Source organism: Dysidea avara, chromosome 2, assembly GCF_963678975.1.
Source record: "Dysidea avara chromosome 2, odDysAvar1.4, whole genome shotgun sequence".
NCBI lineage: Eukaryota > Metazoa > Porifera > Demospongiae > Dictyoceratida > Dysideidae > Dysidea > Dysidea avara.
In genome coordinates this window covers 36,683,270-37,252,474 of record NC_089273.1, presented here as the reverse complement: position 1 = coordinate 37,252,474, position 569,205 = coordinate 36,683,270, and the positions used below count along the sequence as shown (strand labels likewise).

Here is a 569,205-nt window from a genome sequence, read left to right as displayed (position 1 = left end):
GTTCGCATATGTATCACATACAGTTATTGAATGCGCTTCACATGTACTACACTTGTAATCAGAATACATTTCATATTCATCACATATTCAGTACTATTTGAATATTGAATAAATACAATTTGCATGTGAAGTACATATGTTATGCATGTGTAACAAATCATGCACCTTCAAAGATACTACACATACACTCACACATGCATAGTACATCTCAATAATTTATATTGCTTATCAGTGGAATTGGAAGTCTCATGTTGCAGTCATTTGCTATTATTTTAGGTGAAAATGGAGTACTTGTTGATTACACAGTGAAATGTCAATGGTTTCCTGATACACGGCATTACACAATGACACAGTATCATACTTGTAGATAGCACGCATATCAGTGGTTTTCCTTTGACAATGTAGCATCGCAAACTAATACAATATTATTCTGTACAGTACCCATGTTATCTTCTTATGACATGCAGGATCACAAACTGGCTCAGCATTACTTCATGAATTGATTACAAGTGGTTCCTCGGATGATACAACATCACAGACTGACACAATGTATTGTTTTGCAATGGATTGATGATATGTGGTCTCCTCTGATGATACGGTGTCACTGACTTACCATAACTACTAAGTTGCCTTCTCTGACAACACCATAAATGTGGACAACACAGTGGCTTGTCAATGCTATCCTCTGACAACATAGTATCACACTCTGACACACAATATATTTACAGATTACACTGTACGTTAACAGTGATCTAATGTGAATGATGTATGTCTAATGTGAATCACATACATCACAATACTTTTCTATATCTTCAGACACCTTGCTCAGTGGCGATTCTAGACCTGACCTACAGGGGGGGCCCAGTAGGGAACGACATAACTATTGTTGTTTGGCTATAGTATAAAGTAGAATTTTCAGGGGGGTCTGGGGGTGCAACCCCCAGAAGCTGCAGGATTTTTGCAATTTAAAGGCTTGAAAACAGCCTAAAATTTGTTCTAAAAACATGAAAAATGCTAAAAATAACAATGCCAATCTATACAGCAACTTTTTCCCAAGATTTTTTAAAAGTTATTTTTTAACAGGGGGGGCCTTGGCCCCCCCTGGCCCCCCCCTTAGAATCGCCTATGACCTTGCTTGTCTTTAAATAATCTCTGAATAGTTAAAGGAATTTCATCATACCTCAGAGCCGTGAGAAACTTTCCTGAATTAACTGTACCCCTTTCAACCCAACAGCGAGCATGCCATACTCAATCGCTTACAATCACTTCCTGTTTGTACTCCATTTCTAAAGTCTATGCTGTTGATTTGGTTCAGCATTGTCATGCCAACTTCCACAAATCAGTTGAATTTTGAGGTGGCCAACTAGTACTGTTCCCAGAGCTCGAATCGAGGGTATACTAGGGTATACTAAGTATAATTTGATACAAAATTACTTTAAAAAGTATACCTTGTTGGCCTTAAGGCTAAAGCAGCCATGTAACCAATATCCTACCATATTTGCACCTTGTTTTAGCTTACACTTCATCTTCTGCCACTCTACCTGGTCCTGGTTAGCTCCCTCAGCCTTTCTCAGTGATCATTCATTGCTCGGTGTGCATTAATTAAAAATACCATTCATTGCTCGGTGTGCATTAATTAGAAATCGCTACTACACGTGATAATTGATGCAGGTTACATTGACCAAGTTTTTAGGGTTAAAAGAAAGAGGAGATCCAGTAGAACAGAGAGAGGAAACTGAGGAAAGTGATTTTGAGAGTGATTGTGAAGATGAAGATGGAGCAGGAACTCCTGCAACTGATGTTGAATCTGACCATGATGAAACACTACCTGTAGAAAGTATAGATGTGAGTCAAACAAGTATTCATTTTCCTAGTTGTTGGAGTCACAAAACCTGGCTAAGTAAGAAAGAGCAGTATCCATGGCTTACCTGTAGCAACTCCAAATTGGGCTGTGTTATATGCAAGGAATTTTCATCCTTGGGTGTACACACAAAAAGAGTGTTCATCTTTCAAGTCAGTGGAAATTAACTGAAGTGAGTGCATGTGGTCATACAAAAGAAAAGCAGCTGATGTCTTTAAGAAATAAGATCGGGAAGCACAGTAGGTCCAAAGCGCACATTGAAGCACAGAAAATTAAGCTACAATCAGCTAAGGAATCTATTGAGACCACTATACACACAATGAACCAACAGAAATATACTGCAACAGAAAAGATCTTTCGAATTGCTTACAAAATTTGCAAAACAGGTTGACCTTTTACTGATTTGCCAGTTGACTGTGACATTTACAATCTCAATGGAGTTGACATAGGTCGGACACTGCAAAGTGACAAGTCGTGTCACAATATCTGTGAACATATTGGCAATGAGATGCGAACAAAGATATGTAAGTTGATACTTGATGGTAAAAGTAAAATTTCCATTTTGATAGATGAAGCTACTACAGTAAGTAAAAAGTCAGCTCTTGTTGTTTATATAAAAACTTGCCTTTCTGGTACCGTGGAGCCTGTCACATTTTACCTTGATCTCATTGAGCTTCCTGGACAGGATGCCGAGTCCATCTATAAAACACTATTAAAATGCCTTGAGTCTTATGGATTTAGCTCAGAAATATTGTCAGACCAATTGATTGGCTTTGCATCAGATGGTGCTTCTGTTATGTTTGGCTCTCAGTCTGGAGTTGCAAAGCGAATACAAAATGCTTTCCCAAATGTTGTTATTTGGCACTGCCTTAATCATTGCTTGGAACTAGCGGTTGGTGATGCTGTTTCAGAAATCAGTGGAGTTAATCATTTTAAGATATTATTTGATAAGCTATACCATACTTACCATACTTCAGCTAAAAACAAAAGGGAACTGGAAGAATGCTGTCAGGATTTGACTACGCACTTCTATTTAATTGGGCGAGTACTTGATACTAGGTAGGTGGCTTCAAGCTTTCGTACTGTGAAAGCGGTGTGGACTGTGTATTATCCATTGCACTGTCATCTCATCAAAGCAAGCAAAGATACATCTAGAAACTCACCAGAGCAGAAAACTTTTCATGGTCTAGCTACTAAATTATCATCTGCAGCATTTGTTCTTAATCTTGCTACCATGTATGATTGCTTAGAAGAGCTTTCAAACCTTTCAGAGGATTTACAAGAAAGAAAAATTACATTACCTAGAGCTCAGGCCTTAATTTACAGAGCCATTAGAGTGTTTCATTCTATGGTTGACTACCCAGGAGTTAAATATAAAGAGGCTAAGAGCTTTATGAACTCTAGTGTACATATGTAGTGAATTACAAATTTAAACTAAAGCACATATGTAGCACATAAATGCACATATCATAATGTGCATCATATGCAACACACAAACACTACAGTATTAAATATATTTTTTGGGGTGATGATTTTCCTAAATTCAGTCACATTTATTTATTTATTTCCATTTACAAACTCAGGTATTATGAGTATTGTCGTACAGTGTATGTAAGTGTGATAAGTAAGTAGTATAATTAGTGTAGATCATAAAGTCTCTCTTTGAACGTTTGTAATCCAGTGCAATAGAGGATTCAGGATGGGGCGTTTGTGGCAAATGTCACCCTACTCCTCACCTTTGGAGGAATCATACTTCTGATTAAAATAAAGACACACGGTAGTGTGTCGTGCGGCCCAAGAAGCCGGCGTGCCACCCGTGAGTATATTAACAGGAAGAAAGAAAACGCAATTTCACACCTATGTAGCTCTGTGATCCCTTATCAGATTGGAACCAAATTTGCTACAGACGTGCCGGCCAGCTAGGGAGTCTACACACCACATTTGAAGAAAATCGCTGCAGCCATTTCCGAGATACGAGCGAACACAATTTCGTTTTAATTTCTTGGTTTTTTTCTTCTTCTTCATTTCGCACACTTCGCAAAATCCGCCATAAAACACGAATGCGTGCTCGGATCGGACTGAAATTTGGCACACTTAAAGGGCTCATTAAGGCGGATCTCCGTACCAACTTTGATAGGAATCCGATGAACATTCACGGAGTTATGACCGATTATTTGCATAAAATAAGGTCGAAGATCTGTCAAGCCTACAGGGTAAACTCCTTTGAGGAATCAGTTGAAAATTGATATGTAGATGGAGCAACCATCGTAGGAGTGCCTTTTTGTGGTTTGAAAGGAATCGGGATAAAGACCATGGAGATATGACACAAAACCCGACCTGTGTCAAAATTACGCGATCGATTTTTTATGAATAAAAAACTATTAGTTTTCGTGTCTACCAGGCAAACCGCTTAGAGCAACGAGCTGAAAATCAGTATGTAGCTGGAATAATCATCATAGCAAGTCCTTGCAGTAGTACAGAAGAATCGGATTACAAAACACTGATTTATGATTCGAAAGATAACTACATGTAACAAATGCAAGATCGAGATACTCTAATAGAACACTCACCCTAATAAGGTATTCAGCTGCATTTATAATTTACTCAATTATTTGATTATGATGTGATTATGATGTGATTTGGGTTGAGGCTTAGAAGCCTGTACACCCATTTAATTACATACATATACATACATAAATTAGATGCAATGAACAAAAATTAACTATGAATATAATTATTACATTAACATAAATCTATAGTCATAAAAGTAATTATCTATAGCTGATTTAAAATTATTTAATAAAGAATTTCCTACAATATCACTTGTAAGATTGTTCCAATCATTAATTACTCTAGTACCAAAATAGTTGACCCGACATGAAAGGTGGGCAGGTGGCTTAAGTAATTTATATGCGTGACCTCTAGTTTGTGTATTGTGGGAGAAAGTAAAAAAGTTGGAGTGATCCAGATTGAAGTAATCGTTCAACATCTTGAAAAGAAATATTAAGTCACCACGTCTGTGCCTGTACAAAAGAGATAGTAAATTCATTGATGTCAGTCGATCTATGTAAGACTTGTCTCTTAAAGATGGTACTAGTTTTGTAGCACGCCATTGCACACCCTCAAGTTTACGTTGATCTAATACATAATGGGGTCCCCAAATTACATTTCCGTATTCTAATATTGGTCGAACCATTGATTTGTACAACCGTGATAGTACAAATTCATTCAAATCGATAAAGCTTCTTTTTATACAAGCCAATACCCTGTTCGCTTTCATAGCTACTTCAGAAGCGTGTTGGTGGAACTTTAAATTCGCATCAAATATAATACCCAAGTCCTTATGACAATTAACTGAGTCCAATGAGACACCATTAAGATAGTAGCCTTCAAAGCTGTGTGTGGCTCGACCAAAGTGAATCACTTTACATTTAGTAACATTGAACTTCAGTTGCCACACATCACACCATTTGGCTAGATTATCTAAATCAGTGTGGAGTTGTACATGGTCTGCCAAAGTAGAAATAGTTCGTATAAGCTTGGTATTATCTGCAAATAAAAACACATGACTTGAGATGGATTTCGGAATATCATTAACATAAATAAGGAAGAGAAGAGGTCCTAGAATTGATCCTTGTGGAACACCACTCTTCACATCTTGCCAACATGATTTTTCCCCGTTTAAAACAACGTGCTGTCTCCTATTGGATAGAAATCCATCAATCCATCTAAGAAGGTTGCCTGTAATTCCATAGTGTTCAATCTTATACAATAAACGTTTATGTGGCACACTATCAAAAGCTTTCTGCAGATCCATGTAAATAACATCAACAGGTACTCCACGATCAAGTGATTTTGTTAAAATATCTATAACATGAAGTAATTTGGTAGTGCATGAATGGCCCTCTAAAAAGCCGAACTGGTGGGATGTCAACAAGTTATTGGAGTTCAGATGTTCTAGTATATTAGTTTTAATAATGGATTCCATAACCTTAACTACTGTAGATGTAAGACTGACAGGTCTATAATTACATGCAAGATATTTACTTCCTTTCTTATGAATAGGGGTAACAAAAGCAATTTTCCATTTCGATGGCAGAACACCAGACTGGAAAGACTTATTAAATAAAATGGACAGTGGAACTGATAGTTGGTAGAAAATTCTTTGAATATACGTGGAGGCCAACCCTCTGGACCTGGAGATTCATCTGTTTTTAGCCTATTCAATTCATCAAATACTAATGAAGCAGTTATTGTTATGTTTCCAACTTTGGTACCAAAGCTCCCGGATCCAGGGCTGGAAAATTGGTTAAATTTTCATTAGTGAAAACACTTGCAAAATATGAATTCAATAATTCAGCCTTCTCCGGATCCAATTTCAGCATATAGATGGCTAACAAGCTTCAATTATAACCATACTCCGCATGCAGGTACTTTACCTAGTACTGGTCATTGCTGACCCACGGCGCAGTTGCTGCTCTGCTTGTCCTGTGCTCCAGAGGAAGAAACATTTTGTCTGTCGTCAAAAAGCTGCACAGATCGTGCTGCCACCAGAAACTGACTAATAAAATCAAACCACAAATACTTTGAGTTGATGATAGACTACTTGAACAATGTTGAGAGTGAATATCGTGGCATACGAAGAACCATACGAACCGCTGCAGCGAAAAATCACGTGATTTTAAGACATTTGTATCGTTTTCTACCGGCAGGTTATATAGAGCCGGTACCGGTTACACTGTTTTGCCGGCTATTTTGCCGGCAGTAGAGGGTATAATACTTAGAATGTTACGTGCATTAAAAAAACTTGTACAAAAAAACCTAAGAAAGCGAAAAAAAAAAGTTGTCTAAGCGAGGGTTCGAACCCGGGCATCCGTACTCATAAGCAATGTTTGTAACGATTATACCACCGGTGCTGCAGCTAGTCATATTATTTAGTTTCTACGTTATAAACATCCGACTGAAGTGACTTCTATATATAACAAGAGTGAAGAAGAAACCAAAGCTGAACCCTAGCCTACCCCTAACGCTAAGGAACTACTTTTCGCATCCCCTAAAGTTGAATGCTCGGGGCAACCTACTAGACGCGTGCCCTAAAGTTGAATGCTCGGGGCAACCTACTAGTGCCGGCACAATAGCCATTAGTGTTTGCAAACCGGTACCGGCTAAATATACACTTCGTTTTCTACCAGAAGAAAGTGACAAACTTGGCTGCCACGCTGGTGTTATTCAAGTTACACTTAGCCTAACACATGACAATAGTTAGGTAGTTGATTGGAGGATATAGATTTTTCGCGTTGCGGACCCTAACTAGGGGGCATTTTACGATCGTTCAGTACGCACCCAAATGTTTTTTTTGTTGTAACTTCCTTCGCTATGTCAAATCCTGAGTAAATCCCGCGTTGCAACTGGGGCCAACGGTGGGGATTTGACACGATAGGTTTGCCCTATTATGGTGCATTTGGCATTCGGCTGTGTCAAATCCCCACTATATATATGCTCGAGGGGGGGGGGGGGGGGGTAGTGGGACAATACATTGATAGGTGCATAATAGCAGTGCTGTTTGCATTTAATATTTGATTGTGGGTTTAATGGTTTTTTTTAAAAATGTTATTTAAACAGGGAGACAGCATCAGCAAAAGCTGTTTTTCAGCTGTGCCCTGAACAAGCATACAAAACAATATAGGTACATATATATGCACACAATTAACTAAATATGACTTAAATAAGCTAGCTTAAAGCTATTTAATGAGTTCACCTCGGTGATTGAGGTAGGCAGGCTGTTCCATATAGTTGTGCCACGATAATATAGACTTCGTTTGCCATAGTTTAATCGCACCACAGGTACATACAAACGATGGACATTGCGCCCTGCATGACCTGTGATGGATAAAGCAGACCTGAATGTGGAAAGTAAGTAGGAGGGTGATAGCCTTGTTATTCTCGAGCTCTTTCAACTCTTGTTGTCCTAAAAGCTGCGGTACCGTGGCGACCTTGATACAGACTGGAAACGGTACCTGGAAAGGTTGGTTTTATTTCCGGTCAATTTGTTGTGTGTCGGTCCGTTTTATGACAGTGACAGTGTGCGTCTTTTGGAATAGAACTGTTCTACCCGTGTTCCATGGCTGAAGGAACAAGCAAGAGAACACTGGATCAGGCGTCCTTGTCTCCAGACGCCAATCAGTCTAAAAAACATCAAGGAGGCAGATCTCCAGAGAACGGAGGGGACTCTGCAGTTCGGAATCACTCTGGCGAGGTCTCTCTTTCAGATAAGTTATCTGCAGTAAATAAGATTGCTGTTGATATGTGTGGCCATTGTAATAAGACATGTGATGCTGAGGGGGTCAAGGGTGAAGCTTTGCAATGTGATTTATGCGAGGGATGGTTTCATGCTTCATGTGAGAGTATCAGTAGCAAGCACTATAAATCCTTTTCATCCCTCGCAAAGTCTATACCAAACATGGTATACTACTGCAAACATAACAAGTGTCAATCACGAATCAAGTTCATAGTTGCAGAGTTCACTAAAGCATCAGTAACTGAGTCAGCACAGATTTCAGTGGGGGTAAATGACTCAATCAAATGTATAGACAAGAGTATAGCTGACCTTACAGTACAAGTTAGTAAGTGTATTGAGGATTTTGGTTCAAAGACTGAAAACTTGTTATCTAATCAATCTGGTCTCCAAATGGAGGTTGATTCAATTCAAAATCAATCTCCCAATCCTGATAATTCAGTGCAACTGTATACAACTACTACTTACGCGTCTGCTGCATCCAATGCTGCACATAGTATTATAGACGAGTTAGCAGACAGGGACAGACGCAAGAAGAATGCTATCATTTACAATTTGCCTGAAGCTTAGGATCGCACTGCTGATAAAATTTCCTTTTTAACTCTGTGTAAAACTGTTTTTGATTTGAATGTTCCGGTCACTCGTGTGGTACGTTTAGGGAAAAGGCTTGAAAATAAGCACAGGCCCTTGTTAGTGTGTTTTGAGCAGGAAGATGATAAAATCTACTGTTATTTCCCATTCAAATTGGCTTTGTCGTCATGACCGATATAAAAGGGTATTTATTGCTCCTGACTGAACAAAATTTGAACGAGATAAGCATGTGAAATTGGTTAATGAACTAAAGGAAAGGAAAGCTAAAGGGGAAACTAGTTTGATTATTAGAAATGGCTGTATAATATCTAGACCAATCCATACTGTAAATAACCCTCCTCCTCAGGAGACAAGTCACTCATCTCAGTCCTCCTGACAACTTACCCCAAAAGACATGTACTAAAGATTTAACCGTTCTGTATACAAATGCTGATCAATTTTTGAACAAGATAAATTACCTAGAAATGCTCATTGCTGGCAGTGAGCCTGACCTGATATTAATTACTGAAATTTTGCCTAAACATCACTCATATTTTATTAACAAGGCCTATTTAATGTTCCATGGTTATTCATTATATTTAAATTTTGATCCTGACTCTGACATGACTTCTACACTGGGTATTCGTGGAGTGGGAATTTATGTATCCAACACTTTATCAGCTAGCCAAGTGTATTTTAACAACAATAGCTTTAAAGATCATGTTTGGATAAATATTAATCTGCAAGGTCAAGATAAACTGTTGGTGGGATCCATTTATCGTAGTCCTTCCGAGGCTATGCAGACAAGTATATCCTCACTTTGTACTTTACTGTAAGAATTGAATGATTTTACTCATTTATTGATATGTGGGATTTTAATATGAAAGATATTGTTTGGTCTAACATGTCAGTGAACCCAAGGAATACTTATGTTGAATCCTTCATAGACACTATTCAAGATCTTTTTTTATTCCAGCACATTCAAGAATCAACTCGTTTTAGACCAGGCACTACTAGTTTGCTTGACCTTGTGTTTACAAATGAAGCTGATATGATTAATCACATTGACTATCTTCCAGGCTTGGTAAATAGTGATCATGTATGCATTCGTTTTCACCTATCTTGCTATTCTACCATCAAACCAAACCACATTCCTAGATACAATGTTAACAGAGCTGACTTTGACAGTATACGTGCAGCATTTCATACCATCGATTGGCCTTACAACATGGAGTCTATGAATACTCAAGAAGCATGGGAATTTTTCAAGACAGTACTTCAAGATATTATTGATAAATTTGTACCACTAACAACAGGAGTAAGGAAGAAAAGAAATATTTACATGTCTCCTGAGGCATTCAGAATGAAGAAAGTAAAGCAGAAATTGTGGAAAAATTATACCTTGTCTAAGCTGATCATGACTACAAAGCTTTTAAGGAAGCTAGAAATAAGCTTCGGCGTTTAACAAGAAATTTAAGGATTAATCACGAACAACATCTAGTCTCTAACATTGGAAGAATCCCTAAAAGTTTTTGGCGTTATGTAAACTCAAATATGAAAACAAGATCTGGTATTGATAGTATCCAACGTCCTGATGGTTCTACAGCTACTTCTGCAAACAAATACCAGAATGGTTGATACATCAGTGAGACAGTCTCCAACAGCAAGGATACGAAGCTTATAAAACCTAACAATACGGCTATCTCGCCCAGTAAACGCATAGAGCAATCCAGTGCATGAAATAGGCACTCACATGATTGAAATTCAAATTGCGGAAATACCCATGAAATCGCTTTCATTTCTGAATAGGAACCATGCAATGTGCTCCTTTTGTAAATATTTGTGTTAATTGTTCACTCAGGCGTGGTCTGGGCCAGTGCAGGTGTGTTTTGTACTATGATGGTATCGTAGGAAGAGTCTTAGACTGCTGGGCTTGTCGAGATGCTGAACCTAACGAACACAAACTGATTGTCACTTGATTCCAAGTGATTTTAAGGTCATTGGAATAGATTATAGTTGCATTGTCGGAGATTTGAATATAAATCACGCGAGTGCTGTCACGGAAATATCGGTCCGGGTAAAATCGGTCCGGGCGAATTTTTTTTGGACGTACTTCTGACTTAGAAAATTTTCATGTTTTGTGAACTTACCGTTTTTCTTTGTTTTACGGAAAGACATTGTTTGTGGAGAAGGAAAAGGTCACGCTGAAACTATTCGCCCCTCAGTATTAAGTGTGTTGGTCGTCTTCAAAGATGTTGTGAACAACGGACGAGATGGACATTTCTTCCCTGCCGCCCGCCTGTCATCTCACAACACTGGCGTGACTTGTTGAAAACTTCTAGGCCAGTATGGGTAAACACCTCGAACGGGCTCTGCCTTCTGTGTACACCCTCCAGTGCCTAACTGGTAAAGTAGATAATAACAACAACACTGAACAACAACAACTTCGAGTGAAGGCCAAGGTGAAGGCATGTAAGGATAGAAGGACACTTGTAAGAAGGTGTCACAAGTAATAATGACAGTTGGGAACTGAATATGTATTGTGTGACTTTTGAGAGCTGTAATGGTAGACTCTGGGTATCTAAATGTTTGTGTTATCTTTACAGCAACCAGAACTAAAGGTGTACATGCACGTCACTAATTACAATATGTAGCTACTCAATGGATTTGAAAATATTGCTACTTGTGTACTATAGGAATAGTGTTTTTTTGCTATAACATCTGTGGAGCTCCACTACAGTGAAACTTCTTTTTATGATTGGACACATTTTATCTAGTAGTCTAACACTGTACTGCCTGTTCCATCAATCATCAAGGATGTACCAGGGGCAGATCCATACTTTATAAAATGGGGGGTTCCACTCTGGAATTGCAAATTCAGCATAGCTGTAAGTCAAAGACCAAAAAGAAAGAAGGTCATTACTTGCTGACAATAGCTACCTCTCACCATAGATGTTCTCACCTACTACATTGTAACTCCACATGTAGCCTGCTACACTGCTCCCCTTAAGAATACCGTGACTGCTCTATTAGAGTATCACCGTCTTGACTGCTCTATTAGAGTATCTCGAGTAAGAGAGGCTCTTTCAAAAGGGGGTTCCATGGAACTCTTTGGACCCCCCTTGGATCCACCCCTGATGTACCCAGGTTTAGAATACAAGAAACAAGGTTAGGCCCAGAGGATTTAGTGTGGGGCCTTAGGCCACTCCAAATAAATTCTCTGTTTCCTGTCCACCGTCTGCATCTAGTTACTGTCAGCTCTAACTATTCCATATTCTTCCATTATTTTCCCGTTATTCTTGCATACTGACAGACACAGTAAAAGCCATTTTGAAACAGTGTCAGCAGTGCTATATCAAGTCAGCACAAACTTCATGTCTGTGCTATTTTTGCAACTTAAATAGGAAGAAACAAGCTTATGCATGCTTTTATGGTTGTACTAGGTAGACAATGGCTTGAAAAGCTGCCAATCGCCCACATGTAAATATGCTTGAGTCCAGGATGGGAAACAGAGAATTTATTTAGAGTGGCCTTAGCTATATACTTGTATAAGTTAGTGGTGAATATGTAGCAGTTGGTATATTATGGTGAGTAGTGGTGGCAATATTGTGGTAATTCAGTGGCAGCTGGTCCCGACCACTGTGGGCACATCCCCGAATCATTTAACACTATCCCTTGATAGTCAAGCAACCTTGATTATAATTTTAGTTTAGATTTAGCCTTAATAAAATATACAATCTTTTGAGCATCAGGTTATAGAGGTTTCACTGTACTTGTGTTAGCATTTATTACACTTGTTCACAGAATTGATGCAACAGCTATTCAAACTTGACCACTACTCAGTATAAAACAATGTTTTTTAATACTATGACACTGCTCAAATTCGGCCATTGCTAAAGGTGTGGTGGTGTTTAGCTACGTAAAAATGGTACTTGTATTATGCATGAAGCATATAATTATACTTAAGGCTTGGGACCTGGATGTTATATCATGGGGTGATCTTTCAACAAGGTCTTAAAATACACATGAGCTATGTTTGGGACCTACTTGAGTTGGTCACTTTAAATGAGAATCTTATTAATGAGCTTGTCGAGTATACCTTAGCTATGTTTAGGATCTAGCTACTCAACGTGGTCACTGTAATGAGGTAGTCTTAATAAGGTCATGCAATACATCTTTAACTAGGGACATACTTGACATCATCACTATAATGAGGTGGTCTCAATGAGGTTGTCAAGTGCACCTTAACTATATTTGTTACTCAACGTGAGTATTACTATATTAAGCATTATAAGGTATCACTGTGTATGTATGCACTTGTCGTGTTCACATACTGTTTTGGCTTCCACGAACACAAAATTAAACTCATCTTTTGAGTTGCGGGCTAAATAGACTACCACATTGGAACTAGAGAGTCTGATTTCTACAGTTTTGGCACTTTTATAACCATGGCTTTGTTGGAAATGATGTTTAGTGAGCTGGAAAACCATGAAGGGCCAGTCGCATATACACAAGAAGCCAGTACAATACTTAACGCATTACTGTAGATTCATACATGAGATAACTTGGAGTGTGTGTATGAGGTCTGTAAAATAGTGTACTAGGAAAAGTAAATGCTATCACATGTTTTAAAAAGCTGCTAAAGATATGTGACTAGATTTGTTAGCTCACGTACGTACGTACATGCTTGTGAAATTCTCAGGTATCACATTAAAGTGTTCAAAAATGACAAAGCTATGTCCATCTATACCTTCGCTGCTTGAAGACATCTTACATTTGACAGCCTTGTACAAAGGCAGCTGAATGTATTGCTCAAGTGGAGCAAGGGAAATTATGTATGGATGTAGCAATCAAGTTGCAGGGTAGTATACCAGAGTTGCAGATTGTGCCAACTGGTCAGATTTGGTAGATCCAATCAGATATTGCAAATCAATATATGTGACCAGATTTGTGAAAAGGAGTCTTCCACACACATCCAATTTACGTAATATGACGATTAATAACTTAAGGTTGGAAAAAGATATTGACTTGAATTGTGGTCAGTAGTAAGTACTGACATAGCTTAATGGATGGAGACAATGTCAGGTTTATATGTTAACTGAACACTAAGTTATGGTCTCCCAAGTTTAAAGAATTGGATGTGTGCGGAAGACCCCTTTTGCAAATGCGGTCACATATGGGCAAGAATTTTTTTTTAATCTATAAAAGTACTGCGTATAATCTATAAAAGTCAGGCTGTATTTTAGGCTGCTTGTGAAATGCAATTGAGCAATTTGCATATCTGATTTGCAAACATGAATGTTCACACATGCTTTAAATATGTGAATAACTAGCTCAGTATGTCCATGGCATTGTCTAATGATCAGTACAGTAAGTTGATTGCATTATTACAAAGTATGTGGTTGTAAAGAATAGCTCACGTGCAAATCGCTGAATTGCATTCTGAAATCGATGGTAGAACTGAATTTGCATATGCAAAGTAGTTTTTAGTGTAAACAATTACTATAACATACTGGTATATGCATGTCTCTATTGGGTCACCATTTTCCAGCATTTTGTATTCCAAGTTGTATGTTTCCAATGAGGGAATGCCGTCTTTTTCCCTTAGCCTTTCTGCGTACTGGCATACAGTGTGTAAAGGAACTCTTGGCTGGACGGCCAGCTGTAATCTTCCCTTTTCCACGTGACAATCCCGTTCTTCTCCGTCCAGCAGAAGCAGGTTGAATGGGAATTCTCTTGCCATGTCTTATTTGGCCACCCTGTATTCCTGTTGTGGTTCCCATTTCCCACCCAAATTGGTGAAAGGCTGATGACAACTTTGCAAGAGATCGATAATCAGATAATTTCTCAAATCTGGTTAGAAATTTATCGACTCCACTCATTAGTTGTGGATCACAGGAGGTTGTCAGTTTTTCTTTAAGAGTGTTCATTGCTTGATCTAATCTTACACATATATCATTGCATTGCCTTTCCTTGCTTAACTCAGCATTGCTTGCTTGTTCATAGTTTTCCTTATCTAATGCTGGATCAAAGTCCATGGCACCAGTTCTTATCAAGTCCCAATGCGAACCTTCCATAGTTTGCTCTTCAACTTTATCTTCTTGACTAGTAAGTCGTTGTTCTATTTGCTTTTGATTGATGGATGCATAATAGGCAATGTCATCATTAGCATTTACTCCAAGAGCTAATTTAGCTAGATTATGTTTAGCAGTTGCAGACATCATGGTGACAAAATTGCATGAGTCATCTCCATAAGTAAGTATGACAGCAGCTTGATGCGCACATGGAGAACCATCTTTACCTTGCAGACATGTACATACCCCTATTGCAACATTGGTGTCGTAGAATTTGCTTCGATCTGTTCGGCTTGGCACTTTGTACCACCCTTCTTGGTCACTTTTTGTTATACTATCTTGGCAAACTTTTTTCACATTTATCCCTTGAAATCTCAAAGCAATGTAAGTTTGTAATCGGCCATTAGCTATACTTACCAACTTTCGCTTGTAGTACAACTCCAGTGTTTCAATAATAAAGTAAAACATTTGTACTAAGTTATATGCTTTAACTCGACAAAACACCATTTCTTTTATTATTTTTATACCTGCTTCAGCATAGTTATTTGTATGATTTCCTCTTATCAATAAGGACTGACGATAACAGTGTGCCCAGCTGAATCGCTTTTCCCATATTTCCTTAAGGTGCTTGATAAAATTTGGATATTTATTTGCAGTTACTGAAGTAAGTAGGTGTTCGAACTGTGTCTGTAATGCAGATTCTGTTTTGCAGTACGTAAGAGATCTCACATCTTTAATTAGTGATAGTCTATCAGCATTTGTTATCTTGTTTTGGCCATTGTGAAGCCGCATTTGTTCATATGCATGACGTGCGGACGATGGGCTGTGACCATTTTCAAAGAGTTCATAAAATTGTTCTTTAGTGTCATCTGAAATATCGCGGAAACTTAGAGCATGAGCTGAAGTAATAGGGTGGTTGTGCGTAAACTCAAGGTTTAACACAGTATTATGTGTGAGCAGATACACTGTGAAAAAAGAGGGATATAAGATGGTATTTCCAGTGGCTTATTGAATACAAAAAAGCTTGGTATAACCTGTTTTATACTAACAATCTCTTGTAAGACTTCAGTTAATGTGTTAAATATACTGAAACCATATATGTGATGGTATAGTGTGGACATTATATTAGATATAAGCTATTTAAGGTAATGTGGTAAATAAACTGAAACCATATATGCAATAGTATAGTATGGATTATACTAAAGTATAAAATTGGTATAATACAGGATTTATATTAAGGCTTATTTGTATTCAATAAGCCACAGGAAATACCATCTTATATCCCACTTTTTGCACAGTGATAGGGTTTAAATTTTTGTGCCATTCTTTGCTTTTTAGTTGGTATTTGTACAGTCAATGTAAACTTTGATGAACACTGAGTCTTTTTGTTCCTAAGTTCTCCAGTTAATGGTCTTTTGGCCTTTTTACACTTTGTCATTGCTGATGCTGCAATTTGTTTTGGTGTTAGTTTTTTCCTAAAATGTTGGCAGTGTCTTTCTGTTTTGTACAAAACACGAGAACACCCTGCTTTAAATGTCCGAGTTACACGGTAAGTTGTTAGACTATGAGCTTGCATTCTGTCCAGCCATTCTAATGCTTCAACTTGATCACTAATATTTATACGGATCTGGCATGAAAAATTGAATGGAGGGGCACCATCAAAGCATTCCTGTGGTACGGGTTGAAACAACTCTATGACATATGTGTACTTCTCATTTGGTGGAAACACTGTTTGAAGACTTTCACACAGGTTTTCCCAAGCTAAAACATCACAATTTGGATCACTATCTGGTAGATGAATAGGTTTTCGGAGTGGGCTATCTGGCTCACTATCACCAGTTGAATCTGTTAGCATATCAACCTGATCAGTAGCTTCACCAGTTTTAATATTACTCTCTAGTGTAATACTTTCAATATCGGAATCATTAACCTTAACCAAATTACTCTGTTCAGGAATCACAATCAGTTTGTTGGTATGTAGTTCTTTGACCATATCATTTCGTATGGAATGCATGTCTTCCTACAGATATTAGTTAATAACATTTTATCATTACAGTCTATAGCAGTACATGGCTCAAGAACCATGTGGGTATCAATTCCTCAGCTGTTTACTGAGTGTTGATGCAATAAAAATTTAGTCGTTATAACCACTAATACTCAAAAAAAGCAAAAAAAACAAGCCAATTCATGCCCATGGCTACAACTTGTTTATTTTAAAACAACAGCTAGGGGTGTTGGGAATTAGTTTTATGAAAAAGGCCTCTTCAAAATGTCTGAAAATAAAAAACCCTTTGAAATTTCCTGCTATACAGTAGAAAATAATTGTGTGATTCACCTGGTATAAAAAAATTAATATCTATTAACTTACTTGTGTGAAGTTCATAGGAAACTTCCCAATGAAACACTTTGCATACTACAAAAGGAGGATGAAACAACAGTATGGCTTATATGCCTGCTCACCTGAAGCAGAAACACACCACAATCACTGGAATTATATTGTTTAGGTATATCCTGTGTTTTGCAAAGTAATCGGCAGTTTTGTACTATCTATATTGTTTACCTTTTCATTAACAAAAGTCCACTGACTGAGGTTTATAGAAACATTCTCTTTTTCTGCTCTCTTCTGAAGAAATTCACTATGTACCAGTACATATTACAACTCTTAGTGCTTGTGTACAGTGTATATGGATGGTAACCTGGTAACATCAAAGTATGGAGATGACTTCACATTCGAGTCAAAGTAAGTCATTTTCTGTTCTTGCAAGTTCACAACCTACACAATCATAAACATATAATTTTTATTACAACTGAAATTATATAGCAGCATATTTTCACCTACCATTAGTGTCCAATGGCACTCCATGTGGTTATACACAAACGATATGTAGTCAGCCTTCGTCAGCTTGAGCTGTGGATATCGGACACAATAACTAAAGGCAGTGAACTATATTAATGGTTTCTCATCCACAAAATTGGGATTTTCATGTGGGCAGGAGTTTTTTCATTATTTATTCTTGAAGAAAATGCACTGCACCAGCAAGCTATCAGCTACAAATGTTATAAGTAGGGCTGGGACAAAAAGTGAAATTTACCTTTGGACATTCACTAATAAAATGTTTGAACATTTGAAGCTTTTCACGCTACAGGTTTTCTTGCATTTGTTCAATCACATTGTTCTTAAGTTTTATCTTTCTAATCCTATTTAATAAGTATTTGGAAAGTGCATAGCAGTGGCACTGAATGACGTGATTGATTGATTGAAAATGGGTATGTCTGCTATACTGCAACCATGTACAGGCAAACATCAACTAATGGCTAAAAAGGACATTTTCCATGCATTACCTATCACATTATAAGGCTTGTTAAGGCTACAACTACGGTAGCAAACTAAACTGTGATAGTTTAAAAGTGGGTGTGGCACATGAAGATTGTAAAGAGACAAACAATGTTCACACAAGATGGATAAGCAGCTGCAATAAAGATAACGACGTTTATTTGTAATTCTTTCATAGGCTATAAATGCATTATGAAGCTTTGAAGGATAGATTTAAAATTCGAAGATAACTTAACTTTCGAACCCATGAAACATTCGAAGCTTCGTCCCAGCCCTAGTTAAACCCAATCCTTCTAATAGTTTAACTCAATCCTTCTAATAGTTTTTGCTGTTTTTTGAGCAGCAAGATGCCTCCTGTACTGGCTGTCAAGGTTCCTCAACCCATAAAATATGCAGCCACACATGTTCTTAGTAGCAGTTAGAGCTGAAACATTTGATTCACTTGGATATTTGCTTGGTTGTGCTAGTATTTGACAAAGTGACAATAATCTTTTTTACCAAGAACTGCAGCACATTTTGATATTCGTCAGAGATTTGTTTTCAATTCTAGTTTTGATATTCATTTTAGCTCTAGCAGCAATAATGAAATTTAAGGTAATCAGGTAAAACTGATGTGGGAAAGGATGAGAAACAATCAATTTATTAATAAAAGGTTACAACTTACATTACGGTAATACTGGATCACTGAGTCTACACCTTCTGTAAGCATCTTTCTGGTAACTTGACTATTCACTATTTCTATACGTATTTCCTATACATGCAAAATAGTTACATCATCAAATAATGATATCTTTAAACACATACATGAGTGTACAAAAGAAATTTGAAATTTTCAAGTAGTAATGACTTTACAATAGAAGTACTTGAACAAAGGGATCAGCACCCGAAGTGCAAATATCATCCTACAATAATTCCTAATCTTCCTGGTTCCTTACACTTCTTTGTTAAGTCTTTTTGTGTGCTAACTACCCCAAATTGACAAACTTGTGCTGCCAGCAAAAGTGGGAACAAAAAAGCAGGACAAATGTAAACCCATGGTGTGTGTAATTGTACTGTGCATGATATCTCTAACAGTGAGAAATCAAAAGCCTATCGTTATTGAGTTACAGTTTTCTGAAAGCATCAGTTAGAAAATGGTAAGCATAATATCCTTTGATCTTTGGAAATATGGGGTCTTTAAAATCACTAAGAGACCTCTGAAGAGGTTTATAGACAGTACAAAAAATCTACTTAAAAACTTTGTAACAACATAAACTTAATTATTAGTTTCTTATCCTGAAAATAGCAATGTGTGGGAGGACAGATTTCTATTTTACCTTACCAGTGGTACAATTGATGTAGTAAGAAAATGAAAGTGAGGGTGGGGATGAGAAACTAATAATTATGATAACATGGCCAAATTTAAGCATTTTGGGACACAAAAAGGCACTTGATTAAATATAAATATATTACCAATAGCATAATTATCGGCCAGCACCTATTATCAACTCGACCATGCATCCACGAATATTTCCGTAATCTGTGATAGTGACATGTAGAGCTCTGGTTGCTGCTGCATTTTTTTATAAGCACCCATTTATACGTGCCTGATTGAAACCAGGATGAAGACGCCGCAGGAAGGGACTCTTGACAACTGATCAGAACAGACAACAGCTGCTCACTCTCAACACTATCAACTGAAAACAAGGAAAGAGACACTATTTGTTGTATTTGCAATCAAAAAAGCAACAAAATTCCCAATAGAAAATTTACGTGATCACATGGACTGAATAATAGTAGTTGCACTTGCAAAAAGTGTAATAGAAACTACTTCTCATTGTTCTTGGTTTGACACAGCTGGTTTTAGATCCATTATTAAATGGTTTTGTCAATATCTCGTTTGAAAAGTATGGAAAGGATGTGAAACTTGGTGGGATAATGCACTAGTAGCCACTGAATAACATCATAATAAGTAATATCATACTAAGCAGAATATAGCAGAGTTTTGTTATAGCCAGTAGTAGCTGGGAGTCAATAATTGTGCAATTGTAAATGTATGGCTTAGCAATAAATAGCAAATTTACAGTCTTGGTCTAGCACGCAGAGCTTGTTAGTGGAATGGCTCATGTGAAGTTTATGAGATAGCTCAAGGAAAGATGAAGAGAATGGTGAAAAGGGGAAGTTGATAGGATGTACCAACTGAAGTTATGATTATATAGAAGGACCAAACTTAGTTGAAAATTGGCCACTTATAAGCTACTGCCAATGTACCATGAAGGCTGGTTTATGGTTACTGAGTGTTTTTGTGGAAAAGTACAAACCTTCATGGTTCCTTGCTGTAGTGTATGCTAAGCGTGATAACATTAGTTTAGTAGCTATCACTTACCAGTGACACATTGGCATACACCTTAATCAGCTGCAAATATCTTGTGATGACCTATGTAGCACAACCGTGCACACCAATAATTACAGCATTCTGAATGCTGAGTACTTTCTTACTTTATCACTTAACCAACCCCCTGTAGTCAAGCAAGACATGTCTTCTTCAGTAAGGCTTGACCCATCACATAACTCAGAATCTTCATCACTCAGACTCAGCACGATTGCATCATCATTCTACAAAGACACGTAACTTCAGTGACGTGTGGCGTGATCACTTCCAAGTGTTTTTGAATTCAAATACAGCGCAATCAATAGAAGTGTATAGGCACTCATAAAACAATTTCACTTACGTTCATGAAGCTCTATAAGTGGTTTCCCACCAATGAGCGAGCAATGAGAAGGCACGGACTAATAAAATTGTAGTAACCAAGATTAATGTTTCAACTTACATTGTTATCCATGAAGGCTAATCCGTCCTAACATATGAGGAAAAAACACAGGGGTTCAACGCCTGGCGGCAGGTGGCAAGCCAATATGCGCCAATATTTACCACAAGGTTAATACGCATGCGCATATTTTGGAAAGGAAAATTTTCTAAGTCAGAAGTGCGTCCAAAAAAAAAATTCGCTCGGTCCGGCAGGACCGATTTTGGATACCAAAACTGGTCGGGCCGGACCAAATTTGGTTGACCAAGTTTAGTCAGGCCGGACCATTTTTGGCATCCAAAATTGGTCCGGCCTGACTAAAATTGGTCCGGCCCAAACTTTGTTGGCCACATGCACCCCCTGACCACTTGGACCAATTTTGGTTGGTCCGCGGGTGTACCCGGCATTGTGTGGACAGGTCGGTCCGTGCTAAGTATATTGTGATGGATCACTGCAGCCGACTTAGCCTGGAAACTATATAAATGAGTAGCGTAGTTTAATTTCCCGAGTTCTGTGATTTACGGAAAATGCATAGGTCTATAGTAGCTAGAAACTAAATTCCATGATCTATATATATGCAGCGATGAACACAGTCGCAAAATTAATGCTGTTTTAATTTAAAGCAGTGTGGTATGATAAAAGTACTGTATTCTTCTTCTCCATGTCAATAGCTAGCTGGGAAGTAGAGGTTTTCTTCCGGCATACATCAACTCAAATGCATGGTCAATGCTGGATTCATGCATGGTGGTCAATGTTGCATACAAAAACACAGGTAACAAAATATTCTTCCCAAGTACGTTTTTATATGTTCAACCATGTTTGAATGTGAAAACCTTTTCTTGTATTATTGATATAAATTACCAATTAAATTAAAAAAAAAAATGTTCAATAAACTTCACAAGCATCATCAGCTCTGCAGTGTTTGGTTGAATCTTTCATCCAGCCTGTTTGTTTTGAATATGACAAACAACTATAGCAACATGATGGAAATCACCAGCCTATGCTGGATCACTTATACTTGAGGATGGTAGACAATATAAAAAATCTACCATTAAAACATGTCTTATCTTCAACTACTGCATAATTATATAGCTCAGAATTTAATTTGTTAATTCTGACCCTTGCTCAGTTTTTTTATTAATCTGGGAATACCCATGCATGCACGCATTGTCATAAACGGATACACATATTATTTCAGGGACTGATCCAGAGGGGTGGATGAGGTGGCTAGCCACCCACCATGCATGGCCTTGCAGCCACTCAGATATGCATTATTTAATAATGAATATTACTGATCATGAACACTCTTTCGTTATATCAATATGAACTAAATCCCTACATTGCATCAGATTCCAATGCTAGCTGGCTATAACCTTACAGTAGATGGTAGCAGTATACATGAATTTATCTATGATCATGGGCAGTGTTTTAACTATTACCAGGCAGAGAACTTCTTGAAGGAAGATATGGGGCCTGCTTTAGGATTGAGTCGATTTTACTTTTATGTCTGCAACAACTCACCCTAAGGCTGTGGAATAATGTGACTGCATGCCTCAAAATTTTAAGTTGGCTAAGTAGTAAAAAACATACTGAGAATATTATAGCTATAACCTTTATAAGGTGATGTTTCTTCCTGTGGGGCATGTCATTAGTAGGAGATGATAGTTCACATTTAGTTATTCAATGGAGTAAACCTATAAACTATCATCTCCTACATATAATCACATATGACAGAGAGGAATGTGCAGTATGTGCACAGGTGTATTACAGTTTGTTTTAACCACTGTTGTTAACTCATGATCAGCCTGTGTACTGGGATTACAAAATACATTAGGCCAGGAAACTTGATTACTAGTTTCTCATCCACAAAAATTCAGATTTCCATGCAGGCGGAAGGTCATTTTTCATTATTCATTAGTAAAGAAAATACTCCAAATCAGGCAAGTCTGTTATAAAGGTTAACTATAAAACCTTTTAAGAACTATTACTTACTTATTAGCTACCACCGTTTCTGAGGTGCAAGTGACATTTGCTGTGCTGTAAAATGATAACCAGCCTTCCTAACATCAAAATACGTGTGCACGTGATTGATAACAGCAATAATGAAATTAGAGGCAGTGGGGTAAAAAGGGATGTGGGCAGGGATGCGAATCAATTAATCAACTTTGTCCGGCCTTATTATGTTCACAAGGGCATGCTACTATAGCTATGTGCTACAAGCTAGATGATAATATTTCAGCCCTTCTTCCCTGATGTAACTACCAAGACATTCAAGACTCTCATCTTAAAATCTGGGCCAACCACCCACCTTGGTTTATTTCTGGATCAGTGCTTGCATCTCCTACTGGTATATGTGCACAGGTGAAAATTAGTAAAATTTTAAAAGTTGGTTAAGTAGTGAAAAGCATACAGGGAATATTATATAGTTATAACTTTTAAGGAAATGTTTATACCGGTATATAGGAACATGTGATCAGTAGGAGATGATAGTTCACATTTAGTTATTAATGGAGCAAACCTAAGCTATCATCTCCTATACATATCACATACAAGAGAGGAATGTGCAGTATGTACACATGCAGGTGTTACAGATGTATTGTTCTAACCATTAGTGTTAACTCATGATCAGACATTATATGTGCATAAGAGCACAGTACACATGCTACTGTGCATGCACTTCACTGTACAAGCCAAACAATAACAGCGTCAGCTTTTCCTGATGTATATATAAATATTAAGACATTTAGGACTCTCAACTTAAAATCTGGGCTAGGCTGGGTAGCCACCTACCTTCATTTATTTCTGGATCAGTGCCTGGTCATGAATGTTATAGGTGACTGCTCTATTAGAGTATCTCGATCTTAAGCACCTCCAATGCAGCTAGCTGATCCCGTGCATGCAATGATCCGTGCCCTTGTTGGATAACCTTTTAAGCACAAATCCATGCAGTGATAATGTCTGCAATGCTCATTATTCGAGATTGATAAATGAGAATAGCTATAGCTAAGTCGGCTACAGTGTTCCGTCACAAACAACTTATAGCTATGCATGCATCATTGGCTGCATGCGTTAGTGGTCCACCCGGACCCATTTTGGTCGACCAATATTGGTCCGAGTGGTCAGGAGTGCATGTGGCCAACTAGGTTTGGGCCGGACCAATTTTGGTCAGGTCGGACCAATTTCGGATGCTAAAGATGGTCCGGGCGGACTAAATTTGGTCGACTGAAAATGGTCCGGCAGGACCGGTTTTCGCCCCGGACCAAAATTTTCGTTACACTCAGCCAGATGGCTAACAAGCTTCAATTATAACCATACTCCGCATGCAGGTACTTTACCTAGTACTGGTCATTGCTGACCCACGGCGCAGTTGCTGCTCTGCTTGTCCTGTGCTCCAGAGGAAGAAACATTTTGTCTGTCGTCAAAAAGCTGCACAGATCGTGCTGCCACCAGAAACTGACCAATAAAATCAAACCACCAATACTTTGAGTTGATGATAGACTACTTGAACAATGTTGAGAGTGAATATCGTGGCATACGAAGAACCCTACGAACCGCTGCAGCGAAAAATCACGTGATTTTAAGACATTTGTATCGTTTTCTACCAGAAGAAAGTGACAAACTTGGCTGCCACGCTGGTGTTATTCAAGTTATACTTAGCTAGGGTCCGCAATCCGAAAAATCAACTTTCACAAATCAATCCCCTTACCATTGTGAGATGTTCATTGTAGTATCCCATTGCTAGATCCACCATGAAACCGGAGGCACGATTGTTGTCTTCACAGAACTATCGATTTTAGTATTTCGTGAGATGCAAAAATTACTTTTAAAATTTCGTGCTCCACACAAAGAACAGGATAGAACTTGCTGCTCAGCTAGCTAGGTATTATCTAGAGTTAATGTAGTTAAAAAGTACGCACAGTAATAAGCAAATGATTCATTGGGTTACCGGCACAGGGTTGCTTTCTCTCAAAAAGCAGAAAACAAAACACGAATTTTCAAATTCAAACTGCCCTACCAGCCAAGATAAGAAAAGCCAACTCTTCCCCATAGTAATGTGATAAGGTTGGATGCATAGTCTGTCTATGCTGTTAGTCTGGAAAGGATCTGAGACTTCTCACCATCTGGGTGAAGAACGTCAAAATTTTCGTGCGTCATTTCAAGGGATTCTCTCAATGGTACCAAAGTGCTTTCCAGTACTTTTTATGCCACACTGGTCACTTAATTTTGTTTAGAATGATGATAAAAGATGGTTCAAAACGTTTGATAGTAGTAGTCAGAGGCGTAGCTAAGGGGGGGCATTTGCCCCCCCATCACTAAATGATTTTTTAAAACCTTCGTCACAAGTTTACCAGTATTAAACTGACACGCAAATGACTGTAAATTATGTACACTACTACGCGGTATCACCAGGGGTTGCTAGTGAATGCGCACACACAACATTCAACTCGCTCGTGAATCCATCGAACGAAAATATTAGAGACATACTTCTATATTTAGCCTAGATTACTCACGTGATAGAACATTTTTGAATCTAAAAAGAGTGACCCGCTTCTCCGCGGCAGGAGTCACAAGTGACAAAGGAGACCAGATGACGCTACGAACCTACTGCCTACGAGGTGATAAAGTGTTAGCTAAATAAATGTACCAAGTTTATTTTATCGAGTTGATCACACTGGACCTTTGTACGTACGGCAGTGCAGTCTGTTTTACTTTGTCAGTCAGTCAGTTAGGTGGATCAGTCAAGCTTACAAGTTCTGCTAGCAAGACAGGTGGGATTTCGTGCAATACATGGCATTTCAATTTCGCCGAGTGAAGTGTGTGAATACGTCATTCTGTCAGCAGTGTGCTAGGACTGCAGCACAGGCTGTGGCTAACGTAAAGTAACCTGTATTTGCACTAAAGTATTAGCTCTACCGGACTGTGGATGAATTTGTTGGAGTACATTTGTGGCACGTGCGATGATGCTCGACGAATATAGCTACCTCGATTGGAAGCAGTCAGTACTGAAATAGTTACATAGCTAGTTCTTTAAGCTGTAATAATACAACACCGTATGTTGGCTAGCCCACCATTGGGTCATTAGCCTTTTTTGCAATCATGAATGATTTTGAGTGTTTCGTGGGGGTATGCCTGCCCCTCCATCACCTTCTGGCTAGCTACGCCCCTGGTAGTAGTAGTTGGTATTTCTGTGATTTCATATGATGCAGTATTGTAACAAAGCAGGTTACGAGCACTATTCAAGCTACCACTCATATATCATTCACAACAAGACTGACACAAAAGTACAAGGACCAATTAATACTTAACTATGTAAATAGCTTATACAAAAGGTGTTTATAATACAAAGATAAATAATTTAATAGGTCTGTTACACTATCCCCCTCCACTAAGAAGATGTCCTCATCTTTATGATCTAATATAGTCCTGGAGTCTTGCTGGGGGTCTATGTTCTCGTACTGGATAACGTCTCATCTCTGCAGGTGGTTGGTCTTGTATATTGCTGGAGTTCTCAACTACATCCTCTACAGTATGTTGGTTATCCACCAAAGTAACATCGTCATCGTAATCCACTATTTCTAAATTAGTGCCAATTGGTGGTGGTGGTGGTGCTCGTACATTATTATGCCTTGCTTGTGAGGGTTCAGTACTATCACTTGAGGCTTTCTGTGTACTACTGTCTAATCTAGTATCTCTTCGGCATGGCTTTAGTCTGTTAAAATGGACCACCTGCCTTTGTCTTCTACCTTCCTGTCTTTGTATCCTGTATGTACATTCAGATAATTTTTTAACAACTCTAAAAGGTCCATTCCAAGGATGAAATAGCTTCTTACTGCTGTTTCTTGGCACCTTTGGATTCAATACCCAGACCAAGTCACCTACAGCATATGAATCACCATGTGTTGTTTTGTCATAATATTGCTTTTGTTTTTCATGGTGTACTCCAGAAGTCTTACTAGCAAGCTCAAAAGCAGATGACAATCGCTGATCTAGCTTAGTTGCATACTCAGTCAGTGATGTGGAATTGTGAGGTTGTGTAGTACCATACTGAACATCAACAGGTAACACTGGTTGACGACCATGCATTAAGTAGAATGGTGAATAACCAGTTGACGCATGAACGCTGGAGTTGTATGCAAAGCACACTTTTTGCAGATGTTTCTCCCAGTCCCAGGGGTTAGCCTTGCAATGAGTGGCTAGCATACTCAGTAATGTCCTGTTAAATCGCTCCACCATACCGTCACATTGCGGATGATACGGTGTAGTCCTGCTCTTCTGGATGCCTAACAAGGTGCATACTTCTGACATCAGCTTACTCTCAAATTGTGGACCCTGGTCTGAGTGAAGTTGACTAGGAACACCAAAGTGCATAAAAACTCCATCTACTAATTTATCTGCAACTGTATGAGCTTCTTGATTTGGAATGGGGAAAGCTTCCATCCACCTAGTGAATAAATCCGCGACAACTAATATATATGAGTTTCTATTCTCACTCTCTGGAAATGGTCCCACAATGTCCATGGCCATTACCTGCCCAGGATGACTAGCTGCTATGTTTCCCAGCGGTGCTCTTCTTGGGGTAGTAGTAGACTTTCTAGTTGCACAACTGGCACAGGTTTGGCACCAATTGCAGGTATTACTCCAATACCCAGGCCAGTAAAAACGTTCCTTGACTCTGCTAAAGGTTTTCTCCTGTCCTAGGTGGCCCCCTGCTATGCCTTCATGCAATGCTGCCAAAATTCTGGGACGATGTTCTTGGGGAACTACTAACTGGAACCAGTGCTGATCTTTGTTTGGTTCTTTAAACATTCTGTATAGCAGTCCATTAATAACAGTTAGCTGTTCCCATAGCTGCCAGAGTCGCCTGTTACCTGGGCTGTTTGTTGGTTGAGTTTCAGGACGATTGTTAGATTCTTTAGCAGTCAGAACTAGACTAATTCCAGGGTCATTCAACTGAGCAGCTCGCAATTCCTCGGGGGAATATTCACCCAGTGATGCTACATTTGGAGTCGTCACCGCTGCCAGAGCTAGAGCTTCATCTGCTGGGATAATCCCACACTGCTTGCATGGTATACGTGACATTGCATCAGCATTCTTGTGATGGATACCAGGGCGATGAATAATTGTGAACTCATATTCTTGCAACTTCTGCACCCACTGGGCAATCTGACCCTCCGGTTCCTTTAACTTATGTATCCAAGAAAGTGCACCATGGTCTGTTCTTATTGTAAAGGGTGCTCCAAGAAGGTAAGGACGAAAGTGCTGCAAAAATGTGACCACTGCCAATAGCTCTCTTCTTGTTACACAATAGTTTCGTTCTGATTTTGTCAGGCTTCTACTGGCATATGCTATGACACACTCCTTTCCCTTCTGGACCTGTGATAAGACGGCGCCAATTCCTGTATCACTGGCATCAGTATCCAGGAGAAAGGGCTGGGACCAGTCAGGCAAAGCAAGGACAGGAGATGACACCAGGCGGCTCTTTAAACAATCAAATGCCTCCTGACATTGGCTTGTCCACTGAAACCTAGATTGTGACTGTCGCTTGGTAAGTTTATGAAGTGGTGAGGCTATGGAAGTGAAACCCTTAATGAACCGTCTATAATAACTAGCCAGTCCTAAAAACTGTTGAGTTTCTCTCACTGATGTTGGTACCGGCCACTCTTTTACCTGATCCGTCTTGGATGGGTCTGGCATAATGCCCTCTGTAGACACAACATGTCCTAGAAATTGAACCTTAGGTTGTAGAAACCAACATTTATTTGGATGTAACTTTAGCCCTGCCTTATTTATACGCTTAAACACTTGTTTCAAATTGCAAAGGTGCTCATCAAAACTCCTGCCCACCACAATTATGTCATCAATGTAGACTATGCAACTACTCCATTGGAGGCCCGACAGTACCATATCCATAAGCCGTTGGAAAGTTGCAGGAGCGTTGCATAGTCCAAATGGCATAACATTAAACTGGAACAGGCCCTCATGTGTGCAAAACGCTGTCTTTTCTCTGTGCTGTGGGTCAACTTCCACCTGCCAGTACCCACTCTTCAAGTCTAATGTGGAAAAGCACATCGATCCTGCCAGGGTATCCAGAGTGTCATCAATCCTGGGTATGGGATAAGCATCCTTGTGAGTTATTTCATTCACCTTGCGGTAATCTACACAAAAGCGAAGAGAACCGTCCTTCTTTGGTACAAGAACAATAGGGGATGCCCAAGGGCTTTTTGATGGGGCAATGATGTTTTTTTCTTGCATTTCAGTTAAAAGTCTCCTAATTTCATCTCTTTGGGGTAGAGGAACTCTCCTTACTGCTTGACGGATAGGGTTTCCATTGGTTTCAATCCGATGATTCAACAGATTCGTTCGGCCAAGGTCACCAGACTTATAAGCAAATATGTGTGCATAAGAAGTAAGCAGAGTACTAAACTGAGTGAGCTGGTGGTCTGAAAAAGTATCTGGCATTGTGCTGAGTACATCATTCACCACTTTCTTCCATTCCTGGTCAGTACAAGCAGAATCATTAGTTTTGCCTACTGATAATATCTCCTCTATATTACTGATAGCCTCTGCACTTGCCACTTTGGTCCCCTTGTAAATGGTAGTTGGCTTATAGTCTAGGTTAATTATCCGGAGTGGTACAAGCCCATTTTGAGGTACCACAATGGCTCTTGCTATGAGAACAAGCTGTTTCTTAACTGGCTTGTCCTCCACCATCCAAGTCCCTTCACAGTTCAGGGGCATCGTTCCCATAACCTCAATTTCACTGGCGGCAGCAATGGTCAGTGTTTCTGGTATGACAACCTCTACATGATTTGTGCTATTCTCTGGTAGCTGCTTTGCATTCAGAGATATTCGGGTCCCACCAGAACAAAGTTCCCCTCGTGCCAGGTCTAAGACACAATCATTAACCTCCAAGAAATTCAATCCAAGGATTCCTTCTGATGTTAGGGCATTAACAACAATTAGTTCTTGTTTAAATGTTTTCCCTGAGATTTCTAGCTCAATAGTTACCGATCCTTGAATCTGCAAAGGTGCACCATCAACACCAACCAGGCGCAAGCCAACTGGGTTCATTCTTGGGGCAGTGGGTGGCTTAATGCGTTCCCATACCTCACTAGATACAGGCGATACAGCTGCCCCAGTGTCTACCTGGAATGATACCTCATTACTGAATACACGTGCACACACAGTATAATTTGATACACTATTTATAGCAATTGTGCACATGTCATTATCAGGTGAGGCACAATTACTGTTACATACCTGACTCATGGGTAAGGACACTTCTCCACACGTTGTAGGTGGGATATTAGCACATCCACTAGCATAATGTCCTGGCTGCTCACACTTGTAACAAATTATTGCTCGATGTTTCCTCTTCTTCTGTCTTTGCTGGTGGTACTGTTTCCTCATTTTAGTTGTTACCTGTCTCTCATTTATCTCATCTTCCAGTTTCTTGAGCTTTTCCATTAATGTATTTAACATTGCTTCCAGATTCTGTGTGGAGGTAAGTGTACATTCCTGTGGCCCTTGATGCTCGGCTTGTATGGCCGCTACTCCGAGCACGTAGGACTCAAGCTCTATGGTACTCGAGACGGCTTCTGACATGGTCTTCGGGCGGCGTTGTCTCACACTGAGAGCTATTCTGGGATCTTCCAGTTGATCAAAGTAACGACTCAGTGCTATGTATTCTCTGGCTTCCTCTTGAAGCTCTGGATATGCCTTGTCTGTTAAAACACCGAGTCTGTCCGCAAAATCACCCCAACTTTCAGTTCCTCGTTTCGTACTATGCCGCAGTTCATTCTTGTAAAGTTCTGTTTTACTACTGGGCTCGAAACGCTCCTGAAGGGCTTCTCTGGCCTGTTTTTAAGACTCACTCTTAGCTCTGCTTAGCGCCACAGGTGCCTTTCCGGTTACTCGCACGTGCAACCATTGCAATTTTGTAATGTCGTCCCACCTTGTGACAACTGCCACACTTTCAAAGTGCTGGATCCACTCGCAGAGGTCCTCCTCCCCGCTAAATACCTCAGGAAGGATAACTGGCCTTCCCATCGGCTGAGTACTGTCCTGATCGTCCGACACCTGATCAGTCTGGTGGTTCATCGCTCGGCCGTGACGTGAACTGTAACAAACAACAAAAACAACAGGCCACTACAGTACGAGACTCGACCTTCCGGGGTACCGTTCAATGTAAGGAGTTGATATGCCACGGTACCACAGCTTTTTCACTTCGGGTTCAGATGAAACGTCGCGGGTCAGTCTAGGCACTGGTCTTCTGGCGTGGCCCCGGCTGATCCTGCCGACTACGCCAATGTAACAAAGCAGGTTACGAGCACTATTCAAGCTACCACTCATATATCATTCACAACAAGACTGACACAAAAGTACAAGGACCAATTAATACTTAACTATGTAAATAGCTTATACAAAAGGTGTTTATAATACAAAGATAAATAATTTAATAGGTCTGTTACAGTATACCAGCAGCTCCACCCAGCTCGAATCAAAATGAAAGATTTTGTGCATTTTTCGGTTTGTTTTGGGATGTTTTGAAGCATAATGGTGATGTAGGGTGATCTAGTGAAGATTTGAAGCTACTGTGGAGCGTGAGAGGTGAAGTCAAATTTGGATGATTTTGCTGCCTCCCTTGATGCATAGCTTAGAGCGAGGCGTGGAAGCTGTGGATGAAACAATAATTGACAACCGCTATTACCAAACGTTCAGGGACATCTTTTGCCATAGTTTTGGTCTATAATTGATGATTGTTGTGGCTGCAGAAGCGCTGGAAATGGCTAGAAAGCACGACACAATTCTTTGATGCTGCAGAAAATTTTGATGCTCGTCACCCAGATGGTGAGAAGTCTCAGATCTTTTCTAAACTAACAGCATAGACAGACTATGCACCCAACCGTATCGAAACACTATGAGGAATAGTTGGCTTCTCTTGCCCTGGGTAGTAGGGCAATTTGAATTCGAAACTTCGTATTTCTTTGTCTGTTATTTCAAAGAAAACAACCCTGTGCTGGGCGCCCAGCAAATCATTTACTTATTTCTGTGCGTAGTTTTCAACTACAACAACTATGGACATGATTTGGCTAAGTAGAAAGTTTCATCCGGTCCTTTGTGTAGAGCACGAAATATTAAAAATAAATCTTGCATCTTGTGAGATACTGAAAATGATATTTCTGTGAAGCCAACAATCGTGCCTCCAGTTTCATGGCGGATCAAGCAATGGGATACTACAATGAACATCCCACAATGGTAGGGGATTGATTTGTAGAAGTTGATTTTTCGGATTGCGGACCCTAACTTAGCCTAACACATGACAATAGTTAGGTAGTTGATTGGAGGATATCGATTTTTCGCATTGCGGACCCTACCACAGTGGAGCAGCGGTTTCGTGTCAATTCCCCCTGTAAAGCCCCACTTACACCCGAGGGGGGTGGTGGGGAAATACATTGATAGGTGCATTATACTGAAAGTGAAAAATCAATGATGTTCTATTAATTACAAGGAAAAGTTGTGCATGTATGAAGTGGGTAGACAGTAATAGTGCCATCAGTACACATTGACTCACAAGTTTTACGATAATTTTATTTTTCTGTTTTTATCTTTCCCAGCAAACTTCTGGATAACTTCATCCATTGAAATATTTGCTGACAGGTCCCATTCGATGGACAAGATAGCCAAGTTATTCAACTGCTCCTCAGACATTGTGGATCGCAAGAAGTTCTTATATAGTACGCTTAAGGCATGAAAATGACCTTTCACACTCTGCAGTGCTTACCACTATAGTAAGAGAAATTTGAAGAAGGGTAGGGAATGCAACCTTTAACGGATAGATTTCTTTGAGCACATCACTAATGGAGGTGAGGTCTTTTTCATCTAATGTACGTTTAGTTACTAAACATTCTGCAGTGAGCAATTCTTTACTAAGATTATATCCTTCAATTAAAGGTGCCAGGTGGTCTATATCAAGAAAGTGTACTGACTCTGGACTGCAACACTGGATTGCTTTCATCAGTGCCAGATTGTTACCCTCACACCTTTTGCGAAGCTCAGACATCATGGCATCAATAACTGGATAATATAAGGAAATCTTATACTCTTCATGACTCTCTACTGGCTGTCTTGATCCTACAGATTGCAGGATAACACCATGTTCAAGCCGTTTTGGCAATCGCTGGCTACATTGGGGTCGACTATTTATTGGGAAAACTTCAATGTTAAGTGAGGAAGCCACATCACTGACATATTTATACAACTTTCTCCAGTCTCCATCACTTCTAAACTGTTGAAGAGTTTTCATGGTTCCCTCTACCAATTCAGCTGCTTTGGCCATGTCAGTTTGTGAACTCTGGAGCTGATCAGATAGTTGTTTTGTGAGAAACAGCAATCGACTGAATGTGACAAGAGTTGTCAGGAACTTAAAGCAATGTACCTGGAGCAAAATTCCTTTTGCTTCAACTACTTTTACTTTGTTGTCACTATCAACTACTTTCTGCAGTGTTGCAAGGATAGCCCGAAATGCACTACAGACTGCATCAACAGCAAGAAACCTACAGGCTGAACGAGTATCTGACAACTTTTGTAATTGATGAGGTGGTTTGTTGGGATATAAATGATGTTGCTGCTCTATGTACAATGTATGTACCTTATTTGTGGACATGAAAACATGCAATGTTTCCATTAAGGCAAAAAATTCTGAGGCCTCTGATACTATTTTAGTGGTGTCCACTGAAACCAAGTTCAAACAATGTGCATAACAGTGCACATAAACAGCCTGGGGAGCCACTTGCTTGATACGCTGTTGTACACCTGTGCAACACCCACTCATGACATATGCCCCGTCATAACCTTGAGAAACTATGGCACTTGTATCTAATTTATGTTCATTTAAGGTGCTTATTATGTGAGCAGCTAGACTTTCTGCATTCTGACACCTTGCTTCAAAGTATGTTAGGAACTGTTCATGTACTGTTGCAGACCCTAGATCAACATACCTTAAAATAATGGCCAATTGTTCGACTTTGCTGCAGTCTCTCGTTTCATCTGCTAATATCGAATACATACCAGCCTTCTTGACATCTGCACAAATTTTGGCTTGGACTATGTCACCCATACAGCCTAATATCTCATTCTGAATCATGGGTGATGTATATTTTGCAGTTTTTGTTATAGCCATTCTTTTTCATACTACTGGATCATGTTTTGCTATCAATTCAAACATTTCTAGAAAGTTTCCCCTATTTGAAGATTCTATCCCTTCCCTATGACCATGAATTGAGATGTTTTGCCTGCTACAGAGCAACCAAGGCCGGAGGAGACGGTCCGGTTGGTCAGGCCTGAGCCGGACCAATAATCTGGAGTTGAACCAACTAGCTGACCAGCTCGAACTACATTACTCTCATGCAATCTTTGGACGATCACATCTACATGTAGCTACGTACATTTTACAGATGTTATTGAAAATGCATGACACGAATAGTTACCTAGTTTCTCAGCCTAACTAAAGCACAGAACTACACGCATAGTACCTCCAATTACCTTACAGTACAGCATAGCATTCGTATCGTTTTGTACAGAAATGATTGTGGGTTCTACGTACAGTATCACGTGTGCTGACAGTTGGCATTTATCACGTATAAGGCAGGTGCCTTCTTTGATTCTAAACCAGCACACTTATATCACAATTCAATCTTCATATAGCATTCCTTGGCTTGTCTCTCTTGGCTTCCTTTACTGGGCGAAGGGCTGACAGTGACAAACCAGATGACTCATTCCTCGGCAAGAAGCTGCACACTCATACATTACAATGATGGTGGCCATCTGGATGAGATGTTGAGTAGAAATCACTCCTCTTCAACTACCCACTCGTCCTGTCGAGATACCGAGCAAACTCTCAGTCTCACCGATATCGCGCCATTTTCGAATGCTGATTGGTCTCGTGACTGTCCACCAGTATATTTACGTGATGATCCGTTCACTTCATACAAACCAGCATAGTAGTATACAGCCGTGTAGCATTTTATTGTAGCTGTGTGAATTCACTGTATAGTAACTATATCCTAGCTAAAGGGGGCCATGCTGCATGGGCTCCCTGTGAAATGTGGGGGGAAAGTTGCAATTTGCTAGCTAGTTTTACTTTAAAATTTAGCATCAATTTTAAATTTTAAGGCATTTTCAAACCTTTAAATTGCAAAAATTCTGCAGCTGCACCCCCAGACCCCCCTTGAACTTCTAATTGCTAGCTATAACTAAATGAACCATACAGCAAGTTTCATGCTGTATGCACTGTTAAAACAGTGATGTTCATAGCACATGCTCGTCATGTAAGTAGCACACGAACACTTGTCACATGAAGTTTGTGGGATTCACGCCACCTGCAGTTGTGTACTGCTAACACGATGTTTATGTGCTAATTACATACTGCTTGTGATTAGCACGCGCCTTTGTTGTTGGAGAAAGGAGGTGACAGCGTCGTCAGAGCTGAAGGCGTTTTAACTGATTCCCAAAGGTATTCTGTACTAAACTAGGTGCATCCTATCAATTTTGGTTGTTTAGTAGGTTTGCGCATTGTTATATCGACGTGAATGCATCTTCAACTAAGTTAATCTTATTTTAAATGCTTGTAGATAAAAAGTGCCTTGCCATTATTAAATACCATAAACACAATGCCTGTTGTATATTATCTATGTTAGGATAGAAAAGATCAATATTTGTCAGGTCATTTTTGAAGAAGGTCATTATTTAGAATAACTGCTGGTAGAGCCAGTTGTTGTTTTCTTTATCTGTGGAGTGTGTAGCCTACTAAATTGTTACACAATCATGAAACTGTGTGTGGGCTGGGTACTAGTTGCTGTGTACCTATCAATGTCACACCCACCGACCCCAAGCTAGGTCAGGTAGTGGTTGGAGATTTGTAACCCAAGGGTAGAAATTTAAATCAGAAACTCATACCAAGAGTATCCTGCTCTAGGAGGATTTACCTGTGTTCCTCCCTCATGACACAGGTGTTGGTTTACTGAGTAGGTGTGACTGCACTTGCTTTTGTGTGTGTGTGTGTGTGTGTGTGTGTGTGTGTAGTGTAAGTTTGTAATGCGCATGCATACATAGATGTAGAACTCCTAATATGGATTGAAAACAGTGTTACGAGCCAGAAATAGGCTTGTTTCGAATGTTACCAGTGGTTTCCGTAATTTGTATCGTATACTAATTTAATTGTCCCCTAATGAAGTTTTAAAGGTTTAGTGAGAGTGATTTAGAACCTACGAGTGAAGTGTGGTACATAATTTTGTTCCACAGCTTTGGCATTAGATTAAAGCTTGAAAGACAAACAGTTACACTAGACAGCAGCTGTGTAGAGTTAGGAGTACAGAAACACGACGGTACAACAACACCTAGCCAAGGAAATACACAACATTTAAACTAGAGGTGTGGCTTACATTCTAATGACCAAAGGGGTTTTTAAAAGCCATGTATCGTCAATACCAGAAGGTGTATACAGCTACTACAGGAACAGAAACGTACCTTGGTGTAGAAGCAATACCAAAACGGCACAATATGACGAGTTTCTTTTGTGGGAAAGGACAGTCAGTGACTTCCACCAAAGCAACTTGTATCGCTCAACCGTAGAGAACTTTTGTTTCTAATCCCTATTAAGAGTCGTATGTCTATGATGCATGTGTGTGATTGTGTTGTGCATGTACACCCTATGTGATCTATTTTCTGATTGCTTGCATGATGTAGCTGTGGAGCTTATTAATGATTGTTAAGACCACTTACATGGCCAGTGTACATATAGTAGTATTCATGAGCACTTGATTATATGTTGCATAACACTTGAATACTGTATAATTGTTTCAGATCTTTAAATGTATTTTAGTACGTATGGCTCCACACTACTCTGATGCACAGAAAAATCCATGTACTGCCAGTTTCAAGTCCTACTAGCCAAAACTGATTTGTACTGCAGCCAGTTACAAGTCTGGGTTAGTTTATGTACATTAGCCTAGTACCAAAGAATACATGGTGATGCCCATCATAGGGGCAGTAATCAGTGGTCAGAGTGAGCCGTCTTTTTGTTCTTGGCTGGTTCTAATACGTTTAAAGGTAATGTATTTTGTATCTGCTTTGTAGTTTTGGTATAAAGAAATAAAAGTGATGGTATCACTCTCATGGCATAATACTGTTTCACTCAAGTGTCTCAATTTAGTGGGATTTCAGGAGTGCGTACAACTGGGACCATAGACAAGTGATTCATACTGTGTTCTTCTAGTATAGCTGCCAAGCATGTTGAAGTTGAATAGCACTTTGCACAAAGATCAGGCTGACATTTTTGAAGCCACTGATGCAGACACACCACACAGGAAAGTTCTGTTGGATAACAAAGGGAGGGGCCTACATGTATAGCACACAATCTGACTATTGACAAGTGCCCTGATTATCAAGGTGTCCTTGTTAGTGAGGTGCTCTGGTTTCAGGGGTCAAACACACTAATACAAATGATACCAAGACAAGTGTCCTGATTTTTGATGTATCCTAATTTCAGGAGCCTGAATGTGTATACATTACTACGGTACTATGTAAAAAAAATTCCACCAAATTTGCGAAGCTTCCCAAATTGTTGACAAACGGACTGTATCCAATTGTGTTCATTAAGCTTTGTGAATTGTTCGCGATGGTTCATGAACTGCCTGTAAAGACTCATGAACTGCTAGCAATACTTTCCAAAACTTTATTTTGTAAAGTACCATACAATGAGTAGAGTGTCTGGATTTCAGAGGTTTTAAATCTGTGTACTCTAAAACTATTACAAATAAAACCATGAACTACTGGTGTCCCAATCATCAGTGAACTATGTATATAGGTATCCCAGTTGTAAAGTGTGTGTAAATTACTACAAGTAGTGCCGTAGTCCTTAGTACAGTAATTTAATACCGTCAGTGTTTATGTCACTCAAATATATCTCCAGAATTTCTGTGGCAATGGATGCATTGGGCACTGGGTAAATAATCATCACTGTAGCCAGACTTGGAGGACATTATTTGGCACACCTGGACCTCGCTGGTCACTCAGCTATCATTTGTGAGATTTTGGTGACTTTAGCATTGACAGTGTGGTACGTATGTAAGTATGAAAAGAAGTCTAGTGTAATTTGTGTTCTTTACAGGCATGCAAATTAACCCTCAGGAAGCAAGAATTGTTGCTACAGTGCCACCATAGCACAAGTAAAATTACTTCACCATAGCACAAGTAAAATTACTTGAGTGAGATTTTTCACTTTGTTAATTGTATTCTGCAATATTTGTAAACATGCTGTACATTGATTTGTATGAAAACTGATTACAACTTGTGCCACCATTAGGCATATACTATGGATAGTGTTTCTTGATATATTATACATACAGTGAAACCCTATTTAATGAACACTTTGGGACTTTATAAAACTTTACTGGTATAAGATTGTTCTTTCTCTGAGGTACATTTGTATTGGTAGAGGTCTACAGAAAACCTTCCTTATACAGTGTCCTTTACATGGAGAGTCCTTTAAAGAGATTTCCATCTAAAACCACCATCCAGTCTACAGATATTGAGACGTCAACTGAAGCTCTAGATAATTCCTCTCATACTAGTGCCACCTGCAACAGAGATTGTTATAAACTAATTACTAAATACACCAGACATAATCCTGTATGTACTATGTAGGTTACTCTTTCGAACAAAAATTTACCAGAAACTTAGCCTACTAATACCTTCAGCCTACAAAGGCAGGGTAAGTAAACTTCATCACCACAAAACCAAAGTTCCATAATGAACCCAACTAGAGGTGATAGGACAAACCCAATATACATTACATTATACACTCAAAGCAATGCTTGAAATTTCATGTGAGTGAATGGTACCTGTACAAAATATTGATGAAGAGGTTCTATGAGGTTCAATATATTTCTGAATTCTACTGTGTTTGTACTTTGCAATGGTGCAAAGAAAGACAAAACTGTTATGAGGAAACCAGTGTTTCAAAATGACAATACTAGGCGGTCACCAATTCGCCATTAATCCCTGCTTTTATTCCACAGCCACAAACAATTGTCAGTGTTGGTATGGCTCATTTACAGGTTTACTAAATCACTTAGTCACCTACACATGTTCACTTAGTAACCCACCCTCAAGCAATTTGGTACATGATAAATAATTATAACATAAAAGGCACACTGGAGTACTTGATAATACTGTAATACTCTTCTTCTCCATGTTCTGTGAATAATTCTGGACAAATAGTAATCTAAGCAGCGTATCTACTGTAGTTCTGCTGTTACTCTGGTAACCGTTTGAATAATTATTTTTGTGGGCACTGTAAGAAGAAACCGTTCCGCTGTTCTCCATTGCTCTTTCACCCCACACTCATGCTCTGGCTATAAAGGTACGTACTTTAAACCATAGTCTAAATAAGTTAAACACCATGACCAACAGGAACTAAGAGATTTAGTAACCCCTCTGGCCCTTAGTAGTGCCCTTGCTGCGCTTGGGACGCTATAGCCTCGGGCCATCAGGGTTACTAAATCGCTTAGTTCCCTTGGTCTTGGTGTCTAGCTATTGTATAAGTGGATGATTCAACAAAGTAACCTACAGATGAAACATGTTACATATTCAAGTATTTGATCACATTTAGCACTATGCTATGACCTACAGTTTGTCATGGTGCTTTTGTCTGTGGCTTATGTCAACACAGTGGGCTAATACTTGACAGTAGCCACTTTACACTGACTGACTATGTACAGACCATCTTTCACATGTAAACTTGGATGCTGTGTGTTTCTAATAGAGCACACAAATAAATATGGGTGATTATGTACTGTGTATGTAGTTTGAGCGTGTATGCATATACACAGTTGTAGTTTACATACTACAGCAATGCACAGGGGCGGATCCAGGGGGTTCAAAGGGTTCCATGGAGCCCCCCTTTTGAAAGCTTCTCTTACTTGAGACACTCTAATAGAGCAGTCACAGTATTCTTAAGAGGAGCAGTGTATTAAGCTATGTATTAAGCTATGTATACAGTATTAAATAAGGAAGTATAGTTGGTGAAGGCATTTATGGTGAGTGGCAGCTATTGCCAGCAGGTGATGACCTTTCTTTGTTTTCGACTTACAGCTAAGCTGAAGTTGCAATTCCAGACTAGAACCCCTCCCCCTTTTAAAAAGTCTGGATCCACCCCTGATACAAAAAAACCAATTACAAATAAACAAGACAATAATTCATACACTGTAGTTTGTCACGGTGGACAAAAAATACAACTTTCCATGTATCTCTGCAGAAATTACGTATGCAGCTGGTTTTTATTCAATGTTTCATGTACAATGAAATTGTATGTACGTATCACAAACTCTGCATTTCATGGTGTGCATCTGTACAAGCAGATTTCAGATCAATGTTGAGTATACAACACTTGTGTGTCTGAATTCACATTGTAAATTATTTTTTTGAAATTTTTATTTACAGCCACTTTTACAGATTTGGAATAATTCACGTATAGCGTAGGATTGAACACCTTATAAGGCCACTCCAATTGACATACCAGTTTCTCATCCCTGCCTGCATCAAATATAATTTCACTAGATTAGTCATTACACATGCACACACTCTATTTAATGCCTATTGTACTAACTGGAACTAGCTGTATTGCTTATTGACTTACTTTACTGCATCCAGGTAAGTGTTATTGTTACTAATAATTGTAAGTGGTAACCTTATATGGTATGTGACTAAATTTGCATTAATCCATTCAGTTTGCTGTATTTTAGTCAAATACCGTACGCAAGGAAACTTTGACGTAAGAACTATTTGACGAATTCAGACTTCAGCAGATTTGACGAATAAAATGTTGACGAAAATCAAGAAATTGTAGGCAAAACCTGTACTTTTAAGGGCGCTTATAAACATTTGACGAATTTAAATTTGAAGAATTAAACCAATCCGTCAAATTCTTTTGACGGAGATCAGACCAGGAGCTGGCAATGGGAGGGGCACAAACTGTAGGTAGTTGAGGATAGTAGATTATCTTGTATTTTTAAAGCAGCAAATAATCACCTCATACACCTACTGTAGTATTGGCTTTGTGAAGTGTTAAAAGCTGTTTTAATGGCTAGAATGTCTTAAACTCCAACATGGTAATTATTTTTAGAGGTGCTTACTATGCACAAAGGTGCTGGGTGAAAGTTTGACAGTTGCTTTTCCTTTTGTTTTTAGGAGTTACACAAATTGATTGTGGCCTGATAAATTAAGGTTTAGTATTTCAATCAAAAGAAGTACGGCTCCTCCACAAAGGGAGGGGCGGCGGAATTTGCCCCAAAATGCCCCATCGATCCACCATTGGAGATGGCCAGCTAGTGGTTGGGCCTTGTGAGACCAATGAGTAAGCTGGGTCCCGAAACAGTAAACGAGTTTACTATCTATGGTTCCCCTAGGCCCCAGCTAACACCATGCAGGTCCCAGCCAGGTAGATGGCCCCTTGAAAATAAAATTGGCCCGAGTCAAGCTTGATCTACTCCAAATAAATTCTGCTCCCCATCCCGTTCTCAGGTATATCTACATTTGGTCAGGTTCGATCGATTATTTTATTATAACATTCATAGCATTCCAAGCCACTTATTTGTGTGGACACAACAATAGCAAACTGCATAAAAAATACACTGACACCCTTACAAGTGAACCAGTACAGGTAAACCAAAAAAGGACATTTAGTGCAGAGTGTGCAGGCAGTGGATAGGAAACCAACAGCACTTATTATTATTCCAGTTGGGCACTGGAGGGTTTGTACAGAAGGCAGAACCTGTATGAGGTGCTTACCACTAGCCCAGGAAACCTAAGCAAAAAATCTATGAGTTTAGTATCCTAAAGTAAAACAGAACAAGCACTGAAAAAAGCCAACCCCTTCATTCTGCAGGCCAATACCATACATGCATTGCACTAATGACTCACTACCACATACAACAGTTCCTTAGACTGGGCAGAGTCCTTAAGTGAACTGGCAGTGGTGATAACCATAGTCATAGATACTACTCTCCAGTCATATCAAAACATATGTATGGGATTTGTCAAATCAAGCATTTTCAGGTGGTCAACATTAAAAGTTTTCAAACACTGGGTTAAACCTTTAAAAATTAAGAATTATGCATTAAATAAATCTAAAATCTGTTTAATATCCTTTTTGAAACCTTAACTTGGTAAAACAGGCTGATCATAAAATCTCATCATTCCTTGTCATTTTTTGTCCAACACAAAATACATGTATTTTACACTACATGCAAAAACACTAATTTACAACCTTTAACTCACAAAATTTCTACAGCACACCATACAATAAAAGAAAGCCCTTGACTTTCTCTATCCAATTCCGACCGTACAAATGGGAAAATGTCGCCATAGCGACAGTTATTTACTGCTGATGATGACATAATACGCGCTCCATACATTAACCTATTGGAAATTTTAATTATCTCGACGGGAAAATCCCAATTTACAAGTTGTTATCCTCAACCAAATTCGCTAAATTTGGTATCATTCTACGCAGCGAAGGATGCTTAATAAGACTCCGACCGTACAAATTGTTAAACAGGTTAGGTTATAGAAATATGTTTAAAAACACGTGTTTTTACGGGAATTCTGAACACGTAAATTTTGCGGTACAAGGCTCCTTTCTACCTTCCCCTTCGATACTACACAAAGAACTTACACATGAATCGAATCGCCTTTCATCAAGGAATTTGATAAACCAAACTTCGTGTCCCTCAACCAAAGTACGCGGAAGTTATGGCGCCTTGTTTAGAGGACGGTGTTATTTTATACGAAACGGGCGTAACCCATTCGGAAATCCGGAAAATCTTACACAAGTTTTGATATGTATCTATGTCATAACTAACAAACTGTAACTCACCGAGCCAACATGTCACATTTCGACACGTGCTGTCACGTGCAATCAGTGTAGTGATGTTCATCGTCACTGCGAGCGTCACTGCGCAACGTGACTACATACAATGACACTAAAATAGTGCAATTGCTAATATGACATCTTACTTTAATATAATAATGGAACAACTCTGCACCGTTCCCAGCATCAGCCGCTTGTCGCTCATATAATTAATACACATTGAAAGTCGACAAAATTTTTGTTGTTACCTTGGTGATGGATTTTGGCGGTGGTTTTGACGAAAGTGGCAGCTTTCTTTCGCTCTTCCTTTCGCGAACATAGAGAGGGGTAGAATTCACCAATGAAAGTGGCGCCATGTTTATTCGGATTTATAGCGACGGCGCCTCGGTTAGTGGACGGTTTGTGGCGAAAATGAAGAAGCCACTTCAAGCCAGTCTTCAACCCGTAAGTAGAACAGCTTTCTTAACGTGTTTAATATATTTTCATTGCAGTTGTGGTCACAATTTAGTCCCGAATCGGCCGGAAAGAACCGTCGAGCGAATTTGCGAGATATTATGGACAGTGCTAGTGCAGCCAATCCTAGTTTACAGGCCTCTAGAGATTTGAGAAATACGTCTGCCGAGAAAAGTATTAGAGGTACTGAAAACTTCAGTTCACATAACTGCTTACATCATACCTACAGCTACTGGGAAGATTCTACAATGTAATGACTTGATGTCATTGGAACTGTGTGGTGTCTTGGATAGTTACTATTAACCACAGAATGGCACAGATGGACACAAGTGCTTGATGCAAGGTAATCACAGTGCTTGTGTGCCCAACCGCATCAGTTTATACCTTGATCTATAGGTATATCTGAAGGACAGTTCTCCTGTGGATTAAGTGGTACGCAAAAGTATTTCATTGTGACAACTCCGTTCAATGTTGTTGTTTTAGATCAAAAATGACCATGTAGCATCGATGTTAAATGTCTGGGATCATCTTAACATCTGGTCAGCTCATCTGACAAGTACATCTAAGATCGTCCTCCGGTGAGAATTCCTTGGATCATCAAGTGAGAAAGTCTGGAATCATGATGAGAATGCCCAAAGTTGTCTACTGAAAACTGCAGTGTCACGTAACTGCTTACGTTATCTACCTACAGCTACTGCACAGATTCTACAGATGTTGCTCAAGAATGATTATGGTACGATGAATCAAAATTGTGATACAGTGATTGATAACTTTCATTAGGTAAAGCGAACTATGAACAGAATTAAATGCCAGTGCCACTGACACACATGCTTTATACAAGGTAATTGCTAGTATACACAACCACATTAGTTTACACCTTTAACTGTAGGTATGACTCGAGGACAATTCTCCTGTGGATTAAATGGTACGCAAAAGTATTTCATTGTGACAACTGATATTCAATATTATACTTTTAGATCAAAAATGACCATGCAGTGGTGTAGCAGCATCCGTATTGAATGTTTGGCAGTTGTCTTCTGGTAAAACTTCTGGGATCATCTTAATGTCTGGTCGGGTCATCTGAAAAGAACATCTAAGGTCGTCCTCTGGTGAGAATGTCTCGGGTTACCTGATGAGAATGTCCGAATTCTTGACATCTGGACACCTACAGCATACAGAATTGTATACACATTATATTGTATTTGTGTATTTTGTAAACATTTAAAGAAAAAATTAATTGTGGGAAACAGAGAAAATGTGTAAAACGAACGAGAAAAGCATGTTTGCCTCACCAAAATTTTTATGTGTGAAATACAAGCAAACAATGTGTGCATACCACATGAAAAATTGTGTGCTATCTGTGGCAAATATCCCACATGAAAAAACTCGTGATATGCACATGACTGTTTTAACAGTGTGTCAGGTCTACAATTATACATAGTATAGAAAGTCTGAAGAACAACAGATAGGCTTGAGCATATTTATATAGCTAGCTAGCAGTGAAATATCACTAAAATTGCATAACTGAGTGTCTAATTTTCAAAAATTTCCTGTGGGGGCATGCCCCCAGACCCCCCTAGAATGCTCGTGCTTCGTACTTCGCAGAGTTCGCTTCGCACACTATGCAACAGCTCCTCTCATTGGCATGTATACAGAAGCAATTTCAACATTATAGTCAATGGCCTGACCAACTCAATTTTCCCTCCTCCGGCCCTGGCAACAGTACTTCAGCTATGGTTTTTATGTAATGTTTGTTTTCTTGAATAACAACATCCCAGGAATTGTCTACCTGGTTGGGAAGCAAAGTGCCGCTTGGAATTAATTTTGTACTGTTCCCATACCACCATAGCTTCTTTGTGGCTAAGGCTAATTGAGTGACCAACAAGAACTCCCTTTTTACCAGTAGCATGCTTCCAATCTTTAAACCCAGATAAAGTAAATACTTGTTCAGGTCTACCCTTACCCATAGCACTCTGTGCACCAAGCAACCGACAAGGGTAGCAATAGCAAGCATCTGTCTCTACTGAATACTCTAGCCATTCATACTGTTTATACCAGGGTGCATTAAATCACCTTGGTACTTTTGAAATCATAGTCGAGGGATACTTTGCTTTAACAGGCTGAACCGGAGGAAAGGTTATTGTTTTAGCAATATCTTTTGGCAAGCATGAAGAAAACTCTAGTGTAGTTGTACAGGCCAAGGATGAAGCACTACATACTTCAGTTGTGGAGCCAGTTGCAGCTGTGCTGGAGGTATCATTATTGGGCCCACGGTAATCCCCAAACAACTGAGATGTGCTACTAGTAGCTGTGCCTATGGAGAAAGATTTGTCCAATGCTGTGCTACTACATGCAATTGCATGATGTGATTGTGGCACTTTCATACTCATGCCATCAACCTCGTCAGGACCTGGTGAGAATAGAGGTGAGAACCTAGTTGCAAAGCTGGTTTCTTCATCATCATCTGAACTATACACCATAACAGGTGTACAACTAGGGCTAGGGCTTTTAGACGTTTTCACCAAAGCAGCATAAATCTCATCATCAATCCCATCATCATTATAAAACTCACCTTCAACTTTGGGATCCTCCCTCAAGTTGATTAACTGATACTGTTCTGACTCTTGATTAGTAACTTTGCTTGTATCCTCACTGATATCGATTATTAGTTGAGACTCTTCATTGGAGGAAGGCCCAGGATCTTCTGTGGCTTTTGCCTGCTTCGCAGTGCACTTTTGCTTGACAAAATTAAACAATGATAGCTGCTTCACAGCACTCATATTAATCGCCAGACGAATAGCTGGAATTCTGAAAATACTGTCACAACGAGGCTATGCTCCACGATCGATGTCAACACGTGTTTAATTATATCACGTGTAACAGCGCAATTACCTGCCTGCAAATACAGAAGGAAAACCCTTGGGAAAACCCCTAAAATAACCCTCGGAACGAGCACCGGACACAACTTGCAATACGTGCGAAATCTCAAAGATCTATTTAAAAGTTGGTGTACTTCGTGTGTGTATTCTAGAACAGTCTTTTGGTGTACGGCGAGTCCTAGTCTCGTGTGGCCAGACCCTTTCCGCGCAGACGCTTATCGATTTGAAATTATAAGCGCCACGCTACAAGAGTCTGGAACAGTTCACGTACTAAAAAGAATCTACAATCCCCAGTGGTTGGGGAGTGTAAATTGGCTCACGCGATCCCTCAATCGCCAAAGTAGTCTGATTACTGAAGAACGAGCTGAAGAAGGCCTCTGGGGATGACGACTATCGACCCGTGTGGGTTTTGCCTTCTACCTACTACTGAATCTTCAACAAGTACGGTTGAATAAAGACAAACAAGCTCAGTTCATCTCGAGGTAAAAGGAAAGTAGGCGAAAGGTTTAAGCGGATTTGCCGGTCAGAACAGACTAAAGATTCAAGGGAACACACGTTGCATTTTGTACTTTTGCATTTTAGGTGTTACCCAGTCCATCAATTGTCACCAATAACGTGTCAAAAAATTTCATGTTCACGAACTATTCCAGACCCTTGTAGCGCGGCGCTTATAATTTCCGATCGATAAGCGGCTGTGCGGAAAGGGTCTGGCCACGCGAGACTAAGCGAGTCCGGTGTACGGGTACAGTTCTTAAGCTCACGTGCTTAATAACTGGAAAAACTGATGGTAGGGTAGAATATCTTGATGCGCCACTGTCAGACAGGTGCTGGTCACTGTAAAGCATTAATGTTAATACTAATAATAAAATTCACTTGAAATTTTGTCAAATTTCCTCTTCAAGTTTAACATATTGTGTAATACAAATATTAAAGCATATTGACTCATCAATATGCTTCAGTAGTCATCCAACTAATTCATCAAAGTTTTCTCTTGTAAACCTTTCCACTGTATGTTATTAGCTGAATGTATGTGTGTACATGTTTGAACCATTTTAAAAGATTATTTCAGCCGGCATGGATGGGTATGGCAACATAATAGCCAGGGTAGCTAGAGTGTGCCTGAGTTGTACACTGTCACAGCATTTAATTGTTTGTGAATTTTGCATTAATTAAATAATTCAATTAAGGATTCATGTTCAGTATGAAGAAGTCATGCATGAGTAATAATGAACAGTGAGTAAGGGGGGTCATTAAAACCCGGAACTGACCGGACCAAAAATTACCATGAAAAAGCGCAATCTGCGCACCACAGCGTAAGGTCCCTGCGCCTTATATCAAGTCATGCTCTTTTTGCATGTTTGCGGTTTGTGTGCCACGTGTGACTTATGTGCCACGTGGGATTTGGTGTGAGTGGAACAAGGTTAAGACGTTGTTTAGCCTTGCCACCTCCTTTGTAGTAATGCTTACCAAGCTGTACTAGGGGAAATCACATGATGTCGACAATAATATTGTTATTAGCTCTGAATCCGATTCATCGTATTCTGATTCTGACTTCGAGAATGACATGGCAGAAGCTATCGATACTGGAGACTGTCAAACAGAGAAGTAATGCTGAAAAGGTAATCCTTGTGGAATATAAACTAAAGTAGTAAGTCCCAAGTGTTTGTGAATGGATTTATTAGAATCTCTGCATTCATACATTTTTAAAAACATTTTAGTTGGGACAGTGTGCAGCACGATTTATTAAAGAAGAGGAGAATTCTTGTGTTTCAATACTGTAAGTGTTCTATTTCTAGTTAATGTATATCCTTTTATATTGCACAGTGATGAAAAAGAAATTACTTTTGCCAGTGCTAGGGCTGGTGATGAAGGGGTGTTCTACGTAGACGACGATGAGGATATTGACATTAGCAACATATTATAACATTATACAATAGCAGTGTCAACATAGTATGTACATATTATGTGCTTTGAGTTCGGTTTGGTGACACTAAACCAACTAAGGGCAGCCATACAAAGTTAATTTGACAGCATGTTTGTAGTTATGCACAACAAATACAGAAACCCAGACCATACTGAAGAATCTCAGTGGACTAACTTAAGTACATTGTTTCAAAAGTGGCAGAATGGATCAGATAAAGTATAATACAATCAGAATTTTAAAAGGAGACTACTGCAATTCATGGAACATATGCACGTGTCCAAAATGAATGATGATTTTAGATGAATCTTTATTATTTGGCAATAAGTTAGCCCCAAAACACCAGGGTAAAAACCAGTTACTAATGAGGAAGTTTAAACATTGTAATTGAGTGGACATCAGAGATACCCTTTCCACGGCAGTGTGAAAATGGCAATCACAAAGTTCACACAATGTACTTATTCCTAATAGAACAATCACCAATATGTTGTCAGTACAATTTATTGTTTCACACAATCAGAGGGTAGCTGGGAAAGAAATAGCACTTATTTTGCTTAAATTATAGTACTGTTGCCATTACAGTGTTTCCACCAGTCATGAGAACTGCATGAAAAATCAAACACAATGACTATTAACATGAAGGGACACACACACTTAGCAGGCAGACATCCAAAAGAGATCAATCTAAGAACTAGTTGATGTGACTCAACATTACTGCAAATGACAGTCAAAACCCTTCACCTTATGATGTGTGGTGATAAACAAAAGCTAAATAGAGCCTACATTATTGAGGTAACTTTCAACTGCTCTATTAGCATATCTTGATGTGTTAGACATTGGTGCTGCCACAATATGTGACTAGATATAGCAAAATCAACCATATGGGCCCAAGAGCCAAAATTGAGATAACACCAGCATGAAGTCGCTGCACTATCAGGCTAATAATTTCCATATCAAACTCCTCTTCAACTTGTCAGGTCTGCTTTTGGTAAACTGTTTTCTGGTGGCCTGTATAACCATGCCAGATGTCTGTACAGGTTTGTGAACAGCAGGGAAGTGCTTTTGGGGGTTCATATATACACTCTGGACAGATGATCAGTGAGCTGAATGTGTGATGTATGTCTGTTTTGTGAGATTTCAGTCTATTCCTGCTTTTGATGGGCTGTTTTGTGGTCTGGTGCCTTCGATTACCATCCTCTACAATTTTAGTCTATCTCTTACCCACCCTGCCACTCCCACACTCAGCCCCTTTTTGAGGACTCGTGATATAGCAACACTGGTGAAAAATCTATCTAAAATGGTGGGAAACTCTACAAGAATTATCTTGGCCACCAGGTATTCTTAAAGGTTGTGAATTGCTCCATCTTTGGTGAAAAATCCATACGTGTAGTTGCCAAGACTGGTGAGTAACAATGCATTAAATTATTACAATACATTTTTCTCTGAATCAACAATGCGCCCACAAGATGATTTTCCAAAATCCAGTCACACAAAGAAAAACTCCATATCATATATATCACCAAGGTTTATGTCATGATACAAACATATGTGACTGTCTCTGGGAAAACCGGTCTTATCGCCCATTTAAAAGTATCGAGAAACGTCAGTTTTAAATATTCTCTGTGTTGTAGCTGGCCAATGGTGGTAGCTACGCGTACCAAATTTTCACACGTTTCACAACAATTTCTTACCTTCCTGATCATCCACTGAAGAAGTAGTCAACAGCTAAGTTTCCTGCCATTTTAGATAGTTTTTAAACCGAGGTTGTCTGTATCAGGCGAGCTCCAGAAGGGTGGGAGGCGGGGGACCTGGAAGGCGAGCTCCAGAAGGGTGGGAGGCAGGGGCCCTGGAAGGCGGGCAAGATGGTGTTCAAAAATTGAAAAGAGACGTGCTGGGATGAATTAGGCCAAGTTATAGGCCATTCAGGGCTCAGAACTGGCTAAAATGAAAGGAAATTTACAGCACAGGTCATTGTCCAATACCACAGAGCTGTACAGCCACACACGGCCATCTCCTGGTTGGCCAGGGCTCCATCAAGACCCCAGACCACTCGTACGGCTCGTCACTGTGCTCTAGAAAAGCAGCCAGCAAAAGCAGACCACTTTACTCTGGTCGACTGTGGCAGTGAAACTTGATAGTGCATTCATTAAGCTTTGTGTTTGTGTGAAAAAATCAAACTTCCTGTCTTGGGCGATAAGAACGGTTTTCGTAGATCCAGTCACATATGTCATGATAACTAACTATAACATGACAAACTCCTCCTTGTAAATTAAATTATTTAAGTTGGACATATACCTCAAGTTAAAGTTACTCATGGTAATCAGGTTATAAGCATATTTTACTACAGCTGAGAAAAGTGGCTAGCACTCTATAGAAACCTTAAAACCTCAGTTTACTTTGGGGTTGAATTGTGCCCACCACTATACACTGTAAAAAATTAGTAGTGAATTTCACTACTAATTTCTGCCACAATACTCACTATTACTGTGTAGTGACATTCACTGCTTTTGTGAGTGACCTTCACTACTCTTTTGTAGTGACCCTCACTACATAGTAGTGAACATCACTACATGGTAGTGACGGTCACTACAAAATTAGTAGTGAACGTCACACAGCAAAAATAGTGTTCCAACACTACATATTCTAACCCCGTCTTTATTCAGTATTGGAACAACTATTTTATAAAACTCCCTATAACGAGACAAAACGAACCTCAAATCTACAAATGACTCTAATGTTATTCACTATTGAGTGCTGTGGTCTATTTTCGTTTGAGGCGAGGTAGAATTTGTGGACTATTGGTTCCAACAACAAAACATAGACGGAATAAATACAGTCAGTATTTGTGTATGAAATTATTATGCTGTGGTCACTACACAAAAATAGTGAGTATTGTGGCAGACATTAGTAGTGACGTTCACTACATTTAGTAGTGACCTTCACTAGTTTGTTTTTACTGTGTATAAACCATTAGCGCATTATGTGCATACTTAATAAAATAACAAATATCATATGTTTGGCCTCCCCATATCATTGTACAGGGTACAAAGTGGTGCTAAGGTAGGGGCGGGCGTTTCCGGACAAAGTTTGCACATGTATTAAAAATTTGTTCAATTCTCCTCGAGAGAAAGACGGATTCTAAAATGCTTAGTGCCGAATTATAGCTAATGAACTAGACTATCAGTGGTATAAATTGTGGATGGTAAAGTGTAGGGTGCTAGGAGAAAGAGCAGTTTAAATTTGCAGTTTGAGAAAACGCCAAAAAATTATGTGGCTGGGGTTTCCGGACACCACTTTAAAAAGGCGTACCTGCCATTTTTATGGGAAATGCTGCACTCTATTGAGTGCCATGGCCCAGCAGAGACTCAAAGCATTCTATTTGTCTGGTTACTTTGTTGGTGACAGCGATTTTTAAGGAGCAGAACTGCTACCAGCCTTGCTCGGACCATGCGAGTGTCTTGCAGCGCTTTCGAAGATGTGACATTTGATCTACTGCCTGGAAATCTGTATCAGTCCTTGCCTTAACACTGAAACAGCATAGTTAAGTAGTGTGGCCCCGCGGATCCTTGCTTGGGGCTTCTCCGGGATGCTGGTTGTGTTGATTGCACGTGCCAGTTAACACGTCGCAGGTAATGGGCTTGGATTCCAGTTGTACTATCTCTAAATCATATATCCGTTCACTGAATAGTGTGACTGATCATTTGTGATGCCTATGGTGGCTTAGAATTACAAATGGTGCCCTCAATCTCCTGTTAACATGCGTAGTGAAAGTTTTTACACAAAAATATTTTACACGTGCAAGCAAATTGTGATGTATCTCGGTAATCCTTAAAGCTATCGAAACAAAACTTTAGTATTTTATAGTACACAATTAGGGTACTTAGGTACATAAACCATAGCCTGGTCAGTTTCTATTCCATCCTTCAGTAGCGGATTAAAAGTGAAGTGTCCGGAATACCCAGCTGTCCGGAAACCCCCTTACTTTAAACCTTACTATTGTGAAAACGTCGATATAATTGATTGGCTATATCACCACCTTGTTATCTTGATACTACAGTGGAACCTGTGTTACGGTCACCTGGATTAAGCGGTCACCTCTGCATAACGGCCATGGACCTCGCCATGGACACAAAGTCCCAAATATTTTCCCATACAAATGTATGCATTGTTGTCTGCATTAAGCGGTCACCTGTCTAATGCGTATAACGGCCAACCAAGAATTCGCCTATGAATCACTGTATACATAACTTTCTCCTTCATATAGCGGTCGCTACCTTTTATGGTGGCTTGTTAAGCCAACTGTCTGGCACCACGGCACCGTTTTAATGAATGCACAATTATCACCCTTCCTGCCTTTCAATGAATACTATATAATCTATCAGGCTTCATTGCTTAAACGTATTCAATAGCTATAACCAGCATTCATAACAAGCTCACCTTGTCCTTTCTGTACTAAAATATTACTGCATTGCGGTTGGCGCGAGCCTCTTAATAATAATCACTCATTTATAACGGCCATAGCCACTAAAATGCTGCTGACCACCTTATACAGGTTTTCTCTATAACAGCCACCTGTATATAAAGGCCAGATATATCTGGTCCCAAGGTGACCATTATAGACAGGTTCCACTGTACCAATATATTGTGGCAACACTACTATTTGACATCTTCCTGGTGCCAGTGGCGTAGAAAGACTTTTCAGGGCATAGCTATACAAGCCATATAACTAGCATGCCAATCTGAGGGAATGCACCCAAGTAATGTTGTTCTGAAAATTAGATCTGCTGAAATTGAACCTGACAGTGATTTCAACAACTTATTTGACTGTTGCATTAGGGTGACTGTTCTATTAGGATATCACAATATTATAGCATGAATCATTGGACACCAAGAATATTATTTTAGTCGAACCTATTAATTTTGTGATAATTTTGGTAATTTGTGATCACCTCAGTAATGCACGAGCTTAACAGGTTTTGTTTCTTTTGAATGCAGCAATTGAAACACGGTAATTTTATAGGGTGTTTTCTAGGTGGAAATAGTTTATTGCAATGCAGTAAGTCTATCACTAACTAGCTACACAAGGTTACTTCTCTTAATCAAAATCTTTATCTTATTATAACTTTAATTTCAGATAGTGGAGGTCAACAATACTTACAATAGCTTAGTTGTATGACTGTTCTATTAGAGTAGTTAACATTGATGCAATTGCATATTATACAAGACTGGTATGGAATGTTCAAATAGTGAGTCTGTACAAAATAGCTGGACTAGTGGCTATGTGTTTCATGGAAGATGGTCCAGGAAAACACAGTTGCATTAGACCACTTCTGGCAACCATATAGTTGGGTCCCTTTATCAAACCAAATGGCTGGACCATTTTTACACGCCAAAAGCAGTCTAGCCAGACCAAAATTGGTCAGCTGAGTAAATTTATTTAATAAAATTTCCAATTCCTGCATTTTGAACATAAAATGCATGTTTGCTTAACCAGTGGGGTCATCATTGTTCAAATGACATTGCCTGAAAGGATAAATAATTCACAAGCTCAAACCTATATTACTTCAGCTTTAGCATGTGAACAAGTTACCACAAAAACTATAGTAGTTACCACTTGTAGCATTATATTATGAGTTTACTAAAAACTGCTTAATTTGTAATTATACACTTTATGTTCTGCTGTCAGCATCCTATTATCATATCATATAAATTATTCTTCTATTAGCATAATAACTCACTCAGTCCATTATGTGTACATGGATATCAACATAGTTAACACAGACTAATATAGTTATTATATTTTATCAGATAAGTGTACTATTTTATGCATATTTATTCCTTAAAGGAGATCTCAGCAGCAGTACTTACCAATTCCTTATGCATAAGTGAAACACAACAATTGGTCTCTCTCTAGACCTAATTATGTACATAAACATCACTACTATACAAAACGTTTTGACCATAAAGTCATTCAGAATTATTATGGGTTGATGTTTACACAGATGAAGGTCAATTTATTCTATTATGTAGCCATGTACTACTATCTAATGTTATTACAATACCTGCGTACACAGTGTAAGAGTTATACTATTGTAATATGTCCCAGTAAAGTCGTACCTTAAGAGTTTATACAACTATATGATAGTTATTGCCTACATGGGTCCAGTAAGATGTTTAATTAGCTATCACCTTAGACACAAAAATGATTATAGGCAGTAAATTGTGGCCTTGTCTAAGCTGGTCAACTTTAGACCAAAAATTTTGACAATAATTGATCGGTATCTACTTTAGACAAGTGGAAAATATTCACAAGTAATTTGGCCTCAACAGAGAGGTGGCCTTTAGTTAGCCACTAAGACAAGTTTACTGTACAGCATAATTAAAACATTAGTGAACTTTAAGTATTAGCAATAATATTAGCAATTTTGTCTATGAAGCCCTATGCAGTCGCTGATCCAGAAATAAAACAAGGGAGTGGCTGACTGGTTAGCAGATTGCATCTTTTATATAGCTAAGTTCCATGGACAGATGCAGGATTTATATGGGGGAGGCAATTAATTACTTAAGGCACCAGGAAAATTGTGCATTGATGTGGTGCAGCCCCAGGAAAATTGTTGCCAAAATTTCCATGCAGAAAAATAATGCTTACAACATATATATATATGTTTAATGTATATACACTGTGAGATATGAAATGGGGGTTTGGAAGAGTGTGAGTGATCTCAATATGTGACCGGATTTCACATAACAAGGCTTCCACACACACAAAATCAAACTTACGATTTTACCAGAAATGGATTGCTGGTCTAATACACTATCATATTTCACACTGTACTTCCTTCAGCACTGACAAGTCTGGTTTCTGTAGCAGCTTTCTTCCGACCCTGTCAAAGCCACGAGTGTGAGATTGGCACCATTAAATGGCCATGGCTTTGTGATAATGGTGTGTAGTGAGCTGGGACTTCACAGAGAGCTCGCCAATAGTGTTCTCAGTCAATTTGGAGTAATTTGAGGGCCATGGAGAGCCTAAACTTGGCCTCTGGATTCCCGTCGTCTTCTTACTTCATTTTATACGGTGGGGACTATTCTACGGAACGGAACGGAACGGAATGATGGACTAAACTGCGGAACGGAATGCTTTCTCAGATTAAAGCTTGCAGCTTACCATTGCTGTACAAGTTATCAGTGGCACTTCCAGCAGGTAATCAAACGTTACCCCAAGAGAGATAAAACGAATTTAAGGATCGATTGTGGGTTCTTGTTGGTTGTCATTAGTAACGAAGTACTAATTGTGGGAATAGCTGACTCAGTGTGTTCATCTTCGGATATATCAAGTAGGGAACTAATGCATGACTTGTTTTTACTAGTATGTGAGTTATTTTTACTTACTTGACTTTAGAATGTACAGTCTGAGGCCCAGCCTTTCTAATCGGCATAAATCAGTATGTGTATAGCTACGCTACAAAGGAAACAAGTATGGTGACAAGCTGAATCAACTCAGTCTAAGCAGAATCTAAAGGAATTTTGTGCAGTGTGTGAGGAGCAAACATTCAGATACCTCAAGGAGGCTATATTGTGTGAACATCAATGATTCATTAACAGAGTAGTGGACTATTGTCAGATATCTCAGCCTGAGTACTGAGTTGAATTCTGGATGGGGTCTATTTTACAGAATGGAATGCTTTCTGAATCAACTTGCAGCTTGGCTAGCTGCTATCATTGCTGAAATTGCATTTTATCAGTGGAACCTCCAGGAAAATGGAATAGGATAATTATAAAACATTAATTGATTGTTTAGGTAATAATGACTTTATTCAGTCTAATAAACAGATTATATGGTTGATTGAGTGAGGTATCACTTTCAGAATGTTCAGACGACCAGTGATGAGATGCATGGATTCATCGAATTTTTGTTGTGGTTGGAGACATTAAATATCCAAAAGCAAACTGACTGTATAATATTAATTCACTTTCTTTATATTTTCTCAATTTTGAGCCTGTATACAAATAATTGAATTTTCCTTGTCAATAGAAATCCTAGAATAAGATGGGAGAGAAACTTATCTTTGTTTACCTATACTGTACAACCAAGAGTTCGTAATACTGATTTGTATGGGAGAGAGTGTCTAACTCAGTATGGCCTGTACAAACACCCTGCGTAAAGTTCACCTTTCATCAAATCAACACCTTTACTGGGGGTGTTGCTGAAGAAGGTGTTGCTGAAGAAGGTAAAGCCTTTGTTCTGAAATAAGGCCGAGGTGTTACTTTAAGCAGGGTGTTTGGTGAATGCGTTCAAGTTAGACACTCCACCTTATTATGAACTCTTGGTACAACTTCAAAGGAAAATGAAGAAAACATACAGATGAATCAATAAAATCACTACAGTAGGGTGAATTACAGACTAGTGAGATCTTGGTTAATTAATGACAGTGGTTGGAGATTAAGTGTGGTAGCTTCTTGTTCTTGAATATGTTGCAAAGTGGAAGTACAAATCAAAATGGGATATCAATTTCATTATGAAAAATACATAAATAATCTAGCATTACTATTTCATTTGTCCTCCACTTAAACATGCTACAACAGTACTAGTGTCAGTACATTGGCAGTGAACCTTGAAATCTCAACTCTAGAGTAGATCCAACACAGGACAGCCCACACTGTAACAAATACATGTGATCCCATTGTAATTTCATGGACCAGCTGGACTGGGAATCACTTGAAAATAGACGAACAAATTTAACCTGTTTTGTTTGAAGTGAAGCATGTGAAATGTTACACTTAAGAAATCCTAGGATTCTTAGGTGGTATATATATATGTAATTAATGTGAGTGTTCCATTTCAGGTCTGACTAGATACATTGAAATTACACACACATCCTGGTCCAAATCACGTTTGCCTGGTGGCTACGGGCATAGTTTCACATGCGGCTTATAATAGAGATTTGGCTGATCTTGGAGTTTTGGCATTTAGCCTGATTCAAGGCTAGCAGTCAGACACATCCTTGAATTGTGCAACAGATAAAATCAGCTCACTATTGAATACGGCATTAGTCCACTGCACCAGCTGTTAATATATAAATAACTCCATGCATACACTTCAGTGATGTTTGCAGAATATACCCTCCTTGCGGTCTGCCAAAATATTTGCTCCTCACACACTGCACAAAATTCTTCAAGTTTTAATTCAGCTGGCTCTTTAACTGTTACCAGTATCTTCCTGCTTGCTTTATTTATACACTGACTTATGACTTGAAAGACCGGCCCAGACTGTTTTCTAAAGTCTAAATAAGAAAAACAGCTCACATAAAGTTCCCTTCCGTATGGATGAACATCACTGATATAGCTCATCCCACAATAATACTTCGTTACTAATGACAACCAACAAAAACCCACAATCGATCCGTTAATTCTTTTTATCTTATGTTTAATCACCCACTGGAGATGCCACTGCTAACTTATAAGGGAAGTTTCAGCAATGGTAAGTTGCAAGCTTCAATTTTAGAAAGCGTTCCGTTCCGTGGTTTAGTCCATCATTCCGTTCCGTTCCGTAGAATAGTCCCCACCATTTTATACCCGTATATTAAGACCACCGTCCACCCCCACCCTCCCACCCTATTACTACCGTCCACCCCCACCCTCCCACCCTATTACTACCGTCCACCCCCACCTTCCCACCCTATTACTACCACCTGTGATATTATTACCAGATCGAAAAAAGCTGCTCAAAACGGAAAATTTTGGGTATCAGAAATGTATACACCCACTCAGTGATAGCTAGTGAACAGATGAACAATTGGTGCAAATTTTGTTTGCACAGCTGTAGGCACTGGGAAGTTATTACACAATGATTCCTTAAAATCGCCATATCTCCTAACAAAGCTTTGTGCGTCGAAGCCTTGTTTTGTCAAATTCAGTCACATATGTATGTTTTAAAAATGTAGCTAAATGCTCTGCTGGCCACCTCAGTGTAATGTAGCTAAAGAATTACAGTGTAGTAATCATAAAGCAAAGCAAAACAAGACACTGAAAATATTATACATATTGTGCCATATCTAGTAGTAATTAACAAAGTGACAATATCTGGTTAACAACCTCAGCTGAAAATTAACATAACCACACCTGAAAATTATAGCTAAAGTGAATTTAAAAGATTATTAGTTTGACATACCATGTCAAAGTCTATTTTAGAATATTTTAGACCAATAATTAAATCTCAAGGAGTAAAGATTCCTGTAAGTGAAAGAGACATTCACTTATCACTGGGTCTGCTGAAAGCATCAGTGACAAGATTTGACTGAAGTTGAGGATAATTCCAAGAAGTAAATCTATAAGTGATACAGGAAATTATTCCTTCCACTCAGGGGCGGAGGAAGTAGTTGATATGAGGGGGGGCTCTTCTGACCCAGACTTAGTCTCAGGTTTGGTTTGGTGAGACCAAAAAAAAAAAAAAAAAAAAGGTTACAATCAGCTGACAGTAGCTGCCCACCTCACCAGCTACGCATACGCATTCATAGCTGATAAACTACATAAAAATCCTTACATAGCTCACTACACACTGCTCTAATACTGTGACTGCTTTATTAGAGTGACTGCTCTATTAGAGTATCTCGATCTTTATCGCGGTTTTCAGCCCCACTCCAAGAAGGTAACTTCGGCGTGGTATCATTCTGAGGGGGGGCTAAGCCCCCCTCAGCAGACCGAGTGGGGCTTTAGCCCCCTAGCCCCCCCCCCCCCCCCCCCTTTCCACCGCCTTTGCTTCCACTGCGGAAAGTATCAGTGACACTACTGAGGAAGCTAACAGGAATAGTCTGTTGGCAAATACCAGGATAAATCTTCAGCCTGAGTTAACTAGTGGACTTGGTTATGTTGTATGTGCATTCCAGAAAGTACATAACCGTGACAGAATTATGAATGAGGAGAAGTCAACACATAGATTTCCTAAAAATTTTTGTAATTAACCTGAAAATACAGCCATTTCTTAGCTGCCACATTAGATTTTGTATCTGATTTCTTCATCCTGGCTTTTTTGGGATGCACCCTTTTTTTACAACTTTGAATATAATAATGATAATTACATGTGTATATGTTATCAAAATCAATTCCATGTCCCATACAGTGCTTCACTGACAAACCTACACAATTACTGCAGAAGCTGAAGTGTGCTACACTGATAATGTTATGATTGTGATGCATCCTGTGTATGAGAATTTATGCTGAAGCATTCAAGTAAACAGATTTTTGGATCCCAGACTGGTTGGCTTAGCTATCTATTATAGGCAGTTGTCTAAATTGTGTTTGGCTGGGATCAAGATGTCATGGGACCTTTTGCTGCATTCCTCGATCAAAGCTTCCATGTCAAAAATCTGACTTTCTGCTATGCAGGCTTTCAGTAAGATCTCTACAGAGGAGAGTAGGTATTTAAAAAGGTTCTATGCATTTTCTACAACAAACACTAAAGTTGAAATATACCTATGTTAGCATCGACATTAACCACTTATCTTTGATTTAAGTTCTGGTTACAAACGCTATTAATTTTGTGATCTAAATTTGGAAAACCATTAATATATGCACATTTTGCAAACATTTTATTGTTTTTCTAGCTCTGTTGTCAATAGAGACAGAGGAATGGACTGGCTAAGTTTCAGCTTTGTAAGTTAAACAGTGTGGGAAATACAGCACTAGACAGCCAGGTGAACAAATAATCGTAGTATCATACACACATGTACACATTTTGTCATACAGTACAAAAGTTTGATATTAGGAAACTTTACCAAAATGGATAACCAAGCATAGAATATTTTATGTTGAAATGTGGAAAACTCAAAATGGAATAAAAATTTGATGAATTGCACGTAAATTGTCAAACCTTTGCCATTAAAATTTTGCACTATAGTACTGGATCCTACAGAGTTGCATGTGCTCCAGGAGAGGAACAGTTGCCTCTTCCAAGAATGAAAAAAAATCCCCAGCAATTGCTGCAATTAATGCAAACAGTTTATATGTTTTTTTGCTAAAATCTTTTTATGATCCAGTATATAAAAATTAATTTTCAAGTATCAATTATGTGCTATCATCTAATTACACTGCTAATGCATTTTTATTTTTTTTTATATGGGCAGTATAAATTTAAATCTCCAGTTATTATAATTATGTTATGCCATCTAAATACACTGCTAATACTTTTATTTCCCTCTGGTTGGGTTCTGAATGTTGCTGCTTTGACACAGGCATATGTAATTATTAAACAGCACTGTGATGTACAACAAGTTATAATGTTTAGAGCAACATTGTTAGCTAATTTCTTATTGCTCTGAGTGCTATTTCATATGTCTTCTTTAGACTAAGATTTAATCTAGAATGTAATAGTAGTAGCAGCAAGTGATGTAAACATGTATGAGGTCACTATAACATGATATGAAGACTTTCCAGTTGAGAATTATTCACATAGCAATTAGGGCTCTGTGATAATAATGGTAACCTGATTATCATGATACTTATGTCATTGTTGTGATAAAGATAATGAATTTTCTATTACCGATAATAGTAAATCACTGTAGATTATTGTATACTAAAAAGTAGGCAGATAGTACTCTTGTGAGTAAGGTCACAATCAGCTGAGCTGTGGTAATGCTGAAAACAGTAATTTTTCCAAGACATACTAGCCTTAAATAATTATTATTACACAAAACTTTGCTTCTAAAAGTACTCCATGACAATACTTCATTATCGATATAATCAAGGTGCGGCCCAAGAAGCCGGCGGCTATCGTTTTGTTCACCCAAGTTGAGTCCATAAGCACCTCATAAAAATAAATACGTATTATGAGTCAGCATTAATATAGCGATTTCGTGACATCATGGAAGAGAGAGGCATGAACAGAAGCAGTAAACTGTCTAATAAGCTGAGTTGACTGCCATTGTTTGAGGTACAATGTGTGAACTTGTATTACCAAGTACTATGTTTTTCCTGTTTCTTGTCTACCCCTGGGAATAGTATATGAACAGAACATGGCTTACAATTCAGCCTTAAGTGACTAACATTAGGGCTTGGAAATTGTTAGGTACAACATAGTGTACTGCCATTAGGCCATGCAGGTAAACTTGATACTTGTTTCTCAACCATGGCATGGATCAAGTTTTATGTGGGAGGGAGGTCATTTTATATATGTACACCTATCGATGCTAACCCTGTACTGCCCATACAGGAGCTAGGGTGGTGATCGAGTGGGGATTTAACAAAGCAAATGTTACCTGCTGGAATACTGCTGAACCCATTGTCGCTGATACAAAACAGAAAATTTATTGCAGTGGCCTACACCTGGCAGGATATTTTGTTGGTAGCTAAACCCCGAATCTCACTTACCAAGCCTGTACTGGGGGTTACGGATGATAGGTGCGTTGTCCATTGTTGAACAAAATGCTCACAAAACACTGCAAAAGCAGGTTACCCACTATGCAGAAATTAGCGGATCAAAATACATGTGCACGTGATTGATAAAACTTGAGGCAGGAGGATGTAAGTAATGCAGTTAGGAATGAGAAACAATTAACCTGGCCTTATAGACTTATAGAGTGTGCATTGATTTTGGGGTCATGCAACTTACAGCTAAATGTGCTGTGCTACCATGCTTTATTAGAATTGTGATTGAAGCTCTTGAAATGACTAAGGTTTACAAACTAAGTGTATATGGCAGTCTTGTAGTTAGAGAATGAGAAAGTCAACTAGGGTAGCAACCCACCCAGCTAAACTGGAGAACCAAATACGTTCATGTCTCTGAATATCCAGGTGGGACTTCGGGTGCCCACACCTTCATCTGTGAGACATGGTACAGCCTCCTCCAGAATACTAGTCCTGCCACAGGAAGATCTGCTGGGGCTGACTCGAAGCACCTGAGTGGCACACAGGTGTCCCAGTTCTGGTTCACTGGGTGGGTGTGACTGCTAGTGGAAGCTAAAGGTTTTGCTTTGTGTGTGTGTGTATTGTGTACGTGTTAGTCTCACATAACCAGACCAGTATTTTAATGTAAAGACTCCCAAGCTGAAAAAGGTCTACTACAGACATGGGTCTCAGTACACGAGTAAACTAGCTAATACTTCAGTACAAATTTGAAAGTACTGGCTTTATCTCAAATTTCCCAATGTAGTTGTAAGTTTTGCTAAGTACTTGGGTAATTAAATAGTCCAGTCATTTTATGAAAAAAAAAGGGGTCAACCTTTAACTAATTGCAACACAAATGGTTTCAACAGGTTCTAGTACAGAAAAATGTGCTCTATAACATATCAAAAGTCCCGGAAAATCCCATAAGGGGAAAGTGACCTTTTGCATGACCTTTTTTGCCATTTTAAGCAAAAAATTAGGATTTGTGCTTCTATTTCAGCTATACATTATCCAAACTATTCATATTTGGTATCAAATGATTGCTCTCACTATAAGGAACAAGATGACACTTGTTTGGTATCCATAGCTTAATCTGTTCTAAAGTTATCATCATTTTACTGGACAGAACAATTATTATTTAGTCCCGCCCACGCACTTAATTAAATTTTGGTTTAAGCTATTTATTGCTTGTCTAATGATAGTTTTCCCATGGCAAGGGACTATTTTCATAACAGAGGGTCATAATGAAGACTAGAAGGTGCATGTGTTACCATGGAAACCGAGAAATAGCATAGCTTTATATACAATTAGGTTGTTTTCATTCTCCATTGTCATGAAGATGGATTTAATTCTTTACAACTCGAAACCTGACATTGTACAAGTTAAGTTAGGTACATACACAATGACACACATTAACCATGGCCGTGGTAGGGGAAAATCTATTCCCTTGTGTATATAAATGGTAAGTTTCGCTTTCATTCAGTGTTGATATCTGTATCATCTCTTCATGGATTGAGGTGTCTGAGTTGGTGCAGCCTGTTCCCTTGCAGTTGCCACAAACAGAAGAGCATTTCACCTTGTATTTCTTGCAAGTGCATCTCATGCTGCTGCAGTCAGTGTGACAGTTACACAGGCCCGTAGCCAGGGGGGGTTCGGGGGGTTCTGAAGAACCGCCCTCTTGGAAAAAAGGTCCACAATTTCAGTAAAAGGTCCACAATTTTAGCAAAAAGGTCCACAATTTTAGTATACAAGTCCAAATTTTCAGGAGCAAAAGTCCATTAGCTACAGTTTACTAGATACCACTATAATAAGAAGCTAAAATAAGTGCTCCGAGTAACTCATTCAATGCTTGCATTAAATGCAATGCAAGATCGAGATACTCTAATAGAGCAGTCAACCACTCTAATAGAACAATCACTCTAATAGAACAGTCACAATTACATTTTCTTTTAAAAGCTACTTAATTTACATGTAGATTGTCTAAACCGAGCTTTCATTAAAATATAAGATTTTGGTGGACAAGCCCCTCCATGCAGAGCCCACAAATAGCATCCATGCTTCAACTCCATGCAATGTGTAAATTTCATTGTTTAAGACACCCTTTGTTCTGCTACACTGCCCCTGTTGATCATGGCAGAGTGCTCAATCTTTCCCATTCTTATTCATTGTGACATTCCAATATATTATATTTAGACACATGCATGTGCAGATGGTATAATTACAGTAGCAGTAGAGATATTTTTCCAGATATCATTCATACAGCTGGTCTTCAGCTTACCTAAAAAAATTGTTATTTTTATTGACTGAAATGCCACTAAATTCAACCTTTTAGTATCTGTTTTCAAAAAATTTTCTGGGGGAGCATGCCCCCAGACCCCCCTAGATTGGGTGTGCTTCGCACACCCAGTCTCAGTACCTTTATTAATCATCATGCAAGTAAAGGTCCACTTTTGGTCAAAAAGAACCCCCCTTTCAAAATTCCTGGCTACGGGCCTGTTACATCTAATCATTTTCAACAACTTATCTGGAGCAGGTGATATATCAGTTAGCACAGGCATCAGTTTACCATCATAGTCTTTCTACCCCCATGCAGTTGGCTGCATTTCAATGGCATCACCTTTCCACTCTTGTGTTTGGAATTATACACGGAAACTGTGATATTTAGCAGCAGCTGAAGTAGGTGGCAAAGTTTGTGGAAAAACAAATGTAGTGTTTTTAGCTACCTATTCACAAAAACGTTTGTATTGGAGAGAGTTTAATCCTTCCTTTGGACTTCCACTGTATATATCCACTAGTGCTTGTTCTCCTGCAGCCACAATGTCATTTGGTGTAGATGTTACTGCACTGAACACTTTGGCCTGCATTTGAAAGTATTTACTGGACTTTACCTTTCCCAATGTCATATAGCTGTGGTGTTGTGTCACATCCAAGTATTGCATGCAGGAAGAGAACATTGTAGCATATTTTAAAGCCAAGTTTCTCTTTGACAGCAGTTATGTTCCACACCCTCGGTTTCATAGTGGCTCTGGTTTGAAAAATATGTTGTGTGATTCCAAGCAGGCATGATAACACAACAATACAAGAAGATTGGTGTCATCGCCAACTAGCACAGTGTCTGCTACTCTGGCTAATTCTACTGCTTTTGACAATCATCAAATCAGCATCTCCTGAAGCATGGTACACTTTACAATTTCATTCCAAGAAGCAGCTAAGCATATTAATGAGCTGCTACTTGTTGGTGCTGTTCAAAAAAGTACCCTTCTTCGTGTTCAGCTTCGTATCTTTGGTGAATGACATGTGAGAGGTCATCAACAAAAGATATGGTACATCTGAGGAGGGCCAAAGGGTACTCCGGAGTGGCTGTATCATTCACCAAAGATATGAAGCTGAACATGAAGAAGGGTACTTATTTATTGAACAGCACCAACAAGTTGCAGTTCATTAATATGCTTAGCTGCTTCTTGGAAAGAAATTGTAAAGTATACCATGCTTCAGGAGATGCTGATGTGATGATTGTACATTACAAAAAGCAGTAGAATTAGCCATAGTAGCAGACACTGTGCTAGTTGGTGATGACACCGATCTTCTTGTATTGTTGTGTTATCATGCCTGCTTGGAATCACACAACACATTTTTCAAATCAGAGCCAAAAATGCCACTATGAAACCCAGGCTGTGGAACATAACTGCTGTCAAAGAGAAACTTGGCTTTGAAATATGCTATATACAACATTCTCTTCCTACATGCATGCAATACTTGGATGTGGCACAACAACACAGCTATATGACATTGGGAAAAGTAAAGTCCAGTAAATACTTTTAAATGCAGGCCAAAGTGTTCGGTGCAGTAGCATCTACAGTGTACACCAAATGACATCGTGGCTGCAGGAGAGCAAGCACTAGTGGATTTATACAGTGGAAGTCCAAAGGAAGGATTAAACTCTCTCCAATACAAGCGTTTTTGTGAATAGGTAGCTAAAAGTACTACAGTTGTTCTTCCACAAACTTTGCCACCTACTTCAGCTGCTGCTAAATATCACAGTTTCCGTGTATAATTCCAAACACAAGAGTGGAAAGGTGATGCCATTGAAATGCAGCCAACTGCATGGGGGTAGAAAGACTATGATGGTAAACTGATGCCTGTGCTAACTGATATATCACCTGCTCCAGATGAGCTGTTGAAAATGATTAGATGTAACTGCCACACTGACTGCAGCAGCATGAGATGCACTTGCAAGAAAAACAAGGTAAAATGCTCTTCTATTTGTGGCAACTGCAAGGGAACAGGCTGCACCAACTCAGACACCTCAATCCATGAAGAAGATGATACAGATACCAACAATAGTACTGAATGAAAGCGAAACTTACCATTTATATACACAAGGGAATAGATTATCCCTTACCACGGCCATGGTTAATGTGTGTCATTGTGTATGTACCCAACTTAACTTGTACAATGTCAGGTTTCGAGTTGTAAAGAATTAAATCCATCTTCATGACAATGGAGAATGAAAACAACCTAATTGTATATAAAGCTATGCTATTTCTCGGTTTCCATGGTAACACATGCACCTTCTAGTCTTCATTATGACCCTGTTATGAAAATAGTCCCTTGCCATGGAAAAACTATCATTAGACAAGCAATAAATAGCTTAAACCAAAATTTAATTAAGTGCGTGGGTGGGACTAAATAATATTTGTTTTATCCAGTAAAATGATGATAACTTTAGAACAGATTAAGCTATGGATACCAAACAAGTGTCATCTTGTTCCTTATAGTGAGAGCAATCATTTGATACCAAATATAAATAGTTTGGATAATGTATAGCTGAAATAGAAGCACAAATCCTAATTTTTTTGCTTAAAATAGCAAAAAAGGTCATGCAAAAGGTCACTTTCCCCTTATGGGATTTTCCAGGACTTTTGATATGTTATAGAGCACATTTTTCTGTGCTAGAACCTGTTGAAACCATTTGTGTTGCAATTAGTTAAAGGTTAAACCATAAAATGACTGGACTAAAAGTACTTATAATATTTTAAGTACTTTTTAAGTATTGTGTACTTTGTATGCATGTGTATACTAAGTAAGATTGGAAATCACTAGAAGAATTCAAGTTATACATTATACTTCTGCAGCAAATGACATGTGAGTTATGGGTGCTAATTTACAGTGTGGTAGGTTGTTGTCATAATTTCCATGTTGAAATAGCTCGCTTCTGCATATGGAGGAGTACAGGAAAAGTACTATACCTTATTTGTCAGTTCATGGTGATTAAATTAGTAGCCTGCTTCAGTCATGAGTTATGATCGATTCATTAAGCACCTGTAACTTATTTGCCATATTGTTGCTGTACAAATTATCAACTGTTCCAACTGTGTAGTGCTATAACTCAAAGACCACTCATCTTACAAGGCTGAAACTTTGACATCCACTACTTTGTTACAAAAATGGAATTCGAGAAATGTGCAAAGCTTTTGCTCAGTTGGTCACATTCAGCATGAAATGACAAATCCATACATGTGCTTGTTGCCTCTTTGAGTGGTGTAATCAACACTTCACAATTTGCCTATTGGAAGTGTACCAGACCCTTTTAGCATGGGCACTTATAATCTCTAATTGATAAGCCTTTGCACTGAAATAGTGGTGTGACAGCAGGAGACTTTGTATGTGTGTCTTCAGTAATAATCCATGCCAATAGCACCGCAAAATGTCACACTTCTAGTGGTTTTTTTTTCAGCCACTATTGTGGTCAAATTAGTCTAGTGTGATTATATTCCTGCTGCAATTTTAATATCACTGCAAATGAATAAAGTGCTCCCAGTCATTTTCAGCTAAAAGATGATTTAGGAAATTAGGACAATACTGAGCATGACAGTTCAATTTATAAAGCGTCATTGCATCATGCATCAAGTTTCATACCACAAGATTTATAGATGTATTCCACACATCATGGAATTTTTCATTTGTTGACCAGTGAAATAAAGAATATGCTGGTGCAAATGCCAATCTAATGCAATAAATTATCTGTATTATCTATGCAACAGGTAAGGTTTTATAACTAACGATTGGTTAGTAGGCACGTTTCAAAGTCAGTTTACAAACTACATATGTGACCGGATTTGCAAAAAGGTACCTTTTTCACACACAAAATATGACCCATTTTTTGTACTTTAAAGCTTCATAACTTATTGATCGTGGCATATAATTGCTTGACATTTTCAATGAATGTAGCTACAGTATCTGGCTACATTTTGATACTAAACGCAAGTTAATCAGCAAAAGGAGGCAAGTGTTACATCATTTTGCTTGCTGGTATGTCAAATGTGTGGAAAAGGTACCTTTTCGCAAATCCGGTCACATATATAAAATTAATGTGTTTTGCTTCATGCATACTTACAAAACTCTTACTGATAAATGAGCTTGGCTCCAACCATGCAAAAACATCACACATCCCTAATAAGTGGGCGTAGCTCACAAAAGAAGTTGGCTTGTTGTTAGACTATAGACTACAACTCATACGATAACAGTGCATTTATATAATCACATGGATTTTAATACCAAATATAATACCAATCAATTAGTGGGTGTGGCTCCATATGTATAAGCCTGCAGGCAGTAACTGTCGCAAAGACAGAGCAATAACTAGCTGTCACTCCTATTGCAATATTATCAATACTAGAAAAACGACATAATATATTTATACAATTAATAATTTTTGAAGTCCAGCTTCGTTAAATAATTATAAATACATAATATCAGTCTTATCATAATTCTCAGCAGCAACCTACATTGATTCATGTATACCTGTAGACTGCAATACACCTACAGCTACTGATAATTGCATGACTACGTATGCCTATAGACAGTAATAATCCCTACAGGTTCGTGTGGCTCACAAAAGAAGCTACTATAGCACTAGACTATGACGCTTCTACATCACCAAATTGATTAATTGATTTCATACTTGATCTACTTCGGGTCAGACTCAGATATACATGTACATAAAGCAAATGATCAGACCCAGATGACACTGACAAGATGTGACACCCAGTTGACCTGACCTGGTTTCAACACTGGTAACTGGGCTGACTTTTACAATACTATTGCACCTGAGCCAATATTGCATGCAACAAGTGTAGTTCCATTATCGGTAATTTTAATGAAGAATATCATACAATAAATGGGTCGGCTATTTCCACAACCGACATCAAAAGGGAGGGAAAACCTGGGCAGTGCTGAGAGAATGACATTGATTCTGCTAGGGTATTATGTCCTCCTGCCTTGACTTCAATGAAGTTCTGACAATATTAGGCCACTTCAATAGATTCATTGTTTCCCATTCCTGCCTGCATGTTCAGTATGGCTGTATTCATTATGCTGTTGACTGTACATTTTATTCATTATTGATTATGTGATTGTATAGCAGTATTATTATTAGCAATAATTCAGAGTCATAACCAACGTAGCTTTTACTGTTTTCATGCTCTTAGTTTATATTTTCTTGCCCTGCTGTGTGGGTTGTACCGTCAAACCTCTCTAATCCGACACTCAATGGGACCTATAGGATTAAGGATTATCAAGTCACTGTAAATCCGACATTGTACAATATCTAGCAGATTATGCAGTAAATTACCAGAACACACAATGTGTTTTAACATTACAATTTGCAAGTACTACAGCCTTTTCTGTTATTGTTAACAAATAAATGTTTTGATTGCTTAAAAATATTATTTTCTATGATTGTTCTAATGCTGCTATTCTTGTACGTCGGATTTATAGTCGAAAACAATGTATTTCCAAGTGTAAGGAATCAAATTTTATGACGGATTGCGGAGTACAGAGGTGAAGTTGTTTTCTATACAAAAATGTTGGTAAATGACATTTTGATCGAATTAGAGAGGATTCTGGATTATGCAGGTGTCGGATAAGAGAGATTTGACTGTATATTTTAAAAGCTTAGTAGCTGAATAATGAATCACCCACTTGCATGCATTTTTAGATCAATGAAATGGGGAAAATGGAGAGGCTTTATAGAACATAATATCAATGTGTGGTGGTATACGGATGTTAGGAATGTACTGGAATTCAATAGTTGACATTCTCATTATCATGAATCAAATACATTGTAGCTAACTGCCAGGTTTTTATAACTAAATGATCATTATTATTTTAGCATATTCTGGAAAGGAAAAGAAAAGGAGCTCTGCATTTCCGTAAAAGTAACAAACACCCATTTTGTTAATATTCCACTTTGTATCATGTGATATATCTCTGTACGTACCATGATACAATGGAGACATTATACAGTACCTATACAACCAAATACTATACCACTGCAACTCCAACATACATAGTAGTGCGATTATATATTGCTATTGTATTTGCAAAATTAAGGTGTACCACACTACAATCAAAGTGCAGTGGTGATATCAGTAGTCATACTAGCTCCTACTTTTCATAACTACACGTGATACATGCATGTCTACAAGTGTATAAATATGTGAATGTGGCTACTGTTTGTAACTGCTTTACTAGAGTATCTCAATATATAGGTACTTGTGTTTTAGTGAAAGTACAGCTGTGTGGTTGAGGAAACATTGAACATGAATTAAACGTATGCATGTACGTAATGTCGAGAATGACTGGTTGTTCCCAAACTATGCAGTATGTTTTACCCTAAATGAAAAATGATTGTTGTTAATTGACATTACAAACCCACTGCCATAATTCTCAATCCTCTCACTATTCTTTAACATAATTATACATAATTTGTATGAGCAGAATAATTACAATAGTTGTTTTGTTTGTTCTTACTAATTGCAGGTTTATTCAATGTCTGGTCAGACTGATGATCACTCCGAATACAGCAGCAAATGGCCAGTACATCATTCAAACATCATGAAGAAAGAGTTTTCATTCTAAAGATATGACAAAAATGTATTTATAGTATGTGTATTTAACCGTAAAATTACTTTAAACCAACAACAGTTACGGGTTTAAAATTAACTGATGCGTTGCCAGTGCAGGTGCGCGTAATAAACATGAAAAGGGTCTAAGTAACTTAGACACCTCCAAAAATCCACCAAAAAAACTTCAGACCACAGGGGTCTAATTAATTTAGTAATCAGATGGCCTTGTGTCATGGCGCCTGAGCGAAGCAAAGTGCTACTACAGGGCCTGAGGTACACAGTAAGTACTGTTAAGTTGGTCTCATAAAAAAACTACTGTGTTGACCGGTAATAGTCATGCGGCCTTCCATAATGAAGAGACAAACAATAGCAATGATGTTGCTGGTACACATTTGCTTTGCTTGGAAAGATCGTGGCACAGCCATGTAAATACTGGAGAACATATTAATACTTAGCTGGTGAGCAGGCAATGTGTTTAAAGTTCAGCACATCCAGTCCCATCCTTACAGTTCATTCCCCTACCTCTGCTTATTTTTTCATCACACGGACTCAGTGATGTCTAGTATCAACTGAATGCACAATAACGAACATTTGATTTTGCTTTCAATACCGGCAATCAGGCTCTTATGGAATGAACAAAACAACCTATAATTTTATCAGCATTGCCATTAAGCTAACACCAAGAAGTGATGATTGGCTTGTTGTGAATGAGGTATTCAGTTGTTGGACAAACAGACTAACTGATACAATGCCTCATAAGCAGTAAACTATAGTAAGGCGATGGACCAGGGGAAAGACTGCCTGTCTGATTTGCCTTTACATTATATGGGACAAAGGCCTTTTGCATCTTCTAAACCAATGCTGGCACTATATAGTAATCTGTTAGTCTGTGATTGTACCAGGAGCTTTATAATTACTGCTAGGTGCCTTTGTGTTTATAAACCCCTTGTTGTACTAAGTGTTTACATAAAAAGGTAGTCAGATTTTGGAGCTACACATTCCCAATTAAGGGACATTGGTACATAATAACATAATATACTAGGCTACAATAATATAACAGTTGACTCTTCTGAAACTTCAAGGTCAAGTTTAGCCTTATGAAAGCTCTTTAATAAACTCTAATAAGCAGATGTATCTGTTTAGTTGCATAACCCCAAAATCAATGCACACGCACATGCAAACTTGGTAATTGTTTCTCATTCCCACCTGCATTACTATTCATCCTCTCGCCTCAAATTCTATTAATCATGTGCACACATATTTTGACCTGGAGAAGACTGGCCTTACAGCACAGACAAAAATATTTCCAGAGTAAGTGATAACTTTAAGAAGGCTAATTTCTGCATAGTGGATAACCTGCTTTTGCAGTGGTTTGTGAGTATTTTGTTCAACAATGAACAGCGCACCTATCATCCGTAACCTCCAGTACAGGCTTGGTAGGTGAAATTTGGGGGTTTAGCTACCAACAAAATATCCTGCCAGGTGTAGGCCACTGCAATAAATTTTCTAGTTTGTATCCGTAATGACAATGTTTACAGGTAGTGGCAGTATTCCAGCAGGTAACACTTGCTTTGTTAAATCCCCACTCGATCACCACCCTAGCTGTCTGTATGGGCAGTACAGGGTTAGCATCGATAGGTGTACATATATAAAATGACCTCCCTCCCACATAGAACTTGATCCATGCCATGGTTGAGAAACAAGTATCAAGTTTACCTGCATGGCCTAATGGCAGTACACTATGTTGTACCTAACAATTTCCAAGCCCTAATGTTGGTCACTTAAGGCTGAATTGTAAGCCATGTTCTGTTCATATACTATTCCCAGGGGTAGACAAGAAACAGGAAAAACATAGTACCGTACGCAAGGAAATTTTGACGTCAAAAAAATTTGACGAATTCAGACTTCAGCAGATTTGACGAATAAAAAGTTGACGAAAATGAAGAAGTTGTAGGCAAAACCTGTACTTTTAAGGGCGCTTATAAACATTTGACGAGTTTAAATTTGACGAATTAAACCGATTCGTCAAATTCGTCTAATTTTTTTGACGTCAAAATTTCCTTGCGTACGGTACTTGGTAATACAAGTGCACACATTGTACCTCAAACAATGGCAGTCAACTCAGCTTATTAGACAGTTTACTGCTTCTGTTCATGCCTCTCTCTTCCATCACGGATAGTACAGAACCTATACTATCTATGCCATGATGTCACGAAATGCTATATGTATTAATGCTGACTCATAATACGTATGTATTTTTATGAGGCGCTTATGGACTCAACTTGGGTGAACAAAACGATAGCCGAAGCCGGCGGGGTGGGGTAAAATCGGGACGGGGACCGGGACGGGGACGGGGACGAAAGGGGGTAAAATCGGGACGGGGAAGGGGACGAAGCCATGTTGACGTAGCTGTGCTCACGTTCACTGAGAGATTTCTGCAATAAGCCATAGCTGAGAGCAGCATTCTTTACTTCAGAGGTGCTATTTATAATAAAGCTTGAGAGATTTAGCTACATTATACTCAAACTTACAAGACAGACTTATTGTAACGGTGACTTAAATCGGTTTGAGCTACTTAGTATCTGCTGAGACTAATCTCTTTATGGATGACTCAGAAGATGGCTGGAATCACGACACAGATGACTGCACAGTGATTTCAAATGATGCCAATGGTGCCCTCGAAATGGAGGAGATTGTATCCTATTTAGAAGGAGCTGGAACCAACTACAAAGATTTTTTGAACACCTCTGTCAAGCCACCCGTGCAACCCCGAGGAGGAACACTGATATTGTTTGATTTAGGCCCAGATGAATCTCAATGGGAGAGCAACAAAAAGAAGCTAAGGTATAGTGAGCTATGCAATCATGAACATATAGAATTATATCAAGAGTTATTATTAACTCTTGCCTATACCTATATTGTTTGTGTATATTATACTGTGCTAAAATTACCTCTTTATCTACACAGATGTGACCAATATAGATGGGTCCATAAAGGCACTAGGACTTTTGACCGTGAGAATTATTCTGTGAAGAAGAAGACTGGAGCTATTGATGTAGCAGGGATAGAAAAGCAAACTGGTGATAACTCCTTCAAGCGGTTGGAATATTGGGGTATTGGCTCAAGCTATTTAATTCACTATCTGGGAGATCACAATGCATTTGTACCATGTGCACACCGGAACAGCAAGAAAAGTACCAAACCATTTGTACGGTCAGCACCTCACATTAAGGAAAAGGTATAGTGTAATAGTTAAGCATGAAATAGTTAGGGACCTGCCTATTATGTTCAAAATTTTGCAGGTTACTAATAAAGGACCAATGATGTCAGCACAGAAAGTTTATCAACAGTTAGTCAATGAAGATGAAGGTGGGCCTAGACATGTCATCAACACACCTAGAGACCAGAATCAAATAAAAAACTTCCAGAAAGATGAGAATCGCCATTTCCGGATTTCACATGATGGTATTTACAACACATACCAACTATGTTTCCAGCTGCAACTGAAAGATTGTAAGGGAGAGCCCCAAAATTTTCTTCGAAATTTTCAAGTGTACCCAACAGTCTGTGTTCACATGGTACCACATCCTCTCTTGGAGAATTTAGAGATGCTTCTGAAAGTTTCCACGACCCCTGTAACCCTGCATTATGACACTGTTTTCAACATGGGAGATTTCTATCTGTCTACTCTAGTTTTCCGAAATGCTATTTTCAAGAAAGATCCTATCACACCAGTGGCTTTCTTTATCCATTCCAGGAGGTTTCAGGAAGACCACATGCTGTTTATGAAAACCATAAGAAAGTCACTACCTCTGCTTGCTTCAAAGAAGATTCTAATGGTTACTGATCGAGAATTTGATTTTTCTGATGTGTTTCCAATGTGTCTGAATGTTTTTTGTTGGAACCATCTAGAACGTGATTTGCATTTTTACTTGAAGAATTCTGCCAATTGTAAGCCATCTGAGATTAGTTATTATGCCAACAGTTTCAAAGCTTTGATGATTGAAGAAAATGAAAATGATTTTGACAGTTCCTGGAGCATCACCAAGGCTTCCTTTACGAATCCAACTGTTCTGAGATATTTTGAACAAAAGCTTTTGCCAGCGTTTAAGGAGCATTCATCCATTTGGAAACTTAGAGAAATAGGGGTTTCTGATCCAGAGAATGGGCTAACAAATAATCCATCTGAATCCATGAATGCTGTTCTCCACAATCTGCAGCAATGGAAACAAGTTCCCCTTGATGTTATCTGTGTATCTCTATTTCATCTTTCAAGCTATTACCAGCGAGAAATTATTAGGGCTTACCATCTTTGTGGTTCATGGCAATTGAAAGAAGAACTCTCTTACTTGCAGCGAGATGCCAGTCTAATGCCATTCTTGCCAAAAGCAATAGACCCCAAAGAAATTGTGGCCAAAGCCAGGGATAGAATTTTACCATCTTATGAAGAAGCCAGCCCTTGCTCTTTTCGTGATGACACTACTGCTTCAGTATCCAGTGACAAAGCCACTTGCAAGCTAAACAGTCAGCTAGCATTGGCACGAGAAGCAGTTCATGACAAGCGAGTTGGTTTGACTGAAATGGGATGTTGGATTGTAAGAGGTGCAGATAATGAGACACCGTATGCTGTCCGACTGTTTCCAAAAGAGAATTGCTCCTGTCCTTCAGTGAAAAAATGTTACCACATAATTGCCTGCAAGCTAATGATAGGGCATCTGAAGGTATACTTACACTCTAAAATGATTATAACATGCATACTTATTGCTCTGATCTGATGAGTGTACTTTGATTTTAATTTGTTAACAATAGATCTTAAAAGATTTACCAGAGTGAGTGAGTCACCTTATACTTCAAGAATATTACGGGAAAGGATGAGCAATGTTTCAGCTTCCAGAGACTTTGCCTGTTGCGATTCTACCAAGTTTAAGTGGTCTAGTATTCTGAAAAAGTTGCAGAAGATGTATCCTAAAACACTTCTTTGTCCACATGTCTGTAGAATAAGCTTGAAAGAGGTATGTACAACAGTTAAAAGACATGTACGTAGATGATTTTGCATTTGTTTGTAGCAATGGGAAAGATAGTAGTTGTCCAGACTATGAGAAATAACCAAGTTGCATTTCTTAGACGGCTTCCTGATGAGAATAATGTACCAGCAGTTCAGGTGATTATTATAAAACATATTACACATATAATAGCTAAATGGTCAAATGAAATTAGTCAAAAGTACATTTCATGCACAGGTGATTTGTACATATGATGAACCAGACATCATGGAATTGAATTATCATGCTGGGACAGCTTGTCGTTCACTTGCTCATGCAGTTTTAACTGTCTACACTGGAGTGAAATGCTGTAAACCAAATGATGCCGATGCAGTTACAGCAGTGCTTCTCATTGCGACATGCCTGGATGAGAATTTGGACCTAGCTAGAGCTTATGTGAATCTTCAAGACACATCACAATACCTCCACAGCTTCCTAAGCTTGAAAGCTCCAGATGTTGGCACATTACACCTATCTATGCAACAAAAACAGTTCTGCCAGACTACAATAGATCATGTTAATCTCTACTGTTTCTGCCAGACTCCTTGGATTGATGGGTCTACATCAAGAGTAATTTATGGAGATCACCAAAAGGAGTATAAAACGTATCAATACAGCAGATGCGAAGACTGGTTTCATAAAGCCTGCCTGAATGCTCTTGGCATACCAATACCTACACGCAAAAGTGATTTTATTTGCAGTAGATGTATCATACCAGCAACTATTCAATGGCACCATCGAGAATTCACCAACACATGTACATCAGACAACTTTCTGACCATCTTTATGTTGTACTGCCTACAATACCCAAACTTCACAGAAAACCTTGGCACTGATGACATGGAAAACACCTTGAAGGCTTGTATCACATTGATGAAAAGAAAAAACATCGAAGAAGCAAAGTCACTTGCTCTGATAGCAGCACACGGTAGACTCAATTTCGCCAAAGCTGATAATGAAAAGATCGATTGCTTTGGAATGGAAGAGAATGCTTTTCTGTGTTTAATCTCACATGTATGGAAACTGCAGGTGTCGCAGCAATGCAAATCTCAATACTGTCCAGCCAACAACCCAGTGAAAACAGGCTACCAAACAACATTCTCATTGCCTCCGACTCTGTGTCCATCCAATGTTCAGAGAATCTTTCCAGTTCCAGGAGATGACATGGGATACTGTGTATCCGAGTTCCCTAAGAAACCACCTCGGAAAGCTCCTTATATTCTCAGTGACAGGATTAATACCACAGAAACTATCAAAACACAAAACAGTAGAGAGAAATTCTATTCCTGCAATGGAAAACCAAGAGTCCTTTCATCTGGTTTCATGAACAAGCATCCATGGCTGCTTCCTATTAGCATTGAATCTCTCAGCCTTCATCAGATCAACTGGATGCCACTGTCCATCACTGTTTACAATTATTGTTACCAACTTGGTGGTTGCACGATCAACACTGGAGGCCACTTTGTTTCAATTGTGTTGTGGCATGGACGACCATACTTTTATGATGGCATGAAATCAACCAACCAACAGCATTTCATTAAATATAACCATGAAATGGTTTTAAACTTAGAAAACTGCACAGGATCATATGCATATTATTTTCTGTTTAGCAAGTAATCTGTTTATTATTGTTGTTTTATCCATGTATAGCTGTATTTTGCGGTATGTATAACCTGTATACATGGTGGAAAACTGGTATTAATTTCTAGGCAGTATCATTAATGTATGGAGAAAAGGTTATAATCAGGATCAAAATCACATAGGCTCCCCTCTAGCTATATGAGGGTCATTATTATTTACCATTACTGCAATACAACTTCACTTTGAAGGATACAATACATATATATATAGATCAAAAATACATTAGCTACATAAAATCATAATACAGTATTTAATAAGTACAAGTAAAACTGATCAAAAGATGGGGAATCTACAATGTGGTCTGGTAATTTGTTTGACTATAAAAAAAGTTATATCGTATCAAGACTTCAATGAATAGTATTATAGGATATTTTTATTATGATGAAACAACTACAAAGTAAATGCAAGTCAATCCTCGGACAACATGCGACCGCACAACTGACCGAAAATGAGGACAGTACACAGGCACGGCAAAGAGTATTTACAAAAACTAAACTTACAAAACAGGTTTATTAACTTCAACTTGAAACAGGTTAGCTATCCACTCATTAAAATAGCAACAGAAGAATATTTGCTGAGAAGCAGATATTGAGGCTCTGGCCATCCTATTTATTATTGATTGTATGCAAATATTATACAGTAGAAATCACTATAATTGTGGGAGGGGAATAGCTAGTTCAGTGACTGAAGTGCAATCAGGCATAGTGCTAGCACAACTATACTCTCAGTATATAAGAGAGGGAATACAGCATCCATAATGAACTAGCTATTTATAGCTATGGAGGCAGAACTAGGTAACCCCGTACAGTGATCTAACTCTAAAGTCACTTTGGTCCCCGTCCCGCTTTTACCGCCTTTCGTCCCCGTCCCCGTCCCGCTTTTACCCCACCCCAAGCCGGCGCGCCACACCGTGAGTATATTTACAGGAAGAAAGTAAACGCGATTTTCACACCTTTGTAGCTCCGTGATTCCTTATCCTATTGAAACCAAAGTTGCTACAGAAGTGCCGGCTAGGTAGGGGAGTCCACATACCAAATGTGAAGAAAATCGCTCCAGCCATTTCCGAGATACGAGCGGCCAAAATTAGGGTTTTTTTCTTGGTTTTTTTCTTCTTTTCGCACACTTTGCAAAATCCGAAATAAAACACGAATGCGTGCTTGGATAGGGCTGACATTTGGCACACGTAAAGGGCTCATTAAGGCGAATCTCAGTACCAAGTTTGGTAGAAATCCGATGAACATTCACGGAGTTATGACCGATTATTTGCGTAAAATGAGGTCGAAGGTCTGTCACGCCCACAGGGTAAACCGCTTGAAGGAATGAGCTGAAAATTGCTATGTAGATGGAGTAACTATTGTAGGAGTGCCTTTTTGTGGTTTGAAAGGAATCCAGTTAAAGGTCATCGAGATATGACACAAAACCCAACCTATGTCACAATTACGCGATCGACTTTTATGAATAAAAAAACTGTTAGTTTTCACGCCTACCAGGTAAACCGCTTAGAACAGTGAGCTGAAAATTGGTGTGTAGCTGGAATGATTATCATAGAAAGTCCTTGCAGTAGAACAGAAGAATCGGATTACAAACCACTGAGTTATGATTCCAAAGCCAACTACGTGTAGCATATGCGAGATCGAGATACTCTAATAGAACAGTCACCCTAATAAAGCATTCAGCTACGTTTATAACTTACTCCATTATAGAATTATATGGCATTGCAAGTTATTCTGTAGGGAGTTCAGCTACAAACAGTTAATCTTATAGACAATTCAGCTACAACTACAAGCAAGTCATCCTGTAGAGAGTTCAGCTACAAACATGTTGCTGTAGAGATTCAGAACATTATAAGTCACACTGAAGAGAATTCAACTATAAACAAGTCACCTTGTAGAGAGTTCAGCTACAACAAGTCACTCTGTAGAGAATTCAGCTACAAACAAGTCACTGCGTAAAGGGTTCAGCTACAAAAAAGCTACCTAGTAGAGAGTTCATCTAGATCAGCTACAAAGAAGTTACTTTATGCAATGTTCAGCAACAAGTAAGTCACTCTGTAGAGAGTTCAGCTACAAACAAGTCACTCTGTAGTACAAACAAGTCACCGTGGAGAGAGAGTTCAGCAACCAATCAAAAAACCACCATGTAAAAGAGTTCAGCTATACAAACAAGATATAACTCTATAGAGAGATCAGGTAGAAACTTAACAGATCACACTGTAGAGAGTTCAGCTAGAAACAAGTCATCCTGACTGAGTAGAGAGATCAACTAGAAAACATCACCTTGTAGAGAGTTCAAATCACGCTGCAGATAGTTTAGCTACAAACAAATCACCCTATAGAGAGATCAGCTAGAAGAAGTCACCTTGTAAAGAGTTTAGCTACAAAGAAACTACCACGTAGAGAATTCAGCTATAAACAGATCATCCTGTCGAGAGTTCAGCTAGAAACAAGTCATTTTGTAGAGAGATCAACTAGAAGAAGTTATTTTGTAGAGAGTTCAGCTACAAAGAAACAACCATGTAGAAAGTTCAGCTGCAAACAAATCAAACTGTACAGAGTTCAGCTACAAACAAATCACCCTGTAGAGAGATCAGCTAGAAACAAGTCACCCTGTAGAGAAATCAACTAGAAGAAGTTACCTTGTAGAGAGTTCAGCTACAAACAAACCATCATGTAGAGAGTTCAGCTGCAAACAAATCACCCTGTAGTGAGTTCAGCTACGAAAGGATCACCCTGTAGAGAGTTCAGCTAGAAACAAGTCATCCTGTAGAGAGATCAGCTAGAATAAGCTACCTTGTAGAGAGTTCAGCTACAAAGAAACCACCATGTAGAGAGTTCAGCTGCAAACAAATCGAATTGTAGAGAGTTTAGCTACCAACAAATCACCCTGTAGAGAGTTCAGCTAGAAACAAGTTGTTCTGTAAAGAGATCAGCTAGAAGAAGTTACCTTGTAGAGTGTTCAGCTATGAACAAACCATCATGTAGAAAGTTCAGCTGCAAACGAATCACCTTGCAGAGAGTTCAGCTACGAGAAGGTCGCCCTATAGAGAGTTCAGCTAGAAGAAGTCACCGTGTAGAGAATTCAGCTGCAAAGAAACCACCATGTAGATAGTTCAGCTGTAAACAAATCATCCTGTAGAGAGTTCAGCTATGAATAGATCACCTGGTGGAGTTCAGCTAGAAACAAGTCGCCCTGCAGAGAGATCAGCTAGAAACAAGTCATCCTGTAGAGAGACCAGCTAGAACAAGTCACTTTGTATGTAGAAAGTTCAGCTACAAAAAAAACACCCTGTAGAGAGGTCAGCTACAAACAAATCTCCCTGTAGAGATATCAGCTAGAAGAAGTTACCTTGTAGAGAGTTCAGCTACAAAAGAAACCATCAGGTAGAGAGTTCAGCTGCAAACAAATCACCTGTAGAGAGTTCAGCTACAAACAAATCACCCTCTAGAAAGATCAGCTAGAAGAAGTCACCTTGTAGAGAGTTCAGCTACAAAGAACTATCATGTAGAGAGTTCAGCTGCAAACAAATCACCTGTAGAGAGTTCAGCTACAAACAAATCACCCTGTAGAGAGATCAGCTAGAAGAAGTTTCCTTGTAGAGAGTTCAGCTACAAACAAATCACCCTGTAGAAAGATCAGCTAGAAGAAGTTACCTTGTGGAGAGTTCAGCTACAAAGAAACCATCATGTAGAGAGTTTAGCTGCAAACAAATCACCTGTAGAGAATTCAGCTACAAACAAATCTCTCTGTAGAGGGATCAGCTAGAAGAAATTATCTTGTAGAGAGTTCAGCTACAAACAAATCACCTGTAGAGAGTTCAGCTACAAACAAATCTCTCTGTAGAGAGATCAGCTAGAAGAAGTCACCTTGTAGAGAGTTCAGCTGCAAAGAACCATCATGTAGAGAGTTCAGCTGCAAACAATCACCTGTAGAGAGTTCAGCTACAAACAAATCTCCCTGTAGAGAGATCAGCTAGAAGAAGTTACTTTGTGGAGAGTTCAGCTACAAAGAAACCATCATGTAGAGAATTCAGCTACAAACAAATCTCTCTGTAGAGAGATCAGCTAGAAGAAATTATCTTGTAGAGAGTTCAGCTACAAACAAATCACCTGTAGAGAGTTCAGCTACAAACAAATCTCCCTGTAGAAAGGTCAGCTAGAAGAAGTCACCTTGTAGAGAGTTCAGCTACAAAGAACCATCATGTAGAGAGTTCAGCTGCAAACAAATCACATGTATAGAGTTCAGCTACAAACAAATCTCCCTGTAGAGAGGTCAGCTAGAAAAAGTTTCCTTGTAGAGAGTTCAGCTACAAACAAATCACTCTGTAGAAAGATCAGCTAGAAGAAGTTACCTTGTGGAGAGTTCAGCTACAAAGAAACCATCATGTAGAGAGTTCAGCTATAAACAAATCTCCCTGTAGAGAGATCAGCTAGAAGAAATTACCTTGTAGAGAGTTCAGTTACAAAGAAACCACCATGTAGAGAGTTCAGCTGCAAAGAAATTACCCCGTAGAAAATTCAGCCACAAACCAATTGCCCTGTAGAAAGATCAGTTAGAAGAAGTTACCTTGTAGAGAGTTCAGCTACAAAGAAACCATTCTGTAAAGAGCTCAGCTACAAACAAATCACCTGCACAGAATTCAGCTACAAACAAATCAACCTGTAGAGAGATCAGCTAGAAGAAGTTACCTTGTAGATTGTTCAGTTACAAACAATTCACCCCGTAGAGAGAGCAGCAAGAAGAAGTCACTTTGTAGAGTGTTCAGTTACAAAGAAACCACCATGAAGAGTTCTGTAATAAATACATGTGAGAGGTTCAAGTAAAATCCAAATTTTGTTTCTTTTGAACAAATCTGAAAAAAATGTAGATTAAAATTTAGCATTATGATGTAATCAATATGACATCATCATTATGACTTCACCATGCACAAGATTTATCAAAATTAGTTATTATGTTGATACGACATTCCTCACGGACTAAATTATATAATTGTATCTTTAAAAATCAAGTATTTAAAATACGGCAACAATACTTTGATTTTACTTGAACCACTCACATCAAGACACACGATAGTGTGTCGTGCGGCCCAAGAAGCCGGCGCGCCACACCGTGAGTATATTAACAGGAAGAAAGAAAACGCAATTTTCACACCTATTTAGCTCTGTGATTCCTTATCTGATTGGACCCATATTCGCTAGAGACGTGCCGCCCAGTTAGGGGAGTCTACATACCAAATTAGAAGAAAATCGCTCCAGCCATTTCCGAGATACGAGCGAACAAAATTTCGTTTTAATTTCTTCGTTTTTTTCTTCTTCATCTTCATTTCGCACGCTTCGCAAAATTCGCCATAAAACTCGAATGCGTGCTTGGAGCGGGATGAAATTTGGCACACTTAAAGGGCTCATTAAGGCGGATCTCCGTACCAACATTGGTAGGAATCTGATGAACATTCACGGAGTTATGACCGATTATTTGCGTAAAATAAGGTCGAAGGTCTGTCACGCCTACAGGGTAAACCCCTTGGAGGAATCAGTTGAAAATTGATATGTAGATGGAGTAACCATCGTAGGAGTGTCTTTAGGTGGTTTGAGAGGAATCGGGATAAAGACCTTGGAGATATGACACAAAACCCAACCTGTGTCAAAATTACGCGATCGATTTTTATGAATAAAAAAACTATTAGTTTTCATGTCAACCAGGCAAACCGCTGAGAGCAACGAGCTGAAAATCAGTATGTAGCTGGAATAATCATCATAGAAAGTTCTTGCAGTAGTACAGAAGAATCGGATTACAAATCACTGAGTTATGATTCGAAAGGCAACTACGTGCAGCAAATGCGAGATCGAGATACTCTAATAGAACAGTCACCCTAATAAAGCATTCAGCTGGCATGTATAATTTACTCAGTTATATTACATTGCAAGCTATTCTGTAGGGAATTCAGCTACAAACTAGTCACCCTGTAGTCAGATCAGCTAGGAGAAGGTACCTAATAGAGAGTTCAGCTACAAAGAAACCACCATGTAGAGAGTTCAGCTGCAAACAAATCACCCAGTAGAAAGTTCAGCTATGAACAGATCACCCTGTTGAGAGTTCAGTTAGAAACAAGTCATCCTGTTGATAGATCAGCTAGAAGAAGTCACTTTATAGAGAGTTCAGCTACAAATAAACTACCATGTAAGAGAGTTCAGCTGCAAACAAATCACCTGTAGAGAGTTCAGCTAAGAACAAGTCACCCTGTACAGAGATCAGCTAGAAACAAGTCATCCTGTAGAGAGTTCAGCTAGAAGAAGTTACATTGTAGAGAGTTCAGTTACAAAGAAACTACCATGTAGAGAGTTCAGCTGCAAACAAATCGCCCTGTAGAGAATTCAGCTACAAACAAATCACCCTGTAGAAAGATCGGCTAGAAGAAGTTACCTTGTAGAGAGTTCAGCTACAAACAAATCACCCTGTAGAGAGTTCACCTAGAAACAAGTCACCCTGTAGAGAGATCAGCTAGAAACAAGTCATCCTGTAGAGAGTTCAGCTAAAAGAAGTTACATTGTAGAGAGTTCAGCTACAAAGAAACTACCATGTAGAGAGTTCAGCAGCAAAAAAATTGCCCTGTAGAGACAAACAAATCACCCTGTAGAAAGATCAGCTAGAAGAAGTTACCTTGTAGAGAGTTCAGCTACAAACAAATCACCCTGTAGAGAGTTCACCTAGAAACAAGTCACCCTGTAGAGAGTTCAGCTAGAAGAAGTTACAATGTAGAGAGTTCAGCTACAAAGAAACTACCATGTAGAGAGTTCAGCTGCAAACAAATTGCCCAGTAGAGACAAACAAATCACCGTGTAGAGAGATCAGCTAGAAGAAGTTACCTTGTAGAGAGTTCAGCTACAAACTAATCACCCTGTAGAGAGTTCACCTAGAAACAAGTCACCCTGTAGAGAGTTCAGCTAGAAGAAGTTACATTGTAGAGAGTTCAGCTACAAAGAAACTACCATGTAGAGAGTTCAGCTGCAAACAAATTGCCCTGTAGAGACAAACAAATCACCCTGTAGAATGATCAGCTAGAAGAAGTTACCTTGTAGAGAGTTCAGCTACAAACAAATCACCCTGTAGAGAGTTCAGCTAGAAACAAGTCACCCTGTAGAGAGATCAGCTAGAAACAAGTCACCCTGTAGAGAGTTCAGCTAGAAGAAGTCACATTGTAGAGAGTTCAGCTACAAAGAAACTACCATGTAGAGGGTTCAGCTGAAAACAAATTGCCCTGTAGAGAATTCAGCTACAAACAAATCACCCTGTAGAAAGATCAGCTAGAAGAAGTTACCTTGTAGAGAGTTCAGCTACAAACAAATCACCCTATAGAGAGTTCAGCTAGAAACAAGTCACCCTTTAGAGAGATCAGCTAGAAACAAGCCACCCGTAGAGAGTTCAGCTAGAAGAAGTTACATTGTAGCAGTTTAGCTGCAAACAAATCGCCCTGTAGAGAATTCAGCTACAAACAAATCACCCTGTAGAAAGATCAGCTAGAAGAAGTCACCTTGTATAGAGTTCAGCTACAAACAAATCACCCTGTAGAGAGTTCAGCTACAAACAAGTCATCCGGTAGAGAGATCAGCTAGAAGGATCACCTTGCAGAGAGGTTAGCTACAAAGAAATCCCCCTGCTTCATCTTTTCTTCTTCCTGTAGTAAAGAAAAAATGACAGGTTAAAAAGCCCTAAAGCCATTGGCCGGCTTTATGGCCGGCTTTGGGGTATACAAATACAAAAAGAAGTGAAGTCTAATCCAAAACAGCTAAGCTGTAAAAAAAGAGTGCGGCCCTAAGAAAGGCTATGGTGAAAAAAGATGTGAAATCCAAAGTGGTAGCAAAGAAATGGCTGTGATAGTAGGTTAATGGTAAAAATTTTAATAACAACAATTCAGGTGAATTTGGTGCCGCTTGGTCTTGGCACAAAATTCACCTGAATTGTCGTTATTAAAATTTTTACCATTAACCTACCATCACAGCCATTTCTTGGCCGCCACCTTGGATTTCACATCTTTTTTCACCATAACCTTTCTCAGGGCCGCACTCTTTTTTCACAGCTTGGCTGTTTTGGATTAGATATGTATTATATATATATAATTTGTACATTTACTGATAAAATCAGAGAAATATTTAAAGTACATCTGCTTCATCTTTTCTTCTTCCTGTAGTAAAGAAAAAAAGACAGGTTAAAAAAGTCCCAAAGCCGGCCATAGTTTGGGGTATACAAATACAAAGAGAAGTGAAATCTAATCCAAAACAGCCAAGCTGTAAAAAAAGTGTGCGGCCCGTGAGTGGGTGGGTGGGTGGATTTCACATCTTTTTTCACAATAGCCTTTTTGAGGACCGCACACTTTTTTTACAGCTTAGCTGTTTTGGATTAGATAATGATTAGCTAGTTCTTTGAAACTATGATTGCAAGTGCATTATCTCCACCTACCCAGTTTCCTGGATTACATGTGCATAGAACTATACATGCATTGCCGTATGCATTGTGATAGATACAGTATGTATCAAGACACACGGTAGTGTGTTGTGCGGCCCAAGAAGCCGGCGTGCCACCCGTGAGTTTATTAACAGGAAGAAAGAAACGCAATTTTCACACCTATGTAGCTCTGTGATCCCTTATTCGATTGGAACCAAATTTGCTACAGACGTGCCGGCCAGCTAGGGGAGTCTACACACCAATTTTGAAGAAACTCGCTCAAGCCATTTCCGAGATACGAGCGAACAAAATGTCGTTTTAATTTCTTGGTTTTTTTCTTCTTCTTCATTTCGTACTCTTCGCAAAATCCGCCATAAAACACGAATGCGTGCTCGGATCGGGCTGAACTTTGGCACACGTAAAGGGCTCATTAAGGCGGATCTCTGTACCAACTGTGGTAGTAATCCGATGAACATTCACGGAGTTATGACCGATTATGTGCGTACAATAAGGTCGAATGTCTGTCACGCCTACAGGGTAAACTCCTTTGAGGAATCAGTTGAAAATTGATATGTAGATAGAGCAACCATCGTAGGAGTGCCTTTTTGTGGTTTGAAAGTAATCGGGATAAAGACCATGGAGATATGACACAAAACCCGACCTGTGTCAAAATTACGCGATCGATTTTTATGAATAAAAAAACTATTAGTTTTCGTGTCTACCAGGCAAACCGCTTAGAGCAACGAGCTGAAAATCAGTCTGTTGCTGGAATAATCATCATAGAAAGTCCTTGCAGTAGTACAGAAGAATCGGATTACAAACCACTGAGTTATAATTCGAAAGACAACTACGTGTAACAAATGCGAGATCGAGATACTCTAATAGAACGGTCACCCTAATAAAGTATTCGGCTGCATTTATAATTTACTCAATTATATTACATTGCAAGTTATTCTGTAGGGAATTCAGCTACAAACAAGTCACCCTGTAGTCAGATCAGCCAGAAGAATGTACCTAATAGAGAGTTCAGCTACAAAGAAACCATCATGTAGAGAGTTCAGCTCAAACAAATTGCCCTGTAGAGAGATCAGCTAGAAGAAGTTACCTTGTAGAGAGTTCAGTTACAAAGAAACAATCATGCAAAGAGTTCAACTGCAAACAAATCACCCAGTAGAAAGTTCCGCTATGAACAGATCACACTGTAGAGAGTTCAGTTAGAAACAAGTCATCTTGTAGAGAGATCAGCTAGAAGTCACACTGTAGAGAGTTCAGCCACAAAGAAACCACCACGTAGAGAGTTCAGCTGCAAAAAAATCACCTGTAGAGAGTTCAGCTAGAAACAAGTCACCCTGTAGAGAGATCAGCTAGAAACAAGTCACCCTGTAGAGAGTTCAGCTAGAAGAAGTTACCTTGTAGAGAGTTCAGCTACAAAGAAACCACCATGTAGAGAGTTCAGCTGTAAACAAATCATCCAGTAGAAAGTTCAGCTATGAATAGATCACCCCGTAGAGAGTTCAGTTAGAAACAAGACATCCTGTAGAGATCTCACCTAGAAGTATCACCTTGTAGAGAGTTCAGCTACAAATAAATCACCTGTAGGGATTTCAGCTACAAACAAATCACCCTGTAGAGAGTTCAGCTACAAAGAAATCATCTTGTAGAGAGTTCAGCTGCAAACAAATCATCCTGTAGAGTGTTCAGCTATGAAAAGATCACCCTGTAGAGAGTTCAGCTATAAGAAGTCACCTTTTAGAGAGTTCAGCTACAAAGCAACCACCATGTAGAGAGTTCAGCTGCAAACAAATCACCCTGTAGAGAATTCAGCTACAAACAAATCTCCCTGTAGAGAGACCAGCTAGAAACAAGTCACCCTGTAGACAGATCAGCTAGAAGAAGTTACCTTGTAGAGAGTTCAGCTGCAAACAAATCACTCTGTAGAGAATTCAACTACAAACAGATAACCCTGCAGAGAGTTCAGCTAGAGTCAAGTCACCCTGTAGAGAGAATCCTGTAAAGAGTTCATCTACGTACAAGCAGGTCCCCTGTAGAGAGCTCAGCTACATTTCAAGTCACCCAGTAGAGAGATCAGCTGCAAATTATCCTGTGGGGATTAATTGACATGTAATAAATATATGCAAGAGTTCATAATATAATGAACTCTTGATATATACATTATATATATATATAATTTGTACATTTACTGATAAAATCAGAATGAGTTATAAAATCTGCTTCATCTTTTTCTTTTTCCTGTGGTAAAGAAAAATATATAGGTTAAAAAGCCCCAAAGCTGGCCATAGGCCGGCTTTGGGGTATACAAATACAAAAAGAATTGAAATCTAATCAAAAACAGCCAAGCTGTAAAAAAAGGAGTGCGGCCCTTGAAAAGGCTATGGTGAAAAAAGATGTGAAATCCAAGGTGGCAGCCAAGAAATGGCTGTGATGGTAGGTTAATGGTAAAAATTTTAATAACGACAATTCAGGTGAATTTTGTGCCAATTGACTAAGCGGCACCAAATTCACCTGAATTGTCGTTATTAAAATTTTTACCATTACCCTACCATCACAGCCATTTCTTGGCCGCCACCTTGGATTTCACATCTTTTTTCACCATAACCTTTTCAAGGGCAGCACTCCTTTTTTTCCAACTTGGCTGTTTTTGATTAGATATAATTTATCGTGATAAAATGGTTTTTTGTTATTGAAACTTATCAAGATAAATTATAGGTTTTTTGTATTATCACACAGCCCTAATAACAATGACTCTAACATTAATACTGTTATCATATAACAGAGAGGTATTAAAAATAATGTGTGAATATGTACAGAAAATAATATTTAGCTACGTGAATTGAAAAATATTGTTATTCTTATCTGAAATAAATGACTTTGAGTGATGAGGAAAATATGTGACAGGTATTACATCATGGTAACTATTGAGATAGTCTCCTCTATGGTAAGGAAGAAACAACACCATAACAATTATGTTGTACACATAACACAAATAATTATACACAGTATTATTGCACAGCCAAGCCAGAAGAAAGACCAGTTCCCACTACCATATAGCGGGTTAGCAGAAAATAGTAGAAGAGGAAAATCTGAATTTTGAAGAGTGCATGTTTTGAAGGCTTGGTGGGTTGCAAATGAATGAAACTTTGTGTCAAAAAAATGTGCATGCTTTAGATTAGCATAGTAGATGTCATGCAATTCCCAATTTGGCTATTCACACAGTTGTTTAACCATTGCAATCATCACAACTATAATAATGAACTTAAACTTGAAGAGTACATACACGTCCATTGGATAACATAAAAACTAACCTGTGGGGGATTATTTTCAAAGAACAACAGGGCTTGGGAATTAATTTTTGAAGAGAAGTGTTCTTTGAAATATCTGGAAAATAAACTACTTCAAAAATTACCCACTATATGAAAACTATTGGTTTTTTTTTAAGTAGGGCCTTAATCTTGCTAAACTTAACAACAAAGGTGACTCCTTTATTACAACATTTTGTCACAGGTGAGAGTAAATCCATGTTCTATACAAGGGTAGCTGAACAAAGCTCTGTGCAAGAATGGGCTTCAATCTTTCTGAATAAACTCACTTATGTACACATGTGTGTAATGTTATCTATATGTAGAATTTTTTAGAATAACTTATTTCTAGACTACAAACACGGAGGCCCTCACTTTGTTAATGACTTTATGGAACATTGATATGGTTAAAAAAGCTGAGGTTATGATCCTGCAGCAATTGAATTCACTTCTGCAGGCTCTATCTGAATTTGGCTCCTAGTGCTCTCATACTTTGTGTCATTATACATGTAAAATGCCTGAGTGTGTACCTTAGTAAAGTAAGTCTGTCTTCTTTTGTAGTGATATAATAGTATAGGTATATAGAAAGTGTTTCCTTCTCCATTGTCCAAAATTTTAGAATAATTTATTTCTCTCACTTGCTATAAATATAGTACATCACAACTTTGCATAAATTTTATAATTGCCCCGTATTAATGTATGTAGTATCCCCGACAAAATAGTAAACATTCTAGACAGTCAAAGGTATAATTGTTTGTGTCAATAAAAACAATACAATGTTAACCAGACTAAGTTCACTTACTATAGCTACAAACACAGCCATATGATACGTACCATAAATATGAAATGTTAATGTTCAGTCTATGACAATCACAGCTGTTAAGAGACTTTAACTAAGATGTACACAATGCGATAAGTTTCTGAGGTATTATCACGATACATATCAAAGTACAGTCCTTTGGTGATATCCAGTTTATAGGAATACTGAGCTATAACAATGTGTCCTTCATCATGTTCTGTGTGGCAGGAACCCCACTTCTCAGTTGGTTTAATATGCATCTTCACTTCACTGGAGTAACTTTTTACAACTGTTGGTCTGGGAACACCAGAATGAGAAGTAACTCTACTAGTAAGTCTGTCAACAGTACTCATCGCTTCAGTATAAACACATGGTGGATAACTGGAGTAGAAATTACTGCTAAGTGTCCTAAAGCTGACAAAGTTCTCTCCGTCATTTATTCCAAAATAAGGATCATGGTGCACAGTATGAGCATAAACAGTATCCATTGCAACTGTAATAGTTACAGTAACATCATCTTCCTTAGACAAATTTCTTGGAGGTGCCAACTGAACTCTTATGAGACGTCCAAGTGTGACGCCACCAGTAGAGATTTCAATGTGATCAGGATGTACACTATATGATCCAGAAATTTCAGCATGTTTACTTAACCAATAAGGGGTCATCAGCTGATGATAGTATGCAGCCTAGAAATTCAAAACAATTTTGAAAACTATGCAATAGTAGTGATGGTACCATTTTCACTTACCTTATCATTAGCTTTAGCATATGAACAAGTTACCACCAACAGCACTACAGTAGAAACCACATTCGGCATCTTGTGAGGAGCTTGGTAGCTGGAAAGACTGACTATATAATCTAGATCTGCAGTTAACTATTGGTATAGTTTGGATTGTATCTTTTATATATATACACCTACCTCTACATAGGAAGTAGCTATATGTAGGTGCACAATAGTGTATTCATAAGCTAACTGCAACTGGACAGTTTATATTTTTTTATCTCATGTTATGATAATTACACAAAGTTTGTAATGGTGTAGTGTGTGTGACACCACTGCTACTCTACATTTGACAGCCACAAAGTACTTCTGAATTGCAGCTTTCAGCTGTGAGTTCTAAGCACTTATGCATATATATGTAGTCACATAATTATACAAATTATGCGTAATAGCTAGTGTTTGATAAGAAACCGTTTAGCTGGTAAAGATAGTACTTATGCTTGTACATAGCTATTGCATACATGGTAATAATGAACACATTTATAGCAGGTCAACTGGCATAATATATTCTACCTCCATTGAGAACATAAACAGGTGATTACAAGTATGGATACCAACACTGATGGCAGTAGCTATATGTTTAGGGACAAGAGAATCAGAGTAAGTGCGACTGGTGAGGCCAGAGCCTCACCACTTTTTGACTGAAATAAAAAAAAAAGGAAATAGATAAAGCCAAAACTAAAAGTAGTGAACATGCATTACTTATATAGCATTTATTTAATGGCAACAATTATAGAAATAACACTGATCAAACCTGTCTTTCACATAATATCATGTCCACTACAAGCGTATTAAGTTCTTCTAAAATAATTATTCTTACATTGAACACTTGTTAGGTAGGTAGCTAGCTAGCTAACATTTTGCACACAGTGTTACAGCCCAAAAAATGCTTCCAAATAGCTAACATCTCAATTTAAAAAAATTAATAAATTTGAGTAGCTGCCTTTGGTAGAATTAGGACTGAGCCTTACTACTTTCACTTTTACTCTGACCCTAAAACATTTAGCTACTATTGTTAGTAGTACATCACTAGTTCTTTACTACCTGGCTATATACATAGATCAGCCTTTTATGGTCCAGTATAAAAATATAATCTTAAGTGTTAATTATGTGCTGTCATCAAATTGCACTGCTCTTATATAAAAAATACTAATCTTTTTATGGACAGTATTAAAATGGAACTGCTAATAAAGTTTTACTAGTGACATCAAAATATTAATGTTACTGCTTTAACAGGTATAACTAAAAACATAATAATTTAATAGTGCTGAGTAAAGTAAATATTTTACCTGCTGGAAATTAATAAACAAAACACATAATGCACAAGGGGCCAACAGGCCAACTGATGTGACTGCTGTAAGAAGTGGACAACAGTGGAGTAAATCAAAACACATGGTATTGTGTTGTGCAGCCATGAAAGCCAGCAAACCACACCAGACCATGAGTATATAGACAGTAAGAAGAAAACTGCATTTACACTAGCTCCTTGGCCCCTTCTCCAAAGCGCACTATTTTTGTATTATAGCTGTACACTAGGTAGGGTAGGCTAGTGGTGCACAGACAATTTAATTTAATTTGCACCAACCATTTGCAAGATATGGAGATTCTAAATTTGATTTTTTCTTAAGCCATACAGAATCTATGAGGGCTTCAGTTTCTTTTTGCACACTTTGCAGATCAATATAAATGTCAATTGCTGCAATTTTGGCACAGCACAAAGGTGAATTAATGTTCTAAGTTTGCTATGAATCTGATAAATATTCACAGAGTTATCAACATTTATTCACATAAAAAATCTAACTTTGCTCATGGATACAGGTAGGCACTTCAGCCCAATTTTTAATTTTGGATTTTGTATGCTCTATAGATAGAGCATTGATTACCGGTCTCAGAAATATGTATATAGTTTGTTGAGTTGGAGTTGGCTACCACTATGAAAAAAGAGGAATATAAGATGGTATATCAATATAAGATGGTATATCTAATGGCTTAAACTATACAAATAATCTCAGTATAGCCATGCATTATACTAACTATCTTATAACTTTAGTATCAACCCCATCTTATATTATGGGAAACAGATTATACTTTAGTTTAATACACATTCTTTGTATGGCTTTGTTTACTTAACTAAATGTGATAACTTTTCAGTAGAATCACCATCAGATCTCATTATTGTCTCATTTTTTAGCTTCACCATCTCATGTGACTTAAGATTTTTTCTACTGTACCAAACAAAGTCATGATGATTTTACAATAAGTAGCTACACTTCTGTTAATCACAATAGCTAGCTAACTAGCTTCAGTTTGTTGTGATAATTTCATACGCACACATTTTCATACGGTAATGCATATAATACCAGAAAAAATGATTATTCAATCTAAGAGTCATACAAATCTAGATTTTCTTGCACAGTTAGCACACCTGCAAAAGTTCGTAGTAATGTCTGTTTAAAATTGAAGGGGTCAGTGGTGTGCGCATGCGTATTAGATGCAATTAAGTCGCCATCTTTGTCGCTATTGTTGTACAGCAGTTGTAAATGTGAGTGATATGACGGTGTATCTCGCGGAAAGAGTGTGCGCGATCGGCGCCATCGTCCAATGAGCCACGATGATAATAATGGACCACAATTGTACATCCCTGCTGGCTGTAGTGGTGAAGTGGCACGGCCAAGTGGACAATTCCTTCGATGGCAGCAATCAAAAACATCTCTAGATGAGTAAGTATTAGACTAAAATGATAGCTTGTACGATAGGTTTAGCCGTATTAAATTGTTTATTGTGTATTGTATGAAAATGGCCTGCAAATGCCGGATTCAACTTTGGTGTTGCTGTGTACGTATTACATGTTTTATATCCTGTTATCTCAGCTTATGGCGGATGACGAGTGGACACAGTTCATCAGCCATCAATGGTAAGAGTATGCATGGTCCGCTGTTATGATTTTGTATATTATAACTCTTCAGAGGTACAGTTTCTTGTCAGACCTCTTAGTTCTACAGGATGTCAGTGTACAACATCTGCAGTGTTAGTTTCCTTCCTTTAAAGAATCTGGTAGCGACTATATGTGGACAGTTTTGTTCTTTTTTCATGGAGTTGTTCAACGTCATCTTCTAATTACTTACAGCTGTAAGTGCATTAAGCCTGATTGTGTTTTTATTCATTTTCTTTTCAATAGGGTAGGAATTATAGACTTTGTCTCAGTTCTAGGAGATTCTTCTTATTGCTAACATCTGTAAGTAAGTACACTGAGAGTGTCCAGTATACAATTTATATTTACCCGTTTAGGTTTGTGGAAACTGGTCTCATTTCTTCTGGGAACCGGTCTCATTTCTTCATGTTTTTCACTACTTTTTATCAACAGCTGACGGCTGCTACCTTGTCTGGCACTGTAAATGAGTTGAGTGCTTTCAAGAACTTGTACCGTCTTGTTTGTCCTTATTTCACTGACCATGCTCATATTGCAAACAAAAGTAAGTTCACTGAGAGTATACAAATTATATTATATTTAGTCTTGTTTCAGTTGTACTTAGTGATTACAAGATTCTTGGACTTGGTTATCAGTGTATCAGATGCTTCTTGTGAGCTTACGTAACACGTTAGTCCAACAAGTCACATACTAAGTGGCTGTTTTATGTCTGGTTAGACTCACTGATAACAACTGTGAGTACACCAAATAATCCAGAATATGAATTATGTTTGCCTCCATTTAGGGTTGTGAGACCTGGTCTTATCAGACTTGTCTTAGTTGTACATGGATTGTCGGTCTCAGACTCAGTTTCAGTTTTAAAAGATTGTTACAAACTGTAAGTACAATGATTGTTCAGTATACGCATTATATTTACCATCTTTAATAGAGTTGTGGGACCTAGCCGCCGTTCTACGTGGTAATACTAGGTTTCCAGGCAAGGTCTCAGTTTTATGAGATTCATATTGTTACAAACTGTAAGTCCAACGATTGTCCAGAATACACATTATATTTACCATCTTTGTATTAGAGCTGTGGGACAGTTCTACCAGACGACTAACAGATTGTCACAGAGTTCTACATAGTGATGATAATACAGGTAATTTGTAATGGAACTTGTGAATTGTATTTACTGTCTTACCTGCTGCAGTTGGATAAAGACTGATAAATGACGAAATTGATTTGATACTGTCATGGCCAAGGAGACATTGATTTACTAGCTGTACCTATTGTGGTTTTAACATATTTACAGAATTAAATTCATTACAAATATAATTATAGAAAATATTTAATTAAGGTTATGGAAAGTAAAAATGTACAGTAGTATAGTAGCCAATATATGGTTGAAATAGGTTTAGCATAGTCCGATAATACACCGCACTATACTAGTGATTTAATCTCTAATATATGACTGTCTTAAATGTATTCAATAAGCTTGTTATAGTAAAGTCCTAATCTATTAATATATGCTGTACTATTTCATTCCAGTACTAACATAATAAGACTGTTATAGACCTTATTATTCTGGGCTTTTTTCACAGTGTACTATGGCATACACAGTGCTTTGAAACTGAAAATAGGAACCTTTACTTTCCTGGAGATCCCCATACATTTTAAAGGGAAAATGGCATACTTTTTTTCAGAAGCGAACTAGTAACCTGGACTGCCTTGAAATTGCAGCTGCAATTTTGTACATGCAATGAGAGTAACATCAGGATTTATTGGATCTTAATTATCATTGCATGCTTTATGGTGGGCAAATGTTTTGCCTACTGCACACTTATCTACACAATGGTGTATGCATATAGGCAAGTGGCTATATAAATAAGTAAAAAGATTAACCTATAAAGGTAAACAACTAATAGTGGAGGTGTCACAATGATGCAACGATGCCTAAGGTTGAGTTATGGTTTCAATTATGGAGTGGTTTGTGCTATTGCGTTAGTGACAAACCATCAGAAAATTGCTGTATAATGGCTCAAAATCTTACCCAAGCAAAGTAACTATATACTTAAAGTAAGCATTAGTGAATACCTTCCATGTGACAGTATAGTAGTGCACCAGGGCATGTGTACTTGACCAAATGTGATTTTTGCATTAATTTTTGTGCTGCAATAATGGAATCAATCAAGTAAGTCATCTACAGATTTTACCATGTAAGTACCTCAAGTGACTTTACCCTCAGAAGTGTTAGTTGTTATGGAAACTCATTTCAATTAGACACTAATTGAATTTTACTGTATTTTGGATATTTTGTATCTACTTCAAATCTTTAATATCTTGATGTTCATGGCTAACTTGTCAAAACCTTAACAACCAATCTAACAGTGCAAACTGTGGAATCTGTCTATAATTATTAGAAAATGTCTGTTTTATGCAACTTTGTAAGAACGGAACTCCTCCCACAGATAATTGCAAATAAACTGAAATCTCATTGATACCAATGTGTGCACAATAAGTGAGGTTTCATTCATAGCAGATTTTGCGACAACTGAAAATGCTATAAAATTTTTGGATTCTTCTATGGACTATAGGTAATAACTCCATGCACAGTATTTCAATTTCAATATAACATTTTATCCCACCAGACTATAGATATACTTAGTCAAAAATAACAAGGTTGTGTTCCTTTACTGAGTTTACAAAGTTGTCTCTTCTTTAATGGGCTAGCACTGCTTGAAGGTTCTTAGTTTACTAATTTGTTAAGCTGCTTTACTGTAGTTGTGCCCAGTTATACTGACAGTAAAATGTCAGTAACTTTAAGTATATGGAACATAATTGTTTTACTAAGTTTTAAACTCTCAGTAAACATCAGTGAATGCAGGTTTACTGAAAAGCTACTAAAATTCCAAACAATTAACTGTTCCATATACTGGGGATATACCACTCTAGTAAACTAAGAAACTTCAAGCAGTGTAGCTTAGCTAGTACATTTAGGAATGCATATACTATGTTAACTGTTATGACTTGTGAGACCTATAGAATAATGTGCTGTAAGCCTGTAAAGCATTAATAAATAAAAATAAATAAAATATATATATTTGCTACACTAGTTATTGGCATTATACTGCCATAATCACCTGGCAAACTCACTTTCAAATCCTTCCCTATAGCTAGATCCACTATCTCACTGCACAAGTATCTTGTGACACGTTGTTTTCTTACATTTTTTTATTATAGCATATAGCATAGAGCAGATTTTGACTTTGATGATGAAAAATTCACGGACAGCTGTAAATATGAATGTATTATGTCCATCATCCTACATTTCTTTACATTTTTCCCACTTGCTACATGCATTAATCATGAGTAAGGTTTACAAATGTGATTTAAACACAGCAATCTAGGCATGATATATCTATCTGAATAATGTATAGTGAACAAAATTATTAGAGCACTGTCGATCAAAGCTATATACCACATTAAGTCACTATAATGGCTATGAACACTCCTTGCTATATAGTTAGTAGACTTCAACTAGGATGTATTCAACATGATAAGTCTGTGAAGAAGATAAACGATGCATATCAAAGTACAGTCCTTTAGTGATATCCAGTTTATAGGAATATTGAGCAATAGCAATGTGTCCTTCATCATGTTCTGTGTGGCAGGAACCCCACTTCTCAGTTGGTTTAATATGCATCTTCACTTCACTGGAGTAACTTTTTGCACCTGTTGGTCTGGTAACACCAGAAGAAGAAGTTGATGGACTAATTCTGTTATCATAACTTATGCTTTGAGTACGATAGCACGGTGGAGAGCTGGGGTAGTTGTTATTGTCAAGTGTGATAAAACCAACAAAGTAATCTCCATCGCTTATTCCAAAAATTGGATCATGTTCATAAGCATCAGCATGTGTAGTATCCATAGCAACAGTAATAGTTACAGTAATATCATCTTCCTCAGACAAAGTTTTTGGAGGTACCAACTGAACTCTTATGAGACGTTCATATGTGAACCCACTAAGGATTTCAAGGTAGTCAGGACGTACAGTATAAGACCCAAAAATTTCTGCATGCTTGCTTAACCAGTAGGGAGTCATGAGTTGATGATAAGATGCTGCCTAAATATATTATAGTATTGGAAATCATAATAGAGCTAGCTATACAGTATCTATCATTACAGTTACCTTATCATCAGCTTTGGCATATGAACAAGTTACCACCAACAAAATTAGAATAGTAACCACCTTTAACATTTTGTGAACTAAAGAGAGACCTCAGTAGCCAGACAGACTGCTGTTAACTGCTGATATAACTTTGTGTTGCATCTTTTATATGCATAGGATGTAGGTGAGCACTTATTAGTATTCATAAGGTAATTACAAATAAAATAATTTTATCTCTTCCTTATAAGAAAAAAACAAAATTTTATAAAATGCAAACCATGTGACATAATTACTATAGATTTTATGTGAATATAGGTTTAAGAAACCGCTGAATGCTGTTACGCATGAGATGAAACTGTGTTTAATAGCAGGTAAATATGTATACATAACTACTACAATATTATTCTATTTCTACCATTTCACTAATACATTCTATGGTAGAAATTTGAAGACATTCATTACATAGTATACGAATATGTATATGCATACTCAAGCATCACTTTATTTCTTTATTAGCAAAAATGCTTACCTGTCAATCCTACACTCAAATTCGACCCAATACAGTCCTTGAATAGGTCACAGACAAAAAGAAGGAACATATTATATATTCTCATCCCTCCAGGGATCCTGCAAGGAGGCTACAGAATGCCTGTGAAGCAGGGAATCAATTGCCAACTGTTACAGCATAATGAGTTCGCAATTGCAAGCAACTTCTGTTGCAGCATCCCAACCTGGCCATAACGATTTGCAGTTTATATGTGACCAGGCCTGTACTTAACAATAAGTAAACAACTAACTGACATTACAATGTTTCAATTTTTGTTTATGACTGTGTCAGCAGCATTAATAACAATTGTTAAAAAAGAAAAAAAATGTTAATACTTAGCAGTGCAAGATAATACAGTTACCAGTTAACAGCGTTAGAGATTTTAATTTTACACTGTCTATATAGAAAACATTTATAATGAAATTACATCAGCAGCATAATTAGATGATAGCACATAATTAATACTTGAAAATTTATTTTTATACTGGACCATAAAAACATTTAAGTAAAAATGTATAAATAGTTTTCCTTAATTTCAGCACATTTGTTAGGGGAAGTTTATATCCTTCTTGGAAGAGATGGTTGTTCCTCTGCTGGATCTGATGCAACAATTAGCAGGAAAATTCACTTGAAATTTGTCAAATTTTCGAATTCCCTCTTCAAGTTTAACATATTGTGTAATACAAATATTAAAGCATTTTGCCTCATCAATGTGCTTCAGTAGTCATCCAACTAAATCATCAAAGTTTTCTCTAGTCAAACTTTACACTGTATGTTATTAGCTGAATGTGTGTGTGTGTGTGTGTGTGGGTGGGTGGGTGGGTGGGTGGGTGCGTGCGTGCGTGCGTGCGTGCGTGCGTGCGTGCGTGCGTGCGTGCGTGCGTGCGTGCGTGTGTGCGTGTGTGTGTGTGTACTTGTTTGAACCACTGTTAAAGATTATTGCAACCAGCATGGATGGGTATGGTAGTACATACGTAAGGCATAATGGCCAGGGTAGCTAGAGTGTGCCTGAGTGGTACACTGTCACAGCATGTCATTGCTTATGAATTTCTCGTTAATTAAATAATTCAATTAAGGATTCATGGTCAGTATTGAGAAGTCATAATATGCTTAATAATGAACAGTGAGTATTATGTATAATTAATACCTCCATATGAGATCATCCTCGCTGTGATATGTAGCTAGCCATAAGTTTATTTCTAGACTACTAGCTACTGTATGAATCTCTAAATCTGTATTCTTTAAGAGAGCAAAATTAGTGATTAGAAAGAAATAAGTAAGCAGTTAACATCAGTGGTCTAGCATGATGCTATTTCAATGTTTAGTGTGGCACAGCTTAAGTGCCTATAAATTCCCTGACAAAACAGTCTGGTCTGTCTAGCATCAAGGACTTGTGCCACCAATACAAACAACTGGTACATCCAATAAAATCACAGTATTGCATTTTGTACACTGTTTCTGTGTTTATTACATACATGAGTAGATAATTGGAACTACAGCGTTGAAACATACACTGTGTAATTTTTAGTCAGGGTGGGTAAACAAGGTTTGATTTTCTCTGTCTGTAATAGACGCCCACTTCCTCTGAGTTTGGGGGAGTTGAAATATCATCTCCATAGCCTAAACTCGAGTTTAAATATCAACCACCTTTAGAAAGTTAGTCAGTCTAATCACCAAAGCATCACTGTTCTGGTATAATGATTCTTTGGTATTCGTGATCTTATAATGGTTGCTATTGCAAGTCACAACGTAATGATGCATTCCTATATTCACAAGTCCTTATTGCTGTAAAGACACACCAGACAATTTTTAGGGCACTTATATGTGCCTAAAACAGTGGCTGTGCCAGAATGTGCCAGAATGGCAACTTTAACCCAGCAATATTGCAATTTAAGCAAATACTTACATATAATGAATAGATAGCATCACAAATTCTTATACAGAGGATACATCACATGTGTTTTGCATATAATGCCATCAGTGTAAGCACTTTAGCTTGTAATAAGTATAAATTACCAGTTAATCATCCTAATTCTTTTCTCAGCATAAGTAATTAGACAATTATACAGGAAGGTTTGTAGTAAGTAAAGTTTGCGGAAGTCACGTGGAATTGATTTGAGAACTTATTGTAATTCTCTAGTACTCAACTGTTATTCACTACCTGTATTTTTGGTTATGTCTGTGTTAAAGCAGCAACATCAAGACACACGGTAGTGTGTCGTGCGGCCCAAGAAGCCGGCGCGCCACACCCGTGAGTATATTGACAGGAAGAACGAAAACGTCATTTTCACCATTGTATCTCAGTGATCACTTATCCGATTATAACCAAATTTGTTACACAGTTGCCCGCCAGCTAGGGGAGTCTACATTCCAAATTTGAAGGAAATCGCTCCAGCCATTTTCGAGATACGAGCTGCCAAAGTTTCGTTTTTTTTTCTTGGTTTTTTTTTTCTTCTTCGTCTTTTCGCACACTTGCAAATATTGCTATAACAAGCAAACGCGTACTCCGCTCGCCTTGAAATTTGGCACACAGAAAGGGAGTCCAACGGCGAATCCTAGCATCAAATTTGGTACAAATCCGATGAATGGTTCAGGAGTTCTGACCGATTATTCGCGTAAAACAAGATCGATTTGTTGTCACGCCTACAGGGTAAACCGCTTCATGGATTGAGTTGAAAATTGCTATGTAGATGGAGTAACCATCGTAGGAGTGCCTTTTGGTGGTTTGAAAGAAATCGAGATAAAGACCACGGAGATATGACACAAAACCCAACATGTGTCACAATTACGCGATCGATTTTTATGAATAAAAAAAGTATTAGTTTTTACGCCTACTAGGCAAACCGCTTAGAGCAGTGAGCTGAAAATCGATTTATAGCTGGAATAATCTTCATAGAAAGTCCTTGCAGTAGTACAGAAGAATCGGATTACAAACCACTGAGTTATGATTCGAAAGCCAACTCCGTGTAGCAAATGCGAGATCGAGATACTCTAATAGAACAGTCACCCTAATAGAGCATTCGGCTAATTTATTTATTCCATTATAGAATTTTATTACATCACAAGTTATTCTGTAGGGAGTTCAGCTGCAAACAGTTAATCTTATAGACAGTTCAGCAAGAAGACAGTCACCATGTGGAGAGTTAAGCAAATATATCACTACAGAGATTCAGAACATTACAAGTCACACTGAAGAAAGTTCAGCTATAAACAAGTCATGCACTGTATAGAGAATTCAGCTACAATTAAGTCACTCTCTAGAGAATTCAGTTACACAGAATTCAGCTACACACTAGTCACTGTGGAGAGAGTTCAGCTACAAACAAATTACCCTTTAGAGTGATCAGCTACAAATAAAACAGTTTGCAGGGTGTTCAGCTGCAACAAATCAACCTTTAGAGCGATCAGCAATGAACAAATCAACATAAATCTACCTGTAGAGAGATAAGATAGAAACAAATCACCCTGTAGAGAGTTCAGCTACAAAAAACCACCCTGTAGAGACATCAGCTAGAAACTAGACAGAATGTAAGGAGTTCAGCTACAAGCAATCACCCTGTAGAGAGTTCAGCTAAAACAAATCAACCTGTAGAGAGATCAGCTACAAACAAATCACCTTATAGAGAGTTCAGCTACAAACAGATTACCTGTAGAGAGATCGGCTACAACCAAATCAACCTGCAGAGAGATCAGCTACACACAAATCAACTTGTAGAGAGATCAGCTACAAACAAATCACCTTATAGAGAGTTCAGCTACAAACAGATTACCTGTAGAGAGATCGGCTACAAACAAATCAACCTGCAGAGAGATCAGCTACACACAAATCAACTTGTAGAGAGAACAGCTACAAACAAATCACCCTGTAGGGAGATCAGCTAGAAATTACACACAATGTAAAGAGTTCAGCTACAAACAAATCACCCTGTAGAGAGTTCAGCTAAAACAAATCAACCTGCAGAGAGATCAGCTACACACAATTCAACTTGTAGAGAGATCAGCTACAAAAAAATCACCCTGTAGAGAGATCAGCTAGAAACAAATCACCCTGTAGAGAGATCAGCTAGAAACTAGATACAATGCAAGGAGTTCAGCTACAAGCAAAATCACCCTTTAGTGAGTTCAGCTACAAACAAATCAACCTGCAGTGAGATCACCCACAAAAACGCACTTGTACAGAGTTCAGTTACAAACAAATTACCCTGTAGAGAGATCAGGTAGAGGAATTCACCTTGTAGAGAGTTCAGCAACAAAGAAACCACCATGTAGAGAGTTCAGCTGCAAACAAATCACCCAGTAGAAAGATCAGCTAGAAGAAGTTACCTTGTAGAGAGTTCAGTTACAAAGAAACCATCATATAGAGAGTTCAGCTACTGTACAAAGAAATTACCCCGTAGAGAGTTCAGCTAGAAGAAGTCACCTTGTAAAGAGTTCAGCTACAAAGAAACCATCATGTACAGAGTTCAGCTACAAAGAAACCACCTGTACAGAATTCAACTACAAACAAATCACCCTGTATAGAGATCAGGTAGAAGAAGTTACCTTGTAGATAGTTCAGCTACAACAATTCACCCTGTAGAAAGATCAGCTAGAAGAAGTCACCTTGTAGAGTGTTCAGTTACAAAGAAACCATCATGTAGAGAGTTCAGCTGCAAACAAATCACTCTGTAGAGAGTTCAGCTACAAAGAAACCACCATGTAGAGAGTTCAGCCTCATACAAACCACCTTGTAGAGAATTCAACTACAACAAATCACCCTGTAGAGAAGAAGTTACCTTGTAGAGAGTTCAGCTACAAAGAAACCATCATGTAGGGAGCTCAGCTACAAAGAAACCACCATGTAGAGAGTTTAGCTGCAAACAAATCACCTGTAGAGAGTTCAGCTAGAAACAAATCACCCCGTAGAGAGATCAGCTGGACGAAGTCACCTTGTAGAGAGTTCAGCTACAAAGAAACCATCATGTAGAGAGTTCAGCTGCAAACAAATCACCCTGTAGAGAGTTCAGCTACAAAAAAATCACCCTGTAGAGAGTTCAGCTAAACGAAGTCACCTTATAGAGAGTTCAGCTACAAAGAAACCATCATGTAGAGAGTTCGGCTACAAAGACACCACCATGTAGAGAGTTTAGCTGCAAACAAATAACCTGTAGAGAATTCAGCTAGAAACAAAATACCCTGTAGAGAGACCAGCTAGAAGAGGTTACCTTGTAGAGAGTTCAGCTACAAAGAAACCATCCTGTATATAGTTCAGCTACATTTCAAGTCACCCAGTAGAGAGATCAGCTGCAAAAAAAATTTCCTGTGGGGCATAATGGGCATGTAATAAATATATGTATATAATTTGTATAATTACTAATAAAATCAAAAATAATTGAAGTACTAAAATTCTTCTTTAAGTTCTTTTCTTCTTCCTGTAGTAAAGAAAAAAACACATGGGTTAAAAAGCCCCAAAGCCAGCCATAGGCCGGCTTTGCAGTATACAAATACAAAAAGAAGTGATATCTAATCAAAAACAGCCAAGCTGTAAAAAAAGGTGCGGCCCCCAAAAGGCCATAGTGAAAAAAGATGTGAAATCCAAGGTGGCGGCCAAGAAATGGCTGTGATGGTAGGTTAATGGTTACATTTTAATAACGACAATTCAGGTGAATTTTGTGCCACTTGGTCTTGGCACCAAATTCACCTGAATTGTTGTTATTAAAATGTAACCATTAACCTACCATCACAGCCATTTCTTGGCCGCCACCTTGGATTTCACATCTTTTTTCACCATGGCCTTTTGGGGGCCGCACCTTTTTTTACAGCTTGGCTGTTTTTGATTAGATATTAATATTCCACCAGAGAAAATGTCACTAGGAAAATTTCATTAGCAATGTAATTACACGGGCAACCCATAGTTATAACCTGAGAATTCATTTTAATACTGTCCATGTAAATGAAAACTTTTATGAGAAGTGTAATTAGATGACAGCACATAATTTCTACTTAAAAGTTTATTTCTTTAGTGGACCATAAAAACATTTTAGCAAAATAGTAATTGCATAAACAGTTTTCCATAATTATGTTATATTGGTTTGGGATTTTATGTTGCTGAATGTCTTGGCTGTTCCTTTTCAGGGACCAAGTTTTTAAAGTGATAATTTTATGCCTTCAAGTTTCTACGTATCCAATATAACGTATGTGCATGTGTGCACATGTTTGAATCATGTTGTTCATTGATAGCAGGAACACATAGTATATACTGCAGATCATTATGGCATAATGGGCCAGGGTGGCTAAAGCGTACCTGAGTGGCATGCTGCAACAAAACTTGCTTATTAGTTTCTCATTGATTGAAAATGACACAATAATACGCCAACATGCAGTGAAAATAGGTATAGCACCCCCACCCATGCAACTGATGTAATCATGCCAGTCATAGTGCAATTAACATCTGTACATTGAAGATACATCCATCAGTCTGAGGGTCAAGAGTTATTGCCTTAGAGATAAGTCATGTGGTGCATGCATGATGATAATCATTACAAAGGCATGATAAATGCTAGACAATTAACTTAAGCATAAATCTTTGTGGTTCACAATGAATACTCTCTTGTGGTAAACTAGTTGTATATTTTTACAGACTATAATATGCTCTGTATAGATATCTATAGTACAGTATATAATAATTATGCTATACTATTACAATGTATGGTTAGTTCACCTTTTGCATTAATCATGTCAAGGCATCATTGACTATAATAAAATTTTTATGCAAGTTACGAATTGATTGCAAGTTATGATAAAAACTTCAGTTACAGGAAAAGGATAATTGTCTACCCATAGAATACCCCTGTGGCAAAATAACAGATCATAGGCTTGTCAAAAAAATATTTCAGATAATTAGTCTAGCAGTATTATGAATACTTTTTTGAGGTGTGCATGGTACTAGCATATAAAGTGGCAGTTTATAAGCAGTCTTTAGTCTGTATACCTATACTAATAGTATACTTTGCTAGCACTTGCAAGATGTTACTGGTGGTCACTAGTTGGCTGCTGTTGCAATTGATGGTAACTTGCTCATATGCTATGAATAAAGATTACGTAAGCAATTCACAAGTTTGCACTGTCTTTTAAATTGAACTTTAACTTGTATAGGTAGAATTAGTGAAATCTGCTTTGCCATACCATCAATTGATGACTCCTTACTGGTTAAGCAAACATGCTGAAATTTCTGGATCATATACTGTGCGCCCTAATGAATTGGACATACTGTCATCTAGTGGATCAGCATTCCAACGTGTGATGCAAGTTGAAGTACTGCATCCTAATATTCTTAAGAGTGATGATAGTGTTACAATAACTATAATAGCAGCCTTGGATACTATATATGCTAATAGATATGACCAAGATCCTAGTTTTGGAATAAGTGATGGAAAAAATTTTGTTGGCTTTATTGCACATGATCATGATCATTTTAACAGTGTTCCACTGTGTTATCATATAGAAGGTCAACCTAGAACCAGCACTACAACCAACACACTACAAAATAGGATGTTTGGAAGTACCAGTGGTAGACCATCAGTTGCAAGAAGCTATTCCAGTGAAATAACAATGCGCATTAAGCCAGCTGAGAAATGGGGGGCTTGCCACACTGAGCATGATGAAGGCCACATTAAAATTGCTCATTATTTATGTGATATTGATCCTTCTAAAGGATTATACTTTCAGATGTATCATTCAGATGCTTAAGAAACATTTTGCATAGCCTACATCGCAGTAGATGTTGAATTGGATTAGAAACACCAAGAACTTGTTCAAACAAAACTAGCTACATATTAAACTGTGTGAACACAAAATGTATAACAGTAGTAAGTCACATTATTTCATTAATTTGTATGCCATAATTTTTGGGATAACTTTGTTGCTTTTCATTGTTACTAAATGTCACTTATAAATAACACCAAGAAACAGTAGGCACAACATCTAGTCTAGGATAACAGTCTTTTTCTGACTTATTTGTTCACATAATAATATAATAATAATATATAATGTATTGTATAAACAAAACATGTCAAACTGGCTGACTTGATCAGAATTCAGAATGTGCATTTGTGGGAATAATATAAGATATAGCTATACAGTGTAATAATTATAGAGCAGCTCATTTACTCTCACCATCACATGAAATTTCAGATGCCTAGAAAAGCAACAAAAAAATTATTTATTGTATTATGGACACCTATGACTATAATCTCCATGTGAAATGATTTGGTTATAATTATTGTGTGACTGCAATGATCTTGGAAACTTATACTCTTGTGAGTAAGGTCACAATCAGCTGTAATGCTGAAAACAGTAAATTTCCAAGACATACTAGTCTTAAACAATTATTATTACACAAAACTTTGCTTCTAAAAGTACTCCATGACAATACTTCATTATTGAGATAATATCATTTATCGTAATAAAATGGTTTTTTTTGTTATTGAAACTTATCAAGATAAATTATAGGTTTTTTTATTATCACACAGCCCTAATAACAATGACTCTAACATTGATACTGTTATCATATAACAGAGAGGTATTAAAAATAAATTAATGTGTGAATATGTACAGAAAATGATATTTACGTGAATTGAAAATATTGTTATTCTTATCTGAAATGAATGACTTTGAGTGATGAGGAAAATATGTGACAGGTATTACATCATGGTAACTATTGAGATTCTCTCCTCTATGGTAAAGAAACAACACCATAACAATTATGTTGTACAGACAACACAAGTATACATACACAGTATTATTGCACAGTCAAGCCAGAAGGAAGACCAGCTCCAGCTACCATATAGCAGGTTAGCAGAAAATAGCAGAAGAGGTAAATCTAAAATAATATTGAAGGTTTTAAATTTTGAAGAGTATTCGGAAGCCTTGGTGGGTTGCAAATGAATGAAACTTTTGTGTCAAAAATGTGCATACTTGAGATTAGCATAGTATATAGATGGCATGCAATTCCCAATTTAGCTATTCACACAGTTGTTTAATCATTGCAATCATCACAACTATAATACCGAACTTTAAACTTGAAGAGTACATACACATCCATTGGATAACATAAAAACTAACCTGTGGGGAATTATTTTCAAAGAACAACAGGGCTTGGGAATTTATTTTCAAAGAGAAGTGTACTTTGAAATATCTGGAAAATAAACAGTGTTGGGAGTAACGTGTTACTTATGTAACGCGTTACATAATATTATTACTTTTGTGGTAACTAAGTAATATAACGAAATACGCTATAAAAACAGGTAATATAGCTCAAGTTACTTTACTTACAAATGTAAGTGTAACCTAAGTAATATAGTTACTGTAACGAGTCTAATATTACATAATATTATTACTATAAGTAATGAAGTTACTAATCTCCTTAGTAATCCATTGAGTAACGCCTAGCCACAACGAAGTAATGAAGCCTACTGAATAAAGCTTATTCACCAGCTTCTTACTTATAACCAAGATTTGCACATTGTCCAACAACCCAATCATGTCACGTGAAAAGGGAGTAGCTAGTTGCACATGTGACAGCTTAAGGCTGTGGACACAAAGTAATATAATATGTAATATTATTATAGTTACTTTATTTTATGGGTAATATGTAACTGTAGTCAAATAGTTCAGTTGCAAGTAATATGTAATATGTAACTAGTTACTTTTACAATGTAACTAGTTACTTTTACAAAGTAACTTGCAAATAAACCACTTCAAAAATTACCCACTATACGAAAACTATTGGTATTTTTAAGTAGGACCTTAATCTTGCTAAACTTAACAACAAAGGTGACTCCTTTATTACAACATTTTGTCACAGGTGTACAATCTATATTAGAGTAAATGCATGTTCTATACAAGGGTAATTGAACAAAGCTCTGTACATGAATGGACTTCATCTTTCTGAATAAACTCACCTATGTATATACACATGTGTGTGTAATGTTATCTGTATGTACATTTTTTTTAGAATAACTTATTTCTAGACTACTTACAAACACGGAGACCCTCACTTTGTTAATGACTATATGGAACATTAATATGGTTCAACAAGCTGAGGTTATGATCCTGCAACAATTGAATTCTCTTCTGCAGACTCTGCCTAGCGCACTCTGAATTTGGCTCCTAGCACTCTCATACTTTCTATTATTATACATGTACAATGCCAGAGTGTATAGATTTAGTAAAGTAATTTGTTCTCCATTGTCCAAAATTTTAGAATAATTCTCTCACTTGCAATAATGGTACATCACAGCTTTGTATAAATTTTATTATTACCCAATGTTAACATATGTAGTATCCCTGACAAAAGAAAAAACATTCTAGACAGTCAAAGGTATAATTGTTTGTGTTAATAAAATCAATACAATATCAACCAGACCAGGTTCAGTCACTATAGCTATGTACAAACACAGCCATATTATGATATGTACAATAAATATGAAATGTTAATGTTCAGTCTATGACAATCACAGCTGTTAAGAGACTTCAATTAAGATGTACACAATGCGATACATTTCTGAGGTATTATCATGATACATATCAAAGTACAGTCCTTTGGTGATATCCAGTTTATAGGAATACTAAGCTATAACAATGTGTCCTTCATCATGTTCTGTGTGGCAGGAACCCCACTTCTCAGTTGGTTTACTACGCATCTTCACTTCACTGGAGTAACTTTTTGCAACTGTTGGTCTGGGAACACCAGCATGAGAAGTAACTCTATTAGTAAGTTTGTCAATAGTACTTATTGCTTCAGCATAAACGCATGGTAGATATATGGAGTAGTGAGTATTACCAAGTGTCTTAAAGCTGACAAAGCTCTTATTCCAAAATAAGGATCATGGTGCACGCCATGAGCATATACAGTATCCATTGCAACAGTGATAGTTACAGTAACATCATCTTCCTTAGACAAATTTCTTGGAGGTGCCAACTGAACTCTAATGAGACGTCCAAATATGACGCCACCAGTAGGGATTTCAAGGTAATCAGGACGTACACTATATGATCCAGAAATTTCAGCATGTCTGCTTAACCAGTAAGGAGTCATTAACTGATGGTAGTATTCTGCCTAGAAATTCAAAATAAATTTGAAAACTATGCAATACTATGATATAGTAGCGATGGTACCATTTTCACTTACCTTATCATTAGCTTTAGCATATGAACAAGTTACCACCAACAGCACTACAGTAGAAACCACATTCAGCATCTTGTGAGGAGTTTGGTACCTGGAAAGACTAACTATATAATCTGCAGTTAACTATTGGTATAGTTTGGATTGTATCTTTTATATATGTACACCTACCTGTACACAGAAAGTAGCTATAGGTAGGTGCACAATAGTATATTCATAAGCTAATTGCAACTGGACAGTTTATATTTTTATCTCCTGTTATGATAATGACACAAAGTTTGTAATGGTACACCACTGCTACCCTGCATTTGACAGCCATAAAGTACTTCTGAATTGCAGCTTTCAGCTGTGAGTTTTAAGCACTTATACATACATACGTAGTCATATAATTATAAAAATTGTGCATAATAGGTAGTGTTTGAGAAGAAACTGTTTAGCTGGTGAAGATAGTACATATGCATGTAGCTATAATACAGTACATACATGGTAATAATGAACACATTTGAATATAGCAGGTCAACTAGCATAATATACTCTACCTCCACTGAGAACATAAACAGGTGATTATAAGTACGGATGCCAACTCTGATCAGTGGCAGTAGCTATATGTTTAGGGACAAGAGAATCAGAGTAGGTGTGACTAGTGAGGCCAGAGTCTCACCACTTTTTGACTGAAATAAAAAGAAATTGATAAAGCCAAAGCTAAAAGTAGTGAACATGCATTACTTAGCATTTATTTAATGGTAACAATTATAGAAACAACACTGATCTAACCTGTCTTTCACATAATAATTATCATGTCCACTACAAGTGTATTAAGCACTTCTAAAATAATTATCCTAACATTGAACACTTGTTAGGTAGTTAGCTAGCTAGCATTTTGCACACGGTGTTACAGCCCAAAAAATGCCCCCAAATAGCTAGCATCTCAAAATGTTTTCAATATTTTGAGTAGCTGCCTTTGGCTGAATTAGGACTGAGCCTTACTACTTCACTTTTACTCTGACCCTTAGGCTAGTAAAAATGAAACATTTAGCTACTATTGTTAGTAGTACATCACTAGTTCTTTACTACATGGCTATATACATAGTTCAGCCTTTTATGGTCCAGTATAAAAAATATAATCTTAAGTGTTATTTATGTGCTGTCATCAAATTGCACTGTTCATATTATAAAAAAAATACTAATCTTTTTACGGACAGTATTAAATTGGCACTGCTAATAAAGCTTTACTACTGACATCAGAATATTAATGTTAATGCTTTAACATAATATTATATAGGCATAACTGAAAACATTGTAATTAACAGTGCTGAGTAAAATTACCTGCTGGAAAGCAATAAACAAAAACACACATAATGCACAAGGAGCCAACAGGCCAACTGATGTGACTACTGTAAGAAGTGGACAACAGTGGAGTAAATCAAAACACATGGTAATGTGTTGTGCAGCCAAGAAAGCCAGCAAACCACACCACACCATGGGCATATAGACAGTAAGAAAGATAACTGCATTTTCACTAGCTCCATGGCCCCTTCTCCAAAGCGGTATTATAGCTGTACACTAGGTAGGGTAGGCTATAGTGGTGCACAGACAATTTAATTTAATTTGCACCAACCATTTGCAAGATATGGAGATTCTAAATTCGATTTTTTTTCTTAAGCCATACAGAATCTATGAGGGCTTCAGTTTCTTTTTGCACACTTTGCAGATAAATATAAATGTCAATTGCTGCAAATTTTTGCACAGCACAAAGGTGAATTAATGTTCTAAGTTTGCTATGAATCTGATAAATATTCACAGAATTATCAACGTTTATTCACATAAAAAATCAAACTTTACTCAAGGATACAGGTAGGCACTTCAGCTCAATTTTTAATTTTGGATTTTGTATGCTCTATAGATAGAGCATTGATTACCGATCTCAGAAATATGTATATAGTTTGTTGAGTTGGAGTTGGCTACTATGGCATACACAGTGCTTTGAAACTGAAAATAGGAACCTTTTCTTTCCTGGAGCTCCCCATACATTTTAAAGGGAAAATGGCATAATTTTTTTCAGAAGCGAACTAATAACCTGTACTGTCTTGAAATTGCAGAAGCAATTTTGTACATGTAATGAGAGTAACATCAGGGTTTATTGGATCTTAATGATTATTGCATGCTTTATGGTGGGCAAATGTTTTGCCTACTGCACACTTGTCTACACAATGGTGTATACATATAGGCAAGTGGCTATATAAATAAGTAAAAAGATTAACCTATAAAGGTAAACAACTAATAGTGGAGGTGTCACAATGATGCAACAATGCCTAAGGTTGAGTTATGGTTTCAATTATGGAGTGGTTTGTGCTATTGCGTTAGTGACAAAATATTAGAAAATTGCTGTGTAACGGCTCAAAATCTTACCCAAGCAAAGTAACTATGCACTTAAAGTAAGCATTAGTGAATACCTTCCATCTGACAGTATAGTAGTGCACCAGGGCATGTGTACTTGATCAAATGTGATTTTTACATTAATTTTTGTGCTGCAATAATGGAATCAATCAAGTAAGTCATCTACAGATTTTACCATGTAAGTATCTCAAGTAACTTTACCCTCAAAAGTGTTGGTTGTTATGGAAACTCATTTCAATTAGACACTAATTGAATTTTACTGTATTTTGGATATTTTGTATCTACTTCAAATCTTTAATATCTTGATGTTCATGGCTAACTTGTCAAAACCTTAACAACCAATCTAACAGTGCAAACTGTGGAATCTGTCTATAATTATTAGAAAATGTCTGTTTTATGCAACTTTGTAAGAACGGAACTCCTCCCACAGATAATTGCAAATAAACTGAAATCTCATTGATACCAATGTGTGCACAATAAGTGAGGCTAGGTTTCCTTCAGAGCAGATTTTGCAACAACTGAAAATGCTATAAAAGTTTTGGATTCTTCTATGGACTATAGGTAATAACTCCATGCACAATATTTCAATTTCAATATAACATTTTATCCCACCAGACTATAGATATACTTAGTCAAAAACAACAAGGTTGTGCTCCTTTTCTGAGTTTACAAAGTTGTCTCTTCTTTAATGGGCTAGCTTAGCTAGTACATTTAGGAATGCATATACTATGTTAACTGTTATGACTTGTGAGACCTATAGAATAATGTGCTGTAAAGCATTAATAAATAAAAATATATATATTTGCTACACTAGTTATTGGCATTATACTGCCATAGTCACCTGGCAAACTCACTTTCAAATCCTTCCCTATAGCTAGATCCACTATCTCACTGCACAAGTATCATGACATGTTGTTTTCTTACGTTTTTTTTATTATAGCATAGAGTAGATTTTGACTTTGATAATGAAAAATTCACGGACAGCTGTAAGTATGAATGTATTATGTCCATCATCCTACATTTCTTTACATTTTTCCCACTTGCTACATGCATTAATCATGAGTACGATTTACAAATGTGATTTAAACACAACAATCTAGGCATGATATATCTATCTGAATAATGTACAGTGAACAAAATTATTAGTGCACTGTCGATCAAAGCTATATACCACATTAAGTCACTATAATGGCTACGAACACTCCTTGCTATATAGTTAGTAGACTTCAACTAGGATGTACTCAATGCGATAAGTTTCAGAAATATAATCACGATGCATATCAAAGTACAGTCCTTTAGTGATATTCAGTTTATAGGAATATTGAGCAATAGCAATGTGTCCTTCATCATGTTCTGTGTGGCAGGAACCCCACTTCTCAGTTGGTTTAATATGCATCTTTACTTCACTGGAGTAACTTTTTGCACCTGTTGGTCTGGTAACACCAGAAAAAGAAGTTGATTTACTAATTCTGTCATCATAACTTATGCTTTGAGCACGATAGCACGGCGGAAGGCTGGAGTAGTGGTTATTGTCACGTGTGAAAAAACCAACAAAGTAATCTCCATCGCTTATTCCAAAAATTGGATCATGATCATTAGCATCAGCATGTGTAGTATCCATAGCAACAGTAATAGTTACAGTAATATCTTCTTCTTTAGACAAAGTTTCTGGAGGTACCAGCTGAACTCTTATGAGACGTTCATATGAGAACCCACTGAGGATTTCAAGGTAATCAGGACGTACAGTATAAGACCCAAAAATTTCTGCATGCTTGCTTAACCAGTAGGGAGTCATGAGTTGATGATAAGATGCTGCCTAAAATACTTGATATTGTGTCACATTCAATCAATGAAAAATTCACAAGCAACTTCTGTTGCAGTATACCACTCAGGTAAATCTTAACCACCCTGGCCCATTATACTATATATTACTATCAATAAACAACACAGTGTTCAAACAACTATATTGGAAACTCAAGTGTATAAAATCAAAATTTGGTCCCAGAAGATCTCTTCCAAGAGCTTCAACATAATTAAAATCCTAAACCAACGTGCCATAATGATGGAAAACTGCTTATACACTTGCTGTTTTGCTAAAAATTTTTATGGTTCAGTATAAAAATAAAAGCTTAAGTATTCATTATGTGCTTTCATCTAATTAGTAATAATTATATACACTGCTAACATATTTTACTAATATTATTTGAATTCTCAAGTTATTGCTGTACAATTACACTGCTAATAAACAATAATTTTGCTAGTGACATTTCCTACTGCTTTAACACAGACATAACCAAAAAAATTGTATTTAATTGTGCTGAGTAAAATACTTGCTATAACAATCATAAATAAATAACAAGCATAAAAAAAAAAACATTATGCACAAGAGCTAGACCAACATGACTACCATAATAAGAACTACTTAGAGTAATTTGTACTATACTACTACATGAGTATACAAGTTTTCAAGATTAGCTAATCTTCAATGGTATGTACAAACACAGACATACATACAGTACAAAACTTTGACAAGTGAAACCGATGAATTGGATGACCAAGCTTATAGTGACAAGTCAAAATGCTTATGTTATAATTTTGAAAATATACTAAATGTAAGTGAAACTCAAAAGGGAATTGGAAAATTTGACAAACTGCATGTGACTCATCATAATTTATCCCATTATAAACCTATTTTACTATAAGTATCATCCACATAAAAAATGTGGTCCCAGGTGAGGAACAGCCATCCCTTTCAAGAATGATAAAAATTCCCAACAAACACAGAATGCAAACTGTTTATACATTTTGATTTAGCTAATATTTTTTTATGGTCCAGTATAAAATAAAATAATTTCAATGTACTGTCATCTAATAATTATTACACCACAGACTAATGTGCAATTTTATTAAATGTTTTTCTATAGGACAGTATAAAATTAAAATCTCTAGTTTTTATTATTATGAGTTGCCATCTAATTACACTGCTAATTATTCTTATTTCTTAGGCTGTGCTAGCGATAGCTGAATGCTACTGTGTCAGTAATTGCTGTAGTAGGTAACACAGGCATAAACAAAATATTGGGATTAAGTGCTGAATAGATAAATATGTATAACAAAAATCACAAACATGCTGTGGTTGTTGACTACAAACTATTAACATACTGTCATAACTTTAATAAATTGATTGTTAGATCAATATCACTGTGTTATTTTGATTATTTTGTGCTGTTTTACCAAAAGAAAATTCAAACTGGCTGCAAAACAACTATAACAAAAGTAATGTTTGATCCACCCCAAAAACACCTTCACTAAAAAAGGCGTGTCCAAGAAACTACAAGTACCTGCATGAACTCAATGTAAAAACAGCTCAGCTGAAGAGAAAAATAACTGGTAATTAGAGCTGATATCTGGAGTGGCCAAGAATAGAGCTAACTATAATTACTTTAAAAGGTGGCCAAATTACCAGCCAATTAGAGTTCAAAGAAATCACTTTAGGATGCAGCAAGAGTGAATATAAGAACACAACTGAATGATAAAGATTCAATGCTAAATTTTCAAATTAGTTGTTTGTAACAATTAATTCTTGGCCACTTCACTGTTTCAATTGCCAGTTACTTTTACTTTCATTTATGCATGTGTTTTACAGCCGAGATGTTCTTGTATGGATTAAAACTTAAGTAATTGTGGTTAGTGTATTCTTGGCCACTCCAGATATCAGTTCTTCAAATTATTAGTTATTTTTCTCTTCAGCTGAGCTGTTTTTACATTGCATGGGTTCATGCAGGTATTTGTAGTTTCTTGTACATGTCTTTTTTACAGCAAAGGTGTTTTTGGGGTGGATATCACTCATATTTGTCAGTGATATGTGCAACAAATTGGTTAAAATGGTAATTAATTTTGTAGGTGATATTTGGAAATGAGCAATTGAATGTAGAATAATTATCTTGGAGAGCCAAGATGCACCTGTTGATTACTGCATGTCATCTTGTCTGACAGTGTTATAAAAAGGTATACATACTAATGACTGTTTTATTACACTGTAAATCTGGGTGACTGTTCTATTAGAGTAAATCTATCTTTACTGTAATTGACATTCATTTTTACTATCAGTAAGTATGATAGTATCATTAAGTACGATAGTACTTAATAAGTAGTTATTAATAAAACATATGGCTTGGTAAATTTTCGCATTTTTGAAAATTTTAGAACTCACTGTACATTGAAACATTACACTTTTCACTTCGTTTACCCAAAGTACAGTATCATTATAGCGTAAGTGACCAATTATTGAACAAGGTTTATACTTTACTTCATAAATATCTCCAGGAAAGTAGTATCAACCTCGAATTTTCACCAGGAAGTAGCGCCATTCTCATAGAATACCTCAGGTAAGTTTGAGCAATAGTATCCAATTAGTGTCCGTGTTATGAGTGGATTTCTGCATTCCGTAAAATATGAATTATCGAACACTGATACTCATTATCGAACGCCCATTAATTTCCATTAATCAATTATTAAACGTTTTGCACCTTTTCTTCACTGGTGACCTCGGTGCAACCTACACACTCTATCAACGTGTTATCTGAAGTACCATGATACTGTAATTGAGATATAGTATCCATAGCAACAGTAACAGTTATTGTTACATCATCTTCCTTAGACAAAGTTTCTGGAGGAACAAGGTGAACTCTGATGAGGTGTCCATAAGTAGTGGTATCAGCAAGTAACTCAAGGTAGTCAGGACATACAGTATATACCTGCAATCCAAATATTTCAGCATGCTTGCTTAGCCAGTAAGACATTATTAGTTCACAATAAGATGTCACCTAAAATAAATTGTATTGAAATTTATAATATATATTAAATAGAGCTAGCTGTGCAGTAGCTACCATTACAGTTACCTTATCATCAGCTTTTGGCATATGTACAAGTTACCACCAACAAAACTTATATATAGTAAACACCTTTAGCATTATTTTTGTGAAGAGAGATCCCTTAGCGTTACTGTTATTTTTTTGTCCAAAGCAAGCATTGTGCCACAGTTGTTATTCTGTGCACAGCTGGTATAAAAGAAGTCTCGTGAAGCCAGCTGCATTCTGTCATCAAACTGTACTGCACAAACGATGAAAAGAAAAATATTTTTAAAACCGATAGAAAGATGACCTTATTTCGGTTGGCTCACTGCTCTTGAGGGAGCTGGGTATTGTCAGCATTAAGGATGAAACTGACATTGCTAACATGAGCAGAGAAGATGTGCTTAAGAAAAAACCTTTTTTACTGGCCAGGACCAATTGAGTAATTGTACATTTGATTATATATCAGTCTACAATAATTGTGCTTCATATGTACATTGATTATATGGGAGTGTGAATTATATGACTGGATTGTAAATCAACCCATGGTGGAATTTTGAGTAAACCATTGATGGGAATAGCGTGAATTTATGCAATGAGAATTTTGATATACCTATGATGATAATGGAATTTACACAAGGGAATTTCAGTAGACCCATTATGGGAATTGAATACACACTAAGGGAATTTCAATATAATGTCACTTTCAAATCCATGCACAAGTTTTTTTTGTGCAACCCAATTACCCCATGTTATTTTCTTACAGTTTTACTTTAGCACAAGCCTATACAGATACAGCATATAGCTAGCTACGTACAGATTTTAGAGAATGTAATTTTAATTTGTGGATTAACAAATTTCAGTGCCAGCTAGAGGTTTTATTTATTTCTGTGGACTGCTTATATTTTTACTCAGGTTGCTTAATATAGCATCTTGATAATAAAACTGTTATTTTTTGACGATGAAAAATTTGAGAAACTGAGAAATCCTGTATGTATACTTGCTGTCCATCATCCTACACTTCAGTACATTTTGTCCACTTGCTACATACATTAATACTTCAAAATCTTTACAAGTGTGATTTATATACAGCATCCTAGGAATGATATATCTATCCAAATAATGTACAGTTAAACAAATTGTTAGTGCAATGTCAACAAGTAAAGTCACTATAAAGGCTACAAACACTCCTTGCTATATAAGCTGTTAGTAGACTTCAACTAGAATGTACTCAACCCGATAAGTTTCTGAAGTAGAATAACGATGCATATCAAAGTAGAGTCCTTTGGTGACATCCAGTTTATAGGAATACTGAGCAATAGCAATGTGTCCTTCATCATGTTCTGTGTGGCAGGAACCCCACTTCTCAGTTGGCTTAATATGCATCTTCACTTCACTGGAGTAACTTTTTGCAACTGTTGGCCTGGGAACACCTGAAGAATAAAATGATGCACTAATTCTGTCATCATAACTTCTGCCTTGAGCACGATAGCACGGTGGAGTGTTGAAGTAATAATTATTGTCAATTGCGGTGAAACCAAGAAAGTAATCTCCATCACTTATTCCAAAAATGGGATCATGATCATAAGCATCAGCGTGTATAGTATCCATAGCAACAGTAATAGTGACTGTTACATCATCTTCCTTAGACAAAATTTTTGGAGGTACAAGTTGAACTCTAATAAGGTGTCCATAAGTAGTGGTACCAGCAAGAAATCCAAGGTAGTAAGGACGTACAGTATATGATCCAAATAGTTCAGCATGTTTGCTTAACCAGTAGGGAGTCATGAGTTGATGATAAGATTTCACCTAAAATAAATTGTATAGGAAATTATATAGAAAGAGCTAGCTATATATAGAGGGGCTACCATTAAATTTACCTTATCATCAGCTTTGGCATATGAACAAGTTACCACCAACAAAACTAGAATAGTAAACACCTTTAGCATTTTGTGACTAAAGAGAGACCTCACTAGCTAGACAGACTGCTGCTAACTTCTGATATAACTTTGTGTTGCATCTTTTATAAGCGTAGGATGTGGGTGGGCACTTATTAGTATTCATAAGGTACATAATTACAACTAAAATAATTTTAGTAGTAAATTTTCTTCAAACTTAAAGAAAAACTTTATAAAATGCAAATCACTAAAATTATAGTTTTATGTGTAACTAGACTCTGAATGTATGAGATGAAACAGTTTATATAGCAGTTAATTATGTACATACATTACTACAGCAGTGATATTCTATTTCTATCATTTCAGTCATACATGGTATGGAAGAAATTTGAAGTCATCATTACACAGTATATGACCACATAATAGCACAGTCAACATCGCATTAACAGCAAATGCTTGCCTATAGATAGCCATCTATCCTACACCCAATACAGTCCTTGAATAGGTTACAGACAAAAGGAAGGAACACTTGGGGCCTGGAAGGAGGCTACAGAATGCCTGTGAAGCAGGGAGCCACTTATGGCATAATGCATTTCTTGATATTGTGTCACATTCACAAGCAACTTCTAAGATGTTCAAGTCCATTAGGATAGGTAACTCAAAGGTTGCAGCACAAGACCTTCAGTGCTGGCCATAGCTAACTAATAATAATACACAAATTAGATGCGCGCCATGGCGCCCTGTTGTTCCTGTAATGGTAAAAACGCTGTTTGTAAGAGATGTGTCTGTGTTCGGGCTGGCAGGCCTTGTACCTCATGTTTGCCAATGAAGATTCATCGTTGTGGGAACACATTGGCCAGTCGTTCAGTGAATTCGGTGGTCTCTAACGAGGTGGGCTCTATTAGGAATTCTGCGTTAGGGGATCATGGACTTGATATGACTGCAAAGAGCCCTTCTACTGATACTGTACTGCAGCATTCGGACACTACTAGGTTTGACTCTGTTGTGAATGATGTACATGTAGGTAGTAGTGAGTGTTGTAATGTTGGTGGCGACTTTTCTTTACCTCCACACATCAATGAATTATTTCTTAAAGCATATGGTGCCCCTCTAGTATCTTCTGATGGAGGTAATCGGAGCTCTATGTGGTGTGAGCGTTGGTCTATTATTGTTCATCATAAGGGCTCACTTTACTCCTTGCCCAGAGGTAGTATTGGCAAACATTATATTGATCAGCTGACTGATGAATTAATTTATTTGTGTAATGGAGAATATCCTTCTGAACGTGTTTTGGTGTATAGTGCTGTTATGTTACAAAGGGACCGCTCTGTATACAGGGGTTGTGACATCCGAAGATTATTGGAAAAAAGACTTGCTCTTTGGCAGGGTGGTCAATTTGATGTGTTGCTCCAGGAGGCCCAACGTTGTGATGGGACTTTAAGTAAGTCATTTAAGCGCTCCAGTAATTCCTCTGAGGATCATTTAGTAAGAGTGTTTACAAAACTAATGTTACAGGGCAATGTTTGTGCTGCCATACGTTGGATTACTGAACGAACTGGAGGTGGTTTGTTGAATCCTACCCAATCTGTTGTTGATGCCTTAAAGTCAAAGCATCCTGAGCCTCAGGTTCCGCCTGATTCTGCCCTTCCCCATTGTGAAACCTTTCCATTCATGGAAGATGTTGAGATAACTGCTGCTCATGTACAATTTGTTGCTGGTCATCTCCAGGGAGGTGCTGGTCCTGGGGGCTGTCAGTCTGCTCATTGGAGGGATGCCCTTCTTAGACATGTTTCTGCCAGTGCACGTTTGAGGGAGGCTGTAGCTTCCTTATGTCAGCTTTTGTGTAACTCTGTGGTTCCATGGGATAATATTCGTGCATTACTAGCTAGTCGACTTCTAGCACTAGACAAATGCCCAGGTGTACATCCGATTGGAGTGGGGGAGACCCTTAGGTGTGTTGTGGGTAAGGTCATATGTTTAATTACACGTTCAGATGCATCTTTGGCTTGTGGACCACAACAACTGTGTGCTGGCCTCCCTGGAGGAATTGAGGGTGCAATCCATGCGATGACTGAACTCTTTGATGTCAACCAGAATTTGACCACTGGTATTAATGACTGATGCTTCCAACGCATTTAATTCTTTGAACCATATTGCCATGCTTCTCAATGTTCGTAATCTTTGGCCTCGTTGTGCTCGTTTTGTGTTTAACACTTATCGTGGCTGGTCTGTGTTGGTTTTGCGTGGACAACAGAAGTTTCTCTTCAGTAAGGAAGGAGTTACCCAAGGTGATCCCTTATCTATGCTTGTATATGCTGTGGGAATCCTTCCTTTGATTCAATCTGTGCAGTCTCCCCACTCAGGTATGGTATGCGGATGATGCCTCGGCTGGTGGTTTGTTGGAGGAGTTACGAGATTGGTTTAAGTTATTATGTTCCAGGGGCCCTGAGTTTGGTTATACCCCTCAGCCATCTAAATGTTGTGTAGTGGTTGCAGTTCCCTCTTTGTCTCTTGCTAATGAAGCTTTTGGTGAACTTGGCGTTCGAGTGGCCACTGGCCACAGATTTTTGGGTGGATTTCTTGGCAGGTCCGTTAAAATCCAGGACTATGTTCTCCAGAAGGTTCGTCATTGGTGTGCTCACATTAGAGTCCTGGCTGCTGTATCTGTTTCTCAGCCTCAGGCTTCTTTTATCGCTTTGACACGATCTCTACAATCTGAATGGATGTTTCTTATGAGAGTAATTCCTATCTGTAGTCCTATTTTGGCTGAGCTTGAACACTGTCTCTTTTCCTGTTTTTTACCAGCATTATTTGGAGTTGAAGTATCTGTTGCTGAAAGTCAGTTATTAACTCTGCCAGTCCATATGGGTGGACTTGGTCTTTCTAATCCGTTAGCTGTTTCCAATCATTATTTCGGGTCATCTGTAAGTTCATCCGCTCTTCTTCGTGAGTCTATACTGGGTGCTGTCACTTTTGAATTAGGGGCTCATTTTGATTCAGTTCAGTCCTCAAAGTCTATGTTTGGTAAATTGAAGTCAGACTATTTTTCTGTAGTTTTTAACAGTCTGATTGGGAACTTTGCTGCAGCACAACAGCATGCTATCTTGAGGGCTAGAGAATGTGCCTCTTCTTGGTTGTCAGTTCTTCCTTTACGGAGTCATCATTTTCATTTGTCTGCACAGGAATTTAGGGATGCACTTGCTTTGCGTTATAGAAAGCCGTTGTTAAATTTACCATCAGTTTGTGATGGTTGTGGCTCTCTTTTTAGTGTGGAACATGCCTTAGATTGTCGTGTAGGTGGCTTGGTTTGTCAGAGACATAATGATGTGCGTGATGCAATTTGTGATCTAGCTTCATTGGCTTGGGGACAGGTTCAGAAGGAGCCTGTGGTTTGCGAAGAAAAGATGGATGATCCATCTTCTGAGACCCTGATTGCTGATGTAAGAATTCGTGGTGTTTGGCAGTCTCAAGTTGATGCTTTGTTTGATGTTCAGGTTGTTGACACAGATGCTCCTTCATATCAATCTCGTTCACCTCAGGCTGTCCTTCGTACTGCTGAAGTTGAGAAAAGGAGGAAGTATGGTGCTGCTTGTCTGGCGCGTCATGCCAGTTTCACGCCTCTGTGCTTTTCTGTAGATGGTTTATTTGGCTCAGAGGCTGATTATTTTTTGCGCAGGCTTGCAGACTCTCTATCAGTTAAGAATTATAGTGTTGTGATGGGATATGTGAGGGCACGATTATCATTTGCAATTATTCGAGCAGCCTTATTATGTGTGCATGGATCACGAACGAAATGGAGATCACTAAGTTTGGCAGATGGAGCGGCTATTGATGAGACATCTTATTGACAGTTGTGACAGATATATTCCTTTTTGCTTAATTGTCATATTTACTGTTGTTTCATTGTGTGTATGCTTTAATGTGTTTTATTTAATTTGTCATAATAACAATAATAATACACTTGTTATTTTTGTTAAAATGTATTATGCTTATAATGTTTTTATGGTCCAGTATAAAAATATAATCTTAAGTATTAATTATGAGCTGTCATCTAATTACACTGCTCATGTAATTTTACTTATTTATATGGACAGTATTAAATGTAACTGCATGGGCCTGCGAAAATAAGGCATGTGGGCACAAACTACACTCCATCACCTAACAGGTAATATCTCAACATTAGAACATGGCATGCATAGTATGCTTTGATCTTTGATATTTTATGAGGTTTCTAATATCACTAAGAAACCTGGAAGGAGGTTTCTAACTAACGTTATTAGAAACCTGCAGACAATTGATAAAGCTCACTATGCAAGGGTATTCAATTTGTATTTAAAACCTAGGTCATGGTGTGTTACATGTGATTGTGGGTTCTAATGAAAATGTAAAAAAAATGCTTAAAAAGGTACAAGAATCACTATAGACAAACGTGCCCATTCATACATGACACATCAGTGATGATAGTTAATGTTAATGGTACAATTAGTTGCACCAACAAGGTTAATCCCTGAAGCCATGTTCTCTTGATTTTCAGTCTTGTCTGGCTTGTCATGCTGCTTAACCTTCTCATCTGATGATACTTTCAAATCTTGATCCTTAGTGGTAGTAACAGTGCCATTTAGCACATCTGATGTTACAGTCCGCAATTTCTCACCAACCCGCTTATAAGCCCTCACAGCATTAGATGAGTGCCCCGTCCTTTGCATAATAAGTTGCTCATCTACTTTGGCTTCAAACAATCTGGTTGCATTTGTGGCAGTTGGTAAACTTTCCCTCAATTCCTGCTGCTACACACAATCTGCGAACAGTTTGCTGTAATGAATTATTCCCAATAGGTATTTTGTGATACCAACATTGTTCAGTTGGTTTAGCAAGTGGCTTTAGATAAAGTGCTCCATCTGGACGATCTTCTGGACACTTTGACATGTATAACTTGTAGAGCCTGACTAAACAACGTTCTTGATTATCATCATTAGCATACTGAACCACTTACTTTTGCTCCCGCCTGCGGTGTACAAGACCTCCTTGATTTGCTATAGACACGTCTTCTGTGTACATTACATAAGCCCGTCCATTAGTAGGTTCAAACAGCTGGATCTGTGAGAGATAATACCTCAATCTTCTATGCTCCACACCACTTCGTAATGCAAAGTAAAAACCTTTATAATATATCAATGTGTTTAGTAGCTGTTGTGGATGTTTATCTCCAAGTAACCCCTGTTTCCACAAAGTATCTTCATGCTCCTCAGTAAGTATTTCAGCTTTTTTCACTTGATAATTGCCAGTAGATTTCAGTTCTTTCATGCGTACATCTAAAGTAGCACGAAACTGACAAAACATAGGATCGGCTAGTATACAGTATTTACATCAGCTCTATCTACTTCTCTTAACAAACGTAATAGTGCGCAGCATATCTGATAAAGAGTGTCAGGTGAGTATGGCCTACCATCTTTTCGTCTCACTTCAAGTACGAGCTTCCCTAACCAAAAATTCATAGCTTGTTTCGACATTTTACAGAAATCCTCAAGTAGCTTGTGCTCCTTTTCCTCAGGCTCAACACATGAACACTGCAAACGATATTGAACCCACTCACGCCATATATTCCCCACCCATTTGTTCTGGTCTTGTGTTTTGACTGGTATTCCATGTTTCCTTGCTTCCTCAACTTCCTTGGATGTTTTTGGTGACCCATATCGTACACTACCTCTATTAACCACTCCACTAGTCTTGCTAACAGTTTCATTTTTACTACCTTCCTCAAACAATGTTGGTTGAGGTCCACCATCAGTCAGATGACGCAGCAGAGATTGTTTACCTTCGAACTGCTGTGATGCAAGAAGAAGAATGTCATCAGTAACTTGATCAGGAAATTCTTCCTTAGTAAATTCTACAGACGAACAGTTGTTCAAATCTCACTCAAACTGCTGTGATGCAAGCAGAAGGAAGTCGTCGGCTACGCGGTCAGGAAACAGTTCCTTAGCCACTTGTGAGTGAATTATCGACGTCTTCTTGACTTCAACACCTGTGCAGTTAAACTTTTCACAGTTAATAACCATGCAACAGAATGCTTACTTGTATTCTGCTGGCTCACAAAAGTTCGCACCTTGGTTCGCACCTCAACATCAGTTTCACCATCGCTGCTAGATTCAGATTCACTTTCCCAAGGTTCTCCCAACCCGAGTTTAAATCGTTTAGGGCATTTCCAACATGGAGGAGGCTTCATAGGTTGAAACGGCTTGAACTTCAGCTGTCCCGTCATTTTGAAAATAACTACGATTTCAAAATGTTTATCACACCCACAATCGTAAGCAGATCACCGTCACAAGGTTTTAAATACATTTTGCAATGTTAATAAGCCGAGCAATGTTCTAAGTCAGTTAGGAACCACGCCCTCGGCTCTTCGTGTTTTAGAAACCTCGCTTCGCTCGGTTTCTAAAGCCACGAAAAGCCTCAGTCTAGTAGTGCGTTTACACTAGTAGCTCCAGCTCGGTACGGTACAGCACGGCACGGTACGCTACGTTTTAAGTGCGCGTTTACATTGGTAAGGAAATAACCGTGCTGGGCAAGTTTATACATAAGCACGTGATGGCTAAAGTATCGTCCTACGAGATTCCCTCGCCGTTTTCAAGCTTGTTTCAAGCTGTTGCTGTCGTACAAGTTACCGGCAATCCGTTTGAAGGACAATATCAGCGGCTATCGCTCTATGGACAGCTCATTCAAGTTGAACTTGGTAACTGGACTTTGTTTCACGTTTGGCCATGGTAGAAGCCATCGTATTTACGTGCAGCATCCAAGGATATAGCAAGGTTTGTTTCAATTTGTCTACTGTGCCGTGCCGTACCGAGCCAGCACGGTTGAAGTAGCAGGGCCAGGTCAGCCCGGCACGTAACGGTTTGGCTCGGATCGATACCCATTTACACTAGCAAAATTAAGCGTACCGTGCCGTGCTGTACTGTACCGTACCGTGCCCAACTGCTAGTGTAAACGCACTATAGGTTCCTAACCTATACCTGGAATGCATTCTGTAACTTGTATTTATATTATTATATTAAGCCAATTAAATTTTAATAAGTGATGTAAATAGCATGGCCATAGCATAACCACATAAGAAGTTATGAGTAATGACAGTTTGAAAATAGTAGTCATATTTTATGTATCCATATGCCCTATTTTCCCAGCCCAGTAACAAATTAAATTCTCACTTTATTGCTATGTGTTGCTGTGTAATTACATTCCTAATAAAATTTTAGTAGTGATATTTCCTGTGGTGGAATCTTGATGCTTTAACAAAGGCATTATCAAAAAATTGTAATTAATAGTACTGAGAAATAATAACTGCTGTAGCAATAAACAAAACAAAACACACACATTGCACATGGGGCCAACAGGCCAATGTTACTACCATATAAAAAGTAGATATAATAGTTTAGTGTATGTATCAAGACACACGGTAGTGTGTTGTATGGCCCAAGAAGTCAGCGCACCACACTACATGTGGATAAATTAACAGGAAGAAAGAAAATGCTATTTTCACACACATATGTAGCTCCATGATCCCTCAACTTATTGGAATCAATTTTTGCTGTAGAGATGCTTGCCAGGTAGAGGAGTCCACACACCAAATTTCAAGGAAATCATCCCAGCCATTTCTGAGATACAAGCAGCCAAAGTTGTGGGGGGGGGTTTCCTTTGTTTTTTTCTTCTACTTCCTTTTGCACACTTTGTAAAATCCTCCAATAAAACACAAATTCATACTCTTATCCAACTGAAATTTAGCACACTTAAAGGGGCTATTAAAGCAAATCTTAGTACCAATATTGGTGAAAATCCGATAAACGTTCACAGAGTTATGACCAATTATTCACATAAAATATCATGTAAAAATAATAACATCAAACTTCTGTCATGCCTACAGGGTAAACCACTTCAAGAAATCAGTTGAAAATAGGTATGTAGTTGAGTAACCATCAAAAGAGTGCTTTTTGATGGTTGGAAAAAATCAACATTAAGATCACAAATTTGAAGATAAAATGTAAAAACTAACAGCATATAGCTAACAATCACACAATCGAGTTTTGTTATTAAAAACCTTTTAGGCCAACATTTGTTAGTAACTGTGCCTGCAAAAATAGGGCATGTGGGCACATAAAAATTGCCTACTTTTTCAAACTTTGATGCATCACAATTTTATATTCCGTTAATGCTTGGCCATGAAATTTTCAGTACTTATTAAACACTTAGTTGGCTTTACAATTATAAGTCACAGAATGAAAATATTCTATCCCAGTAACTGAGTATGACTCAGAGATGTCTGTGTGATGGAGTGTAGTTTGTGCCCACATTCCATATTTTTGCAGGCTCAGTCACATGTCTTGTTTTCTGTCACCCGCCCACATCCAGTTTTGTCACCCGCATTGGTAATTAATATTGTAATTGGCATTTATAAATAATCAGAAATATGGAAATTGTTTGTAATTTGTGTGCCTCCAGCATTTGTCTGTGAAGTTAGCATATCTCAACACATAAAATATGATTGTTTATTGGAGTTTCACCAGCAACATCAATCATTTTGCAGGTTGTTTGACCCTACAGATGGTCCATTTCTCTTCACTAAGGCAGCCAGCTGGCTATCTGATGCTTGTTTTTGCAATGAATTGATGATTTCAAAAATAACAAAATTTTATTTATTAATAATAATAACTGCCCGCCCACACTAGTTGAATGTTCTTTTGGGGACAGGAAACAAGGAATTAATAAATGTTGGCCTTAACTGCAGTGCGGCTAACCACTTCTAGTAATGAGCTGAAAATTGATGTATAGGTGTATTAGCTAATCATTGTAGAATAAACGTTCAGTGGTTTAGAAAAATTCACTTAAACAAATACTAAATTATAATGTGAAAACTAACTACATAACAAATGTTCAATCATAATGCTCAATTGAGATACTCTAATAGTGCAGTCACCCTATTAGAACAATCTGTAAGTAGCAAGTCATCCTGTAGAAAGTTCAGCTGCAATCAAGTAACCACGTAGGGAGTTCATAACCCTGTAGAGAGGTTAGCAACAAAATAAATCACCCTGTAGAGAGTAATACTAGAAACAAGTCACCCTGCAGAGAGTTCAGCTACATTTCAAGTGACCATGTAGAGAGTTCAGCTACACACAAGTTATCTTGTAGAGAGTTCAGCTAGAAACAAGTCACTCTGCAGAGAGTTCAGCTAGAAACAAGTCACCCTGTAAAGACAACAGGTAGAAACAAGTCACCCTGTAGAAGAGTTCATCTAGTTATTATGTAGAGAGTTCAGCTACAAACAAGTCACCCTGTAGAGAGATATGTACAAGTTACCCTTTGGCTACAAACAATTCAAGTTGTAAAGAATTCAGCTACAAAAAAGTCACTCTTAGAGATTTCAGCTGCATTAGAGTTCAGCTATTAACAAGTTACCTGTAGAGAAGAGTTCATGTGATAATTAATTCTATATAAAAATTTCCACAAGTAAAAAATCTGCTTTAGAATTATCACTTCCTTGTTTCAGCAGTAAAAAAAAAGAGTTAAAAGAAGTCCCAAAGCTGGCCTATGGCCTACTTTGGAGTACACAAATATATGTATACAAAAAAGAAGTGATAATTATCTAATCCAAAACAGTCAAGCTGTAAAAAAGGGTGCAGCCCCCAAAAAGCTGAAATCCAAGGTGGCAGCCAAGAAATGGCTGTGATAGTGGGTTAATGGTAAACATATTAATAACGACAATTCAGGTGAATTTGGAGCCAAATCGTAGTGACACTCAGAGATGCCAATCCATGAATTGTCTAAATTATTTGCCATTAACCATTACAGTCATTTCTTGGCTGCCACCTAGGATTTCGCATCTTTTTCTTCACCATGGATTTTTTGGTAGCTGCACCATTCTTTTTACAGCTTGGCTGTTTTGAATTCGATAGCCGGCGCACCACACCGTGAGTATATTAACAGGAAGAAAGAAAACGATATTTTCACACCTTTGTAGCTCCGTGATCCCTTATCTGATTGAAATCAAACTTGCTACAGAAGTACCGGCGAGGTAAGGGAGTACACATTCCAAATTTGAAGAAAATCGCTCAAGCCATTTCCGAGACACGAGCGGCCAAAGTTTGGGTTTTTTTCTTTGTTTCTTTCTTCTTTTCGCACACTTCGCAAAATCCGCCATAAAACACGAATTGTCAGGCAGGCAGGCAATTGTCTAAATCCGCCATCTGCCTGCCTGCCCTGCCCTGCCCTGCCCTGCCCTGCCTGCCTGCCTGATGCTTTCAGGCAAGCGTAACTCGATAACGGCTAAGGCTATGGGCTTAATTTTTTCACTGTTCAACGTTGCTTCGTCCCGAGACGTGCCTTTTGGCATACCACAGTACATACAATGCATGCATCATGGACTTACCTATGTCCTCCTTTGTGTCCCATTTCTTTTTGCTGAAAGCCAAAGGTGTCGATTCGCGGTAGTGCGGTGCATGGCTTCCCTGCAGTACATTTGTAAATGGTAATTGTCTGTATTTTCCATGGTGAATGGACTGATTGCAGAGACGATTCTAACACTGTTCCTTTGTTTGTAACGCTGTTGTGACAGGCTGAACATAGCTGAAAGCGAAGAGTAATGGCCGCTGCACTTTCGAGGCAGTAATTGATAGTTGGGGGCGTGTGACTTGTCATATTTTCAAGGTGAATGGATTGTTGCAGAGGCACTTCTTCTACTACTGTTTTTCGTCTGTAGCACTGTGTAACAGGCTGAACATAGCTGAAAGCGAAGCATAATGGTCACTGCATTTTCGAAGCAGTTTTTGATAGCTGGGGCACGCCTTCAGACGAAAACATTAATTCAGGCACCATCCTTTCTTTTGATGCGGTATTCGTGGGTTCACCAGTCTTAATAATGTTACAAAAAAAGTAAGCAAACAAGTTAAAGGAAAAATTAGAAATTTTAAGTTCGATTAGAGATCATGAAAAATGTAAGGAAACAAGGGAGGTCGCCTACACCAGCAGATACACTAGTGAACATTTAATCCCTAATTCAGTCTTGACCTTTTCCCCTATATTGAGCCACATATGTTGGTCTTGGGGTATAGACTGGATAAGGGATTAAATGTTCACTAGTTTATCTGCAGGTGTAGGCGACCTCCCTCGTTTCCTTTTTCTATGATCCGTAATTGACCTTAAATTTCTAACTTTTTCCTTCAATTTTATTAGGACCAGTTGTCCTGCAGACCTTCACCGTAAAACCAAAGGTGTTCAATTACACCCTATATAGGGTGTTATGCTACACCACACCTTTAGGGGTGCTTCTTCACACCCATAGGGTGTTTTTGTCAAAAGTAGTGAAAGCCCACAATCAAATATGAAGCTTGGTTGTTAGATTATTAATACAAAATGGCAACGATTATAAGTAAGGTACAAAAAGCATTAAATGTAACCGTGTTATGTATTGTGCTATGTTTTCATTTCAATAGTTGTAGGCTTTCTTTGAAGACTTTGACATTAGAGATGTGATCATGCTCGTATCTGTGAGACCCACCCCAATACCCTCCCCCCAAAGGTTCAGAGTTTTTGTATCCAGTATTACCAAACACCCTAGTGAGTGTTTTGTAGCACCCTGATGGGTGTAACAAAACACCCCTGATGGGAGCCCCACAAAAATGGGTGATATAAAGGTGTTTAGAAACACCTTTGTTTTTACAGTGCTTAGCACTTGTGCTGTAAAGCCTTAATAAATAAACAATTTCAATATCCATAACATTTTATTTAACCAGACTAAAGATGCATCTAGTCAAAAAAACAACTCGTTTACAAAGTTATCTCTTCTTTACTGGGCTGGCTTAGCTAGTACATTTAGGAATGCACATGTTTGCTGTTATGACTTATTAGGCATAAAGACTATAATTTACTACATGTTTAATGATAGGTACACTATGTAGCCAAAGTCCAAGCCATGCTTAGAGCATTGGCAGTGTATCATTTTGGCATTATACTGCCATAGTTAGGGTACGCAACGTGAAATTTCGACATCCGAGAATCAACTACTAAACCACCCACGAATGCTAGGCTAGGTACCACTTAGAAAATGCCAGATTGGTGCTAGTTTTCGTTAACGTCTTGTCGTGCAATTCGGCTAATATGTTTACAAATTACGAGATTTTTTTGTTATATCTTCAAGGAAATAGCTTTTCAAGCTGCAATACGCACTCTCAACCTTTCTTACTAACTGTACTCTAAACTAAAACCATCAGTGGCTGCATTGTCTTGAGCGATATCCAGCCGCAGCATCGCGAAAACGAAATTTCGGACTAGAAAAAAGTTTCGATGCCGCTGGAGCACACAGCAGTGATGTCAAAGTAACCTTCACAGGTCACACCGGTCTAACACAGGTCCATCTACTATCACATCAAATATCATCAAATTCCAAAATTGTTTGCCATCTGGCTGAGCTCGAAGGCCGTCAAAAATTCGTTAAAATTAATACCGATTTTATCTACTTACAGAAACTTTTGCAAGCCAGATGTACTAGAGTCAACTATCGTTTAACGCACAACACGATGTTCGGACAGCTGCCACTCACTTCCTAGAACTCCTGCAGCTTAGGTTATTGTACCAAAAAGTAGGCTACACTAAGCAGTAATTATCCTCCAATAATCAGCTATGCATAATTAATAGCTTGGGAGTTGTAGGCAATACTATGCTCGGTCCGATAAATTCTACGTTCGAACAAAACTATCAGTTTTCGGACTTTGATTTTTACAACAAGTAAACAATGTCCAATCTATTTCAAATTTGTATACAATATACCTGTATTCATTAGCTATTAATGGCCAAAAAATGGTTTCGTTACCTTTAGTATAGAGGGAGTAGCAGCCTTACAATGTTTAGTGGTAATTTCGGACTCAATTTATTTTTAATTTAACCATGCCTACCAGTAAAGTTAATGCTTTTGCAACAATTGCACCTGTGCTAAAGCACAGAAGCAGGTAAATAAATATCTTTCAAGAGTAGAAGTGTACTTATAAAGTTTATATTCAGGATATTTCCGTTGGCATGCCGCATTTTGGCTACTAAATGAAGGAGATGCACGCAAAGTAGAAAAATGAAGTTACGAGAAATTACCTCCTGACCACCCACATATGTTAGTCTTGGTGCCCAATCACAAATACCGTCCTGGAAATTGAAAGGCGTTTCTTTCTCTACCTTATATGGGTGCATAAAGCGGCATTTACGTGCATTTTTGGACACCCATATAAGGTAGAGAAAGAAACGCCTTTCAATTTCCAGGACGGTATTTGTGATTGGGCACCAAAACTAACATATGTGGGTGGTCAGGAAGTAATTTCTCGTAACTTCATTTTTCTACTTTGCGTGCATCTCCTTCATTTAGGAGCCAAAATGCGGCATGCCAACGGAAATATCCTGAATATAAACTTTATTAGTACACTTCTACTCTTGAAAGATATTTAGTTACCTGCTTCTGTGCTTTAGCACAAGTGCAATTGTTGCAAAAGCATTAACTTTACTGGTGGGCATGGTTAAATTAAAAATAAAATGCTTCCGAATTTAGCGCTATAAATTGTAAGGCTGCTACTCCCTCTATACTAAAGATAACGAAATCATTTTTTGGCTATTAATAGCTAATGAATACAGGTATATTGTATACAAATTTGAAATAATTTGGACATTGTTTACTGGTAGTAAAAATTAAAGTCCCAAACTGATAGTTTTGTTCGAACGTAGAATTTATCGGACCGAGCATAGCATTGCCTACAACTCCCAAGCTATTAATCATGCATAGCTGATTATTGGAGGATAATTACTGCTTAGTGTAGCCTACCTTTTGGCACAATAACCTAAGCTGCAGGATTTCTAGGAACTCAGTGGCAGCTGTCCGAACACCGCATTATCCGTTAATTGATACATGACTTTAGGGTTTCCAATGTAAAAATTCGACTTCTTCAAAATCATTTGCTTACTGGTGTTACATGTTGGACTAACTTTCACTTGAATACAGCTGCAGTGGCAATAAATTACATTACCTTCTTGGGGTAGAAATCGATCGAAATATCTGCAAAATCCAACATTACGAGCTGTAACTCTCAGAAGCCTTGATCCTTTATCGAAATACTGGATTTTAACCTTCCTCTGTGAGTAAACCTTCACCTAAAAGCATTGATAGCTTGATTGGTGAGGTAGGATTCCTGTCGCTGGATCGTTTGCGCACGATTTTGGGCTCCAAAAAGGGTTTTCGTCTATGGACACCAAACGATTGATAGCCCAAATTTCCTCACACCACAGTAGTAATCATCCATCGACAAAGAAGTCACATACGAAGTTTGGTTCAGTTGTGACATCTCCAATCATCCCAACCATTTGGGTGAGCGTGATATAGGACAAAATTAGCCAGAAATCACTACATAACTTACCCACTCAACTGCTTAAAAATAGAAATCTTGACGTAAAACAACTGTATGATCCCTAAAGTACGGCTAGAAGTTAAGTTATCGTCGCTGCAATTCATCCATCGGTCACTATGTTAAGACTCCCCCAATTATGGAGCTGATTCGGGCAGAACCTCAGTTTGCCGTGGACTAAGAAAGTCCCGGTTTGTCCAGCACAGGCCATTTATGTGCTGGGGGTAGTAGGCAAGGGCAGTCCATCAAGCCCGGGAAAAAAAAAAGCTACACGCACTTAGCCTAACCGATCAATCAGGCTCAGAGCAGGTACGACACGAATTAATCGCCACTGAAAAGAATTCGCAGTAATTGCATTCTTCAAATGGTTAAATTGCGAAAATCAATCCGTAGACGAGATTTGATGAACTGCAAAGCTACTTAGACACGTGTGCAGTTGATTTTCACTGGTTTACTCTTCCCAACTTGCTGCTTGGCTTTATTTCGTAGGGTTAGTTATTCATCACGTGACAGTTCCTTCAATAGGATGTGTATATCGAAACTGAACCACTGGGGTTGAATGGGGTAGACTGCACCGTTGAATTAAGCATAAGAAAGAGTTCGATTGGCACGTATTTTTCGTTGATAACCCCACGAAATAGCTTCCTTGTACAAAACATGTGCGCTCACGTGTGCATGTCGTACCTCCTCTGAATCAGGCTTATGTGATTAGGCTTGGGTGTGGTCAGTAATGATCCACTGCCAACATTTATTTGTTTATTATTACTGGGTAGGCAATATTTGTATTGAGGGATAAAATCACAGTTGTCGTAGCCTCGGTCGTAGCACTGCATAAGACATCAAGCGTTTAGATGGCAGAGATCACGCGAGCTTACGTTAATCGTAATTTTCTCAGTGTTAGCGCCATAAATTTTATTTTACGATTCCTGACGACGATAACCTCACTTCTAGCCGTACTTTAGGGATCATACAGTTGTTTTACGTCAAGATTTCTATTTTTAAGCAGTTGTGTGGGCAAGTTGTGTAATCAAGGTGTGATTTCTGGCTAATTTTGTCTTATATCACGCTCACCCAGATAGTTGGAGATGTCACAACTGAACCAAACTTCGTATGTGACTTTTTTGTCGATGGATGATTACTACTGTGGTGTGAGGAAGTTTGGGCTATCAATCGTTTGGTGTCCGTAGACGAAAACCCGGTTTTGGAGCCCAAAATCGTGCTCAAATGATGCAGCGACAGGAATCCTACCTCACCAATCAAACTACCAATGCTTTTAGGTGAAGATTTACTCATAGAGGAAGGTTGAGCTCCAGTATTGCGATAAAGGATCAAGGCTCCTGAGAGTTACAGCTCATAATGTTGGATTTTGCAGATATTTCGATGGATTTCTACCCCAAGAATGCAATGGAATTTATTGCCACTACAGTTGTATTCAAGTAAGAGTTACTCCAACATTTATTATGATTATGATGATTATATACTGGGTCGAGACAGCACAGCTGATAATTGACCCAGGTAATTACAAACAAAAAAAAAAACATTTAACACATACATGCACACATAAAATTATTTATTGTGTGATGACAAGGTGGTTGGTAAAAATTTCTGTGGATTGCTCTTCAATAAAATTGTTAGGTAAAGTGTTCCATTCTCTTAAAGTATTCGGAAAGAAACTTTTCTGATACGATACAGTGGAACTGACTGGATGATAAATCGATGTTGATGAAGCTGTCTAGTTGGATACTGAGTTAGTAAGAAATAAGATGGTAGCTGTATGGAAGGAGTAAGCTGATGAACAATTTTGTGAAATTGGCTTAACCTATTAATGTGTCTTCTCTCTTGTAGGGTTGGCCATTCAAGGAAGTTCAACATATCTGTCACACTACTGTACCAACTAAAATCAGAAGGACCCATCTTGCAGCATGTCGTTGGATTTTTTCTATGTCATATATTAAGTATTCATGATAAGGGTCCCAGACACAAGCTGCATACTCTAACAATGGTCTTATAATGGTAATGTAGGCATTTTGCTTGACATTACTACTACATTTACTTAAGTTGCGCCGAAGAAAATTTAAGGATCTGTTTGCTTTAGTGCACATAGCTTGAATATGATGCGACCATTGCACGCTTTCACGAAAAATAAGTCCCAGGTATCAATGTGTTCTGTTACTTGAAGAGTTTCATCATTTAAATTATAGTCATAATTAATGGGAGATGTTGATCTTGTACACCTTAATACTACACATTTGTCAATGTTCAATTGCATCTGCCACTTTTTAGTCCAGTTAAGAATGGTACTGAGGTCTTTTTGAAGGCACAGTGAATCTTCTAAGGAATCAATTATCCTATACATAACGCAATCATCAGCAAATAGCCGAACAATTGAGGAAATATTTTCATTAATGTACAACAAAAACATGAGAGGTCCCAATACGGTTGTAACACCAGGTAACAAATTATTTTGAAGAAGTCGAATTTTTGCATTGGAAACCCTATACTAGTTTACTTCTGAAAAGCTTGCTAGATCCATAGCCAGTATCCTTCACTCATAGGGTTGGTCTGGCAGCTTTTCTAGCACCTCAAAACCCACCAAATGCCGATATCGAAGAAATTCTGTCGATATCGACCAATTTACACCTCGTTAAAAATCTTTCACACCAAACATGATGCTTTTGTCTCACTAAAGTCATGCTACATCCCTGTTTAGTTGTATTCATCCATAGGGTGGCTCTGAAGGCTCTCTTATCAAGGCCAAAATCCATCAAACATGCCGATCTCACCAATTGTCACCAGTTTTATTAAGTTTTACAAGTCAAACAACGTGGTCTGCCTCTGTACGTTCTTGCTGGACCCTTCAATCGCCTTCGTCTATGTATAGGCAGCTTTCTTCAGTCTCTTGGAAATGTCGGAGTACGCCAATTGGGCGTAACCATAATGCCACTTTCTGCTTATTTATTTATTGATTTCACGCGAGAAAGACAAAGAAATACCAGCAGAAATATTACAGAATGGACCTTATCCGCAATGATGTCAAAGCGTTAAATGGCGACCGATAGAGTGGACACTTTGTACAGGGGATATTGGGAGAGAATGCGGTTCGCTATATTAACGTTCACATACTACAGCAAGGGTCAAGGTGAGGCATGCACACTTAATTTCAAGACAAATGCGCATGATTTTGCGTCGATACCAAACCTTAAGTCTGGAGGACTATTTCGCATTGCCATATCACGCTAGAGTCAACTATCAATTACCGGGCACTATGGTTTTCGAACAGCTGCCACTCATTTCATAGGAATCCAACATTATACCACAAAGTAGCCTACACTAAGTAGCAATTATCCTCCAATAATCAGGTATGTAGGATTAATAGTGTGAGAGCTGCAGCTAATAGTATGCAAGGTCCGATAAATTCCAGGTTCGAACAAAACCATCCATTTACGAACATTGCGTTATACTACTAGAACACAATACTCAATTTTTTTTCAAAATTATGTATAATGTACCTGTGTTCATTAGCTACCAATGACCAGAAAATGGTTTCGATATCTGTAGCATAGAGGGAGAACGAGCCTTACGATATTTGTAGGTATTTTCTAACGCCATATGTTTTTATTTAGCGATGCCCACCAGTAGATTTTATGCTTCTGCAAGAAATGCACCAGTGCTAAAGTACAGAAACCGGTAAACAAACACCTTGCATGTATAGAACTGTACTGTGAAGTTGATATCAAGGACATTTTCGTTGTTGCACTGCATTTTTAGCTCCTACATGAAGGAAATGCAAAAAAGTGAAAATATGAAGTAAGGAGAAGCAACATCCTGACCATCCCTATATGTTAGTCTAAGTGGCCCACCACAAATACAACCACAAAATTTAAAGGGCGTTGCTTTATCTACCTTATATGGGTAAATAAAGTAGCGAAATTCATGCATCTTTATGCACCCATATAAGGTAGAAAAAGGAAAGCTCCTCATTTTTTAATGATGATATTTGTAGTGGGTCATCTAGACTAACATATAGGTATGGTCAGGAGGTTGCTTCTCAAAAGCATAATGGATAATAGGTGATTTTTTTAACACTGCTCAAAAGCATAATGCTCAATTTTTGGAGCATAATAGCCTCATGCCTACTGACTGCTCTATTAGAGTATATCCATCTTTTAAACAGGTATTCAAGGGGCCCTTCATGGGGCCTCCTGGGCCTCTTTCAGGCTGGGGCCCGGGGAAAATGCCCCAGTTTCCCCTCCCTCCCCCTGTGGGTGGCCCTGTATAGCTAGCTAACATACAAACTATGAACCATTTTACTCCCAGTTACTTCATGAATTTGTATTTGTCTTTTGTTTATCAACAATCATGCACATTGATTACTAAGGATTAGTGACTTCGACTTTTCATGCTGGAAACCCTAAGAGTAGGGACCATACATAGCACATCAATAAACAGTACTGAAACAAGTTGGAGTAGGCATGATATTAAATCACAGTATTACAATAAAAAGTGTTATATCCCTACTGTGCATTTCCATTATGGTATCTTGAGCACAGTAGGGATATAACACTTCTTATTGTTTTACTGTGATTTAATATCATGCCTACTCCAGCTTGTTTCAGTACTTTTTATCAATGTGCTATGGTCCCTAGTCTAGTTGAAAATTCCATTTTTTTCTGTGCACTTTTTTCATTATAGCATAGAACAGATCTTGATTTTTATTATGAAAAATTCACAGATAGCTCATATATGTTTATCATCCACTTTTCCCACTTTCTACATACATTAACACTTCAAAACCACAAGTAAACTTTACAAGTGTGATCTAAACACAGCATCCCATTAATCTACCATTACAAAAATTTCTCGGCCGACCCCTTGGATTTCAAATATTTTTTAACCAGCTTCGGCTGGCTGTGGGTGAGTGTCTGGTTTACTGTCGTAAAAGTTGTGTGTGTGCGTGTGCGTGTGCGTATGCGTGTGCGTGTGTGTGTGTACCTATCCAACGATGTTTGTCTGTATGCATCCACGTGAGCAAAATCGTTAAATGGAAAAGCAGTTTTTACATAAGAAGTAAAAGTTAAATGAAGTCCGTATTAAACTTCCGCACAGGTAAACTTTGCTCCGAGTTAGTTTCTTTTCGGCGGTCTGAAATACGGGTGTGGTGACTCACCTCAAACTTTGTGAATTACCTTCCTTTCGGGTTTACAAATTACAGGCGTTTAACAACTGAAAAACAACTGTGCAGGCCTCGTAGACTACCAGGGATGGCCTATCCCTTCGAGTTGGAAAGGGGACATATTCTCTACGTACGCAAACGAAAACGAAGGGTAGCTTTGAGGCTTTGACAAGAGAATTTTTGGAAAAAGATACAATAGTCTAACTATAAAACAGTTTAGAAGATAATTCTGTGCGTAATGTGTTGATAAAAGCGGTTTGTTTGCATAGCAACGTAATTGAAGAATTACGAAAATTTCGTGAATTAAGAAATAGAAGAATTACAATAAATTCATTATATATTATCGCACCTATATAATACATATAGTTGGTTAATTCAGATGAGTTAGCCAGCTGTATGGCACCTGGTTTCTAGAAGTAGCACAACATCAACTTGTTCTTCACCATAACCTTTTGGGGGGCTGTACAGCTTGGTTGTTTTGGATTAGATGTATAATTAAGTTACCAAAATCAATCCCATGCGGTGCTTTATATTGACTTATTACCGTAATTCACTTTATTTTCTGCAAAAAAATTGTGAAAAAATTCATACAAAAATAGTTTCATCAAGACACACGGTAGTGTGTCGTGCGGCCCAAGAAGTCGGCGCGTAACACCCGTGAGTGTATTGACAGGAAGAAAGAAAACGCAATTTTCGCACCTCCGTAGCTCTGTGCTTCCTTGATGAAACAAGACGATTTTTGCTGTGGACACTCCGTCCACGTTCAGCACTCCACATTCCAAATTTGAGCGAAATCGCTTCAAGGGTTCCCGAGGTATGCGACTTCAAAAATTGGCTTAGTTTCTTGGTTTTTTTCTTCCTCTTTTCGCACATTTACAAAAACTGCTATAAAACACGAACGCCATATCCGATTACTTTGAAATTTGGCACACAGAAGGGGGTATAAAGGCGCATCTCTGTACCAACTTTGGCTGGAATACGATAAACAGGCAAAGAGTTATGAGCGATTATTCACGAAAAATAACACCAATATGTTGTCACGCCTACAGGGTAAACCGCGTATGGGAAGAGGCTTAAAATCGGTGAGTGAATAGGTTAACTATTGAACCTCAAACCTTTTGTGGTTTGAAAGAAATCGAGCTAAAAACCAGAAAGATACAACAAAAAACCAACAATGTGTAACAATTACGCAATCGAGATTAGCTAATAAAAAAGACTGCTTGCCACGCCTACCAGGTAAACCGCTTGGGGTAATGCTTTGAAAATCGCTGTACAGATGGAGTTATTTTAGAAAGGCTCTTCAATGGTGTAGAAGAATCAGACTTAAAGCCACGGAGGTATAACACGAAATCCAACTTGATGTAGCAAGTGCGAGATCGAGATACTCTAATAGAGCAGTCATCCTAATAGAGCAGTCATCCTAATAGAGCAGTCACCCGAAGAGAATTCAAGAGATCAGTTAGAAACAAGTAACCTGTATAGAGATCAGCTACAAACAAGTCACCCTGTAGAGTGATCAGCCACAAACAATTCACCCTGTAGAGAGATCAGCTAGAAGAAGTTACCTTGTAGGGAATTCATGCAACTATAGAAAGAGATAATTCAGCTAGAAGAAATCACCTTGTAGAGTTCAGCTACAAAGAAACCACAATGTAGAGAGTTCAGCTACAAACAAATCACCCTGTGGAGAGATCAGCTAGAAGAAGTTACCTTGTAGAGAGTTCAGCTACAAAGAAACCATCATGTAGAGAGTTCAGCTGCAAACAAATCGCCTGTAGAGAGTTCAGCTACAAACAAATCTCCCTATAGAGAAATCAGCTAGGAGAAGTTTCCTTGTAGAGAGTTCAGTTACAAAGAAACCATCATGTAGAGAATTCATTTACAAACTAGTGACCCTGTAGAGACATCAGCTAGAAGAAGTTACCTTGTAAAGAGTTCAGCTACATAGAAATCATTCTGTAAAGAGCTCAGCTGCAAACAAATCACCTGTACAGAATTCAGCTACAAAAAAATCACCCTGTAGAAAGATCAGCTAGAAGAAGTCACCTTGTACAGAGTTCAGCTACAAAGAAACCACCATGTAGGGAGTTCAGCTAGAAGAAGTTACCTTGTGGAGAGTTCAGCTACAAAGAAACCATCATGAAGAGAGTTCAGCTGCAAACAAATCTCCCTGTAGAGAGTTCAGTTAGAAGAAGTTACCTTGTAGAGAGTTCAGCTACAAAGAAACCATTCTGTGAAGAGCTCAGCTGTAAACAAATCACCTGTATAGAATTCAGCTACAAACAAATCACCCTGTAGAGAGATCAGCTAGAAGAAATTACCTTGTAGAGAGTTCAGCTACAATAAAAAGAAACCACCATGTAGAGAGTTCAGCTGCAAAGAAATCACCCTGTAGAAAATTCTGCCACAAACAAATTGCCCTATAGAAAGATCAGTTAGAAGAAGTTATCTTGTAGAGAGTTCAGCTACAAAGAAACCACCATGTAGAGAGTTCAGCTAGAAGAAATTACCTTGTAGAGAGTTCAGCTACAAAGAAATCATCATCTAGATAGTTCAGCTGCAAACAAATCACCTGTAGAGAGTTCAGCTACAAACAAATCTCCCTGTAGAGAGATCAGTTAGAAGAAGTTACCTTGTAGAGAGTTCAGCTACAAAGAAACCATTCTGTAAAGAGCTCAGCAGCAAAAAAATCACTTGTACAGAATCCAGCTAAAAATAAATCACCCTGTAGAGAGATCAGCTAGAAGAAGTTACCTTGAAGAGTGTTCAGTTACACAGAAACCACCATGGACAGTTCTGTAATAAGTCACTAAGTCTAAGTCCTTGAAATTAGGTTAGGTGATCCTAAGGCTGCAGCACATGTTGCTGTCAGACCTTCGGTGCTGGTCACTGTAAAGCATTAATACAATACAATATAATACAAAGTATATGTATTATATATATAATTCGTACATTTACTGATAAAATCAGAAATATTTAAGGTACATCTGCTTCATCTTTTCTTCTTCCTGTGGTAAAGAAAAAAAGATAGGTTTAAAAAGTCCCAAACAGACCATAGGCTGGCTTTGGGGTATACAAATACAAAAAGAAGTGAAATCTAATCCAAAACAGCCAAGCTGTAAAAAAAGTGTGCAGCCCTCAAAAAGGCTATGGTGAAAAAAGATGTGAAATCCAAGGTGGCGGCCAAGAAATGGCTGTGATGGTAGGTTAATGGTAAAAATTTTAATAACGAAAATTCAGGTGAATTTTGTGCCAATTGACCAAGCGGCACCAAAATTCACCTGAATTGTTGTTATTAAAATTTTTACCATTAACCTACCATCACAGCCATTTCTTGGCCGCCACCTTGGATTTCACATCTTTTTTCACCATAGCCTTTTTGAGGGCCGCACACTTTTTTTACAGCTTGGCTGTTTTGGATTAAATATGATTTACATGAATTACTGCACTATTACAATAGCTCGATCTTATATTAAAAAATTTTCATTTTTACAAGTTTCCCATACAAAAATTATTTTACAAAAAAAACACCAAATTATGATTAGGCCCCGCCGATTATGCCGGCATAATTTAAAGCATAATAGGTGACCAAAAGCATCAAGCATAATGCCAGCATAATAGGGACGATATTTGAAATTTTAATTAGAATATTCCATACGCGCGCCTGAAAGAAAGCAAATATTCACTGCCAATAGTATTATTAGTGCGTTTAATATTTAAAAACATGTAATATAATTTATTAAATTGTTTCTTTGTTGGTTATTCACACTTTACAGATATAAGATCAAGATACTCTAGTAAAACAGTCAGTTCTAGAGCATAATCTTGATTTGAAATTTTGAGCATAATAGAGCAATGCTCAAAAGCATAATAGGTAAAATTTTTGGCACAATAGGTTGGGCCTAATTATGATACTGCCCATGTTAGAAGCTAAAGTATGCCTACACTGATTGTGTTATGACTGTGATGTACCATCATATGAAGACTTTTGTCTTGTGATAGCTACTTAAACATTTGAATAGGCAGGGAATTTTGGATTCCAGGATGGATGGCTTAGCTACATATTATAGGCAGCTAGTTGCATAAATTGCAATATGGCTGAGATCAAGTTGTCATGAGACCTTTTGCGGGTTGCATTCCTTGATCAAAACTTCTATGCCAAAATTCTGACACTTTGTTATACAGGCTCTCAGTAACTGTCTTGTAGACCCCTACAGAGGAGAGTATAATTATAATTCACAAGCTTCTATATCTTTTTGACACACAGACACCAAAGTTGAAATATACCAGCTAATTACATTAGCATTGATGATGTTAACTACTTATCTTTTGCTTAAAGTTATAATTACAAATGCTAATTCAAGTCTGCTCACTTAAAGAATAGATTTGTACAGTAGCTACCAATTTAGAAATAAACTTATGGCTAGCTACATAGCACTGCGATGATGATCTCATGTGGATAGGGGTACTAATTGTACTCACTGTACGTTATTAATCATATTATCTTCTCCTTAGAGTACAGCAAGATGAAGTACTCAAATTTTATTGGCTACTTACAGGTATCTAAATCCTGTAGATATCTTTTTATGTCTCAGTAGATCCTGTCTCTGGGGTGATACAAAACCCTGCAATTACACACCTGTAACTTTGGCAATGCATGGGCACTTAACTGGATAGCAAATGCCATACTAATAATTGCAAAGAGGTGTAATGGGTTTGTTAATACAACTAAATTTATTGTTACATTTCTCATGTCACAAGCAGCTGTGAAGGTACAACAACAAGCTGTGGTCTAAATATGTTAGACATCGAAACACAGGTTTCATAGAATTTAGAAACCCTCAGGACAACACCATACCTTTCAGGTTACTGAATTCCATAGAACCTGCATGATTCACTTAATTCAAATATATCCATAACAATGCAAGTGATCCTTGCTATATAAGTTATAAACACCAGTAATGATCCTTTTACAGTTGAAGTTAGCCAGGTTAATACTCATCTGGGATAGAGGACTGTGGTTTATTTGCATCTGTGTATTGTACCAACTTAGGTTATGGGCAAGACCAGAGCAAAATGAGAGATCATTTTAGTAAGAGGTGTCTTGACTCCAAAAACTTTATTTTCTGCACTGAAAAACAAGAGATTTGATTCAAAGTTTATAACTGTTGAATGTAAGACATGGTATCATTTAGCATGCATTACATGTCAGCCAATTTTTTATACAAAACTGTGGTTTTGTGATGTGTTTTGCTGCATAATAATTATAAACTAGCTATCAAGCATAAAAGATAATAATTTTAGCACTGATTTCAAAAATTGTATTTTAAATTATTTGAAATATAGTTGAAATGCCTAATACCACCTCAAATCTCAAATCCTCACTATGAGATTATATTGAATCTAAACCTTGTACAAATGGCAGGCCATATGTATGGTATGTACTATACTCGTATGGTATGAACGACGCATACAGTATATAGAACATCCCCACCATAAACCACAGGTGCAATGGGGATTATTTTGGTGCTATAAAGAAGGTAGCAACAAAACATACTCGTGTGCTTGTCAAATGCCCCATGGTGGGGAAACAGTTTCATGTCAATTCCCCGTGTAACTAAACCCCCACCTATATACTCACCAGTGGAGGTAGTAGGGCAATTCTGTATATTGGTAGTAAATCGAGAAACTCTGCACTTAAAAAAATACGTGCCTCAAAAATTTGTACATAGCTATATGGGTTTTCCATGCATCATCCTACAGTACAGTTTGCCCACTTGCTACATACATTGAACATGATACTGAGTAAACTCTACAAGTGTGATTTAAATACAGCCTCCCTGGGATATCAAACATCTATCCAAGAATAAGATGATGTACAGTAAACAAATGTATTGTTTGTGCAATGTCACTCAAAGCTAGCTACCAAGTTAAGTCACTATAATGATGGCTACAAACACTTTTTGTTTTATAATCACAGTTGTTAGTAGACTTCAACTAGTATGTACTCAACCTGATAGGTCTGTGTATAATAAGAAAAACGATGCATATCAAAGTACAGTCCTTTGGTGATATCTAGTTTTAAGGAATATTGAGCAATAGCAATGTGCCCTTCATCATGTTCTGTGTGGCAGGAACCCCACTTCTCAGTTGGTTTAATATGCATCTTCACTTCACTGGAGTAACTTTGTGCACCTGTTGGTCTGGTAACACCAGAAGAAGAAATTGATGAACTAAGTCTGTCATCATTAATTCTTCCTTCAGCACGATAGCAAGGTGGAGCAGTGGAGTAGTGATTATTGTCAGGTGTGAAAAAACCAACAAAGTAATTTCCATCACTTATTCCAAAAATAGGATCATGATTATTAGCATCAGCATGTGTAGTATCCATAGCAACAGTAATAGTCACAGTAACGTCATCTTCCTTAGACAAAGTTTTTGGAGGTACAAGCTGAACTCTTATGAGGCGTCCATAAGTAGTACCGGTATCAGCAAGTAATTCAAGGTAGTCAGGACGTACAGTATATGATCCAAATATTTCAGCATACTTGCTTAGCCAGTAAGGTGTCATGAGTTGATGATAAGATGTTGCCTAAAATAAATTGTATTCAAATTTATATATAAATAGAGCTAGCTATCATTAGTTACCTTGTCATCAGCTTTGGCATATGAACAAGTTACCACCAACAAAACTATAATAGTAAACACCTTTAGCATTATTTTTTGTGAAGAGAGACCACAGTAGCTAGACAGACTGCTGTTAACTGCTGATATATAACTTTGTGTTGCATCTTTTATATGCATAGGATGTACATGGAATATTAGATTCATACAACTAAAATAATTTTAGTGGAGTATTAGATTCACAAGATAATTGCAACTAAAATAATTTTAGTGGCACACAGTGACATAATAACTATAATTTTATGCTAGAGACCTCTGATCATATGAGATGAAACAGTTTATTATATAGCTGGTGAAAATCATACATTGCTACTAAAATATCACAGTGATAATCTATATCATTTTTATCATTTTGTTAGTACATTTTATGGAAGAAATTTGAAGACATCATTACACAGTAGTTTATGAATCTGTATTATGCAACCCAAGGAGTGTAATACAAAATAACTATAGTCTAACTGGGCTGAAATACATACACGTAGTGGATTACATAATGCGTGTAACAGAGAAGCATCATTTTTATTTCTTTGTTAGTAAAATGATTACTTGGATAACCACCCATCCTACACACAATGCAGTCCTTGAATAGGTTACAGACAACAATAAGGAATACTTGGTATTCTCATCCCTCCACTGGGGATTTGCAAGGAAACTACAGTATGCCTGTGAAGCAGGGAGTCACTTGCCAACTGTTATGGCATATAATCTATTGTCTCCTGCAATAAGACTCATAATGGATTAAAAGGACGATAGTGAAGCTGTTGCATAGTGTTATTATGTAAAATTCTCTAGATCAATATGCTGGTACCTAACATAGATCTACAGAACATGTTATAGTCTGTAATACTAGTTTACCACACAAAAGTATTCATTGTCAACCACTAAAATTAATTTACATCTTCAAGTTAATTGAGCATTTAAAAATTTTTATCATGCTATAAATAATTGTATATCATGACTATCATGCACTGCTATAGCTAACCCACATGACCAACAAAGGAATATCTAGCTATAGTGCTAAGAGAAATCTAGAGCAATAACTATCGGCTGCCAGACTGATGGATGCAGATGTCACTTGTATTGTGACAAGTATGACTTTTGCATGATTACATCGGTATTATGGGTGAGGCTATTCACTGTTCACAATTAATTGTACTATTAATTGATATTGTGTCACATTCAATGAATGACTGAGAAGTTCACAAGGAATTTTTGTTGCAGCATACTACTCAGGTACACTTTAACCACCCTGGCTACTATGCCATAATGATACTATGTGTATATATACTATCAGTGAACGACACAGTGTTCAAACATGTGCACGCATGCACATACATTATGATGGACATCTAGACATTAACTGTATAAAATTATTACTTTCAAAGCTTGGAAGAGGAATTAACAGCCAAGAATTTCAACAATATATAAAATCCCAAACCAATGTGCTATAATTATGGCAAACTGTTTATACACTTGCATTTTTACTAAAATGTTTTTATGATCTAGTAAAATAAATAAAATCTTACACATTAATTATGCACATGCTGTCATCTAATTACACTGCTCATAAAAATGTTTTTATTAGTATGGACAGTATTAAATTGAAATTTTCAAGTTATTATTATCTAATCCAAAACAGCCAAGCTGTAAAAAAAGAGTGCGGCCCTGAGAAAGGCTATGGTGAAAAAAGATGTGAAATCCAAGGTGGCGGCCAAGAAATGGCTGTGATGGTAGGTTAATGGTAAAAATTAATAACGACAATTCAGGTGAATTTTGTGCCAAGACCAAGTGGCACCAAATTCACTGAATTGTTGTTATTAAAATTTTTACCATTAACCTACCATCACAGCCATTTCTTGGCCGCCACCTTGGATTTCACATCTTTTTTCACCATAGCCTTTCTCAGGGCCGCACTCTTTTTTTACAGCTTGGCTGTTTTGGATTAGATTTCACTTCTTTTTGTATTTGTATACCCCAAAGCCGGCCTATGGCTGGCTTTAGGGCTTTTTAACCTGTCATTTTTTTCTTTACTACAGGAAGAAGAAAAGATGAAGCAGGGGGATTTCTTTGTAGCTGACCTCTCTGCAAGGTGATCCTTCTAGCTGATCTCTCTACCGGATGACTTGTTTGCAGCTGAACTCTCTACAGGGTGATTTGTTTGTAGCTGAACTCTCTACCAGGTAACTTCTTCTAGCTGATCTTTCTACAGGGTGATTTGTTTGTAGCTGAATTCTCTACAGGGCGATTTGTTTGCAGCTAAACTGCTGAACTCTCTACAATGTAACTTCTTCTAGCTGAACTCTCTACGGGTGGCTTGTTTCTAGCTGATCTCTCTACAAGGTGATTTGTTTGTAGCTGAACTCTCTACAAGGTAACTTCTAGCTGATCTTTCTACAGGGTAATTTGTTTGTAGCTGAATTCTCTACAGGGTGATTTGTTTGCAGCTGAACTCTCTACATGGTAGTTTCTTTGTAGCTGAACTCTCTACAGTGTAACTTCAATCTTCTAGCTGAACTCTCTACAGGTGGCTTGTTTCTAGCTGATCTTTCTACAGGGTAATTTGTTTGTAGCTGAATTCTCTACAGGGCGATTTGTTTGCAGCTGAACTCTCTACATGGTAGTTTCTTTGTAGCTGAACTCTCTACAGGTGGCTTGTTTCTAGCTGATCTCTCTACAGGGTGACTTGTTTGTAGCTGAACTCTCTACAAGGTAACTTCTTCTAGCTGATCTTTCTACAGGGTGATTTGTTTGTAGCTGAATTCTCTACAGGGTGTTTGTTTGCAGCTGAACTCTCTACATGGTAGTTTCTTTGTAGCTGAACTCTCTACAGTGTAACTTCTTCTAGCTGAACTCTCTACAGGTGGCTTGTTTCTAGCTGATCTCTCTACAGGGTGACTTGTTTGTAGCTGAACTCTCTACAGGGTGATTTGTTTGTAGCTGAACTCTCTACAAGGTTACTTCTAGCTGATCCTTCTACAGGGTAATTTGTTTGTAGCTGAATTCTCTACAGGGCGATTTGTTTGCAGCTGAACTCTCTACATGGTAGTTTCTTTGTAGCTGAACTCTCTACAATGTAACTTCTTCTAGCTGAACTCTCTACAGGATGACTTGTTTGTAGCTGAACCCTCTACAGGGTGATTTGTTTGTAGCTGAACTCTCTACAAGGTAACTTCTTCTAGCTGATCTTTCTACAGGGTGATTTGTTTGTAGCTGAATTCTCTACAGGGCAATTTGTTTGCAGCTGAACTGTGTACATGGTTGTTTCTTTGTAGCTGAACTCTCTACAATGTAACTTCTTCTAGCTGAACTCTCTACAGGGTGACTTGTTTCTAGCTGAACTCTCTACAGGGTGATTTGTTTGTAGCTGAACTCTCTACATGATAGTTTCTTTGTAGCTGAACTCTCTACAATGTAACTTCTTCTAGCTGAACTCTCTACAGGGTGACTTGTTTGTAGCTGAACCCTCTACAGGGTGATTTGTTTGTAGCTGAACTCTCTACAAGGTAACTTCTTCTAGCTGATCTTTCTACAGGGTGATTTGTTTGTAGCTGAATTCTCTACAGGGCGATTTGTTTGCAGCTGAACTCTGTACATGGTAGTTTCTTTGTAGCTGAACTCTCTACAATGTGACTTCTTCTAGCTGAACTCTCTACAGGGTGACTTGTTTCTAGCTGAACTCTCTACAGGGTGATTTGTTTGTAGCTGAACTCTCTACAAGGTAACTTCTTCTAACTGATCTTTCTACAGGGTGATTTGTTTGTAGCTGAATTCTCTACAGGGCAATTTGTTTGCAGCTGAACTCTGTACATGGTAGTTTCTTTGTAGCTGAACTCTCTACAATGTAACTTCTTCTAGCTGAACTCTCTACAGGGTGACTTGTTCGTAGTTGAACCCTCTACAGGGTGATTTGTTTGTAGCTAAACTCTCTACAAGGTAACTTCTTCTAGCTGATCTTTCTACAGGGTGATGTGTTTGTCTCTACAGGGCAATTTGTTTGCAGCTGAACTCTGTACATGGTAGTTTCTTCAATGGCGGATCCAGCATGGGGCATTTGGGGCAAATGCCCCCCCCCCCCCCCCTCTCTACCTTGTGGAGGAGCCAGCCATGCTTCTGATTAAAATAGCTAGCTACTAAACTTCGTGTCAGGCCAAGATTAGTTTATCAACACATGAAAATATGCACATTTACTAATATTTAATACAAATTCACCTGAAACTAAAAGAAACCAAAGTCAAACTAGCAGTGAAATTGCCACCCAGCACCTTCGTGCGTACTAAGCGCCTCTAAAAATAATTATCGTGTTGCTGGTTTAAAGACATTCAGAGCCTTTTAAATAACTTTTATGACTTCGCAACCATCTAAAAAGGCCAAAATGGCAAAAATCAACTGTGAGACACTACTAAGAGGTGATTATATGCTGCTTCATATATGCATCACTGAACTAGAGAATCTGGCTTTCTTCAACCATCTACAACTTAGCCTGTTTGTGCCCCTCCCCTTGTTAGCTCCTGGATCCGCCCCTGTTCTTTGTAGCTGAACTCTCTACAATGTAACTTCTTCTAGTTGAACCCTCTACAGGGTGATTTGTTTGCAGCTGAACTCTCTACATGGTAGTTTCTTTGTAGCTGAACTCTCTACAATGTAACTTCTTCTAGCTGAACTCTCTAGAGGGTGACTTGTTTGTAGCTGAACCCTCTACAGGGTGATTTGTTTGTAGCTGAACTCTCTACAAGGTAACTTCTTCTAGCTGAACCCTCTACAGGGTGATTTGTTTGTAGCTGAACTCTCTACAATGTAACTTCTTCTAGCTGAACTCTCTACAGGATGACTTGTTTCTAGCTGATCTCTCTACAGGGTGATCTGTTCGTAGCTGAACTCTGTACAGAGTGGTTTGTTTGCAGCTGAACTCTCTTACATGGTGGTTTCTTTTTAGCTGAACTCTCTACAAAGTGACTCTACAAAGTGACTTCTTCTAGCTGATCTATCTACAGGATGACTTGTTTCTAACTGAACTCTTTACAGTGTGATCTGTTCATAGCGGAACTTTCTACTGGGTGATTTGTTTGCAGCTAAACTCTTTGCATGATTGTTTCTTTGTAACTGAACTCTCTACAAGGTAACTTCTTCTAGCCGATCTCTCTACAGGGGCAATTTGTTTGTAGCTGAATTTTCTACAGAGTGATTTATTTGAGCTGAACTCTCTACATGATGGCTTCTTTGTAGCTGAACTCTCTATTAGGTACCTTCTTCTAGCTGATCTGACTACAGGGTGACTTGTTTGTAGCTGAATTCCCTACAGAATAACTTGCAATGTATACATGCAGCTGAATGCTTTATTAGGGTGACTGTTCTATTAGAGTATCTCGATCTCGCATTTGCTGCACGTAGTTGCCTTTCGAATCATAACTCAATGATTTGTAATCCGATTCTTCTGTACTACTGCAAGAACTTTCTATGATGATTATTCCAGCTACATACTGATTTTCAGCTTGTTGCTCTAAGCGGTTTGCCTGGTAGACACGAAAACTAATAGTTTTTTATTCATAAAAATCGATCGCGTAATTTTGACACAGGTTGGATTTTGTGTCATATCTCCATGGTCTTTATCTCGATTCCTTTCAAACCACAAAAAGGCACTCCTACGATGGTTGCTCCAACTACATATCAATTTTCAACTGATCCCTCCAAGGGGTTTACCCTGTAGGCGTGACAGACCTTCGACCTTATTTTACGCAAATAATCGGTCATAACTCCGTGAATGTTCATCGGATTCCTACCAAAGTTGGTACGGAGATCCGCCTTAATGAGCCCTTTAAGTGTGCCAAATTTCAGCCCAATCCAAGCACGCATTCGTGTTTTATGGCGAATTTTGCGAAGTGTGCGAAATGAAGAAGATGAAGAAGAAAAAAACGAAGAAATTAAAACGAAATTTTGTTCGCTCGTATCTCGGAAATGGCTGGAGCGATTTTCTTCAAATTTGATATGTAGACTCCCCTAACTGGGCGGGACGTCTCTAGCAAATTTGGTTCCAATCGGATAAGGGACCACAGAGCTACATAGGTGTGAAAATTGCGTTTTCTTTCTTCCTGTTAATGTACTCACGGTGTGGCACGCCGGCTTCTTGGGCCGCACGACACACTGTGCGGCCCAAGAAGCCGGTGTGCCTTGATATGTAATCACACTGCTAATAAAATTTTTTGGTTATGTCTTGATATAATAATTATTATACCTGCTGTAGCAACAAAACATTATAATGCACAAGGAGCCAACAGGCCAATGTGAGCATCATAATACAGTGGAGTGTATACAGTAATATATATCTAATCCAAAACAGCCAAGCTGTAAAAAAAGAGTGCGGCCCTGAGAAAGGCTATGGTGAAAAAAGATGTGAAATCCAAGGTGGCGGCCAAGAAATGGCTGTGATGGTAGGTTAATGGTAAAAATTTTAATAACGACAATTCAAGTGAATTTTGTGCCAAGACCAAGCGGCACCAAATTCACCTGAATTGTTGTTATTAAATTTTTACCATTAACCTACCATCACAGCCATTTCTTGGCCGCCACCTTGGATTTCACATCTTTTTTCACCATAGCCTTTCTCAGGGCCGCACTCTTTTTTTACAGCTTGGCTGTTTTGGATTAGATTTCACTCCTTTTTGTATTTGTATACCCCAAAGTCGGCCTATGGCCGGCTTTAGGGCCCTTTTAACCTACCTTTTTTCTTTACCACAGGAAGAAGGAAAGATGAAGCAGGGTGATTTCTTTGTAGCTGACCTCTCTGCAAGGTGATCCTTCTAGCTGATCTCTCTACCGGATGACTTGTTTGTAGCTGAACTCTCTACAGGGTGATTTGTTTGTAGCTGAACTCTCTACAAGGTAATTTCTTCTAGCTGATCTTTCTACAGGGTGATTTGTTTGTAGCTGAGTTCTCCACAGGGCGGTTTGTTTGCAGCTAAACTGCTGAACTCTCTACAATGTAACTTCTTCTAGCTGAACTCTCTACGGGTGATTTGTTTCTAGCTGAACTCTCTACAAGGTAACTTCTTCTAGCTGATCTTTCTACAGGGTGATTTGTTTGTAGCTGAGTTCTCCACAGGGCGATTTGTTTGCAGCTAAACTGCTGAACTCTCTACAATATAACTTCTTCTAGCTGAACTCTCTACATGGTAGTTTCTTTGTAGCTGAACTCTCTACAATGTAACTTTTTCTAGCTGAACTCTCTACAGGGTGGCTTGTTTGTAGCTGAACTCTCTACAGGGTGATTTGTTTATATTTATATATAGCTGAACTCTCTACAAGGTAACTTCTTCTAGCTGATCTTTCTACAGGGTGATTTGTTTGTCTCTACAGGGAAATTTATTTGCAGCTGAACTCTCTACATGGTAGTTTCTTTGTAGCTGAACTCTCTACAATGTAACTTCTTCCAGCTGAACTCTCTACAGGGTGACTTGTTTCTAGCTGATCTTTCTACAGGGTGATTTGTTTGTAGCTGAACTCTCTACAATGTAACTTCTTCCAGCTGAACTCTCTACAGGGTGACTTGTTTCTAGCTGATCTTTCTACAGGGTGATTTGTTTGTAGCTTAATTCTCTATAGGGCAATTTGTTTGCAGCTGAACTTTCTACATGGTAGTTTCTTTGTAGCTGAACTCTCTACAATGTAACTTCTTCTAGCTGAACTCTCTACAGGGTGGCTTGTTTGTAGCTGAACTCTCTACATGGTAGTTTCTTTGTAGCTAAACTCTCTACAATGTAAATTCTTCTAGCTGATCTCTCTACAGGGTGACTTGTTTCTAGCTGAACTCTCTACAGGGTGATTTGTTTGTAGCTGAACTCTCTACAAGGTAACTTCTTCTAGCTGATCTTTCTACAGGGTGATTTGTTTGTAGCTGAATTCTCTACAGGGCGATTTGTTTGCAGCTGAACTCTCTACATGATAGTTTCTTTGTAGCTGAACTCTCTACAATGTAACTTCTTCTAGCTGAACTCTCTACAGGGTGATTTGTTTCTAGCTGATCTCTGTACAGGGTGACTTGTTTCTAACTGAACTCTCTACAGTGTTATCTGTTCATAGCGGAACTTTCTACTGGGTGATTTGTTTGCAGCTAAACTCTTTGCATGATTGTTTCTTTGTAACTGAACTCTCTACAAGGTAACTTCTTCTAGCTGATCTCTCTACAGGATGACTTGTTTCTAACTGAACTCTCTATAGTGTGATCTGTTCATAGCGGAACTTTCTACTGGGTGATTTGTTTGCAGCTAAACTCTTTGCATGATTGTTTCTTTGTAACTGAACTCTCTACAATGTGACTTCTTCTAGCTGATCTCTCTACAGGATGACTTGTTTCTAACTGAACTCTCTATAGTGTGATCTGTTCATAGCGGAACTTTCTACTGGGTGATTTGTTTGCAGCTAAACTCTTTGCATGATTGTTTCTTTGTAACTGAACTCTCTACAAGGTAACTTCTTCTAGCTGATCTCTCTACAGGGCAATCTGTTTGTAGCTGAATTCTCTACAGGGTGATTTATTTGAGCTGAACTCTCTACATGATGGCTTCTTTGTAGCTGAACTCTCTATTAGGTACCTTCTTCTAGCTGATCTGACTACAGGGTGAATTGTTTGTAGCTGAATTTCCTACAGAATAACTTGCAACGTAATATAACTGTGTAAATTATACATGCAGCTGAATGCTTTATTAGGGTGACTGTTCTATTAGAGTATCTCGATTTCGCATTTTCTGCACGTAGTTTCCTTTCGAATCATAACTCAGTGATTTGTAATCCGATTCTTCTGTACTACTGCAAGAACTTTCTATGATGATTATTCCAGCTACATACTGATTTTCAGCTCGTTGTTCTAAGCGGTTTGCCTGGTAGACACGAAAACTAATAGTTTTTTTATTCATAAAAATCGATCGCGTAATTTTGACACAGGTTGGGTTTTGTGTCATATCTCCATGGTCTTTATCCCGATTCTTTTCAAACCACAAAAAGGCACTCCTACGATGGTTGCTCCATCTACATATCAATTTTCAACTGATTCCTCCAAGGGGTTTACCCTGTAGGCGTGACAGACCTTCGACCTTATTTTACGCAAATAATCGGTAATAACTCCGTAAATATTTACCGGATTCCTACCAAAGTTGGTACGGAGATCCCCCTTAATGAGCCCTTTAAGTGTGCCAAATTTCAGCCCAATCCGAGCACGCATTCGTGTTTTATGGCGAATTTTGCGAAGTGTGCGAAATGAAGAAGATGAAGAAGAAGAAGAAAAAAACGAAGAAATTAAAACGAAATTTTGTTCGCTCGTATCTCGGAAATGGCTGGAGCGATTTTCTGCAAATTTGGTATGTAGACTCCCCTAACTGGGCGGCACGTCTCTAGCAAATTTGGTTCTAATCGGATAAGGGATCACAGAGCTACATAGGTGTGAAAATTGCGTTTTCTTTCTTCCTGTTAATATACTCACGGTGTGGCGCGCCGGCTTCTTGGGCCGCACGACACACTATCGTGTGTCTTGATATATTGCAGAAGTAATGATGACTAGACAGATGTTTATAACATCATGGGGCAAGCCTGAGGTAGTTTAATTTGTGTGTGTGATTTACTGATTTTATATGGTTATAGCCATATAAATAATATTGATGTGTTTTGGTATTTTGTAGGCGGTTAATCAGTGATCTGAATTATGCCAAGAAGATATATAGACTAGTAGTGGCAGTGGGAAATGTGTGTATTTCTCAGTGGAAAGTGAAAGCAAGAATAGAAAGTTGGGAGGCCACTTACATGGATTTTGGAAAGTATGTAGTGTGTTTAGATGCTTGATACTGAATAAGCTGGAAATGGTTAACATGGAGTGTAGTATTTTTATGTTGATTGTTTAGTGTAAACAGATTTGGTATTGGGCCTGCGAAAACAGGGCATGTGGACACAAATACACCCCATCACACTACAGGTCATATATCAGTACTGGAACGGAATATTTTCATTTTGTAACTTGTATCATAAAGCCTATTAAATGTGTACTAAGGGCTAAAATGTTCATTGCCATAGTATAATGGTATTAAAAATTATGAGTGAAGGAAGTTTGAAAAAGTAGGCAAAAATCATGTGCCCACATGCCCTGTTTTGCAGGCCCAGTAACATATATAGAAGAAAATTAACATATAATATTATTATAATCTATATAGTGAGTACATAACATATACATATACATATATAAAATTATTTATTAGCTCATGGATAATTATTGGTACAACTGGTTATTTCATTAAAGTAAATGATATTGTTGGCATAGGTCACATCATAGGAGGTGATGGTGTGTTCTTATGTGATAGAGATGGTGCTGTATCATGTGTTAACAAGGGTGGTGATGGTATTCGACTATGTAACATCATAGGGGAAGATGGTGTGTTATTAGTTGAGATCATAGATGGAGTTGATGGAGATGGTGTTGTAATATGTGTTAGCAAAGGTGGTGCTGGTGTTGGACTATGTAACATCATAGGAGGAGATGGTGTGTCGTTACTTGACACCATTGATGGAGATGGTGTTATGTTATGTGACATTATAGGAGGAAATGGTGTTGCAGTATATGACATTATTGGGGGAGATGGTGTTGTATCGTGTAACATTGTATAGTGTAGGTGTTGTACAGTATGATGTTGTAGGGTGAGGTGATATTGATGGTTGATTGTTAGTGTCAGGTGTTGACTGTAATGTAACAGTTTGTGATGTAGATGAGCTTCCCTGCTGTAAAATCTGTAAATGTTGATCTTCAGAAAGCTGTTCTTGTAAATGTGTACTGTTAGAAATGTTGTGTAAATGTAGATATCCCTCTATACTTGCTTGAAGCATGGCATCCCTTTGTTTCCTAGCCATTGCAGCCCATTTAGTTTTGTCCTTTTCTCTTCTCTTAGCTAATTTAGCTTTTCCTTTGTTGTGGTGATTCTCTTATTCTTCTATATCTCTCACACTCATTTCTTATTCTTAGCTGCTCTTCTCTGTTCATGATTATTCTCTGTATTATGAATGACGTACATACCCTTATATGGATGATCAGTAAACGACACTGATTATTCATTGTGCTATCAATGACATACGTCACTGCTTGAAGGTCCTTAGTTTACTAATTTGTTAAGTTGCTTTACTGTAGTTGTACCCAGTTATACTGATAGTAAAATGTCAGTAGCTTTAAGTATATTATATGGAACATAATTGTTTTACTAAGTTTTAATTACTGAGAAACTACTAAAATACCAAACAATTAACTGTTCCATATATTGGGGATATACCACTCTAGTAAACTAAGAAACTTCAAGCAGTGCGTACCCTTATATGGATGAACAGTAAATGAGACCGATTATTACGGTGGCCGGTTCCAGTTGTTTCCTGGGAAATTCTTGTTTATTTCTTGAAAAATTTCCCATTGCATTATCAAAGATGTACGTACCCTTATATGGATGATCAGTAAATAACACTGATTATTCTTTGTGTTATCAACAACATATGTACCCTTATATGGATGATCAGTAAACAATACAATGGAGGTGAAACATTGCTATCAGAAGAGGGTGCCACCCAGGGGGATCCCCTGGCAATACCCATGTATGCTTTGGAAGTTGTTCCTTTAATTAACACCTTATCTGATGACTTTGTTAAGCAAGTTTGGTATGCTGATGATGCTACAACTTGTGGATCCTTGTCTGATATTCACTGCTGGTGGAATGAACTTGATTCTACTGGTCCTACCTATGGTTATAGTCTTCTCATTATGATGCTGCCTTCTCGATCTTTCATGGTTCAGGTATCTTATCACTGCAGAGGGAAAGCGTCATTTAGGGACTGCTTTACCTACAGCCTCTTTTGTTTCTTCTTTTGTTAACAACAAAGTTTCTGTGTGAAAGCGTGAATTAGAAGTTCTGGCTGATATATCTGGGACAAAACCACATGCGGTTTATGCTGCTTTCACACATGGTGTTATCAGTAGATGGAACTATCTGGTCAGATGTATTCCTGATATAGGTGATTTACTTTGTCCTTTGGAAGAGGTGATTCATACCAAGTTGTTACCAAACCTGACTGAACAGTGTGCATTTACTGATGTAGAACATGAATTACTTTCTCTTCCTCCTAGATTTGGTGGTTTAGGTATAATTAATCCATCCAAATATGCATCTCTCAAATTTACTTCTTCATTAAATAGTATTACTGCTCCCTTGGTGGATCTTATTTTACAGCAATCTTCTATCTACTCTAATAACATTTTGGAGCTTCAACTTGGTGCTAAACAGCAAACCTTTACCAACTGTCGACAGTTTTTATCAGGCTTGTATAATCAACTCTTACCTATCCTTTCACCCAAGTTACAATGCTCTTTATTGCTCTCTAGTGAGAAAGGCTCGTTTAGCTAGCTTACTACCCTTCCTCTATCTGATCATGGCTATACTTTAGGCCACTCCAAGGAAATTCCTTGTTTCCCATTTCACTGACCCCAAAAATACATGCGGGCAAGCGGTTCATCATCCATTATTTATTATAGATATTTCCACTATTTTTGAAATTCATAACTAGCTTACAGGTAAGAATAAAGTAGAAAATTTTAAACTAAGAACCTGAACAGTGAAAAGCTAGCTAAATGGGCTTTCTGAATGTTAGACTACATATAATGTGATTGACTGTTGTGATTACCAAGTGAGAGAAGCCTTTACCATGAAAGAGTCTTACAAACACCAGTAATCAGTGGCGTAGCTAGCCCTGAAGGATTAGTTGGGTGTAGTTACTGCTATATATGCAATCACAGGATAAAATTAATAATGAATGAATAAAATGTTCAGTTGACAGCAATAATGAATGACTATGCAGGAAGAGAATCTGCATGTGGGTGGAAAATGGGAAGCAATGAATTTTCTTGAGCCTTTTGTGATGCCCTTTGTCTTTGTTATGGTTGGCAGCCCACTTCCCTGCCTTCAAGTTGTGTTTGTGGGAAATCAATGACTGTTTAACGTGCTTTCAGCTACTCCTTTGGTGGCTTTCCCTCAATAAGGCATAATGAATTGCAGGATATCACAGCATCCTGTTATCAGAACTCTACCACAATGTTCACATTGAAACATCATTACAGCCTTTGTCAGGAGAACAATTCCATTATAGATATGCTAACATTGAAGATGGTGCTAGGCTTGATGTAAACGCAGAAAGTTTTGGGGGGCAGGATAGGAAGATGGCCTTCTTTGATGTAAAAGTTTTTAACCCTTTGGCTGCTTCCTATTCCTCCTCCCCTCTGGCTCAATGCTATTGTCGGGCTGAACTGGACAAGAAGAGAATGTACGATGAGCGAATACGTGAGGTAGAATGGGGAACTTTCTCTCCTTTGGTGTTTTCATGCACTGGAGGAATGGGCCCAGCTGCAACCGTTGTCTGCAAAAGACTTGCAACTCTTATTTCTGAGAAATGGGGTCATCTATATAGTCAAACTTTATTTTGGATAATATGTAAACTTGCTTACTCTTTACTCCGCTCATACAGCAGTGATGTGTTTAAAGGGTCAAGATCGACAAACCACAGATGTAATATATATACAATTGCAAGATCCAGCTATTGACTTGGCCTGTTCCAACAGTATGGAACTCCAATTATCTATAGTGTATGTATACAAATGTTTGATATGTGCTTTATAATTCTAAAAAAAATTTATCTGTAAACGACACCGATTATTATCTTGTGTTATCAATGACGTATGTACCCTTATATGGATGATTAGTAAATGGCACCAATTATTCCCTGTGTTATCAACGACGCATGTACCCTTATATGGATGATTAGTAAACGGCACCAATTATTCTCTATGTTATAAATGACGTACATGTAAGTTTTCTGATTTTGTTGTAGTTTTTTGTGCATGAACCATGCTACGAAACTCCTGCTAATGTTGGGCTCCCTCAAACTCGCCCCAATTAATTTCCCAAAATCCCCATGCATTGCTTTGCTCACAAACCTACCCAATTATTGGTGGAGTCCTCCTTGTAGTCAACAACAAAATCTCTTGTTAGAAATTAACTTTACCAGTAAACTTGGAAGCCATATGTGTCAGACTGAATCTATCTATTCCTATTACCATGTGTGTAGTTTATGTACCTCCAAACATTGCTGCGTTACTTATTATAAATCCTGTTTAATTTCCTCTCAAATTTGTCCAATGCTTCGGATAAATTAATATTCTTGGTTAACTTTCCTGATATAGACTGGGACTCATTGACAGGTCATTCTCTTGCTTCCAATCAGTTCTGTGACCTAGCTATGTATATAGTTTTCAGACTGGTTTAAATCAACTCATTGACACACCTACCCATATTACACCTGGTTCTTACTAATCTAGATGTCAATATTTTCAACTTACAAGTCCATTCAATTCCACTTCTACCATCTGATTACTTCAACATTACCTTTTCACTATCTACACGTGTTACAGTATCCTCTAAGTCAGTTACTTATTTTACATGTAAAAGTCAATTATTCCTTTTCAATTATTCCAAAAGTGACTATATATCAACGTTTACATGACTACATTGTTCTGACTTTAAATCATGCTTTTCTAGTGATGACGTTGAGTATATATATATATATATGGCACATCACTGAATATCATCTCATTGTAGCCTTGCAACTGTTTATTTTTGTAAATTTAATTCATCCAGACCGACACCCCATATGGTTCAATTCAGAAATAAGGCACTTCATCAAACATATAACCCTTTGCTGTAGATATGTGACCGGATTAGTGAAAAGGGGTCTTCCACACACATCCAATTTACCAACTTTGACAATTCATAACTTCAGTGTGGGAAAAGTTATTGCCTTGAAAGTTGGTCAGTATTGTGCACCAACATAGGTTAATGGATGGTGAAAATTTCAGGTGTGTATCTATCTTGAACATCACGTTATGGTCTTCCAAGTTCATATAATTGGATGTTTGTGGAAGACCCCTTTTTCAAATCCGGTCACATATAAGCATCATCCATCATATCACACTTCTAATGTCATTGACTCCCTTGAGAACTCCCTACAAGATAGCTAAACAGAACTATAAATCTCATCTCAAACAATTTTTCCCCAACAACAACAAAGTATTTAAACTAAAATCTATCACAGAGTCTAACAATTATCTTTAGTTACAGCGATGAACTTTGACTCTTCAACTACCAGCACTGACTCTAGTAAAGCTAATCTGTGATTTTCACAATTTGGTGCCACTGGTCTTGGCACCAAATTCACCTAAACTGTCATTATTAAATTTTTTTACCATTAACCTACAATCACAGCCATTTCTTGGCTGCCACTTCAGATTTCACATTTTTTTCACCCTGGCCTTTTTCCATTAACTTATCATCACAGCCATTTCTTGGCCTTTGGAGTTTATTGACAATACTTCTTGAATTGGTATAGAAAAAGATAGTCAACAAGAGGTAAATGTATCAACCTTCATTGTGGAATTGGAAGTTGATACATTGGAAGTTGAAGTTATTACTGGAAGTATTTGATGCTTCAAGTTCTGAGTTTAGATACAAAGGTTGCAACAATTATATTATTTGATTATTGACATAGCATTTAGCACCACTAATTTTAATGTGTTTAATTTTTCTATCAGTTCTTGAACTAATCAAGCTCCAATGTTCCTTTAGTAGTAATTGCTCTCTCAGGCCAGGTTTTATTTGTTAGTATGCCTTCAAGGATTATAGATCTATTGTATAAGATAGTGTTTACATCAAAAGCTTGAGATAATTTCACAAGTAAAGATCTTAGTTTAGTTCTAGTTGAGTTGAGCTTTCCCAGATGCAAGCAGTCCCTAATAGAATGTTCAGTGATGTCACTATTCACTTTCTTCATCATGTGAACACAAGAATAAAAAGGGTTTTCCAATTACATATACCAGGCAACCCATAACTTAAGTTTGAAATAAGATACCAGTTTGAAATCTGGTCGCATTGTACCTCTAACATACTGTTATTGCTTGGTGTAATTTCAAGGTGATAAGTCAAACCCATGAGGAGCTATGATCAGTCAAACTTGGATATTTGGAAAGGCTATAAGACAGATCCATGGGCAGTCACATAATATTAGTCAAAATGTTTCTGTATTAATTTTGTATTACAGAATACACTACAGTAAATGTAAAAAAACTCTCAAGAGAGAATTCAAAAATTGCAAGTGAATCATCAAAATTTTGCAAATAATAACAACTTGAGATTTTAAATTTTATACTGTCCATATAGAAAACATTTTAAAATGAAATTGTATTTGCAGTGTAATTGGATGACAGCACATAATTAATAGTTGAAAATAGATTTTTATACTGTGCCACTACAACATTTTAGTAGTTTGTATGGTGGGGATTTTATATCATCCATGCAAAGAGACAGCTGTTTCTAGATCTCTTGAGACCACATTTTTCTGCAATCCTAAGGATAATCATTACTATAGTGCAAAAGATGCAATGTGTATGTATATCACTGCAGAAATTTTTAATTACTAGAAAAGTGATTAACAGTAGTAGTAGTTGTTGATCATGACATAACAATACTAGAATTTTATAAAATTGCATTTAATGATGTTTTCCATATACAGAAAAAAAGCTAAGCATGATTTCACAATTAATACTGCCTGGAGCATAAACAGATCAAAGACCATTTAATTGAGTCTCCAGTTCCTGTTAGGTTAGGATAATCCAAAGGCTGCAGCACATGTTGCTGTCAGACCTTCAGTGCTGGTCATGGACACTGTAAAGTACTAATAAGAATAAGTAAGAATTGTTGAATATATAGTGGTTTCAGTGTAACAGTGTATTGTCTAACTGTTTAGAAGGGTTCTAACCACTTTCATTGTTGCATATAATATTATAGTCATTTGTTTATTATGGATACTAATTACTACACATACAGGGTGTATGTATAGATACTAAGAAATAGACAGTTTACTTAGATAGAGAATGTAAAGTGGTATACATGTATGTAGATCGGTAGATACACAAAATGTATAAAAACTTAAACATATAGTGCATACGTAGCTACATAGCTAACATACACATAAGTAATAGTTGTACTGTTTAGTAGGATTCTCTCCTAGAGTCACATGCACCGCTAAAAAAATCATGTCTAAAAACCATCATGGAAATATCATATGTGGTGAAAATCATCTTTACAGAATGGTCTTACTCCATTCAGCATCAATTTCAGCAAGAAAACACTTACAGGCATCCAGCGATATAGAATTTTTTTTTAATTGCCATAACTCAAATTTTTGTTTGTCAGCCTACCTGACCACAGTCGCAAGGCTAGAGGCTAAACGAATTAGCATGTGGCCACCATTTTACACCACAACAGCAAACTCACTTGTTTGATGTGCCTTTTGTAGTTCCAACAAATCTTTGCCTTCTGCACTTTGCCATTTCTTTTATCTTCAATTAAATGATCCTCTTCTTCTTCATGCCAGAAACCCAAGAGGTGATGGTAGCCATGACCTAACTACTTGGCATTGTAGCAATATGGGAAACTCCTACTTTAGCATTGTAATGTGAGATTTCCTTCATAGTCTCTTGCTGGAACCCTATTTCATATTTAAATAAAAAGTTTTTTTATTGCTATTATATTTATGCATGTAATTTCAAATCATCCAAACTTTATGATAAACTAAAACTGTATACATGTATATGCCTAATAAGTCAGATCTATAATTTAGCCTGGTACTATAGTGATATAGTGGTATTTTTGCTACATCCCTAGACACAGCTACAATTATCATAGATGGTTTCTATTTTGTAATCACTTGTTTATAGATTATGTTTTGTAGAATATATCTACTCAAAACCACCCAAAAATATATGGTGTGGCCTTCAAAAGCCTGGGTAACGAAAGCCAAAGGAGGCACCCATGAAATGGCTCTGTAAGAATGTCATTGATTTAGTCAGGTTCACTATGTCAAAAAAAGACTTTCGTTCAAAGTTTATGGGGATTAGCAAACCTATACATTTTTGGAATGCTTGGAGCATGGAGAATCTGAGAAATCAATGTTTACATTTGCACAGATGCCAGCATGATAGTCAATTTTAGCTTGAAAATGGCAGCCCACAAAATGCAAAATTTCAATGTCAGCATGTTTTTGACAGAGAATTGTGACAAGCATTAACCCTACTGTTTTCATACTACATGGAATGCATTAGTAGCCTTTTAAACTGCTAAGAAACTCAAAAGTAGTCCATTTAGCAAATAACATACATGTATATGTAACCTTAATGTTGTGATAATACGAGTCTTACATTCTCAATATTAATAATTCGTTTTAATTTGTTGCATGCAATAGCTATGTGCATATATATATATATATTATATTAAAACTACAGTTACACTAATTCAAAAACATGAACAGATTATCCCTAATAATCATCATCACTGTCACTGTTATTATTTTCAAAGACGTAATCTTCATCACTTGTACATTCTCCATCTGTATCACACAAACACAGTTCTGTGCAAGGTAAGTTGTTGCATCGGCATGAACACTTTAGCGTAGAGCAGTTAGTTTTACACTGGCATCTAACCAACTCAATAATGGCTTGTGGTGCAGGAAGAACCCGTGTGGTGACTGGCAGCAACCGACCATCTGTGTCCTTATAGTAACCAAATTGTAGCGGTTCAAAAGGCTGCTGATGCATGACAGTGGCTTGGTACCATACTCGACTTTGTAAACGTACACGCTTTATATGCTCTTCTAGTGCACCAACAGTAGGTAGCAACTTGTTACTTTCTGCAAGTTGTTTGCAGAACATATGCCATCTTAAATCAGGTATACTGGTAATCCAAACACCCTTTGGACAGTAATTCAGGCAAACAAACTTCTCTAGTTCTTTTGTCGCTTCTTGTGTAAGCTCACCTGCAATTGGTAGTTTCATCAAAGCTCTGGGTAAGTCTACATCAACTTTCAGGTACTGCTGAAACCATTTCATTTTGCTTATTCCTGAGAATTTTCCAACATTGTCAGTTCCAGCGAATGCATGGAACATAGGTAAAGCTTGAGCCTTTTCCTTGCCTAAAGCTCTCCATATTGGTTGAATATCTATGATACCTGATACCATTGAAATTGATGACCTTTTACAGAGTTTATCGTAATTCCCTATAGCCAGAACCAAAACATCTGTATCTGGAGTGAAAAACACAAGTTCTGCATTTGGACACCGCTGTGATGCTTTTGCTGTCAGACAGATCATGATTGTGCCAGTCTCTTCATGATTATTGTTTTCAAAATTTAGGTTTCTATTGCTTCTCGTTTAACCTGATGCTGACGTGATGAATAGCTGTGGTGAATTTGCTTTACTATTGAGTACTGCTTGTGCAAGGTATACTGTCAAATCAGCTTTTGTTTTTACATGTGATAAAAACCGTGTCAGGGGAATATGTTTGATGTTTGTGTCATCTTCTATCTTGTACTGTACAGGAGTTTTTCCTTGTTGGCGTCTCTCTCTAGTTTTCTCTTTCAAAGAGTCACGTTTGTACGTATCAAAGACCAGTATAACTTCATCAAATCCTGCTGTCAAACCTGTGAGCCTGTCATTGAAGTTCTCAGCTAGATCTTTTACTGTGCCAAATGTCCCTTTTTTATTTTGTGTCATCTTCTGGACAAGAACCATTCCATGGACAATTGCAATCTTTGTAATTAAAGATGTAGATAAACAATCATTCCGCTCACTGGAGGCAAACTCTCATTGGTATTAACTGTGCTTGCTAATTTTTCAAGGATATGTATCAATTTCGACTTGTCAGTGCATGCCAACATTGACCCATCTGGTGCAAAAAGTACTCTTGGAGTCAGGGTAAATTCATAGTTGCCAACTGCATCCTTTTGATCAATGTCCCTGTTGGATCTAGTCAAAACCATTAGACGGCCACACAAATTTTTGGTCTCTTTCATATCAACCATCTGATCACGGATCTTTACACTTAGCTTCTTGCTCCCAGACATATACATCTTGTTGTTCTGCTTTTTAACTGGTGCCCAAAGACTAGTGTCCCCATTGATACATTCCGCAACATAATTTTCATACAGATTCTGGTCAATTTCATCAGCATTTAAGATCTGTGGAACATATTCTTGTGGCACATATGTATTTGTAATACAATTGTATATCTGGCTGCCTTCAGCAGCAAATGGATTACCATGGCTCAGTATTGCAGCTTTGATTTTGTTGACAGCTTGATGTTCTTGTCGGATAACAGAAGGTTGTACATCGTGATGCCCTTCTGGCTTGTTCAGTTGGAGCTCAAATTGCCCTTTAAATTCATTTGATAAATGTGACATTTCTGGAGAAGCCAAAAAGAACTGTTGCCTGGCATTTGAATTATTTGAGATTCCTACTAAGCCAGAATGTACCTTTAGCATCCTATTAAGGTGTTCACAGGCGTGGTCAGCACCTATTGAGACAAATGGTATCTCACTCTTGGTAACAGATATATTTCCATTTTCAAGTTCTTTCCATGTAGCTGGGTGGTTGGTCTTTAATTCATGCATGTCAGCAATATATCTTGGCCAGAGCCGTTTGTATTTTATTCAATCAAAAGCAAAGAAAAGTTTGCTCAGTGCTTCTCCAGCTTCCAGATGGAGAGCAATATCAGCATTTCTGGATGTTTCAACAAAAAGCAAGATTGTTTCAACCCGGTGGAGGCAATTCATCAATGACTTAAACATAACATTGGATGGCTTCAGTTCCTCCCACATTTGTAACTGCTGCATTACCTTTTCTCTGCATAGGACTTGAAGCAGACTGGTGTTGACAATCCTGATACACTGTGGACCATCACTTGCACCAGAGGCCATGTTGATGCATGCATCCTGTAGTTATTTTGATTGACTCAAGCAAACTTCCTTCAGGTGTGGCATCTCTGTGAAGAACTGTTCTAAGACAAGTTCATACAAAGCCATTTATGTATGGATATGTGCACGGAGTGTTCTCTTGTAATGGCTGCACTTGAGGATCTGCCTTGTTGTAGAGGGTCCATAAACATCTGCTTCAATCCAAGCGTCATCAATGCCTGAATTTTCAATTGAGGTTCCTAGAGCCCTCAGAGAAGCCATCACAGTATGCAGTTCTCCAAGTCTCAGAAAAATTTCATTTTTCAAGTTAGGTCTTCCATCCAGTAGCTGTATTGACTTTTCATACAGTGCCATGTCAAAGGTTATGACAGGTGGATGGTCTTCACCAACTACAAACCTCTTCAACTGAGATGCTTGCAACATCACGGTCATTAATGTAGGCCACTCATGTGCAACCTCTGGAAGTAGAGGCAAAGCACCAACTTGAGTAAGCAATTTAGCAGGTGATATCAATGATTTGTAGCCTGCCCAGCCTGGGATCTTTAATGGTGATTCACTATCTGCTGATTGCGATGAAAGAGCACATGCAATCATCCACCCTAGAGTGTTCAACTGATACAATTCAGCAACACCTGCGTAATTCACCTTAAACTCATGTTCCCTCTTATATGGACCAGGTTTTGGTTTACCACATGGTTCAATGGGTACATGATAAGGTAGAATTGATAGGTTTTGGGCTTCACATATTTTCAGATTTGGTGCTATCTGTTCTCCTGATACACTGCTGTGATTGTACCATGTGTTGTTCTCTTGCCATCTGCAGTGTCCTCAGCAAAATCAATGTTGTCAACAGCAAAGAAAACAAAACTGCCCTTCTTGAGAAAGGGTGGCACATAAAGCCCATCAAATATTTTGGTGTTTTCCACAACAGCATTGGCAATTGCTGTTTCTAGGAGCAATGTACGATTGTATGATATGCAGTAGTTTTGTGTGTGGAGGAGATTCATCAGCATCTTATTCCTGGTGCCATGATGAACAGTGAGTGCCAATCCAAGGACCTGTGGATTTTCTCGTGAATGTGGTATCCGGAATGTATCAGAGGACTTCTTTTGCTTGTGCTGTATTTGTCTCCTGGTTTTGAAAGCATACATTATATTCTGACAAACGGTCAAAGTAGACCTATCTACTGTCCTATTCTTTACTTCTGTCTGTAGCTGCTCCTCAGATCCTACCAAAATCCACCGTATCAGGCTGTAGAGTTCAGAAGGAACATCTTCCTTTGTGCTGGATACTTTCATTACCTTATTTTCCTCTTTCCCCTCAGCATATTTGATAATACCATCACGTACTATTTTTACTGTGTCGTATATCATCCTTGTCTTCTCTACTTCATTTGTGTCATTTTTCATTAAAGAAGAGCGCACCATGTCTTCTTCGCATGCTGCAGGGCAGTAAAGAAAAGAAGGTTTTCTTTTATCTTTCTGTCTCACTGATGTCACAGTTGGCAATTCTGAAAGAATTTTATCCTTCAGCCATTGCCTTGTTAGAGTGGGAGTGTGTTTTTGTGCCTCTTCTTCTCCACCAAGCATTGATATGTAAGTTGTCTCAATAACATCCATGGGGAGATGAGCTTTGCTTTTGGTATGAACATCTACAAGGTTGATCAATTCAATCAAGCACGGTATCTGCATTGGCAGGGGATTCTGTGGATATTTCTCTTGACTGCAAGCATCGTTCCTTAGTACGTGGAATACATATTTTCTCCAGCATACCTTGTGGTATCGGACATCAATTGCATGAGCATCTCCAGGTGATATTGCATTGCTTAGACGTGTCATCAATACTTGATTCTGTGAGATTTCAACAGCTCTCTGGAGCTCCTCCCCAGAATTTTCAGTTCGCACTGTAAACAAATCTTGGCCATCATTCATTTGACAAAAAAAGCAGTGCAATTTTTTCAATGGTTGTGTTGCAGATCTGGTGAAGGGTGTTGAACTGCTAGGGGTTGTAATTGCTGTTTCAATTTCATCCATTTTAGATCGTGTTCTTTTATGCCCACATCGTTTTGCAGCATATATTCCAGTAGAAATAGAGTGTTGTAAACGATCCCTTGCTCATTGTATTTGTGGCATCAGAGTAACAGTTACGATGCCACACGGGTTTGTTTCCAATGAACGTTCACTGCTCATTTCTTCCAGGTATCCTTGGATGTCAACATATACTCCATCCTGCAAGCTGGCCCTTTCTTTGACTGCATCTAGTAGTTTCTGATATGATTCAGTTTTAGGATGTTTAACCAATACTCTTTTGTTGGGAGTGGACCCCTGACAAATAATGCACAATTTCCAGTCAATTTCTTTACGTGAAGTTACAAAACATGGAGAGCTTGTTCCCAATTCACTACTCATGGTGTACTAGGAACTAAATAAACAACAACACTAGGCTTAACACATGTTATGGAGCTTATAGTTAATGTATAAAGCAAACTTACTCATGAGAGATGTCAGTTGATCAAGCTATTCTTCTCCAAACTAGGCTCTGAGGATAACTGGCACTGGTATAATGTACAATGGTATACAGAGAATGATTTGGTATTTGAAAGATATACAGAGTTTTTATTCTGACAAGATTCCTGTACACATGTCATCCTAGCCACAAATTTTGTATTCATAGTGAAACTCCAGTCAGACAAACCATTGTCCAAAATAATAACTAATACATGCATTGCAAAGATTCTTCAGTGGATAAACATCTCCCAGGAATGAAGTGATTATCACCTCAGCTCTGCCTGGGTATTATTACATCATCCCTTTGACATTGTTTATCCACTGAAGAATCCTAGTAATGCTCGTCTTACCTACTTGACTTGACTTCAAAGATTATAATCTGCTAATTATAAAGGAAATTTTCATTTTAGGTGAGAATCTGTAGTTTCCATTTATTCTTTCTATTAAATTTACCTAGTATTTCCATGTATCTGCTAAAATGTATGCTAAACATAAGCACATTAGTTATAAGTTTCATAAAAGTGACTACTGTATCATAAATATGGTCTTAAAAGTTGACCACTTTATTAGAGTAAGTGACTGCTCTATTAGAGTATCTTCATCTTTTCAGCTGTTTTTAGGTCTGCACTGTTTCAGTGGAAGGTAAACTTATACTTTGCAATGGTTACTTTTAGATTTTGTTCAATAACTCTGGAATTATTCCTTAATTCTTTTACTATCAACTATTACTAAAATTATTGCATTATAGTGGATGCTCCTCTATTCCCTTTGTAAAAAGCTTCTAATGTTTCTAATTAATTATCACCTCCAATGAATAGACATACAAAAAAGTTACCAGAAAGTTTGTTGGGTTCATTATTTGATTTTTATGTCAATTTAAAATTGAAGTATTAGAAATTTCTTACTTCATAGGCTGTCATTTTAATTTTTATAAAAGCTGACCTTGCAGAAATCTGTGCAAATGTAAACATTGATTTTCAGATTCTCCTTGATCTGAGCTTTCCAAAAATGTATAGGTTTGCTAATCCCCATAAAATTTGAACAAAAGTACATAGTGGACCTGACTAATTGTAATGTTTACTCTGCAAAATTGTGACATCATAATTGCATATGTGTTACAAGTCCTTGCACCTATATAATTATACAGACTGTTTTGAACTACATATGCATGCATGACACTTAGAATTATGGTTGTGTACCATATGTTGTTTTGATGTTTTGTAGGGTTTGTTGTGTCTGTGCTTTGTATCTTTGTTAACTGATCATGCTCTGTTTATTAATTTTTGTACATGTACTGCATAGATCTTACACCTACATGACCATAAACAGCCTTGTATATCAATATTCAGTTAGTGGACAAGCGGCTTCTGCTACAGCTGCAATAATGTTAATGCTAATAAATTTTAATAATGTGCTTATTAAATTTATTAGTATTGACATCGATGCAGCCATTTCTTGGCTACCAACTTTGCTTTCACAACCTTTTTCACCCAAGCTTTTGAAGGCCGCACCATTTTTCACAGCTTGGTTGTTTTTCACTGAATTTCACTTTTTGTACTTTATAAGGCCCTAAAACCAGCCTATAGCTATGGCTGACTTAGGGTTTTTTTGTCACATTCTTATCTATACAAGTACAATGATGATTATTGTACAGTCACAAATGTATTTGCATACTTTATTTATCTAATAGAGTGCACATTTTTTGAGGACTTCTAATAGAACACACATAGTTAGAATGTTCTAGAACAATCTAGAACTTCCATTGGTAGTCTTATATACATTTACTTAAAATGCCAAAACTCTCAGTACTACATAATGATATATATATATATATATATATATTATATTATGTGACCGAATTTTGGAAAACCGTCGATATACGCACAACACTCAATAGTACTTTTGTAATAAAACGCATTTAAAAACTATGGGTAAAAATGCAAGTTCCAGAAAAAAAATTACGCAAGTTTTTATCGTCTCGCTGGTGGGCGAATTAAGCCGCCAGTGGATAAATCCTGGGCATCATCGTGTTCGTCTGTCCATAGGGAGTACAAAAATCTTTGTTTCATCTCCACACACGAAAAGATTCAAACGTTACAGACGTTTGTTTAAGGTGCGGTTACGAAAGAATTTACCGACGATCGTTTTTCAGTGAATTTGCCTTCCTTCTCGAACAAAGAAGCATGCCTGGGGAAACAATTAAACCTTGGTGGATGCACAAATTCATGGCAAACACAATGAGCCAAGAATCAATTCCGTACGTCATTGTATCAGTAAGTTATGATGGTTTATGTAAGCACCTGTAGATTCTTTTTTCGATAGTTTCTGTACATATCAAATTATTTGCTCGTCCGGCTGTCTAGTGCTGTATTTCCAATGCTGCTTAACTTAGGAAGCTCCCTGTAGAAATCAAAGAACAAATAAAATGCATTTTGAAAATTGTGCTGATATCGACGGTTTTCTAAAATTAGGTCACATATTTAGACTCTATTTAGGCCGTTTTGGGTGGGTAATAAATCTCATATACTCCACCTTGTTTTCTAATACACTCCATGCCTTCAGGCACAATATAACATATGCTCAAAATCTAGGTTCATCCGATCGCTATGCATTGTTCACGTGCAGTGATTTAACGAGCGCGATTATTTTGTCACGTGAGGACGCATAGTTGCCATGGTGCTAGTATTATCGCAAGAAAACCAGCTGGTTTTTCCGAGCCTACAGCAGAAACATCCGTGGATGAGGTAAATATAATCTGAATGTAATGTGAAATAGAGTCTAAAGCAGTTATACGGGCACAATGTGGAGTCTATGAAATTTATAAACCCTCAGATCCTTAGTAGCGCCCTTGCTTCGCTCATGCGCTACAGACCAGGCCTTCAGGTTTATAAATTTCATAGACTCCACATTGTGCCCGTATAACTATTATATAATTACATATGGAATCAACACTTTTTTTGGCAGAAAAGTTTGCGATTATAATGTAAAATATCGAAGGCGTGCCAGAGTATTATTATGTACGTGATGTAGCTATTGTGGTTATTCATGACTTTCTAATCTATTAATTCTAACTATATAATTATGGTACGTATGTCATGCTGTACCATTTAATTCAGGTACCATATAGCCTAAATATTTTGAGGGGCAAATTTTTCGAGGTTGAGCAATGTTGCTAATTTTTTTTCGTTTTTCATGGGTTTGCCAACATTTCCAAAATGTAGTAAACTATATGGAGGGATAATATTTCAGGGATAATTTTTTTGCTGGTAACCCCCAAAACCACAAAATCAGCAAAAATTTCTCACTTGAAATATTTAGGCTATAATTATGGTTAAAATGGGTGGGAATATAACCTGACTGGACTGAATTCTGGACTTGGTGCCTAATTATGTTTTTCACCCATTGATAACATAAGCCCAATTAAGCATTCCTTATGAATCAAGCTCCACTGATACTCCCTTCCTTGAGCATCTTAAGCTTTATGTGGTGCCAACTTCAACTTGAGTGTCTACTGGTCCAAACCCTCAATAACTGTAATAGAATGCACTAAAGAATTTTTATATAATTGTAATAATTGCAGTTGTTTCTGTTATCTCTGGTCACCACTGCAATTGGCTATGGTCTACATACAGCCACAAAATTAATGCTTTCACAGTATTAATGTATAGTCAAATTGATAATAATCACATATAATATGCATGATCCCAAACTATCTATTATATTAAGCATAGGCCTGAGTCAAATATACTCTAAATTAGGCTTGTATCGATTATGCCGGCATAATTTTTGGCATAATGGGGATGAAAAGCATAAAGCATAATGCTGGCATAATGGAGTATAATCAGGAGCATAGTGAGCAAATTTCCGCCACCATAAGTATAACTTCTGCTATAACAGTCACAAAGTCAAGGGCTAACCTGTTTTGAAATGGTGAACCGATTCAGTCTTCTTACTACACATCTACACTCGACGGACACGAGTCAGCACTTTTTATTGTGGATTTGAGTTTTATAGGACACGTGCAGTCATGTGCCAACTAGTACCAAGGCATGGCAAAGCAGTTTATAGCTATATCTATAAATGTGTTTCATCATCTGATTTTGAGTAAAATGTGATATGATGATTGTGATTATTGAAAGCTCAATTGGAAGACAATAGCTACAAGAGAAGCTCTGATGATAATAAGGTTATAGTGATGAGTCAGTATAGCTATAAGTGAATGTCTGTACATTGAAATATTGAAGTATTTGCAGGTCTGCAGGGAGGCTGAGAGGTTAATATCAAACCAGAGAAATATTTCAAGATTCTCTAATAGAACAGTCAAACACTCTAATAGAACAGTCATCACATGCAACAGACAGAATGAGAACCATTAAGTGTTTACTTCAGGAGGCTAATATGTTCGTGGCATGGTGGTGCAAATGCAAGCTGCTATTATACTGAGCAGTTGCTGTCCTTTGAATACCCATTGCTAAAACTCAGAAGATCTATCATAATATCATTTTTTATTAATAAATATTTGCATACAAAACTACAAAGATATTAGACAATAAAATGTCTATATCTTCTAAGAAACTATAATTTGCCTCCAGATCCCTTGCTATGAAGTTCTTACAAACTCTGGAGCACATCCCAATTACCAATTTTTGTATGTTGAAGTTGAAGTGACACTTTTCATTCACGTTCTATCATATGAAAACTCCTCTTATTTAGGAAAAACACAAAAAAATAAAAGCATAATGCATTTCTGAAAAGCATAAAAACAAGCACAATAGGCAAATTTTTGAGTATGATAGACTTAAGCCTACTCAAAATTTTACCTAAAATGCTTTCAGGAATTTCCCAAGACCTTCACCTATTATGCTCTTCCATTATGCTCCTAATTAAACAACATTTCTTGCAATATTCTTGGAACATTTATTTTGATCAGTGAATTCTCTGTTAGAGTATTTCACTACAAAGTGACTGTTCTGTTAGAGAGTATTGATCTGAGGAGCTATATTATTATTATATATTATCTAGGACCACGTCACATACAACCAAGTACATACACCAACGAGACAGCCCCTGGTGAGGCTATTAGGTGGTGAAGGCACGATCCCCAAATCAACTCAATATGTCACAGTAGTCACAGATACAACACAATAGTGGCATCGTAACTAAAGGCCACCAGTAGCTAAGTGCCAGTACATCATTGGCATGGTAATGGTACAGTGATGTGTACACAGTATATGTAATTATGTATACAAAACATACAGGAGAGAACTATACATTATTGCAGTATTATATGCAGCAATGCATTATAGGCAACATCAACAGATAATAGTGGCGGATCTAGAAATTTTCAGAGGGCCGGGGGTTTCAGATTCCACGCTGTAATTGTGATTTCAAAGGCTAAAATACGAAGTTTTTAACCAGTACAGAGTCCTTCTACAACACACGTGGCGATTTTATCACTCACACGATGACTCGTAAATAAATTTGGGGCGTGCGCTACTTTCAGAGGGGGTTTCAGCTGAAACCATTGCAACCCCCTATATCCGCTACTGGATAAAAATTATTAGCCAATATACAGTACAGTATCAACATCACAACTAGAGCTAAATAAGGTTCATCAGTGGTGTAGCAATGGCACAGTGACGGCTGACACACTATAATTGTGCAGATGTTCTATACCATATGCGTATTTTGTACCATACGCGTATGGTACATACCATATGCGTATATACGCGTACGGTACAACCATACGCGTATGGTACGGAAAATCGTACCGTCTGAGTATTAGTGTTGTTTTAGTTCTAAGGAACTAGAACTAAATCTAGTTTTAGTACAGCAATTTAATTCTAGTTCTAGTACACTAGAACTAAACTAAAATTGTGGTCTATTTTAGTTCTAAAACTAAAACTAAACTAAAATGCATTCAAATTTTGGTTCAAAAACTAGAACTAAACCAAAACGTTTAAAACTTTTAGGACAAGAACTAGAACTAACTAAAAGTTTTCTCAAGCAATCCTACGTACATAAAAGGGTATTGTACACTATAACCACTTAACACTTTTCTTTGAAGATGGTGATGCCTGCAAATGCTACCATAAAACATTGTTATTCAGCATTAATTCTGCTGATTTAGGTTATTTAAGCACAATTCTATTAGAGCTTTTATTCATATGTGCACAATGGCAAGTGGAAGTTGTGCTGAAGGTGGAAGGCCTTAGTCAAGTGGAGTGTGGAACTACTTCAGGTACGGTAAGATCAAGGACAAAAGTGTGTGTACTGTGAAAAGTACTGATGGTTTGATTTGTGGTATATAAAGAATTTAAAGGACAATATTCTATAAACTTGAAGAAGCATTTGAAGACATGTCATACTGATGCTTATAAATATTTTGAAGCAGCTGAAATTGAAAAGACAAAGGAAAAGAAAGGAGAGGTTCTTCTAGCCAGTTGAAACAGTCCTCCTTGCCAATACATAGTTTAGGATCTAAATTGTGCAACCCTAACAGCAATAAACATAAGGCTATTATACATTTCATCTTGCAACCTTTATAGGTGCTAACAATGTACCACTGAATTTAGTAGATAACAGTGATTTTGTGCATTAATTGAAGAATTGGATTCTCGGTACAGTTTGCCTCATCAATATTAAATCTATCAAAACACCAAATCTAAAGTTTCTGGAAGTCTAGGGCATGCTACCAAGGTTAGTATATGTGAAGATATCTAACACTAAAACTAACACTAACTAAAATTACAGAAATATGGGGTACCAGAACTAATACTAACTAAAATTATGGTAGAATTGAGATACTAGAACTAATACTAACTAAAACTATGGTGGAATTGGGGTATTAGAACTAAAACTAACTAAAACTGTAGGGGACTATGGGCACTAGAACTAGAACTAAACTAAAATGAATTTGCTGTACTAAAACAATACTACTGAGTATAGCTAACCTGGTATGCGTATAATATTAAGCAGAAGGTTTTTGCACTGCCGTACCTATTGACTACGCCTGATGACACTCTGCTTTCATTTCTGTTCGGGGAAGAGGGAGGGGGGAGGAGCTAGTCTTTCTGTTCAGTGAAGATCGAGATACTCAATAGAGCAATCATGTATTTTATTATTATTATATAATTGCAAGACCTCGCACAGCGAGTATAAATGCAATATATACAAATCAAAATATATAGCTACAGCTAACTAATTACGATTTTATAGTTCATTTATAAGAAGGTTGTTAAACACGGTGATAGATGAAGCTTCAAAAGTCTCTGGTTGCAAGTTGTTCCATATAGCAGTGGAAGGAAAGAAGCTGAATTTATATGTGTCAATTCTAGTGAATGGCAGGGTAAGTTGATCTGATTATAGCTATTCTATTCTCTAGAGCTAAGATCAATTTAGCTTTACTGTGATTAAGATATAATTTACTTTACTGCATGATGCAAACCTATTTAAAATAAAGCATTCCTTAAAATAAAAGAATAACATGATATCTCGCATGACTATATGTATATATATAAGTGATGAAACTGACATATTGATTTAGGACAATATATGATAAAAACAATCATTAATTCATCACACTGTTGGCAGATCCAGTCTTGAATTGTGTTAAGTCCTGCTGATCTGGTAGGATCTGATGGAATTCTACATTGTCAAAACTAATAAAGGTCAATCAGCTGGGTTGGAAGCTTTATGAAAAACATAATAACACCTAGCTACATATAGTATAAGTCTGAAAAGTATAAATCAAAGGAAGGGGATTAAATATAATATGTCTTGATTTATACATAGTTGTTGTTGTATAATCTATAACAACGTATCTCGTTGTCTGTTTAACATTTCATTTCATCAACTGAAGTATCTGACAGTTCCACAAAATACATGCAATAGAGCCATCACCCATATAATTATGATGGTTTATGTAAGCACCTGTAGATTATCTTCTTGATGTCTTCTGACTTTTTTACATATTGATTTATTGCCTCGTCCGCCTTATTTGTCATGGATTTCCATCTTGCATTTTTATAATAAATGACTTCATTTATCCACAGTGTAATTGATTTGAAAGTACACAAGCTGGTATACTGTATGCGTTATTTAGAATGTTGAGTTAAAATGACCAGATTTGTGAAAAAGTACCTTTTCCACACATTTTACATACCAGCAAACAAAATTATGTAACACTTGACTCTTTACACTGATAAACTTGCTCTTAGTATCAAAATGCAGATTGATACTAGTAGCTACTGTACATGCACTCATGGATAGTTGCATGCAGGCAATTATAAGGTATATGTTCAAAAACTTATGAAACCCTGAATTTCAAAATATGCATGGGTCAAATTTGGTCTGTGAAAAAGGTACCTTTTTGCAAATCCAGTCACAAATTATCTAGCTGTTGCATAGCAACTGCACACACTGACAACGTATGGTAAATTTTAATTTTTGTTTCTTCTTCCACACAGTACATTGTGGCTGCAATTGCTACACATATATTGCTTCTTATTGGATTCATGATCCATTGTTGATACAATGAAAATTCAAAAACTAGGCCATTATTACAAATGCTACTCCTCCTTCATATCTATAATAGAGTTAATGATGTAATGTAATGATGTGACATGATGTAATATAATGTAATTTATGCATACCTGTAACATTAATATTGTGTACTGTAGTTGTACTAGTTAGTTGTTATTGTGTACTTTCAGTTATTGATTAATAATATTATATACAATAGTCTGTTTTGCCTATAAATGGTCTGCCTACACTTCCCTACAATTAGAACAATATCCACACATAATATTTATGTGTTTACAAATACTCCTGAAGATAGTCAAAGATTAGTACAATAATTAAAAGCTATATAGAGCGATATTACCCAAAACTCTACTAGGGGTTTTTCTATACTTGTATATATGAACTTTGTAAATATGTGTTTGGGTTTAAAGGTGCCCAATTATCCCTTCAACATAAAACAAGAGCAGTATGCTCCTTGTCTTACACAGAAACTGAAATTTGAAGTTTGATCTTCTAAAGCATTATTTAGGACAAAAGACATTGATTTCTTTTAGGCTGTAGAATTGTGCCAGCATATTGATATTCACGATTTTTCAATGAATATAACTGGAATGCATAGCGATATAAATGCTAAGCCAGTAGAGGTAGCATTGTAGCTAAATATAAACATAAGATTTTGATATAATTATCCATATACTGCATTCTGATTGGTTACAACATAGCAACCATATTAAATAAATTGCATCCATTGTCAAACGGAGCCAATTTTTCAGGCATATATATATTATTTCAATAAATATTTTATTCTATTGTTGCTACATATAATCTATTGTTTACCTTTAATTTGTTAGTACACTAGGTTCCACTTAAAAATGGATATTTATGCCTGGTGACACTAAAGGTGTGACAATTTTAATCAGATGAGCTCGAGAAGTACAATGTATAATGATTGCTCAAACAGAGGAAGACCTGGACAATGCTGATACAATAACATTGAGGGAGGTAGCAAAGAGATATAACTGTAGAGAAAGTAATGTTTTTAGTTTGCAAATTAATGTAAATCTGCATGGCTGTAGCTTATAGCAATATTAGACATGCTATACTCTAAGACTGATGTGCATAGTAATTAATTGTGCAATAATTTTTTTTAAACTGTAGTTCGCTGAATCTTTGCTATTGAATGAGGCAAGTGCATTGCCTGCTGAGATGAAGTAGGAAAACATAACATGGCAGAGATTTTATGGTGAGTTTATATATGAGTTCTAATGTATAGTTCAGTAATGAATGTATATTAAGTAGCATTGTTTTATTATTGTTAAGTGCGTTGTATAGCTACTCGCTACTTACTGTCATGCTTGTGGATGGGAAGACAATGTGTTTAGCTACTCTTATCTGAATGTACTCTTTAAAGTTAACAACATCCACATTAATTTGTGCTGTAGGTCCAGTGTGATGAATATACTATTTGTGACTGGATTTGCGAAAAGGTACCTTTTTCACACACAAAATGTGACCCATTTGTTGGACTTTAAAGCTTCATAACTTTTTGATCATGGCATATAATTGCTTGAAATTTTCAATGAATGTAGCTACAGTATTTGGCTACATTTTGATACTAAAAGCAAGATAATCGGTATAAGGAGTCAAATGTTACATCATTTTGTTTGCTGGTATGTCAAATGTGTGGAAAAGGTACCTTTTCGCAAATCCGGTCACATTTACAGTATGTATAAACAAGAAAAGTACGTAAACAAGAAATTGGATCTTCAAAAGAAGAAGAGTGTACATAGTATATAAAAATGCAAATACAGTGAGGAGCCATGTTGCACAACTGATGACACTTACGAAGTTCATTTTTCCAGTTATTAGCTTTGCACAAGCAGTATATGCATATATGTATAATTTAGTTAGAACTTACTAGCTACCATGCATGTTGTAATTGCTCTCCTTGCTTATTTACCCAATTCTGTTGTAAATTATCAGTTATCCACACTTATGATTGAGTATAAATATACCATCTGCATGCTTCTGATAGCTACTGTATAAAGTAGCATACATGCACAGTGCCATTTATGTAAAGTTCGGCAGAGAAAATGAGATCATGTACATAAGATTTAGGTACATTAGTATAGGACTATAGTGGGAAATGCATGGGCATGCATGGCAAGGATAAAATGCATGTGCATGTGTGCTGATGAATAAATTTATAGTTACAGCCAGTAGTAAGCAGATTATTGTGTTGTGTTCTAAGTTTGCTCAGCTAGAAATGCTTGTAAAGACAGCCCATCGTAGCTAGGTGATGGCAAGGCTGAGAAAAGGCATAATACGCATATGGTACGTACCATACGCGTATGTCTATACCGTACGCGTATGGTACGGAAAATCGTACCGTACGCGTATGGTATGTACCATACGCGTATGGTGGTACATACCATACGCGTACGGTACAAAATACGCATATGGTATAGAACACAGACACAACTTGCAGGAGATAGCTACACAATACTGTAGGAGTATGCAAGCCAGATGAACCAGATAAAGGAAGACAGCCAAGCCCTAAGCTAGTAGCTAAGCCAGGTGAAAGCAAAAAAGGTTAAGCATGTATTGAATTGCCTGACACCAACACAAAGGAAGTTCGCCATGCCAGCTGCACAAGCCAAAATTGTTTACTTGTATTTTATATGTAACTGTATTGTAAAGAGCGTGGCATGTATTTTAATGTTTTCTTGTATTGTTAATTAATAACATATTTTATGTGACTGGCAGCTGGCATGGAGACTTGAGACGTTACAAACACAAAAACTTACTTGTAATCTTCTTGTTTACGTGTAAAGTGGCCTCTGGCTCCAGGGGTGTAGCCAGGATTTTTTGAAGGGGGGTTCCAGACCAATATTGAGTTACCAGAAGCAGGGATCTGGGGGCGCAGCTCCCAGCCGCTGAGAGACTTTCAATATTTTAATGAATCAAAACTCAGCAAATTGCTATATTTTACGCAAAAGTACATGCATATAAGTGCCCCGCGATGAAGGTAGTACTATATAAAGCCACCTAGTGGAAACAGACAGCATAACACATAGAGACACATACTAGTAATCTGTAAGTGATAGTTATCTCACTGTGGTATAAGAGCCATGAATCCACTGATACAAATGGAATGACTTACAATCAAAACAATATAACTATACAAATATGCATAGCATGAATTCATATTGCATAACACAAGTGAAACTACTGGAGCTCTATATCCTTAAACACTGCACACCAAAGCTATAGCAGTATAAGGTCATGCTAAGTTTTGCATTTAATGTTAGAATGTCTGAAAAACTTCATATGGACATGGATATATTTACATGCATGTTCTATTAGAGTATACCTGACTGCTCTATTAGAATATAAACCTGACTGCTCTATTAGAGTATATACCTGACTGCTCTATTAGAGTATATCGATCTTTTTAACAAGTTTTGAAGAAGCCTAAGGCTCATGTTACATCTGTAAATCCTTCCTTGAGAGATGAATGCAAGCTTTCTCAATTGTTGTGCTGTGCCATTATACTATATTACTCACTCATTTTGTCCTGCCACACTAAATGGTGTGTTAGGATCCTGCTTGCAGAAGCCAAAATTTTACAGGGGGGGTTCCTGAACCCCCCGGAACCCCCCTCCCTACGCCCCTGGGCTCTCATGCAGTCACTCCACGGACGTTCGCCAATCTTATCCTTCGCGAAATCTATAATTAAGCAAGAGTGTGGTACTGGGCGTTATATAGAATTACACGTATGGTCAAGTCATCAGCACGAACGGGCGCAACGATTATACGTTTGTGCCTTTGTTCAAAGGCGAATCGATCCCCGGTTAGTTTATGTCTCTAGTAGAGTTTCCAATGTAAAAATTCGACTTCTTCAAAATAATTTGCTAACTGCTGCTACATGTTGGACTAACTCTCACTTGAATACAGCTGCGGTGGCAATAAATTCCATTGCCTTCTTAGGGTAGAAAATCGATCGAAATATCTGCAAATCCGACATTATTATTATTATTATTATTATTAATGAACAAAAATTGCTTAGCAGTACAAGACTGTCAAGCTAGGCCGCAGGCCTGTGAGAGTGCCCATATCTTGTTGTTCTCCATAAATCATCAAATTTCTTCTTAAACAATGCCACGGTTGGTGCAGAAATAACATCTGCTGGAAGAGAATTCCACAAATTAACTACTCTGTTGGTGAAAAAATTATGCCTCACTAGCAGCCGAGATCGCCGGAAATTTAAAGAGTTTACGGTGGTGACCTCTGGTGGTATCCGTATTACTCAAAGTGAAAAATGAGGTAGGGTTGATGTCATAGTAACCATTGTAACCATTCAATATCTTGTAGGTCTCAATTAGATCTCCCCTTTGACGTCTACAATACAGTGAATATAAACCAAGTCTCTCTAGACGAGTTTCGTATGGTAAATCAAATAAACTAGGTAATAACTTGGTGGCACGTCTCTGTACTTTCTCTAGGAGATCAATATCTTTCGCCAAGTAAGGGCTCCAGACCTGGATGCAATACTCCAAGTGAGGTCTGACATACATTTTGTACAAAAAAGTCAACAAGTCAACAGAAAAAAGTTTGAAGGACCTTCTTAGCAAACCAAGAACTTGCATAGCTTTTGCTGCAGCCTTACGACACTGTAGAGATGGTTTCAAGTCTTCAGTGCACCAAATACCAAGATCTTTTTCTTCTTGCACTTCTGTGATTTCAAAGCTGTAACTCTCAGAAGCCTTGATCCTTTATCACAATACTGGAGTTAAACCTTCCTCTGTGAGTAAACCTTCACCTAAAAGCATTGGTAGTGCGATTGGTGGGGTAGGTTTCCTGTCGCTGCATCGTTTGAGCACGATTTTGGGCTCCAAAAACGGGTTTTCGTCTACGGACACCAAACGATTGATAGTCCAAACTTCCTCATACCACAGTAGTAATCATCCATCGACAAAGAAGTCACATACGAAGTTTGGTTAAGCTGTGACATCTCTAACCATCTGGGTGAGCGTGATATAGGGATAAACTACATTTCTAAATCTCTTGACTCTGGCTTTCAAATTGATATCATTTTTCTAGATCTATCTAAGGCATTTGATAAAGTCCCCCATCACCGTTTATGTAACAAATTATCCTACTATGGTATTAGAGGGGAACTATTAACATGGCTACAAAACTTCCTCATCGGTAGGCATCAACAAGTAACTCTTGACGGTTCAACCAGTGAGTCACATGCAGTTAACTCGGGTGTCCCCCAAGGAACAATCTTAGTCCCTCTATTATTTTTATGTTATATTAATGACCTCCCATTATCAATCAATGCCAACATTGGTCTGTATGCTGACGATACCATACTTTATACTGTTATTCACTCTACATCCGACTGTTTATCACTTCAAAATGATCTCAACTCCTTATCACAATGGGGCACTAGATCTGGTATGTTTTTTAATCCTGATAAAAGTGTATTCATGAGAATCACTCGTAAACACAATCCGATCACGTACAACTACACCATTAATGACATCTCTATCCAAGAAGTTTCATCTACTAAATATTTAGGAGTAGAGGTGTACCGATAATCGGATCGGCTATAATATCGGCCACCAATATGGTAATTTTTACCAATATCGGTATCGGTACAGAACAGCAGGAGGACCGATATCGCTACCGATATTTATACACTAGCAATAGTTTGTACATAAACGGATTGTGCATTTGTTTTCTACATTATTGATGTGGCTCTTTAGTGCCAGTGGCTTATTATTCACTCTGAAACAAGCGCTACGCTACGAGAAGCCATATGAATACACGCGATTCTACTGTCTGTTGCTGGAAAGCTTATCACAGTATTTATAAATGAAGCAGTTATAGAGTACCTTGTAATAAAAATAAGGGTCACAGGATAACCAAGGAAACTTGCTGTACCAGCTTTCTCACAAACCATTAGAATGCAGAGTAATGCAGAAATATCCGTATAAGGCTTCATGGGAGTATACATAAAAATGTTTGTGGGTGCCTAATTGTCTGGATTGCACAATAGAAACCCAAGCTGTATACCACCACAAGCAGAGTATAGCAATGAATACATGCACATGTTGTTGTAGGGTAGGTAAATGTACACTTTTAACTATAATGCAAATATCGGATCAATTATCGGTTATCGGCTTCTTTTGGTGACATCAATATCGGATATCGGTACATGCAAAAAAACCACATCGGTACACCTCTATTTAGGAGTTACAATCACCAATGACTTGTCTTGGTCCACACACATTACTAACATCATATCCAAAGCTCTATCAGTCAAAGCATTCCTACAGAGAAATCTTAAGTCCTGCCCAACTCAAATCAAATTGAAATGTTATAATGCCATGATAAGACCAATCTTAGAATACGCCAATCCTGTCTGGTCCCCTCACATCAGAAGAGACATTGATAAGCTTGAACGAGTACAGAGGCAATCTGCCAGATTCATTATGGCTGACTTCTCGCGTTTCAGCAGCGTAACTAATATGCTCATTGACCTTAACATTCCCAGCTTAGAACACCGCAGACAAGTATCTAGTATCACCCTCCTCTACAAAATTGTTCATAATCTCATTGATATATCTCCAGTTGATTTAATCCCTGTCACTTCTAACACCAGAGGACATGATCAAAGATTTCATCATAACTATGCAAGGACCAATCAGTGCAGTAATTCATTTTTCCCTAGATCAATTAGACTGTCGAATTCACTCCCACCTGACCTAATCCAACAACAATCATTACAAATTTTTAAGTACCAACTGAAATTATTATTACTTTACCCTACCAATCAGTAATCCCATAGTCAATCATATTGTAAAACATTTTGTATGCATGTTTCATATGTGCGTTAATCCTCAAACTGAGGCTGTACATTTTTGGAAAATAAAAAAATAAAATAATAAATTAGCCGGTAATCACACCTTGACTACATAACTTGCCCATTCAATTGTTTAAAAATAGAAATCTTGACGTAAAACAACTGTATGATCCCTAAAGTACAACTATAAGTGAGGTTATCTTCGTCAGGAATCGTAAAATAAAATTTAATTGCGTTAAAGAAATTAAGCTCGCGTGATTTCTGCCATTTCAACACTTGACAATTCGCGTGATTTCTGCCATTTCAACACTTGATGTCTTATGCAGTGCTACGACAACTGTGATTTTATCCCTCAATACAAATATTACCTGCCCAGTAATAATAAACAAATAAATGTAAGCAGTGTATCATTACTGACCACACCCAAGCCTAGTCACATGAGCCTGATTGAATAGGCTTAGTGCGTTTATAGCTGAATTGCAGCGACGATAACTTCGCTATTAGTTATACTTTATGGATCATACAGTTGTTTTACACCGAGATATCTATTTTTAAACAGTTTAGTGGATAAGTTATATATGTAGTGTAGCTTACCCCTAACAGTGGCGGATTTAGGGGGGGGTTTCAAGGTTTCCACGGAAACCCCCTTTGAAAAATGATTGCGTAACAATTAAATGTTTTAATTATTGCGGTGTGCGCCTCGATCGAGATACTCTAATAGAGTAGTCACAGTAGCTATTAAAGTAGTGTGTAGGAAGTTATTTAAGGTATTTTATGTACTATCAATACGTTGTGACCTTTTTTTTTGTTTTTTTTTTTTTGGTCTGACCTTACCAAACCAGACCATGCAGTGCAAACTTTTGTGTATCTCACGTCAGTGTATATCTCCACCTTCTAAACTGGAAACCCCCTTTATAAATTCCTAGATCCGCCACTGCCTAACATATTCAAACTTATACACAGTACCCTCCGTGGTCACTCTTACAAGCTTTCTCAGCCAGCAACCAGAGTTGACTCCGACAAATTCTCATTTTTCCATCAACTATTACTATGTGGAACAGTTTACCATCATCGGTGGTTAAAGCTGAATCTTTTAATCAATTTAAGAATGGAGTGGATATTCGCACGGTCACGTACTAATAGCTTCGTGCTATTCGCCCGGCAGTCACGTGATGTTATTATTTTACGGATAGTACACGGTTCATTCATCTCCGAAACTACACGTGGTTTTAAGCGGGATTTTTCTTTCTAGACCTTTCTCTATGGTCTTTCGTTACATGCCCGATGTTTTGTATAGGAGACGAGTTCGAGAGTTACGATGATCTTAAGGAGACAGTCTTTACCTTTGAAAGAACGGAATTCGTCCAATTAAACGTTCAACGATCAACATCGATCAAGATCAATAGATTCAGCTGCAAAACGTGCACCATCGAAGGTATACAATGAAGATTTGAGGTATAGAGAAATAGATTTTCTTTGTGCACACGGAGGAAAATGTTCGGACTGCATTTAAGGCTGAACGACCGTGGGGGATACAGGGAGAGGGCCAAGGTAGCATACCAAGATCGAGATATTCTAATAGAGCAGTCACTCTAATAAAGCTGTCATAGTATTAGAACAGTGTGTAGCGAGCTTTTTAAGGATTTTTATGTTCTTTTTCATGCAGTGATAAATGCATAGTTGCATGTTAGGGTGGGAAGCTATATTGTCAGCAGGCTGTGACCTTTTTCAGTGGTCTCACCTTATCAAACCAGACAATGTAGCATGCCATTTTGACCCCCTTTCCAAAAGTCTGCATGGTTCCGCCCCTGGTGTGTGTCACTTTTGCTATCACATTATAGGCTCAATTGTCTTGACATTGTGATTTGACAATTAATGCCCAGTGAATCCTGGTGCTGCTGACTCTTGCTTGTCAGGTATTACAGAACATTTTTCCAATTTTAGAATCGAATTCTGTCCATTGTCATGCTTCCTCAGAGTTGTAGACCCCCTAGCCACAGTTCAATAACTAAACAAGGGGATGCTACTTGTTCTACTGGAAAAACAATGAAAGTGATGTATGTGATGGAATTAAGGTAAAATTCAGCATGTCTATGCTTGTATGCTACTGAATGATAAATTTCTTTGTTACGTAGGATGGCATCACTCTTGCGTTCGCATCACTTTGGAAGAGGCCAAGAGAATGAATGATGTTGGAGAATGTGGTTTTGTAACTATAAGGGATGCGAGGATGCATTTGGCAACTCGGACTGCATGACTCCTATTGGATTATTTTTATCTAATCAATCTACTACTTTACAGTGTGTGGTATTTTGTAAATCTCTACTTATTACCATATGAGTTTATATACTGTGACTAACTGATTATGAACTTCATGACAGCATGCATTTTACCATTCATGCAGTTGGGTAGCTATCTAACACAGAGACATGCTTGTATGTTTTACAATGATGGCTATAATATGTAAGTACATAACCCACAGCTAGCAGTCCATAGCAGAGAAAATGCATGTGCATGCATGGTGTATCCTTGGACTCACACGACCAAATTTGGTGATGTATCCATTATACTTCCCGCATGCACGTACACACCCAGAAGATGTATGCCATAGTAAAATATCTATATGTGTACACACATGCCAACTGCATCTCTTAGTAATCCTATCAATGTTAGGCCCCTACCCCCCCCCCAGTACGGGCCATGTGGGGACAAGGTGGGGATTTGACACCCTGCAAGAGCAATAACCCCACTACTGGGGCCTAAATGTTTGTCTAATCCCCTACCTACCCCCTATATTCCCCGAGGTATTCCCCCACTCCATGATCAGTTCTGCCATGCCTGCAGACAATACACGTTAAGGTTTGGCTACGGGTCAACGTCACGTGATTTAACTAAATATAGCTAGTGCTGCAAGGTATACAATGAACAATTACTCCTGGAGAAGTAGTGTTACTAACATGCTCACATCACTTAATTGGCCCTCTCTAGAATCACGACGTAAATTTTGCAAACCATGTTTTATAAGATAATCAATTGTCAAATGGAAGTTCCATCTATCTCACTAACATCAATGTCATCAGTTACCAGTGTAGTCTGGCGCCGCCGACCCTATTTAGGCGCTTATACAAGTGCCTAAATAGGGTCAGCGGCACCAGACTATTACTAGAGGTCATTCACAACGTTTCAGAATCCCACAAGCAAGAATCAACTCGTACTTATTTTCCTTTTTACCATTCACTATTAAATTATGGAACACTTTGCCAGAAGATGTGGTCAATCAGCCATCTATAAGGCCATTTCAAATAAATTCTGTTTCCCGTCCACCGCCCGCATCTGGTTACTGCCAGCACTAAATATTTCATTATTCCATTATTTTCCGGTTATTCTTGCATACTAATAGGCTCAGTAAAAGCTATCTTGAAACAGTGTCAGCAGTGCTATCATGTCAGCACAGACTTCGCGTTTGTGTTATTTTTGCAACTTACAAAGGAAGGAACAAGCTTAAGCATGCTTTTTTATTATTTATTTATTTTAATACTTTTTAATGCAGTTCAGGACTGCATTAAAGGTCAGTGGGTAATAGATACCCACTGCCAAAGAAACATACATACAATACAGTGCAGTAACTAATAATTACAACTGTTAGTTACTTATAATTACAATAGATAGCTAGAGATTGTTAAAATTGGTAGAAATTGGCGCTCTAGAGCAGCGGTGGCAAGGGCACAAAAGGTGAAATGTACAAGGTGAAATGTAAAGGTACAAAAGGTGTAATGTAAAGGCACAAATGTAAATGTAAAGGCACAAATGTAAATGTACAAGGTGAAATGTAAAGGCACAAAAGGTGAAATGTAAAGGTATTATTTGCCTGGCACAGCCATTATTTTGGCTGTGCCAGGCAAATAATGGCTTGAAAAGCTAGCCAATCTTATAATGAAATAATGGAAATGGACAGCCCGCCCGCATGCGAATATGCCAGTGTCCAGGACGGGAAACAGAGAATTTATTTGGAGTGGCCTAAACTGTTTTAAGGACGTTTTGTTAAACCATCTGAATTTACTTTGATTTTGTTTTGTATCTGTGTGTTATACTCCTTGATGGAGTCCTACACAGTAATAAATAAATAAAGCTACACAATTCGATTGTTATTAAAAAATGCTTGTATCAAAAGCCCCACTACTGGGGGTAACTTTGTAGGTGAACCCCCGTATAAACCCACTATAATCACCCTATGGATCCCGTATTGGGGGTTACAATTGATGGGCGTATAACCGTGCGAATAGCTCTGAACGAGGCTCTGTGCTATTCGCACGGTCACGTACGAATAGTTCAGTGCTATTTGCACGTGACCGTACGAATAGCTCTATGCTATTCACACGTGACCGTGCGAATAGCAACTGCCATTTAAGAACAACATTGTAAATTTGTACATATAATACTCAATCTGAGTTCTGTACTTAACGCAATATAATAATAATAGTGAAGGTGTGATAACCGGCAAATTGTGCCCTATATCACGCTCACTCAGATGGTTACAGAGGTCATAACTTAACCAAGCTTTGTATGTGACTTCTTTGTCGATGGATGATTACTACTGTGGTGGGAAGAAGTTTAGGCTATCAATCATTTTGTGTCCGTTTACGAAAACCCGTTTTTGGAGTCCAAAATCCTGATGCAGCGACAGGAAACCTACCTCACCAATCAAACTAACGATGCTTCTAGGTTAAAGTTTACTCACAGAGGAAGGTTGAACTCCAGCCTTGCGATAAGGATCAAGGTTTCTGAGTTATAGCTCGTAATGTCGGATTTCGCAGACATTCGAGTCGATCGATTTCTACCCCAAGGCAATGGTTCAGGGGCGTATCTAGACCAATTGTAATTCCCTGGCAAACCACTAACCTTGCAAGCAACCAAGTGAGCAACCTGTGGGATGTTCATACGTACACTCATAAAAAATTGTTTTTAGTGCAAAGCATGACTAGCTATTCTGTATAGCTGCTAACTCTATCTGTATGGTGCATGAACATAAGCATCTATACAGCCTATCTAGCTAAATCGCTACTGCATGATTGCTACCTAATCGATTGTGGGATGTATATGGAGTAATTACGTGCAGCACCACAACACACTTAAGAAATTTTGTGTGATAAGTCCTCCTCCAGTCCTCCATTGAAGATGTGACTCACTAAACATGACAATTCATCCACTGACTGGCTCTGCTTCAGTGAACTCAGGTCTACAAAAATGGCGGCCTCAAAGCTGGAAAAAATCCTGGTGATCTACCACTGCGACTAATACAATTGTGTTTTAATAATAGCTCACATCACATATCACACTCCACTCCTAAATCGTACAACACTGACTCCACACCTCCCTTCCCCTTGTGTCACGTTGCATCTCAATAAATCGGGCGCTATTAGAGGACTCTGTTTAGAGCATTATCACGGACCTCGCACCATCAAACAATAATCAGACAATATCCAACTAACAGCCAACTGTGAACACTCGCGCGTCACGTGGAGAACACATGGCGCCATTTTCTGATTTTAACTGAACGCGCATAGCTAATTTGTTTCATATCGCGGCGCACCCCTTTTTGAAGCGAGGGTGCAAGTGTCGATGGCAGGCAGAACCCGAGGTAGAAGCTGCTGGCAAATGGCGTAGAATTAATGGTAATGGGGTGGGGGAGGATTTATGTGTTAAACGCGATATTTTGAGTGGCTGCGTGACCCAACCATTTTCTGATGCCCGGGCAAAGTGAAGTGATGCCTGGGCAAATGCCCGGGTATTCCCGGGTGTAGCTACGCCACTGATGGAATTTATTGCCACTGCAGCTGTATTCAAGTGAGTAACATGTAACAGCAGTTAGCAAATTATTTTGAAGAAGTCGAGTTTTTACATTGGGAACCTTAGTTACACAGGTGTGAAAATTGTGTTTTCTTTCTTCCTGTTAATATACTCACGGTGTAAAGAGTTCTACCATAAACACGTGTAGAGAGTTCAGCTACAACAAGTCAGTCTGTAGAGAATTCAGCTACAAACAAGTTACTGTGTAGAGCGGCAACTTTGACATACTAATTGGATGAAGAAGCATATTGATGAATCAAAATGCTTCAATATTTATATTAAACAATACATTAAAATAAATTTATAAACTCGAGAGAGAATTCAAAAATTCAATCTGTTGATTATTAAGAAATTAAAAAGGTGTATTACTACTGCATGACATTTAAGGCCAATCAATAAGGCATAATCATGTAGCTACTGCAACACACAGAAGAATTGCTAGCGAATCGGTAAAACTTTGCCTGTTAAATCTTTTACACTACTATAGCATCAGATCCAGGAGACATCTCTTCCAAGAATGGTATAAAATTCCCCAGAAATGTGCCCTATTTAACTGGAAAACTGTTTATATATTTTACTTTAAAATGTTTTTATGGTCCAGCATTAATATAAATTATAATTATGCTAATGCAATTTCATTAAATGTTTTTATATGGACAGTATAAATTATTATTATTACTAGTATTCATGTCACATATACACCAATGTGACAAACCCCTGCATGCACAACAAGGTGGTTGAAAGTATGATCAACATTTGATCCCAAATCAAGCCAATATGGAACAGTAGTGACAGATATAAGACAATAGTACCATCATAACTATAGAGGCCACCAGTGTATACAGTAGCTCTCTCCTGCATGTTTTACATGCACATAAATTATACTGTGTACACATCAGTGTGCCATTGCCATACAACTGATGTACCGCCACTTAGCAACATTACTGTAGTATTGTATGTAGCAATACATTATTGGCAACACCAAAGATGGAAATTATCAGCTATGGTGAAGGATGATGCATATGAAATGTAATTTTTTATTTTACATTGTACATGCATGCTGGTGTGAGATGTCTCTGAAGATCACTCAATCAAGAAATGAGGCTATGACAACAAGGTGGTGAAAGTCAGCATAATTGCAAACCAAGCCCCTGTTAAACTACTATACAGCCAACAGTAGCTAAATGCAGTTTATCAGTGGTGCACAGTGATGCTTACACAGTATATATGCATACAAAACACACAGGAGAGAGCTATACATTATTGTAGTAGTATTGTATGCATCAATACCTTGTTGTTCTTAGTACTTGGTTATATAAATATCTAAATATACTGCAAATATTATTTTATTTCCCTCTGCTTGCATTTTAATGTTGCATTTAACACAGGTATAGCAAAAATTGTAATTATTAAATAAAATAACCCCGTGATGTACAATAAGTTGTGATGATTAGAACAACAATGGAGGGTGGAAGCATTTTACGTGCTACTGCACTTGAAAATACTATGCATTTAGTTTTCTAGGCAAAAACTATTTCACACACAATGAACCTAGCATTATATAGCCAAGTGCATATTATATGTGATCAGGTTTGCTAAAGCAGGGTATGTGGACACAAAGTATACCCCGTCGCATATCAAACCATATCTCATGATCACGGTAGAATATCTGCATTCTGTAACTCATACTATGATGCCACTTAAATGATGAATAAAGTCTGAAAATTGCATGGTCATAACATAATAGAATAAATAGTTATAAGTTTCTTGACATAAAAGTACTAGCTGTGCTATAAAAAAGATTTTTATAATGTGACTGATATAGTTAATTAGTCTAGCAGTAATTGGCTTTAAATAACCAAATAGGTATATACATATGGTGTAAGTAAATAATATTATATACTGTAAGAAGCTATAAAAGCAATACACACTGGTCAGGTTTAGTATACTGTGGTCCATTGAATCTGCTTCTAACCTGATCTCTTTGCTACATATACTTTGCAAGATGTTACTGGTGACAGCTGGTGTTGTGTTATTTGTAGTAACTTTTTCATATTCCAAAGCTGATCATGAGGTGAGTGTTAGTTATAACTAAAATAAATGATACAGCTACAAGTGATACAATTATGCATTTTCATTATTTTCAGGCAGTATATTATCATCAACTGATGACCCCTTACTGGTTAAGCAAACATGCTGAAATTTCTGGATCATACACTGTACGTCCTGATTACCTTGAAATCCTTAGTGGCTTCACATATCAACGTGTTATAAGAGTTCAGCTGGTACCACCAAAAACATTGTCTAAGGAAGATGATGTCACCATAACTATTACTGTTGCAATGGATACTACATGGGCTGATTCTAATGATCATGATCCTATTTTTGGAATAAGCGATGGAGAAAATTTGTTTGGTTTCCAAACACCTGACAAAAATTACTACCCTAATGCACCATGCTATGGTTTTCAAGGGAGAAGTACTGATAGGCTAACTAGTGTTTCATCAATTTCTACAGGTACTTCCAGACCAACAGTTGCTAAAAGCTACTCCAGTGAAGTGAAGATGCATATTAAACCAACTGAGAAGTGGGGTTCCTGCCATACAGAACATGATGAAGGGCACATTGCTATAGCTCAATATTCCTATATATATCAACCGGATATCAAAAAAGGTCTGTACTTTGATATGCATCGTGATTCTTCTTCAGAAAGCTATCGCATTGAGTACATCCTTGTTGAAGTCTACTAAGAGTACATCCTTGTTGAAGTCTACTAATGACATTAAACAGTGCACATATTATACTGAACATTTATACAGTACATAGTTTCTGTACAACTAATAGTGTTTTGGTGTAGTGCAGTATATTCCCCTTTCCACTAAACATTCAAATTATATATAAAGTTTTCTGTTCCCATGCTTCACTACATTTTGTGATGTTATCAGTGTTGGTACTGTATTAGCTATGCGGAGTGTGTTTAGTACAGTATAGCGGAATTGTTTTGATGAATTTACAATTAGTTCATCAAATTTTCCTTTCTATAATTTTTGGCTATTCGGAGTTAGCCAGGTGTACAGCCATTAGCTACCACTAAGAGCATATAAGCATATGACTACAATAAAATTTTATATGTCCAAGAATGCAATGACAATAACACAGTCAATGTACACTACTACATTTTACACATAGATCAGACCTAATAATTATTATACACAATAAATTATGCAATTTGGTAGTTTAAATATGAAGCTCAGACACCTTCAAATAAATAATTGATAACATTGGTGAAGATCTTCCTAACTCCTTGTCCACAGAAGTGATTAAATTAATAACAACTGTATATCGACTTCATATTAAGCTGCAGCTGGTATGTAGCTTGATTCTGTATAGGACATGTATCAACACCCAAACATCTGAGCGCAACATTACATCTAAAATTTACCTAGATAAACTGTTTCCTGAAGGAATAATTCCCTGAAGCCTAAAATTTGTAAACATTTCATACTTGTATATTAAAGCTATAGTGATTAATGCAGCAAGTGATTTAACCATGCATATTATTATAGTCTGTAGAGAGCATAGCATAGCCTTTAGTTTGTCACACAACGATATTCATTGTCAACTACTAAGATTTAAGCTATTGGTCTAGCATTTAATAATTTTATCATACCTTTATAATGATCATGACTTGGCATTCATATCATACCAAAAACTGAATGTCTATAGGCTATAGCTAGCTTTAGTATTATGAGAAATCTAGAGCAACAACAATTGGCTATGTACGCACTTGCTTTTGGGAACTGTACACCCAAAAAAATTGGGTGTACATATCAGGCATTTACAGGCAAACCCCTCACCACTACATCACAACTATAAGTTATACTACTTTTCATACTGAGTCACATTCAATCAATGAAAAACAGAAATTCACAAGCAAGCACTGTGGCAGTACACAACTAGGGTACGTACACTCCAGTTACCCTGGCCATTATATCACAAGGATTTTCAGTATATATATACTAGCTATGTGTTTCCATCACAGAAAACATAATGGAGAAACATATTGGATACTGAGAAATTTAAGTGAACGTTTATCTAAATGTGGTCCCTGAAGAAGAATGGCCATCTCTTCCAAGAATAACATATTAAAATCCCCCAAAAATGTGCCATAATTATGGCAAACTGTATATACATTTTTTGCATTTGCTAAAAAGTTTTTCATATAATCCAGCATAAAAATATTAATTATACATAATGCATTGTCATCTAATTGCATTGCTAACAAAATTTTACTATAATGTTTTATATGGGCATTATTATGAAAACAGTGGACTTGGGACAAGGACCCGGGGATTATTTTTATGTGTTGCCATCTAATCACACTACTAACAAAATTATTTACTGGTGACATTTTTCTTTGGTAGGATTTTAATTTTGCTGCTTTAACGCAGGAATATAGCCAAAAATAGTGCTGAGTAAAATTACCTGCTGTAGCAATAAACATAATGCACAAGGGGCCAACAAACCAATCTGTGTACCACACAGGTAACAAGTGGGTAATAGGCTACAGGAGTAAGGACAAGTTCTCAAATAAATTAGCTACATGTGATTTCCACAAGTTTTGCTGACAAACCTACCAAATTACTGATGCGACAAACATGTAAACTAAAGTTGAAATACATGCACATTTGCGGGTTATGTTAGCATCATGCTAGCATGACATGTTATTTGCATACTTATTGTTTTCTGGTTACAAATGCTGTTTCAAATTTAGAGATCTAGCAGTCCAGAAATAAACTTAGAGCTACCTACATATCACTGTAATGATCTCACGCAGATAGAAATTATTGTACTCACTTTTCATTATTAATCATATAATAATATTATTTGTTCTCCATACCGATCATGCATCCTTAATTGAAATATGTAATTAATGAGAAATTCACGGGAAATTACTTTAAATGTTATGACGGCACACTACTCAGGTACACTCTAGCTACCCTGGCCATTCTGTCATACAATATGTGTTACCATTACCCATCCATGCCAGTTTGCAATTATCTTCAGGGGAAGCTCCAGGGGGTTTCTCAAGTTTCCGGAAACGGATCAAGATACTCTAATAAAGCAGTCAATCACTCTAATAAAACAATCACAGTATTCAGAGAGGCAGTTTAGCAAGCTATGTAGGTAATATAAATAAGGATTTTCATATACTGTATCAGTGATATTAATATATAGTTAGTGGAGGGCAGTTATTCTCAGCAGGTAGTTACCATTTTGGTCTTCACCAAAAGTCTAGCTATGCTCCTGATCAGAAACCAGTCATAAAAGATCCCGGAGCTGCTTATGTCAACAGTGATTCAAGCATGTATATACACACACACACTTATATAATAATACAAGTTTGACAAGAGAAAACTTTGACAAATTAATTGGATGACCAAGCATATGCACTGCTTGAAGGTTCTTAGTTTACTAATTTGTTAAGCTACTTTACTGTAGCTGTACCCAGTTATACTGATAGTAAAATATCAGTAACATTAAGTATATGGAACATAATTGTTTTACTAAGTTTTAAACTCTCTGTAAAACATCAGTGAATGTGGTTTACTGAAAAACTACTAAAATAACAAACAATTAACTGTTCCATATACTGGGAATATACCACTCTAGTAAACCAAGAAACTTCAAGCAGTGATGGATGAGTCTAAATGCTTCAGTGTTATTTTGTATTAAACAACATGTGTGTTAAATATGAAAAACTCAAAAATTTGATGAATTACAAGTGAATTGTTAAGACTAACCTTTTGCACTATATAGCATCAGATTCAGGAGACAAACAGAAATATAATATATTAATGATATAATAATTTTTAACTGTTCCAAAAATAATATAAAAATCCCCAACAAATGTAAGGAAAACTGTTCAGACTTTCTTGCTTAAATATTTTTTGGTCCAGTATAAAAATAAATTTTCAAGTTCTAATTATACTAGTGTCAATGCTATAAGCAGTCATATTAATATATCATGCTTATAGCATTCACAGATGCTTTAAGCAGTGGTAATTGGAAATTTTTGAATAATGGAATATTCGGAAATTTTTAAGACTTCAAAATGAGCAAAGATTTGAGATTGCAACAATATCATACAGTATAGTAAGCATCATGGAGGTTAATAAGGTAAGAACATCACCAAAAACCAGCCTCACGTTTCCTCCATAACCGTACATGTCTGGCAATATCTTCAGAGCAACTCCAAGCCCTTCCAATGAGTTACCATGAAATTCAAATATAATATTATATTGAATTTATGCAAACTGACTGATGGACTGCCTGATGCCTTCAGCCAAGCATAACTCCACTATGGATAGGGATATGTACAAGTTTGATTTCTCCACTGTTTGATGTCAAACATGTCAATTTGCCAACCACAGCAGCTACATTATAATATTATATGCATCGTAAACCTAGCTATCTCACTTCTTTCTCCATGTACCACCACATAGGTTTTGTTCACAGTAACATGGGTGAGAAATAGTTGGAACTGATGCAGAATGGCTTCAGTGTTTTATTTTCTGTAATGTGACACAGCATACGAAATTAGACAATGAAAATTTTCAGCAAATTTAACTCTGTAAAAGTTCAGCAAATTTGGTTGAGGACAATACGCTACTTTTGGGGGGTTTACCACCAGGTAATTAAATTCTCCAATAGAAAATTGTATAGAACATGAATTATAAATGTCTCTATGATAATGCTAAAACAAACTCTGGGTGGCATTTTATAGAGCAATTCAAGGGTTTGAACGAATCACCAAAAGTTAGACGGTTGCTTTCACTTGTGGGAATTTATTTTCGAAAAACAACCGGACGTGGAAATTTGTTTTCGAAGAGAAGGGCCTCTTCGAAATATCCGAAAATAAAAACCTTTCGAAAATTACCAGCTATACGGTAGTTTTTTATTCATAAAAACCGATCGCATAATTTTGACACGGGTTGGGTTTTATGTCATATCTCCATGGTCTTTATATCTCGATTCCTTTAAAACCACAAAAAGGCACTCCTATGATGGTTACTCCATCTACATATCAATTTTCAACTGATTCCTCCAAGGGTTTTACCCTGTAGACGTTACAGACCTTCGACCTTATTTTATGCAAATAATCGGTCATAACTCCATGAACGTTCACCGGATTTCTACCAAAGTTGGTACTGAGATCCAGGGCCGCCCAGAGAAATTAAGGGGCCCAGGGCAAAGAGTTAAAGTGGGGCCCCAGAAGAAAGGAGGTTTCCATTCTGAATCACAACTTCACCCAAGCTGTAAGTTGAAGACCAAAAAAAAAAAGTCATGATTTGCTAACAGTGACAATAGTTACCCCTCACCAACCATATCTCCTTATCTATAAGCTTGCTACACTGCTTCTCGGAAGAATACTGTGACTGCTCTATTATATATAGAGAGTATTTAGATCTGACTGCTCTATTACAGTATATCGATCTTTTAACTCTCTCGATCTGCACTTATCTCATGAGCATGAAGTTACTATAATATCCAGAAAGACTTGTGGCTGTCATTTTTGATGGCCCATACTGGAATTATACACTCTCTTTTATTATTCACTCCTAGTTTCGTGAATTTACTTGTGCTGAAATTAACTTAGTGTAATGGGCTGGGATGCCCCCATTATGGGACAAGGACTGGACCACACGGTTCTTCACTATTTTCTTATTAATGCATACTACTCAACTTTATGCATGCGTACACATACACACTAATACACAGTATCCAGTCCACTACTCTGTTACATTAGCAAACTGTACATTTGTTGTACGGTAAATCCCTATAGGTATCATTTTTACACCATTAATAAAGTAGCATTTATATATTCCATAGAGACAGCTTTGGAAGTTGCAGCACTTTGTTACGAACTCTGTGGAACTGATATATTGGTGTATATACATTTTAAAATTTGTTGACGATCATCATATTCATATTAACAGGCACATGCCTTTTTTTCCTTGTAATTATACAACCAAGTACTAAAGATAATACGAAATGCAGTTAAAAGTACATCATAAATAATGAATAATGTTTGAGAAAACTACAAGGCCTAAGGCTTCGCACTCACCGGGAATAGAATCCATGTTGTATGAAGAGACAATCGTATAATGGGCAGGTGCTTTTGTGGAGGTAATAGAAACATACAACGATTCTATATAACACCGATCAAAACAGTTAGCACATGACACCCACAAGACAAGCGAACTACTGTTCATTTATGATTGAAAGTGGGTGACAGCGACTATTTCGATTGGAAGACAAGTGATTGCTACGCCTGCTTAATAAACAACATGATTAGAAGTTGCTACTAATCGCTGGAGGTTATATTAGTTTGCATTGGTTAAACACTTTGATAGTCTTGTTTCTTTAGTCTCGCGTAACTATAGGGTACCTTCACTCATGTATGGGATGAGAGAAAGCCTCACCTGGCAGGCCATTGTGCAAAGAAGGTGCAGTTTCCAACTGGTAAGTTTGTGTGATGATGCATAGCTCTCCACCTGAAGCCTTTTAGTGCCAGGAGTGCCCAGAGTGATCACTGATGATGGGCCCTGAGAAAACTGCATAAATATTCATTATTTATTTATTTATTATTATTATTAGCACTTTACAGTGACCAGCACTGAAGGTCTGACAGCAACATGTGCTGCAGCCTTAGGATTACCTAACCTAATTTCAGGGACTTAGACCTAATGACTTAACTTACTGACTGACTGAAAAGGTGTAACAGAAAAGGGGCCAAAGTAAGGAAAAAATCCCTCCAGCCCCTGGATTCGAACTGCAGGTCACCCAATGTCTAGTCGGGGCCACATTCAGTCTTCCTCCAGGAGGGATGGATTTTCTTCACTGCCAAATTACATTCCACATGCACATACTGAACGCTGATGGAGAGAACAACCACAACATACACAAAATGTGCCCTTAGGCTGATAATTGCTGTGTGCGTGGTTGTACTTGTTATTAACTGCTTTTATTATAATTATGTAGCTACAGTCTGCAGCCATCAGCAATGCTCCACATACTTGTGCACACTGACTTATCCATGAAATTCTGGTACTGCATTTCAGCCACATTAATTTTGTTCTCCAAGTTTTTTTTAGGTCTTGCAACATATCCATGGCATCATGTGATTATTTTAGTACAAATGACCCAGCTCGTGTTAAATATATACATAACTCAGATATCAGTTGTAGGTGATAGACAGTTCAAATACTCTGCTTTTATCCCAATATCACCATGGTCTGCTCTTAGCAACTCCAGCCATGTCTTAATCCAGTATTTTAATCCATCCTCATTTCATGTAACACATGTACATTGTGTACAATTGCATAAAATTAATGTAATAAGTATCCGTTGGATTTACTGCTTGTGGGCATCAGATTCAATACCATTATTCTCACAATTTAAAGTGCAATCTCACATCCTCACATCTCCATGGTCAGATAATCACTGATTGTAATTACATACTAATACATCCCTTATGTTTATGTGCCAGTCAATTCCTCTAGAATTGTATTTCTGTGCATCTTTTCTACCTGCACACACTGTGTTGGCCATGCACTGTTTGTAAATGCCCCATTAGTAGGTTGTCCCGTTGGTGATTGTACTTGGTTGTATTTGCCCTGGGCCTAGTAATAATAATAATAAGTATTGGGATCACTAAAAGAACTGATATACAAATCCTCTACCACTTACACATCAAATATCCATGGTCCAGCTGGTTGACAGATCAACTGATCTGGTAACATTTAACACCTCTCCACTACACTCTCTCTCAGCAAAGTGTAACATGCTATTAGTGACCGCACACATCTCTGACCACATGATCATCCTTGTGGTCTGGACGAATCAGCAGGTCATGTTTTTGACAAACGCATCGAGAGCATGTTGCAGTCAAACCATGTTTACCATAAGTCACAGCATACGTAATACACTAATAAACAAACACACATCAGAATACATTTAATTCATATGCTTGCTCAACATGTCATTGACTTACATTGTATTTTCTTCTGGATGCTTCTCAGTTTCAGGACAATGCGATAAGAGCAAACTTAATGTTACGATATCTGTTCTGAATGGCCTGGTAGACTGCTGTCAGTTCTGGATATCGATGTTCCCACTGCATGGAGTTCTCATTACGACTGTAAGATAGCAAATACTAAACCAATTGTTACATGTGTGCATACGATAGTTTAGTGGTGTACTGAAATGGATTTAAGTGCATGCATGTGTAACTAAACTTGAATATATAGGTCCCTGTACAACGGTTAAAGTTTGGTTTGTGCCTATGGCTGCTGTATGGGAGGACATTTACATGTAGTTAGACAGACATGCACCTCTCTATAAAGGCCAAATATTTCTGGCCTGCAGCTGGTTACATTGTAATTCATCACTTGTATGCTTCACCTAAACGCAAGGAATTGCACTAGATGTATAAGGCTATAACTGTACCACCACCTTCACAAAAGCAATGTATCATAGATGTGTTGCTTAGTTTTCTATGCTCCACTTACACAGTTCAGCAGATAGAGAAAGATAGTCTACTGCTTACTTCGAATTATGGTACAAAAGTGATGGACACTTTCTGTGTTATTCTTACAAACAACAAAGGAGGATAATGGTAAATGTACGATGATATGTACCGCATTGTATCGAATTATGGCCCAGGTGTTTATTTCTTTCAAGCAATTTTTTACCCCGGCTACTAAATGAGACCGGCGACTATGAGATTTATATATTAATACCATACCTGTTTCACTGCCCATACAAAAGTCTCAATATTAGCAGTGAAATTTATCCCGTATTTCACTGACAGCAGTGAAAAAGTTGTAATTGTAATTTCATTGGCTAGAATTTATGTTAACAATGTAGCGCCAATTAGTGTCGACGTGTGTTTAGTACACATAGTGACAAATTGCGTACATAGCAACACTAATGCACAGCATGTGTATATGCAGCGAGTATGGTATTAACTGGGAATAGCATGGGTAGCAGTGAAATTTGAGATAAATACCACTCTTGTTGTATTGGAAATGGTAAATTTCACGAGGCGAAGCCGAGTGAAATTTATCCCCATTTCCAATACAACACTCGTGATATTTATCCCAAATTTCACTGCTACCCATGCTATTACTAGTACGTATCTGATAAACATTCACGGGTCAACTTCTTACCTTGGTGTTGTGCTCTCCTGGACTCTCCTTGATGCTTCTTTCCCTCAGCATATTTCACAGATACCAGCTTAAAAGGAACTCTTACTATAAAATGTTCTTCACTTCATCATTTATAATACCGCCCGGAATTGTTAAAAATGATGGCTGCATATAGAAATTTATTTGAGACCTGGCGTTCATTTTTGTTATGATGTTGCATACTCCTGGTGACTAAACGGGACCAGGCGTTATACAAGACCAGCCTTAATTCGAGGCAATACGGTACTGCAGTATGCCAAAATCTACATATGTACCTGTTGGGTTAAAACATTGTCTAATGTGCAAGCCTGTACCATTAGAAGTTACTAAGTTACACTCATCTAAACTCTGAATACATCAGTTAGTAGTCAGTAACAAGAAATTTCCACCAAAAAAAAAATAAAACAAATTTTGTGGCAACACACAGAAAGTGTTTTGGGTAATACTGAAGATACATGTAATAAAACATTAATAGAAAGAATAAAATTAATAATGATCTTTGACTAGCATTCAAGACTCCTCCAAATGTATGTACTAATTGTACATGAGGAATCCTTCCAAAAAATCTCTATTTAGAGGAAATCTTCAGACATTAGTAAACTTAGCCTTATATAGGCCACCATGGTAACTTTGATTGTGGGATTTAGTTTATAAAACAAACAATTGAAAAACAGCAGTTAATTTTTTATAAAGTAGAGCTAAGGTGTGAAATGTGTTTAATAGACTTGTTTCAAAGCTGTACAATATACAGTTATGACAGTAAGGATATTGTCAACAACTCTGGGTGGCACTATAATATATTGGAACCCAGTAACCAGTAGCTAAGTTTACAGAATACCCTATAAGGCAAAAAATGCTTGTTATAGATACACCTGTCTAATTGGACACTCACTTTAGGAAGAATTGTACTCCATTCTTGGTCATGATATTGACCATCCCTTAGGCAGTGCTGCAATACAAAGAAATGTTCACTGCAATTCTTAATTATGACAACTACAATACATAATGTGAAAATTAACATTTCAAATCTGGAATTAGAGCCTGGTTTTTGGGCTTGCAAATATAAAGCCATACCTACACAAAAAACTACGTTGTAAACAATTGGATGCCGCATAAAAAACAAAAAAAAACAGCCACTAGTTTACGACTTTCTGTAACATAACAACCCTCTGTTGGTACAAGAACATCACTTACTGCTGTCCATGATGTTACTGCTGTCAAATTCAGTAATACATTCTTGTATCCTAGTATGACGTGAGGCCACCATGGCTTTTAACTGGTTCCACCGGTCACAATAACTTTTGGACAAGTCGGTCATCTCCTTGACAACTTTGACACCTAGTTGAAGTTGACGTCGCTGTGATCCCATAATAGCCTCCAGTGGATAAATGTCTGCTTCAAAATGCTTGTAATAATTAAAAGAACTTCATCGAAAAGATCAAATTTCATTTTATTAGCTCCTTAAAAGTGGTATGTGTGTAACATTTCACTATTGCATGAAAACGTGTAAACACTCAGTCTCATCATAGTTATCATAAAAGTGATATGTTACATCCTACAATTGTTAAAGTAGCAAAATGTCACAATCACCCAGCCCTAGACTCAAGTCTAGTGTAGAGGCCATAGGTAACCTAGTCTATGAGCAAATTTACTCAACGCCCATGAAGTTGACCAGTAACGTGCCTGTGGCTGGAAGGCACATATTGCCGGAGTGTCGGTTTATTCCATTCCATTCTGGAGAGTAATGCTAGAATATGCTATTCTGTAGAATAATACTGACCTCAATCCCCTAGTCTATAGTGCAGTCCAGGCACAACCAAAGCGGTAATTATTAAACAACCCTGTAATGTATATAAGTTATGATATTTATAGCAATGATATCAGTTGTTTACTTATTGCTTTCTTCCTACAACTACAGTTTCAGGTTTGCTCTTTTACACTGAAAGTTTTTTTAGATCTAGAATGTAATACTAGTTGTTAATAAAACAGCAAGTGATGTAAACATGTACAAGGTCACTATGACATGATGTGAAGATTGTCCAGTTGAGAATTGTTCGCATTACAATGATTTTAACATTAATACTGTTATCATATAACAGAGAGGTATTAAAAAATAATGTGTGAATATGTACAGAAACTGATATTTATGTGAATTGAAAAAAAAATAGTTGTTCTTATCTGAAATGAATGATGTTGAGTGACGAGGAAAATATGTGACAGGTATTACATCATGGTAACTATTGAGATTGTCTCCTCTATGGTAAGGAAGAAACAACACCGTAACAATTATGTTGTACAGATACCACATGTACACATACAATGTATTGAGGAAGACCAACTCTAGCTACCTTACTATAGATGTATTAAGTAGGACCCCAATAGTTTTACTGAACAATAAAGGTGACTCATATATTACAGAACTTTGTCACAGGTTAATGATCTATTAGAATAAGTGCATATTGTATACTGAAGTGGTTGCACAAAGCTCTACATATGAATGGGCTTCATCAATACATTGCACACAGATAATTTATTTCTAGACTACGAACAGCATTACGAACACAGAGACCCTCACTTTGTCAATGACTTCGCGGAACATTTTAATATGATTCAACAAGCTGAGGTTATGATCCTGCAACAATTGAATTCTCTTCTGTAGACTCTGCTTAGCGCTTTCTGAACTTGGCTCTTGATCATGTGACCTGTTCTCTACAGGTGGGTGTGACAGGTCTTCACTTGGACTAGGAAGTAGGGGCTGGATAGGTGGCATAAGATGAGAATTAGTAGCTGTCCTGTATGTAGTAGTGGCTGGTACTGGTAGAGAACTGGATTTGTTCTTTACTTCAACCTCAGCAGGAAGGCTACATTGATATAAACACAAGAGAACCATTAACCAAACATGAAATGTCTACAACAGGCACAGAAAGTGTTGACAATTTGGTTGTAGGTCGTACTAACCCAAATTCTATACCAGAAGATTTATAGTTCATTCTGTTATGTTATTGCTCACATCATACTCAACTGAATACCATACCGCTTAGTAAGAGTAAATATTAAAAAATGAGCAAAAATATTTTTGTGATCTTAAACACATAATCCTGTCTACACAACATTCAGTACCTTTACTGACTTACTTTTTGCTATTTTCTAACACTTCATATGAAGCAGCAAATCTTTTGGGTTTGGGTTTAACCTGTAATTAAACACATTATACACATTACATATCTGCTGTATATACACTTATAGAATATTGTGTGGGTGAGATCAAAGGAAAAAGTGTACTTTAAAGTTCATAAAGCACACTTTAGAGCAAACAGTGCTTTATAGCCCACAAAGAGTGCTATATTGCACCGCAACAAGTGCTTTAATTGTACAATAAAGCACTCAATAAAACACTCTTTGTGGGCAATAAAGCACAGTTCTAGTGCAGACTAATAGCCCGTGGTGCTCACGCCAGTATGACTAATCACCCAAGCCGGTGAAGGCTGATAGCTCTCGCAGCACTGAGTGATCAATCACCCCAGCCAATACGAGTTCTCCCACTGGATTGCTTTTATAGACATATCCAAATACTTCGATGATGGGTGGGAGAAGGTAATGTTGTTGTTACATTTGTTATTGTAAACGGACAAGTCCTGGAGATATCATGGAAATACTTCACCATGTGTCACAATAGAATTGATTGTGGGTTGTGACCAAAACCTGCCAAAATACGTGAACATCTACGATGCCAAACTATGGTGAACAACGCGTCAGTTACTTTGCTAAACTAGTTTGTGTGCATTCAGGCTGTTAATAATTTGAGCAATGCGTGTTACTTATGAGTCCTAGTGTATAGCTGCAAGCTATAACTAGAAAGTTCCATAAATCAGTTAAAGCATTGATGCGAGTGCTATATAAAAAACAAAGCACAGTTTGGATAACAGAAAGTTCGGATAATTGTGGTGGGATAATAGAGGACCACTGTATAGAGAACAATACTGGTGGAACAATGGATATATAGAGTCCAGTCTTCCTGCAACACAAGCTTCTTTCTTTTAACTCAATTCCTAATTTAAACAATTGTGCAGTACTAATTGCCTTAGTTACATCATCATTAATGCAAGTCTACACACCTCACGTGAATGACCATGACTTGGACCAGGTAACCTACAAATGAGCAACAAGAACAATATCAATATTAATCATGATGGGTTCTCTACTGACCTGTTGTGAGCAGCTAGTGGAGTTGAGGTTGTCCCTGGCACACTCCATGAATCAATGGAGCCTTGTGAAGAACTGTGAGCCAACAACAATATTAGTATAATTTTGTGTGTCTTTCAACACATCAAACAGTTAGTGTTCCACCAATAATTAGATTGGCATCAAATTGGGGCCACTCACACCAAATTTTCATCATCTTAAAATGATGCTATGCTAGCAAAACTTTGGAGCATGACAGGCTGAAAATTGTTTTGAGCATGATTTGTTTTGTTAAACATTGAGTACCTGCAACTTATCACGTTTGCATGACACTAGATCAAGATACTCTAATAGAACAGTCACTGCAAATACATAGCTAACTTGGAATGTATTCACTTTGTTATAACACACTAGTGTAAATAAACAAACAAACAAATCATTTGGCAATTACCGGTATTCGCATCAGTAATATTCACTACTGGGAATTGGTATCGGATCAGCAGGTATTTTTTGTATCGATGGAGCACTACAAGCATGTACGCACATTGTCTAAGTGTTCAAGGCACTATATCCAACAGTAGTACTTTAAAGTATGTATATATAGCTTTGTGATTTATCAAATTTACACTACTTTTTTGTAAACAGTGGCCATTTTTAATAAATTGTACTAATCGACTCCACAACCCAAATGACAAATCTATTATTTATGGTAACATGTAGTGCCGTGTAACAAATTTGTGGAAAGCAGAATGTGTTTGGTTTTTTTTTTGGTTTTTTTTCATATGCACTTTATTTCCCAATTATCAATGAGGATATTCACCTTCTATTACTGTATGATCCATAAGATTCAGCACGCTTTCTTCTGGCAGATGGTGACATAGAGGAGAGACTCTTGAAAGATGACTTTCTTATCAGGCCAACTTTGTGCTTCAACAGCTTCACAACTCCCTTAACATTATCTGGAGCTCTTGACTACAATGTAAAAGAAACATAGTTAACAGTGAGAAAAATGTACAGCAACAAAAATCTACAGTTTTGAGAGCAAAGGAACTGATGCTGTACATTTATGTGCAAACATGCACGAAAGAGAAAAGGTGAACAATTACTGGAGTAGTACACTACACTGATAACTCACATTGTTGAGACAGTATTCATGAACAGAGTGAGCCAGTGTGTGTCCTTTAGATGTCTTACGAGACCAGAAACATTCCTGTAAAGACAGAGCAGTTCTGGCTATGAACATTTAAGAAAATTTCTAAATACAGAAAAAAACACACACACACACAAGAAACTACCACACGTTTTCAATACATAATGCTCAAATTGTACAACTGGACTCCCATATCAAGTGGCGTATCACAAATGATCAAACAAAATTTGGTTGTCCTAATATCCAAACCTTACTACATAGATATTATGTAGCTGCACAAACATCGCAATAATTTTATTATTTATATACTTATGGCTGTTCCACTGTTTCTGCACAATGTTTGCTCACCTGACAAATGTTATAGTTGAAACACTGCAAACAACGATATCTGTAACAAAAAAAAAAAAAAATCATAAAGAATAATACTACAATAGCTAGAGTATCACTGTCATGCAGTTAACATTAAGCATACCTAAATCCCTTGATAGGGTTGACTCTACATATTGAACACTTGACATTGTGTTCCACTGAAATGAAACAAGGACACAATGATTACTATCCAGATCAGAAAAGAAGAACAAGAAAAAAAATGTGTTGCCATACAAAATTAATACATTGTATGCGTGTGCATGTGTACAGTATGTGCTTTTTGACTACACAAGTGTAATATGATATTGGAATTCAACAGAGCTGCTAAGTATGTTCTATCTTACCTTCCTCTGCAGCAGACAGTCTGTGTAGTACTGGTAGCCATCCTAGTGTCTTTGGTTCCTCATTGATCCAATGTAGGAACTGGTTGATGTGAATGAAGTGTGGATTATCAGCCTGTAGAAATGTATAGCATAGTTGATCAGCCGTACGCGTTGATATGAAATAATTACCCTATAGACAAATAATATGTATTACATGCAAACACATATAGACACACATCACACATAAGACAGAAACACACACACACACATAAGACAGAAACACACACACACACATAAGACAGAACACACACACACACACACACACACACACACACACACACACACACACACACACACACACACACACACACACACACACAACACACACACACCTATATGTCATACGTTACCTTGTTGAAACACTCTGCTGCACTATTACTGGCACTTTGTGGGGAACAAAACTCATGTTCGTTGACACTCTCTGGCAACTGTGGTTAAGGTACAAATTTACAATGTATGTGCAAAAGTCAATATTCTACACCAAACCAACTCAAAAGCTTGACAACAGATTATACAAGATACGAAATTATACTCTCTTACTTTTATTAGTTGTTGTAGCAGTTGATTTAGTGTTGGATAATCAGCATAATGGTTCTCATTACATATCAGCTGGAACAATTCTGTAAGAGTAATTAAAACAACGTGATGAAGAGGACCAAGTAGAATAGTACTCTTCTATTTAGAAAATACTGTGAAATTCTAATAGTAAGGTAGTAAGGGCAACACGTATCTAGACTAACACAAATCAAACCATAGATAAGTGTCTTAAGTATCAAGATGTCAAAGTGCTTTTGTTAAGGATTTCTACAGAATACTCAAATACTTACGTCGGTTCTTCTCATCCAGTTTAGCAGAAGTCATCACCACCACCAGACACTGGTAGGCCATTACAGGAACTTTACCAGTGTGATTACTATGGAGGAGATAGGAGGAACAATTACATACATTATAGTAATAGAAGCTTTGCAGTGCAACACAAATAGAATATAACCACAAAATGATAACAGATCACTTACACTATACTGAAAATCTGCTAGCAATCTGTGCTAGCAGTCAAATTAAAAAGATAATTACACCATAGTATCATACACAGTGTAATCTGAACACAGTTTTTAATACTAAAGAAGTCATTATATTGTCAAGGAGAAAACTGCTTTGTTAACAAACTGTAAGTCTCTTTAACGCCTAATATAATAAGCATTGAAATCACTATAAGTACTAACAGACAATTTCTCTACCACTTACACATCAAAAATATCCATGGTCCAGCTGGTTAACAGGTCAACTGATCTGGTAACATTTAACACCTCACCACTACACTCTCTCTCAGCAAACTGGAACATGCTATTGGTGACCGCACACATCTCTGACCACGTGATCATCCTTGTGAGGTCTGGACGAATCAGCAGGTCATGTTTGATGAACGCATCGAGAGCATGTTGTAGTCGAACCATGTTTACTACAAGTCACACAGTAATGTACACATGAACAAACACATTTCAGAATGTATTACATTTATACACTTTCTGTATATCACTCAACATGTCATTGACTTACGTTGTATTTTCTTCTGGATGCTTCTCAGTTTCAGGGCAATGCGATAAGAGGAAAATTTGATGTTACGATATCTGTTCTGAATGGCCTGGTAGACTGCTGTCAGTTCTGGATGCTCCCACTGCATAGAGTTCTCATTACGACTGTAAAATAGCAAATACTAAACCAATTGTTACATGCATACGTACAATAATTTAGTGGTATGCCGAAGTGTAGCTAAGTGCATGAATGTGTAACTAAACTATATAGATCCCTAGAACCTTTGTATAAAAGTTAGCCTTTGGTTTGTGGCCTATGGCTGCTGTATGGAGGATATTGAGTAAGGCAGCCAGCTCTCTACAAAGGCCAAATATTCCTGGCCTGCTTTAGACAGTTTCCATTGTAGTTCATTCTTTGCAAGTTTCTATAACAATCGCACAAAAGCAATGAATTGCACCAGACGTATAAAGCTATATAATTGTACCACAGAATTTATACACCTTTACAAAAAAGCCAATGTATCATAAATGCATTGCTTAGTTTTCAACTATGTTCTGCTTACACAGTTCAGCAGATGGAGAATGATAGCCTACTGAGTTATGGTACGAAAAATGTCTCATTTCTTTTCACCAATAGTGTAGTTATCAATGGCTTTGCATGTTATTTGAATAAAGCAGAAAATGTCAATGACACAAAGGAAGACAATGGCAATCGTATGATGAGTGTAATCTATCTACTGCAGTATGCCAAAAGGTGCGTACCTGTTGGAAATGGCGTCTAATATTAAAAGTGCAAGCTTGTAAGCCTTAGCAGTTATCGAGTTACACTCATCTGAAGTCATCAGTTAATGTCAGTAAGTAGAAAATTTCACAAAAAGAATTAAACAAATTTTGTAGCAACACACTGAAAGTGTTTCGGATAACACTGAAGACATTATTGGGTTGGATTATACCAATACTGCCAAGGAGCTGTTAAGGTACTTATTGCAAGACTGACTTTAGTCAGTATTACTTTCGTGGGAGGATACAAATCATCATGATATATACAATACAGTACTACTGTACCATATAGGCCTAGTACCATATGACAGTTGAAGAAGATATCTGTTTCTAGAATCATTTAGGAACAAAATCAACAGGAAAAAAAGCCTTTGACTTTCTAGTATTCAATAGTGTTGGGTGATATATCGATATTATATCGTATCGTTTGATTTTTTGCTGATATCGAAAAGTATCGATATATTTTCCAAAACTCGATATTTCGATACGATACATCACGTGATTTGATTTAATTTTAAAATGTCTATTTTAGCTTATTTAATAGTTAATTGTAGCTTTCCATTACCTTCAGAAATTTTCTAATTACTGTTACTCTTGTGTATGTGGACAGGAAATCCCCATTGTGTATAGCCATAGCTACCTAATATCAAATTATGTGAAAACTAGCAATTTACACGTGCAAATTAATGTTACAATATCGTATCGAAAAGTATCAATATCGGTAAATTTTAGTCAATATCATATCGTTCTGAAAATCCTGGTATCGCCCATCACTAGTATTCAAGACTCCTCCAAATGTATGTACTAATAGTACTGAGGAATCCTTCCAAAAAATCTGTTCAATTTAGAGTATATAAATCATTCAACATCAATAAGAAAGGGTTAGCTTTATATAGGTCACCGTGGTAACTTTGATTGTGGGATTTAGTTTACAACACTACTGTACTGTTTGATGGTTGAGAAAGACTCTTGTAACCACTCAGAAATAAACAGAAAGAATAACAATGTCTTTGACTTCTAGCATTCAAGACTCCTCCAAATGTATGTACTAATTGTACATGAGGAATCCTTCCAAAAAATCCGTTCTATTTAGAGTAAATTATTGCACAGTAAATAAGTAAGGCTTAGCTTTATATAAGTCACCATGGTAACTTTGATTGTGGGACTTAGTTTATAAAACAAACAATTGAAAAACAACAGTTTATTTTCCATAAAGTACAGCTAAGGTGTGAAACGTGTTTAATAGACTTGTTTCAAAGCTGTACAACGTACAGTTATGACAATCAGACATCAGTGTTATTGTCAACAATCCCAGGTGGCACCATTGGAACACAGTAACAATTAGCTAAGTTTACAGAATATCCTATAAGGTTACACTAAACAAAAAGGCTTGTTATAGATACACATGTTTAACTGGACACTCACTTTAGGAAGAATTGTACTCCATTCTTTGATCTTGACCTAGACCATCCCTTAGGCAGTGCTGCAATATAAAGAAAATTTCACTAAAATTCTAGTAATATGACAACCACACTAAGAATGTAAAATGTGAAAATTAACATTTCAATTCTGCAAATAGAGCCTGCTGGCTTTTGGGTTTACAGATATAAGAATGAGTAATACCATAATAACTGTTAAAAAGAAGTGAATTGTAAAAAAAAAAAAAAAAGGATGTCGCTTTAAAAAAAAAACAGTCAATATAAAGTTCAAGATTTCTGTAACATAACTGGCTTCTGTTGGTGATCGTTTTTCTTTGAGCTCACATTAACACTTTGTTGATGATAACTACCACTATACAACCTTTTGAAGTATGGCTTCAGTGGAATATTAACATACAAGAACATCACTTACTGCTGTCCATGATGTTACTGGTGTCAAACTCAGTAATACACTCTTGTATCCTTGTATGACGTGAGGCCACCGTGGCTTTTAACTGGTTCCACCGGTCACAATAGCTTTTGGACAGGTCGGTCATCTCCTTGGCAACTTTGACACCTAGTTGAAGTTGACGTCGCTGTGATCCCATAATAGCCTCCAGTAGTTCACCCAGTGGATTAATGTCTGCTTCAAATGCCTGTAAGAATTGAAAGAGCTTTATTGAAAATTCAAGTTTATTTTATTTACTCCTTAAAAGTGATCTTGTACAACATTTCACTTTCAAAATGTTGTTAGGTGTTCCCATTAGGGCTGAGCGATACTACTGTTTTAGCGATATATCACGATATTTTGAAAATATCGATATCGCGATATTTCGTTATTAACTATCGTGATACCATGCCTGTACATTACTGTCATTTGTTATGCAGTACTTGGCTAAGAATCCTTGTAAGTGATAAAGTCCACCCACCTGGTTTTCCCTGGAGAGAGGTGTGAACACCACAACATAACCTCAAAGCATGTGTTACAATAACTGTTACTGTAAACAAGAATGATAGTGGCTAGTTTACTATCACCTATAAGGACTTCCTGCAGGAATGCCGAGCAATACAGTATGTAGCAGCAACTATGATTGTCTTATTCATAAGTATCGTGAACTATTCAGTATCGTGAATAGTGGCTTTAGTATCGATCGTGATACTGAAATGGCAGTATCGCTCAGCCCTAGTTCCTATTACAAAACTTATCCATACATCACTCACTTGTTGTGCTCCCAGTTCATCTCTAAGTGTTAGTAGTGATTTACAGTTTGTGATGTCTTCAAAACAACCAAATGACACTTCAGCTTCAGTCAACCTCTGACCCAGTGTGGTACACAGTATCTAATGACACAAGTACAATAGATTAAATGCATACGGAACACACATTTATTAACAGTGATTGCACTATAAAGTCCCTAATATTGTCCTAATAGAACAATCATTGTTAATGGTTATACTGTTTGTGTAGAGTTGATTAAATGGGAATACTGAATAACAATATAACTTTATGCAGTGGTGAATTAAAAAATCACACAATTTTAAAGCAAATATTAGAAATCCCTGATTTCCTGTTAGTTTAAATATTAAGGTGATGATTACACTGGTAATCTTTAAGAAGTCCAGGTCCCATTGTATTCTGACATACAACAAACTGATTTTAATACCTCTATGGGGTAGGGGGTACTTCTATGTACAATGTGTCTATACCATGTTTAATAATAACACACAGGTGGTAGTACCTGACACTGCTTCATTTCAGGGTAAAGATTATCTAGTAGTCCACCCCAATCCTGACATTGTGATAATAATTGTTGCCATCGTCGCTCCACACACAAGTATTGTTGTGTGATCTGCTGCATCACATGATGCTCCTGCTCATCTTCTCCCATCCAGTCCACATCACTCACCAACCTCTTACCAGCTACGATGATCAACTCTATCTTGGGGACCTGTTCCTCTACCTCCTGCCAGAAAGCCTGCATGTTGGTGAACACAGTTATCAATAACATTAACAATATAGATCAGATTAACTATGGGAATTAGTAGGTCATGACAGGATACCAGCTACAGCAGCACTAAAGTCACTTAATTTTGTAAATATCTCTATGTGTGTTCCAATTGAAATACTGCCACATGTTAACAAATTTGAGATACTAGAGATCACCATTATAGTTGCTCTGATTTTCACAGCCTCAACATAAACATATTCTTAGGATTACAATAATCTTGATACTACTTATCGGTTCAAAGGTCTCCAAAAGATGTATGACCTTTTCCAAAAAATAAAATTGTGTTTTGCAAAACGAACAGATTATCATTTGCTTTTAGCAGTGGATATCACATTAGATTGTGGGTTTTAGTAGATAAATTACAAGGCACCTAAAATCACTAGTGTGATATTGGAATGATGTTCATGGTTGAAATAAATTTTCTTGTTTTTATAAACTAATGCACTGACCTATTCAAACACATACAAAGTACAAACACAGGTAGACAGATGTATACTACACAGGTGGACAGACAGACGGACACACCTTATGTATAAGGTACTGGGTCTGCACTTGTGAGAAGTCACTGCCAATTTCCTTCTGTTGGCTCATGTGATCTTCAGCTTGTTTCAGCCATGCTACACAATTAGCTAACTTCTCAACAATGTCTTGTTTCTCCACCAGAACTACTTCAACTGCTTCCTGTCTGCATGTGATGAAGAGTACAATAATATACAGTTTAAAGACATATTCAAGAGCGTATAGAAATACCTGAACTTCCAAGCATTAAATTTTTTCATGGTACACACACAACTACCTATACAGTGCAACTTATAACATGGACACCTTGGAACTGACTAATAACAAAAGTTTTCAGTTTAGTTTATATGCACTAAGAGACCTTAACTAAGTCTGCAGGTGTCCTTACTAAACAGCACAGTCCACACTACTATTTACAATGCAGAAATTTGGTGAATCCATATTATAACATCATTGTAAAATTCTTTATGAAGCACATAACCATTCCATTATGCAGAAGGATTTTAATATAATATATGTTTGAATATATATATATATATATATATTTTTTTTTTTTTACATACAATTAAGCCAGAAAAAATTTGTAATGTGGCATTAAACAGTGACTTAGAAGCCATTCTGAATGTAGAACTATACACAGTTTGACATGTCTAAAATCAATACATGGCATAATAGAAGGACACACAAAAGGTGGTCAATATCAACAGGTTCTGCTAGTACACACCTTTGAACTGTCAAGTGTTTCAGTCTCTGCCATTTGCGGTTCACCACCTCCATGTGTTCTTGGATGGCTTCTTGGTTTATATGACCTCCTCCAGTGCCAGCGATCAGCTCCAGTGCTCTCTGCTTGACAGTAATTAATGTATCTTCTTGAGTGTCTATCTCCAGCCTCATCTCCTATAGTGACAAGGACATAGTCAGTCAGTCAGTCAGTCAGTCAGTCAGTCAGTCAGTCAGTCAGTCAGTCAGTCAGTCAGTCAGTCAGTCAGTCAGTCAGTCAGTCAGTCAGTCAGTCAGTCAGTCAGTCAGTCAGTCAGTCAGTCAGTCAGTCAGTCACACTGAGATACACAAACAGACTACACACTTTCAGTTGTTCCATTTCTTTCTTTACAGACTTCATGTCACTCTTAGCCAGAGGCAAGAACTGGTCAGTCTTCAACAGCCACTCATTCAGCCAATGAAGACACTGTTTGTGCACCTCATAGAAGACTTGCCAACGTAGCCACAGTGCACTGAATATCGGCTTGACCTCCAGGAACCTTTAGTGGATAGAACAGCAAGTAAAAAGAGCAAACCACAAAACTGAGTGAGCATGTATGTACAAGTAGTACTAAAAATGACATGCTTGTATGGGAATTCTTATAAACATTAATGGCAGAAAAAGTAAACAATTTTAATCTACCCAATATGACTAAAGTTAAATATTCCAGTACGAGATCTTTTATTGTATAATATGCACTCAACATAATAGGCTGTTAGTATTGCAACTCTTGTACAGCAAGCAATGGCACATTTATTAAGGCTATATGCATGAATGGTGTGTACACTTCATTGAAATTCTCACTCACTTTTCTTCAAATGTGTCCCAGTCTTCCTGTAGTAGACGCATTTGACTCTCCAGGTAAGCATTAGAGGTGGCAGAGTTGATGTCTAGTAGACCACGAGTTAGTTTCTGTAACTCAGTCAGTTGACCAGAATAATGCATCATCTCCTCTGAGAGACGCTACACCATAAAATGGATAATAACATTGTGAATAACATCGCTCTCACCATTTTGACCTATGTACACTGTATTACACAATGCACACACACACGCACGCACACACGCACACACACACCTTATATTTCTTCATTTCACTATCAATATCCATCAGAGACATCATGGCACCAAGATGTTCAAATGGAGGATTACAGTAAGAGTTAGCCTCAGTCAAGAAGGTCACCAGTCCAGTACGTAACGTCTCAAAATATCTCCACTTCTCCAGCAGTGCATTAAGTATCCTCTTCTTAGCACACAGCACACACCAAGTACTCTTCCAAAGAGCAAACAACTTGATGATGGATGCCGGTAACTTGTAACTGTAGAGATAGGGAGGAATGTAACTCTACTATGTAAACGTTTGTACGTGTTACGTAAGTGCTTATTTGTGACATATAATATTTATTGAGCTTAGTGACCACTTAATGCTAATTTGTTAGGTGCCAAACACAGCTTTAGGGGTTAAAAGATCAGCCCCCACTAGGGACAATCTTGTTATTAAAACAGTGTATGTTGATGTCATACATTAGATATTTTATTGTGACCCTATTGTAGTGATTCTGCCATAATAATGTAGTATTTATTAAAAAATGAGGTGCCATTTGTGTTACACAAAACCCATGCAAGCATTCCTTATTGAAGATAAATAGCACATGTTATATTACAACTCACGATGTTCTATAGTGTCCTGGTAGTGTAGCAGATTTGTTACTAGATCTGATGGTGATCATTTCAGAATGGTTGGTAGACTGACTGATGGTTGATGATCGATGATGATGTAACTTGTCAATATCATGTGATACCGGACGGACGGCATCAATGTAGTCGTAACTCTTAGATGAAGGATGCTTCCTTCTTGATGCTTGTTTGCTGGCATTTTTGACTTGTTTTAGAATAGCACCAGCAACTTTCATCTTGTATTCCAGACACTATTGAAAGACCAAATATGTAATAAGACACAAAAAACACACAAAAAAGTATATATATATATATATATATGGGCATCTAAGACTTTGCCTCAGGAATAGCAATTCCACATACAAACACACAACATCAACCTAACACACACACACCACTTACTCTTAGCTGAGATAACTGTATTCTCAGCTGGTGGGTGTGTCCCATGATCATGTGATCTGGTTTCAGTTCCTCCTGTACATTAACAATCAGACTGATCAGTACATGCGATGTGTGGGGTGTGTCACCGGTGACATCATTAGATAACAAACTAGGTAGACTACGACTGTTAACACCTCCTGATGGTATACACTACAAGGTGGAACAATAAAGTACAAACACATATAGCATGAATACAAGTTTTTTTTTTTTTTTTCACATAAACACAATTATAGCAACCAAACATGAACATCGTATGCTTTGAAAAGTATTTCATAGTCAGGAAACTAGCTAATGGTCTAACTTGGGCTAGCATGAATACATACATTTAAGACCTTGAAATAAAGACACCTTTCTTAATAGAAATACTTCAGTATATTCTAAGTATGTGGATTAGAAGATTCAATTGTATTGCACAATTGGGTATGGGATATTATGATAAAGGCATGACTACAGCATTGTTTATTTATTTATTATTTATTTATTAATGCTTTACAGCACAAGTGCTGAAGGTCTGTAGGACGCCTGGTCCTACAGCCTGCTCAAAGACTTTAGCTATATGTACATGGGAAATTTACAATTTCATCCCAAACAAAGAAGTTTCCAGGCAGGAGATACTACGTACATACCAGGTGTACAGTCTATTTGTGATATAATAAACCCTTATATTATCGTACCTAACCATACAACTCTACTCACCATACTACACACATCATCCCATTGTTGTAAGGTGGTGTTGACTTTTGTCTCAAACTGGTTTAGTTCCTCTTGTGGAGCTGGTAACTTCAATATCTCATTAGCAAGATTCTGTACTGACTTCACTCTGTGTTGTTTAGCCCCAATTAGCTGACAATTAGCCTGACAAAAAGAAAACAGATTAGTGAAATAAATGATTTTATTAACACATACATATAACAGTAATCATGCATTAGAGTATAGTAGGATATATCAATATGTTTTGGACTACTAAAACATCCCCACATTAACAAATCTGACAGCTTTCAATCCTTCAATTCTAAGCATGTATACATGTATGTAAAGTAACACTACACACACCTGTAATCTTGTTAGTTCTTCAGGGTTGGGTAAGGTATTATTGGCATCTTCTGTTCTGGAAAGTGACTTGCCGGAGGATTTCAGTAGATGTCTTGTGTCAGTCAACCACAACCTGAAGTCATGCCACTTGTGGTAGAACTGCTTGAGTAGAGCCAGTCTTGAATACAATGTTGTCTCTATCATGTGTAAATCCTCCGTGTGTGATAGTAGCATCCCATTGAGATGACTAACCTGTAGATGTGTAGAAAGTATTACCAGTAAGCTTATGTGTGAACGAACGAACGTTTGTGTGAAATAAACTTTCACAGTTTTTGTAAACTGGGTGAAATTGTTATGGTGTTCACTTTGTTCGTTGAAAGTGAATGGCAAAATAGATTATAGAGAAGTTGTGAACAATAATCTTGTGAACAGTTTATACAATTTTTTAGATAATAGTATTATTTTGATAGAATTTTCAACCTTTTCACATGTTTGTGTTTACAAAGCAATGAAAACAAATGATAACTCTGAAAAAGTGAAGAAGAAGATTAAGCATATAAGTATAGCTGTGGGCATTGTAAGGGTTTATATAGCCTTTAACCCTTTTGCTACCACACATGCATACTGTGATATGGACACTGATGATGGAGGATGGACCGTGGTACAGAGAAATAGAGCAGAAAGTGAAGTCAGTTTTGACAGGAACTGGACTGAATACGAAGAGCATTACTGGTGAAACACTAACAATCTCCTATCCACAGTTAACCACCTCATTTTTGGAATCAAATGACAAGTCTAATATGTACATAAGGCTATAGAGAGCAGTCTCAACAACATTCGACTGAATTAAACCATTTCTTCACAATAGTAGAGGTGGTCCCAAAAAGGAAGGTGTCTAACCATTACCATAGTGACATGTGACATGAGCTAATGAAGCCAGACAACTTGTAAGAGCATCAATAGGAAGTCATAATTAAGTGTTACCACTTTTGGAAAGAATGTGATATCAGAAGGTAAGAAAAATGGCGAAGTGAAATTCCTAAGTTAAAGTACAACATATACAACTAATTGTAAACCTTCTAAATGTGATATGTGTTTACTATAAATTGCTTCATTCCGAAGCTATGGCACAAAAGGAGCAGAATAAAGAACTAGCAAATTTGCAGCAATGAAGGAAGTTATAAAGCTTGTTTTATTAACACTGTCATTTACAATCATCACTGCTGATGAACGTTTCCAGAACCTGGTTGAACAGTGTAATATGGTGAGGACAACATGTACTCCAGCCATGGTAACCATCAACAGCTGCTGTGACCTCACTAGCTTTCCATTGAGTGTTGCACCTTCTAGTGTCTATGAGATAGACATTGATTGTTCAGATGTGTGTGCAGACAACTTTGCTACTCAACATGTCTACTGTGACATGAACACCACTGATGGAGGGTGGACTGTCATACAGAGAAATACGGTAGGGGGAGAAACAGATTTTAATAGGGATTGGGTAGATTACGAAGAAGGATTGGAGACCTACAAAAAGATTTCTGGTATGGTCTGAAGAAGTTACACTGTATGACACGAAACGGGCAATGGGAACTGAGAGTAGATTTTCAACGTACAACTGATGGTCCTTTCTTTTTCATCCACTACACTAACTTCAGTGTGGGTAACACTACTGCAGAATATCCATTGATGATTGGAGGATACACTGGGACAGGTGCTAACACATTTTCTCCACAAAACGTGAGGAAGTTTTCCACTTGAGATAACGACAATGATTTTCTGAATGCAAATTGTGCATTAAACTTTGCTGCTGGCTGGTGGTACAGGGGAAGCTGTCGATCAGGTGATCTCAACCTCAACAGGCCAACTCCAATTTTAATAGGAGGTTTGGTGTTTACAGAGATGAAGATACGTCAAAAAAAAAACTGCATAACAGCTTGAGTACATAGAAACTTACAGCTTCTAGTATGTAAACCATTCAATACAAAGTAGTGATCAACACACACACACACACACACACACAACATATGTAGCTACGTATATAGAAATCGTATGTCTTTCTAACATCATTTTGACATGGTGAATTAAGCTAATCGTTAATTGCAAGATTGGGGTTATCATAAGGAAGGAGAGGAGAATATGGGCTGAACTATCAAGCAAAAATGAATGGTACGCATGCATTAAGAGGAAGCCTGCAATGTCACAATACCAGGATCTTATTACCCGCATCATCTCTAGCAAACAAATTTATACATACAAATAGCTATATGAGAGAAAGATTACGTCAACAAGTTTCTCTCCCCTTGCAGTTTCTCAGAGCTACAAAAAAATACTCTAATAGTACAACCACCCTTGTAAACTGATAGCTAACTGATGTGATAACGGAGATTCCACTATACACTACATACACTAACACTACACATACTTGACAATACATACTATATGGATTTATTGTACATATATACACCGATCACACAATCCAATGGTTTACCTGTTGCTCCAACATTTGATAGTTCTGAGCTTGACATGTGGTCAATACCTCAACACTGACATGTCTGAATAAACACTGTATGATCTCTTGCAGTACAGCCTGTATCTTCTTGGATTGTTGGAGATGTTTCTGAAATAAGTTAACACCACTTGTAAAATAATAGCTTAATACGTATCATGTAAATCTGTCTCCAGTTGATTGTAGTCTTCATGTACACATTACATACACACACTAACACTTACACACACTACACACACTCACACGCACACACACACACACACACACACACGGCACACACATTATTACCTGACACATTGCATGTTTCCTTTTAACATCCCCTAGCTCCACACCAACAATAGACAACACATCCACTCCATCACCAATCACATCCACCTCTCTCTCACACAGACGTACAACATGACCACACAACACTCTCTCATCACATAACAATGTCAACTGCTCCACCACAGTCAGCCAGCCCTCCTGAATATTACTCTTCTTAGTACACAAATCTGATACAATTTTAGATTGTGGTGTTGTATTTCTAAGTGATGCAGAAGGCATTGTTGATGCTACGAATGTGTCAATCTGTTGTAATAGGTTGTGCTTGATGTCAGCTTTAGACATGAACAAGTGATGAAGTTCCTACGATCAAAACATTACAGAAATTTTAAAGATTAGTTAAGCAACAAGTCTGCATAGTATGTACATAAAGATTATAAATTGTTGCAAATAATGTTCTATAACACATGTTATTAATAAGGGTTCATAATATCTGTTAAGACATCCGTGACACCTTCAGAATCTTGTTATAATAGAATTTCAAACTGTACTAACAAACCACAAAGTAGATTTTGGAGACTACATACTTATCGAGTTTGGAAAAGTAGAGTTTCATATTGGAATGCAGTTCACATTATATTATGTATTATAAGGCATCCTGAGCCTTTAATAAAAATCCCATTTCCAATCAAACAGCTTATCTTTTTATTAACTATATAAATAACGTAGTTAAGAAAAGAGATAAGCTGCACTAAAGTAGTTTAGATATAATGTGTACTAAAGTAATGTACACATTATATAAGATAAGCTACTTTAAACTACTTTATACTCTACATTATATAAGATAAGCTAATTTACACATTATATAAGATAAGCTACTTTAGTGCAGCTTATGAGATAAGCTGCACTAAAGTAGTTTAGATATAATGTGTAAACTTTAACATGGTTACAGAGGTCTGGATCATTAAAATGTACATGACTAATAAAACACAATAGCATACAGAGTTGAAATCATTGCATTCGTCATAAACAGGCAAATCCTTTACTGGGTAGGTTATCTATGCAATGAACAAAACAGTGAAAAAGTAACAGTCTACTTTTCAGACTCTTCTATCTCACTTACATTAATTTAGTGCAATAAAACAAAACCTTCTCATTTTGTTGCTTGCCTTATAACAGTGATCAATAAAAAGATATAAAAAAATTACAGATTGCATGCCGTGAGACAAGTATAAGGTTGTTGCTGTAGCAAATTCATAATAAAAGATCTGACCAACTCTGTTCTTTAAAACAAATGCTTAGCTACTCTTTTAGTAGCTTCATTTTATGTACACGTTTCAGGCCTCCCAGTTTTAGGTGCCTTTCCAAAAAAATGTTACATTGGCGTAGTTGACAGGATCACGTCCACAAGTACCTTAACCATTTTGTAACAGCTGTTATAGCATATGATCGTGGGTTTCACTTTTAGCTTATTAACAGCTGTGTACGTAATGTAGAAGATTTTAACACAACATTACACCTAACAGTGCTTCTGTTGCAAACAAATACAACTAACACAACACCATTATTTAACAAACACCACAGTGCCAGCAATTCAATGACATGGTGGAAAAAATCTGTTGTACACTGTATATATACATGTAACCAGTTACACAATAATATATTGCTAATAGTTATATCATGAGCGTGGTGCAGTTGCTATAGTGTTTTGCTAACACCCGGTACATAACCGTCGCATCAACTTAACCATCGGCTCTCGGATTTGTTTGAAGCACACTCCATAAACTACAATATGAAGAAGTGGGTGGAATAATATGATGTTTGGTCTAACGACATACTCCATGACGTTGTAGTAGACTTTATTGTTCAACCATATCCTTCCAGGAATGTACAGTCCAGTGAACAGTAAGCTGGACATTGAATTTCCTATTAGGATTATCAACAAAGTTAGCATGGGCTTTAGATGCTTCTTGAATTGTTGCAGCTTGCGTTGTAAGTCTTCATCTTGTGCAGTCCTTTGTGACAACCTCACTCGCTTTTGGATTCGCCTACGAAACTGGTAAGCCTTGATAGCCAAGTATAGGTTTAGTGATGTGGTGACTACAGCTTCCATAAAGATGGGGATAGCATAAGGTATGATGATTACCAGAAACTGCCCACCAGTCAAGATACATATGCCATATTCAGGGAATTCAGAGCCATCTGAGATAAACAGAGTATGAAACGAAACTATTACTGCTAACAGCCATGAGACACAGATCATTCCAACTACAACACGGCAGGTCATGATATGCTTGTACCGCAAAGGAAAGCCGATAGCTATCACTTTATCAACAGATATCATTATGAATGTTGTGTGGTAAGCTATCACTGGATGGTACACAAAGTTTAACAGTCCACAGTGGATTACATTTGTTCCAGCAGCAAACCCAACAATGGCTATACCAGCTGGTATAGTATTCCACAGTGCCAACATTATATCAGCAATCATCACGTTAGCTATCAGGAAGTTACGAGACTGATGCAAACACCTCGTCTTCTTGATGGTAACACAAACCAAACTAGCCATTGATATAATGATCAGTGTTGTGATCAACTTGAATGCCAGAGAAATGTAAGGGAAGGCTGCATGTATGATAGGTCCTTCTTGATCTGTGACGTTGCTTTGATTGTGATCTTGATCATCTCCTGATCCAGAGTAATACATCTTTAAATGTTCCTTCAATCACGCTACTGTCAACTCTCTAACCGCACAAATGTGAGAAATTAGAATCGACAAAAGTTTTTGTGTAGCCTCAGTACAAAAGAAAAGTGTTACTGGTAATGCTTTGTTGAGGATTTGTGTTAAAACACTTCAGTGAGATCAAACTGACATTGTTAAGACAAAAGTGCTTTACTGCTAATAGCAGCTTTGTAGTGTTGATGTGATATCTTTGCACATATTTGATAATTTTCTAACCATGTTATTCATGCTCTCAGTATGAGTTCCATGAACTATACAGTTCAACTATATCATTGAAAAGTTAAACAATAATTATATGGATGTAGTGCTGTGTTCACAGGATTTTACAAGTGGAAGAAATTTTGCAACTAAGACTGTTGCAATATAGCTTACTCTTTGTCAATCAATAAACTTTGTTTTTCTAAGCAATCAAACAAACACTTCACGAGACATGCCTGTTTGTAACCACCAATGTAAATTGGCAAAAGTATTGTACGTTTCCAATTTGTTTTCTAGTTTCTGGATTATGCAGGTTTAGTGTGTGTATCATTGTTGTTGCTTGAAAAAGCTTTCATTTTAAACTCAGTATAAAATGTACCAAATGGATAAGACTACAAGTAGCTAGTATTCATCAGCACTCGATCGATAACTCTAGAGAGTAGTTGAATACTAAAAAAATATGATCATCAAGATTTCAGCCCTAATATGGATGTATGTACTCATGTCAACAGCGCACCCCATCCAGAGTAAACAGTCAACTCCACCTATTTTCATTGATGTACAATAATCCCTTGGTTATCAAACATTAGTTTTCAACTTGAAGAATGATTTAGCTCACCCATTCTAACAAGACACATTTATGTAATTGTGAAATAGTCCGCAAAAGATCCAGATATCCCATAAAGGAAATTCCTATAGGTGCGTCAGTTTCAGAACTACCGCATTATGCTACGAAATATACAAAACTGTTTATAATGAGTCAAAATTCATTATAATGCTACACTATCACACAAAATCACATCTTCACAACAAACACGATTGTTGTTGTTGTTTACAAGGTTGCTTTGATAAATCAAACAACCTTGACAAAAATTTCATACTCTTTTCATAGAGATGAAGATTCGACCAAAGGATTGTATCATTTGTGGGATCTTAGTCCACCATACTTCTTTTATAGTGGTCACTATCACTTTCACTTGTGGGTTTTAGTTTATTTTTATCAAACACTCAAGTTAAGACTGAAACAAATTCTTGACTAATTTGATATTTCAATCACTATTTGTGCCCATTGTTTATCTATTGTGTCATATCTCCTTCAAGAAATTAAAGTGATCTTCACCAATAATAATGTTGAACACTGTTTTTACTGACTGATTTTATACTGGTTAGCAACCTATATCCAATGTTGTTTAGCGAACAGCATTTAATAAACACATTTTTAAAAACTGAAGTATGTATGTTACAAGCCTTCATTAGCATAGAATCAAAAACACTTTTTCCTAATTCAGTGCTGCACCAGTCTTAAATAAAATACTAGTAAACAAAATAATTAGGCAAATAACAGATATATTATCTGTTTTCTATAGATACGAATTAAAATTACATTAAAATCAAGTCAGAGGTATTATTGCTTACATATTTAAGAGTTCGTAATAATGTTGTATGAATTATTGACATAATCTTGTGTTATATATGTTCAAAAATGTGCTTTATAAAATAATCAATTTTTGCAGTTTCACGGCACTATGCTACCGAAGTAGGAGTGCCTACAAAAATTAAAGTAATCTTAATAGTGAATTCTGGTATGGACTACAGATCTCACACATTGCTTAACCAATCAACATTCCTTGTAAAGCTACAGCACTTTTATAATCAACCATAAAGTTTTTGATTGTGGATTTCAGTTTATTCCAAATTATGCCAACTATTCAATTGCAACACATCGCCTTGAAATTGTCTTATTCAGGGATCCCGTTGTTTATTTGGACTTGTTTTACCAAAGTTCAGACTTTGCCATGTTATATGACTTTGTTGTGGTTATTATTATTATGCAAACAACAGCCGAGTTCTTTATTTCACAGGTACTATTTAGATGTATGGTTACTAAGTAATTTTGTGTATAGTCAGTGATTTAGCCAGTAATTACCAAGAATTCAGCCATCAATAATACTTTAGCATTTGTATTTAGCAATTTTTTTTTGTCAAAATAAGCTGATGGTACCTAGCCAATATGTGGTTGTATTAGGTAACTATATTTTACAAATATTTAGGGAATTTATATAATGGTTGGTAAATACAGGAAGCCAAAATCCTAAAACACTAGTAATATGTAGTCCAGGTAAGTGTCAAGAGTTACACTATTGGGATCTGGAACCTCCTTTGGGTTAAACTTGAATGTACGCAACTTCCAAGTGAGAATTTCAGGTATCACCAATACAAGCCTAATAGCTTTCCACTTCCTTGGCACATGCTACAATACTGTAGGAGTACCTTTCAAAAATTATAAAGAAATGGCCTGAAGTAGAGGAGGTCCAACACGAACTGTCTCACTGAAAATGTTGTGAACCACACAAACAATTGCTTTTATTTCACCACTTGCTAATACTGATTGTGGGTTTTAGTTTATACTAAACCACTCATGGAATACAAACTGCAATGTCCAAAGAAACTGAGAGAGGTAATTACAATGCTGCTTTCCATGAGTGTGAAAACAAAAAAAAATTACATAACATGCATAGTGAAATAGATTTAACTTACCCTAACTCTTTCTACAGTTTCACGATAGCCAAAGAGTTCTTTCCATTCTAAAAATTTCTTGGCATCTTCTACATACTTCAGTAGACCATTGAGTTGGCCATAGAACTCTCCAATCTCTCGTTCTCGTTCGTGTAATTGTCTCATCTTTTCAGCAGCTTTAAGATTGACCTTCTGCCACAGGGTGGCCACATCAAACAGGTAGACCTAGAGATCACATAGAAATTCTTTAACAGTCATAAGAGAGAAGCAACCTGATTCACATACACACACTCAATTTATTAGCTTTTATGCCACAGCAAGTTGAAATACTCGAATTTCGTTGACTACTTACAGGTATCTAAATCCTGTAGATCCCTTGTTCATGTCTCAATAGATTCCTGTCTATGGGGCGATACAAAACACGGCAATTAAGCGCCTGTAACATTGGTAACACATGGGCGTTTAACTGGATAGTAAGTGCCGTTACAACTTGTTCTACTCACGAACGCTACATTTCTCGTGTTACAAGCAGCTGGGAAGGTACAACAAGCAGCAGCGAAGATACACGAATGAGCTGTGGTCTAAATTAGTTAGACATCAAAACACAGGATTCTACGTAATTTAGAAACCCTCAGGCCCTGTAGTAGCACCCTCGCTTCGGTTGTGCACCACAACACAGGGGCCTTCGGGTTCCTAAATTCCATAGAACCCTGTGTTTCGATGTCTAACTATTATATAACTAACATAGTAAACCTACTGCCCTGAAGCATGGTAAGTCATAAACACGCTAGTCCCATGTAGAGTAAAATGCATACAGCATAGAGCCAAGTTTTAAATAAACACTACATCGCTCTCCACTGAACATCTAGTTAGTCATAGTTTCTAATATCTGCATGCAATGTGAAGCAAATAGCACCCTATAGCCTTAAGTTTTAAACTTAAATCTGTAAAAACAGAGTGTAGTGTAGATTCCAGGGTAACGAATGCCGGTGTCATAATATATGAGCGCCTGCCTAGTATAGTTGCTGACCTTGTTTAAATAGTGTAAACAATTGTTTAAAAAGATATATTTACTAGGTCCACAAGTCAAGGCAATGTGATATATGCATGCATGTGTACCAATACAAGTGATACAACCCACCTCTAGTGATTGTTTCAACTTGGCTGGTATGCCACTGTTAGCCTCAAGGAAGGTAGAACATTGATTATTCAGTGACTCTAATATCTTGTGTTGTTCTAATGTCTCTGACTGGATAGTCTAAAGTACAAAGGGTAAGAACATGTGTGATAAGTACATTCCATACTTCCGAGTTTTCATGATAGATATTACCCTCACAACAACTATAACACAGTTCAATAAAGGTGTTGATAAGAGTTCAAAGGAAGATGTTAAAGCAAATAAAAGATAAAGACAGGACAGTAAACAATACCCATAACAACATCAGCAATAACAACAATAACAAAAGGGGTAAGAACACAACCAATATAGTCACTTAGTTACAAATACACAATAGGATTGTACTTACTTGACACTTATCAATGGAGAAGTGTACCTCTTCAATATCAGGTATTGGTGGTAGTTGAGTAGAATTCATCCGATCAACCAGTTCTAACAACTCAAAGTTTAGCGCATCAACTTGTGAGAGTAATTGCTGCATTTCAACTTGTTTATCTCTGTCCATCTGTACACTAGATAACTGGAGGTGTATACTCTTCCTCTTAGATTTGTCCTAGTGAGTAAACAATGAAGTATATTATTGATGTAAACTCTGCTGCTAGTACAATACACACACACTGTACATGCACACATACACACAGAGCACAGAGATGGCACTTAAATTGCTTGATCCGACTATTTATGCTAGCAAAAACTTGTGTCTTATACCAAGATACCTTCATTTCAGCAGCTTTAAGCCACATTAGTATCGTACCGTATCTATACTTTACAAGAAAGTATCGAATATCAGATCGAATCAAAAATCCTAGTATCACCCATCCTTATTGAGCAATCGAGAAAGTATAAAAGCTAGTCATGGTTGTCAACAGAGGTTTCAGTTGTCAACAGAGGTTTCAGGCTTGTGCCAAAAATTCATATCTACAGATACACAATCTACTTCATTACTAAATCAAGTTTCAACCTTTAACCTTTATAAGAACACTTGTCAGATTTGATTGTGGGATTGATAATTCGCCAAAATAAGTACTGATGATCTATAGGATGTGTCTGCAATTGATACAGGCATAAAACCTTTCGCCTTTGTGTATGCTGCATGTTTTGTAATTGTTTTGTTTTGCCAGTATACCTTAATTCTTGAACTTAAGTATACATTTGCTTCATTGACAAAATGGGCAGAACTAATCATCAAAGTACAATATCAATTAATTGATGCATTTCAATTATTCAGAATTCAATAATTACATTAGGCTTTAACCACCATTTTCCATACATTCAAAGAGTACGGTACAGGAGGAGGAAATAAGATCAGACGTACGCCATTAATAATCATATGGTGGATCTAAAAGATGATGTAAGAATGATTTTATATCACTGGCTAATAGTTCATGTGAACTGTTACCCTGAAGACTGCACATCTAATAGCTCATGTGAGCTGTTACCCTGAAGACATATACGTCTAATAGCTCAAGTGAGCTGTTACCCTGAAGACTATACGTCTAATGTTAGTGAAGAACTACTCAGTGAGATCAAGACACACGATAGTGTGTCGTGCGGCCCAAGAAGCCAGCGCGCCACACCGTGAGTATATTTACAGGAAGAAAGTAAACGCGATTTTCACACCTTTGTAGCTCCGTTATTCCTTATCCTATTGAAACCAAAGTTGCTACAGAAATGCCGGCTAGGTAGGGGAGTCCACATACCAAATTTGAAGAAAATCGTTCCAGCCATTTCCGAGATACGAGCGGCCAAAGTTCGGGTTTTTTTTCTTCGTTTTTTTTTCTTCTCTCTACTTCTTTTCAGACACTTTGCAAAATCCGCAATAAAACACGAATGCGTGCTTGGATCGGGCTGAAATTTGACACACTTAAAGGGCTCATTAAGGCGAATCTCAGTACCAAGTTTGGTAGGAATCCGATGAACATTCACGGAGTTATGACCAATTATTTGCATAAAATAAGGTCGAAGGTCTGTCACGCCCACAGGGTAAACCGCTTGAAGGAATGAGCTGGAAATTGCTATGTAGATGGAGTAACTATCGTAGGAGTGCCTTTTTGTGGTTTGAAAGGAATCCAGTTAAAGGCCATCGAGATATGACACAAAACCCAACCTATGTCACAATTATGCGATCGACTTTTATGAATAAAAAAACTATTAGTTTTCACGCCTACCAGGCAAACCGCTTAGAACAGTGAGCTGAAAATCGGTGTGTAGTTGGAATAATTATCATAGAAAGTCCTTGCAGTAGTACAGAAGAATCGGATTACAAACCACTGAGTTATGATTCCAAAGCCAACTACGTGTAGCATATGCGAGATCGAGATACTCTAATAGAACAGTCACCCTAATAAAGCATTCAGCTACGTTTATAACTTACTCCATTATAGAATTATATGGCATTGCAAGTTATTCTGTAGGGAGTTCAGCTACAAACAGTTAATGTTATAGAAAATTCAGCTACAAGCAAGTCATCCTGTAGAGAGTTCAGCTACAAATATGTTGCTGTAGAGATTCAGAACATTATAAGTCACGCTGAAGAGAATTCAACTATAAACAAGTCACCTTGTAGAGAGTTCAGCTACAACAAGTCACTCTGTAGAGAATTCAGCTACAAGTAAGTCACTGTGGAGAGAGAGTTCAGCAACCAATCAAAAAACCACCATGTAAAAGAGTTCAGCTATACAAACAAGATATAACTCTATAGAGAGATCAGGTAGAAACTAAACAGATCCCACTGTAGAGAGTTCAGCTATAGAAACAAGTCATCCAGACTGAGTAGAGAGATCAACTAGAAAACATCACCTTGTAGAGAGTTCAAATTACCCTGCAGATAGTTCAGCTACAAACAAATCACCCTATAGAGAGATCAGCTAGAAGAAGTCACCTTGTAAAGAGTTTAGCTACAAAGAAACTACCATGTAGAGAATTCAGCTATGAACAGATCATCCTGTCAAGAGTTCAGCTAGAAACAAGTCATCCTGTAGAGAGATCAACTAAAAGAAGTTACCTTGTAGAGACTTCAGCTACAAAGAAACAATCATGTAGAGAGCTCAGCTGCAAACAAATCACCCTGTAGAGAGATCAGCTAGAAACAAGTCACCGTGTAGAGAAATCAACTAGAAGAAGTTACCTTGTAGAGAGTTCAGCTACAAACAAACCATCATGTAGAGAGCTCAGCTGCAAACAAATCACCCTGTAGTGAGTTCAGCTACGAAAGGATCACCCTGTAGAGAGTTCAGCTAGAAACAAGTCATCCTGTAGAGAGATCAACTAAAAGAAGTTACCTTGTAGAGACTTCAGCTACAAAGAAACAATCATGTAGAGAGCTCAGCTGCAAACAAATCAAACTGTACAGAGTTCAGCTACAAACAAATCACCCTGTAGAGAGATCAGCTAGAAACAAGTCACCGTGTAGAGAAATCAACTAGAAGAAGTTACCTTGTAGAGAGTTCAGCTACAAACAAACCATCGTGTAGAGAGCTCAGCTGCAAACAAATCACCCTGTAGTGAGTTCAGCTACGAAAGGATCACCCTGTAGAGAGTTCAGCTAGAAACAAGTCATCCTGTAGAGAGATCAGCTAGAAGAAGCTACCTTGTAGAGAGTTCAGCTACAAAGAAAGCACCATATAGAGAGTTCAGCTGCAAACAAATCAAATTGTAGAGAGTTTAGCTACCAAGAAATCACCCTGTAGAGAGTTCAGCTAGAAACAAGTTATCCTGTAAAGAGATCAGCTAGAAGAGGTTACCTTGTAGAGTGTTCAGCTATGAACAAACCATCATGTAGAAAGTTCAGCTGCAAACGAATCACCCTACAGAGAGTTCAGCTACAAGAAGATCGCCCTATAGAGAGTTCAGCTAGAAGAAGTCACTTTGTAGAGAATTCAGCTGCAAAGAAACCACAGCTCCAGGGTGAATTTTTTTTTGTAGCTGAACTTTCTACATACAAAGTGATTTGTTCTAGCTGGTCTCTCTACAGGATGACTTGTTTCTAGCTGATCTCTCTGCAGGGTGACTTGTTTCTAGCTGAACTCTACCGGGTGATTTGTTCGTAGCTGAACTCTCTATAGGATGATTTGTTTACAGCTAAACTATCTACATGGTGGTTTCTTTGCAGCTGAATTCTCTACAAGGTGACTTCTTCTAGCTGAACTCTCTATAGGGCGAGAGGTCAGCTACAAACAAATCTCCCTGTAGAGAGATCAGCTAGAAGAAGTTACCTTGTGGAGAGTTCAGCTACAAAGAAACCATCATTTAGAGAGTTCAGCTTCAAACAAATCACCTGTAGAGAGTTCAGCTACAAACAAATCACCCTGTAGAGAGATCAGCTAGAAGAAGTTACCTTGTAGATTGTTCAGCTACAAACAATTCACCCTGTAGAGAGAGCAGCAAGAAGAAGTCACTTTATAGAGTGTTCAGATACAAAGAAACCACCATGGAGAGTTCTGTAATAAATATATGTATTAGATATATAATTTGTACATTTACTGATAAAATCAGAAATATTTAAAGTACATCTACTTCATCTTTTCTTCTGCCTGTGGTAAAGAAAAAAAAGACAGGTTTAAGAAGTCCCAAAGCCGGCCTATGGCTGGCTTTGGGGTATACAAATACAAAAAGAAGTGAAATCTAACCCAAAACAGCCAAGCTGTAAAAAAAGTGTGCGGCCCTCAAAAAGGCTATGGTGAAAAAAGATGTGAAATCCAAGGTGGCGGCCAAGAAATGGCTGTGATGGTAGGTTAATGGTAAAAATTTTAATAACGGCAATTTAGGTGAATTTTTTGCCAAGACCAAGCGGCACAAAAATTCACCTAAATTGCCGTTATTAAAATTTTTACCATTAACCTACCATCACAGCCATTTCTTGGCCGCCACCTTGGATTTCACATCTTTTTTCACCATAGCCTTTTTGAGGGCCGCACACTTTTTTTACAGCTTGGCTGTTTTGGATTAGATATTAGTATACATTACAAAAAGGAATTATATAGCCAATAGGATTAGTTACAGGTTAACCTGATGTGATTAACCTTCTAAAAATTATTAAACGTGAGATTACGTGACCTACTAATAATACACACAGGACAACCATTGTCAGAATTATATATTACAGCTTGTTACTATTGATTGTGGTATTGAATTACAACACTAAATGTTTAAAAATTTAACTCAGGAGAGCATCTAATTAAAATGTGTTTAGCCAACACAATGTGTAAAGAAGAGAAATCTCTCTATTTCTATACCAAAAATTTCTTAACTATAATAAGAAGACCTATGGCTTCTTATAAGTATAGGGTATGTATAGGGAACATAATGTGGAAGGGTACTACTGAAAACTACGTACCAATCGAAAGTTTTTCTATGCTAAATTCATTGGTGTGATCAAAATGGAGGACAAGCAGCCACCAGAGAAGAGAACACTACTGATAAAGAAGTAAAGAGTGTTCACAGATGATTAAGAAGTTACTTTTCACAGTTTAAAAATTCTAATAAAACGATTAATATGAATTCTTTCTGATGGCACTTAATTTACGTCACACCTCCTCTGAGTTATTATATACTAACAAGTCTACCATGTTTGGTAAACTTCCCAAAAATTCATAGTCTATTAATAGGAACAGAGAACACTGGAAAATAACCAATAGTAGCCACTACATGACTTTAATAGTAGGCCTTGTTGAAACTGATTGTGGGATACATTAAGAAGTTATTGAAATTATTCCGATCAGGACAGATATTGAAATATTTTTATTTTACTACTAAACTGATGTTAAAAAAATATCTGTATTACAGATTTTAATTGCATGTAACAATTTCTATTTGAATAAAATTACAATTGGCACATGAGGGGATAGAACAAACCAACTTGATTTTACAAAAAAAATATTATAAGTTTAATTAGACCACCTTCTAAAACAACGCATGATTCTGTGTGCTGTTTCTATAATATTAAGCTGATATGACTGTGATAAAAATGTACACTGTATTGTATTAATTTTTTTAATCCTCTGCAGTATAAACTACAAGATGTATTGTAAGGATATAAGGATAAGTGCACAACAGAACAGCATTATTATGATGTAGGGGAATTGATGTTGTAATGTTATGTAATAGCCAGACCACTTTTTGGGTGTTTGCAAAATAAAAAACCACCAATCAAAACCATGGTTAACCAATAATAACATACTCACATGTAAAGACCACCCATAACATTCTTCAAGTTGATAAGATCAACAACTGTAGCAGTGGGGTCTCACAAACAATACAAGACCGTACACAACACATACTGTACTATATATAGATAGTAACCTTGGACACATCAAAGAATATTTGCATGATGTACAGTAGTAAAACACATGTGCTGCATGTGTGCCAGAGTATAGTACTACAAGTCTGCTTGAAAAACTACAAGTCCACTCACAAAATATTTCAAATAGCAGTGAGCAACATTACTCAACTAGCACCAACCAATGTTGAAAAGTGGTGACCCGGATGACCCAGATAGCAATCTGGGTCAGACCTGGGTTTGATCCGAATGTGACCCAGAATAATTAAAAGTGAGGTGTGCGCCAAGAGCTAAGTTTTGAGTGCCGACTAGCGTGTTAAGCACAGAGGTGCCTATACTTAACAATGTTAGTTAGTGGGCATGATTCCACGTAAGTTTGTAGAAAACCAGATAGGTTCCTGAAAGTGGGTGTGGCTTGCACATACCTAATGCACCATAATTTTAAAAAGTATGACAATCCTGATATAAAGTGGGCGTGGCTCACAACAAAGCTGGCCTTGACTGGATCTTGTACAAAAACAATCGATTAGTGGGCATGGCTCCACATAAGCCAGTAGACAGCTATGAGCATGGTTTAGTGCATACCTGTAGACTTTAATATCACTGATAAATAGGTGTGGCTGTATGTAAGGCAGCAGGCAGTCGTCTGATAAGTGGGCGTGGCTCACAAAAGAAACTGGATTGCATCAGGACTTGATATGACACATTTATACACTTCCATATTGTCCAACTAATTAATTTGCTTTGCACGTGATCCAATCCAACTGCATAATTTTTAAAGTGGGTCTGACCCCGATGGCCTATACAAAATGTGACCCGGTTGACCCAACCTGGTTTCAACAATGGCACCAACACAACAGCACATTCTACATAGGTTTTCCAGTTTAGGAATACCCGGCAAAAATTCTTCTTTGCTTCACACCTTTTAATATTCTTATTCACTGTTTTGTGATGATGAGTACAGTTTTGTGATGATGAGTACAGTTTTATAGTCAAGGTTAAAACAATCAATTGTGGCATTGAGTTATATCAAAGCAATACCACAAATTCCAGTGATATGTAGTTTATTTAATATTTAAAACACATGCAAAAAAATACAATTACACCTTCCAGTGTTTGGTAGTATATCATACCCAATCAAGTGCAGTTGCTATTCAAGATGTGGTGTTTAACCAAGTACATGCACTACAGAGAATGTTAGCATATTAATATGATCAAGGTGGATGTTCAGAGATGCATGATGTTGAGAAGGCAACGTCACAGCTAGTGTGAAGATTACTATGATATGCCAAACAAGCTAAATCACATGTTATTAGGTCAAAATAATTTACATTATCATGACCTTCCAAAAAATGTTTTCTATTGTATACCAATGTGATGCCACAATTATCCAGTTTATTTATAGATCCCTTTAAAACAATGTATTGTGGATTTATATTCATTTGAATTTAAAGTGAAATAAAAAGCTCAACTAATTGAACATGATTAAATTCTCACACTGGTCACCGTAAAGCTCTAATGACAATAACAATATTATAACTCGTTTCAACTTTCACGTTAAATGCATCTATTCTTATAAATTTAGGTCTGCACGATCAATAGGTGCTCTTGTGAATCCAGTTACAGCTCATTGTAGCCAACACTAGCCAGTAATATTAGACAATGTGATGGGAGTGTACCAGGTACACAATACTCTAAAGCTACAGAAATATTTTAGCTATAAACACAATGATTTATGATGCCAAATTCACAAGTTCTAATCTCTACATGCAGGTAATTTTTTTGCTGAGGCGTTTAAAGGGTTATCACTCATGATAACACCTGTCCAAAAATTGAACTGACCATTCCAGACACCTTTCTACCAAGTGGTTAAGCAGCTAACTACATGATCACTCTATCCTTTATAACACACTTTGGAGAGATTGATTGTGGGATACAATACAATTTTTCAGCAAGTTACACTGAAATATAAAAGACGACCTTGTATAGACAGCCATTTATCAGATTATCAGATACAGGCAATGGAAAGCCAATACATCACTTAGGAAACTATATCATATCTAATGTTATATCAAATCCACAGCCAAACAGCTACTAGCAAACCACATGTGATGATCAAACCTACAACCTCTGCCTGAAGGAAAGCTCAGTACTTAGGCAAGAAACACAAACTAAAACAATGAGAAGATACAACCTTTTCCATAAACTAAGGTACCAGTGTACTTTTGGTAGTGGGTGTTTTATACATCTTAAAATGTAAAGTATCTATAATACATTGGTATGGCACCTTTTGTATATTAGTATATATACTTACGCAAGTTATTAAAAACAATAACACTTGGTACAAAAACACATAAACAGATTCAAACAAACCACAAACACAAACATACATAGTATTACATATATATACATACGTACTTATGTCCATATAATACATACCTACTTACCTACGTACACACACACACGCACACACGCACGCACACACACGTAGCAATTACACACAAACACACATAACCATACTTTTCTTTTAACAGTTTCAGTATCAAAGTAGGTCCAGCTATAATGTGATGATGATGATGGGAAGGTGTCAAGATCATCAAGGCCACTATCAGCCTCTTCTAGATTACTTAAAGATGATGGTCGGTTACTGTTGTCAAGGGACACCTCTAAGTGGTTAGGTAGATTTGATATGGCTATGTCTAGCACTGAAGGATCATCCTGGGAAACAAGAAATGATGAAACAAGACATTTATGATACAGACATACGTAACAAATCCACAATGACACCACACACGTGAATGTACACACAAAGACACAAGAACAAAAGACACACACACGCACGCACGCATGAACGCTCACTCACATCGTCCAATAATGGTGATGGTAGACTACCTAATCCATCTATCCCTTCCACTTCAGAGAGTTGTTTCACCAACTCCAACTTCTCCATCAGTTCTGACAGACACACGTGACACTGGGTCATCTGATGACCTAACTCAGTAACTAATGGTAACTCATCACCACTAAATATTAATAGGACTTGATTGAGATCATTCTCAACAGTTGAGATTAGTGACTGACGACTACTGATCTCTGATGATAACTCCTATACATAATACACACACTGGTAACTGCTGGTTGTGTATTACACATACATTAAGTTAGTAGACTTAAGGCTACGGAATAGTTTAAAATGCGTGGGAGGAACAAATTACAAAACCTGCTTTAAACCAAGCAGGGATAAATAATTTCAGCAACTGTGTTGTGTTAGCAATACATTGTGCTTGTTTGTTTTTACTACAGAACAACGACTGTCCTTGGGTGTGTGGTCTACAATAGAGCGATGTTTTATAAAAACGCGCCGCCAAAAACCAGACTAACAGATTACTGAATCCTTATAATTTCAACACAAGTGGCTAAACAACTAAAATATCTAGGTCCTGTGGAAGCGATTTTTTAAGTTACTGGTTGTATAGACGTTTTATTGAACTTTTAGTAGTTATTTCAGTGAAACAAGCTCTTTGAAGGCTTGTATCTGAGTCACTGGGAAGAAATACGCCAAAAACGCTTCCACAGGACCTAATAAATTTAATATACAGTATCACTATGCCCCAGAAATTCCAATAGAGCCTACAGCTTTTGCTGTATTTGGCGGGAAAAAACATGGTAGTGACAGCTGGAGCTGAGCAATGTACGAGCTGGCTTACTTGTGTTACTACAGCAAATTGTAGTGTTCCACTTGCTTCAAACTACACTATAGCTACATAAAAACATTAAATATGAAGGGCTTCACCTTCATTTAAAACTTTTCATGCTGCTACACTGGTTTTATGGGCTTCTCAAAAGTATCGATAGGCATTCAAAATTTTGAATGATTGCCCATGACTATACCGTAACCTTAATCTAGATAGCTGTTGTGGTAGTATACTTGATGAAAAGTGTATGTGTGTTTGTGTTATCAGAGTCACTGTTCAGGACTGCATGTGTAATGCTGGTATTCAACACCGGTAACAGAGGTTGTCTGGGAAAGGGAAAACATCTAAAATGCCTGGACAAAATGCTTGATGTTCTTTCAGATTGTCTAGACACTGTATCAGCACATGTCTGAGAAGTTATTTCACTACTGTTTCTATGATATTTTTGAGGTTAGTTTCTATGATATTTTTGAGGTTAGTTTCTATGATATTTTTGAGGTTAGTGCTCCCACGAGATACAGAGTTACGTAGCTCAGCACATCTAAATTTAGAACTGACATTATTTCAAGTTATGTATGGGTACTTTCTAAGGTTTTTTACTTGTATGTAATCTTGGTCAGTTCATTTTGTATAAATCTGTTGTCATTGTTGTACATGATTATTACAAAAATTATCAGTTAAGAGTTGTTGCTTTGCTCAAACTAGTTCTCAACTCAGTCAGTCACTCAGTGGACTATATATGTGAGAGCACGTGTGCATGTTGTGTGTGTGTGTGTGTGTGTGTGTGTGTGTGTGTGTGTGTGTGTGTGTGTGTGTGTGTGTGTGTGTGTGTGTGTGTGTGTGTGTGTGTGTGTGTGTGCATGCGTCTACATGTATACGTACGTATATACAAACCATATGTGTGTTATCTCTGAGTCAGATACATGTGTTGTGTACTTGTTGCTTGAATCATGTAGTTAATACAATAAGGTATTACAGCATGGACTATAGACAAGTGCATGCGTGCACTTCTGATTGCCACATGTTACATAAAATCCAACAAAAAAATTGCGTACATGTACACAGTCTTACTGATAGTGTAGCAGATGGTGGATTGATTCTCCTCCTTCTCAGCAGTGCCTGTAAGAACAGATCAGTTTGTAGTAGCCATGAGAACACAACACTGATCTCCACTACTGCTAGTTCCAGTCTGCTAATAGCTAGCGGCTTTAATCTTGACAGTAAGTCATCTTTGGCCTGTGTATAGAGAGAGAGACAAGTAATACACTATAAAGTAGGGCTTGCATATGCATGGTAATTCAATAAATCAGTAGTTATAGTTATATTTGACAGAAATAGACAACCTCATTTTAAATCACAGAATCAACATAGTTAGTATGCAATCTTTGCTACCAACTTTGATTCCCTACTTTTCACCCTGGTTTGCACAACTAGATTTTTGGCATAGATTGGCATCACTTCTTTTTGTAATTGTGAAATCCTCCAAAGCCAGACAAAAGCTGACTTTGGGAGTTTGCTATTTATCAGTCTAATGAACAAAAAGACAACGCTTTTAATTAATCATGTGTGTTTATTAAATTGTGTTTAAGAATAATTTTTTTTCATATATTCAGCATGTATATTTTATACAATTGTATACCAGTTGACAGCTGAGCTTCTAATGTGCAATTACTGTTTCACAAGATGTTACCAGTACTGAAATCAACTTTAATAGTGTTGGCAGTAACTTGTTTAACTGTCACAGTGGTAGCTAACACAGAAGTGAGTGAAAATCAGTACTATTGTAGAAAGTGAAGTTACAGAGTATCCATCTATTGTATCTTAGGTTAAACTTGTCAAAACAGTGTTACCTTATCATGAGGTAATGACCCCAAAATGGTTGAGTGAACATGCGACTATTCATGGGTCATATACCTACAAACCTAACTATCTGGAAATACTTGCTGGGACTGATCTCCAACATGTTTTACAAGTTCAACTAGTTTCTCCTAGTGTTCTGGCTAATGATGATGGCAAATGTGTAACTGTTACTATGACGATTGCTATGGACACAGTGTGGGCTGATGCTAATGATCATGATCCACATTTTGGAATAAGTGATGGAGAAAGATTCATTGGCTTTCGAGTAATGGACAAAGCTAACTACGCTATTCACTCTCCATGCCACTTAGTTGAAGGTGATAATGTCAAAGATGTATTAACAAATAGAGTATTTGATAGTTCTAGTCCTAGACCAAATTCCCTACAAGGTTACTCCAGTGAGGTTAAGATACAGATAAAGCCATGTGAGAAATGGGGATCTTGCCACACAGAGCACGATGAAGGATCTGTATCTATAGCAAACTATCAACGTAATCTTGATCTGACCAAGGGATTGTACTTTGATTTATATCGTGGCAATGCTGGCGAAATTTATCGTATTGAATACATCACAGTTGATGTTAACATGGATTAACTTCAAACATTACGAATAGTGTGAACATAATAACAGTTGTGTGTCTTCTATATAACATTGTACAGTAGACTTTAAGTAGCAGCAGTACAGCAGCAAATGTGTAATAGTATGTACATTCTTATGTTGTGGTGTTTCCAACTTTTCTGTACTTACAATGCAACACTGTTACATCAGAAAGCATGTTAAAGGTATGGTCACGTCAGGAGCCCATAAACACCAAAAGTTGCGTTGCTTTTGGGCTCCTGGTTATGTACTGCATAATATTAGACCAGTGTAATGAGTGGGTATTGATCATAGCCAACAAAGTATTTGTGGTATACACAACAGCACACATGTGCACAAGAAAGGCAACTACCATACAATAAATAATACATTTTTATGAACTAAAATGATTAAATTTGCTTAAATCCATAAACAATTCACATGAGGGCTTTACTTATCATTACAAACCAGTTTCTGAACAGACTAGATAATAAGTTGTTTACAAGCTATACTGCATGAATGGATATGAACTGGTCTAACTTGTATGGATACTGTCCCCGAAAATATATGCCATTGTTTAGGCAGCAAGCTTATCATTATACTAATTTTACCAAAATATAAACCCCACTAAAACATTTTCTTTCTGCTATAAATTTACAGCTACAGAAAGGAAACAAGGAAAAATTAGGAATTTTAAACTCGATTAGGAATCATAGAAACAAAGTAGGGAAACAAGGAAGGTTGCCTATACCTGCAGATATACTAGCCCCATGAAACTTTTGGGGAATGCATATTTACACATTTTACGCATTCATGGCAACATTAGGTGGGGTAGCTCAACTCCTTTAGCCTAAAACTACACAAAGTTCAAAATTCTATTCACTGGGCTACTTGGTAAAGGCTAAATAAACACTGTAACAATGGAGACTTACTTGTTATGAAGCGAAGAGCAACAGCGATCAGTGTTATCCATCAACCAAGCTTCTCGCTATGTGTTTAACTTCTATTTTGGCTTTAATCATGTGAGCTTTGTATGGCCTAATGCAAAATTTAACGCTGAAGCGAACAAGCTTTATTGGAAGTCAATTGGAGCAACCGCCATCAAGTTATGGATCATTTTATAAAGGTATGTAAAGGTTTTACGTGTTTATTTAATGAAAAGTTGATTACACGGCGAGTTCTGGCATCATGCTTTAGCACAAAGGGGGAAGCCCTAGGTATCATTGTAACGCTTATTACATTATGAGTAGAATGAAGCAACCACATAGCCATAGGAGGTATGCTTCGAAAGTTATAGCACTTTGTTATGCGCATTTAAGGGTTAAATGTCCACTAGTATATCTGCAGGTGTAGGCAACCTATTTGTTTCCCTACTTTTTTCTCTATGATCCCTAATCAAACTTCAGATTCCTTATAATTTTTTGTTTACCTTTTTAGAATTGACATTATTATGACTGGTGAACCTGCGCATACCACATCATAAGAAAGAATGGCTCCAGTGTTAATAATGTCCGAATGTGCACCTCCACTATCAAATACTGACTTGAAAGTGAAGTGGCCATTACACTTCACTTTCAGCTATATTTAGCCTGTTACACAATGCTACAAATGAAGAACAGTAGAATGAAGCACCTCTGCAATCAATCTAGTCACCATGGAAAATATGGACGATTCCTGTTTACAAATATAGGGAAGCCATTACACCACTTTGGATCAACACCATGTACTGTCAGCAAAAACAAAGGTAAGTCAATGATGCGTAAATTGTATGTACTGTTGTTAGCACATCTTGGGCTGAAGCAACATCAAACGGTGAAGAAGTATGTAAAGCTGGAAGGTTCGGTTATGCTTGGCTGAAGACATCAGTCAGTTATTTAGTAGTAGAAATTCAGTTAAATAACAATTATTAAAATTCCATAGCAACTTGTTGAAATGGTTTAGGGTTGATCTAAGACATTCTTGGACATCGTTTTGGCTAACCAGTGCTGCCAAGCTGTCATAAAGTAAAACCTAGGCTGGTTTTTAGGTGATATATTTGGGTAAGAAACCCCCAATCTCCATCATCCCTAATATACAGTACTAACGTACTGTACAATATTGGTATATCAGATTAGTATCAGTGTTTAGACTCAGAACATCAGGCTATATCAGATTGGTTTAACATTTCTTTAGTGTTTCATCTCTACACTATACACTATCCATTAGAAAAAACATACTACTATCAGTTAAGAATAAGGTCAATTACCAGTTGTTCTGTACTGGGTATGTTCTTAAATACACTCAAGAGTCCTTATAATCAGCAAAGCCTTCTTTCCAGTTAGTGATCTTGTCTATGTTATAATTAATTATAAACTGGTGTATTGGAACATTAGCAGCAATCTTTCATCTGTCCATGCAGCGTACTACAACTATAGCTATGTAGATATAACACAAGAATCTTCTGTTTTGCGCATTCAAACATCATTAAACCATTGTTTCATTATAGAGCAATGTCATAAATGACACACTTACATCCCGTTTACACTAGCCCAGTAACATGGTTTGGAACGATATGGCTTGATAAATAGTGCAACGTGAACACTGTCCATACCGGGCCCAACCAAACCAAGCCAGCCCAACTGATTGAACTAGGCCGAGATGGTACAGTACCCGTGATAATTAATTACTCACCAGGAGTCACCAATCATGTATAATGGAATGCTAACTCCAGATACAGTAATGGTGTTGTTAGGCAAGATCTGGTGGTGTTCAATCTTATCATAGAAAGAGCAAACACTCAAGCATTATGGACACTTCCTGGCCATCCTATACACACATCTAGGAAACGGTAATTGGCATCAACAACTCTTTGTATTAACAATGAATACCAACCCTTTCTATTATAATAGTTCGTGTGCAAATGATTTGGTGCAGAAATCAGTACGTGACAGCCATCAATAGATCCAACACACTGAGGGACACCCCATTTTGTTTTGAACTCGTCCACAACACTAGTCAGGCAATTACCAGTGGGGAATTTAATGTACTCCTTCAGTAATACATCCACCACAGAACAGCATGTTTTATGTACTATTTCACACACGGTTGAACGTGCAATGCCGAACAAGTGGGCAATTGTATGATATTCAGTTAGAGTTGCCAAGCACCAAAGAGTAACAGCAACTCGTCGTTCAACAGATAGACACTTTCTTATCACTGTGTCAATTCTTGCCAATGCTGGGGATAACTTGCTGCAAATGTATATGAATGTTTCTTAAGACATCTGGAAGTTTTCAAGCCAGTCTTGCTGTGTGAATGTTCTCAATACAACATTATTCCACCACAAATAGATCTATTAAAGACCAAATACTGAGAGTTGTTTATAGCAGATAACTTTTTGTTACTGTAATATTCATGTATGGCATATAGCTGTATGCATGCAGTTGTGTGTGTCTTAAATGAATAAAGACAATGACTAAATATATGAATGCAAAATACAGGGAATAATATCATGTAGACTATACAGCAAATTATCTCAAGGAAGAAACCCAATAAATATCCCTCAACTGGAAAGGAACACACTCAAGTGACTATAGCCATGGCTAAAATTCTTCTTTATCGTGTCAGTCGCTTTTTCATGGCCACAATTCGCAGTTGTGCTTTCATAAGTCTGCGACAGTCTTTCCATTGCTGCTCGTCTGGAGACAAACAATTTCCACCAAAAGAAAACTAGTGAAAAAGCCTGAAGAACAATAGCTGCTTCCATTTTTAGTAAGCGCACTAATCATAATTACGATAATGCTTAATTACGCACTTGTTACAAACTACTCATGAAGCGTGTGACATCGTGCAGTGTGAACAGTGACCAATACTGGACTGTGCCGAGCCGTGCCATAACAAACCGTGCTATCGCGCTAGTGTGAACGGAATGTTACTGTCTGGGTTAACTGAGGCCATGCCATAACAGGCCACCAAGCATTCCCAGTGATTCTTAGCACTTTGAATTATTTTCTAACTAGAAAAGTAAGATATTAAGATGTTAAAGTTCTCTATTTAGTTTCCTTCAAGCTTAATGGCTACACTTTATTATATCAGTATGTCAGATCAGTATCGGTGTTTAGTATATCGGATTATATCAGATCAATTTAAAATTCTCTATCAGTACACTTCTACATTATACACTGTATGGTATCACTAATTAAAACAGCAGTCAAGACCAAGGTGAAGTATCAGTTGTTCTTTATCAGTTGGCTGGGTATGCTTTAAATAAGCTTGAGAGTCGCACAGCCTGCTTTTGTCACATTACAGAACAGTTCAAGACATATACAAGTATATTGTCCAGGTCTACGTAAACATGAGACCAACAAGTTATAGTGACAAGAGAAATATTTCATCGGTTGAATTAACTGATTAATTTAGTGATAGTAAAGTACGACCACATAAACAACCAGTCATCAAACGTATCACACATAACCATATTTGGTCAGAACTTTACTGCCAGTCAAATTTCTGAAGCAGCATAATATGTAAGACTCAGTGATAAACAAGTAATTCATAACTATTGTTAGTAATCTAACATGATTATTACTGGCTAGTCAATATTGACAGAAGTAGCAGTATAAAGGAGATGTTATCAACAAACATCACACAATACTAACTTAAAACTACTCAAGAAACAACTCTGCTGTTGACAACAAGATGGTGTTGTTACTCAATACAGTTTTAATACTGACAGTGACTTGTTTTACTGTAACAGTAGAAGCTGACACTGAGGTAAGTGTTAGTCTTAATGATATCCCAAATAGTTCACCAATACTAGTATGTAAGTATGTAGGGAAATGTTATACCTCAACATATACAACATGTATGTACAGTGTTAGTGAAGGTGTGTTCTATCTTTGAAGTGCAATGGTGTGAAAAAATACTTATCTGTTCTCTACTATTAGATAAAACTCATCAAATCAGTGTTACCTTATCACCAGTTGATGACTCCCAAATGGCTAGCCAAATATGCCACTATTCATGGGTCATATACCTACAAACCTAACTATCTGGAAATACTTGCCGGGACTGCTCATTACCAACATGTTTTACAAGTTCAACTGGTTCCTCCTGGTGTTCTAACTAATGATGATCATAAATGTGTAACTGTTACTATGACGATTGCTATGGACACAGTGTGGGCTGATAGTAATGATCATGATCCAAATTTTGGAATAAGTGATGGAGAAAGATTTATTGGCTTTCATGTACCTGACAATCGTGTAACATCTCCATGTTACAAAGTTGAAGGTGACAATGTCAACAATGTATTTACAAATATGGTACATGACAGTTCTGATGCTAAGTTATCAAATCCTTCACAAGGTTACTCCAGTGAGGTTAAGATACAGATAAAGTCATGTGAGAAATGGGGATCTTGCCATACAGAACATGAAGGAGGATTTGTGTTTATTGCTAATTATCAACGTAACCTTGATCTTACTAAAGGATTGTACCTTGATGTGTATCGCCATGGTGCTGGTGAAGTTTATCGTATTGAATACATCACAGTTGATGTTAACATGGATTAACTTCAAACATTATAAAAACATTGTGAACATGAATAGCAATTATTATGTCTTCTAGTAAAACTGAACAGTAGACATGTTGCAGTAGTATAGTAGAGTACATGATATGTAGTACTATTAAATTTGAAAGCATGTTAAAGTAACTGTATTGTACCAGTGTGTTGAGCGGTATTGTTCATATCATTATATAAACCACAAAGGAAATTGTACATCATTTGCGGTACACACAGAAGCACACCAGCACACATGTGTATGTGCAGTCTACAAGTTGAAGTATAATGTCGACCAATCTTGCATGCCTTAAAATATTTGTGGACGACTTGCTGTGTGGGTTGTTAACTGAAGCCACACTATACAGCATCCAAACATTGCTAGTGATTGTTAGTACTTTAAACCACTTTTTAAGTGGATAAATAGCAATAAACAAAAATGATGAAGTTCTCTATTTACGTAAATTCTTTTAAGCTTAATGACAACACTTCATTATATCGGTACCATACAGTAGGAAAGTTTGGCGGGGATAAAGTTTGGCGAAGTTGGCGACTGACTAGCTATTTGCCAAACTAAAACCATCCAAACTTTCCCACTTGTCCACTTTTAATATCACATGAATTGGAATAAACATGTCTTGGGAATCTAGAAGTATTTTTGAGTTGTTAAGAAAACCGAATAGTCAACTCCATCAAGAAAATCTAACCTACTGGATCTCAATGGAATATTATCTTGACCATTATGTAAGGTGATAGCTACCGTTACCCACCATTACATGCTGCAACAAATGAAAAGCTCGATGAAAAGGTCAGCGGTACCAACATCTGCCGTATGTTCTTTCTCCTTGGAGGGATTTGCCCACAGCTACTGCTAGTGGGTTGTGTCCATTTTCAGTTCTAGCTCTCTCCGTGCCCAACTCTTCACCAAGAATGATCACCTTGTATGTATGAAATCCACAGATCACGTTGTCTGTACAACAAAGCCATGTCTGCTCATCTTCACGGCATGCAAGTCCACGCAGTGGTGTCACTATGATGAAGACTGAATGCTGATGTGCGGTTCAAGAAATGAAATTAATAATTAAACGACGCCGAATGGTTCATCGATTTGCCAAACTTTTTTTTGCCATTTAATTTTGATGGAGAGATTCACCAAACTTTATTCCCGTCAAACCTTCTAACTATACAGTATATCGGAATGTTATCAGTGTATGCATCGGATTATACTGGATCAAATCAAAATTTCTTTATCAGTACACCACAACATTATTTATTGTATAATTAGGATAAACAAGCTACTATCACTAGGACAGCAGTAAAGACCAAGGTGAAGTACTAGTTGCTCTATACCAGTTGGCTGGTTATGTTTTTAAATACAGGAAGCTACAAATCCTTCTTTCCAGTTAGTGATTTTTTTTGTCACGTTAGTTCAAGATATATATACATGTGGGTAGTTCAGGTATAGGTGAACATGAGACCAACAAGTATTGTTGTAAGGGAAATATTAATTTAAATCATTTCATCAATGTATCTGGTTACTTAATTAATTTAGTGACAATAATTGACCACATAAGCAACTAGTCATCAAACATATCACACTTAACCATATATGGTCAGAACTATTGTTCCAGTCATATTGCTGAAGTAGAATATATGTATATGTAAGACTAACATTTGCCGATGATAAACAAGTAATTTTTAACTCTTGTTAGTGATAATCTAACATGATTATTGTTGGTTAGAAAATATTGACACACCTAGTTAGTAGTCAACAGTTACTACAAAAGGAGATATCTACAAGTAATTCAAGTAATCTAACATGATTATTACTGGTTAGACAATATTCACACAAGTAGCAGTATAACGGAGATGTCATCAACACTATACCATATACCATGTCTGATCTGAACACTGTTGCGATCATGTTACTAAGTATATACAGGTAGCCCACAAAGAAAATCATATATTGTTTGTGGTACACACAGAAGCACACATGTGCACAAGGAATGCAAAATAATACGTAAGACTCATAAAATAAAATTAGTGTTGTTTAAATGCCAAACAATTCAATGTCTAAGATATTTTCTATAGTTCAAAATACAGTATAGACTGTTAACTAATTACCTAGTAATAACAGAATTAATGGTTTAGTAGGCTTATAGCTGTAACTACTTGCACAGAATCTCCAACTTTCTTCATACAATTTCATGCCTTATCCAAACAACAAGTGGAGATAATTATGCTGAAGTTTGTTGTAGTTTTGAAATCACACAACAACTGTGTGGTATTTGAGTGTGAACACATTTGGCTTTGATCACTATTACCAAAAGAGGCTAAGTATTTGTGTCTGTTGAACTACTACTACTGTTGAACTACTACTGCACAGTCACACACAACTCCACACAATCATAACAAACATGCAAACATCAGTAAGTGACAGTGGAAGGCATTACTCAAGAGTAACGGGGTAAACACTTCAGCCGATTCTCTTTGGCAGTTTTATTGTCTGCTTAGTATCTTGAATGCACCTCCTTCTCTTCCACAAACCATCCATCCATCCATACAACATAATCATTTATAGTAAACACGTCACAGTAACAATTAATGATCAAGTGTGTGCAACCAGGTTAACTGGTTGATCTTATACCTGGTTTTGTTGAGTAGTGTCACGGGAATCAAGACTGCAAAGAGGTGACAGGTCAACAGCATAACGTGTGAGACAAATGCATGGTACAGTGAGCATACACAACTCAGAGGTGTGAAGCAGTTTTTCTAATCAGCAGGATAGCCGGTCTGCCATAACAGAGAACAATAACTGAACAGAGAAGACAACAGAGAACTATCAGCAAACATGCTGTACAGGGACAGACTGGAGTATATGGTTGAGAGAAGACGATAGAAGTATATGAAGGACAGAGATGGACAAATGATACCTTGCTATTACCACTACCACGTTTAAATGAGGTAAGTAGAACCCTCCGCCTCAAAGGATTCGTCTCCCTGCAACTGTATATGGTTCAGGGATGAAACACACACACACATGATACTGATTCTCAAAGATGCTTTGCTATGTATGAGTTACGTATATTATACGATGATTGGTTGTTTCAAGTTGTGTTTCTGGTTCATCCAATGGTTTTTTCCACCATGAATGTTTGTTGTATGGCTGATAAGTATTGTAACAGTGTATGTTAGCTACATGTGTTTTCTATGGCTTGTCAAAGTATACAATTAATTAAATAGAGTATAATGTGGACCAATCTTGGTATGGGAGCATACATTAAAGTATTTGTGGCTTACTGTCTGGGTTAATTGAGGCCATGCCATAACAGGCCACCAAGCATTGCCAGTGATTCTTAGCACTTTGAACCACTTTTTAACTAGAACAGTAAGAAATACAGATGTTAAAGTTCTATATTTAGTTTCCTCCAGGCTTAATGGCTACACTTTATTATATTGGCATGTCAGATCAGTATCGGTGTTTAGTACATCGGATTATATTGGATCACTTTAAAATTTCTATCAGTACACTTAATCAATAGTTGCACAGGAGGGATATTATATAGGACTAAGCATTGACTATATATGAACATCAATAACAATAATATGAATATGAACAGTTTTTTGGAAGGCCTTCCTCAAATAGAGTCAAGGCCTAAAAGTTACCACACAACATGTTTATAAACTATACAGTTATGGTAAGTGCAACACTTGCCTGTTGGTAACTGGATTTGATGAGTGCTAGTGATTCTCTGATACATTCACCATCAAAATAAGGCTCTAGGGAGAGTAATCCACGAGCTGAGTCCTGTATGGTCTGCATCAATGGCTGTTGTTGAGTTAGTTGTTGTAGTGACTAGAAAATGAACAAGTGTACAATCACAAAGTCAACAAACATAGCAATTTTTACAAGACCAACTACAACATGTACAAAACTTTAAAAGTTCATTCAGTAATTTCAGAATTCTGTAGGTTGCATTAACAATCGGTCACTTTAAGCTTAAAGTGGTGTAGTTGGATGTATAAAAATGTAAGTAATTCAAAATTAGAGAATTCAAAGATGAAGGGGTCAATTTTTATAGTATTTCTTACTCACTAGTTATGGTATGTTAATACATGTACAATGCAGCTTATTATTTCACATTAACATTTACAATTCAGCATGATTTACAATACTACAAAGAATATATATACATAACAACAACACACACACACACACCTTGTCATATATCGTCCACTCGTCGATAGCAAAGCTCCTTCGTTTATTAGTCCCTGGAAAGGCCTGAGTGTCACTGACCAAATTAGAAGCCTTATTAACAACTTGTTGTAGTTCAGCAACATCCATCTCAAACAATGTGATCAACTCCAATACTTCTTCATACTGTTCTTCAGCATCCTATAAGAATGTAGAAAGACACTCTTAATATGCCAATAAATCTATTAGAATATTTGGGTTATATTTCTTGACTCAAGATTCTATTCCTGTATTCCGGTTTACTCACTAGCCTTTTTCTTAAAATTTCAATAACACTCAGAGTAATAAATATGTTTGGATCAGCACTCCCATTCTTTCTACTGTTGAGCCTGTACAAATACTCTAATACAACACACACTATTGTCACTATTGAAGTTGTTCAGATTAGTACGAGTTACAATGAATCGTACTGATGTGTACAAATTCCAATACACATCAACACATTACAGGGTTAGTAGTATGGATACTATCATTAGTTATACACTAATTTCTTTACCTTAAAATGCTTATGCAGTCCTTTAGCTGTCTTACACACTTCTTCAAGAGATCTATGAACACTCTTTCCTAAAGGTTTCCCGCCATTATCTATCTTGTCCTCCCATCCAAGGAACATGAAGCTGTGCTGTTTGTATTTGTGTTGTTGTTGTTTACTTAAAGGACTGGAGTTGGCTGGTAATACACCGGACTTATGGTGACATGCTGTTAACAATAGCTGTAGGTCACGTTGTTGAATATCCAGTAGTGCCTTGAGAGCCTATGGTATATCATATACTACTAACCATAGGAGTATACACAACAAACAATATTTATATGAACACATACACAATGCACTACTCTACAATACAGTACACACACACACACACACACACACACACACACACACACACACACACACACACACACACACACACACACACGCACACACACACACGCATACACACACACACACACACACACACACTACACCTGTATGTATGCATGTACGTATGCACGCATGCACACGTGCCCACATACACACACAGGATGCACACAACACACACACCTTTATTTCTCCTAGTCTAATCTCAAGCAACAAGGAAGACAGTTCACAACTGGTGAACTTGTAGACTGACATACCCAACTCATTCAGTTGATTACGCACATGTGCCAACTTTTGCTCAACAGACACTGGACCTTCATCCATGACCTTACCATTACCAATATCTGTACAACAACATATACCAGTAGTACAACAACATATACCAGTAGTACAACAACATATACCAGTAGTACAACAACATATACCAGTAGTACAACAACATATACCAGTAGTACAACAACATAACTATCTTAAAATAAAACTTTTATAAGACATCACAAAACAAACTCATGAATAAAGGTTACCTTTTAACTTTTTAATTAACAGGGGCTAATAGACAGCTCAGGACAGCTCAGTACTAATGGTACTATAAGATTGCGTACCTACTAGAACAGATGGGGTCCACTACAGCGTTGAAACCGGGTCGGATCATCCGGGTCATCCGGGTCACATTTTCTCCGGGTCATCCGGGTCTGACCCGGTTTACAATTTATCCGGGTCTGACCCGGATTGGATCACGTGAGAAACGAAATTGTTCGTTTGACGACGTGGAAACTTATAAACGCTATCGTGTAGCTCTTTCGTGAGCCACGCCCACTTATCGCAATACCAACATACACTCAGCCACGCTCATTTGTTAGTAAGTGTAGTATGTAGCACGAAGTTGAGGGTATCTATTGTCAGTAGGTGAAGACTTTTTTTTTTTTTTTTTTTTTTTTGGTCTTCAACCTACAGCTAGGCTGAAGTTGCAATATTTACTCAACACAAATCGAATGCTCAAAATGTAGACTCATTCGCTCACTCGAGACTAGCCGAAACACGTCTCGGCTTTAATTAATCCGGGTCAATCTGGGTCACATCCGGGTCAGCAGTAGTGACCCGGTTTCAACGTTGGTCCACTATATCTGTATTGTAAAAATTCCATACTACACATCACTTGTACACAGAAGACCCCCCACAATAAAGCTACTTGCTTTGTGAGGTCAGACAGTTTTAGCTATCATTTGCAGTGTACAAGATAGAGCTACGTTTACTAAACAGATGAATGGTTAAAGAGGTAGTACAGCAATAACAAAGCCATTAACTCTGATGACATGATGCCTGTTGTAGAAATGCATGGAAGTTTAATTGTAATATGTGATTATGGCAAAGTAACTAACATGCCTAACATAACTGATAAGACGAGAGAAGAATGGAGGGAAAATCATCAATGAATCCACATGTTGAATTCACTGTTTGAGATAAGGTTACAAGGTGGTTACAAGGTGAGAGTTGACAAACACTCAAGAGATTCTGCAGCACTTTAGTATATGCCATTGATACCCGTTAATGTAGTTAGCATTCATTAATTTTGTCCATTAGCATCCAATGGCTACTGTACTCGTCCAGCAGGTCCATTAAGTAAACTTGCAATGTGAGTTCCACATATTTCTGTTTACTTTACATGACTTGTTTTGTTTCACTAGCCCGAAGAAATCATTGAAGTTAAATGGCTTTGCTAGTACCTAACTACTCCTTTAATTAAAGCACAAAAAGTAAGTATTTTAAGTTTTCTTTTTATTCAAAAAGTTTTCCAAAAGCAAAAACGTATGGCAAGAAAACTCATACACAAAAGACTGCTAGTGGTATATACAACAGAATCAAGACACACGATAGTGTGTCGTGCGGCCCAAGAAGCCGGCGCGTAACACCCGTGAGTATATTGACAGGAAGAAAGAAAACGCAATTTTCGCACCTCCGTAGCTCTGTGCTTCCTTGATGAAACAAGACGATTTTTGCTGTGGACATGCCCCCCAACTGTAGCACTCCACATTCCAAATTTGAGCGAAATCGCTTCGCGCGTTTCCGAGATATGCGACTTCAAAAATTGGCTCAGTTTCTTCGTTTTTTTTCTTCTTCTTCTTATTTTTCTTTTTCTTGTCGCACACTTACAAAAACTGCTATAAAACTCGCACGCCATATCCGATTGCCTTGAAATTTGGCACACAGAAGGGGGATATAAAGGCGCATCTCTGTACCAACTTTGGCTGGAATACGATAAACAGGCAAAGAGTTATGAGCGATTATTCACGAAAATTAACACCAATATGTTGTCACGCCTACAGGGTAAACCGCGTATGGGAAGAAGCTGAAAATCGGTGGGTGAATAGGTTAACTATTGAACCTCAAACCTTTTGTGGTTTGAAAGAAATCGAGCTAAAAACCAGGAAAATACAACGAAAAAACCAACAGTGTGTAACAATTACGCAATCGAGATTAGCTAATAAAAAACGACTGATTGCCACGCCTACCAGGTAAACCGCTTGGGGTAATGCTTTGAAAATCGCTGTACAGATGGAGTTATCATCTTAGAAAGGCTCTTCAATGGTGTAGAAGAATCAGACTTAAAACCACGGAGTTATAACACGAAATCCAACTTAGTGTAGCAAGTGCGAGATCGAGATACTCTAATAGAGCAGTCATCCTAATAGAGCAGTCATCCTAATAGAGCAGTCACCCGAAGAGAATTCAAGAGATCAGCTAGAAACAAGTAACCTGTATAGAGATCAGCTACAAACAAGCCACCCTGTAGAGAGATCAGCCACAAACAATTCACCCTGTAGAGAGATCAGCTAGAAGAAGTTACCTTGTAGGGAATTCATGCAACTATAGAAAGAGATAATTCAGCTAGAAGAAATCACCTTGTAGAGTTCAGCTACAAAGAAACCACAATGTAGAGAGTTCAGATACAAAGAAACCACCATGTAGAGAATTCGTTTACAAACAAGTCACCCTATAGAAAGATCAGCTAGAAGAAGTTACCTCGTAGAGAGTTCAGTTACAAAGAAACCACCATGTAGAGAATTCATTTACAAACTAGTGACCCTGTAGAGACATCAGCTAGAAGAAGTTACCTTGTAAAGAGTTCAGCTACATAGAAACCATTCTGTAAAGAGCTCAGCTGCAAACAAATCACCTGTACAGAATTCAGCTACAAACAAATCACCCTGTAGGGAGATCAGCTAGAAGAAGTTACCTTGTAGGGAATTCATGCAACTATAGAAAGAGATAATTCAGCTAGAAGAAATCACCTTGTAGAGTTCAGCTACAAAGAAACCACAATGTAGAGAGTTCAGATACAAAGAAACCACCATGTATAGAGAATTCGTTTACAAACAAGTCACCCTATAGAAAGATCAGCTAGAAGAAGTTACCTCGTAGAGAGTTCAGTTACAAAGAAACCACCATGTAGAGAATTCATTTACAAACTAGTGACCCTGTAGAGACATCAGCTAGAAGAAGTTACCTTGTAAAGAGTTCAGCTACATAGAAACCATTCTGTAAAGAGCTCAGCTACAAACAAATCACCTGTACAGAATTCAGCTACAAACAAATCACCCTGTAGAGAGATCAGCTAGAAGAAGTTACCTTGTTGATAGTTCAGCTACAAAGAAACCATCATGTAGAGAGTTCAGCTACAAACAAATCTCCCTGTAGAGAGATCAGCTAGAAGAAGTTACCTTGTAGAGAGTTCAGCTTCAAACAAATCACCCTGTAGAAAGATCAGCTAGAAGAGGTCACCTTGTAGAGAGTTCAGTTACAAAAAAACCACCATGTAGAGAGCTCAGCTACAAATTAGTGACCTTGTAGAGACTTCAGCTAGAAGAAGTTACCTTGTAGATAGTTCAGCTACAAAGAAACCATTCTTTAAAGAGCTCAGCTGCAAACAAATCACCTGTAAAGAATTCAGCTACAAATAAATCACCCTGTAGAAAGATGAGCTAGAAAAAGTTACCTTGTAGAGAGTTCAGTTACAAAGAAACCACCATGTAGAGAATTCAGCTACAAACTAGTGACCCTGTAAAGACATCAGCTAGAAGAAGTTACCTTGAGAGAGTTCAGCTACAAAGAAACCATTATTTAAAGAGCTCAGCTGCAAACAAATCACCTATATAGAATTCAGCTACAAACAAATCACCATGTAGAGAGATCAGCTAGAAGAAGTTAACTTGTAGAGAGTTCAGCTACAAACAAATCACCCTGTATAGAGATCAGCTACAAACAAATCACCCTGTAGAGAGATCAACTAGAAGAAATTACTTTGTAGAGAGCTCAGCTACAAAGAAACCACCATGTAGAGAGTTCAGCTGCAAACAAATCACCCTGTAGAAAATACAGCCACAAACAAATTGCCCTGTAGAAAGATCAGTTAGATGAAGTTACCTTTTAGAGAGTTCAGCAACAAAGAAACCACCCTGTAGAGAGATCAGCTAGAAGAAGTTACCTTGTAGATCGTTCAGCTACAAACAAATCACCCTGTAGAGAGATCAGCTAGAAGAAGTTACCTTGTAGAGAGTTCAGCTACAAAGAAACCACCATGTAGAGAGTTCAGCTGCAAAGAAATCACCCTGTAGAAAATTCTGCCACAAACAAATTGCCCTGTATAGAGAGATCAGTTAGAAGAAGTTACCTTTTAGAGAGTTCAGCTACAAAGAAACCATTCTGTAAAGAGCTCAGCTGCAAACAAATCACCTGTACAGAATTCAGCTACAAACAAATCACCCTGTAGAGAGATCAGCTAGAAGAAATTACCTTGTAGAGAGTGAAGCTACAAACAAATCACCCTATTGAAAAATCAGCTTGTAGAAGTCACCTTGTAGAAAGTTCAGTTACAAAGAAACCATTCTGTAAAGAGCTCAGCTGCAAACAAATCACCCTGTAGAAAGATCAGCTAGAAGAAGTTAACTTGTAGAGAGTTCAGCTACAAAGAAACCATCATTTAGAAAGTTCAGCTTCAAACAAATCACCTGTAGAGAGTTCAGCTACAAACAAATCTCCCTGTAGAGAGATCAGCTAGAAGAAGTTACCTTGTAGAGAGTGAAGCTACAAACAAATCACCCTATTGAAAAATCAGCTAGAAGAAGTCACCTTGTAGAAAGTTCAGTTACAAAGAAACCACCATGTAGAGAGTTCAGCTACAAACTAGCCACCTTGTAGAGACATCAGCTAGAAAAGTTACCTTGTAGAGAGTTCAGCTACAAAGAAACTATTCTGTAAAGAGCTCAGCTGCAAACAAATCACCTGTACAGAATTCAGCTACAAACAAATCACCCTGTAGAGAGATCAGCTAGAAGAAATTACTTTGTAGAGAGTTCAGCTACAAAGAAACCACCATGTAGAGAGTTCAGCTGCAAAGAAATCACCCTGTATAAAATTCTGCCACAAACAAATTGCCCTGTAGAAAGATCAGTTAGAAGAAGTTACCTTTTAGAGAGTTCAGCTACAAAGAAACCATTCTGTAAAGAGCTCAGCTGCAAACAAATCACCTGTACAGAATTCAGCTACAAACAAATCACCCTGTAGAGAGATCAGCTAGAAGAAATTACCTTGTAGATAGTTCAGCTACAAACAAATCACCCTTAGAAAGATCAGTTAGAAGAAGTTACTTTGTAGAGAGTTCAGCTACAAAGAAACCATTCTGTAAAGAGCTCAGCTGCAAACAAATCACCTGTACAGAATTCAGCTACAAACAAATCACCCTGTAGAGAGATCAGCTAGAAGAAATTACATTGTAGATAGTTCAGCTACAAACAAATCACCCTGTAGAAAGATCAGTTAGAAGAAGTTACTTTGTAGAGAGTTCAGCTACAAAGAAACCATTTTGTAAAGAGCTCAGCTGCAAACAAATCACCTGTACAGAATTCAGCTACGAACAAATCACCCTGTAGAGAGATCAGCTAGAAGAAGTTATCTTGTAGATAGTTCAGCTACAAACAAATCTCCCTGTAGAGAGATCAGCTAGAAGAAATTATCTTGTAGAGAGTTCAGCTACAAACAAATCACCCTGTAGAAAGATCAGTTAGAAGAAGTTACTTTGTAGAGAGTTCAGCTACAAAGAAACCATTTTGTAAAGAGCTCAGCTGCAAACAAATCACCTGTACAGAATTCAGCTACAAACAAATCACCCTGTAGAGAGATCAGCTAGAAGAAATTACATTGTAGATAGTTCAGCTACAAACAAATCACCCTGTAGAAAGATCAGTTAGAAGAAGTTACTTTGTAGAGAGTTCAGCTACAAAGAAACCATTTTGTAAAGAGCTCAGCTGCAAACAAATCACCTGTACAGAATTCAGCTACGAACAAATCACCCTGTAGAGAGATCAGCTAGAAGAAGTTATCTTGTAGATAGTTCAGCTACAAACAAATCTCCCTGTAGAGAGATCAGCTAGAAGAAATTATCTTGTAGAGAGTTCAGCTACAAAGAAATCATCATGTGGAGAGTTCAGCTGCAAAGAAATCACCACTGCCCAAATTTCAAGGCAATAGCTCTTTCCATTCTGAAGTTATCAATTGTCAAAGTTGGCAAATTGGATGTGTGTGGAAGACCCCTTTTCGCAAATCCGGTCCCATATGTATTATATATATAATTTGTACATTTACTGATAAAATATTTAAAGTACATCTACTTCATCTTTTCTTCTTCCTGTAGTAAAGAAAAAAAACATAGGTTAAAAAAGTCCCAAAGCTGGCCATAGGCCGGCTTTGGGGTATACAAATACAAAAAGAAATGAAATCTAATCCAAAACAGCCAAGCTGTAAAAAAAGTGTGCGGCCCTTGAAAAGGCTATGGTGAAAAAAGATGTGAAATCCAAGGTGGCGGCCAAGAAATGGCTGTGATGGTAGGTTAATGGTAAAAATTTTAATAACGACAATTCAGGTGAATTTTTGTGCCGCTTCACAAAATTTACCTGAATTGTCATTATTAAAATTTTTACCATTAACCTACCATCACAGCCATTTCTTGGCCGCCACCTTGGATTTCACATCTTTTTTCACCATAGCCTTTTCAAGGGCCGCACACTTTTTTTACAGCTTGGCTGTTTTGGATTAGATAAACTCTGTTAATAAGATACTGTTCTCTGTCACAACATATTTGTAGACCACACAATAATTCAAATACACACTCACTTCCATTTTCTCTGAAGTAAGGGACCATTCCTTTGCCAACATTGCTGCCTACCGTGATACTACCAAACAAACCGGAGACTATGGTATCCTCCATTACTCACAATGGTACTACAAGACACCTCATATCAACGTAGTCTTCATAGTTCATGTTGTATGTGTAGGATAATGTTGAAGTGTGTTGGACTAAATAAAATAAACAGTTGGACTAAATAAAATAAACAGTTGGACTAAATAAAATAAACAGAGTGAGACAATAAAAATATGAAAGGACATTTATATACACCACACATCTTTAATTTACAAAATAGTAATACACTGAGGTTTACTAGCAAGACCTCTGCCGGTATGAAAGCAGAAGTCTGCCAAAAATTGTTTGCCACTACAATCGGATTGTTGCGGCGTGCGCTTTCTGCTTCTTGGCCACACGATTTATACGTACATAACTATAGCAATACCAACCATTTCATTTATACTACAAGTTGATAGTAGCGATTGTGGGTTTTAGTTACATAATTAAAATACCGTATATGACCGTATAGAAGCCCGGGCGTTTATTTCCTATAAATCATTTTTGACCCGGCGTTTAAACAAGACCGGCGTTAATTTGGACCCGGGCGTTTATTTCTTACTAGCCACTCGTTGAGAATGACAGGTGTCAGTACAAGTACCTACGAAATACGAAATACATAGCTTATCACGTACATAAACCCATTTGGACTCCTCTGCTGGGTGAAACATTGGAAGTCGGGTAGAAAGATGACAATGACCACGATAAATACGCTATGACCATCACCAGAAGAGAAGGCATAGTCGAACAAGACAAGACATCATAAGACTGGTGACGAGACATCACTGTATAGTTAGCAGCTGACACGAGTTTAGAATCCCTTTCAGTACATATCATTAGCACCCCAGCATTTAAATGAGCCCCGGCGTTTATTATGACAGTCTCCTAGCTGTACCCGGCGTATATTTGAGCCCCTGCATGTATTTGAGCCCGGCTTTAATACGGTCATATACGGTACACTTTTAACTAGAACAAAACTCACATGCCACATTAATAGATCATCATATCTTTTTAACTTGATTACAAAGAGGACTTTTTTTTAAACTGACAAGTTTGATTACTACTACTCATTAACCCTTATAAGCGCATGAAAGTTTTAAGGAACTAGTCCTGAATGCGCACAGAACATTTATGGAATGCGTGTTTACACAAAACAAACTTATATGGTGAGGTAAGATAGCCTTACCTAAATCTATAATCTATTAGCCTAAAACCATATATCAATAGAAAGCTTATTCATTGGTCTACTTGGGGAAGGCTAAATAACCACTGTAACAACAATGGCTTACTTGTTATAAAGCGAAGAAGATCAATGTCTCACTTTATCGCAACGCCACATTCTTCGCTTCAATCGTAGTTTCGATTGTGGGTTTAGTCACGTGAGCTATATATGGCCTGATTCGCCATTGAATGGCCATTCGAATAGTACTTGTTTGAAGCAAATCGGATGAACTGTCAAGGAGTTATGGATCATTTTCTAAAGGTATGTAATATATTTTTTGTGGTTAGTTGTTGAAAATTATTTTCACGACGATTTTTGGTCTTATGCTTTGGTCGTAGGATAAACCCCTAGGTACCATTTTAATGCTTATTACATCACGAGTAGAATGGCACAAATTACAAAGCAATATGGTAAACGTTTCAAAAGTTGTTTACAACCATGCGAAAAAGCCTATATATAGGCTTATGCGTTTTCAAGACCACGCGTAATCTGCCTATATATAGGCTTATGCGCGTTTAAGGATTAAGTGGGGATCTCCCAACTGATTTTGATACGCTTAACATTAGAATGCCACTAACTTCAGTCCCCCTTCTATAGCGTCACACTATGAAAACAATGCATTGACAATAGAAGCATAAAACATTATATTCCTTAGTTGAAAATATACTCTACTAACAGTATTACTGCTAATCACGTCACTATCTCTATTCCTAACTGTTTACACTATAACCACTTTAAAAAAATTAATAATGTCATGGGCTGAACCCCAATCTCCCTTAAATAATGACGTTAAGCGTACGTACCAACATCAGTTTGGAGATGCCCCCTAACTGTCAAATTATTTCTGAAGCAGAAAAAAGGGGAGGGTTCTCTCCATTCTCGTCTTTCTCTTCTAAAACTGTCACCTGGCCAGATAGCATGAACAGTACATGATTAGTTTTCTACTTTACCCAAACTGAATAATTTGCATTGTTTTATATTTTATATAGACTCCAGACTTATGTATTAAATCCTGTAAAAATCTATCAAGTTAAATGGTTGTGCTTTGATTAACCAGGTCACATCTGGGCACTTTGAAGGTTAGTGGTATAGCCCAAGTTACAAATATGTACAAGTACATTGCTAGGATTATAAACAACCCTAAAATGAATGATGTAAAATCAACTTCGGTGATTATTACTCCAGAAAGTAACAGAATTGAAATAAAATAAAAAATCATTACAGCATTCTCTAAATGCCAATACCATCAAGACCTATTGGAATAATCCTAAAGGTCTCCCCAAAAAATCAGACGAATAATCAGTAAAATAATCACTCTACACTGGTACATTGAAGAGCTTTTATACAAAAGGTTGAAAAGTTTGATTGTGGGATTAAGTAACTATTCGCAAACCTGTGACAAATTAACCTGTTTGTGGAAAAATAAGAAGCCAGGCTTTGATAGTACAATGTAGTATGCTCTTCATGACCTCAATAATACTTCACTATGTCGAGTGGATCATGTTGAGTTTACTTCACTGTTTAGTCTCAAAGATAATGAAATAGATCTTTACAGACATTTCCATACACATCCATAGTTGATCACATGTTTAACAAACTGTTGTGGAAAAAAAAGGTTTTGGCAATTGCTCCTAATCCGGTATCTCGATATTAAGGTAGCTTATTATGCAAGAAATACATCTCAAAATATTAGAGCACCACTTGAACTGTGATATCATACAGTACAATAGTACTGTATAGTAGGGACCACAAATGAGTAGGCGTGGCCCATGAAAAAACATCACCCAAAACCAGCTTCATTTTTTCCAGACAACGATGAGGCAGTATTGGTTAAGGAAAACTAATCCCAAACAAGCCTTCAGATCAACCCGACATGTTGTCATCAAGTTGCTATAAAAATTTTTTTTTTAAATTTAATGGAATTTTCTACTGACTGACTGAGCAACTGACTGATGCCTTTAGACAAGCTTAACTCGATAATGGCTAAGGCTACGGGCTTGATTTTTTCACTGTTCAACATCAATTCGTCCTGAGAAGGTGCGTTTTGCCATACTGCAGTACGTATAATGCGTTCTTCATGGACTTACCAGTGACCTCCTTTGTGTCCATTCATCTTTGCTGACAGCAAAAAGTGTCGATTTGGTGGTAGCATGTGATGGCTTCCTTTCATAATGGAAATCATTCATATTTTTCATAGTGGCTACTTTGATTGCAGAAGTGCTTTTCAAACAGTCCTTGATTTGTACGGTTGTGTAACGAGTTGAACATAGCTGACAACAAAGCGTAATAGATACTTCACTTTTCAGACGATAATTGATATAACTGGTGCACGCGGACCATTTTTTTCTTTTGATGTGGCATGCAAGGGTTCACCAGTCATTATAATTATTTACAAACAAGTTAACAAACAAGTTAACAAACAAGTACAAAAAAATTTTGAAATGTTAAACTAGAGTAGGGACCATTGCACATCGATAAAAAATACTGAAACAAGCTGGAGTATAGTCCATGCTATTAAATCACAGTAAAAGAGAAGTGTTATATCCCTGCTGTGCATTTTGAGCACAGTAGGGATATAACACTTCTTATTGTTTTACTGTGATTTAATATCGTCCACTATTCCAACTTGTTTCAGTACTTTTTATCGATGTGCTATGGTCCCTACTATAGTTGAAAATTTCAACAAATAATTTGTGTACTTGTTTATAATAAGCAACAAGACCCTCAATTGTTTCAATGAAAGGTCTTCACAAAAATTATTAAAAGCGAATCCAAAAAAATACAAGGTACCAGACTTAATTCACCTCCATATTGTATTTATACAGACACCTGTAGAATTTGATTATGGGATTGACTTTTTTCAAAATTATACTTTATCTACATACGCCCAAGCCCTTATCTCATCAAACACACTCTCAATTGATAAAACATAACCGAACAGTTGCACATATCATAGTTTTAATACAAAGTACACAGATATAGAAATATAGAGACAAAAGGTTAAGGCATAAAGTTATAGGACAAACATAGAGAGAGTCTCAGAGGGATAGAAGATACAAAAGTACACAGACAATCAAAGTTAATTCAGTTTACAGATCTTGTTATACGACAAAATTAATCACTGACCGATTGTTCTAAATTAGTGCAAGTTGCTAGGTTCTTGCTCTGAAATAATAGCCATGACTATATATTTTTTTCCAATGATGAAATAAATATTTTATTAAGGGATGGCTGCAGGTTTTACGCTGCCCTGGTCCAGTCAAGAATTTATTTCTCCTTTCTACACCTTTTCAAATGACATCTTTAACACTTGCATTTAACCCATTAACGGTAGTAGCCGCCATAAGGTGGCATGGCATTATAAATCACGAAGGAAATACAATCTAGCTTCGCTATATAAACTGTTTAGTTCGTGTAATAGTGAGATGCACTAGTGCTAAAGTGGACACGCCCATAGGGGTCCCATTTCTGGGATAGTCGTGGACTAGTGCGCGTTTGTCATGTAATAGTGTAAAGTGTAACATTTCATAATAGGCAAATTAAATCGTTCCTTCGAGTTAAAAACAAGTTGTTAATAACAAAGAAAGTGCTATACATTGATGGAAACAGGTAGAGTCAACAGTCAACTGTTTTATCCCAGACACGGCATGGCGGTCACGAGTGCAGATACGCATGCGTGCAACAGCAAAAATGGAACAAATCACGAAGAAACCAGCGGTGGAATGGATCGCACTGTAAATAAATGGTATAGAATAGTTCTTTGGAGTGTAAGGCACCTTTGTAGATAATTAGTTTCGGATTCCGTTGTTTGTTTAGGATCATTTTAACCAATGTTTAGACTTTGCCAAGTAATAACTTCATTGTGGTTAGTATTATGTAAACAAAAACAACACAATTGATTTCCTTATTTCATAGTGAGTATTTAGATGTATGGTTACTAACTAGTCCTGTGTATGGTAAGGGTAATATGATGAAATCCAACAATTCAGCTAGTAGTCACCAGTTAAAGTCCTGACTAAAAACACAATTATGTGAAAAGGGGCATTTCAACTGCATGTACTTGGCAACCTGTAACTTGACTTGTGAATGTGGTATTACCCTGAAATGTGGTCCCCTTATACCCCTACCATAGCACTATGGCTTGGTAAAATATGAAGGTGATAGGATTAAACCATGAGGAGTTATGATTAGTGTAACTTGACAATTTGGAAAGGCTATTATAAGACCCCTTTTTGCAGACCGGGTCACAATTTTAAACCTAACAAACAACCAAGTCACTACATTTTTTTTTGATGCTTCAAAACCATGTAGCTATTTCAGGCCTTTCCAAAAAAATATATATTACGGGATTAGAAACGTGCACGACTGCACATTTTTTGTAAAGATCAACAATTTCAATAGTTTCAATTTATATTAGACCCTGTAAGTTTTGATTGTGGGTCTGAGATATGAAATTACATTGGCTATATAGACACTATGTCAATTTAATAAGCTGTTTCACTAGCTGACTGACCCACTTTTTGCAGACAGAAAACATTTTCACAAGTGAAAAAAACAAATGATCATTTGCAGCAAATATCCTTCCAAAACCTATGGCTGTAATAAGCTGTTGTTTCATTCAGACTACACCTCCTTGGTATTTACGCACTACTTTTGCGTCTGTTAACATTTTTCTTCATATGTCAACCTACTAACCTTATACTCTTGAGATTTTCTCCCATGAAAAATAATCAAGTTGAAAGTGAATTGAATGCAGCCAGTTTCAAAACAGAACCATTATTTATGACTAGAATTGATTTTATGATTGTTTAGACCCAAACACTTCAGATTTTCTACAACTTCATTGAAAACCTGCAGTGAAGCATGTTCACGAACATGTAAATTTAAAAAAAATACTCAGTTGCATACCACATGAAACTTGCATGGTAAGGCAAATCCTTTACCACCTTGATAACACCTGTTTTTACAGTAGCTGTATCAAAAAATTATTACTAAAAGTGGTTAAGGTATAATTTTTTCCCCTTAGATTTCCAACACCAGGTAAAGGTCCCTAAGTTACCAACACACGAGACCTCATTTATAAGACATTCTCAGTACACGACCGTCCTTTGGTCCCAAACATGATTCACATTATAACTATTACTATGTATAAAGGTTAGAATGTTTGTAAAAAATCTAGGTGCAGTATACTAAGTAAAAGTGTTGTACTACAGAATACAGGACTGTTTCATCACCAAAACTTCAAATCAATACAAAAACCTTTTAAGCTCATGAGCCATGACAATTTAAAGAATTACATAACTACAAGAATGGTGTTGATCCATTATATCCTACACAAACACCAAATTCAGTCCAAAAATGATATGGCATGTCCAGAGATTATCTTCACTTCAGTAGTGGTGTGTGGTACTCCTGAAATCCAAGCCAATTCAGTTGTAATACGATATGAACCTAATTTAGTTAAGTGAAATGGCAGCTAATAATTTCTCTGCTCAGAACTAACAATTGCTCCATTACACTGCAAAGAGTCTAGGGAACTGGTAAACAATTCAGTAATGTTTTATAATTGCACAGAAACTACAGGCATTCACGATTACGTGATTAAAACATTGATATGTAAATACAGGTAGTTACATTAAGTAGCATTTGACAACTCCCAGACTACTCAGTTCAATCAACTAATTACGAGGAACAGTATTTTTACTATATAATTCACCTGCAGCTTAGAAGGTAAGATACAGAGTTTAAAGTATTCATCTCTCACTAAATACACTTTAAACTGATGTATGGCTTTATGTTATGGACAAAATAATTATGCAGATCAATTAGGAAGCCATAAACTAATATGATTTTGTAGCCACAAAACTTTGATCTGAAAAGTATCCCAGTGAAAAAGTAATAATTTAACATAGACACTTTGTATAGAAATACATGCTTAATCTAATGGTTTTTAATTTAACACGATAAGATAAAATAGAGTGGAGGTCAAACTACTGAATGTATTATAATTATTATCAAGAGTATATGATGTGGAGGGAGAGTATCAAACTACACTATATGCTGTGAAAAATGAGCCTGGAAAGTCCTATGGCATCATTCAAATGGCTCGGTGATTTGTGTTGATTGGCGACTAATTATAAGCGCAGTAGGAGCAATTTGTACATGTGACTATTGAATGAAAGAACGGTGTACTCAAGAAAAGTGTGGCACATTACGCAGAGGAACTCACCGTACAAAGAGAAAGACAGAAGCAGCTAACCTGGAAAAACAAACATCCAGGTTTCATCATGGTTGAGCAAGGTCGAGATTTCAATATTTCATCACGGTAGAGATTTCATCATGGTTGCCATCCCATGCCTCGTCTAGACAGTTCTACTAGTTACAGTGACACATTTGGATGGAATTTCAGTATTGCGATTCCATACAGACCACCCGTTAAAACAGTTAAGGTGTTAAATCTGAGAAATGAACAATGGCCAGGTTTACGAGAAGAAACGAAGGTATGCGGATTACTTTACGGACTCATTTTTCACAGCCTATAGTGTAGTTCAATTCTCCCTCCCCATTATATACTCTTGTTATTAAAGATAATCATGAAAAGAGCCTCTTTCTTTCAGTGGCTTGACATCAGATATATTCTTAAACCTATACTATACCTTTCACCAAACGAACCTGGTGACACAAAAATCAAAACTAGCACACATGCAATAGTCAAAAATGTATTTGAAGGGAGTACTAATCACACTTTAACCCTTCGACAACCATAAGCTTATATTTAGGCTTTGACACATGCCTCTATATAATCTCAAATAACTTCTCAGGTATTAACAACAGAAAGATCCCACAGCCACCACGTTACTTACCATGAACTTCCCAACAAAATGGCACCAAGCATCGAAGAATTTGAGTAAAACGCCATCCATCACATCACTTGGAAAAGAGCCTTCTTCATCAAATTCCCACCATGGATATACACTGGTTCACTAATCAAGACATATCTTCACAATACTTAATGCTACGGCTTTAAACTAAGCGCCATTAGAATCCTCATGTGCTACTGAATCTAGTGGTGTACAATAGATTACGTGATTTTTAAATGGACACTCGTATTAATTAAAACATCATCTAGTTCCAGTGAAGACAATGTCTCCCTTTGTATCAAAATTACTCATTAATGTTGTGTAAAACTGTTTACATGTTCTTGTAGTGCTTGAAATAAAATTTTATTTCACGTATAAGAACATCCCGTTGTGCAGTAATAGATGCCTGGCACTCTGCCAACACACTTACGCATTATATCATATTCAAACTTAATTCCATCTTTGAAGGCTTAAAATTAAAGTGAACACGATGAACATTAAATAGATTTTTCAGGCATTGCTGAAATGCCACAACCTAATACAAATGGTAATATCACTTGTGAAAATATTGTTAACATGCCTTAAAAGTATTTCTTTACAAAAAAAAATGTTTTATCCCTTTTTTTCTACTGAACCATTCATTTAGTCACTATCCTTTCTAATTTTGATGCCACCTGCTCCTTCGCAATGTTTTGGTGAAATTCAAAAACCATATCATTTCAAAAGAACTCAGCATACATAACTGCTGGTTACATCATGATTATTTGAATCACTGCCAAGAGACTGCATGTTAGTGTCATTGTCATACAATAAACAAACAAGATCCCCGCAAAAACTGTCTCGGGTAATCTTTCCAAAAAATAATAAAAAGCATACATAATAATGACTGTAGTGCGCAAATTAAAATTCGCGACTCACAGTAGTGGCAAAGAGTATTGATCAAACAGCTACATATATAGTAAGGGTTATTCATTTCGATTGTGGGTTTTAGTTTATAAAATAGAATTTTCAATACTGACAGCAATTGATGCAATTAGCAGCAGGGAAGAACATGTAACACTCAATAAAATAAGCAGGCAGAGAAATCTGGCTCTTTGGCCACAGGCACACACTACAAAAATCATAATATTATGTGATAACAGCTTGTTCAACCAAGCATGTGTGCAAGTATGTCAAGGAAAAGAAGTTGGATGATCAGCCACCCATATAGTAGAGCCTAAGAAGAAGTGTTGATCAATAACTGCAAGGAGAGGTAGCAACGATAAGCAATTATCTACACAAAGCAAAAGCATACAATCCCAAGACGAGAACAAGGAGGACAAGAGAGTATGATTTTCAGGAAGATTCCTTGTAAATTTCTGTGCCACTCAAGTCTTTCCTGCTATAGTTAGTTTGGATGGATCAACTCTTGAATGAGTCTATAGTTGACTGCGACAGCAATGATGTGATGGCAACTCTGATGCGATACAAAACATGTTTATGCAGTATTTGAAATTGCAAAAGAATATGACACACAGTCAACCACCACTGAGCACTCAGCACTCTTCCTTATTACTATCATTTTATACACAGAAAATTCATTCATTGACTCCTTAGGTCCAGTCATGGATTTTTTTCTCCTTTCTGTACACACTTCTTAATACAACATTTTAAACCAGCCTACAGACCTTCTGCAGTTGTACTAATAAGTAAAAATAATGTCCATTTGGTTCCACAATGGATACTTTGAGATAACAAGTCACTCTCTAAGGTGCCTGGTAGACTCCTGTAGCTGCTCAAGCATGGCTGCAGGTTCAGGAATTTATTCTCCTTTCTTCAACTTTTCAAACATACTTCCCAGGTGTCCTACAAGCCTTCAGCACTTGTGCTGTATAGTGTTAATAAATATATAAATAGTAGAAAACCATGATGAACTATCAGTCTTTTTTTTTTTTGTTTTGATGTGGTTTTTAACACAAATCTTTTTAATTGTGATAGCAATCAATACAACAATAGTCTTAAAGCTAAGCACAGTAAAACACTGATCAATATCCCTTAATAAGACACATAAACTTTCGTGGAATGTAGGTATAACCACACAAGATAGGTTTATACGGCCAGGTAGCTTGGCTTGCCTAACTTCATTACCCTAAAACTAATTCCAATGGATGCTTTAGGAAATACTGGTTGCGAGGATCGGGAATTAAAAAACAAAATAATGGTTCCAAGAATTAAACAATATTTGGGATCTGTACTTTACAATGATGTGAATTTCATAAGTTGAAACAGTTCCATGAAACTAGACTTGTAGCGATAATGACAGACACAGTTTTCCACAAAGAGTTACAATTAGCAACATGTTTATATCTTCAGCTACCATTTAGTGAACAAGGCTTCTGCAAAAGATCGTTCCAGAAACCCTTCCAAAAAATCATTCAACATAAGGTTCACAGGTTACACATTCTTTTAGTCCGCCACATTTATAACATTAATTGTTTGTTTTGATTGTGGGTTTTAATTTAACATTTTTTTAATGGTGACACAGTAACAGCCTTGGTATTTCAACTGGTAAATAATAAAATAAAACACTCATAATACTAATACTTAACCCTTAAGACAAAGCTAAACACTCCAACTACTCAATACATTGGAATTTTTAAGACTTGCAAGGTGAAACTGCAAATCAGAGAAGACTTCAGTAAAACATAAATGTATTTATAAACATAGTGAGTTTACTCTCTCTGCATTGTTATAATTAAAATTTATTGTTCTTTCAAGAAACTTGTGCACATTTGGCTGCATGCAAAGTCTCTTCTTTTCGTTAACATCAGTGGTAATTTTGTGCTATATTACCAATTAATTGAGTTTCATATCTGATTAATACAGCTAGTAGCCGATTTTATTTTCATGATGTATACAAAAATTTCTCAACGTGAAAGTTTAGTGTTAAATTGTAACTACATGCTAATGCAGTGTGCCACGCAGCTCACTCATAGGGTAATTTTAAGAGCTATATTCTATACCAAATGCTTTATTAGAACATCACGATGACTGTTCTATTAGAGTATATTTGATGACTGTTCTATTAGAGTATTTCGATCTTTTTTTTACTAAAATCAAGTAGCTGAAAAGTGATTGGCCGGATGGTGGGCTCCGGCTCTGACCCATTGCATAGCATTTCGAATCAAGAACTGTTCATAAAGCACCTCTGCAATTCACGTATACCAAAAGAAAGAAATTGTGTCATGCGCCCCAATTATTAATTATCGTCTGAAGAATGAAGTATCCATTATGCTTCGCTGTTAGCCATGTTCAACCCATTACACAGTAGTACGAATAAAAAATGGTTCGAAAAGCACTTCTACAATCAAAATAGCCACTATGAAAAATACAGACAATTTCCATTTCAAAGGGAAGCCATCACGTGCTACCGCCAAATCGACACCTTTTGCTGTCAGCAAAGATGAATGGGACACAAAGGAGGACACTGGTAAGTCCATGAAGAAGGCATAGTACGTACCGCAGCATGCCAAAAGGCACATCTCAGCGACGTCAGAACAGTGAAAAAATCAAGCCCATAGCCTTAGCCGTTAACAAGTTATGCTTGTCTGAATGCATCAGTCAGTCAATCAGTCAGTTAGTCAGTAGAAAATTCCATTAAATAAACTATTTTAAAATTCAGTAGCAACTCGTTGAAAGCTTTTCAGGTCAATCTAAAAGCTTAGTTTTACCTAATGAATCCCTCCTGGAGAAAGATTGAGTGTGGCCCCAACTAAACATTGGGTGATCTGCAGTTCGAATCCTGCAACTGGAGGGAACTTTTCCTTATTTTGGTCCCTTTTCTGTTACACCACATCAGTCACTAAGTCAAGTCATTAAGTCTAAGTCCTTAAAATTAGGTTAGGTAATCCTAAGGCTGCAGGACATGTTGCTGTCAGACCTTCAATGCTGGTCACTTAACGTGTTAATAATTATACAACCAAGTACTAATAATAATAATAATAATGATAATGAATACTGCCTCATCGTTATATGGGGAAATTGAGGCTGGTTTTTGTGTGACGTTATTTCATGGGCCACGCCTACTCCTTTGAGGTAACTACTACACAGTAACTATCGTACTGTATGATTTCATAAGACTGATCATGAGTACACAGTCTATCTGTAGCCAGTAGACAGATGCTTGAACATCATGGAGCAAGCCTTCATATACTATATTATTATATTACTACATGTAGTACACACCAGCCATAAAAATAATTGTGTTGTCCATGTCCATGGACATGAAAATATTTCAAAAATATGTCAGGAAAAAAATTGTAAATTTAAACAAGTAAAATAGGAATCGAAGGTGTGATTCTGACAAAAACTATGTAAACAAGAAGTAATAGAGATGGTGATTCACAATACTGCTTAATACAACAATACAAGCCAAGCGGCTTGATTTGTGTACGCTGAATTTAAGATTCCTGTTTCGACAACACAGAATCACACCTTCGATCCCTATTCTACTTGTTTAAATTTACAATTTTTTGTCCCCCTAGTAATACTAATACTTAACCCAAAGCTAAACATTTCAACTGCTCAATACATTGGAATTTTTAAGAATTGCAAGATTGAACTGCATATCAGAGAAGACTTCAGTAAAATATAAATGTATTCATCAACATAGTGAGCTTACTCTCTCTGCATTGTTATAATTAAAATTTATTGTTCTTTCAAGAAACCTGTGCACATTTGGCTGCAGGAATCTTTCCAAAAAAAAATTTAAAAGATTTCTGCCTAGCATTGCATGGCACTTATTGCGAACACGTGAAGTAAGTATATTCTCCACAGTGTTTTATAACACAACATGGTAAGTATGATTGTGGGTTTTAATTTTAACATCTGTGTTTCACATCTGACATACCAGGGTGTATACTTGGGGCTTTTTGTAAAATAATATACTCTAATTTTTTTGCTTGTACCAAATTAAGAACAACAAAAGAAAAGTTTTAAAAGATTTACAGTCTGGCCTCAAACAATTCAAGGTCTATTACAGCAGAGATAGACCTCTCTGTGTGTGTGCGTGTGCGTGGTGTCTGTGTGTACGTGCGATCGTGTGCGCGTGTGTGGTGTCTGTGTGCGTGCGCGTATGTGTGAAGAACAAACAGTGCAGTTGACGAACTAATTTAGTAGATGGCAGTTAAACTAGAATTACAATATGAATCAGAAAAACAACAACAAAAAACTAAGGAACAGTATTGTATGATAATAGATTTGTAACTGTATAATTTAGTTATTTATCTTATGCCATACCAGAACTGAAATATATCAAAGAGCAATTTTGTGTAATCACAAAGTACATAGTTAAAATAGACCAACAAATGTTTCAATATGAAATTCTTCAGGAAAATATAAACATTACTTGCATAAACTTAGTTGGTTTGCTGTGAAATCTGATTGATAAAATTGTTCTTTCAATAGTGTTGAGCAATATGTAATAGTTGTAACACTGGCATTAGGCATACATATCAGGCAAAGCCCGAATGCCCAGTGTTACAACTAATATGTAACACTCATCAGGTTTATGGCCTGTACAGGGTGATCAATCACCCAAGCCAATACAAGTACAGCCACTGGATGTATTATACAAGTACACAAAAAAAATTGGAATATTTAACTAGAGTAGGGTCCATAGCACATCAGTAAAAAGTACTGAAACAAGTTGGAGTAGTTCATGATATCAAACCACAGTAACACAATAAGTTATGGTTATATCCTGTTACGAGTGTAATAACAATGATATCATCCGAGTATACGGGACATAACTATTTTATATCCCAGTGCACAGGAGTGTGCAGAAGTTTATGGGTCGTGTGGTGTGCAAGAGAAAATAAAGACCAACAAGTGGTTACCGTAGTCCGAGATAGAACAATGAAGCTAGAGGAAGTTAGTTGCCAGGAAATGTTTTTTTTACAAGAAGAGTTGTTGAACCATGGAATAATTTACCCCAAGTAGTATGTGCAGCATCAGTTGATGATTTTAAGAAATTGATTGACCAGTATTCATCTAACACTATGTATAAATGTATGTAATTAGTCTACTTGTACTTTTTTACCTGTTGAGCAGGTGTAACAGGCTGTTTAGCTTTATAAATTACCTGTAATAAATAAATAATAATAAATAAATAAAAGGTGTTTCATCGTGGTTTCAATCGATAGATCTATAATGTGTAAAATCAAGAATGGGTGTGATCTTGTGACCTATCGTGAAGCTATCTAGTACCAGTACTTCTGTATAGTACCCTCCATCATAGATTATACAAGTAAGGAATATAATCTATTCCTCAATACAGTAGCGTACTCTAAGCGCCTTAAATAATCTTGTGGCGTCTATTATGCTGCTTAAAGAAAGTGTTGATATGGAAAATTAACGCCTTGATATGGTTTCATTGGATGAAGTAGAAGACAAGCAGCGTGATTGAAAATAAAAGAAAGAAAAAGACAAGGTGCAGAGGGCACACACTCGTCGGAACCCCAAAGGCACATCCCACTAGTGAGTTTGTTATTGTGGCGTAAAATGGTGGCCGTGCACTGATTTGTTTGGCCTCTAAGCTTGCAATGGTCAGGTAGTCAGGCAATTCAGGCAAAAAATTCCCAGTTTTGGTGATTTTCTAAAATTGTGTATCCGGCCACCTGTAAGTGTTTTGTTGTATTTAATGCTGTTTTATGTATTATATGGAGTAGTACTATACCATAAAGGTGATTGTCATCATGTAAGATATTTCTAGGATGATTTTTAAAGGCGGAATTTTGGGCAGCGCACGAAAATTTCACATGGATTCCTACTTAAATGGTGTGACCAGACTATTTGAAAGGTGCTCTGAAATGGCATCTGGAGGCTACTTTACATGCAGTCTCTTCTTTTTGTTAACATCAGTGGTAATTTTGTGCTATATTACCAATTAATTGAGTTTCATATCTGACCATTACAGCTAGTAGCTAATTTTATTTTCATGATGTATACAAAAATTTCTCAACGTGAAAGTTTAGTGCTAAATTGTAACTGCATGCTATTCATGACGTGCATATGTAGCTCAATGCAGTGTGCCATGCAGATCACTCGCTGGGTAATTTTAACCCTTAAACCTGCAGAAAACTTTTCGGAAATGCGTGTTTACACAATATGGGCGTGCATGGAGACACTAGATGGGGTAACTTAATTCTTACAGCCTACAAATACACAAAGATTAAAAGTGTGTTTACTGGGCTACTTGGAAAAGGTCAAATAAACACTGTAACTACAGTGGCTTACTTGTTATGAAGCGGTGAACAGCGGCGAGTCACATCTCCATGTTTTTAAACTCTTGCCACGTGTTTAATTTCGATTGTGGGTTTACTCACATGAGTCATATATGGCCTGATGCAGAATTTCACGAAGAGTTGAATGAAAGTTGTTGCAAAGCAATAGGATCAACTACCATCGATTTATCGACCATTTTATAAAGGTATGTAAAGGGTTTGCATGTTTCCTTACCGAAAAGTCATTTTCACAGCTAGTTTTGGCTCCACCATTTAGCGAATGGCTTCACCATTTAGCGAATGGCTTCACCATTTAGCAAATGGCTTCACCATTTAGCGTTAGGGTAAAACCTTAGGTATCATTTTGATCCTTGCTACATCACGAGTAGAATGACATAAATTGCACAGCCGTAGTATGGACGCTTCAAAGGTTACAGCGCTTTGTGCAAAGCATGCGTATTTGTTAAATGTAAATCCAGTTTTCTGGATTATGCGGGCTTAAGGGTTAAGACAGTTAACAAAGATGTAATGGGTTAGACTATAGCTATATTCTATTAAAATATCACAATGACTGTTCTATTAGAGTATCTCGATCTTTCACTAAAATCAAGTAGCTGAAAAGTGATTGGCTGGACAGTGGGCTCCGGTTCTGACCCATTGCACAGCATTTCAAATCAAGAACTGTTCGTAAAGAACCTCTGAAATTCACGCATACCAAAAGAAAGAAATTGTGCTGCGCACTCCAATCATAATTATTAATTGAAGTATCCATTACGCTTTGCTGTTAGCTATGTTCAACCCAGTACGAATCAAAAACTGTTCGAAAAGCACCTCTACAATCAAAGTAGTCACTATGAAAAATACAGACAATTTCCGTTTCAAAGGGAAGCCATCATGTGCTACCACCAAATCGACACTTTTCACTGTCAGCAAAGATGTATGGAACACAAAGGAGGACACTGGTAAGTCTATGAAGAATGCATTGTACATACTGCGGTATGCTAAAAGGCACCTCTTGGGACAAAGCGGCGTCGAACAGTGAAAAAATCAAGCCCATAGCCTGAGCCATTATCGAGTTATGCTTGTCTGAACGCATCAGTCAGTCAATCAGGCAGTCAGTCAGTACAAAATTCCATTAAATTATTTTTAAAATTTGGTAGCAACTTGTTGAAAGCGTTTTGGGTAGATCTGAAAGCTTGTTTGGGCTTAGTTTTACCTAACCAATACTGTCTCATCATTGTCGGGAAAAATTGAGGCTGGTTTTTGGGTGATGTTATTTCATAGGCCACACCTGCTCCTTTGAGGTAACTACTACACAGTAACTATCGTACCGTATGATTTCATAAGACTGATCATGAGTACACAGTCTACCTGTAGCTAGTAGACAGATGCTTGAACATCATGGAGCAAGCCTTCATATACTATATTATTATATTACTACATGTAGTACACACCAGCCATAAAATTGTGTTGTCCATGTGCATGGACATGAAATATTTCAGAAACTAGGGGACCAAAATTGTAAATTTGAACAAGTAGAATAGAGATCGGAAGTTGTGATTCTGAAAAAAAAACTGCATAAACAAGAAGTAATAGAGATGGTGATTCACAATACTGCTTAATACATCAATACAAGCCAAGCGGCTTGATTTGTGTACATTGAAATTAAGATTCCTATTTCGGAAATTTATTTGAACGGTCGAAATAGTGCTTGGCTTGTATTAATTTATTAAGCAGTACTGTGAATTACCATCACTATTACTTCTTGTGTACGCAGTTTTTTTTTTCTTTTCAGAATCACACCTTCGATCCCTATTCTACTTGTTTTTTTTTGTCCCCTAGTAATACTAATAATTAACCCTTAAGTCAAGGCTCAACATTCCAACTGTTCAATACATTGGAATTTTTAAGACTTGTAAGGTGAACCTAAAAATCAGAAAAGTCTTCAGTAAAATTTAAATTCTATTCATAGACATATGGAGTATACTCTCTCTGTATTGTATTTATTGTTCCTCCTACCACATACCCCCTTAACCCCACACACACATACCATACACCATAGCTGGTTGTCCCAACACTGTGGGTTGGCTATTCGTAATGACAACTGTTAAAAACATGTACAGTATACAAGAACAACAACACCAGAAACAACACTGCACATAATACATAGCAAAACAGATGCATGAGCAGAGTGGGGGCTAGCTGAAATCATAATAAAACAAACATAAATTCAGAGCTGCCAGCCCAGGGCGACCCTAGGGTAGCTTTTTAAATTTTTTTTGCTACTAGGTAAAAACCTAAAATGCTCCACTCTGCAATGTAAAACAGTTTAACAGCCTTTTTCTTCATTCAAATCATCTAATTATCAGTTAAGGAAACTCTAGGGTGGGAGCCAACCTGTTAGTACACGTGGCGTAGACTGAAAAATGCACACCACACCACCCTTAAATACATAACGTGACGTGACATTAATTATGTGGAAGCTTATTTTCTATTTAAGGGTGCTTTGTACAGAACTAGAACTACTTCATCATTTTTAATCCAATAGACATGAAATTTTCACACAAGCTACTTTAGTAATTTTGCCAAAGAGCGTTTGCCATTTTGAAATAGCAAGTCCAGATGATGAATAACGTGGAAGTAAAGAAAAGGATTTCTGGGAGTGTCAACCCGAAAGATAAATATGTGATGATTGAGAAGCTAAAAGACAAAAATAAAAACATACAATGATTTGTGCTGTTTAGCATAGTGTATCATAAAAGTATTAAGGCTCTTGTGTGTAAACTGTAGGACTAGTTCTAGTATAAAGGGAAAAACTATAACTCATGTTCTAAAGCAAATTTAGCAGTTGGGTTTGGACTAACCTGTGTACTAGTGTTAGCTTATATCCAGTAAAAAAGTACAGAACATTTGCTAAAACCATTTGTAAGTTATAGAACAAATTAAATTTTATGGGAAGCCATATAAGCGGACTTACAGAGCACCCTTAATTCACTACATTCAGCTGACAGAAACTACACTTTCAAGAAACCTGTGCACATATGGCTGCAGGAATCTTTCCAAAAAATGTTTAAAAAACTTCTGCTTAGCATTGCGCATATTGCGCCGTGAAGTAGGTATTCTCCACACAGTCTTTTATAATACAATATGGTAGGTATGATTGTGGGTTTCAATTTTAACATTTGTATTTTACATCTGACATACCAGGGTGTATACTTGGGGCTTTTTGTAAAATAATATACTATAATTTTTTGCTCGTAACAAATTAAGTACAACAAAAGAAAAGTTTTAAAAGATTTACAGTCTGGCCCCAAACAATTCAAGGTCTATTAGAGCAGAGATAGGCCTGTGTGTGTGTGTGTGTGTGCGTGTGTGTGTGTGTGTGTGTGTGTGTGTGTGTGTGTGTGTGTGTGTGTGTGTGTGTGTGTGTGTGTGTGTGTGTGCGTGCGCACATACAAGCATAGAAATAATTTAGTAGGGGATTTGGTAATGAAATGATGATATATAATTTAGTGGTGAAATAGACCAACAAATGTTTCAATACTTTGAGATATGAATGTCTGATTTGAACTCGCGGTTATAATCATATAACGATAATACAATACAATCATCACGCTATTTGTATCACTGCTGAGGGAGGAGACTTCAGGAATATATAAACATTACTTGCACAAACTTAGTGGGTTTTCTTCCCACACTGTCCTAAATCAAATCTGATAGTTAAAATTGTTATTTCAATAGTGTTGGGCGATATGTAATAGTTGTAACACGGGCATGAGGGCTTTGCCTGATATGTATGCCCACTCCCCTAAGGCAGAGGCCCGAGGGCAGAGGGCATACATATCAGGCAAAGCCCGAATGCCCCATGTTACAACTAATATGTAACACTTATCAGGCTGATAGCCTGTACAGGGCAATCAATCACCCAAGCCAATACGAGTGCAACCACTGGATGTACAGTATTATATATGCATATCTAAAATTTTTGATTATGGGTCAGTAAATAGTACGTTCTGGTTAAGTTCAGTTATGATAAACGGACATATCCTAGAGATATTACAGAATATTTCGGTTATGCAAGTTTAATGTTTTAATCAGTGTTGTTGAATCATTTATAGAAAAAGTATGGAGTTCTTTAAAGGCCTAGATAGGTAAGCTTGCTTGTAGAATGGTATCAAAAAGTATCAATATTGAGCATTATCAAGATATTGTCTAAGAAATGTGATAATTAAACCCCAAGCTACACCTTTGAACGCCCATGCCAAAGTGGTATATCTGATAGAAACAGGCCAAGTTTGTCTAGGTCCCAGAGTACAATATAACGGTAGGCCTTTAGCCATTTTCAGACTGAACAATGCTGTTGACCGATCAATATAACCATTGGTAGGCCAGTTTTTTTTATTGGTAACACTTTACAGTGACCAGCACTGAAGGTCTGACAGCAATATGTGCTGTAGCCTTAGGATTACCTAACCTAATTTCAATTGTGCAGGTAAAATTTTTCATCATTGTAGCAGGAATATGTTTACCATGTTTTTAATTTCTATGATCTCTACTGAAACATAAAATTTCTAACCTTTCCTTACACTCATTAAATAATAAATATAACAGTAAAAAAGCTGTTATTTGAATTGAATTGCTCACTTTTGAATGGCTATTTAGTCAAATCCAAATAAAAATTATTACTATGGATGCACAATCCACGATACATTTCATGGCTCAGAGCTACTATACACAACTGCTACACAGACAAGGACTTATTACAGTTCTATACCACTACAACGCGAGTATTCAAATGCACCATTCAGACAACTAGCGCAGTACACTGGAAATGGTTAGTTCATGTCTTTGGTGACAACCAATTCAAAGAAGCACTACGCCTTGACTTGTATGTCAAATTTCTATCATATCATACATTGTTCTTTCAAGAAACCTGTGCACGTTCGGCTGCAGGAATCTTTCCAAAAAAAAATAAAGTTAACGTAACGTAGTTGTAGTACGCATTGCGCACACGTGAAGTAAGCATTTTCCACACAGTCTTTATAATAAATATGGTAGGTATGATTGTGGGTTTTAATTTTAATACCAATATCACTGTATTTCACACCAGGCTATCTTGGGGATTTTTGCATATATTCTAACTTTTCTCTCATAACAAAATGTGAACAAAACACTTTACCCTTAAACCAGAAAACTGCGCCTTGGTTATTAGGTTAGTGGGTAGCCAAGCCCACATTGTCCTCGGGTCTCTAAATAGCATAGAAACCTTGTCAACCAATTCTAAGTGATTTAAAAAATTTCCTAGGTTAAGAAAGATTGAGAGAAAGTGGTAAACAGTACGTGCTAGTATTAGGATTTATAGTTGATCGTGTCAGTGCCACTGCAATGGCTTGACATTCATAACCGCTGCATGACAATAATGCCAGTATCAAGTAGTTAGACGCTTGTCTTGTCCAGAAAGTAAACTATTAAGAAGCAAATTGTGAGTGCCAACATTGAGATTCATCCTCAAATTTGTTGTGTCAGCACCACACCATGCCGGATATTGGTATTGAACATCTAGCTGAATGCTAATAATGTCTGTCTTGTCCAGAAAGTAAGCTAACGGTAGGGACATTTCGTTTTTGGGTTTGCCGATTATGGTCTAATGAATGTAGTAAACAACCACCAGCGAGACCACAGGTAACTAACTATTTAGTAACTCCACCACAAGTTTCTATTGGATTTAGTAACCTCAGACATCAAAGGAAATATTATGTCTAAACTTATGTGTGCCTTGCACAAAGCGCTGTAAATCCATGATGCCCGCATTGTACATACTGCAGTATGCCAAAAGGCACTCCTCGGAGTGAAGCGACACCAAACAGTGAAAAAATGAAGCCCGTAGCCTTAGTTGTTATCAGTTTACTCTTGGCATCAGTCAGTCAGTAGAAAACCTATTTTCAATTTTGTAACAATGTACTGGTAGCATTTAGTGCTGGAGGCACACTTATGGGCCTAACCAATACTGCTAAGCAAGGTGCCAGGATGGTATAGTGAAACTGATTTTTGGGTGATGTATTTGGCCCGAATAACCTAAACCTCCACAATCCCTAATACACAGTATTACCATACTGTATAACAAAAATAACTATACAGTACTATCCCATACAGTACGATACTGTATAGTAGGGGTTGGTAAGAAATCATTTGGTTTCGTGGATTTTTGCACCTTAAAAAACAGCCTTGCAATAAGTTTTACCCGAAAAAACCACCTGGAATGCATTAGTACTGTTATAATGTATAATGATGCTGTGCCTTGGGTAAATAAAGCGAAAAGTTGTATGTTTCGACGTACAGTGAGTTTTTTAAAAAAAATTGAAATTCAACTACATTTCTTCTGCCAGCCTGCCTTGCTGTGTAGCGCTAGGTGTACGACTCCAGAAATTTCAGACCGTCAAGGTAATGACGGCGGATTCACAAATCTGTTGTTCTAATTACATTCTGTCCACTGCACCATGCTGTTTGCTTTCATCATTCATTCGCTTCTTTCTTCTCAAAGGATAATTAACAGTTGGAGAGCTTAATTAATAGTTGCAGCGCACGCCAGAACACAAACACGTGATTTTAATGAAGTGTGAGTACGTATGTGTAAGATGAGGGTGAATGGGTGTAGCATCCAAGGAGTTGTTTCTAGTATCTGGGTAGTCATTATATATAGTGTTAATTACCGGTTTAGCTTTTTTGTGTGAGATAGCTAGCTAATAATGTCTTTGAGGGGGGGGGATCCACCTCGAGATTCAGACTTCTAAAAGCGAGGGTTCCACTCTTAATGGTGGGCTCTCCAGTGATGTTTTACTGTAAAATCATCAACATTTGTGACCAAATTTTAGAAAACAGTCGATATCCGCACAATTTTCAAACTGCATTTTATTTGTTCTTTGTTTTCTACAGGGACAGAGGAATGGACCACCGAAGTTTCAGCTTCATAAGTTAAGCAGCACTGGAAATGCAGTATTGGAAATACAGCACTAGACACAGCCGGACAAGCAAATAATTTGCTATGTACAGAAGCTATCGAGAAAAGAATCTACAGGCGCTTATATAAACTATCATAACGTACTGATACAACGACGTACGGAATTGAATCTTGGATCATTGTGTTCGCCATGTATTTGTGCCTCCACCAAGGTATAGTTTTCCCCCAGGCATGCTTCTTTGTTTGAGAAGGAAGGCAAATTCACTGAAAAACGATCGTCGGTAAATTCTTTCGTCACCGAAACGTAAACAAACGTCTGTAACTTTGGAATGTTTTTGTGTATGGAGATGAAACAAAGTTTTGTGTACTCCCTATGGACAGGCGAATACGATGATGCCCAGGATTTATCCATTGGCGGTTTAATTCGCCCACCAGAGAAGCGATAAAAACTTTAGTAATTTTTTTTCTGGAGCTTGCATTTTTACCCATACTTTTTAAATGCGTTTTATTACAAAAGTACTGTTGTGCGTGTATCGACGGTTTTCCAAAATTCAGTCACATTTAGGCCATTAGAAATGCAGCTGAAGCCTTTAACAGTTGCTGTAATAGCTTTAAAAGATAAGACGATAATTATTTTTAGAGGCGTTTATTACGTAAGACAACTGCTTCAAGTGATATTTATACTATGTAGAAAACAAGAAGAGTATAATATAACTAACTAGCTAGACCAAAAAAGTTAACAAAACTAGCTTTTAAAAAATTATAATTTTTTTAAAGGAAGTAGGGATTGTTTCCTTTACTTTTTGTAGACTGTATATTATATCAATCCCTACTTCCTATTAAAGTTTTTTATTTTTTTAATAGCTAGTAAGATACATAATCCAGTGCTAATTTTACTCATCTTATGTCATACTAAAAATACATCAAAGCACAATCTTGCATAATCAGCAAATAATTTCAATTAAATAAACAACAAATTACTTCTTACAAGAAACCTGTGCACACTTGGCTTCAGGAATCTTTCCAAAAAATTATAAAATACGCGTATAGCACTTGTAGAAACGTAGAACATACTACGCACACGTGAAGTAAGTATTCTCAACACAGTCTTTTATAATGCAATATGGTAGGTATGATTGTGGGTTTTAGTTTTAACACTAATATCACTGTATTTCACATCTGACACACCAGGGTGCATACTTGGGGTTATTTTGCAACTCTGATTTTTTTTCTCTCATAATGAGGTGAAGTAGTAAAAAACATATACTTAAGGAACAATGATGTATGATAATAGTTTTGTAACTGTATTGATTATCACAATGCTTGTATCATGATAGATAAATGATAAGATACATAATTTAGTGGTAATATTCCTAAGCTATACCAAAACACATCAATCAAAACACACAACGTTGTGAAATAATTTCAATAGATAATTGGAACAAATAACAAATGCTTCAATTGTAAATAAGCCAAGTGGTCCCCAAAGTGTCCATTATACAGAAGCTTCAGGCACAGACCATCTACAAAACATTATTTATATGACCAAGGTTGTGACCACAACTACATCCTATTTCATGACAAGAGATATCTGAATACCTCAAATAGACTAACAGTATTCTTGACAGTCGTATAAAATTTAACACAGTAGGAATTTTTTCTACGCACTTAAAAGTTTTCCCTGGTCACAGAGCTTTCCCTGGTCACAGATGCTACATTTCATATTCAGAGGTACTACATGATTAATAAGTTACTGCAATTGTATACATTCACTGGATTGGATTAGTGGACAAGAAATTTATAAAAAAATTTATTTACAGTGAACGTTTGTGTAACTGGCTGCAGCTATTATGCAGGGGTATTAGTTGACTTTCTTTGTATTAGGGTTATGGTTATACAAGCAGTTTAGAACTGGATTAGTTTGTTGAGCGAGTCTTGATTATAAATGTGCGAAAAAAGTTCCTAATAGGTACATCACAGAAGTTCCTTGTTTTGTGATCAAATTTTGCAAGCGTGTGATGAGAACCATTCCTATTAACATATTAAACAATAGCTAATATGCACAGGAAGTGATAGTAATTTGGGAAGTACTGATTATAACATAAGCTACAAGCACTCAAATTAGTAGGACTGGTTCAAGAAACCTGTGCACATACGTATGGCTGCAGGATTTTTTCCAAAAAAATGGATTTTGTATTTAACCTAAATCTGAACTTTCTTTGAAGCTATTTATATTGCAATATGATGGATGTGATTGTGGGTTTCCATTTTACAGATATACTTTGTCTAACTGAAATAAACAAAACATAATTTGATTGTCAATGACACGTTACAATGTTACAAGGCCTTCATCTTGAAACCAGGTTCAGTTGCAAAGCTAAAACCCACAATCACATCCAACATGTTGCAGTATAAATTGCTACATGAGATAAATTTAACAAAAAAAAAAAACCTGATTTTTTGGAAAGATTCCTGAAGCATATACTGTGCACAGGTTTCTTAAACTAATTGTGACCGTCTCAGTGAAAACCCGTCTAGCATGTGTATTGAGAAAATCGTAATTTAAAAATAATTTGTAAAATTACACATGCTACAAGAAGAATATGCAAGTTTGTATTGGGCCAGTACTCGAAGAAGGATGACTCAAATCGATTATAACTATGTACCATCTTATTCGCCTGCTCATGGAGAGTTCAAAAATCTTTGTTTTGTTTTGTAGCTTCAACGGTATAGGTGTCACATACATTTGTTTACGATGCGGTAAATGTAAATAAGACCGCCATCATTTCAAACTACCAAACCGCCTTCATACGCCTATGTGCAAGTGACTGCAGGGCTAAAACTATACATTGGTTGATCTGCCAATCAAGGGTGAATATTGTAAGCCAAATTCCAACTTTGTAGGCTAATCCAAACGGAATGCGAATACAACCACCTGTAGTTTATTTTTAGTATAGTCACTGTACAAATCGATTTCCTTGTTCTTCCTACTTGCTAGTGTTGTAATTTCAAAACTACACACCACAGAAGGCTGAAACTTTGGTGATGCATTCCTTGGACACTACAAATAATGGTGAGTGAATAAGAAATAAATTTTTTTAATTGTGCGAACTAGTCAGGTTTTTGCTGAGACGGTCACAATTTAGTCCACTAGTATATCTGCAGGTATACACAACCTCATGTTTTTAGCTAATCCTTTGCTTCATGCATTACCTTTTTCTTTGACCCCTAATCCAATTCTTAACTTTCCTTCTACTTGCATCTATCAAAATTATTTCTAGTTTATTTTTTATCAAGTTACAATCAACACTACTAGACGGATACACAACAAAATAAGTTCACTGAAGTCAATTATAAAAATAAATACCAGTGCTATGTGATCACAAGAATGGAAAAGCCAGACATTGTTATTTAAAGAAAGACTGCTATTACGATTATTCATCAACCTTGCCACGAATACATTTTCCATTAATATTTAGATGATTAATCAAGTTATCCACAAGTTACGTAGTTGTAATGCCAGGTCAGAATCCATCATATAGCCAAGCATTAATGTAACAAGTTGGTAATTGGGATAATTACAATAAATACGGATTAAATTATGGTATTGCCTAATGCACCTATCAATGTTATCCCCCACCTCCCGGGCGTAGTGGTGGAAATGGTGGGGATTTGACTTTTTGAAAAATCAAATTCTCCACCCACTGGGGAACAACTAGTGGTCAAATCTCCATGTAGTATCGCTGGAATAAACTTTAGGAAACAGATCAATTCTTATAGCTCGCAAGCTAAAGCAAACACCTAAAATTTCGAACGGTCAAATGCCCCACCAGTGGGGCAAAATTTCTGATCAAATCGGCGAAAATCCCCCACTAATCCCTTAGTAAGCCCGGGAGGGGGGTAGTGGGGCTTAACATTGATAGGTGCATAAAGCATAAAATTAATTCATACTTCCAGCATAACATCGGTTGGATTTCATTTCCCAACATAAAAACAAAATAGCCATAAATTTCCTATATAACAGCTTGACAGTTTTGGTTAGGCATCTTTAGAGCAACCTTAAAACCATTCCAACAAATTTCTATGAAAACTTTAAAATTTTCTAAATTAATAGAATTTAATGCTGTTTAACTGATACCTCCAGCCAAGCATAACTCGACAATGAATAAAGCTACACACTAGTGTTTGACATCACTTTGTCCCCAAACGTGCCTTTTCGCCAATCGTAGTTTGTATTATATCATCAACTTACCTTTGTCCTCCTTTGTGTCCCAGCTCTCTTTACTGATGTAGCAACTGGATTGATTGCAGATATTCTTCTCCTATGTTCTTTATTTGTAACACTATGAAACAGGTGGAACATAACTGAAAACAAAGCATAATGGACACTTAGACTTTCAGTAATTGATTACTGGGACACACGACCAGATGCAAGATTAATTCTATGGCAGCCTCGTGCCATTCTTTCCTTTATATGTGGATTCACTAGTCATAATTATGTTATGTACTACTTCAGTAATTTATTTTCAAGCAACCTGTGGACAGTATGTTTCAGGAATACAACTTGGTAGAGGACTGCATTCGTAAGTTACGATCATTTAATTAAGTTATGGTTTATTTTCCATATTGTTACTGTACAAATTGATTTTTCTGTTGTTGCCACTTTGTAGTGCTGCAACGTCGATAGCCAAAATAACAGTTCAGATTTATTTCACGCCAGACTCACAAGTAATGCAGTTTAAACTGAACATGTTGGTTTGTTCAAATTCCATTTTATTACATTTTCTTTTTGTAAATAGCCAAATGGATGGTCAACCGAAGTATCAGCCAAGAACTTTTGAAGTTACAGCACTACAAAATGGCAACAACATAAAAATCGATTTGTACAGTAACAACACAGAAAATAAACTACAAGTGCTTAATTAAACGATCATAATTTACAAATGCAGTCAATCGGGTTCTCCATGAACAGGAGAATCCATTGCTGGGTAAGTTTCGTCCTCCTACAACCGGAGAAATAAAACAATAGTGAACCATTTGTCCAACGCAAGGCAGAGACTAACTTTCATATCTTCCATCTCATTGGGAGTACTGGCACAAAACAGAGTTTTTGGAACTCCACCTTGCTTTGGGGATTACGATTTTACCATGGTTTTTTGTGTTATCATTTTCCTTCATCGTGAAACAAGTGCTCACAATTTTTACGAATATTTTTTTTACGATTTCGTAAATACTCCACCCATTGCATTTATTACATTCTTGTGCAAAATTAGGCTTGCACGAACACATGGGATTCTTGCAGATCTGGTTACACATGATCAGTGGCATAACTAAACCCAGGCCTACCAGGGCCCAGGCCCGGGTGTCAGCAATCAAGTCACGCCCACGGAATTAGCAATAGAGTAGTAGAAAAAGACTATTTCACCGAATAATCGATTGAGACCTTGACAATGGCACACATTTTTGGCTGCAAAACAGCTACAGTATATTACTTTTCGTTATTGTGAAATCACTTCAAACTTCCAGGCTATCAGTATAAGCGCCTCTAGAAATAACCATTTTTCGATAATTCGACTACTTTAATAGCTTTGCTTGTGAATACGACTTCAATTTATTGCACTGGGCCCTGGTGTCGGTACAAGTCTAGTTACACCACTGCACATGATGCTACAATTGTACCAGTGTCCCTATTATTGTATGCAACGTAGCCATTTCAGGTAGTGTACTGTCTGTTACACATGAAGAAAAGTTACACTCTGACTACTGTTGGAGGTATCATGCAAAAAAGTACTGATTTGTTTTATTCTTGGCAACACAAAAAGTCAATGATAAGCTACCACAAATAAATAATATCAGTGAAAAGAAATGGGACACTCGCAATTGTATCATGAATAGTCTACTTATCCACAAGCCCATCAAAGGAGAGCGGTTTAGGCTACTTTAATGGCATGTCATACGAGCCTCGATAGTCCAAAACCAGTGGAAGGTTGGAGGATTGCTAGGAATTCTTAGATATTTAAATTGTGCTTCGTGTATAAATTTAAAATGACGAACTTTGTTTAATAAAAGTGCTTGATCTTCAAGGTGTAAACTAATGGAGCACTAGTGATTGTAGCACTAGCTCAAACAAAATAATACCACTTTTCGTTATACCCTTCACACACAAGTTTCATCTCAACAACTTAAAATGGCAAGAATTATTTAATCGTTCACACAATTACAAAAACAAATTCAAATTCAACCCACAATAGACTATTAGACATACTATAAACTAAGAAATATTTTACAACCTTTAGTAATATCAAACACTATAGATAACATTTAATATACTATCATGTACAAAACTTACAGGTATAGTCAGGTTGGCCTGGATCAGAGAACAGATCAAGCGTGTTTTGTGAAACGAGTAAAGCGTGTTTTGTGAAACGAGTAAAGCGTGTTTGTCAAGTTTACAGTAATCAGAGCTTCCACATACACACAGAGGTCACAGGTAGATGAACACCCTCAAATCACATCAGCTATAACATAACAACATCATGAATGGTGAACAACAATATTTCTAATAAGTTATGATATCAACTGATACAATTATAAACCACAGGCAACCATTATCATCCCAAATCAACCGTGCCTGCACAAGTTGCTAATGATGACTTAGATGGTACAGTTAACAAGTAAAAGTCAATTTTATGCTTAGTTAGGGGATCAAAGAAATAAATAGTTAAACAAGGGAGGCCACCTCGAGAAAGAGATCTGCAATCGACCCAGTCACAACAGAAAACTCAGACAATTCCCATTACTAACATATAGGGAAACCATTACATGGTTCTACTGCAAATCGACACCTTGCACTATCAACAAAGATAAATGGGACACAAAGGACGCCATTAGTAAGTCCATGATGTAAGCATTGCACATCCTGCAGTAAAGTGGCGTCAAATATAAAGCCTGTAGCAGTAGCAATTATCAAGTTACGCTTGTCTGAAGGCAATGGTCAGGCAGTCAGTCAGGAAAAATTCCAATGAATAATACTTGTTTAAAAGTTTGTAACAATCCATTGGAATTGTTTCAGGTCATACTGATGAGGCAATGTTTCAATATGTAGATTTTACCAGAAAATTTGCCACATTAAAAATTTTATGATTGGGCCCTAGACTGCATTACCATAAGTTCGCTAAATACTTGGCCTCTCTAATTATGCAGCACCCTAATGACAGTAACAAAATAATTTCTCTAATAAAATTTCGGCACTTGTTCCACGTTGAACAATAAGTTTGTGCCTTCGTGATGACAGATAGTAGTGAAGTTAGCTTTCTATCTATTGGTGAGTAGTCCGAGGATGATTCTGATTCAAGTGACTCGCTGCCAGGTGGCGAAGATAAAGATTGTACTATAACGAATGTTGAACCACGCCAGCTGAATCCTGATGACATTAGCGCAAATTCAGATATTGAGAATTCAGAATACAGAAGTTGAGTTACCTGAGCCAGGAGGCGTACCTAGTCTTAAATGACGATGAAAGGTAATGAATTACTTTCCTAAAGAAACACCCTCGTCCCAACATGAATATTCAGAATTTCTTCAGCGGTATAAGCTAACGAATATACCACATCAACCTGCATGTGGAAATAACAGTAACTCACGGAAGAAACAACCTCCAGCTGATTTCACTAGTGCTTCACGTCAAAATAGTAGCAAGCTCTTCCCATCATGATAAAGAAAAACGTGGGTCCTACAAAACATACAGCTTCAGTCAAAAAATAAAATTGTACAATATGCTCATAAGGATTCATAGTATGCTGCTAGCAAGTGTTACAATGTAGCCTGTTCAACCATCCATGGATGATAAAACTCTTGCTGCTGTCGCAAAAGTTTTTAAAAAAGTTTCCATCTGCAAAGAAAGGGAAACACTTGAAGAAAGGTGCTGGTAGACCCATAACATATCACAAAGAAATTGATTAAAGTTTGACAGCTTGAGTATTAAAGCAAAGAGACCTGCACTTACCAGCTCGAAGATTGGAGTTAAAGCTAAAGTATTGATCTATCCAACTTATCCAAATTTTAAACCCTCTAGTGGTTGGGTTGAGAAGTTTATGTGCCATCACTCTTTGACTCTAAGATTAGACAATCTGTGTGTTGTGTGATCAAAAAATACAGTGAAACTTCACTTAGTGGCCACATCTTTAATATGACCACCTCGACATAATGGCCACCGTAGTGGGTCTCAAATACAGCTATTTGTACTTGTTGACCTTATTATAAGGCTATACCTTATTATAAGGCTATACCTTATTATAAGGCTACCTCATTATCAAGGTTAAATGTTTGGTCCCATAGGTGGCCCTATTAATGAAGTTTCACTGCACAGCCTTAAATCAAGTCACTGTTTTATCGTACAGGGCAAAGACCAGTATACAACAAAAATTGCCTGCACAGCTTGAAAAACAGCTGGAGAGCTTTGTGAAGCCAGTTAAAGAGTTGCAGAAAGCACACAGTTTTTCTCCAGAACTAATCATCAACATGGACGAAACTCCATTATATTTTGACACGTCTGTATCTTGCACTATTCATAAAATAAAAGAAACGCAAATCAGAGTCAAGTCAACTGGCACAGAAAAAGATGTTTACAGTCATATTATCTTCCACTGTATCAGGAAAAATGCTTCCTCCATTGATTACCTTTAAGAGCAAAAGAGCTCTGAAGAAGTTGCATTTTCCAAAAAGAGCTGTTGCTATGGTTCAGAAAAAGTGGTGGAATGATGCATCATTGACTAAAGTATGGATCAAGAGAATACTGAGCAAGATACTCAGAAAAGACATGTAAATAGTGGTTAACCCTGGAAATTCGACGAGGAATGTGGCCTACAATTACTCCAGGATTGTCCATCCTATATACACCTATTGCATGGTGATCATGCTCATTACCAATTTGAAGGATCACTTCAAAATCTTCTCCAATCGACAGTTCCGCACAGCTCTATACACATGGTACCCACTGACCACGGTACTAACATTCAGTATCGCTGGCGCTCTTGCAACATGGTGACAGTTTCTAATTATTTCGACACGATATTTAATTTTTAAGATTACTCTCTAAGTACGGATCAAAATTCAGCACAACAAAAATGTTTGTTTTAACCCTTAAACATGTATGAAACTTTTGGGGAATGCATGTTTACACATTTCACGCATTCATGGCAACATTAGGTGGGATAGCTCAACTCCTTTAGCCTAAAAGTACACATTAATCAAAATTCCCTTCACTAGGCTAAATTAAACACTGTAACAGCAGAGACTTACTTGTTATGAAGCAAAGAACAACAGCGATCAGCGTTATCTGTCAACCAAGCTTCTCCCTACATTTTTAACTTCGATTACGGATTTAATCACGTGAGCTTTGTATGGCCTAATGCGAAATTTAATGCTGAAGCGAATAAACTCCATGGGCAGTCGATTGGAACAACCACCATCAAATTATGAATCATTTTATAAAGGTATGTAAAAGTTTTGAGTGTTTAAGTACTGAAAAGCTGATTACATGGCAAGTTCTGGCATCATGCTTTAGCACAAATGGGGAAAGCCCTAGGTATCATTGTAATGCTTATTACATTACGAGTATAATGAAGTAAATTGTGTAGCCATAGAAAATATGCTTCGAAAGTTATAACACTTTGTTTACAACCATGTGTGTTTGCCTACACATAGACTTATGTGCATTTAAGGGTTAAAATAATTGTGCAGAATAGAACTATCAGTCTACAGTGCTTCATTGTTTATTAACAAGTTTGAGGGAAACAGGACTCCTGGAGGTAGAACTGAGTTCACAGAAATCCTGCCAAAAAATACCTTAATAAGCTATAACAAGCAAATCAAAGTTTAGCATAGTTAACTGAACAACTTTGGCTCCTTATTTATAACACCACTTGTAAGTTTTGATTGTGGGTTTTACTTTCCAGTTCATCAGCAGGCAATACACACTACCAATTGCCAATGGCTTCAATACCAGCGTTAAAACATATTTTTAAGTGAGTTAAATATTAAATATCAACTCGCAAAATTTGGACTTAGCACAAATAATCTACTCTATGGTAACACTTCTGGTAAAAATTCAAGACTTTTGAAGCAAATATCTCTACAGAATCGGCTGAAGCTGTGAAAACGGCCAATATAAAATTCCACCAGTTTATAGTATGAACATAATAAGATTGATTGAGGGTTTTGATCAACAATTACATAATATAAAATTACACCAAACTGAACAATAAAGCATGTACAAAATTGCAAAGGCAGTTGCGGACTTGCCAAGTAAATATATCAAAGGTCCATTGAAGTGATAAAATACACTTTGGTCATTATCAACCCTTGTTACTAGTGGGACAGGTTGGTGCATGTGATTTAGTCTAATTTAGTTTTGTTTAGTTGATACAATACATTTTAGTATATTGTGGTTTCATCAATTATATTACATCATAATGCATTGGTCCCCTGGACGAATCAGACACTATCTGTCTATCCAATAAATTGCAAGAGGTGTCATTAAAGTGATAGAAGTATTCATGTACAGCTAGATTCGATTTAGTTTCACCTCATATTTAGCACAACAAGTTGAAACACGGTAAGAACTTGTACTGCAGCCAGTTACAAGCCTATGGGAGACAGTTAGTGAATTCACACTGGTCTTGTGGTGAAGAATGCTCAAGAACGGCTGTCAAAGGGACTGTAAATCAACAGTACGGTAGTCGAAGCACGTCTCAAGTTTATTTTTATACATTTAAGGGTCCAATACAGCAAATGGAAGTAATGAAGTGAAGAAAAACAATTGCGATGGCACCACTGGCAAGACATGCATGAGATATTATCCCTACCAGGAAGAGAGGCGACTCAGAAATAGATACTATTGTGTTTCATGGTACTGCCAACCCAGCTTTGTAAACAAACCAAACTAATCTTGCTTCAGTAAAGCATAATGAAATCCAATAGTGAAAAGCACCACACACTGAGCTACAGGCAACTACAGAACAACTCCATTATTGTTTTAAAGCAGAACATTCCAGTAATCTTGGAAAACTACAAAGTTGAAAAGAAGAGTTTGGTATTGCCGCCTACACGTTAAGACCTTCACTGTTTATCTACGGGTGTAGCTTTCCCATTTTAAAGTGTATTACATTAACAATACTTTTAGTTCTTTGTCTTACGTCACAACATGATGTAACTGGACTTTGTGGCTTAATATCTCGGTATATTATCTGAATTATTAAAAGGTTTTTGTGCATTACATGATACAAACACCCTATTTATTCAATAAACTGACTAGTGAATTTTTTTATTTCAGTGGATCTTAAAGTCAAGAACACTTTATTTAATTATTGAATACCACTTTAACTTAAGATCTACTCAATAGCAAACACAATAAAAATCACACTATCTTTAAACTTACAGGTATACTCTGGTTGCAAAGGAAAAGAAAACAGGTAAAGCGTGTTTAGTAAGTTAGCTGAAGTTGTAATCTTCTTGTGTAATACATACACTTTCACTAAGTCACACTGTTTGTTGGTAGATATTTAATATCCTCCCCAATTAAACATCAACTATAACACAAGTAAAATACAACTATTAATGACTTGTGAATTGTATTTAATAACTCATGGAAGCAATGGCAATATTTCTGAATAAACACACACACAACACCTGTTTACTTGTTGTATAGGCCTTTTTATCAGCCTTTCAAAAATTATAACATTTTGGTAGCACAATATGTACATGAAGTATTAAGGACCACCTAATTCCTTATATAGCTTCACATGTAATAATAGATTGTGGGTTTGAGTTATGATACAAGAATAGGGTTGTATAGGACAACACAGAAGCTTTATTTACAAATAGAAAACAAATAGAAAACAAAACAACACTTGCTGAGTATAGTCTGTTCGCATTCACCTGAGCCTTCGTTTCTTGTTAACATTTCCTGTTACATGGGCCAGCTGCCCAAACATTTCGTAGCAGTTAAGCCCTTTAAATGTTTATCAAAAAAAAATTGCTTTGATATAGGCAAGAGAAAGTGAGTTATGAGGCTTTAAAATATCCCATGCATTAAGTATAGACGATTTAGGCACGCAAACATGTTTACAACACGAAAACATGCTTATTCCAGTACAAAACCATTGGGAGCGAACACACGTTTACCTCTTCGATAGTACTACCTGTATATTAGACGAGGCTCCATGCAGTGAATGCTTACTGACTATAGTTTTAGAACTATAGTGTTAGATAGAAGGAATCAATTTGTACAGTAACTATACTAAGAATGAAGTACAGGTGCTTACATTCACAGCCATGACTTGTGTTTACAGTGGTCTACAGAGTTGGGATTTGGATTAAACTGTTCACAATGAATTGACAGGTAAAGTACACCTACTGGGGTAAAGTATTAGTGCTGTATTCACTTAGCATGAAGGGGTCACAAGTGTAGAAACAATGATGTATTCATGATCACCTGTACAACCAGTTTATACTTTAAGACTGACTGAACAAGATGTCAGTGAATCTTTTATGTTTGTACACTGTATTAGGGATAGGTCTACAATATTTTCTAAGCCATGGCAGGATAAGAAAAGTAAGCAAGTATAAGGCCTTGACAGAACGTCATAAAAGTCTTTTATGACTCATTTCCTACAAAACCCATTGTAAATCTTTTATGTTTGTACACTGTATTAGGGATAGGTCTACAATATTTTCTAAGCCATGGCAGGATAAGAAAAGTAAGCAAGTATAAGGCCTTGACAGAACGTCATAAAAGTCTTTTATGACTCATTTCCTACAAAACCCATTGTAACAGAATCAATTCCATAAAAGCTCTTTTATGTCACCAGTAGTTACCCTTTAAAATACTGTAGTGTCAGTGAGTGGTTGAGTAATATCAGTTCTGCAGTGCATAGGTGCCCCCAATGCTTGCAGAAGCAAAAACATCCACCAAGTTGGTAAAAACACAGGAAGGAGAAACAACAAAGTTAAAAAGTCCAGACAAATCTTTTGATGTCCATTCAACTTTTGCAATGTCCTGACAGTACGTCGGCACATGTCTGAAAAGTGTTGTTACATATAAGTCACTTCATTTGGACGTTTATAAGGTATCAACTAAGGGAGATGGGTAGCTGCAGCTCCAGTGGTAATTTTAGTGCATGTGATGCCAGCACTATTATCACCTGCCTAAAATATAATACGTACTATTCAATTGCTTCTTTCAGATATCTTCTCAGCAAAATTAATTTAACTGTGACATTGGGCCTCACGGAAAAAGGCCTTGCAAAAATTCTCAACGTGATAATTTATGATGAATGCACAATGCAACACAGATTCTAGATTACTTATCTCTTTATATACTCCCCCATACAACAACTGATTGTGGGTTCTAACTATGCAAATACTACTGAAAGATATTATTACTACATTCCTATGTAACACTTTACAGAAGCTGAATTGTTACACACAAATCTACACTACAGCATGTGTGCACACAAATGACTTAACAATTCAATATCTGATATACCTTAAGGTGACTAAACACTAAATTTAGCGATTTTGGTTTTTTCGATAAATTTAGTACACACTAAACCTGCAAAATGTATGGTTAATTACATCACAAATTCATAAAATCGTTAAATTTTGTATGTGCTAATTTCGCTAATATACAAAATCGCTAAATTTAGTCACCTTAGGGTATATATCACACTATATAAACATTACCACACCATACAATAACACACATTGCTAACCTTTTCACTACTATTCAAACAAAAAGCTCAACTAGATTAACTCTACCTGTGTAGTGAAGAACAATGTTATATATGACAAGCTTTTTTTTTAAAGCTGTTAATGGCAATTAACAATACGTACTGTGAAAATAATAATAAATGTTTACTCAAAACACAGTCAAGCTGTGAAAAAAGGAGACGACTCTCAAACAAGTCAGGGTAAAATAGCCAATGTGATCATTGCTATCTACTGTACATGTAGGTTCTACAGAGCAATAGATATCATGGAAAATGCTACAGAGAAATGAATAGGTATTTTATAGTACAGCACACATCATATTTTTGTAGTCATGAATGAACAAACAAGAGTACAGACCGTAAAAATAAAAAAAAGGGAACAAGGGAGGTCACCTACACCTACAGCTATAGCAATTTACACATGCAAAGTACAGGACAAAACACGAGCGAGTCCATACACATGTCTCAATCATCACAGCACAAAAACGGGATAGATAGATAGCACTTCACATAAACTTTGAGGATATACCCCTGTTTTGTAATAGCCCCTGGATTTCTTGGTGAAATGACTTCTAAATATCTACTGCGCCAATTATGCAATTAAAGTAACATGGATGCATGTTTTATTCCTTAGCATGCAAAGTAACATTGCAATATCGATTTAATATCGTCAATATTATTGTATCAATATACATGTCGTCCTGAAAAATCTGGTATCGTCATCACTAACACATACATAATAGAGTTGCTAGCTTTAAGGCTTTCTCACAGCCTTTCAAAAAGGAATGTTTTGGTAGGGTATGCATAAGTATCTCATTCTTTATATTATAACTTGACACGTAACAACCGATTGTGGGTTTGAGTTATGATGTGAAAAAAAAAAACACTGGGAAAAGCAATATGTGATAACAGTAACAATACAAAAGCAACATGGATGCTTTATTTACAATTAGACAATGGTATGCAGCGTTTCGTTTGATGTGTGGAGGTCTCTTATTTGCGAAGAAACATGGTATCAGGTATCTTACTGGTAAGACATCCGACAGTTGTTTACAACCACAATGTGGCCTACAGTAATGCAATTAGCCTTTTGTGGACAATTAGTATTTTGCACATCAGTAAACACCAAGCGATTGCGAGCAGATTATTACAAAGAAATTACACTCAGGTACGCTGTTATCGTGGGTAGCTCAGTGGATTTATAGACCATCGTGGTACAAGCCATTAATTCAGTTTGTGGCCTTCGCCATATTAAAGCACGCTCTGTAGACCAAGACAGCCATGTTGGCACTGGCTATTCCCATTTGCTGCCATTCACACGTATCCATAATGCCTCAAACATACTTTTTATCGACTTTACAAACCTTCAGTTAGTCGCGCTTCATGGCTTGCGCGACCTCACATCTTTTGCTTGCTGAAATACCCTAGGTGTTTACAATGGGAACTCTCTATACTAACTCACTGCTTCTACGCCATTGTCTAAAACACTTAGACACTCACAATAGGCGTCTTCGAGGATTTAAAAACCACCGGTGATGTCAATAATTACCGAGGCGCAGCCGAGGTAATTATTGACGTCACCTCAGGTTTTTAAATCCTCGAAGACACCTATTGCAAGTGTCTAATTATTAGATAGAAAGCATGTTATACGTGACAACAAGGTTGTGTTGTAAACAGGCATGGGGCAAAGTACTTTGGTACTTGTACACTTAAGTACACCTTCTTGAGTACTTGTACTTATACTTAGATACTTTTTGTACAAATGTAATGTACTTGTACTTATACTTAAGTCCTAAGTAAGGCACTTAAAGTACTTCAAAGTACTTATAAGTGCTTTGAAGTACATGAAGTACAATGAAGTCCATTTACATATGTACAAGTAAAATAAGTTCTGGCTACTGTATATTGGCTGAATTTGGCCCAAAGATGATATATTCCTGGATTGACATGATCATCTTTTAGTTGAAGTCACAATTGCTGCATTTGCTCTAAAAACATGATTTAACAGTTTTCCCATCTTCTGATTCATTTCTCTGCTAATCTTAGAAATTGTTGTATTGCTTTTGGCCTGAAAGATTTATTATAAGAAGCAGGCAGCATAACAGCTAAGAAGATAGATTATGTCCTGAACAGAAAGTCAACAACAACAAAGTACACTCACTAAACTCACTAAGCAGGTGGATGAATAGGCTGAAGCTGATACAGTAACAATGGCCCAAATCCAGCAAATAAGATAACCAAAAGAAATATCCTCTGCTTTCAAGGTTGGCAAAAAACATCCTAGGAAAACCATCTTCCTCTGTGTCTGTTAAGAGACTCTTTAGCATTGCAGGAAAGGTATTTACTTCTGAAAGATTTTGCCATAGATGGAAAATTTTCACAATTTTATTAATTTAGGTGCAACCAAAACCACATAAATGCAATTGTGAACACTGTAAGCATAATATGTACTTGTACTTAAAAGGACTTGTACTTAAGTACTTCTCTTAAAACAATGTCATGCACTTGTACTTCAACAAATGTCAAAGTACTTGTACTTTACTTAAGTACTTTCACAGTACTTCGCCCCATGCCTGATTGTAAACATTACACGATGGCATACTTATATGGAATTCATTACGTTGAGGGATGTAACCTAATTAGTCTGTAGTTTAAACCAAAAATGTAAATAACAACAAAGACCTCTTGCAGTTTGCAGAAATCCATCTAAAAATTATTGATTTTAGAGCAATCAATGGCTTTGGGCTATTTCAAGCTGGGCTATAACATTATTAAGCCAACCTTTTTATAGCACCACTCATAACAAGTAATTGTGGTATTTAATATTTAATGTAAAGTCATAACAAGTAATTGTGGTATTTAATATTTAATGTAAACTCTAAAAGTAAACACTACCAATTATACAAGTAAGCAACACATATCAAAACATGCATTAATCTTGACGTTTAAATGCAATTTTGCTTTAATGTACACAGCACATACCAGTCAAATGCAACATCGTCTTGCAAGAGTGTGACCAATTAAAACTTATTAATTAAAGGGAATAATCTCAAATCACCCTGTAGACAGTTCAGCTACAAGTCACCTGGGATTCAGATTATAGCCCTTCAAGAACTGAATTAATTTTCAAGTATGGAAGAACACGTAACTTCATTGACCAGAGCAAATTATAACTAGTTATCATTGATCTGACGTCACGTCAAAGTTAATCTAACATTGTATAACAATGCGTGTGCAAAGCAGCAGCATGAGTAAGTATGCCAAGCTATGGGGATTTGGGACATACTTTCCTCAGAAAATTTTGCTACATACATATAATAAAAAAATCTATAACATTACAATTACTCGGTATGATATTATTCAATGCCATGTTGTGTGGCATCGTAATGACATCATAATGACATCATGATGACATGTATATATCTAAAGCAATTATTTAAAACCCTTTAGAAGCTACTGAAACATTGTGTGAACATGTTGCAGATTACACTTCATTGAAATACGCAGGTTTGATTCTCCAAATCAGATGTCTTTTTGGTTATTTGTTGTTGTTTTTTTTACTTTTTAGGTACACCTTTTTAGAAGCTCTTCGAATGCTCTACTAGAGTAGCTGACTATTCTATTAGAGTATGTCAACCTTTTTAGTGGAAAGTGGTCGACTATCCTTGACTGGTTCAGCAGGTAATTGGGCAGTCTTCGAGCTAATTGGTCAGCGATGATTGACTGTTATTATCTGCTGTTATCAACAGCCTTAAATGTTGGGATAGGGCCTCTACGATTAAAAAAAAACTTGCAAAAAATCATTAATTTCCTTCGGTGATGAAGGCTAGCACAATCACCTTCACTAAAACTGGTTATTTCCTTATAAATCCTCCCATAGAACAACTGATTGTGGGTTTTAGTTATTACATCCTAAATTACTAAGCATTGATTAAACTACCACTAAATCATTGCTTGTGAATGCAATTGAAAATTCGCACACGTGATTGCTCGATTACATGAGCTTTTTTTTTCTTTCAACCGAGCTTCTTTTAATAAACAATCAACTACATTATTCGCCTTCTTAGAATATTAAACAATGCCAGGGACACACCAAGTTAGTTATTAAACACATTAAAACACTGCATATAAGCATTTGCATGATCACATTTGAAAATCACATGTGCGAATTGTTCAATTACATTCACGAGCAACCTGAAATCAGTTGTATGCAACACTTTCATCACCTCAGCAAAGGAGCCACATGGCTACATTCAAAATTCCAGTTGGTGACTTGCCTGAATGTGCACAGGGCTACTATATAGACATTAAGGTCAAAATCGATTGTGGGGATTGATCAAAACTCACACGATTAGTATACAATACAAGACTTGGATTTGAACATGAAACCAACTTAGATGGAAAAGCACCTCTTTACTTCACTATACAACGAGTTCAAAAATATTGTAACTAGCGGATCAGAACTACAGTCAAGTCAATATTACTAGTAGTATTTTCAAATAGGATCACACCCACATTACTGATAACACAAAATTACTAACCACTTTGAACAAATCAATATACCAAGCTACTTTGTTACAATAACACAACACAATCTCTTTTTTTCCAAATTCGATCATAGGCCCCAAAATTTTGCACAAAAATTGAAAGCTATGCATACAATTAAATATAGCCATAAGTATGGATACAAACACCACATTATACTGGTATGGTCCTATGCAACGAAAGTTTTCCCACAACAAATAGATAGTATTTGTAGCCATGAAGTTGAATCTCCACACAATCCAGATGAAATCTTGAGCACAGTGACAGGAACTTAAATCAGAACTTAACCTACTATTCGTAAACTTCTGCGCACTGGGATATAAAATAGTTATATCCCGTATACTCGGATGATATCATGGTTATTACACTCATAACAGGGTATAACCATAACGTGTTATAGTTGTTGTTACCTTAATAATTATGATGTAACATTTTGTACAAAAAAAACATCATAGGTATAACTCAGGCATACAATACTAGGTATTGACAATCAGTTACTACACAATAAGTCAGCATTCTTGGAATTTAAAAACAAATTGGACAGGCAGGTGAGTGACATAGACTGAGTTATGAATTATTCAAGAGACGTTAGTACTTATCGAGATTATGTGTCAAAAAAATTATCGATATTTGTTTTTGAAGATATCGCCCACCCCTAAATGACATCATTTAGCTCATGATGTGAAAAGAAATAAAATGATACCTAGGCACTTATCCTACAGTGAAAATGTGAGGCTTCAATCATGCACTACCCCAAGTGTAGCAACTTAACATATTTAACCAGCTCGGTTAAGCATGCCTTCGCACTTGGAGCAATGCTTGCTTGTGTAATCTCACAACATAGGGTTATGACACATGACCAACTCCCTGATTTCGTAATGAGATCAAAGACCTTATGCATAAAGCAAAAAGTCTTTCCAAAAATTATAAGTATGGTACACACTTTGTATGACATAGTAAACGTTTTGTTAAGATTACTGAGTTCGTTATATACAAGTGCATTTTACAACTGATTGTGGGTTTTGGTTACAAAATTTCAATCATTGCAATGGACATGACACTAGTCGCATCTTTATGTGACAACTACTTAGTGAGAAGATTAAGTCATCTCAGGGTACCAGCACCTAATTGAAGCCACACAAATGTTGTTCTTTTCACCTTTGATACAGGCAAAGGCCACGGATTCCTTGTTTCCTGTCACCCGCCCACATGGTAATTTTACAGCTGCATGCAAATTTACCATTGCATTTGATAGCCACGTAATCTAAATATTAATACTGGCAGGAAGGTCATATTTATTGGGATGAAGACTAGGTTATTGGATACAGGTGGACTCTGATGTGAGTTTCTGATGTCATTAAGTACATGGCATTCGACCTGATACTAGCAGTGAATCTCTTCAAGTAGCCATTTGTATAAACTTGAGCTGTGCATCAACACGAGTCCCATTTTCTGCCATTCTCAATCTGTTATTAATGTGTGAAACATTCAGAAATTCATACTGTTAAAGTTGATGGTACAGAGTCAGGCTAGAAAGTACAGTACTAGCTAACATGTGTCACTACAAACATGGCAAACCCAGCAGCTCTATAGGTAAATGCCTTTCTAGATGCTCAAGAAACACTGCAACACTTCAGACCTAACCTTCTAGAGGTTTGAATCTTAGTAAAATCTTTCAAACTAGAGTTGAATTTAGTTCTCCTGAATTTAAGCAATTTGGAGTTAATGGGCTCCCTTTAACATCCTTGATATTAAACAATATAGTAGAGCTATGCCTTTTACTCATTCACCTGCATAACTGCATGATGAGAATCCCAACAGTTTCAAGCAGTTGCAAGATAATTTGCGTACCAACACTGATCATTGTTGCATAAGTAATTATTATAGCAGTTAAGTTATATACAATAGTTTAAACAAATTTAAACGATACCTAGTTGGTTATCTTACAATGAAGGCATGATGAAGCTTCAGCCATATACTATTAGTCAGTAGTCACTGCCATCCCATAATGGTACACAGTAATCAAATTGTCCACACTATACAGAGCCATCCTATATTAGAATCATTTAAGATTTAATGATTACACTGGGCTGTCAGATCTACTGATGAGGCCCAGGTGAAAAGTAGCCACAAAACATACATTATACAATAAAGCAAAAAAAAAAGTTTACAAGAGTCCATCACTTAAATATGTGCTTAGAGGAAAACTGATTGTGAGGGTAGCAGTCAAGCAAGTGATTTGGTAAATTATTCCATAATTGGGAAAGCAACTATGTTGATAAGAGGATATTGCAGTTAAATGTGGGATAAATCACTGTGGATAAAAATTTCTTATAGATGATATTGCATTGGTCTGAAATAGCTTGGAATCTCAAGAGTTGTATCGTGGTGAATAGCATTATGAAACAGTATAATTTTCTTTATACTTGCAGTGTCGGTCAGGAGAGCTGATTGAATAAGGTAGTGACACTTGTGTTAAAGTTTGGTTGGCTACAAGTCATCATTCATCCCATGACCTAAAAGAAGTAATTCAACATTCACACATGTTCAGAGGCCCATACAAGCATTCTCAGTACAATTGTTGCTTCTCTGGAGTGCAGTTAAACATGACTTACTCCCTGGTGCAATGCTTGTTTGTGTAATCTCACAATTCGTTATGACACATGGCCAAACTTGACTTTGTAATGAGATCAAAGACTTTATGCTTACAGCAAAGTCTTTCCAAAAATTTTGTACCAAAGAATGATCAAAGAATGATAATTGATGCATGTCTATCTCTGCTTGTTAAGATTACTGAGCTCCTTATAAACATATACATTCCATAATTGATTGTGGGTTTTGGTTATGAAACTAATCCCCCTTTTATTACTATTTAGTTCTTCATGTAACAAGTACTTAGTGAGAAGATTAAGTTATTTAAGACAAGAAAACACTAGGTTAACTAGGTGTTGGACTCACTGAGACAAACACGGATCCTGGGACGCATCCGTGAAGCTACGCATTATAAAGGAAGGCCTGATATTGTTGCTACGTAAATAGATTCAACTGACATCAGAGCCTGTAGGACATTACTCTTGGGTAATTTCCTGCCTGCATGATAGCAAGCATGTCTGTCCTCTTATTGTTTCAGGCTTGAATGCTTCCTGAAAATAGCATACCAGTTAGTTTTCATCTGCATTTTGGGGATAACCCACCCTGAGGAAAGTAAGCACTGCCCATATCACATTAACTATTTTGTAGTTAAAGAAAGAAGATATTGAGAAGGTGGGTGGGAGGGATAGATAAGAACGACTTGCGAACTGTTTATTTGCAAATGTGCTAGAATGTCAGACTGGCCCCCTTATAGAGTGAGCACCTAAATTATTGGAATGCACTAGGAGGGTTGGGTAAAAAACCTGTATGTCTGGTCTGGGTGTAGTGACAATACAGGAAGGTTTGTCCTGGTAATTAACCCTGCTACTAAACTTGTATAATCTTATAAAAGCACCAGTTAACAGCTGTGATACAGAATTTCTCCTATAGTTAGCCTAAACTCCAACAACAAAGACTTGACTAACACACAAACACACAAACTTTCACACAGATCAAAGCACACATTTCAGAAACCAGGTATGGAATGGATCGTATTGTGAGGAAATCTGTGCAGATTAGTTCTTTGGAGTGTAATACACATTTAATAGTAATTGGAATTCCGCTGTTTGTTTAGTCTGGGTTTTACCGAAGTTTAGACTTTGCTGATTGATTACATCTTTGCTGTGGCTACAGTTATGTAAACAAAACAACACAGTTGACCTCCTTCGTTTATAACAAGCATTTAGATATATAGATTTAAGAATAGAATCAAGACAGGACACTCCATGCTCTTTCTCTATCATAACACACAAGGACGTAGGAGGCGGTGCGACAAGTGAGGCAAGAGCAGCCTCACCACATTTTGATCATATTTTTAGAAATGTCCGGAAATCATATTGCTGGTGTTGCAGAGCATAGCATACGCATACTTTTGATTTATGCTAGAATACACATCGGTAAGAACGATCGGTAGGATTCAAAACTCAAGGACTGTTAGGCGATATAAGTAATCGTTTGAGGCAAGAGAGCCTTAACCTTTACAGCATGAGGGTCATGCAAATGGTTTTCGATTATAACACGTAGCGTGATTACCCAAGAGGGATTCCCCAAGCTATTACTAGTTGACTATTCCAATGCACACTAAGCAGCACATCATTATTCTGTATATAAAAATATATTTTAAAAATGTAAAAGTGTATGCGACCTGAACTAGTAAAAGTATTCATGCTACCTATATGCACAGCTAACTGTGAATACATAATGCTAGTTAACTATACTGTTTTATAACCTAGTTAGCTTCTAACATGTCCTACTAGTATAATACTATATAATCATGTATTAATGCATGCAATTAGGTATAATCATACAGCTATTATTCTAAATCAGTAGCAGGGAAATATGCCCAGAAATGGTCCAAAATGCACTCTCAGATTAGCTAAAATTCAAAATTTTCCTGGAGGGGCATGCCCCCAGACCCCCCTAGAATAAGCTGCTTTGAAGGCAACTCTTATAGTACATAATTTACCTAATTTAAGCTATACGATTGCACAGGGTCTTCAGAGACTTGTATTTGCCTTACCACTTTAAAAATTTCTCCTACGCCCCTGCTACCTCTCTGGGACAAACAAAACAATGATTATGCTACTCCATCCTTCAAGCAAAAAAACAGCTGGATATAAAATTATAAAATGTCTAAAATTATTCAACAAATGTATTTAGTAATACTTAGAGTAAAGAACACAGTCTGATATTGAATAACATGCCAGCACCATAGTAATTCACCATTGAGTCTACATTTCCGCTGTATACCGACGTCATTTAACTTATGATGGCAAAGGAATTTAAATGATGCCTAGGTGTTTATCCTACAATGAAAGTATGAAGCTTCAGTCGTGTATATGTCAATAGTAGCCACACTAAAGGGAGCAATCGTTGATGACAATCAACTTAGAGGTTAGTCATGCGTCGATGAAAAACTATAATCACTTTTTTTTGTTTTGTAATCGATTAATCGCGTAGTATACGCATGTCATCAATTCTAAATGAAAAGCCTTTTTGCCCACTACAACAAATAGAAAGCCATACAGCACTAAGTTATGAGACAGAGGCATTCTCAGTACAATTGCTGAGATCATTTAAACAAGCCTTAGCACCAGGGACAATGGCTGCTCACAACATAGGACTATGAGACATGACCGACCTCGCCTGACTCTGTAATGAGATCAAAGACTTTATACTTACAGCAAAAAGTCTTACCAAAAAATTATAAGTGCTTTAATTGAAGCATTAAAATAATCAATGTTTGTTAAGATAACTGAGCTCATTATATACATGTATAAACCATGACTGGTTGTGGGTTTTGGTTATAGTAATAATACACCTTTAAACTCAACACAATAAACACAATACCATTTTCTTCTTTGTGTGATAAGTACTTACTGGCAAGACCAAATAAATTAAAGCAAGATAACAGGTCACAAAGTAATCAAAATGTCACAGAAACATTGTCACAGCACAAGTTACCAGCTAAGATGCAGAACTTCTCCTAAATTTAGCCTAAACTAAGGCAACAACAAAGACTTCACTGCAGTTCAAAGTAGTGCATAAACGACTGTTCTGAAATTCAAATGTTTGTTCATTTGGGACATTCGAATACAATTTCATAACATTTGAATCCCTTACGTGGGTGCCCAATATATATAATTAGCAGCTGAGAATAATACAGGACAGGACAAGCACCAGGTTTCAAGTTGTTAACATGTAGTTTGCAATTGTTTACACTTAGCTAGTAACAGCCTGATATCAACAGTCAGGTACATGTGAAGCCAAAAATGCTACACAGGATAGCTAACAAGCCAAGTATGAGGTTGATTTCAGCGATAAAACTACTATAATTTACTGTCTATATCAAAGAATATTTAAACAAGTAAGTGCATAGAATCCTCACAACAATAAGTCTTACTCCTTAGATTCAATAAATTAAAATTTTTGATTGTGGGTTTTAAATATTAGAAACATTCGAATAGTCCGCAGTTTTTCATTCAAACATTTGAATGCACAATCCTAGCATTCTTTTATGCACTAGATCAAAGCTAATATTTCTTACGTCTTGCAAGATGGGATGGTAAACAAGAAAAGTGACAACTATATATATTAGGGGTGGGAAATACAAGTGGAAGTGATATGGTAACCATGAGTGAGTGTCGAAGGAATAGCATACTCTGCTGAAATCATCATGCCCGATACAAGTTTCCTCTTAAGAATTAACCAGCTTCTTGGCACCCAACGTTTTATAAGTGTACTAGCAATATACTTCTCTGACTTCAAGGAATACGAAGAAGGTAGTACAATGACCGACTCCATATAAGTTTCCGTTGTGTAATTGGGTAATTAATCACATGTTATGAAAGGAAATTAAATTCAGTTACTGCTCATGTAGTGTGAAATGGATTGATGCACTTTCAATTCACTCTCAGTCTGACCACAGCTGGACCCGCATTCAATGCGCATTAAGTGTGAAAAGACCTTAAGTTAAAATGCTACAAATTGCATCTATAAAATTAATTCTGGTGAACTTTCGAGATATTGGAGATGACTAAAACACGGAACGGACTGGGAAAACGGACTAGAAAACGGACTGGAAAGAACTTGCCTGAAAACGTTTTTTGGCCATAGAAATTCACTGTATAGGTGCTAGAAAGAATATAACACGCAACAACGACCTGAAACAAACCTCTGAACTGCTCTGAACACGATGTCGAAGTTTGCTCAAGCCGATATTAAGCCCTGCGCTTAAAGATAGTCTGAAATTAAATTCATTTTGTGTTTAATTAAAAGCGCACTTTCGTTTCGCATGTGTAAACAAGACAAGACACAAGCTTTAAGCTTGTTAAGACACTATGTTACTTGGAATACATGGTCTGGTTAATTGCTGCAATTAGTTTGACGGCTGATCTTCAGTTTTACAGGTGACAGCTCGTGACAGGTAGGCTTCGTGGCGGCCACGTTGTATTTAATCAGCTGGCAAGAAACTGGCTACTACAAATACAGTCTGTGTTACTTTGTTTGCTTAAACTGTAGCTAACCGACAACTTCGCTGTCACAGGCGCTCAAACTGGCAGACTGGCGCTTTGTAAATTGTCTCAGGGTAGTAATGGTGGCTCGAGCATACGTTTAGAGGTTTGTTTAAGGCTGTTGTTACGTGTTATATTCTTTGTAGCAGTGATTTAGTGAGTTTCTATGGCAAAAAAAACCGTTTTCAGGGGAGTTCCTTCCAGTCCGTTTGTGAGTCCGTTATCCCAGTCCGTTCCGTGTTTTAGTCATGTCCCGAGATATTGTAAAAGTAAAAATGGCTACAGCTTCTGGAAGCAAAATTTTCTGGCAACACCCGCCTCTACCATAAACTTGTGGACCCATTGATTACTACTAATACTAACCACACTCCTTGTATAACTGATTGTATTGGGCCTTGACTCTGTCAAGAGAAAAAGCCTTACAAAAATTCTACATGTTGTTTAGACCCTATGGTGATGTAATTGATAAAAAATGTTCAGTCATTTATATACTCTCCTATACAACAATTGGTAGTGGGTTCTGGTTATTACTAATTGACGTAAACAAAGATTATTTTAAACAAGATCAAAAAAATGATTAAGGATATAGGTTAGTTGTCACACTGTAATGTAAGCCTTGGACCAACACAATACGTAAAATCAATTGTGGGCCTTCACTTATTGTATTTTGGCTGCTGAATGGCACATTTGCTTTGCATGACGTGGGTATTGTGAGACATTGATACAACAATCGTCCAAAATAAAAACCTGATAAGAAAAGTAGATATCAGATAACTGGATAAATAGATCCTAACAACTAATCCAGCAACACTAAACCAAGTGTGAGGGAAGAAGTTGAGGGCTAAACATAGAACTTCCCATGTACCTGTAAACTCTCCAACATATGGAATCATTGATATATAACTCCACAACTATATATGTGACTGGATCTGTAAAAACCACATGGTAGCAGATTTTTTGAATTCCATGTTATAGCTGAAGGAACAGTAAAGCAAATTTAAGCTCCAAGTGTGTGAAACTTTCTAAGTTACAGCGTGGAAATTAGAGTGCTACAAAGTAGAAGCTGCAGAAAAAATCGATTTGTACATTTACAATATGGAAAATAAACTACAGACACTTATTTAAATGGATATATCTTACAAATGCAGTCCTATCCATTGTAAGCTTTTCTTTCAGGTCCTGCAACCAGGGTGAAAGCGAAAATGTGAGGTGTTGAATTACTCGTCCAATGCAAGGCAGACTAATGGTAATTTCTTACATCTAAAACAATAAATTCTACTGCTTTGGGGAACATAATGATACCAAGGTTGTTGCTGCTAACACCATCCTTCATCACAAAAAACAAGAGCTTACTAGGCCTGGGGAAAGTACAATCACCAACGGGACAACCTACTAATGGGGCATGTAAAAATAGTACATGACCAACACAGTGTGTGCAGGTAGAAGAGATACACAGTAATACAATTCTAGAAGAATTGACTGGCACATAAACATAAGGGATGTATTAGTATGCAATTACTATCAGTGATTATCCGACCATGGGGATGAGAGTATGTGAGATTGCACTTTAAATTGTGAGAATCATGGTATTGAATCTGACGCCTACAAGCAGTAAAGCCTAAACATCCAACGAATACTTATTACATTAATTTTATGCAATTGTACACAATTTGTGTTACATGATATGTTTAAACGAGGATGGAATAGAGCACTGGATTAAGACATGGCTGGAGTTTCCAAGAGCAGACCACGGCGAGATTGGGATAAAAGCAGAGTATTTGAACTGTCTATAACCTACAACTAATATCTGAGTTATGTATATATTTAACATGAGCTAGGTCATTTGTACTAAAATGACCACATATTGCCGTGGATATGTTGCAAGACCAGAAAAAATTTGGAGAACAACTGCGGCTGAAATGCAATACCAGAATTTCATGGATATGTCAGTGTGCACAAGTATGTGGAGCATTGCTGGCATAAAAGGCTTCAGGTGGAGAGCTATGCTCACACAAACTCACTAGCTGGAAAATGTACTTTCGCACTATGGCCTGCCAGGTGAAGCTTTCTCCAATCCCATACACGAGTGAAGGTAGCCTAGTTACGCAAGACTAAAGAAACAAGACTATCAGAGTGCTTAAACAACACAAAATAACATCCAGCGATTAGTAGCAACTTCCAAAAATGTTGTTCATTAAGCAGGCGTAGCAACCACTCGTCTTCCAATCGCAATAGTCGCTGTTGCCCACTTGCGAGCACAAATGAACAGTAGTTCGCTTGTCTAGAAACCGCCTGGTCTATAATTAGTAGTAGGCCTCACATGTCGCTTTGTTAAATAGAATCGTCGTACGTTTCTATCACCTCCACAAAAACACCCGTCTATTATACGATTGTCTTTTCATACAACATGGATTCTATTCTTGGTGAGTGCAAAGTCTTAGGCCTTGCAGTTTTCTCAAAAATTATTTATTTATTTATCTCATTCATTCACTCATTATTTATGGCATAATTTTAAGCATTTCGTATTATCCATAGTACTTGGTTGTAAATATTTCACCCATTGACTTTATTACATTCTACTGTAAAATTATGCCTGTGTTATCATGTGGGATTCTTGTAACCTAATTATAACCTGTATTGGGCCTCAACTCCTTTCAGAGAAAAGCCTTGTAAAAATTTTAAAGCTTTAATTTTAGATGGACAATGGATGAAATAATATGCTAAAAATTTCAAATCTTTATATACCCTCCCATACAATAATTGATAGTGGGTTTTGGTTAAACTATTAATTTTTAACTATACTACTACACACTCTAAATATCCTACGAGTGGGTGAAATAATAAGGGAAAAGCTGTACTCACTAAGCATCATTAAATAATAAATCAGTATCGACATCATTTTAGGATAGCATGTTGGCAGTCACAAACAAGAGCGTAAACTAAGAACTCTACTTTTCTATGATTCACTCTTATATAAAATAATAGGTAAAAATGCAATTAAAATTTTGCCATTACTTAGAGAAGCAAGTCTCAAATCAATTAAACCTATACATCATCTTATTTCCTCTTCATAGAGAATTAGGATATCTTTTTCATTCTTGTAATCTCAAGGGTATGCGTGTCACATGTATTCGTTTATTATGCAGTAGATGTTTCAATAATTGTTTTTTTTTCTCATTTGAAACATCTTCATGCAAATGAAGTGAAAATACCTCTGTGAATTTTCCACTTCTTGGTGAACAGTAATTCCAACTCGGTATATCAAAAGTTATGCAGATTTAAGCGCCTGTAGTTTATTATAGGAATTATGAAGGCTTTTGCCTCCTTACAAAAAAAAAAAAAATAACTGACCAGAAACCAGCCTTCATGGCACCTTGGCAGTATTCGTTAGCTGTAAAATAAGAATCTGTTTGAGGTGCTTAACTTGGAACTTGTGCTAAAAAACCTCCCAAAAGCTCTTATTTGTTGTAATGAAAAGTATTATATAAGCTTGGCTTGGTAGTGGCTACTTTGCTTCAGATACATTTAGTTATACAGTCATATTGGGCCTTGATAAAAATGCCTTACAAAAATTCTAACAGAAGCAACCGGTGAAAATGAACAGACCTGCCATAGCACATAAGTTTTTGTATAGTTATTATATACTCTCCCATACTATAACCGATTGTGGGTTTCGGTTATCACATTAGTACCACACAACAATAAAACACCAGTACATTACACCAAAAGATATACAGTGAACAAGACCAGCTGTGCTATCACTCCTCTGGCAGAGTTGAGTCATGAAACACACCCACTCCATGTTTCCACAGAACAAAACACTAACTTTGCACAACAAGACAACAGGTTCACTACTATGATCAGTGGTTGGGAACAAGTTGCATACAACCAAGAGTTCATAATATATATATATATATACTGAAGAGAGTGTCCTACTCTCATATACCCCTGTAGAAGGGAATATTGTGAAGTTATGATGTAACGACAACATGTTGTGGTTTGTGATGCACGGGCAGCTGTAAAAGTGCAAGAATCGTTAACACCGTTTCACAATCGCGACACTCAGGATAGTTGTATTTGCGAATGGCCTAGCAAGAAATGTCTACAAAGCAGTCTTAACCCATGAAGGAATGACTGTAGTTTGGCGAGAAACAATTAGTGCTGGAGTTAATTTGGTTGCTAGCAACGTTGTTAGGCACGCATTCAATTGATACTATGTTCAACTAATGACATCATTAATTACACAAAGAAAAATGGGTAAACTCAGGAGTGCTACATCATAACCTCACGATACGCCCATCTATACAGGGGTACAGTATATGAGAGTAGGACACTCTCCTCAGTGTATATGTATACAAGTACACGAAAAAATTTGGAATTTTCAACTGGAGTAGGGACTATAGCACATCAATAAAAAGTACTGAAACAAGTTGGAGTAGTCCATGATATTAAATCACAGTAAAACAATGAGAAGTGTTATATCCCTACTGTGCTGCTTAAGATACCATAACGGAAATGACCAGTAGGGATATAACACTTCTTATTGTTTTACTGTGATTTAATATCATGGACTACTCCAACTTGTTTCAGTACTTTTTATCGATGCGCTATGGTCCTTACTCTAGCTGAAAATTCCAAATTTTTTCGTGTACTTGTTTGTTAACTTTTTGAAAATAATTTTATTTTGACTGGTGAACCCACGCATACCGCATCTGAAATGGAGCCACATGCCCCAGCTATATCAATTATTGTCTGAAAAGTGAAATATCCATTACACTTGGTTGTCAGCTATGTTCAACTCGTTACACAGCAGTACGAATCAAGAACTTTTCCGGAAGCACTTCTACAATCTATGCATACCAAAAGAAATGGTGCCACGCCCCAATTTTATTAATTATCGTCTGAAAAGTGAAGTATCCATTACACTTCGCCGTCGGCTATGTTCAACCTGTTACACAGCAATACAAATCAAGAACTGTTTGAAAAGCACCTTTGCAATCAAAATAGCCACTATGAAAAATACGGACGATTTCCATTTCGAAGGGAAGCCATCACGTGCTCGCATCAAATCGACACCTTTCCCTGTCAGCAGAGATGAATAGGACACAAAGGAGGACACTGGTAAGTCCATGAAGAATGCATTGCACATACTGTGGTATGCCAAAAGGCACCTGTCGGGCCGAAGCGACGTCAAACAGTGAAAAAATCAAGTCCATAGCCTTAGCCGTTATCAAGTTACGCTTGTCTGAAGGCATCAGTCAGTCAGTCAGTCAGTCAGTCAGTCAGTCAGTCAGTCAGTCAGTCAGTCAGTCAGTCAGTCAGTCAGTCAGTCAGTTACTCAGTCAGTCAGTAGAAAATTCCGTTGAATAAATTTTTTTTTAAATTCCGTAGCAACTTGTTGAAAGCGTTTTGGGTCGATCTGAAAGCTTGTTTGGGCTTAGTTTTACCTCACCAATACTGCCTCATCGTTGTAAGGGAAAATCGAGGCTGGTTTTTGGGTAATATTATTTCATGGGCCACGCCTACTCCTTTGTGGTCCCTACTATACAGTTACTATCGTACTGTATGATAGTCATAGCAACCACAAGACAAGAATCCCAACTATTTCAAGTGGTTACAATATGATGACCAAATCACATACTACACTAATAACATGAGATAGAAAGCTTCGTTTTGCACACCATCACTACCATGAAGTAATGAATTTAGTTGAGTTACTGCATGTTGTTATCTTGGTTGTTATGACAGTAACTGACACATTATCTCCCAGGTGCAAACCAAGATTTGTAACTGCTACACTTAGCCACTATCGAATCACTTAGCTCCAACACAGTTACAGGAGGATGTCTGTTATATTAATGAATTCCACATCATACAGTATTTCATTACCAACTTGGACAATAAAATTGCCTCTAAAATTGTATTGTATTTTTTCAAAGCAGCCAGTGAAATGAATATTAGCGTATTTAAATGTTTACATGTGGCTTTGACTCTCTTAAAAAGAGAAGGACTTGCAAAAAAATGCATAGATGAGTCATCTTTTCCTTTCACAGATTGCATAGTTCCTTATGTATATGTTAATGCATTGACATGACTGCTATATGAAAATAAAGCATGAGGTGCGCAGCCAACATGCTAATAAAAACACGAGACAAATCCAAGTACTTTATTAGCGTCAAGGTTTTTACTATATTTTTTCTTTAAAGACATGGCAGGGCTTATACACTAACAGTTTTGTTGTGTTCACCAATTAACATGTGCTACAAAACAACTAGTAAAGCAATACATACATACATACACTGACACATATGCACTTCCATACTAACAACGCTCACACACGTTCACACGCTCACACGCACACACACGAAGGGCTTAACACTACTATACTAGATAGATACTAAAAGATCACCAGAATTTTAACCACAAATTCTTTCATTATATAAAGGTTAACATAATACAAAAATGTCACATACAACTGACCTCTCCTCTCTATAGATTTAGGATTTAGACAGCTAAGACTGGATGATCTGTACCTGTGTAGTAAACAACCAAGCTATTACTGCTAGTTTGTGTAAACCATTGATAATAAAATATCATGAATAGAGATCGGCAAATGTGCCAAAAGTTTACACTACACTGTAAATATCACTTGGACAATACAATCACTCTTATTTGACATCATTTAATTATTCTCGTCAAGGCAGCCTGTAAAATGAATATCTAGCATGAACAGGCAAGTCATCCCTCCATTTCATTTCACTACTCATTCCAGATATAGCAAGACCTCTCTCTAGAGAGTGAGGTCTTACAAAAATTACAGGGTCCATATATTGTTCCCATTTAATGGAGTTGGCCTTTGAAACATGCTGGCTACTTATATAACTTCCCATACAACAATTGATTGTGGGCTTTAATTATCACATCCTAAATCACCAACTAAGCCATGACACATTATTAAAGCTGGAATGTTTGTGAATTAAATGTCAATATGTACATTACAGTGCTTATTTTAGTTGTTGGTGAGTCTTCCTTGCAAAAGGTACAGTGTATGGATGCAACTGGCCAAGGCACACTGCAACTCAATCCCAAGATATAGCACCTGTATCCCCACACAATTGTTACTATGCAACAGAACTTTCAGATGTGATCATTTGCAGCACTGTAATTTCAAACTTCTTGATACGTGGCGTTCTAATTTCACAGGGGTGTTCCTATAATTAATGTGATGAAAAAGAATCCGAAAACATACTATTATATACATGCATGTTGGATTTCAGCACACTTATCATAACCACACTTAGAAACTCCTTCTGATACCATCTCTCTATACGACTACAGTAAGCACTTGTTTATTATCAAGGTCAACATTTACACATTTATTTGGTTAAATGTCACACTCAAAATTGTATCTGCACTTGAGCAGCGTCACAATCAATTGGCTTGAAAGGATTGTTTTTCAAGCATCAAGTAGTGGTCGAGTTTGAATAGTCATCATATCATTTTTTGTTTTTGATAAATGCAGCAGCATTTAACCATGTAAATACAGTATTCACAATTAGATAATATTATTAGATATGTCCATAATTACAGGAAAGTACCAGTAGCTGGAAACACATTATCAGATTGTACATTCGGCAAGTAGAGTGGCACAATTGGGGAAGGTAAATATCAGGTTAACCCATTAACTGTCAGGCTTCCTAGAACACTATACATAGGAGACGGAAGGGTGCTAGAGTTGGGGGTACCCAAAATTTATGTTGGTAGTAGAAAGTGTGTGAAGCACCCCCAGCACCCCCTCTTCCGCCGTTTATGCTATATATGTAGTGTCAACCAAAACATACCATATCAAAGTATAGGTTGTCCACAAAGTTTGCTGCTAAACTTGAAATGGTCATGTGTTTTGATTGCGATCATTTGTAATTGTTAAAATATGAAAGTTTAATTTTAAAGTGATTACCGCATGGCAAGTCACTCCAAGGTTCAATAATTGACTGGTACCAAATCCCTGTAATCCTAAGTACCGAGTATCAAAATGCATCACTACCATAAAATGAGTACTTTGGAATTGTATATTTTCTATCCCAACTGAATTACGCTGGCACACTCAGTACATACCACTCCCAGAGGGTAGGGGGTAGCATGAATACTAATCAAATTATGTAAATTACAAAAGCACAACTAAAAATGTATTTCTACTTCAGCCATGTACGATTATGTACGGTAACGAAATGATTGCTGCAAATTTTTATGGGAAGCTCATGCTGCGTCCTTGTTTGCACTCGAAATATTCACATCACTGTAAAATATAGACAAAGTAGAACCCAAATATTCCTTAGCTCGCCATCAGTAGTTTCTACAGGATCAAATTGGGCTCACCTAAAATGTTGCCATAGCAAACTTATTACACCAAACACACACCCACAGCCAGCATACAGGGGTGTGGCAGGTAAATGAAACCAGATGAAACAGTTCAGTAGAGTCTAGTTTACATGCTGTAACATACACATAACGACTGAAAAAAAAAACATAACAGGCCTCGTAAGTTACAAGGAATGGCATATCACCTCGAGTTGAAAGGGGGCGTATCTCCTTTGCATGTGAATGAAAATTAAGAGCATCCATGATGCTTTGTGTAGAGAATTTGTGTATGAAAAAACAATAGACAAACTATAAAACAGTTAAGAAGATACTTATTTGCATAAATTGTGGACTAAAGTGGTTTACGTGAGTTACACTTCCTAAAAGTGATACACAGCAACATAAACAGAATAATTGGAGAATTACAAAATACGCTTAATTTTAATGCCATTGTCTATATTGTTACAAAACAGGGCAAGATATGAATTGATAGCATGCTGTATGTGTAAACTTATAAAGAGATTCACGATATTACTAGGCATCTGGTTTTTTTAGAAGTGGCATAGCATCAATTTGTTCACTAGTGCACAAGCATAAGCTCCTACCCCCTGCACAGCTCCAAATAAAAACCACAACGATCAATTACACATTACCATATTAAAGGTCTCCAGTATAAATATACCTTTGACCTTCTCCAAAAAATGAAAATCGATTTGTACAGCGAATGAGCACTCTGCAACAAGCCTTCCTTTTATAGTCAACCCCAGCACAATTGATTGTGGGTTTCAGTTTTTAAGGCATAGTAATACAGATTACGCACAATCTCACATGAGAAGAAACATATAGCAGTGTATAGTATGTGGGACAGTGCATTGATAGTAATTCACAAGACAGTTGGACTGCATTAGGTATGAGGTAGTGATGGATTTCAAGACCACAAGCAAATGCATTAAATTTATTACTATTATTATTATTACTAGGCCCGGGGCACATATAACCAAGTACAACTACCAATGGGGCAATCTATAAATGGGGCATGTGCAACAGTGCATGACCAGCACAGTGAATAGTGATAGTCACAGGTTTAACGATAAAATAACTATTTTGCAAAAAAATAAATTCTTGCAGGCTACATAAGTACAAGTATAAGAAAAATTAGGACTACACTGTAGAGTAGGAACAATGTATATGTGTATATGCAAGTAGTCAGCAAATTTTTGCCGATTAGTTAAAAGTATAACGCACCACATATTGCTAAACTGCATGTACTCACTTAGAAATTTATCAAGTTATCTAGCTTAACACAAGGTTCATTCACTAACTATGTTTACATGGTATTACATGTATAGCTATATTATGTGGTTTGCTTGACATATCATGTGAAGAAACACAAAGAAAGTCATGAAGGAAAGAATGCTATTAGTCCGGATATGATGAAACAAACAAGAGAAGTGTGCTTGACTCTACCCAACCCAAACTGTCATGTCGTTATGAAGAAAAATCAAGGCAAGTTTTTGGTGATGTTTTATCACCAGCCGCGCCCACCCTGTCATCATCTTTACTATGCAGTACTAGCTGTGCAAACAAAATTTGCACCAATTGTTCATCTGTTCACTAGCTATCACTGAGTGGGTGTATACATTTCTGATACCCAAAATTTGCCCTGTTTTGAGCAGCTTTTTTCAAGCGGGTAATAATATCACAGATGGTAGTAATAGGGTGGGAGGGTGGGGGTGGACGGTGGTCTTAATATACGGGTATAAAATGGAGTAAGAAGACGATTGGAATCCAGAGGCCAAGTTTGGGCTCTCCATGGCCCTCCATGGCCCCCAAATTACTCCAAATTGACTGAGAACACTATTGGCGAGCTCTCTGTGAAGTCCCAGCTCACTACACACCATTATCACAAAGCCATGGCCATTTAATGGTGCCAATCTCACACTCGTGGCTTTGACAGGGTAGGAAGAAAGCTGCTACAGAAACCAGACTTGTCAGTGCTGAAGGAAGTACAGTGTGAAATATGATAGTGTATTAGACCAGCAATCCATTTCTGGTAAAATCGTAAGTTTGATTTTGTGTGTGTGGAAGCCTTGTTATGTGAAATCCGGTCACATATAGCAAATCAACCATATGGGTGCAAGAGCCAAAAATGAGAAAACACCAGCATGAAGTTGCTGCACTATCAGGCTAACAATTTCCATATCAAACTCCTCTTCAACTTGTCAGGTCTGCTTGTGGTAGACTGTTTTCTGGCAGCCTGTATAACCATGCCAGATGTCTGTACAAGTTTGTGAACAACAGAGAAGTGCTTTTGGGGGTTTATGTATACACTCTGGACAGACGACCAGTAAGCTGAATGTGTGATGTATGTTTGTTGTGTGAGATTTCAGTCTATTCCTACCTCTGATGGGCTGTTTTGTGGTCTGGTGCCTTCAATTACCATCCTCATCCATTTTGTAGTCTATCTCTTATCCACCCTTCCACCCCGACACTCAGCCCCTTTTTGAGGACTCATGATATAGCAACACTGGTAAAAAATCTATCTAAAATGGTGGGAAACTCTATAAGAGTTATCTTGGCCACCAGGTGTTCTTAAATGTTATGAATTGCTCCATCTTTGTTGAAAAATCCATACGTGTAGTTGCCAAGGCTGGTGAGTAACAATGCATTAAATTATTAAAATACATTTTTTCTCTGAATCAACAATGCACCCAAAAGGTGATTTTCCAAATCCAGTCACACATAGAAAAACTCCATATCATATATCACCAAGGTTTATGTCACAATATTATGATAACTAACTATAACATGACGAACTCCTCCTTGTAAATTAAAATATCTAAGTTGGGCATATACCTCAAGTTAAAGTTACTCATGGTAATCAGGTTTAAAGCATCTTTTACTACAGATGAGAAAAGTGGTTAGCACTCTATAGAAACCTTAAAATCTCAGTTTACTTTGGGGTTGAATTGTGGCCACCACTATAAACCATCAACGCATACTTAATTAAATAACAAATACCATATGTCTGGCCTCCCCACATCATTGTACAGGGTACAAAGTGGAGCATACCTGCTATGCATCCATATTATAACTAGAGCTGAGCGATACTGCCATTTTAGTATCACGATCGATACTAAAGCCACTATTCACGATACTGAATAGTTCACGATACTTACAAATATGTCAATCATAGCTGGTGCTACATAGTGTATTCCTCAGTATTCCTGCAGGAAGTCTTTAAAAGTAGCATCAAACTAGCCACTGTCATCCTTGTTTACAGTAACAGTTATTGTAACACATGCTTTGAAGTTCATGTTATGGTGTTCACACCTCTCTGCAGGGGTAACCAGGTTATGACTTAAAGGATTCTTGAGCCTAATACAGCATAGCAAATGGATTTTAATGACAATAATGTATAGGCATGGTATCACGATAGTTAATAACAAAATATCGGGATATCGATACTTTCAAAATATCGCGATATATCGCTAAAACGGTAGTATCGCTCAGCCCTAATTATAACATATCTGCTGGTTAGAGCTCGATATCTTCCGTCTTAGCTGAGATATCGCCATTCAAAAATACATAGTCGCCCATACAAATTTTACAAACGTCCCCACACTGCAGCGGCTATTTTACATCTGTGGCGTAATTTCGGATAAGGCTCATTAGGATATCACAACATTTTATTTCTACTAAATACATAACACCCAAGAAAATTTTAAACTTTAGACCCTCTGAAATTGACTGTGAGACGGATTCAAGTCGAAAGTAAAGCTTGGAATAGCCAAGCGGAGTAATTTAGCTACTACTGAATACTCTGATTTGCCTGACTACTACATTAGCGTGACTGTTCTATTAGAGTATCTCGATCTTTTTAGTTATGCTCGGACCTGGGCCTCGATTCTCGCTACGCCTCTGTCAGCCTGGTGTTACCTTTCAGTCCTACCCCTACTTAAATTACAGAAACTTACAACACTTCTAGCCAGTTTAGTTGTAAATCTTGGGCTCAGTTGTTTCACCCTTTCAATGCCGCTCAGCAGTAGCCGTCCCTCTGGTCGAGCAGCTAGTCTATCCCAAACACTAGCTTTCTATGTAGTATGACGGTACCAGTATGATACTCTAGCCAACAGCGGTTCATCCTAATCTGTTGAGTTTATCTTGAAAAAGTTCAAAGTAGTATCTAACGCCAAGTTAAACGCGCAGCGCATAGCTATGAACTGGTTGCTATAGGCTAAAACCGGTTCCGAACAGTTCTCAAACCGGTTATACAAGTTCAATGTTTCCTGTTGCACGTAGTGCATATAAACTGGTTGACCGGTTATACGAGTGGAATGTGTTGTAACTAACGCGTACTGCGTTTGAACTAGTTGCCAGGTATACTGAAGAGATGTTACTATGGGTAGCGCTATATAGAAAACCTAACTTGGTAATGAAGAGTTGCAGAAACAAACCTATTGTTTTATTTAATGTTCGGATATTGCTTCATCTAATACCGGTTAGTGTTCTGTTCTATACCTTGTAGTTTTGTCTGTGAATTAATTATTTATGACGTCACGTTTGTATTATTCTTATTACTTGGTTATATAATTAACACTTTACAGTGACCAGCATTGAAGGTCTGACAGCAACATTTGCTGCAGCCTTAGGATTACCTAACCTAGTTTCAAGGACTTAGACTTAATGACTTATACAGTTTGAACGGTTTACTCAAATAAGTACTTGAACACGACACTCTCTACACCAGCCAATCCAATGACTTGTTCATGTGCTGAAAGAGTGGTCTAGAAATGAAATATAACACTCGATATATTTACATCTCACCCACTCTTGTTTTTTCTTAAAGTAATTGTAGCAATCTCTTAATCAAGGTCATAAGAACATTTCTTTTAACATCACTTGTGCTTTGTTAGTCTCAAATAAAACAAATTTCTTATACATTGTGCCAGATATCATGTTGTTCTGGTACGTATGATGACCACAAAAACTGTCATAAATTCTGCACTGTAGCACTTTAAACAGATTTAAGATTAGGCTGTGATAGTAGTGCTGTTTCAGTCGAGGAGAGAGTTGAAGATGTCTGGAGTTTATCCAACTAACATCACCAATGAAGAAGGACCTAGTCTTCATGGAGCCTTCCCTTACATCTCTTTGATGTTCAAGTTGATCACAACACTGATCATTATATTGATGGCTAGTTTGGTTTGTGTTACCATCAAGAAGACAAAGAGACTACACCGACCTCACAACATCCTTGTAGCCAACGTGATGATTGCTGATGTGATGTTGGCACTATGGAGTTTCATACCAGCTGGTATTGCTATTAGCGGAGCTGCTATCGGAGCTGATCTCACCCACTGTGGTCTGTTTAACTTTGCCTACCATCCAGTGATAGCTTACCACGCTACATTTGTGATGATATCCATTGACAAGGTGATAGCTATCACCTTCCCTCTGAGGTACAAGGGTCTCGTGACCCATCGTGTTGTAGCTGGATCGATCTGCATTTCCTGGCTATTCGCATTTGCTTCGATTCATACATTCTTTGTTCGTCAAAATGCTAAACTACCCAAGTACGGAATATGTGACCTCATCACAAAAGATTTCCTTCGGGTCATCCTAACCTATGCCATTCCCATCTTTACGGAAGCTTTGACCACAACGACACTCAATGTGTACTTGGCTTACCAGGTTTACCAGGTTCACAGGCAGATCCAGAAGGAGACCAGGCTATCAGGAGCTACCAGCCAAGTTGAGGCCCTACAACAGAAGCGACGCAAAATCAGGCAGCACATGAAGCCAATATTCACTCTGCTGATCATTTTACTGGGAAATTCGTTGATCAGTTTAGTGTTCATATCGATACACATTCCTGGGCAGTTCTTGGTCACCAATTCAGTCTACCACAACATCATGGAGTATGTTGTTAGGCCGAACATCATCTATTGCAGCCCATTGCTCCATCCCATAGTATACGGGATCCATTTCAAACAAATCCGTGAGCCAATGATGAAGCTGGTATTACACTGGTACAACAGGTGCAGGCAAGCCACTGCTGTGGTTACTCCACAGGCCTGAGAACTAGTTGCAATGGCTGCTGCTGACATTCAATATCTTAGTTGTATGGTTACTATGTGTCTTATAATTTGATTATCCAAAATGTACCCCTATATGTATTGGACAGCCATTAATATTACGAGCTCCATTGTGTCTTCTAATGTATTTTAAGAATTCTTGCTGTACATAACAAACGCAAGAGTATCAACGTAAGTAAACATATCATGCGTACGCGCAGCACACACAGAGTGATGTACGAAAGGCATGGCATGCCACATCAGGATGTTTACATAGTTAGCACTTGAACTTATAACCACTAGGCAATCTACCTAACCAATTTATCTGCTGGAAATGGTAAAACAAAACATATATTCATGCACACACCTGTTTAATCCTTAACTCCAAAAAAAAACAAAACATGAATGTTATACAACATATATATACCATTAACCAATGAACATAAAAACCACTTTGATCATTGGTGTTGCTGAATCCATCGGTACACCAGATCACATGATCACACAATGGCAGTGTAATATCAAAAATAGTATCAGATTCAATAAAGATGTCTACAGTTCATTGCAAGATATTAATTTGCACTGTGCAAAACTGTTTAAACAAGCCTACATTTCATGTATAATAATAATTTCATCTGAAGCATTGTGCTTGGCTTCATTGTGTGCAAAATTTATAGGGTTTTTAACACCCAAACTCTAGATAATTTGAAGGGTTAAAATTGCAAAGGCCAACATATCAGCTGTTACACACGAGACTAACTGCTGTAATTTTTTAAGTATTTAGCCTATAGCTACATAATCAATATCATTTTACTTGTGATGTTATAAGGATACGTATCTACAGATTTTACCCTACAACAAAAGTATGAGAGCCAAATGTTTCCATGAAAATAAATTTCATTTCATCAGCACACAAATCCTTTACATATCTCTCTGGAAAATGATCCATAACTCATCGCCAGTTGATCCATTCACTACAAACAACAGTTGGTCGATTCACCATTCATCAATGACCAAACACATGTCTGTTGCCAATCTTCATCGTTTTATAAAAAAATCTTTGAAGTTACAGGGATATTTTGCTAAGTTAACCGGATTTGCATTAAAAGTTGAAAGCAACTTAAGAGTTAAATTAAAAATTCCATCACTGTGTTCATTCACTTCATCACCTCTGTAGATGTAAATAAATTCTACAGATACCAAATTGTACCAATACAACTGTTACATAATCTTTACAAGCCTGATGATTAGACAAAACCCACACTGAGTACACTAGTTAGGAAATATTAACTAAGTGCAAATATGTCACATCAACACAAGAAAACTGCTATTAAAAACAAAGTAGTTTCATCATGACACCATCTGTTAGAAGTAGTTTAACACAAAACCTTAACACAGTGTTTCTGTAACACTTTTCTTTGTACTGAGGCTACACAAAAAGCTGTATCAACTCTTTATTTTCTCACATTTGTGCAGTACAAGATTCTGAAGGTAGTTTAACTGAAAGAACATCTAAAGATGTCTTACTCCGGATCAAGGGATGATCAAGGTAACAATCAAAGCAACATAACCGATCAAGAAGGACCAACAATACACGGACCCTTCCCTTACATCTCTTTGATGTTCAAGTTGACCTCAACACTGATCATTATATTAATGGCTAGTTTGGTTTGTGTTACAATCAAGAAGACAAAGAGACTACACCGACCTCACAACATCCTTGTAGCCAACGTGATGATCGCTGACATAATGCTGGCACTATGGGATACCATACCTACCAGTATTGCTATTATTGCATATGCTGCTGGAAAAAATGTGATCCATTGTGGTATATTAAACTTTGTGTACCATCCGGTGATTGTCTACCATACAACATTTGTAATGATCTCAATTGATAAAGTGATCTCCATTGCATATCCCTTGAAGCATAAAAATATTATGAAGCGTGCTGTCTATAAAATGATCACTCTTTCCTGGCTACTGGCTATAGCAGCTCCGTTTTACACTCTCTTTATAACTAAGGGTGGTACTGAAGTTGCTGAATATGGAGTATGCATCTTCACCGGAACTGAATTCATCATCATCATCTTGCCTTATGTAATTGCTATCTTATTGGAAGCTCTAATCACCACCATGCTCAACATATACATGGCGATAAGAGCTTACCAGTTTCACAGAGAAATCCAAAAGAGGACCAGGTTAGCAGCAGTAACCAACCAAGTTGAGGACTTGAAACATAAGCTTCGCACGATCAAGAAACAGATGAAACCAATACAGACCTTGTTCGTAATTTTCATAGCACATTCCTTCCTCAGTATAATATTCATTGGTACTCACATCCCCAGAAGATCACTACGTAACTCAGTCTATTACGAGATAGTAGACGACTTAATCACTCCAAATATTGTATTTATTAGCACACTCTTCCATCCTATAGTGTACGGAATTTATTTCAAAGAAATTCGTCAACCATTGATGAAGATTATACTAAACTGCTACAACAGGTGTAAACAAAACACAGCAGTGGTTACTCCATAGGGTTGAAGTGAATACCTCCCATGTGAGTAGTAAAACAGAGTGACACTTGAACACTATATGTAGCTACGTGTATAATTGAATTGTATAAAACACAATGTAATTTGATTACTTTAAGTATTTGAATAAGAGTCAATTCAACTTGAAAGAAAGTTTTAACGAACGATATAGCAATCCCACAATAAGGTCCAGCAAGAGAAAGAGGAACTCTGCTGGAACTTCCAGGTAGCTGCACAATGGAAAGAATACCAGCATGTCAAAATTGTAGTCAGCGTATAGTGATTACAGCTGCAAGTATAATAATTGAAATTTTGTTCAACAGTAAAGAAATGTCATGTTCAAAACTGCATGTAACTACAGAAAACAAAAATGAAAAAAATATTTAGCAAAACGGCATTTTAAACACAATCAGCTTGACATTGATAATGAGATATAACACAAATTCCTTCACATGGCACTAACTATCAAACTGTTCTTATGTGTGAACTACAAACATGTTTCATCCATTCTGTACCTTAGCACATTGATACAATTCAAAGCCAAGTTGTAGTCGATGTGGCATTTCAGTTGATAAAGTAGGTAAAGATGGCCAGTGGTTCTGGAGCTTATCCAACCAACATCACCAATCAAGAAGGACCTAGTCTTCATGGACCCTTCCCTTATATCTCATTGGTGTTCAAGTTGACCTCAACACTGATCATTATATCGATGGCTAGTTTGGTTTGTGTTACCATCAAGAAGACAAAGAGACTACACCGACCTCACAACATCCTTGTAGCCAACGTGATGATTGCTGATGTCATGTTGGCACTGTGGAGTTTAATCCCTGCCAGTATTATGTACATCGCATTTGCTGCCGGCACAGAAAACTTCATCAATTGCAGTCTGCTAAACTTCACTTATCATCCAGTAATAGCCTACCACACTACGTTCATAATGATATCCATCGACAAGGTGGTAGCTATTGGCTTTCCTTTCAAATACAAGCGTATCATGAACCAACATGTTGTTACTGGTATGATCTGTATATCTTGGCTACTGGCTTTAGCAATATCAGTTCACATACTCTTTACTAAGAGTGGTCATGAAGTGCCAGAGTATGGTGTATGTCTTAGTGAAGGAATAGACTTTCTAAAAGCAATTCTAACTTATGCTATCCCCATCTTTATGGAGGCTGTGATCACTACACTACTCAACATATACTTAGCTATCAAAGCTTATCAGGTACGCAAGCAGGTCCAAAAGGAGACCAGGTTATCAGGGGCTACCAACCAAGTAGAGGCCTTGCAACAGAAACGACGACAAATACGGAAGCATATGAAGCCAATACTCACACTACTGATCATTTTACTGGGAAATTCGTTCATCACTTTAGCCTTCATCATCCTCTATATCCTGGGAAGGGTGCTGCTAGCTGGTACAGTCTACGATAGCATCATGGAATATGTTGTTAAACCAAATATCATCTTCCTTATTCCGTTCTTCCATCCTATAGTATATGGGATCCACTTTAAACAGATCCGTGAGCCAATGATGAATATGATACTAAGGTGTTATAACAGATGTACACAAAACTCTGCTGTACCTTGAACACAATGAGCTTCCGTTTGTAATAGGGCTGAAACTTACTCAAATAACTAACCATTACATGTCTTGTACATATTTAATTATATTTTTAAAAAGGGCCTTACTTGAAAGTCTCATTACTTTTTTTACAAACTATCTTTCTCTTCACTACATAACATACCTGCAACCTCGGAAGAATTTAGCAAAAATTTCGAGGGTACATGTAGTATTGATTGTGCATACTATAACTAAACCACTAACACATTGTACACCAACCTACCAATGAGGTACTTATTTACAAGTATTTTTGATGATGTATGCTTTGCAATTCATGCAGATTTTCAGCTATGCTGTGATAGCAAGACTAGTAAATTGGAAAATCACTCTTATACACCTTAAGTGATGCACAATCAGGAATAATGTTATAAGTGTTTAATGGTAATTCAATTTTGTTCACCAGCTTCACAAAATCTGTTTTTACTAACAGAAAATGAAAAAAAACACAAATAGGTAAAGTGATTTGTTTACAACTATGCATAAATGCAAACATATAACCAGATGCGCCTTGTACAGTTTAAACGATTTAGCAAGACAGGAGAACATCCCCCTACACAGCAATGTAGATTATGCATACAGCATACATCCTGATGATACATATAACAATGTCTAATCAGATAACAAACTACCTGGGGAAAGACAAACAGTAACCGCACGCAGAAAGCTTTGCCACAAACAAAAAGAAAACAAGATAGTAATGTGTATACATGGTACTGTAAGCCCCTTCTCTTAGCTTGCAAGATTTTCTGATCTCCATCACACACAGTGATAAAGGTGCTTCCATTAGCTACTACACCATATGCTCAAGCCCGTGATACACCACATCCACACACCAACAAACAACACAATACACATGTACTTGTACTTGTAATAGGTAGAGGTGTACCGATAATCGGATCGGCTACAATATCGGCCACCGATATGGTATTTTTTCACCAATATCGGTATCGGTACAGAACAGCAGGAGGACCAATATCGCTACCGATATTTACACAGTAGCAAAAGTTTGGATTATGCATTGGTTTTCTTGTGGCTCTAGCTTATTGTTTACTCTGCAACAAGTGTTACGCTACGAGAAGCCATATAATTACATGCGATTCTAGTGTTTGTTGCTGGAAAGCTTATCACAGTCTTTACAAATGAAGCTGTTATAGAGTACCTTTGTAATAAAAGAAGGATCACAGGTTAACCAAGGAAACTTGCTGTACCAGCTTTCTCACAAGTCATTAGAATGCGGAGTAATGCGCTTCATTCATGGGAGTATACATAAAAATGTTTGTAGGCGCCTAATTGTCCGGATTGCACAATAGAAACCCAAGCTGTATACCACCACAGGCAATGAATACATGCACATGTTGTTGTACGGTAGGTAAATGTACATTTTCGTTTGCTTCTTAAAATATTAATGCAAATATCGGATCGACTATCGGTTATCGGCTTCTTTTGGTTGCATCAATATCGGATATCGGTACATGCCAAAAACCCATATCGGTACACCTCTAGTAATAGGGTTGGAACAAATCTACCTGTATAAATACATCCTCCAAATCTTCTTTTGAAAATGCTACCAAAGCTTTGAATCTTTGTTACAAATGTCATATCAACAATTAATTGATGGTTATTAGGGTGTACACTATAGTACAAACTCCTACACTTTGTTATCGCTCCAATATAAGCATTGTTTAAACTATAACTACACCAAAAAATACGTAAATGGTAGCTTCCACAAGGAGTGACAAAATACTTTCACAACTGGTTTAACTTGTTAGTATCCATGGTAATGCGGCTTTGGTGGGGTAAAGCAGCATCCGAATGTAATGAAAGCGAGCGAAGCTTTGAACTATTTGTCTCAACCCTAATGAGTAATCTTGTACAAACACGCACGCACTCATGCATGCGCACACAACGCACAGCATGCACACTTATCATATTGATACTGTAGCTATAAGAATACTTTTTACTAATGTAATTGGAACAACTCTATTATTATACCACATCAAAAGGAAAGAATGGAATGCAGACAGACAAAGAAAATACACATACCATGCTAACAATTTCAGGAGACTAATAAATAGCACACCCACAGCGGGCACATACCTGATTTAACATTATGGTACACAAATAACTCACTTTTACGATTGTTTCTGAGAGAGATAGAAATTGCTGGCCTAAAAAAAACAGCCCATCTGATTAACACATGGCCAACAGCAATCAGCCTTTACATAAAACATGTCACACAGTATTCCCAAAGAGGCTAAAGAAACAATAGCTCAATAGCACAGATAAGCACAATATGTTTTTGTTACCAAGCAAAAGCATACGTATCATTTCAACCCATTCACCACAATTAACCCTCTGACACCCGTAAGCCTATACCTATATTAAGGCTTTGATGCATGCCTTTATACAAACTCGAATAACTTCTCAGGTATTAACAACAGGAAGATCCCACAGCCACCACGTTACTTACCATGAACTTCCCAATAAAACAGCACCAAGCATCGAAGAATTTGAGTAAAACGCTGTTCATCACAACAGTTAGAAAACAGACTTCTTCACGAAATCTCTACCATGGCTGTACACTGGATCACTAATTGAGGCATATCTTCGCCATACTTAACACTATGGCCTTAAACTAAACGCCATTAGAATCCTTGTGCACTACTGAATCAAGTGGTATACAATAGATCACGTGATTTTTAAATGGACACTCGTAAAATTTAAAACACCGCCAAGTTCCAGTGAAGACAATGTCTACCATTCATTGCTACGTATCAATAGTACTCATTAGTATTGTGTAAAATTGTTTACATGTTCTTGTAGTGCTTGAAATAAAGTTTTATTTCATGTAACACTTTCACACCTCAGATCAAAGGAACCACCCGGGCTACATTTCGTATGTAGCCCAGCTAGCCAGGCTACATATGAAATGTAGCCGGTCTACAACTGGGCAGTGATTATATAGACGTTGATGCTGAAATCGATTGTGGGGATCGATCAACACTCACGTGAATAGGATGCACGACTTGGATTTCGCTACGAAAAAACAACTCAGGCGGAGAGCGTTTTGTTATCCTTGCCATCCTACGAGTTGAAAAATGTTGGGCTAAGGTGAAAACTAGTGCTATAGCTTATTCATCAATCGTTTTCGAATATGAACACGCCCCCATCACGAAGCTACCACTCTACAAGCAAACTTACCTTTCTAGGCCTTTAGTAAATGGCGTAGTTTTTCCATAAACAATTCAATAGCACTGATTAAAACATTAAACTCGTGTAAGGGAAATTCTCCGTGATATCTCTAGGATATGTTCGTTTATCATAACCGAATGTAACCAGAATATACTTACTAGCTGCTGACCCATAATCAAAAATTTTAGGTATGCATATATAATATATCCAGTGGCTGGACTCGTATTGGCTTGGGTGATTGGCATTCGGGCTTTGCCTGATATGTATGCCTGTGGTCCTCAGGCATACATATCAGGCAAAGCCCTCATGCGCGTGTTACAACTATTACATGTATAAGAATAGACCATATTCCAAATGACGTCACAAAATAAAATGGTCGCGGCTATTTGGGGTATTCTAACAATTTTGAGTGAGGGCTCCAATGGGGCTTTAAAAGATTCAAATCACTATTTAATCCTGGAAGAAGATATTGACCTAAAACTAACAGGTACAGTTATAAGGGTATAAAATCTATTCTCTAATGCCGGGTTAGAATTTTTCAGCTGGTTTCCAAAGTTTTGCTATTGTTTCTTTGCTGTAATAACCAAACCTGGTAGTTTCGCCTCGATATCTTGTTTGTTAGCTTCAATATCAACCTCCAAAATCTCGATCGCCATTGGTCATAATACTCGAAAATATAAGAGTCCTCTAAATAGAAAATTTGTGTGAAGTCATTTGGAATACGGTCACCCGTTGTGCAGTAATAGAAGCCTGGCACTCTGCCTACAGTACACAGTTAAACATTATTTCATATTCCAAAGGGTTAAACAATTAACATTCTCATCATAGTGTTGCAGGCTAAATAACAGACACAGTTAAGAAAATCATGCATTGGCAGCTACCAATTGGTATCAATTTTACATTAGTACTTTAAAACCCCCACTTACAAAAGTAAGCAGAAGTTTCTCCAAAAAATATTATATTAGAGTATCTCGATCTAAAAAGCTCACCTCACTTCACTTATTATATACCTATGGTTGTGGGAATTGATTGTGGGTTTGAGTATTTTAATAAAAGCTCACCATACTAATACACTGACTGTATAGCTGTATTAGAATACACTTGATAGAAGGCATAACATACATAAAAGGTTGTAGCGTTATTGTTAGGCTGCTTTTCTGGAGCTAATTTAAAATTACAAAGCAGCCATATTTACCTCAATAAAAGCACCAAAGCTTAGCAAGCCTCAGGTACAAATTACAACAGTGTTTATACAGTTTGGTTAGCTGACTACATCAGCACCTACCTACAAACATTTTCACATCTGGTTACCCTCTAAGTAATAGTTAGACACTCGTAATAGGTGTTTTCGAGGATTTAAAAACCTGAGGTGACGTCAATAATTACTGAGGAGTAGCTGAGGTAATTATCAATGGAAAAGGTGGAAAAGGTGTCCACTGATGAAGTAGGGGATGGACACATACTAGAAAAAAACATTTGCGCTTATGAAGGCGGAAGCTATGAACTACTGGCTATGTAGCATTTATCCTTGAAGTGAGGGTAAAGAATACAATCCTGAGTAGTGGCACTGTTTACTATAATGATGTGGGGGAGGCCAGACATACAGGTATGGTATTTGACATTTAATTAAGTTGTGTGTTGATGTTGTAGTGTGGTAAACAAGCCAACCCCAAAATAAACTGGGAGGTTTTAAGGTTTCTGTGTAGTGCCAGCCACTTGTCTCAACTGTCAGGCACAACTTACAAACCTTGTCAGTTCGTCTTAACTACTAGATGAACAAAAATTGGAAATTTTAAAATAGGAATAAGGATCGCTGAAAAAAGCCACGAAACAAGAAGGAATCGCTGGGGTGGTAATGTAAACCACAAATCCCTATTTTGACTCTCTGTCATAAATCTTTAGTTACATGCTCTGTCATTTTGAAGTGAGTCAAAATAGGGATTTGTGGTTTACATTACCACCCCAGCGATCCCTTCTTGTTTCGTGGCTTTTTTCAGCGGTCCCTATTCCCATTTTAAAATTTCCAATTTTTTATTCATCTAGTTTGTGTACTATTTATTATGGATTATGAAGACTGTTGTGAATAGTGTAATTTTGCATTCTGCATAGTAACACTGTCAACATTTCAGTACACACATGAAACTGATCAAATTGCAATGTGCATACAGACTGAGAGTCTCCTAATATGAGCAACAATTCACATTGCTGGTGCCTTTAATAGCTGTCAAATTCAGTACAATGATTGTTGTTATACACTTGACTACATTATACATCAGGGTGAACTCTCTTCAGACTGGAAGAGGGCATATGTAACACCAGTATACAAGAAAGGCCCGTGTACTAATCCATCGAACTATAGACCTATATCATTGACTGGTATTTGCTGTAAGTTGTTGGAACATATCATCTCCTCAGCAATATCTTCTCACGCTATTGACTACAATATCATGTGTACAAATTAACATGGATTTCTGTGGTGAATAGTGTAATTTTGCATTCTGCATGGTAACGCCGTCAACGTTTCAGTACAAACATGAAACTGATTAAATTGCAATGTGCATACAGACTGAGATTCTCCCAATATGAGCTACAATTTACATTACTGGTGCCTTTACTAGCTGTCAAATTCAGTGCAAAGATTGTTGTTATACACTTGACTGCATTATTAGAGTATTTACATGACTGCTCTATTTGAATATTTAATCTGGATAACCGCCCACGTACAATAATCACAGAGCGAAAAAAACCACCTTGCAACAAAGTCATCAGCCCAGATTAAGCTTCCTGGCCTATACTGAGTTTAATAAAGACAGATTCTATTAGCCACAAGCAGTGTACGCTAAAAAACTTAACTTTGAGTGTAATCTTGTATGGCTTCTTGAGCGTAATGGCGTTTTGGCAAGAAGAAAGCTGTTTCTATCCAAAAACGAAATCAAAAATAGGTCATGGACACGCACAATGATCCATTCAGCAAGCCTTGCTACTTTTTATCCCAGGATTCTCCTGGTAAACTTCGCTATACCTGTGAAAGAATAATATTATGAATAATAATATCTACAAACAGGCAAATTTCAGTTTTGTTTGAAATACATATACTGTTTCCTTTTCACTTGATACTTACTAGTGGACCTATACTCATTGCAAAGAGCCACCACAGGGTTGGTTTGAGTTGAAGGATGCTTTTCAAGGTGGTTTTTAGGTGAGCGTTCTATTAGGATTTTTGCAAAAAAAAAACATGGGCGATCCCTATTATGAACCCACTATCGTGGTTCATGATAATGTAGCATGTTACCTCCTCCCAACATTGCCCATGAAAAGAATGGCACAATAAAGGTTAGAAATACATGTTACACCCCTAAATTAGTGGCAAAAAAGTAACTATTAGTATTTACACCACAATATGTAAATTATATCTTCAGTTAACCAAGCGTCTCAAAAACAGCCATCTGGTGTCAACACAATTGCTTGGACAATAAAGTACATTAGTTCATCCACACATGAACAGCTTAACATCTCTGTACAATTAATGGAAAGGACTCTAATTGAACACCCAATTAACAGAGATGTTCGAAAACCATCTTAAATATATAACAATGTTGTCATAGAGTGAACAGTGGGGTATTAGTATATAGCAACCAGGTTTTAGGAACCCAGCGTAGGCCAGTCTAGTGTAGCAAGAATTGTGCTAAATGTAACGAATTAACCCTTTATTATCGAATGGCTAATATATTGCCATAACGAGTGCCCTTTATAAACAGAGCCATAACTCCTTTTTCCTAGGGGCTACGAAGCTGAAATTGCTACCAAACTGCTCAGAAGGACCGGGCGTTTTTAATGAAGTTTACCGTTCGGCGATAGGAAGAAGCATGGGCAAGTTATGGCACTTGGCAATATAAAATAGCATATACAAAACAATAATACCTGTTTAAAACTCCATGTTCGCCTTCTCCCTGCTACTAGGAGGCTTTAGTTGGAATTACTCCATTCCCCACGTGATAAGGATTCTAAAAATAAATAGTGTGATGTCATCGCGTTGATTAGTAAGATGGTGGCGCCCATCTTTCAATGCCATGGCAATACGGAGAAGATACGCTTTCTTCGCTTCATAGCACGTGAGTTGTGTGTGTGATCTGTAAGTATTCTAGCTGTGTTGGTAGAAGAGAGAGATGGCTATCAAACGGTATATAGCTTGATGGGTTAATTAATGGGTGGGGTCCACTCGTATCGCCCACAGTTCACACAAGCCATAAAAGTTTTCACACTTGCGGTTTTGTAAAAAAAACTTCGGTAATAAAGGGTTAAAGACGAGGAACTCAAAGGTCTGGCTAAGGTAATTAGGCACACACGCACACACGCACGCACGCATGCACACACAAGCAAGCTTTCGGCTACCATGCTACTATGGTCCTCCTACCCAGTGAACCAGACTACTCAGGTGCCAGAGTCAGCGCAAGCAAATTTTCCTGGGGCAGTGACTAGTAACCCACAGAGATGCCGTACCATGTCTCACAGGTGCACCCGAAGTCTCACCTAGACCTTTGCCTGTTATATGAGACATGGACAGTTAACATATGCTTCCCCAGCTAACACCAGGTACTCACTCACTGATGGTGGGCTGCTTCCACAGTTGACACCTAGGAATTTCAATTACACACACAAATACACTCACACACACACACACACACACACACACACACACAAATACACTCACACACACACACACACACACACACACACACAAGTGCGAGCGCATGAGGTAGTTGCTACACCAAACAGACTCGCAGACACGTGCAGATACACATACACGTTCATGGGAACACAGATGTCTACCATCATGCAGAGTGATCATTCCAACACAAAGACCACTACATGTGTACAACGACATGGTACAAGAAATTATCCTGCCCAGTAAAGCATAAAATTGTGAACACGAGCCAGTTTATTGGTAACACCTAGTACTATTAAACAAACTCCATAATTTAATTGTGTTTACAATAAATCATATAGAGGGTGAGAACAATGGATTTGCATACACTAACAGTGCTTACAAAGATTATTTATTTTCCAGAACCAGGTATATTAATTAACACATTCGCAACTCCATTTTAATTCAACCCATTGATGGCTGACTTCCTGGCGACCACTGGTTGAATCGCCGAATTACATCGCATTAACCTTACCGTATATACACAGAGAAAAGAAAAATCTTCCGGCAGCTGTGTGAACACAACTACTGATGCCCAGTGATCCAGCACTGGGATACCTGTACACCACTCAGGTACTCAAGTTTTGTGCAGGAAAACCCATGGCCCCACAGGAGGAATGTGAAGGTCTCACGGAAAAAGGTCATGGAACACTAAGTTCCACAACAACTCCAACACCACTAAGCGAGACAAGGACAGCTTCCCTAGTAAACACCAGATACTCATTTAAACAGCCGGGAAGATTGAGTAAATTTCTTGCTCAAGGAAACAACAACAATAGCAACTTGGCATGACCAGGCAACAAACCTGGAACTCTTCGATTACCAGGCCGACGCTCTAGCCACTTGGCTATGCTGCCTCACTACACACACGCACGCACGCACACACGCACGCACACTACACTGACAAGCCAAAGTATTCAAAACAGTCAATTATAATTGACATCTAAGCAAACAATAAATTGTCAAATTAGTGTGACAATGTATAATCAAACATCTTGTCTACTAATGTACATGACATCTCAAATGTTCTACCATAGCAACCAATAACAGCACACCTTCTCAACAATGAATACTTTTGACCCAGATTCTTAGACACAATCATGATCAAAAACTACTTATTTATAGAGCAAGTTCTGTTAGTACATAGTGTACAAGTTTAATATGTGACCCGCGGAGCAAAAACCATTCGTTTTCACAGCATTATAAAAAAGTATACGTGAGTAAAAATACAAGCGCAACAAATAATTTATGCACATTTTAATCACTTTGGTATATACCAAACAAAACCTCAAATCAATAAAACCTATACACCACTAGATTCCCCTGTTCAGTGGGAGTAAGAAATCATTCTGTGTATGGCACATGAGTTATGTACTACAGGGGGGGGGGGGGGGGGGGGGGATTGAATTAGCATCTTGAAAAGTGAGCAATGCAATTTGCAAATGGGCCAATCATAGCTTCCATACCACTAAAGCTTACATACGATACTCTGGAAAGGTACTCTACACTACCCAGAACGTGTAACAGTGAAAAAGTCGGTGTTTGGTACCATTATAAAACCAGGCGCCCAACTTGTACAAATTACTGCTAATCAATAATTAATTTTCTGCCAAATTGTCAATTAATTCAGTTAATAAAAAAGTAATGTAATTACTAGCTAAGAATCTGAAATTCGTTACTGTGGAGTCCACTATTTTTAGACACAAAAGCAATATCTTCCATACGGTATTGAACTTCATTGCACCTCAGTTAAAAATTTAGAGGCAACTCTTGTGGCTACACTTTGTAAATGCCTGTTCCTGCTACCATACAGCGAGCTGTTACAACACCCATACAGCGAGCTGTTACAACACCTACACAGCACTCATTAGAAGAAATTCCACTTCAAAGACAAGCCATGTCTTCTTCAAATAGTCGCCTCACCCCTACACAATGTGCCCCAGAAACTAAGAAAACTAGTCCATCAACCTAGCAACAAAGCCTTGTCATTCAAAGTAGCAGCTGCCATCAACATTACCAAGATACAAAGCTGGTGCACTGCAGCTGTAACAAGGAGGTGAGAACTGGTGTATACAACAATCTACACCACAGATAAGTTTACAGTTTTATGTTGTTATTTAACAAGGAAATGCATCTATACAGTACACCTTCAACCCTACTATAACAAGAACACTATCTGCTTTCTCAAATAACACAAATTTGGAATATACATATTTACAAGCTAAACAAAATCACAAGAGCACTAAAGTGAGCGACAATCTAAAAGGTCATGTCAAGTGCCACAATTCGTGAAAGTCTGCTTGCATAAATGTTACAGAATATTTCAAGTAAAAATAAATTAACTCCATAGTATCATAAGATGTTTCTGTTGATCCAACACACTACACAAGTTCACCAGCTGCTATGACTAATTAGCACATACTTGACAATCACACTATTAATTTGTGGCCACTAAGATTGACTCCAATGAAAATAATTTAATATCTCAAGGGACAGAAAGACAATACATAGTGTACAGAGGTTTATGAAGTTCTTGCTAATTCCATAATTCAAAAGTTTGCACATGATGTGTTATTGTTCTTACATTTATCTCAAGATGAATGTCGTCTACTACAAGTTCGAATATGATATGGTAGCTAGTGTAGTTTCATGTTAACATCACTTTTACGCCTAGGAAATTTGAACTGCATTATATGCACATGTACAAAATTTTTAATTACAAGATACAAATCTGTGTCTACATGAACTAGTGCACCGTATTGAGTTTGAATACCCACCAGTAGATACGAATAGGCAGTTCTAGTAGATGACACTCATGTTGATTAATCTCGAGATAAAAGTAAGAACAATAACGCTCATGTGTAAACGTCTGAAGTATGGAATTTGCAAGAACTTTGCAGACCCTTGTATCATGTGAGTATTGCATGTACATGGCTGTGTCGTTTGTGTACTGCTGAGGCTGTCTAGTAACACATCAGAGGCAAACAGCAGCCAGAGAAACTGCCCAGAGCCATGGGAGGATTGATCTTGCCAGCTAACAATGGGACACTACATTACAGGTACACCCTGCTATGCTAGAGACTCACTAGGCCTAATTTAACAGCTTGAATAACCAGTTTTCACTGGTGACAAGTAGTAACCCCCCCATATACATGTAGATATCAGTTACAGATAACTAAATTATTATCATCTGTCCTATTAAATTAAATGTGATCACTGCATTCTTCCAACACAGTCTCAAACTGGCACAAACAACATTTCAAATGGCACATCTCATGGCAACCACTAATCACACAAGGTATTCAGTAACGTGACACCCTACACCAGCACTACTAGTAGTTGTCACGGAGCGTTGCTATGTGCCTGAACACCCTACACTGCACCAGAGTAACATTATACAGTATTAACTGTATAGCATTATATAGTAATGGAAAGTAATTATAATTAGTGATGACTTGAAAGTGTAGAACTTGTATGTGTGAAATGTGGATACTAACACACACACACACACACACACACACACACACACACACACACACACACACACAGTGACACACACACACACAGTGACACACACACAGTGACACACACACAGTGACACACACCCTAGGCACACACAAACGCAAACACTACACACACACGCACATACCACACACACATGCACGCACACACGCACGTACATACCACACAAGCATGCACACACACACACACACACACACACACACACACACACACACACACACACACACACACACAGAGTAACACAACACACATGTGCGCATGCATGTTAGATAAATGAGTACACACTCACTCGCTCAAACAAACACAAAAGTTTTGGCAGTTGTGTGAACTATTGGGCACTGCAGGCAAATCTTCACAGGGGGGGACAGGATAAGTAACCCACAGAGATACCAGACTACATGTATGCTTTGTTACTATCAGAAGTCTGCTATGCCATCCAATTGTCCCCAGATCCCCATTATACAGATGGATAAACTAGAGCATTGTGAATACTAAAATTTGCTCCTGAAGGAGGGAACATCATTATCAAACATCAAACTTGGAACCATGTGATAATCAGGCAAGTACTTTTAACCACTCGGCCGTGCTGTGTGTAATCATATACATGAATCCTTAATCTTCTCTTTCCATGCATACATCATAAATCTCTCCACAGTAAAAGTATAAATACACACATACAAAATGTCTGTACAAAAATAAATTTTTATTCAGAAAGTTGACAACCAAGTACAAAAATATGCGCAGCTGGTTAGGCAACCATTCAACTACTACCACACATATCAACACACAGACCACATGCACACTCCACTAAATACCACAGACACACCACAAAATGTAAGGCACCACACACACCACACATCAAGTCAACATTTGAGCAGGGTTGAATGGCTCCGTACAAAAACAGAATAACTTGGAAGACAGTTCCCGTAGGCCCATTTTATTGGTGTACTTAGACCCCTGAAATTGGAACACCTCATTACTATATATAGGAACACGTTACCATGGCCCAAAGGACTCCAGAATAGAGGGAATACATCATACATGTATTTCTTTGCTGAAGTAGATATCATAAGATACCCTACAAGAATTTGAACCTTGATTACCTTTCATTTCAGTATCTTATGTATTTAGCAAACCGCGGTGCACGCCGTATGGTAGAGTATTCCATTGGGAGAAAGTTGTGCTGGGTAAACTACATGCAATGTTACCCGGGCTCATAGTAACTATTAAGTACTTATCACTGCTATATACAATGAAACAAAGATACTTTGAAAAAGTTACTGATTTTGTAACCACATACTTTGATAGATGCCGTGAAAGGACAATTTTTCCAGTGACTTTTGTGTTGCATAAATTTTTAATTCTCTGTACCAAAAAGTATATACTGTATAGCAGGTTATTTTCGAAACAGAAATTTTCACACAAGAAACAAAATCTGAAATTCGAAAGATTTTAATTTCGAAGAGTGCATATTTCGAAGTCCAGATGGATTTCAAATAAACGGATATTCATGTCACAAATTATGAAGGTGAGTGAATGTTTGCCGAAAACTAACTTACTGATGGAATAATCCCCATTCCTGTGCACTGGAGAGAAGACTGAGGGAGTCTCGGGTGAAGTGAATTCACTGGCACGATCACGCTAGATCATAGTTAGCTATCCTACCATAGATTCTATAGCAGGCAGCATCAATTCCAATTCTGGATCACCTGTTTTCTGGTTATTGGTACAGTAATGATACAGTTTACCCATTATCATTAGCAATACTGAGCTAAAACTCGAGGAATACACGAACGAATCGCCGAAAGTTGGACGGTTGCTTTCACTTGTGGGAATTTATTTTCAAAAAACAACCGGACGTGGGAATTTATTTTTGAAGAGAAGGGCCTCTTCGAAATATCCGAAAATAAAAACCTTTCAAAAATTACTAGCTATACGGTACAACACTAGTATATTGAGGTCTTCCTTTGTATAGGAATGCAATTAATTTATAAAGCTTCAATGTGGTTAGCATTGGAAGCCTAATGGACAAAAACAGCACTTGATATTCCAGAATTTTAATGGTTTAATGGATCGTCATCAAGTGGCCAATGAAAAAGTATCTCAAATCAAAAACCCCTCTTGTTTAGTGAACCATGCGTAGCAAAACCTCTCTTAACATTCACAACAAGTCAAGGACAAAGATTTATTCTCCACAGGTCTTTTATTTGTTCCCGCACAGAATTGTTAAAAGGCTAAAACTCTGTACAACTACAGGAAAAAGATGTTGGGTATTGAAACTTTTTACAACTCCCATATGGAAGAGGAAAACTTGTTCTGAGACCATCAGCTACTGCAGAAAAGTTCTATAGAGTAAAATGAAATGTGGTGTCTCCTGATAGTCAAGGTTTCCAGATAAGCTTACATGCTTAGGAACAAGCAGATTATCCAAGCATTCTCGCTTTCTACTGTCCACATTAACAGGTTTCGAGTTTCTCTACCACACATACACTATTGACTCCAGACATCTTCAACCTCATACCTTCACACACTGTACGTATGTATGTATGCCTGTTTTCACAGAGTACATTAAGACATTTGACTCCAACAATTTTTTCTAAGCAAAGTAAGTACATAGATTATAGAGGGCTGTTAGGCCAGGGATAGAAAACCAATATTTACAGGCGCATTCCTCACCTACGTTCCTCTTGTAAACTCTCTTTTGAACATTTGTAAAGAAAAGCTGTTTCCTTCGGGATGCATAGTAGCACAAGGCAACTTTGTAAAACTCGAAGCAGAACTGCTTAATCATTACTATTGAGGAGTTAGCCGTGTCACAAATTCGCATTTCAAAGGGCATAAATCATTATGAACTTGAACATGTTTTGCCACTTTTAGTCATACAACAACCAGATAACTTTATCGTCGATGCTTTAATGTGTATGACATTCATCAATGAAGGGTTAAAACTGTCAAGAATTATCCAATTCCATTCCTGTCACTGGTAAGGTGTGTGACATGCTCGTGGGCTAGTGTAGACGAGGAGTGTGCACAGGAATAAAGCTTGACCAGGCAGTGGATAGTTGATGGAACGACTAGATACATGAGTGAGCATCACCAGAGACCATTTAGTAACCGTGTAAGGATGATTGTCACAACAAATTTAATGTACCATGTGCAAGTTTTCTATCCCCCCTCTCTGTAATCTATGGTACGTATGAAGCATTTCATTTTTTACACGGATTTCTTAATGTACAGATACAATGATGATAATATAAAACATAATATTATTAGGAATTATCCATTCTTTTCAGCATTTTTGCAATAGTAGAGAGAGTACGGTAAGATGGGTTGACAAACTATACTCCTGCAAACACATTATAACATATGCCATTGATGACTGGGCACTGAATACCATCGATATAGCAGCTTGCAATGCTGAAAAGGCATGAGCGGAACTTTAAAATCAAGAGGAGTATTCAAAATATAAAAAATAGCTGGTAGTACTTCACTCTTGCTCTACAGAAACTAATACTGAGACAAAACTTCAAACGTTTTGAAGGTTAGGTAACTATCCTTTGAAACTTTGTAATGCATTCATAGCCTACGAAAGAATTACAAATAAATGTAATTATTTTTATTGCAATTGCTTGTTCATCTTGTGTGATCGATGTTCGTCTCTTCGCAATCAATATTTGTGTGCCATGCCCACTTTTAAACCATCATAGTTTAGCTTGCTACCATTGTAGCTTAGTTGCTACCATAGTTGAAGCTTTAACACACCTTATGAAGCGATAGATAGTACATGAAAAACAAGCAGTACTAAAATATTTGATTGATCGATTACAAATGGACGTGTCACCTAGACTGCAATCATGTATAGGCAAACACCAACTAATGGCTAAAAGGTTGCTATGCATTTTAAAAATGCTTACAAACTTATTAAAAAGGTAAGAATTAAGAAGGAATGCAAGAAAACTTGTAACTTAAAAGCTAACACCAAAGCTTCGACTGCTCAAACATTTTATTAGTGAACATTAAAAGGTAAAAGTTCAATATTCGTCCCAGTCCGAACATTTAGTAAAAAAAGCCTAGTTGCATGGTTTTGGATATTTCTTAAATGCTTTTTGGAGATGTTTTGACTGCTTATACAAATCTCTTTCTAAAGCACACCATTCTATCCATAATGAATAGTGTATTGGATGTAGGTTGTAACATAAGAAATGAACGGGACTTGTGTGAAATATCAGCCAATGAAATAGAGTAAACATTTTTTAAATTCATATAAAAGATTCTATCACCATATTACAACCAAGAAAATCTTTAACTGACAATTACCTTGGCCCTACCAGTGTGTACAAAATGAAATAAAAATATCAATCAACTTTGTACTTAGAATAAACATCAAAAGGAACATCTACTTTATAAGTACTATACACAAAACATAATTAACCCCCTGGTTATTGCAGACATAAAGTCAACTGCCTTCAGGCTATTTAACAAGCAGAGATGATGTATAAAAATAATTTTTGAACACTACATATCAGATTTCATCTCACAAATATTCAAAGAAGAGATGTGAATATACCTACAGAATGCATTAAATTACCCTAAGGTGCAATTTACAAAACCACAACAAGTACCATTTGAAGGAAACAGTAAATATTGATGGTTGGTGAGTTGAGACCACTAACAATATAGATAGTGACTTGTAAGGTTTTAATAGTGCCCACACACGTGTGTGCACTTGTGAATACAACAAACATACCAAGAAAGACAAAACTCTCTAATGCTCTTTCTCTCTCATACACACACGCATGCGCACGCACACCACGCACGCACACACACACCACACACGCACGCACGCATACCACACACACATACTCAAACGATGCTATTTTTCATCAAGCTACCAACAAAAACAAACCAGCATTTCAAACTTGAGGAAAGCCAAGTGCGTGACATCACTAATAAAAAGAAATCCCTCCTTGTTACAGTAAAAGGGGGAAAAAAACTAAAATTTCCTGGACAACACATTAATGGGATAATTGAAATCACCCTAAATTGTTTTTTCACTTGATGACCACACAGAGTCCATACTTTAGTGTAACACACAGTGGATCGCACATCCGTTGTCAGTTGCACTCGGTCGTACTACAATGACTCACGCGAAATCAGCCAATTAAAGGAGATCAGACACATTTTAGCTCCAATCAAATCGTCCTATTGGCTTTTTTTACATGATATCAAAAATGTAATTGACAATCATCTTGCAATTTACTGTAGAACTTTGAACATTGAAAAAACCAAATGGTCACAAAGCAAACAAATGCTGTGTAAATACTAAACAGCCACAATACATGTCAAAATTGTATCCAAGCACCACCAAGGTAAAGCAGAATAACATGCTTGTTTAGTTTCTTTCTACAAAATGGAGCATAACTGAAAATTGCAAGTTTGTGTGCACACACATGCATGCGCACTCGCACGTACAACATGCTAACACACGTGCATGTGTGACACACGTGTTTACATGCACACACTACCAGTTTCTTGTAATGTACATACAAGTGACTAAGTAACAGGCCCTAAACTTTTCCCAGTCGAGAAATGTTTAATAATTGGAAGTATTCAATCAATTCTACAAGAAACCATCGACATTCGTTAATCAGCTGGACGGATTCTCTAAATTCCTGACTGTCTACATGCACAAGCAAGCAAACTGGCAAAAGGCGGATGATCAGTCGTCTAAGTTTAGGGTCTCATTTACACCTTCCACAAAGCGTAAAACGCGGGTGAAATTCGCTAGTGCGTATAGGTGAGAAAAATCTACCTCTTGAGGAAAACAAAACGTCCAGTTATTCATTTACAAACCCATCAATTTTATCCAAGAGGATACTAACACGTACGCAATAAAAACGCTTGTAGGCGACAAGCAACAACTTCCATTTACATCCAACTACTTTATACGGTCATTGCAACAGAACAAACGACGCGATTCTACTACAAAAAGACTCACCGTTAAGAAGATGTCCCTTAGTGAATACTCAGTTGCTTCTGGTAGAATCACACACTACAGCATGGCACATCGGTTGGTCACGCACCTGTCGAGGCGGTTAATATGGCTGAGTAGTATACGGATAATTGATTGCTTTGGTTATTATCGTGTTCTCTAAGCGCTAAAACTAAGGAGGCGCTAATTAATAAAGTTTGTAACACGCTAAACGGCGGTGGCCACTGCTGATGCGCTGCAGATGACTCATCATGAAGACTATTAGACTCAGTCAATAAGTTCAGCTTGCTATTTTGATGAATAGTAGTAGGCAGTATTCATTGCCAACCGTTTGGGTATAGATATTGACTTGAGTAAAGGCTTGCAAAACTCCCTAATATAGCGCACGCTTTGCATACTCATTTGCCTGCGTCAGAAAAACCTCAATCCAACTAAACACTGCACTCTTTAGACAGAAAAGATGTGAAACCCGCGCTTTTTTTTTCTTAAAAAATAAAACAGGCCGATGGATTTTATATTTTATAATGGTGTTGTTGAACATACTGACATGCATCAGCCTAGTACATCAGCCTAGTATCCTACACCATCAGCTGGTTGAACAGCAGTACCAGACATTGTGCCCCTCATCAACCTCTCCCAACCCACTAGTGTGATTTTTTAAGACATCACGTAAGATCATGTAGACATCCCTCATCAGCCCCTCCCCGATCCACTAGTGTGATTATAAGACATCACGTAAGATCATGTAGACATCACATGACTGCATAATTAGCTAATTAAAACATTTGGACACATTGTATTAGTAGTTCTCACAAGCCATCAGTAGTTTTCCCATCTTACCCTATAAAACGTCAAAATACATTACCTAATAACGTCACTACAGTTATGCACACACACGCACGCACGCACGCACGCACGCACGCACGCACGCACGCACGCACGCACGCACGCACGCACGCACGCACGCACACACACACACACACACACACACAGAGTACATAACAGCACAGCAAAGCAAACCACGATACAGCGAGTGATCATAATTATGAGTGAATGAGTCTTGGCAGTTGTACTACTAGATTCAGTCAATATAGCTATGTACTACAGTTTGTAAAGGATACTAGCTATATATGAACGATGGAAATTTAACATGCTCCATACATTCAATTGTGTCATGATCAGAAACTTCCATTTGTACAAACTCTGATATAATCTCTTGATGCTCCATTTATCACTGCTTGTGATTCCTGACAAATGCCAAGAGGCCAACATGGCCATTGAGTGTAAAAGTCTAAAATAACACGTTGCTACATTCTTAGACAAGAAGAAGCATAACAGAGACACATTATAACTGTGATAGAGCCAACACTAACAATTGTTTTATTCACCTCGGATGGCAAAAAAAAATCGTCAGAGCTACTACACCATTATTAATTAATCAGCAGATTGGATTCTTAATAAGTTTCTTGAGATTCTCAATGTGGATAATTATGAATCATAGTCAGTGTCACTATGAGACAGAATAATTTGCAACTTATTACCCCCAGCTCTTCCATAAAATATCATCAGAGTACATAGAGTAGTAAAGTTTGGTCGAGACAGTAGCTAAATATTCACCAATAGGTTGGCTACAAAATAGAATACTAAAATTTTAGCTAGGATGTATGGAAAGTTAATCTCTCTACAGGGTGACTTGTTTCTAGCTGAACTCTCTACTGGGTGGTTTAAGTATGTATGGCTTTCAGCATATCAGAGGGATGATTGTATTAAGAGACAATATTATTTAACTTTCAGCTGTGAATAGTTTCGAACATAATAACTTCTAATTTATGGCTATACGTAGCTATGTACAACATTACCATCTATTGTCAGTCAATACAGAGACATATAGCTAACTGAATGTACTTTTTCTTCAGATGTTACTGATTAACCCTGTTAATGAGTGATACACCCTTTTGACAAGTATTAACATCTCACACATCATGTTGTACAGTTGAGAAGCAATACACACAATCCTGTTCAATCATCTTGAAAACATTTACCTGTTTTCCATAATTATTATGTTAATAAATTTGGCTCAGTTCAGTTCACATGCTAGCTATTAAGTCACTACAATAATATAAATCACACATTATCATCGGAATAATAAAAATTTAAGAGGCCATAGCTTGTCAAACATCTTTACTGCATGATGTAAAATAACTGATGAAAATAATAAGCCCAAGTATGTCCCATAATACATACATACTTGTAACTTAATGAAAATACTCACCCATCCCTCCAATCCAAATGTATACGTAGCTACACACACAATACCAAATTAAAACGATTTGATACTATGCATTTAAGCCACAAGATGGTACTTACGTATGTACTGATATAGCTTTGCTCAAAGGGATATAACACTGGTACAAATATTGCTACAGATGCAAGACAAAACATTCCTTGGCACTCAAAAGTCAGCACTCAAAAGGCCTATATACTGTGTAATGTATCACGGAATTCCCCAGGTATCAGTAATAGCAAGGCAATTAACAGTTAATAGTGACTGAGTCTGACAAAATCTTGGCTTAATATTGTGTATCTCCTTTTCTGTATAATTATAAGCTATAACAATTTTGTAAAATTCTCCAGGGATTTATACATAAGTAGTAAAATGCGGTAAAATGCCACACTATAAATTCAAATGGGTATACAAACGACCCAAATTTTTGGGTTGTTTTACCTGCAATTCAGTCAAACGACCGATTTTTTGGTAGTAATGACCCAAGGATGTACTAGTTTATTTTAACTTTGTAAGATACAGTCATATTACCCAGATGCTCTATACTCTCTTCAACCTCTAGCCAGGTGTTTGAAATAACCTTGCCATCATGGTCATTTTAACCATCTGTGGTAAAATTAACCCATGTCACAAAATATTTGTTTATTGGTTTATTTACATTAATTAACAAGTCAGTCATCATTAGTAATAACATATACATTAACACATGTTCACAATAATTGTTACATACTGCATTTTAATACTTTAAACATACCTGGTCTTATAGAGTTTTCAAATTGTATTTAAAACCTATGTTCTCCATGTTCACTTTTGATTGTGGGATGTAACACAACTGTTATAACGGCCAGTGTACTGTAAATTTAAGTCCAGGGCCGGACCGGCCGGACCACTTTTCAGCCACTTGAATTTGCAAAAAGATCGAGATACTCTAATAGAGCAGTCATCACATTATACTCTAATAGAACAGTCGTCGTGATAGTCTAATAGAGCTTCATCAATACTCTTATTACACTGGTTGATCTAAGCCATTATATCCATTTTTCAAATTACTTTCCAGTGAACCATCTGCACAGAATTGCACAATAGGCTAATTGATAATGCATGTTATGTATTAACAATTACAATCAAAATTGCTTCTGTATCTCAAGAACTAAACTCACTTTGTATCATGAAAGTAAAATTAGTTACTAGCTATATATTAAATTGAATTAATTGGTAAACAGTAGCTCAAAATTACCTGGATATATTCTTGGTGTTAAAAGCAGAAAGAGACCGTGTATGTAACTAAGGCCACTCCAAATAAGACTGTAGTTTCCCGTCCTGAGGTTTTCGTTTTTCGGTGCGGGGGGGAGGCTTATTATCATTATAGGAGACTGAGTGTGGCGCTCGACTAGACATTGGGTGGCCTGCAGTTCGAATCCTGGGGTAGGAGGGATTCCTTTCTTTGGCCCTTTGGCTGTTTCACCTTATTGTTAGCTAGGTTAAGTAATCATTTAAAGTCTCCAGTTCTTGTTAGGTTAGGTAATCCAAAGGCCGCAGCACATGTTGCTGTCAGACCTTCAGTGCTGGTCACTGTAAAGTACTACTAATAATAATAATTATTATTATTAAAGATTCGACTGCTCTATTAGAGTATCTCGATCTTGAGAGGATTTCAAGGTCATGAAAATGGCTTTTTTGCAAGCTAACAACCATTAGAACCGTTTATTTTAGGTTTCATCGTGCTTTTTAGCAACGCAAAATAAAAGGCTCCATGAGAAGTTTCCAGAAAGCAGCACAGGAAGTGGTTTTGGAAAAATAATGACAATAATGACCATTTAGTGAGGGTGCTCAGACGTGATGCGGGCGGAGGACGGGAAACTACACTCTCATCAGTTTGGAGTGGCCTAAAATAGCTTCCAGATGCCATTCCAGAACATGTATTTTCAAAAATTTTCCCAGGGAGCATGCCCCCAGACTTCCTTAGCTTAACATGTTAATGCATGCTGTAGCTAGCACACACAAAAAAAATTACAGTATAGATAATCTGATTTAAATTTCAAATCAATAAAATGTAGTGTGCATGACTATGACCTCCATTGCAGTCCATGAATGGCCTGACCACTCAAAATCTCTGGGCTCCGGCCCTGAATTTAACCATGTAGCTGGTCAACTAATCTTTACCATAGTAGACTTGACAATTCACACTCAAATTACCAAAATATGTTATTTCAACATCCTGAGTGAACAGTTGTATTGACCTTCCCTGGTTAGCTATTTTGACTAATTTAGTTCAAATACCTACTCTGGTTACAACCACTTTTAGATGGTTATTTTAACCAAAAGTTCTGTGGTTTAAATTTACCCATGGAGGTCAAATTGATCCATTTGAATTTACTGTGCACTATATAGTTATCATGTTCAGAGTGAAAGTTGTTAAGTTTCAATGTTTAAAATAGTACTCAAAATTTGACAAGTTAGAAGACCGGTTTTGCAAAACCAGGCCACATTTAGCAATAATTATAATGAATGTATGGTATAGTGATTCATTGTTGATATCCTATATATATTCAGTTCTCACAGATTAGAGTTTCAAGGTCCAAAATCTCTCCCGGTAAATGAATTCATTATTATACGTATTAGGGAGTTGCTGGCTACTCCAAGACCCAGCAATGATCTAACAGATTTGTATTAATTGTGTAATACTGGTATCTGTTGCCATATATAGTGACAAAATAGTGTCATGCCACAAACATTAAGTAGTACCCCAGCGTTGCCATGCAAACTTTTACATTATGTTTTAAGGTGCCATTTTGCGTTATACGCATACAAAGCAACAAGCTAAGTTAGTCAATTCCTTGAAATGTGGAATACAGCTTGATCTAGATATTGCAAAATTAATGAGAGCATTACTATTACTTATCTTTGCCATGTCAGCTCCTCACAAACACAGATACATATCATATGCTTATATACCTTCTGTCGCACCAAGTACATACTACTGCTAGGAAAAGCACAACTTTTATCAAACCAGGGGCGTATATTTGATGGTTGGGCATAACATCAACTTAACTACACACACACAAGAAACACACTCACTTTCATGTGAGACATTATCAAAGAAAAATTTGAAAAGTGTATGCACACAAGGCCTACAGCTACCTATATGCTATAGTGTAAACAAATGCTGCTTGTATGCATGCAAACATTTACTAGCTATATGCTATTCTATTAAACTTGTAGGGCAGGCATCCACCGACGATCGTCATAGCCGAGCATCACGTGACATCAACTGCTGAACCTACATGAACCAACAATGCAAACAGTTCATCACATATTTACTACAATCAACTGCTGGCAGTAAGCTTACAGACCAATCACCACAGCGATATGCAATGCTTTTTAAAGTAAACGCCACATGACCCCAAATGAAGACCGGGGGCGCTAATTTATGAACTATAATGAGTCTTATCACAAATATCAGCATTCGTCCCAGACTTACAGCAGCCAATGCACATTGCATGAATCTGGTGTAAACCACAACTCGGTCAATCAGCACAAATTGTGCACGTGATACTTTATAATGACTTGACCTTTTCTCCATTTCCAGTTCCATCTGCCATTATTGTTATCTAGAAGAGTACGTTTTCCCGTTTTCTTTCATCAACAGTAAGTTAGGCTATACGGTACTTTCCTTATCAAAAAAGAAATACGTTTGACAGGTCCACTGAAAACGAAATCTTTTGCTGCCAGCACCATCCACACTGAATCCTACTGATGATTATCACTCACTGTGGCTTAGAGATACGGTACCGCGACCATGCTTCGACTCCATTTTAAATTTCGAATTTAAACCGCGCCAAGGCACGTGCGTCTAAATGAAGTGTACTTATAGGGATAGTTATAAAAACCGGAATCGAAACGGGAAACGAAACGAAACGAAATCAGCCTACACTCTAGTAGAGGACAATCACTATATTATGCACAGTTACCAGTGGCGGATCCAGGATGGGGCATTTGGGGCAAATGCCCCCCCCCCCCCCCCCCCCTTCAAGAAATTGCATACAAGATCGAGATACTCTAATAGAGCAGTCAATTACTCTAATAAAGCAGTCACAATGTTCATGAGGCAGTGTAGCTTACCTATGAAGCTACAAATAGGATTTTATTTTACATAACAGACGTGATATAGTTGGTAAGGATAACTAGCTATTATTGTTGTGACCTTTTTTTTTTTTTTTTTTTTTTTGGTCTTCAACTGGTTTTCAGCAAGTTTTTTTGGTCTTCAACTGTTTTTCAGAAAGGTGCCCCCCCTCTTTCGAAACTCTGGATCCGCCCCTGGTTACACTATAATATATGCACTCATTACCTGTTTATGCATCAAGCAAGACTCCAGGTGGCAGATTTCTCTGCACGGTGCTTATCGATTAGAGATATTAAACGCCTGCTCCTATCCGAGGGTCTGGGGACTATACAATAGAAAAGTTCTGTGCTTGGGTAGGTGAGCCATTGATTGTCCCTTAACCACTTTCATAAGAAGCGTGCCATAATAGCCACAGATGGATCCCTATGGCTTCAGACTCGTCAACCCACTGCTTTTTTTTACCGTAAACGGTTTGTAATGGTCAAGTAGTTATTCCTAGTCACTCCTCTTATAAAAGTGGTCAAGGGACAATCAACGCTCACCTACCCAAGCACAGAACTTTTCTATTAATAGAGTCCCCAGACCCTCGGATAGGAGCAGGCGTTTAATATCTCTATCTAATCGATAAGCGCCGTGCAGAGAAATCTGCCACCTGGAGTCTTGCTTGATACATAAACAGGTACTGCGTGCATATTATAGTGTAACTGTGCATAATATAGTGATTGTCCTCCACTATACTGTAGGCTGATTTCGTTTCGTTTCGTTTCGTTTCGTTTCGTTTCGTTTCGTTTCCCATTTCGATTCCGGTTTTTATAACTATCCTAATTATAGGGACTTCTCAAGGGATTTTCCCGCGTAATGGATCACGTGATACATCATTATCTCGATCCCTTCGAAGTCATGGTACAACAAATGAGGTACACGTTTATGCTTTACAGTATTAAAGTAGGGTTGTTTTGTGTGCTGCTGTGAATCCTCGCGTGAATCTTAAGCTACTTGTGATGGTTGGGCAAAAGTTTGTGATGGTTGGGCAAGAAACTGTGATGATTGGGCAAATGCCCGCCCATGCCTACCCTTGCCGGGCTACGCCCTTGTATCAAACAGGTTATGACATCTTAATTAACTTAGGCAAGACTTTTCCTATATTCTTCTAGAGTTAGCTATATCATTGGACAGATCCAAAAGGTGCCCATGCAGGGAGAAAATGCATTCTTTCAAAGCGAATGTGCCCCGCTAGCTTGTACCTAGCTCCTCTTGGCTGGTTGAATATCATATTGTTGAATATTGGCATTATAAGGTTGAAGTGATGTGGATGAATTCTACTTCTCACAAATATAAAATCTTCATGCAACAGTAATAATACTTCAACAGTACGGTCAAATTCTCTAATACAACAGTCACCACATAAAAATTCTTGGATTATTCTCCTTAAATATTCCATTGAGTTTTCCTGGTTAGTATGTCTATTTCATGATGCTAAACAATACTGTATAAGTCACTGAATACCATACATATTTGTATTCACAGGCTTTAAGCCTTCTCACATGTCTCTAGTGGGATAACATTCACAGAATTTTGTTTTATTGAAACCAATGCCTATAGCTCAAGGTATACTCAGTATAGCCTATCTTTCATAAGGAATGCATGCAAAATTTTAAAACACTAATGTGACCAGATGTTGGAAAACTGCACATTAAGACAATGCAATTGGTAACTGTGTTTATCTGTCTTGTGTTGAAGTTTTAATTTGGTATTCGAAGCAGGGGCGGAGAAATAGAGGGGGGGGGGGGGGGGGGGGGGGGCAGAGGGGGAACTGCCCCCCTACACACACACACACTTTTACAAGTGGAGGGCAGTGCCCCCTCACTTTTTCCAATGCCCAGTTGCCAACTATTTCAGTCATTAGCCAACTTACTTTGCCTTTATTTACTGGAATTTGTGCTAAAGGTTATGCAAGCATGGAAGACTGCATGAATCAGTGCTGGGAGTGCATGAGATCGATATACTCTAATAGAGCAGTCACCTAACTACTCTGACAGAACATTCAGCGGAATCATTATAAGTTTGCCCTACTATATGCAATGAATTCGTTATGTCTTCACTAACACTTATATCTATATGTATATAATCAACAGCATGAGTCTATCTGAAATGTCTTCATTTACTGATGTATCTAATTGTACAGTGTCTCAATGATAGTCATGCATAGGAGTATCCTATTCAAGTACACATATTCCACTGAAAATGCTCTCAGATTCAATCTCAAAGCATCCAAATCTTAAAATTTTCCTGTGGGGCATGCCCCCACACCCCCTTAGTATTGACATGCTTTGCATGCTAGAGTGCAAAGCACACTAAGGTACAGTTAATGATTTTAAAACACTTTGTAACTTACAGCCAACCCACATGACTTGCCCCCCACACTCTTGAGTACTGTTTTCCGCCCCTGGTTTGAAGTATTCCAGAGACTGTAACTTATCATAATGCATTGACTTTATGAGTAATCAAGTGCAACATATTGTGACATTTGTTGACAAATAATTTCATTCCTACCATCTAAATTATAGGAAAGAGATTTCTGATAATTAAATGAAGTGTTCTTGGTCCTTTTCTTTAATTGTATCATTGTCTACAGATTTAGTTTTAGCCATTCCAACACCTGAACAAACCACCTGATTTGGGTGCCAGTCCCACGCATGTAAAATTACTACATGGTCTGATATAATCATCCATATCTCCTAGCCACAGAAGCTTTGAGTGTGAAACTTCACAGCAATAAGTTTTAATAGCAAATGTGTATACAAAAACAATAATTTGTGACCAGGCCTGCGTAAACAGGACAAGTGAGCACAAACTACACCCCATAACACTACAGGTCATATTTCAGTGCTGGAACAGAATATTTGCATTCTATAACCTGAATCATAAAGTCAATTAAATGCTTACTACGACCTGAAAATTGCATTACCAAAGTGTAATGATACAAAAAGTTATGAGTGATGAATGTTTGAAAAGTAGGCAAAAATAATATGCCCACATGCCTTATTTTCGAAAGCCAAGCTACATTTTAAAGAAAAATTCAATTGTGTTTTCCTACATGTTTCCAAAGGTAGGATTTTAAAAATCCGGTGAAAAAAACCATTGTCAAACATACAGCTATATAGGCAACAACACAAATTGGCAACAAAAACACAGACAAAACACAACGTACTTTTAAGTAGTTTTTACTCAACAACTCTGCAGTGAGTGCATGTGCAGTCCTGCATCAGAAATAATCTTGAGTGGCAGCTAGATTCTAGATAGTCATGGTGGTGTTGAACATTATTTGTTGCAGGTATATAATTTACAGGGGTGGATCCAGCCCCCTTTCACTTTTAGGCTTTGTCTTAGAATAATTATATGATCACTAATAATGCAAATATACCTTAATCCACCTTATAAACATTTTTCCAAGGTATTATCAATGGATTTATGTTAAAGGTTATGCAACAAGGATCCGGATCAGCATGGAAGTTAATTGTACAAGATTGAGATACTCTAATAGAGCAGTCGCCTAACTACTCTAATAGAACATTCAGTGGAAGCATAAGTTGGTTCTGTTATGGATTTTTTTCAAATCTACCTGTACCTGTACATACAATGACATGCTTTGGTCTGTTTAAAAGGCTTGATTCATCTACTTGTGTAGTTATTATGGATGGCAATATTAATTCACGTACATAATTTCCATTGAAAATGCTCTCAGATTCAATCTCGTATCATTCAAATTTCAAAATTTTCCAGTTTCAACATTATTATTCTAACATGCACCTATTGTTGTGCAATTGTAAGAGGGTCAGGTGCATCATGTGCTTGGTTGTCTGTACCTAGCTACACAAACCTTTCCATTAACAAATGCTGCAGAGAGCCATACCTATAATCTGGGTTTACCATAGTATAATGGGTTTACCATGAACCACAATAGTGGGTTCATAATAAAGATTGCCTAGGTATTTTTGCAAAAAAGCCTAATAGAACACACACACAAAACACTCTGTGGTGGTTCCACTAGTGAAAACGAAACAGTCAGTATATCTCACACTAAATTGTAATTTACCATTTTCCTTATATTCATATACATATATATTATTTATCATACTACAATTAGAAAGAAAAACTGGTAGGGATCAAAGAAGAAGTAGTGTAACAAAATTAATAATAGAGGAACAAAGAAGGTTGTCTATACCTGTAGATTATACTAGTAGACATTTTAATCCCTTACTTCAGTCTATACATACCATGACTGAAGTAAGGTATTAAATGTCCACCAGAATATCTGCAGGTACAGGCAACCTTTGCCAGGAATTAATCTCGCATCTGAACGCACATCCCAAATATCAATTACTGAAAGGTGAAGTAGCCATATGCATTACACTTGATCTTCAGCTATGCTCTACCTGTTCATTATATATACGTCCAAGAAAAGCAGCATGAAAAGCATCTCTACAATCAATCCAATCACTATGGAAAATACATTTATCTAGATTTTAGTAAACTTCCGTAAATTACTAGTGTGCGTAAGAGTATCTGATGGTGTAGACACCTCCTGGGGGCTCAAACTCTCCTACCACTTGGAAACATTATTAAAACTAACATTTTTCACTTTTTGTACTCTTCAAATTGCAATTTGCTCACTTTAGTGACTTGACTGGTTAAAATATTGACAGTTAACTAAAACAAATAATTGTTTCATTTATCGAGATATGTTAGATAATCGAGATAAGTTTTAAAAAAATAATTATGGAGATATGTCTAAATTTGTCATCGCACACCTCTATTGTATAACTATAGCTCTTAATTACAATCATTTCTATTTTGCACTCATCATTTTAAGTAAAGTCGGTAGGTGATAGTCACCACTAAGATCAGTTCCTTCTTTCTGATACCATCTTTTGACTCTTTTGCTGTATAATAATTTGCAACAGAAACATGTGAGCCATGTGCCATACATACAGCAAACACATACAACTCACTTTGAGGCAATAAAAGTATCCAAAACCTCATGAGTTGACAAATTGTGTGATAGGTGCATCATTCAGAGGCACAAAATTGCAGGCAAAAATACACTGAAACAATTAATCTGCTTACTGTATAATCTTCAGATAATGTTGGTGTCATGGAAATAACACAGTAGCTAACAGTCCAATTTAACGCTATAGTCTCTGAATATACAGTACCATGCACACAAGACTACAGGCATAGACAAGTAATGTACTTTCTAGTGCCTATCACAACTTTGTTGGTCATGTCTTGGAAGCCTCCATCAGTTGAGTGCATTGTTTCTATGATATCCATCTCCCATAAGACATCTACCAGACTTTTATTGACCTTAGCTCAATATATATGAGGCTTGGATTGAACGTAGCTGCATAAAACACTTTTAATGCAATTATTGTGATGTAATCTTATGTCACATGGCATGCAACTATATGGCATACACCACATTTACTTTGTGATCAAAATGAATATGTGACCGTTACATCATACATGGATTGACTTATTTGTCAAGTACTTTTCTTGAAATTCCCACAATGTGAATCACGAGTCAATGAATTTTTATATGGCACATAAATAGTTATGATTGTCTACAATCTTTACAGCTACATACATAAGAGTGGTGATATTGTGCATCTCTACAATAAATACAAGAATTATAATTTTGTTTGTGAGTCCAGAATCATGTGCTAAGATACAACATGTGCATATTATATGCATCCAATTTATAGTTTATGCTGCTATATTTGGTAGTGTCACTAGTATTTAGCCAAAATTAGGATATTCGGCAGCAATATTTGGTAGGTCACAGAAGTATCCAAACTCAGAAGACAATGTGAACATGTCAATGTTGGTACTGAGTGGAAAAAATGGAACCATAAAGTCATCAGGCTGATGTCCTGTGGTGGGAATAGTCTTTAGTATATTCTTAGGATACTCTGCATAAGGGTGAAACCTTTTCCACTCATCAAACATACAATCTATCATGACATGGTGAAGAGTGAAAAAAGGATCATTAGGTGATGCTGCTGCATCAGCCATTTGTCCTTGCTTTTCAGGTGGAACATTTGAAAAGAAATCACCTAGCCCAACAATGGAATGAACCTAAACAAGAAAAAATAAAGTATAATATAATATCCAACAAACGAAGACAACAATTATACTTACCATACTATGCAAATTTTGTTGAAATGCTATCATCTTTTGGCCAGTGTAGGTACAGTGAGGGTCATAATTTGGTAGACATATACACATTCTGTCCTCACGACACTTAGGTATGTCAAAGTGAACATAAGCATCAACAAAACCACGAAAGTTATTTCGTGATATCATGTTATAAGGTACTATATCGTATTGACTGAAAGCCATGGCACGATTCACTTGCTGAGTTGTGGGCCAGTCAGGATTGTTGCTATTGCAAGGATCATTTCCTGTTAATGGACAACGTTGAAGGGGACCGGTGTTAATATTTGGATCACAAATATTAAAGTGTGAATTCAGACATATTGTGTCCCATCTATCACCAACGATATCTCCAAATACATCAGGAAAACCACCAACATTCCTTGTTGCCCCAATCTTATTTGCTGTAAAGAGATCTTCTGCAAGTATTCCAGTTGATCTTTGAATTTCAATTCGCCAGTCCCAGTAAGGTAGCCTGAAAGTGTGATAGTCTGTGTGTCCCATGCTCTTCAACATGTATTGCATTTCCCACTCTAACAACAGATTATAGTATCTGTGCCAAGGTACGAATCCAGGTGCAAGATGAGCATAATCCAAACGTTTTTCTATATCTAAAATGGAATATTAGTCATAGTATAATTATGTGTGTAGCTGTACTCTTAACTACTATTAACATTAATTTTGTGTAGCATGCATATTTGCAGTATATACAGTACCAGCTTTTCTAAATATAATTATACATACATATCGCTGAATTCAGATGCAATGGATGCACTCTACTTTATTTAGAATTACCTCTTTCATAAGAGTCTTTTGCAGCATAGTGGTGCAGCCACACAAACAAATTAAAAAGTGATATCTTTCTCATTTTGAGATTTATAGTTCCGGGAACTGCTTCTTGTAACACAACCATGTACCCTGAGTCATATGATCGTGACTGACGAATAACATCAATGTATGCCTTCCAGTCACTATCAGTAAACTTAGCAACAGGTCGCCGCCGAACAACTTGAAATTTAGAGCAATCATCTCCAAAGTAACCAAACTTACATCGACTACAATCATATCCCCCATAATTTCCATTGCACTGACAGACCTGTGATTCAAAAGAAGAGAGAAGTCATAATTATAGAGCTACTTAAATCTTGTGCTATTGTTAAATGGTGGTCATAAGTGGTTACGTAAATTAAGTCAGGGATGATAGGATCTATCTTGAGTATTAGTACTAACCCTGATGAAGTAGTGAGGCCAATTGCGACGAACATCAGTACTAGATCTGTCATATCCAGGCAACTTCAAATCAACACACTGTCCCTTACCAGCGTACTGTCCACACATACCATCACTTGTATATGGACAACACTCCAAGTTTTGTAGACTTGTAGCATCACTGCATACTGTTGGTATTTGACCATAAACCTCCTGCCCCAACAGGCATAACAAGGTAATAGCCATGAAAGAAACTTGACCACCTTGCATTTTAGCTACAGTACAAAAAATGGTATATAGCTACAGTCCAAAACATTAGACAGATTATGTTGATAGCACCCTTGCTACTTCGTAAAGCTAGCTTACAGCGCTAAAACAGTCTCTATACTGTGTACCCCTACTTAACAACATTAGAGTCCTGCAATTACGTATTGCAATAACAATTTTACATACGTAGCTATGTAGCTACAGCTACAGTATAGCGCTCACGCACCTGGGTAGCTTTGTAACGTCCACTTGATAGATAGCTAACCCTAGTTTGAGTTTTTAGCTAACTGCCTGATAACGAATTCAGGTTTTACTCGTGTGTTTATGCAATATCCCTCCTTTATATACTTAGCGTTTGCAAATATTCGTGAGTTTCGAGTAACTAACACTTCCGTGTAAATTGATGATATATGGCTCCTGTGGTCATTAAAGTAGCTATGACGATCATAGCTACTTCTGAGTACGATGATGTGATAATCATACTTAGAAGTATGATGATCTGAATCATACTAAGTAACCGCACAAGTCATGCCATCAATTTACTGTGAGTCTTTCACCCCGCTTGTTTTTTCAACTTTTCATTACCAGAAATTTAGTACATTTTTTGGTCGTGTGCATTAGTGTAGACAACCTGTGTAAAATATTCATATAATACAATCACTTTTGAATGCGATGTTTTTAAAGCTATGCATATGTTGGAATAAATGTCTAATGATTGAAACCAACATATTCCAAAGGGTTTGAAGCCATTTAGTCCCTAACCACAATATTATCTTGCACTAACCTCAAAATTTGCTTCCACTTAGTACACTTCAAAGCCATACTGTGTATGTAGTGTGTGTGTGTGTGTGTGTGTGTGTGTGTGTGCGTGTGTGTGTGTGTGTGTGTGTGTGTGTGTGTGTGTGTGTGTGTGTGTGTGTGTGTGTGTGTGTGTCTGTGTGTGTCTGTGTGTGTCTGTGTGTGTCTGTGTGTGTGTCTGTGTGTGTGTGTGTGTGTCTGTGTGTCTGTGTGTGCACGGTTTAATCATGGCACATTTATATCTCATAAATTAGAGTGTTAACCACATCAAAGGGATACTTGAAATAACTGTTTGTGTGCTTTAACTTTCTCAGTTAAGCAACATTGTGTTAGATATAAACTGTTTGTTTCTTTGTTTCTTTTTTTTTCTTCAATTTCTGCTGTAATTTACAAGTACATGTTCCTTTATAGCCATTCATCCGGAAGCCACAAGTCACCGACTAAACTGATGATTGTTTATAATGTACATGCATGTGTGCGTGTTATTGCATTTTTAAATTAATTGAGTTGATTGATTATAATGTAGTCTGTATCACAATGCGTATGCCATAAGTGTCTTGTCCTGTAGGAAGCTGGTCTATCACATCATACTTCAGTCGTTTTGCTTTGTTATTATCGCTAGCATAACTAGTCGAGCAATTTTTGGTCCAAATTTACACCAGATTTAACCTTAGATGGGTAAATTCTCAAAAAATCTTCTGTGGGGGGCATGGCCCCAGACCCCCCTAGACGAGAGCATGCTCTAGGTTTTGCACTGTGCGCGTGTACGTGCATATATGCTCAAAACTCCTTAGTTTAAAACAACACCCATCGTAATCTGCTGATTTTATTACAAGCATTTTCTAGTTCGATGTACGTGATTTTAATATACCCTGAAAAGTAGACTATCTCATTTGGCGCCAGTTTCAGCTAGCTACTACTTTCCTAGTTTACTTGCTGGAGAAAACAGAACACCTATAATTAGTTGGATTGAGCTTTCTAAGTAAGGTCAGTACTGGATTTGCCTATTAATGACGAATGACGTAAGCAATACGTCAAAGACTGAAGCAGTTTCTAATTTGTTGGAGTATCGCTGGACATTTATGGACGGCCTGGAACCACAAGTAGATGGCTGTATTTAGCGAAGGTTTTAGCCTACGCGTTAATAATAAGGTGAAAATGATTGGTTACATACAGATTCAACCGACTTCGTAGGGTGAGTGAGTTTATTGTATGTTAAACCCATACATTTAGGCCTACTGAACCATAGTCTGTATTGCCACATGTAGACGGACTTCAATCCTACCAAATGGGTCATTTAGCCTCTATTTATACATATTTCATTACCTTCACTACAGAGCGGACATTGTACACCGCTATTTGAGATGTATTGCCAATCCAACACTGTACGTATGTCAATGTAATTTTTAATCAGTAGGCCCATGACCTCAAATTTCTGGTATTGTGGTGGTTTGGGAAAGGAGGCTACTATTTTCTACAACCGTTTGGCAGATCTTTTATCACAGAAGCACAACACTTCTTACAACCAAACACTCTCCTGGATGCGCTGTGCTTTATCATTCTCACTATTATGCTCTGCTGTACTGGCTATTCGTGGGAGCAGAAAGCTGTAGTCAGCAGAGCTCCCCGCTGTCTCTACTGAGCTGTGCTTACACAGTAAAAACAAACTAGTGAATGTCACTACTAAATGTAGTGAACGTCACTACTAATGTCTGCCACAATACTCACTATTTTTGTGTAGTGACGTTCACTACTAATTTTGTAGTGAATGTCACTACATTGACCACCAAGTAGCGACGTTCACTGCAAAAAGGAGTGACGTTCACTACAAAAAGTAGTGAACGTCACTACAAAAAGTAGTGAACGTCACTACAAAAAGTAGTGAACGTCACTACTTAAAAGTAGTGAGTATTGTGGCAGAGCAATTCACTACTAAATTTTTACAGTGAGTGGAGAGCCGTATTCTTATTGATTAGAACAATTGTTATTTTGTTTTTATGTGTTGTTAAAACATGTTCTAATAATTTCCATTAAAAAAAAATTTACAGTGTTTCACAGCGAAAGTGATTTAGTAGCTACTATGACGTCAGGTGCTAGTGGCTATCTATAGATTTATTTGCATCAATTGACCTTATCCGCAATGACGTCAGACGCGTAAAAATGGCTGCGATAGTTGTGGGACTTTGATGGGCAACTATGGGAGGAAAATTTTTAAACGGTGATATTTCAGCCAAGATAGAAGATATCGAACTCTAACATGCAGGTATGGATATAAGATAACTGAATGAATAACAGTCTAGCGTTAGTTTGAAAACCACTCATAAACCGCTTCTAAATAATTATTTATTGTAATGTCTTATAACCATACCTGAGGGTTAGAGCTCGATATCTTCTTTCTTGGCTGAGATATGATCGTTTAAAATTTTTCTTCCCATAGTCGTCCATACAAAAGTCCCACAACTATCGCCGCCATTTTATGGCTGTGACGTCATTGCGGATAAGGTCCATTAGAGTCATTGGTTGGTGATAGTCTATCACCAACCAATGACTCTAATTGATGCATATAAATTTTCCTTTTTTTCTATCAATCATCAAACTATGGAACTAACTCCAGTCCCTGCTGAAGTAATTAATTCCTCTACCGCTAATGAATTTTGTATTATTAAATCAAGTAATTTTTATGATCACACCTGTGCGTTATAATCTTTTGATTGCTGCACAGTAACAAATATAATATATAATATAATACTATGGCCGTGGTGTTCTGTGTGATCCAAGAATCCGGCACGTCACATCAGTGTCAGCGGCGGATCTGGCTTCGATAGAACCGAACAGAACCCCCTCGAAATTTAGCTCAGTGGTAGTCTAACTATAAATCTTAATCATTAGGAAGTGGTTACTGAACCATGAAAGGTTTTGATGCTCGCGTCTAGTAGTTGCCCCAAGCAATCTACTTTAAGGTGAATCTTGGGGAATATGCAAGTGTTTCAGTGCTATTGTATTGTTTAAAGACTAATTGCAACGTATAGTGAGGCCCAAAGGGGTAAACTTTGGTTATAGAATGGTTAACTTGTAATGTGGGTGTGATTCATGTACAAAAACATTCCAAAATTAATGCTTTTCAGTTTGCTATAAGACTAGTTCTCACCTTTAAACAACTTTTCCCAACTCATAGAATGGAAAGAATACCAAAACACCTTCATCTGAGTGCCTCTAGTGGTAAACTGGCAATTCATGATAATAGTCAAGTGAGCATTAATTTACTCCCATAAGGCTATGAAAAATTAATTATGTGTTTCTGGTTCCCTTCCTGGTAATTATTTTTGCTGAATGAATTGCACAATCACCATACAATTATAGTAGATAATAGGTGTATCTGTTTAAAGGTTTTCACATCTTGTATGCACTCCTTTCTTATAAAGATGCACTAACTTTATACACTAACTTTGGTTTCCCTATTATTTCGTTCATGTACTGCATATTAAATGTAGCGTTTCACATCAAAAAGTTGGAAAAAGAGGCATGGCCACCTGGTCAATTTTGGGGAAGTAGTAGGACCAGAAACATATAATTAACTTTGCATGGCCTAATCTAAGCCTTTATAAAAAACAGGGCGGATACTTTATCCACAATTCCACATCAAGGCTATGCTTGCTTTCATGAATGTGGCTTGCTCTTTTGAACACTTTCCCAGGATACATCTCAATGTACACTGGTGTACGTTCAGTTGTATCCCTGTGAGGAGGTATCCATGGTAAATGTATCCTCTGGGATTCCTTTGATCTGAGGTGTGAAAGTGTTACATTTCATATGGTATGTTAAGCCATATGAATGTGTTTATGTAAAGTGAGTCTAAGTGTTACCAAGAAATCTACTTAGACTGTGATGGAGATGACTGTTAATAACAAAACTCTTGAATACTCACCACATTACTGGATTTGTCACTTTGATGAATAAAATACACATAATATTATACTTGTTAGCTAATGTACACATGCTGTTGAGTCTAGTATTAGTATTGCAAAGCCATTTATATAATTATGTGATATCCTTATTCACAGGCTTGGAAAGCAAACCCAATGATGGTACAATATAACACATGGCAATAGATTCCAGTTTTGACTAGAGACAGCATTAGCACACAGATGAAACAAAATCTATCCTCTTTCATTTCTGTGGGTTATTTGATATCACATGTGTATATATGTCTAAATTAACTAGAGTTCAAAATACAAGTTTTATGGAATTTAGTTACTGTGGCGATGCCCTTGTTTTGCTCGGGCACCACAAGGACCATCAGGTTACTAAACTCTATAGAATCCTACATTGTGAATTCTAACTATTATAGAAGTATTTACTGTAATAGTTATAACACGGGCATGAATGCTTTGCCTGATATGTATGCCCAAAGCCTGAGGGCTGTGCATGGGCATACGTATCAGGCAGATTCCAAGTGCCCGTGTTACAGCTAGTATTTAACACTTCCATTTCAAGGCTAATAGCCTGTGCCAGGTAAGTAATCACCCATGCCAATATGAGTTTAACCACTGGATTCGTTTTGTACACATGCCTAAAGGATATGATTATGGCTAGGCAGCATGTAACGTTGTAGCTGCGTTTGTTATAATGAATGGACAAGTCATAAGGATATCACAGAAAATGCTAAGTTGGCAAATCTTGGGGAATATACAAGTGCTTTAATTAATGCTATTGCATTGTTTAAAGACTAACTGCAATGTAGACTAAGGCTTAAAGGGACAAGCTTTGTTATAAAGTGGTTAACTCATGTTATCTGTAGTGTGGGTGTGGACCATATTCAAAAACATGCAATAACTGTGTGATTTGTGATAATAGTCATGTGAGCACTAATTTACTCCCATAATCTAATCCTTTATAAAAACAGGGTGATACCATTATACCTCTGCAAAACATCGGTTGGGTGAACAAGCCAGTTTGGTCCATGTCTCCAGGGCATGCCAATACTATATATTATGAGTACAACCACTAGATTCATTTTGTATACATGCTCAAAAGATTTAACTATGGCTGGTATCATGTAATGTTGTAGCTATGTTTGTGATTATGAATGGACAAGTCCTCAGGATATCACAGAAAAAGCTGAGTTGGCAAATCTCGGGAAATAAGCAATGCTATTGCATTGTTTAAAGACTAATTACAATGTATACTAAGGCCTGAAGGGGTAAGCTTTGTTAACTCATGTTATGTGGGTGTGGTACATTTTGAAAACATGCCAAATGCTTGTCAATGTGCTACAAGACTAGTTCTCACCTTTAATTAATGTTTCCCAACTCGTAGAATGGAAAGGATGCTCATCTGAGTGCCTCTCAGTAGCTATATTAATCCTGTGGAATTCCTTTGATCCGAGATGTGAAAATGATATATTTTATAAACCATATGAATGTGTGCATGCAAAGTGACTCTAAGTGTTACCAAGAAATCTACTTAGACTGATAACTGTGGTGGAGGTGACTGTCAATAACAAAACCCTTTAATACTCACCACATTACTGGATTTGTCACTTTGATGAATAAAAGGCACATATACTTGTTTGCTAATACACACAGTCATGCTGTTGAGTATAATAATATTATTGCAAAACCATTTATATGAGATATTCACACAAGTTTGGAGAGTAAACAAAACGATGGTACAATAAGAACACATTGCAATAGATCCCTGAGATGGACTAACTAGATGTACTAAAACACATGCACAGATGAAGTCATACTAACCTCTCTCATTTTCTGTGGGATACTCGATATCAAATAATTATTAAGTATGTATATTATTGTTGACTTTCTTCCCGCATGTCATCAATGAGCTCATTTGATTTAGATATCTATTTACTGGTCCTTCCACATACGTGATTTGCATAGTAGCTTTCAACAACAGGAGATAGTGTGGAATAACATTTAATTTCCCAACTCATAGAATGGAAAGGATACCGAAATGCCTTCATCTGAGTACCTCTTGTGGTAAGACGCCAATTCGTGATAATAGTCATGTGCGCATTAATTTACTTACTGCCATATTTTAACCCTTTAGGAAAAACAAGGCGGTACCACTATACCTCATCCACATCATGACTGTGCTTGCTTTGATGGAAGTGTGTAGCTCTTCTGAACATTTTCCCAGGATACATCTCAGTGTACATTTAGTTGTATCCCTGTGAAGAGGTGTCCATGGTAAATGTATCCTCTGGAATTCCTTTAATCTGAGGTGTGAAAGTGTTACATTTTATTTTAATCCATATGAAAGTGTTTATTTAAAGTGAGTCTAAGTGTTACCAAGAAATCTACTTAGACTGTGGTAGAGATGACTGTCAACAACAAAATTCATCACATTAATGGATTTATCACTTGATGAATTAAAGACGCATATAACATACACATTCTGTTGTGCATAATAATATTTTGCAAATTCATTTATATGTGAGATCATTCACACAAGCTTGGAAAGCAAACCCAATGATGGTACAATGTAACACATGGCAATAGATTCCAGCTTTGACTAGAGACAGCATTAGACACAGATTATTATTATTATTATTATCACTTTACAGTGACCAGCACTGATGAAACAAAATTATATCATACTATCCTCTCCCATTTTCTGTGGAATATTTGATACATATTAAGTATGTGTAAAAAGAGGCATCCACAAACATCCAATTTTTTGACTTTAACCGCTTGTAACTTCACCACTCAGAATGCAACTAAGCTACAATTTTCCCACAATTCGTTATATGGATTATCCAAGCACAGGTAAAAATTTGAAAGCAATAACATACTCCTACATTGAGTTATGATCCTTTAAAAGTCACAAATATGGATGTGTCTGGAAGCCTGATCCAGTCAATTATTTTTGTTGACTTTCTTCCCACATGTCATCAATGAGCTAATTTGTAATAGATATCTATTTATTGGTCCTATAGCATGTTCAAATACTATTATATTTGAAAGTTCTTGATGGAATTACTAAATCTCAGTAGCCATTTTCAGTTTCTTTCGACATACATAATTTGTATAATAACTTTCTTATATACACTCAGGCGGCATGTGTGTGGTAGTGTGCCATATCATTCTACTTATTTTCATAATGTGATCTTACATATATTATTGGTTGCACAATATTAATGCCATACAATTTATGGGAACAGATATTGTTTAAATGTACCTTTTAGTAGGTAGATTAAAGGCAAAATAATTCTTATACTCATGTATTTTCATCAAGTGTATTGTTTGCCATGTTACAACTACCAAACTTCTCATTAGGAACATTGTTTGCCGTGCAGCAACTATATCAGAATGCAGCTAGAAATGCCAGAACCTTGTGAAATCTACCTAACATGTTGCATCACTTTCCCTTCACTATAATGTAATAGTTATTATGGGCATAAGGATTTGCCTGATATGCATGCCCAAAGCCTGAGGCCTGGGGGGATACACATCAGGCAAATCCCAAGCACCCATGTTAATATGTAACACTTTCATTCAAACCAGCTAATAACTTATGCCAGGTGAGTAATCGTCCATGCCAATATGAGTGCAACCGTGCTCTGGTTTTGTTTTGTACACATGCCTAAAAGATTCAAATATGGCTAGGCAGCACGTAATGTTGTAGCTACATTTATTATAATGAACTGACAAGTCCTCAGGATATCACAGAAAAAATTAATTTGGTGAATCTCAGGGAATATGCAAGTGCTTTAATGCTATTGCATCATTTAAAGACTAATTACAATGTATACTAAGGCCTAAAAGGGTAAGCTGTAGTTAATTTGTGTTATCTGTAACCATATTCAAACATGTTCCAAAATGCTTGTCGATGCACTATACATTGGACTAGTTCTCACCTTTAAATAACGTTTCCCAACTAGTAAAAATGGAAAGGATGCTGAAGCGTCTTTATCTGAGTGCCTCTTGTGGCAAGATGTCAATTCATGATAATAGTTATGTGAACATTAAAATAGTGTATCCTCTTGAATTCCTTTGATTTGAGGTGTGAAAGTCATATTGCATTTTAATCCATACAAATGTGACAGTGTGTATGTAAAGTGAGTCTAAGTGTTACCAAGAAATCTACTTAGATTGTGATGGATATGCGTGCCAATAACAAAACTCACATTAATGGATTTGCCACTTTAGTGAATAAAATGCACATAGCTTGCTATGACACAAAGTATATCCACACAAATGTGACAGTAAAGTGAGTCTAAGTGTTACCAAGAAATCTACTTAGAATGTGATGGATATGCATGCCAATAACAAAACTCACCACATTAATGGATTTACCACTTTAGTGAATAAAATGCACATAGCTTGCTATAACACAAAGTATAACAATATTAATGCATATGTGAGATCATTGCTTGGAAAGAAAACCCAAAGATGGTACAAACACATGGCAATAGGTTCCAGCTTTGACTAGAAACTGCATTACCACACACAGGTGAAGCCTCTTGAATTCCTTTGATCTGAAGTGTGAAAGTATTACATTTCATATTGCATTTTAATCCACACAAATGTGACAGTGTGTATGTAAAGTGAGTCTAAGTGTTACCAAGAAATCTACTTAGAATGTGATGGGTGTGCGTGCCAATAACAAAACTCACCACATTAATGGATTTTCCACTTTAATGAATAAAGTACACATAGCTTGTTATAACACAAAGATGCTGTTGAGTACAATAATATTATTGCAAAGCCATTTATATGTGAGATCATTGCTTGGAAAGAAAACCCAATGATGGTACAAACACAAATCTGGATGTGTCTGGAAGCCTGATCTGGTCAATTGTTTTTGTTGACTTTCTTCCTACATGCCATCAATGAGCTAATTTGTTTTAGATATCTGTTTATTGGTCGTACAGTATGTTTAAATACTATTATATTTGAAAGTTTTTGATGCAATTACTAAAATCTCAGTAGCCATTTTCAGTTTCTTTCCACATACATAATTTGCATAATAACCTCATATACACTCAGGAGGCATGTCTGTGGTAATGTGCCATATCATTCTACTTACTTTCACATGGTGATCTTGCATATATTATTGGATGCACAATGCTATACATTATTATACAATTTATGGGAACAGATATTGTTTAAATGTACCTTTAAGTAGGGAGATCAGAAGCAAAATAATTCTTATACTCATGTATGTTCATTAAGTGCATTGTTTGCCATGTTACAACTTCTAAACTGGGGTACAACTTCCCATTAGGAACATTCTTTGCCATGCAGCAACTAAATCAGAATGCAGCTAGAAATGCCAGAACCTTGTGAAATCTACCTAACATGTTGCATCACTTTCCCTTTACTAAAATGTAATAGTTATTATGGGCATAAGGATTTGCCTGATATGCATGCCCAAAGCCTGAGGCCTGGGGGGATACACGTCAGGCAAATCCCAAGCACCCATGTTAATATGTAACACTTTCATTTAAGGCTAATAGCCTGTGCCAGGTGAGTAATTGTCCATGCCAACATGTGTGCAACCGTGCACTGGTTTTGTTTTGTATGCATGCCTAAAAAATTCTATTATGGCTAGGCAGCACGTAATGTTGTAGCTACATGTGTTATTAATAATGAACCGACAAGTCTTCAGGATATCACAGATAAATCAAGTTGGCGAATCTCGGGGAATATGCAAGTGCTTTAATGCGATTGCATTGTTTAGAGACTAATCACAACATGCTACTGCATCATTTAAAGACTAATTACAATGTATATATACTAAGGCCTGAAGAGGTAAGCTGTGGTTAATTTGTCTTATCTGTAATACCATAATATTATTTGAAAATGTTCCAAAATGCTTATCAATGTGCTATATTATAGGCAGTGTTGGGAGTAACGCGCTACTTATGTAACGCGTTACGTAATATTATTACTTTTGTGGTAACAAAGTAATATAACGAAATACGCTATAAAAACAGGTAATATAACGCAAGCTACTTTACTTACAAATGTAACGCGTTACCTAAGTAATATAGTTACTGTAACGAGTCTAATATTACGTAATATTATTACTACAAGTAACGAAGTTACTAATCTCGTTAGTTATCCTCTGAGTAATGCCTAGCCGCAGCGAAGTAACGAAGCCTACTGAATGAAGCTTATTCACCAGCTTCTTACTTATAACCAAAATTTGCATATTGTCCAACAGCGCAATCATGTCACGTGATAAGGTGGTAGTTTCACACGTGACAGCTTAAGGCTGTGGACACAAAGTAATATATTATGTAATATTATTACAGTTACTTTATTTTATGGGTAATATGTAACTGTAACTAAATAGTTCAGTTGCAAGTAATATGTAATAAACTAGTTACTTTTACAAAGTAACTTGCCCAACACTGATCATAGGACTAGTTCTCACCATTAAATAACATTTCCAACTAGTAAAATGGAAAAGGTGCTGAAACGTCTTTATCTAAGTGCCTCTTGTGGCAAGATGCCAGCCAATTCATGATAATAGTCATGTGAACATTAAAATAATGTATCCTCTTGAATTCCTTTGATCTGAGGTGTGCAATTTCATATTGTATTATAATCCATACAAATGTGTGTATGTAAAGTGAGTCTAAGTGTTACCAAGAAATCTACTTAGATTGTGATGGAGATGAGTGTCAATAACAAAACTCACCACATTAATGGATTTGCCACTTTGATGAATAAAATACACATATACTTGTTTGCTATAACGCAAAGATGCTGTTGAGTATAACAATATTATTACAAAGCCATTTATATGTGAGATCATTGCTTGGAAAGCAAACCCAATGATGGTACAATATAACACATGGCAATAGATTCCGGTTTTGACTAGAGACAGCATTACCACACACAGATGAAGCAAAATGATGTCATAGTATCCTCTCCCATTTTCCGTGGGATATTTGATATCACATGTGTATATTTAATTTATCAAAATACAGGATGCTATGGAATTTAGTAGCTAACTCTTAAGACTGTGGTGATGCCCTTGTTTTGCTTGGGCACCACAAGGGCCATTGGGTTACTAAATGTTATAGAATCCTACATTATGGTAGCCCGGGCTACATCTGGGCAGCGATTACTGTATATAGACATTAAGGCTGACATTGATTGTGGGGATCGGTTAATATTCACGTGGTTAGTGTGCATGACTTAAATTTCACCATGAAAACTACTCAGATGGAGAGTTTGGTTATTCTCACTATCCTTTGAGTTGAAAAATGTTGGGCTAAGGTGAAGTAGTGCTATAGCTTCTTCACCAACTGTTTCTGTATGTTTCCGAATACGGACAACACCCCCATCACAATGTCGCCACTTTGCATGGAATAACCACTCTACAAGCAAGCTTACCCCTCTAGGCCTTTAGACTTTAGTAAACTCTATAATTATTCAATATATGATTCAATAGCACTGACTAAAACATTAAACTAGCATAACTGAAATTCTCCATGATATCTCTGGGGTTTGTCCATTCATCATAACTGAACATACTAACTGCTGACACATAATCAAAATTTTTAGACATGCATGCATATATAATTTATATTATATATCCAGTGGTTGCATTCATATTGGCTTGGATGATTGATTTCCCTGTGCAGGCTATCAGCCTAATACAGATGGGAAGTGTTACATATTAGCTGTAACACGGGGCATTAGGGCTTTTGCCTGATGTGTATGCCCTCATCCTTTGGGTCTGTGGCCCTCAGGCTGTCAAGTAGATTCCTGTGTTATAACTATTGCATATGAAACGTAGTCCGGATGGCTCCTTTGATCTGAGGTGTGCAAGTGTTACATATACTTTAAAAGGCACATAGAGTAATCCAGTGATGTTAGGATTTTTCAGATGCCCATATGCAGAAACTAGGTGTAATACTCCCACTCTGTGATGCAAGTGATATCTATAGGTTTCACTAAACCAACTCTATATAATTATATTAAATCACAAGTCAATGATCCACCACGTGCACAGTATTGGATTGTAATGAACTGTGTTTCCTCGTGGATTGTTTGTCACATTTTTCAGTAGATTTATAATTATATTTGTGCCTGGACGTACTTTTCACAGAAAATTTAATATGTTATTGGAACTCTAGTCCCATATACTTCGTGTAGCTAACTGATATGTGAACATCCCTTGGACATCCTTCACTAAAATCATCTGCTTCACAAGCTCCAACAACTCTATGTATACACACACACAAACATGTAGGATTAACATGTTTAACTGTTTACATAAAATGATTCATGACTATGAAATGCTTAGCAGTAAACCTTTTAACAATGCCACAAGAACCAATCAGAATTATATAGGCTTTCCATTATCAAATTCATTATGGTTAACTACAAATATTAAATTTATGAGATCAATACTACCACAAGACATAACGAACATCTCAATGAAATGGTACAGTAGTTTCAAAGTATCACAATAGGAAAATAATTTACATAACTACCACAGGACATAGCTAATGAATACTTCATAGAAATATCAGTTTCAAAGAATCTTTACAGGAACATTATTTTTATGTACTAGCATTTTTATGTCATTCTAGCTAATCAAATCAAGACACACGGTAGTGTGTCGTGCGGCCATGGAAGCCGGCGCGTAACACCCGTGAGTATATTGACAGGAAGAAAGAAAACGCAATTTTCGCACCTCCGTAGCTCTGTGCTGCCTTGATGAAACAAAACCATTTTTGCTGTGGACACTCCCTCCAACTTCAGCACTCCGCATTCCAAATTTGAGCGAAATCGCTTCAAGCGTTCCCGAGATATATGCGACTTCAAAAATTGGCTTAGTTTCTTCGGTTTTTTTTTCCTTCTTTTTCTTCTTATTTTTCATCCTCTTTTCGCACACTTACAAAAACTGCTATAAAACGCGAACGCCTTATCCGATCGCCTTGAAATTTGGCACACAGAAGGGAGGTATAAAGGCGCATCTCTGTACCAACTTTGGCTGGAATACGATAAACAGGCAAAGAGTTATGAGCGATTATTCACGAAAAATAACACCAATATGTTGTCACGCCTACAGGGTAAACCGCGTATGGGAAGAAGCTGAAAATCGGTGGGTGAATAGGTTAACTATTGAACCTCAAACCTTTTGTGGTTTGAAAACAATCGAGCTAAAAACCAGGAAGATACAACGAAAAACCAAGAGTGTGTAACAATTACGCAATCGAGATTAGCTAATAAAAAACGACTGCTTGCCACGTCTACCAGATAAACCGCTTGGGGTAATGCTTTGAAAATCGCTGTACAGATGGAGTTATCATCTTAGAAAGGCTCTTCAATGGTGTAGAAGAATCAGACTTAAAGCCACGGAGTTATAACACGAAATCCAACTTGGTGTAGCAAGTGCGAGATCGAGATACTCTAATAGAGCATGCAGTCATCCTAATAGAGCAGTCACCCGAAGAGAATTCAAGAGATCAGCTAGAAACAAGTAACCTGTATAGAGATCAGCTACAATCAAGTCACCCTGTAGAGAGATCAGCCACAAACAATTCACTCTGTAGAGAGATCAGCTAGAAGAAGTTACCTTGTAGGGAATTCATGCAACTATAGAAAGAGATAATTCAGCTAGAAGAAATCACCTTGTAGAGTTCAGCTACAAAGAAACCACAATGTAGAGAGTTCAGCTACAAACAAATCGCCCTGTAGAGAGATCAGCTAGAAGAAGTTACCTTGCAGAGAGTTCAGCTACAAAGAAATCATCATGTAGAGAGTTCAGCTGCAAACAAATCACCTGTAGAGAGTTCAGCTACAAACAAATCTCCCTGTAGAGAGATCAGCTAGGAGAAGTTTCCTTGTAGAGAGTTCAGTTACAAAGAAACCACCATGTAGACAATTCGTTTACAAACTAGTGACCCTGTAGAGACATCAGCTAGAAGAAGTTACCTTGTAAAGAGTTCAGCTACATAGAAACCATTCTGTAAAGAGCTCAGCTGCAAACAAATCACCTGTACAGAATTCAGCTACAAACAAATCCCCCTGTAGAGAGATCAGCTAGAAGAAGTTACCTTGTAGAGAGTTCAGCTACAAAGAAACCATCATGTGGAGAGTTCAGCTACAAACCAATCTCCCTGTAGAGAGATCAGCTAGAAGAAGTTTCCTTGTAGAGAGTTCAGCCACAAATAAATCATCCTGTAGAAAGATCAGCTAGAAGAAGTCACCTTGTAGAGAGTTCAGCTACAAAAAAACCACCATGTAGGGAGTTCAGCTAGAAGAAGTTACGTTGTAGAGAGTTCAGCTACAAAGAAACCATCATGAAGAGAGTTCAACTGCAAACAAATATCCCTGTAGAGAGTTCAGTTAGAAGAAGTTACCTTGTAGAGAGTTCAGCTACAAAGAAACCATTCTGTAAAGAGCTCAGCTGCAAACAAATCACCTGTACAGAGTTCAGCTACAAACAAATCACCCTGTAGAGAGATCAGCTAGAAGAAGTTATCTTGTAGATAGTTCAGCTACAAACAAATCACCCTGTAGAGAGATCAGCTAGAAGAAGTTACCTTGTAGAGAGTTCAGCTACAAATTTAAAGAAACCATCATGTGGAGAGTTCAGCTGCAAACAAATCACCTGTAGAGAGTTCAGCTACAAAGAAACCACCATGTAGGGAGTTCAGCTAGAAGAAGTTACCTTGTAGAGAGTTCAGCTACAAAGAAACCATCATGAAGAGAGTTCAGCTGCAAACAAATCTCCCTGTAGAGAGTTCAGTTAGAAGAAGTTACCTTGTAGAGAGTTCAGCTACAAAGAAACCATCATGAAGAGAGTTCAGCTACAAAGAAACCACCATATAGAGAGTTCAGCTGCAAACAAATTACCCTGTAAAAAAATCAGCTACAAACAAATCACCCTGTAGAAAGATCAGCTAGAAGAAGTCACCTTGTAGAGAGTTCAGCTACAAAGAAACTACCATGTAGGGAGTTCAGCTAGAAGAAGTTACCTTGCAGAGAGTTCAGCTACAAAGAAACCATCATGAAGAGAGTTCAGCTGCAAACAAAATCTCCCTGTAGAGAGTTCAGTTAGAAGAAGTTACCTTGTAGAGAGTTCAGCTACAAAGAAACCATTCTGTAAAGAGCTCAGCTGCAAACAAATCACCTGTACAGAATTCAGCTACAAACAAATCACCCTATAGAGAGATCAGCTAGAAGAAGTTATCTTGTAGATAGTTCAGCTACAAACAAATCACCCTGTAGAGAGATCAGCTAGAAGAAGTTACCTTGTAGAGAGTTCAGCTCCAAATTTAAGAAACCATCATGTGGAGAGTTCAGCTGCAAACAAATCACCTGTAGAGAGTTCAGCTACAAAGAAACCACCATGTAGGGAGTTCAGCTAGAAGAAGTTACCTTGTAGAGAGTTCAGCTACAAAGAAACCATCATGAAGAGAGTTCAGCTGCAAACAAATCTCCCTGTAGAGAGTTCAGTTAGAAGAAGTTACCTTGTAGAGAGTTCAGCTACAAAGAAACCATCATGAAGAGAGTTCAGCTACAAACAAATCACCCTGTAGAGAGATCAGCTACAAAGAAACCATCATGAAGAGAGTTCAGCTACAAACAAATCACCCTGTAGAGAGATCAGCTAGAAGAAGTCACCTTGTAGAGAGTTCAGCTACAAAGAAACCACCATATAGAGAGTTCAGCTGCAAACAAATCACCCTGTAAAAAAATCAGCTACAAACAAATCACCCTGTAGAAAGATCAGCTAGAAGAAGTCACCTTGTAGAGAGTTCAGCTACAAAGAAACCATCATGAAGAGAGTTCAGCTGCAAACAAATCTCCCTGTAGAGAGTTCAGTTAGAAGAAGTTACCTTGTAGAGAGTTCAGCTACAAAGAAACCACCATATAGAGAGTTCAGCTGCAAACAAATCACCCTGTAAAAAAAAATCAGCTACAAACAAATCACCCTGTAGAAAGATCAGTTAGAAGAATTTATCTTGTAGAGAGTTCAGCTACAAAGAAACCACGATGTAGAGAGTTCAGCTAGAAGAAATTACCTAGTAGAGAGTTCAGCTACAAAGAAACCATCATCTAGATAGTTCAGCTGCAAACAAATCACCTGTAGAAAGTTCAGCTACAAACAAATCTCCCTGTAGAGAGATCAGTTAGAAGAAGTTACCTTGTAGAGAGTTCAGCTACAAAGAAACCATTCTGTAAAGAGCTCAGCAGCAAAAAAATCACCTGTACAGAGTTCAGCTACAAATAAATCACCCTGTAGAGAAAACAGCTAGAAGAAGTTACCTTGTTGATAGTTCAGCTACAAACAAAATCACCCTGTAGAGAGATCAGCTAGAAGAAGTTACCTTTAAGAGTGTTCAGGTACAAAGAAACCACCATGGACAGTTCTGTAATAAATATGGCCTATGGCCTGCTTTGGGACTTTTTTAACCTATCTTTTTTTCTTTACCACAGGAAGAAGAAAAGATGAAGCAGATGTACCTTAAATATTTCTGATTTCATCAGTAAATGTACAAAGTATATATATAATACATATTATGTATTATATCAAGACACACGGTAGTGTGTCGTGCGGCCCAAGAAGCCGGCGCGTAACACCCGTGAGTATATTGACAGGAAGAAAGAAAACGCAATTTTCGCACCTCCGTAGCTCTGTGCTTCCTTGATGAAACAAGACGATTTTTGCTGTGGACATGCCCCCCAACTGCAGCACTCTACATTCCAAATTTGAGCGAAATCGCTTCGCGCGTTCCCGAGATATGCGACTTCAAAAATTGGCTGAGTTTCTTCGTTTTTTTTTTCTTCTTCTTCTTCTTCTTCTTATTTTTCTTTTTCTTGTCGCACACTTACAAAAACTGCTATAAAACTCGAACGCGTTATCCGATTGCCTTGAAATTTGGCACACAGAAGGGGGGTATAAAGGCGCATCTTGGTACCAACTTTGGCTGGAATACCATAAACAGACAAAGAGTTATGAGCGATTATGCACGAAAAATAACACCAATATGTTGTCACGCCTACAGGGTAAACCGCGTATGGGAAGAAGCTGAAAATCGGTGGGTGAATAGGTTAACTATTGAACCTCAAACCTTTTGTGGTTTGAAAGAAATCGAGCTAAAAACCAGGAAGATACAGCGAAAAAATCAACAGTGTGTAACAATTACGCAATCGAGATTAGCTAATTTTTAATATTTTTATTTTATTATTATTATTATTATTATGCTTGCCACGCCTACCAGGTAAACCGCTTGGGGTAATGCTTTCAAAATCGCTGTACAGATGGAGTTATCATCTTAGAAAGGCTCTTCAATGGTGTAGAAGAATCAGACTTAAATCCACGGAGTTATAACACGAAATCCAACTTGGTGTAGCAAGTGCGAGATCGAGATACTCTAATAGAGCAGTCATCCTAATAGAGCAGTCACCCTGAACAGAATTAAAGAGATCAGTTAGAAATAAGTAACCTGTATAGAGATCAGCTACAAACAAATCACCCTGTAGAGAGTTCAGCTACAAACAATTCACCCTGTTAAAACATCAGTTAGAAGAAGATTTCTTGTAGAGAGTTCAAATACAAACAAATCACCCTGTTGAAAGATCAGCTAGAAGATGTCACCTTGTAGATAGTTCAGTTACAAAGAAACCACCATGTAGAGAATTCAGCTACAAACTAGTGACCCTGTAGATACATCAGCTAGAAGAAGTTACCTTGTAGAGAGTTCAGCTACAAAGAAACCATTCTGTAAAGAGCTCAGCTGCAAACAAATCACCTATACAGAATTCAGCTACAAACAAATCACCCTATAGAGAGATCAGCTAGAAGAAGTTACCTTGTAGATAGTTCAGCTACAAACAAATCATCCTGTAGAGAGATCAGCTAGAAGAAGTTACCTTGTAGATAGTTCAGCTACAAACAATTCACCCTGTACAGAGCTCAGTTAAAAGAGGTTTCCTTGTAAAAAGTTCAGCTACAAACAAATCACCCTGTAGAGAGATAAGTAAGAAGAAGTTACCTTGTAGATCGTTCTGCTACAAACAATTCACCCTGTAAAGAGATCAGCTAGAAGAAGTTACCTTGTAGAGAGTTCAGCTACAAAGAAACCATCATGTAGAGAATTCAGCCGCAAACAAATCATGTATAGAGAGTTCAGCTACAAACAAATCTCCCTGTAGAGAGATCAGCTAGAAGAAGTTTCCTTGTAGAGAGTTCTGCTACAAACAAATCACCCTGTAGAAAGATCAGCTAGAAGAAATCACCTCGTAGAGAGTTCAGCTTCAAAGAAACAATCATGTGAGAGTTCAGGTACAAACAAATTGTCCTGTAGAGAGATCAGCTAGAAGAAGTTACCTTGTAGAGAGTTCAGCTACAAAGAAACCATCATGTAGATAGTTCAGGTACAAACAAATCACCCTGTAGAAAGATCAGCTATAGAAGAAATCACCTTGTAGAGAGTTCAGCTACAAAGAATCTATCGTGTAGAGAGTTTAACTACAAACAAATCACCCTGTAGAAAGATCAGCTATAGAAGAAATCACCTTGTAGAGAGTTCAGCTACAAAGAAACCATCATGTAGAGAGTTCAGCTACAAACAAATCGGCCTGTAGAGAGATCAGCTAGAAGAAATTACCTTGTAGAGAGTTCAGCTACAAAGAAACAATCATGTAGAGAGTTCAGCTGCAAACAAATCACCTGTAGAGAGTTCAGCTAGAAACAAGTCACCCTGTAGAGAGATCAGCTAGAAACAAGTCACCTTGTAGAGAGTTCAGCTAGAAGAAGTAACATTGTAGAGCTACAAAGAAGCTACCATGTAGAGTTCAGCTGCAAACAAATCACCCTGTAGAGAACTCAGCTACAAACAAATCGCCCTGTAGAAAGATTAGCTAGAAGAAGTTACTTTATAGGGAGTTCAGCTATGAACAGATCACCCTGTAGAAAGTTCAGCTACAAACAAATCACCCTGTAGAGAGTTAAGTTACAAAGAAACCACCATGTAGAGAGTTCAGCTGCAAAAAAAATCAATCACTCTGTAGAGAGTTCAGCTAGAAGAAGTCACCTTGTAGAGAGTTAAGCTGCAAATAAATCACCCTGTAGAGAATTCAGCTACAAACAAATCACCCTGTAGAAAGATCAGCTAGAAGAAGTTACCTTGTAGAGAGTTCAGCTACAAAGAAACCACCATGTAGAGAGTTCAGCTGCAAACAAATCACCTGTAGAGAATTCAGCTAGAAACAAGTCACCCTGTAGAGAGATCAGCTAGAAACAAGTCACCCTGTAGAGAGTTCAGCTAGAAGAAGTCACATTGTAGAGAGTTCAGCTACAAAGAAACTACCACGTAGAGAATCCAGCTGCAAACAAATCATCCTGTAGAGAGTTCAGCTAGAAGAAGTCACCTTTTAGAGAGTTCAGCTACAAAGCAACCACCATGTAAAGAGTTCAGCTGCAAAAAACTCAATCACCTTGTACAAAGATCGGCTAGAAGAAGTTACCTTGTAGAGAGTTCAGCTACAAAGAAACCACCATGTAGAGAGTTCAGCTGCAAACAAATCACCTGTAGAGAGTTCAGCTAGAAACAAGTCACCCTGTAGAGAGTTCAGCTAGAAGAAGTCACATTGTAGAGAGTTCAGCTACAATGAAACTCCCATGTAGAGAGTTCAGCTGCAAACAAATCACCCTGTAGAGAACTCAGCTACAAACAAATATGCAGTGAAAAAGATAAGCTAGAAGAAGTTACCTTGTAGAGAGTTCAGCTACAACGAAACCACCATGTAGAGAGTTCAGCTACAAACAAATCACCTGTAGAGAGTTCAGCTAGAAACAAGTCACCCTGTAGAGAGATCAGCTAGAAACAAGTCACCTTGTAGAGAGTTCAGCTAGAAGAAGTCACATTGTAGAGAGTTCAGCTACAAAGAAACCACCATTTAGAGAGTTCAGCTGCAAACAAATCACCCAGTAGAAAGTTCAGCTATGAACAGATCACCCTGTTGAGAGTTCAGTTAGAAACAAGGAATCCTGTAGAGAAATCACCTAGAAGTATCGCCTTGTAGAGTTCAGCTACAAACAAATCACCTGTAGAGAGTTCAGCTACAAACAAATCACCCTGTAGAGAGATCAGCTAGAAGAAGTTACCTTGTAGGGATTTCAGCTACAAACAAATCACCCTGTAGAGAGTTCAGCTACAAAGAAACTATTCTGTAAAGAGCTCAGCTGCAAACAAATCACTTGTACAGAATTCAGCTACAAACAAATCGCCCTGTAGAGAGATCAGCTAGAAGAAATTACCTTGTAGATAGTTCAGCTACAAACAAATCACCCTGTAGAGAGTTCAGCTACAAAGAAACTATTCTGTAAAGAGCTCAGCTGCAAACAAATCACTTGTACAGAATTCAGCTACAAACAAATCGCCCTGTAGAGAGATCAGCTAGAAGAAATTACCTTGTAGATAGTTCAGCTACAAACAAATCACCCTGTAGAAAGATCAGTTAGAAGAACTTACCTTGGAGAAAGTTCAGCTACAAAGAAACCATTTTGTAAAGAGCTCAGCTGCAAACAAATCACCTGTACAGAATTCAACTACGAACAAATCACCCTGTAGAGATCAGCTATAAGAAGTTACCTTGTAGATAGTTCAGCTACAAACAAATCTCCCTGTAGAGAGATCAGCTAGAAGAAATTACCTTGTAGAGAGTTCAGCTACAAAGAAACCACCATGTAGAGAGTTCAGCTGCAAAGAAATCACCCTGTAGAAAATTCTGCCAGAAACAAATTGCCCTGTAGAAAGATCAGTTAGAAGAAGTTACCTTTTAGAGAGTTCAGCTACAAAGAAACCATTCTGTAAAGAGCTCAGCTGCAAACAAATCACCTATACAAAATTCAGCTACAAACACATCACCTGTAGAGAGATCAGCTAGAAGAAGTTACCTTGTAGATCGTTCAGCTACAAACAATTCACCCTGTAGAGAGAGCAATTAGAAGAAGTCACCTTGTAGAGTGTTCAGTTACAAAGAAACCACCATGGAGATTTCTGTAATCAATATATGTGACCGGATTTGCGAAAAGGGGTCTTCCACACACATCCAATTCCGTAAATGTTGGAGACCATAACTCAGTGTTCAAGTAACATAATTATTAACCTGAACATTTCACCATGTATTCAGCTATAGTGGTGCTCACCACTGCCCAAATATCAAGGCAATAGCTCTTTCCAATCTGAAGTTATCAATTGTCAAAGTTGGCAAATTGGACCCCTTTTCGCAAATCCGGTCACATATGTATTATACAGTATATATAATTTGTACATTTACTGATAAAATATTTAAAGTACATCTACTTCATCTTTTCTTCTTCCTGTAGTAAAGAAAAAAACATAGGTTAAAAAAGTCCCAAAGCTGGCCATAGGCCGGCTTTGGGGTATACAAATACAAAAAGAAATGAAATCTAATCCAAAACAGCCAAGCTGTAAAAAAAGTGTGCGGCCCTCAGAAAGGCTATGGTGAAAAAAGATGTGAAATCCAAGGTGGCGGCCAAGAAATGGCTGTGATGGTAGGTTAGTGGTAAAAATTTTAATAACGACAATTCAGGTGAATTTTTGTGAAGCGGCACAAAAATTCACCTGAATTGTCATTATTAAAATTTTTACCACTAACCTACCATCACAGCCATTTCTTGGCCGCCACCTTGGATTTCACATCTTTTTTCACCATAGCCTTTCTGAGGGCCGCACACTTTTTTTACAGCTTGGCTGTTTTGGATTAGATATACTTTGTACATTTACTGATGAAATCAGAAATATTTGCTTGTACATCTGCTTCATCTTTATGTATTATATATATATACTTTGTACATTTACTGAAATATTTAAGGTACATCTGCTTCATCTTTTCTTCTTCCTGTGGTAAAGAAAAAAAGATAGGTTAAAAAAGTCCCAAAGCAGGCCATAGGCCGGCTTTGGGGTATACAAATACAAAAAGAAGTGAAATCTAATCCAAAACAGCCAAGCTGTAAAAAAAGTGTGCGGCCCTCAAAAAGGCTATGGTGAAAAAAGATATGAAATCCAAGGTGGCGGCCAAGAAATGGCTGTGATGGTAGGTTAATGGTAAAAATTTTAATAACGACAATTCAGGTGAATTTTGTGCCAATTGACCAAGCGGCACCAAAATTCACCTGAATTGTTGTTATTAAAATTTTTACCATCAACCTACCATCACAGCCATTTCTTGGCCGCCACCTTGGATTTCACATCTTTTTTCACCATAGTCTTTTTGAGGGCCGCACACTTTTTTTACAGCTTGGCTGTTTTGGATTAGATAATAACTACCCCTAGCTAATAATATCCGTTTCAAAGAATCTTAACAGAAACATTGCTTTTAATAATGTACTAGCATTTTATGTTCATGTTATCTGATCATCAGATCATGTGTAATAATCATACAGTATGGCAGTACTGTATTTTTTTTATTATGGATTATGGAGGTTTGGGTTTTTCTTGGCCAAACATATTACCCAAAACAAGCATTCCTGGTGCATTGGCAGTATTTTTTAGGCATGGCCAAGCCCATGAACATGCCTTAAGCAGTTTATTTATTAATTTAGATATAAGACAAGGTCAGTACAGAAGGATAAACCTATAGGAGTACAATCTGAAAAAGTAAACAAAAAGTGAACTAACAGACAAACAGACAAAACAATACATAGCATTATTATACACATAATGACCATAAATGCTTCCAGTAGCTTTTTCTATGAAATTTCAAAAAAAATTTCAGTGGAATTTTCTGCTTATTAACTACCTGCCTGTCTGATGCCTTCAGACAAAGCATTTCATTACTGGAAATTTAACACTTTTTTGGTCATGTGCATTTGTGTTGGAAACTTCTGTAAAATATCCAAATAAAACAGTCACTTTTGAATGCTTTTATAGCTATGCCTATGTAAGATTAAAACAAACACAGTGGCACAACTTCCTGGCCTAAGAAACACAACCTAAGCTAAGATCACAACCACATACATGCTGTTCAGCAAAATAATATCTGGAAGTCACATCTGACTTATATAATACAGCACTACATATGCCAAAAGGTTACAAAATCTTCTGTAGCTGAGATTCAGCTATGAAGTTGCATATATCATATTCAACTATCTTATGGTAACTACACATGAAGTGTCTACTGAACAGGATATGTGGTATGTACACATCCATGTTATACGGGACAGGTACACGTGACCTATCCTGCTTCATGTCCTAATGTAGGATTAGTGACTTTTACTTTGACAGATGGAACTGGACAACTCGTATTTACTGTGATGTTTACCTTTATCTTAGACATGAATTAACAATTTCACATCACAGGCCATATACATAGGGCCGATAGGGGTATATGACCACTGAATTATTTGTTGAGGAAATTTGAAATTTAGAGACTCCTTAATGAGATCCAAGATACCTTCATGAACGTAGCTATAAACAACTGGTTCTAGCCCATATGGGATATATACATACCAAAACAATGCATTCAAATGAAATGATTGAACACATGTACGGGGCTGAAAGTTTGTAACAAATAACCCATGGCAAAGAGAGACCATGACAAGAGCATCACCACATTATTGTACCATTTAAACTCTACAAGACCGACGAAAGAATGGTAGATTAATTTAAATTAGCATGACGCAGTGCAAAGTTATTTATATGTTTCTGGTCCTACCAAATCCCCAAAATTTACCAGGTGACCAGGCTTTTTTTTTTTTTTTTTTGCAACCTTTGAGTTGTGGTACACTACATCTGACATGAAATTATAGGGAAATGTGTAAAGTTAGTGCATCTTGATCAGTAAAGTGTGTTTACAGACATTCAGCAAACATTGCACAATACAGACATTGCACAATTCATTCAGCAAAGAATGACCAGGAAGGGAACCAGAAACATATAATTAACTTTTTGTGGCCTAAAATTATGACTAAATAGCTAGCTGTTTCTCACCACTGCCTGCCATCTTTTCCAAATACTAGAACTAGTCAATTAAATTTATCTCACTGCCAAGCCAGAACAGAAATACATCCTAACTCTTTTCTTCCAAGACGATTCCCATCTTTACACTATCCTGAAATTAACATATATAGAGACTTTTAAGTCATACTAATACTTTCACTACAAAAAAAAGAATTGATTACCTTACCTTTAAGAGACTGTGGAAAGGTATGGAAATGTCAGATTTCCACAATATTATCTTACCTTTCCTTTCATCAGGAATGATCACATTTCCACAACTTTCCTGAAAAGATTCAGCCGTCTTTTTGATCTTTCCTTACCACTTAAAGGCTAGGAAAGGCCGTTTTTCCCAACAGTAAATGCAAGGAAATGTCACAATTTTTTTACCTTCGTCCCACCCCTATATTCTGTATTAATTGGTTTAAATACTTCAATTTTAAATCAACAAAAGGTCATCCATCCATACACAAAAATGCAACATAGTCAAAGTACAAAAAATGTCTGTCTTAGTTGTTCATCAATATATTCTTTATGACAAACTTTATCAGTGGCAGACTCCTTGCCCGAATGTTTTCTGTGTACCGTAAATGGAAAAAATAGATGTAATGCCAAAATATTGTATAGTACAATTAAATACCTGTTAGTATTGCGACTTTTTCCAAACAACATTCCACCTCTTGAAGTCGTATCTTTCTAATAGTCATATCTAACAAAAAACACATTACTCTATTATACAATTATCCCTCAAGAAACTCACCAGGAAATAATTGATCTAGATGCCAAAACAGCTTGTCCTGGGCAGCGATCAATACTTGAATAATCATGCTGAATGGTCCGATGCAGAGAATGCTATTGAAAAGAAGATATGCATGTGAACTACTACTGCTGGTAATAGAAAAACACATCACAATACCAGTACAAAATATTTTACAGCTGTACAAAGTGATGAATTAGGAGTCTTTGTATTTTGATAGTATGTTGTTATAGCAATACCTCACTACCATAGTCAACCTAGTAAATGCGACCATCTTCATGAAAACCTACCTAGTTTGTATGATTTCTAAAGTTCTTTTGGCTTTCTCGGGATTGAAAATTTTAATAAAACATAAACTGAGTATGAATACATAAGCATAGAACTGCATACAATAATACTATACAAAAGCAGCCTAAATTATCTGCCTCTTTAACACTGGACCACAGTAGCACTACGTTTTTGTGTAGGCTAATGGCAACCGGGATACACTTATCTGATGTGTAGTAAACAAATGATGTGCATGCAAAGGCTCAGATTTTGAAGCCACCTTGTGAATGTTTCGTTGGATTATAATATAGATAGCTGCTATTTTCATGTCATTGTATCCACAAGCAATCAAGCCGAATGTCAAAGCACGGTGAATACTATGCACAACTATACATCAGCATCAGAAATGTCAAACAATTATGCTGTCCTAAACTTCTAATAATGCAAAGGTCAAGCAGAACAAATACACCATATTTCTATAAAAATACTCTGGTTGGTCGTAAGGACCTCATACAAGCTCTACCTTCTGTGTTCACCCTCCAGTGCTTAACCAGTAAAGTTAATGATTCACTTGAGCCATGGGTATGTGTCATTACATGTATAATACCATACCTGTTTCACTGCCCGTACAAAAGTCTCAATAGTAGCAGTGAAATTTATCCCGTATTTCACTGGTAGCAGTGAAAAAGTTGTAATTGCAATTTCATTGGCTAGAATTTATGTTAACAATGTAGCGCCAATTAGTGTCGACGCGTGTTTAGTACATAGTGACAAATTGCGTACATAGCAAAGCTAATGCAGCACATGTAGCGAGTATGGTATTAACTGGGAATAGCATGGGTAGCAGTGAAATTTGGGATAAATACCACTCTTGTTGTATTGGAAATGGTAAATTTCACTCGGCTTCGTCTCGTGAAATTTATCCCCATTTCCAATACAACACTCGTGATATTTATCCCAAATTTCACTGCTACCCATGCTATTACTAGTACTAATCCAACAACTGAATGTGTTACTGTATAATACTCTCAATAGCAGCTTGACGTATTATATTGAAATACGTCAATCGATTAGCCAATAGAATTAGTATTATACTTGTTTGTCAAGGTCCCATGACAAAAATCTATAATACTGGCTAAAATAGTGTGGTGTGTTTATATTAGAAGTAAATGTCCGATTCGACAACTATTGTTACCATAGTGATAGATGTCCCCAAGGTATGACACAATACGGTTGCTTAGCAACGGTTGCTAGGTAACCATTGCTAAGGTAAAAGTCATTTTGAGACCATAGCAATGGTTGCCAGGCAACGGTTGCTAAGTGTGATTGGTCTTTCGCAGAGGTTATTTTTGAATTTCTGTTGCCTAGTAACAGTTGCTATGGTTGTCGGATTAATTTGCAATAGGACAGATGGCTGTGGTATTCGGGATTAATAGTTCTCGCATTGTAAACAGGAACGAAATAGTGCTCGGCTTTGCCTCGCACTATTTTACTCCTTCCTGTTTACAATGCTTGCACTATTAATCCCGAATACCACAGCCATCCATCCTATTACATATACTTATTACATGGGTGTGTGTTATTACAGATTTTTGATCAAGAATTGGATTACAGGAAACAGATACACAAAGTACAATATCATTTACACTTAGAGGAGACACACATTCCACACTAACTTCCAATACAGGCTTTTGGATCAAGGACTGAATTAGAGGATACAGATACACAAAGTGCCACATCACTTACACTTAGAGGAGACACTTTTTGACATACGTACAATCCATGCTAACAACCAATAATCACATTAATCATAACCACTAACCTGAAACTTTAAAAGTTCTCATGTGGTTAGCCCATTCTTTGTCTTAAACTGTATCTCATCCCTAAAAGAAATGCAAAGGAGTATGTGCAATCTCATACACACAACTTACCTCAAACATAACCCTCAGTCATTTGCTAAAACTGTGGTTAACTCCTAGTTCATAAGTCTCGCGATCCGTGTTGCTCGAGGTGTTGGCTACAGTATTAAAAATCAACTACAACAAACATAGGCAAATTACTGCTTACCTCTACGGTACTTGGGTGTCAAAAGGCGGCACAGCGGTACTGAAAGTCAGGAAACAGAGGTGACAGCGGTGCCACAATAGTCTGAAGGCCACGGCAGTATGTCGGTTCGGCAAGCTGCAATCTTTTTCCTCCATTCGTGCGCGCCACCATCACGATACTTCAGCGTTAAACCTGAGCGTTAACTGCTCTAGCTGTAGACGTAGACTACGGTACTACCACTGTCACCGTCAGCCACTTCTTCTTTCCCAAGTTACAACTTCCGTAAACTAACATTTCCAAGTAGCATTAGCGCAATAATGCGCTATTGCAAGTGCGGATGTTATAAAGTTACTCTGCCACGTACTCTGCGATAGCGATAACGACTTCAACTAGACTACCTGGTGATAATAGCCAAATAGGTAGACTAGATGTAAGTCACAGTGGCCATGCAGAGCGTCCTGTTCCATTAATCGCTGGCATGGCAGCTTGAAGTCTAGCACTCTAGCTCGCGAGTTGTAGCCATAGTCGGCCTCATTCAGTGGTGCACATTCACCAGTATTAATTCTTAGCTAAATAACTTCCATTGCATACATTAAAAAACTTAACAACTTTACATGTGTTTACTGTGCAATGTAAATACATGGAAAGTTAGAGGGCCTTGAAAGATCGTCTTTCCATGAGTTTCCTGAAACTAGGAAATATACGTAAATCCGATCCGTATTTGTAGTGTTTAATTCAGTGTAATTGTACATTAGCATAATACCTGTAAGGGTTTTGCTAATTAAACAAATAAATAAAATATTCTAATTGAACGATTGCATATTAGAGACTGACTACTACTCAATGAAAAGTTATATAGGTAACATCCCCAATGGTGTTAGTAGAATAGTTGTATTACTAGGACTGTACATGTGATCAGATTTGTGAAAAAGTACCTTTTTCACACATAAAATTTGATCCATTTTTTGAACTTTGAAGCTTCATAACGTTTCAATTATGGCTTACAATTGCCTGAAATGTCTCAAGAATAGGCCTGCGCCTATTATGCCGGCATAATCTTGAGAATAATAGGTCACCAATTTTGTGAGAATAATTCCGGAATAATAGGATGGTTACAGGCATAATTTTAGAATAATCGGACGACCACGGGAATAATTGGTGGAATTAGGGGGCGTGTCTCTTCTTGATTACCTAGAAGAAAGAGTTAAGCTACTACAAATTATATAAAGCTGGCTGAAAGGAGCTGAAAAGCCTCTAAAAGATCGATATACTCTAATAGAACGCTCAAATACTCTAATAAAGCAGTCAGATCGTTTCATGTTAACAATCTGCAGCCAGCATTAGGGATTTAACTGCGTAATTATCTGCAATTCTGAAACTTGTACATCTTATACCAGTGTATCTTCTTCAAGTCTTTGAGCATTATTATCTACCTAACTTAGTAGCTATATAGTAGTTACAGCATATTATTATAATACACTAATAATTAAATACACTTGAATTATTACTGTAGATAGCTATTCTATAAGTCTGCTGTAACTATTATGGATAGAAAAATGATGTGTAAGGTGGAATGCTTCATATATGGCTATTAATAATTCGGACAAAACTACTTATAGCAGCATCTTGAAATCTAAGCGACTAGCCACATAATTATATATATATATATATACTGAATGAGAATAATTATGGAATAATAGGCTGGATATGAGAATAGCAAAAAGAATAATAGGAGAATTTTTTGGGAAATTCTGGAAAGAATAATAGGTAAAATTTTGAGCATAATAGGCTCAGGCCTACTCAAGAATGTAACTACAGTAACTGGCTGCATTCTGATACTAAGAGCAAGGTAATCACTACAAGGAGGCAAGTGTTATATCATTTTGTTTGCTAGTATATAATTATGTAAAATGTGTGGAAAAGGTACCTTTTCGCAAATCTGGTCACATATAGTGCACCTGTTCCATGACTTTGCCTGCCGTGATGTATCTCCCCATACTCCACTCTGATTGGCAATTAATCAGCTTTATTATGTTAAGTCATTGTATTCTAGATGCTGAAATATATGCACATCTCTATTCTTATCACGTAGCTAGGGCTGAGTCAAAGGTGTTCAAAATTGTGCCTAAAATGCTTTTGGGAATTTCCCAAAATTTTCACCTATTGTGCTCTTCAACGTTTCCATTGTTCTTGCATTATGCTCCTAGGTTAGCAACTTTCTTAGTCATGTTGGAAGACTTTAATCAGTGAATGCTCAATTAGAGTATTTCACCACAAAATGATTGTATCAATCTAAGTAGCTATGTACAATGCATTTGAGTGCTCTATTGCAGTTTCCACTAACTGCTCTATTAGGGAGTGTTTATATATATATATATATTTATGGAATTAATTTCCAGTGTGAAATATCCACATAATATGTGACTCGGCATGTGGGCACATGATTTTTGCCTACTTTTTCAAACTTTCATCATTCATGTAATAGTTGTAACATGGGAATGAAGGCTTTGCCTGAAATGTATGCCCGAATGCCTGAGGGCTGCAGGCCTGAGGACAGACATTTCAGGCAAAGCTCGAATTGTCCGTGTTACAGCTAATATGCAACACTTTGCATGGGTAGATCAAAGAAATAATACCTTTAATCTGGGAAGATCAAAGGAATAATGCCTTTTATCTACCTATTTTGTGTTGTCAAGTGTTTCTTTCTTTTAAAAACTACTAAAATGTATATAAAACCTATATAGGCAAGATGCACTTTACATTGTGGGTTTCATGTGGCTTACAATTGAGTCTACTGTGGCTCTCAATTGAGACAAACTGAATCCCACAATAAAAACTATCTCTTGGTGATATAGGTTTCTTACACATTTTTAAAACCTTACATAGTAAGTGCTAGTGTTATAGTTGAAACTTTTTTGAAACTATACCAAACCATATCAAAAGCACTTTCAAGTACATCAAAGGTACTCTCAAATACATGAAGTAACTTCAAAGGCTTTAAACTGATTGATTTAATAACTTTAAGGCTTTTAATACAACTTTAAAGTATTACATAATAGTTGTAATTACCACATTCACCCCTGATCTTCCTTATATGTCAAAATAGCCTAGCTGTCAAAACAGCCTAGTTATAGCCCTGCTACATTTCGTATGTAGCTCGGCTAGCTGGGCTACATACAAAATGTAACCTAGGCAGTTCCTTTGATTTGAGGTGTGAAAGTGTTACATAACTTTTTATACCATTATGTCATAGCAATTCAATTTTCAGCTCTTAGTAACCATTTAATTGGCACAATGATGCAAGTTACAGAATGCAAATAGTCTGTCCTAATACTGAGATATGACCTGTAGTGTAACAGGGTGTAGTTTGTGCCCACATGCCCTGTTTTCGCAGGCCCGGTAACGTATGCTAACATAGCACTCCAGTTTATTATGCTTTTATTATACTACACTTAGCTTGAGTGTAGGAGCACCACCATTCTTCTAACCAGTTGAAATTGTGTATGACTAAACCATGCAGTTGACTTTTGATGGATCAACCTTCGCAAAATATTTGTTAATCTCAGGTGTAGATTAAGAATGGTGATGTCATGTATACAGGCAATTATGTGTACACACAAACTGGTCTATCTACAGCAGGTATTGTAGGTCCTTAAGCCCTGCCACTGAGGGCTGGTGTATAATTTTACAGATTGAAGGTGACCTTTAATATAGCTGGGGGGTATGTCACAATGGAAATACTGTAAGTATTTGTTGGGAATGTTTTGATGGGCTCTTTAGCCTCCTGCTCTCCAGAATATTTTACAAATTAATAAAAATCAAATCATGGAATGAAAACAAAAACTGAACATAATAATCAAAAACAAAAAGCAAGCCAACAGAATCATTGGCTATACTACAAATTGCAGTCCCATGCGAAAAAGAAGGAGGCAGTTTAACTTTCCAGTGGCGGATACAGGGGGCTGTAATGCTTTCAGCTGAAACCCCCTCTGAAAAGTGCGCACACCCCTAATTTGTTTATGATTTGTGTGAGTGATAAAATCATCAAACGTTATGCATAGTGTATCACATTGGGACCTTTTCTACTGGCTAAACTTCATACTGTTGCCTTTGATATCACTGAAAATGGCATTACGGCGTTGAAGCGTGGTAAGCGCCTCTACAAATAATTATCGTTTTAGTTGCTTCAAAACTTTCTTCGAAGGCCTGGATCAACTATGAAACAATGTTTTGGAGTGATTTTTATGATTCACTATAGCTCTATGTAGCTATAAGCCACTGAGCTATAAGCCACTGAGCTATAAGACTGAGTTTACAACCCAAGCTGGACTATAGCTAGACTAAGCGATTCTGAACCTGAAACCCCCTCTGAAAATTCCTAGATCCGCCACTGCTTTCTGTACTGAAAAGTCTCTGAGAAGATAAACATACTCTAACTGAACAACCGAACACTCAAATAGAGCATATATCACATTGCTTTGATGAAGATTTACCACACTTGACTGCATAATAGGCCTGCATCAAATATGCCAGCATAATAAATGCATAATAGGCTCAGTGGAGTGCTATGCAAATGTAATACTAGCATATTAAGTAGATTGGAGCTTAATTTCACTAAATCATGAAAATAGACCGACACTCCTTAATAAAGCAGTCAGTGGAAAATACCAACTGCAATAGAGCACCCAAATGCATTGTACATAGCTCCTTAGATTAATAGAATATTCACTGATTAAATTTTTAACATTATTGCGAGAAAAGTTGTTAACCTAGGAGCATAATGCAAGCATAATGGGAGCAGTGAAGAGCATAATAGGTAAAAAAATTTGGGAAATTTATGGAAGCATTTTTGCAAAATTTTGGGCATATTTGACTCAGGCCTAGCAAATACCCTGACAAAAGGAATGGTCTAGATACGTATGCCCACATCTAGTACTACATGCATGTGTATGTGATGTATACCTGGCACCTGCCACTGCTTGAAGGTTCTTAGTTTACTAATTTGTTAAGATGCCTTACTGTAGTTATACTGATAGTAAAGTGTCAGTAAACTTAAGTATATGGAACATAATTATTTTACTAAGTTTTAAACTCTCAGTAAAACATCAGTGAATGCGGGTTTACTGAAAAACTACTAAAATAACAAAGTGTTCCATATACTGGGGATATACCACTGTAGTAAACTAAGATACTTCAAGCAGTGTGCACTTACAAAAGTTTATTTAAGAATAAATAATTGCACTTTTCGCTTTTTATGTAGGCAAGTATGGTCAGACACACTTGAAATGATTCTTTACAAGTAAACAGTCACAATGCACTCACTAGCATTTCCTTGTCAATAGTATGAATTATTTAATAAATATTGTAAAGTTTTTGTCCACAAGAGTAGCACAACTCCCTGGCCTCTGATCTGCAACACCAAGAGTCAGTGGTGTAGCCAAGGGTGGCTCAAATTTCCCTGGGACAATGGTGCCCACTCGCTAATGCTATTATGAACAAGAAACAAGTAGTGCATATCGTTGCAGCACCATAGTCTCATTTTAAATCAAAAGCTGATATTAAGATAAGTGGATCATGTGATCAAAGTGGTTTCAATACTTTCTATTTAATGCACAGCATCACATGTTTCAAATTTTAGGTGGGGAAAGAGGAGCAAGAGGAAGTATGGAACCCAGTCTATCACATCCAGAATACTAAGTTGTGATTAGCAGCATGGATTCTGTTGTTGGTGAGGTTAAGTGACGGTAAACAAAAACTAAATTCTCTGGTGTTAGACAAGTCGGTTGGAGATGAAAGATTCACTGGTGACTAAATTATTATTATTATTAATGCTATTATTTATCTGATTTATCAGAAAGACAGGGTGTTACCAAAAGGTAAAGCCTGTATGAGGGTGCTTCCCTTAACAGATACAAAAAGTAACCAAACAACAAATACAACAGAAAAAAAACACAGACAAAAGAACAACTACAACAACAAAAAAGTACTTAGAAGCTAGCTAATTGCAACAAAACAGCTTATACAGGGCTGGACAAAATCTGGACAGACTGAGGGTAAAAATAGTATAAGGTACAGTGTTCTATATTGTAGTGTTCACAGAAAAAGAGTATTTATAGGAATTGATAGTACATAGATTGCAGTGCTACAAGTGACAGAGAATGAGCTTGAATATGAGATAAATTGAAATTACAGTAGTCAGATAGCTTCAGGGAATCATACCTGCTGTGTAATATGTCATACCGTATACGTAAAAAGTTTCAAAGTTTCGAGGTGGAAAACTTTCGTAGATGAGCAACTATGGCAAGATTCGGAGGAAAATTTTCGCAGCTAAGCAGTCACAATAGTTAATTATATGCATAATTGCTGGATTCGGAAGAAATTTTCGTAGGTGAAAGGAGATCTATGAAATCTACGAAAATTTTCCACCTCGAAAATTTTTATGTATACGGTACAGCATAAAGCACCTCTATCCAAAAGAAAGAAATCGTGCCGCGCGACCTATTCTTATTAATTGTTAAATTTATTTTTAATTCCGGCCCTAATGGCACTCCCATCCTCCCCGATCTCTAGCTAGAAGTTAAACCTAATTTAATTTATACAAGAAAAAAAAAAGAAATTAGCAGCTAAACCTACAGTTTATTCAACGGAATTTTCTACTGACTGAGTAAGTAAGTAACTGACTAACTGACTGATGCCTTCAGACAAACGTAACTCGATAACGGCTAAGGCTACGGGCTTGATTTTTTCACTGTTCGACGTCGCTTCAGCCCGACAGGTGCCTTTTGGCATACCGCAGTACGTACAATGCATTCTTCATGGACTTACCAGTGTCCTCCTTTGTGTCCCATTCATCTTTGCTGACAGGGAAAGGTGTCGATTTGGCGCGAGCACGTGATGGTTTCCCTTCGAAACGGAAATCGTTCGTATTTTTTATCGTGGCTATTTTGATATGCAGAGGTGCTTTTCAAACAGTTCTTGATTCATACTGCTGTGTAATGGGTTGAACACAGCCTACAGCGAAGCGTAATGGATACTTCACTTTTTTGTAATGATGCATGCAGGCAGGCATTTAAATATTTTTTTCCCCCGGGCTTGATGGACTGCCCTTGCCTACCACCCCCAGCACATAAATGGCCTGTGCTGGACAAACCGGGACTTTCTTAGTCCACGGCAAACTGAGACTCTGCCCGAATCAGCTCCACGATTGGGGGAGTCTTAACATAGTGACCGATGAATGAGCGGGCTCCGCGGATGCATTGTATGGAGGACCGCAAGAGAGAGAAAGATAGACAGCACCTTAACCACCCCATGAAAACAGAGTAATCATCGCCCCACTTATTTGAAAGTTGACGAGCCAAGCGTTGATAAAAAAAGGCAGGCATTTAAATAGGCATAGTTGGGGTAGGGCACTGGTGGGCATTTCTCCTACCATCAAATTTCTATAGTTGATCAATCATTACTAACAATTTTGCTGGTCTTTTTCTGTGTGAGACTCATTGTAATGTGACCAGATCTGCGAAAAGGGGTTTATAGCCTTTCCAATTGCATATACATGGCAATCTATAACTTGACTTATGAGTGTGGTACCAGCCTGAAATTTGATCACCTTATACACTCCTAACACAGCACTATTACTGGATGTAATTTTAAGACAATGGGTTAAACACGTGATGAGTTATGTTTCACAAACTTGAAAATTTGGAGAAGCTATAAGACCACTTTTCGCAGATCCGGTCACATATATTCACAGATAAACTAATACAACTTATGTAGTACACATACTTCAGTGTAAAATGTGAAGAAACTCCAAAAAAGTCCATGAAATAGTAACTAAATTAATTAGGAAAATCTTATGGAATTCTCATGTACTCTATGTATATGCATGTGACATGTTTACTGTGTCAGTGACTAAACAAGTGTTAGCTGGATTGTGACTGGGAATGTGGATGACATTTTTATACCCTGGCTTGCAAATTTTGTATTCCAGAAAACACAGAATGTCACAAAACAGTAAAGCTTTGAGAAGGAGACAAAAATTAATCATCTTTTATAATCTTGAAACTGAGCAAAAGTTAAGTTGTTGTTGTTGAAGTATTATAATTTTCTGTGTTACTGAAATCGTACTATGATTATATTATTGCAAAGCCATTTATATGAGACTATTGTTTACACACAAGCTTGGGAAGCAAACCACATGATGGTACAATATACCACATGACCAGCTTTATAGTAATAGCATCACCACAAAAGCAATGAAATAATGATAATGTGGCTTTACATCCTAATAGTGTCTATATTGAATGCCCACGTTAATACAAATTTCCCAACGAAACACTCTATAGGTACACCCAAGTACCCTTTGTGGTTTGGTGATAATTATATAACACAACCCCCATATTTGTTGTGTGTCTGTCATAAATTGCATTATTTGGTTTCTATTGGTACTTGAAGGGGGAGTTTAGTGTCTCCCACATACACTTGTAAGCTACATCTAAAACTTATCATGTACAATTTATGTGCATTATTTTCAGATTACATGGATTCTGTTTTCTCACCTGAAAGAAATGTTTTTATACATGGAGATGTTCACACACCCTAAGCTATGTACAGCAGATACAGCTGTACATGTATGCAAACTGATAATGGGTGGAATATGCAGGGGCGTAGCCAGGATTTTTTGAAGGGGGGTTCCAGCACTAGCATTGAGTTACTAGAAGCAGGGGTCTGGGGACGCAGCCCCCAGCCGCTGAGAGACTTTCAATATTTTAATACATCAAAACTCAGCAAATTACTATATTTTATGCAAAAAGTACATTAATTATGATGCATTAAGTGCCCCTGGGATGAAGGTAGTACTAGATAAAGTCACCTAGTGGAAACAGACAGCTTAACACATAGAGACACATAATAGTAATCTGTAAGTGATGGTTATATCTCACTGTGGTATAGGAGCCATGAATCCACTGATACAAATGACAATCAAAACAATATAGCTATACAAATATGCATAGCATGAATTCATTTTGCATAACACAAGTGATAAATTACTGGAGCTCTATATATCTTTAAACACTGCACAGCAAAGCTATAGCAGTATAAGGTCATGCTAAGTTTTGCATTTAATGTTGGAATGTCTGAAAAACTTCATATGGACATGGATATTTAACATGCATGTTCTATTAGAGTATACCTGACTGCTCTATTAGAGTAAATCGATCTTTTAACAAGTTTTGAAGAGGGCTCATGTTATCTCTGTAAATCCTTCCCTGAGAGATGAATGTAAGTTTTATCAATTGTTGTACTGTGCCATTACACTATATTGCTCACTCATTTTGTCCTGCCACACTAAATGGTGCGTTAGGATCCTGCTTGCAGAAGTCTAACGTCCCTACGCCCCTGAATATGTGCATTAAATTGTGATCTGAAAGAGTATCTGGGTCTGCGAAATAGGGTTTATGCATGGGTACACAAAATTTGTCTACTAGTACTTTTCCCAAACTTTCATGCATTGTAACATTTTAGTTAATTATTGACATGCAATTTTCATCACTTATTAAATTTTAATTGGTGATGAATTGCAAGTTCCAGAGTACAAATATTCCATCCCAGTACTGAGATACAACATGTAATGTGATGGGATGTAGTTTCCTAATTTCGCAGTCCCAGTCACATATATAATCCTCCAATTTATAGCTGTTGACGATAGGCTTGAATCAATATTCATGCCTTTAAAACTGTCCATTTTGTTTTTTGAGTAATACTTCTAAATCGTATTCAAAGTTATGCTATAATATTATTATAGTGAATGTAATTATTTATTTTGTTTGCTTTAAAATAAAGTGCAAAACCTGTAGTTACTGGACTAGTTACTTTGTTCCTGGTTATCAATTTACTTATGTGTATATACATTCCTTACCCAGCTCAATGACATATTACTACTGAGTCCCAGTGTTTATTCTAGGGCTGTTGGGGACGTACCATGAAATCTCAGAGTCGCCCCTAAAATTGTGAGTGACTACTACACTATACTTACTAAGTTTGTTTTAAAATGGCACACAAAACTTATCAAAAATGCTCTCGGATTCAATCTCAGACTGTTTAATAAGTAAAAATTTCTCAGGTTAAAAATTGCTAACGTGATCTTAAAACCGGGCATGTGGACACAAAAGATTTGCGTACTTTATCAAACTTTTATGACTCATGATGTTTTATGCCATTATGCTATAGTCATACAACTTTCACCACTTATTCAACATTTAATAGGCTGATGGCTACTCAATATCTGAGAGTCAAACTGCTTCTTATAATTTTTTTCTAAATAGTATGCTCAAATTGTCCTTAATTACAGTCTCATGTGCAGAGAGTGCAATTTTGTAAAAAAATATCCCCAGATTTAATCGCAGAAAGCCCAATTATAATTATAACTAAGCTACAGTGTAACCATAAACCTGAAATACCTAATATTACAATTTTAGATAACCTAAGTTTTAAATTACTTTTGGAAGACATCAACCATTGTGGATGTTTTAATTTGCTAGTGCTTTGTGATACCATACAATGGTGGTCGCTAATTAATTGTTTATTCAACAGATTGAACATATGCAGTGCACTGCTAATAGAATGATTGTGGACATGCATTATACACAGTTGTCCTAGATTATTATTATTATCATTATTTAATGGGCTTGTAGATGCCCAAGCAAAGTTAAATTGCCAGGCTATAGGCCACAGGCCTTTGAAGGTGCCCATATCTAGATTGCTTCCAAAAATTATCCAAGCACAGCTTGAAGGTTGCAACTGTTGGTGCTGAAATGATAAAGTCGGGTAAGGAGTTCCATAGATTGACTTCTATTCGTAAAATAGTTCTGCCTAACAAGTAATCTTGATCTTTCTTTAAAAAGCTTAAGAGAATGGCTCCTGGTGGTAGTAGCATTTAATTTTATAGAATGGCTCCTGATGTTGGAAAACCTACCTTTGGGTGCATTAGTCAATAAGATGTTGCGATTGATAACTGTGTTTATCTATCTTGTGTTGAAATTTTAATTTGGTATTTGAAGCATTCCAGAGATATGCTACATTACAAACTAACTTTTTATCCTAATGCATTGAGTTTGTAAGTGATTAAGTGCAACATATTGTGACAAATCATTTTGTTGACACTAATTTTATTCCTACCATCTAAAATATAGGAAAGAGCTAGAGTTCAAAACATTTGTATGGGAGAGTGTCTCTAACTGGAGTACATTCAGCAAAGGTACTGTTGCAAGTAACACCTCAGGCTTCTCTTAGAAGAAAGGCTTAACCTTATCAATGCCAATCATCACCTATAGCTATATCAACAGTTCTTTGTCATCAGTAGAATCAGGCTAGAGGTGTGTACATTTGATCAAAAGTGAACTTGTAGCAGTGTGTTTGTACAGGCCATATTGGCAGTTAGACACTCTCCCCCACAGAAATATTTTGAACTCTTGCTAATGGGCTATTGATGATGTCACCTAATTAACCACTTCATAAAATGACTAAATATTGCATTACCATACCACAGTGGCATAAAAAGTTATGGGTGATGAAAGTTTGAAAAAGTAGATAAATTTTATGTGCCCACAGGACTTGTTTTTGCAGGCCCATTCACATGCATATACAGTATAATTATCTCAAAGGTTACTTATATACTTGAGCACTTTCTAGTGTTGGGAACCTGAGGCTCATACTTGCTTGAGATATGAAATTGGCCATGGTTCCAAGATACTTGTGGTCCACCTGACTCCATGGCTACCATGCATGTACCATTCACCACTTAACTTTCTACAACAGGAGACACAAAATGTGCTAGAATCTTATCAATATATGCAACTATGAGGTGCTAACTACCGTAATTCACTTTTATTTCATTGTAAAATTATGCATTCTCATAATACAAAAATTATGGCTTACACAAAAATTTTGCAAAAAAAGATCGAAATACTCTAATAGAACATAAAAATATTTTGACATGAAAATTTTATCATGATTTTTTTGCACGAAAATGAAGTAGTAGAATAACACTGAGTAGCTCACTCGGCTATAATAGTGATTGATTTCTGTCTTTAAATTCAAGAATACAATTATAAACTGACCATGTAATTATAACTATAGTCTACTATCAAGCTATGATAATATATTTGTTATACATATGTACAATATTAGTACTCTGTAAAGAGTTTAATAAATCTACATAGTCATTTGATGACACTGAATAAGTAATCATACTTACAGAAATCTTCTTGTTTAAATTTTAGACCATCTTATAATTTTCAGCAAAACTTGCACAATACCAGCTACTTAAGAATAAAATCCATTTCAGCTAAATTGTTAAGTTGCAGTGGTAAATCCACTGGGGAGGTTCAAAGAGGTACATGGACTCCTACTTGGAATGGCAATTATATTACTTGATAAGCTGCCTGCAAGTTTTTTCATAAATTCAGTAATCCAAAATCAGTATTAGCCAAATAAAGAAATGCATATTTATTGCAAAGCCTTATTGACAAAACACTCATTTTCCATCTCTCTATACTGCAAAATTACCTTACACTGCATTCTTAGATTCCCAGTTTCTTCCTTCACAATAAGCACCTGTATTGCTTTTTTGATGTTTTTTGATTTTTTTCAAAAGGCTTCAGTTGAATTTCTAAATGCCTATTTAACAGTGAAACATTGCTGGAGAGTGCTTATTCACTATATCCATGAAATATTACTACTAGGTAGCTACATAGGCTGAAACTACATGACCGGGCCTGCAAATAGGGCTTGTGGGCACAAACTACACCCTGTCACTGTACAGGTCATATCTCAGTGCTGGAACAGAATATTTGTATTCTGTAACTTGCATCATAAAGCCAATTACATGCTTACTAAGCACTGAAAATTTCTTTGCCATAGCATAATGGTACAAAACGTTATAAACGATAAAAGATTGAAAAAGTAGGCAAAAATCATGTGCCCACATGCCCTATTTTTGCAGGCCCAGTCACATATCATGTTCCACAGTGGAATCGTCCTTTTTAAAAGTTTAGACCTGTTCCTAGACCCAGTATGACTAAACCAGTCTTATAGACTTACTCATAACTTTCTTATTATGTCAGTGAAACTGGTTGAAACTTTGTCACATTATTATGTTATGCAACAGCCACAATAAACTCTGAAGGGCTACAATGTGCTATTTTAGTATATATTATATTACTGTAGTTTGTCTATATGTATGTGAATTCTGTTTTGTCTTACCTGAAAGATGTTTAGTAGTGTTTCTCATAATTTCACACAATGGATTTAATATACAGAGTTGCTCCCTATTCTCTATTTACGTATGCCAACTTGTAAAGTTATTGAAATAACCACTTACGTACCAGGAATTTTATTTTTATATGATTATAGAGTAACTCAGTTTTTTTCAAAAACATAAATAAATCACCAGAACAAGCATAAATCAAAAACCTGTCTTTACCGTTTTTGTTGGTGGTATAAATGTTATTGACCAACACAATAACTGCAGCAGAACTGACCTATATTGTAATAGACACTTTGGGACCAAGTAATTTTGATGAAATTTTAATGTTATAAGGAGGTTGTCCATTCCCAGAAGTAAAATTTTATGGTAGATATGTAGTCACCACAGAAATTGTCCTTTATAAGGAGGTTAAATGTACAGATTAATTCTGAGGGTCCTTTAAGAGAGGTTTCACCTTTAGCAAGATTTCGTCAGAGTTGGTGTAGTGATTTCAAGATAAAGTTACTATAGTTACTCATTGCTCATTACTTTTATTCCATGTAACTTAGTTACTTTGTAGAAGTGACTAGTAGATAAGTTACTAGAACATAGTTACTTTTACCTTGTTTGTTAACTTTTAAAACGTGTATAATATGTGTTTGATTATTCCCCTCAGCCTTACGAATGGAAGAATGCATATAATTAATTATGCACTTTCCCAAATTAGTTGACAAGCAAAGTATCCATTTCTAGCTTAGTTTCAGCTAAACTTTGCAGCCATGATCATGGATTACAGTGTATAGAATGTGACTTTAGTTATATGAATGGTGCAAAACTTACTGAATTATTCCACTTTTAAAACATGGTTATTTGCAGCTATGTAACTACATTATTGCGACTGAAATTGACAAAGCCAGGCTTCCACACACATCCAATACCAACAATAATGTGGCCTGCCAGTATGACTTGAAATTTTCACAGAATGCTTTCATAAGTCACTACATTTCAACATCACAAGTCAAAAACTGAAGATGATGATGGCATGTTCCTATGTTGAGTTATCGTCTCTCAAAGTCATAAAACTGGATGTGTGTGGAGTGCTACTGTACTTCTATAGCTATTGAATGACTTCCACTAATGTTCACATAGCCTGAAACCCCCTCTGGATTTGCCACTGCTTACTTTGAGGTGCTAATTTAGTTACACTTCATAGGGTGTTCTGTAACACTTTAAAGGAATGAGAGTACACAGAATAAACTCTGACCCTTTGAAGGGAAGGTATTGGGGGTGTCACAGGTGCAAACATGATCACTTCTCTAATGCTACAGTCCCCAAAGGTATAGTTTCTCTAACAAATGTAATAGAGAATCATTATAATACATAACACAGTTGCATTAAATGCTTTTATTATATAGCTACCTTGCTAAATAATGATTAGCTATTAATTTTAGTTGTATTAATAATGTACACCCCTAAAGATGTAGGAATTATAATTCTAGTATGGCATGTGGGCAGATCAAAGGCTGCCGCCAGTGTTACAAATCAGTTGTAAACCGGTTTACAAATCAATTGTAAACAGGTTTACAAATCATTTGTAAACAGGTTTACAAATAATTGTAACGTGGCCAAGTACCTCCTTTTGGCCACACAGTCTGGCCACTAATTAGTTCAAGGACATCAAACAAACCAAACACCAGACCAACACAGGAAGTCCCTTTTCAAGGCAATAAATTTGGCTAATACATCAACCTGAGGATGATGGATTGCTCTGGAATGCCAATAAAATACACAAAATAGAAAACAGCACAACTGCTGGACTGAGTCCGTAGATACTGTACACACTCATCCGCCAATAAATTAAGCTAACTAAGACCATTATAGCAATGTACCACTCAACAATGAATATCAGACACTTTAGCTACACCTGTCTAAAAAATGTGAAGCAGTACAATGGCTGGAATAATTGGCATTGATACACACTTCGCACTCAAGAATGACTTAGCTAACAATGAATCAATTAACCATCAAGGCTGTAATTAGTGAGTAAAATTATTCCTTGTATACAGCACTCAGCAGTAGCCAATATTATCCTTGCCTTCTTGTTCCGTCCATGTTACAAATGGGCACCTTTGATCTGTGCATGTCCCATACCACATATCAGTTATAACACATCCATTCAGTTTTTATCTGATTTGTAAACAACTCCACCCAACTATAACTTAAACACCTACAGTGTAATGGTCCAATGTACCAATAGAACAAAAGTGTATTCTCATGCACTAAGCAATTGTCTCTTCTATGACACAGAGTTGAATTAAAAGAATTATTCAGAAACTTGAAAGTTTACAATAATAATGACTGTACAACAACTAGCTATGCCATTTGTGTCCATGTAGCTAGCATAATTTATTACGAAGTGCTCTCTGACAACAAGAAAATTAATGTAGCTGTGCAGTTGTGTAATTGTTTGAAGCTTACACACACGATCATTACAGATATTACCAAATATTAAACAAAATCCTACAGAACACTTAATATGAAATAATTGTCCAGAAATTTAATTAAGCTAGCCCTCATTTTTTGTTCATAATATCTTGTTACTTGGGCCAGCTACTCTAAACTTTTGAACCTCAGACATGATTCACTTTGATACATATGAGCACAACAGATTTCATGTGCGGAACAGGGGCAGATCCAGGGGGGATAAAAAGCAGTGGTGGATACAGCTGAACCCCACTCTGAAAAAGTGCACGTGCCCCTAATTTATTTATGATTTGTGTGAGTGTTAAAATAACTCACAGTTATGCATAGTATATCACATTGGGACCTTTTCTACTGGCCAAAACTTCTATGGCTTACAGCATTGAAGCATGTTAAGCGCCTCTAAAATAATTATCGTTTTAGTGCTGTTTTGCTTCAAAACTTTCTGTTAAGGTCTGGATAAACTATGTAACAATGTTTTGGAGTGTGATTTTTATGATTCACTATATATCTATGTAGCTATAGGCCACTGAGCTATAAGACTGAGTTAACAACCCTAGCTGGATTATAGTAAAGTGGGGTCACAGTTATTGAAAACTTCCTGAACCTGAAACCCCCTCTGAAAATTTCTAGATTTGCAACTGAAAAGCCCTCCCCCCATCTTTTTGAGGTGCCATTATATTACTTGATGAGCTTTTGCCAAGTTTTCCCTAATTTTGTACACCAAAATCAGTTTATCAGTGAAATAAGTATTGATTGCAAACACTATACTGACACTCATTTTACCTTTCTTCACTGCAAAATCATGTTACCCCAACATATTCAAAGGCAATATATAGGTCCCTCTAAAAATAATTTTCATAGATGGATTTAAAATTACTTATAAACATTTCAGTTGTATTTATAAAGGGCTAAATGGTAAGATTTATTCAAGAGACATTGCTAGAGAGTAATTATTTATTAAGAAAAGTATTATTGCAACTAAATTTGAAATTAGCTAAAACCATGTTCCAGAGCGGAACCTCCTGAGTCTGGATTGGCCCCTGTGGAATGCTGAAGTACTATATGAAACTTTTCTTTCAGTTAAGACAAACAGTATCATAGCAAACTTATGCATACGTATAAACCACATGTACATCATCGGTATTAGCTTTAGGAGAACGCGTGCACTTACGTAATTATTATAGCATTAACATTCATTATAATGCTAGCATGATAGGCATTGAACAGGTGGCTTGGAAAACATATCACATATGCAAACTAATTGAGGGTCGTGGCAGGACAATGTTTGGGTGGTAATATGAACTGGGTAAGGAATGTACACATTACAAAATTGATAACCAGGAACAAAGTAACTAGTCCAGTAACTACAGGTTTTGCACTTTATTTAAAAGCAAACAAAATAGATAATTACATTCACTATAATTATAGCATAATTTTGAATACAATAGGCTTGATATAGAAGTATTGCTCAAAAGCAAAATGGACAGTTTTAAAGGCATGAATATTACTTCAAGCCTAACTTCAATAGCTATAAATTGGAGGATTATATATGTGACCGGGCCTGTGAAAATAGAGCTTGTGGGCACAAACTACATCACAGTACATATTATATCTCAGTACTGGGATGGAATATTTGCACTCTGGAACTTGCACTTGATCACCAATTAAATTTAATAAGTGATGAAAATTGCATGCCCATACATAACATAGCTAACTAAAATTTTATGATGCATGAAAATTTGGAATAAAGTACTAGTAATTAAATTTTGTGTGTCCAAGTGCCCTATTTTCACAGGCCCGGTCACATATGATGATGATACTCTTTCAGATCACAATTAATTAATGTTCCATCTATTATCAGTTTTCATACGTGTGCAGCTGTATGTGTTGCACATAGCTTAGGGGGTGTGGAATTTTGAACATCTCCATGTATAAAACATTTCTTTCAGGTGAGAAAACAGAATCCATGTAATCTGAAAATAATGCACATAAATTGTACATGATAAGTTTTTAGATGTAGTTACATGTGAATGTGGGAGACACTAAACGCCTCTTTCAAGTACCAACAGAAACCAAATAATGCAATTTATGACAGACACACAACAAATATGGGGGTTTGTGTTATATAATTATCACCAAACCACAAAGGATGCTTGGGTGTACCCATAATAAAGTGGGCATTCGATATAAACACTGTTAGGGTGCAAAGCCACATTATGATTGTTTCGTCGCTTTTTGAGGTGATGCTATTACTATATAATAAAGCTGGTCATGTGGTATATTGTACCATCACGTGGTTTGCTTCCCAAGCTTGTGTGTAAACAGTATAGTCTCATATGAATGGCTTTGCAATAATATAATCATAGTGTAATTTTAGTAACACAGTAAAACAATAATGTTACATTGTTATATCATACTTCAACAACAACAACTTAACGTTTATTAGCTCAATTTCACGATTATAAAAAGTTATTAATTTTTGTCTCCTTCCCAAAGCTTTACTGTTTTTTGACATTCTGTGCTTTCTGGAATACACAATTTGTATGGCAGTAATGCCATCCACATTCCCAGTTGCAATCCAACTAACACTTGTTTTAGTCACTGACACAGTAAACATATCACATGCATATATGCGGGGAATACCATTGGATTTTCTTGTGTAATCTAGTCACTATTTCATGGACCTTTGTGGAGTTCCTTCACATTTAACACTGAAGTATATGTAATATATTACATAAAATTAATTGTATTAGTTTGTCTGTGAATGTAATTATTAGAATGAGTCTCACATAGGGAAAGACCAGCAAAACTGTTAGTGATGATTGATCAACTACGTAGAAATTTGATGGTGCCCACCAATGCCCCACTCCAGCTGCATCATGACTTGCAAAGTCCTGATTCAAACACAACAATATGGAAACATACTTTATCACTGTTGCTACTACTGACTGCAAGAGTTGGGAGATGCTTAATACTGATTTAAATTGGAAGGCAGAACCATCAATGTTTTATAATTGTAATATGAAACTGTGAGAATTTATATGTGAGTCGGTCTGACAAAACATAACCTAAGGAGCCTTTCCAGATATCCAGGTTTTATAGCTAACATCTTTCACTGTTATTTATGAAACTACTTGAACTTTAGTGCTATATATGTTGTCTTTGAAATTGAAACAGCAATAAACTGGCAATGGCAAGGCTCTACCTTATTCTCAGGACTGTCCATGCAGTATGGGTGCATCCACAAACTAGTAACAACCACTACATCCTAAGAGCTAATAATTTTGGAGAATTTGGTCAAGCTTATTCTGCAAAAAAATCTTGTTTTCATCTATGTAACTCTTTAATGAATCAGAAACTTAATTCAAAACAGCCATGTCATGAAAAATTGTGTGGTCTTCTAATAGTTGGCTAGTCTGAAAAGGCAAGTTATGATCTGTAATGTGGTAGGCTATAAGACTTGTATTGTCAGACTGGGTCGTATAGTAATGTGTTTTTATCTGTATTACTATTTGACTAAGTCTATAGCTATATGTGGATTTTGTTTTTCTTACCAGAAACAGATGTTTCATGTGTTTCAAATTTTATGTGTTTCAAAATTCCCAAATAGTGAGTGGGAAGCCTTAAACCCCTACATGCATTGGTGTTTTGACTTCATTGATTAATAACTTTTTGATGCTACATATAGAAATTTTGGTGGCAGAATTCCTGTGTACTGTCCATTTGTGACTAGATTTATGAAAAGGGGTCTTCCACACACATTTAATATGCTAACTTTGATAACTCATAACTTCATGATCAGATTAGATAATGCTATTAACTTGAAATTTGGTCAGTGGTACACCCCAACATCGCTTAGTGAATGGGATAAATTTCAGGTTTATATATTTATTGAACACTAAGTTGTGGCCTTTGAAGTTCATAGAACTCGATGTACATGGAAGGCCCCATTTTTCGCAAATCTGGTCACATTTGTAGACAAAAGGTTTTCATTTATGAAGCAATTTAAGAGTGTTACTGGCAAATAAGCAAGATAGTTATGTTTTAGCTAACAATTTTGTAAAATTGCTGACTTAATAGTAATGTGATACAGACCGGAGTTGCGGTAACTAAGTTATTTTTGTGACTAAGTTATGTGTAACTAGTTACATCTCTTATAACTATATGATAACTTTTAACTAAGAGTAACTGTACAAAAACTAACTAAGTTACAATAGCAACTATATACAGGTAGTCACAATTGTGACCAGATTTGATAAAACCAGGCTGGGGGTCTGGAGGCATACTCCCACAGTTAACTTTTGAAAACTAGCCTTCTGAGGTTAAATTTGGTAACATTTTTGATTGAATTTACTATGAAGAGGGACGTGGTTAACTATGTACCAGCATTTCATATACTGCTCAGCATAGCTACTGAGCTATAGAGCAGCTAACTAACAACTGAGTCCCAGTGTTTATTCTAGGGCTGTTGGGGGACGTACCCTAAAATCTCAGAGTCTCCCCCAAAAATTGTGAGTGACTACTACACTATACTTATTAAGGTTAAAAATTGCTAACGTGATCTTAAAACTGGGCATGTGGGCACACAAAATTTGCGTACTTTATCAAACTTTTATGACTCATGATGTTTTGTGCCATTATGCTATAGTCATACAACGTTCACCACTTATTCAACATTTAATAGGCTATATGATACATGTTGCAAAATACAAATAGTGTGTTCCAGCACTGAGATATGACCTGTAATGTGATAAGGTGTAGTTTGTGCCCACATGCCCTGTTTGCACAGGCCCAGTCACAAATGCTCAAATTCAGTATCAGATCATTAATTTTAAAAATCTCCTAGGATACATACAGTATATGACTAACAAAAATTCCTATAATTATGATGGCTACCCAATATCTGAGAGTCAAACTGCTTTCTAAATAGTATGCTCAACTTATCCTTAATCACAATTTCATGTGCAGAGAGTGCAATTTTGTAAAAAAATTCTAGCCAGTTTCATGCACGGCCAGCATCCCCAGATTTAATCTCAGAAAGCCTGATTATATAACTAAGCTACAGTGTAACCATAAACCTGAAATACCTAATATTACAATTTTAGATAACCTAAGTTTTAAATTACTTTTGGAAGACATCAACCATTGTGGATGTTTTAATTTGCTAGTGCTTTGTGATACCATACAATGGTGGTCGCTAATTAATTGTTTATTCAATAGATTGGACATATGCAGTGCACTGCTAATAGAATGATTGTGGACATGCATTATACACGGTTGTCCTAGATATTACATCATTATTCCATCCATCACTACTACACCATGTTCAAGCTCTATCAACCATAGGATCCAAAAAATCTAAATCAACACTCATGACACAGGGCAACCAGTTTGGCAGCTCAGTATTTCAACTGTTTTACATAGTTGCATGTGAACTTGGACAACTACACAGTGGCGATTCTAGACCTGGGGGGGGGCAAGTAGGGAACAGCATGACTATTGTTGTTTGGCTGTAGTATAAAGTAGAATTTCAGGGGGTTGCAGGATTTTGCAATTTAAGGGCTTGAAAACAGCCTAAAAATTATGCTAAAAATATGAAAAGGGCTAAAAATAACAATGCCAATCTATACTGCAACTTTCCCCCAAGATTTATAAAAAGTTATTTTTCAAGGGGGGGGGGGGGGTGTGCCCCCACCTTCTTAGAATCGCCTATGCAACTACATATCATATATGTAGCAAGCACCTCGTGGTTGAGGGTGGGGGAGGGGAAGAAAATGGCAAGAATAAAATAAAAGCTGAGCATGTGAAGTATGCTACTTCTATGTCAGTCACAAACAACGTTGCTTTATACGAAAATTAATTTTAGAGGCGCAGAGACAATCGTCGATCCGAAGTGTTGCTAAGGAGTCACCGACTGTGTAAGCTGATAGTTTCATAACTCTTTATGGATTGATGATTGAATAGAAAGGTGAAATTTGAAACGTTGGTGGTAAGTGTACACAGCTGAGTAGCTACTTAAAAAATGACTTGAAATAGCTAACCAAATTATTGGGGAGAGGTGGGGGGCTGCGCTTCCAACGCATTTAACATGGTCACCACCTTCCGCGGGGGGAGATAACTACAAGGAAGTATTAAGTTTAGTATGTAGCTGGATGGTATGGGGTGCCATTTGTCTCAAAACTCCAAAAATTGAGATCTAAACTAAATAACGTCGATATTTACTACACATTGACGACATTTACTAAACATCGACAACATTTGCTAAACATCTACGATAATAACAACTCAGCTGCTTTCGCTATTTAATTTTCTGCGGATCCTTCACTATAAATCTATAATAATATTATAGGCGCTTATGCTTGTACAATACATATAATAGAATTTTTTTTTTAAATTGCTGCTTGCGACTGTACATGAACTTATGATCATCTGTGGTGCGGCTACGTGACTCATTAGGCATTCGGACCTCCTTTATTGCTGCGCATCTATTAAGGTCAATGTTGCTGTGTTGGTGACAAGGTGGACTGAGAGGAAGGAACTCATCTGTGAGGATACGAGGTATGGGGTTAGCCTCTAAAGCTGTAAATGTGACAGCATGTACACTGCACGTTTTTCAATGTTCCAGTGACAGAACGTACTCAGTCTGGCAGAGGCAGACTCTCACGTGAACGAGGATCTGGAGACTCTAGCATACAGGACTTGTGCAGAATGGCAGTTACATATACTTTAATTTGTGCATGCGTGGTGTATGTTGGGTTGCCTTGTGTGGCCAGACCAATTGGGTAGGGAGAAGAAGGGATCTGGTACAGTTCAAATCTTGGTTTATACTGGTCTTGACAATACCCATTTACATGTAGTGTTATTGCCATGGCAATTTAAATTAGTTGTTCCATGGGCCTGACTGACCCAAGTGAACTAACATATTTTCAAAACCTAGCTCAAAAATGCACTATATGTATATGGCTGCAAACGAGTTGCTGTCTCATTGATACCATACCTCATTCTTGTATTTTGTTTTTGCACTTTTATATTCCGACCTAGATTTGTTTCCTGTAGGTGCAATGATGTACCATTATCATACTAATAAATATGTGACAAAATCAGTCTTATATAGCTGGAAAATCTGTGTTTACTTATTATTCTGTATCTCCTTTTCTGTACAAGTTATACCAATTCTGTAAAATCCATCCGGGGATTTTACCCAAGTGGGTAAAAATGTTACTTAGTTATCATGTTCAGATAAAGTTATTGAGTGTAAAACCAGTGGTGTAGCCAGACTTTTTGCCATGCCCCTGGACACTGGGCTGGCAAGCCATTCGACCATGCAACACACATATACATGCCCATCTTCATATAGACATCAATACTGCATTTTAAAAATGTGACTGAATTTTGGAAAATCACCCATATGGGCGTGCATGAAATAATTAAAATTTTCATGTTTAGTGGGTTGTTAATAAGAGTGGAGAACAATTTTTAAAATATTTCAAGAATTTTCTTATAATTTAAGGTATTGAGAATAACTTAAAACCATCAAGTAGATTTGTACTATAAAGTTTGTGATTTGATCATTAAATATTTCAGGTGTCAAATGCGCCCATATGGGTGATTTTCCAAAATTTGGTCACAAATGTGTATGTATCACTACATATACTTTACCTATGCTGCTGTACCGTATGCAAGGAAATTTTGACGTAATGATGAATTCACACTTCAGCAGATTTGACGAATAAAATGTTGACGAAAATCAAGAAATTGTAGACAAAACCTGTACTTTTAATGCAAGATGACTAATGTACTGTGAATGCTAGCTAGCTATTGGCCTTCTTATTCCAAACATACGTCTCTGTATGTGTCTTAATACAATACAACAAATAGTCATCTGCAAATAGGCGACAAGTAGATTTAATTAACACAGCTGGGTAAGTCATTTATAAAAACAAGGAACAGTAATTGGCCCAATACAGAGCCCTGAGGTACTCCACTGGTAACGTTGACAGCTTCTGAAATAGAACCATCACAAACAACTTGCTATTTACGATTGGTTAAAAAATACTAAATACAGTTTATTGTCTCTCTAGTAATTCCATAGTACCTTAACTTTAACAGTAAGAGTTTATGGGAAACCTTGTCGAATGCCTTGCTGAAATCCAGCAGTATGCAATCAGTTTGTGCTTTGTCATTTAACTGGATGCTAAGTCATGGACAGTTAATAGTAGTTGAAGATCAGCAGAACATTTTTGGCGGAAGCCAAACTGATTGGTTGAAAGGATATTGTTACGTTCTGAATGCCCCATCACATGCAAGTAAATAATGTGCTTGAGAGCTGACTGTTTTATTAGAATATATTTTGTGACTGTGTGTTAGAGTAAGACGACTGCTCTATTAGAGTATATCAAATCAGCCAAAAAAACTGTAAAAATAAGAGTACTGTGCATTTGATATCAAATGCAGCATTATGCATAGTGTGTTCATGTTATACTGCACGTATTTCTGACATTCACATTGCATTAAAATCTTTTATTATATGCTGGCATAATACTAGATGTTTTTGTTAGCTATTATTATTAAACAATCATGCCAACATAATTGGCACAAGTACATTAATTTTTAAAAGATATTAGCCTTTATAAAATACAAGTGCACCTGTAGCTTCTATAGCAGTACCTTTCTATTGTAGTTACTACACAGTAAAAAAGAAATGTTCGAGCACCCCTACATCTACTCTTGCTAAAGTGAGATGGCCTTTTGTAATAAAGCACATCTTATCTGTGCTTGGCAGCTACTGAGTTACACATGTGTACAGTACTTATGTATTTTTTACCGATATTAAACATTACATGTTTAATCCTTTTATTAAAATAATACAAAGTATGCAACCATTGAAATCACTACAGCAGATCTTTGGTGACAATCAATTTCACCATTGCCAAAGTTTCTCAATTAGTGCATGGAACAAAGAATTAAGCATATTACTAAATGGTGCAGTGTCAATGTAAGATTCTACTCCACTGTATTTGCTTCGTGTGTAGGTCTACTTATGCTGTTGCTCATCAACTTGCCACGGCTGATCCAGAGTCAGAGCTCAGAAACGTACTGTTTTGGGTTTCTTTTGTGATTTGTCAGAATGTCCACATCAAGTTTGTGAGTGTATACCAGGAGACAACTAAAAAGAAAACAAAACAAAAATATAGTGAGGCTAGACTTTAGTGACATCACACAATGCATATGTGTGTTTTTCAGTTTGCTGTACAGATTAAAAAACAACAAAACAGCATGCACTAGCTGTTTGAAATTACAGCTGTTGATTTACACACAATATGTGTCATGTTCTGAGGTGTTTGCAAATTGTTGACTCTTAAACCTGGGAAAACTGTGATGATTTATTGCCAATGACTGAAAATTTTAGCAGCCTGCTGCTGAGTACTGACAGGGTAGCAAAAGGTAGAAGCAGTACTTTCCAAGTATTTAATTAAATATGAACTGTTTCTAAAAATTTCACATACTTTCATTGATATTTAAGTGAACCAGAGGGGTTACTGCATGAAATGGAAGTCAAACAACAACAATAGAAGTGATCAGCACTGTCAATTTTATTTATAATGCAAGTGCTGAAGGTCTATAGGATTCCTGATCCTATCAACCTGTTTAAAGAAAGTATGTTTGAAAAGGTGAAAAAGCAATTGTATTCAAGGTCTCCACGATCCAGTAAAGCTAGGCTAAGCAGCAGCACTTTAAAAGTCAAAAATAATTATGCAATTAACACAAATTCTTATTGAAGGCAATTAAAGAGTGTCATACGTCCTCTGCAGATCTGTGTGGGTATTCTTCTCCAGGAAGTTTTGACAAACTGCTTCTGGTGCATTCTCAGGTCCCCGAAAATGATTAGACATAACCTTCCTGATGCACTACTCCCTATTAGGCCCTATATAAAACCTTGTAAATGTGCAAATGATAGATAACTAAGGTCACATTAATTTATGTTGTAATAGCTATGCAATTTGTATTTGCATAGCTAGTTGGTCCACTTGGACAACATGGTCCAGGTCCACCACCATATTCCAAGCTGTGCTTAGTAACCACACACAGCTATTTTCCATAATTATACCAGTTAAGGTTATGGTGTATATTTTTAATGTGTGGGAGTGAAAAATTACAAAATGTGTTGCAGAGAATGATACTTTCAACAACTATGTTGTGGTAGTAATACAACATTGCAAAACAACAACTGTTTTTGGGAGTGTGGTCCACAATAGTGATGCTTTACAAAATACTCCTCAGCCAGACTCACAAATTGCTAGGCTTGTGCCAATTATGCTTTGAAAATTGCCTATTATGCTTTTGAGCAGTGCTAAAAAATCCAGCCTATTATGCTCAAAATTATGCTCTCCTTATTCAAGAATATGCTCGGGAGCTGACTGTTTTATTAGAGTATATCTGCATTTCCTGACTGTTGTATTAGAGTAAGTGACTACTCTATTAGAGTATCTCGATCTTATTTCCATAAAGTGTGAATAATCAGTCAAGAAATAGTAAAAATAATAACACTGCAAGGTTTTTGATTTGAAATGCAGTAACAATGTGCAGTGTGTTCATGTTGATTGTTGTGCGGTAGTTTTGGCGCGTGCATTGCGCGTTTTAATTAAAATTATTGAAAATCGTCCTATTATGCTGGCATAGTGCTTGATGCTTTTGCTAGCCTATTATGCTCGAAATTATGGCGGCATAATTGGCGCAAGCCTACAAATTGCTGAATTCTTATAATTTCAACACAAGTAACTACAGAATGAAAATAGATCTTATTTTTAAAGTTAATGTTTGTGAAGATGTTTTATTGGACCATTATTACTTTCTTTGAGTGAAACAAGCTATATGAAGGCTTGTATCTTCATTACTAAGAAAAACGTGCCAAAAATGCTTCCACAGGCCCAAATAAAATTTAGCACACAGTATCAATATGCCCCAGAAATGCATAGAGTCTACAGCTTTTGCAGTATCATGCAGCAGAATAACATGACAGCTGAGTGAGACCAGAGGCTCCAACCTAGGATCTTTATTGGGAGTGAGACTTTTCATAAAGGTGAACAATGGAGATGTAGTCCTTCAGCTGCAAGCATGCAATTCAACAAAGTTATATTATAACCAGCACTTCAGGATTCCATGACATAATAGCATGGTCTCCTTGTGCTAGTTATATTTGAAAGTGTTTGCATCATTGAGAAGCTGTGTATTACTAGCTTAAAAGTGTAAAATATTAATAGCTGCAAGGTGTGTGTTTGTGTGTGTGCTAGCTACTGTACATTACAATTGTGGAAATTCATTATGATTTCTATGACAACTGTGACACTCATGTGATCCACTGGAGTACACACTTCTACAAGATGTCTTGCCAGCTCAACTATCTAGCTTATAACCATGTCCACAAAGGTTGTAGCTATCTTGTAGCAACAAACTGCTAAGATTCCCAGTGACCTTTCAAAGTTCCAGTACACTTTTTGCTGCCCTTATACAAATCTCCTCAGTCCAGGAACCAGTCAACTGCCATTGAGAACTCCAACCGCCAACTGAAACTAAAGTTTGAATGAGAGATCATGTGACTGCACTAGAGATCACGTGACTGCTGAAATCCTTGCACGCGCCTTAACCTTTTTAGTCTCAGGAAGCCTTCAGTGAAGCATAGTCAGCAATAGAAAATTCTGGGAGAGAGCATCAATTGTAGGCATGAGAATACAAATGCTGGGCGTGATTGACGGCCAAATTGTGAGAATCACACCTAAGGCATGAGAGTTGGAGCCTCTTTGAGAGCGAGGTACAACTGACTTACCAGTGTTACTACTACAACTTGCCTGCTTCAAACTACTGTAGCTACAAAATTCTCATTCACTTTAAACTTTTCACATTGATACAGTAGATAGGTAGGTGTTCATTGACACAAAATGGAATCATTTTGCACTTTGTAATTCAACTGTACAGCCTCAGACTCACATGTGATCACTAAGTATGTTCCTACTTAAGCTATGTGCAGTGATCTAGTTACATTGCTCTACAGGACTAAGGGACCTGTGAAATAACTTTGAAATCTCCCTTATCTGGACCTCCTTTATCCAGGCCCAGACAGTCCAAATTAGTCACATGCATGTGGCTTGTAGTCTATTGACAATAAGATGTTTACCTGTTAGGTGGCTTGTTGATTCTAACTACCACTTGGTTGCTAGGTGATAAAAATTTTACAACCCAGGGGAGTGACCACGAATGCTCTGTAGTGACTCCCCCTCCTGCTCACTAAAATGTATAGTAGATATAGTAACATTGCAGAACAGTTAGCTTTACCATATTAGCTAGTTACAGATATTTCTGAGATAAGGACAGTATACCAGACTACCTGGATAAGAGAGGTAATACTGTACCTGCTATAAAATAAATTACATGGATGACTCTATAGCAAATAAAATTCTTCAACTATCCCTGTTGCCTCTCAACTAATGTTGATGATTCTATCAGAGTAATTTAATATTGACTGCTCTACTACAGTATCTTGATCTAAGTTAATAAAATTCCATGAGGGTGCCGGAATTAAAAGCATGTAGCCAGATCAGTCCTTCTCGTCGCTGATGACTGCAACATTGATCGTAATAAACGTGCAGCAATTATTTCCATTAAAGGTCATGGGCTCATCCAAATGAAAATAAGCCTAATGAGTCACGTATAGCACCACAGATCAGGGGCGTAGCCAGGAATTATTTTAAGGGGGTTCGGATTTAAAGTCGAATATCTTCAGGGGAAGGCCTGGGTGCTTCCCCTAGACCAGGCATGTTTGAACGAAAATGATGTATACACAAAATGTGCCTTTAAGCAGTAACATTAAAAGGTGTTTGTGCATCTAACTAGCTAACACCTACACACTGCTGTTTATGCAGCTTATAGAAACTATAAACCTATTGTAAAACTAACTAATCTTCACTTCCAGACATGCAGCATACTGACAGCCAACTTCAGCACACGGAAGCCCTCCACACTCGAGTCCCTTAGTTGGCAATACTTCTTTCCAGCTATACCTGTTGATGGTCATTAACTTCAGACTTGGCTTGTACTCCAATATGTTCGAAACATCACGTGCCCACAACATGTAACAAACAAACAAACATTCATCACAGTGGCGGATCTAGATGGGTTTCTGGGGTTTCGACAGAAATCCCCTTTTAAATTTAGTTCAGTGGAAGTCTGAATACATAAACATTGTTGTACTGACAATTTGTCATATCCAAACAACTATATACCACTGTATTTCAGTAGCATGCATGCAGCTGCACTTAACTAACACCATTTATAGCTATTAAACCCTCAGCAACACTTCACTTTTCATCTCCCACTGCATTAAAAACGATCGAGATACTCTAATAGAGCAGTCAAGTATAGAACAATCAAAGCTACAGCTTATAGTCACCATCTTTACCCTATAGTTAACTATAGTATTTACATTGGATTTATTGTAATTACTAACTAAAAGTAGCCTAAAATCCAATCTCAGAGCTGTTAAAATCTCAAAATTTTCTGAAAAATGTCGTCAGATGCCTTATTCAGCTATACCAATTTTCAGAAAACCCTTTTAAAAATCCTAGATCGGCCACTGCATCAGGTAAATATACATCGACAATTCACAGTTTTTATGCTAACCTGACATATGTATAACATGACCACTCAAGTTTAGCAGCTGCTGCCTTGTAATATGTCTCAACCAACCACTGAACAGTTCTTCTCCATTTCACTTGCGCCATTTTCAACCGTGCACCACGTGCACAATTGATCACGTGATTCAATAGATATGATTTGCAATGATTCAGCATTAATGTAATGTGACCCTGAAGAGTAGTACAGAGGAGCGCCAGTGGACAAGTACGTAGCTACCGGAGAGTTCCAGGGCTGTAAGATTTGGTGTGATTTTTAATTTAAAAAAATTCTGCCTCTGAAAGGAAGGTTCGTCCGAACCATCCGAACCCCCAGCCTACGCCCTTGCAGATGGTTCATCTACAGCCACAAGCAGCTAATCAGCAATTAATATTTACAAGCATAAGCGCCTATAATATTATTATACTGAAGGATTCGCAGAAAATTAAAACGCAAAAGCAGGGGAATTGTTAGATGTCATCAATGTTTAGCAAATGTCGTCGATGTTTAGTAAATGTCGTCGATGTTTAGTAAATATCAACGATGTTTAGTTTAGATTTCAATTTGGGGGGTTTTGAGACAAATGGCACCCCATAGTATGGCTTGCTACGCACGCATGTTTTGCAAACGTTGCATATATAAAGCGAGGGCCATTGCATACAAACATGAGTAGTGAGCTATAGCTGTTAGTATAAACAGCTGGCTACTGCAAGGCCTGAATTCAGTAGCAGGCGATTGAAACTTTTAGTTATCTACCCAGTGAACTATGCAAAGCCACCTAGGTGAGTACCTGTACTAGCTAATCAGTATATTATGTAGCTACAGTACATGTTACCTTCGTCGTCCTTTGTGTCCCAGGTATTTTCGCTGACAACGCAAGAGTCGATTCGCAATACCGTGATACGTCTTCCCTATGACTACTCTTATCTCCCGTATTTTCGATAACGACTGGATTGATTGCAGGATTTCATAACGCTTCACGTATATCAGGGACGGAGAACAGTACTCAAAAGTTGGGGAGGGGGGGGGGGAAGTCATGTGGGGTGGCTGTAAGTTACAAAGTGTTTTAAAATCATTAACTGTATCTTAGTGCACAAAGCACGCTAGCATGCAAAGCATGTCAATACTAGGGGGTCTGGGGGCATGCTCTCACTGGAAAATTTGAGATTTGAATGCTTTGAGATTGAATCTGAGAGCATTTTCAGTGGTACGTGTGTACTTGAATAGGATATTCCTATAATATTATGGCAATGGCTATCATTAAGATATTGTATAATTAGATCAGCACAGCAATAATTGAAAACATTTCAGATTGACTCATGCTCTTGATTACGTATAGATATATGTGTTAATGAAGACATATTGATTTAATTGTATAGCAGGATCAACTTATGATTCTGCTGAATGTTCTATTAGTTAGGTGACTGCTCTATTAGAGTATTATCTTGTGTACTCCCAGCACTGATTCATGCAGTATTCAATTCTTGCATAACCTTTAGTACAAATCCCAGTAAATTAAGGCAAAGTAAGTGGGCTAATGACTACAATAGTTGCTTAACTTTGACAACTGGGCATTGGAAAAAGTGAGGGGGCAGTGCCCCTCCACTGTTGAAAGTGCAGTTGCCCCCTCTGCCCCCCTATTTCTCCGCCCCTGACGTATATTATACCAGAATTGATTCCATCGACAGTGGAGAGTGCACTATACTCCCTGAGGAACCATTTCTCACGATTATAGTAGTTTAAAGTTAGGGTTCAGCTTTAGGCCGGCCATTATATGGTGATTTTCTATATTTCACCAAAATAGTGTAGAGTGTGGGCGGGCCATTACCGTTATCATTACCATTACCGTTATCATTACCATTACCGTTACTTGCCACAATATATAGCTAGCTAGATTTATTTTTATACCTCTATACACTCCAGGGCCTGATACTCTCTGCATAACAGGCAATTTACTAATTTATAGCTAACTCAACTTAGCTAGTTTGGCAACTATCCTCATTAGATGTAGCTACATTATAGTCGTCCTTCGTCACGTGGTCAGTTTCACTCGAGTGTCAACTTCAAAACTTCATTCAGATTGCACCAATCTTACACATTCACTTAGCTACAATGTGCAAGGTATAGTAGTTACTGTAGCTATATAAGTGTAACAATCTTGAAAACTGAAATATTTATCTGATGAAATAATGGTTAAGCTGGGGAAATACGCGCGGCAGTAAAAATACATGCGGGCGCTAATGAAAAACAGAAAATAAGCAATAGTGCATGGTCTTAGCTGCTGAATACAGTTAGGGTTAGGGTTTCGGTTCAGCTTTAGCTTAATATTGGCTAAATCACTATAGCTATCGTGCATGCGTCTAAAATTCGTTAGCTATTCCGGCAGCTGGTAGTGGTCAGAGCTCTAATTTATTACGAAAATACCAAGTCTCGGGATCAAGCTCATTAATAAATTTTTAAAATTTAAATAACTAAAGGCAACAAGCACTGTGAAATGGATTCCACCTTGATTGCATTCAGAGATGCTTCTCGTACTCTTCTTCGTTTGTAACACTGTGTACAACGGGCGGAAACATGGCTGAAAACGAAGCACAATGGCCACTTCGAACAGTGATAGAGCAGTTTCAAAACCATGGTAACCAAAAATTGCGCAATGGACCACACCCAAATCGCCATGTTTTTGTACCAGACTGCTTATCGTTGCAAGTTGAATTCCTCGCTAAATTCATGCCAAGACTTATTAATACGTGAATAAAATAGATGACAGTGATAGAATAAAGTATGTAGGTGGGTTTTTAGTCATTAAAGATACGTACTGCTTCCCGCCCAACAGGGCAGTTTCGTAGGAAAGAGAAATGCGTAAAAACGGATTTGGCCAAATTGCGACCTATTTACCGCCCAAAGGTGGTTAAAACTAGGGGAAACTTAAAGTATAGGTCTTTATCTAGCACCACAGCATCGTACAGCCACATCCAGCTATCCCAGGATTAGCCAGGGCTCCTGAAAGGCACGAGACCGGTGATGGCGTACTACCAAACTGTGATAAAACGCCAGCAAAAGAAGACTCTTAGTGGTGAATTTTGCTAGAGTTAAGTTTTATTGTAGAAATCAACCATCAGTTAAAGTTTAGCGGTCTTATTTTGCTGTCTGCTTTTTCACACGAAGTGGGAATCCCAGCACATGAGCTATTCTGGCTAACTCGGGGATGGCTGGATGTGGCTGTACGATGCTGTGGTGCTGGATAAAGACGCATACGGCAAGTTTCCCCTAGTTTTAACCACCTTTGGGCGGTGAATAGGTCGCAATTTGGCCAAATCCATCTTTACGCATTTCTTTTTCCTACGAAACTGCCCTGTTGGGAGGCAGTACGGATCTTTTAATGCCTATAACTCACCTACATACTTTATTCTATCACTGGCATCTATTTTACTTACGTAATAATAAGTCTTGGCATGAATTTAGCGAGGAATTCAACTTGCAACATGAAACAGTCTGGTACAAAAGCATGGCGATTTGGGTGTGGTCCATTGCGTAATTTTTGGTTATCGTGGATTGTGTGACCGTTGTCAATAAGTTTTTTAGGTCAATGATATCACGTGAAAAGTAACCAATCGAAATCCATTATAGACTGAGTTTAAAATTAAGTAACAGTCAGTCTATCCGATTCACTTGCAAGTAGTTACTCATGCCTGTATCTTGTTCAGTAGACTCGAGGTTGGTTCTTTCACTGACAAATAGCATACGTGCTACCGGCTTCTTCAGCAGGCTACATGATATGTTGCCAAACAATTCGCCACCTCAGGTCTACTGATACAGACATGAGTAGCTGTGAATCAGATAGATGGCTGCAACTTAATTTTAAACTGAGTCTATAATGGCTTTCGATTGGTTACTTTTCACGTGATATCATTGACCTTAAATTTTTTTGACAACGGTCACGCAATCTACAGTACCATGGTTTTGAAACTGCTCTTAGGAAGTGGCACCACTATTAATACAATTTTGACACAGTTTTTAAACCAAATGTACACGGAGTCCGCAAGGATTCTACTCACATTTTGCGCTAGTTATAGTTGCATGGGGTGAAATGTGTGGGTGAGTGTGCCCACTCATCCCTGGCTACGCCACTGCAGCTCGCTGTAGCTCATTATTACTGGACCTGCAATGTACTGGCCTGTATATTCCCAGCTTGTTACAATTGAGGTTGGTTGCTTCGGGCACTTTTCACCTATGATGCTGACCAGTGTATCTCGTGCATGCAAGTTACTATGCATAGCTATTAAGCCATTGTTTGATCAAGCTGCCAGAATTGCAATATCTTGCTCATACAAAATTTTTAATGATCACTCCTCAGAACTGTGGGATCTGACATATATTTTACAATACTAATTAATTATTGATGTTGGTGTGTGTTTTGTTTCTTTTGTTTGTGTGTATCTTTTGTCAGGGCTCCAGCTGCTTTAAAGTTTCTTGGTACCCCTGCATCTAGGCCCCTTATTTATTTCCCGTAAATTTGTCTTAAACCATAAGATGTATAAATCAATCATTCTATTAGCATTAGGTTTAGGGTCGGGTTTAGCTTTGGTTTCTTCTTCACCTTTAGGTTTAATATATACAGCTTAGACATTTCTTGAGTCACATTTATAAGATAAGAAAGTAGGGCTGGGCACATGGGTAGTTAGCAGCGGTAACACAGTAGTAGCACATTGGCCTATCTTACTCCAGATAAGTTTTGTGTGTTTGTTTTTCTGTTTTAGTAGCTAATTTGCCCTTTTGTGTCTAATTTTTTACTGTCAATTCAACAGCTATTACGACTTATTGAATTGACTTTTCGTTCAGTGTCCACAGCCTTTCTAATGGCATTCCTGGTGGCACTATTCTTGCAATATGCACAGGCTCAGTAGTCATATAGTTAATTTTGGTTAGTAAAAAAAAAAACAAGTAGAAAAAATAAAAAAGTAATTTTAAGTGAATAAGGATCAAAATAGTAGCAAAACAAGGGAATAGCTAGCTAAAAAGGATAGTGAAACAGGAGAGGTTATCTAAAGCTAGCTACCTGCAGGTAATATATACTAATGGACATTAATCCCTAATTCAGTCATGGTTATATGTATAGACTGAAGTACATATTGGGATTAATTGTCCATCAGTATATCTGCAGGTACAGAAACCCCTCTTGTTTTAAGGTATTCCCTTGTTTCACTAATGGTACTTCTTTTTTGATCCCTATATATAGTACAACTTGAAAATTCCATTTTTATGAATAAGCATGCATGTGGTATACAACATAGAGCCTGTCTGTGATGCTTGTGAAATTTCAAGGGTAAAGCCACTCCAAATAAATTCCCTGTTTCCATCCACCACCCACATCTGGTTACTAACAGCTTTTAAATATTCCATTATTCCATATTCTTCCATTATTTTTGGTTATTTTTCATACTGTACAGGCACAGTCTTGCAATAGCAAATAGAACTAGCACTGTATCATTAGTGCAACCTTTACAAATCGATAAGGGATTTCTAGATTACAACTATTCCACAAGAATTTTCACTATCAATTCCATCTTACTATTTACCTGCTACAAGGAAACATATCAATATAATTCTTCACATTTTATACTTCCACCTCAACCATATCACACTATTTTTCAGGAACAGTCAATAAGTGGGACAACTTACCAACATTTATCCTCAACACAACTGACTATGACATTTTCTTAACAAATTTGAAATACTCACAATGGCGGATTCAGGATGGGGCATTTGGGGCAAATGCCCCCCCCCCCCCCCTCCCTCAGTGGAAGAGCCATAGCTACTTCTTTTGATAGAAATGCTTATCATACTGTAGTTGTCAGACCAAAATTAATTTATATAAAACTGCATATTATCCCCATTTATTGCAAAGTCACCTGAATTAAAACAGCTGTCAAATTGTCACTGCTTAGGCTCCTAGGCTATGGGTAAACAGCTCAAACAGGCTCTGCCTTCTGTGTACACCCTCCAATGCCTAACTGGTAAAGTAGATAATAACAAAATAATTATCGTATGGCTGGTGTTTAAGACTTACATAGCCTTTTTAAACAGCTTTTAAGACTTCACAACCATCTGCAAAGGACATAATGACAAAAATCAACCTACTAAAGAGTGATCATTGCTGCTTAAAAAATACAGCAGCTAACAAGAGAATCTGCTCTCCCCAACCACCAACAACTTAGCCTGCTTGTGCCCCTCCCCTTTTCAGCTGCTGGATCTGCCCCTGACCCTTAAGCAATAATAATGACTGTATGTATTATCAAGAGTTCATAATATATATATTTAGGAGAGTATCCAACACCTGTATTGCCCCTTCAAAATGCACTGCATAATAATTGTGCAACATTGTGTAACGTATCCAAATATTTTAGCATAATTTCAGTAAACTCCAACACATGGCTTTGCCATGAAAAACTTGTTGATAGACATTGATATACCAATACGAAGACCTGCAAGCACTTCAAAGCCCTTATAGCTCTTGAAGCAAGTTAACACCTTTGGTGATGAGGACTATTGCATAACATTATTACGCAGTGCATTTTGAAGGGGTAATACAGCATTGGATACTCTTCTAAATATACTTATATTATGAACTCTTGGTATTATATATTAATTCAGTAAATTTGTTTCTTTTTCCTGAGTATATATATATGCCAGCTGTGCTGACTGCCCAGTATGATAAATAAAAATATTAAATCAGTCAGAATGCTATCAAGTCCACACAAATTCATGTGTGTGCTATTTTTGCAACTTGGAAAGGAAGGTATGAATTATTATGCATGCTCTTTTATACGGTCTTTTATGGTTGTGCCAGGTAAATAGTAGCTTGAAAAGCTGCTAATCTTATAAAGCAATAATGGAAATGGATCACCCACCCGCATGCAAATATGCTTAAGTCCAGGACAGGAAACAAAGAATTCATTTGGAGTGGCCTGATAGCTATTGACATTAATATTGTCTAATATATACTGTGGGCTGCATAGCTATCTTGTGCTTGTATGCTGTAGCTAAAATGCAAAGTGGTCAAGTTTCTTTCATGGCCATTGTATCGTTATGCCTGTTGGGACAAGAGGTTTGTGGTCAAATACCAACAGCATGCAGTGATGTTACCAGTCTAGAAAACTTAGAGTGTTGTCCAGCTACAAGTGATGGTGTGTGTGGGGAGGATGTTGGTAGAGGACAGTGTACTGATTTGAACTTGCCTAGATATGACAGAAAGAGTGCTGATGTACGTCACAATTGGCCACACTATTTCACCAGGGTTAGTAAAACCAAACTATATATATCCCACTATAACTGACTGTTAACAATAGTACATCTGCTAGTTATATAATTGTGGTTTCTCAATTTCTTGGAAACATAGGTCTGTAAGTGTAATGGAAATTATGCTGGATATGACTGTAGTCGGTGTAAGTTTGGCCATTATGGACCAGATTGCTCTCAGTCAAAAGTTCTTCTCCGACGACCACTGGCTACCTACACTGATAGTGACTGGGCTACATACATTGATACTATTCTGCAGTCACGTTTATTTGACTCAGGGTACATGATTGTATTAGAAGAAGCAGTTCCAGGAACCACAAATCTCTCAATGACAAACATATCACTTTATAATTTGTTTGTGTGGATGCATCACTATGCTGCAAAAGATTCTGCAACACTGGGTAATGCTAAATAAGTATGTAGTAGGCATCCATTGCATCTTTATGCGGTGATATGACCACTATATGGTGTTACTATAAAACTGAAGTAGGGATCTGAGTGTCAAAAAGTAGTGAAACAAGAGATGAATGATGGTATATATTACAGCATAATATAGCTGAATATAATAGTTCTATAAAAAATCCCTAAATTAGCATGTTATTTTTGTTCGATGTCAAACTAGAGATATTCCCACTGAGCTATGCTGTAATACCATCAGTAATCTCTTATTTCACTATGCTTTTATTGTTTGGATTCTTACTTCATTATTATTATTATTATTAGAAAATATAACAGTTTCATTGTTTAGCTTTTTGTTATAGAATTCAGCTATGTATATACATGTGTGACATGGACACTGTGTGACACAGTCACAAAAACCATCATTAAGTAACAGTAGGATGTTCAGAACATGCAATTACAAATACCATGGATACATGCGACTATGCACAGTTCACAGTACAAACATGGCAAATAAATGCAAAATTAAGCCAAAACATGACATTAAACCAACACATTATTTTAAGTATTTAAAAACATCTCATAAACAAGGACATAACTAAATTATAATCAAGTGTTCCATTCATGACAATCACATGCCTAAAAATATGCTGGTAGCTTTCTGACTGATTGTTCTCTTAGGATGACTGCTGTATTAGAGCATCTCATGTCAGCTTCCCGCCCACCAAGAGGTGTGCATGTGGTTACTCTTCACTGTGCTATCATTATACTAACAGCTAGAATATGTAAGGTCATTGTGTTTGAGGTGTGCCCATCATTATTAGACAACCTAGGTTATTAATGAGTCTGAAGCAGTCAATATGTTTACAGCACTATAATGGTCTACTCAATTAAGTCCCACATCCAGTCACTACGCGCATGTGTGAAATCGCGCCAGGTGTCAAAACAGCAATATAAAGATGATTCAAGTGCACTAAAGTACTTACCTTTACTAACCATGAATAAACTAAAGTAGTGAATATGTTAACACTAATGTCCAAATCAATTAAGTGCTACACCCAGTGTCTGGACATCATCACGTGACTAGAATGCAATCAAAATAGCAATATAACCTGTGGCCTTCTTCATTCAGTAAAACAACGAACTATCTTCTTCTCCAAGCCCACAACTTATCTATGTTTTGGCTCATTTTATAAAACTAAAACCCACTATCGATCCTGTGAAGTGTCACTATATTGAAGCAGAGGAGATCACACAGTTTCATCAAAGAAATTGAATGATTTCTGAGAATTATTGGAATGCAGTAATGAGACTGGGAGGTAGTATATACAAGTTATATCCCTCCTAGGAGGGATATAACTTGTATAACTACTTCATTAATGCATTCCTGAGCACAGGTAGTAGTTCTATTATACCACTTATAGATCTTCTCTTCCCTTTGAAGTGAGGTATGAAAGTGGTACATATTATACATTTTATATATATGTAATAGTTATACCATGGGCATGAGTGCATATATATCAGGCAAAGCACGAGTGCCTGTGGCATAACTAATATGTGCCATGTGGGTTAATCACCTACATGTGTGAGAAACTGCTGGAATGCGTCAGGAGTGTTTTTATTTGGGCTTTGTGAATTTCGATATTGGACACTGGAAACAATGTTATAATAACAACAAGGCGTTGCTGTGCTAAGAGTTCAAACAAATGTGCAACAACACGAGCATACAAAAAGTTCGATTGTGGGTTTATACAGTGAGCAAGGAGACACAGGACATGGAAATGTGACTTGATAATGATTGTTTAATGCTGGTATAAATACTCCCAGGTGTTCACTATAATAATCGTGAGTAAATTATAGCCATTACAGTCGTGCCTCGGGCTGGTGGGCATATATGCATATCAGGCAAAGTCCAAATACACCATGTTACAGCTAATATGAAAGGTAGGCTTAGCCCAATATTTTTCAACCCATTGGATAGTGAAGATAACAAAACACTTTCTGTCTGAGTGGTTTTCATGGCCAAATCCATGTCATGCTTACTAATCATGTGAGTATTAATTTATCTCCTCATGATCCCCACAATCGATTTTGGCCTTAATGTCTATAATGTAATCACTGCCCAGTTGTAGCCTGGGCTACATTTATATGTAGCCCAGGCAAGTCGCCAACTGGGCTTCATTGCAAATATAGCTTGGACGACACATTGCAAATGTAGTCTGGACAGCTCCTTTAATCTTATTATACCAGCTGATGTAAATTGAATATTATACTACACAAATGTTAAAAGACTATAGCTGTATACACTATTATGTGTGTTAATGACACTTTCCGTTTAGATTTAGAAAATCGTTTGGATTATGCTCATGCTGGACCTGCATTTACAACTTGGCACAAATACTTTCATTTGTTGTTTGAGTGGGAAATACAATACATGCTGAAGAGCAGGGGACACATGGACTATCACACTTTCAGGCTACCTTATTGGGACTGGCGAATTGAAATTCAAAGATCGACTGGAATACTTGCAGAAGATCTCTTTACTGAAAAGAGGCTTGGGGCAACAAGGAATGTCAGTGGTTTTCCTCAGGTATTTGGAGATATTGTTGGTGATGGATGGAACACAATATGTTGGCAAAAATTCTTTCAGATATGTGATCCAAATGTTAATACTGGTCCCCTTCAACGTTGTCCATTCACAAGGACTAATCCATGCAATAGCAATAATCCTGACTGGCCCACAAGTCATCAAGTGAATTGTGCCATGGCTTTTACTAGATATGATTCTCCACCTTACAATATTCTGTCACGAAAAAACTATCGAAGTTTTGTTGATGGCGATATTGGCAATAACATACCTAAGTGTCGTAAAGACAGAATGTGTCTGTGCCTACCTTCTTTTGACCCTGATTGTGCCTTCACGGCTTCAAAAGGCTCTCAGATGATAGCACTTACACAACAAATGCATGGTGCGGTAAGTATGATTGTTGGCTTGTTGCATACTATCATTTTTCTTGTTTAGGTACATACCATTACTGGGGCAGGTGATGCCGCTGCACGTCTTCCATTTAATAAGAGAGGACAAATGGATGATGTGGTGTCATCACCAAATGATCCTCTTTTCACTCCTCACCATGTCATGATAGATTGTATGTTTGATGAGTGGCTGAAGCTACACCCTGATACAGAGTATCCTAATGATATACCAATAACTGTTCCCACCACAGGACATCAGCCTGATGACTTTCTAGTTCCATTTTTCCTACTCAGTACCAACACTGACATGTTTAAACGGTCTCATAATTTTGGATACTTCTGTATCCTACCAAAGATAAAAAACCGCATCCTACCAAAGATAAAAAGCCGCATCCTATCAAAGATAAAAATCCACATCCTAAATATAATAAACTTTATTTTACGAAACTAAGCACAATAGTGGTAACAGTATCATATACTGTATAGCAGTGTTTATTATATTGTATCATCACACATGATTTCAGACTCACAAATAATATAAAAGTATAATTCTTGCATTTTTTGCTTGGTATGTGTTTTACAGATGTTAGAAAATCAAAATAATTTTAGGGTTGAAACGATCATGGTATTTAGTATTGGAGTAAATAACAATCGAGTACTCATGAATACTAGCTACTTTTAGCCATACCTATTTGACATGTTTTATACAGATTTTAAGCTATCGATAGCTTTTAACAATGATACACACACTATATTAAAATACTGATGATAGTGTTCCTGATAAAAATATGCCTATCAAACACTATAGCCTTCATTGCGTCACTCTCTGATGGCAATTGCATCATGTGAGCTGGGTCATGTTATCTTAACTAGTACTTGAGTACCAATTTTACTATCAGCTGACTATTAAAATCTTTAACAAGTACTCGGGTATTTTCAGTATTTGTTTCAGCCTTAATTTTTACTGGATCTGTGAAAAGGGGTCTTATAGTCTTTTCAAATTCTCAAATTTCACTGTTCATAACTATTACCTTATAATTAAACCTAGCAATAGTGCCTTATTAGAGGTATTTTGTGACCAAATTGCAGGACGGTATCATTTTCACAAGAAGTTACGGGTTGCCAAGTACATGTAATAGGAAAGACTGTAAGACCCCTTTTTCGTAGATCCAGTCACAATTATTGATACTATGAATCACGTGGTGGGTTACAAGAAAAGGACTAGACAAATGTGACCGAAAGCAATTGCAAGGCATGTGGACACAAACTACACCTCATCACATAACTGGCCATATCTCAGTATGACAGCAATGAGGTAGACTATCTGCATTATACAACTTATATATATTATAATGCCAATTAAATGGTAAATAAGTGTGTAATTGTAGCTTAAAGTTATGAGTCATGAAAGTAGACAAGTTTTATGTACCCACAAATCCTATTTACACAGGCCTTGTGACAAGTGCTTTCTTAAAACTATAAAACTATAACACATTATATGACATTTTTAGGTAAATAAATAAATGTATAAACCTAACGTTTAATACATTTAAGGGGCAGAGAAATAGAGAGGAAATTCCCCTCCCCCTACCTTGAAGAGTGGATGGGAAATTCTCCTCCACAAATCCCAATGTCCAATTGCTAAAGTACAGCAACTATTGTACCTCTTTGTAGTTTACCATTAACCCACCATCACAGCCATTTCTTGGCCGCCACCTTGGATTTCACATCTTTTTTCAACATGGCCTTTTGGGGGCTGCACCATTTTTTTACAGCTTGGCTGTTTTGGATTAGATATCATTAGTCCATGGCCACACATGTAGCAAAGGTATGATAGCCATATACCTGGCAGTTGTCTACATAATAATATTATGTTGGCTATATTTCTTCAAAGAATGAGGAGATGGAATTCGAAGCTGCAGCAGCCAAGTCACCCAGCTACTAGATTCAGTCAATGTAGCTACTACAGTTTGTAACAGATGCTAGATGTACAGTGATGATGGTAACATAACATACTCCATGCATTCAACTGTGTCATAGTGACAGGGAACTTCCATTTGTATTTATGGCTAGATACGTACTGGTGTATAACATTAATTTTATCATCTATTGTCAGTCACCTCAGTGAGAGACAAAGCTGAATGTATACTTTCTCTTCAGACGTTACTGATTAACTCTGTTGATGAGTGATACACCTATCAACATCTCACACATCATGCTGCAAAGTTGAGACACAATACACAAAATCCTGTTGAATCATCTTAAAAGCATTTGCCTGTTTTCCATATACTTATTATGGTAATAAATTTGACTCAGTTCAGTTTACAGTCAACCACTACAATAATCATAAATCACACATTATCATCGGAATAATAAAAATTTAAGAGACTAGCTTGTAATACATCTTTACGGCATGATGCAAAATAATATCAATGATAAAAGTAGCTAATAAGCCCAGGTGGATGTGTCCCATAACTCACCCATCCCTCCAATCCAAATGTACACACACTGTCTAATTATTTTAAAGGGATTTTATACTATGCATCTAAGCCGCAAGATGGTATGTACTGATATAGCTTTGCTCAGAGGGATATAACACTGCTACATGTACAAAATTAATATTGCTATACAAAACGTTTCTCGGTACTCATAAGGCCTATACTGTGTAATGTGTCACAGAATTCCCCAGGGATCAGTGTTAAGTGTTAACAAGGCAATGAACATTAATCTTGTGAATGAGTCTGACAAAATCCTGAAAATACATAATTGTGTTGCCTTAATATCTCATCTCCTTTAAATTTGTATAAGCTATAACAATTCTGCGAAATTCAGGAAAATATCCATGCATTTTATAGCTACAATGTCACTTAGTTATTCAGTTCTCACAGATTAAAGTTTCAAGGTCCAAAATATCTCCCAGTAATTAAACTCGTTATTATATGTATTAGGGATCAGATTTGTGGTACATTAGATCCTTTGTTACACTGCTACTGAAGACCTTTTGATCTGTTCATAATGGAGACCACAAATAAATTTGATGTAGCTACTGACTATTCCAAGATCCAGGAATGATCTAATAGAGATTTGTAATCAAATCTAATTGTGTATACTGGTATATCTGTTGCCATAATTGTATAGTGACAAAATAGTGTGTTACAAAATTAAGTAGTACTCCAGCCCCAGGGTTGCCATGCAAAATTTTACATTATGCCATTTTGTATATACATGTACAGACAAAGCAATAAGCTAAGTTAGTCAATTCCTTGAATAAGGATGTTTTGGAATATATATCAAGACACACGGTAGTGTGTCGTGCGGCCCAAGAAGCCGACGCGTAACACCCGTGAGTATATTGACAGGAAGAAAGAAAACGCAATTTTCGCACCTCCGTAGCTCTGTGTTGCCTTGATGAAACAAGACCATTTTTGCTTTGGACACTCCCTCTACCTTCAGCACTCCACATTCCAAATTAGAGCAAACTCGCTTAAAGCGTTCCCGAGATATGTGACTTCTAAAATTGGCTTAGTTTCTTCGTTTTTTTTCTTCTTATTTTTCTTCCTCTTTTCGCACACTTACACAAACTGCTATAAAACGCGAACGCCATATCCGATTGCCTTGCAATTTGGCACACAGAAGGGGGGTATAAAGGCGCATCTCTGTACCAACTTTGGCTAGGATACGATAAACAGGAAAAGAGTTATGATCGATTATTCACGAAAAATAACAATATGTTGTCACGCCTACAGGGTAAACCGCGTATGGGAAGAAGCTGAAAATCGATGGGTGAATAGGTTAACTATTGAACCTCAAACCTTTTGTGGTTTGAAAGAAATCGAGCTAAAAACCAGGAAGATACAACGAAAAAACCAACAGTGTGTAACAATTATGCAATCGAGATTAGCTAATAAAAAACAACTACTTGCCACGCCTACCAGATAAACCGCTAGGGAGAATGCTTTGAAAATCGCTGCATAGATGGAGTAATCATCTTAGAAAGGCTCTTCAATGGTGTAGAAGAATCAGACTTAAAGCCACGGAGTTATAACACGAAATCCAACTTGGTGCAGCAAGTGCAAGAACGAGATACTCTAATAGAGCAGTCATCCTAATAGAGCAGTCATCCTGAAGAGAATTCAAGAGATCAGCTAGAAACAAGTAACCTGTATAGAGATCAGCTAGAAACAAGTCACCCTGTAGAGAGATCAGCTACAAACAATTCACCCTGTAGAGCGATCAGCTAGAAAAAGTTACCTTATAGGGAGTTCATGCAACTATGGAAAGGGATAGTTCAGCTAGAAGAAATCACCTTGTAGAGTTCAGCTACAAAGAAACTATCATGTAGAGAGTTCAACTACAAACAAATTTCCCTGTAGAGAGATCAATAGAAGAAGTTACCTTGTAGAGAGTTCAGCTACAGAGAAACTATCATGTAGAAAGTTCAGCTGCAAACAAATCACATGTAGAGAGTTCAGCTACAAACAAATCTCCCTGTAGAGAGATCAGCTAGAAGAAGTTTCCTTGTAGAGAATTCAGCTACAAACAAATCACCCTCTAGAAAGATCAGCTAGAAGAAGTCACCTTGTAGAGAGTTCAGCTACAAAGAACCATCATGTAAAGAGCTCAGCAGCAAACAAATCACCTGTAGAGAGTTCAGCTACAAACAAATCTGTTCACCTGTAGAGAGTTCAGCTACAAACAAATAACCCTGTAGAGATCAGCTAGAAGAAATTACCTTGTAGAGGGTTCAGTTACAAAGAAACCACCATGTAGAGAGTTCAGCTTCAAAGAAATCACCCTGTAGAAAATCCAGCCACATACAAATTGGCCTGTAGAAAGATCAGTTAGAAGAAGTTACCTTGTAGATAGTTCAGCTACAAACAAATCACCCTGTAGAGAGATCAGCCAGAAGAAGTTACCTTGTAGATTGTTCAGCTACTAACAATTCACCCTGTATAGAGGGCAGCAAGAAGAAGTCACCTTGTAGAGTGTTCAGTTACAAAGAAACCACCATGGAGAGTTCTGTAATAAATATATGTATTATACAGTATATATAATTTGTACATTTACTGATAAAATCAGAAATATTTAAAGTACATCTGCTTCATCTTTTCTTCTTCCTGTGGTAAAGAAAAAAAAGACAGGTTAAAAAAGTCCCAAAGCAGGCCGTAGGCCGGCTTTGTGGTATACAAATACAAAAAGAAATGAAATCTAATCCAAAACAGCTAGGCTGTAGAAAAACAGTGCGGCCCTCAAAAAGGCTATGGTAAAAAAAGATGTGAAATCCAAGGTGGCGGCCAAGAAATGGCTGTGATGGTAGGATAATGGTAAAAATTTTAATAATGGCAATTTAGGTGAATTTTTGCCAAGACCAAGCGGCACAAAAATTCACCTGAATTGTCGTTATTAAAATTTTTACCATTAACCTACCATCACAGCCATTTCTTGGCCACCACCTTGGATTTCACATCTTTTTTCACCATAGCCTTTTTGAGGACCGCACTGTTTTTCTACAGCTTGGCTGTTTTGGATTAGATATATATATATATGGAATACAGCTTGATCTCGGTATCATCGGAAAACATGAGAGTATTACTATTACTTATTATGATTTATCTTTGCCATGTCAGCTCCTCACAAACACAATGATACCTATCATAATTATACTTATATACCTTCTGTCACACTAAGTACTACTGCTAGATAGCACAATTTTTATCAAACAGGTTATAACATCTTAATTGACACCGGCAGGACTTTTCCTCTTCTTCTAGAGTTAGCTATCATTGAGCAAATCCAAAAGTGCGCCCTTTCAAAACGCATGTGCCCTAGCTTGTACCTGGCTGGTTGAATATAATATCATTATATGGTTGAAGTGATGTGGATGAATTCTAATTCTCACAAATATAAAATCTTCATACAACATTTTAATAGTATACTTCAACAGTACAGTCAAATTCTCTAATAGAACAGTCACCACATATAAAAATTATCTCTTTGGGAGTTTTCCTGGTTAGTATGTCTCTATTTCATGATGCTATAAAATGCTGTATAAGTCACTGAATACCCCATACATGTTTCTGACTCCCTGTATTCACAGTCTTCTCACATGTCTCTATGGTGGGATAGCATTCACAGCCGGAATTTTGTTTTATTGAAACTAATGTCTAACTCAAGTTATACTCAGTATAGCCTATCTTTCATAAGAATTGCACGTAAAATTGTGGCTGGACCTGCTATAACAGGGCATATGGGCACAAACTACATCCTGTCACACAACGGGTCATAGCTACTGTATCTCAGTACTAGAAAATCGAATATCTGAATTCTACAACTTGCATTATACGTAAAGCCACTTAAATGAGCTATATGTGCTGACATTTTCATAGCTTAATAGTATCAAAAGTTATGAGCCCTGAAAGCTTGAAAAATTAGGCAAATTTTATGTGTCCACATGCGCAGGCCCGGTCACAGTTTAAAAACACTAATGTGCAGGGCCGCCCACAGGGGGGGCAACTGGGGCATTTTGCCCCGGGCCCCAGCCTGAAAGAAGGCCCTATGAAGGGCCCCTTGACTACCTGTTTAAAAAGATCGATATACTCTAATAGAGCAGTCACAGTATTCTTCAGAGGAGCAGTGTAGGAAGCTTATAGAAAAGGACCTAGGTATGTTTGGCGAGGGGTAGCTATTGTCATTGTCAGCATGTAATGACTTTTTTTTTTTTTTGGTCTTCAACTTACAGCTTAGGTGAAAACCTCCTTGCCCCTGGGGCCCCACTTTAACTCTTTACCCTGGGCTCCTTAATTTCTCTGGGTGGCCCTGCTAATGTGACCTGCTGTTGGAAAACCTACCTTTTTGGCGCATTAATCAATGAGACATCGCTGTGTTTATCTGTCTTGTGTTGAATTTTTAATTTGGTATTTGAAACATTCCAGAGATATGACCAATTTACATGATAAACTAACTTTTTTATCAGCAAAAATAATGAGCCCACATGCCCTGTTTTTGCAGGCTAAGCCACATTTTAAAGAAAATTTCAACTGAGCCTACATGTGCCCAAAGATAGGATTTCCAAAATCTGGTCATCTAATATGAAAAAAACAATTGTCAAATATACAGCTGGGCAACAATACAAATTGGTAACAAAAACACAGGCAAAACACAACATTCTTGTTAAGCTTTTATTCAACAACTCTGCAGTGAGTGCATGTGCAGTCCTGCATCAGAAATAATCTTGAGTGGCAGCTAGATTCTAGATAGTCATGGTGGTGTCAGGGCTGCCCAGAGATATTAAGGGGCCAAGGGAAAAAAAGTTAAAGTGGGGCCCCAGAGGCAAGGAGGTTTCCATTCTGAATCACAACTTCCCCCAAGCTGTAAGTTGAAGACCAAAAAAAAAAGAAAAAAAAAGGTCATGACCTGCTAACAATGACAATAACTACCCTTCACCGACCATATCTCCTTATCTATAAACTTGCTACACTGCTCCTCTGAAGAATACCATGACTGCTCTATTAGAGTATTTAGATTTAACTGCTTTATTAGAGTATATCGATATTTTAAACAGGTATTCAAGGGGCCCTTCATGGGACCTCCTGAGGCCCCTTTCAGGCTGGGGCCCGGGGCAAAATGCCCCAGTTGCCCCCCCCCCCCCCCCCCCCCAATGGGCGGCCCTGGGTGGTGTTGAACATTATTTGTTGCAGGTATATGTGCTGCTGCTGCACTACAAAAATATGAGGAATGGTATATTCTGTTACTGTAGCATATTGACAACCCAGGAACAGACACTACAACATTGAATGTGATTAGCCACTGGAAACATTGACAATGCTGATGATACAGATTATGCAAATAATGCCCCAGACATTGCTATATACCTGTCTTGAGTAAGAGGGGGTGGGGCAGTCTAAATAAGACCAATGAATGTGATTTTATGTCCAAATGTGAAACTTGTGCTCTTGTCAATCATAAAAGCAATAACGTAAACTCATTTAGTTGTATAGATGTAGATCAGACCCATTCAGTTACGCATGCAGTGAATGATCCTTATACCACAAAAGTCCATTTGGATTCTTGCTTATACTGAATGCACTTACTGATATAATATATAAATCATTGAAAGCCATGCAGTGATCCAATAGTGTATAAAGTGACATGTTCACTATAGTACACAATATAATACTAACTCTTGAGATATATTTTAGCATACACATTACCATTATAGCATTGTCATATAATTATATTACCTACATGACTGCTTTATTAGAATATATCGGCATGTTTGTTCAGCACTTTACATAGAATTGGTGCTGCTGTTTGGAAGTCCTGCAAATAAAGCTGAATTACTAGCAAGCTACTGTATCAGTAGCTACAGGACTTCAACGAATTATAAACTCTTGTTAGCTATCCATTGCCAGATATTTAGTGATAGCCAAATTGGTACCTTTTTTTGTTTGTGTGTGGGTTTCTTTATGTATGGGGGAGTGGTCTAACTACATGGGACTAGCATACTTACAACCAGTTTCCCAAATATTTGGTTAAAAAAGAGAAAACACCTGAGTCCAGTCCACCAGTCCAGTCCAGTAGTCTAGTCCAGTGATTGTGTACAGCCACATACATCTGAAAATCTCTGATCAGATTATGTTACACTGCCAGTATCCACTTCTCTTACTGCAATTTCTAGTTTGTATATAAATGCAATGAACAAAGAAGAGCTATACTTATATGCAGTAAGAAGCATATAGTATAGTGGATAAATAGGTACTAGCTGAATAGTTATAAATACATGATTGTATTATGGTTGAATTTCTGGGCAAAATAGGTTTAAATAGCAGAATTATTAGCAGATAATAAGGTCTGGGAATGATGCATGGTTTGTAGCTACCTAATATAAGCCTGCATTTGTGGCACCCATACATATTAGAACCATAGTTAAGTTATGAAATTGAATCTACATCATGAAAATCAATGTCTAACTTTGAGAATCTATCCTATATACAGTCGCTAAATTACTAATCTGGTGTTAGTACAATTGGTGGTCCATAATAGCATACATCTGTTGTACACAATCACTGGACTGGACTGGCGGACTGAACTACTATTTTACATTCAATGTAGCAATAGCTACAACCAGTTTCCCAAATATGTGCTAAAATGAAAAAAAAAAACTGAGTCCAGTATGCAGCTGTCTACTTGGCACTGTCTGTTTTCTTAGGATTGTGCAGGCCAAACTTGTCAACATTGCCCAGTATGTACAGAAATTCTAACAGTTCTTGCATGTCAACAAATCTACAACAGAAGTCACATGCAGTAATTATGGTTTAAAGTTCAGTTTGATTGGTTGAAATCTTGTGCACGTGATTTCGCTTGTTATTTCTGTCATGCAAAAACTATAGAACCTTTGTATCAGCCATGGAATAGCAAGACAGTTAACTGTCTTTTAGCTGACTCCATGATCATGACTATAACTCGTAGGATACATGGTTACTACAACACTACATACACATGTACTGTATGGTTTGTACTTCATGATAAGATAAATGGTAGTCATACAATAGAGATTATGCCAAGAGAGAGAATTGCAACCATTAGCTAGTGGTACTGATTCTCGGTTTTATGTTCAATAGTGTAAAGGCCCAAGCTTATCACAATGGTACAACCTCAAATGGAGTATGCATCGACTATTTTGGGATCCGTTTTATAACACTGACATAGATAAACTAATTCAGCAACAGGCAACCAGATAGGTTCTAAGTGATTATATTAATTATATAATTAATACTGACTCAACTATCCTTGCCTACCTTACAAATTCAATGAAAATATATTTCTAAATTGCAAATATTTCACAAAACTAATCACTGTCAAATACCATTATCAATTCCATCTTATTACCTTCCTCCTGTATGAGAAACATATTTATACTTCCATCAGTTGTGTTATGACCACATCACACCTTTCAACCCCAACCAATGATCAGAACAAATTACCAAAACTTATTAAATATAATTAACTATGACAACAAATTTACAACGCTTAACAAAAGTATACTATTTCTGCTATAATTCTGTCTTTTTTTCTGGGCTTGATTCCAACTGTGCTGTCTGCCCAGAAATGATAATAATAGATGAAAATAAATAAATTAGCCTTGTGGTTTATGGTTTTGTGGACTTTTGATTGTGGTGAACTAGCAGAGCGTGATGTAGTGACTGCATTAGTAATATGAACCTTAGTGTTGTACTTAGGGACCCGCCGATTATGCCGGCATAATTATGAGCATAATAGGTGTCTGAAAGCATTGAGCATAATGCTAGCATAATAGGTAGAATATTTGTGTAATAGTATGAATTTTTGCTTACAAAATAGGTATCACAGAGAGATCGATATACTCTAATAAAACAGTCAGTAACTCTAATAGAACAATCATATAGCTGACTGTTCTATTAGAGTATATCGATCTTTTCCGTGATATGCATTTTGACAAGTAAGTTTGTGCTTCAGCCACTTATTATTTATCCATAAACTGGCAGAGCATGAGAACTGAGGCATAAATAATTGGGCATAATTTGAGCATAATAGGTAAATTTTTGAGCAGTGCAGCATAGCATAATAGGTAAAATTATGAGCATAATCGGCAGGTCCCTAGTTGTACTCCTAACAGTATAGAAGTACAATACAGCAGTCAGCTAAATAGTTTCACATCATGAAATGCTCTAATGGCAATAAGCTGTATGCATGGCCTGCATTTAAATGTGATAAAAATGTAATAGCCCAGCAGACAGCTGGGTGAAGTTTGCAAAATGGTCTATGGCTTATTTTAATGCACTTTTGGATTGTCCTGTACACCTAAAACAATATTCCACCTGCTAGACAGGTGTTAACCTTGGGCATTTTGCCATAACAACGAAAGTTTAATTAACTGCATAGCAACCATACAAATTTTACAAAATTGCTTCTGTGGGCTTCAGTTTTACCCAACATTGTTTGATAACCTGACCATTTAACAAATTGTAGGTGTTACAATTAATGTCAGAACAAAACTGAATAATTAAATAGTCCCATAAATCCCTGAAGGAATCATTATGCATACCGCAGTTACGTATGTCTCAATAACCATCATAGGGCCTGCGGGCACAAACTACACCCTGTCACACAACAGGATGTATCTCGGTTCTGGAGTAAAGTATTTGCATTCTGCTACTTGTATTATAAAGCCAATCAATTGCTTACTAGTTACTACTTGCTCAAATCTTCAAAGCTATAGCACATTGCATGGTACATAAAATTATGGGCAATTAAAGTTCAAAAAGTAGGAAAATTTTATGTGCCCACATGCCCTACATTCACAGGCCCAGTGACATTTGCTCTCTTGACGTTCTTTAGCTTGGTTATTTAAAAAAAAATGTTTGTTTCAGCTTAAGCCATACTATAATGGTTACCATTGCTTTTATACCTGAGAGAATAAACACAGTTTTCTGGTAGGAAATTTAATTCCAGCCATTTTCTTTCAATGCTTCTAAATCATTATGATACTATCTGGTGATAATGATTTGCCTCTTTTTGGTATTGCTGGTGTGGAAAGGTTTGGTTACTACACCCTTTCTCCAGCTAAAGTCCATGAAGTGCAAACAACGTATCAGGTGCAGTATTACAAAATGTTCAAAATCTAACCATAACATCAGTGCTAAAAATAGAAATTGTTAATGTACAGTACATGTATGTAGATCATCAATGTAAGCTCAAAAACTAGCATTGGCTACTTGCTATATATTTGCTGCAAATAGGAGCATGTCACAAAGTACTCACTATACAGCAAATAGTGTATGTGTGTTCTTCATCTATGTTCATTAAATGCCTTCTTCACACCTGTTCCACTATCATCTAACTTAGCAAGAAATAATGGAAGTTATGCCTCATTTGGGGCATCATACGTATGTGGTATAGGGATGCGGCGATTATGCTGGCATAATTTCGGGCATAATAGGTATGTGTGGAAATCAGGAATCATGCTAGCATTTTGAGGTGATTATAAAGCTTTAACAGTAGGAAAATCTGCAGATTGCACAATTCCGTTAAAAAAGATCGAGATACTCTAATAGAGCAATCAGAAACTCTAATAGAACGGTCATTGAATATTATTTACTCTAATAAAGCAGTCATATTGAAATGAAATTCTCTAATACAGTAACCAGCTAAAGAATTCAAGACTATTTGAAGCCTAAACATCAATGAAAATGGTCTGATACAGCAATAAACTGGCATTATTAGCCAATTATGGTGGCATAATTTGGGGAATAATGGGCAATTCTCAAAAGCATAATAGGTGATTTTTTGAGCACTGCTCAAAAGCATAATGCTCAATTTTTGGAGCATAATAGCCTCATGCCTAATGTGGTATCCATGCAATAATACAATAAAACAGTAGCTTCCTTTTGTACTCCCCTATGTAAGTTAAACCACCGTGGACACCATGATATCAGAATATTTGTCTAAGGTCCCATTTGTATTGAATACACATACAATTAAGCCTCTGAGATCAGGACAACTTTCCAATAAGAACAGTATAGTGGGGCCTCAGTATAGTATTGTGAGAGCCTCTATCTATATTTTATATAGCCAGAGACTCTCACAGTACTATTCCTCTAGCTCTCACAATACTATTCTGAATCCTCTGAGATCAGGACAACTTTCCAATAAGAACAGTATAGTGGAGTCTTAAGGTGTCCAGAATAGTGTTGCGAGAGCCTCTAGCTATGTTTTATATACGTAGAATACACACACATGTATGTATAACTGTGTGCTACCTCTTTATCAGTATTTTTTATGTACAGTAAATACTGTAGATCATTACCTTTTGTACTGAAGTTATGTCTTTTCTCCATCACTTCTGCTGAATCACTTCTGTCTATACCTTTTGCTATTATCACTGAAATGACCATCAAATCAACTTCTTAAGGTACAGGAGTGTATGTTATTCTCTTACACTTGCATGCTGCTCCTCTTGCATGAGAATCTTGGTAACCTTACAATTAATTTTAGCATGCAATTTAAGAGAGAACTTTCAATGATATTAAGGTGCTACATACCAGTCTTTTTGTGACCAAGGTTTCAAGAAAGGTCATCCACACACCAAATTTTACCACTTTAATGATCCATAACTTAATTTAGATTTGAAATAAGTTATTGATTGAAATTTTGTCAGCTGTGAGCCATAACATAGAGCATTGGAGGAAGAAAATTTCACATCAGTTTGAAACAAAGTTTTACAATCAATTGCATATGGAAGACACAAATCCAGCCTTTAACAGCATCCATCACATTATATTGCATAAACAAAATTAGACTTAAAAGTCTTTTCTGCTGCCACCTATTTGCTCCACTAATGATTTCTTCTATTGGCATTTATCAACAGCATATATTGTGGTCAGCAATAGCATGCCATATGAATATGTGTGGCACACAGTGTGTTGGGTACAAATTTGGTTCTACAAATAATTCGTAATCATAGTGCATGCTAAATGTACTGTTTGTACAGTGTTTGCACATGTATATTGCATATACATATACAGCTGGTGTTCTATGAATGCAGTGGTAGACAGGGACAGTACTCGGCTACATCAAATCCATGACAGTCAAGCTGTGAAAAGGGTGTATGTAGTGGCACTACCACTGTATCATTCAGAGTTAGCTATAAACTAAAAGTAAAGAGTATTGGTCTAGCTGAAATTTTAATCATTGGAGCAATTTCTTGGTTGCAGATTTTGATTTACTTCATAGTTGGCTATTCTGTCTGCAGTTTGGCTATTTTGGCATGGATGCCATCATTTACTACTCTACATGTGCTCTACTCAAGGCAGAAAGTCAAGCTAATGTTCAAAACACAACTTATACAATTCCTTATATCTAAAACCGTTTAGTTGATGATATTACATTAATTGAACTACTATAATTTTACTTAATCGCTCAGCATAAAAATAATAGTGAACTTGTCCGTCCCGGCTGCCTGCCTTATTAAGGAGATGGTTGCATTAAACATGTTAATGTCACTGTGTACACAAATGACACAGTTAGGAGACTGTTATACAATGGTCAGTTAATAAAATCAGGTGACCTTATTATACAGTGATCCATGTAGACAGGTTTTACTGTATAGTTCAATATTAGAAGTATTGTGCATTCACAAATGCAGTAAAATACCTACAGTAAAGCAAACAGGCGTAACATGGAATGTGATTAAAGGAATCTAATGAAACTTGGTGTATGACTTTGACTCATAATGCACTGTCTTTATGCCAATTTTGAAGAAATTTGAAAAGAGTGGGTTAACATCAAGACACACGGTAGTGTGTCGTGCGGCCCAAGAAGCCGGCGCGTAACACGTGAGTATATTGACAGGAAGAAAGAAAACGCAATTTTCGCACCTCCGTAGCTCTGTGCTTCCTTGATGAAACAAGACGATTTTTGCTGTGGACATGCCTTCCAACTGCAGCACTCCATATTCTAAATTTGAGCGAAATCGCTTCAAGCGTTCCCGAGATATGCGACTTCAAAAATTGGCTAAGTTTCTTCGTTTTTTTTTTTCTTCTTATTTTTCTTTTTCTTGTCGCACACTTACAAAAACTGCTATAAACCTCGAACGCCATATCCGATTTCCATGAAATTTGGCACACAGAAGGGGGATATAAGGGCACATCTCGGTACCAACTTTGGCTGGAATACGATAAACAGGCAAAGAGTTATGAGCGATTATTCACGAAAAATAACACCAATATGTTGTCACGCCTACAGGGTAAACCGCCTATGGGAAGAAGCTGAAAATTGGTGGGTGAATAGGTTAACTATTGAACCTCAAACCTTTTGTGGTTTGAAAGAAATCGAGCTGAAAAACAGGAAGATACAACGAAAAAACCAACAATGTGTAACAATTACGCAATCGAGATTAGCTAATTAAAAAAAACGACTGCTTGCCACGCCTACCAGATAAACCGCTTGGGGTAATGCTTTGAAAATCGTTGTACAGATGGAGTAATCATCTTAGAAAGGCTCATCAATGGTGTAGAAGAATCAGACTTAAAGCCACGGAGATATAACACGAAATCCAACTTGGTGCAGCAAGTGCGAGATCGAGATACTCTAATAGAGCAGCCATCCTAATAGAGCAGTCACCCTGAAGAGAATTCAAGAGATCAGCTAGAAACAAGTAACCTGTATAGAGATCAGCTACACAAAAGTCACCCTGTAGAGAGATCAGCTAGAAGAAGCTACCTTGTAGGGGGTTCGTGCAACTATGGAAAGAGATAGCTCAGCTAGAAAAAATCACCTTGTAGAGTTCAGCTACAAAGAAACCACCATGTAGAGAGTTCAGCTACAAACAAATCGCCCTGTGGAGAGATCAACAGAAGAAGTTACCTCGCAGAGAGTTCAGCTACAAAGAAACCATCATGTAGAGAGTTCAGCTACAAACAAATCTCCCTGTAGAGAGATTAGCTAGAAGAAGTTACCTTGTAGAGAGTTCAGCTACAAAGAAACCATCATGTAGAGAGTTCAGCTACAAACAAATCTCCCTGTAGAGAGATCAGCTAGAAGAAGTTACCTTGTAGAGAGTTCAGATTGTAACATATCACCCTGTAGAAAGATCAGCTAGAAGAGGTCACCTTGTAGAGAGTTCAGTTACAAAGAAACCACCATGTAGAGAGCTCAGCTACAAACTAGTGACCTTGTAGAGACAGCAGCTAGAAGAAGTTACCTTGTAGAGAGTTCAGCTACAAAGAAACCATTCTGTTTAGAGCTCAGCTGCAAACAAATCACCTGTACAGAATTCAGCTACAAACAAATCACCCTGTAGAGAGGTCAGCTAGAAGAAATTACCTTGAAGATAGTTCAGCTACAAAGAAACTACCAAGTAGAGAGTTCAGCTGCAAAGAAATGACCCTGTAGAAAATTCAGCCACAAACAAATTTCCCTGTAGAAAGATTAGTTAGAAGAAGTTACCTTGTAGAGAGTTCAGCTAAAAAGAAACCATTCTGTAAAGAGCTCAGCTGCAAACAAATCACCTGTACAGAATTCAGCTACAAACAAATCACCCTGTAGAGAGATCAGCTAGAAGAAATTACTTTGTAGAGAGTTCAGCTACAAAGAAACCACCATGTAGAGAGTCCAGCTGCAAAGAAATCACCCTGTATAAAATTCTGCCCCAACAAATTGCCCTGTAGAAAGATCAGTTAGAAGAAGTTACCTTGTAGATAGTTCAGCTACAAACAGATCTCCCTGTAGAGAGATCAGCTAGAAGAAATTACCTTGTAGAGAGTTCAGTTGCAAAGAAATCACCCTGTAGAAAATGCAGCCACAAACAAATTGCCCTGTAGAAAGATCAGTTAGAAGAAGTTACCTTTTAGAGAGTTCAGCTACAAAGAAACCACCCTGTAGAGAGATCAGCTAGAAGAAGTTACCTTGTAGATCGTTCAGCTACAAACAAATCACCCTGTAGAGAGATCAGCTAGAAAAAGATACCTTGTAGAGAGTTCAGCTACAAAGAAACCACCCTGTAGAGAGATCAGCTAGAAGAAGTTACCTTGTAGATTGTTCAGCTACAAACAAATCACCCTGTAGAGAGATCAGCTAGAAGAAGTTACCTTGTAGAGAGTTCAGCTACAAAGAAACCACCACGTAGAGAGTTCAGCAGCAAAGAAATCACCCTGTATAAAATTCTGCCACAAACAAATTGCCCTGTAGAAAGATCAGTTAGAAGAAGTTACATTGTAGAGAGTTCAGCTACAAACAAATCTCCCTGTAGAGAGATCAGCTAGAAGAAGTTACCTTGTAGATAGTTCAGCTACAAACAAATCTCCCTGTAGAGAGATCAGCTAGAAGATATTACCTTGTAGGGAGTTCAGCTACAAAGAAACCACCATGTAGAGAGTTCAGCTGCAAAGAAATCACCACTGACCAAATTTCAAGGCAATAGCTTTTTCCAATCTGAAGTTATCAATTGTCAAAGTTGGCAAATTGGATGTGTGTGGAAGGCCCCTTTTCGCAAATCCGGTCACATATGTATTATATATATATATATAAATTGTACATTTACTGATAAAATATTTAAAGTACATCTACTTTATCTTTTCTTCTTCCTGTAGTAAAGAAAAAAAACATAGGTTAAAAAAGTCCCAAAGCTGGCCATAGGCCGGCTTTGGGGTATACAAATACAAAAAGAAATGAAATCTAATCCAAAACAGCCAAGCTGTAAAAAAAGTGTGCGGCCCTCAGATAGGCTATGGTGAAAAAAGATGTGAAATCCAAGGTGGCGGCCAAGAAATGGCTGTGATGGTAGGTTAATGGTAAAAATTTTAATAACGACAATTCAGGTGAATTTTTGTGCCGCTTCACAAAATTTACCTGAATTGTCAATATTAAAATTTTTACCATTAACCTACCATCACAGCCATTTCTTGGCCGCCACCTTGGATTTCATATCTTTTTTCACCATAGCCTTTCTGAGGGCCGCACACTTTTTTTACATCTTGGCTGTTTTGGATTAGATTTTAATTTCTTTGATACTTTAGTAAGGAATGACCAAAATACTAGAATTTCCTGAGATAATATCCCAATTTTCCCAATGCTGATGGAGGTCCAGCAGGTGGTTTTGGGTAGTCCATAGTATGGAGAAATATTTTGTGACATAAAATAAACTATAGACCACGTTGCAAGGTTCAGCTAAAAAGCTACTTCTTCTGCTGGACTATAAAAGCTTGCTTTCAGGATAAGCTTGTGAAAATGATGGGCTTTTCAGTTAAATATGAAATGTTGTTCCCACAAAACTATAATAGTCTGTTTTTTTTTTGCTTACACTTTTCAAAGATGCAGAAAAGTCCAACAATCACATTCACACTTCACACAAGCCACAGTACATTGAAACTACTTATCTAAGATTCTTGAAAGAGACCATTTGAAAAAGACTGACAACAATAATTTTCAGCAAGGTAGCAAGTGAATGAGGTTAATATTCGAGCAGTACTATATGTCTTTCACAGTTGTGTAGGATCCATTATATAACCTGAAAGTAAGCCATTTATCACTTGAATGCTGTATTAGAGTAGCTTGCTACTATGTGTATATATCTGACTGCTGTATTAGAGAGTATACTGCTTCTATGCTATTACAGATTTTAACACCAGACCACAATAAACGTATAATAACACTTAGCTGAAATTCTCTTGATCACAAGGCTACAATACCATCTTATGTTATTCAGTCATGAATAAAGCATCATCAGTATGATAAATTTAAATCCAGAATTGAAAATTTAATAGTAATCACAACAGTTAATAATTATGTGTACTTCATGTTTTACCTTTTCCTACAGTGATTGAATCATTATGTTGAATGGTTTGAATAAGTTATTTTGCAACATACAATACTTATGCCTAAAATTCTGCCTATTAGCTGTGCTAGAATAATGTTAACATTGTGGCTGCTTCTTATTACGCCAACCGGAATCTAACTGTCACACTACAACTTATTCAGACAGTGTACTGATAGTACTGTCTGGTTTGTCAATGTATTCGTATACCTGACTTTCACCTTATATAAAAGTCAACTATTTCTATTCTGTAAACCTCACAAATCTCCATTAAATTTTATCTGTCCTTTAACTATTTATATTTTAATTTGGCATTGTCAATTGGATGCAGTGTAAAGCTTAATTGAAGGGGTCAGTGTGGAAAAAGGGGACATGTGCTATTTTAGATTTTTCATATTTCAAAAATTAGAACAACTTGTTTTAGCCATGTGAATAATGCTGTCACTAAGTAACTGGCAGTCTATTATTAAGTTTAGCAAATATTACAATGTATGTCCCAAACTTTTGTCACCTAAATTTTCAAATGACACTTGTCCCCCTTTGCCATTGACCCCTTAAATTGCTCTAACATGTTTTGCTTTGTGTGTGTAGTCTCTAACTCATCATCGAAAGTCGGATCAGCTATGCCAAATAAAAGAAGCTAATTTAAACTTCAAAGCTATAGCATGCAAAATCTTGAAGCTAGCACTTGCAGTGGCATGACATATACCAACATAATACCTATGGCCTACTTCCTATAGTGTGGTGAGTGTTCTATGCTATAGCATCTTGATGCTGTATACTTCATAAGTTTAATAAAATGATGTATCACACTATGGCTTCTCTATGAAATCTGCATGGTGAAAAGATAAAGCTTAATTGAGTCAACCTCATAAACTGGACTGGGGTCATGCCAAAGTTTCTAATAGACTGGGGATGTAGAGCTACTCAAAATATTCTCCATACTTTGTCTGCAACTACGACAGCTGTTGCTTACACCAAAGCCAGAAACATGGCTTTGCATGTACGTAGTTGCTACTACACCAACTAAAATCCACTGGCTCATTGTCACAGATATTATGATCACAATCACCACACAACCACAAGAATGAGAGGCTTGTATCAAATGTTTCTGAAACCTGCCACTATGAAACACATCTGACTGATAATTCATTTTTAAGATATAAATGTTGTTAGGAGGATAAACAGTACTTTACTAGTTTAAGTAGTCTCATAACACACAGCATTGTGGCTGATTGTGTGCATGGTCATGAGGTGAAAACAAAATTGAGTGACAATAAGCATCAATAATTTCTGTTGATCAGTGAAAAAATCAGTCATTACTCTCTAACTCATGTTTTGTGACACACTGGATGTAAACTCCTGTGGACAGGGAAAGATAGCAGCAAAGATCAGCTACTTTTATGGTAGACAGTCATTCAAAAGCTCAAATGATAACAAACCTCTTCCTCCTTCACAATGTGGCGAAGTGATGGGCATTGCATGTATTTAATATTGATCAAACTTTAGTATGTATCGTACTGTAGTAACAGAGATTATCTCAATGACAGGAACAGCCCATGTGAAGCCCACTCAAACCTTGTGAAACTCACTCACTCAAACCTTAACCTTGTGAAACCCACTCAACCACACAATATTGGCCCACCTTAAACCATAAGACATCCTGTCAACTACTGTACAGCATCTATATATGTGTGGTTTAGAAGACTAGATACCTGTAGGGCTTATTGTGGTCAAGATGTTCTGTACCATCTCATCCACAATGCTTATCTCAATTCCATCACAAGAATCCACATTGTCAATCTTTCCATGTCTAAGAAACAACTAAAATTGCTTTTATGACACATTCAAAATTGTAGCCAAGTTTCACCACTCACATCAGTGATCATCCTCTCTAGTTCCTTTCTAGAAGAAGAAAAACATTTTAAAAGCAGCGAGTCTACATTAACGATCAGTGAACAAGCTGCCCACAGCCCAAGTACACATGCAATAATTATAACGCAACTACACGCTCAGTTACAAATTAAGTACAACTATCCATTTATAACTTAACTGATACTAAAGTTTCTACGTATACTTGTGTAATCACAGTTGTGGGAGTACATAAATTGGGATTTTTAAAATCACTGATATAGTACAGATTAGTGATAACACACTGAGAGCCTTTTTGTCATCTTTATTGGTATCTAGTTGTATTGCAGATCACATGTGATTTCTGGATATTATTTTTTAATGTTGCTGAACTGATTTGCAAAGTTGTGATCTTAGCTCTGGTAGTGTTTCTAGGCCAGCAAGTTTTGTCACTGTACAGGCTGGCATAGCTAATTAGCTATATGTGACCAGGCCTGTGAAAACAGGGCATGTGGGCACATAAAATTTGCCTGCTTTTTCATGCTTTCATCACCCATACCTTTTTATGCCACTGTGCTAGGGTCATGTAATTTTCAGCCATCATTAAACATTTAATTGGCCTTATAATACAAGTTACAGAATGCAAATATTCTATTCCAGTACTGAGATATGACCTGTTGTATGACAGGGTGTGGTTTGTGCCCACATTCCCTGTTCAGTTTTGCAGGCCCGATCACATTTGTAGATAAGCGGAAGTGGAGTGAACTTCATAAACAAGATACATGCAAAGATAAACACGTAGGACTTAACCCTTGGTTTCCCCGCAATGTGTGTGTGGTGTGTGTGCGTGCGTGCGTGTGTGTGTGAAAAAGACCTTTTCATAGGCCCAGTCACAAATGTAATTGAAGGTGTCAGCGACAAAAGGAGACAAGTGCCATTTGAAAATTTAGGTGGCCAGATAGCAGGTATTAAAACAGAATTTAGGGACATAATTGAATTATTGTGGTATTTGCTAAAAAACTAATTTGGGACTGCCATGAACTTATATTCTGTTGTTTACTTAGTGACAAGATTATTCACGTAGCCAAAACAGACAATTTTTTTAGAAAATGGAAATTTAAAATGGCACTTGTCCCCTTTTTCCACTGACCCCTTCAATTGTAATTATATCAAAAAAACTAATGTGACAAACAACCTGTCAGTGAGGAGGTACAGTTTGTCACATTTCAATACCATGGTGAACCATTGACTTGCGATTTTAAACTTACATTATTATATTGAGGCTGCTGTACACATCTAATTGGTTAATAAAAATAATTATTATCTAAATGAGCTCATTGATGACAGGGAAGGAAGTCAACAATTATAATATTCATATACATGTGATATTGAATATTCCCCAAAAATTGGGAAAGGATAAAGTTTGTTATGATGTAATCTTACACTTCCTGTATTGTAGGGGGCTACAACTTGGCTACAGTTTGGTTTCTGGTGATCTGTTTGTACACAGAAAACATGCACAGAGCATACAACAGAGGTTGAGAAAGGTGATTACAAGTGTAATTTGGGCATCAGGTTGGTTTTAACCAGGTTGCAAGGATAAAGGGGCTGTTTTGGGTTCAATTTGAGTTGATTTGTCACCAAACAATATTTCAGTAAGGAAGAATGAACATGGGCTGGGGTTGTACATATGTCGATTAGTTGATATAAATATTGAGGAGCTCTTCTATCATACTTACTAAAGTTTCAAAATCCTTGTGCCCACGCAGCTTTCATTAATAATTACATATCAGCCAAAGCTTTCCCAACACGCATCCAATCAACCTGCACTACTTAAATATCTCTTATACTGTACTACTCTATTCTGGTGACATGGTCAAATTTAGAAAAACAGTTTCAACAAACCTGAGCAGAATTAAACTTGTGCTCAAATGAGCATGTGTGTAGTTAGTTATACATTTCTGTCTGATTAACATAACCACTTAGAATACAAAAGTCTACAGCATCAGACTAAGAGTATTGCATGTCAGTAGCACAAAATTATCTAACATTTTAACTCTCACAATGGTAACACATGTACAGATTGAAACATTTTGGGAAATATGTCATTAAAGATAAATGTCAAGAGAATATTGGTATTTGTATTCTAAAGAGCCAAAAATATGACAAAATTGCTGACGCCACACAGAAACCTGATATTCTAAATAACCATTTTAAATCAGTGTTTACTACAGAGGACATGAGCTGTATTCCAGATAAGGACACTTCTCCTATCTATACATCCATCCCAGGTATTAACAGTGCACTAAATGCCATGAGAAACTTCCTTTCTAACTGTGACACAAATAAATCCGCAGTTCCAGACAACATACATGCTGCATTTTTGAAACATGTTGCTTGTGAAGTAGCCCTTATATCAACAAGTTTATTCAAACAATCATTTAATAAGAAATGGCACAGTGCCTTCTTCATGGAAGCAAGCCTATGTTACCCCAACATACAAGAAAGGTGATAAGACTGACCCTAAAAATTATTGCACAGTACGTATCTCTTACACACTTTAGAACACATCTTAATTACCCAGACAATGAAACACCTTGAGTCAAATAAGATATTAACTTATGTACAATATGGATGTAGAACAAAATGGTCATGGGGAGCACAACTCTTTCTTACTACAGACGATCTGGCCAGCACAGTTGACAACAAGCTTCAAGTATCTTAGACTTTGCAAGGCATTTTTGATAAAGTTTCTCACTCTAGACTAGCCCATAAGCTGAATGATTATGCTACATGAGGAGACTTAATGGATTCAATCCTTTCTAACAAACCATCCTCAAAAAGTAACTATTGATGACACATAGTCCTGACCTTGTTACATAATAACATAACCTGTATACCTCAAGGATCAGTGCTTGGTCCAGTCTTGTTCTATTTTACTTAACTAATATCCACAGTTTTACGATGATTGTTTTATTCTATTCATTCACCCAAAGATCACAAGATGCTCTAAAATGATCTTAATACATTATCATCATGGGATGATATTTGGCAAAAGGAATTCATCATTCAGATATGTTGCATCATGTGAATATTTATTCCACAGTACAGAATTCCTTTACAGAAACACTATATACCATTTAGGAGTAAATAGGTTGTTATAGACCTTTCATATAAACTCACTGTGCAATAACTACACAGAACTCTCTACCACTCTGAGCACTCTTCATCTTACCTAAACGAACAATCATACAAACATATTGTTTTGCCATCCATTGAATACTGTTCCTCTATCTGGGATCCATACCAATAGGCATTCATCCACAAGCTATACACTGTGCTGCACATTTTGTGTTAAACATACCTTGGAGGAAGAATCATAGGGATAGTAAAACTGACATGTTACTATAACATTGGATTGGCATTCACCTAAAGTTCATAAAAAGAAGTCACATTTGATGCTAACGTTTAAGTTTTTGAACAAGTTAATACACATTCCTTCTCGGGTACCATCCCCTATAACTAGTACCAGGGCTAATCACTCTTTAAAGCTGATGCAATTGTATGCTAGAACAAACTGTTACAGTTACTTTTTACATCAAGGACAATTCTTGATTGGGATAGTTTAGATATTGTGGATCAGGACAGTTTAGGTTTAATCACTTAATTTTATGGATTATTAACATGATTACTTTATTACTAAACACTTCCTGTGTACATTAGCACTTGACCTTTAAGGGCTTTGCATGATGTACTTTCCTATCTACCATAACCAACTTCATTCAAAACTATGGCAAATGTGACTTTTTTTGAATTGAGCAATGTTATGAACTCTTGCTAACAGACACACCATTTCAACCATGTCACCCACCAAGAACATTATAAAGTTGGCGACTATCATCCCCACTGCAGAGAAGCTAGATCCTAAGTGGGAAGGAGGGTTGGTAATAAAATCACCCTAGCATCCATTTACGCATACAATAAGTGATGAAAGGAGAATTAAAAACAATACACATTAATCTATAGAATGCAACCAGTTATTGATAACAATGTTATATACTGACAAAATAGTAGAGTTGTGTAGAGATCCTTATATTTCTTGTATTTGTGATATTCTGTGCTGTTGCTGTATTGTTATGTGTGATTATATCAGTAAGTGAGACACATGTTAAGTTGTGAAGGTTAGCATCACTTGGAATACTCACATATCAAAAACTTATCCATAAAACAATATCTGGCCGGTTAATGACCATTGAACTGGCTGGTCCCAGTAAAGCTTAAATCATAAACTGGCTCATGGTTACACCAATTGTCCTTAGCATGAGTTCCAACACGGAAGTGATATAGGACTTTCAAAACTTGATTATGCCTCCTCAGACATATTGTGGGGCTAGAGGTTATAGCTACTCAAAATATGCTTCACACTTTGTCTGACAATATGACAGCTGTTGCTTACATTAAGGCCAGGAACATGGCTTTTATTAATCCAGCTGCTACAACACTACATCATCTCGAATAGCTAAAATCACTGATTCATCATCTTGGATACGATCACAATCATCACACAACCACAAGAAGGAGAGGCTGTATCAAACGTTCCTTAAACCTTTTTGAGAAAGCCACTGTGAAACACATCTGACTGATAATCCATTTCTAAAAAGTAAATGTTGTTGGGAGGATAAACATGCACAACTTTACTATATAGTTTAAGCAATTTACACAACTGACCATAGCCTCACGCATTATGGCTGACTGTGTGGTCATGAGGTGAAAACAAAATTGTGTAACAATTGAGGGCCTTGCATATAGTTAATATTGATCAAATTTATCCAATTGTACATGCGGCAACAGGGATTATCTCAATGGGCAGTATGTATAGCTAAAGACAGGAACATCCCATGTAAAACCCACTCAAACCTTGTGAAACTCACTCACTCAAACCTTAACCTTGTGAAACCCACTCAAACCACAATGTTGGCCCACCATTAGACATCCTGTCAACTATTGTATAACATCTATGTGTGGCTTAGAAAGTAGATGTTTGTAATTAATTTGAAATTGAACATGTAGTTAAGTTGTAATTACAGCTAGTACATCGTAATTACTGTATGTGTATTCTACTGGCATAGCTAATTAGCTATACAATATAAATTATGTGAGGGGAAGTGGACACTGTAAACAGGGTACGTGTACAGGTAAACACCTTATAAGTGAGAACTTAAAGTGGTTCAATTTCAGCTGACAAGAGGTTTTCTTTGCTATTGTCTTAAAGTTGAGAACATATAGCACAATTAATCATAGTCTTTGTTTCTAATTGAATGCCATCATAACATGATGCAATGGAACATCATCACTTTAAGTGACACTTACATACATAAAGTGTATGAGAACACGAATAGATTTAACTATTCAGGGAAAATGTAATTGTGAGTTGTACAAAAATCAAATCTCACTACAATTCACCATTGTCACATATGCATTTCATTCAAGTGTATTATAACTCATATGGAATTAATGATGTTAACCATGTTAATCATAGTGATTATTGTTATTTGAAGAAGTGCCAACCACCTCAGCCTTGTCTTCACCTTGAGCTAAACCGCTAACCTCCTTATCAGATTTCGGCCAAAAGTGTTTGGTGTTTTCACTGCACTGGGGACCAAATGTAGTCCAGCAGGTCACCCATCTCTACATCAGTTGGAAAAATAGGATGTGAGTAGTGAGTACGTACATGTCATATGTATGTGATTATATTTATGTGTATATGTATTGGTAAAGTAAAGCACCGCCCTGCATAATAGTCAACAGTAGGTCACATGTGATATTTATCAAATATTACCCAGAAAATGGGACTAGTATGATATCATTTTGTTTCATCTACATGTTGATGTTGTGTCTAGTCAAAGCTGGAATTTATTGCCATGTGTTATACCATGATTGGGTTTGTTTCTATGAATATTTACAATATAATTATACTTAGCATCATGCATGTGTTCGCCACCAGGTATATGTGTCATTTATTCATCAAAGTGGCAGCAGCAATGTGGTGATCATTTAAGAGTTTTTGTTGTTGACACTCATCTTCACCACAGTCTAAGAAAAACCTTAAGTTTATATGTAATTTAAACTGGCTCGGCATACACACACATTGATATAATTGTTATGATGTAACCACACTTCCTGTATTGTAGGAGGCTACAACTTGGTTGGCTTTTGGTGATTTATTCCACAGAAAACTTACACAGGGCATACAAAAGAAGTTACGAAAGATCTTTACAAGGGTCATCTGGGCATCAGATTGGTTTTAACCAGGTTACAAGGATAAAAAGTCTGTTTTGGGCTCAGAATTGTCACCAAACAACACTTCAGTAACAAAGAATGAACAACAATGAACTGGATTGTACACTGATTTGTCAATATAAACATTGTGGGGCTCTTCTATTGTATGTATTAAAAAAATCCTTGTACCCACGCAGTTTTCGCTAATAATTATTATATCAGCTACACTTTCCCAACACACATCCTATCAACCTTCACCACTTAAATGTCTCTTATTCTACTCTCTTCCTTTACCCTGATAACATGGTCACACAAACTTGAGCCAAAGTAAACTTTTGCTCCAATGAGCATGCATATAGCTAGCTATATGTGACCGGGCCTGCGAAAACAGGGCATGTGGGCACAAACTACACCCCATCACTCTACAGGTCATATCTCAGTACTGGAATAGTATATTTGCATTCTGTAACTTTCATCATGATGCCAGGTAAATGCTTACTAAGAGCTGAAAATTGTAATGCCATAGCATAATGGTACAAAAAGGTATGAGTGATGAAATTGTGAAAAAGTAGGCAAAAATCATGTGCCCACATGCCCTATTATTGCAGGCCCAGTCACATATGTACATCTTCTGCGCCACGGAAGTGATTACTATATTATATCGTAACTACTAGATAATACAAAAAAATACATCATCAAACTAAATGTATTGAAAATCAACAAACATTATCTATCTAATTTTTTAACCTTCATAATGGTAACAACAGATTGAAACAGTTTAAATTGGCATTATGCTAAAGGTAAATGTCAAGATAATATTGGTATTTGTGCTATATAGAGTAAAACAGATTACATAATTACTGACTCTACACAGAAAGCTGATATTGTAAACAACCAGTTTAAATCAGTATTTCAGTATTTGCTATAGAGGACAGGAGCTGTATTCCAGATAGGGACAGGTCTCCCTATCCAGGTATTGACATTACACTAAATGACGTGAAAAAACTTTTTTTTCAACTGTGTGACACAAATAAATCCACACGGCCAGACAATATACATGCTGCATCTTTCAAACATGTTGCTTGTGAAGTAGCCCCTCCATTGACACATTTAGACAATCATTCAAGAAATGGCACAGTGCCTGCTTACCTAAAAATTGACCCTAAAAATGACCCTGACTGACCCTAAAAATTGTTGTCCAGTATCTCTGCATAGTTTGTACAAGGTTCTTTGTTACCCAGATAATGAAATACCTTGAGTCAAATTGAGATGTATATATATATGCGGTATATAGTATGGATTTAGAACAAAATGATCATGCAAAGCACAATTCTTCCTTACTGTAGACGATCTGGCTAGACAAGTCAAGATCATGTAGCTACCTTAGACTTTGCAAAGGAATTTGATGAAGTTACCCATGCTAGACTAGCCCTTAAGCTGAAATACTACAGTATAAAAGAAAAGTTAATTGCTTCAATCCTTACTTACAAAGAGTCCTCAAAAAATTTTTTTTATTAAAATACAGGAAGGAAGTCATTATAATATTACTCTCACCCACCCAAGTGGGATAATCTATTTGATTTTATCTATTTGTTGATGCTGTCTCTAGTTGATCTATCTCAAAAATGAAATAGTATTTCTAAAGAAATGGCTGAGTATGCATCAAAGTGCTTTTTGTACTCCATTGCATTATCATTGGGTTTGCCTCTCAATCTTGTATAATTTAATAATAGTATCACATAATGACAATCTCAGCATCATACATGAGTTAGCAAACAGGTGTGTGTCTTTAGAAATTGTTATGAACCACGGTAGTGGTTCATAATAAATATCATGACACCTATTTTTTTGCCAAAACACACACTTAAACACCACCTTAAGAAGCTTCTCAAACCACAAAAAAGCCTTAGAAGTTAATTTGGAAGAAATATATGTCTGTTGGAAAATATGAAGTCAAAAGGGACCAATTAAAGTATTTTTTTTAAATATCTGAAGTATGCCATTTTGTTCATCTTCTTATAATTTTATTTCCACAGGGCTAGAACAAAGTGTCAGTACTTTTGGGGGGTAAAAAGTACATAACTTTCCTTCCTATGTCTTTTTTCATGTCCATTACCTATTTTTAAAATGCATATTACAAACAGCGTTGAAACCGGGTTGGGTCATCCGGGTTTGACCCGGTTTACGATTTATCCGGGTCTGACCCGGATTGGATCACGTGAGAAACGAAATAGTTCGTTTGACGACGTGGAACTTATAAACGCTATCGTGTAGCTCTTCGTGAGCCACGCCCACTTATCGCATTACCAACATATGCTCAGCCACGCCCATTTGTTAGTAAGTGCACGAAACTGAGGGTATCTATGGTGAGGGGTAGCTATTGTCAGTGGGTGAAAACCTTTTTTTTCTTCTTTTTTGGTCTTCAACCTACAGCTAGACTGAAGTTGCAATATTTACTCAACACGAATCGAACGCTCCAAATGTAGACTCGTTCGCTCGCTCGAGACTAGCCGAAACACGTCTCGGCTTTAATTAATCCGAGTCACATCCGGGTCAAATCCGGATCTGACCCGGATTGCTATCCGGGTCAGTGGGTCATCCGGGTCAGCAGTAGTGACCCGGTTTCAACGTTGTATTACAATGATAGCACCCATTCTCAAGCAAATATGCTTCTTGTAGGTTCACTTTGCCATGATTGATCTAGCTGCACAAGTGTGCATGTATGATAAATCATATTGCTGACCACAGCATGCTATACACTGCCTATAGTTGGATATGTCAAAGCTGTACAAAGTACATTCAATAGTAAGGAAATGATACACTGGTGTTTGCTTACTCTAATAATATTAGCTGACTATTGAACAGCTACTGTACATGATAACTAACTTGATATATACATGTTTAGTACTGTGAAATATCAAGCACCACCAGTACCTCTTATTATCATGTTAGCTAGCCATAAAATAAACATTTATACAGAAGCATTCTCAGTACTTATCTGCCCCTGATTTAGGGAGAAACTACTGTTTTGTCCTTAGTTTCTAATAAGTCCATTGAGTCCAAATAGAGATCTCTGAGTGTTTAACGTGTTGGCTTGTTTGACTCTTGTTTATTAATGATCCCTATGCATGTTTTATTTTTTATGCTACTGAATACTTATAAACATCTACGCACTGTATTATGTGAGCGGATCTGTGAAAAGGGGTATTATATAGCTTTTCCAATTGCACATCCAATTTACTGACTTTGACGATTCATCACTTTAGATAGGAAAAGACTATTAACTTAAAATTTGGTCAGCAGTGAGTGCCAACATAGCTTATTATACAGAGAAAATTTCAGGGCTTTGTGCTTTATGATCACAGAGTTGTCATCTTCCAAGTACATAGAATTGAATGTGTGTGAAGACCCCTTTTCGCAAATCTGGTCACATTTTTTTGGCGCGCGCATCGCACATTTTAATTAAAATTCTTGAAAATCGTCCTATTATGCTGGCATAATGCTTGATGCTTTTGCTAACCTAATTACGCCGGCATAATTGGTGCAAACCTACTACCCAGCACTATTATTCACATTTTCAATATAGAAAAAGCATTACACCACATGTATGGAAGTCATGATTTTTACCCATAAAGCCAGTATTCCTACTTTATGTATATATTACTATTATAATAATGGAATGTATGAGAAGTGCTAAAATACATTACATTTGTGTATACAGTTAACAAGTATACAGTTAACAAGTATACAGTTAACAAGTATCAAGACACACGGTAGTGTGTCGTGCGGCCCAAGAAGCCGGCACGCCACACTGTGAGTATATTGACAGGAAGAACGAAAACGTCATTTTCTCATCTTTGTATCTCGGTGATCACGTATCTGATTGGAACCAAATTTGCTACACAGTTGCCCGCCAGCCAAGGGAGTCTACATTCCAAATTTGAAGGAAATCGCTCTAGCCATTTCCGAGATACGAGCTGCCAAAGTTTCGTCTTTTTTTCTTCGTTTTTTTCTTCTTCTTCGTCTTTTCGCACACTTGCAAAAATTGCTATAACAAGCAAACGCGTACTCCGATCGCCTTGAAATTTGGCACACAGAAAGGGAGTCCAAAGGCGAATCCTAGCATCAAATTTGGTACAAATCCGATGAATGGTTCAGGAGTTATGACCGATTATTCGCGTAAAACAAGATCGATTTGTTGTCACGCCTACAGGGTAAACCGCTTCATGGAATGAGTTGAAAATTGCTATGTAGATGGAGTAACCATCGTAGGAGTGCCTTTTGGTGGTTTGAAAGGAATCTAGATAAAGACCACGGAGATATGACACAAAACCCAACCTGTGTCACAATTACGCGATCGATTTTTATGAATAAAAAAGTATTAGTTTTCACGCCTACTAGGCAAACCGCTTAGAGCAATGAGCTGAAAATCGGTGTATAGCTGGAATAATCTTCATAGAAAGTCCTTGCAGTAGTACAGAAGAATCGGATTACAAACCACTGAGTTATGATTCGAAAGCCAACTCCGTGTAGCAAATGCGAGATCGAGATACTCTAATAGAACAGTCACCCTAATAGAGCATTCGGCTAATTTATTTACTCCATTATAGAATTTTATTACATCACAAGTTATTCTGTTGGGAGTTCAGCTGCAAACAGTTAATCTTATAGACAGTTCAGCAAGAAGACAGTCACCATGTGGAGAGTTAAGCAAATATACCACTATAGAGATTCAGAACATTACAAGTCACACTGAAGAAAGTTCAGCTATAAACAAGTCATGCACTGTGTAGAAAATTCAGCTACAATTAAGTCACTCTCTAGAGAATTCGGTTACACAGAATTCAGCTACACACAAGTCACTGTGGAGAGAGTTCAGCTACAAACAAATTACCCTTTAGAGTGATCAGCTACAAACAAAACACTTTGCAGGGTGTTCAACTGCAACAAATCAATTACCTTTAGAGCGATCAGCAATGAACAAATCAACACAAATCTACCTGTAGAGAGATCAGCTAGAAACAAATCACCCTGAAGAGAGTTCAGCTACAAACAATCACCCTGTAGAGACATCAGCTAGAAACTAGACACAATGTAAGGAGTTCAGCTACAAGCAATCACCCTGTAGAGAGTTCAGCTAAAACAAATCAACTTGCAGAGAGATCAGCTACAAACAAATCACCTTATAGAGAGTTCAGCTACAAACAGATTACCTGTAGAGAGATCGGCTACAAACAAATCAATCTGCAGAGAGATCAGCTATATACACACAAATCAACTTGTAGAGAGATCAGCTACAAACAAATCACCCTGTAGAGAGATCAGCTAGAAACTACACACAATGTAAGGAGTTCAGCTACAAACAAATCACCCTGTAGAGAGATCAGCTACAAACTAGACACAAAGTAAGGAGTTCAGCTACAAGCAAATTACCCTGTAGAGAGTTCATCTACAAACAAATCAACCTGTAGAGCAATCAGCTAGAAACAAATCACCCTGTAGAGAGATCAGCTAGAAACAAATCACCCTGAAGAGAGGTCAGCTACAAAAAAATCACCCTGTAGAGAGATCAGCTACAAACAAATTGCCCTATAGAGAGATCGGCTACAAACAAATCAACCTGCAGAGAGATCAGCTACACACAAATCAACTTGTAGAGAGTTCAGCTACAAACAAATTACCCTGTAGAGAGATCGGCTACAAACAAATCAGCCTGTAGAGAGTTCAGCTAAAACAAATCAACCTGCAGAGAGATCAACTACAAACAAATCACCTTATAGAGAGTTCAGCTACAAACAAATTACCCTATAGAGAGATCAGCTACAAACAAATCAACCTGCAGAGAGATCAGCTACACACAAATCAACTTGTAGAGAGATCAATTACAAACAAATCACCCTGTAGAGAGATCAGCTAGAAACTACACACAATGTAAGGAGTTCAGCTACAAATAAATCACCTTATAGAGAGTTCAGCTACAAACAAATCACTCTGTAGAGAGATCAGCTAGAAACTGGACACAATGTAAGGAGTTCAGCTACAAGCAAATCACCCTTTAGTGAGTTCAGCTACAAACAAATCAACCTGCAGTGAGATCACCTACAAAAAAGCACCTTGTACAGAGTTCAGCTACAAACAAATTACCTTGTAGAGAGATCGGCTACAAACAAATCAACCAGTAGAAAGATCAGCTACACACAAATCAACTTGTAGAGAGATCAGCTACAAACAAATCACCCTGTAGAGAGATCAGCTAGAAACTAGTCACAATGTAAGGAGTTCAGCTACAAGTAAATCACCCTGTAGAGAGTTCAGCTAAAACAAATCAACCTGCAGAGAGATCAGCTACAAATAAATCACTTTCAAGACAGTTCAGCTACAAACAAATTACCTTGTAGAGAGATCGGCTGCAAATTAATCAACCTGCAGAGAGATCAGCTACACACAAATCAACTTGTAGAGAGATCAGCTACAAACAAATCACCCTGTAGAGAGATCAGCTAGAAACTAGATACAATGCAAGGAGTTCAGCTACAAGCAAAATCATCCTTTAGTGAGTTCAGCTACAAACAAATCAACCTGCAGTGAGATCACCCACAAAACGCACTTGTACAGAGTTCAGTTACAAACAAATCACCCTGTAGAGAGATCAGGTAGAAGAATTCACCTTGTAGAGAGTTCATTTACAAAGAAACCATCATATAGAGAGTTCAGCTACAAAGAAATTACCCCGTAGAGAGTTCAGCTAGAAGAAGTCACCTTGTAAAGAGTTTCGCTACAAAGAAACCATCATGTACAGAGTTCAGCTACAAAGAAACCACCTGTACAGAATTCAACTACAAACAAATCACCCTGTATAGAGATCAGCTAGAAGAAGTTACCTTGTAGATAGTTCAGCTACAACAATTCACCCTGTAGAAAGATCAGCTAGAAGAAGTCACCTTGTAGAGTGTTCAGTTACAAAGAAACCATCATGTAGAGAGTTCAGCTGCAAACAAATCACTCTGTAGAGAGTTCAGCTACAAAGAAACCGCCATGTAGAGAGTTCAGCCTCATACAAACCACCTTGTAGAGAATTCAACTACAACAAATCACCCTGTAGAGAAGAAGTTACCTTGTAGAGAGTTAAGCTACAAAGAAACCACCATGTAGAGAGTTTAGCTGCAAACAATTCACCTGTTAGAGAGTTCAGCTAGAAACAAATCACCCCGTAGAGAGATCAACTGGACGAAGTCACCTTGTAGAGAGTTCAGCTACAAAGAAACCATCTTGTAGAGAGTTCAGCTGCAAACAAATCACCCTGCAGAGAGTTCAGCTACAAAAAATCACCCTGTAGAGAGTTCAGCTAGACAAAGTCACCTTATAGAGAGTTCAGCTACAAAGAAACCATCATGTAGAGAGTTCGGCTATAAAGACACCACCATGTAGAGAGTTTAGCTGCAAACAAATCACCTGTTACAGAGAGTTCAGCTACAAAGAAACCATCCTGTATATAGTTCAGCTACATTTCAAGTCACCCAGTAGAGAGATCAGCTGCAAAAAAAATCCTGTGGGGAATAATGAGCATGTAATAAATATATGTATATAATTTGTATAATTACTAATAAAATCAAAAATAATTGAAGTACTAAAATTCTTCTTTAAGTTCTTTTCTTCTTCCTGTGGTAAAAAAAACAACACATGGGTTACAAAAGCCCCAAAGCCAGCCATAGGCCGGCTTTGCAGTATACAAATACAAAAAAAGTGATATCTAATCAAAAACAGCCAAGCTGTAAAAAAAGGTGCGGCCCCCATAAAGGCCATGGTGAAAAAAGATGTGAAATCCAAGGTGGCGGCCAAGAAATGGCTGTGATGGTAGGTTAATGGTTACATTTTAATAACGGCAATTCAGGTGAATTTTATGCCGCTTGGTCTTGGCACCAAATTCACCTGAATTGTTGTTATTAAAATGTAACCATTAACCTACCATCACAGCCATTTCTTGGCCGCCACCTTGGATTTCACATCTTTTTTCACCATGGCCTTTATGGGGGCCGCGCCTTTTTTTACAGCTTGGCTGTTTTTGATTAGATACAGTTAACAAGTATACAAATACATTACATATGTCACCATTGGTGTTTGCAGCTACTGGTGGCATTGGGCCCACTGCTACAACAGTTTTTAGGAAGCTTGCTTCAATGTTGGCTGAGAAGCGCAGCATTAATTACAACAAATGCTTATTCTGGCTGCGATGTAGGGTTTGTTTTTCATTGTTAAGATCTGCAGTGATGTGTTTGAGGGGTCATCGCTCTTCAGTTGGCCGTCCATCAACTACTAAAATTGATCTGGCCTACTCCGAGGGTTGCTTGGAGTCTGGCGGCCTTGTTTGATTGCTGGTATTTCCAGCTGTCCAGCACTTTACCACCTAGTGCTGGAGGTGGTGGCAAGGGCAGTCCAACAAGTATACATATTATTATTATTATAACCACAGTTTTGAATAATTGGCACTAAAGAGTTTTTTTGTGGTATATATGCTGTTCTTGAATAGCTGGCTAGCTTCCACTCTGAATTAGAATTTAGGGTATTAGTAGCCATGCCACACAACCACAGTACCTCCAAAAATACAGTCCATATATAGTTCAGAACTTCAATGTGTGATAGTGCAACCAAACACAAAATTTAATATAGGTCTGTTACTACATGTAGTGTGCTAAGCTAAGCCTCTTAAGAGGGTGTATAAATAATAGTTATACGGGCACAATGTAGAGTCTATGAAATTTATAAACCCGAAGGCCCAGGCTGTAGCGAACGAGCGAAGCGAGGGCGTAGTCTCGCGTTGCCAAACCAATACGCGCCAGGCGCTTATCGATATCCTGATTATAAGCGCCAGCTGTAATTGGTCTGGTGACAATACGACCCATTACCAGTTCAGTAGCGCAGCATATGGTGCGCAAGCAATTAGTATAAACGGCGCGCGTATTCGCGGGGTTTACCTCTGTTTGACGACGAAGAACCACTGTTTCTAAGGAATTGTAGTGGTGAGTAGTGAATGTAATAACCTGTCACTTGTGTTAGCTGTAAGGCCACTCCAAATAAATTCTCTGTTTCCCGTCCACCGCCCGCATCTGGTTACTGTCAGCTCTAAATATTCCATTATTCCGTATTCTTCTATTATTACCCGGTTATTCTTGCATACTGGCAGGCTCAATAAAGCTCACGTGTCAGCAGTGCTATCAAGTCAGCACAAACTTCACGTTAGTGTTATTTTTGCAATTTAAAAAGGAAGGAATAAGCCTAAGCATGCTTTTGTGCAACTTTTTGCTGTTGTGCCAGGCAAATACTGGCTTGAAAAGCTGCCAATCTTGTAATGAAATAATGGAAATGGACCGCCCGCCCGCATGCAAATATGCTTGAGTCCAGGACGGGAAACAGAGAATTTATTTGGAGTGGCCTAATATACAATAGTCCCAACTCTAGCGTAATCAGCGGCTCCAACTCTCACGCCCTTTATATATATATATATTTGTTAATGTACAAACTCAATCATGAGTATATTCGTACACTTATATGTAGTTAGCTACTTATTTACAAATTTATATAATTGTTAAATAAATCAAGAGATGGAGCTTGGATAATATGATCATCTAGTTGGTTCCATAATTTTATTGTAAAAGGAAAGAAGGAGTTCATATAAGCATCTACCCTTGTTGGCAACTGCAGAAATCTTTGATGGTGACCTCTAGTTGTGCCTAGGCTTGACTCTGACGATTTGGCCTTCAATCTCACGCCCAACATTTGTATTCTCATGCCTATAAGTAATCCTCACTCCTCGAATTTTCTAGCACTGACTGCTTCACTCAAGACTTCCTGAGGCTAAGTAGGTTGCGGCGCACGCCGTGTGATCTATATAATTTATGCTTCAACAATCACGTGATCTCTCGTTCAAACTTTCGTTTGGCGGTCGGAGTTCTCAATCGCGGTCAGAATTCTCAATGGTGGTCGGAATTCTCAATGGCGGTTTACTGATTCCTTTTACACAACGACTGAGTGTGCAAGCAGTGTACTGAAATTTTGAAAGTCCACTGGGAATCCAGGTGGGATATAAATTGTGAAGTTCAGTGATTCTTTTTATTTTTATTCCCGGGATTTTGTTGCTGCAAGATAGTTACAACCTGTGTGGACATGATTAGAAGTTAGGTAGCTGTTGAACTGGCAAGAAAATTCATGGACACAGAAGATTATTACTGAAGTGCGTGCTCCAGCGGATCACGTGGTTGTCATGGCAATCCTAATGTAATGTACAGTAGCTAGTACGCACACCTTGCAATTATTAATATTTTACACTAGAAGCTAGTAATACACAACTTCTCAATGGTGTAACTGTATGTACAAACACTTTCAAATATAACTAGCTAGCACAAGGCCATGCTATTATAATGTCATGACATCCTGAAGTGCTGGTTATAACATAACTTTGTTGAATTGCATGTGTGTGGCTGAAGGACTGTATCTCCATTGTTCACCTTTGTCAAGAGTCTCACTCCTAAGAGAAATCCAAGGTTGGAGCCTCTGCGTAATAGGTATCTATGGAAACAGCTGCCGCCACGGCTATACTGCGCACGCCGCTGCATTCCAGTAAAAATGGTAATGAGTCGTATTGTCACCAGACCAATTACAGCCGGCGCTTATAATCAGGATATCGATAAGCGCCTGACGCGTATTGGTTTGGCAACGCGAGACTAGCGAGGGCGCTGCTAAGGGCCTGAAGGTTTATAACTTTCATAGACTCCACATTGTGCCCTTATAACTGCTTTAGACTCTATTTCACATTACACTCAGATTACTTACTTCATCCATGGCTGTTTCTGCTGTAGGCTAGGCGAAAGCGGCTGGTTTTCTTGAGATAATATTAGCGCCATGGCAACTATGCGTCCTCACGTGACAAAATAATAGCGCTCGTTAAATCACTGCACGTGAACAATGCATAGCGATTGGATAAACCTAGAATTTGAGCATATGTTATATTGTTCCTGAAGGCGTGGAGTATATGAGATTTATTACCCACCCAAAACAGCCTAAATAGAGTCTAATTTAGCATAATTGCTTCTTAGCTAGGGAAGCCACATTGTTAGGATGAATGAAATACCTACTGTGCTTACACTGATGCATTGCTGTGTAGTAGTCCTCCATCTCTACTGCATATAGTAGTAGTTCAATGGACTATTCTATTTGGAGTGCTGGCATATGCAGTAAAAGTATTATGGTGGGTGGACATTAGCCTAAATTAATACATATTTAACATTTTCTTTTAAAAAGGAACTATATCCCCTAAAAAAGCACCTTGGCTGTAAAAAAGGCAAGCCCTAGAAAGTACAAGTTACTAAATATATGGCTTGTAAGCAGTCCAAAGGTGTGATATCAAAATAAGTAGGCCAAGAAATATTGCCAGACTGCAAGCAAATTTTTGTTTATCACTAATTTCTTCACTTATTATATTGGTAAGGCATATAATTCATAGTGGAATATGCTCAACTACTAATCCAAAGTCAGTGTACAGTGTGTAGGCTCAATGTATATAACCAGGTACCGATACAACAGAAGTTTGATTGGTCACCTTTCATAACATTAATGTTCATAATGCACTACAAGGATCTCAAGTAAATATTATCTAATCCAAAACAGCCAAGCTGTAAAAAAAGTGTGCGGCCCTCAGAAAGGCTATGGTGAAAAAAGATGTGAAATCCAAGGTGGCGGCCAAGAAATGGCTGTGATGGTAGGTTAATGGTAAAAATTTTAATAACGACAATTCAGGTGAATTTTTGTGCCGCTTCACAAAATTTACCTGAATTGTCATTATTAAAATTTTTACCATTAACCTACCATCACAGCCATTTCTTGGCCGCCACCTTGGATTTCACATCTTTTTTCACCATAGCCTTTCTGAGGGCCGCACACTTTTTTTACAGCTTGGCTGTTTTGGATTAGATTTCATTTCTTTTTGTATTTGTATACCCCAAAGCCGGCATGACCAGCTTTGGGACTTTTTTAACCTATGTTTTTTTTCTTTACTACAGGAAGAAGTAAAGATGAAGTAGAAATACTTTAAATATTTTATCAGTAAATGTACAAATTATATATATATATATAATACATATGTGACCGGATTTGCAAAAAGGGGCCTTCCACACACATCCAATTTGCCAACTTTGACAATTGATAACTTCATATTGGAAAGAGCTATTGCCTTGAAATTTGGGCAGTGGTGATTTCTTTGCAGCTGAACTCTCCACATGATGGTTTCTTTGTAGCTGAACTCTCTGCAAGGCAATTTCTTCTAGCTGATCTCTCTACAGGGAGATTTGTTTGTAGCTGAACTATCTACAAGGTAACTTCTTCTAGCTGATCTCTCTACAGGGTGATTTGTTCGTAGCTGAATTCTGTACAGGCGATGTGTTTGCAGCTGAGCTCTTTACAAAATGGTTTCTTTGTAGCTGAACTCTCTACAAAGTAACTTCTTCTAACTGATCTTTCTACAGCGTGATTTGTTTGTAGCTGAACTATCTACAAGGTAATTTCTTCTAGCTGATCTCTCTACAGGGTGATTTGTTTGTAGCTGAATTCTGTACAGGTGATTTGTTTGCAGCTGAGCTCTTTACAAAATGGTTTCTTGTAGCTGAACTCTCTAAAAGGTAACTTCTTCTAACTGATCTTTCTACAGAGTGATTTGTTTGTAGCTGAACTATCTACAAGGTAATATCTTCTAGCTGATCTCTCTACAGGGTGATTTGTTTGTAGCTGAATTCTGTACAGGTGATTTGTCTGCAGCTGAGCTCTTTACAGAATGGTTTCTTTGTAGCTGAACTCTCTACAAGGTAATTTCTTCTAGCTGATCTCTCTACAGGGAGATTTGTTTGTAGCTGAACTATCTACAAGGTAATTTCTTCTAGCTGATCTCTCTACAGGGTGATTTGTTTGTAGCTGAATTCTGTACAGGTGATTTGTTTGCAGCTGAGCTCTTTACAGAATGGTTTCTTTGTAGCTGAACTCTCTACAAGGTAACTTTTCTAGCTGATGTCTCTACAAGGTGGCTAGTTTGTAGCTGAACTCTCTACATGGTGGTTTCTTTGTAACTGAACTTTCTACAAGCTGACTTCTTCTAGCTGATCTTTCAATAGGGTGATTTGTTTGTAGCTTCACTCTCTACAAGGTAACTTCTTCTAGCTGATCTCTCTACAGGGAGATTTGTTTGTAACTGAACTCTCTACAGGTGATTTGTTTGAAGCTGAACTTTCTAAATGATGGTTTTGTTGTAGCTGAACTCTCTACAAGTTAACTTCTTCTAGCTGATCTCTCTACAGGGTGATTTGTTTGTAGATGAATTCTGTACAGGTGATTTGTTTGCAGCTGAGCTCTTTACAGAATGGTTTCTTTGTAGCTGAACTCTCTAAAAGGTAACTTCTTCTAACTGATCTTTCTACAGGGCAATTTGTTTTTGGCAGAATTTTCTACAGGGTGATTTCTTTGCAGCTGAACTCTCTACATGGTGGTTTCTTTGTAGCTGAACTCTCTACAAGGTAACTTCTTCTAGCTGATCTCTCTACAGGGTGATTTGTTTGTAGCTGAACGATCTACAAGGTAACTTCTTCTAGCTGATCTCTCTACAGGGTGGTTTCTTTGTAGCTGAACTCTCTAAAAGGTAACTTCTTCTAACTGATCTTTCTACAGGGCAATTTGTTTGTGGCTGTATTTTCTACAGGGTGATTTGTTTGCAGCTGAACTCTCTACATGGTGGTTTCTTTGTAGCTGAGCTCTCTACAAAGTAATTTCTTCTAGCTGATCTCTCTACAGGGTGATTTGTTTGTAGCTGAATTCTGTACAGGTGATTTGTTTGCAGCTGAGCTCTTTACAGAATGGTTTCTTTGTAGCTGAACTCTCTACAAGGTAACTTCTTCTAACTGATCTTTCTACAGGGCAATTTGTTCGTTGCAGAATTTTATACAGGGTGATTTCTTTGCAGCTGAACTCTCCACATTGTGGTTTCTTTGTAGCTGAACTCTCTACAAGGTAACTTCTTCTAGCTGATCTCTCTACAGGGTGATTTGTTTGTAGCTGAACGATCTACAAGGTAACTTCTTCTAGCTGATCTCTCTACATGGTGATTTGTTTGTAGCTGAATTCTGTATAGGTGATTTGTTTGCAGCTGAGCTCTTTAAATAATGGTTTCTTTGTAGCTGAACTCTCTCAAGGTAACTTCTTCTAGCTGATGTCTTTACAGGGTCACTAGTTTGTAGCTGAATTCTCTACATGGTGGTTTCTTTGTAACTGAACTCTCTACAAGGTAACTTCTTCTAGCTGATCTCTCTACAGGGAGATTTGTTTGTAGCTGAACTCTCTACATGATGGTTTCTTTGTAGCTGAACTCTCTACAAGGTAACTTCTTCTAGCTAATCTCTCTACAGGGAGATTTGTTTGTAGCTGAACTCTCTACATAATGGTTTCTTTGTAGCTGAACTCTTTGCAAGGTAACTTCTTCTATTGATCTCTCCACAGGGAGATTTGTTTGTAGCTGAACTCTCTACATGGTGGTTTCTTTGTAGCTGAACTCTACAAGGTGATTTTTTCTAGCTGAACTATCTCTTTCCATAGTTGCATGAACTCCCTACAAGGTAACTTCTTCTAGCTGATCTCTCTACAGGGTGACTTGTGTGTAGCTGATCTCTATACAGGTTTCTTATTTCTAGCTTATCTCTTGAATTCTCTTCAGGGTGACTGCTCTATTAGGATGACTGCTCTATTAGAGTATCTCGATCTCGCACTTGCTGCACCAAGTTGGATTTCGTGTTATAACTCCGTGGCTTTAAGTCTGATTCTTCTACACCATTGATGAGCCTTTCTAAGATGATTACTCCATCTGTACAACGATTTTCAAAGCATTACCCTAAGCGGTTTATCTGGTAGGCGTGGCAAGCAATGGTTTTTTTATTAGCTGATCTCGATTGCGTAATTGTTACACACTGTTGGTTTTTTCGTTGTATCTTCCTGGTTTTTAGCTCGATTTCTTTCAAACCACAAAAGGTTTGAGGTTCAATAGTTAACCTATTCACCCACCGATTTTCAGCTTCTTCCCATACGCGGTTTACCCTGTAGGCGTGACAACATATTGTTATTTTTCGTTAATAATCGCTCATAACTCTTTGCCTGTTTATCGTATTCCAGCCAAAATTGGTACCGAGATGCGCCTTTATATCCCCCTTCTGTGTGCCAAATTTCAAGGCAATCGGATAACGCGTTCGCGTTTTATAGCAGTTTTTGTAAGTGTGCGACAAGAAAAAGAAGAAGAAGAAGAAAATAAAACGAAGAAACTGAGCCAATTTTTGAAGTCGAATATCTCGGGAACGCGCGAAGCGATTTCGCTCAAATTTGGAATGTGGAGTGCTGCAGTTGGAGGGAATGTCCACAGCAAAAATCGTCTTGTTTCATCAAGGAAACACAGAGCTACGGAGGTGCGAAAATTGCGTTTTCTTTCTTCCTGTCAATATACTCACGGGTGTTACGCGCCGGCTTCTTGGGCCGCACGACACACTACCGTGTGTCTTGATAGAGAGTATGATTATTAATTTTAGTGCTGCAGGGGCTATTATGTTCCAAACCTTTGGAATTATGCTTTTAGGCAGTCCTCAAAAATCACCCATCATGCATGCTTTTGGGAATTTCAAAATTAAGCCACCATCTTTGGCCAGTAATGTCAGTTTTTGCTGTATTGGACTACATCGATGCTTCAGATTCAAATAGCTTTCCATTCTTTTAGCTGGTTGCTGTATTAGAGTATTTTCTACGTGATTGTTTTTTTTAGAATATCTATGCCTTAAATTCCTCACTGCTCCATTAAACTTTTTCAATCACAATCTGCAGAGTTGAGGCTTTATAACTACCTCAAAATTCCATCATAATTCCCACAGTGGCATAATGCCTACTGTGCCAAAAATTAATACTGTGACTAAATTTTGCAAAATGATCACCCATATTGGCGCACGTGAAATTATTGGAATTTTCATGTTTAGTGGGTCGCTAATAAAAGCAGGGCGCAGTTTTAAAATATTTCAAGAACTTTCTTGTAATTTAAGGTATTGAGAATGGCTTACAACCATTAACAAGTAGATTTGCACTATAAAGTTTGTAGTTAGTTCATTAAACATTAAGGTTTCAAATGCACCCATATGGGTGATTTTCCAAAATTCGGTCACATATGCAAGCATAATTGCTGCATCTCTACGGGACAGTATTCAGGAACCATTTATTTGACCAATTGATATATTTGTTCATTGCAATAGTAAATGTGACCCGGCCTGGGAAGGTCTGCGAAAAGGGGTCTTATAGCCTTTTCAATTGCATGTACTTGTCAACCTGTAACTTGACTTGTGAATGTAGTATCATCCTGAAATTTAGTCCCCATATACCCCTAACATAGCACGATAGCTTGGAGTATTATGAAGGTAGTAGGATGAAAACATGAGGAGTTATGATTAGTCAAACTTGACAATTTGGAAGGGCTGTAAGACCCCTTTTCACAGGCCGGGTCACAAATATGCTAAGCACACATTTGTGTTGATGTAATTGTTACATTATTTCAAGTTAATTGCATCGTAAACCTTTAAAGTGCCTACTTTGTATTTACCTTATTGAAACATGTTGTGCTTGTGTTTAAGAGACTGTATCACTTACAGTAGTTACCTGCAATTGACTACAAAAAGTTAATTACATTTTTTAAAATTCCCTAACTACGTAAAGTACTGTACATGTATGTTACCAAACCTTCATTTCTACCACGTTACTATGTGATTAAGATTAATAAAACTATAAATATTTTCCAAAATTTCAGGAAAGATAAAAAGAACAACATAAAATGTGACTGGGCTTGCGAAAATAGGACATGTGGGCACAAACTACACCCCACCACATAACATCTCATGTCTCAGTATTAGGATAGAATATTTTCATTCTGTGACTTGAATTTTAAAGCCAATTAAATGTTGAATAAATGCTGAAAATTAAGCAATAATGGAATACAAAGTTATGATGCATCAATAATATTTTTATATGTTCACATACGCTATTTTTGCAGGCCCGGTCACAAATTGTGATTCTGCCTTACATATAGCATCAGTAAAGTATTGCTCCAGCAATAACAAGCAAGATGTCAAAATTTATTGGTCAAAAGATTTAGCCATGACCACGCCACTGATGGTCTGGTGAAAGCTTCAAAATTCTTTATAAATGTAAGTTATGTAACCAGGTCTGCAAAAACGGGTCTTATAGCCTTTTCATACTTCCAAGTTTCACTAATCATAACTCCTCTTGTGTTTAACATACTGTATTACTTTCAAATTACTCTCAGAAAGAGTACTAGGGACCCGCCGATTATGCTCATAATTTTACCTATTATGCTATGCTACACTGCTCAAATATTTACCTATTATGCTTAAATTTATGCTCAATACTTACCTATTATGCTCAAATTAAGCCCAATTATTTATGCCTCAGTTCTCATGCTCTGCTGATAATTTTCAGTTTATGGATAAATAACAAGTGGCTGAAGCACAAACTTACTTGTCAAAATGCATATCACAGAAAAATCGATATACTCTAATAGAACAGTCAACTATGTGATTGTTCTATTAGAGTTACTGACTGTTCTATTAGAGTATATCGATCTTTCCGTGATAGCTATTTTGATAAGCAAGAATTCATAGTATTATACAAATATTCTACCTATTATGCTAGCATTATGCTCAATGCTTTCAGGCACCTATTATGCTCATCATTATGCCAGCATAATCAGCGGGTCCCTAAAGAGTACTAGGCTAGGACCAAATTTGACCAAATTTCACACTGTGCACATGTCATGATTGGCTGCGTATAGTAAAGACTATAAGATTGCTTTTTGCAGATCCAGTTATTATTCTCTTAATATGTATGACCAATGCACAATTGTAATGCTTTCCAATTGCATGTACCTGGCAATCCATAACTTGACTTGTGAGTGTGGGTGATACCAGCCTGAAATTTGGTCACCATACACTCCTAACATAGCACCATCCCTGAATGTAATTTTAAAACAATGAGTTAAACGCATGATCAGTTATGACTCGTCAAACGTGGAAACTTGGAAAGGCTATAAGACCCATTTTCGCACATCTGGTCACAATTTGAATCAAAGAAAATGACTATGAAACTATTAGCTACTATCCTGATGGTTTGAAATTACTATATCCAGATATCTGGATAATACGGATAATACGGATATATTTGTTTATCCCTAGCGTGCATGTGTTAGCTAATGGATATGTGCCTTTTTAAAACTTTATAATAATCATCAGTGACAAAATTATTTTGTATGGCATTTGAAATTAATGTCAAAAGTAATGTTGATGCATATAAATTTATTTGGAATTCTGTCACATACATGCCTCTCAACCACAGTGCACCCCATAAAGGGAGTTGTTGAAAGCTATTACACAAATTTTGTTGTGGAAAAAAACCTAAAAATGGCTACTATAATAATTTGCAATAATTGATAATTAGCAATTTCAAATGCTAAATAGGCTGGCCAAATTTCCATTCTGAATTCACCATGCTATGGCATTATCCTGGAGCTCCAATAATCTCACAGTTACTCAGCAGCCTGTACGTATGTGTTAGTTAACAGTTATATGCGTCTTTTCATAAATTATATTAGTTACGAAAGTAACAAATCCAATAGCTGATGTCAAAGAGTTTTGTTGTTCTCACTAATCTCACCACAGTCTGTGCAGAAGAAACATATAAAAATAGTGTTACTTCTACAAATTGCCATACTGAAATCCTTATAGCTAAATTTATTATATATATATATATATATATATTATTTGTTTTAAGGAACAATTCTAAAGTTCTTATAATGAAGATAGCCACCATGTGGTTCATAGCATCAAATATTTTTCACCGTATAAAATTGTTGTGATTGTCTAAAATCTGACAGTGTATAAAAGTGACAATATGTACAACAAAAAATGCAAGAACCATGCATTCAAAATTATGTGCTACGACACTGTATATGTGACCAGCTGAACAAAAACTGGTCATTTTCGCACATTCCTCAATTTTGTGATCAATAGTTTTGGAGCTATAGCTCTAGACATAATAATGAGACAGGAATGAACTCAAATTATACAGCAACAATACGGCCAATATATCACAGGCGCTTATTTAATGGATCATAACTCAAGACTGAAACAAGCTAAAAGAGGGGATTAAACTCAGTCTGTTGTTCACCATGAACTGGTAAATCGATCAATGCATAGTGTTTTCTTTGTACATATGTTTCCATGCAGACAAAGAAGAAAGCATTTTCAACATTTAAATGATGATGGTAAACTTTATTTCTGCAAATAAACTCATGTTTTTATGCTGTACAAACATGAAACAAATTCAAAGATTTTCGTACTCCCCATGAACAGGCAGAACTGAGGTTTTATTAATTAAAGTTTTACATACCAAAGCGATTAAAATATTCATAGTTTTCATGTAGCAAGCAAATTATGGTTATTTACCTACTTTGTTTCAATTAGCATATACAAAATAGTGATGACATGCATCTGTACAACAAAAAATGCAAAAACTATGTTTTTATTTCAAATCACTTCTGGAGTTAAGAATTATTTAGGACGTCCTTTTATAATCTTTGGTAGGTCACAATAGGATCCAAAATTACGAGACCGTGTGAACATGTCAGTATTGGTACTGAGTGGGAAAAATGGAACCATAAAGTCATCTGGTTGATGTCCTGTAGTGGAAACAGTCATTGGTATATCATTAGGATACTCTGCATCAGGGTGTCGCTCCAGCCACTCATCAAACATACAATCTACCATAACATGGTGAGGCATGAAAAGAGGATCATTTGGTGATGACACCACATCATCCATTTGTCCTCTCTTATCAATGGAAGATTTGTAGCGAGATCACCTGCCCCAGTAATGGTATGAACCTAAACAAGAAAGCTGATATTATAAAATAAACAATGATAATAATCATACAGTACTTACCGCACCATGCATTTGTTGTTGAAGTGCAATCATCCGAGAGCCATTTGAAATTTTGGGGGAACATTCTGGGTCAAAAGTGGGAGAACAAAAACACATTCTGTTTCTACGGCACCTATGTATTCTAAAGTTAACACTAGCATCAACAAAACTTCGATAGTTTTTTCGCGATAGAAAATTATAAGGTGGTCTTTCATATCTGTTAAAAGTCATGGCACGATTTATTTGCCGACTTGTAGGCCAGTCAGGATTGTTGCTACTGCAAGGGTTAGTCCCTGTGAATGGGCAACGTTGAAGGGGACCAGCGTTAACATTTGGATCACAAATCTGAAAGAATTTTAGCCAACATATTGTGTTCCATCCGTCACCAACAATATTCCCAAATACACGAGGAAAACCACTGACATTCGTTGTTGCCCCAAGCCTCTTTTCAGTAAAGAGATCATCTGAGAGTATTCCAGTAGATCTTTGAATTTCAATTCACCAGTCCCAGTAAGGTAGCCTGAAAGTGTAATAGTCCAAGTGTCCCATGCTCTCTAACATGTGTTGTAATTCCCACTCAAACAACAAGTGAAAGTATTTGTGCCAAGTTGTGAATGCAGGTCCAGCATGAGCATAATCCAAACGAATTGATACATCTAAATGTAATATGACATTGATGTAAGTACATAAAAAGTCAATTAACAAGTGCAGAAATGTATGTGACCATAACTCAAGTTTTGAGCCATCAAATTACAGCACATACACGCATACGCACATGCAGATGCAATGTATGCTTATTACATACTTATTTACATTACCTGGTGTAGCAGAATCTTTTGAAGCATAGTGGTGAAGCCACACTAACAAATTATAAAGTGATAAGTTACTCATGCGGAGATTTGTGGTTCCTGGAACTACCTCTTCTAATACAACCATGTACCCTGAGTCAAATGAACGTGACTGAACAATAGTATGAATGAATGCAGTCCAGTCACTGTCAGTGTAGGTAGCAAGTTGTCGTCGGGAAAGAGCTTGTGACTGAGAGCAATCAGGTCCATAGTGACCAAACTTACACCGACTACAGTCATATCCTGCGTAATTTCCAATGCACTCACAGACCTGTGAATTGAAAGAAGAGAAATCATAATTATACAGCTCAGCATAGCAGTCATGTACTATTGTTAACTGGTAGCCATATAATATTCAATTATAGTGAGATATTTTCTTAAGCATCAGGACTAACCCTGGTCAAGTAGTGAGGCCAATTGCGACGGACATCACTACTGTTTCTGTCATATCTAGGCAAGTTCAAATCAGTACACTGTCCCCAGCAGCATCCTGAAGTTGTTTGGTGCTACAGTGCTCTACGTTACCTGGCCCTAATAGTGTGTTTTTGAGTCTACAAAGCCATCTTACTATTCTCAAAGTCTTCATTAGTCGCAAGGATTACCAGGAAACCAAGCCAGGTTGATTTTAGCCGTACGGACGTGACGTCTCTGTCACTGAAGATCCTGACCCCCAGACGCATACGCTGTTGTACCGTGGCTTAGTTTCTTTTAACGGTACCACCAAAGGTCAGAAAACCATTGCACTTTAACTGTCTGCTCTCATGTTTTATTAATACTAGAATTGTCACCATGGCAACCCCTCATACTAAGAGGAAACGACCTCCAATGAACTCTCCAGGTGATACTTCAACAATTTGTCCAATTTGTTTGGATCCTATTATTGATGCCACTGAAGACACAGAGGGGCACGAGGCAATTTACTGTGAAAATACTTGTAATGCTTGGATCCACCGGCAATGTGCCGGACTCTCACAGACACTGTACAAAATGTTGCAAGAAGGAGAAGATCCTTTTTACTGCCCACACTGTCGTCTAAGCATTCAAGAAAATCAATTGCAAGAATTAAAATCTACCATTGATAATCTCACTCAAAAAGTGACAGCTCTGAAAGTTTCAGCATCTCCAATCAACGAGGTTATTAACCCTCAAGGCTCTTCCCCTAAGTCACAACTGGACACACAGTCAAATCCTGTTGTGTCTGTCACCAACAGGCAGACACAGTCAGCAACGACCGCTAAAAAGTTTGACAAGGCAGATGATAAAGCACAAGGAGATCGCAAGTTTAATGTAGTAATTTACGGAATAAATGAATGTAGTAAGGGGACTCCTAGGAATAAACGGCTCACTCACGACTTAGATAAAGTTACATCCATTGTTACAGAAGGTGAAAACTCCATCAATCCCCTATCTATTCCTGATCTACTGAGACTGGGCAAGTATCGTGACCAATTTACAAAACCACGCCCAATACTAGTTAGACTAACCCGAACCATTGATGTATCACTGCTCTTATCTAAAGCTAAATCACTTTCTAAAGATATCAGAATCAAACCAGACATGTCACAAGAAGAAAGACTAATTGAGTCACTTCTTCTAAAAGAGAGGTGGTCTCTAATCCAAAATGGTATTGAGCGTAAAGTCATTAGAATTCGTTATAATAAGATCTTTGTCCAGAACAAACTACATGGCCAAATCATTAACTCCTCATTCATCCTTTCCCAATCTCCACAAACTGAAACTGCAATGGAGTCCTCCAACAATTGACTAGTTCCTGGTACACCCTACAACACTTCTCTTAACTTAATAAATGATTCAAATGCTTTTACCAATGATAACTCTGACATAATTTCTAGTGACGTCAATACTGGAAACAGCATTAATAACTTACATGATTTCAATCAACATTCTATCCCACATGACACTCAACCAAATGATCTGCACATTTGCTTAATGAATACCAGAAGTCTTGTCAACAAACTATCCAATTTCCAATCTTTTATTTGTTCATCTGATTTTAGCATTTTGTGTATCACCGAGACTTGGTTATCTAAAGATATATTTGACAATGAAATAATTCCCAGTGGCTATACCATTTATCGTAAAGATAGAGATTCTAGAGGTGGGGGTGTTTTACTTGCTGTAAAGGATAACATCACTAGTAGTCAATTGTCATCCCCACCTCATGTTGAAATCCTAACTGTTCTCATCTCTACATCAAATCCATTTATAATTAGTGTTGTTTACATTCCTCCAAACTCTTCCGATACTTACCATGAATTGCTGCATAGTTACCTTACCAACCTAGTCGACGAATCAAGTCCAATTATTCTCTTGGGAGACTTCAATCTCCCTGATGTCAACTGGGCCACTTATAGTGGTTCCTCACCAAAATCTAACGTGACTTACTGTTTCAGCTAAACCTCTTTCAACTGGTTGACGAGCCAACCCACAATTAAGGAAATGCTCTGGACTTAATAATCACTAACAATGAAGATATTGTGTACAACATATCTATTCATCCCCATTACCAACTGATATCATCTGATCACTTTATTGTCACTTTAAGTATTAAGTCACATGCAGACCATATACCCTCACACACTCCACCAGTTATCTTTGATTACTCTAAAGCCAATTATCCTGGCCTCATCAATTATCTATCTCATATTGACTATACTACCTGTGAACAGCTATCCGACATAGACTCTATCTGGCTCTTTATCAAGAACAATATCACTAGGGGAATGGACCTGTTTATTCCTAAAATTAGAACCAGCTCTTCTCAGTTTCCTAAATGGTACACTTCAAATATACGCCATCAGATTAAGTGGCTTCGGACTCTACGAAAGAAATACAAATCTCATCCTACTGATCACAATTTGAATCGTATAAAAACAGCAGAAGATAACCTCCAAAACAGCATCCAACAAGCCAAGGCCAACTTTGAAGCAAATCTAGTCCACAATTTTGCCTTCAGTAATGACTCAAAAATATATCAGCATGTAAGAAACATCACTAAATCTGCTTCTATCCCTGCTACAGTCTTCTTTGATGATAGTTCTGCCACCCATGACATTGATAAAGCTACTTTGTTCAACAGGTACTTTTACTCTGTGTTCTCTCAGAGTCTATTTGAGGACATGCCTTCTACAAATTCTACCATTGACTCCATCAATATCACCGAAGACGAAGTCCACACTGCTTTACTATCTCTTGACTCTTCAAAGGCGACTGGTATTGATGGAATTAGTCCTGCTGTCCTAAAAAACTGTGCCATTGTTTTAACCAAACCTTTACACTATTAAGCCATTTACCATTGTTGTCTTCCTTCCGAATGGCAGATACATTGCATCACCCCTATTTTCAAATCTGGCAACAAAATTGTGTTACTAATTATAGACCTATATCCCTACTCTGCATTGTGTCCAAGGTACTCGAACATATTATTCATGAAAAAGTTACAAAATCTATTTCTAGTCGTATCTCTACCTCACAATTTGGATTCATGAAAGGGCGTTCAACTTTGCAACAACTTCTTATCTTCCTCAAAGATATTTATGAGCACAAAATGCAAACAGACGTAATCTATTTAGATTTTTCCAAAGGTTTCGACCGAGTTCCTCACAATGAACTACTCTTAAAATTGTGGCAAATTGGCATTACTGGCAACCTGTGGTGGTGGTTCAAATCATACCTCTATAATAGATACCAATGTGTACGACTCAATGGCTCCTACTCAACTCTAATGCCAGTTTTATCAGGTGTGCCCCAGGGAAGCATCCTTGGCCCACTTTTGTTCTTAGTTTTCATCAACGATTTGTATCTATCCATTCATCACTCCAATGCTTTATCTTTTGCAGATGACACTAAATGCTACAAACTCATTTTTGAACTACTTGATTCCATCAAACTCCAGGATGACCTTAACTCCTTATTTGACTGGTCTCAAGACTCAAACCTATTTTTCAACACTAAGAAATTTATTCACCTCTCCTTTAATACAAACTTCCCAACTTCTTACAACATTGACGATTCCTCAATAACATCTAGTAACACCCATCGTGACCTTGGTATCATTCTATCCACTGACCTGTCCTGGAGAAACCACTATCACCACATTTCATCCAAAGCTTATCGAACCCTAGGATTGCTTAGACGTACATTCAGCCATTCTATTAACACTACAACTAAAAGAACTCTGTATATACATAGCACTAGTAAGGTCTCAGCTCCTGTATTGTTCCCCATTGTGGCATCCCTACCTTATCCAAGATATCTCTGCTCTTGAAAGAATACAGCGGCGAGCTACCAAATACATCCTCAACGATTATGTTTCTGATTATAAAACTCACCTTATCAAGCTCAACCTACTACCATTAATGTATATTTATGACCAGTGTGACATTCTGTTTTTCATAAAATCAATTCAAAATCCATCTGATCATTTCAACATCCAGACCTTCTTCAAATTCTGTCGTCATTCTACTAGGTCTTCTTCCAGCAACAAACTTGAACATGTTTTTACATCATCTAATCAACAAAGAAACTTCTACTTCGACAGACTTCCTCGAACCTTCAACAGCTTACCAGTAATTGGCCTAACTCAACCCTTTGTTACCATTAAATTTCAACTAACTAAAATCCTATGGCAGCATTTTATAAGAAACTTCGATCCAGATAACCAGCATAGTTTCCATTTTACATGTCCTTGTAGCATCTGCTCCAAACATCCCAAGCCACCTAACTTTGATACATTTAGCAGCTAACTGTAATTATATAAGTAATGATAAGTACTTAATTTAAGTTATGGGATCTGGTACTTACCAGATTACCTTTATAGTGCAATTGTATACAAACTCACTTTTATTGTTGTACAACCATCTACACCTGTAACATTGCACTATAAAGCTAATAATTGAAAAAAAATTAATTGAATTGAATTGAATTGTCCACACACACCATCACTTGTAGCTGGACAACACTCCAAGTTTTCTAGACTTGTAGCATCACTGCATGCTGTTGGCATTTGGCCATAAACCTCCTGCCCCAACAGACATAACAAGGCAATGGCCATGAACGAAACTTGACTACTTTGCATTTTAGCTACAGTACAAATACAAAAACAAAATAGCCACAGTACACACAGAGTTGATAGCCAAGCTATCATTCTGCACACATTAAAGCTATCTATCTACATTAGGCTATTATATATATATAGTATAGTTAGTTTATAATATTATTAGCCCTATACGTATAGTTTAGTCACATGATGTATTTGCTCTCTACCAAACCCGCCATTTCCAAACTAAACCATTAGACTAGCAGGCGAGTTAGCTACAAGTTAATCTAAAGAGGCTCGAGTTTTTCATTACGCACTCTGCTATAGCTAATACAGTTGACAACTAAGATAAACCCAAAGCTATGTAGCTACAGCACTCACCTCTTAGCTATAATACCTGGGTAGCTTCAGTTGTAAAGTCGATTCGATAGATAACAAGAGTTCAAGTTTTCAATTGTTTGATAACGAAATTCAGGAGTTTGCAGTAATGCTGTTTAGCTACGTATAGCTATTCATGTCAATATTCGTCACTTATATTAGGCATTCCAGCCCGATTTTTAAATTTTGGAAAAACGGGCTTTTTATATGCTCAATAGATAGAGTATTGATTGCCGATCTCAGAAATATATAGTTTGTTGGGTTGGAATTAGCTATTTTGGCATGCACAGTGCTTAAAACCTGAAAAAAGGTTCCTTTTTTTCTCCAGGGCTCCCCATACATTTTAAAGGGAAAAATGGCACAATTGAATCAGGAAGCCATCTAGCAATCTGGACTATCTTGAAACTGCAGTTGTTTCTAGCTGCAAGTTTGTACATGTAATGAGAGTAACTTCAGGTCTTATTGGATCTCAGCAATCTTTGTATACTTTGTGGTGAGCAAATATACTTCACCTATTGCACACTACTCAATACAATGGTGTATACCTATATAGGCAAGTGGCTATCTCAAGTTGGTAAAAACATCAAGTTAACAACTTATAAAGGTAAACAACTAAAGTGGAGGTGCCACAATGATGCAACAATACCTAAGGTGGAGTTGTGGTTCAATTATGGCATTGTTATGCCGACTTTGAAGTGGTTCATACTTTTGAGCTGATGACTCAGCCATTAGAAAATTGCTCTGGAGCTGAAAATCGCTAACCCGAGTGAAGTAACTACGCACTTTAAAGTAAGCACCAGTGACTACCTTCCACCCGACAGTACGTTTTTTAAAGTTTTAAAGTATTCTACATATATTACAAGGCTTGAAAAGATTACAAAACAACACAAAACGTACTTATATGTAACGCGTACGATAAAACTAAGATTTTCATGATGATCAGCGTGTGGACAAACCCCACAGCGATTTTCATCCTCATTGGAGCTCAGACGACGGAGCAATCCCAAGTTAAACACGAGTTGTCATTTTGTGCCAGGGTTCTATTGGGGAATATACGGAGAATTTTTTTATTAAAAAATCTCGGATACTGGAATGCCTACTTATATACTTTGTGTTTGCATCATATAGAGTCTATATGGGTTGAAAGAATTCTGCTACATACTCAGGGGCGGATCCAGAGTTTGGAAAGAGGGGGGGCACCTTTCTGAAAAACAAAAAAAACTTGCTGAAAACCAGTTGAAGCCAAAAAAAAAAAAAAAAATTATTGACTGTTCTATTAGAATATCTCGATCTTATATGCAATTTCTTGAAGGGGGGGGGGGGGCATTTGCCCCATCCTGGATCCGCCATTGATACTTGACCTAATCTTTGAACTTCCGTCGCATATCGATAGAGCAATGCGTGGTTGCAGTAGAATTATAGCTACATACGTACGTAACTTACGTGATCTAAACTTTGAATTTCGGTTAACATGATTAAAGTTGTCACAGAGTATATATTTACCACTTTTAATGCAGTGGGAGGTGAAAAGTAAAGGTAGCTATAGTCAGACAGCAGGGTGATGCTTGCAAAATGGTCTATAGTTTATTTTAATCCTGTAGGGCCAGGTATCCTACAGATCTTCAGCACTTGACTGTGCTGTTAATCCTTAATAAGTACACTTGAAATAAGAAACCATGGATTAATTCTCACATCAAACGTCTTTCACGTAAAAAGCAACGCCTATATACAACCTAGCAAAATCATCCAGCTGTCCACACTGTTAAAAATAAAGAGTAACCACCACTCTGAGAGTTCCCAGTGTAGGGAGGATTTAACACCCCATTGAGAGTAACCAACACTCTGAAGAGAAGAACCATTACTCTGAAGAGTAAGTGACACCACCTTCAGAGCATGTGTTACTCCCCAGTTACTCCTTTGGAGTAACGGTTACTCTCTAGGGGTGTTAAATCCTCCCTACACTGGGAACTCCTTGAGAGTGGAACTCCTTGAGAGTTGTGGTTACTCTTCATTTTAACAGTGCAATTAAATGGCAAACATATAGAAATTTCAGACTAATCAAAAAGACAGTCCAGCAAGAAAGCCGTAGAGCATATCACAGATATATATCATCCCTCACTGATAAAAATGGTGCAATAACCAAGCGATTGTGGTCCTATATTAAAAGACAACGGAAGGACAAATTTGGTGTTGCCTCCTTAAGACATAATGACAACATATATAATGACAACCATACTAAAGCACAACTACTGAACAATTATTTTACCTCAGTTTTACACCGCATTCATCAGAAACTCCTCCAACTATCTCTGATTTACCCTTTCCTGCTATTTTCACCATTTCTGTAGACGCCAACGGAGTTCTCAACTTACTAAATGAGTTAGATATCTCTAAAGCACCTGGACCTGACAAAATTCCGGCCCATTTCCTGAAGTTATGCAGCACTGAAATAGCTCCCATTTTGATACTTATATTTCAAGCATCCATCCATCAATCCAGAGTCCCACCTGATTGGAAGCAAGCGAATATTGTCCCAGTATTCAAAAAGGGAGACCGTACCCTCTGCAGCAACTATAGACCCGTATCATTAACATGCATATGCTCCAAGATCTTAGAACATATAATATATTCACACATTTTCTCCCACCTTTCTCAACACAACATCTTGTGTGATGAGCAACATGGCTTTCGCCACGGTCGATCTTGTGAGACACAACTTCTACTTACTATCAATGACTTTGCTGAATCCTTAAACAACAATGGACAAACTGATGCAATTCTTTTAGATTTCTCTAAGGCCTTCGATAAGGTATCACACCAGCATCTTTACCATAAACTACATCATTATGGTATCCGGGGCAACACTTTGGAATGGTTGAAAGATTTTCTTACTGGAAGACGACAACAGGTATTAGTTAATGGTGAGCAAAGTGACATAAGTCAAGTGACATCAGGAGTTCCACAAGGAACCGTTCTTGCTCCATTATTGTTCTTATGCTTCATAAATGATTTACCAAAAAACATACTATCGACAGTAAGATTATTATGCAGATGACGTCATTCTGTACATCCCTATTAACTCAAAAGAAGACTGTTACCAACTTCAGAAAGATCTAACTATTTTGGAAAGATGGGCAAATAAATGGAAAATGGCCTTTAATGTTAAGAAATGTGAATTCATCAGAATAACATACAAGAAAAAGCCTATATTTTACCATTACACTTTGTATGACACTGTTGTGCAGGAGGTGACGCACACCAAGTACCTAGGTCTTACCATTGACTCGAAGCTATCCTGGTCTGAACACATTAGACAGATAACTAACAAAGCTAACCGTATCAAAGGATTTTTACAACGTAACCTTCATAGCTGCCCAATCTCGGTCAAAGTGAGTTGTTACAAGTCACTTATTAAACCAATCCTAGAGTATGCCTGTGTGGTCTGGGACCCTTATACACAAAAGGATATCTTAGCTATTGAATCAGTTCAAAGACGGTGTGCGAGGTTTGTGTATAATAATTATTCTTCATATGCAAGTGTCACAAACATGTTACAAAATTTGAATTGGCCACCTCTGGCTCACTGCAGAAACCGGCTGAAAGCGATCACAATGTTTAAGATCATGCACCAATTAATAGATATACCGGCTGATACCATACTCATACCAGCTCCATCTAACTACTCTCTACGAGGTCATTCAATGAGGCTGTTACAGCCAAACACAAGAGTAAACTCATACCTTAATTAACTCATTCTTCCCTTCAAGTATAAAGATTTGGAATAACTTACCCAACGACCTCATCACCTGTTCAAGTTTAGACCAATTTAAAGCAAGGCTAGCTGAGCATCAATTAACCACATAATTAATTTTGCTGATTTATTATCTGTGCTTGTATATACTCTTTGTAAGAGGTTTTGCGCAGTAAACAATAATAATAATAATAATAAGTAAATAAATAATACATAATGCATTTTTACATTTTTAGCTACATACATTTTTACAAAATAATTTCTGTAGGTTTCAATACTACCTAAAGTAGTTTGATATAATTATACGTACTAATTTGATCATAAGTAGTATTTTAAAAATCGATAATTTAAAAATGAAATAGGGATCTAGCTATGCAATATATAGTGGAACAAGTGATGAATGATGGAATTACAGCATAGCTAGGGTCCGCAACGCGAAAAATCGATATCCTCCAATCAACTACCTAACTATTGTCATGTGTTAGGCTAAGTGTAACTTGAATAACACCAGCGTGGCAGCCAAGTTTGTCACTTTCTTCTGGTAGAAAACGATACAAATGTCTTAAAATCACGTGATTTTTCGCTGCAGCGGTTCGTAGGGTTCTTCGTATACCACGATATTCACTCTCAACATTGTTCAAGTAGTCTATCATCAACTCAAAGTATTGGTGGTTTGATTTTATTAGTCAGTTTCTAGTGGCAGTACTATATGTGCAGCTTTTTGACGACAGACAAAATGTTTCTTCCTCTGGAGCACAGGACAAGCAGAGCAGCAACTGCGCCGTGGGTCAGCAATGACCAGTACTAGGTAAAGTACCTGCATGTGGAGTATGGTTATAATTGAAGCTTGTTAGCCATCTGGCTGAGCCATCTATATGCTGAAATTCGGCCAAAACGACGCGATTTTTGCAAACAAATACCAGAATGGTTGATACATCAGTGAGACAGTCTCCAACAGCAAGGATACGAAGCTTATAAACACCTAACAATACGGCTAGCTCGCCCAGTAAACGCATAGAGCAATCCAGTGCATGAAATAGACACTCACGTGATTGAAATTCAAATTGCGGAAATACCCATGAAATCGCTTTCATTTCTGAATAGGAACCATGCAATGTGCTCCTTTTGTAAATATTTGTGTTAATTGTTCACTCAGGCGTGGTCTGGGCCAGTGCAGGTGTGTTTTGTACTATGATGGTATCGTAGGAAGAGTCTTAGACTGCTGGGCTAGTCGAGATGCTGAACCTAACGCACACAAACTGATTGTCACTTGATTTCAAGTGATTTTAAGGTCATTGGAATAGATTATAGTTGTATTTTCGGAGATTTGAATATCAATCACGTGAGTGCCTATTTCATGCATTGGACTGCTCTATGCATTTACTGGGCGAGATAGCCGTATTGTTAGGTGTTTGTAAGCTTCGTATCCTTGCTGTTGGAGACTGTCTCACTGATGTATCAACCATTCTGGTATTTGTTCGCAAAAATCGCGTCATTTTGGCCGAATTTCAGCATATAGATGGCTCAGCCAGATGGCTAACAAGCTTCAATTATAACCATACTCCGCATGCAGGTACTTTACCTAGTACTGGTCATTGCTAACCCACGGCGCAGTTGCTTCTCTGCTTGTCCTGTGCTCCAGAGGAAGAAACATTTTGTCTGTCGTCAAAAAGCTGCATAGATCGTGCTGCCACCAGAAACTGACCAATAAAATCAAACCACCAATACTTTGAGTTGATGATAGACTACTTGAACAATGTTGAGAGTGAATATCGTGGCATACAAAGAACCCTACGAACCGCTGCAGCGAAAAATCACGTGATTTTAAGACATTTGTATCATTTTCTACCAGAAGAAAGTAACAAACTTGGCTGCCACGGTGGTGTTATTCAAGTTACACTTAGCCTAGCACATGACAATAGTTAGGTAGTTGATTGGAGGATATCGATTTTTCGAATTGCGGACCCTAGCATAGCTCAGTGGGAAAGTCCCTACTTTGGCATTGAGCAAAAATAATTGTTATAGCTAAGGTGCCGAAGTACTGGTAGGGCTTTTCCACTGAGCTATGCTCTGTAATTCCATCATTCATCCCTTGTTTCACTACTTTTTATTTCATAGAGATCCCTACTTAATTTTTAAATTAGCATTTTTAAATACTAGTTGTTTGCTCTAGCACAGCTAGCTACAATGTAACTTGTGACTGTTCTATTAGAATATCATGAATGACAGTTGTATTTGAGTGATTGTTGTATTAGAGCATTTCTCGAGTCAGCAAAGAGGTGTGGTCCTAGCTAGACCGAGGTTTACTGTTAAGAAACAGCTAGATTGTTAAGAGGTCAGTGGTCTCCGTACTCTATCGCTAATAGTCCACCTAGATCTTTAATTGATGGGCGTGGTCCCGAACCTATCGTGAACGGGATCCCAATTGCGAAATTGCAGACATCTAGCAGTAGTAGCAGTACCGGGACTGAAGCGCTTCTGAAATCCAGCTATGAAATAATTCTGTATTATGTTGTCGAAAGAAAATGTTGATTTGGAAATTTAATGCCTTGATATGGTTTCGTTGGATGAAGAAGAAGACAAGGAGCCTGATTAAAGATGAAGGAAAAGACGACGCGCAGAGGGCCTACACTCATCAGAACCCCCACTAGTGAGTTTGTTATTGTGACGTGAAATGGTGGCCGTGCGTTGCTTCATTGGGACTGTAGCCTTACGACTGTGATCAGTAAGTGAAGCAGTGAGACTAAAACTTTTGAGTCTTGGCAATTAAAAAAAAAAAAATTCTATATCGGGCCACCTGTAAGTGTTTTGTTATACTATATTAATGCACTATATTACTATTCCGTAAAGGTGGTTTTCGTCGCGTAAAATGTCTCTAGGGTGATTATTTAATGATTTTTATAGGCAAAATTTTGGCAACGCGCGAACTTTTCTGGATGATCCCTATACTTAATAAACAGTACTACCGCACCCCTTTTGATATAGCAAATCTGAAGTATAACAATTGATACCAAAGCAAAGAAAAGCAACAACAACCAAAACTGAGTAGCTAATTAATAGCTAAGTAATAAACAGTCCGATAAATTCCTGAAGACATCATTATAGCTACCGAAGTTATGCATGTCCCAATAATTGTCATCACTTGCTCTCTTGACTATAAGAGCCATCATTATTAAATGATATAAATAATTGCTTGTTACGGTATGATATACCCACATTACTTTTAAACCTGACAGTTGCAGAACAAAATGAACTAACATTCCTACTAATACTAGATTTTAAAAACACTATACACCTTTCTGGTAGGGATTTCTGGGGCAGTTTTAGGGGGGTTTCTGGAGTTTCCAGAAACCCCCTTTGAAATAACGCGCACCCCTACAATTCGTTTGGGTGATGAAAAATTACAAAGAGTTATACATACTGTATTATATTATGGCTATTTCTATTGGCAATACTTCATACTTTTTCCTTTGAATTCACCTCCACAGCGTTCAAAACGAAGTAGTGACCTTTTTCCATAGAACCTGAAACCCCCTCTGAATATTTCTAGATCTGCCCCTGGATTTCACATTAATATACTTTTTAAATTCTGATCTTTTCCTGCCAGATGTTTCTAGCTATATCATTATCATAGAATCAAGTGTGTCTTGACTCTCTGGTGGTACTGGAGTGCATCTTTTTGCTTTTGTATCTAGCTATAAAGTCCATAAAGAGCAAACATTTTTACTGTAGCTAAAGTAGCTATACATATGCACAATATTACTGTATCATAGAGATCCTCTAGTTACTGTATAATATTTAGCTAGGCTATGTTCATACATTATAATAATGTTATATGACTGTGCCTACCTCTTCATCAATGTTTATATGTATACAATAAATAGACCACAACATGTCCTTCGTTACATTTGTACTGATTCAGAAGTTATGTCTGTTTGTATTTGGTGACAAATTTATGCTAAGACATACTTATGTACAGGTGTAGGTACGTATATGCTGAGTTGGATTAGAGAGGTTTCAGTGTCCTTCATGGCAAGCTTAATGTATAAACAGTAGTCAGCTTCATGTGGTTGCTAAGGATAAGGAATAGTGAGCAGGATGATATCATCAATGGCTTCCTTTCACCTGACATAAATGAGCTCATTGATGTGGGGTATGAACTCTTGATGCATATCATCACACTAGACAAGTTAGTTTCAATTTCCACAAAAATAACTGATTTGAATAATGGCTTTCAACAGCTACCGATCTTATAGTGGCTGGGGGAGGGGGGCAAGTAAGTGGTAGTGTGACGTACTGCCTTACCTCATAATTATCCTATACATACAGGGTCTGTACAAATAGGGTGCGTGGGCACATAAAATTTGCCTACTTTTAAAACTCTCATGACTCATAATGTTTTGTGCCATTGTGCCATGGCTATGCAAATTTCAGCCCTTATTAGGCATTAATTTCAATAATACAAGTTACAGTATGCAACTAGTTTGTTCTATTACTGACATATGACCAGTTGTGTAATGTGGTGTGGATTGTGTCAACTTTCCTTTACAGGCACACTCATGTGATAGCTATAATAGTCAGAATTAAAATTCCCCACACCATTGGTATAGATGTACATTGTTGTAACTGTCAAATTTATTAAAGCTTTACTGCTGAAGGTCTGTAGGACACCTGGTCCTACATCCTGCTCAAAGACGTTAGATACAAAGACATTAGCTACATAAGGTGTGTTTGAAAAGTTGCAGGAATGAGAAAAAATCCATGACTGGACCTAGGTAGCCTTGAACCTGCAGCCACCCGATTTACGCTCGAATGCTTACAGGAGTCTACCAGGCGGTCAGGATGTTTTCTTCTTGTTATTTTTCATGTAATTATATCAATAGGAGTTCTAGAGAATGACTCATTATCTCTAAGTACCCCAAGTAGAACCAAATGGACACTAGTTAATTTGTCAGTACATATTATATGGATTTCTTCTGTTAGCCAGCTTTGGAGAGATACACATGAATACAATAGCTACACCCACTATGCACAATGCAGTAGTCAACTAAGTGATATTTGCAATGTTATGTATGTGACTGGATTTCATCAAAGTGATAAATGGTAGCATAACAAACTGAAAGTGATTGAACAGTCACAGTAGCATGACCTAAGTAGTTGTTCTAGAATAGTCTCGTAGATTGAAGTGAAATTGTTGCACACACCTTATGATCTATGCAGAGAGTTGAGGTTGAGACTTTGTTATGTGTAGTAAGATTGATGATTGATGCATGGTATATGCTTTAATGATTTCATTGTTGTAACTGACAATGCATACACTTTGTTGCATCACATCCTGTGTGTGCTTTACATTAGTTACATGCCATTTGTAGAGTAGCTATGTCATTAACACGCAGCACATTGTTGTATCATGAGTTTTGATTGTGTTAATTATTGAGTAGCTATAGCCAAAGCTTGGTGCTGAAGTAACTGCATCAGTTCTGTTGTATGAAGACTCATGCAGAGCCCAGCTTGTCACATATGGGGCTATGTTACAATAGTGTATGGCATTATATTGTACTTCAAGGATCACATGCAGAATTATATACAGTATAATATGAAATAATGTAGTTATAGATTAATCTGTTGCACTGCTAGCTACACACATGCCCCTCAATATAAGAGAGTTGTTGAAAGGTACTGGAAACCAAAGAATGGTTAATATTGAATTAATTGCATTAAGAGATTTAGAGCATTGCTCATACCATAATAGACAATTTCAAAAGTATGATAAATATTGGTTCAGATCTGATTGCGACTCTTTCCTAAAGAAATGGCTACTTGCAATAATTGCAGTCAGTATAATAGTACTACTCTAGGCAAGCTTAATTGTGTAAATGATAGTTTCACTTATATGCTTATATATCATACAATGATTTTGTATGGCAAGGATAAGGAAAAGTGGGTAAGGATCATAATGGCTTCCTTTCCATGTGGCATATATGAATTCATTATGTGGGGTATGAACTCTTGATGTGATAATCACAGTAGACATTTTCAGTTTGTGTTTCCACATACATAATTTGAATAATAGCCTACAACAACCATGTTACTATAGGGGTAGCTATATAGCTGGGGGGCCAGCATGTGAGTGACTGTGTGTATTTAACCTTATAATGTGATCCTCTACACACAGTATATATGTTACCAGGTCTGTACAAATAGGGCGTGTATAGGTAAATAAAATTTGTCTATTTTTATAATGCTTTATGCCATTGTGCCATTTTTATGCAAATTTCAGCCCTTATTAGGCATTTCAGTATTTGCATGCTATATACACGATACAAGTTACAGAATGCAATCGGTTTGTTCTATTACTGAGATAGACCAGTTGTGCCACTGTGGTGTAGTTTGTGCAAACTTGCCCTGTTCTTACAGGCCAACTCATATAATTATGTGATAACTACTGAATAATAGTCAGAATTAAAATGCCTTCACCATTGGTATAAAAAGACATGTCCATTATTGTTGTAACTGTCGGTACATTATATGGATTTGTGTTAGCCAGCTTTGGAAAGACATACATGAATATAATACATACAGGTGCAGATAATACATACAGGTGCAGATAATACATACAGGTGCAGATAGCTATATTCATATCCACACCCACAATGCACAATGCAGTAGTTGCTGTAACTAAATGAGATTTGTCATATTATGTACATTTTCTCACTGAAAAATTCATTGAAGAATGGATCTAGTACTATAATGGCCTCACATGAATAGCATGACCCCGGCTAAAAGTATACATTCATCAAAGTGATAAATTGTAGAATAACAAACTGAAAGTAATTGAACAGTCACAGTAGCATGACCTAAGTAGTTGTACTAGAATATTCTCATAGGTTGAAGTGAAATTGTTACACACATCTTATGATCTGTGAGAGCTGAAATGATACTTTGCTATGTCATGCTGTAAGGCAGTGTTGCTGTTGTATCTGACAATGCACATATTATATACTTTGCGGTATCACATCCTTTGTACGTTACATCACTTATCCTTTATAGAGTATATATAATTATCATATATGTAGTACATTTGTTTAGTTGCAGTTGAATGATGTGTTTTAGACTGTGATAGTTGTTAGTTACTGAGTAGTTAGCTTAAAGTAGCTAGAATGTCTGTACTGTGTAACTACAACTGGAGTAAAGACTCCCCTGAGGAGAGAATTCCCAGCTTGTTATGGGACTACTAAGTTACAATAGCATATGGCATTGCACATTCAATAGGATCACTTTAAGAAATGACATACTGTACATACATTATGTACACTGTATAATATATATGGCACACTGCTTGCTATACTTATGCTCCTCAATTTAAGAAAGTTGTTGAAAGCCAAAAATGGCTACTGAGATAACTACGTACATCAAGAAATCTTGAGCATTGCTCAAACTAGACAATTGCAATATTCAAAAACTTTAGGCTCAAATTTAAATGCAACTCGTTTTCTAAAGAAATGGCTATACTCTGGTTATAATGTACTAGTTATCCTGGAGCAAAAGCTTGCAATATTTATATTTCCTAATTTGGAAACACTACAAGCAGGACGACATTTCCCTATGTGTTATAGGAAATTTGCCTTGTCGTGTAGTATGTAATACTATAATTCTGTGTCAGATAATTGAAATATTTTTCATTAAGAAACTGAAATATTGTGGGAGTGTTGTGTAAACAACGTATCACATAATGGCTTTGCATTATGATGGTAAGGATAATGAAAATGTTGTAAAAATAATAATGATATGATTTTGATATCATATTATGGTTTCCTTTCCACATGTCATACAATGAGTTCATTTGTGTGTAATGGAAAATGAACTCTTGAAGTAATGATCGTAGTAAATATTCTTCAGATTCTTTGTTGCGTCTAATAATTATATTTATGGGAAGTATCACTTTCTTGTAATCCAATTAGTAATTCCTGGTAATTAAAGTTGACAGTATCGTATATGTGACAGGGCCTGCAAAAACAGGGCATGCATGCACATAAAAATTTCAAACGCCCACATACCTTATTTTCGCAGGCCCGGTCACTTAGAATTGGTATTCACTAGTCTGACATCATAACCTGTTTGATTTACTATCTGATGTACTGTACTAAACAAGACAACTGGTATGTCACATCATGTGATTAGATCCACTTTGTGGACTTAATTATTAACTATGGTCCAAAGATTTTCCAAAATGTAGTGTGATTTATTAACTTTATTTTACATTTTATAATTGTCTGGAATGCAGAAACTCTGTAAAAGAATTTCTTAAATCTTATTGTATACTTTACCATACAATGTAAATAGGGTTGCAATTAGAATAGGCATCATATTTCCCATTGCTCCAGCCACCCAGCTGTTAAACCGGGACAATAAATTATTGTATATATGTATTTCAAAGCACAGCTGAAAAACAGCTTTGACTGACACCGTCATCCTTGCAAAAATATATTGGAAAAAATGAATAGTATAATACCACTAGCCAAACAGCCTTGTATCTGCACATATAGATCACAATTAAATGCCAGTTCCTTGTACTACCAAACCATGACACATCAACTTGATTACTGATATACTGTATACTAAGCATAGAACGTGGCAATGTCAACTAGTATATCTTGTTTCATTGCTTTTTTGAATTTAGATCCCTACTGAAATGTAATGTGCACTTCAAAGACTTGGCATCAACCACTAAAAATTTCTTATAACGGTAAAAATTATTTTCTTTTGCAATGCAACTTGGTCCATAACTACCTGTTATCTAATTAACAGATAATCTGTTTATGTGACAAGAATTCAACAAGACATTAAATAATACTTGGTCTGAACGACTAAAGTGGTCTGAACCACTTCCTTTGCAATGCAACTTGATCCATGTCCACCCACACAACCTGTCTGTTTATGTGACAGCTAGTGCTGTAGAAGTCATGTTGAGGTAGAGTATTTTTTGGAACAGTGAATCAGTATATAAACATCATAAGTTACTCACCTACCTGTATTTAAATCTACGTGATTGTCTTCTTTGTGTTGTTCTGTGGTCTGCTCAATGGCTGACATGTGGTGGGTAGAAATACACATCCACACATTGCATAAACACTTATTTTACTGATCATTCCAACTGTCAACTAGTCAAAACTAGTGACTACTAGCCTAATCCATAATTAAATGCTCCAATATAATAAGTCATAGTATACTGTATGTTTGAACTGGTTGGGCATCAAAGCCATGAGCAAACCACTGATATTGCTGCCTGGGCAATATGTGAGTTGAACCCTGAGTAGCACCTTTGAATGCCATGCTAAATTGTGACTGAGCCTGTGAAAATAGTGCATGTACACACATGATTTTTGCCTACTTTTCCAAACTTCTATCACCCATAACTTTTATACCATTATGCAATTTTCAGCTCTTAGTAAGCATGTACTTGGCTTTATGATGTAAATTACAGAATGCAAATATTCTGTTCCAGTACTGAGATATGACCTGTAGCATGACCGGATGTAGTTTGTGTAGTTTGTGCCCACATGCCCTGTTTTTGCAGGCCCAGTCACAATTGATATTATAAGGATTTAATGTCAACTAGTATAGTTCAATGGCGGATCCAGGATGGGGCATTTGGGGCAAATGCCCCCCTCCCACCTTGCGGAGGAGCCAGCCATTCTGATTAAAATAACTACTAAACTTTATGTCAGGCCAAGATAAGTTTATCAACTCATGAAAATATGCACATTTTAGTAGCATTATTACAAATTCACCTGAAACCAAAACGAACCAAAGTCAAACTAGCTGTAAAATAGTCACCCAGCACCTTCGTGCGTACTAAGCGCCTCTAAAAACAATTAACGTGTTGCTGTTGTTTAAGACATTCAGATCCTTTAAATAGATTTTAAAACTTCACAACCATCTGAAAAGGCCAAAATGGCAAAAATCAACAGTGAGACACTACTAAGAGGTGATTAATTGCTGCTTCAAAAATGCAGCACTGAACTAGAGAATCTGGCTCTCTCCAACCACCTACAACTTACCCTGTTTGTGTCCCTCCCCTTGCCAGCTCCTGGATCCGCCCCTGTAGTTGCAGATGTAATCCCTACCTAAACATAAAATTTCTATTATTTACACTTGTTTGTTTACTTATTTGTATTAACATAATTCATTACCTTTGTATGATGCATCAAAGGAAGGAATGGTGCCAGATATATATATATGTGACCGGATTTGCAAAAAGGTGCCTTTTTCACACACAAAATTTGACCTATTTTTGAACTTTGAAACTTCATAACTTTTTTACCATTGCATATAATTGCCTGAAATTTTCCATGAGTAAAGCTACATTATCTGGCTACATTATGATACAAACAGCAACGTAATCAGAGTAAGGAGTCAACTGTTATAAAATCCTGTTCGCTGACATGTAAAATGTGTGGAAAAGGTACCTTTTCGCAAATCCGGTCACATATATTAATTAATTAATCAAGTGACTCCATGGATGTGCACCCCAATTATGAATCACTGAGTGTTCCTCCTTTATTTCAGCTATGTTCCATCCATTGTAAAGCTTTACAAGTGAATAACAGTACAAGAAGTGCCTCTACAATCAATTCAGTCACATTATGGAAAATAAAGCACTGAAACCATGCCATTGTGGAAACAGAAATTGGATGCAAAGGAGAACAAAGGTACTTTAGGTCTACAATGTGTGTACTATACTGTAGCTGCTGTGGCTGGCAAAAAGATGCATTTAAGACTGAAGTGACATCAAACAATGAAGAATATTTTCAAGCCAACCTGTACACCCTGATCAACACATAATGTAATTTAAAGGTAAATAGAAATCTTTGAAACAGTGAAGCTGTGCTCTGGGGCACAAACTACATTCCATCACTTAACAGGTTAAAAATCTCATGCAGTCCTGAAATAGAATATTTGCATTGTGTTGTTTTGTTATAAAAGTTAGATATTTAAATAATAATTGCTGAAAAGTGCATGACCATAGTAATGAATTCTTTTTTATTGCGACTGTTTAAACTAAATGTCACTAATTTGGTAGGAGATCTTAGAACCCAAGGGAGTACTAACCATCTCCTGTAAGAAATGTGGCATATTACCAGTAGAATTATAATGTTCTGCTGTGCAAGTGGACACAATGGGCTTTACTCTCCTTCATGTAAAGTCAGTTCAGATATACTATAAAAATTTAAAATAGACTCAAGAGAGTTTTGAAAAAGTAGCCAAATTTTGTGCACATGTGCCCTATTTTCACAGCAGTACTGTATAGTAGGGATCGTGGAATCTCGCCAAAGAATATCATCATAAAACCAGCCTCTTCCCTCCATAACAGCATGGCAGTAGTTATTGGTTATCCGTTAATAATTAAATTTTATCTATCTAACTGACTGACTGACTGACTGACTGACTGACTGACTGACTGACTGACTGACTGAATGACTGACTGACTGACTGACTGACTGACTGACTGACTGACTGACTGACTGACTGACTGACTGACTGACTGACTGACTGACTGACTGACTAAATGACTGACTGACGGACCGACCGGCTGATGACTCCAGCCAAGCATAACTCAACTATGGATACAATACTGCTGGCCTTTTTATTGATTGTTCAACATTTTGTAGCCTGAGATGCGCCTTTTCACCAACTGCAGCAGCTAAAATGCATGCACAATAGACCTACCTTTGTACATGTCCCCATTCATTCTGTACTACCGTATTAGTTTTGATTGGTGGTAACTCGTGACATGGTTGCTTTATTTTCCATAGTGTGACTGGATTGATTGTAGAGGTGCCTCTCGTACTGTTCTTTGTTTGTAATGCTTTGTAATGAGTGGATTATAGCTGGAAAAGAGGAAGAATGGTGACTTCACATTTCCGTAATTGATAATCAGGCAAGCATTCGACTGTGCGGTTAATCTATTGGCACCATTCTTTCCACCACACCCTTTTAGCTGTTTATGCATGGATTAATCCCTACTTTAGTCATAGCTATACTATATCTAATCAAAAACAGCCAAGCTGTAAAAAAAGGTGCAGCCCCCAAAAAGGCCATGGTGAAAAAAGATGTGAAATCCAAGGTGGCGGCCAAGAAATGGCTGTGATGGTAGGTTAATGGTTACATTTTAATAACGACAATTCAGGTGAATTTTGTGCTGCTTGGTCTTGGCACCAAATTCACCTGAATTGTTGTTATTAAAATGTAACCATTAACCTACCATCACAGCCATTTCTTGGCCGCCACCTTGGATTTCACATCTTTTTTCACCATGGCCTTTTTGGGGGCCGCACCTTTTTTTACAGCTTGGCTGTTTTTGATTAGATATCACTTCTTTTTGTATTTGTATACTGCAAAGCCGGTCTATGGCTGGCTTTGGGGCTTTTTTAACCCATGTGTTTTTATGTTTACTACAGGAAGAAGAAAAGAACTTAAATAAGAATTTTAGTACTTCAATTATTTTTGATTTTATTAGTAATTATACAAATTATATACATATATTTATTACATGCCCATTATGCCCCACAGGATTTTTTTTGCAGCTGATCTCTCTACTGGGTGACTTGAAATGTAGCTGAACTATATACAGGATGGTTTCTTTGTAGCTGAACTCTCTACAAGGTAACCTCTTCTAGCTGGTCTCTCTACAGGGTATTTGTTTCTAGCTGAACTCTCTACAGGTGATTTGTTTGCAGCTAAACTCTCTACATGGTGATATCTTTGTAGCCGAACTCTCTACATGATGGTTTCTTTGTAGCTAAACTCTCTATAAGGTGACTTCGTCTAGCTGAACTCTCTACAGGGTGATTTTTTTGTAGCTGAACTCTCTGCAGGATGATTTGTTTGCAGCTGAACTGTCTACATGATGGTTTCTTTGTAGCTGAACTCTCTACAAGGTGACTTCGTCCAGCTGATCTCTCTACAGGGTGATTGTTTCTAGCTGAACTCTCCACAGGTGATTTGTTTGCAGCTAAACTCTCTACATGGTGGTTTCTTTGTAGCTGAACTCCCTACATGATGGTTTCTTTGTAGCTGAACTCTCTACTAGGTAACTTCTTCTCTACAGGGTGATTTGTTGTAGTTGAATTCTCTACAAGGTGGTTTGTATGAGGCTGAACTCTCTACATGGCGGTTTCTTTGTAGCTGAACTCTCTACAGAGTGATTTGTTTGCAGCTGAACTCTCTACATGATGGTTTCTTTGTAACTGAACACTCTACAAGGTGACTTCTTCTAGCTGATCTTTCTACAGGGTGAATTGTTGTAGCTGAACTATCTACAAGGTAACTTCTTCTAGCTGATCTCTATACAGGGTGATTTGTTTGTAGTTGAATTCTGTACAGGTGGTTTCTTTGTAGCTGAACTCTGTACATGATGGTTTCTTTGTAGCTGAACTCTTTACAAGGTGACTTCTTCTAGCTGAACTCTCTACGGGGTAATTTCTTTCTAGCTGAACTCTCTATATGATGGTTTCTTTGTATCTGAACTCTCTACAAGGTAACTTCTTCTAGCTGATCTTTCTACTGGGTGATTTGTTTCCAGCTGAACTCTCTACATGGTGGTTTCTTTGTTGCTGAACTCTCTAAAAGGTGAATTCTTCTACCTGATCTCTCTACAGGGTAATTTGTTTGTAACTGAACTCTGTACAAGTGCGTTTTTGTGGGTGATCTCACTGCAGGTTGATTTGTTTATAGCTGAACTCACTAAAGGGCGATTTTGCTTGTAGCTGAACTCCTTGCATTGTATCTAGTTTCTAGCTGATCTCTCTACAAGTTGATTTGTGTGTAGCTGATCTCTCTACAAGTTGATTTGTGTGTAGCTGATCTCTCTGCAGGTTGATTAATTTGCAGCCAATCTCTCTACAAGGTAATTTGTTTGTAGCTGAACTGTCTATAAAGTGATTTATTTGTAGCTGATCTCTCTGCAGGTTGATTTGTTTTAGCTGAACTCTCTACAGGGTGATTTACTTGTAGCTGAACTCCTTACATTGTGTGTAGTTTCTAGCTGATCTCTCTACAGGGTGATTTGTTTGTAGCTGATCTCTCTACAAGTTGATTTGTGTGTAGCTGATCTTTCTACAGGTTGATTTGTTTGTAGCAGATCTCTCTACAGGGTAATTTGTTTGTAGCTGAACTCTGTACAAGGTACTTTTTTGTAGGTGATCTCACTGCAGGTTGATTTGTTTGTAGCTGAACTCACTAAAGAGTGATTTGCTTGTAGCTGAACTCCTTACATCGTGTCTAGTTTCTAGCTGATCTCTCTACAGGGTGATTTGTTTGTAGCTGAACTCTCTATAAGGTGATTTGTTTGCAGCTGAACTCTCTACATGGTGGTTTCTTTGTTGCTGAACTCTCTGCAAGGTGTTTTGCTTGTAGCTGAACTCTCTACAGGGTGATTTGTTTCTAACTTATCTCTCTACAGGTTGATTTGTTTGTTGCTGATCACTCTAAAGGTTGATTTGTTTGTAGCTGAACTCTCTGTAAAGTGTTTTGTTTGTAGTTGATTTCTCTACAAGGTGATTTTTTGTAGCTGACCTATCTTCAGGGTGATTTGTTTCTAGTTGATATCTCTACAGGGTGATTTTTTGTAGCTGACCTCTCTTCAGGGTAATTTGTTTCTAGCTGATCGCTCTACAGGTTGGTTTGTTTGTAGCTGAACTCTCTACAGGGTGATTTGCTTGTAGCTGAACTCCTTACATTGTGTCTAGTTTCTAGCTGATGTCTCTACAGGGTGATTTTTTTGTAGCTGAACTCTCTACAGGGTAATTTGTTTCTAGCTTATCTCTCTACAGGTAGATTTGTATTGATTTGTTCATTGCTGATCGCTCTAAAGGTTGATTTGTTGCAGCTGAACACCCTGCAAAGTGTTTTGTTTGTAGCTGATCACTCTAAATGTAATTTGTTTGTAACTGAACTCTCTCCACAGTGACTTGTGTGTAGCTGAATTCTGTGTAGCTGAATTCTCTAGAGAGTGAATTAATTGTAGCTGAATTCTCTACACAGTGCATGACTTGTTTATAGCTGAACTTTCTTCAGTGTGACTTGCAATGTTCTTAATCTCTATAGTGATATATTTGCTTAACTCTCCACATGGTGACTGTCTTCTTGCTGAACTGTCTATAAGATTAACTGTTTGCAGCTGAACTTCCTACAGAATAACTTGTGATGTAATAAAATTCTATAATGGAATAAATAAACTAGCCGAATGCTCTATTAGGGTGACTGTTCTATTAGAGTATCTCGATCTCGCATTTGCTACACGGAGTTGGCTTTCGAATCATAACTCAGTGGTTTGTAATCCGATTCTTCTGTACTACTGCAAGGACTTTCTATGAAGATTATTCCAGCTATACACCGATTTTCAGCTCATTGCTCTAAGCGGTTTGCCTAGTAGGCGTGAAAACTAATACTTTTTTATTCATAAAAATCGATCGCGTAATTGTGACACAGGTTGGGTTTTGTGTCATATCTCCGTGGTCTTTATCTAGATTCCTTTCAAACCACCAAAAGGCACTCCTACGATGGTTACTCCATCTACATAGCAATTTTCAACTCATTCCATGAAGCGGTTTACCCTGTAGGCGTGACAACAAATCGATCTTGTTTTACGCGAATAATCGATCATAACTCCTGAACCATTCATCGGATTTGTACCAAATTTTATGCTAGGATTCGCAGTTGGACTCCCGTTCTGTGTGCCAAATTTCAAGGCGATCGGAGTACGCGTTTGCGTGTTATAGCAATTTTTGCAAGTGTGCGAAAAGACGAAGAAGAAAAAAAAACCAAGAAAAAAAAACGAAACTTTGGCAGCTCGTATCTCGGAAATGGCTGGAGCGATTTCCTTCAAATTTGGAATGTAGACTCCCTTGGCTGGCGGGCAACTGTGTAGCAAATTTGGTTCCAATCAGATAAGTGATCACCGAGATACAAAGGTGTGAATATGACGTTTTCGTTCTTCCTGTCAATATACTCACGGGTGTGGCGCGCCGGATTCTTGGGCCACACGACACACTACCGTGTGTCTTGATTGACAGGCCAAAATGTCAACAAAAGTAGCTGGAGGTGTAGATGACCTCCTGTTTTATTGCTTTTTGTGGTTCCTCCTTAAATTAAAATTTCTAATTTTTCCTTACACTTGCACTATAAAGTGTCAACACTCACAATTTATAATATAAAAATGCACTTGGTCTGAACCACTAAAAATTTCTTATAACAGTATAATAACGTGACCGGATTTGCAAAAAAGGCCTTCCACACACATCTGATCTACCACTTTTGACGACTCATAACGTGAGATTGTAAAAGGCTATTGACTTGAAATTTATTTAGTAGTGAGCATCACCGTTGCTTAGTGGATGGCGAAAATTTCAGGTTAATATCAAGACACACGGTAGTGTGTCGTGCGGCCCAAGAAGCCGGCGCGTAACACCCGTGAGTATATTGACAGGTAGAAAGAAAACGCAATTTTCGCACCTCCGTAGCTCTGTGATTCCTTGATGAAACAAGACGATTTTTGCTGTGGACATGCCCTCCAACTGCAGCACTCCACATTCCAAATTTGAGCGAAATCGCTTCTCGCGTTCCCGAGATATGCGACTTCAAAAATTGGCTCAGTTTCTTCGTTTTATTCTTCTTCTTTTTCTTGTCGCACACTTACAAAAACTGCTATAAAACTCGAACGCCATATCCGATTGCCTTGAAATTTGGCACACAGAAGGGGGATATAAGGGCGCATCTCGGTACCAATATTGGCTGGAATACGATAAACAGGCAGAGTTATGAGCGATTATTCACGAAAAATAACACCAATATGTTGTCACGCCTACAGAGTAAACCACGTATGGGAAGAAGCTGAAAATCAGTGGGTGAATAGGTTAACTATTGAACCTCAAACCTTTTGTGGTTTGAAAGAAATCGAGCTAAAAAACAGGAAGATACAACGAAAAAACCAACAGTATGTAACAATTACGCAATCGAGATTAGCTAATAAAAAAAAAAACGACTGCTTGCCACGCCTACCAGATAAACCGCTTGGGGTAATGCTTTGAAAATCGTTGTACAGATGGAGTAATCATCTTAGAAGGGCTCATCAATGGTGTAGAAGAATCAGGCTTAAAGCCACGGAGTTATAACACGAAATCCAACTTGGTGCAGCAAGTGCGAGATCGAGATACTCTAATAGAGCAGTCATCCTAATAGAGCAGTCATCCTAATAGAGCAGTCACCTTGAAGAGAATTCAAGAGACCAGCTAGAAATAAGAAACCTGTATAGAGATCAGCTACACACAAGTCACCCTGTAGAGAGATCAGCTACAAACAATTCACCCTGTATGGAGATCAGCTAGAAGAAGTTTCCTTGTGGGGAGTTCATGCAACTATAGAAAGAGATAGTTCAGCTAGAAGAAATCACCTTGTAGAGTTCAGCTACAAAGAAACCACAATGTAGAGAGTTCAGCTACAAACAAATTGTCCTGTAGAGAGATCAATAGAAGAAGTTACCTTGCAGAGAGTTCAGCTACAAAGAAACCATCATGTAGAAACAAATCTCCCTGTAGAGAGATTAGCTAGAAGAAGTTACCTTGTAGAGAGTTCAGCTACAAAGAAACCATCATGTAGAGAGTTCAGCTACAAACAAATCTCCCTGTAGCAGTGGCGGATCCAGGATGGGGCATTTGGGGCAAATGCCCCCCCCCCTTCAAGAAATTGCATACAAGATCGAGATACTCTAATAGAGCAGTCAATTACTCTAATAAAGCAGTCACAATGTTCATGAAGCAGTGTAGCTTACCTATGAAGCTATAAATAGGATTTTATTGTACATAACAGACGTGATATAGTTGGTAAGGATAACTAGCTATTATTGTTATGACCTTTTTTTTTTTTTTTTTTTGGTCTTCAACTGGTTTTCAGCAAGTTTTTTTGGTCTTCAACTGTTTTTTAGAAAGGTGCTCCCCCTCTTTCCAAACTCTGGATCCGCCCCTGTGTAGAGAGATCAGCTAGAAGAAGTTACCTTGTAGAGAGTTCAGCTTCAAACAAATCACCCTGTAGAAAGATCAGCTAGAAGAGGTCACCTTGTAGAGAGTTCAGTTACAAAGAAACCACCATGTAGAGAATTCAGCTACAATCTAGTGACCCTGTAAAGACATCAGCTAGAAGAAGTTACCTTGAGAGAGTTCAGCTACAAAGAAACCATCATTTAAAGAGCTCAGCTGCAAACAAATCACCTATACAGAATTCAGCTACAAACAAATCACTATGTAGAGAGATCAGCTAGAAGAAGTTATCTTGTAGATAGTTCAGCTACAAGCAAATCACCCTGTAGAGAGATCAGCTAGAAGAAGTTTACTTGTAGAGAGTTCAGCTACAAAGAAACCATCATTTAGAGAGTTCAGCTTCAAACAAATCACCTGTAGAGAGTTCAGCTACAAACAAATCTCCCTGTAGAGAGATCAGCTAGAAGAAGTTACCTTGTAGAGAGTTCAGCTACAAACAAATCACCCTGTAGAAAGATCAGCTAGAAGAAGTCACCTTGCAGAAAGTTCAGTTACAAAAAAACCACCATGTAGAGAGTTCAGCTACAAACTAGTCACCTTGTAGAGACATCAGCTAGAAAAGTTACCTTGTATAGAGTTCAGCTACAAAGAAACCATTCTGTTTAGAGTTCAGCTGCAAACAAATCACCTGTACAGAATTCAGCTACAGACAAATCACCCTGTAGAGAGGTCAGCTAGAAGAAATTACCTTGTACATAGTTCAGCTACAAAGAAACCACCAAGTAGAGAGTTCAGCTGCAAAGAAATCACCCTGTAGAAAATTCAACCACAAACAAATTGCCCTGTAGAAAGATCAGTTAAAAGAAGCTACCTTGTAGAGAGTTCAGCTACAAAGAAACCATTCTGTAAAGAGCTCAGCTGCAAACAAATCACCTGTACAGAATTCAGCTACAAACAAATCACCCTGTAGAGAGATCAGCTAGAAGAAATTACCTTGTAGAGAGTTCAGCTACAAAGAAACCACCATGTAGAGAGTTTAGCTGCAAAGAAATCACCCTTTAGAAAATGCAGCCACAAACAAATTGCCCTGTAGAAAGATCAGTTAGAAGAAGTTACCTTGTAGAGAGTTCAGCTACAAAGAAACCATTTTGTAAAGAGCTCAGCTGCAAACAAATCACCTGTACAGAATTCAGCTACGAACAAATCACCCTGTAGAGAGATCAGCTAGAAGAAGTTACCTTGTAGATAGTTCAGCTACAAACAAATCTCCCTGTAGAGAGATCGGCTAGAAGAAATTACCTTGTAGAGAGTTCGGCTACAAAGAAACCACCATGTAGAGAGTTTAGCTGCAAAGAAATCACCCTGTAAAAAATTCTGCCAGAAACAAATTGCCCTATAAAAAGATCAGTTAGAAGAAGTTACCTTTTAGAGAATTCAGCTACAAAGAAACCATTCTGTAAAGAGCTCAGCTGCAAACAAATCACCTGTACAGAATTCAGCTACAAACAAATCACCCTGTAGAGAGATCAGCTAGAAGAAGTTAACTTGTAGAGAGTTCAGCTACAAAGAAACCATCATTTAGAAAGTTCAGCTTTAAAAAATCAACTGTAGAGAGTTCAGCTACAAACAAATCTCCCTGTAGAGAGATCAGCTAGAAGAAGTTACCTTGTAGAGAGTGAAACTACAAACAAATCACCCTATTGAAAGATCAGCTAGAAGAAGTCACCTTGTAGAAAGTTCAGTTACAAAGAAACCACCATGTAGAGAGTTCAGCTACAAACTAGTCACCTTGTAGAGACATCAGCTAGAAAAGTTACCTTGTAGAGAGTTCAGCTACAAAGAAACCATTCTGTAAAGAGCTCCGCTGCAAACAAATCACCTGTACAGAATTCAGCTACAAACAAATCACCTTGTAGAGAGATCAGCTAGAAGAAATTACCTTGTAGATAGTTCAGCTACAAACAAATCACCCTGTAGAAAGATCAGTTAGAAGAAGTTGCTTTGTAGAGAGTTCAGCTACAAAGAAACCATTTTGTAAAGAGCTCAGCTGCAAACAAATCACCTGTACAGAATTCAGCTACGAACAAATCACCCTGTATAGAGATCAGCTAGAAGAAGTTACCTTGTAGATAGTTCAGCTACAAACAAATCTCCCTGTAGAGAGATCAGCTAGAAGAAATTACCTTGTAGATAGTTCAGCTACAAACAAATCTCCCTGTAGAGAGATCAGCTAGAAGAAATTACCTTGAAGAGAGTTCAGCTGCAAAGAAATCACCACTGCCCAAATTTCAAGACAATAGCTCTTTCCAATCTGAAGTTATCAATTGTCAAAGTTGGCAAATTGGATGTGTGGAAGGCCCCTTTTCGCAAATCCGGTCACATATGTATTATATATATAATTTGTACATTTACTGATAAAATATTTAAAGTACATCTACTTCATCTATTCTTCTTCCTGTAGTAAAGAAAAAAACATTGGTTAAAAAAGTCCCAAAGCTGGCCATAGGCCGGCTTTAAGGTATACAAATACAAAAAGAAATGAAATCTAATCCAAAACAGCCAAGCTGTAAAAAAAGTGTGCGGCTCTCAGAAAGGCTATGGTGAAAAAAGATGTGAAATCCAAGGTGGCGGCCAAGAAATGGCTGTGATGGTAGGTTAATGGTAAAAATTTTAATAACGACAATTCAGGTGAATTTTTGTGCCGCTTCACAAAATTTACCTGAATTGTCATTATTAAAATTTTTACCATTAACCTACCATCACAGCCATTTCTTGGCCGCCACCTTGGATTTCACATCTTTTTTCACCATAGCCTTTCTGAGGGCCGCACACTTTTTTTACAGCTTGGCTGTTTTGGATTAGATTTCTTTATCTCTAAGTTATGTGTTTAGAATTGGATGTGTGTGGAAGACCCCTTTTCGCAAATCCGTTCACATAAATATAACCATTAACACTCTCCTTTGCAATGCAACTGGAATCCATAACTATGCAGTATGTACCTACACAACTTGATTAAGTAATTAACACATAATTTGTTTATGTTACAGCTAGACACTGCTGTAGAAGCCATGTTGAGGTAGTTGGAACAGTGAAACTGTGCTCTTACATTTTCTGGATGGTTTGCATATAAACATGGTAACTTGAGGCTCTTCTTTAGCAGTACTCTGAGATGATATGGATGAGTTTTGCAAAAAGGCATTAATGTACCACTACTGTGAACTATTTTTTATCTTCACTGTTATGAAATAAAAAAGGCCTAAACCACTCTGCCCTTTGTTGATTTATCACCACCTTTAGGAATACACAATCTGATTTAAAGCAATGTATGATTGCAATAGTGAAACTTTAATCAGACTTTTTGCATGTACAGGTAAGTGTCACCAACTAACTTTAGGCCACTCATCAGCAGTGCCCTGAGATCAAATTGAAGAGTTTATCAAAAGGACATTTACCTATAGAGCTATTACCTTTAAGGCTGTGAAATATACCATAAAATCTCAACCACTACTTATACTATATTGTACAACACAAAATTTTGACTAAAGAAAAAGTTTATGAATTTTATTAGGAATCAGTTACTGTAAATGACCATAAGCACCTTTAAAAGTAGCTAAGTGTTTAATTCTATGATTTTTAATTTTCATCAACATTGTATTGAGACATGGTTTAGATTTGCCAATTGTTCTTTCTGTCAAAAGTTCCTGTTGTACAGCAACAGTACTACAATAGCTATACCAACGCTATCCTTTGTAATGCACCTTGATCTGTCACCATCTACACAATCTGATTAATTAATTAAATCATAAAATCTGAGTTACATGACAGTGCAGTAGCAAACTTATAAAGTGGCCCACTGGTCCATAATCCACAATTACTTTGAATCTGCGGTTGCATGAAGCCATGAATTCAGGCCATTGCAATTCAATTGTTTTTGGTAGTCAGTATCTCAGTTTAACAATAAACTTAAATTGTGTACATCTTACAGTTAATCAGAATTTACAGTAAACTGAATACTGCAAGATACCGTTGTGTCTAATAATTATGTTTATGGTGAGTATCACTGTCTTGTAATCATATCAGTAATTCCTATTAAAGTTGACAGTATCTATAACATATTTAGTCAATAGTATTTACTAGTCTGACATCATAACCTGTTTGAGTTACTAACTGATGTACTATAGTAAATAAGACAACTGGTACCTGTATGTCACATCATGTGATCAGACCCACTTTGTGGACTTATTAACTATATGGTCCAAATATTTGCCAAAAACTACTGTGGTTTATTAACATTATTTTACATTGCATAATTGTCTGGAATGCAGAAACTTTGTAAAAGGATTTCTTAAATCTTATTGTATAATTCACCAATCAGCAATTTCTTCTTCACAGTATTTCTCTGCAGTTAATAGACATTCAAATCCATCAGCCATAGACACCTCTATATCCACCATCAATGCTTATCGGTTTTCCTTTTTCATCAACTCACCTTTCCTTTGGAACAATGTACCTTCCAATATCTTACAGATAACTTACCCCAAACTATTCCATGTTGCCCTCCGGCGCTTTCTTTTAAAACTAATATTGCTTTGTATTTATCTGTTATTGTACTGTTTTATTTGTTGTTTTTGTATTTGTGTATTGTCCTTGTATCTTGTACTGTTTTGTCCTTTTGGGGAGCATGTTTGTAGGCTCAGCCTTTTGTGCAACCCTTGTCATTTGACTAAAATTGATAATAATAATAATACTGTACAATGTAAATAGAGCTGCAATTAGAATAGGTATTATATTTTCCATTGCTCCAGCCACCCAGTTGTTAAACCGGGACAATAAATTATTGTATACATGTATTTCAAAGCACAGCCGAAAAACAGCCTTGGCTGACACTGTCATCTCAGCAAAAATATATTGAAAAAAAATGAATAGTATAATACCACTAGCCAAACAGCCTTATATCTGCACACATAGATCACAAGTAAATGCCAGTTCCTTGTACTATCAAACCATGACACATCAACTTGATTACTGAAAATGATATACTGTATGTGTGACCGGGCCTGCAAAAATAGGGCATGTGGGCACAAACTACACCTTGTCACATAACATGTCATATCTCAGTACTGGGATAAAATATTTTCATTCTGTAACTTGTATTGTAAAGGCTACTAAATGTTTAATATGTGCTGAAAATTGCATGGCTACAGAGTATGGAATATAAAGTTATGACACAACAAAGTTTGAAAGTGTAGGCAATTTTATGTGCCCACGTGCCCTATTTTCACAGGCCCGGTCACTACTAAGCGGCAATGTCAACTAGTATTATAATACCTTGTTTCATTGCTCTTTTGAATTTAGATCTCTATAATTTGCACTTCAACGACTTGGCATCAACCACTAAAAATTTCTTATAACAGTAAAAAATATTTTCTTTGCAATGCAACTTGGTCCATAACTACCTGTTATCTAATTAACAGGTAATATGTTTATGTGACAGCTAGTACAGTAGAATTCAGCAAGATATTAAATAATACTTGGTCTGAACGACTAAAGTGGTCTGAGCCACTTCCTTTGCAGTGCAACTTGGTCCATAACTACCTGTTATCTAATTAACAGGTAATATGTTTATGTGACAGCTAGTACAGTAGAATTCAGCAAGATATTTAATAATACTTGGTCTGAACGACTAAAGTGGTCTGAACCACTTCCTTTGCAGTGCAACTTGATCCATAACCACCCACACAACCTGTCTGTTTATGTGACAGCTAGTGCTGTAGAAGTCATGTTAAGGTAGAGTATTTTTTGGAACAGTGAATCAGGGCATTTTGTATATAAACATCATGTTACTCACCTACCTGTATTTAAATCTCCGTGATTGGTTTCTTTATGTTGTTCCATGGTCTACTCAATGGCTGAAATGTGGTGGGTAGAAATACACATCCATGTGAGTTGAATCCTGAGCAGTGCCTTTGATTGCCTATGCTAAATTGTGACTGGGCCTGCGATAATAGGGAATGTGGGTACATGATTTTGCCTACTTTTTCAAACTTCCATCACCATAATGTTTTACGCCATTATGCTATGGCAATGCAATTTTCAGCTCTTAGTAAGCATGTAATTGGCTTTATCATGTACAGAATGAAAATACTCTGTTCCAGCACTGAGATATGGCCTGTAGCATGACCGGATGTAGTTTGTGCCCACATGCCCTGTTTTCGCAGGCCCAGTCACAATTGATATATAAGGATTTAATGTCAACTAGTATAGTTGCAGATGTAATCCCTACCTAAACGTAAAATTTCTATTATTTACACTTGTTTGTTTAATTTGCAGTAACATAATTCATTACCTTTGTATAATGCATCAAAGAAAAGAATGGTTCCAGATATATTAATCAACTGACTGCATGAATGTGTGCCCCAATTATGAATCACTGAGTGTTCCTCCTTTATTTCAGCTATGTTCCATCCATTGTAAAGCTTTACAGGTGAATAACAGTACAAGAAGTGCCTCTACAATCAATTCAGTCACATTATGGAAAATAAAGCACTGAAACCATGCCACGAGTCACCACCAATCAATACTTATATGCAATTGTGGATACAGAAATTGGATGCAAAGGAGGACAAAAGTACTTTAGGTCTACAATGTGTGTACTATAGCTGTTGTAGCTGGCAAAAAATGCATTTAAGACTGAAGTGACATCAAACAATGAAGAATATTTTCAAGCCCACCTGTACATCCTGATCAACACATAATGTGATTTAAAGGTATAGTAATCTTTGAAACAGTGAAGCTGTACTCTTAGGTTATTTTGTATGTATGCATTACTAGGGTGGTTCTATGTGTATCTTGCCTTTAGAATACATCATCATTACATCATTTATATATATTTATGGATGAGTTTAGCAAAACAGTATTTACAGAGCTATATTTTACATAGCTATGTTTTTGACAGGGCCTGGGAATGTGGGACACAAACTACACCCCATCACTTAACAGGTTAAAAATCTCATGTAGTCCTGAAATGGAATATTTGCATTGTGTTATTTTGTTATAAAAAGTTAGATATTTAAATAATAATTGCTGAAAAGTGCATGACCATAGTAATAGCATAATAACATAAAAATTTAAAATAGACTCAAGAGAGTTTTGAAAAAGTAGCCAAATTTTTGTGCCCACATGCCCTATTTTCACAGCAGTACTGTATAGTAGGGATCATGGAGTCTTGACAAAGAATATCATCCAAAAACCAACCTCATTTTCCCTTCATAACAGCATGGCAGTAGTTATTGGTTATCCGTTAATAATCGAATTTTATCTATCCTGACTGACTGACTGACTGACTGACTGACTGACTGACTGACTGACTGACTGACTGACTGACTGACTGACTGACTGACTGACTGACTGACTGACTGACTGACTGACTGACTGACTGACTGACTGACTGACTGACTGACTGACTGACTGACTGACTGACTGACTGACTGACTGACTGACGACTCCAGCCAAGTATAACTCAACTATGGATATAATACTGCTAGCTTTTTTTATTGATTGTTCAACATTTTTTAGCCCGAGATGTGCCTTTTCACCAACTGTAGCAGCTAAAATGCATGCACAATAGACCTACATGTCCTCATCTGTGTTCCATTCATTCTGTACTACCATGTTAGTGTTGATTAGTGGTAACTCGTGGCATGGTTGCTTTATTTTCCATAGTGTGACTGGATTGATTGTAGAGGTGCCTCTCGTACTGTTCTTTGCTTGTAATGCTTTATAATGAGTGGAGTATAGCTGGAAAAGAGGAAGAATGGTGACTTCACATTTCCGTAATTGATAATTAGACAAGCATTCGACTGTGTGGTTAATCTGTTGGCACCATTCTTTCCACCGCACCCTTTTAGCTGTTTATACATGGATTAATCCCTACTTTAGTCATAGCTATACTATATTGACAGGCCAAGATGTCAACAAATGTAGCTGGAGGTGTAGACGACCTCCTGTTTCATTGCTTTTTGTGGTTCCTACTTAAAAGTAAAATTTCTAATTTTTCCTTACACTTGTACTATAAAGTGTCAACACTCACAGTTTATAATATAAAAATGCACTTGGTCTGAACCACTAAAACTTTCTTATAACAGTATAATAACATGACCGGATTTGCCAAAAAAGGTCTTCCACACACATTCCATCTACCAGCTTTGATGACTCATAACATGAGATTGTAAAAGGCTATTGACTTGAAATTTATTCAGTAGTGAGCATCAGTATAGCTTAGTATATGGAGAAAATTTCAGGTTAATATTAAAGTGAGTCTAAGTGTTACCAAGAAATCTATTTAGAATGTGATGGATATGCGTGCCAATAACAAAACTCACCACATTAATGGATTTGCCACTTTAATGAATAAAATACGCATAGCTTGCTATAACACAAAGATGCTGTTGAATATAACAATATTATTGCAAAGCCATTTATATGTGAGATCATTGCTTGGAAAGAAAACCCAATGATGGTACAAACACATGGCAATAGATTCCAGCTTTGACTAGAAACAGCATTGCCACACACATTTTTCCGTGTGATATTTGATATCGCATGTGTACAGTGGAACCTCTCTTATTCGGGCGGTCTGGTACATGCTACTGTCCGTATCTCAGAAATGTCCGTAACTAAGAATAGCATGCTATTATGCTAAAGTGAGTAATTTAAAAACAAATGTTGCTGTTATTGCTATCAGTTAGTGCCATGCAGTTTAGTGGGCAAAGGGGAAGTCACTACGGGACATTGGAAACAGTGGAAATTGAAAACTGAAACTGAAAACTGAAACTGAAAAACTGAAACGGAAAAACTGATTCAGAAACTGAAAAACTAAAATTGGTCAAAACTTCATATTAACAGGTACCTCTTAACAAAGACCACCTCTGTAATAAGACCACCTGTATAATAAGACCGCCTCTAATAAGACCACCTCATTATAGTAGTCATGTCAAGTAGGTCCAACAAAAAAGCCATTAGGTGTACTCATAATGTAATAAAGTATCAATCAATCAGACAGTACTTAAAAGTTAAAACGACAGCTGCAGGGTTGTACATAAGGATATACTATCTTACCATACCAAGACCTAAAGTCCATGGTCATGTCACAATGAAAATGGGGTAATTGCATGCACAATTACTCTGCTGATACTTGATTTCTCATGAATTGTGCATGATTTAAGAGTTGCATAGTTAAATTAATGATCTTGGACTTTGTGTCTTGGTAATAGTTAGACACTCGTGATAGGTGTCTTCGAGGATTTAAAAACCTGTCAATAATTACCTGCGCCTCGGTAATTACTGATGTCACCTCAGGTTTTTAAATCTTCGGGGATGCTTATTACATGTGCCTAATAATTATTAAGACACAAAGTCAAGAATCAATAATGTTGATTTTGTAACTATGCAGCTCCTAAATCATGCACAATAATATTTATGAGAAATCCATTATCAAATTCAATTATGTGTGCAATTTGCTCCATTTTCATTTGTGACATGACCATGGACTGTCTTGGCATGATAAGATAGTATATCCTTTTGTACAACCCTGCAGCTGTCTTTCAACTTTTAAGTATACTGTCTGATTGATTGATACTTTATTACATTATGAGTACACCTTAGCTATATTTTTGGACCTACTTGACATAACTACTATGAGGTGGTCTTATTTTGGAGGCGGTCTTATTATAGAGGTGGTCTTATTATAGAGGTGGTCTTTGTTAAGAGGTAGCTGTTAATATGAAGTTTTGACCAATTTTAGTTTTTCAGTTTCAGTTTTCAGTTTCAGTTTTCAATTTCCACTGTTTCCAATGTCCCAGTCACTACAGAGCATTCATGGTCACTCCCCTGCACTGTAAAAATGCATTATCACCTAGCAACCAACTGGTAGTTATTATCAGTAGAATAAACAAGTCACCAAACAGATAAACAGCAACCTTTAGGCTCCCTCCTTGTGCTTTCATCTAAACCAAACTTCATTATGGTCAATAAACTACAAGCCACATGACCAATTTGAGTTGTCCGGACAATGGAAGTGCCTGGATAATAGAGGTCCAGATAAGGGAGGTTCCACTGTATGGCTAAATTAGTTAAAGTTCAAGCTTACCTCTCTAGGCCTTTAGACTTTAGTAAACTCTGTAATTATTCAATAAATGATTAATGATTCAATAGCACTGACTAAAATATTAAACTCGCATACAGGGCCGCCCAGAGAAATTAAGGGGCCCAGGGCAAAGAGTTAAAGTGGGGCCCTTGACCCAAGTTGTAAGGTGAAGACCAAAAAAAAAAAAAAAAAAAAAAAAAAAGGTCACAACCTGCTGGCAATGACAATAACTACCCATCACCAACCATATCTCCTTATCTATAAGCTTGCTACACTGCTCCTCTGAAGAATACTGTGACTGCTCTATTAGAGTATTTAGATCTGACTGCTCTATTAGAGTATATCGATCTTTTAAACAGGTATTCAGGGGGCCCTTCATGGGGCCTCCTGGGGCCCCTTTCAGTCTGGGGCCCGGGGCAAAATGCCCCAGTTGCCCCCCCCTGTGGGCGGCCCTGCTCGCATAACTGAAAGTCTCCAGGATATCTTTAGGGTTTGTTTCGTTCATCATAACTGAACATACTAGCTGCTGACACACAATCAAAATGCATACATATATATATATATATAACTAATTTATATTACATATCCACCTGTGCTTTATACTCCCTAATGGAGGCCTGCACAGTATCAATAATAAATAAATAAATAAATCCCTGTGGAATGCCATACCAATTCTAGACTTAAACATGTCAGTTTGTTTGTTGAAATCTACACTGAAATCATATCTGTGGGATCATTTCTTGAGAAACTTTGATGAGAATAGCAACTGCACTCTACATGACTTAAGTCCTTGCTCCAGATGTCACCAAACTAAACTTCCAACTACGTACCAATTTTAACCACTTATAATGTACTATTATTATTGATTGTTGTGCAGACCTCAAAAGAGTATGGTGCACAAAAAAGGGTACAATTGCTACTGTCAATTACAAAAGAAAAACAAACTTATATAATTATACAATATTTACTATACACAAGACCATATATACACATTGATAAATTATTAAACAGTTACTAGTCCAGCTAGGCTGTGCTTGAATTGGTCAATCTCTGTTAAATCAATCACGTGTTGGGGTAAGGAATTCCAAATATTGATTGCAGAGGGAAAAAAAAGAAAATTTATAACAGTCAATTCTAGTCATTGGGGTTAAAAATCTCTTATCATGGCCTCTGGTGTGATGTAGGTTAGGATTAGAAAAAAGGAAATCCTCAGCATTAATATCGATTTGGTGAGATATAATTTTAAATAACATTGTAGCCTACTATGTAACTATGTGATCACTTAAGTATAATTGTACGTATTTTATGGCTGTTGGTTGCTACCAACAGAACTTTGGTGCTTTTACACCATAAAGCCTAAATAAATAAATAGCTAGCTATAGTATAGAGTATGAATTATTAGCCGGCACTATCCCACGAGGGACCTGCAAAGAAGGTTACTGAAAGCCTGTGTTGCAGGGAATAAGAAACATGACCATCATGAAGGTGATTCATATCATTGCACTTTGCAAATATGAGGAGATATTACATCGCATTATAGCTATACACACCATTTAATAATATTATGGACTAGCTATACGTCCTTCGAACCTACGGACAGAGGTATTCCTATATCTACTGAATGAAATAGCTATGGAGGGACTGCATGCGATATATTAATTTTGTATTGATGGTAAAAATTCATTCTTAGTTAGCTACAGTGTGACCCTTTACTTTTCACCTCCCACTGCATTAAAACCGCTGAGATACATAGCTACTCTATGAATTTTTTGTTAGCGGAAGTTCAGTTTAGATCACGTAGCCACTTGTATGTACTGTACTACACGTAGCTGGATCTTCTACAACTAACGACGGAAGTTCAAAGTTTAGATCACGTAGTTAGCTTTGCAGCTGCAGGATGATGTCCTCCAACCCACCTATGTTATGATGCAAACACTGAGTATATAAAGCGAGGGATATTGCATATGAATATAAACAGCAGCTACTGGAAACGTTATACGTAGCTATCAGGCAATTGAAGGCATAGCTAACTGAATTCTACTGCTATCTATCGAGTGGACCTTACTGAGCTACACTCAGGTACGTCACTAGGTGAGTCAGTGTAGTATCTATGATATCGCATCGATTCGTATGTGTCTCTTTTATTGACTGCAACATTTATAGGCAATTTTTGCTAAACTAGCTATCCTTGCCAGCCACCCCGTAGCTAGCTATTAAATAACTAACTGTATTTTTTATTCATGATCACTTGGCTGGGTATACGTAGCTATTAGTATAATAATACGTATTTTATAGCGTTTGCTAGTTTTGTTAGTTTTATTCTTACATCAGTTATAGCCATAGGCGGATCTAGGAGGCACTGTCAGGGGGGGCCAAGGGGGGGCAAGAAGTTTTAGTTCCCAACAGTGTTTGTTCCACTAAGAGGAATTCTAGTACCATGGCAGATCTAGGATTTTTAAAAAGGGGCTTCTGAAAATTGGTATAGCTAAATAAGGCATCTGATAACAATTCTCTGGAAAATATTGAGATTTTAGAAGCTCTGAGATTGGATTTTAGGTTAGCAATTACAATAAATTCAATACTTTAAACTGTAAATAATTACTAAATACTATAGCTAACTATAGGGCAAATATGGTGACTACAAGCTGTGGCTTTGATTGCTCTATTAGAGTAGTTACTTGACTGCTCTATTAGAGTATCTCGATCGTTTTTAATGCATCGGGAGATGAAAAATGAAGTGTTGCTGATAGTTTAATAGCTATAAATAGTGTTAGTTAAGTGCAACTACATGCATGCTACTGGTATATAGTTGTTTGCTATGACAAATTGTCAATACAACAATGTTTATGTAATGAGAATGCCACTAAGCTAAATTTAAAAGGGGGTAGAAACCCATCTGGATCCTCCACTGTAGTATACAAGTTATATTCAGTTGCATAACTTTATTGAGTATAGCTGGATGAATGATAGACATACAGTTTTACAACTGTAGTTAGAGAAAATTTTTGAAAATTAGATCTCCTAGGTTTAAATTTGGGAGCATTTTTGATAGAATTTAGCTTAAAAAGTGTATGCTTGCAATGCATATAAAGATTAAGCCTATCAGAGATAAAACCTGTAAAGTGTACTAAATCAAAATATACAGGTGTATAGCATTGTTATAAGGACATTAGAATTGTGACTGTTCTATTAGAGTAGTGACTGCTCTATTAGAGCATCTCGGTCTTGGCACAACAATTTAAACTTATTTGCCTCACTTTCTTTACAATGTACAGTATAACTGTAAAGTACATTTATAACTATTGTCTTCTATTTGCCTATTGGTTTTCTATACTTCTGAATACAGTGTGAATGCATGAATCATTCCAGTTTCTGGTATCAACATAGTACTGTAAGTCCAATGGGGGGGCAAGAGAAGGGCCAGGGGGGGCACAGCACCCCTTAGCCCCCCCTCAGATCCGCCTATGAGTTATAGCATAGATACTACACCCCCATTTTAGTTAGACAACATAAAGTCATTCGTATAGCTATAGCTGCTGCAAATTAATTGCATTAGGCCTTGAGCAATAACTGAAGGGTAGCTAGCTAATACTGTAGTTATAGCTAGTGGAGAAAAACCGGTCTTAGCTAGTATAGCTATAACTATCGTCTTTTAAAACATCGGCTTTAGCTAGCAACGTACGTAGCTATAGCTAATTTTAGTATTTTGTAACTCGCCAAAGGTTAAAGCTATATGTGTAACCATTCAATCTCCCACATTTTACACCATTTCCTTACCTTCCAGAGCATCCAATGTACATTGCTATAAGCATAGATCCTTTACTTTATAAAGGATCTATGCTATAAGTAACCAACAATTACCTTTAAAAACTTCCCGACGTTTTAGATAGTTTGTATATGGCTATTTCTTTCTCCTCGTATTTATGACTGCATTTGCTTTCTATTACGGAACTATGGCCTACTGAGAAAAGGTAGCTATATAAACCATTAGTTGCTGTCAGATCTTCACTGTAAAGCAGTGAAAATACAGCTACGTAGGCATGTAGATATACAAGTATTATTGTAAAGCTAATCATCATGACATGTGAAAGTATAAAATAACATAGCTATAGTTAATAACCTAGCTAACTGGCCATAGCTGTGAAGTGTATACATGTGAACTATCACCTTCATATAGACTGTTACTATGTATCTTACTTTGGCATTCTGTAGCTAAGATGCAAAGTGGTCAAGTTTCTTTCATGGCCATGGCCTTGTTATGTCTGTTGGGGAAGGAGGTTTATGGTCAAATACCAACAGCATGCAGTGATGCTACAAGTCTAGAAAACTTGGAGTGTTGTCCAGCTACAAGTGATGGTGTGTGTGGACAGAATGCTGGTAGGGGACAGTGTACTGATTTGAACTTGCCTGGATATGACAGAGACAGTAGTGATGTCCGTCGCAATTGGCCTCACTACTTCACCAGGGTTAGTCCTGATGCTTAAGAAAATATCTCACTATAATTGAATATTATATGGCTACCAGTTAACAATAGTACATGACTGCTATGCTGAGCTGTATAATTATGATTTCTCTTCTTTCAATTCACAGGTCTGTGAGTGCAGTGGAAATTACGCAGGATATGACTGTAGTCGGTGTAAGTTTGGTCACTATGGACCTGATTGCTCTCAGTCACAAGCTCTTCCCCGACGACCACTTGCTACCTACACTGACAGTGACTGGACTGCATTCATTCATACTATTGTTCAGTCACGTTCATTTGACTCAGGGTACATGGTTGTATTAGAAGAGGCAGTTCCAGGAACCACAAATCTCCGCATGAGTAACTTATCACTTTATAATTTGTTCGTGTGGCTTCACCACTATGCTGCAAAAGATTCTGCTACACCAGGTAATGTAAATATGTATGTAATAAGCATACATTGCATCTGCATGTGCGTATGCGTGTATGTGCTGTAATTTGATGGCTCAAAACTTGAGTTATGGTCACATACATTTCTGCACTTGTTAATTGACTTTTATGTACTTACATCAGTGTCATATTACATTTAGATGTATCAATTCGTTTGGATTATGCTCATGCTGGACCTGCATTCACAACTTGGCACAAATACTTTCACTTGTTGTTTGAGTGGGAATTACAACACATGTTAGAGAGCATGGGACACTTGGACTATCACACTTTCAGGCTACCTTACTGGGACTGGCGAATTGAAATTCAAAGATCTACTGGAATACTCTCAGATGATCTCTTTACTGAGGGGAGGCTTGGAGCAACAAGGAATGTCAGTGGTTTTCCTCTTGTATTTGGGGATATTGTTGGTGACGGATGGAACACAATATGTTGGCTAAAATTCTTTAAGATTTGTGATCCAAATGTTAACACTGGTCCCCTTCAACGTTGCCCATTCACAGGAACTAACCCTTGCAGTAGCAACAATCCTGACTGGCCTACAAGTCGGCAAGTCAATCGTGCCATGACTTTTAACAGATATGAAAGACCACCTTATAATTTTCTATCGCGAAGAAACTATCGAAGTTTTGTTGATGCTAATGTTAACTTTAGAATACGTAGGTGCCGTAGAAACAGAATGTGTTTTTGTTCTCCCACTTTTGACCCAGAATGTTCCCCCAAAAATTCAAATGGCTCTCGGATGATTGCACTTCAACAACAAATGCATGGTGCGGTAAGTACTGTATGATTATTATCATTGTTTATTTTATAATATCAGTTTTCTTGTTTAGGTTCATACCATTACTGGGGCAGGTGATCTCGCTACAAATCTTCCATTTGATAAGAGAGGACAAATGGATGATGTGGTGTCATCACCAAATGATCCTCTTTTCATGCCTCACCATGTTATGGTAGATTGTATGTTTGATGAGTGGCTGGAGCGACACCCTGATGCAGAGTATCCTAATGATATACCAATGACTGTTTCCACTACAGGACATCAGCCAGATGACTTTATGGTTCCGTTTTTCCCACTCAGTACCAATACTGACATGTTCACACGGTCTCGTAATTTTGGATACTATTGTGACCTACCAAAGATTATAAAAGGACGTCCTAAATAAAAAATACCATTTTTACGAAACAAGCACTAGTATAGTATCAGCATAGTACAGTATATACTTATGCATAATTCTTAACTCCAGAAGTGATTTGAAATGAAAACATAGTTTTTGCATTTTTTGTTGTACAGATGCATGTCATCACTATTTTGTATATGCTAATTGAAACAAAGTAGGTAAATAACCATAATTTGCTTGCTACATGAAAACTATGAATATTTTAACCGCTTTGGTATGTAAAACTTTAATTAATAAAACCTCAGTTCTGCCTGTTCATGGGGAGTACGAAAATCTTTGAATTTGTTTCATGTTTGTACAGCATAAAACATGAGTTTATTTGCAGAAATAAAGTTTACCATCATCATTTAAATGTTGAAAATGCTTTCTTCTTTGTCTGCATGGAAACATATGTACAAAGAAAACACTATGCATTGATCGATTTACCAGTTCATGGTGAACAACAGACTGAGCTTAATCCCCTCTTTTAGCTTGTTTCAGTCTTGAGTTATGATCCATTAAATAAGCGCCTGTGATATATTGGCCGTATTGTTGCTGTATAAATTGAGTTCATTCCTGTCTCATTATTATGTCTAGAGCTATTAGTCAGTAACTGTTGGTCAAGCAAATTCAGCTTTGGGTTTCTTTCACAGAAACTTTGGACATATATATACATCCTATTCTTGAGTATGCGGCAGTAATTTGGTCCCCTCACATAAAAGCTAGCACACGGCAAGTAGAGATGTTACAAAGGAACGCTGCTAGATTTGTTTTTGGGGATTATTCGAGACATTCATTGACAAGTGTTACAACCATGCTACACAAACTTCACTGGCAAACAATGAAAAAGAGAAGAGTCGAACTAACTCTAGTAATGCTTTACAAAATTATCAACCACCAAGTAGACATCCCTTACGATCACATCCTTCAAATCAATCCTAACTCCAGCCATAGTAGTAAGAAATATTTACATTTACCCTGCAGAATTGATTCCTATCTGAACTCTTTTTTTCCCAGAGCTATGTATTAGATTGTGGAATTCTCTTCCTGATCATGTTGTAGAAACTGACAATATTAACACTTTTAAATCTTACCTAAGTTTAGCTGCTAGCTAATCATGTACTTTATATGCATACTCGTTATTGAGGTCTTGTACATTACATTACATTACACAAGTACAGCAAAGCTAGTAGTTTTTAATAAAAGGTAGAGCTGCAGTGCTGTAACTACAACTGGAGTGAACACTCCACTTGAGCAGAGCCTTCCCGGGCCATTTTGCAATAGTGGGTATATGTAGAATGATGTTATGAAGTGGTGTAGATACGGTACTAGTGTATGACAAATGTCACTGCACATACAACATTTTCTTAAGCTAGTAACCCTTATATAAGAGTATTATGTGTGGAGAGAAAGTTAATAAGGCTACTGAGATGATTGCATTGAGAGTTCAAATGGCTTACCTCACAATTGAGCTCATTGATAAAATACAGGAAGGAAGTCATTATATTACTCTCACCCACCCAAGTGGGATAATCTATTTGATTTTATCTATTTGTTGATGTTGTCTCTAGTTGATCTATCTCAAAAATGAAATAGTATTTCTAAAGAAATGGCTGAGTATGCATCAAAGTGCTTTTTGTACTCCATTGCATTATCATTGGGTTTACCTCTCAATCTTTTATAATTTAATAATAGTATCACATAATGACAATCTCAGCATCATACATGAGTTAGCAAACAGGTGTGTGTCTTTTGATTCAGATACAGTACCTTACATGCATGGATTTACTTAAAAATTGTTATGAACCATGGTAGTGGTTCATAATAAATATCATGACACCTATGTTTTTTGCCAAAACCCACACTTAAACACCACCTTAAGAAGCTTCTCAAACCACAAAAAAGCCTTAGAAGTTAATTTGGAAGAAATATATGTCTGTTGGAAAATATGAAGTCAAAAGGGACCAATTAAAGTATTTTTTTTAAATATCTGAAGTATGCCATTTTGTTCATCTTCTTATAATTTTATTTCCACAGGGCTAGAACAAAGTGTTAGTACTTTTGGGGGGTAAAAAGTACATAACTTTCCTTCCTATGTCTTTTTTCATGTCCATTACCTATTTTTAAAATGCATATTACAAACAGCGTTGAAACCGGGTTGGGTCATCCGGGTTTGACCCGGTTTACGATTTATCCGGGTCTGACCCGGATTGGATCACGTGAGAAACGAAATAGTTCGTTTGACGACGTGGAACTTATAAACGCTATCGTGTAGCTCTTCGTGAGCCACGCCCACTTATCGCATTACCAACATATGCTCAGCCACGCCCATTTGTTAGTAAGTGCACGAAACTGAGGGTATCTATGGTGAGGGGTAGCTATTGTCAGTGGGTGAAAACCTTTTTTTTTCTTCTTTTTTGGTCTTCAACCTACAGCTAGACTGAAGTTGCAATATTTACTCAACACGAATCGAACGCTCAAAATGTAGACTCGTTCGCTCGCTCGAGACTAGCCGAAACACGTCTCGGCTTTAATTAATCCGGGTCACATCCGGGTCAAATCCGGATCTGACCCGGATTGCTATCCGGGTCAGTGGGTCATCCGGGTCAGCAGTAGTGACCCGGTTTCAACGTTGTATTACAATGATAGCACCCATTCTCAAGCAAATGTGCTTCTTGTAGGTTCACTTTGCCATAATTGATCTAGCTGCACAAGTGTGCATGTATGATAAATCATATTGCTGACCACAGCATGCTATACGCTGCCTATAGTTGGATATGTCAAAGCTGTATAGTACAAAGTACATTCAATAGTAAGGAAATGATACACTGGTGTTTGCTTACTCTAATAATATTAGCTGACTATTGAACAGCTACTGTACATGATAACTAACTTGATATATACATGTTTAGTACTGTGAAATATCAAGCACCACCAGTACCTCTTATTATCATGTTAGCTAGCCATAAAATAAACATTTATACAGAAGCATTCTCAGTACTTATCTGCTCCTGATTTAGGGAGAAACTACTGTTTTGTCCTTAGTTTCTAATAAGTCCATTGAGTCCAAATAGAGATCTCTGAGTGTTTAACATGTTGGCTTGTTTGACTCTTGTTTTTTAATGATCCCTATGCATGTTTTAATTTTTTATGCTACTGAATACTTATAAACATCTACGCACTGTATTATGTGACCGGATCTGTGAAAAGGGGTATTATATAGCCTTTCCAATTGCACATCCAATTTACTGACTTTGACGATTCATCACTTTAGATAGGAAAAGACTATTAACTTAAAATTTGGTCAGCAGTGAGTGCCAACATAGCTTATTATACAGAGAAAATTTCAGGGCTTTGTGCTTTATGATCACAGAGTTGTCATCTTCCAAGTTCATAGAATTGAATGTGTGTGAAGACCCCTTTTCGCAAATCTGGTCACATTTTTTGGCGCACGCATCGCACATTTTAATTAAAATTCTTGAAAATCGTCCTATTATGCTGGCATAATGCTTGATGCTTTTGCTAACCTAATTACGCCGGCATAATTGGTGCAAGCCTACTACCCAGCACTATTATTCACATTTTCAATATAGAAAAAGCATTACACCACATGTATGGAAGTCATGATTTTTACCCATAAAGCCAGTATTCCTACTTTATGTATACATTACTATTATAATAATGAAATGTATGAGAAGTGCTAAAATACATTACATTTGTGTATACAGTTAACAAGTATACAGTTAACAAGTATACAAATACATTACATATGTCACCATTGGTGTTTGCAGCTACTGGTGGCATTGGGCCCACTGCTACAACAGTTTTTAGGAAGCTTGTTTCAATGTTGGCTGAGAAGCGCAGCATTAATTACAACAAATGCTTATTCTGGCTGCAATGTAGGGTTTGTTTTTCACTGTTAAGATCTGCAGTGATGTGTTTGAGGGGTCATCGCTCTTCAGTTGGCCGTCCATCAACTACTAAAATTGACCTGGCCTACTCCGATGGTTGCTTGGAGTCTGGCGGCCTTGTTTGATTGCTGGTATTTCCAGCTGTCCAACACTTTACCTCCTAGTGCTGGAGGTGGTGGCAAGGGCAGTCCAACAAGTATACATATTATTATTATTATAACCACAGTTTTGAATAATTGGCACTAAAGAGTTTTTTGTGGTATATATGCTGTTCTTGAATAGCTGGCTAGCTTCCACTCTGAATTAGAAATTAGAGTATTAGTAGCCATGCCACACAACCACAGTACCTCTAAAAATACAGTCCATATATAGTTCAGAACTTCAATGTGTGATACTGCAACCAAACACAAAATTTAATATAGGTCTGTTACTACATGTAGTGTGCTAAGCTAAGCCTCTTAAGAGGGTGTATAAATAATAGTTATACGGGCACAATGTGGAGTCTATGAAATTTATAAACCCGAAGGCCCAGGCTGTAGCGCACGAGCGAAGCGAGGGCGTAGTCTCGCGTTGCCAAACCAATACGCGCCAGGCGCTTATCGATATCCTGATTATAAGCGCCGGCTGTAATTGGTCTGGTGACAATACGACCCATTACCAGTTCAGTAGCGCAGCATATGGTGCGCAAGCAATTAGTATAAACGGCGCGCGTATTCGTGGGGTTTACCTCTGTTTGACGACGAAGAACCACTGTTTCTAACACCCCGTTCACACTACCCTCTAACCCGGGTAGAGCACGGCACGGCTTGAAACAAACTGGAGTGTGAATCAATCGAGCCGTGCCGAACTGGGTGCCGAACTGGGTCCAGCATGGCACGGCAAGGAGAGGTGGGCTGGCACGGGTTGGCCCTGAGTTGACTCAGGATAGCATACAGTCTGAACGCATTCCGAGCTGGCCAAGTCAGGTTAACAATATAACTTGTTTCTGTTGGCCACACAGCAAGTATATTCTATGTTCTAAAACTGTTCTTCAAAATGGCTATGACGTACCGTAGCCTTCTAGTAGACTTTGTGACAATCACGCTCGAACGACGTGTTAATAATCCTGGAGAAAGGAGCATCCACTAGCTTAAACATGGTGTCTCTAACATTGTACGGCTTATTTCAGCTGGTTCTACACTTCCTCGCTACAATTCTAGTGTCTTTTTATTAAGCGCCTAAATAATCAAAAGCTCATGCGCTTCTCTTAGCAAATTATTTTTCGGCGCTCGCACTATCGAGCTCGTGTCAGATGCAGTAGTGTGAACAAGTGCCAACCCGAGTTCAATAACCCGAGTTGAAAACACTCTGGCTAACCCGGGATAGTGTGAACGGGGTGTTAGGAATTGTAGTGGTGAGTAGTGAATGTAATAACCTGTCACTTGTGTTAGCTGTAAGGCCACTCCAATTAAATTCTCTGTTTCCCGTCCACCGCCCGCATCTGGTTACTGTCAGCTCTAAATATTCCATTATTCCGTATTCTTCTATTATTTCCCGGTTATTCTTGCATACTGGCAGGCTCAATAAAGCTCACGTGTCAGCAGTGCTATCAAGTCAGCACAAACTTCACGTTTGTGTTATTTTTTGCAATTTAAAAAGGAAGGAACAAGCCTAAGCATGCTTTTGTGCAGCTTTTTGTGGTTGTACCAGGCAAATACTGGCTTGAAAAGCTGCCAATCTTATAATGAAATAATGGAAATGGACCGCCCGCCCGCATGCAAATATGCTTGAGTCCAGGACGGGAAACAGAGAATTTATTTGGAGTGGCCTAATATACAATAGTCCCAACTCTAGCGTAATCAGCGGCTCCAACTCTCACGCCCTATATATATATAGAGTAACTCACCTAAAATCGGACGGGCTCGAAAATCGGACGCTATTATTAGAGCTACAACAGGAATTTTTGAACAACTCATATGTATTCAGATAGTTCAAGGCTGTGGGACTTTGGGCACCAAGTATCAGCTTTCTCGGCTTCTTTGTCTGGTGGCAGCAGCCCTGCAAAGTCATTTCCGATTAATACGTATAATCGGAAAAAACAGTCGATTCACGGACACTCACCGTCTACATATCAGACTTGCATTCAATCAACAGTTTTCTACCTTAAAGTAGTAGAGTAACTCATCTACTTTCTAAATATCCCTGGTTTACTAAATCAAATCCTTTTAATCACGAATTACAAATCAAATAAAATGAGACGTCACTGGAGTAATAATCGCAACATAAATTTAAGTATAAGGAAACTTGATTAAGTATACGTTGTTTGAGATACGTATACGGAAAATGTTCACCGTATACTTTTACAAACATCGTTTACTTCCGTATACTTAAATTCATAGTGCGATTATTACTCCAGTGACGTCTCATTTTATTAAATTTGTAATTCGTGATTAAAAGGATTTGATTTAATAAACTAGGGATATTTAGAAAGTAGATGAGTTACTCTACTACTTTAAGGTAGAAAACTGTTGATTGAATGCAAGTCTGATATGTAGACGGTGAGTGTCCGTGAATCGACTGTTTTTCCGATTATACGTATTAATCGGAAATGACTTTGCAGGGCTGCTGCCACCAGACAAAGAAGCCGAGAAAGCTGATACTTGGTGCCCAAAGTCCCACAGCCTTGAACTATCTAAAGACATACGAGTTGTTCAAAAATTCCTGTTGTAGCTCGAAGAATTGCGTCCAATTTTGGAGCCCTTCCGATATTAGGTGAGTTCCTCTATTTGTTAATGTACAAACTCAATCATAAGTATATTCGTACACGTATATGTAGTTAGCTACTTATTTAGAAAATTTATATAATTATTAAATAAATCAAGAGATGGAGCTTGGATAATATGATCATCTAGTTGGTTCCATAATTTCATTGTAAAAGGAAAGAAGGAGTTCATATAAGCATCTACCCTTGTTGGCAACTGCAGAAATCTTTGATGATGACCTCTAGTTGTGCTTAGGCGTGACTCTCACGATTTGGCCTTCAATCTCACGTTCTCACACCCAACATTTGTATTCTCACACCTACAAGTAATCCTCACTTCTCGAATTTTCTAGCACTGACTGTTTCACTCAAGACTTCCTGAGGCTAAGTAGGTTTCGGTGCACGCCGTGTGATCTATACAATTTATGCTTCAGCAATCACGTGATCTCTCGTTCAAACTTTCGTTTGGCGGTCGGAGTTCTCAATGGCGATCAGAATTCTCAATGGTGGTCAGAATTCTCAATGGCGGTTTACTGATTCCTTTTAGACAACGACTGAGTGTGCAAGCAGTGTACTGGAATTTTGAAAGTCCACTGCGAATCCAGGTGGGATATAAATTGTGAAGTTCAGTGATTCTGTTTATTTGTATTCCCGGGGTTTTGTTGCTGCAAAATAGTTGCAACCTGTGTGGACATGATTAGAAGTTAGGTAGCTGTTGAACTGGCAAGAAAATTCATGGACACAGAAGATTATTACTGAAGTGTGTGTTCCAGCGGATCACGTGGTTGTCATGGCAATCATAATGTAATGTACAGTAGCTAGTACACACACCTTGCAATTATTAATATTTTACACTAGAAGCTAGTAATACACAACTTCTCAATGGTGTAACTGTATGTGCAAACACTTTCAAATATAACTAGCTAGCACAAGGAGGCCATGCTATTATAATGTCATGACATCCTGAAGTGCTGGTTATAATATAACTTTGTTGAATTGCATGTGTGTGGCTGAAGGACTGTATCTCCATTGTTCACCTTTGTCAAGAGTCTCACTCCTAAGAGAAATCCAAGGTTGGAGCCTATGCGTAATAGGTATCTGGTAACAGCTGCCGCCACGGCTATACTGCGCACGCCGCTGCATTCCAGTAGAAATGGTAATGAGTCGTATTGTCACCAGACCAATTACAGCCGGCGCTTATATTCAGGATATCGATAAGCGCCTGACGCGTATTGGTTCGGCAACGTGAGACTAGCGAGGGCGCTGCTAAGGGCCTGAAGGTTTATAACTTTCATAGACTCCACATTGTGCCCTTATAACTGCTTTAGACTCTATTTCACATTACACTCAGATTACTTACCTCATCCATGGCTGTTTCTGCTGTAGGTTCGGCGAAAGCGGCTGGTTTTCTTGAGATAATATTAGCGCCATGGCAACTATGCGTCCTCACGTGACAAAATAATAGCGCTCGTTAAATCACTGCACGTGAACAATGCATAGCGATTGAATAAACCTAGAATTTGAGCATATGTTATATTGTGCCTGAAGGCGTGGAGTATATGAGATTTATTACCCACCCAAAACAGCCTAAATAGAGTCTAATTTAGCATAATTGCTTCTTAGCTAGGGAAGCCACATTGTTAGGATGAATGAAATACCTACTGTGCTTACACTGATGCATTGCTGTGTAGTAGTCCTCCATCTCTACTGCATATAGTAGTAGTTCAATGGACTATTCTATTTGGAGTGCTGGCATATGCAGTAAAAGTATTATGGTGGGTGGACATTAGCCTAAATTAATACATATTTAACATTTTCTTTTAAAAAGGAACTATATCCCCTAAAAAAGCACCTTGGCTGTAAAAAAGGCAAGCCCTAGAAAGTACAAGTTACTAAATATATGGCTTGTAAGCAGTCCAAAGGTGTGATATCAAAATAAGTAGGCCAAGAAATATTGCCAGACTGCAAGCAAATTTTTGTTTATCACTAATTTCTTCACTTATATTGGTAAGGCATATAATTCATAGTGGAATATGCTCAACTGCTAATCCAAAGTCAGTGTACAGTGCGTAGGCTCAATGTATATAACCAGGTACCGATACAACAGAAGTTTGATTGGTCACCTTTCATAACATTAATGTTCATAATGCACTACAAGGATCTCAAGTAAATATTATAGAGAGTATGATTATTAATTTTAGTGCTGCAGGGGCTATTATGTTCCAAACCTTTGGAATTATGCTTTTGGGCAGTGCTCAAAAATCACCCATCATGCATGCTTTTGGGAATTTCAAAATTAAGCCACCATCTTTGGCCAGTAATGTCAGTTTTTGCTGTATTGGACTACATCAATGCTTCAGATTCAAATAGCTTTCCATTCTTTTAGCTGGTTGCTGTATTAGAGTATTTTCTACATGATTGTTTTATTAGAATATCTATGCCTTAAATTCCTCACTGCTCCATTAAACTTTTTCAATCACAATCTGCAGAGCTGAGGCTTTATAACTACCTCAAAATTCCATCATAATTCCCACAGTGGCATAATGCCTACTGTGTGTGACTGAATTTTGCAAAATCACCCATATGGGCGCACATGAAATTATTGGAATTTTCATGTTTAGTGGGTCTAAAAGCAGGGATCAGTTTTAAAAATATTTCAAGAACTTTTTTGTAATTTAAGGTATTGAGAATGGCTTACAACCATTAACAAGTAGATTTGCACTATAAAGTTTGTAGTTAGTTCATTAAACATTAAGGTTTCAAATGCTCCCATATGGGTGATTTTCCAAAATTCGGTCGCATATGCAAGCATAATTGCTGCATCTCTACGGGACAGTATTCAGGAACCATTTATTTGACCAATTGATATATTTGTTCATTGCAATAGTAAATGTGACCCGGTCTGTGAAGGTCTGCGAAAAGGGGTCTTATAGCCTTTTCAATTGCATGTACCTGTCAACCTGTAACTTGACTTGTGAATGTGGTATCATCCTGAAATTTAGTCCCCATATACCCCTAACATAGCACGATAGCTTGGTGTATTTATTTATGAAGGTAGTAGGATGAAAACATGAGGAGTTATGATTAGTCAAACTTGACAAATTGGAAGGGCTGTAAGACCCCTTTTCACAGGCCGGGTCACAAATATGCTAAGCACACATTTGTGTTGATGTAATTGTTACATTATTTCAAGTTAATTGCATCGTAAACCTTTAAAGTGCCTACTTTGTATTTACCTTATTGAAACATGTTGTGCTTGTGTTTAAGAGACTGTATCACTTACAGTAGCTACCTGCAATTGACTACAAAAAGTTAATTACATTTTTTTAAATTCCCTAACTACGTAAAGTACTGTACATGTATGTTACCAAACCTTCATTTCTACCAAGTTGCTATGTGATTAAGATTAATAAAACTATAACTATTTTCCAAAATTTCAGGAAAGATAAAAAGAACAACATAAAATGTGACTGGGCTTGCGAAAATAGGGCATGTGGGCACAAACTACACCCCACCACATAACATCTCATGTCTCAGTATTAGGATAGAATATTTTCTTTCTGTGACTTGAATTTTAAAGCCAATTAAATGTTGAATAAATGCTGAAAATTAAGCAATAATGGAATACAAAGTTATGATGCATCAATAATATTTTTATATCATCACATACACTATTTATGCAGGCCCGGTCACAAATTGTGATTCTGCCTTACATATAGCATCAGTAAAGTATTGCTCCAGCAATAACAAGCAAGATGTCAAAATTTATTGGTCAAAAGATTTAGCCATGACCATGCCACTGATGTTCTGGTGAAAGCTTCAAAATTCTTTATAAATGTAAGTTATGTAACCAGGTCTGCAAAAACGGGTCTTATAGCCTTTTCATACTTCCAAGTTTCACTAATCATAACTCCTTTTGTGTTTAACATACTGTATTACCTTCAAATTACACTCAGAAAGAGTACTAGGGACCCGCCGATTATGCTCATAATTTTACCTATTATGCTATGCTGCACTGCTCAAATATTTACCTATTTTGCTTAAATGTATGCTCAATACTTACCTATTATGCTCAAATTATGCCCAATTATTTATGCCTCAGTTCTCATGCTCTGCTAATAATTTTCAGTTTGTATAGGTAATCACACACATTTGAGTGCAATTAGGGAATAATTGTACGAGTAACAGTCAAAATTTCACGAGGCGAAGCCGAGTGCAATTTTGGCTGTTACGAGTACAATTATTCCATAATTGCACGAAAATGCGTGTGATTGCCTACTAATCACATAGTGACCACCCTTCGTGGTTTGTAGTACACATCTATCCAGTTCTATGTGGCCATTAACTTCTACCAGGTGATTGCATCATCCTTCTTTGTATTACATCATTTGTTGTTGTACTTAAAAGGCTTCATGTGTCGGCAATTCTGATTGGCTACTCAAAATGCCTACATATGTTGCACTTAAAAGGCTTCTATTGTCAGCTTCTTAATTGGCTATTCATTATATCACTTTCTTGTTGCACTTAAAAGGCTTCTGTTATTCCGCTATTTTATTGGCTACTTTACAGTGCAATTACAGAAACAAGGCCAGGCGATTTGGGATTAATTGCACTCCTACTATTGAGACTAATGTATGGCAAATTAAATCACTATGTGATTAATGGATAAATAACAAGTGGCTTAAGCACAAACTTACTTGTCAAAATGCATATCACAGAAAAATCGATATACTCTAATAGAACAGTCAGCTATGTGATTGTTCTATTAGAGTTACTGACTGTTCTATTAGAGTATATCGATCTTTCCGTGATAGCTATTTTGATAAGCAAGAATTCATAGTATTATACAAATATTCTACCTATTATGCTAGCATTATGCTCAATGCTTTCAGGCACCTATTATGCTCATAATTATGCCAGCATAATCAGCGGGTCCCTAAAGAGTACTAGGCTAGGACCAAATTTGACCAAATTTCACACTGTGCACATGTCATGATTGGCTGCGTATAGCAAAGGCTATAAGATTGCTTTTTGTAGATCCAGTTATTAATCTCTTGATATGTATGACCAATGTACAATTGTAATGCTTTCCAATTGCATGTACCTGGCAATCCATAACTTGACTTGTGAGTGTGGGTGATACCAGCCTGAAATTTGGTCACCATACACTCCTAACATAGCACCATCCCTGAATGTAATTTAAAAACAATGAGTTAAATGCATGATCAGTTATGACTCGTCAAACGTGGAAACTTGGAAAGGCTATAAGACCCATTTTCGCACATCTGGTCACAATTTGAATCAAAGAAAATGACTATGAAACTATTAGCTACTATCCTGATGGTTTGAAATTACTATATCCAGATATCTGGATAATACGGATAATACGGATATATTTGTTTATCCCTAGCGTGCATGTGTTAGCTAATGGATATGTGCCTTTTTAAAACTTTATAATAATCATCAGTGACAAAATTATTTTGTATGGCATTTGAAATTAATGTCAAAATTAATATTGATGCATATAGATTTATTTGGAACTCTGTCACATACATGCCTCTCAACCACAGTGCACCCCATAAAGGGAGTTGTTGAAAGCTATTACACAAATTTTGTTGTGGAAAAAACCTAAAAATGGCTACTATAATAATTTGCAATAATTGATAATTAGCAATTTCAAATGCTAAATAGGCAGGCCTAATTTCCATTCTGAATTCACCATGCTATGGCATTATCCTGGAGCTCCAATAATCTCACAGTTACTCAGCAGCCTGTATGTATGTGTTAGTTAACAGTTATATGTGTCTTTTCATAAATTATATTAGTTACGAACGTAACAAATCCAATAGCTGATGTCATGATTATTAAAGAATTTTGTTGTTCGCACTAATCTCACCACAGTCTGTGCAGAAGAAACATATAAAAATAGTGTTACTTCTACAAATTGCCATACTGAAATCCTTATAGCTAAATTTATAATATATATATATATATATATATATATATATGTTTTGAGGAACAATTCTAAAGTTCTTATAATGAAGATAGCCACTATGTGGTTCATGGCATCAAATATTTTTCACCGTATAAAATTGTTGTGATTGTCTAAAATCTGTATAAAAGTGACAATATGTACAACAAAAAATGTAAGAACCATGCATTCAAAATTATGTGCTACGACACTGTATATGTGACCAGCTGAACAAAAACTGGTCATTTTCGCACATTCCTCAATTTTGTGATCAATAGTTTGGAGCTATAGCTCTAGACATAATAATGAGACAGGAATGAACTCAAATTATACAGCAACAATACGCCCAATATATCACAGGCGCTTATTTAATGGATCATAACTCAAGACTGAAACAAGCTAAAAGAGGGGATTAAGTTCAGTCTGTTGTTCACCATGAACTGGTAAATCGATCAATGCATAGTGTTTTCTTTGTACATATGTTTCCATGCAGATAAAGAAGAAAGCATTTTCAACATTTAAATGATGATGGTAAACTTTATTTCTGCAAATAAACTCATGTTTTTATGCTGTACAAACATGAAACAAATTCAAAGATTTTCGTACTCCCCATGAACAGGCAGAACTGAGGTTTTATTGATTAAAGTTTTACATACCAAAGCGGTTAAAATATTCATAGTTTTCATGTAGCAAGCAAATTATGGTTATTTACCTACTTTGTTTCAATTAGCATATACAAAATAGTGATGACATGCATCTGTACAACAAAAAATGCAAAAACTATGTTTTTATTTCAAATCACTTCTGGAGTTAAGAATTATTTAGGACGTCCTTTTATAATCTTTGGTAGGTCACAATAGTATCCAAAATTACGAGACCGTGTGAACATGTCAGTATTGGTACTGAGTGGGAAAAATGGAACCATAAAGTCATCTGGTTGATGTCCTGTAGTGGAAACAGTCATTGGTATATCATTAGGATACTCTGCATCAGGGTGTCGCTCCAGCCACTCATCAAACATACAATCTATCATGACATGGTGAGGCATGAAAAGAGGATCATTTGGTGATGACACCACATCATCCATTTGTCCTCTCTTATCAAATGGAAGCTTTGTAGCGAGATCACCTGCCCCAGTAATGGTATGAACCTAAACAAGAAAACTGATATTATAAAATAAACAATGATAATAATCATACAGTACTTACCGCACCATGCATTTGTTGTTGAAGTGCAATCATCCGAGAGCCATTTGAATTTTTGGGGGAACATTCTGGGTCAAAAGTGGAAGAACAAAAACACATTCTGTTTCTACGGCACCTACGTATTCTAAAGTTAACATTATCATCAACAAAACTTCGATAGTTTTTTCGTGATAGAAAATTATAAGGTGGTCTTTCATATCTGTTAAAAGTCATAGCACAATTTACTTGCCGACTTGTAGGCCAGTCAGGATTGTTGCTACTGCAAGGGTTAGTTCCTGTGAATGGGCAACGTTGAAGGGGACCAGTGTTAACATTTGGATCACAAATCTTAAAGAATTTTAGCCAACATATTGTGTTCCATCCGTCACCAGTAATATCCCCAAATACACGAGGAAAACCACTGACATTCGTTGTTGCCCCAAGCCTCTTTTCAGTAAAGAGATCATCTGAGAGTATTCCAGTAGATCTTTGAATTTCAATTCGCCAGTCCCAGTTAGGTAGCCTGAAAGTGTGATAGTCCAAGTGTCCCATGCTCTCTAACATGTGTTGTAATTCCCACTCAAACAACAAGTGAAAGTATTTGTGCCAAGTTGTGAATGCAGGTCCAGCATGGGCATAATCCAAACGAATTGATACATCTAAATGTAATATGACATTGATGTAAGTACATAAAAAGTCAATTAACAAGTGCAGAAATGTATGTGACCATAACTCAAGTTTTGAGCCATCAAATTACAGCACATACACGCATACGCACATGCAGATGCAATGTATGCTTATTACATACATATTTACATTACCTGGTGTAGCAGAATCTTTTGCAGCATAGTGGTGAAGCCACACGAACAAATTATAAAGTGATAAGTTACTCATGCGGAGATTTGTGGTTCCTGGAACTGCCTCTTCTAATACAACCATGTACCCTGAGTCAAATGAACGTGACTGAACAATAGTATGAATGAATGCAGTCCAGTCACTGTCAGTGTAGGTAGCAAGTGGTCGTCGGGGAAGAGCTTGTGACTGAGAGCAATCAGGTCCATAGTGACCAAACTTACACCGACTACAGTCATATCCTGCGTAATTTCCACTGCACTCACAGACCTGTGAATTGAAAGAAGAGAAATCATAATTATACAGCTCAGCATAGCAGTCATGTACTATTGTTAACTGGTAGCCATATAATATTCAATTATAGTGAGATATTTTCTTAAGCATCAGGACTAACCCTGGTGAAGTAGTGAGGCCAATTGCAACGGACATCACTACTGTTTCTGTCATATCTAGGCAAGTTCAAATCAGTACACTGTCCCCTACCAGCATCCTGAAGTTGTTTGGTGCTACAGTGCTCTACGTTACCTGGCCCTAATAGTGTGTTTTTGAGTCTACAAAGCCATCTTACTATTCTCAAAGTCTTCATTAGTCGCAAGGATTACCAGGAAACCAAGCCGGGTTGATTTTAGCCGGACGGACGTGACGTCTCTGTCACTGAAGATCCTGACCCCCAGACGCATACGCTGTTGTACCGTGGCTTAGTTTCTTTTAACGGTACCACCAAAGGTCAGAAAACCATTGCACTTTAACTGTCTGCTTCCATGTTTTATTAATACTAGAATTGTCACCATGGCAACCCCTCGTACTAAGAGGAAACGACCTCCAATGAACTCTCCAGCTGATACTTCAACAATTTGTCCAATTTGTTTGGATCCTATTATTGATGCCACTGAAGACACAGAGGGGCGCGAGGCAATTTACTGTGAAAGTACTTGTAATGCTTGGATCCACCGGCAATGTGCCGGACTCTCACAGACACTGTACAAAATGTTGCAAGAAGGAGAAGATCCTTTTTACTGCCCACACTGTCGTCTAAGCATTCAAGAAAATCAATTGCAAGAATTAAAATCTACCATTGATAATCTCACTCAAGAAGTGACAGCTCTGAAAGTTTCAGCATCTCCAATTAACGAGGTTATTAACCCTCAAGGCTCTTCCCCTAAGTCACAACTGGACACACAGTCAAATCCTGTTGTGTCTGTCACCAACAGGCAGACACGGTCAGCAACGACCGCTAAAAAGTTTGACAAGGCAGATGATAAAGCACAGGGAGATTGCAAGTTTAATGTAGTAATTTACGGAATAAATGAATGTAGTAAGGGGACTCCTAGGAATAAACGGCTCACTCACGACTTAGATAAAGTTACAACCATTGTTACAGAAGGTGAAAACTCCATCAATCCCCTATCTATTCGTGATCTACTGAGACTGGGCAAGTATCGTGACCAATCTACAAAACCACGCCCAATACTAGTTAGACTAACCCGAACCATTGATGTATCACTGCTCTTATCTAAAGCTAAATCACTTTCTAAATATATCAGAATCAAACCAGACATGTCACAAGAAGAAAGACTAATTGAGTCACTTCTTCTAAAAGAGAGGTGGTCTCTAATCCAAAATGGTATTGAGCGTAAAGTCATTAGAATTCGTTATAATAAGATCTTTGTCCAGAACAAACTACATGGCCAAATCATTAACTCCTCATTCATCCTTTCCCAATCTCCACAAACTGAAACTGCAATGGAGTCCTCCAACAATTGACTAGTACCTGGTACACCCTACAACACTTCTCTTAACTTAATAAATGATTCAAATGCTTTTACCAATGATAACTCTGACATAATTTCTAGTGACGTCAATACTGGAAACAGCATTAATAACTTACATGATTTCAATCAACATTCTATCCCACATGACACTCAACCAAATGATCTGCACATTTTTTTTGCTTAATGAATACCAGAAGTCTTGTCAACAAACTATCCAATTTTCAATCTTTTATTTGTTCATCTGATTTTAGCATTTTGTGTATCACCGAGACTTGGTTATCTAAAGATATATTTGACAAAGAAATAATACCCAGTGGCTATACCATTTATCGTATAGATAGAGATTCTAGAGGTGGGGGTGTTTTACTTGCTGTAAAGGATAACATCACTAGTAGTCAATTGTCATCCCCACCTCATGTTGAAATCCTAACTGTTCTCATCTCTACATCAAATCCATTTAGAATTAGTGTTGTTTACATTCCTCCAAACTCTTCCGATACTTACCATGAATTGCTGCATAGTTACCTTACCAACCTAGTCAATGAATCAAGTCCAATTATTCTCTTGGGAGACTTCAATCTCCCTGATGTCAACTGGGCCACTTATAGTGGTTCCTCACCAAAATCTAACAAATTTTGTGACTTACTGTTTCAGCTAAACCTCTTTCAACTGGTTGACGAGCCAACCCACAATCAAGGAAATACTCTGGACTTAATAATCACTAACAATGAAGATATTGTGTACAACATATCTATTCATCCCCATTACCAACCGATATCATCTGATCACTTTATTGTCACTTTAAGTATTAAGTCACATGCAGACCATATACCCTCACACACTCCACCAGCTATCTTTGATTACTCTAAAGCCAATTATCCTGGCCTCATCAATTATCTATCTCATATTGACTATACTACCTGTGAACAGCTATCCGACATAGACTCTATCTGGCTCTTTATCAAGAACAATATCACTAGGGGAATGGACCTGTTTATTCCCTAAAATTAGAACCAGCTCTTCTCAGTTTCCTAAATGGTACACTTCAAATATACGCCATCAGATTAAGTGTCTTCGGACTCTACGAAAGAAATACAAATCTCATCCTACTGATCACAATTTGAATCGTATAAAACAGCAGAAGATAACCTCCAAAACAGCATCCAACAAGCCAAGGCCAACTTTGAAGCAAATCTAGTCCACAATTTTGCCTTCAGTAATGACTCAAAAATATATCAGCATGTACCTGTAAGAAACATCACTAAATCTGCTTCTATCCCTGCTACAGTCTTCTTTGATGATAGTTCTGCCACCCATGACATTGATAAAGCTACTTTGTTCAACAGGTACTTTTACTCTGTGTTCTCTCAGAGTACCTACTCCTTACCTCTACTTGAGGACATGCCTTCTACAAATTCTACCATTGACTCCATCAATATCACCGAAGACGAAGTCCACACTGCTTTACTATCTCTTGACTCTTCAAAGGCGACTGGTATTGATGGAATTAGTCCTGCTGTCCTAAAAAACTGTGCCATTGTTTTAACCAAACCTTTACACTATTTATTTTCATATGCCATTTACCATTGTTGTCTTCCTTCCAAATGGCAGATACATTGCATCACCCCTATTTTCACAGCTGGCAACAAAAATTGTGTTACTAATTATAGACCTATATCCCTACTCTGCATTGTGTCCAAGGTACTCGAACATATTATTCATGAAAAAGTTACAAAATCTATTTCTAGTCGTATCTCTACCTCACAATTTGGATTCATGAAAAGGCGCTAAACTTTGCAACAACTTCTTATCTTCCTCAAAGATATTTATGAGCACAAAACGCAAACAGACGTAATCTACTTAGATTTTTCCAAAGCTTTCAACCGAGTTCCTCACAATGAACTACTCTTAAAATTGTGGCAAATTGGCATTACTGGCAACCTGTGATGGTGGTTCAAATCATATCTCTATAATAGATACCAATGTGTACGACTCAATGGCTCCTACTCAACTCTACTTCCAGTTTTATCAGGTGTGCCCCAGGGGAGCATCCTTGGCCCACTTTTGTTCTTAGTTTTCATCAACGATTTGTATCTATCCATTCATCACTCCAATGCTTTATCTTTTGCAGATGACACTAAATGCTACAAACTCATTTTTGAACTACTTGATTCCATCAAACTCCAGGATGACCTCAACTCCTTATTTGACTGGTCTCAAGACTCAAACCTATCTTTCAACACTAAGAAATTTATTCACCTCTCCTTTAATACAAACTTCCCAACTTCTTACAACATTGATGATTCCTCAATAACATCTAGTAACACCCATCGTGACCTTGGTATCATTCTATCCACTGACCTGTCCTCGAGAAACCACTATCACCACATTTCATCCAAAGCTTATCGAACCCTAGGATTGCTTAGACGTACATTCAGCCATTCTATTAACACTACAACTAAAAGAACTCTGTACATAGCACTAGTAAGGTCTCAACTCCTGTATTGTTCCCCATTGTGGCATCCCTACCTTATCCAAGATATCTCTGCTCTTGAAAGAATACAGCGGCGAGCTACCAAATACATCCTCAACGATTATGTTTCTGATTATAAAAAACTCACCTTATCAAGCTCAACCTACTACCATTAATGTATATTTATGACCAGTGTGACATTCTGTTTTTCATAAAATCAATTCAAAATCCATTTGATCATTTCAACATCCAGACCTTCTTCAAATTCTGTCGTCATTCTACTAGGTCTTCTTCCAGCAACAAACTTGAACATGTTTTTACATCATCTAATCAACAAAGAAACTTCTACTTCAACAGACTTCCTCGAACCTTCAACAGCTTACCAGTAATTGGCCTAACTCAACCCTTTGTTACCATTAAATTTCAACTAACTAAAATCCTATGGCAGCATTTTATAAGAAACTTCGATCCAGATAACCAGCATAGTTTCCATTTTACATGTCCTTGTAGCATCTGCTCCAAACATCCCAAGCCACCTAACTTTGATACATTTAGCAGCTAACTGTAATTATATAAGTAATGATAAGTACTTAATTTAAGTTATGGGATCTGGTACTTACCAGATTACCTTTAGTGCAATTGTATACAACTCACTTTTATTGTTGTACAACCATGTACACCTGTAACATTGCACTATAAAGCTAATAATTGAAAAAAAATTAATTGAATTGAATTGTCCATACACACCATCACTTGTAGCTGGACAACACTCCAAGTTTTCTAGACTTGTAGCATCACTGCATGCTGTTGGTATTTGGCCATAAACCTCCTGCCCCAACAGACATAACAAGGCAATGGCCATGAACGAAACTTGACTACTTTGCATTTTAGCTACAGTACAAATACAAAAACAAGATAGCCACAGTACACACAGAGTTGATAGCCAAGCTATCATTCTGCACACATTAAAGCTATCTATCTACAATAGGCTATATATATATAGTATAGTTAGTTTATAATATTATTAGCCCTATACGTATAGTTTAGTCACATGATGTATTTGCTCTCTACCAAACCCGCCATTTCCAAACTAAACCATTAGACTAGCAGGCGAGTTAGCTACAAGTTAATCTAAAGAGGGTCGAATTTTTCATTACGCGCTCTGCTAGCTAATACAGTTGACCACTAAGATAAACCCAAAGCTATGTAGCTACAGCACTCACCTCTTAGCTATAATACCTGGGTAGCTTCAGTTGTAAAGTCGATTCGATAGATAACAAGAGTTCAAGTTTTCAATTGTTTGATAACGAAATTCAGGAGTTTGCAGTAATGCTGTTTAGCTACGTACAGCTACTCATGTCAACATTCGTCACTTATATACTTTGTGTTTGCATCATATATATGGGTTGAAGGAATTCTGCTACGTACTTGACCTAATCTTTGAACTTCCGTCGCATATTGATAGAGCAATGCGTGGTTGCAGTAGAATTATAGCTACATACGTACGTAACTTACATGATCTAAACTTTGAATTTTGGTTAACATAATTAAAGTTGTCACAGAGTATATATTTACCACTTTTAATGCAGTGGGTGATGCTTGCAAAATGGTCTATAGTTTATTTTAATCCTGTAGGGCCAGGTATCCTACAGATCTTCAGCACTTGACTGTGCTGTTAATCCTTAATAAGTACACTGGAAATAAGAAACCATGGATTAATTCTCACATCAAACGTCTTTCACGTAAAAAGCAACGCCTATACAACCTAGCAAAATCATCCAGCTGTCCAATTAAATGGCAAACATATAGAAATTTTAAAAAGACAGTCCAGCAAGAAAGCCGTAGAGCATCACAGATATATATCATCCCTCACTGATAAAAATGGTGCAATAACCAAGCGATTGTGGTCCTATATTAAAAGACAACGGACGGACAATTTTGGTGTTGCCTCCTTAAGGTTTAATACGGAATAGTTTTAAATGCGTGGGCGGAACAAATTACAAAACCTGCTTTAAACCAAGCAGGGATAAATAATTTCAACAACTGTGTTGTGTTAGCAATACAACTAATTGTGCTTGTTTGTTTTTACTACAGAACAACGACTGTTCTTGGGTGTGTGGTCTACAATAGAGCGATGTTTTATAAAAACGCGCCGCCAAAAACCAGACTAACAAATTACTGAATCCTTATAATTTCAACACAAGTGGCTAAACAACTAAAATATCTAGGTCCTGTGGAAGCGATTTTTTAAGTTACTGGTAGTATAGATGTTTTATTGAACTTTTAGTAGTTTTTTCGGGTGAAACAAGCTCTTTGAAGGCTTGTATCCGAGTCACTGGGGAGAAACATGCCAAAAACGCTTCCACAGGACCTAACAAATTTAATATACAGTATCACTATGCCCCAGAAAAGCCAATAGAGCCTACAGCTTTTGCTGTATTTGGCGGCGGAAAAACATGGTAGTGACAGCTGGAGCTGAGCGATGTAGGGCTGGCTTACTTGTGTTACTACAACAAATTGTAGTGTTCTACCTGCCTCAAACTACACTGTAGCTACATAAAAACATTAAATATGAAGGACTTCACCTTCATTTAAAGCTTTTCACACTGCTAGACTGGTTTTATGGGCTTCTCAAAAAGTATTGATAGGCATTCAAAATTTTGAATGATTGCCCGTGACTATACCGTAACCTTAAGACATAATGACAACATATATAACGACAACCATACTAAAGCACAACTACTGAACAATTATTTTACCTCAGTTTTTACACCGCATTCATCAGAAGCTCCTCCAACTATCTCTGACTTACCTTTTCCTGCTATTTTCACCATTTCTGTAGACGCCAACGGAGTTCTCAACTTACTAAATGAGTTAGATATCTCTAAAGCACCTGGACCTGACAAAATTCCGGCCCATTTCCTGAAGTTGTGCAGCACTGAAATAGCTCCCATTTTGATACTTATATTTCAAGCATCCATCCATCAATCCAGAGTCCCACCTGATTGGAAGCAAGCGAATATTGTCCCAGTATTCAAAAAGGGAGACCGTACCCTCTGCAGCAACTATAGACCCGTATCATTAACATGCATATGCTCCAAGATCTTAGAACATATAATATATTCACACATTTTCTCCCACCTTTCTCAACACAACATCTTGTGTGATGAGCAACATGGCTTTCGCCACGGTCGATCTTGTGAGACACAACTTCTACTTACTATCAATGACTTTGCTGAATCCTTAAACAACAATGGACAAACTGATGCAATTCTTTTAGATTTCTCTAAGGCCTTCGATAAGGTATCACACCAGCATCTTTACCATAAACTACATCATTATGGTATCCGGGGCAACACTTTGGAATGGTTGAAAGATTTTCTTACTGGAAGACGACAACAGGTATTAGTTAATGGTGAGCAAAGTGACGTAACTCAAGTGACATCAGGAGTTCCACAAGGAACCGTTCTTGCTCCATTATTGTTCTTATGCTTCATAAATGATTTACCAAAAAACATACTATCGACAGTAAGATTATATGTAGATGACGTCATTCTGTACATCCCTATTAACTCAAAAGAAGACTGTTACCAACTTCAGAAAGATCTAACTATTTTGGAAAGATGGGCAAATAAATGGAAAATGGCCTTTAATGTTAAGAAATGTGAATTCATCAGAATAACATACAAGAAAAAGCCTATATTTTACCATTACACTTTGTATGACACTGTTGTGCAGGAGGTGACGCACACCAAGTACCTAGGTCTTACCATTGACTCGAAGCTATCCTGGTCTGAACACATTAGACAGATAACTAACAAAGCTAACAGTATCAAAGGATTTTTACAACGTAACCTTCATAGCTGCCCAATCTCGGTCAAAGTGAGTTGTTACAAGTCACTTATTAAACCAATCCTAGAGTATGCCTGTGTGGTCTGGGACCCTTATACACAAAAGGATATCTTAGCTATTGAATCAGTTCAAAGACGGTGTGCGAGGTTTGTGAATAATAATTATTCTTCATATGCAAGTGTCACAAACATGTTACAAAATTTGAATTGGCCACCTCTGGCTCACTGCAGAAACCGGCTGAAAGCGATCACAATGTTTAAGATCATGCACCAATTAATAGATATACCGGCTGATACCATACTCATACCAGCTCCATCTAACTACTCTCTACGAGGTCATTCAATGAGGCTGTTACAGCCAAACACAAGAGTAAACTCATACCTTAATTAACTCATTCTTCCCTTCAAGTATAAAGATTTGGAATAACTTACCCAACGACCTCATCACCTGTTCAAGTTTAGACCAATTTAAAGCAAGGCTAGCTGAACATCAATTAACCACATAATTAATTTTGCTGATTTATTATCTGTGCTTGTATATACTCTTTGTAAGAGGTTTTGCACAGTAAACAATTATATAACCAAGTAATAAGAATAATACAAACGTGACGTCATAAATAATTAATTCACAGACAAAACTACAAGGTATAGAACAGAACACTAACCGGTATTAGATGAAGCGATATCCGAACAATAAATAAAACGACAAGTTTGTTTCTGCAACACTTTATTACCAAGATAGGTTTTCTATATAGCGCTATCCATAGTAACACCTCTTCAGTACCTGGCAACTAGCTCAAACGCAGTACGCGTTAGTTACAACACATTCCACTCGTATAACCGGTTTGAGTGTACGGCAACCAGTTTATACATTAGATAATATAGTCCTTACCCTATGGTTTATATGCACTACGTGCAACAGGAAACATTGAACTTGTATAACCGGTTTGAGAACTGTTCGGAACCGGTTTTAGCTTATAGCAACCAGTTCATAGTTATGCGCTGCGCGTTTAACTTGGCGTTAGATACTACTTTGAACTTTTTCAAGGCAAACTCAGCGGATTAGGATGAACCGCCATTGGCTAGAGTACCATACTGGTAACGTCATACTACATAGAAAGCTGGTGTTTGGGATAGACTAGCTGCTCGACCAGAAGGATGGCTACTGCTGAGCGGCATTGAAAGGGTGAAACAACTGAGCCCAAGATTTACAACTAAACTGGCTAGAAGTGTTGTAAGTTTCTGTAATTTAAGTAGGGGTAGGACTGAAAGGTAGCACCAGGCTGACAGAGGCGTAGCGGGAATCGAGGCCCAGGTCCGAGCATAACTAAAAAGATCGAGATACTCTAATAGAACAGTCACGCTAATGTAGCAGTCAGGCAAATCAGAGTATTCAGTAGTAGCTATTCTATTAAACTGCTGAAATCCGTCTCACATTCAATTTCAGAGGGTCTAAAGTTTAAAATTTTCTTGGGTGTTATGTATTTAGTAGAAATAAAATGTTGTGATATGACTGATATTCTAATGAGCCTTACGTCACAGATGTAAAATAGCTGCTGTAGTGTGGGGACGTTTGTAAAATTTGTATGGGCGACTATGTATTTTTGAACGGTGATATCTCAGCTAAGACGGAAGATATTGAGCTCTAACCATCAGGTATGTTATAATATGGATGCACAGCAGGTATGCACCACTTTGTACCGTGTACAATGATGTGGGGAGGCCAGACATATGGTATTTGTTATTTAATTAAGTATGCGTTGATGGTTTATAGTGGTGGGCTCAATTCAACCCTGAAGTAAACTGAGATTTTAGGGTTTCTATAGAGTGCTAACCACTTTTCTCATCTGTAGTAAAAGATGCTTTAAACCTGATTACCATGAGTAACTTTAACTTGAGGTATATGTCCAACTTAGATATTTTAATTTACAAGGAGGAGTTCGTCATGTTATAGTTAGTTATCATAATATATGTTTGTATCGTGACATAAACCTTGGTAATATATGATATGGAGTTTTTCTATGTGTGACTGGATTTTGGAAAATCACCTTGTGGGTGCATTGTTGATTCAGAGAAAAAAAATGTATTTTAATAATTTAATGCATTGTTACTCACCAGCCTTGGCAACTACACGTATGGATTTTTCAACTAAGATGGAGCAATTCATAACATTTAAGAACACCTGGTGGCCAAGATAACTCTTGTAGAGTTTCCCACCATTTTAGATAGATTTTTCACCAGTGTTGCTATATCATGAGTCCTCAAAAAGGGGCTGAGTGTTGGGGTGGCAGGGTGGGTAAGAGATAGACTACAAAATGGATGATGATGGTAATTGAAGGCACCAGACCACAAAACAGCCCATCAGAGGCAGGAATAGACTGAAATCTCACAAAACAAACGTACATCACACATTCAGCTTACTGATCGTCTGTCCAGAGTGTATACATAACCCCCAAAAGCACTTCCCTGCTGTTCACAAACCTGTACAGACATCTAGCATGGTTATACAGGCTGCCAGAAAACAGTCTACTACAAGCAGACCTGACAAGTTGAAGAGGAGTTTGATATGGAAATTGTTAGCCTGATAGTGCAGCAACTTCATGCTGGTGTTTTCTCATTTTTGGCTCTTGCATCCATATGGTTGATTTTGCTATATCTAGTCACATATTGTGGCAGCACAAATGTCAAGTACATCAAGATACGCTAATAGAGTAGTTGAAAGTTACCCCAATAATGTAGGCTCTATTTAGCTTTTGTTTATCACCACACATCATAAGGTGGAGGGTTTTGACTGTGGTTTGCAGTATTGTTGAGCCACATCAATTAGTTCTTAGATTGATCTCTTTTGAATGTCCGCCTGCTAAGTGCATGTTTCCCTTCATGTTAATGGTGATTGTGTTCGACTTTTCGCACAGTTCTCATGACCGGTAAAAATACTGTAATGGCAACTGTACTATAATTTAAGAAAAATAAGTGTTATTTCTTTCCCAGCTACTCTCTGATAGTGTGAAGCAATAAATTGTACTGACCACATATTGGTGATTGCTCTATTAGGAATAAGTAGATTGCGTGAACTTTGTGATTGTCATGTTCACACTGCTGTGGAAAGGGTATCTCTGATGTCCAATCAATTACAATGTTTAAACTTCCTCATCAGTAACTGGTTTTCCAGCCTACTGCCACAAAATCTAAAATCATCATTCATTTGGCCACTGCATACGTTCCATGAATTGCAGTAGTCTCCTATTATGCTTTATCTGATCCATTCTGCCACTTTTGAAACAATTTATGTACATCAGTTAGTCCACTGAGATTTTTCAGTATGGTCTAGGTTTCTGCATTTGTTGTACATAACCACAAACATGTTGTCAAATTAACCGTGTATGGCTGCCCTTAGTTAGTTTAGTGTCACCGAACTTGAAGTCAAAGCACATAATGTGTATGTACTGTATTGACAATACTATAATATTTTATATGTTATTAAACATCAAATTTCCACATATATACAGTGCATGTATCAAAAGCGAAAAGTTACAATGCTATTGACAGTGGTGGGAGGGGGTACAGGGCACATGCCACTTTTCTTTCACACACATACACACACACACACACACACACACACACACCATTGACCATTAAAGTGAAGCCATCCACTGGACGATGCCTCACACTATTGGTAGTGAACCAAACCATGGCCACCTCTTCCTCCCTTGTGGACATGTCATTTAATACTTGTCTGGCAATACCCTGTCTACTTTAAAATTCATGGTGACAAGTCCCTGTGCAGAAAGAGTAGTGTTCTGCACCTTCTGGCACACATCTCTCTACATGTTCCTGTGTTTGGCAAGGCAGTACTGAATCTCTTGAATCAGGTCCTATGGCTCCTGCCTTGCCTTGTCTCTCCAAAGGACCTTAGCTCCATGCACAGGCTGAGGCTGTGGAAACCATTCTACCGACAGTCTCCGTCCCTCCCCACAGACAGACAGACACACACTAATTCTATACACAAGATTTTGTAGTCTTGTCAAATACTCTAATAAAACAGTCACCATATGCAACACTATTAAAATCCTCCATTGAGTATGAAAACTTGCATCAGTAGCACCATCCCAAGGGCACATTTATCATACAGTACAATAGTACTACATAGTAAAGATGATGACAGGGTGGGCGCGGCTGGTGATAAAACATCACCAAAAACTTGCCTTGATTTTTCTTCATAACGACATGACAGTTTGGGTTGGGTAGAGTCAAGCACACTTCTCTTGTTTGTTTCATCATATCCGGACTGGTAGCATTCTTTCCTTCGTGACTTTCTTTGTGTTTCTTCACATGAAAACCACATAATATAGCTATACATGTAATACCATGTAAATATAGTTAGTGAGTGAACCTTGTGTTAAGCTAGATAACTTGATAAACTTCTAAGTGAGTACATGCAGTTTCGCAATATGTGATGCGTTATATATACTTTTAACTAATCGGCAAAAATTTGCTGACTACTTGCATATACACATGTACATGTACATTGTTCCTACTCTACAGTGTAGTCCTAATTTTTCTTATACTTGTACTTATGTAGCCTGCAAGAATATATTTTTTGCAAAATAGTTATTTTATCGTTAAACCTGTGACTGTCACTATTCACTGTGCTGGTCATGCACTGTTGTACATGCCCCATTTGTAGATTGCCCCATTGGTAGTTGTACTTGGTTATATGTGCCCGGGGCCTAGTAATAATAATAATAAGTAAATAAATAATACATAATGCATTTTTACATTTTTAGCTACATACATTTTTACAAAATAATTTCTGTGGGTTTCAATACTACCTAAAGTAGTTTGATATAATTATGCGTACTAATTTGATCATAAGTAGTATTTTAAAAATCGATAATTTAAAAATGAAATAGGGATCTAGCTATGCAATGTAAAGTGGAACAAGTGATGAATGATGGAATTACAGCATAGCTCAGTGGAAAAGTCCCTACTTTGGCATCGAGCAAAAATAATTGTTATAGCTAAGGTGCCAAAGTACTGGTAGGGCTTTTCCACTGAGCTATGCTCTGTAATTCCATCATTCATCCCTTGTTTCACTACTTTTTATTTCATAGAGATCCCTACTTAATTTTTAAATTAGCATTTTTAAATACTAGTTGTTTGCTCTAGCACAGCTAGCTACAATGTAACTTGTGACTGTTCTATTAGAATATCATGAATGACAGTTGTATTTGAGTGACTGTTGTATTAGAGCATTTCTCGAGTCAGCAAAGAGGTGTGGTTCTAGCTAGACCGAGGTTTACTGTTAAGAAACAGCTAGATTGTTAAGAGGTCAGTGATCTCCGTACTCTATCGCTAATAGTCCACCTAGATCTTTAATTGATGGGCGTGGTCCCGAACCTATCGTGAACGGGATCCCAATTGCAAAATTGCAGACATCTAGCTAGTAGTAGCAGTACCGGGACTGAAGCGCTTCTGAAATCCAGCTATGAAATAATTCTGTATTATGTTGTCGAAAGAAAATGTTGATTTGGAAATTTAATGCCTTGATATGGTTTCGTTGGATGAAGAAGAAGACAAGCAGCCTGATTAAAGATGAAGGAAAAGACGACGCGCAGAGGGCCTACACTCATCGGAACCCCCACTAGTGAGTTTGTTATTGTGACGTGAAATGGTGGCCGTGCGCTGCTTCATTGGGACTGTAGCCTTACGACTGTGATCAGTAAGTGAAGCAGTGAGACTAAAACTTTTGAGTCTTGGCAATTAAAAAAAAAAAAATTCTATATCGGGCCACCTGTAAGTGTTTTGTTATACTATATTAATGCACTATATTACTATTCCGTAAAGGTGGTTTTCGTCGCGTAAAATGTCTCTAGGGTGATTATTTTAATGATTTTTTTAGGCAAAATTTTGGCAACGCGCGAACTTTTCTGGGTGATCCCTATACTTAATAAACAGTACTACCGCACCCCTTTTGATATAGCAAATCTGAAGTATAACAATTGATACCAAAGCAAAGAAAAGCAACAACAACCAAAACTGAGTAGCTAATTAATAGCTAAGTAATAAACAGTCCGATAAATTCCTGAAGGCATCATTATAGCTACAGAAGTTAAGCATGTCCAAATAATTGTCATCACTTGCTCTCTTGACTATGAGAGCCATCATTATTAAATGATATAAATAATTGCTTGTTACGGTATGATATACCCACATTACTTTTAAACCTGACAGTTGCAGAACAAAATGAACTAACATTCCTACTAATACTAGATTTTAAAAACACTATACACCTTTCTGGTAGGGATTTCTGGGGCAGTTTTAGGGGGGTTTCTGGAGTTTCCAGAAACCCCCTTTGAAATAACGCGCACCCCTACAATTCGTTTGGGTGATGAAAAATTACAAAGAGTTATACATACTGTATTATATTATGGCTATTTCTATTGGCAATACTTCATACTTTTCCTTTGAATTCACCTCCACAGCGTTCAAAACGAAGTAGTGACCTTTTTTCCATAGAACCTGAAACCCCCTCTGAATATTTCTAGATCTGCCCCTGGATTTCACATTAATATACTTTTTAAATTCTGATCTTTTCCTGCCAGATGTTTCTAGCTATATCATTATCATAGAATCAAGTGTGTCTTGACTCTCTGGTGGTACTGGAGTGCATCTTTTTACTTTTGTATCTAGCTATAAAGTCCATAAAGAGCAAACATTTTTACTGTAGCTAAAGTAGCTATACATATGCACAATATTACTGTATCATAGAGATCCTCTAGTTACTGTATAATATTTAGCTAGGCTATGTTCATACATTATAATAATGTTATATGACTGTGCCTACCTCTTCATCAATGTTTATATGTATACAATAAATAGACCGCAACATGTCCTTCGTTACATTTGTACTGATTCAGAAGTTATGTCTGTTTGTATTTGGTGACAAATTTATGCTAAGACATACTTACATACAGGTGTAGGTACGTATATGCTGAATTGGATTAGAGAGGTTTCAGTGTCCTTCATGGCAAGCTTAATGTATAAACAGTAGTCAGCTTCATGTGGTTGCTAAGGGTAAGGAATAGTGAGCAGGATGATATCATCAATGGCTTCCTTTCACCTGACATAAATGAGCTCATTGATGTGGGGTATGAACTCTTGATGCATATCATCACACTAGACAAGTTAGTTTCAATTTCCAAAAAATAACCGATTTGAATAATGGCTTTCAACAGCTACCGATCTTATAGTGGCTGGGGGAGAGGGGCAAGTAAGTGATAGTGTGACGCACTGCCTTACCTCAATTATCCTATACATACAGGGTCTGTACAAATAGGGTGCATGGGCACATAAAATTTGTCTACTTTTAAAACTCTCATGACTCATAATGTTTTGTGCCATTGTGCCATGGCTATGCAAATTTCAGCCCTTATTAGGCATTAATTTCAATAATACAAGTTACAGAATGCAACTAGTTTGTTCTATTACTGACATATGACCAGTTGTGTAATGTGGTGTGCATTGTGTCAACTTTCCTTTACAGGCACACTCATGTGATAGCTATAATAGTCAGAATTAAAATTCTCCCACCATTGGTGTATAGATGTACATTGTTGTAACTGTCAAATTTATTAAAGCTTTACTGCTGAAGGTCTGTAGGACACCTGGTCCTACATCCTGCTCAAAGACGTTACAAAGCAATTTTGTGTTGCTTTGTACTTGGAGTTGCATGCTTGTTTATATCAAGATGGAATGTTAACGCGTCATGATCTGAGATACCAGGAACAGTAGAAATGTTAACAATTTTTGGATAAGTACAGAAAACAAGATCTAATGTATTCTCTAAGCGGGTTGGCAAGTGCACAAATTGTTCGAGACTGTTATCGTTTATTACATCCAAAAACATGTTATTTAGAGCATTTCCATAAGTGGGGGTGGTAGCAATGTTACCATAACCATTGTGCCATGTGATACTTGGAAAATTGAAATCCCCCATTAATACAAAATTTGGTGGAGTATTTGAATTGTTTAAAAAAAAGTCAGCTCACGTGTCAGTATGCTATCAAGTCCACACAAATTCATGTTTGTGTTATTTTTGCAACTTAAAATTGAAGGTGTACGTATTGTACATGATTTTATACAGTCTTTTATGGTATGGCTTGAAAAGCTGCTAATCTTATAATGAAATGGATCACCTACCTGCATGTAAATATGCTTGAGTCCAGGACAGGAAAGAGAATTTATTGAACCTAAATAAATTAACATCAATATTGTCTAATAAATGGAATAAATTAACATCAATATTGTCTAAAAAATAGAATAAATTAACATCAATATCGTATAATAATATCAGCATCAATATTGTCTAATATGTACAGACTATAGCCATCTTGAGTTTATACACTGTAGCTAAAATGCAAAGTGGTAAAGTTTCTTTTATGGCCATTGCCTCATTATGCCTGTTGGGGCAGGAGGTTTTCGGTCAAATACCAACAGCATGCAGTGATGTTACAAGTCTAGAAAACTTGGAGTGTTGTCCATCCACAAGTGATGGTGTGTGTGTACAGGATGCCGGTAGAGGACTGTGTACTGATTTGAACGTGCCTGGATATGACAGAAATAGTGCTGATGTCCGTCGCAATTGGCCTCACTACTTCACTAGGGTTAGTACTCAAAATGAATTCTATCGTACCACTATAATTGACTGTTATATGTTGACAATAGCACATCTGCTAGATATTTAATTGTGGTTCCTTCTCTTTGGAATCACAGGTCTGTAAATGTAATGGAAATTATGCTGGATATGACTGTAGTCGGTGTATGTTTGGTCATTATGGACCAGATTGCTCTCAGTCAAAAGCTCTTCTCCTACAATCACTGGCTACCTACACTGATAGTGACTGGACTGCATACATTGATACTATTCTGCAGTCACGTTCATTTGACTCAGGGTACATGGTTGTATTAGAAGAGGCAGTTCCAGGAACCACAAATCTCCACATGACTAACATATCACTTTATAATTTGTTTGTGTGGCTGCACCACTATGCTGCAAAAGACTCTGTGACAATAGGTAATACTAAATAGTTACATTAGTACGCAGTACTTGAAGCATCAATCATATCTGTATTCAGTGATATGACCAAAGTATTCATTTAAAAATGAAGTAGGTATCTGAGCGATAAAAGCAGTGATTCAGAAACAAGAGATGGTATTACAGCATATGTAGCTGAATACAATAGCTCTGTGAGAAAATCTCTACATTGGCATGTTATTTTTGTTTGATGCCAAACTAGAGATTTTCCCACCAAGCTATGCTGTAGTACTATCAGTAATCTCTTGTTTCACTACACATTTCATTGCTTGGATTGCTACTTCATTTTTAATTAATAATATACTAGTTTCAGTGTTTAGCTTTTTGTTATAGGATTCAGCTATATACTAGGGCTGAGCGATAGTGAAATTTTCACTGTCTGAACGATATCAAGACACTGTTCACGATAGACGATAGTAAAACGATAGTGATAATTCACCTATTTCCTATTTGTTGCCTTCAAAGAGAGTTGTAAGGAGGGATGTACCCATGCATGTATTTTGCATAAGATATTAAACAGCCTTTTAGACTGATTCTTGTTCCAAAAAGTTTTTACTTTAAAGTATTTTGCAGATATTTTTCTGTATTTACTTGTTAATTACTGTCCGATAGTAAATTTTCAAGCGATATAGGCGATACCGATAGTAATACTATCCCAATATTCCGATATGCACATACTATCCCTCAGCCCTACTATATACGTGTGTGACGTGAACACAGTAGCCATCATTAATTTGCTGTAGGATGTACAAAACACAAAATTACAAATACCTTGGATGCATGCGACTACACATGCATAGTTCACTATGCAAATATGGCAAAGATTTACAAAATTAAACCAAAACATGGCATAATTATTAAACCAACACATCATTAAGCATTTAAAAACAGCACCTATGCAAGGATTTAAAATTATAATCAAGTGTTCCATTCATGATAATCATATGCTAAAAAAATACAATGTGATGAACTGGTAGCTTTCTGACTGGTTGCTTTCTTAGGATGACTGTTGTATTAGAGCATCTCATGTCAACTTCCCACCCACCAAGGGTTGTGCATGTGGTTACTTTTCACTGTGCTATCATTGTACTAACAGCTAGTCCATGTGAGGTCATCGTACTTCACTAAATAGAGGTGTACTCTCAATCATTATTAGACAACCCAGATCATTAATGGGTGCGACACCACTGCACTTGCTGACCATTCAACCCAACCATTATGGATATAAACTACTAGATTTAATAGACACACTTGTAAACTTCAAGGATGGTTGCTTGCGGTTAGCAGCAGTGAACCTTCTTACTACATTTTATTGACACCCGGAAATAGCTACCAAATATCACAATTGAAAACTTTTAGCTATTAAGAAGATGGATTAGTCCAGAACAAGACTATTGCAAGTGCAAGATGGGTAATATGCCTATTGTACTGAAAGTACGTAGTTGATTTCAAGCTTAAGGCTACTCAATGAGCTTCTAATAATTTCATGAATCTTGTGTAGTACCTCAACATGATGGTTTGCCCACTCTTTTCCATGCTATTTTTGATGTATAGCACCTGTGGCAGTGCTTTAACCCTTACATTATAAATTATATATATGTGGCCCTCGGGGTGGTGGGTATACATATCAGCAAGAGTTGATAATATTAGAAAAGAGAGAGAGTATAAAATGCTCAATATACCCTGTATAAATGCACTGCTACAAGTTCACCTTTTGATGAAATCAATGCCTCTCCTAGTATGGAAGGCACTGATTGGTGCTTAATCCAACTCTACTAGTATGAGAGAACTGTTGATAGATGATGAATATGGTGAAGCCTCTATACTACATAACAGAGTGCGGTGTTGATACTGTACTACTGGCAGTGCATTTGATAAAATAATGCATCTCAGTTAGATACTCTTACTACTATATAAATATTATGAACTCTTGATATCAGGCGTAAGTCTACATGCTCCATGTTACAGCCAATATGCAATATATACTTCCAATCATATCATGGAGAATTTTGGTTAAGCAAGTTTGATGCAAATTAATCAGTGTTATTGAATCATTTATGGCAAAATTACAGAGTTTACTAAAGGCCTAGATGGGTATAAGCTTGCTTGTAAAGTGTTTATTTTATGTAGACTGGTAATTTCATATTAACAGTAATGTGGGTGTGGTATGTGTTCAGAAATGCGTACATACTTAGCCCAACGCTTTTCAACTCATTGGATAGTGAAGATAACAAAATGCTCTCCATCTCAGTGGCTATCCATGTCATGTTTACTAATCATGTGAGTATTAATTGATCCCCTCACGATCCTCACAATCGATTTTGTCCTTAATCTCTATGTAATCAATGGCCAGTTGTAGCCTGGACTACATCTATGTACATTAGATGTAGCTTGAACAAGTCACGAACTGGGCTACATTGCAAATGTAGCCTTTGCAGCTCCTTTGATCTGACATGTGAAAGTGTTATTATGTGTAATTTACAGACATGGGTCCAAGTACATGAGTACTTGTACTTAAGTATACTTAAGTACAGATTTGAAAGTACTTGTACTTAACTCAAATACTTTCTTAATATCTCCAATGTACTTGTACGTATACTCAAGTACTTGTATGTACTTGAATACTTAAAGTACTTTTAAATACTTGTAAGTACTGCACACATTATACGTAGTTTGTACACAATGGGTGTACAATGAGAACAATAAAATTGTATGAAACAACTTCTTACAATTATTTTAGTGCCTTCCTCAACCTTACTATGTATCATGTAGCCCTGATTAATGATGCCGGCAAATAAAAGCAATGCTGCTATTTATTTTAAGGGTTTAAGAGAGAGAATGGTTGACAAAAACCTGAAAGTACCATGCCCCTAGGCACACTTACATACTACTGTAACAATACACTTAATACAGTATATATTTTGCTACAGCAAATGTACTTGTACTTTACTTAAGTACTTCCAGCATGTACTTGTACTTTACTTAAGTACTCTGACTACTCTCTTGATTGCTGCTGGAGTACTTGTACTTGTACTTGGAAAATTCAAAAGTACTTGTACTTTACTTAAGTACTTTTAAATGTACTTGGCCCCATGCCTGGTAATTTACCATTTTCACACCAGAGGTCACATCTCATATATATGACTGGTCTGCAAAAATAGGGCATGTGGGCACATAAAAATTGCCTACTTTTTCAAAAACTTTGACGGATCATAACTTTGTATTTCTGTCATTATTGCTTGGCTATGAACTTTTCAGCATGCATTAAACATTTAGTTGGCTTTAAAATACAAAATGACAATATTCTACTCCAGTAAGATATGAGATGTTATGTAGTGGGATGTAGTTTGTGCCCACATACCCTATTTTCGTAGGTACGGTCACATATATATGTGTTAAAAATATGCTGATGTAATAATTGTGCTAAACAAACTATAGTATACATTATTGTGAGTATCGATAACACTTTCTGTTTAGATTTAGAAAATCGTTTGGATTATGCTCATGCTGGACCTGCATTTACAACTTGGCACAAATACTTTCATGTGTTGTTTGAGTGGGAAATACAATACATGCTGAAGAGCAGGGGACACATGGACTATCACACTTTCAGGCTACCTTACTGGGATCGGCGAATTGAAATTCAAAGATCTATAGGAATACTTGCAGAAGATCTCTTTACAGAAAAAAAGCTTGGGGCAACAAGGAATGTCAGTGGTTTTCCTCGTGTATTTGGAGATATCGTTGGTGATGTATGGGACACAATATGTTGGAATACATTTTTCAGATTTGTGATCCAAATGTTAACACCGATTCTCTTCAGTGTTGTCCATTCACAGGAACTGATCCACACAATAGTAACAATCCTGACTAGCCCACAAGTCAGCAAGTGAATTATTCCATGGCTTTTAATAGATATGATGCTCCACCTTATAATGTTCAGTCACGAAAAAACTATCGAAGTTCTGTTGATGCCAATATTGGCTATAACATATATGACTAAGTGTCGTAAAGACAGACTGTGCCTATAACTACCTAATTTTGACCCTGAATGTGCCATCACATCTACAAATGGCTCTCAGACAATAGCACTTAAGCAACAAATGCATGGTGCGGTAAGTATGATTAGTGTCACTGTTTGTTGCACAATGCCATTTTTCTTGTTTAGGTACATACCATTACTGGGGCAGGTGATCTCACTGCACATATTCCATTTAATAAGAGGGGACAAATGGATGATGTGACATCATCACCAAATGATCCTCTTTTCATTCCTCACCATGTCATGATAGATTGTATGTTTGATGAATGGCTGAAGCTACACCCTGATGCAGAGTATCCTAATGATATACCAAGAACTGTTCCCACCACAGGACATCAACCTGATGACTTTTTCCCCACTCAGTACCAACACTGGCATGTTCAAACGGTCTCGTAATTTTGGTTACTTCTGTACCCTACCAAAGATAAAAAGCCACAACCTAAATATAATAAACTTTATTTTATGAAAATAAGCACAATAGTGGTAACAGTATGACAGTATCATATACTGTATAGCAATGTTTATTGTATTGTTTCATTACACATGATTCCATACTCACAAATAAAAGCATAATTCTTGCATTTTTTGCTTGGTATGTGTTATATAGATGTTAGAAAATCAAAATAAGGGCTGAAACGATCATGATTTTTTAGTACTGCAGCACTAATAACAATGAAATTCATAAATTTTAAATTATGGCTTATAATTGCCTGAAACTTCTTAGTCTCATGAATATAACTACAGTATCTGGCGGCATTCTGATACTAAGAGCAAGTTAATCAGCACAATGAGGCAAGTGTTACATCATTTTGTTGCTAGTATATATTATATAAAATGTGTGGAAAAGGTACCTTTACGCAAATCCGGTCTCATATACTGTATCTGTTCCATGACTTTGCCTCTCTAGATGTATCTGCACACTCCACTCTGATTGGCGAATTAATCAGCTTTATTATGTTAAGTCATTGTATTCTAAACACTGAAATATATGCACACCTCTTTACTTATCACGTAGCAAGGGCTGAGTAAAATGTACTCAAAATTGTGCCCAAAATGCTTTTGGGAAATTTTCACCTATTGGTGTTTCCATTTGTTTTTGCATCATGCTCCAAGTTAGCAACTTCCTTACAGTTATCTTGGAAGACTTTAATCAGTGAATGCTCAATTAGAGTATTTCACCACAAAATGAATGTGTATCAATCTATTCTAAGGAGCTATGTACAATGTATTTGAGTGCTCTATTGTAGTTTGTAGTTTCCAATGACTGTTCTATTAGGGAATATTGATCTATATTCATGGAATTAAGTTCCATAATGTGAAATATCCACCTAATATGCTAGCATAGTACTCCAGCTTATTATGCTTTTTATTATGCTACACTTAGCTTGAGGGGAGGAGCACCACCATTCTTCTAACCAGTTGAAATAGTGAGAATGGAATTACCATTGTATGACTAAACCTTGCAGTTGACTGGTTGCTGGATCAACCTTCACAAAATAATCAGGTACAGATTAAGGATGGTGATGTCATCTATATAGGCAATTATGTGTACAAACAAGAGCATATGTGTACACACACAACTGGTCTATCTACAGCAGTTATTGTAGGTCTTTAAGCCCTGCCACTGAGGGCTGGTGCCCTACTAATTTTACAGATTGAACTTGACCTTTGATATAGCTGGGGGGTATGTCACAATGGAAATGTTGTAAGTATTGTTGGGGATGTTCTTATTGGCTCTGCTCTCCAGAATTTTTATAAATTAATAAAAATCAAATCATGGAATGGAAACAAGAACTGAACATTATAATTAAAACCAAAAAGCAAGCCAACAGAATTATTGGCTAAAAATTGCAGTCTCATGCATAAAAGAAGCAGTTTAACTTTCTGTACTGAAAAATCTCTGAGAAGATAAACGTACTCTAACTGAAGAACCAAACACTCAAATAGAGAATATATCACATTGCTTTGATGAAGATTTACCACACTTGACTACATAATAGGCCTGCATCAAATTAATATGTCAGCATAATAAAATGCACAATAGACTGGGGTGCTATGCCAACATAATGCTAGCATATTAGGTAGATACGGAACTTAATTTTGCTAAATCATGACAATAGATCGACACTCCCTAACAAAGCAGTCAGTGGAAAATACCAACTGCAATAGAGCACCCAAATGTATTTTGCATAGCTCCTTAGATTGGTTTTTTTGAAGCAGTGAAGAGCGTAATAAGTAAAAAATTTGGAAAATTTATAGAAGCATTTTGAGCAAATTTTTTTTTTCATATTTGACTCAGGCTTAGCATTTACCCTGCCAAAAGGAGCGGTCTAGATATGACCTCATCTGGTACTACATGCATGTGTATTTGATGTATACCTGCACTTATAAAAGTTCATTTAAGAACAAATATTGCACTTTTCACTGTTTATGTAGGCAAGAATGGTCACATGCACTTTGAATGGGTAAATTGTCACAATGCACTAGCATTCCCTTGTCAATAGTATGAATTAATTAATAAACATTGTGAAGTTCTTTTTCCACAACAGTAGCACAACTTCCTGGCCTCTGTTTGCAGCACCAAGAGTCAGTGGTGTAGCCAAGGGTGGCCGGGTAGGCCAAATTTCCCTGGGACAACGGTGCCTGCAGCCGCTTGTTAATGCTATTATGAACAAGAAATGAGTAGTGCATACCTTTGTAGCACCATATTCTCGTTGTACAGTACATCAAAAGCTGATATTGAGATTAGTGGATTGCGTGATCCAAATGGTTTCAGTATTTTCCATTTAATGCACATCATCACGTATTTCAAAATTAGGTGGGGAAAGAGGAGCATGAGGAAGGATGGAACCCAGTCTATCACATCCAGAATACTGAGTTGTGAGTAGCAACATGGATTCTGTTGTTGGTGAGGTTAAGTGACTTACAGTGATAAACAAAAACTAAATTCTCCAGTGTTAGACAAGTGGGTTGGAGATGAAAGATTCAGTGGTGACTAAATTATTATTAGTAATACTATTAGTTATCTGATTTATCAGAAAGACAGGATGTCACCAAAAGGCAAAGCCTAAACGAGGGTGCTTCCCGTAACAGATACAAAAAGTAACCAAACGACGAATACAACAGAAAAACACAGACAAAAGAACAACAAAAAAGTACTTAGAAGCTAGCTAATTGCAACAAAACAGCTTATACAGGGCTGGACAAAATCTGGGTGGATCGAGGGTAAACAATAGTATAAGGTACAGTGTTCTATATTACAATGTTCACAAAAAATGAGTATTTATAGGAATTGATAGTAGATTGCAGTGGTACAAGTGACAGAGAATGAGCTTGAATATGAAATTTACAGTAGTCAAATAGCTTCAGGGAATCACTCCTGCCATGTAATATGTCATACAGTATAGACACGCTTAAGTAATTTCTTCATGATAAAAGGGTGGGCTAGGGTATTACAGGCATCTGAACATTATTTTGTTCCAACACTTATGCAAAGGTGAACAACAACTTCCACAGGCCCAACACGCAGCAAGTCTTTGGATAGATTCCAGTGTAGATTTGTCAGTAACAGTAGGAGTACTCCACAAAGTGCACACATACTCCTCAGATGGTCGAATAAGAGACTTAAAAACCATGGATTTAGCTTCAGTTGTAGCATCCCATAGAGCGTGACATATATAGGAAGTTCCAATACTTAGTTGCTTTGGCTGACACATACCTGCAGTGTTCAGACCATGAAAAATTTGCTCACAGCAAGACTCCCAAATATTTGATGCAATCAAATTTGTCATGGCATATGCCATGACAAATTTGTAATAAAATTGCCATGACAAGTTTGTAATAAAATTTGCTATTACAAATTTGTAATAAATAAGCCATACGACTGTCTTAAAAGTCAGGTTGGAGTAGAAAGAGTTTCAGATGAACTAAAGAGAACAAGACAAGAAGGTGTAATAAGTTAGTTTTCATTTCTAGCTTCTCATACGCATTAGACTAGTGAAATCAGCTGCAGGAACAGCAGTGTAGTGTATAGCTAGCTGCACTTTTGAAACAGTTTTCTTTTAGCCAAATGTTTGTAGAGTCCACTAAGAATGCATGGACTCGCATTTTGTGCCATTTAGTTGCATGGGGTGAAATGTGTGGGTATGTGTGCCCACCCATCCCTGAAGGCCTGGCTATGCCACTGACCAAAATATATATCAGGATATCAGATGTTACTGAACTATAGTTTGTACAAGTTGAGCTGGATCCTGAAAAACAGCTAAAAATTAAAAGTGGATTTTTTTCTCAAGAGAGTTAACATTTCAGCCAACCAGATAATTAGTGACAGCAAAGGTGTCAACAACAGACATGTATGATTTGGCTCCATTACAAGTTTGGGAAAGGTGTGTAATGAACGCTGCATTTATATGGTTTCCTCATATCTCAATATTGAGATAGAATATGTCCATTCTGTAACAAGCCAACTAAATATTTAATAAGTGCTGAAAATTTCATTGCTACAGAGTCATGGAATACAAAGTTATGAACATCAAAATTTGAAAAAGTAGACAATTTTTATCTGCCCACATGCCCTATTTTCGCAGGCCCGGTTATATTATTATTGCAAAGCCATTTACGTATATGAGACTATTGTTTACACACAAGCTTGAGAAGCAAACCCCACAATGGTACAATACACCGCATGGCCAGCTTTATAGTAATAGCATCACCACAAAAAGCAACAAAAATAATAATCATTATAATGGCTTTACACCCTAACAATACAGTGTCTATATTGAATTCCAACTTTATTACAAATTTCCCAACAAAACACTCTATGGGTACACCCAAGCACCCTTTGTGGTTTGGTGATAATTATATAACACAAACCCCCATATTTGTTGTGTATGTCTGTTATAAGTTGCATTATTTGGTTTCTGTTGGTACTTGAAAGAGGCGTTTAGTGTCTCCCACATTCACATGTAACTACATCTAAAACTTATCATGTACAATTTATGTGCATTATTTTCAGATTACATGGATTCTGTTTTCTCACCTGAAAGAAATGTTTTATACATGGAGATGTTCAAAATTCCACACCCCCTCAGCCATGTACAGCAGATACAGCTGTTACATGTATGCAAACTGATAATGGGTGGAGTATGTGCATTAAAATGTGAACTGAAAGAGTATCATCATATGTTACGGGGCCTGTGAAAATAGGGCATGTGGGCACACAAGTTTGACTACCAGTACTTCTCCAAACTTTCATGCATTGTAACATTTAGTTAGTTATCGACATGCAATTTTCATCACTTATTAAATTTTAATTGGTGATAAAGTACAAGTTCCAGAGAGCAAATATTCCATCCCAGTACTGAGATATAACATGTAGTGTGATGGGATTTAATTTCCCTATTTTTGCAGGTCCAGTCACATACATAATCCTCCAATTTATAGCTATTAAAGTTAAGCTTGAATCAATATTCATGTTTTTAAAACTGTTCATTTTGCTTTTAAGCAATACTCCTAAATCAAGCTTATTGTATTCAAAATTATGCTAGTGAATGTAAATTTTGTTTGCTTTTAAATACCTGTAGTTAGTTACTTTGTTCCTGGTTATTATGTGTACAGTCCTTACCCCCCTTATGAAAATTTGCACACATGCACACGCAAACACACACGTATATTTGCATGCAAATGCATGTAATCAAATGCATGTGTGTGCATGTTAGTGTTTGGCCCGATTGCACACGTGCATTTCCATAGCTGTTGCATGTAAACACTTGCATGTGTGCCATTGCATGTGTGCAACTTGTGAGCAGTTTAGCAGCCGAGCGACTACATGCATGCAGTTTGCAAACGCTGGCTATTTATTTCATATTTGTATTTCTTTTAAATTTGTAATTCACATCTGCAAGAAATGCATGCAATACAAAACTACAAGTCAGTTACAAGCCACAAACTGTCTGTTTGGCCTCACTGCACACAATTTTTTCACAAAGATGATCTTTATTGTCCAAAAGCAATGTAGAAATTGATACAGGTCCAAATACTCTCCTGCTTCTTGTCTGCTTTCAATTGTACATTTCTATAGTCTTTAAATCAAAGGTTAAAAATTACACTCCCTCACTTTGTTACAGAGAATAAAGAAGCCATAATGAACAGTAGCAGTAGTATTTTATTCATGTTTAAAAACGTTTCTCCACCTGTGACGCATAACTTTCAAGGAGACTCAAGACGCCAAGCTCAGCAACTCAAGGCGCCAACCTCAGCTGTACTTATAATGTCATGTACTGCTACAACAAGTTTTCTTGTAGAACACCACATCCCACTAATAAAGACTACTTCTTGTTTTCTTTGTACAGGTTGTCAATAGTAGCAAACAGTTTGGGCGCAATTTTTAAACATTAGTTTGCTTTCATCCGATTGGCTATTTCATACTGTATACTGCATGTACGCAGAAAGAGAGCGGACTGCATCTGTGTAATTTGTGAGCAAACCAACCCCATAATACAACTAACTTATGAAAGCAAACTGCAAGCATGCAGTATGCAAGCTAAAAGAGCACAATGCATTGCTATTGTATGAGAACAAAATGTACATGTGCAATATACAAGTAAAAGGATAACATGAATGTGCTATTGTATGAAAGCGAATTGCATATGTGCAATATGATAGCAAAAGAACTCACTAGTTTTTTGCTATTGAACTGTATGCATGCAGAGAATATGCAAAGTTATGCTATTGTTTTACAACCATCTTAAGAACACTGCACGCGTGTAATTGCAAACCGCATACAAGTTGCACACAAAATTTTCATAAGGGCCATATATTGTCTTGTCACGATCCTTAATTAGTTTGCATGTGTGATATATATTCCAAGCCAAAAATTTACCTGTTCAATACCTACTGTGCTAGCATTATACTGATGTTTATGCAATATGATATGCTCAAATTAATTATGTAAGTATGTACTTAGAAGTTTAGCTCCTGCCCTAAATTATTTCCTAAAGCTACAAAAGCTGATGATGTGGTTTATGTGCATACGTTTGCTATGATTTGACTGAAAGAGAAGCTTCATATAGTGCTTCAGCATTCCATAGGGTTTGGATCCAGACTTTTTAAAAGGAGGTTCCACTCTGGAACATTATATTAGCTAATTGCAAATTTAGAATAGCTACCTAGCAGTAATACTTTCTTCTTACTCTCTAGCAACACCTCACAAATAAATCTTAGCATTTAGGCATTTAGAAATAAAACTGAAGTCAAAGTGAAGTGTTTATAATCCATCTAAATGATAATTATTTTTAGAGGAGCCTATTGCATTGGGTATCTAGCAGTTTCAAGTGATTTTGCAGTGAATAAAGATAAAATGAGTATTTTGTCACTAGTACAGTGTTTGCAATCAATACTTTTTGACTGATAAATTAACTGATTTTTGGTGTACTAAATTAGAGAAAAATTTGGCAGCAGCTCATCAAGCAATATTAAGGCACCTCTAAAGGAAGAATGGAAGGGTCTTCCATGGAAACCTTTCCCTTTGACCCTCCCCCCTACTCCCATCTGCTCCTGTTCACATATGAAATCTGCTGTGCTCATATCAAAGTGAACTATGATAATCAGTTCTGGAGTTTAAAAGGTTTGAGTAGCTGGCCCAAGTAACAAAATAATTATGATTAACAAAAAAACGAGGGCTAGCTTACTTGAGCTGGATTCAATTTCAGGACAACTATTTCATGTTAACTACAGACTCTTCTGTCGAATTTTGTTTAAATATCTATAATGATCCAGACCTATGTATAAGCTTCAAGCAATTACAGTGTACTGCGCAGCTACATTAATATTTTATAATTGTAACACGGGCACGAGTGATTTGCCTGATACGTATGCCCAAAGCCCAAGGGTTGTGGGAATACATATCAGGCAAATAATGAGTGTCCATGTTGCAGCTAATATGTAACAGTTCTGTTCAGGCTGATAGCCTTTTGCCAATACCAGTGTAACCACTGGATTTGTTTTATATGTATACCTGAAAGATTCGGCTATGGTTAGGTAGCAAGTAATGTTGTAGCTATGATTGTTACAACAAATGGACAAGTCCTATGGATATCACAGAAATGTCGAGTAGGGCAAATTTTGAGGAATTTACAAGTGTTTTAATGCTTTCGCGTTGTTTAAAGACTAATCACAATGTATACTAAAGACCTAAAGAGGTAAGCTTTGTTATAGAGTGGTTAACTTGTGTCGTCCATAATTTGGGTGTGTCCGCATTCAAAAATGTGTCAAAATGCTTGTGAATGCATTGTAAGACTAGTTCTCACCTTTAAGTAACATTTCTAAACTTGCCCATTTGTAACATGGAAGGAACGAGAAGGCAAGGCTAATATTGGCTACCACTGAGCACTGTCTACAAGGATCAATTTTACTCACTAATTACTGCCTTGATGGTTAGTTGATTCATTGTTAACTAATTTTTTCATGAGCATGAGGTGTGTATTGATGCCAATCACCCCAGTCATCAGTGTAGCTGAAGTGTTTCATATTCATTGTTGAGTGGTGCAGTGCTATAATGGTGTTGATTAGCTTAATTTATTGGCAAATGGGCATGTGGTATACAGATCTGATCCAAAACAGCCAAGCTGTAAGAAAAGAGTGCGGCCCTCAAAAAGGCTGTGGTCAAGAAATGGCTGTGATGATAGGTTAATGGTAAAAATCTTAATAACAACAATTCAGGTGAATTTTGTGCCAAGACCAAGTGGCACCAAATTCACCTGAATTGTTGTTATTAAAATTTTTACCAATAACCTACCATCACAGCCATTTCTTGGCCGCCACCTTGGATTTCACATCTTTTTTCACTATAGCCTTTCTGAGGGCCGCACTCTTTTTACAGCTTGGCTGTTTTGGGTTAGATTTCACTTTTTGTATTTGTAAACTAAAACGCCGGCCTAAGGCCGACTTTGGGGCATTATAACCTATCTTTGTTTCTTTACCACAGGAAGAAGAAAAAGAAGAAGCAGACTTTAAATACTTAAACTATTTCTGATTTTATCAGTAAATGTACATGTATATTATATAATACGTATATTTATTACATGTCAATTATTCCTTACGGACAACTTGTTTGCAGCTGATCTCTCTACTGGGTGACTTGAAATGTAGCTGAAGTCTGTACAGGGTGATTAGCTGTTGTAGATGAACTCTCTACAGAATTCTCTCTACAGGGTGACTTGTTTCTAGCTGAACTCTCTGCAGGGTTATCTATTTATAGTTAAACTCTCTACAGGGTGATTTGTTTGTAACTGAGCTCTCTACAGGGTGATTTTGTTTGTAGCTGAACTCTCTACTGGGTGATTTGTTTCTAGCTGATCTCTCTACAGAGTGACTTGTTTCTAGCTGATCACTCTTTTTTTTTCTAGCCGATCTCTCTACAGGGTAACTTGTTTATGGTTTATGAATTATTTTTCCAATTGCCTTCATTGGGTTAAACTCAGTTGTAAAGTATCTTGTTGGACAACTGTAAGGGGTGGGATCCCTCAAGGCAGTGCTCTGGGACCACTGTTATTTCTTGTTTATGTCAATGCAATGCTTTCTGTAGTGTAGTTTGGTAAATTGTTACAGTTTGCAGATGACACCATCCTAATTTGCTCCGGTTCTGATATTGAGACTGTGAAAAAGAAATTATCTCATGATCTGGCATTACTATCTGATTGGATATCTTCAAGTCGAATGAAGCTTAATATCAATAAATCTAGTGTTATATGGTTCAGACCTAAAATATCACAGAATATTTCCTGCCTTGCTATCTTTATGAATGGTAATAACCTACAGGAGGTTAACCATGAAAAATACTTGGGCATAATTTTTGACAAGAGGTTACAATGGGACCACCAAGTCAATGACGTTTGCAAATGGGTAGCATAATATCGGCATTTATTAAGTAGCCACTGTAAATCTTTAATCTTGAAACTGTTGTCAGAGTCATTGATCTTTTCTAGACATATGTTTTGCCAGTGTGCGGTCCACCTTTCAGAAAAGATCAGTTTGCTCATATGCAATGACTATATACAAAATCGTGCCATCTGAATCACTAAGTCATTACGTAAGTTTGATCATGTGACTTCACATCTTAAGGAATTAAACTGGCTACCTGTTTCACACATGGTGCAATTACAGTCTATAGTTGCAATGTCACATTGTTACCAACAACATTCAAGAGACATTACCCTTAGACCCCCTATAATCTTTGGCCACCAGCATTCATATGCTAACATTGTAGCGATCACTTTGCCAACCTATCTAAATATCATCTATCAAGGACTGTAAAGTAGTTTCGATCTAGTGCTAGCACTTGGTAGAATGATGTCAAACAAGATGTGAGCTATAAAACCTGGATATCTGGAAAGGCTACTTAGGTTATATCAGACTGGTTTTGTCAGACTGGGTCACATATCAATTTTCCCAGCTTCATATTATAATTATAAAACATTGATGGTTTTGCCTTCCAGTTTAAATCAGTATTAAGCATCTTCCAACTCTTGCAGTCAGTAGTAGTAAGACATGATACAGGCAGGTATTTAAATAGGCATAGCTGGTGTAGAGCATTGGTGAGCATTTCTCCTATCATCAGATTTCTAGTTGATCAATTATCACTAACAGTTTTGCTGGTCTTTCTCATTCTAATGTGACCGGATCTGCGAAAAGCGGTTTATAGCCTTTCCAATTGCATGTATTTGGCAATCTGTAACTTGACTTGTGAGTATGGTACCAGCCTGAAATGTGATCACCTTACATTTCTAACATAGCACTATTCTGGATGTAATTTTAAGACAATGGGTTAAACACATGATGAAATATGACTTGTCAAACTTGGAAACTTGGGAAAGCTATCAGACCCCTTTCGCAGATTCAGTCACATATTATATTCACAGACAAACTAATACAATTTATATAGTACACATACTTCAGTGTTAAATGTGAAGGAACTCCAAAAAAGTCCATGAAATAGTGACTAAATTACTTAAAATAATCCTATGGAATTCCCATGTATTCTGTGTATATGCAGGTGACATGTTTACTGTGTGAGTGACTAAAACATGTGTTAGTTGGATTGTAACTGGAAATGTGGATGGCATTTCATTTAACCTGGCTTGCAAATTGTGTATTCAGAAAGCACAGAATGTCACTAAACAGTAAAGGTTTGGGAAGGAGACAAAAATTGATGATCTTTTATTCTTGAAACTGAGCTAAAGTTAAGTTGTTGTTGAGGTCTGATATTATCAATGTAACATTATATTTTACTGTGATACTGAAACCACACTAATTTTACTGTGTTACTGAAATCATACTATTATATTATTACAAAGCCATTGATATGAGACTATTGTCTACACACAAGCTTGGGAAGCAAACCCCACAATGGCACAATACACCGCATGGCCAGCTTTATAGTAATAGCATCACCACAAAAAGCAAAGAAATAATCAATATGTGGCTTTACATGTCTATATTGAATGCCCACTTTATTACAAATTTCCCAACAAAACACTCTATGAGTACACCCAAGCACCCTTTGTGGCTTGGTGATAATTGTATAATGCAAACCCCCATATTTGTTGTGTATGTCTGTTATAAGTTGCATTATTATCAGTTTTGGTTTCTGTTGGTACTTGAAAGAGACGTTTAGTGTCTCCCACATTCACATGTAACTACATCTAAAACTTATCATGTACAATTTATGTGCATTATTTTCAGATAACATGGATTCTGTTTTCTCACCTGAAAGAAATGTTTTATACATGGAGATGTTCAAAATTCCACACCCCCTCAGCCATGTACAGCAGATACAGCTGTTACATGTATGCAAACTGCTAATGGGTGGAGTATGTGCATTAAAATGTGAACTGAAAGAGTATCATCATATGTTACTGGGCCTGCGAAAATAGGGTATGTTGGCACACAAAATTGGAGTACTATAGTACGTTTCCCAAACTCTCATGCATCATGACATTTAGTAAGTTATGCTATGGACATGCAATTCTCATCACTTAATTGGTGATAAAGTGCAAGTAAAGTCCAATATTCATGCCTTTAAAATTGTCCATTTTGCTTTTGAGTAATACTTCTATATCAAGCTTACTGTATTCAAAATTATGCTATGTTATAGTGAATATAATTATTTATTTTGTTTGTTTTTAAATAAAGTGCAACAAATGTAGTTACTGGACTAGTTATTTTGTTCCTAGTAACCTAGTTATCAATTTTTTTTTATGTTTATATACATTCTTTACCCAGTTCATATTACTACTGCATATCTACCTAAACATTGTCCTGCCATGATCCTAAATTAATTTGCATGTGTGATATATTTTCCAAGCCACAAATTTACCTGTTCAATTCCTATCATGCTAACATTATGCTTAATGTTAATGCAATCTACAATAATTACGTAAGTACGTTCTCCTAAAGCTATTATTATTATGATGATGATGTACATATGATTTATATGCTATGATACTGTTTGACTTAACTGAAAGAGAAGTTTCATATAGTGCTTCAGCATTCCATAGAGGCGGATCCAGACTTTTTAAAAGGAGGTTCCGCTCTGAAACATGGTGCGTTAGCTAATTTCAAATTTAGTAGCAATAATGCTTTCTTAATAAATGGTTAATCTAGCAATGTCTCATGGATAAATCTTACCATTTAGCACTTATAAATACAACTGAAGTGTGTATAAGTAACTTTAAATCCATCTAATGAAAACTATTTTTAGAGGAACCTATTGCCTTTGAATATGTTGGGGTAGCATGATTTTGCAGTGAAGAAAGCTAAAAGGAGTGTTAGTATAGTAGTGTTTGCAATCAATATATACTTATTTAAGGAGCCTCCAAAAGAGGGAGGGAGGAGGGGGCTTTTGAGTTGTGGATATAGGTGGAATTTCCAGAGGGGGTTTCAGGTTCAGGAAGTTTTCAATAGTTGTGATCCCATTCAACTATAATCCAGCTAGGGTTGTTAACTCAGTCTCATAGCTCAGTGGTCTATAGCTACATAGAGCTATAGTGAATCATAAAAATCACTTCAATACATTGTTTCGTGGTTTATCTAAGCCTTCACAGAAAGTTTTGAAGCAAAACAGCACTAAAACGATAATAATTTTAAGAAGCATTTAACATACTTCAATGCCATAAGCCGTAATGCAATTTTTAGTGATTTCAAAGGTAAAAGTATGAAATTTGGCCAGTAGAAAAGGTCCTAATGTGATACACTATGCATAACTGTGGGTTATTTTATCTTCACATGTATCGTAAATAAATTAGGGGTGTGGCACTTTTTCAAGTGGGTTTCAGCTGATACCATTGCAACCCCCCTTTATCCTCCACTAATTTTGATCTCCCCTAGATCTGCCCCTATTCCACACATGAAATCTGCATGCTGTGCTCATATCAAAGTGAATTATGTCTAAGGTTCAAAATTTTAGAGCAGCTGGCTGGCCCAAGTAACAAGATAATAATTATTATGAACAAAAAAAACGAGGGTTAGCTTAATTTAATTTCTGGACAATTATTATTTCATATCAAGTGTTCTGTAGAATTTTGTTTAAATATTTGGTAATGTCTAAAATGAGTTTGTGTATAAGCTCCAAACAATTACAGTACTGCACAGCTACATTAATTTTCTTGTTGTAACATTGTCAAAGAGTACTTCTTAATAAATTGTGCTAGCTACATGAACACAAATGGCATAGCTAGTTGTTATACAGTCATCATTATTGTAAACTTTTCTGAATAATTCTTTTAATTCAACTCTGTGTCATAGAAGAGACAATTGCTTAGTGCATGAGAATACACTTTTGTTCTAATTGGTACATTAGACCATTGAATATATACACCGTATGTGCTGTAAGTTATCGTTGGGTGGAGTTGTTTACAAATCAGATAAAAACTGAATGGATAATGTATGCTATAACTGATTTGTGGTATGGGGCATGTGCAGATCAAAGCGGGTGCCCATTTGTAACATGGATGGAACAAGAAGGCAAGGCTAATATTGGTTACTGCTGAGCGCTGTACAAGCAATAATTTTACTCACTAATTACAACCTTGATGGTTAATTGGTTCATTGTTAGCTAAGTCATTCTTGAGTGAGAGGTGTGTATCAATGCCAATCACGTGCACTCCAGCCATTATACTGCTTCACGTTTTTTAGACAGGTGTAGCAGAAGTGTCTGGTGTTCATTGTTGAGTGGTGCAGTGCTATAATGGTCTTAGTTAGCTTAATTTATTGAACGGGTGTGTACAGTATATCTATGGACTCAGCCCAGCAGCTGTACTGCTTTCCATTTTGTGTGTGTGTTTTTTTGGCATTCCAGAGCAATCCATCTTCTCAGGTTGATGTATTAGCCAAATTTATTGCCTTGAAAAGTGACTTCCTGTGTTTGGTTTTGTTTGGTGTCCTTGAACTAATTAGTGGCCAGACTGTGTGGCCAAAAGGAGGTACTTGGCCACGTTACAATATTTGTAAACCTGTTTACAACTAATTTGTAAACCGGTTTACAACTGCATGATTTGTAACACTAGCAAGAGCCTTTGATCTGCCCACACACCATACTAGAATTATAATATCTACATCTTTAGGGGTGTACAATACATTATTAAAATATAGAACTAAAATTAATAGCTAATCATTATTTAGCATAGGTAGCTAGCATTTAATGCAACTGTGTTATGTATTGTAATGATTCTCTATTACAACTGTTAGAGAAACTATACCTTTGGGGACTGTGGCATTAGAGAAGTGATCATGTTTGCAACTGTGACACCCCCAATACCTTCCCTTCAAAGAGTCAGCGTTTATTCTGTATACTCTCATGCCTTTAAAGTGTTACAGAATACCCTATGAAGTGTAACTAATTAGCACCTCAAAGGGAGCAGTGGCAAATCCAGAGGGGATTTCAGGCTATGTGAACATTAGTGGAAGTCATTCAATAGCTATAGAAGCACAGTAGCACACTCAGTATACAAACCATACACTCTAACTAGGGGGTCTGGAGTCATGCTCCCACAATTAACTTTTGAAAACTAGCCTTCTGATGTTAAATTTGATAATATTTTTGATTGAATTTATGATGAAGAGGGATGTGGTTAACTATGTACCAGCATTTCATATACTGCCTAGTATAGCTACTGAGCTATAGAGCAGCTAACTAACAACCCGGTCCCAGTGTTTATTCTAGGGCGTTGTAGCTTGTGCCCACATGCCCTGTTTTCGCAGGCCCAGTCACAAATGCTCTCATGATCAGATTCAGTATCAGATCATTAATTTTAAAAATCTCCTAGGATACATACAGTATACGACTAACAAAAATTCCTATATGATGGCTATTCAATATCTGAGAGTCAAGCTGTTTCTTACAATTGTTTTCTAAATAGTATGCTCAACTTGTCCTTAATTATAATCTCATGTGCAGAGAGTGTAATTTTGTAAAAATTTCTAGCCAGTTTCATGCATGGTAAGCAAAAATAGCCCCTAATTTAATCTCAGAATGCCCAATTATATAACATAGCTACAGTGTAACCATGAACTGAAATACAGTACCTAATGTTACAATTTCAGATAACCTAAGTTTTAAATTGCTTTTGGAAGACATCCACCATTGTGGATGTTTTAATTTGCTAGTGCTTTGTGGTACCATGCAATGGTGATCACAAATTTAATTGTTTAATTAACATATTGAACATATGCAGTGCACTGCTAATAGAATAATTGTAGACATGCATTATACACGGTTGTCCTAGATATTACATCATCTTGTCATCCATACTGCACCATGTACCCTATCAACCACAGGATCCAATCACAAATATCAAAATCAACACTCATGGCACAGCTTAAAATGACTAACCAATTTGGCAGCTCAGTATTTCAACTGTTTTACATAGTTGCATGTGAACGTGAACAACTACAAAGTAGCAATTCTAGACCTGACCTACAGGGGGGGGCCAAGTAGGGAACGGCATAACTACTGTTGTTTGGCTGTAGTATAAAGTAGAATTTCAGGGGAACCTGCAGGATTTTTGCAATTTAAGGACTGCTAAAAACATGACAATGCCAGTCTATATTGCAACTTTTCCCCCAAGGTTTTTATAAAGCCCTCCCCCAGAATCGCCTATGCAACTACATTTGTGACTGGGCCTGCGAAAATAGGGAATGTGGGCACAAACTATACAGCCCTTCACATAACAAATTATATCTTGGCATTGGGGTCACAAATATACATTCTGCTACTTGCATTATAAAGCCAACTATAGGTTTAATAGTTGGGGAAAATTGCATGGCAATGGCTTATAACGTCACAAAGATTTTGCATCATTAAAATTTGAAAAAGTAGGCAACTTTTATGTTCCCACATGCCCTAATTTCACAGGCCCAGTCACATATCATAGGTGCAGCAAGCACTTCGTGGTTGGGGGAGGGAGGGGGGGGGGCAGAAAATGGTTATAATAAATAAAAGCTGAGCATGCAAAGCATGCTACTTCTACGTCAGTCACAACCAATGTTGCTTTACATGAAAATCAATAGTAGAGACGCAATAGGTATGAGGCTATTATGCTCCAAAAATTGAGCATTATGCTTTTCTAAAAAAATCACCTATTAAGGTTACGGTATAGTCACGGGCAATCATTCAAAATTTTGAATGCCTATCGATACTTTTTGAGAAGCCCATAAAACCAGTCTAGCAGCGTGAAAAGTTTTAAATGAAGGTGAAGCCCTTCATATTGAATGTTTTTATGTAGCTACAGTGTAGTTTGAGGCAGGTGGAACATTACAATTTGTTGTAGTAACACAAGTAAGCCAGCCCGTACATCGCTCAGCTCCAGCTGTCACTACCATGTTTTTCCGCCGCCAAATACAGCAAAAGCTGTAAGCTCTATTGGTTTTTCTGGGGCATAGTGATACTGTATATTAAATTTATTAGGTCCTGTGGAAGCGTTTTTAGCGTGTTTCTCCCCAGTGACTCAGATACAAGCCTTCAAAGAGCTTGTTTCACTCGAAAAAGCTACTACAAGTTCAATAAAACGTCTATACTACCAGTAACTTAAAAAATCGCTTCCACAGCACCTAGATATTTTAGTTGTTTAGCCACTTGTGTTGAAATTATAAGGATTCAGTAATATGTTAGTCTGGTTTTTGGCGGCGCGTTTTTATAAAACATCGCTCTATTGTAGACCACACACCCAAGGACAGTCGTTGTTCTGTAGTAAAAACAAACAAGCACAATTAGTTGTATTGCTAACACAACACAGTTGTAAAATTATTTATCCCTGCTTGGTTTAAAGCAGGTTTTGTAATTTGTTCCGCCCACGCATTTTAAACTATTCCGTAACCTTAAGCTTTTGAGAATTGCCCATTATTCCAAAAATTATGCTGCCATAATTGGCTAATATTGCCTGTTCACTGCTGTATCAGGCCATTTTCATTGATGTTTAAGCTTCGAATAGTCTTGAATTCTTAGTTGGTTGCTGTATTAGAGTATTTCATTTCAATGACTGCTTATTAGAGTAAATAATATTCAGTGACTGCTCTATTAGAGTATCTCTCTTTTTTTAACGGAATTGTGCAATCTGCAGATTTTCCTACTGTTAAAGCTTTATAATCACCTTAAAATGCTAGCATAATTCCTGATTCCCTCACATAAGAAGAGACATTGATAGGCTTGAACGAGTACAGAGGCAATCTGCCAGATTCATTATGGCTGACTTCTCGCGTTTCAGCAGCGTAACTAACATGCTCATTGACCTTAACATTCCCAGCTTAGAACACCGCAGACAAGTATCTAGTATCAACCTCCTCTACAAAATTGTTCATAATCTCATTGATATATCCCCAGTTGATTTAATCCCTGTCACTTCTAACACCAGAGGACATGATCAAAGATTTCATCATATCTATGCAAAGACCAATCAGTACAGTAATTCATTCTTCCCTAGATCAATTAGACTGTGGAATTCACTCCCACCTGACCTAATCCAACAACAATCATTACAAATTTTTAAGTACCAACTGAAATTATTATTACTTTCCCCTACCAATCAGTAATCCCATAATCAATCATATTGTAAAACATTTTGTATGCATGTTTCATATGTGCGTTAATCCTCAAACTGAAACTGCACATTTTTGGAAAATAAATAAATAGATTCCCACACTATCTATTATTCCCGAAATTATTCCGGCATAATCGCCTCATCCCTAAGGCGCAGAGACAATCGTCGATCTGAAGTGTTGCTAGGGAGTCACCGACTGTGTATAAGCTGACAGTTTCATAACTCATTATGAATTGGTGATTGAATAGAAAGGTGAAATCTGAACGTTGGTGGCAAGTGCACAGCTGAGTACTTTGAAATGACTTGAAATAAATAAAATAAAGAAATAGCTAACCAAATTATTGAGAAGGGGTGGGGGGCGGCGCATCCAACGCCTATGCATTTATAGACTTTCACCTGCATGGTCACCGCCCAACTTCCTGATTCCTCAAAAGAGAAATCCTAGAATGAGCACTGCAACTGACTTCACAGTAGTAATGTAATAATTTCTTCCGCGGGGCGAGAAATTGTACCAGACATACGTGGCTAAAAGGAAGTTTGAAGGTTAGACCATATGACACACATAGGTATGTAGCTGGATGGCTTGCTACGCACGCGTGTTTTGCAAACGCTGCATATATAAAGCGAGGGCCATTGCATACAAACATGAATAGTGAGCTATTAGTATAAACAGCTAGCTACTACAAGGCCTGGATTCATTAGCAGGCGATTGAAACTAGCGTAAACTGTAGTTATCTACCCAGTAGACTATACAAAGCCACCTAGGTGAGTGCCTGTACTAGCTAATCACTAGCTATGTAACTACGTAACTACAATACATGAATCATGGAGTTACCTTCGTCGTAATTTGTGTCCCAGTTATTTTCGCTGACAACGCAAAACAGTCGATTAGCAATACCGTGGTACGGCTTCCCTGTAACTACTCTTATCTCTCGTACTTTCGATAGCGACTGGATTAATTACAGGATTTCATAACGCTTCATTCCCGCGGGCGCCCCTTCACGTATGTTATAATACCAGAATGGACCTTATCCACAATGACGTTATAATTGACAAAATGGCCGTGCTTAGTGTGGGCACTTCGTACTCAAACACTAAAATGAGCTTGTTTGCGAATTATTATTATATTATATTTTATTACTGTGCAAGACCTCAAAATAGAGTATAAGAGCACACTATAAATTAAGTAAGGATTTAAAATGTTCTACACTTAATGAATTAATTACAGATTTCGGAAGATTGTTCCATTGTCGAATTGCTGAAGGAAATTTCACGACATGGAACTATACGATAATAAATGTAATAGGCTAGTTAGCGTGATGTGGCGATACGAAATAATCCCACCAGATGAAACTAGACTTAAGTTTGCTATCGACGCAAAACCACACGCATTTGTCTTGTAATTACAGTCGATTGCACGTGCGTTTGAACACTTCGTAGTGCGTGAATTGTGTTTGGCCTGCCTGAAAGAGATATGCAGTCAAGAAAATAGAACTAAACAAGTTCAAATACCCCAAAGAAAGAATAGAAAGTGTTCCGTAAATCTTCTGGTTCACCGGTGAACTTCAAGGGATGATTTTTGTCATACGCAATGTTCAAACGCACGTGCAATCGACTGTATGTATGCCTCAGCTTTCCCTTTGCTGTAGTATGTAAACGTTAATATAGCGAACCGCCATCTCTCCCAATACCCTCTGTACAAAAGTTCCCATGCACACTATCGGCCGCCATTTTGTGCTTTTACGTCATTTCGGATAAGGTCCATTGATTACATCGGCGCGCTATACTCTCTAAGGAACCATTTCTCACGATTATAACAGTTTAAAATTAGAGGTCAACTTTAGGACAATATATGGTAATTTTCTATATCTCATCAGAACATTTCAAAATAACGTAAAGAGTTCGGGCTGGCCATTACCGTTATCCCTAGTATACTTGTCACAATATTATAGCTAGCTAGATTTTTTTTTTTGCTTCTATACACTACAGGGCCTGATACTCTCTGCACAACAGGCAATTTGCTATTATATAGCTAACTCAACATAGTTATAGCTAGTTTGGCAACTATCCTCTTTAGGCCATACCTATTTGAAAAGTTGTTGCTCGGACCCGACCGACCGAATTTTACACAGATTTCAATTAAGAAAAAAATTAAGATCACGTGATACCTAGAATTTAATTTTGTAATTGATGCTCGCTTTAGATGTAGCTACATTATA

At 37.2% G+C, this 569,205-nt stretch overlaps 23 protein-coding genes and 8 long non-coding RNA genes across 40 annotated transcripts; 18 read left to right on the top strand and 13 right to left on the bottom strand.

The window, feature by feature from the left end:
* Nucleotides 1–14,207: 14,207 nt before the first annotated feature.
* On the bottom strand, nucleotides 14,208–15,447 carry LOC136244776 (uncharacterized). The gene has a single exon (XM_066036335.1). It carries the CDS (start codon nucleotides 15,305–15,307, stop codon nucleotides 14,264–14,266), a length of 1,044 nt encoding a protein of 347 aa, XP_065892407.1. The 5' UTR covers nucleotides 15,308–15,447; the 3' UTR covers nucleotides 14,208–14,263.
* Nucleotides 15,448–32,500: 17,053 nt separating this feature from the next.
* Nucleotides 32,501–33,260, bottom strand: LOC136248061 (uncharacterized). The gene is made up of 2 exons (XM_066039876.1): nucleotides 32,706–33,260; nucleotides 32,501–32,650 (listed from the first exon to the last, which is right to left on the bottom strand). Exons 1-2 carry the CDS (start codon nucleotides 33,258–33,260, stop codon nucleotides 32,501–32,503), a joined length of 705 nt encoding a protein of 234 aa, XP_065895948.1.
* A 1,945-nt stretch (nucleotides 33,261–35,205) lies between these two features.
* LOC136247235 (uncharacterized) lies at nucleotides 35,206–38,297 on the top strand. Of its 3 annotated transcripts, XR_010697211.1 has the most exons (4): nucleotides 35,206–35,250; nucleotides 35,362–35,435; nucleotides 37,893–38,039; nucleotides 38,091–38,297. It is a non-coding gene; the product is annotated as an uncharacterized lncRNA (long non-coding RNA). The 3 variants fall into 3 exon arrangements; XR_010697209.1 differs by lacking the exon at nucleotides 35,206–35,250 and having other exon boundaries at nucleotides 35,263–35,435; XR_010697210.1 differs by lacking the exons at nucleotides 35,206–35,250; nucleotides 35,362–35,435 and adding an exon at nucleotides 36,553–37,030 and having other exon boundaries at nucleotides 37,134–38,039.
* Nucleotides 38,180–43,457, bottom strand: LOC136247236 (uncharacterized). The gene is made up of 3 exons (XR_010697212.1): nucleotides 42,998–43,457; nucleotides 42,858–42,948; nucleotides 38,180–38,559 (listed from the first exon to the last, which is right to left on the bottom strand). It is a non-coding gene; the product is annotated as an uncharacterized lncRNA (long non-coding RNA).
* Nucleotides 43,014–44,560, top strand: LOC136247234 (uncharacterized). Of its 2 annotated transcripts, XR_010697208.1 has the most exons (8): nucleotides 43,015–43,295; nucleotides 43,343–43,487; nucleotides 43,534–43,647; nucleotides 43,701–43,736; nucleotides 43,788–44,037; nucleotides 44,085–44,145; nucleotides 44,194–44,229; nucleotides 44,282–44,560. It is a non-coding gene; the product is annotated as an uncharacterized lncRNA (long non-coding RNA). The 2 variants fall into 2 exon arrangements; XR_010697207.1 differs by having other exon boundaries at nucleotides 43,014–43,295; nucleotides 43,343–43,647.
* Nucleotides 44,561–46,175: 1,615 nt separating this feature from the next.
* Nucleotides 46,176–48,373, top strand: LOC136244768 (uncharacterized). The gene is made up of 4 exons (XR_010695571.1): nucleotides 46,176–46,307; nucleotides 47,702–47,802; nucleotides 47,902–47,960; nucleotides 48,008–48,373. It is a non-coding gene; the product is annotated as an uncharacterized lncRNA (long non-coding RNA).
* Nucleotides 48,374–72,822: 24,449 nt separating this feature from the next.
* Nucleotides 72,823–75,339, top strand: LOC136247232 (uncharacterized). 2 transcript variants are annotated; one of them, XM_066038869.1, is made up of 4 exons: nucleotides 72,823–73,234; nucleotides 73,358–73,628; nucleotides 73,693–75,111; nucleotides 75,200–75,339. In XM_066038869.1, exons 1-4 carry the CDS (start codon nucleotides 72,993–72,995, stop codon nucleotides 75,221–75,223), a joined length of 1,956 nt encoding a protein of 651 aa, XP_065894941.1. In that variant the 5' UTR covers nucleotides 72,823–72,992; the 3' UTR covers nucleotides 75,224–75,339. The 2 variants fall into 2 exon arrangements, with proteins under 2 accessions (XP_065894941.1, XP_065894940.1); XM_066038868.1 differs by having other exon boundaries at nucleotides 72,823–73,628.
* LOC136247233 (uncharacterized) lies at nucleotides 75,240–77,154 on the top strand. The gene is made up of 3 exons (XM_066038870.1): nucleotides 75,240–75,402; nucleotides 75,457–75,551; nucleotides 75,631–77,154. The coding sequence occupies exons 2-3, from the start codon at nucleotides 75,459–75,461 to the stop codon at nucleotides 77,047–77,049; spliced, it is 1,512 nt and encodes a 503-aa protein (XP_065894942.1). The 5' UTR covers nucleotides 75,240–75,402; nucleotides 75,457–75,458; the 3' UTR covers nucleotides 77,050–77,154.
* Nucleotides 77,155–89,657: 12,503 nt separating this feature from the next.
* On the bottom strand, nucleotides 89,658–90,522 carry LOC136247231 (uncharacterized). Its single transcript, XM_066038866.1, has 2 exons — nucleotides 90,374–90,522; nucleotides 89,658–90,311 (listed from the first exon to the last, which is right to left on the bottom strand). The coding sequence occupies exons 1-2, from the start codon at nucleotides 90,440–90,442 to the stop codon at nucleotides 89,706–89,708; spliced, it is 675 nt and encodes a 224-aa protein (XP_065894938.1). The 5' UTR covers nucleotides 90,443–90,522; the 3' UTR covers nucleotides 89,658–89,705.
* A 6,162-nt stretch (nucleotides 90,523–96,684) lies between these two features.
* Nucleotides 96,685–97,672, bottom strand: LOC136247230 (uncharacterized). The gene is made up of 2 exons (XR_010697206.1): nucleotides 97,504–97,672; nucleotides 96,685–97,437 (listed from the first exon to the last, which is right to left on the bottom strand). It is a non-coding gene; the product is annotated as an uncharacterized lncRNA (long non-coding RNA).
* Nucleotides 97,673–108,337: 10,665 nt separating this feature from the next.
* Nucleotides 108,338–142,540, bottom strand: LOC136247227 (uncharacterized). The gene is made up of 3 exons (XM_066038865.1): nucleotides 142,495–142,540; nucleotides 109,200–109,287; nucleotides 108,338–109,127 (listed from the first exon to the last, which is right to left on the bottom strand). Exons 2-3 carry the CDS (start codon nucleotides 109,266–109,268, stop codon nucleotides 108,801–108,803), a joined length of 396 nt encoding a protein of 131 aa, XP_065894937.1. The 5' UTR covers nucleotides 109,269–109,287; nucleotides 142,495–142,540; the 3' UTR covers nucleotides 108,338–108,800.
* LOC136247226 (uncharacterized) lies at nucleotides 112,537–118,436 on the bottom strand. 2 transcript variants are annotated; one of them, XM_066038864.1, is made up of 2 exons: nucleotides 118,324–118,427; nucleotides 112,537–113,406 (listed from the first exon to the last, which is right to left on the bottom strand). In XM_066038864.1, the coding sequence occupies exons 1-2, from the start codon at nucleotides 118,390–118,392 to the stop codon at nucleotides 112,807–112,809; spliced, it is 669 nt and encodes a 222-aa protein (XP_065894936.1). In that variant the 5' UTR covers nucleotides 118,393–118,427; the 3' UTR covers nucleotides 112,537–112,806. The 2 variants fall into 2 exon arrangements, with proteins under 2 accessions (XP_065894936.1, XP_065894935.1); XM_066038863.1 differs by lacking the exon at nucleotides 112,537–113,406 and adding an exon at nucleotides 117,457–118,252 and having other exon boundaries at nucleotides 118,324–118,436.
* Nucleotides 142,541–143,761: 1,221 nt separating the features above from the next.
* Nucleotides 143,762–144,741, bottom strand: LOC136244715 (uncharacterized). The gene is made up of 2 exons (XM_066036261.1): nucleotides 144,586–144,741; nucleotides 143,762–144,529 (listed from the first exon to the last, which is right to left on the bottom strand). The coding sequence occupies exons 1-2, from the start codon at nucleotides 144,739–144,741 to the stop codon at nucleotides 143,921–143,923; spliced, it is 765 nt and encodes a 254-aa protein (XP_065892333.1). The 3' UTR covers nucleotides 143,762–143,920.
* Nucleotides 144,742–145,611: 870 nt separating this feature from the next.
* Nucleotides 145,612–178,508, top strand: LOC136247229 (uncharacterized). Of its 2 annotated transcripts, XR_010697205.1 has the most exons (4): nucleotides 145,612–145,744; nucleotides 154,287–154,421; nucleotides 177,362–177,753; nucleotides 177,953–178,508. It is a non-coding gene; the product is annotated as an uncharacterized lncRNA (long non-coding RNA). The 2 variants fall into 2 exon arrangements; XR_010697204.1 differs by having other exon boundaries at nucleotides 177,362–178,508.
* Nucleotides 178,509–189,297: 10,789 nt separating this feature from the next.
* On the top strand, nucleotides 189,298–192,172 carry LOC136247220 (uncharacterized). The gene is made up of 2 exons (XM_066038857.1): nucleotides 189,298–191,305; nucleotides 191,379–192,172. The coding sequence occupies exons 1-2, from the start codon at nucleotides 191,237–191,239 to the stop codon at nucleotides 191,979–191,981; spliced, it is 672 nt and encodes a 223-aa protein (XP_065894929.1). The 5' UTR covers nucleotides 189,298–191,236; the 3' UTR covers nucleotides 191,982–192,172.
* Nucleotides 192,173–202,417: 10,245 nt separating this feature from the next.
* On the bottom strand, nucleotides 202,418–340,348 carry LOC136247224 (uncharacterized). Its single transcript, XM_066038860.1, has 48 exons — nucleotides 340,211–340,348; nucleotides 324,924–324,961; nucleotides 310,681–310,733; nucleotides 292,514–292,559; nucleotides 290,179–290,329; nucleotides 286,385–286,473; nucleotides 285,091–285,259; nucleotides 256,373–256,555; nucleotides 249,389–249,549; nucleotides 248,843–249,100; nucleotides 248,311–248,487; nucleotides 247,807–247,947; nucleotides 237,187–237,351; nucleotides 235,284–235,526; nucleotides 234,941–235,138; nucleotides 226,493–226,696; nucleotides 226,108–226,224; nucleotides 224,988–225,191; nucleotides 219,533–219,871; nucleotides 219,227–219,355; nucleotides 216,757–216,987; nucleotides 216,400–216,558; nucleotides 215,665–215,853; nucleotides 215,257–215,513; nucleotides 214,664–214,904; nucleotides 214,394–214,548; nucleotides 213,910–214,084; nucleotides 213,550–213,722; nucleotides 212,832–212,991; nucleotides 212,037–212,273; nucleotides 211,519–211,638; nucleotides 210,731–210,953; nucleotides 210,305–210,362; nucleotides 208,125–208,264; nucleotides 207,813–208,026; nucleotides 207,395–207,480; nucleotides 207,108–207,187; nucleotides 206,918–206,995; nucleotides 206,529–206,640; nucleotides 206,288–206,342; nucleotides 206,164–206,203; nucleotides 205,801–205,875; nucleotides 205,486–205,637; nucleotides 204,690–204,761; nucleotides 204,599–204,632; nucleotides 203,618–203,676; nucleotides 203,059–203,344; nucleotides 202,418–202,738 (listed from the first exon to the last, which is right to left on the bottom strand). The coding sequence occupies exons 8-48, from the start codon at nucleotides 256,464–256,466 to the stop codon at nucleotides 202,721–202,723; spliced, it is 6,309 nt and encodes a 2,102-aa protein (XP_065894932.1). The 5' UTR covers nucleotides 256,467–256,555; nucleotides 285,091–285,259; nucleotides 286,385–286,473; nucleotides 290,179–290,329; nucleotides 292,514–292,559; nucleotides 310,681–310,733; nucleotides 324,924–324,961; nucleotides 340,211–340,348; the 3' UTR covers nucleotides 202,418–202,720.
* Nucleotides 221,124–222,451, bottom strand: LOC136244709 (melatonin receptor type 1C-like). The gene has a single exon (XM_066036246.1). It carries the CDS (start codon nucleotides 222,213–222,215, stop codon nucleotides 221,220–221,222), a length of 996 nt encoding a protein of 331 aa, XP_065892318.1. The 5' UTR covers nucleotides 222,216–222,451; the 3' UTR covers nucleotides 221,124–221,219.
* Nucleotides 236,724–238,730, top strand: LOC136247225 (uncharacterized). Of its 2 annotated transcripts, none has more exons than XM_066038862.1 (3): nucleotides 236,724–236,856; nucleotides 237,758–237,876; nucleotides 237,941–238,730. In XM_066038862.1, the coding sequence occupies exons 2-3, from the start codon at nucleotides 237,799–237,801 to the stop codon at nucleotides 238,568–238,570; spliced, it is 708 nt and encodes a 235-aa protein (XP_065894934.1). In that variant the 5' UTR covers nucleotides 236,724–236,856; nucleotides 237,758–237,798; the 3' UTR covers nucleotides 238,571–238,730. The 2 variants fall into 2 exon arrangements, with proteins under 2 accessions (XP_065894934.1, XP_065894933.1); XM_066038861.1 differs by having other exon boundaries at nucleotides 236,741–236,856; nucleotides 237,755–237,876.
* LOC136244700 (uncharacterized) lies at nucleotides 243,137–244,286 on the top strand. The gene is made up of 2 exons (XM_066036241.1): nucleotides 243,137–243,304; nucleotides 243,478–244,286. Exons 1-2 carry the CDS (start codon nucleotides 243,230–243,232, stop codon nucleotides 244,102–244,104), a joined length of 702 nt encoding a protein of 233 aa, XP_065892313.1. The 5' UTR covers nucleotides 243,137–243,229; the 3' UTR covers nucleotides 244,105–244,286.
* On the top strand, nucleotides 317,638–318,639 carry LOC136248060 (adenosine receptor A2a-like). The gene has a single exon (XM_066039874.1). It carries the CDS (start codon nucleotides 317,638–317,640, stop codon nucleotides 318,637–318,639), a length of 1,002 nt encoding a protein of 333 aa, XP_065895946.1.
* Nucleotides 320,154–321,173, top strand: LOC136248059 (melatonin receptor type 1C-like). Its single transcript, XM_066039873.1, has one exon. The coding sequence runs from the start codon at nucleotides 320,154–320,156 to the stop codon at nucleotides 321,171–321,173; it is 1,020 nt and encodes a 339-aa protein (XP_065895945.1).
* LOC136248058 (trace amine-associated receptor 8a-like) lies at nucleotides 321,756–322,760 on the top strand. Its single transcript, XM_066039872.1, has one exon. The coding sequence runs from the start codon at nucleotides 321,756–321,758 to the stop codon at nucleotides 322,758–322,760; it is 1,005 nt and encodes a 334-aa protein (XP_065895944.1).
* A 6,856-nt stretch (nucleotides 340,349–347,204) lies between the features above and the next one.
* On the top strand, nucleotides 347,205–355,642 carry LOC136247223 (uncharacterized). Its single transcript, XR_010697203.1, has 3 exons — nucleotides 347,205–347,290; nucleotides 347,443–347,528; nucleotides 355,513–355,642. It is a non-coding gene; the product is annotated as an uncharacterized lncRNA (long non-coding RNA).
* On the bottom strand, nucleotides 352,168–354,759 carry LOC136247221 (tyrosinase-like). Its single transcript, XM_066038858.1, has 5 exons — nucleotides 354,530–354,759; nucleotides 354,058–354,311; nucleotides 353,623–353,923; nucleotides 352,813–353,438; nucleotides 352,168–352,749 (listed from the first exon to the last, which is right to left on the bottom strand). Exons 2-5 carry the CDS (start codon nucleotides 354,304–354,306, stop codon nucleotides 352,411–352,413), a joined length of 1,515 nt encoding a protein of 504 aa, XP_065894930.1. The 5' UTR covers nucleotides 354,307–354,311; nucleotides 354,530–354,759; the 3' UTR covers nucleotides 352,168–352,410.
* Nucleotides 355,643–379,500: 23,858 nt separating the features above from the next.
* Nucleotides 379,501–382,454, bottom strand: LOC136247219 (uncharacterized). Its single transcript, XR_010697202.1, has 6 exons — nucleotides 382,155–382,454; nucleotides 382,019–382,104; nucleotides 381,910–381,970; nucleotides 379,824–379,915; nucleotides 379,704–379,772; nucleotides 379,501–379,640 (listed from the first exon to the last, which is right to left on the bottom strand). It is a non-coding gene; the product is annotated as an uncharacterized lncRNA (long non-coding RNA).
* Nucleotides 382,455–412,182: 29,728 nt separating this feature from the next.
* On the top strand, nucleotides 412,183–422,796 carry LOC136244691 (tyrosinase-like). The gene is made up of 5 exons (XM_066036232.1): nucleotides 412,183–412,307; nucleotides 418,566–418,819; nucleotides 418,922–419,222; nucleotides 421,560–422,194; nucleotides 422,243–422,796. Exons 1-5 carry the CDS (start codon nucleotides 412,292–412,294, stop codon nucleotides 422,645–422,647), a joined length of 1,611 nt encoding a protein of 536 aa, XP_065892304.1. The 5' UTR covers nucleotides 412,183–412,291; the 3' UTR covers nucleotides 422,648–422,796.
* A 48,719-nt stretch (nucleotides 422,797–471,515) lies between these two features.
* On the top strand, nucleotides 471,516–472,870 carry LOC136248056 (uncharacterized). The gene is made up of 2 exons (XM_066039871.1): nucleotides 471,516–471,962; nucleotides 472,256–472,870. Exons 1-2 carry the CDS (start codon nucleotides 471,516–471,518, stop codon nucleotides 472,868–472,870), a joined length of 1,062 nt encoding a protein of 353 aa, XP_065895943.1.
* Nucleotides 472,871–508,870: 36,000 nt separating this feature from the next.
* On the top strand, nucleotides 508,871–513,197 carry LOC136247218 (tyrosinase-like). 2 transcript variants are annotated; one of them, XM_066038855.1, is made up of 5 exons: nucleotides 508,871–509,023; nucleotides 511,145–511,398; nucleotides 511,523–511,823; nucleotides 511,985–512,619; nucleotides 512,678–513,197. In XM_066038855.1, exons 2-5 carry the CDS (start codon nucleotides 511,150–511,152, stop codon nucleotides 513,008–513,010), a joined length of 1,518 nt encoding a protein of 505 aa, XP_065894927.1. In that variant the 5' UTR covers nucleotides 508,871–509,023; nucleotides 511,145–511,149; the 3' UTR covers nucleotides 513,011–513,197. The 2 variants fall into 2 exon arrangements, with proteins under 2 accessions (XP_065894927.1, XP_065894928.1); XM_066038856.1 differs by having other exon boundaries at nucleotides 508,894–509,011.
* Nucleotides 513,198–526,163: 12,966 nt separating this feature from the next.
* LOC136244681 (tyrosinase-like) lies at nucleotides 526,164–528,345 on the bottom strand. Its single transcript, XM_066036226.1, has 4 exons — nucleotides 528,057–528,345; nucleotides 527,632–527,932; nucleotides 526,835–527,469; nucleotides 526,164–526,776 (listed from the first exon to the last, which is right to left on the bottom strand). The coding sequence occupies exons 1-4, from the start codon at nucleotides 528,246–528,248 to the stop codon at nucleotides 526,444–526,446; spliced, it is 1,461 nt and encodes a 486-aa protein (XP_065892298.1). The 5' UTR covers nucleotides 528,249–528,345; the 3' UTR covers nucleotides 526,164–526,443.
* Nucleotides 528,346–529,617: 1,272 nt separating this feature from the next.
* On the top strand, nucleotides 529,618–530,439 carry LOC136248055 (uncharacterized). The gene has a single exon (XM_066039870.1). It carries the CDS (start codon nucleotides 529,618–529,620, stop codon nucleotides 530,437–530,439), a length of 822 nt encoding a protein of 273 aa, XP_065895942.1.
* Nucleotides 530,440–536,791: 6,352 nt separating this feature from the next.
* On the top strand, nucleotides 536,792–549,458 carry LOC136244667 (tyrosinase-like). 2 transcript variants are annotated; one of them, XM_066036218.1, is made up of 5 exons: nucleotides 536,792–536,992; nucleotides 544,171–544,424; nucleotides 544,534–544,834; nucleotides 548,333–548,970; nucleotides 549,024–549,458. In XM_066036218.1, the coding sequence occupies exons 2-4, from the start codon at nucleotides 544,176–544,178 to the stop codon at nucleotides 548,746–548,748; spliced, it is 966 nt and encodes a 321-aa protein (XP_065892290.1). In that variant the 5' UTR covers nucleotides 536,792–536,992; nucleotides 544,171–544,175; the 3' UTR covers nucleotides 548,749–548,970; nucleotides 549,024–549,458. The 2 variants fall into 2 exon arrangements, 1 of the variants encoding a protein (XP_065892290.1); XR_010695509.1 differs by lacking the exons at nucleotides 544,171–544,424; nucleotides 544,534–544,834.
* Nucleotides 549,459–569,205: the final 19,747 nt, after the last annotated feature.

What these genes read in the sequence shown, in the direction of transcription:
- LOC136247226 (XM_066038863.1), bottom strand. Translation starts at nt 118,392, where the DNA reads ATGCTAAAGGTGTTTACTATTCTAGTTTTGTTGGTGGTAACTTGTTCA. An exon ending in ATGCCAAAGCTGATGATAAG is followed by an intron (nt 118,253 to 118,323) that starts GTAAATTTAATG and finishes AATTTATTTTAG; the next exon opens with GTGAAATCTTATCATCAACT.
- LOC136247232 (XM_066038868.1), top strand. Translation starts at nt 72,993, where the DNA reads ATGGATGACTCAGAAGATGGCTGGAATCACGACACAGATGACTGCACA. An exon ending in CACCTCACATTAAGGAAAAG is followed by an intron (nt 73,629 to 73,692) that starts GTATAGTGTAAT and finishes AAAATTTTGCAG; the next exon opens with GTTACTAATAAAGGACCAAT. An exon ending in TAATGATAGGGCATCTGAAG is followed by an intron (nt 75,112 to 75,199) that starts GTATACTTACAC and finishes TGTTAACAATAG; the next exon opens with ATCTTAAAAGATTTACCAGA.
- LOC136247224 (XM_066038860.1), bottom strand. Translation starts at nt 256,466, where the DNA reads ATGGAGGATACCATAGTCTCCGGTTTGTTTGGTAGTATCACGGTAGGC. An exon ending in AAGAACTAACAAGATTACAG is followed by an intron (nt 216,559 to 216,756) that starts GTGTGTGTAGTG and finishes TCTTTTTGTCAG; the next exon opens with GCTAATTGTCAGCTAATTGG. An exon ending in CATCCAGAAGAAAATACAAC is followed by an intron (nt 208,027 to 208,124) that starts GTAAGTCAATGA and finishes TGTGACTTGTAG; the next exon opens with TAAACATGGTTCGACTACAA.
- LOC136244709 (XM_066036246.1), bottom strand. Translation starts at nt 222,215, where the DNA reads ATGTATTACTCTGGATCAGGAGATGATCAAGATCACAATCAAAGCAAC.
- LOC136248056 (XM_066039871.1), top strand. Translation starts at nt 471,516, where the DNA reads ATGAATACCAGAAGTCTTGTCAACAAACTATCCAATTTCCAATCTTTT. An exon ending in GTTCCTCACCAAAATCTAAC is followed by an intron (nt 471,963 to 472,255) that starts GTGACTTACTGT and finishes ACCTGTGAACAG; the next exon opens with CTATCCGACATAGACTCTAT.
- LOC136247227 (XM_066038865.1), bottom strand. Translation starts at nt 109,268, where the DNA reads ATGCTGAATGTGGTTTCTACTGTAGTGCTGTTGGTGGTAACTTGTTCA. An exon ending in ATGCTAAAGCTAATGATAAG is followed by an intron (nt 109,128 to 109,199) that starts GTAAGTGAAAAT and finishes TTGAATTTCTAG; the next exon opens with GCAGAATACTACCATCAGTT.
- LOC136247231 (XM_066038866.1), bottom strand. Translation starts at nt 90,442, where the DNA reads ATGCCGAATGTGGTTTCTACTGTAGTGCTGTTGGTGGTAACTTGTTCA. An exon ending in ATGCTAAAGCTAATGATAAG is followed by an intron (nt 90,312 to 90,373) that starts GTAAGTGAAAAT and finishes TTGAATTTCTAG; the next exon opens with GCTGCATACTATCATCAGCT.
- LOC136247225 (XM_066038862.1), top strand. Translation starts at nt 237,799, where the DNA reads ATGTTACCAGTACTGAAATCAACTTTAATAGTGTTGGCAGTAACTTGT. An exon ending in CAGTGGTAGCTAACACAGAA is followed by an intron (nt 237,877 to 237,940) that starts GTGAGTGAAAAT and finishes ATTGTATCTTAG; the next exon opens with GTTAAACTTGTCAAAACAGT.
- LOC136244715 (XM_066036261.1), bottom strand. Translation starts at nt 144,741, where the DNA reads ATGCATATAAAAGATGCAACACAAAGTTATATATCAGCAGTTAACAGC. An exon ending in ATGCCAAAGCTGATGACAAG is followed by an intron (nt 144,530 to 144,585) that starts GTAACTAATGAT and finishes AATTTATTTTAG; the next exon opens with GCAACATCTTATCATCAACT.
- LOC136248058 (XM_066039872.1), top strand. Translation starts at nt 321,756, where the DNA reads ATGGCCAGTGGTTCTGGAGCTTATCCAACCAACATCACCAATCAAGAA.
- LOC136247218 (XM_066038855.1), top strand. Translation starts at nt 511,150, where the DNA reads ATGCAAAGTGGTCAAGTTTCTTTCATGGCCATGGCCTTGTTATGTCTG. An exon ending in GGCCTCACTACTTCACCAGG is followed by an intron (nt 511,399 to 511,522) that starts GTTAGTCCTGAT and finishes TTCAATTCACAG; the next exon opens with GTCTGTGAGTGCAGTGGAAA. An exon ending in AAAAGATTCTGCTACACCAG is followed by an intron (nt 511,824 to 511,984) that starts GTAATGTAAATA and finishes TATTACATTTAG; the next exon opens with ATGTATCAATTCGTTTGGAT.
- LOC136248059 (XM_066039873.1), top strand. Translation starts at nt 320,154, where the DNA reads ATGTCTTACTCCGGATCAAGGGATGATCAAGGTAACAATCAAAGCAAC.
- LOC136247221 (XM_066038858.1), bottom strand. Translation starts at nt 354,306, where the DNA reads ATGCAAGGTGGTCAAGTTTCTTTCATGGCTATTACCTTGTTATGCCTG. An exon ending in GGCCTCACTACTTCATCAGG is followed by an intron (nt 353,924 to 354,057) that starts GTTAGTACTAAT and finishes TTTGAATCACAG; the next exon opens with GTCTGTCAGTGCAATGGAAA. An exon ending in AACAAAATTTGCATAGTATG is followed by an intron (nt 352,750 to 352,812) that starts GTAAGTATAATT and finishes TTTCTTGTTTAG; the next exon opens with GTTCATTCCATTGTTGGGCT.
- LOC136248061 (XM_066039876.1), bottom strand. Translation starts at nt 33,260, where the DNA reads ATGGCCAAAGCAGCTGAATTGGTAGAGGGAACCATGAAAACTCTTCAA. An exon ending in AAATTTCTCTTACTATAGTG is followed by an intron (nt 32,651 to 32,705) that starts GTAAGCACTGCA and finishes GTACTATATAAG; the next exon opens with AACTTCTTGCGATCCACAAT.
- LOC136244667 (XM_066036218.1), top strand. Translation starts at nt 544,176, where the DNA reads ATGCAAAGTGGTAAAGTTTCTTTTATGGCCATTGCCTCATTATGCCTG. An exon ending in GGCCTCACTACTTCACTAGG is followed by an intron (nt 544,425 to 544,533) that starts GTTAGTACTCAA and finishes TTGGAATCACAG; the next exon opens with GTCTGTAAATGTAATGGAAA. An exon ending in AAAAGACTCTGTGACAATAG is followed by an intron (nt 544,835 to 548,332) that starts GTAATACTAAAT and finishes CTTTCTGTTTAG; the next exon opens with ATTTAGAAAATCGTTTGGAT.
- LOC136247220 (XM_066038857.1), top strand. Translation starts at nt 191,237, where the DNA reads ATGTTACTGGTGACAGCTGGTGTTGTGTTATTTGTAGTAACTTTTTCA. An exon ending in ATTCCAAAGCTGATCATGAG is followed by an intron (nt 191,306 to 191,378) that starts GTGAGTGTTAGT and finishes CATTATTTTCAG; the next exon opens with GCAGTATATTATCATCAACT.
- LOC136248060 (XM_066039874.1), top strand. Translation starts at nt 317,638, where the DNA reads ATGTCTGGAGTTTATCCAACTAACATCACCAATGAAGAAGGACCTAGT.
- LOC136244681 (XM_066036226.1), bottom strand. Translation starts at nt 528,248, where the DNA reads ATGAAGACTTTGAGAATAGTAAGATGGCTTTGTAGACTCAAAAACACA. An exon ending in GGCCTCACTACTTCACCAGG is followed by an intron (nt 527,933 to 528,056) that starts GTTAGTCCTGAT and finishes TTCAATTCACAG; the next exon opens with GTCTGTGAGTGCAGTGGAAA. An exon ending in AACAACAAATGCATGGTGCG is followed by an intron (nt 526,777 to 526,834) that starts GTAAGTACTGTA and finishes TTTCTTGTTTAG; the next exon opens with GTTCATACCATTACTGGGGC.
- LOC136244691 (XM_066036232.1), top strand. An exon ending in GGCCACACTATTTCACCAGG is followed by an intron (nt 418,820 to 418,921) that starts GTTAGTAAAACC and finishes TTGGAAACATAG; the next exon opens with GTCTGTAAGTGTAATGGAAA. An exon ending in AAAAGATTCTGCAACACTGG is followed by an intron (nt 419,223 to 421,559) that starts GTAATGCTAAAT and finishes CTTTCCGTTTAG; the next exon opens with ATTTAGAAAATCGTTTGGAT.
- LOC136244776 (XM_066036335.1), bottom strand. Translation starts at nt 15,307, where the DNA reads ATGGTGTTTTGTCGAGTTAAAGCATATAACTTAGTACAAATGTTTTAC.
- LOC136248055 (XM_066039870.1), top strand. Translation starts at nt 529,618, where the DNA reads ATGAATACCAGAAGTCTTGTCAACAAACTATCCAATTTTCAATCTTTT.
- LOC136247233 (XM_066038870.1), top strand. Translation starts at nt 75,459, where the DNA reads ATGGGAAAGATAGTAGTTGTCCAGACTATGAGAAATAACCAAGTTGCA. An exon ending in ATAATGTACCAGCAGTTCAG is followed by an intron (nt 75,552 to 75,630) that starts GTGATTATTATA and finishes TTTCATGCACAG; the next exon opens with GTGATTTGTACATATGATGA.
- LOC136244700 (XM_066036241.1), top strand. Translation starts at nt 243,230, where the DNA reads ATGGTGTTGTTACTCAATACAGTTTTAATACTGACAGTGACTTGTTTT. An exon ending in CAGTAGAAGCTGACACTGAG is followed by an intron (nt 243,305 to 243,477) that starts GTAAGTGTTAGT and finishes CTCTACTATTAG; the next exon opens with ATAAAACTCATCAAATCAGT.